The sequence below is a fragment of the Macaca nemestrina genome, chromosome 4, assembly GCF_043159975.1.
Source record: "Macaca nemestrina isolate mMacNem1 chromosome 4, mMacNem.hap1, whole genome shotgun sequence".
NCBI lineage: Eukaryota > Metazoa > Chordata > Mammalia > Primates > Cercopithecidae > Macaca > Macaca nemestrina.
In genome coordinates this window covers 53884451-54372037 of record NC_092128.1, presented here as the reverse complement: position 1 = coordinate 54372037, position 487587 = coordinate 53884451, and the positions used below count along the sequence as shown (strand labels likewise).

Genomic DNA, 487587 nt, shown 5'->3' with positions numbered 1-487587 from the left:
ATTGGGATTTGTTTGATAGAATTGGATTAGCTAACAGTGTCAGGCTTCCCCATGAGCAGACAGAAAACTAAGGCAGGGCCAAGGGGCCTAGCGTCCATGTAACAGTAACTGCCACGGTAACAGGGAACACTCTGAGCCAGGCCTTGCTCTAAGGCTGTGCTGCCTAGTACGGTAACCACTGGCCACATGTGGTTATTGGATACTTGAATGTGGCTAGTCCAAATTGAGTTATGTAGTAAATGTAAAAATACACACTGAAATTTGAAGACTTAGTATGAAAAAAGGATATAAAAATATCATTAATGATTTTTAGCTTTTATTTTAGGTTTGGAGGTACGTGTGCAGGTTTGTTATATAGGTAAACCCGTGTCATAGGGATTTGTTGTACAGATTATTTTGTCACCCAGGTATTAATCCCAGGACCCAATAGTTATTTTTTTCTGCTCCTTTCCCTTCTCCCACCCTTCACTCTCAAGTAGGCACCATTGTCTGTTGTTCCCTTCTTTGTGTCCATGAGTTCTCATCATTTAGCTCCCACTTATAAGTGAGAATATTCGGTATTTGGTTTTCTGTTCCTGCATTAGTTTCCTAAGGATTATGGCCTCCAGCTTCATCCATGTTCCCGCAAGAGACATGATCTTGTTATTTTTTGTGTGGCTGCATAGTATTCCATGGGATCTATGTATCACATTTTCTTTATCTGGTCTATCATTGATGGGCATTTAGGTTGATTCCAGGTATTGCTATTGTGAATAGTGCTGCAAATTCTCATTAATATTTTAGAAATATTGATTACATGTTAAATGGATACTATTTATATTGTGTTAGGTTATATTATTAAAATTAATTTTACTTTTCTTTTTACCTCTTATAATATAGTAGCCACTAGAACGTTTTAAACTTTAAGTTACATGTCTGACATTTATACTTCTCTTGGAAATGTCAGGGAGCAAAAACTTTCCCTCAACCCACTTAACTTTAATCATTGGGAGCCTGCAAAGTAAACTGAGAAGCTGGGTGTGACGGCTCATGCCTATAATCCCAGCACTTTGTGAGGCTGAGGCAGGAGGATTGCTTGAGCTCAGGAGTTCAAGACCAGTCTGTGCAACATGGTAAGATCCCATCTATACACACACACGCACACAATTAGCTGAAGAAAAAAAAAAAAAAACAATTGGCATGGTGGTGGTGGGAGGATTGCTTGAGCCCAGGAAGTTGAGGCTGCAGTGAGCAGTGATCATGCCACTGCACTCCAGCTTGGGTGACAGAGCAAGATCCTGTCTCAAAAATAAATAAATAAATAAATAAATAAATAAATAAATAAATAAACAAACAAGCAAACTGACAAAAGACAGATTACCAAGAGGAAAAAATACATATTTAATTACTTACTTATGCAAAGGAGTTCACAAAGAACTGTGACTCAAAGAGGCCAATAGAATTTTAGGGCTTATATATTACCATCTAATGGGATGGGGAGAGGCAGATGGACACTTTTGAGAGAACAAATGACTTCTTAGAAAGTGGGTGAGGGACAGCACTTAGGGAAAACAAATTACTCTTTGGAAAGATACATGGGCCCTTAGCAACATCGATGGAAGATATGATACTTTTGTGACAAATGTCTGCTTGGGTATGGTGCCAACCTTCTTCTTTGCCTAGCAAAGATTAGGGGAGGCGATTTACAACAGTTGAGTTCTTTGGGGAGGCTCTGTTTTCAGGCAGATAAGGGATTTTAGAAACTCAAATGCCTTCAGCTCAAAACAATTCTTAAGTCACAGTGGTTTATCCTAGACCCTTTTGGGTGGCCCTATTCCAGGCACAGCATCTGAACTCTTAGTGCAACCTGCAGGGTGATGTTATTCTTATTTATATTTTACAGACAGCACTCAGTCCTTAGAGGTTAAGAAACTTGCCCAAGGTCACACAGCTGATAAAAAGAGAAAACCAAGGGAATGCAAAAGTAGCAGCAGAGAAATCTGTAAGGTGGTGAGCAATGAGGGTGGCTTGGAATAGGGTGTAGCAGTGAGATAAAAAGAAAAAGATGAGGTTTGACATATATTTTTTAGGTGGAAGTACTTGTGGTGGTATGTGTGAGGAGCAGGGAGGGTGAGGGGGAAAGAATGATTCCAGGTGTCTCGATAAAAGCATGGGAGCCTTTGGTTCTGTGCTCAGACCTGAGCTGCCCAGTGAAGGAGGCACAGATGTAGTGTTCACAACCTAAATGTTCTGTTTACTGACTCCATTATCTGGAAGTTCTGTCACCTCTTGGTACTTAATTACCTCGGGAATAATAGAGCTTTTCCTAACAAGTGTTGTAATGAAAAAGAAATAGGCTAATGTACATAAAAATTCTACATACATGTTTGTTAATTGTTTTAAAAGACAGAGTGTTTTCAGAGGATCCAGAAACATTCCTGGCCTCACCTCTCTCTTTCATTTCTCAAGCTGCTGAATCAATGATTAGCTCTCAGGCCAGCTCCCCTGGAAAGCATCAAAGGGAGAGTGAACAGAATGGCTTATCTCTCCCAAGGAGGCTGCCTCATTAGGGTCACAGCCCCTCTGCCACCGGAAAGCCTGGATCTGGGCCAGGGCCACAAAGGCTAACAAACTCCCTTCATGTCGGCAGAGAGCAAAGAGTTGGGGTCCATCTGGGCCCCTCTCCCCAACCCTCTAGGGGCAGGATCCCACCCACAGAACCCCCAGATGCACAGCTGCATATCCTCAGGGGAAAGCTCCCCTCCCCTGCCACCTTACTGATAGTCTTCACTTCCCCAAGACAGAACTTTCCCAATCCTGTGCAATGCCTGAGTGGTACACTGTATTCTGTGAGAATGGCGCCCCCGCCCCCAGAGTTGTACAACAAGACCTCCATGAATCAAAGCCCATGGCTGGCTGCTTCCTCTAGCCCTGCATAGCCCAGGCACATCTGAAAGGAGTGAGAAGTGTTTTGAGGGCTCTCCCTGTCTCTTCCTGCACCTCTTTCTTGTGATCCCAGGTAGGCACCTGCTCTGAATCTTGCTCTTCCTCAGTTGCAGTCCCAGGCGGAAGGAGATCAGAGTCGAATGAGTCCTTCTGCCATCCTGCCCTGACCTCCACCTTGCCACTCTCATTACACTGGGCATTCCTGGTATGTGGTGCTCAATGTTTGTTGAATGAATGAATAAGTAAGACTCTGCTAAGATCTCCGCCAATAATAACCACAGAGATAGTTATGTTATTTTAATGGAAGTTTCTTTAAAACCAAGACGATTACAAGAGCCAAAGGATTGACAACTCTACCGATGGCATGCCTAGAAGAGACCCTAGAGAAAGGAACCTTTCCAGTCCTTTTCAGATGATACCAAGCAGGCAACCGCCTCCCCCAGATGCTTGCGCCAGCTGCGTGTGGAAGGTTCGGGTAGCCTGGACTGCAGCTCTTCTAGGCAGCTTTCCAGTTGTATTCCCTGGCATAATTGTTAGGTATCTGGAGCCTATAACTTCAACACCTAGGTCTTAAGAAACATGTGGCCAGGCACAGTGCCTCATGCCTGTAATCCCAACCCTTTGGGAAGCCAAGATAGGAGGATCACTTAAGGCCAAGAGTTTGAGACCAGCCTGGAGAACATAGTGAGACCCCATCTCTATAAAAAATTAGAGGCCAGGAGTGGTGGCTTACACCTGTAATCTCAGCACTTTGGGAGGCCGAGGCGGGCAGATCACCTGAGGTCAAGAGTTCGAGACCAGCCTGACCAACATGGAGAAACCCCATCTCTACTAAAAATATAAAAGTAGCCGGGTATGGTGGCGCATGCCTGTCATCCCAGCTACTCGGGACGCTGAGGCAGGAGAATCGCTTGAACCCAGGAGTGGAGTTTGCAGTGAGCCGAGACCATGCCACTGCACTCCAGCCTAAGTGACAGAGTGAGATTCCATCTAAAAAAAAAAAAAAAAAATTAGAAAATTACCTGGTGGCTTGCACCTGTAGTCCCAGCTATTTAAAAGGCTGAGGCAGCAGGATTGTTTGAGTTGAAGTAATGCAGCAAGCTATGACTGTCCCACTGCACTACAGCCTGGGCAACAGAGTGATACACTGTCTCTATAAAAGAAAGACAAAAAAGCAACATGGCCTGGGTTATCTGGGCAACACATTCCACACATCCTGGAGGACCCTTACCTCCTGATAATCAAAATGGGCAATTCCATGTTTCATATTTCCGAGTGCCTGTCAACAGCACACCGTTTCACAGCAGAGCAGGGACTAGAGTGAGGCATAGGAGGCATTTAACGTGGGTGCAAAATTTTTATTTATTTATTTTTTTTTTGAGATGGAGTCTCACTCTGTCGCCCAGGCTGGAGTGCAGTGGCGCCATCTCAGCTCACTGCAACCTCTGCCTCCCAGGTTCAAGCCAATTCTCCTGCCTCAGCCTCCCGAGTAGCTGGGATTACAGGTGCGTGCCACCACAGCCGGCTGATATTTGTATTTTTAGCAGAGACAGGTTTCACCGTGTTGGCCAGGCTGGTCCTGAACTGACCTCAGGTGATCCACCCACCTCGGCCTCCCAAAGTGCTGGGATTACAGGTGTGAGCCACCATGCTGGGCCCATGGGTGCAAAATTTAAGGGACTGCTAAAAAACTCAGTAAACAAGATACATACTTTAGTGCAGTTCTTTTAAAATTTTTGATATTTTGTTCATCATGGATAATTTTGTATTAATTTTATTTTTTAAATGATTGCCTTTTTTGTTTATCATGGTTACTGAGTTTTTGGCACCCATTGGACTTTGTATGCTGATCCGGTACCTCCTTCATCTCAATCTAGTCTCAGTTTCTAAAGAGCAGAGTGCACTCATCTCAGCTCCGATCTCTAACCAGTGCTGGCTTGTGAGAAATGGCTTGAAGAAGATTGATAGTTTGATGATTGGGCTGGAGCATAGAGTAGCTGGAGATTCCGTCTACCTCTTTCAGAAAGCCACGAAAACAGATAGGCAGGGGGCCAAGTCTATTGTTCCAAAGTTTCCACAGGCCTTGAACGGCCCTTGGGCTTTGCGGTCTGGTGATCAGAGCCGTAAAGGTTTCTAAACAATCAGAGGCCTTTGATATGGTTGCCAACACCCACATTTTCCATTCTGGGAACAATGCCATCAAGGGCCACAGCCTCAGTCCCCCACCTAAGTGAGGAAGTGTCAGCTGGTTGCTGGTGGGAGCAGGTCCTGTGAGGGCAAGGGTCAGAAGGACAGAGGAGTCCTCTTATTCTGGCTGCTCGCCTTTTCCCTCTGGTCGCCTCACCCTTTTGCGTGTTCAAAACCTGTGCTCATCTTATCTCGCCCATTCCTCTTGGCTAAAGCCAGCACACATCCTGTTCCTCTCAATGGGAGAGCTATCCTGGCAATTGCATTTAAAGGTTTTCTTGCATTGGTTCAGAATTTGCCCTGGCTCTGCCCTTATTTCCGGATCCCAGTGTAGTTTCTTTATTCAGGTGTGCAAAAGAGTGAGCTATTTTGTTATGGAGGCAGAGAGAAACAACCTCAGGTTCCCCTAACAATGCCTTTAGAACTCTCTTCTGAATAACTGGGGCATCAAACTCATCAACAAAATCCCTTTGGGAGATACACCATCTGGGGACCCCCTCGAAGGTAGGTATCTGGGCTAATTTGACTGCTATTTTGCAGGAATGCAGGTGGGCAAAAGATAGTTTCCACTAGGGCAGAATGTTTTTTCCACTTTCTGTTCTTTGTTATTTTGCTCGCTTCCGGTGCAAAACCACTGAATTTCAGAATTAGATGAAACTTATAGTAAAGGCCTGCCACAAGGTCTTTGTCAACCCCATATCCTGGTGACCAAACTAGATTTCATGATGTCAATCATTTCAAAAACACAGGCTCTTCCAACAGTGTCAGCAAGCAGAAATCCTGTTCACAAACACTGTTCTAAATCGGTCTCTCTTTTTTTTTGAGACAGAGTCTCACTCTGTCACCCAGGCTGGAGTACAGTGGCACAATCTTGGCTCACTGTAACCTCCACCTCCCAGGTTCTAGCGATTCTCCTGCCTCAGCCTCCCAAGTAGCTGGGATCACAGGTGCCTGCCACCACACCCGACTAATTTTAGCAGAGACGGTGTTTCACCATGTTGCCCAGGCTGGTCTCAAACTCCTGACCTCAGGTGATCTGCCCACCTCAGCCTCCCAACGTGTTGGGATTACAGGTATGAGCCACTGCACCTGGCCAAATCAGTCTCTTAATATTGAGTCTGAATCTCTTGAGATTTTAGACCCTTAATGCTGACCTGATGGAGATGTGCTGCTTTTTTTTTTCTGTGAAAGTATTCAATTCAACTCCCACAACTCCCTGGGAATGACTAGTGGGTTTCTTTTCCCCTCCCCTCGTGTGGCCTTGTGAAGAAGCCAGGAAATACTGCGAGCCGGCGGCAGGGCCTGGGGGAGCCCCTGTGGCCGACAGGAGGAGATCAGCCTTCATGGCACTCTCAGAAACGGAAGTGTGGGCGTGTGTTATGTTGCTGCAGCAACCAAAGGCAACCAAGCAGCAAACCTCAGATGACTGAGCCCAGCCCATTCAACGAGGGGGAGTTTCAGGTGGCGTGTGTTCCCCAGGGACTGGGCCTAGCTCAGTCGGGAAAAGTCAGCATCCAAAAGTCCTCAATGACGCAGAGGAAGCCAGGAGAAAACAGTCAATGGCTAGTCATCACTGATTCGTGGTCACAGGCGTTAGAACAGGAAAGATCTGCACAGATCAGCCTGTCTGACCCCTCGCTTTCCTGATAAAGGAACTAAAGTCCAGAAAGCACTTGCTCAGAGTCCTACTGCCAGTGGCTGTCAAAGCCAGAACCACCACCCTCATTGCCTTCTGTATACATAGCTTTAACAGTTTGCAAACACTCTTATATGCTTTAATTTCATCTGATCCTGGACTGAGAGCAAATATTTGTATTTCAACCAAAAGGCCAAATGCTCAGTTTCCTCAGCTGAGAGGATAATAAGAGTACTTTTCTAATGGAATTCTTTTTTCTAATTTTCTGTATTTTTAGTAGAGACAGGGTCTCACTATGTTCCCCAGGATGGTCTCGAATTCCTGGCCTCAAGAGATCCTCCAAACTACACCTCTCAAAGTGCTAGGAATACAGGCATGAGCCATTGCTCCCTGTCCTCTAACGGAATTTTTGTTAGGATTAAATGAGTTAATAGTTTGGAGATCCAAGAGAACATAATAGAGGAAACCTCTCTTCCCTTCCCAAGTTCTGAGTAATTAAGAGCTGGGCAAGGAGTAATAAAAACAAATGGGATTGGCCGGGAGCAGTGGCTCACTCCTGTAATCCCAGCACTTTGGGAGGCCAAGGCAGGCAGATCACTTGAGGTCAGGAATTCAAGACCAGCCTGGACAACATGGAGAAACCCTGTCTCTACTGAAAATACAAAAATTAGCTGGGTGTGGTGGTGCACACCTGTAATCCCAGCTACTTGGAAGGCTGAGGCAGTAGAATCGCTTAAACCCAGGAAGCAGAGCTTGCAGTGAACCGAGATCGCCCCACTGCACTCCAGTAACAGAGCAAGACTCCATCACAAAAAAAAAAAAAAAAAAAAACAAATGGGATCAAAATATCAACTTTATCACTGATACATTTTATATAGGAGTCCGTAGTTTACATTTGTGGGTGAGTGAATACCAGAATTAGGCAGGGTACCCACGCAGGCTCAGGCATGCCTCCCAGTTGGAAACTGTCCCTGTAAACAGTGGAGCCTGGGAGAGCAGAGCCCAAAGCATGCTCTGGAGGAGGATGGCTGCCAAGAGGACAGAGATGGGCTGAGCTATGCATCTCCAGTTCCTCCCCAGGCTCACCATTGAGAAGTTGCTCCTCTTCCTGTACCACCCTCTTTGCCACCACCACCGTCCTCCTGGGCAGGAGTGAGTCAAAGAGCAGGGAGACAGGTCAGAAATCTCATGCCAGAGAAGCTTCTTCCACATGGAAGGAAACATAAGGGATGAGGAAGAACCTTTTTCCCTTCTAATAAATACATGTAAAGCACTTAGTACCTGGCGCAATAGTAAATGCTCAATAGAAGTTAGTGATTACGGGCTGGGCACAATGGCTCACGCCTGTAATGCCAGCACTTTGGGAGGCCAATGTGGGAGGATCACCTGAGGTCAGAAGTTTGAGACCAGCCTGACCAACATAGCAAAATCCCATCTCTACTAAAAATACAAAAATTAGCTAGGCATGGTGGTGGGCACTGTAATCCCAGTTTCTCTGGAGGCTGAGGCAGGAGAATCACTTGAACCTGGGGGGTGGAGGTTGCAGTGAGCCGAGATTGTGCCACTGCACTCCAACCCGGGCAACAGAGACTCTGTCTCAAAAAAAAAGAAAAAAGAAGTTAGTGATTACTATTAATACTTGAGCTATAGCTTATTCACCATGCCAGAGACTTCTGTACCTCCATTGATGTGACTTCTCTAATCATGTCTGCTCTTATTAGATGTGTGACCTCGGGAATTTTACTGACCCTCTCTAAGCCTCAGTGTTCTCCTCTATACAATGGCTATCATGATGGTACTTATAATTGGGAAGACTACATGATTTAGTGTAAAGGGCTTAGCCTGGATGCCTTAGTGGAACCTAGTTAATATTTAATAAATGGTGACTATTGTTTGTTATAAAAGAACTTGGGAGTCCAGCAGAAAATAAATGCAAAATTTACAATCATGAAACATGATTTATTCGGAAGAGGCATGTTGGCTGGGCACGGAGGCTTACGCTTGTAATCCCAGCACTTCGGGAGACCAAGGTGAGTGGATTGCTTGAGGCCAGGAGTTTGAAGCCAGGCTGGCAAACATGATGAAACCCTGTCTCTACCAAAAATACAAAAATTAGCTGGGTATGGTGGTGTGTACCTGTAATTCCAGCTACTCTGGAGGGTGAGGCATGAGAATCGCTTAAACCTAGGAGGGGGAGCTTGCAGTGAGCCGAGATCATGCCACTGCACTCCAGCCTGGGCGACAGAGCAAGACCCTGTCTCAGGAAAAAAAAAAAAAAAAAAAAAAAGGCATGTAAAGGAAAGGTTGGTTATCAGAATTAGAGCAATTGCTTCCTTTGGAGACACAATCTAGATACTAGGTTTTATGCCCAATTTTGCCCCTGAGAATGAAGCACCAGGAGTATTGCAAAATCATCTGGGCCTTTTCCCATCACTTTCCATAAAATGAGGAGAAACTCACAGTCTAGTGTTCACCTTGGGAAGATGGTGGTATTTTGGTATTTTTGAGGCTGTGAGGTCTTTGGGAAAGAATATCTAAGTGCTCTTTCATGTGTTGAACAAAAATGGCGGCTTCAGCCAATCACAGAAGCTAAGAGCCACTGTCTAAGCTCCAGGAGGATGGATACTGGTTTTGTCTCACCCACTGCTTCGTCTTCAGCACCTGGCACAACATGTGGTACATAGTACACATTTATAAAATATTTGTTGAATACGTAAGTGAATGGAGCAGGTGCCTCAACTCACAGCAATGGTAAGATGCTGCCTAAGGAGCTGTAGTCTCACTTCTTTTGTAGATCTAGGTAGGGCAAATCTATGGAATACGAAACTAGAGGTATTTGTGTAATCGTTGACTGGCCTTCTTGGTGGAGGTTGGAGGTGGACCACAGGTTGCTGAATAGTAACCCACAGAAATGTCGATTGTTGCTTTTTTTTTTTTTTTCTTCAAAAGCCCCTCGATGCCTGTTATTTTGAATATGGGAGCTCGAGTTATTCATACTCTATTTCTCCTGCAAAGTGAGATAAGGAAAAATTAAAAATGTAATACCTTAACAATCAGGATAAGTTATAGAAATAGCCGACTTTGAGACAGGGATAGATGTAGACCCTGGCAGATTAATCAGATTTCATCCTAAAGTCTCAGACATGCAAGAACACTACATGCACACTTTATGTAATAGCAAAAGATTAGAAAAAATGCAAATGTCCACCTATAGAGGACATAGAGGACATCTACACAAAGTATATTGTACAGCTTAAAAAGGAATGAGTAGTTCCGTGTATTAATATGACCTATGGTGTATATTAAGTGAAAAAACCAAAGTGCAGAACGGTGTATAGAGTATGCTATCTAAGAAGGACAAATACAACTACATATATGTATATACCTTTTTAAAAAAACTGGAGGCCAGGCATGGTAGCTCATGCCTGTAATCCCAGCACTTTGGGAGCCTGAGGTGGGCGGATCACCTGACGTCAGGAGTTCAAGACCAGCCTGGCCAACATGGCAAGACCCCATCTCTACTAAAAATACAAAAATTAGCCAGGCTTGGTGTTGGGCACCTGTAATCCCAGCTACTTGGGAGGCTGAGGCACGAGAATCTCTCGAACCTGGGAGGTGGAGGTTGCAGTGAGCTGAGATCGTGGTGGGTGACAGAGTGAGACTCTGTCTCAAAAAATAAATATATATATATATTTAAAAAGTGGTTATAAGTCAAACCCCAGTAAAAATAGTTATCTAGGAGATGGGGGAAGAGAGTAGAAGGGAGAAAAATGGAAGCTAGACTTGTCTTCCCTGAATGTGCCTCATTTTGTAGGTTTAACATTGGAACCATGGATATGTTTGTTTGTTTGTTTTTTGAGAGTCTTGCTCTGTCACCCAGGCTGGAGTACATTGGCACAATCTCAGCTCACTTGCAACCTCTGCCTCCCCGGTTCAACCAATTCTCCTGCCTCAGCCTCCCGAGTAGCTGGGACTACAGGTGCGTGCCACCACGCCTGGCTAATTTTTTGTATTTTTAGTAGAGACGGGGTTTCACCATGTTAGGCAGGATGGTCTCAATTTCCTGACCTCATGATCCACCCGCCTCGGCCTCCCAAAGTGCTGGGATTACAGGCAAGAGCCACTGTGCCTGGCTGGATATGTTTTACATAATTATAAAACAAAATTTAATAAAGATGGACCAGGCACAGTGGCTCACGCCTATAATCTCAATACTTTGGGAGGCCGAGGCGGGTGGATTGCTTGAGCCCGGGAGCTCAAGACCAGCCTGGGCAAGATGGTGAAACTCCGTCTCTACAAAAGATAAAAAATTTAACTGGGTATAGTGGCAGGCGCCTGTACTCCCAGCTACTTGGGAAGCTGAAGTGAGGCCAGGAGGCAGAGGTTGCAGAGGTGGCTCCATTGCACTCCAGCCTGGGCAACAGAGTGAGACCCTGTCTCAAATAAAAATAAAAATAAAAATAAAAATAAATTGTAATAAAGATAGGGGCAAAAAATAAATTCCTAAAAACTGAATGCAATTGAAACAAATAAATGTAACTGTGTATTGAATTAGTGATTTAATTTTATAGAGAGGAATTATTTTAAGTAACTTTAAAATACAGTAAGCTGACTATATCTACTGTAATATAGCCTAAAGATGAATAGAAACAGTATATTAGTTTGCTGGGGCTGCCATAAGAAGCACCACACACTTGGTGGCTTAAACAACAGAAATTGGCTTCTGCACGGTTCCAGACGTTAGGTGTCCAAGGTCAAGCTGTGGGCAGTATTGATTTCTTCTGATACCCATCTCCTCAGTATGTAGATGACTACCTTCTCCCTGTGTCTTCATATGGTCTTCCCTCTGTGCATGTCTGTGTCCTCATCTCTTATAAAGACACTAGTCAGCTCACACCTGGAATCCCAGCACTTTGGGAGGGCGAGGTGGGTGGATCACAAGTTCAAGAGATTGAGATCATCCTGCCCAACATGGTGAAACCCTGTCTCTACTAAAAATACAAACATTAGCCAGGCATGGTGGTACGTATCTGTAGTCCCAGATACTCAGGAGGCTGAGGCAGGAGAATTGCTTGAACCCAGGAGGTGGAGGTTGAAATGAGCAACAGAGCAAGACTCCATCTCAAAAAAAAAAAAAAAAAAAAAAAAGACAGTAGTCATATTGAATTAGAGCCTACCATAGAGAACTCATTTAACCTTCATTACCTCTTTGAAGATCCTATCTCCAAATACAGTCCCATTCTGAGATACTTCAATGTATTAATTTGGCAGGGGGCAGCAAGGGCAGGGAGGAGACACAGTTCAGCCTGTCACAAACGTCAAAGAAATCTGAAACTGCATTCTATGTTGTAGTTGTAATATTGACATTAGTGTGTGTACAGTTTGAGTTTTAGCCCCAACTAAGGTCCCAGACACCATGAAGTGTCCCGGATTCCCTTCCCAAATTCCTGACCCATAAAATTATGAGCAAAATTTAAAAGTTGCTTAAGCTACTGAGTTTTTGGATAATTCGTTATGCAACAATGGTAAGCAGTGCAGCAACTCTTTTGCTCCCTCCCAAAAAAGGACCTTATTTGGGAACATGTTAAGGGAATCTGATACCACAGAAAAGTCAGAAGAAAATCAAAAAAATCTAAAATGTGGAAATCTCTACAGGACAAATGATCTGGCTTTTATAACAACAACAAGGTTGCAAGATGGAAAAAGAAAGGGAATTTTTAGATTAAAGAGATGAGAGCCATATCATACAAATGCAAATTCAGCGTGTGAGCTTTATTTGGATCCTGATTCAGAAAACAAAAACAAAAATACTCTTCATGAGACAGTTGGGAAAATTTGAATACTGACTGGATGTCTGTTCATATTTATGGTTTATTATTTTAGGTTTGAGAATGTTATTGTGGTTACGTTTTTTTGTTTTGTTTTGTTTTTTAAGAGTCCCTATCTCTTTAAGAGTGCTTAGTGTAGGCCAGACGCAGTGGCTCATGCCTGTAATCCCAACGCTTTGGGAGGCCGAGGCAGGCAGATGACGAGATCAGGAGTTCGAGACCATCCTGGCCAACACAGTGAAACCCCGTCTCTACTAAAAATACAAAAATTATCTGGGTGTGGTGGCACATGCCTGTAATCCCAGCTACTTGGGAGGCTGAGGCAGGTGAATGACTTGAACCAGGAAGTCGGAGGTTGCAATGAGCCAAGATCGCACCACAGCACTCCAGCTTGGGTGACAGAGCAAGACTCCGTCTCAAAAAAAAGAGTGCTTAATGTTAAATTCCCAGGCTACAGAAATGGATCAGTCATGGTGCTCCCTTCTTGAAGCCCATGGTCAGTGGTGAAGAAAGCATGTACACAGATGAATCATAAGGAGAAAAAGATGTTAAGTGCCACAAAAAGAAATAGGGAGTCTGCCTAGGACAAAGTTTCAATGAAGAGTTTATTTTTGCAAAATCCATTCCTACCCAACAATGACTTAGACACTCTCCTCAGTATCTACACCTGAGCCTCCCAGAGGCTAGCATGATATAGTTTGAACTTGTGTACAGAATATGACCTTAAGCTACTTGAAAAACTCTGTGTTGTGATGGCTGCTGCTTTCCCAGGCATTATAGAGTGGGGATGACTTTTTTTTTTTTTTTTGAGACGGAGTTTCACTTTTGTTGCCCAGGCTGGAGTGGTACAATGGCACGATCTCGGCTCACTGCAACCTCCACCTCCCAGGTTCAAACAATTCTCCTGCCTCAGCCTCCTGAGTAGCTGGGATTATAGGCATGCACCACCACGCCTGGCTAATTTTGTATTTTTAGTAGAGACGGGGTTTCTCCATGTTGAGGCTGGTCTCGAACTCCTGACCTCAGGTGATCTGCCCACCTTGGCCTCCCAAAGTGCTGGGATTACAGTCGTGAGCCACCGCCCCCAGCCGACTTTATATATCTACCTAATGGCTGGTTGTATTCATCAACTTGGACTTTCATAACAAAATACCGTAGACTGGGTGGCTTAAACAACAGACATTTATTTCTTACAGTTCTGGAGGCTGGGAAGTCCAAGATCAAAGAGCCCAGTGATTTGGTTCTGGGTATGGAGTCTCTTTCTGGCTTGCAGACACCACCTTCTTGCTGTATTCTCTCTTAGTGGAGCTCTCTCCACTAAGAGCACTGATCTCTCTTCCTCTTATAAGGGGACTAATTCCAATACCACGACTCCCTCACCATGACCTCATTAAAACCAAATTATCTCCCAAAGGCTCCATTTCCAAATACAGTCACATTGGGGTTAGGGATTCAACATATGGATTTTAGGGGGACGCGATTCAGTCCATAACAATTGTCTACTTTAGCATTACTGAAAGCAATGATCCAGAGACCCCCAACTGCATCAGAATCACTTGGTGTGCTTTTTTAATTTTTTTCTTTTTTTGAGACAGAGTCTTGCTCTTGTCACCCAGACTGGAGTGCAATGGCATAATCTCGGCTCACTGCAACCTCTGCCTCCCGGGTTCAAGCGATTCTTCTGCTTCAGCCTCCCAAGTAGCTGGGATTACAGGTGCCTGCCATCACACCTGGCTAATTTTTGTGTTTTTAGTAGAGACGAGGTTTCACCATGTTGGCCAGGCTGGTCTTGAACTCCTGACCTCGGGTGATCCACCCACCTTGGCCTCCCAAAGTGGTGGGATTACAGGCACGAGCCACCATGCCACCCCATCTGGTGTGTTGTTTAAAAAATGTCAATACTAGAAAATGTGTCCCAGATTCAGTAGGTTTGAGCTGAGCCCTGGCATCTGACAGCTGACTTTTTAAATAGTTCCCTGGTCATTCTCTCTCTCTCTCTTTTTTTTTTTTTGGCAGGATCTCACCCCATCACCCAGGTTGGAGTGCAGTGGAACAATCATGGCTCACTGCAGCCTTGACCTTTCGGGCTCAGGTGATCCTCCAACCTCGGCCACCCTAGTAGCTGGGACTACCACACCTGGCTAATTTTTGTATTTTTTGTAGAGACGAGGTCTCACTATGTTGCCCTGGTTGGTCTTGAATTCTGCCTGTGGCAGCCTCCCAAAGTGCTGGGATTACAGGTGTGAGCCACCGAGCCCAGGCACTTTTTTTTTTTTTTTTCCAGTTTCAACATAACACTCCTGCTCTGTTGTCCAGACTGGAGTGCAGTGGCTATTCAGTGCACTACAGCCTCTAACTCCTGGGCTGGAGCCATCCTCCCACCTACTCCCAAGTAGCTGGGACTACAGGCACATGCCACTGTGCCCAGTCCCTTTTTATTCTCTTGAGCATCTCAAGATGAGAGTCATTGAGGAATTGCTGGCCAGGACATTGCAGCAGGGAGGGGAGGGACTTCAAATAATCAAACATTTCACAAGATCCTCTAATTTCCACTTTCCAATTTTGATTTTGGGTTTATCTTGTATTTCTTTTGCTTTCGTGGTTTAAAGCCTCCTCACTCTGGGCCCCAGCATCCAGCTTCTCTTTTGGGCAGATACTCATCCCTCTATTTATCATAATCTCCCATATCTGAATGTACTCACCATTTTGTAGTCATCTGAGCTAATCCAACTTGATACGTGCATTATTTTCTTTGGCTGAAGTACTTCAGAAAGCATCATGAAGTTTTTGAAGTTTCTTCTTTTTTTTTTTTCTTTCCAGTATGAGAAAATTCTTCTTCAACAAAGGACTGAAATATTTCCTTTTCTGGTCAATATATTCAACCTCATTTAACACCTTTGCATCCACCCAATAAAAAGAAAATTTCTAGATGTTCAAAGAATTACACAAATGGTTTCTTAGAATATAAACTCCCTATAAAACTGTGACATTGCTTTAGTTCATGAAAATGTGTAACACTTTCATGGTATTAATTTCTAAAAAGTTTCTGGGCCTAAGAATAGATATCAAGGTGCTACAATCAAGTATTGATAAGCTGCAAGTTGGTTTTGAAATTTGTTGGAAATTTTCTTTTTGCCCCTTGTCTGTTCTCTGCCTGCCTATTCGCTGCTCTGTGTAGCTTCCTTGCTTCAACCCACCAGCCAGCAGTGGGTGAATGCCCTCTGACCCTGTATTCTAGGTGCCATGGGGAATAGCAGGAAAGAAAAATGTACAATCATATCTTCCAGATTAAAATGCAGATGCAGGCCGGGCACAGTGGCTATCACACCTGCAATCCCAGCATTTTGGGGGGCCGAGGCAGGTGGATCACTTGAGGTCAGGAGTTCAAGACCAGCTTGGCCAATATGGTGAAACCCCGTCTCTACAAAAAAATACAAAAATTAGCCAGGCATGGTGGCAAGTGCCTGTAATCCTAGCCACTTGGGAGGCTGAGGCAGGAGAATCACTTGAACCCAGGATGGGGAGGTTGCAATGAGCTGAGATCCCTCCACTGTACTCCAGCCTGGGCAACAGAGTGAGACTCTGTCTCAAAAAAAAAAAAAAAAATTGAAATGCAGATGAGGAGATAAGGCTCTCACAAGTGAGAGATTATAAAACAGTGTAAGGTGGTATGTACAGTGATTACCATGATCTAATTTTTTCCTCTATTAGAATCTATATTCATCTGCTTATTTATTGTTATTTTATTTATTTATTTTTTCTTTTGAGACGGAGTCTCACTCTGTCTCATCCAGGCTAGAGTGCAATGGTGCGATCTCGGCTCATTGCAACCTCTGCCTCCTGGGTTCAAGCGATTCTCATGCCTCAGCCCCCCAAGTAGCTGGGATTACAGGTACACACCACCAAAGCCGGCTAATTTTTGTATTTTTAGTAGAGATAGGGTTTCACCATGTTGGCCAGGCTGGTCTTGAACTCCTGACCTCAAGTGATCCACCCACCTTGGCATCCCAAAATGCTGGGATTACAGGCATAAGCCACCACATCCAGCCAATTTTTATTTTTATTTTTTCTAGAGACAAATTCTCACCTGTCACCCAGGCAGTGCAGTGGACGATCTTAGCTTACTGTATCCTGGAACTCCTGGGCTCAAGTAATCCTCCTGCCTCAGCCTCCCAGTGCACTAGGATTACAGGCATGTACCACTGCACCCAGCAGCCCTACTAGTTTAATTGACTAGATAAACCGAAGGATTTGTTTTCTTCATTCCTCTTTGACCAAGCATGCGGCTATCCCAGAAAGTAATATGGCATTTTCTCACGGGACTCTAATTGGAGTACTTTATTGAGAGAGGATATAACTTCCAAGCAGTGGCTTGGAACAAGCCACTCTCAGGGACATTCTCCACCTTTTTCCTCCCTTTTCTCTCTCACTTCAGTCATTGCTATTACATAAACTCAGTCATTCTTTCTCCTCAAGCTCAAGTTTGCTTATCGGCAGTACCTTTTTCCAATGGGCTGGCCTGTAGTGAGCTTTGTCAGACATGCAGGTCCTCATATACTCACCAAAGGATCCTTCAGTTCTTATGTTACCTTTTTTTTTTTTTTTTTTTTTTTTTGAGACAGGGTGTTACTCTGTTGCCCTGGCTGGAGTACAGTGGTGCCATCATGGTTCACTGCAGCCTTGATTTCCTGGGCTCAGGTGATTCTCCCAACGCATTCTCCTGAGTAGCTGGGATTACAGGTGCACACCACCATGCCCAGCTAATTTTTTTTTTCTTTTGGCATTTTTGTATTTTTGGTAGAAATGGGTTTTCACCACGTTTCCCTGTCACTCCAGGACTCAAGTGATCTCCCCACCTCAGCCTCCCAAAGTGCCAGGATTATAGGCATGAGCCACCGTGCCTAGCCATGTTACATTTCTTTTAAAGCAACATTTTATAATTCTCAAACTTTGAGAAAGCAAAACCATAACCCAGCATCCAGATAAAAGCAATTTGAAAGCTGGCTAATTAGTTTTTTGTTTTAAATAGCTAGCTTGTCTTGCCATTTCAAGGCACTTCGTTTAATTTTTGGCACTTTCTTGCTTATAATTTACCAAGTACACCATATTGTAGGATAGCAAGATTTAGACTCTTGGTCCTTGGTTCAGGCTCTGATGTTGTGATCCCCCTAAAGTGCATGTTTGATTTTACACATTCTACACCCTTCTCTTAATCAACCAAGATATGGATACAAACAAAATGTCTATTTCATACTTATCATATCTCCCTTTGGAAGAAAATTGCAAGGTATAAGAGAATTCCCTAAGAAACATACCTTAAAAGATACAACTGGACTCCAGAAAATTTGCCACCTGGGTTGCTAGACTGAACTGTTCAACAGGCTCTCCATGTGATTCCAAATGCCTTGGCCGCCACACTCCTCTTAGGACCTCCTTTGATTGTAAGTCAAATTTACATGCAACCAGTATTTCTTTGTTACTGCTTAGCTGCTTTTCTGCTTATTCCATTAAGATGAGCAATGTGACCAGCATCCTTGGGAAGTGAGTGCTTGGTTTGGTTATCTTGCTATCATGACAAAATCTAAACTTATTTCACCTTTATAAAAATCAGTCAGAACTATGTATTTTGGGGGAGGTCTTGCTATGTTGCTCAGGCTGGTCTTGAACTTCTGACCTCAAGTGATCCTCCCACCTTGGCATCCCAAAGTGTTGAGATTACAGGTGCACCCAGAGCCATGTATTGTATGATTCCACTTATATAAAATATCCAAAATAGGTAAATCCACAGAGACAGAAAGCAGATTAGTGGTTGGCTAGGGCCTGGGGAATTTGGGCGGAAATGGGAACGACAGCTTTTGGGGATGAGGTTTCTTTTGGGGGTGATTAAAATGTTCTGAAGTTGTTTGTGCTGATGGTTGCACAATTTTGTGAAACCAAATGGTAAAAACCATTGAATTGTGCCTTTTAAATGGATGAATTGTATGGAACATGAATTATATCTCAATAAAACTGTTATTTAAAAGAAAAAAGTCAGGAATTACTCAGGCGACATTGAGGAGGATGTGTACATGGCTTCTTTCCACGGAAGGAGACAAACCACTTTGTATTACTGAAGAGAAAGACTCTGGTCTCCCAGCCTTCTACTCTTACTATATACACAGTTTCTATTTTGGTCCTTTTTATAGCCTTCTTGTTATAGTTAGTGAGCAACAGTTAAGTCGAAAACCACAGTGAGGCCTTGGTTACAGCTTACCCTTGTTTTCAATCAACAAAAAATATGACTAATGTCACCATGGCTCAACTCAACCACACATGTGGATTCAGGAGGCTTTGGACGTGTGCTAGGGGCTGCTGGGGCTGGCCAGCTGGAAGGACAGCGGTTAGCGGAACTTAGACTCCAGGAAGAAGATGTTGGTGAAGCCTGGGAAAACGTCTTCCGCGAGCTGTGGGTGGAAAGTCGTGGTGGAAGTAACCCTGAAGGAAAAGAGAGTTCTCTGGCTTGGCCCAAAGATACAGGCTGGAAATTAGTAAGAAGAGCAGATTTTGAGGCCAGCATTCCTCTAACTAACTTCCAGCCTAGCGCCCCTCTTCCATCCTACCATTTCATACATGACCCCAAGGGAAGCCATATCAGGTCCCTAGAGTTGGGAGAAGAGAGACTCAGGGGGAACCTGTAATGAAGTGACTGTGGCAGAGGCAGGGTGAGGCTGAAGAGCACCAGAACACAAGACATTTCTCCCATGTCACTTAGTAACAAGGGCCCTGTGATGGTTAATTTTATCTGTCAACTTGAGGGAGGCTGAGGCACAAGAATTGCTTGAGCCTGGGAGGTGGAGATTGCAGTGAGCCAAGATTGTGCCACCGTACTCCAGCCTGGGCAACAAAGTGAGAGTCCATCTCAAAAAATAAAATAAAAATAAAAATAAAATAAAATAAAATATTGGCCGGGCATGGTGGCTCACGCCTGTAATCCCAGTACTTTGGGAGGCCGAGGTAGGGGCATCACTTGAGGTCAGGAATTTGAGATCAGCCTAGCCAACATGATGAAACCCCGTCTCTACTAAAAATACAAAAGTTAGCCGGGCATGGTGGCACATGCCTGTAGTCCCAGCTACTCGGGAGGCTGAGGCAGGAGAATCGCTTGAACCCAGGAGGTGGGGGTTGCAGTGAGCCGAGATCACGCCACTGTACTCCAGCCTGGGTGACAGAGTGAGACTTTGGCAAAAAAAAAAAATTTAAATAAAATCTTATTTGTTAACTTGGCTGGGCCACAATGCCCAGGTACTTGGTTAAACATTATTCTGGCCCCATCCAATTGATTGAAGGCCTGAATAGAACAAAAGGCTGACACGCACCCACTCCCCAACCCACACCCGAAGAGGGACTTCTGCAGCAGGCTGCCTTTGGACTTTGTCTGCAACATCAGTTCTTCAGGGTTCACTGGCAGACTGCCTTTGGACTTGAGCTGCAGTGCTTTCCTGAGGCCTCCCTGGTAAGATTTCAAACTTGCCAAGCCTTCACAATCCCATCAGCCAATTCCTTAAGATAAATATTTTTATATGTATATATACACACATCCTTTTGGTTCTGTTTCTCTGGGAGCCCTGCTAATATAAGCAGTATTTCTCTTTCTCCAGGATTAGCCGTTGGAACAGATTATAAGTGCAGCTCTGACCTCACCAAAAGGAGACAGTAATACAGGGACAGGCGCTTTCCGGGTAGGAGCTGAGGCTTTAATGCAGTGACTTAGTAAAGAGAGTCCTGTGAGAAACCCTCACAACGCCTTCAACTAGATAAGGGGTACTGGGAACTCACACTTCTAAGTATGCTCATGGCCGTTGTAGCTTTGGAGAAATATGGGTTTGCTACAATTCCAGAGCACATATGAAAAAAAGCTCATCATCACTGGTCATCAGAGAAATGCAAATCAAAACCACAATGAGGTACCATCTCACGCCAATTAGGATGGAGATCATTAAAAAGTCAGGAAACAACAGGTGCTGAAAAGGATGTGGAGAAATAGGAACGCTTTTACACTGTTGGTGGGAGTGTAAATTAGTTCAACCATTGTGAAAGACCATGTGGCGATTCCTCAAGGATCTAGATAACCAGAAATACCATTTGACCCAGCAATCCCACTACTGGGTATATACCCAAAGGATTATAAATCATTCTACTATAAAGACACATGCGGCTGGGCGTTGTGGCTCACACCTGTAATCCCAGCACTTTGGGAGGCTGAGGCAGGCGGATCACGAGGTCAAGAGTTTGAGACCAGCCTGACCAACATAGTGAAACCCGGTCTCTACTAAAAATATGAAAAATTAGCTGGGAGTGGTGGCGGGCGCCTGTAGTCCCAGCTACTGGGGAGGCTGAGGCAGGAGAATGGCATGAACCCAGGAGGTGGAGCTTGCAGTGAGCCTAGATCACGCCACTGCACTCCAGCCTGGGCAACAGAGCGAGACTCCATCTCAAAAAATAAATAAAAATAAATAAATAAATAAAATAATGAAAATTAAAAAATGCTTCTTCCAGCCAGGCCACGGTGGTTCTTGCCTGTAATTCCAACACTTTGGGAGGCCGAGGCAGGCGGATCACCTGAGGTCAGGAGTTCGAGACCAACCTGGCCAACATGCCAAAACCCCATCTCTACTAAAAATACAAAAATTAGCAGGGCATGGTGGCGGGCACCTATAATCCCAGCTACTCAAGAGACTGAGGCAGGAGAATCGCTTGAACCCAGAACACAGAGGTTGCTGTGAGCTGAGATCACACCACTACACTCCAGCCTGGGTGACAGAACAAGACTCTGTCTCACACACAAAGACTAAACCTCCTTCTTCCAGGGAGGTTTAGTCTCAGGCTGGTTCTCCAGGCCCAGAAGGGATCATCTCAAATTTCTGCTCTGTGTGGACAGAACTAATCAAATAGATTTTGGATAGGGACAGCAGACATTGCCACATTCAGCTTCTTGAAGCTCCTTCAGACAGTGGAAGCTGGCCCTTGAAGCTCCCCTAACAAATAACTTAGCAATTGTTGAGAGTCCTCATGGACATGGGATAATGCTTGCCAGTCAACAGGGGCTCACATTCTGAAATAAGTAACGCCAACATGGTCATGCTTACTGAAAACTGTAAACTACTTTGAAATATACAGAGACATGTATTCTGAAACAAGAGTCAGGCTGATAAAAGAGGAAAAGAAAAAGGGGTCTGCTTGGTTCTTAAGAGACAGGGATGGGAGTTCCCTGTAAGCAGAGTTACACAAGAAATGGTATGGAGGCAGAAAAGAGGAAGCAGGGAGCAAGGCCAGGCCAAAGTCAACTGAAACAGGAAAACTAGCCAGAAAGCACATTGCTTGCTCTTTGAAAACATTTCCTTCAAGTTCTACCTTGCCCCAAAGCCTAACCCAGGCCAGGGTGGTGAGCACTTTTACCTCTGAGCCTCTGACACATGGACTGCATGGACTGCTCCTTGGCATATGGCCTGATTTTCTGAAATCATAAGCATTTCTGTGCAACCATCCTGTCACTCCAGTTAAATTTCAAGGCAGATTTTTTTTTTTTTTGGAATAGTATATCCTTAGTGTAAGAAATAGGAACCTTTTTTTTTTTTTTTTTTTTTTGAGACGGAGTCTTGCTCTGTCACCCAGGCTGGAGTGCAGTGGCGCAATCTTGGCTCACTGCAACCTCTGCCTTCTGGGTTCAAGCCATTCTCCTGCCTCAGCCTCCCGAGTAGCTGGAATTACAGGTGCCCGCTACCACACCCAGCTAATTTTTTTTTGTATTTTTAGTAGAGACGGGGTTTTGTCATGTTGGCCAGTCTGGTCTCGAACTCCTGACCTCAGGTGATCCACCCACCTCGGCCTCCCAAAGTACTGGGATTACAGGTGTGAGCCACTGTGCCCAGCCTCAGACTGGGTTTTTTAAGCACAGAAGGAATTAATACTGGGAAGTTGGTGCTCATGAAATAGTTGGAAGTACTGAAGGAACAAGCATATAGACTGGAGCCTTCTGGAATGTCTACCTGAATGCCACAGAACAGACCCTCATTTCCCTCCCTCCAGGAGCCACAACTTTGGCCCAGATTAGTGGGCTGGAGGGTCAGGAGGCTGTCACTGGAGCTATTGAGCTCATGAACACACTGAAGTTGCTGCACTCCAGAAATGTGGAAGTTGGAATGAAGAGCCACCACTGCTGCCACCAACATGAAGCTTGACCAAGCAAGCCAAGAAAAGATGGCCAACAGCCTCTGCCTTCCTTCTGCCTTCTGCAACGCAATTGGTGAGCTGCACATCCACAACTTCAAGTGAGTCTGGGAAATGCAGTTAAGCTTTCTAGCCTCTCTAAGCTTTCAACTGTTACAGAAAGGAGGAGACTGGAATAAATGCTGAGTGCCAATTTCCAACACAAGTAGTAATTATAATGGGGTGAGTGTTATCTTGCATTGGTTCAGGGGTAATCTTGTGTTGGCTCTGTTCATCCCCACCAAGATCAAGGGCAGGGCTTATTCTCCCTTCCTTAAACCATCAGGTCACTAGGGGTGCAGGGCCTTACCTACCTTCTCAAGAGTTAATGAGCATTCCAGGATGTTGTAAGGAAGGACTGTTCATATGGAAGAGGGAGGACACAAACCCAACATTTTGCTCTGACTGTTAGCCAATAGACAATGTCCTGGCTGTTGCTTGCTGTCAGGCATAAGTCCTCACTAGACACCTACCAGAAGGCAACTAACACAATGGTCTGGCATAGGCAAAGGGGCTTACTCAAACGTAGGCTGGCACTCAGTTCCAGCCCTCTCCTCCTGTCCCCACCACCTCTCTGTCTTATCACTTCCCTTATATCTCCCCTCATCCCTCAGCCTACAGAATATTTTTCTAACCTAGGTAAGCAGCTTTGCTGTTATTCCTGATGTTTTCTCCTAAATCTTTTACCAATTTTTTCTCTCCAGTTCACTAAGGATCTAGACCAGTGGTTTTCAAACTGCAGCCTACATCTGAGTCACCTGGAGGGCTTGTTAAAACACAGAACGTGGAGCCCAACCCCCAGAGGTGCTGATTCAGTAGGTCTGGCGTAGGGCCCAAGAATTTGCCTTTCTAAAAAGTATCCAGGTGATGCTGATGTGGTCTGGAGACCATACTTTGAGAACCACTGGCCCAGGCTTTTGACACTGAAAAACAGTGCTTTCTGCTTGTAAGACCCATCTCTTAGATAGGAGCAAAGAAATGTTTGTCTCTTCAAATGGGGAGATGGAATAGAAGGAAAAAAATCTAGAAGAAAAAATCAAAATCAATGTTTTAAAAATAGTATTCTAGCATTCAGGAGTGATAATATAACCTCTTTCTTATGCCTTTAATATCTGGAAGAGAGAAGCTTGAGTATTTGAAAAATCTTGCTCCTGGATGGTGCAAAATAATGTCTCATTTTCCCCTTGAGTCTTTTGTCTTTGCCAAATCTATCTTAGAGAACAAAAAGGAGCAAGTCCTTCCTCCCTGCTTTTCCTCTGTCTCCTCTTCTCTTTCCTTATGATGCTTCGGTCTCTTCTCTTACCCCTTGGCTTACCCCTCTGTCTTGATTTTTCTCACTCTGTGTTCCTAGCTGTCAGTCACTTGGAGCTATCCAGTGTTCTCCCAAGTAGAGTGGCTTAAGCTACTACTTTCAGACTGTGCTGAATGATATATATACAATGCCTTGCTGACAATCCTGCAGGATGGTATTTTGCTTCTCATTTCACAGATGAGGAAACAGATGCTCAGAGAGATCACACTGCTAGGAATTGGTGAATCCAGAATTTGAGTCCAGTTTGTTTAGCTCCCAGTCCCAGGTCCTTCCCACATGTTCATGATCTTGTGTTCTTTCGCATCGCCAGCCCACAGGACAAAAACCTTGTCATGCTCAGGGTCAGGCTCTGGCCCCAGCTGTGGGCTGAGGGGAGTGGGTGGACGTGGGGCAGGGAGCTGAAAGAACACCTGAGAGACAGCATGTAAGTGAGACATGGCTTTATTCAGCAGCCCCTTTACAAGATCAGTGTTACATTTATACACTACATAGACAATAGTGGCTGAGAGCCAGGTGGTGAGCTTCTCTGTGTTATGTCTACATGGCTATGATTATATAAGACACAGGACTGTGCGCTTGCGCCCCAATCTCACTGAGTCATTTAGGCTGTTTACCTCGACCTATGCCTGCTGCTTTATGCCTGCTCGGCTGCAGCACAGCCACGTTCCTTACAGACCTTCAGATAGAGATTTGCAATGAGTGCACTGAAAGGGACTCCATTTCAGATGCCAATCTCTGGGCCAAATCTTTGTGGGATACTTCATTCACAGTAGGAACTGTAGGACCACTGCTTCCACTGGAGCATTTGTGTGTGTGTGTGTGTGTGTGTGTGTGTGTGTGTGTGTGTGTGTGTGTGTGTTTTCATGTCTGGGACATTCTTTTTGAAAATGAACATGGTGGGAAATTACGGTCTCACCCCTCAAAATCTGACCAAATTCTCAGCAAACCCCAGATTGTGTAGGTTGTAGGAAAGAAGCATGTTATTTTTGGCAGAAATACTCTTAGTCTGGCAGTAAATTTCTTAAAACATAAAAATGCTTTTTAACTTCCTGTTTTTGTCCTCCTTTTGTTGATTTTTGAGCATTTCTTCCCAAGCAAGGAATTGTGTAACAAGATTTGAAAATTACCAAACTTTATTCTGTTAGTTTTCTTTGTTTCCTTTTCTATGTTTCTGTATACCTTATCTGCTTTAAACTTTAAACTCAAGGATTAAAGTGACTCTAAAGCACTTCGGAATGATCCAGGAACCACGTGGGGCTGGATAACAGTTTCCTAGAGCAAAGTGACAAGCCCTGAAAAGCTTACTGTAGGCCACTGAGTTCATACATGACCTCCTGTCAGTGGGTAGATAAGCTGTGAACCTAGGAACATGGATGCCAGTGATAACTGATCCTCACTCTTCTTCCTAGACAAAGTTTCGGACCCTGTGTCTTTCTGGGCATCTTCAAAAACTTCCATTCCCCATTTGCCATTAAGTCAGACTCATGCAGTAGTTAGGAGCTGTAGACCCTAGAGGTAAACAGCTTCCTCCAGATCCTGGTTCTGCCTCTTCCTAGCTGTGTGATCTTGGGCAAATTACTTAACCTCTCTAGGGCTCAATTTCCTTACCTGTAAAATGGAAATAAAGCACATTCTTCCAGGCCGGGTATGGTGGCTCATGCCTGTAATCCCAGCACTTTGGGAGGCCAAGGAGGGCGGATCATGAGGTCAGGAGTTCGAGACCAGCCTGGCCAACATGGTGAAACCCCATCTCTGAAAAAACAAAAAAAAGCAAAAATTAGCTGGGTACAATGGTGCACACCTGTAGTCCCAGCTACTCAGGAGGCTGAGGCAGGAGAATTGCTTGAACCCGGGAGGCAGAGGTTGCAGTGAGCTGAGATCACCTTAAGTCAGGAGTTCAAGACCAGCCTGGCCAACATCTCTACTAAAAACACACAAAAAAATTAGCCAGGCATGGTGTTGTGCGCCTGTAATGCCAGCTAGTTAGGGGGCTGAGACAGGAGAATTGCTTGAATCCAGGAGGTGGAGGTTGCAGTGAGCCGAGGTTGCGCTGCTGCACTCCAGCCTGGGTGTCAGAGCGAGACTCCGTTTCAAAAAAAAAGAAAAAAAAAAAAAACAGCAAAAAAACTAAACTAAAGTTGCTATTCTTGTCATGAATTTGCTTTTGTCTTGTGGTGTCAATTAGATCACAATTATGTGACTATATCTGTGAACATCTTCCTGGCTTCTAGACTGGTAAATGAACTCAGAAAGTCCTGGTCCTTACCAAAGATGGGTGGTAGTAGCAATTCCTCCAACAATTTGCCCCTTATCAGCAACATGTGTCATCCTTTTACTTAGGCCTCCTTTGCTGCTCCATGTCACAGATTAAAACACAGAGGCAAAAGTCAAAGGTTAAAATACCTAGCTTGTCTTCAAAAGGCCTGCTGTGAAATGTGGGCTTCCATGGTTCCAATCTACTCAAGGTGACTTGGAAGCCATGAAACCTCAATCTTGGCTCTGCCATTAACTAGCTGTGTGACACAGGACAAGTCACTTCACTTCTCTGAGCTTTAGGTCTCAATAGTAAAATAAAAGGCTTGAGCCAGAACCCTGTGACGTGGGGCTCCCTAGATCTCGGGGTAACCTGTAGACATCTCAGTGAGCTGACAGAGGTCTGCACTGAGGTATAAACTTTGATATTGTCAGCCATTTCTACTGACAGTGAAGCCAGATGAAGTAGTAGAAGCATAAATAGGAGAGGCAGAGACGACCAGTTTTCTTTTTTTTTCTTTTTTCTTGAGACGGAGTCTCACTCTTGTCGCCCAGGCTGGAGTGTAATGGTGCAATCTCAGCTCACTGCAACCTCTGCCTTCTGGGTTCAAGCAATTCTTCTGCCTCACCCTCCCAAGTAACTGGGAGTACAGGCTCCTGCCACCATGCCCAGCTAATTATTTTTTATTTTTAGTAGAGATGGGGTTTCACCACTTTGGCCAGGCTGGTCTCGAACTTCCGATCTCCGGTGATCTGCCCACCTTGGCCAGCCCCTGAAAGTGCTGGGATTACAGGCATGAACCACCATGCCCCTGCCAGAGAAGACCAGTTTTCTAATGAATGGTGTCCAAAGGCTGGGCCCAGACCCAAGGCCTGTAGGGAGGCAACATAGCTGAAATCTGCACAGTCCCTTTGACAAACATACCATGTGTGGGACAGATGAAGGGGCAAAGGAACCTTGAGAACTCTTGGCCAGTGGTTAAGAGTATTTACCTGGCATCAGCAAGATCTAGTCTAGGTTCAGCTTAAAGCTGTGCTATTTACTCTTTGCGTGATCTTGAGCAAGTCAACCTCTCGCAGCCTCAGTTTCTACAAGTGTTGTGGTCATAATTAAATGAATTTAAGTAGTGATATACTTAAGACAGTTCCTGAGACAGACTGAGCTCTTAACTGCCATTAATTACTGCTATCAACGTGAATATTCGAGCAGCACCAGCTAATGGGAAGGAGGAGGATCCAGGATTGTGTGGGTGGGTGAGAGCAAGCGGGGAACTAACCTGGCTGGCTAGACTGGCTCTGGGAAAGGTAACCAGGTGGGCTGAGTAGATAAGGCAAGCTAGGATCTGGTTCAGTTGATTATCAGTATCTTCAGGGGGCAGAGTAAGCAGCTGGAATGACTGTGAGAGAGTCAGGATAGTAGACCAAAGTCAGGAAGGAGTCATGGCTCTTGAGCAATTGACTTAATCCAAGCAGAGCCCCAGCCAGTAGGGACTGAGGAAGGCTGGAGAGGAAAGTATATTGGCAAAGAGGAAGACAGGGTGATTGAATCTCAGCTGATAGGCTGGGTCCAGTCCTAATAAGGGAAACTGAGGCACAAGGGCATCCTGATGAACTAAGTCACTGCAAAGTGGACTGTCAAATAGAGGAAGGAAGGGGAGAAAAGGCTGTGATGAAGTAGACCTCGAACTCTCAGAGCTCTGTTGTAGCCCGGGAGATAATTACCAGCCTGCTAGGGCTGGCAGGGCCGGTGGGGCTGAGCCTTCCAAAGTTCTTTCTAGAGCAGTCATGGTCACCAGTGACTCTAGCCGGGTTATTCCTCTCTTGCACCCACCCATCCAATCAGAGTGCAAACTGCCCTGTGCCAGACCAAAGCTCCTAGCAATGTGATACTCTGGTGCCCAGGGAAGTGAGAATGGTCAGTGCAGGAGTAAGGAGTAAGCAGTATGGTGACCACTCCTTAACAGTGGCAAGAGCCTGTACTTGGAAGAAAAGGACTTTTCTTATCTGCCTAGGACAAACCTGTAATTTGTTATTAGAAGAGAGCTCCCAGGTTTGCCCCAGTTGTCTGCTCAGTTTTTTGGTTTTTGTTTTTTTTGGAGACGGAGTTTCGCTCCGGTTGCCCAGGCTGGAGTGCAATACGGCGAGATCTTGGCTCATCGCAAGCTCTGCCTCCCGGGTTCAAGCAATTCTTCTGCCTCAGCCTCCTGAGTAGCTGAGATTGCAGGTGCCCAGCTAATTTTTTGTATTTTTAGTAGAGATGGGGTTTCACCATGTTGGCCAGGATGGTCTCGATCTCCTGACCTCATGATCCACCCGCCTCGGCCTCCCAGAATGCTGTGATTACAGGTGTGAGCCACTGTGCCTGGCCTGACTGTCTACTCAGTTTTATAACAACTGCTGAAGCAAAATGAAATGGAAAGGTTGGAGTGTAAGAGTAAATAAAATGACTTGGCTTGCACATTTCGTGGAGTTTCCCCAAATAGTTTACCAAATATGAAATGTTTCGGGCTCAAATGGGATTTTTTTGTTTGTTTCTTTCTTTTAATTTAGAAGCAACCCTGAATATTTGACCCCTGGTATAAATTGTGTTACCAGAAGCCTGGAAGTTTGTATTTCAAATTTCCTGTCATTTTTTTCTTTTTTTATGCATTTGTTTGTAGTCATTCACTAATCGTTTAAGGAAAAAAAATCACTATCTGAGATGGATAGCAGTTTTTCTAAATTTCATAGGAATTTTTTTACCTGTTCATAAGATTTTGATTTACTTTAACATCTCTTTAGGGCATAGTTCATAATATCTACTGCTCCCTTATAAATCACTACATGATTTTGGCTTCAACTTTGTTTGAATTTATTGAGCTTTTCTGTTTATGTTGCCTGCGAGCCAACTGCCTACATAAAGCACTCCTCCACTTCAGTTTTGTGCTATAGGATTTCATCTACCCAAGTCTGAAACAAGTTCCCAGAGGAATTAACTCTATCTCCTTACTAACAAGATCTTTTTTTGTTTGTTTGTTTTTGAGATGGGAATCTCGCTATGTCACCAGGCTGGAGTGCAGTGGCGATCTCGGCTCAGTGCAACCTCCACCTCCTGGGTTCAAGTGATTCTCCTGTCTCAGCCTCCCGAGTAGCTGGGACTGCAGGCACGCGCCACCATTCCCGGCTAATTATTTTTTATTTTTTATTTTTATTTTTATTTTTTTTTTTAGACGGAGTCTCGCTCTGTCGCCCAGGCTGGAGTGCAGTGGCCGGATCTCAGCTCACTGCAAGCTCCGCCTCCTGGGTTTACGCCATTCTCCTGCCTCAGCCTCCCGAGTAGCTGGGACTACAGGCGCCCGCCACCTCGCCCGGCTAGTTTTTTGTATTTTTTAGTAGAGACGGGGTTTCACTGTGTCAGCCAGGATGGTCTCGATCTCCTGACCTTGTGATCCGCCCGCCTCAGCCTCCCAAAGTGCTGGGATTACAGGCTTGAGCCACCGCGCCCGGCTATTTTTTATTTGTAGTAGAGATGCGGTTTCACCATTTTGGCCAGGCTGGTCTCAAACTCCAGACTTCCAGTAATCTGCCCACCTCAGCCTCCCAAAGTGCTGGGATTACAAGCATGAGCCACCACGCACGGCAAGCAATGGCCATTTCTTTTCATTTTTTTCTAACAGAAAGTTTCAAAGAAATCTCTGGAGCCGGGAATGGTTTTGCGTGCCTGTAGTCCCAGCTACTCAAGAGGCTGAGGTGGGAGGATCACTTGAGCTCAGGAGTTTGAGGTTGCAGTGATTGTACCACTGTACTCCAGCCTGGTCACAGAGCAAGACCCTGTCTAAAAAAAAAAAAAAAAGTTTCTGGTTTGGAAAATGGAAATGGGGGAACCTGACTTTCATCTTTATAGATTAAAACCTTTCAGTGCAGGTTCTAGGCTTTGGGTTTTTGAGTTTTTGGGTTTTTTTTAGTTCATAGTCATCATCCAATAATTAAAAAAAGAAAAACCTGTCATGCTTCTTACAGTATAAACTATATTTACTATATATTGCAGTATAAACTATATCTGCTTTATTATATCTGTATTATTTTCTTTTTTTTCTTTTCTTTTCTTTTTTTTTTTTGAGACGGAGTCTCGCTCTGTCGCTCAGGCTGGAATGCAATGGCACGATCTCGGCTCACTGCAACCTCTGCCTCATGGGTTCAAATGATTCTCCTGCCTCAGTCTCCTGAGTAGCTGGATTACAAGCAAGCGCTACTACCCCCGGCTAATTTTTGTATTTTTAGTAGAGACAGGGTTTTACCATGTTGGTCAGGCTGGTCTTGAACTCCTGACCTTGTGATCCACCCGCCTTGGCCTCTCAAAGTGCTGGGATTACAGGCATGAACCACCGCACCTGGCCATCTGTATTATCTTCTAACTCTCTCCTGGCACAAAAATTTCAATTCAGGCACAAAATTTGAGAAGATGGTTTAGGGACAAGGGGATAAAGATTATTCCTTTGTGGATTTCATCAAAACATGTTTTAAAAGTATTGTGCTGTTGGGCTATTTGTTTTTGAGGTGGAGTCATTCTGTTGCCCAGGCTGGAGTGCAGTGGCATGACCTCAGTTCACTGCAACCTCCACCTCCCAGGTTCAAGCGATTCTCCTGCTTCAGCCTCCCAAGTAGCTAAGACTACAGGCACATACCACCACATCTGGCTAATTTTTGTATTTTTAGTAGAGACAGGGTTTCACTATGTTGGTCAGGCTAGTCTTGAACTCCTGACCTCAGGTGATCCGCCCTTCTTGGCCTCCCAAAGTGTTGGGATTACAGGCGTAAGCCACTGTGCCTGGCCAGGCTGTTATTTTTGGAAGCATGATAGTTATATAGACCTAAAGTTTTATGTAAATAAGTAGAATATGTATTTTAGCAGTTAATAGATTTAATTTCATTACCTATTAATGAAATACAGAATGTTCTCAATAGTTATTTTGGCTTCAAATTGGCTTTCTGCCTTCATGATTTCTATTATATTTAACTGACCTAAAACCACCTAGAAAAGACTACATTACAGCTCTAATTTATTGGTTTCAAATCCGAGGTTTTATAAAGGTCTATTTTATGGACAAATAATGTCCACCAAAATAAACTACTTAAAGTCTGGTAAACTTTTTTTTTTTGAGATAGAGTTTCATTTTGTCACACAGGCTGGAGTACAAGTGCCGCCATCACTGTTCACTGCAGCCTTGACCTCCTGAACTCAAGCGATCCTCCCACCTCAACGTTCCAGGTAGCTAGGACTGCGGGTATGCCACCATGCCTGGCTAATTTTTGTATTTTTTGTAGAGACCCAGGTCTCACTATGTTGCTCAGGCTGGTCTTGAACTTCTGGGCTCAAGTGATCCTCCTGCTTAGGCCTCCCAAAGTGCTGGGATTACAGGCCTGAGCCACTGTGCCTGACCTAAACATCTTGATCTCAGCATTTTTATTAGTCTGCCTTTAGACTTTGTCATTATAAAGAGATTCCCTTTTGATTTTTTTCAGAAACAGCTTAGTTAGGAAGTAAATATTGGTAGATTCATTCTTGGTTACCAAATTCTATTTGCAGATGATTGAAAAGTAAGAATTTTTATTTTTTTTTTGAGATGAAATCTCACTCTGTCGCCAGGCTGGAGTGCAGTGGTGCGATCTTGTCTCACTGCAACCTCTGCCTCCCAGGTTCAAGCCATTCTGCTGCTTCAGCCTGCTGAGTAGCTGGGATTATGGGTGTGTACCACCATGCCCGGCTAATTTTTCTATTTTTAGTAGAAATGGGGTTTTGCCATGTTGTCCAGGCTGGTCTTGAACTCCTGAGCTTGAAGCGATCCACCCACTCTGGCCTCCCAAAGTACTAGCACTACAGGCGCAAGCCACCATGCCTGGGCTAGAAATTTTTTTTTTTCTAATTGAAGAGTAGATGTAAATTGTTTGCCTAGACTGTTTAAAAACATGTTTAAAACAGTACTTCCAGACCAATGATGAGAATGTGTCCTGAAACAGGGATTATTACTGATTTAATTCTGTGCTCCTGAAGTTTATTTTAAAAATAGCATATTATCAAGGAGATAATCCTAGATTGTGTGGGTACAGTGTGTGCATTTCTATATGTATATAACAGTCATAAAGTAATATTCTGGGCACCACAAATCTAAAAATCTTCCAAGTCATGGAATCATAGTAGAGATGTCAAAGGGAGGGAAAGGGAGAGAAAAGGGTGAACTGAAAAAACCTGATAGTATTATTTCTTCCTGCTCAGGGTTGATAATACAGTAAAAAGAGATTTTTATTACATACAACTAGAAAGGACCAATTAGAGTGTGGAAAAAGTGTTCCTTTGCATAGTCAAATGATAGGCAGGCGAATATAATTTCACCAGAAATTACTATAGCAAGTTTCAATAAAGGACTGCAGAACAATAAGGCCTTGTTAATCCCATACTGGTCTATTCAAACAGTGTGTAATTCAAAGCAATTGCTGCTCCCTGGGCAGGAATTTACAATTGCTACATTTGAAGGGAGGATAATGTGTCATTCCAAGGGGAAATCAGGTTCTGGAAAGGGCCTCCTGGCTGCAGAACTCTATGTGTCCCCAAACAGCTCCACAGCAGGCCAAGTTAAACAGAATAACTGAGAACCACCCTGTGAAGTAAGTCTGCTTTGAATTGACCTGTATTTGCTTTGCTCTCTCCTGCCTTTTTGGTGAATGACAAAATGTCCCCAAAGCAAGGAGCAAGAGGGGAAGGCAGAGAAACTCAGACCTGAATAAGCTATTGCTTAGAAAGTGACTGCCCCCACCAGTGCACAGTGGCTCATGCCTGTAATCCCAGCACTTTGGGAGGCCAATGCAGGCAGATCACTTGAGCTCAGGAGGTAGAGACCAGCCTAGGCAACATGGTGAAACCCTATTACTACAAAAAATGCAAATATCAGCTGGGCATGCTGGCGCATGCCTGTAGTCCCAGCTACTTGAGGGGTGCTGAGACAGGAGAATTGTTTGAGTCCAGGAGGTTGAGCCTGCAGTAAGCCATGTTCACACCACTGCACTCCAGCCTGAGTGAAAAAGTGAGACCCTGTCTCCAAAAAAAAAAAAAAAAAAAAAAAAGGCAAGAAAAAGAAAAAAGAGACTCCTCCCACTCTACTCGGCAAGGGCATACAACTTCATTCAAGAGAACTGCAGCCTATGTGTACGGACTGTATGTATATTTAATTGATAATGGTGATGAATACAGAGCACCATCCCTGGGCATAGAAACACTGGACAAAAGTCAAACATGAGTCAACTGCAAGAGGAGGCTTGAATCATAATACATTTTGAACAATTATGGTCAATAATCCTTCAGAGAACAACCCTTCAGTTTTATGTTGTCATTTTTGTGCAATTAAATGTGAACAGCTTAAAATTCCATACTTTTTAAAAACTCGGCTTTGAATTCCAATGACTGACTAATCCATGCTCTCAGGGACACCAAGCTATGTCAGTCCTCCAACAACATATTGTGAGGCCATGCTGAGCTGCTAATTCCTGTGGACTAGCTAATTAGGTAAAAAATTAAATTAAAAAGGAAAAGACTGGGCATGGTGGCTCATGCCTGTAATCCTAGCAGTTTGGGAGGCTTAGGCAGGGGGATCGCTTGGGCCCAGGAGTTTGAGACCAGCCTGAGCAACAAAGTGAGCCCCTGTCTATACAAAACACAAAAAATTTTTAAAAAATTAGCATGGTGGCACACACCTGTGATCTGAGCTACATGGGAGGCTGAGGCAGGAGTATTGCCTGAGCCCAGGAATTGAGGCTGCAGTGAGCTGTGTTTGTGCCACTGCACTCCAGCCTGGACAACAGAACAAGACCCCATTGAAAGAAAAAGGAGAGGAGAGGAGGGGAAGGGAGGGGAGGGGAGGGGAGAGGGAAAACTCTAGAGGTAAACTCATTATGCAGAACCCACTGGTGTGCTATTTTTGACCTGAGAACTGCCTATTAGGTGCTCAGGAAATAAATAAGAATCTTAGATGCGACATCCCAGCAGATGAGGATTCAAAAGATCTGTCTGGAATTCTGGGCTGCCATAACACGTAGTAACATGCACATAGCATTAAAAGGCTGTGTGGCAGAGGCATTTATTGCTAATCAAACATCCATAGGCTTCCCCATCTATCCCAGTTCATCTGTAGTTTGTTCTGTCCAACTACTGAGACAGAGGTGATATGTGTACCTTCCAGGCTGAAGTATAGGACACATGTGAATTCTCTATGCATTCTCTCCCTCTGCAGCCAAGATGGTGATGGCCCAAGGCTCCAGTGATACAGCTGCAAATGCCAGAGCCTCTATCAACCAGGGTTCTTAAGCAGAATTCCCATCTCCACTTCCCACTCCACCACCAACCTGTATGTGTCATGTAATGAAAACATGAAATAAACTTTTACTGTATTAAGCCAAGACTCCAGAGCTAATTTGTTACTGCAGCACTGTCTATGCTAGTACAGCTGCTTTTCTAGATCTTTTTGTAGAAAGGGAAACTCCATCTGGAGAAAGGACGATGACCTAGTCACACAGCCCTTACGTGAGCCACAAGGTCACCTTTGCATCATGTGTCCCAAATGTGTTTCCACTCCCTCAGTTGTTGCTGTTCTTTCAGGGAGTGGTGATGTGGGGAAAAGCCCTGGCTGGTTGGGGGTTGGTATCTGACAGTCCTTTTCTGATGATTTCTCTTTATTCACCAACCTCCTCTTGGGATTTCAGGCTTGCTAAACATATGGTACAAATCAGTAAAATTATTCATTGTGGTTTTCATTTGAGTGAGCCAGTTTCCGCTCCTAAGAAGTGTCTTAACAAAACAGGAAGTTTTTCTTGGATCTAGAAATGGAAGTTTGCCTTCTGACATTAGCTGTTACCAACTTCTACAAATCTCTGTTTTCCTACTTCCCTGTCAGAGGGTGGGGCACATAGAGGAGAAAATCTGGATTCGTGTAGTAGAGTTAGGGCTGACTGAGTTGGGGAGTGGGTGGAGTGTAAAATGGCAGCTTGACCAGGCTGGGCCATAGTCACTCATGTGACCTCTTTATCTCTCACCTTTTCCCCAACTTTGACCTTGGGAAAGAGGTATCAAGGAGAGTGTGAAGGACCGAGGAATGCTATGGATACTTAGTGGCCACTCCTCGACAGTAACCCTTCACCTATGTATCCCAGCTGATTTTTTTCAAAACATGTTGCTACGCCTCACTCATTAAGTTCCATTCCATGGGGACAGGGAGCATGTGTGTCTTGTTCTCAATACCTGACACATAGTGGGCATCGAAGAGTACTTAAAGGAATACAGGCGGGAATAATTGATTTTCACAACTACCTTGGGGATCAGAAAAATCAAATGTAACTAATTTCCATTTTACAGATGGAGAAATGGAAACATTAAGATTTTAAGTTTGGGAGGCCGAGGCGGGCAGATCACAAAGTCAGGAGATCAAGACCATCCTGGCCAACATGGTGAAACCCTGTCTCTACTAAAAATAGAAAAAAATTAGCTGGGAGTGGCAGTGCGCATCTGTAGTCCCAGCTACTGAGGAGGCTGAGGCAGAATTGATTGAACCCGGGAGGTGGAGGTTGCAGTGAGCCGAGATCCAGCCACTGTACTCCAGCTTGGTGACAGAGCGAGACTCCGTCTCAAAAAAAAAAAAAAAAAAAAAAAAGATTTTGGGCGGGGTCAGGTGCAGTGGCTCATGCCTGTAATCCCAACAATTTGGGAGACTGAGGTGGGTGGATCACTTAAGGTCAGGAGTTCGAGACCAGCCTGGCCAACATGGTGAAACCTTGTCTCTACTAAAAATATAAAAAAATTAGCCGGGAGTGGTGGCAGGTGCCTGTAATCCCAGCAACTTGGGAGGCTGAGGCAGAATTGCTTGAACCCAGGAGGCAGAGGTTGCAGTGAACTGAGATCGCGCCACTGCACTCCAGCCTAGGTCAGAGCAAGACTGTCTTTAAGAAAAAAAAAAAAAGATTTTAGGTTATTGATTCAGGGTGACACAGGGTCAGTTGGTCAGTGAAGAGGTAAAAGTGAAATCCAATTCTCCCAATTTCTATTTTCTTTCAGTTGTATGACAGGTTAGGTGTAAAATCCTCTCCCCACCTGACATACACAATAGTACTGGCCATTTATCATCATCACCATCATGATGGTGGTGACTGACATTATATAATGTCAATCAGCACCATGAGATTGTGTGTTACACATGTCTACATTAGTTTTAGGAAAGTCTATCAGGAAAGACATCGAAATCCTACCATTATTATCACTGGGTATAGAGTCTCATGATGTTAATTCTTAAGTTCTTACCGATTTGTATTTTCTGTTTTTCCCCCAAGAATAAACATGTACTACCTGTGCTATCCAAAAATAATAGAGGGTGCAAAATAGCCTCTAGTTTTTTTTTTTTTCTTCTTTTTTTCTTTTTTTGAGACAGGGTCTTGCTCTGTCACCCAGGCTGGAGTGCAGGGGCACAATCTCGGCTCACTGCAACCTCTACCTCCCAGGTTCAAGCAATTCTTCTGAGTAGCTGGGATTACAGGTGCCCACCACCGTGTCCAGCTAATTTTTGTATTTTTAGTAAAGGCGGGCATAAGCCACCGTGCCTGGACAAGCCTCTAGTTTTCAACATGTTCTTTACATAGGGAATTAAACAGGCTTTTAGCCCAGCAATTTGAATATTAATCAGGTATGTTTGGAGGGGTAAGCCACAGGAAGGGAATCCTGGCAGAAATTGCTTATCTTCCAATCTGTACTTTTCTTCTTATATAATGGAATTTTTAGCTGGATACACAGTCACCCAGTTTCCCAGCCTCCCTTGCAGCCAGATATGGTCATAGATGGGAGTATAAGTGATGTATACAACATCCAGATTTTTTTTGGAGACAGGGTCTCACTTTGTCACCCAGGCTGGAGTACGGTGACAAGAACATGGCTCACTGCAGCCTCAGTCTCCTGGGCTCAAGCAATTCTACTGCCTTAGCCCCCCATGTAGCTGGGACTACAGGCACATACCACCATACCTGGGTTATTTTTGTAGAGACAAGGTTTTACCCTGTTGCCCAGGCTGGTCTCAAACTACTGAACTCAAGCGATCTGCCCACCTCAGCCTCCCAAAGTGCTGGGATTATAGGCATGAACAACCGTGCCTGGCCCAGATTGTTAACCTTAAAAAGGAGGAGAGTGTCTTCATCTTCTCCCTTTCTGCTGGAACACAGATGTGAGGGTGGGAGCTGAAGCAGCTATCTTAAGCAGTGAAATGGAAGCCATGTATCGAGGGTGGCAGCACCAAGAGAAGGAAACCAGGCCCCTGACATTACTGAACACTCAATTTTGGCATCAGTTTGTTACAGTTGTTTAACTCCTATCCTAAGTAATACCAGATCTAAACATTTAGCAGAACAGTGCTCTGACTTCCTAATGGAAAACAAATGTGTTCTTTGGAAAGAATGTACAACTGCATTAGCCAAGCTTTCTTTTGTTTATGGGCACAAGGACCCAATTCTACCTCAGTGATCAAGAATGAGTCCTTAATCCAGGGCATGTTATATAATATGGATGGTAAGGAAACTGCAGAAATTCACTTGGTATTTTCAGCAGATCATGAATGCTTGGGCACTTGGTTTCTGACTCTTTCTGCCCGATTCTAACCACCCCCTCCTCCTACAGACACAATTCAGAATTTGTGCATGTGGTGCAGAGTTTTGTGTAGGAGGGCTGCCTAAATGAGCCTTCTTGCCATCTGGCTTCTTGGGCACTGTGGAGAACTCAAGGCCACATCTGCCACTTAGTGCAAAATCAAATGTATTATTGAGAATTATAATGGTTCACGTATTAACACACAGAATAAGCTGACTGTGGATAAACCATAGGGCAGAAACTTCTTTTTTAAAAAGCAGCTTTAAACAACAAACATTTATTATCTCACAGTTTCTTTGGGTCAGGAATCTGGGGTACAGCTTAGCTAGGTGCTTGTAATTTAGGTTCTCTCACAAGGCTGTAGTCAAGGTACTGGGTTTCCACCTTTTCATCTGAAGGCTCTCCTGGGGGCGAATTGACCTCCATACCCATTCATGTGGCTATGGGAAGGTCTCAAGTCTTCTAGCAAGCAGTAACTTTTTTTTTCCTTTTCTTTTTTTTTTTTTTTTAAAAGACAGGGTCTTGCTCTGTCACCCACGCTGGAGTGCAGTGGCACAATCTTGGCTCACTGTAACCTCTGCCTCCTGGGATCAAGCAATCCTCCTGCCTCAGCCTCCCCAGTAGCTGGGACTACAGGTGCCCATCACTATGCCTGGCTTCTTTGTATTTTTTGTAGAGATGGGATTATAGGTGTGAGGCACTGTGCCTGACCAGCAGCAACTTTTTAATAGGAATTTCGAACTTTCTGGATTCTTAGGAACACAAAATGTACTTACCTTTTGAGTTGAGGTTGGTCACTGGCCAGAGGTTTCAGCCAGTGATTCTGGTCTGTGACCTTCTTGGGTCATGCTGAGCTCCCTTTATACTAACTATATAGACAGAATGTCACAATTTATACAGGAGTTGGCCTCCAGCCCTCTTAACCCAAGTACTTAGCAGCTCTCCTCTATTCATGGAAGTTTGCAACCCATCTAGACTACTTAAAGATTAAAATAATACCTGATTGAATCCTGCATTATATTTCAAAGTTTTGTCTGAGAATTCCCTCACAACTTCTGAAGTCATTCTCTGATACCATGGCCAAGGTACTTGATATTACTTCTTTTTCCCATTTTTCAAATGAGGAATCTGAAAAATCACACAGCAGCATCAGGATTTTTTTTTTTCTAAACTACTTGATATGTGAGTCTAAGGATTTAAACCTTCCTGTCTGAAGCCAAAGCCTATTTTGTTTCCAGGCCTCAGTAAACAGTTGGTCCAGAGGCTGGAAAAGTCATTTGACAGCATTCCAGCCCTGTCAGCATCTTCACTGAGTAGCTTTGTTATTTGCTATAAACAGTTGTAAATTTCCAGAACTGCAGGCACACCCATATTAAAGTGTTCATTACTAAAATGCCTCATAATGCCAAATGCAAATGAACAGTGATTTAGAGTCCCAGTGGAATTCTGTCCCTGGATCTCCTCCACTAGCACAGATAATTGCGAACTGACAAATTTTTCTTAAATGATATTTAGTCAGATCTCTCAAAGCTGACCCCTTCTATCATTTAATGGAACGTCTCAATTGTGGACGAAAGAATGGTTGATGCTGTGCTTTAAGCTACTTTTAAAATGTGAAACCTATTTTGCTAACGGAGAAACGACACTTTTTTTAAATAACAGGACTTCTCTAGGCCCCCAAGTTTTGCTGAAACTCAGGAAACACAAATGGACAACTCTCTAGTTATAGTTCTTCCTGTAAGTCTCAGAAACCATAGCTTCTGATTTAGTGCCCCACCGGAACTGCAGACCTTAAAACACAAAAATCCCACTGGGATGAAAGAGGCTCATTTGTTTTCAAGTTGTGGCCCTTCCACCCCCTGGGTGGCTCCTCCCCCATGTCTGTGTCTGTGGCTTTGATTTATAATCTTCCACCTCCACAAGCCTTGGCATTTACTAGGATCCTATAAAGAGGTTAAGGTGTAAACCAGGAAGAAGCTTTTTTTTTTTTTTTTTTTTTTTTGAGACAGAGTCTCGCTCTGTCGCCCAGGCTGGAGTGCAGTGGCGCAATCTCGGCTCACTGCAAGCTCCGCCTCCCGGGTTCACGCCATTCTCCTGCCTCAGCCTCCCGAGTAGCTGGGACTACAGGCGCCCACAACCGCGCCCGGCTAATTTTTTTTGTATTTTTAGTAGAGACGGGGTTTCACCGTGGTCTCGATCTCCTGACCTTGTGATCCGCCCGCCTCGGCGGTAGGTGGGTTTTCTTGAAAAGGAGGAAGCCTCAGAACTTATGGCTTAGTGCCTGAAGGGAGCTTCACGATATTCCTTGCAGGAATTTCTGGAGACACACAACTCAAAATTTTCCCTTTGGAGTTTCTGATGCAGTGTTGAAGCCACAGGTTCTAGAGACAGACTTGGGTTGGAAGTCTGGCTCTGCCACGTACCTGTATGAACTAGGAAAATTCTCCCCTCGGGAAAGTGGGAATACTCTGTTACTGAATGTGGTTGTGAAAGAATTAATGTATGTAAAATGCTTAGCATAGGGTATAAGCATTAATAGAGGCACAATACGTGGTTACCTGTACCATGTACCTTTCATGAGAAAATTGGTCTGGTTTAGCACTGAGGCAATGGAAGGGGAGACAACACTGTGACATGTCTAATATAAAGCACACAAGAAAAATAAGCAATGGTGACATTTATTATATACAGGCCCAACCAAAGATTCCGGGGACTTGGGATGAGAAGCACCCAATGCTTTCCTCAAGCAACTGGGTTCTTGGAGAGCCCAAGAAGTACTGGTATTAAGTACCAAAGTCTATGTCTGTCAGTGCAGGAAAAGAACTATAGATGGTCATGTAGACTATGTGGAGAGAAGGTATCTCTTGGAATGTGTCTGAGGAAGTAAATTTTAGCTGTACAGCCTATGCAATGCTGAAAATGGGTGAGAATGGATGAGAGCAGGATTCTATAACCTACTATTCTCATTGTCAGTAATGAGTCACAAAAGTCATATAGTGAATATATGAAACACATAGTATAATTATGCTGCTCATTTGCACACGGGTAACACAAATCTTGTCCACAGTCTGTTTCGAAGCTACAATCCAAAAAAATGGCCTTCAAGGCTTCTGCCTCAAACAACAGAAAGTCAAATCCAAATACAAATTTTTGTACTGAAGTATTATTTTCTATCATTCTTCATCTTGTTTTCTAACCATTTAGCTTGAACATAAATATAAATATTTGTTGTCAGTGTGCAATTATATGCACTGTGAAGGATGCAAAGGAATTTAACATGTTCCTAGACTTCATAATTGGCATCAATTGACTCAGCAAAAGGGAACTAAAGATGAGTAGCAAACCTAGGCCTTCATTCTTTACTTTTTGGTTCCTCTTTAACATTTTCCACTTTCCTACTAGCAGATTCTGACATCTGAGTCAAGATTACTTGTCTTTAATCATATTAGTACTGACTCCATCTATTTATATGTAAGAGCAGCTAGCACTAATCGAGCTTCTACTATGTGCCAGGCGTTCATGTCACAAGCATAGACCATTCAGTTCTCAGAACCCTATTTAGTATTTTTTATCGTTCTCATTTTACAGATGAGAAAATTGAAGCCTATAGATTAAAGAACTACTGTAAGGTCACAGCCTAATGTCTCATGGCTAGGAAATAACATGTAGATGCAAAGAGGGGAGGTGCACTGAGATTTACATTTCTTCTAGCTGCTTGGAGTATTATCAGCTATGCTATGTTATTTTAAGATAATGCACTAGAGGGCGCTAAATACACAAGCTTTAACTGTTTTGATAATACAGTTCCCACAGTGGTAAAAGATATATAATTGGTAATGGATGCAAGCCAAAAAGGCCCTCCCAAAGAATATGATGCAATTTATGATAACTGAGCTGTATTTCTGTCCCCTCAATTATAAAAACACCTCATTTTATATTGAGCAATATTTATATTTTGTCTGTAACTTCATATTGATTGCTATTCAAAGTACCTTTCAGTTAGAAGTTTAATTTTTCCTTGTTCTGCCTGCTGAATGACAAAGGGAAAGGGTAGCCTGGATGAAAATAAATTTTAAAAAATTGCACTGAGATACACTGTATCTTTTAACTTTTATTTAGCAAAGTTAAACATACATATATTTTGAAAGAGAAAAAGGAACTCACCCAACCCTCATATCCAAGAGCTTAAAATCAAAGGAACTCAAGACCCATCCTCAACTTCAAATGCCAGTCATTATTTTAGAGGTAACTCAGATTTCTAAGTAATGCTTCTGTTTCTCGATTTATCAAATACACATTATGTATTTTGTTTTCCTACATGAGAATTGAGTAGTTAATAGAATACCCATCTCTTATCAGTAACAAAGATTTACAAAATAACTTTTGTTTTTCATAATTACAAAAGCAATACATTATCACTGCAGAACATGTTTTTTTTTTTTTAAAAAAAAGACAAAAAGTAACAAAACTCTCCATTATCCCAATAGGCAGAGGAAGTTATTACCATTTTAATGCATATCCTTAACATATACATGTAAAAGGTACATATACACATAAAAATATGTTTAACAGAAATTACTTTGTACACAATATTTGATTGAACTATATATGATCTTTGTCTTCTTTCATTTTCATTTTATTGTAGTATAATTTACATAAAATGCATAAATCTTAAACCTATAAATTTTTACATTATATAGAAATGTATAGTTATATACTCCATGCTCCCTCCCAATCAATGCTGCCTCAAAACGAACTGCTCTTCTAATTTTAGAGCTTAACTCTTCTCATCTCTATCACCACAGATTAGTTGTATTTTTAAGCTTCATGTAAAATTTTCCATGTCAACTTTGAAAACATGACAGTTAAAGTTCTAAGGAATCTCCAGTTCTCCAACTGGTGTGGGAATAAGATAATTTGACTCCACTGTGAATTGTGGTTACTGATGGTATCACTGAGTCTGTTACGGGCCAACGAGAAACAGTCTGAAGGGCCAAGAATTTATGGCCCTGTAGGGATTGCAGAAAGAAACCAAACCCAAGTTCACAATTCAGCCTGGAAGGAGAAAGTTCTATTACTCAGTATCTCAAGACTAAGCGGATCATAAATGGTGTCACAAGTTTGCAGTTTTTTCCCTGTGGAAGATAATAATCTTTTGTATGCTTAATTCGTTATCATCGCCTTATAAATTATCACCAGCACAGATAACTACCACGGTCATCAGTGCAACTTAAAACAACAGAACTAGCATTTCTCACTTGCTGTTTTTTAAAGACACCTCCCATCATCTGCACCTGGTCCCCAAACCAGCTGTCCATGAGCAATGACGAATTAAAACGGGGGTGGGGGAGAAGGGGTGTAGGGCCCAAGAGTTGGGGAGCATTATGGCTTGCTGTCAAGTGGCAGCCTAAGATGTACTTGGGAAGATGTTTCATATCCATTTTCCCTGTGAAATTAAAATTGTGATGCTACCAAACCTTTGCTTGTCCACCATCCTTAAGAGAATACTCATTCAGTACAAAACCTTGCAAAAAGGAATGAGCCAATTTGAATAAAAGCGAAAACTTCTTAGGAATTAGCAGCCCGAAAGGCTGCTTGAGAGATGGCAAACATATTGAGGAGTTCTCAAACAGCTGCTCTCTGATTACAGGTGGGAAAAGGCCATTCCCATGCCTTCTCCCACGGGCACAGAGAATCAAAGGCACTTTCCATATTTAACACGACTAATATGTCATTGGGCAAAGAGATACTCAATACATCTCCATAGCTTTTCCTTACTTTTACTTAACCTTTATGTCGGATACTTAATGCCTAGTACTGTTCTAAGCGCTTTGCATGCATCATCTCATCAACCTAATAAAGCAGCTCGGATAGATTAACTTTTAAAATCTGGATACAGCTGGGTAAGGTGGCAGAAAAGTTGGAATTCAAATAAAAGCCAGTCCTACAGCAGGGCCATTATTGCCTCCCCTAGCTTGATCACGAAAAATGAGTGGTTCTTCCCTCTGGGCACATAGGACAATGGACATGCGGGTTGCTGTCAGGATTTACCGAAGATGGCCGCTGCGCTGGGCTTGGAGTGTGAGCTGACGGTGTCCCAGGCAAAAAAGTCGAGAGTGGCAGCCGACTGCTTTTTTGGAGGCCAAGAGAGGAGAAAAGGGTTAAACGGAAACGGGCAGTCAAGAGCAAGGGCAAGAATAGGTGAAAAGGAAAGCCCCGACTCCCCTAGCCGCAGAAAGCGCTGGGCGGAAGTGAGCTGGCCTAGAAAGCGCCCTGCGTGGAGGTAGGCCCGCGCGGCGGAAGTGCGTTTCTGAGGCTCCTCCTGTAGGCTGCGGAGGAGGGACTGAGCTTGCGCGCGGGCCAGCTGTCCTCTCTTCTGATCCCGAAGACAGGATCGGATTATGGTTTGTTGCCGGTTAGCGCGGCCCTGGGGGTTTCCGGTCCCTGGAGACGAGTCGCACCCCTGCAGTTTACTGGGCGCTCTTCTGTAACCCGCTTTCCGACCCCGCCCGGGGTATTAAGACCCGGGCAGATAAGGCCCCTCTGTCCCTCCTAGCGGCCGTCTCTCCTAGGCTGGAGGGCGGCGCCCCATATGACGCAGAAGGCGGCTAGGGATACGCCCTGTACCATGCCCGCCAGTCTGGATGCCCTAACGCCAGGCCCCGACTCGCTCTGGCCAGCGGGCATGCGGCGAGTTTGCCCCCGCAGCGCAGCCGCCCACAACTCGCTCTTCCAGAGGAGGAGCTTACGTTCGGACTTGCTTGGTAGTTTACTAGGGCAAAGTACCACCACACCCCGAGCAAGCAAACCTCAGGGAAGGGGCTCCTTCTGTGTAAAGTGATCGGCAGGCCTTGCAGTGGATCTTCGGTATCCATGGTTATATACCAATCATTATCTTGTCTACCTTATTTGGACTGTGCAGAACGAGATGCCAGTAATATATCACATCCACAGAAGGTAAAACTGAGATACATATAACCTCTTTCTCTTAATTAGTCAGATTGACTTCAAAGGGGGCTCTCAGGGTTTCTTACTAAAGAAACATGCCTCCCCGTGGGTTTTCATCCGAGTCACTTATAAGTGAGCTAGTTTCTCCAACACCAATTGAGCTGGAAACTAGAATAACTGAAACACAACATATTCCCGTCCTGAACAGGGTGCTGAAATAAGTTACCAGCCTCATTCATTACTTACCAGCCTTCTCTCAGAACTCTAACACCCCTTACAAGGGATTTCTAACTAGGAGTCCGTAGATAAAATTTAGAATGTGTGAGCATTATGTAATACACATGTAAAACATTGAGATGGGATCCACGGGCTTTTTGGGGCTGTCAAAAGGCCCACGGCACAAAAATAGTTAATCTGTATATTTGAGGGAAGAAAGCAGCATCTCTGGAAGTAACTCTTATTAAGCTCTAAGCTCATTCAGGCTTAATTTCTGGGAACTTTTAACAAATGAAGCTTATGGTCCTAGCCAGTAAGAACGACTGCTTACTCCAGAAATCATACTGAGATGTTGCCTTTCCCTATTTTCCACTCTCTACTGGCGCTCAGATGGTTGGTTCTTAGTTATACTTTGGTTTCATAAAATCATCATCAGAAAATGGAGACTTTTCATCAATCACGTCTTAATCTATACTTTGGGGGTGTTTAAAAGATATATTCCTTCTGCACAAAGAACCTGGTTTTTCCATTTCTCTAAAGACTCCTTTCCAGCTATGACTAGGGTTCACAGGATGCTAATGTAATAGCCCATCAACAGTCATTTGAGAGTACCATGTTTGTTTATACTGAACCCACCATGCAGATACTTAACTACTTAGAAATTTTGATAATTGCTAATCCTTTTCTCATTTTTAACTCATTGGCCAGGTGAATTCTCAGTCCCCCCCCCCCCCAAATTCTCCTACCTCCAACAATTAAACATCTTCATATATATATATATAGTTACCTTTAATCATGTAATTCAACAGGAATAGAGAGGACAGGGACTATGAAATCTCGGCTGTGGTGCAATTATGTCTGCAGCTCAAAATAGATGTTCTTTTCTCCCTCTCTTGCTAGGATTGCACTGTAAATTCAAAGCTCTTTAAAAATCATTGCTCAAATATGCCCCCCTTTATCACTGTTCATGTTAACATCTGCATTCCTAAAATGCTTTTAAAAATTAAAATACTAATCTGCTCCATACATAAATGAGGCTAACATTACACCATTTTAAAAAGGTGGGAACATTGTCTTCACTGCAATTTCAGCATCTCAAAACATCTTTTCATTACAGTTACCTTTTCAAAATGTAGGACTGATTTGATGTTGACTTGGTACATTGTCCAGAATCTACAGTAATTCTGATGCAGATTGACTCAATGTCCATATTTTAAGAAACACTGGTTTAATGATGATTCCACTGGTTGGAATCATCTCTTTGGCTGGTCCCAGGATACACTGAAGGCAATAGGTTGTGTAGAATCAGATGGAAGATACTTATGGAGGCATGAGAGTCACCAAGTGAACCTTTTATGCAAAAGTGCAAATTTGATTTGGAATTTTCAAAGTTCTATTTATTACAAAAAAAAAAAAAAAAAAAGGAATCCAGCCAAATGAAATGTGCTGGATGGAAAATTGTCTTTCCATAGAAAAACCTGTTTCACAAGTGCTTTGTTATTTGAATATTTAACGTATTCGGTAAACCAGTTTAAATGCTCCTCTCCACCTACTTATGATTAAAACTTTCAACTCTTTATTACCTTGGTTAATGTTGACTAAGGACCTCCATGTTGAGGGAAAAGTGCTGGGATTAAGCAAATTGAACCTCTGCAGGCCCAGACAGGACCCTAATCAAGATATAAGAGGCCAGGTGTGGTGGCTCACACCCATAATCCCAGTTTTGGGTAGCCAAGGTGGAAGAATCGCTGGAGCCCAGGGATGTTGAGGCTGCAATGAGCCTTTATCATGCCACTGTACTCCAGCCTGAGCAACAAAACGAGACCTTGTCTTAACAGAAAAAACAAAGACCCTGAACTGTAGTCACACTTTCCTAAATACCTAGTAAAATTAGCCGGTTAAATATAGTAAGATGTTCCCCAAAGATTTAAGGCAGATGCTGTTTTATATATATGGCTGTGTCCCTCTGTGACACGAAGTTACAGGGTTCTTTTTACCAGTAGTCCTGTACCCAGTGGGACCTTGCAAATCAGTGTCATATGGTAAAGAACAGAATCTGATCACATTTCCTACTTCCTAAGCAAGTATCAGAATATACTTGCTAAGCTTGTATACTGCCCTCAACTGCTATATTTGTTTTCTTCTTTTTTTTTTTTGTGATAGTGGCGTCAAATGCTAAGTTGTTCTGCATAAGAAGAATTACAAAGACTAGGCAGCTGACAGTGAGAAACAAAAGCTGAGGAGAAACAATACTGCCTACTTAAATTGTTAAGGTAGGTCTTTTTTTTTTTCTCTTAAATCACACAACCAAAAAGCTTAGGTGATAACTGCAAAGGATTTTGTTGGGGGGAAAAAAAGGGAGGAGTACTTTTGCAATTTAAACGTCCTCTGTAATTTCTTCTGTAAAATCATTCATAAAATAAACATTACTCATTAGTGCCTCATGAAGTTCTCCTTTTGGGGAATGTGATTAAACACGCTTTATTTTAAATTTTGGCATAGGAGTCAAAAGCTGCCCAAGGAGGGCAGCTACCTATGGGGTGTGCATACATTCATGACCAATATTTAAGTCCAATATAGCTTTGATAATTGTTCTATAAAATGTTTATGCCTCACTGAAGAGTCTGTCGTTTTAAAAGAAAATCTTTACATTTATTGTATCCAGTTGCCTTTATTAGTAATCCGCCGAGTAAAAAAAGTATTCATAGTAATTAGTGACTCCATTGCATTAGAACTGTAACTTGGTGCCATTTTTGAAGACTGTTTTCCCAACAAGGAGGCATTAACATTTATCCAATTACTTTACTCTCTTTGAATAGCAAGCCTGACGTAGGCCTCAGCTCACAGTTTACTTACCTGATTAGCTTCCATTTCTCTTTAAGGATATTAACTATGTGACACTTCTAGTTGGCACAACCAACTACCTAGCACCAGTACGTGAGATTATGTAAAAATCCTACCAGATTATGTACTAAAATAAAGTCAACATGTCTATTTTCTGGTTGCGTGTGATTTATCTTTTCTTTCTATGTCACTAAGATATGGGTAAGAGCCCTAAACTCCAAACATTTTTACATGTTAATATAAATTTAATGGTGGCATATTATTCCATCTACTGGCTGGGACATGGTATATATAATTATTTGCCTATTAATCGTTTCTGAATATTTGTATTCTGACTCTTAGCTAAGCTGGCTTCCCTCTTTTCTAAGTACTGACTGAACTGAACCTTTGATGACTAGCAAGGTCTCTGGCTTCCAAGTGCAATTTGAGCACTATTTATTTTTAGAAGTCTTAAGTCCAAACTATTTCCTTTAATTGCTCTTGTCCAGAATACACAACCTTTTTCTATATAGGGCCACATAAGAAATACTTTAGACTTTGCAAGCCAGTCTCCCTCACATATTCCTCTCCTTTTCCCCTTTTAAACTCTTTAAAGTCAAACAACAAAAAAACCTGAAAAACTAGAAGTTTTAAGTTTACTGCCACATGGGTACAATCATATACTTACGTTGGTAATTTTATAGTTTTAAATGTAACATCTCACGTTTCAAGTATCTCCTAAAACCTGCCATTGTAATTCTAGTTGCTAACACAATGGACACTATGACTTTATGAAAATATTCCTGTAGAATTAAAAATAACACTTGAAAAAAATTAAGGTTGTTTCTCAAATAGCTTACTTGGTTAAAGTCTACTTAAGGAGCAAGCTACAAGTCCAAATAATCTTTGCTGTTTGCCACCTACCTAACCAATTCCTCATTTTACTCATGTTTTGTGAGACAGAATCAACTTAGGATATTGTCTTCAGTTCTAGGGACCCAGAGGAAAAGAGCTGACCGAAGATGCAATAAACGGCCCCAATATACTGTGGCTATTTAAACAGAAATCAATCAGCAAACTAATGGGTGCATAGTAGGGAGAGGGGTTAGGCAACACTGGACACCTTAGAGCAGTGGTTCCCAACCTTTTTGGCACCAGGGACCCATTTTGTGGAAGACAATTTTTCAACGGACAGGGCAGGGGATGGTTTCGGTATGAGACTCTTCCACCTCAGATTATCAGGCGTTAGATTCTCACAAGGAGAGCACAACCTAGATCCCACACATGTGCAGTTCACAATTGGGTTCTCACACCTATGATAATCTAATGTGGCCACTGATCTGACAGGAGGCTGAGCTCAGGTATGATGTTCACTGGCCTACTGCTCACCGCCTGCTGGTGTGGCTGGTCAGGGGCTGGGATTGGGGACCTCTATCTTGGAGGGTTTTAGGCGAATCCTAAATAGTATGTCTCCACTAATTACTTGCTTAACGTAGCAAGACTGGTATTTGTGACAGCCCATAGACACATCTGCTTTCTTAAGATGTATAATGTTTCACAGGAATTTTAATGGGGTGTTCTTGTTCATGTATTTGGCACTTGTGTAAACTTTGGTCCTAGGAATAGAGAGATACGAGTCTCCAGGGACAGCAAAAACAATCGAATGGCAAACAAAGAAGGGAGGCCGTATTTTCTTTAACACCCTTAATTCCACCCTTATCTCTGCTCTTGGGTGCTTACATAGCACATTATTTGTAACTGTAGTCACTCTAAATTATCCCTTACTGCCTCTTTGATGAGGAAGAATGATTAACACAATGGAATGTTGGAAGGTTTAAAGTCTATACCTCATTTGTCCTGGTATCCTTGAATTTACTAGTCAGGAGTTAAAATATAGACATCTTTAAAAAAAATCTCTCCCCTTTTCACTTCACGTTATTTTATCCATATACTCATAAGTGCAACTGCATTTTCTTTTGCCTTAATAGTTACAGAATCCCACAGGGAATGGTCATGGGCTACTCTGGTTTTCAATCTGGGGAAACCCTATACTTTAACTTGAATAAAACAATAAAGTCCTCCAAACTAATATGTGATTTCTGCCCAGAGCTCCAAAAGTCAAAGTAAAGAAATTCAATGAAGTGAGGGTAACACAGGGAGTAAACATGACTTTCAAGGTAGCCAAATGCCCCATTATCTAAATAATGACGCCCGCCCATCAATGAACAAACAAGATTCCCACTGTCCCCATCTACTATCCAGTGAAACAGCCAATTTGACAACTTGTGCAGGGAAAGACTCTGTTTAGCTTATACCTTGAACCTAAGGGAAATTAAATTGCACATTTTCTGTTCCTGGCTAATCTTCTGAATAATGTACTGAACACGGTAGGAGTTAATAATAAAAAATACCTGTCTGCAGTCTCAGAAACAATCACACACAAAACATCTGTTTATTTCCAGAGTGATGAAAGACTAGAATTTTTGGTCTCATGTATTTACTATATTGTTTCATACATTTATCTATATGCTTTGGCTGTATAAACTTGTTGAAATAGTTTGTGGCTCTTTATATTTAGCTTTTATAAATAATTGAAAACCTAATGAATGCTTATTTAATAACCAATCTAAACCCGGGACCTCAAACATAGGGTGTCAAGTAATCTGGTTGTCTAATAAATAAGCATGTTGTCATCTTTCAGGCTGAGGGCACATCAACCAAGCTAAAAGACGTGTGTAAAAAAAAACCAAACCAAATCAAAACAAAACAAAAACATCTACCGAACCAGCATATAATATCCAAGGTTAACTATATAGAAAGTCTAATAACATTCAGAAGGTGTTTGATGAATACACCAAACACATGTGGAATTAAACGAAAATTACTTACTGGCATTAGGACTGAATTTTTAATGTCAAATTTAAAAAATAGCCCATTAAAGTCCCAGCTCATGACATCTAAGTATCTGAAGATACACAACTATTCTTTTTTCTTTTTTTGAGACAGAGTCTTACTGTGTCACCCAGGGTGGAGTGCAGTGGCATAATCTCGGCCCACTGCAACCTCTGCCCACCGTATTAAAGCAATTTTCGTGCCTCAGCCTCCTGAGTAGCTGCAATTACAGGTGTGTGCCACCACACCCGGCTAATTCTTATACTTTTAGTAGAGACAGGGTTTTACCATGTTGGCCACATTGGTCTCCTGACCTCAGGTGCTCCACCTGTCTCAGCATTCCAAAGTGCTGGGATTACAGGCCTGAGCCACCACACTAAGCAAGATCTGCTATTCTTTTAAGTTAGTAGTATTAAATTAAGTGATGCTTCTACTCTTGAGTTGTACTTCAGGATCTAAAGTTATTGGTTTGACCTTTAGGGAAAACAGTAACCATAATAAAAAGATCACAATGTCTAAACATCTTGCAGTAATTCATTGTAAAAGCAGTAGGATGAACTCTTACTATGCTTAAAATAACAGTTGATAGCCCCCTCCACCTTTTGAAAAGATGCTTATGGCTGGGCGTGGTGGCTCACGCCTGTAATCCCAGCACTTTGAGAAGCCGAGGTGGGCAGATCACCTGAGGTCAGGAGTTCAAGATCAGCTTAGCCAACATACTGAAACCCTATCTCTACTAAAAATACAAAGTTAGCCGGGTGTGGTGACACAAGCCTGTAATCCCAGCTACTTGGGAAGCTGAGGCAGGAGAAATGCTTGAAATCGGGAGGCAAAGACTGCAGTGAGCCAAGATCTTGCCAGTGCATTCCAGCCTGGGTGACAGAGCAAGACTTTGTCTCAAAAATAATAATAAAAAAAAGATGCTTATATTAGGTGGGGTGGGGGAAGGAGGGATGTATAGAAGTTGGTTAAGTGGTACAAAAGTAAAGTCAGAAGGAGTAAGTTCTACTATTTTACAGTATAGTAGGAAAATTATAGTTAATAATTCATATTGTATATTTCAAAATAGCCAGAAGATTTGTAATGTTCCCAACACAAAGATAAATGTTTGAGGTGACAGCTATTCCAACTACCCTGATTTGACCATTACACATGTTACACAATTATGAAAATATCACATGTGCCCCTAAAATATGCACAAATATTATCTATATCAATAAAAAGAAAGAAGTAAAGTGAGAAATAAAGCCTTCTCCCTCTCAACAAATCTTAAACACTCCTAAGAAGAGATAGTTTCCGGGCTAACAAGACTTTACCTGTTTGACAAAAAAAGTTTAGTTCATCAGAATATTCCAATTTTCTTTAAAAGAAATATCCTCTTTCAGTGGTAGGTAGCTAAGACAAACTCCTAGAGTTCTGTAATTTGGTCACTTTTTTGTCTTTTTTGTTTAGGATTTAATGTTTGAAAAACACTTCTGCTAGAAAGGTTCTACTTTTGACTTCTTAAAAGAAGACTGGCCTTAAAGTTTATGCCATAAACAGAAAAGCTAAAATAGGTATTAGACAGTATAACTGAGTTTACTCATAGCTAGGCTTCAAAGTGCCTGACTTCATCAAGGTGACTTGGAAATTTACTTTGTGTCTGCCCTTCATTTACAAAAATAAAGAAGCCAAGGAGCTGGTTTATTTCAATCTTTAGACAACTCCTCTAGGCCAATGATTTTACAATCTAACATTCATTTACTATTCTAAGAATTATGGATATTATATATTATAATTAATAAGGGTCAAATTTATTTGAATGTGAAATTTTAAATAGAGGTGACCCTTGAACAATATGGGTTTAAAATGTGCACGTCCACTTACACACAAATTTTCTTCTGCCTCTGCCACCCCTGAGGAAAGACCCCTCTCCTCTTCCTCAGCCTACTCAACGAGATTGAACACCTTTATGATCCACTCCTACTTAATGAACAGTAAATATATTTTTTCTTCCTCATAATTGCAACCTTTGCTTCCCAGGTTCAAGTAATTCTCCTGCCTCAGCCTCCCAAGTAGCTGAGATTACAGGCGCCAACCATTATGCCTGGCTAATTTTTATATATTTTTAGTAGAAACGGGGTTTCACCACGTTAGCTAGGCTGGTCTCAAACTCAACAGGACCACAACCTGTCACCCAGGCTAGAGTGCAGTGGTGCAATCATAGCTCACTGCAGCCTTAAACTCCTGGGTTCAAGCAATCCTCCTGCCTCAGCCTCCTGAGTAGCTAGGACTACAGGCATGCACAACCATGCCTGGTTTGTAGAGACAGGGTCTCACTTTGTTGCCCAGGGTGGTCTTGAACTCCTGAGCTCAAATGATCCTCCCGCCTTGGCCTCCCAAAGTACAGGGATTACTAGCCACGAGTCACCATACCCAGCCCATTTGATTTTATCTAGTTACTTTATTGTAATAAGACAGTATATAATACATTTAACATACAGAATATATGTTAATTGACTATGTTTATTGGTAAGGCTGACAGTCAACAGTAGGCTATTAGCAGTTAGGTCTGGTTTTTGGGGAGTGAAAAGTTATATGTGAATTTGACTGCATGGGAGGTGGGTCAGAGACCAACCCCTGAGTAGTTAAGAGTCAACTGTATATGCTTGCAGTTACCACAAAAGGAAACTGATCCATGATACTTTATTTTTAAAGCTGAGAATGAATCATGATACCAAAATTAGAGAAGTATTAGTGTTGAAGCTTTAAATAAGTTTTACTAAGAAAAATTAACACATGTTCCCAGAGCCAATCCTAAATATCACCCATTAGAAGGGCTAAAGATTGAGGGCGAGTTCAGTGGAATTTAAATTTTCATAGCAACCTGCAGCAAACATCAACTTAATTTGTCCTGAAGTCTATGTTAAATGCACGCCTGCATCCCAGAAAGGAGGCCTTCTCATTCCCAGGTAATCAGAGTCACTTCAAAGATAACTTTTGAATTACAGAAGAAATGGCTCATGGCAATAGTACCTCCAAACTTCTCAGGTTGGATGTCTAATATTACAGTAACACTCCCCTAAAAAGAAATGAAAATATAATGTCTTTGCACTATTGCTTTCCATAGTTTCCATTTTAGAGAAGCAATTCGTTCCATATACCAAAGTGTTATCAATGCAGCATTTGCAAATTAAATACCTGGGAATGAGGGGTTTGTCAAAAATGCAGATTTTTATAATAGTGCAGCATATGGTTCTTCAAAAATTGCTACACTGTAAGAAAATTACGGATGATGATATCTAACATCTTGTTTCCGGGACCTGTGGGTAAGAAGTCTAAGAGTATTTTAGTAAGTTTCAAAAATGATTATGGTGATCAAACTGGCTTGGGAACTACCAACTTGCAGCATTTTAATATGCCCATAGTAGGGAAACTCATACTTTATGTAGTACCTACAACTACCACTTTGGAAATCTGTTGGTATCTATGTAACAGATTAAATCAACTTATTTACTGTTGCAAAACTTAGAAGTGACTTTTAACTTAGTGCCAAATCTTTCCAAAGAATACAAACTTGCTTGCGTTGTGGAAGGGATTAGTTAGCAGATTGATGGACTCAACTTTTTAAAAACAGGTATTAACATCATCTATTGTTTATTGTAAATCATTCAGAATCTCTGTGCAGACTGACATGTATTTTTTACCAGTGCCATTTTGGGCTGCAAATCTGTTTAGTTCCTATGAATGTTGCTGCAGGTCGGTAAGTGTTGATGTCTCTGCATCCATATTTGCAGGACAGTATCTATTCTTTTGAAATGAGATGCCAGAGAATCTACCTGAACTTTCATCCTGTAAACAGGGCCACTGAACTGTTAAGGAAAGTGAACTGTGGGAAAGTTCTCTCCTCTAAAGTTCCCTTGAAGTTAAAGCACCTTTACAGTTGCAACGGACACATGAGTACCAGGGTATGTTTCATGTGGGATTGCTAGTCTTTCAAGATAATTGTGCCTGACGAAACCTAAGAGGAATAGATGCCCAACTGTTTTCCTGGTATTATTTTTTCTTTACTAAGGATGGCTACGTTCTTGGACATTAACTGTCATTAACTATAGAAATGCATCTCTAACCTTTCTTCTCTTTACAATCTAGGTTTAGGAGCTATTTTGCAGGTTTATACTTATACCAAAGAGAACAAACCCAATTAATTCAAAAGTTACTTAAGCACTTACTATGTCCTAGGTACTAATGCAGGCACTACCCGTTTAACAATAAACTGAATCCTTTTATCTGAGGGAGACAATGCAAGTTAGATATTCTGCTCTTCAGGGACTAATATTCTAGTACTGGGGTCCCCAACACCCTCCCCCACCCCACCACACAACAGGAGGTGAGCTGTGAACAAGCATTACCCACCCCCAAAGCTCTGTCTCCTGCCAGATCAGCTGTGGCATTAGACTCTCATAGGAATGTGAACCTTCACATGTGAGGGATCTATGAAGCTAACTCCTTATGAATCTAACTAATGCCCGATGACCTGAGATGGGCACTTTGTCTCAAAAATAAAAAATAAAAGATGCTTATATTAAGTGAGGTGGGGGAAGGAGGGAGGCATAGAAGTTGGTTAAGTGGTACAAAAGTAAAGTTAGCAGGAATAAATTCTACTATTTTACAGTAGTAGAATAAGGAGCGTGTACCCCTAAATATGCACATATATTATCTATATCAATGAAAAGAAAGAAGTAGAGTGTTACATTAAGTGGGGAGTTTAGAATCCCCTTATGAATCTAACTAATGCCCGATGACCTGAGATGGAACAGTTTTATCCCAAAATCAACACCACCCCCACACCCCATCCATGGAAAAAACTGTCTTCCACAAACTGGTCCCTGGTGCCAAAAAGGTTGGAGACTGCTGTTCTAGTGGGTAAAGAGTCTATAAATAATGGTAATAAACTGCAGTTAAGCACTATAATAGAGCTAGGGTACATGGAATTACAAAAAATAATAGACCTACTGGAAAAAGATCAGAGAAGGCTACACAAACACTTGCATTCACAAAATAGACGGGGGTATTTTATGAAGAGATAATAGTACAGGTTGCATATCACTTATCTGAAATGCTTGAGACCAAAAGTGCTCTGGATTTTGGAATATTTCCACATATATGAGATAGGTATTTTGGGAGTGAGATGGAAGTCTAAACTTATGTTTCATAAATGCTTCACCTTATGCACGCAGCCTGAAGTAAATTTATGCAATATTTTTAATATCTGTGCATGACACTAAGTTTTGACTGTGACCTATCACATAAGGTTGTGTGTGGAATTTTCCACCTGTGGCATCATGTTGGCAGTTTCGAATTTTGGAACATTGCAGATTTTGGATTTTCAGATTAGGGATGCTCAAACTGTAATAATATGGCTGGAAGCAAAAGCAGCAGCAACTGGGTATTTCTGATTGGAAAAAAAGGCAAGAGGCAGATTACGGGATCCATTAAAAGCTTTCAAGCAATATCAGATACACAAAATCACTCTGAAGGGTTAACAGATGGATTAGAAAAATTAAAAGCGAGGGTAAGCTAAGAGTTACTACATAGTTCTATACACAAACTCTTGTATTAGCAAATATTCAGAGTGAGTGACTGAGTACACTTTTCCAGGCCTGAATTAAAGTAGTGGCAGTGTGAGTAAAGACAAGGAGGGGAGACAGGCCAAGAACTATAGTTAGAACAGACATTAGGGACATAAGGAACATGGGTGTTAAAGAAATGAAGATGATTCCTAGGCTTCTGATAATCTGAGACCATACTGTTTTCAGTTTTTATCCCATTTTTAAGTTAGTATCTAAGCATTAGCCCATTCCCATTTTTTTGGTAACATATGCCTGCTGTAGAAAATCCATCTGTAAGCCTATAACCCAAAGAGAAACCATTCTATTTTATTTTCTTTACCTATTTCTATGGAAACATACACAATATACAGAAGTTCTATAAATTGTGACCTATATCTATATTTTCACCATTTTTTTGTAATACGTGATTCTTTGAAATAACTCTTTGGAAACAAATTTAATTGCTGTTTGTGGACATATCCTAATTTAAATTCGTCAGAAATTCACGAGCCTTTTATACATTTTTGTATCCTTCTTTTTTTTTGTTTTTGAGATGGAGTCTCGCTCTGTCGGCCAGGCTGGAGTGCAGTGGCACGATCTTGGCTCACTGCAAGCTCCGCCTCCCAGGTTCACACCATTCTCCTGCCTCAGCCTCCCAAGTAGCTGGGACTACAGGCGCCCGCCACCACACCCAGCTAATTTTTTGTATTTTTAGTAGAGACGGGGTTTCACCGTGTTAGCCAGGATGGTCTCGAACTCCTGACCTCATGATCCGCCCGCCTCGGCCTCCCAAAGTGCTGGGATTACAGGTGTGAGCCACCGCGCCCGGCCCATTTTTGTATCCTCCTAAGACTAACTTGTCACAATTTAAAAGAATGCTGATGACTATTATAATTTTTTTTTTTTTACAGCTGAGAAAAGTAGTTTCATTTAAAAAACTGATTAAAGGACTGTCTTTGAGTTATGCTTTCCATGTTGGTAAAATCAGACAGATGAGATACATGAATGATTCCAAAATAATATTCCAAAATGAATGTTGGATAACTTTTCATTATTGTATAGCAAAATGAGAATAAGAACAATGTGGCGAGGTTTTAAAAAGACAATTTTTAAATCATAAGATGATGTCCTTATTTGGTATTAAAAGATCCATTTTAGGCTGGGCACGGGGGCTGACACCTGTAATCCCAGCACTTTGGGAGGCAGCGGCAGGTGGATCACCTGAGGTCAGGAGTTAAAGAACAGCCTGGCCAATACGGTGAAACCCTGCTGTTGCTAAAAATAAAAAATTAGCCGGGCGTGGTGGCGGGCACCTATAATCCCAGCTACTTGGGAGGCTGAGGCAAGAATTGCTTGCACTCGGAGGCAGAGGTTGCAGTGACCCGAGATCGCACCACTGCACTCCAGTCTGGGTGACACAGTGAGATTCTGTCTCAAAAAAAAAAAAAAAAAAAATCTATTTTAAAACTCAGTATCTAATTGAATGCTGCTATTGAGCGAACTTAAAACTGGCAACTATACTGGTTTCCACTCAATTCATTCAACAAATCCTCCAAGTCCAGGAATTTGATTGGCTCTAAAGCCCTTGGCAACCCTTTTTAGTTTGCTTCTCATATATACTGGATCTCTATAAAAACTCTACCAAAAACCCCACAAGAGTTTCATAATTATTTTGCTCTGTTGACTCATATCTTAGAGCTACATGGACATACATTATTTGGTCTCTCCTAAAACTTTGAGAAAGTTATCCTATTTGAATTTCAGGTATACACAATGTGAGTCTTTCCTCTCAACCATTTATTCTATATTATAAAGGATTCTGTGAGACACAAGACCTAGATTATGAAGCAAAGGGTTTTTTGATTCAGAAGGAATAAATCTAACCTGCTTGGTATGAATCTATCTAATCACTGGCTGCTATTATATAAAGGAGTTACTTAGGCACCTTGACAAAGATTATTATGATTAATAATTACCCTGTTCTTATAAGAATATTTCTCCCAACCAGTTCAAACCTTCTGGTATACAAAGACTCCCTTGATACATACTAACAATCTGAATGAATCCCTCCACCAAAACTAATTCCCCTAATGAAAGAGGCTGGTTTGCACGCCGGGCATGGTGGCTCACGCCTGTAATCCCAGCACTTTGGGAGGCCAAGGCGGGTGGATCACAAGGTCAGGAGATCGAGACCATCCTGGCTAACATGGTGAAACCCCATCTCTACTAAAAAATATAAAAAATTAGCCGGGCGTGGTGGCGGGCGCCTGTAGTCCCAGCTTCTTGGGAGGCTGAGGCAGGAGAATGGTGTGAACCTGGGAACCAGAGCTTGCAGTGAGCCGAGATTGCGCCACAGCACTCTAGCCTGGGCGACAGAGCAAGACTCTGTCTCAAAAAAAACCCCAACAAAACAAAAAAGAAAGACGCTGGTTTCCAAAGGGCATGTATAACCAAACTACTTTCAAATTTCATACCTTTAACTCCAAATGACCTGTGATGTCAAAACTCCTACTCCCTCAATCTAAAGAGGGTCTATACCCTACATTTACCTTCATCTGAACATTATAGAGCCCCAAGTTTTAAAAAAGTTAGCTGGTCTGGTTGCAATTATTGAGTTATAAAGTACCAAATTTTGGCCAGGTGCTATGGTTCACGCCTGTAATCCCAGCACTTTGGGAGGCCGAGGCAGGCAGATCACCTGAGGTCAGGAGTTCCAGACCAGCCTGGCCAACATGGTGAAACCCTGTCTCTACTAAAAATAAAAAATTATCCAGGTGTGGTGGCAGGCACCTGTAGTTACAGCTACTCGGGAGGCTGAGGTTGCTGTGAGCCGAGATTGCACCACTGTACTCCAGCCTAGGAGACAGAGTGAGACTCTGTTCCCCTCCCGCGCCCCCCCCACCAAAATCTTATTCTTTTCACTATGAATTTTAAGGAACTAAATTAAAACTCCATATATGAATCCTTAATTCTCTTCTTCCCATCCTCATGTCTCACCCCACAACTTGATTTTGAAATCTGGCTCCTTCATTTTGCTTTATCAATTCATGTTTTAGAGTATTTTAATCTTCACACAAATTATACTTATTTCATCAAAATGTAAGGCAAGAAAAAACTTTATTTGCAAATATAAATGTTTTCGACAAACATCTGACTTGTTCCATTGTTTTAGAAACAAGTGTAAGACATAGCCCAAGTGACATTTTTTTTTTTTTTTTTTGGATCCACTATGACCAAGGCTGTTAGGAGAAAAAGGACTTCTACCTTAATTTTATGCATAGAAAACCAAATAGCCATTTCTTTCCCAGAAATGACCGATTTTACTGAGCACATATACAGGTAACTTAACCATGCATTTAAAGAGATTAATTTAAAAATACATGTTATGTTTTGATGTAGGCCTCTGATTAAACTACTCTGAATTTAGTCCTTACTTATCCTTGAAAATAATTTCATAGTTTCTAGTTATTTATTTATATATTTTTTGAGAAAGGGTCTTGCTTTGTTACCCAGGCTGGAGTGTAATAGCAGGAACATGACTCACTGCAGCCTTGACCTCTGGCGCTTAAGAAATCCTTCCACTTCAGCCTCTGGAGTGGCTGGGACTACAGGCTTACGCCACTGCACCTGGCTAGTTTCTGTATTTTTGTAAAGACAGGGTCTCACCATGTTGCACAGGCTGGTTTTGAACTCTTAAGCTAAGCGATCCACCCGTCTTGGCCCCCGCCAAAGTGCTGGGATTTACAGACATAAGCCATTACACATGGCCAACAGTTTCTATTTTACTGGCCATCCCCCACAAAAAAAAAAAAATTCAATTTGATTGGTTGTCAAAAAAGGTAGAGATACACAAAAATAGCTGTATCTCATGATCATTTTGATGGCATATAACTTCACCCTACAAACTTTTTCAATATGTTTTGTTTTGTTTTTAATTTCAGAGAAGGCTACTTGGACCTGAAGGTATGAATTAGGAAGTGGTCTACTACCAAAGTGCAATGAAGGCCACTTTTCTTCATAGCTTAATATGAAAAACGTTTTAAAATGTCTCAGTTTCCCTATGCTAACCTCTGGTCACAGAGGCTTGAGGGCTTCCTATAGTACCAAAGTTTGACTTGCCAGTTACAAATAAAACTAATTCTTGCCCCCAGGGGTAAAGATAACAAATTCAGAACACTTTGACATACATCTATTAATATTTGCAGAAGGAGTATATATTGTTATATTAACATACACAAATTGCATAGTTGATCCAGAGGGAAGTCTGGAGAGTATAGGGATGGAAAAAAGGAGGATGGAGAAGAATGGGAACTGAAACTTAGGTGACTACTCTACGTTAAGGATTACCCATAAGAGCAAGACACAGGATAAAATACTGAAAACAAAAAATAACTTAATGTAACCACTTGAGTGAACTGATTCATATGAATCCAATCTGATGAAAAAAAGATCAAAAAAATTTGATAATACCAAGGAAAATATAGTACCTATATCTGAGTTATCTCAATTTATCTCAACTTCCTCATTGACAGAAAGATTGTCTCTCCTATCACTAAAAACTAATTTTTTTCTTTCTTTTTTAAAAGGGCTCAGGGGCGGCGGTGACCGCCCCCACTCTGCCACGGAGTGGGAGAGGGCTGGACCCCAGAACCACTTTTGGCCACCCCCAATCCACACGGCCACCCCGACCCCTGGGACAGTGGCTGCAGGGTCATGCCCTCAAACAACCACGCCTCAGCCATACTTGCCACGCTTTACAACCCCATCCCAGACCAGGAACAAGCCACTAGTGGGGTTGGGGGAGGAGACTAGAACTAGAAAGGTGGGACACCGAGCGGAGGCGCCCCTGCAACCTCAGCCATCCCCAGCATGGCATCGTGTCCCTGAGCATCGCCAGCTTGGAAAGGCCTCGGATGGAGACTTGCGCTTTTGAACATGCTGCGGGCGCACAAGACACCTGCCACTTGCCCCGGAATCCCAGAGAGGGTGGGCATTCGCGGACCAGGGAAGGACACCCCCGGGGGTGTTGGGAGGGAGGAAGGAAGAGAGACGGATGGCAATGGAGACGCCAAGGGCAGACAATCCCTTGGGTCCAGGGTTGACTTTGAATAGATCACAGGGAGGCAGCTGCTCTGCCATGTACGAAACCACAACCTAAAAACTAATTTCTGTAAGAGACACCGTAAAGGTAAAAACAATGCAAGTGTTCAGCTGACAGTAAGTATAAATGGTACTCATTTTCATTCTTAGCTGGTTCTGACATTTAGTGATCCATAGAAAGTACATTCATGAAAATAACCAGTTTTAAGCACACAAACAATAAAAGTATATACACTTGATATAAAATGGCCATAAGTCAAGTATTTTCAAAATGTTTGATTTCAGAACCTTGATGGTTCATTAAGATAGCATAAAAACAACCTTCAGACGAAAGGAATAAGCTAACATACCCAGCATCATATCTGATGACACCTTACATGCTCAAACAGGAGTTAGACATTTTTATCTTTTTTCAAAATGCACTCTGATAGCCTCGTGTGGTGGCTCATGCCTGTAATCTCAGTACTTTGGGAGGCCAAGGCAGGAGAACTGCTTCAGGCCAGCCTGGGCAACACAGCAAGACCCCATCTCTACAAAAATTCTTTTAAAAATTAGCCAGGCTTGGTGGCACATACCTTTCCTAGCTCCTGGAGAGGATGAGGGTAGAAGATGGCTTGAACCCAGGAGTTCTATGTTACAATGAGCTATGACTGCCCTGCCACTGAAAACTCTAGCCTGGGCCACAGAGTGAGATACTGTTTCTAGAACAAATGCAAAAAAGCACTGTGAAATTTATGAAAATTTATGTTTTAATTTTGAGTGTTATATTTTAGTGACAGGCTTCTTTCGTAAAGTAGAACTACCATGTTAAGTACGAACAAAGCTGATAAAATGATGAGAGATGTCGATACACATTTTGCAACGTAAAAGCCACTAAATCAAATGTTTGCTTTTTGATTTCAAGGGTGATGGAGGTAAAGTGATCAGAATGTATAATATGGACATTTGCCCGGCAAAAAATGTTATTAAAGCAAAACATGAACTACCCATACATGGAAAAGAAAGAGCAGAAAAAGACAAGACAGCGTACTATATTTTTCCTCTTAAAATTCAATGTTATAATTAAATGATTGTTATCTGAGAATAAAATTAGCTTCAGCTTTCTAATGGATGTGTTCCCACATCTATAAATTAGTATGAAAAATTATTCTGAAATGCACACTGCAAAATGGTGACAATATGAAAGTTACCTGGGAATTAAATCAGAACTGTCTCCATATGACTATTTCCAAGTCACAATCACAACTTTCTTAATAGCAATGGTTATATACATGGCCAGAGAGTATTCACTTTAACAGTAATGTCTTGATCATATAAAAATAGCAAAGCATAAACATAGTACAACAATGTATTATTTCTGATTGCCAAATGTGCACAAAACTATAAAGATATTTTTTTCCAGCCTGGGTGACAGAGACTTTGTCTCAAAAAAAAAAAAAAAAAAATTTGCATGAGTATACGAATTTAAGACGTCCGAACATGAACAAAAATGCTAACCTAAAATTTGAAGTATTTTAATAAAAGTTTTTGGGGCCCAGAATAAGAAATAACAGAACAATAATATTAAGTATATAAGTATCAGTTATCAAGATGTATTTCCTAATGCAACAGCAAAATTTATGGTAAGTTCTGGCTTTTGCTATAGACATAGATTGCCAGTGTTACATGGATTCTCAGCATAAAACTAAAACTTCAAGAACTAAGTCCATGTTTATTAATAGCAGTAACAATCAATTATCCAATATCTAATGCTGTCAGGTAGCAAGCTACACATTTGTAGATAATTAAACAATTTACAGATAAGGAAATAGTTCAGTGAAGTAAGTCCATCAAGATCATGCAGCCTGTAGTAGGTGAGTGTACTGGGAAAGGAAGTCTGACACTTAAAACTCATGCTTGCTCCTAATTTAATTTCATTTCTTTTCTTTGGAGACAGGGTCTTGCCCTTTTGCCCAAGTTGAAGTGCAGTGGCATGATCACGACTCACTACAACCTCTGCCTCCCAGGTTCAAGAGATCCGCTCGCCTCAGCCTCCTAAAGTGCTGGGATTACAGGAGCATGCCACCACATCAAGCTAATTTTTGTATTTTTAGTAGAGGCAGGGTTTCACGATGTTGCCCAGGCTGATCTAGACTCAAGGGACCCACCCACCTCTGCCTCCCAAAGTGCTGGGATTACAGTTGTGAGCCACTGTGCCAGGCCAATCTCTTTCTATGTACAACCAGTAAGAAAAAAATGTGGTAAGAATCAAGTACTTTTTCTAACCTTGATTCCATCTAAGTTAGATTAGAAATGAGATCTTATAACCCAGTATACAACAGACTTTTACTGACTGTCCTATTTTCAACTTAGAGGTAGAACAGCAATATTTAGGTTCAGGCCTGGCTCTGTCCCCTATTACACTGCGACTCAGTCATTTCTCTCAGACTGTTTCCTTAAATATAAAAGAAACAAAATAGAGAAAGTCGTGGCTTAAGATTCACAGAAAAAAAGAGTCCAAATTAAAAATAAAATTATGTGGTCCAATCCACCCCCCAACGTACTAGATCACACAAGCCCAGTGAAATTAGTTTACTTAAAACATTATCTCTGTTCCTGTTTTATGCTTTTACACACAAAACCATGCTGACTGCAAATATGTTGTACTCTACTGCCCCACCCTTTCCCAATGAAACCCACAACTATCTGCCTCCTAATCCAAAAATTGTATTTCTTCTGTGAAACACACTACCCCATGAACTGGGATATCTGGCTGAATGCTTACAGTATTTGGTTATATTCTGATGTGGCTTGATCCCAAACTAGATTATAAATGAATACAGTAGGGACTAGTCCTTCTAGCTTGCAACATAATAGACACATGTTTTTGAAAAGTGTGGGAAAACCCTCTGAAGTCTTATGATGGTATAGAATCAACCAGACCATTTGCATCAAATTTTATATTCAACGGCCTTTCTATTGTAATAAACACATACTATGGCAACATTTTCAGGCATTTGGCATCAAAGCAGATTATCTATTTATTTGTGCAACAAAACTGCATGCCTATTACATGCCAGGAACTGTGCACTTTAGCCACAAAGATGAAAAACATTGTGTTTATCAAGATCTCATATGCTAATGGAAACGAGGAACAGGAACATGACAGCATGATAGGAACACATGTAACAAATAAAAGGGAATGTGTTATTTTCTGGACCAAAAAAAATTGGGCTTACAAGTCAATAATTGTTCCTGAAAGGTTTTATATCTAATTCTTAACACCACTATATAGTTAATATTTTACCAATTGTATGGAACATAAAACTGAGTCCCAGAAAGCAAACTACCTAAAAGTCTTTCTTGGAGTGGAAAACCAGGTATTCAAACTTGGATTATTCTGGTTTCAAGCAGTGTTCATGATGTTCCTAACACTTTGGGAGGTTAAAGCAGGGGTCAGATGAAGGACCTGGCACGTCACAATGTGTTTTGACTTTACCCTCAAATCTCTGGTGAATGAACAGTGTTTTAAAAACATTTTTCTGGAAACATATTTTTGGAAAAATGTTTGATTTTATGAATTACGCTGGAAAATGGTTTTAACCATTATCTAAAAAAAGTTTCCTTTGTTTTGAGATAGAATCTTGCTCTGTTGCCCCGGCTGGAATACAGTGGCATGATCTGGACTCACTGCAACTTCTGCCTCCCAGGTTCAAGCAATTCTCTCACCTCAGCCTCCCAAACAGCTGGGATTACAGGCACGTGCCATCATGCCTGGCTCATTTTTGTATTTTTAGTAGAGACGGGGTTTTGCGATGTTGGCCACACTGGTCTCTAACTCCTGATCTCAAGTGATCTGCCCGCCTCAGCCTCCCAAAGTGCTGGGATTACACTTTTAAATTTGTTTAGTTTGAGGCACTTCATAGGACAAGTAATGTATCTAGTAATTTCAGTTGAGTTCAGAGATTACAAATTCTAGAGTCATTGACAGGTAAGGGTATGGGAATTGATTATTGCAGTTAGTAAAATGGATAACTTAACATTGGTGGGGACACAACACTGGGAAATTCAACATTTAAGAAGCTGAAGAAACCAACTAGAAAAGGGTATTAGCATAAAAGCAAAGGAGTTTTAAGAGAATATATTCTTTTCTTTTGAGATGGAGTTTCGCCCTGTTGCCCAGACCAGAGTGCAGTGGCGCTTCTCGGCTCACTGCGACCTCTGTCTCCTGGGTTCAAGTGATTCTCCTGCCTCAGCCTCTTGAGTAGCTGGAATCACAGACGTGCGTCACGACGACCGGCTAATTTTTCTTTTTTTAGTAGAGACAGGGTTTCACCATGTTAGTCAGGCTGGTCTCGAACTCCTGACCTCGTGATCTGCCCACCTTGGTCTCCCAAAGTGCTGGGATTACAGGCGTGAGCTACCATGCCTGGCCAAGAGGATATATTCTTAGTAATCAAATGCTATGGGTTACATAAGACCACCCGAAGCTCATAAAAATACAGAACTTTCGGCTGGGCACGGTGGCTCGAGCTTGTAATCCCAGCACTTTGGGAGGCCAAGGCGGGCAGATCACCAGGTCAAGAGATCGAGACCATTCTGGCTAACATGGTGAAACCCTGTCTCTACTAAAAATACAAAAAATTAGCCAGGCGTGGTGGCAGGTGCCTGCAGTCCCAGCTACTCAGGAGGCTGAAAAAGAAGAATGGCGTGAACCCAGGAGGCGGAGCTTGCAGTGAGCCGAGATTGTGCCACTGCACTCCAGCCTAGGTGGGAAACAGAGTGAGACTCTGTCTCAAAACAAAAAAAACAAAAACAAAACCCAGAACTTTCACAAAATATTATAAATGCAAATAACTGCATGTTTCTTATTCCTCTGAAAAATAAAACTTACCTACATGGGCAGAGTTTGTGGAGAAAGGGAACTAGTTAACCCTTAGATACTTTTAGACGAACCCTTGAGTTTTGATGTCATTTGTAAAATCTTTTTCATTTAACTTTTTTTTTTTTTTTTTTTTTTTGAGACAGAGTCTCGCTCTGTCGCCCAGGCTGGAGTGCAGTGGCCGGATCTCAGCTCACTGCAAGCTCCACCTCCTGGGTTTACGCCATTCTCCTGCCTCAGCCTCCCGAGTAGCTCGGACTACAGAAGCCCGCCACTTCTCCCGGGTAGTTTTCTGTATTCTTTTTAGTAGAGACGGAATTTCACCATGTTAGCCAGGATGGTCTCAATCTCCTGATCTCGTGATCCGCCTGTCTTGGCCTCCCAAAGTTCTGGGATTACAGGCTTGAGCCACCGCGCCCGGCCTCATTTAACTTTTTTAGAAGAATGCAGCAATCAAAGCTATCTAATGTGTCCTCTTATCCTTTTTACTTCCATTTGCCCTTTCACTGGCCATACAGGGGAGCATGGAACAAAACAAAGAGAGTTCGCCACAGAATGTCTGTTGTATAGATGTGGTCAGATAAGTTGTGCTTGGGACACGGGAGAAATGCCTAGACTACCACAATATTGTTATCAAATGAACCAGAGAATAGTGTGTATTTTTGTTGCCTTTTCGAGTTTTTCATAGAATGAGGAAAACCAATTGAACATTTCCTATTTAAAGTAAGTGTTCTTCAGGAATGAGGTTATCACCTTAGCACAGCCTTCCTTCATGAAAAATTTAAATACTAGAGATAAGACTAAACTTGAGGAACAGGTTCTCTCTTAACCTAACAACATTAAAACTTGTCAGAAATCCAATAGGGGCCAGGCACTGGGCATAATGTATAGGCAATTATGTGTGATGGAGAGGTGTAAATAGGCTTTACAGTACATTCACTTTTTTTTTTTTTGAGACAGAGCCTCCCTCTGTTGCCCAGGCTGGAGTAGAGTGGTGTGATCTCAGCTCACTGCAACCTCCACCTCCCAGGTTCAAGCAATTCTCATGCCTCAGCCTCCTGAGAAGCTGGGATTACAGGCGCCACCATGCCCAGCCTGGACTCACTTCTCTATGTTAAAAAGGAGGTTTACAAATTCCTGAGAGTTTAGTTGCTAAATTCTGACCTGGCATATAATAATTCAAGTGTCTAATAAATCAGTAGCAATTTTCCCAAATCCAGAGTTTGATATGGAGCTAAACCATGTCATGAGCTCACCTATCATTCGAGTTACTTTGCCCCTTAGGAATGAAGTCACTGGAGTAGAAGCAACCTGGTTTGAGAGGGTTATGTGGTACATCGTTTTCACAAATTTCAGAAATAATTTATACTACTTTACTTTCTAAGGAAGGTGGAAACCTAAAGTGGGTGAATAACTGAAAACTTGGGATTTTATTTTCCTAGAGGTGGGGGTCTTGCTATGTTACCCAGGCTGATCTTGATCTCTTGGCCTCAAGTGGTGATCCTCCCACCTAAGCCTCCTGAGTAACTGGGACTACAGGTGTGTGCCAGACACCTGGTTAATTTTTTTAAAAAATTATTTTTAGAGACGGGGGTTTCATCATGTTGCCCAGCCTAGTCTCTAGCTGCTGGCCTCAAGCAATCCTCCTGCCTTGGCCTCCTAAAAGTGCTGGGATTACAGGCTACCAAGGGTGGCCTCGCAATTTTTTTTTTTTTTAAGACAGTGTCTCACTCTGTCCCCCAGGTTGGAATGCAGTGGTGTGATCTCAGCTCACTGCAACCTCCACCTCCTCAATTCAAGCGATTCTCATGCTTCAGCCTTCTGAGTAGCTGGATTATAGATGTGCACCACCACGCCCAGCTAATTATTTCATATTTTTAGTAGAGACAGGGTTTTGCCACGTTGGCCAGGCTGGTCTTGAACTCCTGGCCTCATGTGATGCATCAACCATGGCCTCCCAAAGTGCTGGGATTATAGGCATGAGCCACGATGCCCTGCCAGCAATTACTTTCAAATGCTATCATTTGTGGGCATTAGATAATAATCTAACAATAAAAGGTAATGCTTAGGATAGTTACAAATAAAATAATTTCAAAATTATTATTATAAAGCGAATCAGACTTACGTTAAGTATGTTGTGCACTGGCATATAATCTACCTTAAAAAACAAATGCACTCAGTTCCTTTTCCTTGGCCTAAAATGTAGACCTAAGATCTCAGCTTGCTTGCTAAATTTGTCTCCCATTAAGACCGAATCTACCCTGTTTTGACTTTTGTCTCTTAAGACTATCAAATGTCAATTATTTTTCTTGAAAGTCAATTCCTTCTTTTTCTTTATACTCACCCAGGCAACCGGTACGGATGTTTCTGTAGTATCTTATATACCTTCTTTATCACTCCTACTGATTCAGGCTCTTCTTGCTACATTGAGGGCTCTAAAAGCCAGTCTCTTCTTCTCCTGGGTTGAAGACAGGATGTTTTAAAATAAGTCTTTCTCTGTCCTGTGCCACACCTCAAAAGTTTAGTCATCAGCCAGGCACGGTGGCTCATGCCTGTAATCCCAGCACTCTGAGAGGCCAAGACAGGCAGATCACCTGAGCTCAGAAGTTCGAGACCAGACAGGCCAACATGGTGAAACCCTGTCTCTATTAAAAACACAAAAATTAGCCAGGCGTGGTGACAAGTGCCTGCAATTCCAGCTACTGGGGAGGCTGAGGCAGGAGAATCGCTTGAACCCAGAGGTGGAGGTTGCAGTGAGCCGAGATCGCACCACTGCACTCCAGCTTGGGCAACAGAGCAAGACTCTGTCTCAATTTAAAAAAAAAAAAAAAAAAAAAAAAAAGCCAAGTCACCCTTCAGACAGTGTAAGTAGGGCAAAGATTATGAACTTTGGTGAGGTCAGGGAGACAGATGTTAAAGTTAATGCTCTGCCACCGTGGGCAAGATTATGTATAAAGTATATACAACATCATCCAACAATTCGATGTATTATGAGAGCACTCTTTTGTGGGGAGGGAAGTCACACTAGCAGTTAAGGATTTCTCATCTGGCCTTAAATCAAGACTTTCCAGTAATTCCCCTGTTTTCTCATTAATGTCACCAAGGACCTGATGTGGCATTACCTTGCTAATTAAAAAAAAAAAAAAAAAAAAATCCCAAACTCTGTTATTCTTACATTGAACTATACATAAAGAAATGGAAGTAGCACTAAAACTGATCTAAGTTTAGGCTGGGCACAGTGGCTCACACCTGTAATCCCAGCACTCTGGAAGGCTGAGGCAGGTGATCCTGAGGTCAGGAGTTCAAGACACCAGCCTGGCGAACATGGTGAAACCCCATCTCCACTAAAAATACAAAAATTAGCTGGGCGTGGTGGTGCGCACCTGTAGTTCCAGCTACTCAGGGGCTGAGGCAGGAGAATGGCTTGAACCCAGGAGCTAGAGGCTGCAGTGAGCCAAGATTGCACCACTGCACTCCAGCCTGGGCGGCAAAGCAAGACTCTGTCTCAAAAACAAAAAAACAAAAACAAAACTCAGCTAAGTTTAAACTGGTAGAATAGAGTCTGGAAGAAAATAAATTAGTAAGTAAACATTTCCTTGCTAAACAACTGCAAGGGAAAAACCAGGATATAGTTTTACATTTGGGACAAATATTAATCAATATACTTTGAGAGGGGCACTTAAAAATACTCTTTTCAGGATAAGAAATATTAAGGCGATATATTCTCTAAGAGTAAGTTTCTATATAATCTAACTTAGTTTAGGCTTAAGTTGTACGAAATACCATTTGTATTAGGTTGATAACCAATTTAGTTTATTAGGAATGGTACTATATAAAAGATATATGCTGATGGAAAGCACATTTGATACCTCAAAAGACAATGCTGACAACGCCACTTTTGCAGTGTGCTTACAAAGGAACAAAAAACAAAACAAACCCCAAAGGCCATTTCTTTCTCAAATAAGAAATACAAATGCAGGATAAACTTCAGTGCTTGCGCAAAAGTAGGCATTAAAGAAAAATGCTATAAAATATATTTCTTAAAAATATGCAGCGCAGTTTTTTTTTTCTTCCCACCTTTTTGGGGCAGAACTATCTCTGGGCCATCAGCAGTCTTCTCTCTTGTCTGGAGCCTCCCTAACCTTCCATATCTTATCCAAATTGTTGATCAAAAGAGCTCTTTAAAAAGAGTTTAAAAGCCAGTATTTACAGTTTATAGACTCTACAGTTAATCTTATCAATCTCTAAAAAACCTTGTACACATGAATGCCTATCAAGTGTCAAGCACTAGGCTGGGTTATCAACGTAAAGAATGACACATTTACTTGGGAGTAGGGATTCTGTCGAGTTTAAAGAGGCAAAGAAAAGGCTCCAATTGTGTTATCCAGAAGTGAGAAAGATGCACTCCAGGTAGTAGGACAAAAGCACAAAGGTATGAGATGGCAAAGTACTTTTGAGATGGCGTGCATTTTAATTGTAGCACATCAGAAGATATGCTATGTGAACCTAGTAAGCTTATTGCAATTGCAATGTTCCAAAGTTAAGAGACAATGATTTCAACAAAAATAAGGAAAAGAAGGTTGGGTTGTAATTTACTCAAATAATCTTTGTGAGGGGATAGGGGAAGAAATTTCTGAGGAAACAAGTACCAAGCTTAGTATTTTCATTTAGCTCAGAAAGCCTGCAGTCCCCAGTAAACTTTTACATTGCCTACCTATAGCTCTGAAGCTGGCAGAGCTAAGATGGAGGTGAAAATTGGAGAGGTATTGGAACATAATAGGCCCAAATGAAATTGCCCAGGCATAATACACGAACGTATGAAGGCAGTCAAAGAAAAGTAATTCCAAGTATGAACAGTATTTAAAATGCCATGGGAAAGTCAAGAAAAATTGAGAGCTCAAGAAGTTCGTGGATTTGGCAATCAGGAACAAGGAAGGTACACTCTGATTAAAGGCACAAAACAAGGAAAGGGTGTTTCCATTCGCTTGGAAAATGGCCTCTTTTCCTTATTAAGGCACGGTGAAAGTAGAAACATTCTGAAAATTACCTTAAAATCTACTGACTTCATATTTAGTTCCTTTTTTAAGCAGGAATAAAAACTGCTATAAAGGAAGGGGAGACATCTTACACGTAACAAAGTAACCCTTGAAGACATTCAAGAGTTCTTAATGCTTTCTATTCAGAGTGGACCTAATTACATTCTTTGTACTAATTATTTATAGTTCATCCACATTCAGTTGCTTAATAACTGAAAAAGGAAATCCACAAAAACTAGTGAGGATGTAAAGATACACAAACAAATTAAAAACCCAATCATGTTTTCAAACTACCAAGAGCCTACAACTAAGCCTTAAGGATCTGAAATAGCACAACCTTGACCTCAGGTTCTTTTCAGGTCCAGCAATCATTTTCTCCTAGCACCAAGCATAAGTGCTCCATCAAGAAGTAGGCCAGATTTTAGCTGCAAATGTGTTTGTTGAGTAACTCCCCACCCTCTACACCACCCAAAAGGAGAAGCCCTGTAAAAATTTTTGCTAGTTTTGACTACTATAGTTTAGCGAAGTGGGAAAAACAAAAAACATATTCTACCTTACTGAATATGCCGAAATAGCCCTTACAAACTGCTGGATATTTTCTCCTATCGAGGTTTCAAAAGCTAAAAGTATAGTTTTTACTACTACAAAAGCGCTTCAAATGTCATAATGATGCAGGAATCTTAAGGAATAATATTCACCGGAAGTGCTTATAATTCCATCTTTTATTTTTAAAAACTACAAAAGGGCAACAGAAAGAAAACACGCTAAAAGTACTGAAAAGTCTTACAACTTCATACAGTTTAAAACACGGCTTTTATTCTGTATTACTAACGCCTAATGCCAAAAATAAAAAATAAAAAGTAAAAAGCAGGCCTGGGGCAGTGGCTCAGGCCTATAATCCCAGCACTTTCGGAAGCTAAGGCGGGAGGATCTCGACAGTTCGAGACCAGCCTGGCCAATATGGTGAAACCTCGTCTCTACTAAAAATAAAAAAATCAGCCGGGTGTGGTTGTGGGCGCCTGTAATCCCAGCTACTTGGGAGGCTGAGGCAGGAGAATCGCTTCAACCCGGGGAGGCAGAGGTTGCAGTGAGCCTAGATCGCGCCACTGCACTCCAGCCTGGGCACAACAGAGCGAGACTCCGTCTCAAAAATAAAAAATAAAAATAAATAAAAAAAGCAAATTCCACCGACAAAACTATATTCTTAAGGGATGTACAGATAGGAAACTGGAATAAAGAACAGGAAGTACAGAAGGAACAGTCTGAAAAGGACCCTTGAATTCAGATGGCTGCTTGTGCCGTTTAAAAGCAATTGAAGTGTTCCTGGGTGTTATTTACACCTTTACATTTGTTTCTAAACTTTGGAAATACTTTTCTATTTCAATCTGAGAAACTGTTTCCTCAGAAATTAATCGATCCTCCTTGACGTTGTACCCCCAAAAGCTAATTTACCCCTCACTAGGCCTCGCAGTGACCCTCAAGGACTCATAGATTCCGAGTCCCACGTCAGAGAACTACCACCTTACATAAGTATACTTTGCGGGGAGAAAGGCAGATAAGAAAACAGGGCGCCAAACCTTCTCCACCAACAGCCGTCACACCCCACGAGGAGTGTCCTGCGGGGGCTTTCCCCTGGGAGCCGCAGCTGTTCTGCCGTATGGGGGAGGGGAACGCTTTCCAACAGTCATCTCTTCCTCTTCGGGCCGCCAACGCCGACCGCACCACAGTCTCCTCCGCCCAAGCCCTGTCCCCTCCCCCGCCCCGGCCTGGGTCGGAGCCAAACCCCACAGGAATGCAGCCCGGTCACATGCGCTGCGGCGGTGGACGTGCCTCTCCCCCCGCGCCCCAAGGAGACCCAGCGCCATCTTGCCCTGACGCAGTTACAAAAGTCACGGGAGAAATCCTGTCTCCTCCTCCGCGCCAGCGCCCCAAAGTTTCGCAGAGGCCGAGCCGGGGCCCTCACCTCGCGCAGGGACAGGAGAAAATGGTCAGGGAAGAGCCTTGCGATTCCCTTCGCCACTGCTTGGGTTCCACATCGGCCGCGGCAACAACGATCGCCATCGTCACTTCTCCCTCTCTACCTTTGCAACAGCCTCCCCCTACAGCTTTGGCCCCACCCGCTGCTGCAGGATGAGGTCATCGCCAGCCAACCACGACGCGCCCGACAGGACATATCAGGCGCCGATTGGCTGCCGAGACCACCTCTGCCTCTCCCCACTCCGCTCCCCCCCGCGCTCCGGGTCGCTGCGGGGCAAGGAGAAGACGCAAACCATTTCGGGGAAAGACCCCGAAAACAAGAGCCGGAATCGCCGTGTCATTTTAGTGGGGAAACCCTTTTATTCTTTGGTCTCCCCTTTTTTCTTCGAGATCACTGTCTCTCTGTCCCTCCCTCGTTTAATCACCGCCACATAAAGGAATTCCCACTCCCCTCCCCGCACATTGTCCCACCGGTGGGGAAATCCTTCCCCGAGGCCAAGAGAAGTATAGGAGGCAGCGACGGCAACTGCACCGACGGCAACGGCAGCTTTTTACCCCGAAACACGGTGGCAGGGAGGCGGCGTTGACGGTGGCTGCATTTTTCCTGCTGCTTCTCCCCCCGACCTCTTCCGTTTCTTGCTCCTCCATCGAGACAGCGCGGGACTCGCCAGCTCCGCTTTTATCCGGTGCCCGGAGCCTGCGCACTGGAGCCTCCTCAGCCCCTAGTGGGCGTCGAGTGACACCCCAACCGGGTTCACCCAGCGCCGGAGGCCAGACTGGGCTGGGGGAGGAGGGGGAGAGGGACGGGGAGACGGGACTGGGGTTGTTTGGGAGGAGGAGAAAGTGTATCGCTTTCGAAGGGTGACGGGAGGGAGTTCGTTCCCAGGCCCTGCTGTCCTTGTCCGTGCACCCAATACTGGCATGCCAAGCTCACCTATATCCAGATTTGAGGGCCACTGGGGGAAAGGGGGAAAGAACCAGTCCCACCGAACATCGACACTTCCTCAAACCTTCGGTGGATTGTTGAATGCATCTGTTGTCAGAAATACAGAGACTCCGTCCCCCTCACCGCCTCCAATTTGCTATCTTCGAGCCTCCGCTGAGAGGCAACGGCGGGTTGCAGCCCACAAGCAAAATGGCGCCGGGCAGCTTCATCCCCTCCCCCTCTGCCCCTGCGGAGCGGGACGGGCGGGCCCCGTGCACTTGCCGCCGCCGCCGCCGCGGCCGCCGCCGCGGCCGCCGCCGCCGTCGCCGCCATTTTCCCAGAGCGAGAGGCAGTGACACTGAGCGGGCGCAGGGGGCCGAGTCGGAGACCGTGCCGGAGTTCGGGAGCGGCAACAGAGTGGGCATAGACACTCCGAGCAGCCTCGCCGTCGCCTCTGCGTTCCTGTTGACTGCCTGGGTGCCCCCTCCCCTACTCGGTTCCTGGTGAAGAGGCTGCGCGCTGCTGTCTGGGGAGGGGGTGTGTGGAGCCGGGTCCTGTGTCCGCAGTGGCTGCTGTCGGGGGGTCGCCTGTTTGCGGAGGTGCGGAGAGACTCCTTGGGGGTCTAGCACATAACGGAGTTCGGGTGTCTCGTGTGTGAACATCACAGGTCAGTGCCTGTCGTCTCCGTGGGAGTTCCTGGGGCTTGCAGGGTTGGGGGACTTGTGTTTGAAGGGGGAGGGAGGTCTCTCATCTTTATCCTTAAGCTGGGGGAGTAGACGTTGACTCTTAGGTGTCTTTGCCGGCGCAAGACGTTGCTTGCTTAAATCCAATGTATCCTTTCTTTTCCCTGACCCTAGAAATGGAGCATTATGGCGGGTTTTAGGGTTGGGGAAGGGGAATCTGGCAGTTAAACCCCCTTGAGAGTGGGAGTTAGGGAGGGGGCGCACTCCTCATTGGCAGCGGGTTAAGGCCGCTTGAGTGAAGAGGGAGGCTTGTGACTGTTAGTAGGGTTTGTGTCGAAGTGGTCCCAGGAGCTGCCAGCGCTCCCTTTTCTCAACCGTGTCTTGTTCAGGTGCTGAAAAGCCATATAGGCCCCATTTTCTTCTTCCATTTCTTGATGGACAGTCTCTGGTATAATGTGCACATGAATACGAAGGGGGTAAGAAGAACGCCCTGGGCATCTCTCTTTGTGGGAAAGCGAGACAGCTAGCTCCTCATCCTCTACTGGAGAGGGTGAACCCGCCCCTGAGGTGGTCACCCCAGTACCCAGCCTTCTGAGTCTCCTCCCCCACTCGTTTTGCATTACCGCCGTGCTTTACTGTGCCGGAGCCTTAGGATCTACAATATGGCTCATTTCAGAAAAGCTTATTTTGACCAAGGGATTGGCACAGACTCTGTGGCAGCAGACACAGATGAGAAACAAACGGTTCACTGTGCTAAACGAGGTGGGGGTGAGAAAAAACAATCCAGAGTGCTCTCTTCTACTGGCCTTAGTTCCGTATAGATCCGTCCTTGCTGGGCTCTGTCTTAAGAATGATACAATTTAAAGTCAAAGAGAAATCGCTAGAGTTAGTTCTAGAGTAAACCTCGTTTTGCCTATTTTGTTCCCTTTTTAGAGATGTGAATAAGGTAAGGTGTTTGGAGTTCTGGAGACCTTGGAGAGAATTAAGTGAGGTGCATTCAACTCTAGGCTGGAGACACGAATACCTATTTGGAAAATAGTCTGTTTTTTCCTTCAATTTCTGAGATGGGGAGTAAAAACTGAAATTTCCCTCTTTTGTCCTTTACAGATTCTAAAAATGGCGGCCCCAGGCTGATGTTGTGGTAATCTAATCAGCTCGGGTCCTCCACACCCCATGCAGTGCGTTTGTCTGCAGCATATTACAGGCTTATTATGTTTACATGAAAAGACAGGGCTTTTTTTTCCTTCCCCGAGCCAGTTACAAAAATGTGTTGATTTTTTACTGCAAATTACAATGCTGTGTTTTAGTTGATTAATTTGATTCGTTTTTCCTGAAAGGCAAATAAAATGTCTCCACTTTTGAAAAAAAAAAAAAACAGGCTTGCAAATTTCAGTGGTGATGATAGGTGCGCTTCAACATTAAAAAAAATTATTTTGGTACCAATAATAGTTTTTGTTTGGTTTAATCCAGCCATGTTTTATTCAGTATGCCAAAGTAGATTAAAATGTTTAATAAGTGTATAAGTACAATCTATTTTGTATGATTAAATGTTTCAATCTAGAGTAAGACATTTCCCAACCACTTCTTGACCCATTTTGTGGATTTTGGTTTTTGTATGCTGTTTCAGCTTAAATTTTAGGGAGCTGTACAAACAAGCCTAAACCTGTTACTTCATTGGGTGTAGAGATGCCATTATATTTTGCCATCCATTTTTCCCATGTATTTAAGCTTTCCTTAAGAATTTTCAAAGTTGATTGTGTATTTGGTAAAGTGAAGCTCCGTGCTGCCTTTTAACAATCGTCTTACAGCATACTATCATCATTATGTAAGTTTAAGGCTCCGATTCTTGATTTTTTTTCCTCTTCAAATATGCCCATTTACCTATTATAGGATTGTGGAATTTAGTCTGTTTTAATAGACCATAAATAAAAACATTACCATAATAGGGTCTTGAATCCATTTTATGCTCTTTTCAGAATCTTACAGACTGAGACTGAAAATTAAATGGTGTCAAGTGTTATTTAACTGTATTTTTTAAAGTGTGAAAGATTAGAATTCACTTTCGTAGTGGGAGTTCTATCTTTTTGGGTGGAACTAAGCAGTGAGATATGAGTGGGCCATTAATGACATTTAATGACCATTCTGATTGTGAAGCAACGGAAAGATGAGTGCCTTTCAATCTAGTAGTACTTAAAAAGGTTGGAGAGTATACACTGTTTCATGATTCTTTTATTCCATTGTAAATATTTTAGAGCAGCATTTACTTCATATGGTGACTGTATCAACTAGGTTGATGATAAGGTTCTAGCCTACGAAATAATTAGAGAAGTAACTGGCTTAGGGATTTTCTACATACCAGTGAGCTTCATCATGGAAGACTGAGCACACAACCTTACTTAGAATATTTGAAATATTTTATTATAAAGTGAAATGTTGGTGGGTAGTGGGCGAGTTTGTATAGGAATTTGAGGTCAGTACTCATTTGTATTTTGATATGAGCAAGTATATCAGTCCAGATTCTTCACTGCTGTGTGAAGATTGTGCATGATTAAGGTCTGTGGTTCAGAAGCTTGGTACTTTAAACTTACTATTCAGTATACAAAGTCAGTGTATTTTTATAAATTTGATTTGTGTGGCCGTAGGAGGGAACAGTGTGCCCAATGTTTTTCTTCGTAGAGACCTTGGTTAGGTCTAGACAGACAAAGCAGTTGAACTTATTTGGCTTCAAATGAAAAATACCAAGTTAGAAATTATAGGAAAAGCTGTCTTCAGTTTACTAGCTTTCTTCGTATTGGCTTGCTTTATTGCTTTAGGTTTTGTTTGTTTCTTTTTGGTGGTGGTGGTGGGTGTTTTTATTTTTATTTTTATTTTTGATGTTTTAGTTCCTGTAAAATGAGACTGGCTTTTTTTTTTTTTTTTTTTTAAATATTGTATTTTTATGGTTATTATTTTGAATGGTTACTTTATAAATAACAACGCTATAATTGTTTGTTTTTTGTTAATTTACTATGTATATTTTAAGTTAGGATTGTCTAGGCAAATTTATTAAAAGGTTAGGCATAATTTTTGTTCCCAGAGAGTTTTGAAAGAATTTGGTCCCTTGGGGGAAGCTAGTCAAATAGTCTTTGTTCTAGGATAGCTGAGTTTGAAGGATTAGTTGTTTATCTGTTTAAGTGGATTTGTAGAAAACTATAATGTAATTGGAGAGTAAGTTTTATTTTTAGAGCCTACATTTTGATCATATATCCTTTCGTTGTCAGTGTAAATAAAAGGATCTCTCTGATCCCAGTTTAAGTGTAGAGCCTTGACAGGTCTCCATTTCCCATCAACTCTGTAGGACTAATAACTGCCCTACAATTTTGGCTTGTCTGACTTCCTCACAGCTTCCAGCGAGAAATCTTTGCCATATATGCCCCCAGTAAACTTTAGGACTTCTTGAATCTATTGAGGAAGTAAAGAGAAAAGCTAATTAATAGGAGAAAAATTTCCCCTTAGTATATACCTTAGTGGTCTTAGGGAAATAATAATTTCTTAAATTGGCTTCTTAATTTCCAAGAATAATGTACTCATTTTCACTAATCAATCTCCTAAAGAAACCTGTGGTTTAATTTTTAAAGGTGTGTTTTATGTAAACCCTAACAACTCTGCATTTCTGGAAGCTACTACTAGGACTTAAATGTGTACAACCATACTGTGCTTAAAATGTATAAAACCAACAGAACTTTGAAGAGCTATCAAAACTGGTTGGGAAATACTAGTATGCAGTTTTCTCAACAGATGCTATTTTATGTTTACTATTTAAAAAATATTTTAATAATGTATAAAAACTTTTATCTCCAAAGGATTTATTTTTAGCAGATGGTAGGTGCTTAATTATTTCTTGGATGTGAATCTTTTGTTGAAGCAAACACATTTACATCTCAAATACGTAGGGTGATCAGGGACTGTTCCCAGTTATGTGTTAGAATAAATGTTAAATACTTGTATTCTGTGAGACTTTTTTCCCCCAATTTCATGATAATTTATGAGACTTTTTAATATTGAAAATATAATTATTTTTACTTTATGGTAAAATTGCTTTTTGTGTTGACTGGCAAATTAACAGCAATACTATTTGAAATATTACTCTATGAATGTTACTGGCTTTTAGGCTGGGTTTAAAATTGAAGTGGCTCGTATTTGCTACCTGTTTTGTAATGTGCAAAAGTTGGGGGGAGCCTTATTTTTTTCTTGACATTGACAGGATAATTTTTTGTATTACCTACAAATTTACTTAATATGGAGGAATAATATTTGTTGTTTTCTACACTAAATTAGAAGTGGATGGTATTTAACTAAAAATCTTGCAATTGCTATTAAACATTTTACTTTATATAAAAAAGGTGTATTTTACTTTATATAAAATAAATATGAGTATTTTACTTTGTATAATATAAAATGAGTATTTTACTTTATATAAAATACTCATTGTTTAATAGCAATTGCAAGATTTTTAATAGCAGTTGCAAGAGATAGGAATTAACCATATTATGATGCAAATTGCTTTTTGTTATTGTGAACTTCCATGCTAAGTGCTACATTAAAAATCAAATGAAGGTGACCCAGACTAAGTTAATTAGATCTTAATTCAAATCTTTAAGGATAAAAGAAGTTTTTATTAACCATTGGTAACTAGGATGCCTTTTACTTAAGTCAGAGTCAGGAAAAGCAGTTGGTCTTATATTTCACTAGATAACATGTTTTCACTTGATATGAAGTCAATTCTTTTTTTCCCTCATGAACAGCTCATAATTGGATTTTATTTTTGGACAGAAAAACTTTTTTTATTGTTAGGTGAATTTTACAGTTTTATTGGAAATCTTATTTGGTTATTTACCAAAACTATTTAAGCTTTTTGGGATGTTGGACATTTTCAATGCAACAGGTCAACAAGGAATTCTTTTTTGATGTGTTGCATTAAGATGCCATTAAAACAGACATTATAGCTTTTAATGAGTAAATAATTAACCTGTAATGTAAATTGATGTGTAAACTACTTGTTCATTTTTAATTAAAATATTTTGTATTTCAAAACTTTGAAACATGAAATCTGGGTTTAGAAAGGATCTGCATGCAGGTCAACGTGATAAGCAATGATCTATGTAGCTTTATTTTTACAACACTTGGACAGAGAGGTAATTTCTTAGCAACTCTTAGGTTGCTTAGAGTTAATCCAAAGGAAGAAACAGTCCTTCAGAAGACTAGGACGTATCAGATATTAATTATTAAAAATAGGCTGGGCACAGTGGCTCATACCTGTAATTTCACTACTTTGGGAGGCCGAGGCAGGCGGATCATTTGAGGTCAGGAGTTTGAGACCAGCCTGGCCAACATGGTGAAACCCCATCTCTACTAAAAATTACAAAAATTAGCCGGGCGTGGTGGCAGGTGCCTGTAATCTTACCTACTCAGGAGGGCAAGGCAGGAGAATTGCTTGAACTCAGGAGGCAGAGGTTGCAGTGAGCCAAGATTTTGCCACTGTGCTTCAGTCTGGGCGATAGGGTGAGACTCTCTTTCAAAAAAAAGTAAATTAAAAACAAAAAATTCTTGGTCCTGAATTTTAGTATTGAGAAAGATGATTTTGAGTAATCACACCGGTGTAATAGCCAACTTGGTTGCAGCATTTAAGGTCATGCCTGTCTAGCATACGATAATGGATTGAGTTAGTTTTGGTTTGCGGTACTTACAACTTTAAAGTTCACCTGGCCGGGCATGGTGGCTCACGCTTGTAATCCCAGCACTTTGGGAGGCTGAGGCAGGTGGATCACCTGAGCTCAGGAGTTCAAGACCAGCCTGGCCAACATAGGGAAACCCTATCTCTGCTACAAAAATTAGCTGGGCTTGGTGGCGGGTGCCTGTAATCCCAGTTACTTGGGAGGCTGAGGCAGGAGAATCGCTTGGACGTGGGAGGCGGAGGTTACAGTGAGCCGAGATTGTACCAGTGCACAGCCTGGGCGACAAGAGCGAAACTGCATCTCTAAAAAAATAAATAGAGTTCGTGTAATTATGTTGTCTCATGTTTTATCTGAGACCAAAAATGTTTGAATTTTTTCATTTATCTTGACTTTTGTTTTCATAGGGTATTTAAAATAATTTCCATTTAAAGTCTTAAAAATTTACACTTACAAATTATTTTAAACTTATTTTAGTTGAATAAGTTTAAACTTAAAGATTAAATATGTTTTCCTGTTCTCTTTACTGTTTGGCCTAAGATGAAGCCTAGTGTCAGTGGGTTTCAGTAAAAAGTGAGGAATATGGTGAAAAGAATTAACCATTACCACTTCGGATACTGTGAGGAAAACATAATTTGGGTCTTTCAGAGGTTCCACATGTAAGGAGAATGTGTATGAGAAAGATACACTTTTCTAATATTTTTGTTTTCTTATTTCACAGACTAATATATGTAATTGTTTCTATTTTTGAGTTTACAGAGAGATAATCTTGAGTTCCTCTTATCATCTTGCTTTATATAACATTTAAAGAAAGACAGCGTTCAGGAATTTGAAAACCCCATTTCCTCTTTAATGAAGTGACTGAGATGGGAAGATTCATGATGTGACTAATTGGAATGGTTAGGACTGTGGTCCAGTAGCCATAAATAGGGGTCTGAGGTTGGTCTGATACATAGTAACTCTTACCCAGAAAATAAGTCTCTACTTCTTCTCTTTCAATGAAGCTGCTTAATTGGTTGCCTTGACACAGTCTTATTACATCTTACATCATTAAGCCTTCACTGTAACAATATTTTTGAAGCACAGACAAAAGATGAATTTGAGTAGCTATTATTTTCCTGGCACCACAGATACAGAGAGAGATAAGACTGTCCCTGCTTTGAGAGAACCCGTAGTTTATTTCACCTTCTTAAAAGCCTGCTGTCTTAGAGTTTTTTGGATGCAAGGAACAGAAATCAGCTCTAGCTAGCTTAAATAAAGGATTTGTTATAAGGCTATAGGGAAATCTCACATAATTTATTTGAAGAAAGTACAGATGGGCCTCACAGGAATTGGCAAGGTGTCAAAGAGCCACTATTCACCATCTTGATCCCTTCTAATTATCTGAGACTAGTTAGAGAGATGGTGGTGGGGTGGGTGTTTATGGTGTGTAGAGTGGGGTTTCTCAGATGTAAAGCAAGAGAGAGACAGCTTTAATTCTCCTGAAAACAATCACCTTTTTTCCAGGGATGTTCAAAGGTATTTGGGAGGGCTTCCAAAACTAAATAATTGATACATCAAACTGATGATTCAGTTTTTAATTAAAACATTGCCACACACATATGATGAGGAATGCTTAAAAAACCAAGGTATTTTTGGTTTTTACTTAAAAATAATTTAAAATTTACAGAAAATTTACTTGAATAGTACAAATAACTCTCTTACACCCTGTACCAAGATCACCTGACTTGTGATATTTTGCTGTTTGCTTTATTATTCTGTTTATATATACACCTGTTATTTTTCTTGAACCATTTGAGAGTGGGTTTCATTGCCAGTAGTACTGGCCCCTTTACAGCCCTTATTACTGAAGTATGCATTTCCTAAGAACATGCATGTTTTCCTAAGTAACCAGAGTAGTTGTCAAATTCAAGAAATTTAACATTGATGTAATAATACTAAATAGTCTATATTCTAGTTTTATCAATTGTCCCTGTTATGTCCTTCATTAGCATTTTTTTCAGTACCATTAGCCAATCCAAGATCACAGATTGCATTTAGTTTTGTTGTCCCTTAAGTCTCTTTTGATCTGGAACAGTTTCTCCATCTTTGTCTTTTATGACATTGGAAGGCTTATTATTTATATATTGCCCCTCAGTTTGGCTTTGTCTTAAGGTTTCTTCATTCAGATTATGCATTTTTGGCTGGAACACTGGCTTAGTAATATGTGTTTTTCTATCGTCTGGAGGCATATGATGTTTGTTTGCCCTTTACTATTATGTTCATTTTGATAGCTTGGTTAAGGTGTTGAGTAGTTTATTGTATAGTTGCTGGTTTTTTTTTGACATTACTAATTAATTTGTGGGGAGATACTTTGAGATTGTATAAATATCCCCTTCCTCATTAAACTTTCCTCTTCAAGATTTAGCATCTATTGATGATTCTTGCCTGAATAAAGTTTTTACTCTGTTGGTTGTAAATACATGAAAGTTTTTCTTTTCTTTTGCTTAATTAAAAAAATTTTCTTCTTTTCTTTACTTGGATATATACATATACACCAGGGTTTTTAACTGATTTCTTTCTGGATAGTTGGGATTGTGGGAGTTTCGTTTTCTTGTTTTTTCTCTTCCAGTTTTTCTGTAAGGCATATGGGCTGCTTTTAAAATCACAAATAAAATAAATTTTAAGGAAGAAAAGTATAGATAAGTTAGACAGTATTATATGGATAATATTCCTGTACAGTTTTCCACCCAAATGGGATTTAAATAGTTTCCTGGATGCTGATCTAATTTGAAATCCAGAACACACACAAAAAAGATGTGCTTCTAGTTCCTTATTTAGTCTTTAAAACTATTGCTAAATGAGTCATGAGTTACAGTTGTATTGTTTAGGTTTATGATTTGCTAATGCCAGCAGCTTAATTTCGAAGGGCCAAAAACATCTTTCAATTTTGATACTCCCTTTCTCCATTAAAAAAATCCATTACCCCATCTCTACTAAAAATACAAAAAATGAGCTGGGCTTGGTGGCGGGTGCCTGTAATCCCAGCTACTTGGGAGTCTGGGGTAGGACAATTGTTTGAACCTGGGAGGAAGAGGTTGCAGTGAGCTGAGATTGCACCATTGCACTCCATCCTCAGTGAGAAGAGTGAGACTCCATCTCAAAAAGAAAAAGAAAAAAGATCGTTAAGCAATTTTTTTTTTTTTTTTTTTTTGAGACGGAGTCTCACTCTGTCGCCCAGGCTGGAGCGCAGTGGTGCGATCTCCGCCCACTGCAAGCTCCGCCTCCCGGGTTCACGCCATTCTCCTGCCTCAGCCTCTCTAGTAGCTGGGACCACAGGCGCCCACCACCAGGCCTGGCTGATTTTTTTGTATTTTTAGTAGAGACGGAATTTCACTGTGTAAGCCAGGATGGTCTGGATCTCCTGACCTCGTGATCTGCCCACCTTGGCCTCCCAAAGTGCTGGGATTACAGGGGTGAGCCACCGTGCCTGGCCCCGTTAAGCAATTTTTAAAAAGTAAAATAATATTTTTTGGAAAACATTAAGATAGGTTCTTTTTCACATACATTTCACATTAATGCTTTTTAAAAGGGGATTGGTGAGATGGTATATACACAGATGGTAATACAGCAGAGCATGAAACATCTGTAACTCTAGGGCAAAGCGGTATATGGTTTCTAGAACTTTGTAATTAAAGAAATATATACTAAGGTTAAGAAGAACAAGAAAAGGGAAAGAAACAGGAAAACACTTAGTCTTTTATTACATTATAATAATACTCATCAGTTTTATGTATTTTCTTTCAGTGATAGCAAAATGTTGGTAGTGAATTTGGATGATTTAATTTCTTTGGAAATTTTCAGACAGCAGGAGAAGAAAATTTTGAGACTTACAGAGTGCATATTCTCTAAAACTTAAAATTTTCATATTTCACAACGGTGGAAATTAATGAAATACAGTGGATACTTACCATTTGGTAGGTGCTTTAAAAAATAATTTGAATTGACTGTGTGCAAATATGTCTTAACAGATTAATGGAAGTTCAGTTTGTGGTACTACTAAGTCTTATTTCAGTGTTTAAACAAAAGGTATGGCGAAAGGTACAAAAACAAGCCCCATGGTGAACGAAAGGATTTTCTTTCAGGCCAGAACTCCCATCCTGAACTTGTAAAGGAGCACCTTAATTGACTGAAGTTAAGAATCTACATTTAGAATTGACTTAAGAGATCGCTTTGTTATTTTTTTCTCACTGTGACCCAAAGACCTCATGTATCAGTTATATTAAAATGAACATTCTTGGGGCCCCTTTCCAGACCAGTATAATCAAATATTTAGAGTGGGTCCTTGAATTTGGGTTTTAGTACTGGCTGCAGCTCATTTTTGTATTCCAGTTCTCCGCTTTTATTTTATAAGCAGACTGAGCTCCAGAGAGTTTAAATGATTTTCCCAAGGTCATAAAGTTAGATAGTGGTTAATCAAGGTTTAAAATTTAGGTCCTGATTCTTGGTGCTTTATACTTTTCCAAGAAATCATGCTGGACATTTCTCTTTAAAAGGCAGGCCACTATTTTCAGAGTATCTGAAGTAAGCAAATACTGGTCTTTGTACAGTGTCATGTGACAGACTCTCTGTCTGCTGCTTTTTGTATTCCAGTTCAAGATGATTCATTGGTTTCCAGAACCTATAGGCTATTTGGATAAGGAGCTTAATTGAAATCACAGCAGTACAAATTGGGATCAAGTTGTGGTTGAGCCTTGAATGCCAGAATAAAAGCATATATACTTAAGAGGAGTGCTACTGAAAAATTTGCACTGGGGAATGACATATGGAACATGGCTTATTTACCTCCAATTCTTAAGATGTAAAAGTAACATATGTTTGTTAAAAGAACTCAAAACAGTACTTCTTTAGAAGCTGTATTGTATAGAGTAGAGACTCCAGAACCATACCACTTTGGTTTGATTGCTCTCAAATCAGGTTGTACTACCTTGGGCAATGTTTTTTACCTCTTTGTGCTTTTGTTTCTTGGTCTGCAAAATGGAGATAATAATAGAACCTATTTTCTAGAGTTATTTTGGGAATTCAATAAGTTAATTGGGGTAAAATTCTTAGTAAGCTCTCTAGCCTTTTCTGTGATAGTTGTTTCTGGAAAAAAGTAAATCTCTGACTTCTGTGTATAAGGTCTATCATATGCTAAAGTGATCACTATTTATAGTTTTTTTTTTCTAAAATGTTTTATGTAGGTACTATAGATGTTTCCCTAATCTTCATTTAACCAGTGTGCAGGATTAATAATTCTTCTTTTAAAAATACTAATGTCCATGTAAGTTGAATGAATGTAAACTGCTTTCTGTTGCTTCCACCATTTGAGTTGAATGCTCATGGAAGTCATAGGTTTGTTCCCCAATTGGCTAATTCCATTGTACTTGTAATGTGTTTGTATTATTCTATTAAATGTTACGTAAACCAATGATAAATGAATGTGAAAAGAGAACTGTGTAAAAACAAACTAAGTTAAATGCTTTGGAAAACTTGATAAAGGCAAATTAATTGCTGAAGAACATTGTAGTCAGGTTAGGTGTGGGCACGATGACTAAAAGATCATAGGGAAAAAATAGAAATCTAGAAGGAAGTCTGCTTTCAGATTGCCCCAGAAAAATCTAGGTAACTTATTTTGAAATATGTTGAACAAAAAACTGTAGACAATGCATTATTGATCTGGTTTATGTAGGAACAAGAAACTAGAATTCTAGTCTGGGGAGCTATACTCAAAGAATACATTTTGGCTTGAAACTAAAAAATTGATAAGGACATTTTAAATTAAAAGTACAGTATTTAAGGTATATTTTTTGTAATTCTTCATATTAACCTTGATGAACTCACAAACATCTAGTCTCTTGTGTATATGTAAATTTAGATTTCTTTAATTCAAAAGGGGATGGATCCAGTTACATACTGTAACTCTTTTGATCATTTAGTGTCTTGGAAATCTAAAAATGGGACTTCAGGATCTGACTCTGGTTTATCCAGTGGGATTTATAGGACTCTGCTAGATGAAATAACAGATTTCAAGTGGTTCTGGAACATACCAAGATCCAAAGACCTTTGTTGTCTTGTGAGATTTAAATTCTTTTTTAGGGAACTTTTGCACTCTGATAATACTATAAACTAGATTAATTTAGTGGCAGATAGTTGAGTGCCTTCCTATGTAAAAGCATCATAGTAGCTATCAATTTTGTTTTGTTCATCTTGCACATACTGCTTCCTAATGGAAATAAGTGATGATTGTGTTGGTTAATATCGCTGGAGTCAGATTGTGTAGTTTTTTTCAAATGTAAGCCTGTAATTGGTGTACAGTAACCTAGTTGCTGCATATTAGTATTAATCGTTAGCTATACATTAATCTGTCAACCGTTTGATCTTTGAATTGTATGTTAAAACTGGCAAATCTCAGGCCGGGCGCGGTGGCTCAAGCCTGTAATCCCAGCACTTTGGGAGGCCGAGGCGGGCGGATCACAAGGTCAGGAGATCGAGACCCGTCTCTACTAAAAATACAAAAAATTAGCCGGGCGCGGTGGCGGGTGCCTGTAGTCCCAGCTACTCAGGAGGCTGAGGCAGGAGAATGGCGGGAACCCGGGAGGCGGAGCTTGCAGTGAGCCGAGATCGCGCCACTGCACTCCAGCCTGGGCAACAGCGTGAGACTCCGTCTCAAAAAAAAAAAAAAAAAAAAAAAAACTGGCAAATCTCATGGATGTGATATGGTTGTACCAAAAGACAAATGCTGTTTTATTGTGTAATTGCTTTGAGAATAATTGTGAGAAACTGGTATTTATCATTTAAATTGATCTAGAGTGATAGTGCAAGTTATAGGTCAAAGAAGATTATGTTGGCATAGCTTAAAATTTCACTTACAGAAGTTTAAAATTGATACCTCTTACCTCCTGAAGTAAATAGTTTATTAAGGATTTTGGGAAAAGCAATTCTAGTTCAATCCCCAGCTACACATAGCAATTTCCTCATGCTTAAATGGTTTTTATGAGTGGCTGATGAGCTCACTATATGTGGGTTATTTTTCATTTATATATAATCCCTTTGCAGAAAGGCTCCCCCCCGTTTTTTTTTTTTTTTTTTTTTGATACAGGGTCTCGCTCTGTCGACCAGACTGGAGTGCAGTGGCACGGTCATGGCTCACTACAGCCTTGATCTCCCAGGCTCAAGCGATCCTCCTACCTCAGCCTCCCAAGTAACTGGGACTACAGGCACCATGCCACTATGTCTGGCTAATTTAAAACAAAATTTTTTTTTGTAGAGATAGGGTCTCATTAAACAGCCCATGCTGGTCTTTCACTCCTGGGATCAAGCAGTCCTCTCACCTCAGCCTTAACAGTAAAGCTGGAAGGTGAAAGTGAGTGTAGTCTGTCTCATAGCAAATGTACTGGTCCCTTATAGGACTCATTGTATCCACCAACCTCATTCTTGACATTTTATTTTTGCCTGTATTCTGAATTTTTTCAGAGATTGTGTGCTTTTTTTGAAGTTCAAGACAGGCTACTCTAAAAGCTCATGTGTGTTTGCATAGTATTTTTCTTACTGGATATGTGGATCTGTTAATTCCATAATTCATTTTTTGTGTGTAAAGTGCATAGACATTTTCTTTCCTTAAGCTTCAACTCTCTAGTTGTATTATACTAGTCTTCCCATTTCCAGGTTTTTGTTTTTCTATTTACCGTATGAAGAGGAGGAAGCTGATCTTGGGATATTATAAGTCTTGGAATTAAAAGACAGGAAAATGCTGTAGACGTAAAACTATTTAAACTTGAAAGTATTTACATATATATATTTATAATTAATTTTGGTCCCTTACTGATTTTATGGGTTTATTAAGTACTTAGGAATTAATCCTACTCTTACTTTAGTCTTAGGATTTTTATAGTAAATATTTTAAATACATCTGAAATATTAAGATAACTATTCAAATACAGTGATAGAGTTGCTGTTCTTTCACCATTTGCTTAGTGGCCAACAGTATTCTGATTGGAATTGATTATTATCATTGGATTGAATAATATATTTTTTGTGTATTCTAAGAGACAACTAACATTAATAAATAAATACCTACACTGTATCTACATATCTTACTCTGCACAACAAGGCAGATATTTTGCTCATTTTTTCCTGAGTGGGCTAGAGGGACTGAGACTTTTTTTTTTTTTTTTGAGACAGAGTCTGGCTCTGTCACCCAGACTGGAGTGCAGTGGTATGATCTTGGCTCATTGCAAACTCCGCCTCTTGTGTTCAAGCCATCCTCTCACCTCAGGCTCCTGAGTAGGTAGGACCACAGGCATGGGCCACCACGCCCGACTGGTTTTTGAATTTCTTTAAAGACTGGGTTTTCCACATTCGTCATGCTGGTCTTGAACTCCTGGGCTCTAGTGAATCGCCTGCCTCGGCCTCCCAAAGTGCTAGAATTATAGGCATGAGCCATCAGCCCAGTCGAGACTGAGGCATTTCTGTTTTCTTTTTCCTCTTTCTTGCTTTTTTTTTTTGAGGGACGGTCTCACTTACCCAGGCTGGGGTCCTGGCATGATTTCAGCTCACTGCAACCTCCACCTCCAAGCAACAGGCCCAACAGGGCCAACACCTCCAACAGGCCCAAGCAATTCTCCCACCTCAGCTTCCTGAGCTTACCTCAGGTGCTCAGCTTCACCTGCAGCACCGCACCTGGCTAATTTTCATTTTTTGTTTTTTTGTAGAGACGGGGTTTCACCATGTTGTTCAGGGTGGTCTCTTTTTAACTCTTGAGCTCAAGCGATCCCCCCACCTCAGCCTCCCAAAGTGCTGGGATTACAAGTGTGAGCCACCGCGCACGGCCTGAGACTGAGACATTTCCTAGGGTCACATAGCTAAAGAGTGGCTGTTCAATAATTTGAATTAAAGTCATTTGAAAATTTTTGTTGATCCTTTTATAAAGGACTAATTCTTGACAAGGTAATGAGAATAAATAAATCATTAATCAAAGGCAGCTACTTAAGAAGACTACTCTAAGGCTGGGCACAGTGGCTCATGTCTATGAGCCCAGCACTTTGGGAGGCCGAGGTAGGTGGATCACTTGAGGTCAGGAGTTCAAGACTAGCCTGGCCAACATAGGGAAACCCCGTCTCTACTAAAATACAAAAATTTGCCAATTGTGGTGACGCACGCCTGTAATCTCAGCTACTTGGGAGGCTGAGGTGGGGGAATCGCTTGAAACTGGGAGGCAGAGGTTGTAGTGAGCTGAGATTGTGCCACTGCACTCCAGGATAAAAACAAAAAACAAACAAACAACTACTCAAAGGTACCCTTGATTATGTTGGATTGCCATAGGTCATTTCAGGTGTTGGAAGAGCAATATAATTTTGTTCACTGCCCATTCCCAAGCACCTAGAGCAGTATCTAGAACATAGTATATGTTCAATAAATATGTTGAATGAATGAATTTGATTTGGTTTTAAAATAATAGAATACTTGTACTCTGAGGGAGGTGGGAAATACTTAAACAATACTAAGAATTCCATTCTTTAGAGACAAATTACTTAGAAGTTGATAGTGACAAATCAAAAGGGTTGTTGATTGTTGGATTATTCAGATGATGAAGATGATGGTAGGGGCCATGGAGGCTGAGGAAGAATGAGTCTTAAACACTGAGGAGGCACAAGAGATTGCGTGGCTGGATATAATAGGAGACTGGAAGGAAAGAAGGATTAAGAAGAGAATGACGATAGTGATAAAAAATAGAATGAAAGAAGATGTGTGGAAAAGAAAGTTTCACTTTGAAGGCTTGATTTTTGAAGTGATGGCAGATTTTATAAATGTACATCCAATAGCTGGGTGGGAATAGTAAATCAAACAAATGAAAGATTGAATCCAGGATTGATGGGAGACTAATAATGGAGAGGACTGAGCCTGGGGGCAACTATGTTAGTAACATTCGTCAGTGGCGGGTTTTGTTTTTTCATGTTCATTTAAAGGAAGGAGGAGAGATTGAATATGTTAGAAAAAAGGAAATTGTGGTTTAATCAATAATAATTTAGGTGGGTATCTTAGCCACTGAGTTACAGGCTTTGAGGTAATGTAGAAATACCTCAGTTCTTGCTATGAAGTCAAATAGATGATCTAATTGTGGAAGTATACATTTAACAGCTGTTCTAAAATAATGTGTGTCAAAATATAAACCAATAGTTAATGTAAATAGTGCATTCTTTAGGAGGTTAAAAAGGGAAGACATTAGTGTAGAACAAGTTTTATAGCTGGAGCAGTCTTTTGAGATAAAGACTAGTCAAATTGTTATTTACGGCTGAGGAAACAGCCCTTAGGAGGTTGATCTACTAGATATTTTAAAGCTATCTAAAATTGGGAAGGCTTCAAGGAAGCATTGGTTCTTGAAGGTCTAATATGATTTTTATTGGATGGGAAAGAAAAGGAAAAGAAAATTAGTGAATTTGAAGAGGATTGAGCAAGGTTATGCCAACAATAGCAAAAAAGACTTGCATAATCAAAGGAGTTGTAGATTGGATTATTAGTATGGAACAAGGTAACCTGATAAAATGTCAAGATTAGGAATTTGACTGAAATTACTGTGACCTACACTTTTTTGAATAGGTCAAAGTCAGGAGGAAACTAGTGGCTTTTGAAGTATAATATTCTGTCCAGTGTTGTAACCAACAGTTCTAAAATAGAGCACTGGTGTGAATGCCCTTTTAGTTTTTTGGTAAGGCATTCAGGCCACATCTCAGACCTACTACATGAGAATCTCTAGGGTAAGGCCTAGGAACCTATCATTTTCTACTCCTATCCCCAGGTGTATGAAAAGTGACAGTTGTGGATCTATGTTTGGGAACCAGTGATTTAAAAGCCAAGTTAGTATATGGAAAGAAACCACTTAGAGAAGTATTCATTGCCCAGCTCTGAGATAATAAAATGTGGACAGTACCATCAGAAAGATTTGTTTAAATTCTGTTAATTAGATTTGATGCATGTTGTTTTTAGAGAGGGAAAGAAGAAAATTCTCAGGTTTTCTAGTATGAAAGAAATGGATTCAAAATAGTGATAGAAAGCATGCTTAGAAGGAGATAGAAGGAGAGTGAGGACACTGTTTTACTTGAGATTAAAGAATGACAGAATAGGCCGGGTGCAGTGGCTCACTCCTGTAATCCTAACAGCTTGGGAGGCCAAGGTGGGTGGGTCACTTGAGGTCAGGAGATCGGAAACAGCCTGGCCAACATGGTGAAACCCTGTCTCTACTAAAAATATAAAAAACTAGCCAGGCATGGTGGCAGGTGCCTGTGATGAAGGTACTTGGGAGGCTGAGGCAGGACAATCACTTGATCCCGGGAGGTGGAGGTTGCAGTGAGCAAAGATGGCGCCATTGCACTCCAGCCTTGGCAATGAGAGCGAAACTCCGTCTTGGGGGTTGGGGGTGGGTGGTGGGGGCGTGGAGAAAGAATGACAGAATAAAATAATTGCCAACATTGTTTTAATAAAAAACATGCTCTTGTTTTGGTTATTTAATGGCTGAAAAAGGTGGGGCATGGTGGCTTATGCCTGTAATCCCATCACTTTGGCAGGCCAAGGTGGGTGGATCACTTGAGGTCAGGAGTTCGAAACTAGCCTGGCCAATATGATGAAATGCTATCTCTACTAAAAATACAAAAATTAGCTGGGCATGGTGGTGGGCACCTGTAATCCCACCTAATTGGGAGGCTGAGGCAGGAGAATTGCTTGAACATGGGAGGCAGAGGTTGCAGTGAGCTGAGATTGTCTTACAGCACTCCAGCCTGGGTGACAGAGTGAAACTATCTCAAAAAAAAAAAAAAAAAAAAAAAAGGCCAGGCATGGTGGCTCATGCCTGTAATCCCTGCACTTTGGGAGGGTGAGGTGGGTGGATCACTGGAGGTTAGGAGCTTGAGACCAGCCTGGCCAACATGATAAAACCCTGTCTCTACTAAAAATACAAAAATTATCTGGGCGTGGTGGCGCGCCTGTAGTCCCAGCTTCTTAGGAGGCTGAGGCAGGATAATCTCTTGACCCCAGGAGACAGAGGTTACAGTGAGCCGTAATCACACCATTGCACTCCGTACTCCAGCCTGGGCTACGCAGCAAGACTCTGTCTCAAAAAAAAAAAGAAAAAGAATAAAAAGTAATAGTGATCAAGCCTAATGGTCTATATAGGTTAAGTAAATAAAAGATAAATGGGGCTGAGCGCGGTGGCTCAAGCCTGTAATCCCAGCACTTTGGGAGGTCGAGGCAGGTGGATCACCTGAGGTCAGGAGTTCGAGACCAGCCTGGCCAACATGGTGAAACCCCGTCTCTACTAAAAATACAAAAATTAGCTGGGTGTGGTGGCGCACGCCTGTAGTCCCAGCTACTTGGGAAGCTGAGGCAGGAAAATCGCTCGAACCTGGGAGGCAGAGGTTGCAGTGGCTAAAGATCGCACCACTGTACTCCAGCCTGGATGACAGAGCGAGACTCCATCTCAAAAAAAAAAAAGTGTTTGCAGGATTTTTTTAAAAAAGTTATTTTGTTTTACTTATTTATTTTTTTTAGAGACAGGATCTTGGTCTGTTCCCCAGGCTGGAGTATGGTGGTGCTATCATGGTTCACTGTAACCTCAGACTCCTGGGCTCAAGTGATGCTGTCACCTCAGCCTCCTGATTAGCTGGGATTACAGGCACATACCACTACACCTGGCTAATTTTTTAAAAAAATTTTTGTAGAGACAGAGTCTTGGTTTTTTGCCCAGGCTGGCCTCAAACTCCTGGCCTCAAGCAGTCCTCCTGCCTTGGCCTCCCAAAATGTGGGATAACAGGTGTGAGCCACTATGTCCAGCCTAGGATTTTGTTGTTATTTGATTTTTAATTACAGTAAGCTTTGACACTATTTTTTGAAAGAGTAAAAAATATTCTACTCAATATGTCCTTTGGACAAGTGGAATATACCGGTGAAACAAGTTTTTCATATCAAATTTTAAGTCAGTATTTTCGTTTAGCTACTGATTTTCAAACAATTCTTCAGGAATCTGTAGGTGAGAGGGTGTACAGGCATGGACATTCCCTGCTATTTTTTTAAACCACAGATACAGCAAATATGAAGTACAAATGCCTACTGTACCCATTGGCAGACATCTCTGTGGCATTCTTCCTTTATATTTGACTTTCTTGGTATAGCACTTCAAGTGGACACTAACAATGACTGGTTAAAGCATAGGAGATTAAAACTATTTTTTCATGTTACAATCAAAAAGGATGCCTAGATTTCTGTGTTAATATTTCATGTATAGGAAAATTGCTACCAATGCTCAAAAAGAGTTTGAAGGCCACAATTTTAATGTCATTTTAAAAAATTAAACTTTTAATTTTGTGGTAATTATAGATTTGCATATGGTTGTAAGAAATAATAGAGAAATTCTATGTATCTTTACCCAGTATCTTAGTCCATTTAGTGTTGATGTAACAATACCTGAGACTAGGTAATTAATAAAAGGTTTTTTGTATTTTTGCTTGTTTTTTGTTTTTTATTTTAAGATGGAGTCTCGCTCTGTCGCCCAGGCTGGAGTGCAGTGATGCGATTTCGGCTGATTGCAAGCTCCACCTCCTGGGTTCATGCCATCCTTTTGCCTCAGCCTCCCGAGTAGTTGGGACTACAGGCGCCTGTCACCACACCTGGCTAATTTTTTTGTATTTTTAGTAAAGACGGGATTTCACTGTGTTAGCCAGAATGGACTCGATCTCCTGATCTTGTGATTCACCTGCCTCAGCCTCCCAAAGTGCTGGGATTACAAGTGTGAGCTACTGCACCTGGCCTAAAGGATTTTTTAGTTAATTGCTCTGCAGGCTGGGAAGTTCAAGAAGCATGGTGGCATCACAACATGGAGCAAAATCAAAAGGGAGGTGGACACGTGTGAAAAAGCAGAACTCAAAGGGTGTTGTGGCTAAAATTTTAACAACCCACTCTCTCAGGAACTAATCTATTCCTCAGAGAACTAATCCATTCTTGCCAGAGATAACGCTCTCACTACCACAATACTAACACCAAGCCACCCACAGAGTCGGGGCCCTCATGATCCAGATACCTCCTGTTCAAGGCCCTACCTCTTAAAGGCTCCACGTCACAACCTTGCTTCACTGGAAATAAGGTTTCAACATGAGTTTTGGCAGGGACAAATCTTATTCAATCCATAGTACGCAGTTTCCTTCAGTGGTAACATCTTGTAAAATTGTAGTACAGTGTCCTGACTAGTGTGTGTGTGTGTTTATTTTAAGAGATAGGGTCTCCTTTGTTGCCCAGGTTGGAGAGTAGTATGAGCATAGCTTGCTGTAATTTCAAACTCCTAGGCTCAGACGATCCTTGTACCTCAATCTCCTGAATAGTTAGGACTACAGAGATGCACCACCATGCCCAGCTAGTTTTTTTATTTTTGTAGAGTTTGGGTCACACTATGTAGCCCAGGCTGTTCTGAAACTCCTGGCTTTACGTGATCCTTCTGCCTCAGCCTCCCAAAGTGCTGGAATTACAGATGTGAGCCAACACACCTGGCCAAGACCAGAATATTGACACTGATACAATCTTCTCATTTTATTCAGGCTTCCCAGTTTTATTTGTACTAATTTGTTTGTCTAGATTTAGTTCTGTACATTATGATCACATAAATGTACCTGTACCCACCACCACAGTTAAGGTATAGAACAATTTTATCACCACAAGGATCCTTTTTTTTTTTTTCTTGAGATGGAGTCTTGCTCTGTCTCCCAGGCTTGAGTGCAGTATCGCGATCTCGGCTTACTGCAGCTCCTCTCCCGGGTTCACGCCATTCTCCTGCCTCAGTCTCCCGAGTAGCTGGGACTATAGGCGCCCGCCACCACGCCTGGCTAATTTTTTGTATTTTTAGTAGAGACGGGGTTTCACGATGTTAGCCAGGATGGTCTCAATCTCCTGACCTCGTGATCCGCCCACCTCGGCCTCCCAGTGTTGGGATTACAGGCGTGAGCCACCGCGCCCGGCCCACCACAAGGATCCTTAGTATTGTTCTCCTATGTAACCGTACCTACCTCCCTCTACCCCTTTTCTTCTGAATAACCTATCCTCCATTTCTATAATTTATTTCTTTAAGAATGTTATATAAATGGAGTTAAATAGTGTGTAACTTTCTGAGATTGGCTATTTTTGTTTTTTTTCTTTTTTGGGATGGAGTTTTCGTTTTGTCACCCAGTCTGGAGTGCAGTGGTGCAATCTCAGTTCACTGCAACCTCTTCCTCCCAAGTTTAAGCAATTCTCGTGCCTCAGTCTCCTGATTAGCTGAGCTTACAGGTGCCCACCCCCACACCTGGCTAATTTTTTTTTTTTTTTTTTTTTTTGAGACAGAGTCTTGCTCTGTCGCCCAGGCTGGAGTATAGTGGCACAATCTCAGCTCATTGCAAGCTCCGCTTCCTGGGTTCACACCATTCTCCTGCCTCAGTCTCCCGAGTAGCTGGGACTACAGGCGCCTGCCACCACGCCTGGCTAATTTTTTTTTTTTTTTGTATTTTTAGTAGAGATGGGGTTTCACTGTGTTAGCCAGGATGGTCTCGATCTCTTGACCTCATGATCCACCTGCCTCAGCCTTCCACAGTGGTGGGATTACTGGCATGAGCCACCGCGCCCGACCTAATTTTTTTTTTTTATTGTTAGTAGAGACGGGTTTCATCATCTTGTCCAGGCTGGTCTTGAACTCCTGACCTCAAATTATCCACCTGCATCAGCCTCCCAAAGTGCCGAGATTACAAGTGTGAGCTACTGTGCCCCGCCAAGATTGGCTTTTTTTTTTTTTTTTTTTTTTTTTCTGCTCAGCATAATTACCTTGGATTCACCCAAGTTGTTGCATGTATTGTTTGTTCCTTTATATTGCTGAGTAGTGTTCCTTTTAATTTTATTTTCTTGCTTTATTATTATTATCTTTTTTGAGACAGAGTTTTGCTCTTGTTGCCCAGCTGTGCAGTTCCAGTGATTCTTCTGCCTCAGTCTCCTGAGTAGCTGGGACTACAGGCATGCACCACTACGCCCGGCTAGTTTTTGCATTTTTAGTAGAGATGGGGTTTCACCATGTTGGCCAGGCTGGTCTTGAACTCCTGACCTCAGATGATTCACCCACCTTGGCCTCCCAAAGTGCTGGGATTACAGGTGTGAGCCACCACCGCACCTGGTCATAAACACAAATTTTAAGACTTTGAGACTGTATTTTCCCATGTTTGTGGTGTTTTAATGCATTGTTGCAGATTAAATGTAAGTTTGTTAACTAGATCAGGTTTGAGGGAGGAGCAAGGTCAGTTTTGTTAGTGCAGTTTCATTTAATGATCAGAGGAAATGCAATCCAGATATTCTGGAGTAAGATACTTAAGTATTTAATTTCCCTTTTTGAGAGAGGCAGCTGTCAATTTTTTCTTCCTTAATTGTAAATTCTAGATTATTTATTTTACCTGTCATCTGGCAAGTTTTTATTTTTATTTTTATTTTTTTTTATTTTAAGGCAGAGTCTGTCACCCAGACTGGAGTGCAGTGGAGCAATCTTGGCTCACTGCAACGTCTGTCTCCTAGGTTCAAGCAATTCTGGTGCCTCAGCCTCTCAAGTAGCTGGGATTACAAGTGTGCCTCACCACACCCAGCTTATTTTTGTATTTTTAGTAGAGACAGGGTTACACCATGTTGGCCAGGCTGGTCTTGAATTCCTTACCTCAGGTGACCCGCCCGCCTAGGCCTCCCAAAGTGCTGGGATTACAAGTGTGAGCCACAGCTCTCGGCCATCTGGCAGTTTTTAATTTCAGGCAAACTGATGTGTAGGCTCTGGAATCAGACCACAAGGGTTCAGATCTTGATTTGGCTATTAGTTATGAACTTCGAACAAATTTAACTTCTCTACCTCATTGTAAAATGGGGATAATATACCTATATCGTAGGCTTATTGTGGAGATTAAGCATTGTAAGCACTCAGAATTTGCTATCATTATTATTATAACCAATAGTTGGGGAAGTTTGGGTATCAGATAAGTGCTTGTAGAGCACTATCTGGTAGTAACGTTAGCTCAGTTGTAGAAATACGTATTCATTTTGTTATCAGATTTGTATTTTACAGTTTTTTAGAATCTAAAATTCTGTTGTTTTGATTACTTGGAGTAATCTGTTAATGTGCTTGTAATTGTAAAATCATCAACCTAAATCAATTTCCATTTATAGTTGAAAGTCAGAACAGTGAAATGACTTGCCCAAGCATTCATAGGTAGTAACTTGGAATGGATCTTGATTGACTAGTGTTCTTTTCATTTTACCTTAGTCAGCTGCTGTAAATTAAATCTTAAATGAATAATAAGGGCTGTTTGGATTCCCATCTCAGTTACATGTCTCCTCAAAATTTCTTTCAAGTTTCTTTAATTATTTCCATTCGTAATTAAGCCAAAAATTTACCTCCTTAGTCTCTCAGTGATACACATCCAAAATATATACATTAATTTAATTTAAAATATTTATTGAGCACTGTGCCAGGTGCTTATAAAGGACAGAAATATAGTTAATGGCTCTTTCCTCAAAGAGATTGTTATATTGGGCACTTTTATTTGTAATTTTAGAAAAATGTTTTTCCTCATATTTTTATTCTTTCTGCCTTTTGGGTATCATATTAATCTTTAAAGTGTTATTTTTTTGTTTTGTTTTGTTTTGTTTTGTTTTTAAGACAGGGTCTCCCTCTGTCACCCAGGCTGGGGTGCAGTTGTGCAATCATGGCTTACTGCAGCCTTGACCTCCTGGGCTCAAACAATCCTGCCATCTCAGCCTCCCAAGTAACTGGGACTACAGGTGTGCATCACCACATCCAGCTAATTTTTGTATTTTTTGTAGGGACGAAGTCTCACTGTGTTGCCCAGGCTGCTCTTGAACTCCTGGGCTCAAGTAGTCTACCTGCCTTAGCTGCTGGAAGTGCTGGGATTACAGGTGTGAGCCACTGCACCCAGCCTGTTTTCTGTTTATTTTAACATGGTCTTAAAGGCAGCTTCAGACTTCCAGTTTTCCTGATAAACTGTTTTCTACTTTAATTGCTTTTTTTTGCCTTTTACTTCATTTTTCCTACTTTAGAGTTGTGTTTGTTTTTATTGTTTTTGTTTTGGTATTGTTGCCTTTGCTAAATCTGTTTTTAATATTGTATTAAAATTTAACATTTTTTGAAGTTATTTAAAAAATTTTTTAAATATTAAATTTAATATTGTATCCCAGTGTTTCTTTTTCCAATTTGATTTAGTATTTAGCTTTGATTGTTGCCTTTACTTGTGTTTACATTCATTTGTGTAAAAAGGGAAGAATAAATTTATCCTTTTAAGAATTGGCTGCTTTATGTGAGTCACTTTGGTTTTAGGTACCATGTTTGTTAGAAGTAACTGTAATTTTATGCCATTTTAAAATAGCTCAAAACTCCTATGTTCACTTGGTTTCTAGGTCTATTCTGGATAAGCAGGTTTTGTGAAGACATTTATTCTTTCTTGGACCTCAGATTTACCAGACATCTCATGGTATTTCCTTTTATATTATTTCTTTAATGGCTGCCATTTATTCTCAGTGTATTTTGTACATATTTTACTTGTCAGCTGGATGACCAGTTTTTTGATTCACATGTAAGATGTGAAACATTGTGTTGATTGTTCAGGTTGTATTAAAAACCTTTTCCCTTTATTTGTAACTTTTTATTTTTATTTTTGAGACAGAGTCTTGCTCTGTCGCCAGGCTGGAGTGCAGTGGCGCAATCTCAGCTCACTACAGCCTCTGACTCCCTGTTTTAAGCGATTATTCCTACCTCAGCTTCCCGAGTAGCTGGGATTACAGGCACATGCCACCAACCCCAGCTAATTTTTGTATTTTTAATAGAGACAAGGTTTCACCATGTTGGCCAGGATGGTCTCAATCTCCTAAACCCGTGATCCGCCCTCCTCGGCCTCCCAAAGTGCTGGGATTACAGGCGTGAGTGAGCCAGCACACCCGGCCTATTTTTGACTTTTTTAAGCTCGCTGTGTTAAAGGTCACATCTTTTCTGCCTACTACATTGGCTTTTCCTATTTGAAAAAGCTGTGACTTGACCCTAACGAATTCATCATGTTATTAAATATCAACAAGATTTTTAAGCAGTGTGAGTTTTCTCATTATAAGATTTTTTATATTAATGAAAATAGTGAAATATTTGCCTTAATGTCTTAATACATATGACCTCTTGTCTTCTGACCTCTTGTGAGTAAATTACTGAGATCTGCTTTTCCTATTGAATCAAATTCACAGTCTGCAGTTCTGTTTCAGATGTGATGTATCTTTGTCCTGAGGATGAGCTTCTGTGTTTTTAGGGAAATGCAGTTATGGGAATGTCATGTAGTTGTTTTTAATGACACTTGATTATACAGGGTGATAGTATTTTTAATAGAGACAGGGTTTCACAGGGTGAAATACAGGGTGATAGTTCGTTTAGTTAATTAAGCCAGAGCTGCAGTTTCATCTGAAGTGCTCTAATGCATTCATCAATTCTTTGTAGAATGCTGTTATGTTCCAGGCACTGTGCAGTTTGGAAGACAAGCAGCAATAGCACAAATAGAAGTCATTGTCTGAAGGAGGTTTGTGGCAAGCTCTTTACTGAAACAGCTCAAGTGTGGTGTTTATTGAGGATGGCATATTTATATAAAAAGGGACATACTGGTAAATAAATACCTAAGTAGATTATTTTAAATTAGAAGTATCACTCAGTTACTTAAAAGACTTTAATAATGACTTGATTTCCTTTCAGTGTCTGCCTCTGGTAAATAAGTATACCACTAAATATAGTATATACCTAAAATACAAGACTTTTTATGAGTCTAACATAAAAAACAGTGTTTCTTCAAGTAGCAATTCTTATAGCTGCCTATAATATTTAGTTAACATTTGAGAATATCCAGGTTAATTCCTGTTTCACAGATTATACAGATTTTGAGTTCATATATTATGGGGGAATATATTACCAAAGTGGGTAAATAACGTGTTAATAGTTGTTTGAATTCTCCAAGAAAACTAGCCTTGAACTTTTAAACTATGTGTAACTGGAGGAGAGCTACCAGATTACAAATTATTATAATATAAAAATATGTAATAGTAGACAATTGCACACTGCTTTTCAATATTTCAGGTATTACATTACAGAGACAAGGATAATGACTGTTGCTGTTTTCTAATTTATAGGATTATCTATATTGGTTTTGTTCCTGAGTTTCACCTGTATAATTTTTGAAAAGACTTTAAGTAGATATTTTATAAACATACCTATAGCCACTGTTATGTAGTGAATTTAAATTAGAAAAATTGATGTCGAAGCTAAGTATCTTTTAGTTGCTGTTGTAAATTTAAAAAAAAAACTTAGTTTTTTCTACTAATTGAATTAGGGGGTATTAACTCTTTAATAACTGAACAGTATTAATGGAAGAAAAAGAGAACTCCCTCAACAGTATACCTAGATTTACCTGTTATAGAAAATGACAACTACTGTACAGTAATTGAATTTATTACCAATAACATAGTTTCCCTTACATACAGATACAAACAGTAGAGTAGAATTGGTTCAAATCCTGGTTTCATCTCTTAAATGGAGCAACCTTGATTAAGTTTTTTTAAACCATGTGTAGCTGGGGGAGAGCTACCAGACTACTAATTATTATAATATGAAAATACACAATAATAGACAATTACACAGTGCTTTTCAATATTAGCCTGTTTTGGTTTTCTTTTCCTCAGTGGTAAAATGGAGGTACCTACCTTAGAATTAGGAGGATTAAATAGACCATCCATGTAAAAAGCTGATTATGGTGCTTAGTCCATAGTAAGTACTCAGTATTTGTTAGTATATTGTTAGATCACTCACTGAACAAAGAAGACTTATTTTTGCATACTGGCACTGTAAGAAATTACATTTTATCCTTTAAAATGAATACTTTTTGGTTCTTTACTAAATATGCCTTAGTAATCTTCTTGTGGCATCCTAAATTCATTCCCTCAGAAAGATTGTGATTTAGAAACTTTTCTTTTGATCATGATCACGTAACTCAATTCCAGAAAAGTTAATGAGAGAGACTCTAAGCAAATTTCAATTTATATTGAGATTTTAATAAAGAATGTTTTCTTCATGTTATTTTACTTACTGTTATAGAGTGACTCTTGCTTTTTTGTTTCCTTTTCTTTTAAACAGGGTTTGTGGATGCACTTAGATGTTTGCAATGAGCACTGTGGCTGGCATGCCCCAGTGTTTTGGATACCAATGCATAGGACTCCATAGTAATCGAATTTACCAGAGGCGAACGTCATGAGCATAGTGATCCCATTGGGGGTTGATACAGCAGAGACGTCATACTTGGAAATGGCTGCAGGTTCAGAGTAAGTATTTAAATTGGTTACATAAGCAAAAAAAAAAAAGGAAACCCTTCTGGAGCTAGAAAGTAGGAAGAGCTGTAAGTGGAAAATATTAAATTTCTTCTTTCCTAGCCATTTTTTAAAGTAAAAAAAAAAAAAAAAGGTTACCTTTCTCAAACACTGAGAACATGATTGCTAACCTTGTTTTCCTTTTAAATAGTATTACCACTGATATTCATTATTGAAGTATTGGCATGACTTTTTTTGACTCCAAATTTCTGAGAATTGATACATTTTTTACCAACTGTATTTTACTATAGTATTTGATATTGTTTCCAGTGTCACTAGAGCCACCTGCTGACAGGAGTCATTAGTTTGTTGGTGCTTGGGTTCCCCCCACCCCCAGCAACCAGGTGGAGTTTTGCTGTGTCACCCAGGCTGGAACGCAGTGGCTCTATCTCGGCTCACTGCAGCCTCCGCCACCAGGGTTCAAGCAATTCTCCTACCTCAGCCTCCTGAGTAGCTGTATTACAGGCGTGTGTCACCACGTGCAGCTAATTTTTGTATTTTTAGTAGAGATGGTGTTTCATCATGTTGGCTAGGCTGGTCTTGAACTCCTGACCTGGTGATCCACTCGCCTTGGCCTCCCAAAGTGTTGGGATTACAGGCATGAACCTCTGCGCTCAGCTGGTGCTCAGGTATTTTTAATTTGAATTTGTATAATTGAAGATTCTAGCATATTTTGTATATAATGAAATATTTACAAAAACTTTTTACTTGTTCTTTTTTCTCTCAGTGCTTAACATTTTTGCTTATGATTTCTTGACACTTAATCCACTATGAAGAAACTATTTTTTCTGCTGCTTTTAAAGTGAGTGTTGATTTGTTTGTACTAATTGGAGGTGCTTTCATTTAAGCATGGCTTTGTTTTTGTATTCAAAAGCCTGCTTTAAAGTACTGTCCTTGCATTGTTTACAACTGTTCTTTTTTTGTTGTTTGTTTGTTTTGTGACAGAGTCTCGCTCTGTCATCCAGGCTAGAGTGCAGTAGGGCAATCTTGGCTCACTGCAACCTCCAGGCTCAAGGGATTCTCATGTCTTAGCCTCCTAAGTAGCTGGGATTACAGGTGCATGCCACCACACACAGCTAATTTTTGTATTTTTAGTAGAAACAGTGTTTCACCACATTGACCAGGCTGGCCTGAAACTCCTGGGCTCAAACGATCTGCCCACCTTAGCCCCCCAAAGTGCTGGGATTACAGGCATGAACCACCGTGCCCAGCCATGTTTACAGCTGTTCTTAGGGTAATGCTGAATTTTTCATTTGTTTCATACTTAATCATAAACAATTTTTTCTTATATTTTTTTCGCTTGTAATACAGAGCTCCTTGTATTCATATAATGTTCTGTAACAGTGTTAAGCAGCTCCCCTACTTTGAGCAAGATGTTTTATATAAAATATCTTAATCATCCCAGCAAAAAGGCAGGTATTATTTTCATTTTATAAGAAATGCAGCTCAAGGAGATTAACATATTTGCCTGTGGCCACCTAATTAATAAAAAGTAGAGTTAGTTTGAACCCAGAGTTGCTTGGCTCCAGATTCATGCTGCCACATAGGTCAGAAGAGTAACATTTAGTTAATAGAGGAGTAAAATGAAGTGAAATGCCACATGTGATGAACTGAGGACAATTGTCATACCAAACTTCATTTGCTCTTTATTTTTAAATTTCTTATGTATTTTAATACAAATATTTAAAAATAATAGATTGTAAGAAAGAGAAAAGAAGTGGACAAATTTTGATCACAAATCTGAAGGAGTATATTGAGAAGTCATGGAGATTTTTTACACCTATTAATATAACAATTAGTATAACCTATTCATGTTATGCCTTCAATAACGTACACTGGCTATGGTTATATTATTGAGGTGTATGTTATTGGAGGTCTTAACACTCAAAGGGAAAATTAGAGGTTTTACCTAGGATCTAAGATGCTGGTGCGAGCCTCTCATCAAAACCCACTTACAGTTTGAGAGTTTATACAGAGAAGAAATTAGATTTTTAATTGGGAAGAAGAACATCCTTTAAGTCCAATTTCTGAGGAATTAGAGCTTATTTATTCAATCATTCTAAACTGTTCTTTTTCTCTAAATGCCTCTCTCAATTTAATGATTGGCATTTTTCCCTTTTTAGATTTTCAGTTCTAACTTACTTAAATTTCTGCACTAATAATATATGATGTGGCTTAGATGATAATTTATGATGATTTTTTAATGAATAAGGACATTTTGGTATAAAACAAATAAGATTTTAAATTTATAAAGTGGTTCCAGAAAAATGTGGCAATATCAAATAGATTATTGCAAACAGAGTAGTGGTTATTCTTCCTTTAATGTTTTTGACGTTAATTTAGAATTACAACACATTTGTAAATAGCCTGTTTTCATTTTTAAGAATGGAAATATTACATAAATAATTCAGCTCAGTGCAGTGGCTTATGCTTATAATTCCAGTACTTTGGGAGTCTGAGGCTTGAGCCCAGCAGTTTGAGACCAGCCTGGGTAATACGATGAGACCCAGTCTCTACAAAATAAAAAAATTTTAAAAATTAGCTTGGCATGGTGGTGCATGCCTGTAGTCCCAGCTACTTGGGAGGCTGAGGTGGGAGGATCACTTGAGCCCAGGAGTTCCAGGTTGCAGTGAGCCATAATCACACCACTGTGTTTCAGCCTAGTAACAGAGCAAGACCCTGTCTCAAAAAAGTAAAACAAAATAATTCTACTTGTGATGACCAAAAATGTTCTCTATATTTGTAAAGTTAGTGAAGTAATGAAAATTAAAGTGGTATAAATTTAGGACTACCAGAATTTAGGCTTTGGGTAACCCTAGTCTAAAATAAGATCCAGTACCATTTTGTAATATAGGCTGTTTGCTTCATTAAGTAAATAATCAATAGTCATAAATAGTACTCTGGTAAATTTCACAGGGATAGTAGGGACAATGCAGTTTGATGGGGAAAATGCTAGACCAATTTAAGGACTTTAAGGTATTTTTTCTTTGCTATTATAATACCATGTTGATTTAGAATTAAGAGTTCAGAGTTTATTTTACAAATACGGACACAGACCCCAGAGTAGTTATGTGGCATGTCCCAAGGGTATATAGTGACTTTAGTGGTAGAGGTAGGACTTGGATGTAGAGTTTGTGACACTTAGATCAGTCATCTCCTGGTCTGTAAAACTGGAGATTGGACTATCTGCTCTATAAAATACCTCCTAGGATAGTGCCTGATTATCAGTTTGGAGCAGCAGTGACCCTATTTCCAAGAATAATTCAGTCCCACTACACTCAGTCCCATACCAGGCAGATCGCAGTAGCTGATCTACCAGTAGTATTGTGACAGTGTTGTTGGGGGAGTCAATGAATTGCCCTCTGAAGATCCACTATCACCGATTCTAGGCCAGGAGAATGCTACTTTCAGTCTTCGATATCTCTGAGGGAAAGGAAACCACACCCTGATACTCCCTTGGAGCCAGATGCAAACCAGCTTTGCCACACTATTTGTTCTACCTGCTTTACTTACCAAGGCTTAGGAGCAGCATTTCACCTTCTCCGGGCTCCCAGTATCACCTGAAGGGGTCAAAGGTAGGGCCTGGGTGACTCATTTGGATTAAGTCTTGACCCTTTGTCAATTTTATCTGTGCCTCTAATTCCTGTAATTGGGCACGGTCTAAAATGTAGGTCCATTCAGATGTCCAAATCCTTATGGTGTTCTTCCTTTTATTAATTCTTCCACCTGCTATGTATAATTTAGTTATTACTGTGACCATGCTACCATCACATTAAGGCCCATGCCTAGTTTTCAGGTCTTCTTATATTGCCCGATCTCACAGCAGAATTTGATACTGTTGACTCTCTTTACCTTTGGCTTTAGTGAAAATATATATATATATGTTTAAGTTGTGGCAAAATAGATACAACGTTTATCATGTTAACCATTTTTAAGTGAACAATTCGGTGGCAGTAAGTACATTCACAGTGTTGTGCAGCCATCACTACTGTTTTCGAACTTTATCATCCCAAATAGAAACTCTGCATTCATTAAATAACTCCTCGTTTCCCGCTTCTCCTTGTACCTCGTAGCCTCTATTCTAGTTTCTATCTCTATTTGCCTATTCTAGATACCTCATATAAGTGGAATTATAAAATACTTATTCTCTTATGTCTGGCTTATTTTACTTAGCATAATGTTTTCAGGATTCAACCATGTTATAGCATATACCAAAATTCCATTCCTTTTTATGGCTGAATAGTAGTCCATTGTTTAGATGTACTGTATTTTGCTTATCCATTCATCTTTTGATGTACACTTTGGGTTGTTCCTACCTTTTGGCTATTGTCAGTAATACTGCTATGAACGTTGGTGTACAAGTATCTGACTCCCTGTTTTAAATTCTTCTGGTTTTATAGCTAGGAGTGGAATTGCTAGGTCATAACATAATTCCACATTTAACATTTTGAGGAATCGCCGAACTCTTTTTCCATCTGGTTTTCTTTTTATGGCATGATCTCCTTTTTAAATGTTTCTTCTTTTTCTGAAGTATTTGTGTTTTCTAGGGATCTGCACTACCTTACTTTGTAAACTGTCCTGGAGATTTCATCTACTTTTACAGCTTTCACTGTTTTTGTATGCTCATGACTTCCAAATCAGCCTTACCTAATTCTCTCATGAGCTCCACTCACATAGCCCTCTGCGTTACTAGACCACTTAGATGTTCTGTGAGTAGTTCAAACTTAATAAAATTAGTACTATACTAATATACTAATTCTCTCTTCTTTCCCTCTTGTCCTCTCTAGTAAATTTACACCAAAAAAGCCCTTTTATTCACACATTCTGTTTTTCACTCTAAGACAACAATACACATAAACCATAATTTTTCTAAAAACACCAAGTCATTTAATTTTCCCGTTTTTTTACATCACTGGTTCCTTGTTGCCTTTAAGTCTAAATTCAGACTCATTCTAATAGTATGCAAAGGCTTTCTTTTTTTCTTCCTTTCTTCAAACTCCTGTTTGAATGGTTTCATGGTATTCCAGTCTAGAGGTGTACCAAAATTAAGTTTTAATCAGTCTCTTATTGAATATGTAAGTTGTTTGAGCCAAATATTGCAGTGAAATCAGCATTCTGGCATAATTTTTGTGCATGTCTTTAGTGATTTACTTAGAATAAATGTGATCTAGAATTACTAGGTCAAATGGAATGCAAGATCTTTTTAAAGGCTACCGATATATGTTGCCAGATTGCATTCCTGAAAGTTTTTGTCTACTCAGAAGAAGTCAATACCCTGGCAGTTTGGGACATTTAATGTCAGAGAAAGTAGGTTTATAGAATTTAACTCTTGAGAGTATCACATTATGATAGCATGTAAATACATCAAAATTTACCTTGCCATCTAATTTTATGTAATATATTCTGAGAAGTTAAGACTATGTACAATACAGTTTAACAAAATTGCCATTAAAATAGTTAGTTGTATTTTAAAAGTTGATGTGTCAAATGTGATCCCAAGACCATCCCCAGGCTCAAAGATTTGCTGGAAGGACTCACAGGATCCAGAATGTAGTTGTACTCATGGCTAAGATTTATTACAGCGGAATAATCCAAAGCGAAATCAGTAAAGGGAAAAGGTACATGGAGTGAAACCTAGAGGAAAGCAGGTGCAAGATTCCATGAGGCTTCTCCCCATTGAGGCACATAGGATGCATTTAATTTCTTCAGCAGTGAATTGTGACAATACATGTGAAATGTTATCTACCAAGGAAGCTCATTGGAGACTCAGTACCCAAAGTTTTTATTGAGGGATGGCACGTAGGCATCTGCCTAGAATGTATCAAAATTCCAGACTCCCAGAAAGAAAATAGGTATACAACATAAACCATATTGTTTGTATAAACAGTGTAGGCAGAGTAAGCTACCCTTATCATTTGAGGAAAGTTTCTTATCAATATAGGGAACTGTTTACCAGCTAAATTCCCAAATGCCAGCCAAGGGCCACCCTTGTAAGGAGGTCTTTCTACCCTCTGGTAACTCTCCTCTGCACAGTTGATTTTTGCAGGATTAAGTTGAACTATATGAATGCCATTTTTATAGGTCAGAGTTGATCTGATATCAGTAATTCTGTATTGTTCAACTTAAGAGTAAGAGAAGAAGGAGTGAATTACAATTTGTTGAGTGCTGCTGTGCCAGGTAAATGTTTTACATTGTTACTGCATTATTTTTATACTGTGAGCTCAATGTTCTTCCCACTGATGTGAAAACAAAGGCTCAGAAGGGTTAACTAACTTCCCTGAAGTCATGGATTGTAAGGTATCAGAACTAGGGTGATATTCTTGGTCTATTTTAGATCCATGTCTTTCTTTTTCTCACAAACCAGTGCTGTTAGTTATCGGTTGAATTTATTACTACCTGTGCTTTTCAAATACTTCTGCAAAAAAAATATGTAAAACAGATGAAAGGAAAACAACTCTGGTTAAAATGGAAGTGAAGGTCTTAGAGCACTTTTAACCCTTCTCCTACCATAGACATTCCCAAGGAGCTTGCACAAGACAGTAACTGTGCTCTTAGGAAAAAGAAAAGGAAATGGAAATACCCTGTGTTTCAGCAGCTATGGTAGACAATTGTGTGAAATCCCTTTTTTGGGGGGGTGGGATAGGGGCTCAAATAAAGGACCTCAAGGTTGCACAGGCTGTAGTACAGTAGTGTGGTCATGGGTCACTGAAGCCTCCACCTCCCAGGCTCAAGCAGTCCTCCTACCATAGCACCCCGAGTAGCTGGGACTACAGGTGCACACCATCACACCTGACTAATTTTGTATTTTTTTGTAGAGACAGGGTTTCGCCATGTTGTCCAGGCTAGTCTTGAACTCATGGGCTCAAGCGATCTGTCTGCCTTGGCCTCCCAAAGTGCTGAGATTATAGGCATGAGCCCCTGTGCATGGCCCAAATCCTCATTTTTTAATACCAGGAAATCTCATGATAATTTTATTCAGCCCAGTGAAGGATTAAATGCTGAGTTTTTAAAAAATCCCTATTGTGACATTTAAAGTTTGATTATTTAAGGGGATAGAGTTTTAAAAACCTGGGTCAACGTGACATTTAATACTAGATTTTATAGCTAGCTCAGTTTCTCCATACATTTTCTCATTTTTAAATTTAATTTGGTTCCTGATTATTAAAAAGTATGTGTGTGTTGTTGAAAATCCTCTTTTACTTCCCTAATTATTTTGGAATTTAGAATTAAATTTAGAACAAGGGTCAGCAGAACTTCCCTGTAAAGGGCCAAAGAGTAAATCTTTAAGACTTGCAATGATATGGTTTCTGTTGTAACTACTCAACTCTGCTCTTGTGGCTGGAAAGCAGACTGTGTGTGTAAATGAATGGACATGACAGTGTTCCGATAACACTTTGTCTACAGAATCAGGAAGCAGGCTGGATTTGGCCCAGTGGTTCTAGTTTGCCTACCACTCGTTTAGAGCAAAGAAATCTTGATAATGTACCGATTCTAATGAAGAGTACTAGTTTTTCTCTGATTTTATTGGCTTAAGCAAGTACTATTTCAATGGTATGACTTTCTTTAAATGTAATTACGTAGAGGAAACAGCCAAGTACAAAAGGTCCAAGGCAGGAACTAATTTAGATTGTCCTAAAGAACAGGGAAAAAATATCAAACATGGGATAATAGACCAAGGAAAGAATATTAAGAAAAGATTAGAGGAGTAGGGCCTAGGGGCCATAAGAAGTTAAGATTTTAAGTGAAATAAGTGCTGGCCAGGCGTGGTGGCTCACACCTGTATTCCTTTGGGAGGCTGAGGCTGGCCGGTGGCTTGAGCCCAAGAATTCAAGACTGGCCTTGGCAACATGATGAAATCCCATCTGTACAAAAAAAAAAAAAAAAAATACCAAAGTTAGCCAAGTATGGTTGCTTGTGCCTGTCGTCCCAGCCACTTGGGCTGAGGTGGGATGATTGCTTGAGCCTGGGAGGTCTAGGCTGCAGTGAGCCCAGATCGCACCTCTGCATTCTAGCCTGGGTGACAAAGTGAGACCCTGTCTCAAAAAGGAAAAAAAAAAGTTCTAATTCAGTGCTCTAAATTAGTAAATATTTATTGAGGGCTTGTTATATGCCAGCTACTGTATGGGTCCTGGGGACACAACTTCAACCTAAAATTTTGTATTTGTATTCAAATTCTGTTTTTTCTCTTATAAAACAGAAAAATGGACAGGCGCAGTGGCTCACACCTGTAATCCCAGCACTTTGGGAGGCTGAGGTGGGTGGATCACCTGAGATCAGGAATTCGAGACCAGCATGCTGAACATGACGAAACCCCGTCTGTACTAAAAATACAAAAAATTAGCTGGGTGTGGTGGCAGGCGCCTGTAATCCCAGCTACTCGGAGGCAGATGCAGGAGAATTGCTTGAACCCAGGAGACGGAGGTTGCAGTGAGCTGAGATCATGCCACTGCACTCCAGCCTGGGCGACAAGCAAAACTCCATCTCAAAAAAAAAAAATAAAGAAAAAAGAAAAATGTCGCTTTAAAAAAATTAGAGTCCTGTTCCTCCACTTGCCCTCTGGATCTTATCCCTTCTCACCTTTTCAAAATCTTCATTCTTCCCTCTTGGCTGCAGTCATCCCATGTCTCTTGCATCTTCAGTTTCGCTATTAGATCATTCCTATCACATACAAATATAACAGAATTATTTCCCTTTTTTATTGTTTCATTCCTCTAATCCTCTGTATAGCAAAACTCCTTGAGAAAGCTGTTTGTACTCATTATCAGGTTGCACAGCACTACTATAACCTTCTGTGTTGTCAAACTAATTGGTAGTCTTGTATAATTTATATACATTTTTTCAGATTTGTTGTAAATAATCATCCCTTCCCTTTCTTCCTACTAGAAAGGTTTAATTTTGAATTTCTGGGTACCACACTTAACTGACCACTATTGCTCATTTTTTCCTGACTTATTCTGTTATGCCCAGGCACTTTAAATGTCTAAGATTCAACTGCAGTCCCCTCTTCTTTTAAAAAACTTGGTTTTTAGGTTATTACCTGGCTTTAAATATAATCTCTATGTGTGGTTACCCTCAATTTTTTATCTCCAGTCATAATCTTCCTAAGCTTCAGACTTGCATATGCAAATTGACAGCTTCACTTAGAATTCTTGATCTTCTTCTGCCCCCAAATCTACTTTTGGTTGTTGTTTTTTAGGCTCATCTACTTCTTTTTTCTTTTTCTTTTCTTTTCTTTTTTTTTTTTTTTTTTTTTTTTTGAGACAGTCTTGCTCTGTCACCCAGGCTAGAGTGCAGTGGCATGATCTTGGCTCACTGCAATCTCCACCTTCAGGATTCATGTGAACCTTTTGCCTCAGCCTCCCGAGTAGCTGAGATTACAGACGGCCACCAAGCCTGGCTAATTTTTTTATTTTTAGTCGAGATGGGTTTCACCATGTTGGCCAGGCTGGTCTCAAACTCCTGGCCTCAAGTGATCCACCTGCCTCGGCCTCCCAAAGTGCTGGATTTACAGGGATGAATCACAGCACCAGTCCTCATCTATTTCTTTCTTTCTTTCCTTTTTTTTTTTTTTTTTTTTTGAGATGGAGTTTCACTCTTGTCTGGGCTGAAGTGCAATGGTGCGATCTTGGCTCACTGCAACCTCCGCTTCCCAGGTTCAAGCGATTCTCCTGCCTCAGCTTCCCAAGTAGCTGAGATTACAGGCATGCGCCATCATGCCCGGCTAATTTTGTATGTTTAGTAGAGGCAGGGTTTCTCCATGTTGGTCAGGCTGGTCTCAAACTCCCGACCTCAGGTGATTTCGCCTGCCTTGGCCTCCCAAAGTGCTGGGATTACAGGTGTGAGCCACTGCCCTCACATCATCTGTTTCTTTAAATGGCTCCATCTCTATCCAGTTGCTTAAGTGAAAACCCTAAGCTGTCAGTCTTGATTGGTCCTTTCCCCTTAACCCCCGCGTCTAATTTGTTGGTCAGTACTGTGTCCTCCTTCAAAGTATATTTTTGTGGAGTCTTGCTGTGTCACCCGGCTGGAGTGCAGTGGCACGATATTGGTTCACTGCAACCTCTGCCTTCTGGGTTCAAGCAGTTCTCCTGCCTCAGCCTCCAGAGTAGATGGGACTACAGGTGCACACTACCATGCCCAGCTAATTTTTATATTTTTAACAGGATTTCATCGTGTTGGCCAGGCTAGTCTCGAACTCCTGACCTCAGGTGATCCGCCCTCCTCTGCCTCACAAAGTGCTGGGGTTACAGGCATGAACCGCCATGCCTGGCCAAAAGTATATTTTGAATCAGTACACTTATATCCATTTCTACTGTTGTCCTAATCCAGGCCTTTGTAATCTCTTGACTAACACTGGAGTGGAATACTCTCCATGTTTCTCTTTTGCCTTCTGTCATTTATTCTCTGTAGAAGCTGCTGCACTTCTTCTGAAGCATAAACCAGATCATATAATTCTCCCACTTAAAAAGCTTCCAATGACTTTCTGTGTTACTTAAAATATTAACTTTTTATGACCATAAGGCCCTCCTTTCTAATCTCTTCTCACTATTCTCTTCTTATCCCACTATTACTTCCATATTGATTTTTTGTTGTTGTTCTTTTGAATATTTTACATTTGTTTCTGCCTTACGGACTTTGTACTCTTGCTTTCCTCTGTCTGGATCATTCTTATGTTCTTGGCATAATTATTAGCTAAACTCAAATATCACATTCTAGTGAGGCCTCGCCTCTTCCATTATCTATAATAATATCTGAAATACTTCTGTTGTTTTATTTCGTTGCTGCCATGCTTTATATTTTTACTAAAACATAAGCTTTATGACTATAAACATCTTACCTGTTTTATCACTGTGTCTACAACGCCTAGCAAAGGGTTTGGCATATAGTAAGCATTGAGTTATGAACCATATTGCTTGAAGGTCATTTTTTATTTTTATTTATTTTTTATTTTTATTTCTGAGAAGGAGTCTCACTCTGTCACCCAGACTGGAGTGCAGTGGCACAATCTTGGCTCACTGCAACTTCTGCGTCCCAGGTTCAAGCGATTCTCCTGCCTCAGCCTCCCAAGTAACTGGGATTACAGATGTGCACCACCATGCCCAACTAATTTTTTTTTTTTTTTTTTTTGTATTTTTATTAGAGATGGGGTTTCACCATGTTGGCCAGACTGGTCTGGAACTCCCGACCTCAGGTGATCTGCCAAACTTGGCTTCCCAAAATGCTGAGATTTCAGGCATGAGCCACTGCACCCAGCCTATATTGCTTGAAGGTCAAATAGTTAACGCTGAAGTTTATTATGTTAAGAAGGATTATTGAATGCCCATATCCTTACTATATTTCCGTTGTTAAGAAGAAATAGAACTAAAGCTAGACATATTTTATAGCCTCTTCATTGTAGAAAGATGTCAGGTGCTATGTAATTGAATGAAAAGTCCCTCATATATAAATAGTCTTTAAAAATTGGCATGATTTCAGTATATTGAATGCTAAGTTTTTTAAAGTAGCAGTTCTGGTTAATACCTGTTTTGGGAAGCTGGAAATTTTTTAAAGGCATTAGGAAACTAGCAGAATTAAATAGTGATGAGAGGGAGATTGAAATTTACTATTAATACCTATGTTATCTAAGTGGTTATTTACTGACCATGATGTAATAAATTGAGACAGAACGTAGGAAGAGAAGGGATGTAAAATTCTTCAGTATAAAGAATTTTAACAAGTAATGGTATTTTTTAAGTGATAGTATTTTTACTATGAAATTTTTTGCATACTGTTTAATTGATGAAGGATTAAAGATCTAGTTTTCCAGATCCTATAGTTATAAGAATTTAAGAACTTAAAATATATAATAATTTTATTCTCTCAACTCTAAAGTCTATGTAAAGATTGCTTTTCAGAATTTATAGTAATGTGCTATAGATCAAAGATAAGCACTTGAAGCTGATTCTGGCTGGGCCCAGTGGCTCATGCCTGTAATCCCAACACTTTTGAGAGATCAAGGTGAGGGGATTGCTTGAGCCCAGGATTTCTGAAACTAGCCTGGGCAACATAGTGAGACCCCTGCTGTCTACAAAAAATTTTTAAAAAATTAGCCAGGCATAGTGGCTCATGACTGTAATCTACTCAGGAGGCTGCAGTGGGAGGATCACTCAAGCCCAGTAGTTTGATGCTATAGTGAGCTATGGTCACACCACTACACTGCAGCTTGGGTGACAGAGTAACACCTTGTCTCCTAAAAAAAAAACCAAAAACAAAAAAACAGGCCAGGCGTGGTGGCTCATGCCTGTAATCCCAGCACTTTGCGAGCCAAGGTGGGCACATCACCTGAGGTTGGGGGCTTGAGACCAACCTGGCCAACGTGGCAATACCTGGTCTAAAAATACAAAAACTTACTGGGCATGGTGGTGCATGCTTGTAATCCCAGCTATTAGGAGGCTGAGACACGAGAATCACTTGAACCCGGGAGGTGGAGCTTGCAGTGAGCCGAGATACATCACTGCACTCCAGCCTGGGTGACAGAGTAAGACTCTGTCTCAAAAAAAAAAAAAAAAAAAAGGGAAGGAAGGCTGCTAAATTTTTTTTTTTTTTAAAGAAAGGCAAGAGAATTAATGACTTTTGTTGGTAGTGTAATTGATAGATTCATCAAAGTCTTTTATTTTCACAGGTCATTGTATCTGATGAACCTAACAATGGTTAATGTACCCTGTGTTCTGTAACTCATAAAAAAATGAAGGCAAATCATTAAGGTAGTTGGCCCTGTACTTGAGAGTTGAAGGAACTCAAGGAAAAAAAAGGGAAAAAATTGGAGAATTATTTGTTGTAAAAGCAAGTTGCTCTATCTGTCTGTCTGTCCATGCGTGCGTCTGTCCGTCCGTCCGTCCATCCATCCATCCATCCATCCATCCATCCATCCATCCATCCATCCATCCATCCATCCATCCATCTATCTATCTATCTATCTATCTATCTATCTATCTATCTATCTATCTATATCTACCTTCCTTCCTTCCTTCCTACCTACCTACCTACCTACCTACCTTTATTTTAGATGGAGTTTTGCTTGTCACCCAGGCTGGAGTGCAGTGGCGCAATCTTGGCTCACTGCTGCCTCCGCCTCCCGGGTTCAAGCGATTCTCCTGCCTCAGCCTCCCGAGTAGCTGGGATTACAGGCATGCGCCATCATGCCCAGCTAATTTTGTATTTTTAGTAGAGTCAGGGATTCACCATGTTGGTCAGGCTTGTTCTTGAACTCCTGACCTCAGGTGATCCACCCGCCTCGGCCTCCCAAAGTGCTAGGATTACAGGCGTGAGCCACCACGCCCAGCCCGCAAGTTGCATATTTTAATATCTCTTTGTTAAATAAAAAAGTTACCAGTTTGGACCCTGGATGCCATACACTCAGGAGGATCACTTTGAAACTAGACACAATGCCAAGTGCTTTTCAGAAAAGTGAAGAATTAGATTGAGCAGAGGAAATGTACCTATTTGTGAGTGAGGATGATGGAAGGAGTCTTGGAGAGGTAGTACTTTTTACCTTCTCTGATCATTTTCAGGGCTTCTGCTGAGCCTACTGAATCTAGGAGAGTTATTTACAGATTACCCAGCCTCACATTTCAAGCTCTTAGTTTTATTTTGTCATAACACTACTCCACTTACATCATTAACTTGCTTGGGAGAGAGAAACCAGTAGTGACTCTGTGTAGTTTTTGTTTTTCTTTTTATGTGGTGTTTGTTTTTTTTTTTTTTTTGAGATGGGGTCTCACTATATTGCCCAGGCTGGACTCAAACTCCTGAGCTCAAGTGATCCTCCTGCCTCAGCCTCCCAAAGTGCTGGGATTACAGGTGTGAGCTACCATGCCTGGCCATTTTTCTGTTTTGTTTTTGTTTTGTTGTTGTTGTTTTAGAGATGCGGTCTTTTTATGTTTCCCAGGCTGATCTCAAACTGCTGGCCTGAAGCCATCCTCCTACCTTGGCATCCCAGAGTGCTGGGATTACAGGTGTGAGCTGTTGTGCCTGGCCTTCTGTGTAGTTTTTCAGGATAAGAGATCATATTCATTCCTTAGCTGGATACGCAGGGTTCTTCTTGAACTAGTCCTTGTCTATTCTCATCTCTGGCACATCCTCCACTCCTTTAACTGTTTTGAATTTTAGTAATTCTTCTTCAGTCTGTTCTTCCTAAACTTCAGTGAACGTAAAATCGAAGATGTTTATTGAAATGTAGATTTCTAAGTCCAATCTTTAAACATTCTGGTTCATTACATTTAAGTAGAGCTGTGAAAAGTAACAACTTGCACTACAGGTAATTGTGCTGCTGGTTGTCTGTAGATCATGCTTAGAGAAATGTGCTTAAATGTGTCATGTTGATAGCTTTGACTGCATGTGTGCTTTCTGTCTGGAGTACTTTCTCCATCTCTTTGCCTTCTCTATTTCATGGACTTGTTAAATTGCCATTCTTTAAAACTTGCTTAAATGTGACTACTATTACGAAGGCTCCTGTGCATACCTCTGATGGCACTACTGTAATTATTGTTACACTTGTTTGTTTGCCTGTAAGTCAGTTTCTTAAGAAGGACCACTTTATTTTTTTATTTCTAGCATTTGGTACAGTATCTCACTGCCTGGTACTTACTGTGTGCTCAAATGTTTGTTGATTGAAAGAAAACTACATTATTGTAAGTTCCTTGAAGGCAGAGACAGTATCTTATCTTTGTGTCTCTGATGGTCGCTAATGAACATTAAGCCCTCAATATTTGTTTAATCAGTGCTGTCAAAGTGGTTTAAATGAATGTAGTCTCTGGGGGTCTCTGTGAGCTTTTTGATGTTTTAAAAAATTTGCTATTTAATTTGGAGCTAGAAAAAAAATTTTAAGTATATTTGGGATCATTCCAGATCACTACCACTTTATACCAAATGCTGCCATGAGATTTCAGTGCAAGTACTTGGATTTGTGTCAGATGTTTATAAGATCACAGAGAGATACAGTTTATTGTGATGTTTTTCTAAATCCAAACCTCCAAAGGAAAATCTGACTCTATCTATTACAGGCATTTAGATATTACTTGCTTTTGAGAGACTGCTTACATGAATAAACACTATTCCTGAGGTCTGACCTTTACATACTACTTGAAGATTCCACCTGCCATATTTTCCTGTCTTTTTGCATATGCATGGGGTATTGTCTTCCTCCAGCATTACTGGGTTTTTCCTATATATTATTTGTAGTAAATTTCTTTTACTAGGGTAATAGGTTCTGTCTCCTCTAGCAAAATTAGTGATTTATTGAAAACAGGTGTCGTTGAGCTTGTACATAGAATCACTCTATTGGAAGTTTGAATTATTATGAACTGAAGTTATAAAACAATTTTTAAGGAGCTTCAGAGTATTTGTAGTTGTACTTGAGAACAAATTCTGAACAAATAAGTAGCGTAATGTATCTGTGTAAGGCATTATAGTTGAGAAAATGTATTTGCCCATCCTTCATATCATTCGAACTTCATTTTGCTGGGAAGAAGGTAAAGCAAATATCCTTATTCCCACTTGACAAATAAAAAACCTCAAGTTCAGAAGTGAATATGGCATTCTTTCTACTGGAGAAAATGTCTCATTAAGAAAGAGTTTGGGAAAAAAAAATAATAGATGCACGATAGAAGATTGTTAGCAGAGCACAAAAATGTGAAAAGTAGTAACAATACAGTAAAGAAGTGCTTCATGAATACTAAAATTAGGGAGTTGAAGCAGTCAAGAAAGGGCTCTTTTAAGAATACTTGAAATAAACCTTGAAAAATGTGTTGAAATTAAGGAGTAAGGGTTAAGAGATATTCTACAAATAGGGGTTTAGAAATGCCGAGGACATCTTTGTGAGTTGGAGGAAAAACGATAGACTACTGTTCTTGCTGGTACCCAGTGTATAGAGATATTAAATGTAAGATAAAAATGCTTGAGGAACTTTTTTATTTCCACTTTTTAGTATGGAAATGCAAATATATACATGATGGTATGTAAAACAGAATAGTAATCCCAGGTGGCCATTACTTAGCTTCAGCAGTATTCAAAGTTTTGCCAATCTTGTTTCATCTGTCTTTCAGTTGGTTTTTTTGTTCTTGTTTTGATACAGAGCCTCACTCTGTCAACCTAGGCTGACAGTGGTATGATCATAGCTCACTGCATCCTCAACTTCCCTGTCTCAAGTGATCCTTCTACTTCAGCCTCCTGAGTAGCTGAAGCTTAGAACTTTAGGTGTGAGCCACCATGCCCGGCTAATTTTTTCATTTTTTGGTAGAGGTGGGATCTTGCTGTGTTGCCCAGACTGGTCATGAACTTCTGGCCTCAAGTGATCCTCCCTTTTTGCCCCCAAAAGTGCTGTGATTGTAAGCATGAGCCACTGCGCCCAGCCTCTTAAGTATTTTAAAACAAATTCCAATTCCACCCAGGTATTATTTCACCCATGTATTATTCAGTTATCTATCACTAACAGTTAAGGACATTTTGTTCTGTTACAGTACTATTATATAACAAAATTAACATAAAACATCCAGTTCATCTTCAAATTTTCTCACTCGTCTCAAAAATCTTTTTGTAATGTGTTCAAATTGGGATCCAAACAAAATTCACACACTGCATTTGCTTGAAATGTCTCTTGAATCTCTCTTCATCTATAACAACATCCCTCTTTTAAAATTTGTTTTCCTTTATGCTGTAGACTTGGTGAAGAAACTGGAAAATTTGGCCTATAGAAGTTTTAACATTCTGGAGTTGGCTGATTGCCTCCTTCTGGTGTCATGTAATATTCTACTTCCCCCATATTTCTGATAAACTGGTTCTTGGATTTAGAGATATAATTAGCTTCAAGTTCTGTTCTTTTCCTTTTCTCTTTTTCTTTTTTTCTTTTCAGTATGATATTTTGTAGGTGGGACTGTGTACTTCCTATCACATAGCATTAGGAGAGGCAAATAAAGCTTGGTTGTCTAACTCCTAATGATAATAATAATGATCAACAGATTCAGGTATTGTCATCTTGTCTACCTATCAACCTTTTACCTAAGAGTTTCAGCATCCATGGTTATTTGTTGCCTAGATATATAACCTCTTAAGGGTTGCAGTGTAGTTATTTTTCTAATTTGTTTATTCCTTCTGCATTTTTTAGCTGCTGGGAAATTTCTAAAAGAAGCAGTCAGCACCTAAGTATTGGCTTATGTATTAACAAGAGAATATACTTACCATTTTAGTTACAGAGCTGAGTTGCATGTTAGAATCCCCTTTTATGCATTTCGGTTATTCTACTTGTTGGAAACAGAATTCAGAGTTTTTGAAAAGGTGACTTCATCTACAAATTATGGTGGTTTTGACCATACCTTGTTGCTTATATATTGGGAATAATTTCATTACCTGCTACTAGGTTGGTGCAAAAGTAATTGCAGTTTAATTTTGACCATTTTGAAAATTTTTGAACATTTTGAATTCTTGGAGTATGCAATGAATATCTTTTGGGAAATTTCCCATGGATAAAGAGAAAATCTTTTTTGGATTCAGTGATTTTAGAACATATACATACTTTCTGCTGACAGGTTAAAAAAAAAAAAGAACATACAAAGCAGTATATTAATGAATATAAACCACTATATAAGCTCTTCACTCTCTGACTGTGATATCAAAATTGTGTGTGTGAAATCTCATTTTTCTATAGGATGAACACTGCATCATGGATTATGTTTTGATACATTATTATATAAACACTTCTATAAATAATTATGAAGTATATATAACACTTAGAAATGTAACACTTCTGTCCTTACATTTGGGAAGAAGGAAAAAGAAATTCATGCTAGTTTTGCACTGCAAAAGTTATGGCCGCTACTCCAAAATATCCAAGTTTTGCCCACACCTTTTAGTAACACATTTTGCAGAGTTTGATCTAAATTTTTAAGAGTGAATCTTTGTGCTCTGGCCACAGTTCCTGCATGTTGCTTTAATAATAGTATTGTAAATCATTGCTAAAACTTCACTTCTTCCTTCCATGTAATTTTTAAAGAATTTAGAAAGTGTCACTGTTGTAATCAACGGCAGTTTGGTAGTATCTGTCAGTTTTATGGACATTTGCCCTTTTGTTCAGCAATTGTACCTCCAGGAATTCATGTTATAGAAATACTGTCATTTATGCAGAAAAGATAAATGGATGTACATTTGCAGTAATACTTTTAATAGTGAAAAATAGAAGTAATGTCATTATCTACCAGTAGGGGAAATTGTTAAATAAATTTATATTCCTATAATGAAATAAGCAGTTATTACCAAGAATTAAGTATATATGTTGATATTTAAAGATGGAAAAAGTAAATCACGAATACATAGAGTATATTTTCGGATTTTATAAAGCAAAAATTGTGTAGATATAATGATGCATAGAAAAGTTTAGAGAAAGATACATGGCAGTATTAACATGGGAATGTTTGGGAGTTGGGTGGAGACATGGGCTTTCACTTCCTTATTACTGCTATATTTAGATTTTCTACAATGAGCATTTATTAATTTTGAAATTAAGAAACATTTCTTTTAAAATAATGAATAAGTGAATTCTTAATGTAACAGCATAGACATTAGCTGAATATTGATTTTCTTTTCTTTTCTTTTTTTTTTTTTTTTGTGACAGAGTCTCAACTCTGTCCCCCAGGCTGGAGTGCAGTAGTGCGATCTCAGCTCACTGCAACTTCTGCCGCCTGGGTTCAAGCGATTCTCCCGCCTCAGCCTCCCGAGTAGCTGGGATTACAGGTGCCTGCCATTGCCCCTGGCTACTTACTGTATTTTTAGTAGAGATGGGGTTTCACCATCTTGGCCAGGCTGCTCTTGAACTCCTGACCTCATGATCCACCTGCCTCGGCCTCCCAAAGTGCTGAGATTACAGGTGAATATTGGTTTTCAAGGTACAGTCATGCACACATAGCAACGTTTTGGTCAACACCAGACCACATAATACAATGGTGGTCCTGTAAGATTATATTGGAGGTGCCCTCTACATGTGTACCATTTTCTATCTTTTATATTGTCTTTTTACTGTACATTTTTTTTTTCTTTTTTTTTTTTTTTTTTTTTTTTTTGAGACGGAGTCTCGGTCTGTCGCCCAGGCTGGAGTGCAGTGGCCGGATCTCAGCTCACTGCAAGCTCCGCCTCCCGGGTTCACGCCATTCTCCTGCCTCAGCCTCCCGAGTAGCTGGGACTACAGGCGCCCGCCACCTCACCCGGCTAGTTTTTTGTATTTTTTTTTAGTAGAGACGGGGTTTCACCGTGTTAGCCAGGATGGTCTCGATCTCCCGACCTCGTGATCCGCCCGTCTCGGCCTCCCAAAGTGCTGGGATTACAGGCTTGAGCCACCGCGCCCAGCCGTTTTTTTCTCTTTTTAGAGACAGAGTCTCATTCTGTTGCCCAGGCTAGAGTGCAGTGACATGATCATAGCTCACTGTAACCTCAAACTTCTAGGCCCAAACAGTTCTCCCACCTCAGCCTCCTAAGTAGCTAGGACTACAGACGTGTGCCAACATGCTTGGCTAGTTTTTTTTAAATTTTTAATTTCTGTAGAGAAAATGTTGCTATCTTGCCCAAGCTATTCTGGAACTCCAGGCTTTAAGTGACCCTCCTGTCTCAGACTCCCAAAGTGTTGAGATCATTGGCTGAGCCACCACACCCAGCCCTTATTTTCTGTTTAGATATGTTTAGATACAGAATACTTAGCATTGTGTTACAATTACTTACAATATTCAGTGCATAACATGCTGTATAGGTTTGTAGCCTAGGAGCAATAGCTATGCCATTTAGGTATGTAGTAGGCTATACCATCTAGGTTTGTGTAAGGTACACTCTTGTCATGTTCACACAACAGTGAAATCACCTAATGATGTATTTCTCAGAATATATTTCCAACGTTAAGCAAAGCATGACTGTATTCAGAACATATTGGAGACTCTTTGCAATCTCCTTTAGAACCATTTGATAACCTCAGTTTATGTCTCCTCTTTTTGCTAATTCTGGCCCACAGTGCTTACAACAGCAGCCACTGAGAGCTAAATTGAGACTTGGTGAAGGGATGACAGTATATTAAGAAGCAGTTGACTGTAAAAAATGTTTTTTATGCTGATAGTCTCATGACGAATCAGAATATAACCACTAAAAATTCTTAAACTAAATAATAGTGCAAATAGTACTAACTTCTAATGGAAAGTTTTGAATAGGAGGTAGGATAAAGATTGTCATGAAAAATTTTTCAAGTGATGTTACAGTTTTGTAAAACAAAGGCACAGAAACAAATCATGTTATTGAGTATTTGCAAGGGAGAGATTAATTTGTGTGAATTGACCTCAGATGTAGGTTCACAACCTCGTCGATCAATAGGAATTAACCAAATAGAGCTCAGGAGGATTGGTAAGAGTAAAGAAGTTGGGAAAGTGATGTATGTAAAATGCGAGGCCAGGGAGCTTGTAAGTCAACAACAGTGGGCAAATGTTGTATCAGTAGTTGGTCAGTCTCCATCATCTAAGACCGGAATTACTCATCTTACAGGTGGCTATTTATGTTTTTTTCAGGCATAAATCCTGGTTTATTGTGAAACTTCCTATTCGTTAAGTTTACTGACATTTTCAAGACACTATTATATTAATATCTGGTCACACTCAACACATGCATATATTTTTGAACACTGAAATGCATACTTCAGTTCCACTTGAGGTCCATATAGATTCTGTGTGGTTTAGTCTTGCTTAAATTATTTCTACCACTTCTTTGCACCCCTTTGCTTAGTTTTCTCAGTGCCATAGGGTTTATTAAATAATATTTGGCCTCTAGTAATTTTTTTTAATGAGAGGGAAACTATATTTGAACTTGGAGGGGGACATTTACTTAATTAAACAGAAGTTTGCTTATGACACATAATCTAGATGGGATATATCTTTAGTGCATCCACCTGCTATAAGTAGGTATTGTATATGTATAGCCAATATTTTACTGTAAGTACTTTATCATTTTAATTGATTAAGAGAAAAAAATGAATGGAATTCTCTTTGATGCAACTTTTTCCCCCCAGACCAGAATCCGTAGAAGCTAGCCCTGTGGTAGTTGAGAAATCCAACAGTTATCCCCACCAGTTATATACCAGCAGCTCACATCATTCACACAGTTACATTGGTTTGCCCTATGCGGTAAGTGTTAAACATTTCTTTGAAGAAACATTTTTAAATTTGGATATTGAAAGTAGATGCGTGTGATATTGTGCTTAAAACGGCGTGTTTAAAAAGCATGGTTGTTTCATACTATCAAAATAATTAGGTGTTTAATTTTTCATTAACCATTAAGGGATTGAAGTTCTATAAAAGTGAAGAGCTTCTCATTATTTTGCAGTTTATGCTGTTAATAGTTTGATATTTCTTTACTTCCTAAGAGAATGTAGATAAGGTTGTGTTATACTACCTACTATTGGTTTTGAATTATATAGTAATTAATTTTGTTTTAATTTTTTAATTTTTAGTTTTTGAATTATATCATAAATTTTATAGTTACCATTTATTGAGCACTTGTTATGTGTCAGACATATATTATTTAATCATTAAAAGCAACTTCATGAGATGTAGTTTTCATCTTTTATTTCATAGGTGAGAAAATGAAAGTCTATCTAATTTATTAAATACTGCATATCTAGTAAGAGGCAGCATTTAGATTCAAATGTAATTACATAGTAACACATTTGTGATACTATGGAGGTAGAATTATGAGATGTTTACTACTTGGACCAGAATAAAAATTACTAAATTAAAAAAACCTGTATTATATTCTTTATAGTGATAAATATGTCTTTTTTTTTATTCTTTAGGCTCCATATTTCTGAGATGTGTGTTTTTCTGTTTTCCTTTTTTTTTTTTTTTTTTTTTTTAACACTTCTATTCTCACATCTTAATACCTTCTTTCATCTTGGAGGTGGAGCTATGTATGTGACCATAGGACTGTGAAGATATCTTATGATTTGGTAGGGAAGGAATGAAATTTGGATGTGAATGTGACCACTCCCACTTTGTAGATAGATATATTCACTTACTACTGTGGTTTAATATCTGGCTTCACCAAGTCATTTTTTAAATGGTATTAAGGAAGGAATGAGCCAATCTCGTATCTCTTGAGTATTGAAATTAAGGGTTGAATTTTATTTAAGTTGCTTGGTTCATATCATTGTTGAAGTTAAATAATATTGTGCTATATTTGTGTTTAATTATTCAGGACCATAATTATGGTGCTCGTCCTCCTCCAACACCTCCGGCTTCCCCTCCTCCATCAGTCCTTATTAGCAAAAACGAAGTAGGCATATTTACCACTCCTAATTTTGATGAAACTTCCAGTGCTACTACAATCAGCACATCTGAGGATGGAAGTTATGGTACTGATGTAACCAGGTGCATATGTGGTTTTACACATGATGATGGATACATGATCTGTTGTGACAAATGCAGGTAAAATATTTTACACCATTATTTTATTTTTCTTGAATACTGATAACCTTTGGTAATGTTGGAAAAGATAACTGAAGTCACTTTCAAGGGAATTAATGAATACATATTTTAAGTGGGACTTCTACTATTGATGCAGTCCTAGAAAAAGCCTCCTATGTGAAAAAAGTTTACTAGAAATCCCTGTTGTTAACTGAGTAATAGTCAGTTCTGAACTTTATTCATGTAGGATCACATTTTTCTTTTCACTTAGTTCACTAGTAGTACAAGTACATAAATATAGCAGTAGACGAGATAGAAATGAGAGAATTTAGTCATTTGTATTTCCTTTGGAATAATTTGTGCTTAGTCAACTGTGATTTTCCAGTTTGGGGAAAGTAAACATTTTGATTGATGTTTGTTTGACCTGACTCTCTCACCTCCTTTTGACTTGAACCTTGCAGCACTCTGGAGTCTCCTTGAACCAGAACCAGTCTCCCCTCCCCCAACCCTGGTTCAGCCACCAAGAAAGGCCTCCTCCCCTAGAGAAGGTGTGATTGGGACAGAAAGTGGGGTTTTGTTTCATTTTTGTTTTCCTTTTTTTTTTTTTTTTTTTTTTTTTTGATGCGGGGGAAGGATTTGGGGAGGATGAAGAGGGAACAGTAGGATTTCAGCCTGAAAGTTACTGAGTTTATCCCCTGCATAGGGTGGGAAGCGGAGAGTACTTAAGCAGTGCATTGTAGAGGGCAAGAAAGTTTGGGAGCTTTACAGAATTTCCTGCGTCTGGTCATTATGGTGTTGCTTAATTATTTGATGTGATGTAGTATGGCATATACCCATATTTGAATGTAAGTATAAAAATGGACCCTAAAGCCAAGTATTACTTTGCATTATTTGCAATATTATCCCCATCTATTAGATTAGGTGATTAGGAGTTGAATATTATTGATACAAACATGCAGTTAGCATTATGTTTCAAAAAGTTTGTTTACTCTTGCCAAAAAATGAGAAATTCAAATATTAAGTGGAATGTAAAATTTGATATTTTTATGGAAAATTTTAATATTAACACTTTGAGTTTATCTTAATAATAAAAACATATTGTAATATCTTTCCAAATGTAAAAATAAATTTTCATTACCTGTAACACATTCTACCATGAATAATGACTTCAGTAAATTTATTTAGGAGGTAAATTAAAAAACTAAAAATAACTTCAGTGACACTTTGTTTTCCTCATAGTAGAAAATGTCAAATCATATTGTAGCCAATCATATAAAAAAGCTTTCTCTTGGCTCATCTTGTCTAATGTGATAAATTATATACCATTTGGTATATCATTTTTATTTTAATATATAACCTTAGCAGTGTTTTTCTTTTAACTGCGATGGTCTATATATAATATACAGTTATCTCTATTAGAGAATAGTAGAAATGTCCTTAAGAGTTTTTATATCCATCTACAAATTATTGAAGGACCAGTTCACAGTTTTTGGATTATTCAAGTTATTTACTTTTCAGATAGTACTTTTTGTTATGAATCTAATATTTGTTATTCTGTTTTTCTGTTGCTCAGCCTGTAGTCTCCTGGAAGGCTCTATTCTTACTTTACGTTGCCTCATTGTTTTTACATGTTCCTACTACTTATACTCATCTCTTTGAAGTCTGACATCCACAGCTCTGATTATTTATTCATATTCTAGCTTTGTTTATTCTGTTGTCTGCATGACATCATTATTTGCCCACAAATTTAGTTTAATTTGTTATTCTAACCCTTGTCATTTGCGCTACTTTTCTTTTTCACATCTTTTTTCCACTTTGATATCTATTTCACATTCTGTCAGTTCTTGCCCAAACATTCTCAGTTGAAAAGTAAAGAACAACACAATAGCAGTTAGTTTGGTACAGTAGTCCCTCCTTTCCCCTGGGATATATGTTCCAAGACCCGCAGTAGATGCCTGAAACTGCAGAGAGTACTGAACCCTACAGTACTGTTCTTTCCTGTACATAAATACCTATGATAAAGTCTAATTTATAAAGTTTAATTAATAAAGTAGATGCAGTAAGAGATTAACAACAGTTATAACAGCATACTGTAATAGAAGTAAATGCGGACTTTGTCTCTCTCCTTCTCTCTCTTTCCTTCTGCCCGCCTCTCTCCCTCTTCCTGAAAATATCTTAATATTTTCAGACTGTGGTTGAACACAGGTAAATGAAACCACGAAAAGCAAACCATGGGTAAGGGGAAGCTACAGTAGTTATATATTAGAAGTAGTTTATTGTTATGTAAAGAATAACTAAGACTATTTTTGGAGTCAGGCATATCAACTTTAGACAAATTAGTCTTGGCAATAAAATACAATAATAACAAATTAAGAAATTTGCCTCAAACTGGTCCGTGTATTCCATTAAAAGTAATTAGGTTTAATCTCTATCTTCATAGAATGTCTCTTATATTCTTTAACTTATTTTTCTCTGGCGTTAATTCTGGTTCTGCCCTCCTTTAACTCAAGTGTGGAATGTTGGAAACATCTCTTTAGTTGGTCTTTCTGCTTGCAGTTTCTTAACTTCTTTGAATACTACATGCCACCAAAGCACCTCTAATTGTTACCTGTTGACAGAGGAAATCTACACACGTCTGCACGTTCCAAGTCCTAAATAATCTGACTGTACTTCACTAATCCAATTTTAACCTCCTCCTTTTTCTCAAAATGAATATTTCTCTTCATATATGTTAAGCACCTTGTGGCCACCTTCTTTTCATATCTGATAAATGATATTTGATAAATGTTGCTACACTGATAGCTTACTATTTCCCAAATGAGGTTCGAGTCAAGTTCATTATTCTCCAAGGTGCTTTTCTCATTAATTACAAGTAGTGTGGCCATCTCTACGTTGTGATTTCTAATAATATTTGTAGAATAAATTATACACTTTGTATTTTAAAATTGTATTTGCTTTAAACATTTATGTATCCTATATTTGTCCTCTTGCTTTTACATCTCAAATTTTATCTGCTTGAAGACACATTTCTATGAGTTTCTCAGAGTCCCTTTTAGGAGTGCTAAGCTCAAAGTAGGTGCTTATTAAATGATAGTTAAATGGAATATCAAATCTTAATTTAAGGATGACTTAATATTACATATGTTCTGCTTTTTTTTTTTTAAGCGTTTGGCAACATATTGACTGCATGGGGATTGATAGGCAGCATATTCCTGATACATATCTATGTGAACGTTGTCAGCCTAGGTAAGTTGCACATATCTGGTAACATTGCCAGTAATTTTACTGAGGTAATACTAGTTAACAGAAACTCCTTTATGAATTCAAGTTAAAGAATTAATGAATCACAGCCGGGCATGGTGGCTCATGCCTGTAGTGCCAACTACTTGGGAGGCTGAGGCAGTAGGATTGCTTGAGCACAGGAGTTTGAGGCTGCAGTGAGCTTTGATTGTGCCACTGCACTCCAGCCTGGGTGACAGAGCAAAACCCAGTCTGTTTTTTCAAAAAAAAAGGACTAATAGATCACTGTATTTTATCGATTCTAACATACACTTTTCCATTTTTATGTGTATTCTTACTATTATTTTTGTATTCTGACAACTCTAAAATCAGGAAAATACCTTTCTATCAATAATGTGTCACAGTTCATAGGGTTTTTACTTTATTAATGATGCAAAAAATAATAGTGCATCTTCTACCTGATGGCATCTTTTTTAACTGGAATGCACTATGTTAAAGAGTTACTAGATGAATACTCTCTTAAAGAATTTGGTAGATCTGTCATTCTTCCTGTTTGTAATATGTTTTTTCCACATTTCTTTTTTGTTTTTTAAAATCTTTTTATTGTGGACATTTCAAACTTATGTAAAAATAAAATAATATATAATGAACCTACATTTCCACCACCCTACCTCAGTAATTATTGACATTCTTGTCCCATGTATACTGCCGTGTGTTTCTTCTCCCTTTACGTGTTGTTTTAAGGCAAATCCCAGATATCATATTATTTCATCCATGTATATTACAGTATATATGTATTTGTGTGTATATATATTTCAGAATATGTCTGTCAAAGAATTCTTTTTACAAAAATAATTACAAACCGGCTGGGCGAGGTGGCTGAGGCCTGTAATCCCAGCACTTTGGGAGGCCGAAGTATATGGATCACAAGAGCCCAGGAGTTCGACACCAGCTTGGCATCATGGTGAAACCCCATCTCTACTAAAAATACAAAAGATGGCCGGGCACGGTGGCTCAAGTCTGTAATCCCAGCACTTTGGGAGGCCGAGAGGGGCGGATCACGAGGTCAGGAGATCGAGACCATCCTGGCTAACATGGTGAAACCCCATCTCTACTAAAAAAAATACAAAAAAACTAGCCGGGCGAGGTGGCGGGCACCTGTAGTCCCAGCTACTCGGGAGGGTGAGGCAGGAGAATGGAGGCGGAGCTTGCAGTGAGCTGAGATCCGGCCACTGCACTCCAGAGCGAGACTCTGTCTCCAAAAAAAAAAAAAAATACAAAAGATGAGCCAGGCGTGGTGTCACTCACCTGTAGTCCTAGCCTCTTGGGAGGCTGCAGTGAGGCATGGTCATTCCACTGTGCCCCAGCTTGGGTGACAGAGTGAGAGCCTGTCTCAAAAAAACAATCACAAAGCCATTATTATACATTGAACAAAATCTCTGGCTCACCCAGCCATTGTTATGATATTGATTGGTTGATATTCATTTCTTAAGTCTCTAAACCTACTCCTCCCTCCCTACCACCCCTGGTCACCATTACAGTGTGCTTGTTTAGGGAACTCAGCTGTTTGTCCTGATGAGTTTTGCCGGTTGTTTTCTCATGATTTCACAAGTTTCCCTGATCTATTCTGTAAGAAGGTGTTTATAGGCTTGATCAGATTTAGGTTCAATTTCTTTTTTTTATATATATATATATAAAAGACTATTTTCATAGTTAGACAGTGTTGTCTTACCAGATGGAACCTGATTTCTGGTTGTCTTATGTTGGGAGCCAGTGATAGTCCTTAGGTCCACTAATTTATTAGGGGTTGCAAATTAGTGATATGTTAATTCTGTTGTTCATTACTTATCAGCTGGAATATTTTTATAGGAACAAACTTCTCTTTTTTTTTTTTTTTTTTTTTTTGTAAAACAGGATCTCACTTTGTCAAACAGGCTACATTCAGTGGTGTGACCACAGCTCACTGCAGCCTCAGCCTCCTGGGCTCAGGTGATTCTCCCATCCTTCCACCTCAGCCTGTCAAGTAACTGGGACTACAGGCATCGCCACCATGCCTGACTAGTTTTTTGTATTTGTTTTTAGACACACAGAGTTTCACCATGTTGTCCAGGCTGGTCTAGAACTCCTGGGCTCAAGCGATCTTCCCACCTTGGCCTCCCAAAGTGTTGGGATTACAGGCGACAGCCACCTTTTCCAGCCACGTCTCTATATTAACTATTCCGTTCTCTTAACGTATTGAGGAAAGGCAGGATAAATGCTTGTTGAGTCTTAGCCTTTATTTACTCGTTTTCAGAATAATGAAAAATTAAGTGTCATTATGAACTCATGGATTTAAACCATACTGGATGTCAGTCTATTGCAGTTATTACCCTTATTGATGCTTAAATTTCATTCCATTTCTGGTCACTAGGAACCTCTTCAAGCTGGTTATCAAATCCTTTAAACAATACCCTAGTGGTACTTGATGGCAAAGAAGTTATCTGGTGTTACAAGATGTCTCAGGCTTATCCTGCACTTCTGTGCCCCAAATTCAGAGTTAGCTTACAAGACCAGGATTGGAGAGCTAGTCATGCCCTTTCCTACTAGATTGGTCACTGTTCCTAGTCTTTTTAGTAGACAAAGCTAGGTAGTATGTTTCATCTGTTTCTTTAAGATAAAATACATGAGTTTATACTGATAATTGCAATTGAAATTTAGGAATACAAGTTTTATGTAGCTGTTTCATGTTTATCCTAGTTGTCAACAATACAGAGAATAATGTAATTAGAATATCTCACAATTGGTTAACTGTTTAATCCTACACAAGAATATAATAGTCTTGGAGTAACAACACCACTAACACTAGCTCCAACAATATGATTGTGTAAAACAGTTTAGTACTTCCCCCCCATAGGGCATAGTATACGAGGGTTTTATAGTCAATATTGTGTTTTAAGTCTCTTGAAATAATTTTGTGTTTATAACACTAACTGGATACACACTTATGTTGTTTATGTTATTAATTTTATTGATTTTTTAAAAATTAAATGTTCTGAGTTGTAGATTCACATGCAGTTGTGAAATAATGTAGAGTGAGCCTAGATAGCTTATACCTGTTTTGCTCCAGTGTTAACATCTTGCATAACTATTAATACAATATCACAACTAGGATATTGGCATCAATGCAGTCACTTTATAGAACATTTCTGTCACTGTCAGGAGTCATGCTGCCCTTTATAGTCATACCCAGCTTCTACACCTGAACTTTGCCAACTATTATTCTGTAATCGATTTCTATAATTTTGTCATTTCAAGAATGTTACATACATTTGACCCAGTATGTGACCTTTTGCGATTGACTTTTTTATCCAACATGATTCTCTAGAGAGCCCTCCAATTTGTTGGATGTATCATGATATTGTTTTTTATTGTGGATAGTATTTCATAGTATGTATGTACCATAGTTTCTTTAACCTGTTCACCCATTGAAGGCCATTTGGGTTGTTTCTATTTTTTTGGCTATTACAAATAAAGTTTCTGTGAACATTTGTTTACAGGTTTTTGTGTGAACCTGAGTCCCCCCCCAGGGCCCCCCCCCCCCCCCACTCTCCCGGGTTAAATGCCCAAGAGAGCAGCAGCTTGGTTATATGGTAGTTGCATGTTTAGGTATTTAAGGTATTGTCTGACTATTTTCCATAATGGCTATTCCATTTTACATTCCTACCAGAAATGTAGGAGTAATCAGTAATTTTTGTTTTTTAAGAATTGTTGGTTGGGTGCAGTGGCTCACACCTATAATTGTAGCACTTTTGGAGGCTGAGATGGGTGGGTCACTTGAGGTCAGGAGTTTGAGACCAGCCTAGACACTGTTGCTACAAAAAAAATACAAAATTTAACCAGGCATGGTGCAGGTGCTTGTAATCCCAGCTACTCAGGAGGCTGAGGCACGAGAATTGCTTAAACCTGGGAGGCAGAGGTTACAGTGAGCTGAGATCACATGGCTGCACTCTGCCTGTGTGACAGAGCAAGACTCTGTCTCAAAAACAAACAAACAAACAAAAATTACCCGGGTGTGATGGTATATGTCTGTGGTCCCAGCTCTTTGGGAGGCTGAGGTAGGAGGATTGCTTGAGCCCGGGAGGTTGAAGCTGCAGTGAGTTGATTGTGCCACTGCACTCCAGCCTGGGCAACAGAGGGAGACCCTGTCTCAAAAACAGAATTGTTTTTTACATTTTATTTACCTTTATAATTATATACTTTATAATTATGTAAGAAGTATTCTATCATTTTAAACTCAAATATGAAGCAAGTTAGACCGGAAGTCAAATATGTAAAGCAAAGTATTCTATCTTTCTAAAGTCAAATATGTAAAGCAAGGTAGACAAATACGTAAAGCAAGTTAAGTCTAACTCATCCCTGCTTGCTTATTATATGTAGATATGTATCTATATATTGGTATTTCCCTCCTTATTTAGATAAGCAGTAGCATATTATAGAGTCTTCACCACATTTCTTTTCTCTTAAAAATATATGCTGAAGATCACAGTAGCATGTAGACATGGACTGATATAGCTTCAATGTACTGCATTTTCTTTTTTGTACTCTTATTCAGCTAGTTGCCTTTGTGTGGACATTAGAGTTGTTTCGGGTCTTTTGTTGTAGATATAAGTGAGATTGTTCAGTATAGTGATAAACGTATGTATAAAATTTTGTTAGATTGTCAAATTTCCTTCCAGTAGGAGCTGTGCAGTTTTTATTTATTTATTTATTTATTTATTTGAGACAGAGTCTCGCTGTGTCACCAGGCTGGAGTGCAATGGTGCGATCTTGGCTCACTGCAACCTCCCCGTCCTGGGTTCAAGCCACTGTCGTGCCTCTACCTGCTGAGTAGCTGGAACTACAGGCATGCATCACCACACCCCACTAATTTGTGTGTGTGTGTGTGTGTGTATATATATATATATATATATATATTTTTTTTTTTTTTTTTTTTTTTTTTTTTAAGTAGAGTCAGGGTTTCACCATCTTAGCCAGGGTCAGGGTTTCACCATCTTAGCCAGGATGGTCTCGATCTCCTGACCTCTTGATCTGCCTGCCTCGGCCTCCCAAAGTGCTGAGATTACAGGCGTGAGCCACCACGCCCGGCCTGCAGTTTTGAATTCCAAACAGTAATGGGTAAGCATGTCCGCTTTCCCAAGCCTCACAACAGAGTATTTGACAGACTTGCATTTTTGCCAGTTTAATTTAGGTGAGAAATGGTAATTTCAGCATAGTTATGGTGTGCATTCCTCTTACTTTGAGTGAGATATCTCTGGTTTTGTTTCACTTTATGATAGTAGTCTTTTGCCAGATAATTTTTGATGGGGTTAAATATCTGATGATGAATTCAGTAAAAGTTGGTTAAAAACTTACCATTAGGAGGCCGGGTGTGGTGGCTCACGCCTGTAATCCCAGCACTTTGGGAGGCCCAGGGAGATGGATCACGAGGTCAGAAGATTGAGACCATCCTGGCTAACATGGTGAAACGCTGTCTCTACTAAAAATATAAAAACAAAAATTAGCCGGGTGTGGTGATGGGCGCCTATAGTCCCAGCTACTCGGGAGGCTTAGGCGGCCAAGTGGCGTAAACCTGGGAGTCGGAGCTTGGTGAGATCCCGCCACTGAACTCCAGCCTGGCAGCCTAGGCGACAGAGCAAGACTCTTTCTCAAAAAAAGATAAATAAATAAACAAAAAAAAACCCAAAAATACTTACCATTAGGAGGGCAGTTATTTGAGATGTTTATTATTCTATATCTGTGATGCTAGAATAGGTATATTTCCTGGTTGACATTAAGACAAGTCTGTAGAAATCCTAATAATCTAGAGCTCTTATTTTCCCACCTGAGGATTATCTGTTATCTGACCTCTAAACTATATATAATGAAAAAGTTGGGGGGGGGGAATGTAAAAGAATTACTATGGATGATGTAGTTCATGGGTAGAGGTAGGGAGAGGGTAATGAAGTATTTCACTTAATTGTTAAATGCTCATACCTGTAATCCCAGCACTTTGGGAGGCCAAGGTAGGCAGATCACCTGAGGCCAGGAGTTTGAGACCAGCCTGACCAACGTGGAGAAACCCTATCTCTACTATAAATACAAAATTAGCCAGGTGTGGTAGCGCATGCCTGGAATCCCAGCTACTTGGGAGGCTGAAGCAGGGAATCGCTTGAACCCAGGAGGCGGAGGTTGCAGTGAGCTGAGATTGTGCCATTGCACTCCAGCCTAGTCAACAAGAGCGAAACTCCATCTCAAAAAAAAAAAAAGTTCAGTATTTATTTCAAAAGTGAAAATAATAACAGGCAGTGTAATTCAGTGTCATACATTTACTTTAAGAAATTTAATTTGTGATTTTAATTACATTGTTAACATTATGGGTTTGGTTTTTTCCCAGACTTTTTGCTTTAAATGTTCGGTTTGAAAAAAATACTAGTTTCCTAAGTAAATTATTTTCTTGGCCATTCACTATGGCTCACACCTGTAATCCCAGCACTTTGGGAGGCAGGGGTGGGAGGATCACTTGATCCAAGAGTTCAACACCACCCTGGGCAACCCATCTCTACAAAAAATTAAAAAATTAGCCAAGCATGGTGGTGCAGGCCTGTAGTCTCAGCTACTCAGGAGGCTGAGGCGGGAGGATCCCTTGAACCTGGAAGGTTGAGTCTGCAGCAAACTGTGGTTGCATCACTGCACTCCAGCTTGGGTGACAGGGTGAGACCCAGTCGGAAAAAAAAAAGTCTTAACAGAGTGAAATGGAGTCACCTATCTGGCATCCACTGCTACTATTAGATTGTACGTAAACTGTATTGCAAGGGATATTGTATATATTTTATACTGTTGGTTTTTCACTAAGAACATTAAATAAATTACAAAGTTTATCACATTTAAGACAGATCTGCTTCATGTATTTGATAAATAATTATGCTAATTTTTAATGTAGGAATTTGGATAAAGAGAGGGCAGTGCTACTACAACGCCGGAAAAGGGAAAATATGTCAGGTAGGTAAAAAGGACCTACAATAAATTAAAATTCGTGTGACTGAGAGAATAAATGGTCTGCATATTGTTAGTTAAATGTAAATACCTTGTTGATTAATGTTGATTGTACAGATAGTGTGCAATCTCTGGTATAGATTTTAAGTATTTCTTTTCACATATTATAGAATAAATATGTACATACTTTAGGAAATAAAATGGAAACGAGAGGAAAATAAATAATTTAAATCAGCCATAATTTTCCTGCACATAGCTAACCTGTTGGTTTAAAAAAGTAAAATATGTTTGTTCTTCAGAAGGATATGATCCGTTAGTTTATCATGTAGAATAGTACATCTTTCATTTTTAGGAACAGAATTTCTAACTTCTGTGTAGCATATGCCACAATTTTTATTTTATCTTAATCATGTTGATACCAGTACACCTGGTTTTAAATAATCATAATTTATTCAACTATTCCTCTTTGATAGAGATTTGGATTGTTTTCATTATTTCTGCTTTGTTTTATTTTTGTTATTAAAAACACTATCCTCAGCAAGACCCTCTTGCATAAGTCTTTTTGTACTTTTGCTGTTTTATCTTTGGCTAGATCTTTAATATGAGATGGCTGGGTCATATATAATTTTGCTAGATATGGCTGAATTGACCTTTGTAGGGAATTTCAAATTTCCACTGGCAATGCATGAGAGTGCCTGTTTTCCACAGGCACACCACCAGAGTGTGTTATCAGGCTTTTGGATCCTTTGTAGTTTAATGTGTAAGAAATCATATTTGTGCTTTGCATGTAAATGTATAAGTGAGGTGAGTGAACAAGTTAAAAAACGTGCTTATTTAGAAAGATGGAGATGACAGTACTTTGTCATGTGGAATGCTGTTTTATTTCATTGTTTAAAATAGAAGTATTAAATGTGTGATAATTTTTATTTTGTCTTTGATTGAAGATGGTGATACCAGTGCAACTGAGAGTGGTGATGAGGTTCCTGTGGAATTATATACTGCATTTCAGCATACTCCAACATCAATTACTTTAACTGCTTCAAGAGTTTCCAAAGTTAATGATAAAAGAAGGAAAAAAAGTGGGGAGAAAGAACAACACATTTCAAAATGTAAAAAGGTACATTTTTGCTTGTTTTTAGGTGAGTGGATAGGATAGTGGATAGGGAACTGAATTTTATAGGAGAGGCAGGAGAGTGAAAATAATCGATGGTAGCTAAAAAGGTGGCAGGATCTAGCAAAAGTTTTTTATTTTTAAACAATTAAACTTGAACATTTTAACGTGTTTTAAAGATTGAAGCAGATTAGAGAAGAAACTTTGCAAACTACTTTGAAATCATTTGATGAGATTAGTCACTGAAATACAGAAGCGAAAATAAAGTAGAAAGCCTTCATAGTTTTCTGTACTACCAGGATTGTATTCCTTTCACTTGTCTGTCTGACATAGTCCACTTAGCTTTTCTTCCCCATGTTTTACATAATGGTTCTTTGCCTCCTTTTTTTTTTTTAAACCTTGCTCTCTTGTAACATATTGTCTACACACAAATTTATTTATTTGGATCTATATTGCTAGCTGTAGGTTTATATTTGTTAGTCACTCTAAATGGAGTTCAGGGGTTGAGGGGGATAGGAATTAAGTCTTAAATACATCCTTCAGATGAGGCAGATGAGTCGGCTCGCAGTACATATTTATTGAATAAATACAGCTCTGTCTACCACAGTGCATATTACTTAAGGCCCATTATGGGCTCAAATATTACTTGCTAGTTGCTTAGAGAATTAAAGTAATATTCTTTTACTCCCTTCCAAAACATGTCTTATCACTTCAACAAAATTATATTTCTAATACCTTCTCAATTTTTATCAGAAAGATTTTTCCACTGTTGTAATATTGAACACAGAGAATATTTGGAAATTTTCGTCTTGGCATTATATTATATACAGATTTTTATATTCTATATAGTCTATATACTTTTTTTTTAAGACAGGACCTTGCTATGTTGCCCAGGCTGGAGTGCAGTGGCTATTCATAGACTGTCATGGTACACTATGGCCTCAAACTCCTGGGCTCCAGTGATCCTCCTGCCTCAGTCTCCTGAGTAGCTGGGACTACATGTGCCCGCCACCACTCTCAACCATATTCTGTTTTTATTAGAAAAGTATTTTAGTAGATGCCTTTATTAAACATTCTCTTAGTGTCAGCTTTCTTGGTTACCAAATTTTTCGTTATGACACTTCAGTTAAGTTTCAATGAACCAATTGATTCTTAAGTATTAATTATGTCCAGTTTTTTAGAAAACTAAAATTCCTTGTTTGTTTTAGGCATTTCGTGAAGGATCTAGGAAGTCATCAAGAGTTAAGGTAAGTACATTAATTTTAAGGTGTTGTTATCAACTGTCATTTATTCAGGAGCTAAGTGCTTGCTTGTCTGTATCTTTACTTAATGCTCTCTTTATTTTGTGCCACATCATTGCCTATTATCTTTACCAGGAGTGGGACCTTAGTTCTAATTGGAGTAATATACTAGTCTTGTAGTTAACACTGTTAAAATATTAATCAAAAGGGGGAGGTATGTAAGCAATTTCTAATTTTATAATTTTGGGCAATTTGAATTTCCTTTATTACTACAATCCATGTCTCTGATACCACTTAGTATTACTATACTGTACTTAGGAATGCAGAATCATATTTGGAACTTGAAAATTTGCTCTTTTGCATGGTTGGGATTCTAGAGCGTTAGTCAAGTCAGTTGTCATACTATAAATTCACCATAGAACAACTGTATCAATATAAACGAGTCAGAATGATCGATGGTAGCTAAAAAGTACCTTGAATTAATTAATGTATGTCCTCAGTTTTTCAGATGCTAAAATTGCTGAGAGAACGCTCCCCACCTCTGTCTGACCCCAGAAGATAAGTTTGTTTGGGGTCACAGAGGTCAGCTGTATGCTGTTACTATAGCTTTCTGGCTTAGGTAGAAAAGGGTAACAGATTTCTAAAACTGTCACATTAAATAGGATGTGGGGAGCATGTTACAGTGTATCTTTTGTCCCTGTGACATAAGACATAATTATTTATTATTTCACATTTCTGGAAAAGAAACCATTAAACAGCAGTTTCTAGTTTATATTATGTTCTTTTATATAGATTGCCATTAATTGTGTGTGTGTGTGTGTGTGTGTGTGTAAGTCCATAAGTCCAGATACTAATGGTCAGTTTATAATTTTAGGGTTCAGCTCCAGAGATTGATCCTTCATCTGATGGTTCAAATTTTGGATGGGAGACAAAGATCAAAGCATGGATGGATCGATATGAAGAAGCAAATAACAACCAGTATAGTGAGGGTGTTCAGAGGGAGGCACAAAGAATAGCTCTGAGATTAGGCAATGGAAATGACAAAAAAGAGATGAATAAATCAGATTTGAATACTAACAGTTTGCTCTTCAAACCTCCTGTAGAGGTAAATACGTCATTTGTCCAAAAATTGTAAAATAGTTTTATATTGTGTATTTTTAGTTAAACTGAAAACAAGCAAGTTTATAATAATCTCAACATTTACTCTGATTTTAGAGCCATATACAAAAGAATAAGAAAATTCTTAAATCTGCAAAAGATTTGCCTCCGGATGCACTTATCATTGAATACAGAGGGAAGTTTATGTTGAGAGAACAGTTTGAAGCAAATGGGTATTTCTTTAAAAGGTATATTCATTTATTTTCCCATGTTCATTTCCTATAGGTAAATACTGAATTTTTGGCTGTTTTACCTAGATGTTGTGATTATGTGTATTTTTTTCCTACATGATCATTTCAGTATTTAAAGCTGTAGTGTGGCTGAACAGTGACTGATGATAATTTTTGAACTATGATAAACTAAAACAACATAAGAAAATGCAAAGATGTATTCCTCAGTCTCTTGTTCATGTCTGTCTTGCCGAAAATCCTAAAACAATCTACTTCAAAGATTAACCAACAGCAATATAGGTTGGATATAGAAGGATATCAGTCAGGAACTCTGATTTATTGAGGTTAAAAGGAACCCTTTCCATCTGGGACTCATGATAATTCCTCATAATGTAATAGCCAGAACCGAGAAAGACCATGGTAACCATAGGAGAAGCCCCTTCCTCTTTATTAGACAGTGTTAGATTGGGTCCTACATTATTGCCACCACTTTCAATACCTACTTTGTTGGTATTGGAATGGTATTGGAGGCCTCTTCTTTGGTTTGAAATTTGTATGCAGAATTAATATGATTCTCTAATAGGCGTTACTTCCCTGTAGTCTAGAAGTACGTTCATATCCGTAGGAGGAGAACATTCCTAGTCTGTGTCCTACAATTATCAAAAACATTTATTGTTTATAACTTGAGTATTTACTTAAGATATGAAAGATACACAGCAATTTCTCCCTGTTATGTAGCAGATTTGATCTGAAACAGGGTATAAGACAGATACTTTTAAATGCACCAGGAAATATGAACTCTAAAGACATCAAATTAATCCCGTGAATGCAGTAGTCACTCTCTTTTTATCTTTCTTTGTAAATTGGAATTTCTACCTTCGATTAATTGCCTTTGATTTAGGTGAGGTTATGGGGCAGGTAAAAATCTTAATAGCATAAACTAGCATAAGATAAGAGTGAATTCTGGAGTCAGACTGCCTATATTCAAATCTTGGCTTGACTGTGTTTTAGAAGTTTCCTAGACTCTGTGTTCTTAAATTTCTTCATCACTTTTCCTCTGAAGAGTAACAGGAGATTATTACACTAAAACATTGACCTTTATTTGTTTGTTTTTGAGACAGAGTCTCGCTCTATCACCCAGGTTGGAGTGCAGTGGCATAATCATGGCTTACTGCAGCCTTGATATCCTGGGCTCAGGTGATCCTCCCACCTCAGCCTCCCAGTTAACTGGGACTACAGGCACATACCACCATGCCTGGCCTTTTTTTTTTTTTTTTTTTTTTTTTGTAAATATGGAGTGTCACCATGTTGCCCAGGTTGGTCTTGATCTCTTGGGCTCAAGCAGTCCACCTGCCTTGGCCTCCCAAAGTGTTGGAATTATAGGTGTGAACCAGCGTGCTCAGCTGAAAATGTTAATCGCTTATAATGTCTCTTTCTTTGTAGACCATACCCTTTTGTGTTATTCTACTCTAAATTTCATGGACTAGAAATGTGTGTTGATGCAAGGACTTTTGGGAATGAGGCTCGATTCATCAGGCGGTCTTGTACACCCAATGCAGAGGTAAGCTTATAGAAATTTTTTGGAGAGATGTGGGGGCTTGGGGTATGTTGAAATCTGAGCAGTAAGCACAAAACTCAGATTGCCTGAGACACTTTCCAACTGTTGCATTTTATACTGCCCAGTCTGTAATTTTGTGAAAATTTCTGTGATACTGGCTATGAAGTCTTTTTTTTTTTTTTTTTTTTTTTGAGATGGAGTTTCACTCTTGTTGCCCAGGCTGGAATACAATGGCATGATCTCAGCTCACTGCAACCTCCGCCTCCTGGGCTCAAGTGATTCTCCTGCCTCAGCCTCCCAAATAGCTGGGATTACAGACGCACACCACCATGCCTGGCTGTTTTTTGCATTTTTAGTAGAGATGGGGTTTCACCATGTTGACCAGGCTGGTCTCGAACTCCTGACCTCAGGTGATTTGCCTGTCTCAGCCTCCCAAAATGCTGGGATTACAGGTGTAAGCCACCATGCCTGGCCGCTATGAAGTCTTAAAAATTACTTTGCAGGTTGAAGAAATGATGATCCTTATAAGAGGAAATATTGGAGTTTCTTATTTTTTTTTTTTTTAAGGCAGGGTCTCACTGTCTCCCAGGCTGGAGTGCAGTGTCATGAGCACAGCTCACTACAGCCTCCATGACCGCCTGTGTTCAAGTGATCCTCCCATCTCAGCTTTCTGAGTAGGTGGGACTACAAGCATGTGCCACCATGCCCAGCTAATGTTTTAAATTTTTGCAGAGATGGAGTCTGATTTTACTGCCCAGGCTGGTCTCCAACTCCTGGGCCAAGTGATCCTTCTGCCTCGGCCTCCCAAAGTGCTGGGATTACAGGCGTGAGCCTGCCCGGACTTTTAAAATCATTATTATTATTATTATTTTTGAGGCAGGGTCTTGCCCAGGCTGGAGTGCAGAGGTGCAGTCATGGCTCACTGGAGCCTCAACTTCCTGGGCCCTTAGGAGGTAAAGTTATCTTCTTACCTCAGAGTCCTGAGTAGCTGGGAACACAGGCGCATGCCACCATGCCCAACTAATGATTTTTTAGTTTTTTTGTAGAGTTGGGGTCTTCCTATGTTGTCCAGGCTGGTCTGGAGCTCCTGTGTTCAAGCAGTCCTCCTGCCTCGGCTTCCCTAAGTACTAGGATTACAGGCATGAGCCACCAGGTCCAGCCTAATACCAGACGACTTTCCTTCTATCTTGGAAGCTCTGTTTATGGGTCAATATGTGCTATGATTTAAGTTAGATGACAGAGCTAAAAAATCTAAAGTAGAGTTTTGTATGTTCTACTGTAAAATTTTTAATGTTATATTTTAGTGTGGAGTAGAAAGTCACATTTTTTACATGTCGAAATGAAGATTTTTAGTTTTATAATTACATAATGTTGCAGCCAAGAATGTGGGTTTGTTTTGTTTTGTTTTGTTTTTTCTCTCTTTTCTTTTTTTAAAAGACAGGATCTTGCCATGTTTCCCAGGTTGGCCTGGAACTCCTGGACTCAAGTGTTTGTTCTGCTTCAGCCTCCAGAGTAGCTGGGATTACAGGCATGCGCTGCTGCACCGTGCTAAGAGTACAGATTTTGGAACCAGACTTAAATCTATTTCTTCTCTGTGACTTACTAGCTTTGTAACCTCAGTTTTATCTGTAAAAAGGTGATATGAAGACTGAAGGAGTTGACACATGTAAAGTTTCTAGAATAGTGTCTTGTCATAGAAAAGTAGCATTTGCTCAACCATTACTGCATTCATCAAACCTAAGAAGGCCAGGCATAGTAATCCCAGTGAGCCAGGCTCACACCTGTAATCCCAGCACTTCGGGAGGCAGAGGCGGGTGGATCACGTGAGGTCAGGAGTTCAAGACCAGCCTGACCAACATGGTGAAACCCCATCTCTACTAAAAATACACGAATTAGCCAGTGTGGTGGCATGCACCTGTAGTCCAAGCTGCTCGGGAGGCTGAGACAGGAGAATCACTTGAACCCAAGAGGCGGGGTTGCAGTGAGCTGAGATCACATCACTGCACTCCAGCCTGGATGGCAGAGTGCTTTGTCTCAAAACAACAACAACAGCAGAACCCTAAGATGCCACCACTTATAAGACTCCTGATTTCAGATTTGCTAAAAAGTGAAAAATAAGAATTGATGAGGCCGGGTGTGGTGGCTCACGCCTGTAATCCCAGCACTTTGGGAGGCCGGCAGATCACGAGGTCAGGAGATCGAGACCATCCTGGCTAACATGGTGAAAACTCATCTCTACTAAAAATACAAAAAAAATTAGCCAGGCGTGGTGGTGGGTGCCTGTAGTCCCAGCTACTCGGGAGGCTGATGCAGGACAATGGCGTGAACCCGGGAGGTGGAGCTTGTAGTGAGCCGAGATCGCGCCACTGCACTCCAGCCTGGGCAAAAGTACAAGACTCATCTCAAAAAATAAAAATAAAAATAGGAATTGATGAAATATAGTATTGTTTTTTTTTTTTTTTTTGATGTCACATTGTGGGCTCTAGGGGTTGGGGTGGCAGTGGGTAGCAGTGTATGATTGAAAAACCTTCCCAGTTGATAACCACTGATAGATAGTTATAAGCCTTGTCATTAGACATATTTTCCAGGTTGTGTTTGTGAAATACTTTGAAAAGAATAATTTTCAAAATTGTAGGCTGATCCTTCTGAAGGCAGAAAGTAATTTATGGTAATGTACGATCATTTTAACTTACAGGTGAGGCATGAAATTCAAGATGGAACCATACATCTTTATATTTATTCTATACAAAGTATTCCAAAGGGAACTGAAATTACTATTGCCTTTGATTTTGACTATGGGAATTGGTAAGTTCAAGTCTATAAATGTCATCTGTTGTTTGAAAATAGTTCCATAATGTCCCTGTAATAATTGAGGTATTGTCATTACTTTTATAGCTTTTTATTTTTATTTATCATGAATCAGTTAAAAATACTTGAAAACCAGAAGTTTAATATCAGCCTCTATTAGATCATTGCTACTTTTCATTTCTACATTTTCCTTAATTATTATTGTAATATAAATGTTCACAGTAATTATAACAAGTGATCCTAATTCAGCCATACAACACTGACCTTGTTTATGTGGGAATGTTTTTCTTCTAGAGGATACAGTTTTATTCATACAGTTTATTTGGTTAATCAGTATGAATGAATAATTTCTCTTTTGCCCCTCAGAAGAAAATTTTCTTTGCAATATAAATTAAAGGGTTTGTTGGAGATCCTGCAAAGAAACTCTTAAGAACTATTTTTCTGAAACACTAGTAAAAATCTAATGATAAATCTCAGTACAGTTGGCCCTTGCATAATACGGGGTTGGAGCGCCAACTGCCTGCACAGTCCACAATCTGCTTATACGTTTTGACCCCCCAGAAACTTTGCTAATAGCCTGCGGTTGACTGGAAGTGTTACCAATGACAATTAACACATACTCTGTATGTCATATACTGTATTCTTATAATTAAGCTGGAGAAAAGAAAATGTTTTTAAGAAAATCATAAGGAAGATACAATAAATTTACTGTTCATTAAGTGTAAGTGGATTACCGTAAAGGTTTCATCCTCATCTTCATGTTGAGTAGGCTGAGGAGGAAGGGTGGGGGTTGCTCTTGCTGTGTCAGGGGTGACAGAGAGAGAAGGGGAGGCAGGAGAGGGAAGCACATATGGTATAACTTTATGAAAACCCATTAGTAATTTCTGCCTGGCATTTTTGCTTTCTCATTTCTCTAAAAATGTTTCTATATGGTGCCAGTCTTCCATCATTTGCTTTAGCTTCAGTGCCCGTATCAAAGAAGAGTCCATATCATAAAAAAAGTAAAAAACAGTCTTGAAAAAAATGGAGCCCTTCTACCAGATTGTTGAATGTAAATTTGTTTTTTGGCACTGCTTTTTCTACATCTTCTTTCTCATCATCTGGCACTGGTTTGGAAGCAATCATCTCCATCAGGCATCTTCTGTTAATTTCTCTGGTGTAGTGTCTGTTAGCTCTTGAATTTCTCTAAGATCCGTATGTGTATTCTTCCCTCATTCCCACCTTTTTTTTGTTATACCCATGATCTCTTTCATGATTTTTCTGATTGGCTCTGTTGTAAATCCTGTGAAGTCGTGCACAACATCTGGACACAGTTCGCTCCAGCAGGAATTTATTGTTTTGGGCATGATGGCTTTCACAGCTTTTTCTATAATGATGGCATCTTCAATGGTATAATCCTTCCAGACTTTCATGATCTTCTTTCAGGGTTCTGTTCCATAGTATTGACAGTCTTTTCCATAGAGTACTGCGTCTAATGAGCCTTAAAGGCCATTATCACTCCCTGATGTAGAGGCTGAATTAGAGACACTTTGATACCCTTAGCGTTGAACTCATAGTGTTCTGGGTGGCAGGGGCATTGCCCAATATCAAGACATTTAAAAGGCAGTCCCTTCCTGGCTACCTGTTGTCTGACTTGAGGGACAAAGCATCAATGGTACCAATCCAGAAAAAGGGATCTCATCCAGGTTTTCTTGTTGTACAACCAAAAGACTGGCAGCTGGCGTTTGTTTTCCCTTCAAGGCTTGGGTTTAGCAGCTTTATAGATAAGGGCAGTCCTGATCATAAACCCAAATGCATTTGCACAAAACAGTAGAGTTAATCTGTCCTTTCCTGCCTTAAATCCTGGTGCTTCCTTCTCTTCCTTACTAATAAATGTCTTTTTATGACTTTTTTCCCCCCAGAATAGGACATTTGTATCTGCATTAAAAGACCTTTCAGGCAGATATTCTTTCTCCTCAATGATTTTCTTAATGGTGTCTGGGAACTCATCTGCTGCCTCTTAGTCCACAGAAGTAGCTTTACCTATTAAGCTAAACCTCTTTTTAAAATCATCAAACCATACATTACTGGCATTAAATGCTCCAACTTTAGGTCTTTCATATTCCTTTTGTTTTATGTTGTCATTTAATGACTTCACTTTTTCTAGAAACATATTAGGGTCTATAGGTATGTCTTTCTTATATAGCACACATGCACCCACATAAAAACTTCATTTGCAATACAAGATAAAAAGGTATATTGCAAAAAGTGCATAGTTTTCACATTCTGTGGCCCAGCTGCAGTGATGGCTCCCGAATTTCCTTTTATTATTATTTTTTACAATGGTACTTATGCTGAATTCATTTATCTTGAGATGGTGGAGAACTACAGCTGCACACCTCAATCTACTGTACATTTTTAGCAATTCAACTTCTTCTTGCAATGTCATAACTTCTTTGCTTCTCAGGAGCACTTCCAGCATCACTAGTGGCACTTTGTATAGGCCACAGGTGTTGCTCAAAATATACTGTATTGGCCAAGTGCAGTGGCTCACACCTGTAATCCCAGCACTTTGGGAGGCCAAGGTGGACGGATCACTTGAGGCCAGGAGTTCAAGACCAGCCTGGCAAACATGGTGAAACCCCATCTCTACTAAAAATACAAAAAATTATCGGCATGGTGGTGGGCCCCTGTAATCCCACCTACTCAGGAGGCTGAGGCAAAAGAATTGCTTGAATCCGGGAAGTGGAGGTTGCAGTGAGCTGAGATCGGACCACTGCACTCCAGCCTGAGCGACAGAGCAAGACTCTGTCTCAAAAAAAAACAAAATTACTGTATTGCACTAAAGACTGAAGAATTCGTGAGAACCACAAGAGATCACTTTTTATTGCCATACACAATTTACTGAGGGATGAACTGCTCCTGGGCATGTGTCACATGGCATTTTACATAGATACCCCCAACACTTGAGGCACCACAATAGCAACAGGAGGTGGCTTCAAAATTATTATAGTAGTACAGAATGTACTAGAGTTACTTTTATATAGTTATGATTTAATAATACATCTTTACATGTCTCTGGAGTGTGAATGGCACCACGTAAGGTCTGTTATGTGTATGCATAGGTTTTGATTAATTTTAACTTTTTATAATTTGTGTATATTTTATGGTAATCAATGATAAAATAGACTACTATCTACATGCATATGCATTCTTAACATACCTTTTTCTTTTTTAATTTTTTATATTTCTAGGCTATATAGTTCATCTGTTTTTCAAATTGTTGCAATTGTTGTAAATTTCCAAACATTTTTCCAATATATGTATTGAAAAAAATCCATGTATAAGTATATGTGCACAGTTCAGACTTGTGTTGTTCAAGGGTCAGCAGTATGGAAACTTGTTTCAGTTTTTAAAAATGTAATAGAAAAATGTAAATAATAATACAAACACCCAGCCAGGTGCAGTGGCTCATGCTTGTAATCCCAGCACACTGGGAGGCTGAGGCGGGCGGATCACCTGAGGTCAGGGGTTCAAAACAAGCCTGGCCAACATGGTGAAGCCCCATCTCTACTAAGAATACAAAATTAGCCAGGCATGGTGGCACATGACTGTAATCCCAGCTATTTGGGAGGCTGAGGCAGGAGAATTGCTTGAACCTGGGAGGCAGAGGTTGCAGTGAGCTGAGATTGTGCCACTACACTCCAGCCTGGGCAACAAGAGCAAAACTGTATCTCAAAAATAAAATAAAATAAAATAATAATACAAACACCCATGTACTTCTCAAATTAAGAAATTAAAACATTATCCATTGAAGCCCCTTACTTTTAGCAGCCACATTGCATCTGTCTTCCCTCCTTCACTAACTGCTATCTTTGATTTTTTTTTTTTTTTTTTTTTTTGAGACGGAGTCTCGCTCTGTCTCCTAGAGTGCAGTGGCGTGGTTTCAGCTCACTACAAGCTCTGCCTCCCAGGTTCACGCCATTCTCCCGCCTCAGCCTCCCCAGTAGCTGGGACTATAGGCACCCGCCACCACGCCTAGTTTTCTTTTTGTATTTTTAGTAGAGACAGGGTTTCACCATGTTAGCCAGGATGGTCTCCATCCCTTGACCTCATGATCTGCCTGCCTCGGCCGCCAAAGTGCTGGGATTACAGGCATGAGCCACCACACCCAGCCCTTTAATTTGATTTCTTTAACATTTTACTATGTCTGTATTTGTTGGCAAATAGTGTCTAGAATTTTGTATATTTTTAAACTTTTATGTAAATTGTTAACTTGCTGTATTCTTTTGCATTATGTGAGATTAACCTGCATTGTGTATACCTATAGTTAATTTATTTTCACTGCCTATGGTATTTATCCATTTCACTATTGACCTTTATATTGACAAAATAATGCTCCTAGGGCTTTCTGAACATGTCTGCATGTGTGTACATGTAGGAAGGAACATAGTATGTACATATTCTCTCCATGGTAGGGACATAGGAGTGGAATTGCTCGGTTGTAGAATGTGCACAGCATGAGTTTTTGCCAGATGTGAGTGAATTTCTGTCTAAGAAACTTGTACCAGTTTCCTAAGTAATTTAGTGCCTTGCTGTACTTCTTTACTCTAAGACTTTAAAAATATATGCTAGCTGCTGTGACTCATGGCTGTAATCCCAGCACTGTGGGAGGCCATGGTGGGCGGATCACTTGAGGTCAGGAGTTTCGAGACCAGCCTGGCCAACATGGTGAAACTCCATCTCTACTAAAAATATAAAAATTAACCAGGTGTGGTGTCACACATCTGTAATCCCAGCTACTCAGGAGGCTGAGACAGGAGAATTGCTTGAACCTGGGAGGCAGAGGTTGCAGTGAGCCGATATTGCACCACTGCACTCTAGCCTGGGTGACAGTGAGACTCCACCTCAAAAATAAATACATAAATAAATAAAATATATATAAAATAAAATATATATGACATATGAAAATGTATTGAAATATATATAAAATATTATATATAATATAGTATATGCCACTCCACATGAGCTAGCGTATATATAATATATATTATCTATTAGCATATATATTTTATGGTATAATTATGTTACATAATATATATATTAGCATATATGTGCTATATATTAGCATATAATATGTATGCTAGCTCATGTGGAGTGGTATATCTTTATATTAATATTTTTATTTACCGTTTTTCTTGATTATTCATGAACCCAGAGGTCTTTTTCTTTTCTTTTTTTTTTTTGAGATGGAGTCTCTCGCTCTGTCACCCAGGCTGGAGTGCAGTGGCACGATCTCAGCTCACTGCGACCTCCACTTCCTGGGTTCAGTCATTTCTCCTGCCTGAGCCTCCCAAGTAGCTGGGACTACAGGCGCACACTGCCACGCCTGGCTAATTTTTTGTATTTTAGTAGAGACGGGGTTTCACCGTGTTGCCCAGGCTGGTCTCCAACTCCTGAGCTCAGGCAATCCACCCGCCTCAGCCTCCCAAAGTGCTGGGATTACAGGCATGAGCCACTGCGCCCGGCCTCTCAGAGGTATTTTTCTATATTGTCATTTGGATTTCTCTCTTGTGAATTGCCTGACCGTATCATCTGTCCATCTTTCTTTTGGGTAGTTGTTTTCTTGCCTTTTTTTTTTTTTTTCCATAAGTTCTTTATATATTCTGTAGTCTTTTGGGTTATAAGCAGTTCAATTCAGTTCTTCTTATTCTATATATTTTTATACTTTGTGTGATATTCTTTTTAAATGCAGTTTTTAAAATGTTCATTATGTTTTCTCTTGGTGAAATCCCTCTTCCTTTAGTATCCCTTTCTACTGATTATTGCAGTCAGATTTATCATATCATTTTAGCTCTTTCTCCCCTAGAAGGTAGGAGATTTAGCATAGTTTTTTGCTCAATGCTTTGTGGGATTGCATATCCCATAGAGGTTAAGAATGTAATCTGTCTGGTTTCAAATCCTGGGTTGGTCTCTTACTACGTAACCTTGGACCAATTTCTTCATCACTTTGTGCTGCATTACCTCAAGTATATGAGAAGAATAATAATACTCACCTTAGGTGCTTAATAAACAAAAGCTGTTGCCATCATTGTTTGTAGTTCTGTTGTCCTAAAATCAAACATCTAGAACGAGTTTGAAGCTAGTATCTGTTAATACCTGATTTGGGAGGCGGGAGGTAGGACCATAAATGTTTGAATTCTATCCCTGGTTCACAGAATTAGGAAGTTGGATTTGAATCTTTCTAGCAGTTTTAAAAGTAAATGAGTTAGGAATATTAGACACTTAATAAGTAAATTGTTCTTATTGTGAACAAACATTCAACTACTTAAAACATGCAGAGTGGGAGATTTGTATTATTGTTTAACTGAGGTTTGGGCATTTGGCCTATATCCTAGAGATGAACTAAAGATAAAGTGGTCAGAGTTGAGAAATATTGAAATGAAAAGTACATGCGCCTGAGAGTCATACAGACCTGGATCTAAATGCCGTCCCTTCCACATATTAACTGTGTAACGTTGGACAAGATGCTAATCCTCAGTGAGTTTTAATCTCACTTGTAAAATGGGAGTAATATCATTATTGTGAAGATGAGATAGGCTTCCATTTGAAAGAGGGAACACTTAGTATAGTGAAAAGGAAACATTAAATTTTATCAAGGTAGCTTTTTAAAGAAACCTGGTTGTTGTTATCATTCCTTAAAGGATAAGACAAACTAGTTCAGGTTTAGTATTTGTTATACCTAGTGTTTTTTATGTAGGTCACATTGCAAATCAGTATTTTATATAGCACTCTGGGACACTGAAGTAATTATGGTTTCTGCCTTAATGTTTTGTGTAATCCACAGTATCATTTTGCTTTAAAAGACTCAAAGTTCTGATGTATTTGTTTTCTTCTTCTTCTGTAACATATTACATGTTGAGCATCCCTCATGCAAAAATCTGAAATCCAAAATCCTAAACTTTTTTTGTTTTTTTTTTTTTTTTTGGACGGAGTCTCACTCTGTCACCCAGGCTGGAATGCAGTGGCACGATCTTGGCTTACTACAACTTCTGCCTCCTGAATTCAGGCGATTCTCCTGCCTTAGCCTGTCGCATAGCCAGAATTACAGGTGCCTGCCACCATGCGCAGCTAATTTTTGTATTTTTAGTAGAGACGGGGTTTCACCATGTTGGCCAGGCTGGTCTCAAGTGATCTGCCTGCCTCGGCCTCCCAAAGTTCTGGGATTACAGGCGAGAGCCACTGCGCCTGGCCATCCTAAACTTTTTGAGCACTGACATGATGCCACAAGTAGAAAATTCTATACCTGACCTCATATGACAGGTCACAGTCAAAGTGCAGTCAGAACTTTGTTTCAGGCACAGAATTATTAAATACAGTGTAATACAGTGTGTAAAATTACTTTTAGCCTATATGAAACACGAGTGAATTTTGTGTTTAGATCTGGGTCCCATTCCCCAAGATATCTCATTATATATATGTAAACATTCCAAAATCCACAACCTTTCTGGTCCTAAGCATTTCAGGTAAGGCATGCTCAACCTGTACCAGTTATACTTATGATTGAAGGCCTAGTATCTGGTCAGAAATCAACATCTAATTATTACGTTATTTTAATGAAAAAAAATTTTTGTGGTAGTTAACTAGGAATGTAAATTACTAAAAAGGATTGCTTATAATTAATAATTGCATACAATTTTGTGGAGTTGCAGCTTAAAATGGATTAGAAATTTCCCAGTTTTGTTTTATATTTTGAAATAAATATTTAATTGGTTATCTTTCCAGTAAGTACAAGGTGGACTGTGCATGCCTCAAAGAAAACCCAGAGTGCCCTGTTCTAAAACGTAGTTCTGAATCCATGGAAAATATCAGTAGTGGTTATGAGACCAGACGGAAAAAAGGAAAAAAAGACAAAGATATTTCAAAAGAAAAAGATACACAAAATCAGAATATTACTTTGGATTGTGAAGGAACAACCAACAAAATGAAGAGCCCAGAAACTAAACAAAGAAAGCTTTCTCCATTGAGACTATCAGTATCAAATAATCAGGTATTGAACTCTGCTCTCAATGAAATTGAATAAACAAAAGAAAATAATCTGTCATATTTTATCCTCTTCTTTGTTATATGTATAATTGTTTAAAGTATTTTTAAGTCCATTCTGTCATTTAATGAAGTATTCATAAGTGTAAAATACAGGTTCTGCTAGAATTTGTACAATATTTGTTGAATTATTAAGAAACAGCACAGCCAGCAAATCCTTGCAGAATTGCAGACAAGATTATCCTAAGACTAGATAACTTTAAAAAAATCTTCTAGCTGGCACTTTATGTTCATAATAAATGTTTTTATTTAAAGTCTTAAGCTGCAAAATTTTCTTTCCTTAAACATGTGGATGCAGGTAATCTTATCAATTCTATAAGCATGTCACAATAACAGCAAATAAAATTTTTGAGAGAAAATTCACTAAGAACATATAAGGTAATTTTGGGGGTAGAGTTTGGCCAAAGTCTATCTGCCCCACCAGTAAATATATTGTTATATGTCCTCTATAAACAAAAAACAGTTAGGAGGGATAATTAAAATGTGAAAATTAAGTAAGGTTTTGCTCATTTCCAGGGCCCTATCTTCTAGAAATGATTTACCTTAAACTTTCAACTGAACACACACTTATTGAGCACTGGGTATTTGCAGGTTTTTCTGAAATAATGTATAGATTTATGTTTTGGGAACTCTATAAATATAAGGCCGTGCTACCATATTTGACCTATATTGATAAAAACTTGATTGGCTAAAATTTAAAAAGCAAAAGTATTTGATTGCATGATTTTGAAAAGCATCTTGAATTAGGAAACCAGTTCTAAATTTCTTAAATGAATTTAAGTAGGCTGATGATATTTATATGTTGAATTTCTTGTGGTTGAAAGACATTAAAATATTTTAATGTCACTGGTTGTATAGATGGAATAATAGTTTGTATAAAGAAGTCATTTCCATTTTTCAGGAACCAGATTTTATTGATGATATAGAAGAAAAAACTCCTGTTAGTAATGAAGTAGAAATGGAATCAGAGGAGCAGATTGCAGAAAGGAAAAGGAAGATGGTAAGTTGGGAAGCTACTAGTTTGGGCTTAGTGACAGCTGCTCTGCATATGGTAATTGTTGCTGCCTTTACATGGGCTTTCACGCTATTCTTTGAAGTTAGCAAATGATGTGCCATTGAGCATTTTTATTTGGTTTGATCGTTACCATTTAAATAAATGTCACTAATCTTGTATTTTTGTTGGTTGTTCATTAGAGATTTAAGAATGTATGACATTTAAGAAATAACATTTTGGAAGTAATAACTATTAATATTTTAATAATTCCACAATGAACTATTAATAAATTTTAATGCCACAATTATTGTTCAGAATGTCTTTTCTTAGCTAAATGTATCCTTTCATGATTTGAAATATAATAAAAACAGAACTTTAAACCTTATAGCACCAAATAAATTGCTTATGCAAAAAAAACAAAACTGACCACTGGTAGCTATTTCTATATTCTCACACTGCTATCATACAGTAAGGTTCTCATTAAAATAAATTTAGGATGTATATTCCTTGTACTATTTACAAATACTTTATCAATGTAAAAATTAGGACAAGGTATTTTCTCACAAATTATGGTAATTTAGCATTTGATCTGTCAGTCAAGGTAATTTAGCATTGGATATATCAGCCAGTTAAGAAAATATCATGATATACTTTCCATGCCCTAAAATTTGAAAGTGACTTTACAAACTGACTGATGGCCTTATGATAGGTGCTCCCCATTCCCCTTTACTTCGTATGCTCCTTTGTGTCCTGTTTTCCGGGTTTTCATGTTGTATTCCATGGAATCTCATGTCACATATTTAAGGGTGAGATGTTTGAAAGTTTGGTCATTGTTGACTGGGAGCAGTGGCTCACATCACTCACTTTGGGAGGCCAAGGTGGGTAGATCACCTGAGGCCAGAAGTTCGAGACCAGCCTCGTCAACACGGCGAAACCCCATCTCTACTAAAAATACAAAAATTAGCCGGGCATGGTGGTATGCACTTATATTCCCAGCTATTCAAGAGGCTGAGGTGGGAGAATTGCTTGAACCCAGGAGGTGGAGGTTGCAGCGAGCTACCTGGGCGACAGAGCGAGACTCTGTCTCCAACAACAACAACAAAAGTCTGATCATTGTTGACCTACTTAATATGTGCCTGTTTTTATCACCTTGATAGTTTTCTAATATTGATGAATTATTGATACTCAGAATTCTGAAAACAATGAAGAACAGTTTCATAGCCTTAGGATTTCAGGAACACTGGTCTGTCGAGACAAGGTAGTATTAGAAGAAAAGAAAATAGAAAATATTGGAGGAGTTTATAAAGGAGAAATTATTGTACCTAAAGGGATTATCTTGAACCTTTTTTGAGATTCGATTATATATGTTATATGTGCCTTTTCAAGTTACCTATGGCTCTTTATTGAGTATTGATTTTTAGTACTGTTCTGTTTATTCTTCAACTGACACAGCATTGTGCTGGGAATTTTTAGGAAACCAATTTAGAGTATTACTTGTTTCTGTGTGTGGCAAGTGTCTGGTGGGAGGAACCTCTTTTATAACTGGCTTTAAGGGCTGTCGCGACCACTTTGGAGAAAAAATGAAATAAAAAAAAATCATAGGCCAGGCATGGTAGCTCACATCTGTAATCCCAGCACTTTGGGAGGCTGAGGTGGGAAGATCACTTCAGCCCAGGAGTTAAGAGACCCACCATGGGCAATATAGCGAGACCTCATCTGTACAAAAAATTTAAAAAATTAGACAGATTTGACAGCGCATGCCTGTAGTCCCAGCTATTCAGGATGCTGAGGCGGGAGGATCACTTGAGTCTAGGAGGTCAAGGCTGCACTGAGCTGTGATCCTACCACTGCACTCCAGCCTAGGTGATGACAGAGTGAGATCCCTGTCACAAAACAAACAAAAACAGAAAACCAGTGGGGGTTTGTTGTTTGCCCATAAATACAATACTTTTATTCAGATTGAATTCTGTTTATAAACATTTATATGGGGCTACTTTAAATATATATTTTTCTATAAATGCTGACAAAGTTAGTGGATCTTAGAACATCCTCATTTCTAGATGCCAGAAGAAAACTGGATATTTGCTGGGCGCGGTGGCTCACGCCTGTAATCCCAGCACTTTGGGAGGCCGAGACGGGTGGATCACCTGAGGTCAGGAGTTTAAGACCAGCCTGGCCAATATGATGAAACCCCGTGTCTACTAAAAATACAAAAAAGTTAGCCGGGCATGGTGGCATGCGACTGTAATCCCAGCCACTTGGGAGACTGAGGCAGGAGAATCACTTGAACCTGGGAGGCGGAGGTTGCAGTGAACTGAGATTATACCATTGCACTCCAGCCTGGGCAATAAGAGCGAAACTCCATCTCCACAAAAAAGAGAGAATTGTATACTCCATGTTAAACTTGGTGGAACTTAGAAAATATATATGTATATTGGCTTGCTTACTTGGAATCCATTTTTGGTCCTGGTTTTGCTTATTAGTATGCTATAGTAAAATGAAGAATACTTCAAAGTTTTTATGTGCATTTTAATATATTCTGCCATCTGCCATTAAGGTGGATATGAAACCGAGTATTTTTCATGGGAATAAAATGTGGAAAACTTGAAAGTATAAATGTCTTTAATTTGGTATTTCAAAAGGATACGAAATTAAAATCTAAAAATCCTTGGCTCCTGACCCATAGCTCTCCAAGTCATCGCAATTGTTACTTCTAATTGGTACATTTGCTTTGATGTTTGCATTAAAGAATTTTTTGATGTACTCAAGCAGAATGAAAAATCATGCATCCTAGGATTCCTAAGCAATTAGTAGAGTTCCCCACCCCCAAGTATTAATATTATATTTGGTCTTGAAAAGTTAAAAATGAATCACCTTTAATCTTCCTAGTCTTGATTTATATTGGTTAGATTAATATCAGTAGTCAGAAAGATAATGTCAAATCAAAAAGTGAGAAAGAGGGACAACTAAAACTAGGTAGAATAAAGATGGTGGCATACTATTCTTGAGAAACTTAGTCAAACTGATTTAAATCTCCACCTGTGACAAGATTGACTTCCAAACCATATTACTTTTCCAGGACCAGAAATTTTCCAGGGTTAATATTTTGAAATATTTGCATTGCACTTACCAGTTGAAGATCCCAAATCCAAAAATCTGAAATGCTCCAATGAGCATTTCCTTTGAGCACCATGTTGGCTATCAAAAAGTTCTGGATTTTGGAGTGTTTCAGATTTAAGATGCTCACCTAGACTCGGTATCATGTATATTTATCAGATTGCAGTAAGACAAGTCAGTAATAACATCTTCCCGGATAAACTCCATGTAATCACCAAATTTAAATGTATAGTAGTCCCTCCTTATCTGCAGGTTTGCTTTCCCAGGTTTCAGTTACCCACTGAGGTTCAAAATATTAAGGTATTTTGAGAGAGATATCACATTCACGTAACTTTCATTACAGTACATGGTTATAATTGTTCGATTTTGTTACAGTTACATATGTATAGGAAAAAACAGCGCTGTATGTATAGGGTTCAGTACTATCTGCAGTTTCAGGCATGCTTTGGTGGTCTTGAAATGTATCCCCTGTGAATAAGTGGGATCTATTGTACTACACCCTGTCCTCTTGTGGTACAGCTTGAAAAATACAAAATTGGCAATTTTAACCTGTGTACATAATTTCATATACCACCTATTAAAATCATGCTTAATTTCCAGAAATTGCACCAGGGTATTTATGTGTTTTGGTTGTTGGCCTCTTTTTTTTTTTTTTTTTTTTTTTTTTTTTTGAGACGGAGTCTCGCTGTGTCACCCAGGCTGGAGTGCAGTGGCGCGATCTCGGCTCACTGCAAGCTCCACCTCCCGGGTTCACGCCATTCTCCCGCCTCAGCCTCCGAGTAGCTGGGACTACAGGCGCCCGCCACCATGCCCAGCTAGTTTTTTGTATTTTTAGTAGAGACGGGGTTTCACCATGTTAGCCAGGATGGTCTCGATCTCCTGACCTCGTGATCCATCCGCCTTGGCCTCCCAAAGTGCTGGGATTACAGGCTTGAGCCACCGTGCCCGGCCAGCTTCATTTTTTTAAATGAGAATAGAAGGCAGTATCTCTGCTTTTAGAAGTATTTACAAAAATAATTACAACTCAGCAATAAGTGAAGGAGGTATAAATATGATAGATAACTTATAGCTGGGGAGAGATCAGATTGTTTCATGAACTCTAGGTAATATATTTATGTATGTATATTTAATATATTTCTGTATTTATATTTATTATGGACCTTTTGAGTAGGGTTTAACCAAATACAGGTTAGCTTATGACAAAGTTTTATGGAATGTATTTTTCCAGGGGAAATCCTGGAGAGAGCTATAAATATAATAAATTATATTTGGTTGGGATTATAGGCTATTTTTGGAGGAGAGGGCTACTAAAGAGATAAAGTTGGCTAGAGGTCACAGAAAATACTCAGGGATGAAGATTTCATGAAAGAATATTTATGTGGCCAAGATGGAAAGCCTTTTCATTTCCAGTTCCATTACCCTCTACCCCTTTTGGCCTTTTGGATTTTTCTTTTATGAACATTTTCTTTTTCCATCCATCATATTTTGTCTTTTTTTTCCCTAGGAAGTTGTTACCTGCTTTTACAAAAGCAAATTTGTGGCTAAGTTATATGGAACTGCATAGTTATTGTACATTAGGAAAATCTTACCATTAGCCAGTAGACTGAAATACAGTAGACTGTTTATACTCACTTGATTCCAAAAACCAGGGCACTACTGAGTGTCCTCCTAGTGTGTTTGTGGAGGTGGGGTTAGGTGGCTGTAATCTTGTCATATAAATAGTACATGTGGAAGGGGATTAGATACTGGGGGGTATACCTGTAGCTTAAAGTGATCATTTTAAAAGCAGCAAACTTCTGAAAGATTTAAATACTGAAAGAGACTTGTTGCTGGGCCTGGTGGCTCATGCCTATAACCCCAGCACTTTGGGAGGCCAAGTTGGTTGATCACTTGAGTTCACGAGTTCGAGACCAGACTGGGTGACATGGCAAAACTCCATCTCTACTAAAAATAGATTAGCCAGGCATGGTGGGACATGCCTATAATCCCAGCTACTTGGGAGGCTGAGGCACGAGAATCACTTGAACCCAGAGGAGGAGGTTGCAGTGAGCCAAGATGGTACCACTGCACTGCAGCCTGGGTGACAGTGAAAAGCTCAAAAAAAAAAAAAAAACACACTTCCTCCCCCATTTATAATGGCATGAAAACAGTCTCCTTTGTAGTTTTGAAATATTTCCAAAATAATTTTTCATAACCCTCATAATGTACTTTGGGAATATAATCTTGGTAATATTTGATGGCCTGTATTGTCAGGTTGCTTACAATTGAGTCCACAGAAGATGATTCAGTGTGGTCTTCATATTTAAAAGGACAGACATTTCATAAACAGTGAAAGGGTATGACAAGGAGGTCACGTAGGCAAGATTCCTGGACTTGTCAAGCAGCTAGGATAGTCTAGAATTTTTATACCACCACAACATAAACTTCATGAGGGAGAAAACCTATAGTTTTATTCATTGTTGTAGCCCTAGCTCCTAGGGGAATAAAAAATGATGGGCAAAAATGTAGACCCTCAATAAATGAGCTAACTGAATGTTCCTGACAACCATTTGAGGAAAGATAAACAGATATAGGCCCATGAATGTGAAATGAATGAAGCTTCCCTGTAGTTCAGGTAATGCATGATCTGGAGGCCTTTGCCCTGGATTGTGCAGGATTCTCCATAATTTTCTCAGCGTTCATCCTTCACATCAAGGAGTATTCCATGCAAGTATAACTTGAGATGCTTTGTGAAAAAGAGCCATGATCAGTTTACTGTGATGAGCACTATACGATATCCTTCCTTTTCAGATTTCCAGTGTACATATGTTTAAAAACTTGAGAAATTGTCAGATTTTCCTAAACTTGTATACCCTTGCAGTTTCTTGTGGATAACACCTTTGACTCCCACAGAGTGTTATTCAATGGAACAGACACTGTGGGAAAACACTACAGAATACATGCTGTTACTAAATGTCTCTAGGAAAACTTGACTGACTTCATTTAGAAAATCACTTTAGAAGATGCAGTGCTTTAATAATAAAATAGAGAAGATAAATTTGTTGCCAGAAAAGCCATCTGGTGACAGGATTTGAGATTTTATCCAACTCCCTGTTCTGTCCTCAGCATGATTAAGTTGATACTGATTTTTTTTGTAAGGTCCCGTTTTCTCTAAGAGTGGGAATTGTATTTCTAAAGAGGAGTAATTAATGACATTGTGGTGTTAGTGAAAGGGAACCTGTTTCTTTTTTTAATTTTTTTTTGAGATGGAGTCTCACTCTGTCACCAGGCCTGGAGTGCAGTGGTGTAATGTTGGCTCACTGCAACCTCTGCCTCCTGGGTTCAAGTGATTCTCCTGCCTCCACCTCCCAAGTAGCTGGGATTACAGTGCCCACCAGCACGCCTGGCTACCTTTTTGTATCTTTAGTAGAGATGGGGGTTTCACCATGTCGGCCAGGCTGGTCTCGAACTCCTGACCTTGTGATCCACCCACTTCTGCCTCCCAAAGTGCTGGGATTACAGGCTAGAGCCACTGCGCCCAGCCACCTATTTTTATTAGGTACACAGTTCAAACAAAATGAGGTTAATCAGCTTTAGCTGCCTTCTAATAAATTCAAGATTTCCAAAATTGTTGAAATGCTTCGTTACATGTCTTCAAGTAACAGTGATACGTGCTTGACATAATGTACACATAGTTCTTACTCATTTAACAAAAATGTGAGAGCTTGCCATTTGAAATATCAGATGAACAAAGAAGGCAAGGTCACTGCTCTGGAGAAGCTTTCATAGAGAATGGGGTAGAGGGAATAACAAACGAGTATCAAAATAATAAAGAGTGCCGTGAGTATAAATTCAATCACATGATAGAGGAAATGGAGACACCACACAAGTCATACGTGTTATTTTGGAATGATTTTTATTGGTAACAGATAATCTTACCCATCTTTTTAGATTTATAAGTTAATCTTTGTTATATAAAAGGGTAACACTTTTTTTGAGCAAGGAATCATTTAATTTCTCTATTTCAAAACCAAAGGATAGGGTGATTTTGTAGGTGGGCTCTGGCTTTCCTTTTCCTATTTTTTTTTTAGATAAAGACAGGGCCTCGCTCTGTTGTCCAAGCTAGAGTGCACTGGTGTGATCAATAGCTCACCGCAGCCTCCAACTCCTGGACTCAAGCAATCCTCCTCCCTCAGTGTCTGGAGTAGCCTGAACTACAGGCGCATGCCACCATGTTCCACTAATGTAAATTTTTTTTTTTTTTCCCCCTGAGACAGAGTCTCGCTTTGTCACCTGGCTGGAGTGCAGTGGCACAATCTCAGCTCACTGCAACCTCCACCTCCCAGGTTCAAGCGATTCTCCTGCCCCAACCTCCTGAGTAGCTGGGACTACAGGCGCCACGCCACTACACCTGGCTAATTTTTGTTTTTTTAGTAGACAGGGTTTCACTATATTAGCCAGCATGGTCTCAATCTCTTGACCTCATGATACATCCGCCTCGGCCTCCCAAAGTGCTGAGATTAGAGGCATTTAAGCCACCATGCCCAGCCTAAATTTTTTTGTGGAGATGGGGGTCTTGCTTTATGATGGGGATATTACTAAGCAGACTGCTTATAGGAAATTACAATCCTCTGTATTTACTCTTGTAAAACCATAAACTAAGATACATGTCATAAAAATAATGTATAGATTTCATGGGAAATCTATCAAGTTTAGATTATATAGCACAGGTGTTAGGGACTATGGAAAGTCTGCTGGGGTCAATTAGGACTCCTAATTTCTCCATCTCTAGATAGTTAGCTGTAACTACCTCAAAGAATAAAACTTGTTTTTCAGTTACAGCTATAAAATGGGTGGCAAATTCTGTCTTTAAATATGTACTATATACATGCCTGTGTCAAAGAATGTACTGTGGGTGACTAGAAAAGCTGAATGACATATGACCTTTAAGAAATTTAAAATAAATGTAGAAAATCAGGCATGTTTATATTTCAAAATATTTGTGTATTTTAAGATAAAGTTAGGTTTAAAGCTGTTAGGAAATGTTTAGTGCTTTCAGCTTTATTCTTACCCAGCTGTAGTAATGTAGGAAGGGTTTTGCTTTACGTAGTGGCAGTAATTGGAAAGAAGAGTAAATTAGGAGCCAGGAAACCTGCATAATAATTATGGCTCTGCTTTTGAATGAGTCACTTAATACACATGGGCTTTGGTTTCTTCAGCAGTATTGGACCACATTATTTTTTAAGATCCTGATCAACTCTAGATTATGAACCATCTCTAAATATAGGATTTTGCTCTATAAATTAGCTGTAGTGTTTACAGGGGAGTTTTTTTAATTGTATGTTTATATCATAGTTTTATCTGTGACCCTTATTCCTACTATCCAAAACAAAAAAATACTGGACTATGTCAGACTCTTTTGGCATAAATTCTTATTTACCTTAGAACACCCAGGATAATCATACTACAGAAAACATCTTCCTTGGGGGCCTGCCTCGTGGGTAGTTTTTTCTTTTACACATACAGTGATTTTTGCCAAGACAAAGTTTGTTTCTTCTGGAAAAATGTACTTTCCCCAAATTGTACTTTCCCCAAAAATGTACTTTCTCCAAATAAAAATTCTTTATTTTAATTTTTTTGAAAAGAAATAACCATAGTAATTAATCCCTCCCCTACAACCAGGTTCATCAGGTAAAGCGCAGTTTGGGAAAATGATCTTTTTAGTTACTCCAAATTTCTCCTTTTCTAAATTCAGGGTTTTAGAGAAGCCCTGATAAAAAGTTTTACAGAGAACCACACGACAAAAAGGGGTAAAGGTAATTTAAAAGCCCCAAAATAAGGAATTTTCTAAGAAAAGAACTCAGATGTAAAACTTTCAGTTACAGTGAACAAGTAGAACCATCTTTTGCATGTGCTATTTTAGTGTTTGCCCATCCCAGGCTAGGAGAAGTGAGATGCAGATATGTAATCCATGAACAAAGAACCTTACCTCTTTGGACCTGTTTCCTCAGAGTCATGTTTGCAATATGACAATTTGCTGTAACAAATTAGAAACTTAAAAGTATTATTACTTTTGTTGACATAATATTTTGTTCCCTTGCTGAGTGTAACAACAACAACAACAAAAATACAGGAATGGGTAAACAGTAGTTTCCAAAGTGTAGGTATCTTGAGGTTTGAATCTCTGCTGGTAATTAGTGGAACTAGAGCTCCAATATTGAGAAGACTATGGCATCCAGACCTTGAGTTTCTGATCTTTCTTCCTCACATCGATGGTAATAAAGGAGGAAAGACAAATGGATCTGAGCCTCAGGACCTGGTTCTTTTCATTTGAAGAACTGGACAGTTGATGGATGTGGTTCCTGGTTCTGGTTTAGAGCTGAAGCATCTGCCAGGCCCACTGGTGAAGGCTCTGGGTCTTGCTCTTAATGTTCTCTTTGGATAGAGAACTGATGCTCAAAGGAACACTTGGCTGTTTCTCAGTCCCTGTCTTGAATTGTCAGTGTAAGACAGGAAGAGCAGAAGGTAGAGGAATACCTTATAAGAATTACAATGAAGGGCGAGAGGCTAAAGTAGAAATAATAATTAACATACGGAATGCCTACAATTTTCCAACTACTGTTTGAAAACCTCACATTTTCTGTTGGAACCAAATAACAACTCAGAGAAGTGCAAGTTTTATTACCCACATCTTACTGTCTCAGAAAGGTTAACTTGCCTGGAGTCACAGAGATACTTACCAAATAACAGTTGTAATTTTTAAATGCAAGACTTTACCTCACAACATCCCGCTGCAGTATGTCAATAATATACTCACTCAAGTGCATATGAATTTTACCTTTTCAGCATATCATTACCTTAGGGATTTTGGATCTTTTCTTAAAAGGCTGGTTTCTGTATTATTAAGAGAAAAGATTTTCGGTTTGGTAAAACAAGGTAATTTTTGAGGCTTTTTTTGCTTTGTTTTACCCTTATCATTAACACTCAATCATCCAAGTGTTTCCTTCATGAAATACTTGTAATAACAGGACTTACCAAGATGATGGGAATTCTGAAAGGTCTTGAATGAACAGAAATGTTTTTTCTCCCCATATTCACCAATAATAGAAATAGTTTGCTAATAGTATCATAGCAATTATTTTTTAAATTTATCACAAACATTTGGACTTAATTTTACTTTTGAGCAATGATATTTATGATGTCACTTAAATTTTATATTTCATAGACAAGAGAAGAAAGAAAAATGGAAGCAATTTTGCAAGCTTTTGCCAGACTTGAAAAGAGAGAGAAAAGAAGAGAACAAGCTTTGGAAAGGATCAGCACAGCCAAAACTGAAGTTAAAACTGAATGTAAAGATACACAGATTGTCAGTGATGCTGAAGTTATTCAGGTATTACTTATTCAGGTCTAGTTTTATTTTCTTAAACACTTTCAAATAAAATTTCTATACTTGCATTAATTACTTATAAGGAATTTAAAATAATGTCTATTAGCTTTTTAATAGCCTCTTTCAGATTCTATGGGAGTTTCAGTTTGAGCTAAGACTATATATTATTTCTGTTCTTTATAACAGAATTCATAAATTCTGGAAAGTTGGCTTCTGAAGTAGATTAATGCTATTATATTTAAACTTTATATATATGTAGTATAAAAAGCTCCATTCGGTTGTATTTTGAATTAGGAACAAGCAAAAGAAGAAAATGCTAGCAAGCCAACCCCTGCCAAAGTAAATAGAACTAAACAGAGAAAAAGTTTTTCTCGGAGTAGGACTCACATTGGACAGCAGCGTCGGAGACACAGAACTGTCAGCATGTGTTCGGATATCCAGCCATCTTCTCCTGATATAGAAGTTACTTCACAACAAAATGATATTGAAAATACTGTACTTACAATAGAACCAGAAACTGAAACTGCACTAGCAGAAATAATTACTGAAACTGAAGTTCCAGCACTTAATAAATGTCCTACAAAGTACCCCAAAACAAAGAAGGTATGATTCTAATGAATGTAAGAACTGTTTTTCTAACAGTTTCTTATATTAGTTATATTGGTGTTTTAAAAACTGGATTTTTAAGATCTCATAATGAACAGAATAAGACGCAGTTTTTATACTTGCAGATTTTTAAAATAAGAATGAGAATCCCAGAACTGTAAAATTAATATAAATGTTTGCATTACTGTGAAGATAAAGTTACATTCAGTTTATCAGGACTTTTTAGTATTGCAATTCATGATTTCTTTAAATAAGTTTGTCTACTTTATGTACAAAATATATACTTCTCTGAAACTGGTTTTAGATGTGTTATCCTTTATTTATATTTTTATAAATTTCATTGTATAGGTAGATTATAAGAATTAAATGTGAAGAAATTGTTGATTTCCACAGAATGTACTATGAAAATTTATAAGAAAGAGTAGTTTTAGGTGTAATTATTAATAAAAATCTTTAAAACACTACTGTCAGACTTAAGCAATTACGGGAAACAACCTGAGCTTTTTCAGATCAGAAATAACAGAACATCCTAAATGAAGCTGCTCTTTATCTCCCACTCTGACTAGAGTACAGCAGATTGGGGCAGAGATATTAAAGTGTGACAATCCTTATACTGTTTAGGGGTAGATCACGAATGTATACTTCTCACACACTTTACTTTGAAATTTCATTTATTCTGTCTTTGTTCTTACCTAATTCAGTACAGTTTGTAGGCATGCTGCTAAACCATGACATGTACGTTTAGTAAAATTCTAGTATGAACCCAGGATTGTATTTTAATAGCACAAATTAAATAATTTACTTGCCAAAGTCACAGGTTTCATTAGAGACAATCTAAACACAGTTGTTTCTAATTCAAAGTCTGTGCTCTCCTTACTGCACCACCATAGCTTAAGCAACCCAATATTTGCCTGTAACAATGGACAAAAAATTCTAACTTTGTAAAGTGAAAAGAAAAAAACCTCAGGCTTAAAAGAAGTGAAACTACTTTCTCAATTACAAATATGACATAATCCCTACCCTTTATTAAACTTTTAACAAAGTTGTGGTACTATAAATTTATTTAAATCCTTGGTCTGAGATGTAGGCTTCTACATCCTATCTGATTCTCTTAAAAAGCCTCTTTTGCCTGCAGATTTTGTTATTTTAAACAACATACTGTTTGACAGAGTACCAAATTATCATGATTTCCCCTAAAGGCCTCATTCATTACAACACTAAGAGCTTTATGTATGTTATTGAACTTTTAATCTTCACAACAATCCTATTTATAGAACTAGGTTCTATCACAACCCTTCTTTTACAGATAGAGGTATAAAAAAGTTACTTAACTTGCTCATGGTCACAGTGTAAATGGCGAAGCCAGGATTCACCCTCCTGGCAGTCTGGCTTCAGACTCCATGACCAGACTCCAGACTGCATTCTAGTGCTGTCCTAGGAATGGAATTCTGTATACATAGAGGGACAGAAAAGATGCTAAAATGTTTATAGTGGTTACCTAAGGATGGGTAGATTTTTAAAATGTGTTTATGTGTGTGTGTGTGTGTATACATGTCCATATTTACATATACTAAGTTCTGTACATTTTCTTTTCTTTTTTTTTTTTTTTTTGAGATGGAGTCGCGCTCTGTTGCCCACGCTGGAGTGCAGTGGCGTGATCTCTGCTCACTGCAACCTCCGCCTCCCGGGTTCAAGTGCTTCTCCTGCCTCAGCCTCCAGAGTAGCTGGACTACAGGCGCACACCACCATACTCGGCTAATTTTTTTGTATTTTAGTAGAAACAGGGCTTCACCATGTTGGCCAGGATAGTCTCCATCTCCTGACCTTCTGATCCACCTGCCTTGGCCTCCCAAAGTGCTTGGATTACATGCGTGAGCCACCACACCCGGCCACATTTTCTATAAGTTAAATTTATACTTATAAATTAAAATATTTGCTAACTAGATAACAATATGAAGTAGTAATTTATACTTCAGCCAATAAAGACTGTATTATGTATGTTGTAGATCAGAGAATCAGCAGAATTAACAACTATGAAAATTTTCAAAGCACAAGAACCTTAAGAGATATTCCAAACCCCTTAAATCAGTGATTGTCAATGGTGACTTTTAAATAGATATGTATCGTGAGCCAGATGTGGTGGCTGATGGCCTGCAATCCCAACATTTGGGGAGGCTAAGGAGGGAGGATCACTTGAGTCCAGGAGTTCAAAACCAGCCTGGGCAACATAACAAGACCCTGTCTCTACAGAAAATTAAAAACAAAAAAATTAGCCGGGCATGGTGGGTGCACACCTGTAGTCCCAGCTATTTGGGAGGCTAAGGTGGTAGGATGACTTGAGCCCAGGAGGTTGAGGCTACAGTGAGCCATGATCAAGCCACTGTACTCCAGCCTGGGCAACTCACCCTTTCTCAGAAAAAGTACTGTGCACTGTCCTCATCTCCAGCTAGCGTAGGAAAATACTGCCTAAAATCAGATTTTTCTAACAGATGGAACATTTTATACCTATACTAGAAGCAGTAGCAAACCTAAATTTAGTGTGTTTAATAAAATGGTACTGACATGTCTCTAGTTGTAACTATATTAAAAAGCTTGGCTGGACACGGTGGCTCACACCTGTAAACTCAGCACTTTGCAAGGCTGAGGCAGGAGGATTGCTTGAGACCAGGGGTTGAGACCAGCCTAATATAGCGGACCTTGTCTCTACAAAATATTTTAAAAATTAGCCAGGCATGGTGGTGAGCACCTTGTCCCAGCTACTCGGGAGGCTGCAGTGGAGGGATCACCTGAGCCCAGGAGGCGGAGGCTTCAATAAGCCGAGACTGCACCACTGCACTCCAGCCTGATGACAAGAGATCTTGTCTCAAAAAAAAAAGTAATATAAATTTCATGTAATATAAATATTTAAAAAGCAACCATATGTTTGGTTCTACAACATAATTGGGTAAAAAGTTTCAGAATAACAGTAGATAACTAAGGAAATGTAAAAGGACATACTGATATTTTGATCATATATGAATGATTTAAATTACCCAATTGATCATTTTAGGTAATACACCAATTTCAAATCTGATACTAAAATATTCAATAGAATTTGGAATTACATATATAATGATCCAAATTTTTTCTTTTCTCTAGCACTTGGTCAATGAATGGTTAAGTGAGAAGAATGAGAAGACAGGAAAACCTTCAGATGGCCTTTCAGAAAGGCCTCTACGCATAACTACAGATCCTGAAGTGTTAGCTACACAACTCAATTCTTTACCAGGTCTCACTTACAGCCCCCATGTATACTCTACTCCTAAGCATTATATTAGATTTACTTCACCATTCCTTTCAGAAAAAAGGAGAAGAAAAGAACCTACTGAAAACATTTCTGGTTCATGCAAGAAGGTAAACTTTTCTTTGGAAGTAAAAATGTAGAATGAGCCAAATGCCAACTCATTCCTTACTACCATCCATGGTAGTGAAATGCTTTTGGAATCAGCTCTGTATTTACAGGCTAAACAGGTACAAACTGATTCCTATTCATTCATGTATTCTGTTTCATTCAGCGATGGTTGAAACAAGCTCTGGAAGAAGAAAATTCAGCAATTTTACATAGATTTAATTCACCCTGTCAAGAAAGATCCAGAAGTCCTGCAGTCAATGGTGAAAACAAAAGTCCACTACTATTAAATGACAGCTGTTCCCTTTCAGGTAGAATTTTTTTCAGAATTGTTTTAGTGTGAGAAATGTGGCAAGGCATATATATAGCTTTATAACAGGCATATTCTAGTTACTGGTATGCACTTTAGAAGAGCAGCACATTGTTGTATAGATTTTCTCTTTTCTGTCCTCTGTATTTTTTGGCTGAAGATACCAGTTCATAATATCATGTATGTTGGGGTTTATGAATTTTTAAAGACTTTTGGACTGGCTGCTTTTCAGACAGACAAGGACTCTTACAAATCAGTTAAAGTAACATCAGTACTTGTAAGATACTTTGAGACCCCTAGGCCTATAATCCCTCCAGGCAAGGTAATGCTTGTTAATTGGGGAGGGAGCAGGGGCACTGCTTCATGTTAGTACCATTTTTTTAAAAACCTTGAAATTTAGTTTTGGGGTAAAAGTCATAACTGCCATTGTTTATATTTTATCTTTCCCAGAATGTGATATAAACAGATTTTAACAAATAGCAACAGTGTAATTTCTTACAGATTATTATTTCACCAACAGATTTAACTACACCACTAAAAAAACGAAGATTTTATCAGTTGCTAGATTCGGTTTACTCAGAAACCTCCACACCTACTCCTTCCCCGTATGCTACACCAACTCACACCGATATTACTCCTATGGACCCATCTTTTGCCACGCCTCCACGGATAAAATCAGATGATGAAACTTGTAGAAATGGTTATAAACCCATATATTCACCAGTTACCCCAGTAACTCCTGGTACACCAGGAAATACCATGCACTTTGAGGTGAGAAATTTTAATGGAGAAAAAAAAAATTCAACACCTGGGGGGATGGGATTTCTTTTAAGAGCTCTTTCCCCTCCTTTAACAACTAGTGTGCTGAGAATACGGAAACAGGTTGTAAGAAACTAAAAATCAGAAACATTCATTTATATGAATTTAGATGTTTTTATTTTTACTAAAATGAGCATAACTTTCATCTTAATATACACAGTAGACTAAATGTATGTATCAAATTGATTTTAAAGCAGTCTTATTTGGGGAATGGAAATAGGAAGCAAGATCTAAAACCAAAGTCTGTGTATTTTTTCATTTTGTTTTCGTTTCTATAATTATTATGGATATACTTACATATTTTTAATTTTCAATTCTAATTCTTTATATACAGAATATTTCTTCCCCAGAAAGTTCTCCAGAAATAAAGAGACGCACTTATAGTCAAGAGGTAAGAAGTTAACTTAAAAAGGGTGAATTGGTAGTTTTTTTCCTATTACATTGTTTTGCTTAAATTACTAGTAAATTTTGAAATAAACAGTCCCAAGATGTGATCATTTGTATAATTTTTTTTTTTTAATTTGTAAACAGGGATATGACAGATCTTCAACCATGTTAACATTGGGGCCTTTTAGAAATTCTAATTTAACTGAACTGGGTCTGCAAGAAATAAAGACTATTGGTTATATGAGCCCTAGGAGTAGGACTGAAGTCAACAGGCAGTGCCCTGGAGAAAAGGAACCGATGTCAGACCTTCAGCTGGGACTCGATGCGGTTGAGCCAACTGCCCTACATAAAACCCTGGAAGCGCCTGCACATGACAGGGCTGAGCCCAACAGCCAACTGGACTCGACTCACTCTGGACGGGGCACAATATATTCTTCCTGGGTAAAGAGCCCTGACAGAACAGGAGTTAACTTCTCAGTGAACTCCAACTTGAGGGACCTGACACCCTCGCATCAGTTGGAGGTTGGAGGAGGCTTCCGAATAAGTGAGTCAAAGTGCCTGATGCAGGATGATACTAGAGGCATGTTTATGGAAACAACTGTGTTTTGTACTTCCGAAGATGGGCTTGTATCTGGTTTCGGACGGACTGTTAATGACAATTTGATCGACGGGAGTTGCACACCCCAGAATCCACCACAAAAGAAAAAGGTTACAAATTTAACAATTTATAGTCCTTTTAATAGTTTTTTTTCATACTACTACTGAGGGGAATTGGTAGTTAGATGTATTATGTAAGGCATTCTTAATTTAGTTATGAAAGTTACATTTTTATATTTTTAAACCTTTTGTAAATGCTGGCTTAATTAGAAAATGTTTACAGAAAAGTAAAAAATTCTAGTAATATGGGAAATCCTTGTAAGCACATGGTTTCAGAGAAATCTCAAGATGATTTATTTCACCAATTGAGTATTTTTTAAAACTAGGCACTCCCCAACCAAAAACACAGACTTGAATATTTGTGTTATTACCTTTATTGTACCTTGAGCAAACACCTGTGTATAGAGGAAATGCCTCTGTTCCTCATCTATAACATCTATAGTATTTAGGCCATGGATGTAAGTGTTTTTATTTTACTAATAGTTATGTATTAAATATTCAGTTCCCTGATTTCCCATTATTTGGTTGGCAGATGTACTGAGATAATTAGAATGCCTTATTTCAAAAGAAAGAAACTATAGCACTTACTTTGTTAGTAGGCTTATTGCTTTGCAAGTCCAAGAATTTTCGTGATGTGTGCTTTTAATTTTTATAACAGAGTCCAGTTGGCAACTTTGTGGGAAGCAATGTAGTATAGTGGAAAGAGCACGGGCTTTCAAGTAAGACCTAGGTTCGAATCCCGGCTCCAACACTCACCAGCTGTGTGACCTTGAGTGAGTGAGTTACTCAATTTCCTCATCTATAAAATGGGGATGATAATATACCTATTTCTTAGGGTTGTTGTGAGGATAAATGAGATAATGTATGTAAATCATCTAAGTACAATGCCTGGAATATAGTAGGCATTTGTTAATTGTTAATTATTTGTTCAGAATCAATTAAAATAATTTTCCTAATGTAAATATAGTAATTCTCTAGACAAAAAAAGAATGCATTGATTCTGACATAAAAAACAAGAATAAAAGATTTGCTTTTTCTTATCTTTCTTGCTTAAGGTTTCTCTATTAGAATACCGTAAGAGACAACGTGAAGCTAGGAAAAGTGGCTCTAAGACAGAGAACTTTCCACTCATTAGTGTATCACCCCATGCAAGTGGAAGCTTGAGCAACAATGGTGATGGCTGTGCCAGCAGTAATGAGAATGGGGAGCAGGTGGAACACACTGCTAGCCTACCTTTACCAACACCAGCTACGGTTTATAATGCCACTTCTGAAGAAACTAGCAATAACTGCCCTGTTAAGGATGCTACTGCCAGTGAGAAGAATGAACCAGAAGTTCAATGGTAAGCCCATTTGAAGTAATGCTACTCTGGAAAAAAACAAGCTTTTGTTCAAGTATTCTTCCTATTTGTTGTTCTCCCAAGGCTAAGCTGATTGTGCTTTGTGGTCACAATTTTAAAAGATTCTCTCTGCTAATAGGATTTTAAGCCAGCTCTGTATGGCCTGTGTTGTTAAATGTTGATTGTATTTATTCCTTGGTAATTTATTCATTCTTTACACACAAATATCCTCTCCAAAGAATTTTTATCAGAGTCAACAATTCTGCAGACTTCCTTTATAACCCCTACCAGTTACCTTGAAAGAACAACCAGGGTTAGTGCTTCTTCAGAAGGAATAGGAGCAGCTGCATATAGGATGGATCATGGCAAATGGCAGGCGGCCACACTCACTTTGCTCCTTGGTCCCCTTTCCACCTGAAAGCATGCAATCCTGATAGCAGTTTGTTAGGGGCATGTTTTGGTACCTTTGGTAACCAAAAAAAAAATGACATTCTGAATGTTAATACATTATCTTCAACTCCTTGCCTTCTTTTCACCAATAAATTGCTGGAGACAAAGGAATTGAGTCCTTCAAATAAGGATAATCATCTCAGTTCTGGGAGCACTCAGCAAAATAAGAGAACTTTTTTTTTTTTTTGAGATGGAGTCTTGCTCTGTCGCCCAGGCTGGAGTGCAGTGGCATGATCTCAGCTCACTGCAAGCTCCACCTCCCGCGTTCAAGCGATTCTCCTGCCTCAGCTTCCCAAGTAGCTGGGACTACAGGCGCCCGCCACCATGCCTGGCTAATTTTTTTTTTGTATTTTTAGTAGAGACGGGGTTTCACCATGCTGGCCAGGCTGGTCTCGAACTCCTGACCTCGTAATCTGCCCACCTTGGCCTCCCAAAGTGCTGGGATTACAGGCGTGAGCCACCGTGCCCTGCCAAGATTAACTATTTTCAAAGGTTAACACCAAAGTATTTTCCCAGTAGATCAAAAGCCTTGGTCTGACAGTACATGTTGACTATGAATCAACAAAGAATGTAGCTAGCAGTACTTTCTTTCAGTAGAGGATAATGTGATTTTTCTTTTAAAGGACTGCCTCAACTTCAGTGGAACAAGTCAGAGAAAGGAGTTATCAGAGAGCTTTACTTCTCAGCGATCACCGAAAAGATAAAGATAGTGGTAAGTGAGCTTGTTCCTTCACCAGAAAGTGGAGTCAGTTAATCAATCTGCATCCTCGTTCTTTGCAGCTCTAATGTTCTCTTTGGGTCTGCTCTGCTTCATCTCTAGGGGGAGAATCACCATGTGTCTCATGTTCACCGAGTCATGTTCAGTCTTCACCTTCATCTCATTCAAATCACATTCCCCAGTTGCAAGCTAAGGGCCCAGTCCCTTCTTTCAGTGAACTTATGGAAGGTCAGTAAGCAGATGACCGATAATGTTATTCTTTAACACATTTTAAAATCAGACAAAAGAGAGCCTTTATAAAAAGTTGGTTTGGATAGTAGAATGTACGCTGCTTTGTGGTGTTAAAACAGTGTTTATTATGTAATTTTACACTTACTATAGGTTTCTTCTGCTTTATAGACCCTGATCCTGAAAATCCAGAACCCACAACTACAAGTGAATGTCCATCCCCAGATACTTCTCAAAATACTTGTAAAAGTCCTTCAAAAATGACCAAGGTAATAATATTGACCTTTCAATGGGTTCCAAAGGACTTTAGGTTGAGTGCAGAAAAGCTGATGGTTATAATATGCAGTGTTTTTCTGCCATATCAAGTATCAATTTGTGACTTCTGGACACTTTTCCTGTCGGACATACTCAATTGTGTTTACTACTTTCTTTGTTCTCTCTCACTGAACATGTGATGGATAACTCTGACCAAACATTCAGTTTTTCTAAGCACACTTCAACAGCTTACATTTTCTTCAAATGTTCCACCTCTATTCCAGTGGTGCCTAGGAAATTCATAGCCTTGTAATGAAATTCTTAACCAGCCAATTATCTAAAAACAAAAGGATGTTTTATCATTTAAAAGGAATGACATCTTCATCCTGGATCATCAAGATGTAATAATGTAGCATGGCATGTATATCGTTGGAAACTAAAGACAAGGAATCTGAGATTTATCTTTCTTTGATGATAGACATTTAAACAGTCTTATATTGGTTTATTTATATCTGAACAGTGTATAAGGAAAATGAAAAGGTATTAAAAATCAAAATGGTTTGAGGGAGCAAGTTTATTTACCCAAATCAATTTATCCTTAGGTTGGGTATAGAAATTTCAATTATAAAACTGAAACTTGCTATTGAAGTTCTTTCAGAGTAAGGCTCAAAAACAGGTTTCATTGCTTAGGGGTAAAAAGGCAGAGTAAAGTTAAAGAAAATTATTTCCTCAACTTGTCTTCAATAAAAATTAACCCAGAGAATTCACTTTAAGCTCACTCTCAGAACTGTTTGGAACAACTGAAAAATACTGGCTTTTTAACATCCCAAGCCTCCATAACTGACATATCCAGGATGTTATTTCCTGCCCCTCATTAAAATTAATATTTAGGTAGTATTAAATACCGAGAATAAACCTCAAGGTACACAAAATGTTCCTTAAATGTATGTAATTTGTTTTTTCTTCATAGCCTGGTTCACCTGGATCTGTAATTCCTGCTCAAGCACATGGGAAAATATTCACAAAACCAGATCCCCAATGGGACTCCACAGTTACTGCATCCGAAGCTGAAAACGGTGTTCACCTAAAAACAGAGCTCCAACAAAAACAGCTGTCAAATAACAGCCAAGCACTTTCAAAGAATCATCCTCCTCAGACACACGTCCGTAATTCATCTGAGCAACTTTCACAAAAGCTGCCTTCTGCACCAACAAAGTTGCACTGTCCTCCATCACCTCACCTAGAAAATCCTCCAAAGTCATCCACGCCTCACACACCTGTACAGCATGGTTATCTTTCACCAAAGCCTCCTTCACAGCAGTTAGGATCTCCCTACAGGCCTCATCATTCACAGTCACCTCAAGTTGGAACACCTCAGCGAGAGCCTCAGAGAAACTTTTATCCAGCAGCACAGAACCTTCAAGCCAATACTCAGCAGGCAACTTCTGGAACATTATTTACACAGACACCCTCAGGACAATCTGCAGCAACATACAGTCAGTTTAACCAACAAAGTCTGAACAGCACGGCACCACCCCCTCCACCTCCTCCACCTCCTTCTTCTTCATCTTACTATCAAAACCAGCAACCCTCTGCAAACTTTCAGAATTATAATCAGCTCAAAGGTAGTCTTTCTCAACAAACTGTGTTTACATCAGGACCAAATCAAGCACTTCCTGGCACCACAAGCCAGCAAACAGTTCCAGGACATCATGTGACTCCAGGGCATTTTTTGCCCTCTCAGAACCCTACCATTCACCATCAAACTGCTGCTGCTGTAGTCCCCCCTCCTCCTCCACCACCGCCTGCTCCAGGACCGCACCTTGTACAACAGCCGAATTCCCATCAGCAACACTCTGTAGCACATGTAGTAGGGCCTGTTCATGCGGTCACCCCTGGGTCGCATATTCATTCTCAAACTGCTGGACACCACTTACCCCCACCCCCACCCCCTCCCGGTCCTGCCCCTCATCACCATCCGCCACCCCATCCTTCCACAGGACTCCAAGGTCTACAAGCACAACACCAGCATGTTGTAAATTCAGCACCCCCACCACCCCCTCCGCCGCCACCTTCCAGTGTTTTGGCTTCTGGGCATCATACCACATCAGCTCAAGCCTTACACCACCCACCTCATCAAGGACCTCCACTTTTTCCTTCGAGTGCTCATCCAGCTGTACCACCGTATCCCTCACAAGCTACACATCATACCACTTTGGGACCGGGACCCCAGCACCAGCCTTCTGGAACAGGGCCACATTGTCCATTACCTGTCACAGGTCCTCATCTCCAGCCCCAAGGACCAAACAGTATTCCAACACCTACTGCTTCAGGGTTCTGTCCTCATCCTGGCTCTGTGGCCCTGCCACATGGGGTTCAAGGACCTCAGCAGGCATCTCCAGTGCCTGGACAGATTCCAATTCACAGAGCACAGGTGCCACCAACATTTCAAAACAATTACCATGGGTCAGGGTGGCATTAAAATGGACTCCAAAAACATTTTTTTAAATGTTCTGTAAGATAAACTGTATATTTCATATGTACCTGTTAAGGTACTTTTTAAAGCTTGTACATGAATCTTTGTATAAAAAACACCAGTGCTCTTTCATTGTATTTTTCTCATTTTTGCTTTTTGAAATTCCTTTAAAAAATGTGCTGTTAAGCCAGTATTAGGTATCTTTATTTTGTAAGTGAACATTCCAGCTGTTTTTTCTGGCAGATCTGATGCTGATTTGATGCTGTATGATCTTTAAATTTTATTGTTGCAGTTAAATTCATTTAGTGAATGTTCTATTATTTTATACATACACATTAAGTACTCAGCTAAGTAATGGCACTATGAGGATTTTCTTTTCTCCCCTTTCCTGTCAGCAGCAGTTCTGTGAATGCATCTTAGGTATAAAAATGCAATACAGATTTTTATATTTTGGTGTGGACATGGCTCATTTTTGTTTTACCAGTTATTTGCAAGCAAAATGTAATTTAATGTATAGATGATTTCTAGTGTCTCCTGACAAACTGTAAATACTGCATTTCTTTTGCGTATATAATTGCTTACAGCTTTTCTCATTTGATATATAGCATTGTACATATGACAAGTCTTTTGCAAAACTGTGTGATCTCTGTGAAAGTAGTACAGTATATGACCTTTAATTTCTTTTTTATTTTAAATATACTGTCACATTGAAGCACTGGTTGGGCATTTTAATTCATGTTAATAAATCACAATTATGTCAGTTTTACCAAATTGTCCTGTACAACTTCTAAGATTGGGGTCTGTGTGTTTCTACAGAAGTTCTAGTTTTCAGATATAGTTTGTAAGGAGCCTTCAATTTTCTTCAGCAACTACTACCTCAGCAACAGGAGGCAGCAAGGGGTTGTTCCTGCGGTGGCTTCTGTTTGCATTTTTGCAGGAGCCACAGGAAACTATTGAAATGATCGTGCTGGGTCAATTAAGGATGTGGCATCATACAAAATGAATCCAGACCACTAATGCATTACAGTAGTTCTTGAATACAGTGTGCAACAACTGTTTGAAAATATGGTAGTTTGCCCAAAACAGGAAAACTTGTCTTGGGTGTACAAAACTAAAGAAAAAAGGCATTATTCCTAGATCTCTCAGTGAAATGAAAATGGCCTCTTAAGTGAACGTTTTTATTGCTAAAATATAAAATACTAGTTATAATCTTGGAAAAATTAAAATTTTCCAGCCTTTGTCTTCTACCTCTGAGGAGGATTCAGTAAGTACATCCAATAATAATGATACTGTTTATCAACACATTTTCCATCATCTAATTACCGGACATAATTTGGCACAGGATACAAATTCTGTGCATCAGAGAAAGTAAACACTAAAATGACTGAGTGACCTCCTTCAGTCATGTTTTCACACTTTGAATTTCTACTTCCTTTTGAAAATTAGCTAACAATGGTACATTAACGCAGCTCATTTAGGGCTCAATCCTAATCAGCTTGAAATTTTAGAAGAATATAGGCCAAGTTTGCCATCCTCGATTTGTCCAACAAAATTCTATGTATGGTATTTATAGTAAAGAAACATTTGAGAAGAAACAGTTTTACATCATCTATCCTGATAGTTTCAAACAGAATAAAGGTAACTAGTGTGTGAAATATAAATATTCTTCTTAAAAAGTCTGTCCTTCTAAGCAGTTTAAATTCTTCACTGGCTTGAAATGTGCCTACTACAGAAATATGCATACAGAAGCTTTTGTGTGAACTGCAGAATCTTATTTGATTCCTTGATGAAGTATATATTCTCAAATATGGTCTTCCACCAAAATTTCATTCAACTTATTTAAAAGGGGGAGAAAAAAGGAGAATTTAGGAAATAATCTGAACTACGGATAGAAACTAAAGTTCTCTACTCCAGTGTAAAGTTTCCTTACTTTATCCTGGTAACTAGTTATCTGTGGTCCAGGTATGGGAAGAAGCAAGTCAGTAAATCAGTTTTCACCTAAAAAGTTTATGACTTTTTGCAGATTTTATATCCACCTTTTCTCTGCCTTTGGGCAGTTCTGTCTGCCAATTTCCAGATAGCCAGCTCCTGTATCTGCTATAAACATATATATGATCCACTGCTTGTCATTTTCCATGAAGATTTCACATGGACTACAGAAAGGAAAAGACAGGACATTCAACTAAAGTTAGAGAGCTAGTTAGAATGTTTAGCATAACCAGTGGTTCTCATTTAGTTTTTGTGCATTCTTTATCAACAAGCCACTAAGAATCTGATAAAACCGTATTATGCCTAATACAAATGTATATTCCTTCTAGAACAACTGTTCTAGGCTGTTGTATCATAAGGGACACACCTGTAAAAATTTATAATCTGGTTTATTTTCCAACATGAGCAAAAACTGCATTAGACAAATTTCATTCAAGTATACTATCACCCTGATAAAAATCCTTTTACCCTTAGGGAAGAAATAAATTGTGCTCTATGGTTCTTGTAAGGATGTTTCTTACAGAAATCATGGATAGTATCACCAGTCTACAGCCACTATCTATCACAGAATTTACATGGAAACCTACAGCCTCATTAGAAAAACTTAGCATGCACATTTCATAAAGAAATGAATGAATGATCCATTCTGCCTCACTGTGGTATGAGATGTAATGGTAATTCCTAAGAGGGTTATGTGTCTTGTTTCCTAACAGCAAATGCTGTTTTAAGTTTGCAATGATCGAACAAATGCAGTCAGTATGTTTTTGATGAACCATGGATGAAAAGAGATCACTGAAATTCTAAAGAATCAATCTATACTATAGCTTTTCTCCTAAATCCCTTCTGCCCTTAAAAAATAATAAATGATTTCCTTATAATAAGCCTTAATGCATGTTTTACAACTACATCTGCTGCAACAGGAATGCTGGTATTTAGTTTTAGTGACACTACTCTGATAGCAAATGTTCACTGATTCTATCATTTATAGGGCAATGACCAAGGCAATGTCTGGAAAAAAAAAAACCGAAACACTTTAATTTTTAAGACAACTGCAAGCACCTCAAACAATGGATTATTGTTACAACACTTGTTAGCTTTTCACAATCTAGTTATTGCAAAGGCATATGGATAAATGTTAATGGACAAAGTCAAAAACGAGGCACCTTAATGAATGTAAAATTTAAAATAAAAAGACATTCAATCCACTGACGTCTAAAAGAGGCTAAATATACCTCTATATATTACATTCTAAAATTGTATTGCCTACTATGGTTTGTGTCCTGGAGTCTACAATTAATTTTAAGGAAATGCATAAACAAAACTGTGTGCAACCTGCAAAGGGAAAATCATTTTCTCAACTTCATTTTATGGAAAGACAATGAAAAAGCTAGTAAAATTTGTTGTAGCCACACGTAAAGCTACCTATGGAATGAATGTGATCACTGTTACCTTTGAGCTGTGAGGAGTATTCTGCCCACTGCACTGCAAATTGTATATACCACACCTTGTGTTCTAGACAAGCATGATCATGCTTTTCAAAAAATATACGTATTTTTTCATTCCACACAATGAACACGTTTCTCTTTTCCAATTTAATCTATGTAGAGCTTAACTTACAGCGCCCAGAGGAGGCAACATGACATGGTACTGAGCCATCACATTTTTAAAGGGAAATTGCTCTTCTTTAAAAGTACTTTTAAAAATATGCAAAAATACAAATGGGACTGCTAAATTATAATGCATATTTTAGAATGAGAAGCATATATTTTCTTCCTTTAAAGTGCCATATAGAGAATGACATCTTACAACCCAGAGCCACTTTGTTTAAAATCCAATGTGAAAAGACTGTTATGGAATGAAAAGTTTGCACAACTCCTTGGAGCAGTTAAAGTCTGCTACATGCAACATAGGCTACAAAGCACTCAAGACTTGGTAGCTTTTCTGAAATTTGAGTCCCCCTCCCATATTTAATGGAAAGTAACATTTACAGGGTGCATTTACATACACTATAATACAGGAATGATGTCCCTTTGCCAGAAGATAAAATTGTACATTTCCTTGCTATTTCTTGGTTCCAACTTGATAATTTCTTAAGATTGTAAATTATATAGTACTCAGCTAAAATATTTCTTCATAAATAGTTACAAAACCTGCCAAAACACAAAGGGAAAGTATTTTTCATTCAAAAAAAGGACATTTGAATGTCACACAACACAAGAAACAATGCTTAGAGACATGTTATTGTTTCCAGAAGAAAATGGTCAGTAAACTACTTAGCTGAAGACGAAAGACTACCCTTCCCCAGGATCACAGTGCACAAAAAGCAAAATGTCAAACAACAGTACCTCAAAGCAAAATAAAGGTCTGAGGATGAAGCCAGCTCACTTGTAATCCTGTTAAAGAATGAGAGTCACCGTTTAGGTCCAATGTACTGGGAACATTTGCTAGCTCAGAATGCAATATTGGTAGAATTTGCTAAGAATTCAACCAAGGATGCCGAAGGCATTCGCCAGCTGAGGCTCGTTTTTCTGGAACCATTTCTAACATCGGGATCAGGAAATCTGTAAACTGTGCAGCATCTTCATGGGGCCAGCCATACTTTTCCACAAGTACATCAAAGAGGCTCCAGGGCTTCAGCTTGGTGATGTGTCGCAGTTCTCCTATAGGGGGAAAAACAGGCCAATGTCAAGAAAGCTCCAAATCTGCATTCCCCATTGTTGGTCCAGTCAGGCTCTTTTCAATGAAGCGGACAACCACCTGCTCAACACTTACACGGCAACAACAAAGGACACCAGCTTTTCCCCGCTAGGCAGTAATCATTACATGCACATATGACCAAGGCATATTTCAAGTAAGCCTGGTGGATGTAAATAGAGGTTAATTAATAGTTCATTCACATTAGTTCTAAGTTTCTTTAAGTAAGTGGAGTGGGCTCACTTTGCCCAGAGTGTTTTCTTTTCCAAAGGCTGAAGCAAGCCACTCTCATTTCAACCTGGGATCTTTCGTAAAATTTGCAAACTTGAGGCCAACCCAAATCAAACACCATTCATGTCTACGCATTTGTTGTAAAATCTAAGATCCTAGGACATTAATTTGTAAATCTTGAAGTTATATTTCACAAACTGTACTAGCTGCAGTATGAAAAGTATGGGTTACAGGCAGCTTTGGTTGACATAACAGAATGACGAACAAGCTAGTAAATGGCCTACGAGCTGTAATGGTCATTTCATGAGAGAAAAAAAGGTTATTTTTAAGTCAAAACTGCAAAAAAGGGCTGGAGTCGGTGGCTCACACCTGTAATCCTAGCTGTCTGGGAGGCTGAGGCAGGAGGATCCCTTGAGCCCATGAGTTTCAGACCAGCCTGGGTAACACAGACCAGACCCTGTCTCCACTTAAAAAAAAAAAGAAAAAAAAGAAAAAAAGTAGCTGGGGGCGGTGGTACATCCCAGCTACTCAGGAGGCTGAGGCAGGAGCATTGCTGGAGTCCAGGAGGCCAAGGCTGCAGTGAGTCAAGGTCATGCCACTGCACTCCAGCCTGGAAGAGGGGCAAGCGAAACCCTGTCTCCCCATAACCCTGTTCAAAAAGGCAATAAACTGTCAAAAGCTCCAGATAATTTCACTGTAAATAACTCATTTTCTCTGCCTGTTTGAAGTTTTCACAAGACACCCCACCCCTGCCCATAGGCCTCCTTAGGAGCCCCTCAGTGTACCCTGAGCAGCTTCTGCAGAGGAAGCACTCCCCTGTGCCCACACCCCACAGCAGCCAGGTCTCGGCGGGGAGGGGGAGGCATTCAAGCACCTGCACGGCACACTTCATACAAGGGCTGACTTTCAATTGCTATAATTTAAACAAATTTTTTTCATGAGATGCATCAATAGATAATCAGTGCTCTGCTCACAAAGGTGTTCTCAGGAGGCTTGTTCTGTTTCACCCATTCAAGTCAATTTAGAAAAGCCCTCCCCTTTAAAAACATAATGAAAAGAAAAGAACATTACAGAAAATTGTAAGAACAAAAGGGGAAGTAGCCTACAACCCTACCCACAACGGCTCTTCTTTTGTGTCTGTTGTGAAGCGTGTTCTTACACACTAGTATGTCTACAGAGCCGCAATCATGCTCTGCACAGGGCTCTGCGTAAAGAATCTCTTAAGAGGACTGCTTGCTAAAGGGGCTGGGATGTAAAATAAGCTTCTGTTTCCAATATGAGGACTGGAGATAGAGTTAAGCATCACATCCAGACATCAGGTCTGTGTTGATGAAGAAATGAACCTGCAATATTAGAGGCGGGAAGGGATCTCCTGTTGAAGGAAACAGTCTCCATAAAAACAAAGTCTGAGCAGAGACTGCAGGTTTATCCCTCTAGGCCCAAAATTCCGGCTCTAGGAATCCAGCCCAAGGAGATAAACCCTGGTTGCACCACCCCAAATTCATGCCTAATATATGCTGGCACAAAATTACATGTACTTGCAAAATTACAAAGAGCCAATAATAGTAAAATGGTGGTTACAAGAAAACCAAGGTAGATTCACTTAATAGTATTTAGTATTACTTAACAACATGGGAGAAGATCATGGTACAACATTAGGCAGTAAAGGAACAGCCAAACTATGTCCTACAGATAATCACAAGATTATTAAAACACTCATTAAGATGGAAATCAAGTGAATAAAAACACCAGCTTTTGTTAGTAGGTAATTTCAATTTCCACATTTTCTGTAATATGACTATATTGATTTAGACTGTTGATCTCACCACAGCAACAGTGAAGCAAACTAAGAAAGCACGCACATGACTAAACCAAGTTCTCGGGGAAGGAGAGCGAACTTTTATGACATTAATCTATGCTATCTCAGAATAAATACTCTCCAGGTTTGCAAATAAAGGCAAATACAGAGAAGCACTGTCTGCTGAGAATAGTAAAGGAACCTATTTCTGAGAGGCCAGGTGTTAAACTAAGATCCATCAACAAGGCATCTTTTAAGTACAATCCTCCATGAAAAGAAAAGGTTTACCACTATAAATGCTTAACAGCTGCACAGTAACAGTGAGCAAAACAATATAACACTGAACGGCCATGAGAAACTATTCATCCATAACTAGGCATACTGTAAACTGGTAAAAATATTTGCAAGGAGCAGCATAAAATATCTACTTTTGACAAAGTAAAGACTGTATGTGCAAAGAAGCAGTCTATAAACAACAGTATATGCAGGACAGTCCTAAACACCTATGGTCCTGAGCACACAGCAGCACTGCAATATAACAAAACACTGAACCGCCTCTAAAAAAAAAAGTGTGAACTTTTTTTGTGGAAAAACTTTATACTGCAAAGGAAATCAATTCATCTGGATGCTACAATGATTATGTGTACAAACCCTTAAGCTCAATATAAGAAGTAACCTTGCCCTGGAAGTCCCTGATAAGGTTACTCAAACACAAAGCCCTAGCCCCCAGCTCTGTACCTGCTGCCAGCCGACACAACAAGAGTGGCCTCACTGGGTGAGTGGGGGCCTCGAGTCCATGAGCCAGCTCCAGCCCTGCAGACGATGCCCAAGAAATGGAGACACCTCCATCACTCAGAATGATAATTAAGAATAAGAGGGGAAAGCACATTTTAAAAGCACATTTTCACCATTTGCTTTTATTATAAAAGTAGCACCCTAACAAGTTAAAGAAATGTTATCGGCCAGGCGTGGTGGCTCATGACTGTAATGCCAGCACTTTAGGAGGCCAAGGCAGGAAGATCACCTGAGGTCAGGAGTTCGAGACCAACCTGGCCAACATGGTAAAACCCGATCTCTAATAAATACAAAAATTAGCCAGGCGTGGTGGTGCACGCCTGTAATCCCAGCTACTGGGGAAGCTAAGGCACAAGAATTGTTTGAACCCAGGAGGCAGAGGTTGCAATGAGCTGAGATCGCACCACTGCACTCCAGCCTAGGCAACAGAGTGAGACTCTGTCTCAAAAAAAAAAAAAAAGAAAAGAAAAGAAAAGAAAATATATGAAGATGTGTTTCACTGAAACAAGTTTTGCAAATAACAAGACAACTGTGACAATTTTAATTTTTTTTAAAGTTCCATTTCTAGCCTGTCCTCCTTAAAGAATGTGGAATATCACTTCACCCTTCCTGTGACTATCAGCTGTCAATCTCACTATCAACTCACACACACACATAGGCAAACATGAGCCTGGCGGCCAACTGTGCTGTTCCCCAGGAGCCCCTCAGGCCTCTGAATGTGCTCTGACAAACAGCCTGACAGAGCCAAGGAAAGCCAGCAGGAAGCAGGCTCTGAGGAAGGCTCCGCCTGCAAAGCAAAGGCTTTGTGACAGCAGCTGTACTGGCCAGTCCTGGACTTGCAGAGTCCGTCTAAGGAAACAGGGAAGTTCTATTATACTTCTCTTGAATCTTAAAGTGGTTTGTGAAAGAAAATATATTATTTTATCCATGAAATTGTCATATTCCAGAATTAAATAAAGCAGCCCACGAGGTTCCACACATGTGGGAAGACTCTAAAGGCAAATCCTAGACTATATGTACATGAACAGTGGTGAACAAAGCAAATCATGATACAAACCATGATACAAAACTGATGAGCATCAATTAGATGCACGTAGAAAGTAAACCTACCAAGAAATACCAATACAAAGTAAGAGACAATCAAGAGATTTGAATGAATTCTTATACAAGTAGACAACCACATGTGGGTAAATACTGGAGTTTACAATGTGTATAAGCCCTACTTCACATCCCATACAAAATCAACTCAAAACAGATCATATGCCTCAGAGCTAAAACTAAGCAGTTCCTAGAAAAGTAAATCTTCATGACCTTGAAGTAGGCAATGATTAGATGTGACATCATAAGCACAAATTGTAAAATGTATATAAATTGGCCTTCATCAAAATTTAAACAGTTATACTTAAACTTTCACACATGTATTCAAGAGAAATGGAAACATCTGCTACACAAACTTGTACATTAATCATCATAGTGGCATCATTCATAATAGCCAAAAAGTGGGGGAAACCAAACGCCCATCACCTGCTGGAGGGATAAACAAGAGGAGTGGCAGTGACAACGCCCAGCCCGTGAGGTTGTCAAATGCCCACGAAAGAGCGTTCGTTGCTCTTTACAGCATCAAAAGAATCTGTTGCTTTTTAGGTATTCAGGAGATAATTTTGAAACACTGTGACAAGTTCAACTCAGACACTAAATATTAAAAATACAGAATAAGGTATCTCTTTTTAAAACTCAGCTCCTGGGTTTTAGCCCTCAGTTCTCCCCTTTCTCTTGATGTTGTCCCTGACTCGGGGAAATGTGGATTTTATGCTGCTGCACAGAAGCTTCTTGCTTTTGAAATTTTCAATTGTATTTAAGGTCTGTAGTCTGACACACACACGCACACACGCAGGCGCACACACATGCACACATAATCACTCTCTTTTATCCCAACACACTTGATGCTCTCATCTAGAGACCAGTTTTTGTTTGTTTAAGTAAACTGTCTCCTTTGATGATCCCATTATCAACGCAGCAATTTTTACTAAAATGCACCTGCTGAATGGTCAGAAAAATTCCTGGTGACCAGCCCAGTGAGGTCTGCTCCTGGCTGCACTGTTTTTCCTATCATGATCTGAGGGCTGAAATGCTTCTGGGGACCACCCACTTCTTGAAGACAGGACAGGGAAAAAAAATTCACGGACATGCTGATTTCTATTGGCCTACCTCTCAACACACTAGTTTCTTAATGCTTTTTGGTGGCTCATGTCCAGCAAATTATCTTTAAGAGGGTGAGAGCTGTAATTACATTCCCTGACCAAAAATATAGCTCAATTTTTAACTTTCTGGCCAAAGAATGATTCAAACTAGTAATGATCATGGCTTCTTGAATTATACACAAGAAGAAGAGACAGATGAGCTGCATTTGATGCTCAACTTTAACACACAGACCCCGCTCTTCTCTGGCCGCGTGGCAGGGATAAAAATCTGCTTCTGACCTGGAGGAGACAGAGTGGGAAAACGTCTTGGGAAGGCACTCTCCATCGGTAACTGCTTTCAAAGGTGACAGGCATATCAACAGCTGTTTTAAATTTTGTTCTTTATCAGTTCTAGCACAAAGTATTTTAGGTATTTCAGGAAAAAAATTTCAATGGCTACTTTTAAGATTCCATTATTTTCAAAATGTACATTCACATACTACTTAGGGGAACATGCCAAAACACATCTTTCAGGCAGCAAGCCATTCCCCTCATCCTAAGAGACACGATGAAATCTATTTCCATGACGGGCCGTCATTCCTCATGTTATCCTGTGACTTCTGTAAAAACCCTAAATCCCTTCTGATCTCTACTGCCATTAGAAATTATAATCAGGAAAGAACTGAAGTCCCAATTCTCAGTCATTTCAGGGGATTTCTCACCTAGTCACAAACACTCTCTTACATCCAAAAAAAGGAAAAAAGAACTGTAGGTACCACAGTAACACCAAGTCAAAATATTTTTGATCTCTCATTAAGAAAGATGCCAAATGCATTTTAACTCTGCAGGTTACCTTCAAATAAGCTGCTCAAAAAGAACTCGATCACACAAGTCCTAAGTATATGTGGTGATGATGGCGGTAACCTAGAGCTACACATCCACAAGCTGTCTCAGGGAGCAAGGCTGCTGACAGAAAGCCCCACGGGGAAGCTGCTTGCCAGCCATTTATGGCCACATGCAGGCCACTCTCCCTGACACGAAAGGAACCATCACAGGAGTGACAGGCCAAGAGCAGATGCCTGCGCCAGCTCCATGCCTGCAGGCCGCTTATAGGCCCCTCCTTCCAAAAACTCAGTGACTTCACTTGCTCATCATTCAAGGCCTCTCTTTCTGTCCCTCTTTCCTTCCTTCCCACTGTGCACAGTATGGAGTCCTCGATCCCCCTAACAGACAGACAATTAACAATGACAACTAAATGCACGGCCAGGCGCAGTGGCTCACACCTGTAATCCCAGCAACTGGGAAGCTGAGGTGGGTGGATCACGTTAGGTCAGGAGTTTGAGACCATCCTGGCCAACATGGTGAAAACCTGTCTCTACTAAAAATGCAAAAATTAGCTGGGCGTGGTGGCAGGTGCCTGTAATCCTGGCTACTTCGGAAGTTGAGGCAGGAGAATTACTTGAAGCCGGGAGGCGGAGGTTGCACTGAGCCGAGACTATGCCAGTCCGGGCAACAGAGTGAGACTCCATCTCAAAAAAAAAAAGACAAATACAGAGGCAGGTCACTCTAAGTGGGTCTTCGTTGATGAGGAAAGGTTCCAATTAAAGGAATAATTCCTGAGTGACTTTGCTGTTGGTCCTCACTGTACCAGATGACCCCAGTGGAAAATGAGGCTCATCAAACCATGGCGCCCAAGCAGATGCTGTGCCCCATGTCTCTCAGGTCTCTCCTCCCCTCTAGAGCATCACAAGTCAATCATGTTCTCTCTTTCCGTAACAGGCCAGGCCCAACTCCAATCTGACCCACAGCTGGGGGCTCACAGCAAGTCACCTACCAGCCACGGCACCCCAGGGACCAGGCCATCTCCCCCACCAGCTCTGGAAACATTCTGAAATGTGGGAGGGGCCTGCCTTCAATAAAAACACAATTCCCCAAGCCATACTGAATCCCAAGCCACAATAATTCATAGCTTTTTCCTTGTTTTTTTTCTGAGACAGAGTCTTGCTCTGTCACCCAGGCTGGAGTGCAGTGGCGTGATCCCGGCTCATTGCAACCTCTGCCTCCCAGGTTCAAGCAATTCTCCTGCCTCAGCCTCCCCAGTAGCTGGGATTACAGGCACCCGCTACCACGCCCCGCTAATTATGTTTTAGTAGAGAAGGGGTTTTGCCATGTTGGCCGGGCTGGTCTCGAACTTGTGACCTCAAGCGATCCACCCACCTCAGCCTCAGCATGAGCCACCATGCCCAGCCCAATTATTTTCAAATAACATTTTCTCTAAGTTTCCCAGGGAAACTCAGCCTGTTTTCTCAGTAATACTGCTGTATAGTTCATAAGCTTCCAGTGTTTTCCTGTTTATAGCTTTGCTTTAGCAATAATAACAGCTCCAGTTGTGCCCAGTGCTGTAAAGGCACCCTCTTATACTTTCTTGTAACAGCCAACCCGAAAGAACCCCTATTGACCGATGAGGAAACTTAAGTTCACAGACCACCTGATGTGCCATTCTCACAGCAGGTTGAAGCCCCAGCTCCATTACTAAACACAGCTTAACAGCAAAGCCATTTTCCTGCCCTTGACTCCACTTGGGCCTGTGCTTGCGAGTCTCCATGTGGGGAGGGGAACCCTGTACCTGGCTAATGTGGCCTAGACTCAAGAGACCAGATTCTCAGAACCAAAAATAATTACTGATTGTCTGACAAATGGTTTTTCCTGACAATACCTGTGCTAAGTCTTAAAGGTAATGAGGAAAATAATTACATCTAATTGTATATTTCACAAATTGCCTTCACCAGGTGATCCTATAAAGTCTGAGAGGGGTAGTCAATTTGCCCAGAGTAAATGCAGCAGGAAACCACCATCTTTAGCACAGTCAGTTCTCAAGTCTTGTACACTTAACAGGAAAATGTAATTTAAAGTTAAATATAAGGACTGGTTAGCCAAACCTCACCAAAGTGAGTAATAAAGATTACTACTCCTTATCTCATAGGAAAATAAAAAATCAGTTTGAGGCCAGGCATGGTGGCTCACACCTCTCTAATCCCAGCACTTTGGGATGCCAAGATGGGTGAATGACCTGAGGTCAGGAGTTTGAAAACAGCCTGGTCAACATGGTGAAACCCTATCTCCAACAAAAATATAAAAACTTAGCTGGGGACATGGTGGTGGGCACCTGTAATCCTGGCTACTTGGGAAGCTGAGGCAGGAGAATCGCTTGAACCCAGGGTGGGTGGAGGTTGCAGTGAGCTGAGATCACACCACTGCGCTCCAGCCTGGACAACAAGAGTGAAACTCCATCTCAAAAAAAAAAAAAAAAAATCAATGTGGTTCTCCAAATTTAGCTAAGTGAGGGAGACAGAGCATCTGGGACTTTCAGAAATTTCTAAAAGTCCATGTCCTACTCACATCAACTTTAAAAGTTCTTTATTAAGGGCTGTCACATCCAAAAACAAAAATCTAACCTGAAAAATATGAAGTAAAAGGACCAACTACACTCATCACAAAAAAGTACAGCAGGCTGGGCGCAGTGGCTCATGCCTGTAATCCCAGCACTTTGGAAGGCTAAGGCAGGTGGATCACTTGAGGTCAGGAGTTTGAGACCAGCCTGGCTAATACGGTGAAACCCCGTCTCTACTAAAAATACAAAATAATTAGCCAGACATGGTGGCACGCCTGTAATCCCAGCTACCTGGGAGGCTGCAGCAGGTGAATTGCTTTGGGAACATAGGATGTGATTTTTAAGAATGTGAGGAATGCAACATTTCATAGGTCTACATCCACTACAGAAATAACCCAGGCAGACCAAAAGCCATGTCCCTGGACATTCATTAAGTCCAGTCTCTAGGCCACCTCTGTTCCACTACAGAGAGTCCATGACATGAGAAATGAAAAGATAAGTCTAGCCGGCTTTTAACAATCATCTAAATTCCTTTTTATAAATATATGAATACACAGATTGGTAACTTGGAGTAAGAAAAGAGAGAAGCAGAGGAGAAAACTGCTATTAGGAATGCTGTTCTCTTACAAAATTCTTACTCCAGGTATCAGATGGGTCAGGTTTATTTCTTGAGAGCTTTCTTCGGAAGAACTCCCCAGCTGTGAAACTCCAGATCTTTCTCCACTGCCCAATCACGAATGCACAATTTCTCCTTTTGGGAGAAGACTATGCTGAAAATTAGTGTTGCATAAATACCGTTACCTTTTCTGGTGAAAAACTCCTTGGAATATTTCCCCAACATAGCGTATTTTCGAGGGACTTTCCCCAGCAGTTCAATGATCAATGCTATGTGATCTGCATTGGGAAACATTGCCAGCAAAACAGAAACACACGACAGTTTAATCAGTACACTGCATGCAGACACTACTACCGCCCGCGCAGACAGAAACAGAGCGCAACTTGAATGACCAAAAGTACAGGCCTTCCTCACGTTGCTGGATTCAGGATCCAGAGCTGGAGGGCACAGGAGAGGGGCTGGTGAACAGGGTGACCGCAGCACAGGGCTAAATGTGGTCTTCCCTGACAACTTTTCTATCAGCACAGGAATTCTGCTGGGTTGCGTTTTGAATTTAGGAGAAATGCCTTTGTCACCATTAATGCTAAAATCAGCAGCTGCTCTTCAGTTTCTGTCTGCATCGTGGCGCTTTTCAAAAAGAAGAGGTACTACCTCTGCGATTGAAGAATTCCCGAGAATATTTTCCAGATAGAGCAAAGTGCCTTGGAATACTGCCTAGCAGCTCTATGATGTGGGCTATGTGGTCTATGGAGGAGAGAAAAAAGGATATGGGAATGGGAGGGGCAAAGGGAAGGATGGGATAAAAGAAGAGGGAAAAATTGAAATTAGTAAAAAATCAGAAATAGATTCAAATCAACAGTGTCTGCAGCACATCCATGCAGAGGCTTGTAGGAATGACAGGCCTCAGGCACAACCAGGAGCAGTAACAGTGACTGAGGCCAGCTCACCCCAGGCCACCCCAGCATCGCAAGCAAATAAGCATGGAGATGGTCAGGTTTACAGATGGAATTCAAGCCAGAATTCCTGGGTTTTCAACTCAGCTCCCAAACAGGACAGAGAAATGGGCAGCACATCAATGGTCGAAAGGACCACAGAGAGGTTTCAGGTCTGTATCATCCGTCCTCTCTCAGCCAGCTGGGTTCCTGCCCTGTGCAAGGCCAGGAAGAGCCGCTGGTGTAGGCCCCTGAGGGCTCACTGGAGTGCTGCCTGTACCAGGCAGGCTCTGCCCATTCACTGAGACTGAGGGGGCGTCAAACTCAAAGGAAAAGCATCTGAATTTGGTGTTTGAAAACCAAAAACATGGCTCTATTTCAGTACAAAAATACAGTACTCTACAGAAGTTCAGGGTTGGCAGGAGACCTAGAATGAGGTATTCAGCAGGCACTAATACTCACCTTCGTCTCTGGAATAGTCTTCCCCAGAATGTGGTTCAAACAAATAATCTCCCGTTGCCAGCTCAAATGCCTAGGATACAACAGACGACATGCTAAGCACTTCAGAGACTGGCCCCCAAGTCAACAGCTTTTTCTCCTTACAGAAGAGACCGCCACTTTATGAAGATCTGAATCAAACAAAATCGCCTCCCAAAAGTGCTCAATACTAATTTTTTTCTTTCTTCCACATTCAAAGAAGTTTCAGAAGTATTTTTACATTTCTTCTAAGGAAAGATATAAGAGCTATGTATTCTGTTCATTTTGCAGGAAGCAAAACCAAAACGTCAGTGATTCAGCCGCACCTGTGCGCAGGCCCGGCAAAGCACAGTACGCACTCTATAAACGGTAGAACGAGAGTTCAACCCAGGACTCAACCAAGCCCATCTGACTCCAGCACCTGCCTCAACCACTATAATAGCCTTGGCCTCTGTATAGCAGACACTGCTGCGTCCTTTAGGCAAAGACCTTCATGTTTTAGTAACCGAGGACTATTTTCAGCATCTCATCATCTATTTTCATCATCATCTCATTCACTTCTGATTCAACCAAAGGAAAACCTGGAAACAAAACAGACCCTCTTTGTCCCCAGGGCCAGAGGACGCAGATGGCCTTGCAGACCCTTTTGTAGATGTCACGGAGCACTGGCTTCCTGGGTGGCCACTGGCTGTCCCTCAGCATGCCAGTATGTAGGGAAGGCCATTTGTTCCCATTTCCCTTGCTCACAAAAAAACCCTCAAGAACATGAGTTTAAGCTGGTAACAATATATAAATATGGCAACTGCTACTGCTCTGCTGATCAAAGAGTATGTTTTAAAAGCGAAAAAAAGAATAAGCTAAATCCCATTTCTGGTTTTTCTCATAGCTGCTTCTATTCTGAATGGATCTTGCTATCCCAAAAGGTGTTCAGAAGCCCAATCACTGATGCCTGTGGATCTGTGACTGCCCTCCCCACTCCCGCCCCCAGGAGCCAATGCTGGGGCAACTGCACTGCATCAACCTACCTTCTTTTTCTTTCAATGACCACACAGTGTTGGGAAGGAACCCTTAAGGGAAGACTCACCTGCCTGGGTGAGGGGCCACCTCTCCTAGCACTGTCTTTAACAAACCAAGAGTGGGACAGTCAGCCCAGGACCACAACTTTTCACCTTTTTTTAAAAAAAAGACTGCATGTGAATCAGTTGAAGGAAGGAAGCATGGTGACAAGATGACTGCCAGCTGCCCAGGCGGTAAGCATTAGTTTATGAACTCAGGATCCTGCCCTGAACCTGGCATAGGTCTGAGCAGGACACAGACACGTCACATCTCAGCATGGTGAGCTGGTGGTCCCAGCACTGTGGATGCCCGAAGGCACCAGCAGAAAACGCAGGAAGGCCCTTACGTAGGGCCTCTCCTTTCCACTCAATAAACAAAAAAGACAGCTGGGCCAATCCCAGGTGAGGGCAGGAAAACCTCATTATTGGCCCCAAATCCAAGTGGAACAACTAGATTACACACTTAATGGCCAGGAGAGTCCTTCCAGCCTGGGAGACAATCAACTCAGTATCTTACAAGCTAAGAGAAAAATCTGAAAACTCTAATGGGACAACGAGGACTTGAAAAGCTTGGATCAAGTTCCAAGCTGCTTTTCAACCCCTGCCTTGAGCCCTATGCTAACTCTTTTAATTAATTTTCAAAATGACTTCGATCAGGTCACATCCATTTCTTTTCCTTTCATATTTTTTGAGATGGGACCTCACTATGTTATCCAGGCTGGACTCAACCTGTTGGGCTCCAATGATCCTCTCTCAGCCTCTAGAGAAGCTAGGACTACAGGCGCACTATACTGTGCCCAGCTTTGTACATATTTCTTACCGCCAAAATATGTCAGCTATGTATTCTTTGAAAAAATGATCATTTTGATTAGCACCCTTATATTTCCAAGAAAACATGTATAGAAGCCAATCAATGAAATAATTTTTCTTTTTTTTTTTTTTTTTTTGAGACAGAGTCTTGCTCTGTCGCCTAGGCTGGAGTGCAATTGCATAATCAATCTCAGCTCACTGCAAGCTCCGCCTCCCAGGTTCACACTGTTCTCCTGCCTCAGCCTCCCGAGTAGCTGGAACTACAGGTGCCCCCCACCACGTCTGGCTAATTTTTTGTATTTTTAGTAGAGATGGGGTTTCACCATGTTAGCCAGGATGGTCTCGATCTCCTGACCTTGTGATCTGCCTGCCTCAGCCTCCCAACATGCTGGGATTACAGGCGTGAGCCACCGTGTCTGGCGAAATAATTTTTTTTTTTTTAAAAGGAAGAAGGAAGATGCAGGCTGTAATGCTACCCGTTTTTGGTTCTTTGGAGAGTGACTAGATTCTCTTAACAATACAAAATGTACAGCAGGGCAAATGCACACTACAATGAAAAACCTCTGCCTTCAACTCAGGTACTCCCAGTATAACCTTCTATTGCCCAGGCTGGAGTGCAGCAGTGCAATCTTGGCTCACTACAACCTTCGCCTCCCGGGTTCAAGCGATTCTCCAGCCTCAGTCACCTGAGTAGCTGGGACTACAGGCACGTGCCACCACGCCCAGCTAATCTGTGTATTTTCAGTAGAGATGGGGTTTTGCCATGTTGGCCAGGCTGGTCGCAAACTCCTTGCCTCAAGTGATCCACCTGCCTTAGCCTCCCAAAGTGCTGGGATTACAGGTATGCACCACCCTGCTGGGCCCGAGTATAACTTTTATTATTATTTTTAATACCTGGGAACTTCGGATTCTTCTCCACTTGGCCCAATTCCCTCAAAGGGCTTTTCCCTGGACCTACTTGTTTCTGGATTCTTGGGAGACCAAGTGCCTCTCTCCTAAAACATTCTCCTATGCCGAAGTACCCTGATTCTGAACAAGTAAGATCAGCTATTTGTTCTGTGATGTGACCAGTGCCAAAGAAGTCTGGTGAAGTTTCTTGGAATGGCTTTTCTTGTTTCTATGGCACTGACCAGGACTCACCATGGAGTTCATAAAAGGTCCTATCCGGGACTCTAACACATAACTGCAGAGAAATCAATGCTTCAGCTACAAAGAAGTTTCAAATTATATGTAATTACACCTGGAAGGTGTAAAGCTCAAGAAAAAGCAAAACTCAAGAAAAGTAAAACAGATCTAAAACCAACATATCCTTGCTGTGATCCTTCATTCTGTTGTGCTTCTCCAGCTGCAGAGCCTAAAGCTATGCTCCCCGACAATAGCCAATGGAATCTTGCTACCACCCCTCAGCTCTCATTCCCAACAGAGTCTCTGTGAGATTTGATGCCATTTATAAAACTCAAAGACAGCTGAGCACAGTGGCACATGCCTGTAATCCCAGCATTTTGGGAGACCAGGGCGGGTGGATCACTTGAGCTCAGGAGATCGAGACCAGCGTAGACAACATGACAAAACTCCATCTCTACAGAAAATACAAAACTTAGCCAGGCGTGGTAGCAAGGCGTGGTAGCATGTGCCTGTAGTCCCAGCTACACCAGAGGCTGAGGTGGGAGGATCACTTGAGCTTGGGAAGTGGAGTCTACCGTGAACCATAGTCATGCCACTGCACTTCAGCTTGGGCAACAGAGCAAGACCTTGTCTCCAAACAAACAAACAAAACCTTCAAAGTCTATAGGCATTACCACCAAGAACCATCTGTGACCTTACGACAGCTTGGTATTATGAGGTCAAATTTAATATATTAAATGCAATATTTTTACACTACAACAGAACAGATGAGGTAAGAAACACTGCCTCATTGCTCCTAGGTTCTCTAGGAAGAACAAAAGAAACCTCTAAAGCAGGGACTTTTCGGGGGCGGGGAAGGCAGTGAATGAGGGCCTGCCCCTTTCCCAAAAAAAAAAAACCAAACCAAAACAAAAACTCCCTTATGACAACCAACTGAAAAAGAAAACCTCATCGCCATCCTGACAGCACTAAGGGAGCTTATGCTTAATTCTTGGGAAGGGGGCAGGTGAGGAGACAGAAAGGCTTTTCCTTAGGAACCTGTTATTGATAATTATGCCACTGTTCACAGCAACAGCATTTCAAGAAGTAAACAGGACAGGAAATTGTATGGAGGGACAAATGTTCATCAAATGGAAGGCAGGACAGATAACCTGGTATAAAATTGTGCTGACAGTTCCATTATCCCACTACATCTGTGATTGTGTCCTATTTTTCTGGTTATATCACCAAACTTAATACCCCAAATTAGAAGCACAGCATTTCAGAGTTGAAAGAGTTCTTAGTGCCTAATTCAGGGCAGCCCTGCTGCTGGTGGCCATTGTGACTTAACCTTCCCCACATCCTGAAATGGCGCCTGCTCCCCGACCCCCACTCACTGTCTCCGTGGCTCCCGTTCCACTGACTCCCACGTCTCAGTCTGCCTGCTGGGGTCACACAGAAAGGGCCAAATGCCTCTCCACACAGCACTCTCTAAGTTCAAAGTGACCATCACTGGCCACCGGTTCTTTTAACTGTTCTCTTCTATAACTAGCTAAGGCAGGGACTTGGGTTTTGATACGGAAGAAGTTTAACACCTTTAATAATTTAAACATAATTATCTGGTATTATCCATAAGAGCAACGAGGGAATAGAAAGGCCTGGTGTTTCAGGACCTATCTGGCCATGTGTTGACTCAGATCATGCTGAGTCAAAGCTGAAAGACACAAAGCACCCTCTTTTTCTCCTATCAGCTGGCACTAACTGCTCAAAACAATGCTTTTACCTGAGCATTAGAGGAGATAAAACACAGCAAATTCAAAAGAATTGTTAAATTAACCTCTGAATAACAGAAAATTAACATATTTATTCTGCATTCCTTTTTTTCAGTGAGAAGAAAAATGCTAAGCCTTCCACACAACCCTTTCTTTTAAATATTGGAAGAATGTGGATAAAAAACAGTATGGAATAGAAAAAACATGAAACCCAACAGCAAACAACCCACCTTTCCCAACACAGCATGCCTAAGTAAAGCCCACCGAGAAAAAGCTGCTGAATGGGCCAGGAAACAGGGTAGAGGAAGAGAACCAGGAACTGGCTTGCAGACGTGGAGCCCCTTGTGTTCACCAACTCACAGGTTCAGGGACAATGAACAAATGAACAAACGATGCCGGGCAGGGCCAGGGGAGTTTAGAGACGATGCAACTGTGCGGCACAAAACCAGCAGCAAAAACAGGCCTGACAGGTGAAAGAAGAGGCTTCTGCCGCCCTGTGGAGGCCGCCATCTCAACCACTCTGGGAACAGACTCTGTCAGCGGGAGTGGGTGCTGCTGCCACTGTCTCAGAAGGGGCTAGACATCCTAGAATAAGCCAGAATATCTGCTAGCTCTTGCTTTCTAAGGGAAGAGAGATTATGCATTGGCATCTGGGGAAATCCCTTCCAGTCTGGAAGAGGTGAGGAGCCCTGCATGTCTGGTTGACCAGGCAGAGGCTACATGGAGGGGCTCCCACCTGCCTGCCTCAGGCAGTCTTCCCCTGGGAGATGCCACCTCATCTTTCTCCACAGCATGAGTGAAGGGAAAAGTTCCCTATACCCTGCAAATTTTCAGGGACTACAAGTGAAGTCACTGTGTCACCACAACTGAGTCTGATTCATGGGGCTGCGGGCTGTGCAGGGCCTTAAGAAGAGACCATCTCTCTCTCACAAGCCCACAATCACACCAAACACCCAGGGCCCGCCTGAGGAGGATCCTTCCACTTCTTAAGATGCCTGGCGGCAGTAAACTTCCCCTCACCCAGCCCACGGCGGATGACCCTTACAGTCAGAAAAACTGAGGTCACACGCCTCAGAGAGACTCAGCCCCATCCAGAGTATGAGAGGAACGAGCCAATTCCCACGGCAGCAAAGGGCAGAGCCGTCCTTACCATACATGCTGTGCTCCAGATGTCCGCAGGGGTGCTGTACCCCGCTCCTATTAAAACCTCTATGGAGCGGTACTGACGCGTCTGGATGTCTTCCGTGAAGTGTTTATGCTGGAAGGGAACAGGCTGCATTACCACAGAGCAACACAGACATTCAAAAAGTGTCTTCGCACACAGAATCAAGACCAAAGTGTTTTAGAAAGAAAACTCTACTTACCACCCAACAAGCATTTCCCAGGTCAGCAATTTTTACTCTAATTTTATCTGCATTCCGTGGATCCAGGGGATTCACCAACAAGTCAGCCGCCCGGGTTTTTGCTGGCATGAGCAAACAGCAGGACAGTTAGTGATTAGGATAAGTGGTTTCCATGCGTGAGCACAGTGTTTGCCAGGGTCAGTCTCCTTTCCTAAAGAGTGGTGGAATGATCACTCAGGCCTGGGACACTGTAAATTCAACTTGACAGAACTAAAACTGCTTGTTCTTCACTTCTGGAAAATTCTCCACGAAACAGCAAACTGGGCTGCCCACAGGATGCCAAGGGCACTGCCTTGCCCTTTCTCTTCTTATCCCCAGTTCCTTCAGGTCCAGGTCAGCCCTAGAACAAGCCGGCCTTGCTCTCTCCCTGTCTGCTGCTTTGTGGCGGCTCTTCACGGTGTCAGTCCATCCCTTCACGGCCCGGATTGAGCTTGCTGATGCATTATTACAAGGAACATGAAGGTAGAAAGAACACTGCTGTGGGGGCCAATCACTACCAGTGACACACAGTTCCTTGGACGCCACAAGACATCAGGGTCCCTGGCACCCACACCTCACACCCACATTGTCCCCTACAGTTCCCACTGCCTGGGCTGAGCACACACAGATCTCAAGGGGTAGATGACTGCTGATTAACAAACACAGATTAAAGGCAGGGACTAAACTATTTTGGTTTTGTTGTAGACAAGGAAGGGCCCAGACAGAGGTCTCTTGAGATGGCCTGGGCCATAAAGGCAACCTCTGAGGTCACTCATGAACTTGTCACGTACGTGAGCAGTCATTCTTAATTCCAGGGTGACCCCAGGGAATCTCAAAGGCAGGTATAGGGCCAGCTTCCCAGGGATTCTGGGGCCAGATCTTCTCAGACAAGTCCAGATCATGCCTGTATCAAGCAGAGTTAATCAAGGGGCAAGTGACAAAGAAAAATAATTTCATGAGGCCCAGAAAAATAGTCCTTAAAGTCAGCATCTTCATCACCAAACCTCAGACTGACCTACAAGATCAGATTTCTGATAAAGATGAAATAAAACCAGGACTTTTATTTATTGTACAAGTAATTTTGAAATGGTATTTAAAAACCAAGCAGAAAAGTCTGTTCAATGTAGAACATTAAACACTGATACGATTTGGGTTTGTGTCCCTGACGGTATCTCATGTCGAATTATAATCCCTCGTGTTGGAAGATGGGCCTGGTGGGAGGTGACTGGATCATGGGGGCAGATTTCCACCTTGCTGTTCTTGTGATACTGAGTGAGTTCTCTTGAGATCTGGTTGTTTAAAAGTGTGTAGCACGTCTCCCTTCTCTCCTCCTCCTGCTCCAGCCATGTAAGATGCCTGCTTCCCCTTCTACCATATTTTACAGTTTCCTAAGGCCTCCCCAGCCATGCTACCTGTATAGCCTATGGAACCGTGAGTCAATTAAACCTGTTTTCTAAATAAACTACTGAGTTTCCAGTATTTTTATAGCAGTGTGAGAACGGACTAACACAAACACCTACCTAGGAGAGCCCCTTTGTTTCCTTGAAGCTGGGCAGTGCTGAAATGAACTAAACCTCTCTTGGGGTACGTATGAGCGATGGAACCAGGGTGCTTGAGGAGGCTCTGATTCTTCAGCAAGCCCCATAACAGGAAGGAGGGCCAGCCTTGCAACTTGCAGTAAAGCAGTGAACAGGCAAAGCCTCAGGACCTAGGGTGCCCACACAGCTCCCTAGCAGGGCTCCAGATAATTCTGACCAGTATCTTAACCCTCAAGACCTGTTCCTCCAGCATGTTAATCAACTGAGCCAGGTACAGATATTCCCTGCTCGCTACCTTCCATATGCTTGTTTCCTTGTTTATAAGGATTCTGATCCACTGCAGGGCCTCACCAAAGGCCAGGTATGAGCTCAGGAAAAGAAACACCAGAACTCAGCAAAAAATCAGAAAGAGCGCAGCACAAAGACCAACAAAAGAAGGCAAAATGTACATACACTGATTCACCTGGGGCTGAGAACAGAGGTCCAGGATAAATACAAAAATGCTGACCCAATGGGTAGATGAACAACACTAGACATGATTAGATGAATGCCTCATATGTCATTTAATCAAGGAGAATCAGCAAGAAGGAAAATGGAGTTTGAGGTTTGAAGAATTGGATTTAAATCTAAGTTTCAATATCTACAAGGTGTAAGACTGGCAAATGACTTACACTGTATGAGGCTCGGTATTCAGGAAAAGAAGAATCGGAAGGGACCACCCCTTCTGCACCAAAGAAACTAAAAACCCAAACACACAAGAATCAGGACAGCATCTGGGTGCCTGGCCAGATTCAGGGGCTTCCCTCTGCTGTGACCAGCTGAACCATCATCTGGGGCAGGAGGCTCCCAACTGGTCAGTGAGGGACCAGAGAGCCGCAGCACAGGGAAGGGGAGGCCCAAGAGCAACTTCTACCCCCACAAACAACTCAAATCACAGGTCTAATGCGAAGAGGGCAAGGCCCTATTAAACGTATTGTGGTCCCCCTGAGCCACAGGATGATGTGGTTTCTTTTTCTCCATGAGAACAGGTAGCTGAGTTGGCTGTTATCTGAGGGCACTCAAGTCAAAGGAAATGATCTGTAATCTGCCACCCACTCCGAGATGTTGTTTTTAAAAACATTTCTCAGGAGCTGCTTACTTCAATCACGCTAGAAGAAATACTTTCAAAGACCCAACACCTCACATTTAAATTCAGGGATTTTTTTTTTTTTTTTTTTTGAGACAGAGTCTCCCTCTGTCGCCCAGGCTGGAGTGCAGTGGCACGATCTTGGCTCACCGCAACCTCCGTCTCCCATGTTCAAACAATTCTCCTGCCTCAGCCTCCCGAGTAGCTGAGATTACTGGCACCTGCCACCACGCCCGGCTAATTTTTGTGTTTTTAGTAGAGACGAGATTTCACCATATTGGCCAGGCTAGACTTGAACTCCGGACATCAAGTGATCTGCCCACCTCGGCCTCCCGAAGTGCTGGGATTACAGGCATAAGCCGCCACACTTGGCCTAAATTCGGGTTTTTTTCTTTTTTTTTTTTGTACTTAATATCCTTCATTAAGGTTCACTGAACACAATCTCTTTGGTGACATGCTGTTATCCTCCTGGTTCGGGTTTGTAAACAGTTACTCAGCTTCTAAGATGTTCCAAATGATGCTAGGTAATGTATCTCAATAACTTAATTGCATAAAAACACAACAGGAGGTAAAAGAGATTTTGTTTTTCTTTCTTTTCTCACTATGATAGTTCCTGAACTAAGGTACCAGACTGCTACATTCCCAAAAAGCCCACTGAAACCCAAATGGAATGCTTTTGTTGCATCTCCTCTGACTGAGTCACCACGGTAGTGACCTGTCACACGGTTTCCTTCTTACAGATAATGGTGACACAAAGGACAAACTGGAGCTGTCTTCCTTCCAAAATGAAAACTTGCAACTGCACTCTGCTTCCACTAAGAGGGGAATGAGTGGAAAGCTTTCACTTCGGGAAGAACTGAGCCCCTGAGTCACCTTCTGACACACTAGTCTCCGGGTGACACTGTGGTCACTCATTCCACAAGACGCTATCATAGAAACTAGATGGTAGCCAACAACGCCTCAGCATGATGAGACAGCTGCTGTCACATGCACATAACACATGGTGCTAGGCACACACTGACTCTTTACATTGTAAGAGGTCCTTATGAGGATGGCGAGAATATCCCCTCTATATGGAGGAGGTTCAGTATGAGGCCCAAAGAAGTAGTGGAACTAAGAGATTGAACGTTGCCACCTCAACCATTCACACAACAAGTATTTACTGAGTCCCTTCTGTGTGCTAAGCATGGTCTTGGTACTGGAAACACAGTAAGAAAAAAACACAAGCCAAATTAGGAAACTCGTGTACTGGCTGAAAGTATGGGCAATAAGGCAAATAAATGAGGAATCCACACATTCCGTCAGGTTATGAATCCACACATTCAACAGGCTATGAAGAAAAACAAAGCAGAGAAAGGAGATGGATAATGCCAAGGCTGTTCAGGGGAGATCTTTTCTGAGAAGGTGACATTCAGGAGAGGTCTGAAGAAAGGCAGGCATGAAAGTAAGAGAAGTCTGAGGCAAAGGACACAGGAAGTACAAAAATCCTAAGGCAGAAACAGGCTTGCAACTTTGAGAAACTTTAGAAAGAAGCCAGTGTGAATGGTGTAGAATGAATTAGGGAAACCACTGGAGAGTTTGTCAGCTTCAGTGAGGGACACCTCAGGGCATCACTCTACATGGGAAACACAATGGAGATCATTTTGGTGAGGGGGAGTGGGTATAGGGGAAGAAGTTATGCTTTGAACAGTTCTCTCTGGACTGCCAGACAGAGACATACTGGTGAGCAGGAGCTGAAGTGACAGGAGCATGGAGGCTGTGTTACAGCAGCCTAGGCAAGGACTGACAGTGGTGTGGGTCCCCATCGAGTGACACAGAAAGGATTCCAGAAATATCCCACAGGTAAGACCAACATAATCACCCTGTTCTAGGGCCTTTGTCCTTCAGATGTGTTGAGCCAAGATATGCACTATGGCTCTGGCAGCTGAACATCTAAGAGGGATGGACCATCCTCTTCTCAACCTTCAGTGGCTGCCAAATTACTCTAGGAAAAAAGTGTATTGTTTAGCCTGACATTTAGGTTCCTTCAAGCTCCTCAAACCGTCCCCAATCTTTCTTCTACTATGCCCTAACGTGTACATTCTGCCCTAAAGACAGGATCTTCATTGTTTCTCTTGCCACATGCAGTACCATGTGGTCAAGTGCAAGACTCTAGGTTATACCCCTTTCCATGCAGAAAACAAAAAACACCTCCCATGGGGGAGGCTGTCCTTGCTTACCAAATGGCCAAGCTGTGGGCAAAAACTGAGTGCTTCCAAACAAAGGAGATCCTGTCGCTGGTACATCCCTAGAATTTGACAATATTAAAACGCTCTGCAAGACCTCCAGTTTCTAACTGATGCAACAGGTGTTGGGGATGGTATGTGTGTTGGACACAGTAAAATTGTGATTATAAATGGAAAAAAGTGGGAGAAAGGAAAGAGAAGAAGAATACAACAAGGTATCACTCATTTGTTTGTTCATTATTCAATAAATATTTACCTTAGCACTGAATCAGATGCCAAGGATGCAAAGATAAAAACGCACTGCACTCTCTAAGAGTTCACATTCTAATGAGAAGACAATGACAAGAGCACTGCCCATACAACTAAGATGAGCATGGCCAGCAGGAGCAGAGGGGACAGAGAACTAAGCCTGCTGGGGACACAGGAAGCCCTCACCCAGGAGGCAGGCTACCGTGTTGGATCATATCCTGGATCAGGAAAATTTAAGAAGAAAATTTTAGAATTATTGAGGAAATTTGAATATGGAATAAATAATAGATGATATTAGGCCAGGCACGTAGTGGCTCAGGCCTATAATCTTAGCATTTTGGGAAGCCAAGGTGGGCAGATCACTCAAGCCCATAAGTTTAAGACCAGCATGGGCAACATGGTAAAACCCTACTTTCTCTACCAAAAAGACAAAAATTGGCCAGGCATGGTGGTGCCGACTGTAGCCCCAGCTACCTGGGGGGCTGAGGTGGGAGGATCACTTGAGCCAGAAAGCAGAGGTTGCAGTGAGCCGAGATCACGCCACTGCACTCCAGCCTGGGCGATAGAGCAAGACCCTGTCTCTATATTATTATATTTAATAATATAAAATTAGTATTATTCTTACACGTTATAATAGTATTATTGTTACAATGGAGGACATCCTAATTCATCTCTCAGAAGATGAATGCTTAAGTATTTAGGAGTGAAGTATCCTAATATGTGTAGCATGCAGTGTCTGTGTAAAGAAAGTATATGCAATGTGGCAAAATGTTAATTGCTCAATCTATGTGGAGGATACAGAGTTGTTTATTGTACTATTCTTTCAAAATAAAAAAAAATACAAAGATGCTCTAATAATTCCTTCCTGCACCTTCCTGGATGGTGCTGGCTATGCAGGGATGTACACTCTCCACTGTGGAGACCACTGCTGTAGATGATGGGGACCTGTGGAAACTGTGAGCAGGGGAATACACTGATCGGGTAAGCATACTGCAAAGACACTCTAGCAGCACCATGGAAGGGCATGCTGAAAGGCAGGTGGGGAGAAAAGCTGGAGAGAACACAAAGCCAAGAGACCAGTAAGGAGCCTCCGTAACAGCAGAGGCAAGCAATGACAGTGCCCACTGTAGGGCCAAGGCAAGCAGGACCCCTACTTATGAGGTATGACTAGCAAAACAAGATGATTTACTGGATGTGAGAGAAAAAAGGGGGACATACTGATGATCAAGTTTCTCACTGACGCAACAAGAAATGGTGGTAACAAGCGCAGGAAATACAGCATGTGTAGCAGGTTGGCAGGGTGAGTTGTATTCTGGTTTTTAACATGTAAGGTTTGAAGTTTCCTGTGACAGAGATGGAGCTGTCATGTAAACAATAGGGTAAGTTTTATGACTTGCCTGGGCCTCGATGGTGACCACGTGGTAACAAGCAGCCATTGTGCTCTTTTACATGGATTGTGATGACCAAGGCAACTTACATTCAATGGGAAATTTTTCAATATATTATTGTATGTTATTTATCTACCTTTGCCATTGACCTGTTGTATTTAACTCAGTGCTACTAACAACCCTAGAGGTAGCCATTTCTTTCCTTTGATAGAGGAATAAGCCAAGGCTCAGACAGGATAAGAAACCAAAGTTCCACAGTTATTAAGTTCTGAGCTGGGGATTAATCTGATGATACGTGGGTGCCTCTCGGTGTCTGCGGGGAACTGGTTCCAGGACATCCTGAGGACACCGAAATCCACAGATGCTCAAGTCGCTGATATAAAATGGTGTAGTGCTTGCATGCAACCTACATACATCTTCCTATATACTTTAGTTGATCTCTAGTTATTTATAATACTTACTACAATGTAAATGGTATGTAAATAGTTGTTATACTGTATTGTTTAGGGAATAATGACAAGGGGGAAAAGTCTGTACATGTTCAATAAAGACACAGGTTTTTTTTTTTTCCCTCCAACTGTTTTCCATCTGAGGCTGGCTGAGCACATGGATGTGAAATCCACAGATGTAAAACCCATGGATACGGAGGGTTGGCTGTAACTGAAGCCACTGCAGCCTAAGCTAATACTTGCAAACTAAGTACAAATAAAAAAGGTACTTTGGTCTGGTCATGGTGGCTCACACCTGTAATCCCAGCACTTTGGGAGGCTGGGGAGGGCGGATCACCTGAGGTCAGGCATTGGAGACCAGCCTAGCCAACATGGTGAAGCTCCGTCTCTACTAAAAATATAAAAATTAGCCAGGCATGGTGACAGGCGCCTGTAATCCCAGCTATTCGGGAGACTGAGGCAGGAGAATTGCTTGAGTCCAGGAGGCAAAGGTTGCAGTGAGCTGAGATTGCACCACTGCACTCCAGCCTGGGCAACTAGACTGAGACTGTCTCAAAATAAATAAATAAATAAATAAATAAATAAATAAAATAGAAATAATTAAAAAGATACTTTGTAAATTACTTTCTATATGAAACTTCGGCCGGGCGCGGTGGCTCACGAGGTCAGGAGTTTGAGATCAGCCTGACCAACATGGTGAAAACCCGTCTCTACTGAAAATACAAAAATTAGCCGGGCGTGGTGGCACATGCTTGTAATCCCAGCTACTCAGGAGGCTGGGGCGGCAGAATCGCTTGAATCCGGGAGGCAGAGGTTGCAGTGAGCTGAGATCACGCCACTGCACTCAAACCTGGGCAACAGAGCAAGACTCAATCTCAAAAAAAAAAAAAAAAAAACCTCAAGAGAAAAATTGAACTGCAACAGCAACAATAAATCTGGATAAGGTACATCTCGCTACTGCCCTTTCCCAGACATGAACCTACATTCTATGTAAGCACCTTCAAACACTCCCTATAAAGGGGAACAGGAGCTGACCACGTCCAGCCAAGTAAAGAAAGCAAATCCTTAGGAGGATTCATCATAGCCAGCGTGTAACAAAGCCAGCTCACTTAGCGTGCAATTCCAGACTCTGGAACCAAAGGGGCTGTATAATGTCTTGGGTGGTTTGCACGGCTGGCTCATCAATTACTCACTGTGTGTTAAACAGTCTTGTCAGCAGAGGGAGCAGAGGAGGTTTCAGAGCTTTTCCACCATGAGTCAGAATGGAAACCAACTGTGTTACCCAGTTTCACTTACTAGAGTCACTCGGCATTGACTCCCAAAATAAAGGTTTGAATAAGTCAAGCCTTCTTAGGTAGACAAGAACACAAGAGCCAACCTATAATCTGTCATCACATCTAAATCCATGCCAATTCCTTGAAAATTACAATCCTGGGCCCGTTATCAATAGTAGGGTCCTATAATCAGGAACAAATATCAAAAGACAATATGACACTTCTTTCTCAATAGAGTCAAAGAGGAGGTATACTTTTCTTGAACAGAAACAAAACAAAACAAAAAAAACTATAATAATATCAGATAGAAGAAGATACAAATGATAAACTAAACTACACATTCTAGAAAGATGTAAGTTGCAAAAACTGGAAGGTTTTTGCAAATGATGCTGCTGACTATAAATATATTAAAAATGAGAACTGATCAGAAATAAGATTTGGTATGCAGAGAGCAAGAGATAGTCTAGTGGCATAGAACATGTATTTAAATCACATTACTTCTTCATGAGTATAAAAGTAATAAAAATGATTAGCACACACAAACAGGGCTTGGCCACTTCCAGCCAGTTCCTTCATAGCATTTGTTAACGGCACGTCCCTGGAGTCAGTAATGGCAGACAGTTGATGGGAAGAACACTTACCTTTTGGCAAATCCCCAGTACTGGAGGCTGAAACCGTCCTGCTTCTGTCATGGGATGGACTGCTCTCCTCTTGCTCAGTAAGTGGTGATCCCTCAGAAAGCACAGAGCCGCAGGCCACAGGTTCTAAGGATCCAGAGAACAACGAGGTGGAAAACTCTGGGAACTGTGACTCGGGAATTTTATGTCGTCCATTTGGCAATTCACCATTGAATTGTTCATAGGAGCTGCTATATGTGTAATCACTTTCTGCATTTGGCTCATCAAGATTATATTCCTCAGGATTTGGGCAGTCTTCTTCGTCATCCTCTTCATCGTCCAGTTGCTGCTCCAGTGAGAATGGGCCATTCTCAATATGGCCATTGGTTTTAGGTGATTCTATCCACGTAGGGTCTATGTTCGCAAGTTCCTGATCTACATCATCTTCATCTTTTTCAATGTTTTCTTTCTCAGCATCTTCTTTCTCTTCCTGGTCCTCAGCTTCACCTTAAGAAGTTGATGGGTCAAGAATAAGAACTTGTTACTGTCCTTAATACGGCCTCACTAAGTACTTATCTCCATCAATAAAATACGTTTTGAATGTGTTTAACTTATGTACCACCTAGTAAACACCTCTTTGCTTTTGGGGTAAAAGCTTCAGGTTTTCTAAATCTCATTTTTCATTCATTTAATAATTGGCCTGCTCTTATAAGAAAAAGTTACCCTTAAGGGAAAATAACTCTTTCTAAATAAAGTTGCACTTCCATTTCTACCTTCTACAATCTTCAGAAATAGACTTGTGGTGCATTACAGTTAGGTAAAAAGTTAATGACAAAATAAAGCACCATCATTAGCATGACAGAAACATGGTATTTCTCAGACGTTTTACATTTTTTAAAAACTATTTTGAAATGTTAACATATTTCTGGCATACAGTTCACAAATGATGAAGTACAAGGCTGTCTCCCATATTTCCCAGTAGGGAGTTGGAGAGAATCGGACTTGTCATCTGCAGCAGCAGCACAAATCAGCCCCCAAGCTGACTGGGTAGGACCCTACTAATGGAGCTCTGAGGACCCCATGCAGCCCAGGTTCGAGGCCCCACTGACCATTGTCCTTTGCAGTCTCTGTCTCGGCCGCCTCCTCTAATCCTGTTGTTTTTAGTTTCACCTCTGGGCAGTATTCGCCATCCTGGTCATTGGAAGGTGCAGCTGAGGTGATGTTTTCTTCTATTATTTTCCTTTCAGCTTCTCGCTCCAATTCTTCTATCTCCTGCAGGCGTTTCTCCAATAACTCAGCCTGCCTCTTCTGTTTCTTTTTCAGTTTTTTCTTTTTGTTTTTAGATATTTTTCCTATCTATAACATGTTAAGAAAAGACCACAGGTCAGTTTTCTTCTTTTTAAAGTACCACATGATAGTATAACTGCTAGCACCATGGCAAATACCAATAAATTCTGCTTTCTCATGCCATATTCTACTAAAATCCCAAACCCAGACAGATCTACTTTGTGGTAAGGCTTACAGTAAAATCAAAGGGAAAGCAGTGCTGACTGATCTCACGTGCTGGGTCTACCACCAGGTCCTACCCTCAAAGGGATAGAGCTTAAATCCAGTAAGTCTTCACCATTCAAACCCTAAGAGAACTGAAGTTTGAAATTATCTTGGCCTTAAAGGAGAAGCTCCTCTTGCAAGTTTTATTTGCTGCTGTCTATATACAAAGTAACAACATCCCACCTCCTCAATGCCAAAAATGAAACAGGTGCCTGAGCAGGTGTATGTCACTGTGTGTCTGGGGCTCACATATGAAGCTCTTAGCAGCCAAGACAACATGAATTCTAAGAGATAAGCCTATTCAGCAAAGGGAAAAAAGAAAAAGCCACAGCTTTTGTCTGCCTCCCATCATGGCCACCCGACTTGCCAAGCACTGGCAATGAAAGACTCCAACCTTTCAAACAATCAGTGAACTCAGGCAGCTCAAGCCAGGGAAAAACTATGGGAAACAATCCGGGCGTCTCAGCAGGCCAGGAAGCGTAATTATTACAGCTTCCTCTTGTTCCAGAACTTACATTCCAAATCAAGGGCTGTCTCAGTAAACATAGTGTTTTGCTGTTGTTTTGTTTTTGGTTTATTTTTTCTTTGAGACTGAGTCTCGTTCTGTTGCCCAGGCTGGAGTGCAGTGGTGTGATCTCAGCTCACTGCAACCTCCACTTCCCGAGTTCAAGTGATTCTCATGTCTCACCCCCTCAGGTAGCTAGGAGTACAGGTGCACGCCATCACACCCAGCTGATGATGATGATGATGATATTATTATTATTATTGACACGGAGTCTCGCTCTGTCGCCCAGACTGGAGTGCAGTGGCGTGATCTCGGCTCACTGCAACCTCCACCTCCTGGGCTCAAGCGATTCTTCTGCCTCAGCCTCCTGAGTAGCTAGGATTACTGGTGTCCACCAGCACACTCGGCTAGTCTTTGCATTTTTGGTAGAGATGGGGTTTCACCATGTAGGCCAGGCTGGTCTCGAATTCCTGACCTCAAGTGGTTCAATGGCCTCGGCCTCCCAAAGTGCTGGGATTACAGGCATGAGCCACCATACCCAGTATCTAACAAGGACATACGGTTTTGACGGGACCACAAAATAGATCAGTCTCTTTCTTATTTAATATCTGGATGGAAAAAAATTAGAACAACAGCTTCAGAAAAACAGGTAACTTAGCAGCCAATCAGAAATAATGTAAAGTGATTTTGAAATAAAAATACTTCAACTGCATCACCTCACATTTCACTGAACTTGGCCAACGACAGTCCAGAAAATGCATAAAGAAGACAATCTTTGAAAGGCTCTAACTATCCCAACTCTGCAAAGATACGAAAAATTAACAAGACAGGCTGGACGTGGTAGCTCACGCCTGTAATCCCAGAACTTTGGGAGGCCGAGGTGGGCAGATCACTTGAAGTCAGGAGTTCGAGAACAGTCTGGCCAACACGGTGAAACCCCATCTCTACTAAAAATACAAAAATTAGCTGGGTGTGGTGGCGGGTGACTGTAATCGCAGCTACTTGGGAGGCTGAGGCACAATAATTGTTTCAACCCGGGAGGGGGAGGTTGCAGTGAGCCAAGATGGCACCACTGCACTCCAGCCTGAGTGGCAGAGCAAAACTCAGTATCAAAAAAAAAAAAAAAAAAAAAAAAAAAATTAACAAGACAGTAAGTCTTACCTATTTGAGGATACACAACTTTTATAAATGTGTTCACCCTTTAAATACACAACTTTTTAATAATTTGAACAACTCAATAATAAATGGTCTCTTTTGACATGGTGCATATAAAGTAATATGTGTAAGTACTTACAGGTTTCTGCTGTGGAGCCGTACTCACTAAAACAAAATGAAACAAAATCGACATTTAGCAGAAAACAGACACATACCTTCACGTAGGTCATTCGAATTGCAAAGTGAAATAATTATTGTCTTTTAATGGCTATCCAACTTCAAAAACTATTAATCAGAGCTTCTTAATCACAGGAATCTAGAGAAAGTTTATGCACTGAAACAAATGAGTGACTCTTGAAGGCATAGCAGAAGTTGCTCACACTGAGCCATTTCTCTTATTTATCTAAAATGAAATACTAATACATCTCAAAAACAGTCAAGCCCAAAGCACCAACAGATAAGAAAATGGGAAAGAATTCATACATATCACAGTCATTAAACCAAATTTGTTTAAAATATAATGAAATGAACAATTTAGATTAGATGTACATCTATATTTGAAATCTATTTTGCAAGCTTTCTACAATTTAAATCAAATATTGCAGTTGGTATGCAGCAAACAGTCTGGGAATCACATGATTAAACCCCTACACCAGGGCCAAAAGTTTGACAGGCTGGGTCCATGATCTAAACAACACCCTGATGGCAGTAAAGGAGATGTGAAGAGAGCCCCAGGCAGTCCCAGGAGCCTCAGCCCTTTAGTATACATGCTTGCCTGACAACACACAAAGGCACAGACCACGGTGTTGAAGAGTGAGAAGCACAGTCCACACTTCACTGCACCACCACCCCGACCCCAGCCCAGAAGTAAAAATATCCCAATACTCAGGTCACTTGGTCTTCTTCCCCCACCATCAGGCCTTTTCTAACTAACTCCAAATCTGTTGATAAAACTCAGATTGACATAGCTATGCTAAATGGACAACAGGAATTACTGTAACAAAACTGAAGCTAGAAAAATATTCTGATGACTAAAGGTCAGCTACAGGAAAGCTGTTACTATGTTCTCCTCTGCAGAGAAGTGGGCAACAGAAAAAATTTTCAAATATAGATGAAGCAGCGACTACAAATTTAAATGGCCTTTTAAAGGGGGACAAAAGTAAATAATTTTAACATTAAAATATAATGTAGCTGGGGTATTTTCCATTTCAAGAAAAGGGTGCAGTTATTTCCAGCAATTAAACTTTTCCAAAAAGTTCCTTATATGTAACATTTGATTCAGATACCTTCAACAACTGCAACTTTGCAAGCTCACAACGCCCCCAAACTGAATGAAGCTAGCTCAGCTCCCTCACCTGCAGACCCTGAAGGAGGAGGAGCACCTGCTTTCTGCCACTCAGTGGCCTCAGCTGCCATTCTTCTCACATAGGCATCATCCACACACATCAAGATGTTTTCTGGCTTTATGTCAGTATGAATGATCTTGCACTTACTGTGTAGATAATCTAACCCTTGAAGGACCTGAATATAGTAAAATCAAGAGAGAAGATAAGCTATTAATACTTCATTATATAACTTTTATTTATTTGAAAAACATGTAATACGATGACAAGGTACAAAGTTTGATAAACACAAAAGGATATTTAGTAAAAATCTCCCTCCCATGACTACCTGCATAGGAATCCAGCTCTCCTTTCTATAAGCAACAAATATGTATAATTTCAGAGATTATTTATGCTCATGGAAGCAAATGCATCTACATACAGTTGAACCTTGAACAACATGGGTTCACTTATACCCATATTTTTTCTTCCACCTCTGCCACCTGAGACAGCAAGACCAACCCCTCAGCCTACTCAACGCGAAGATGATGAGGATGAAGACCTTTATGATGATCTACTGAATACGATCTATCTACTTAATGAATAGTAAGTATATTTTATCTTCCTTATGATTGTCTTAACATTTTCTTTTCTCTAGCTTACTTTATTGTAAGAATATGCTATATAACACGTTAATCAACTGGTCATGTCATCAGTAAGGATTTTGATCAACAGTATGCCAGTAGTCAAGTCAGAAGCCAGATCCGGATTTTCAACTCCATTGGAGGGGGTTGGTCAGTACCTCTAACCCTTGTGCTGTTCAAGTGTCAACTATACATACTTCAATAACAACTATATTCACGTATCATACAATTGACCCCTTTAGGTATAGAATTCAATGGGTTTTAGATGTGCGACTATCACTACTATTTATTTTTTTAATTTTTATTTATTTTTTAATTTTTAATTTTTTTTATTTTTTTGAGACAGAGTCTCGCTCTGTCACCCAGGCTGGAGTGCAGTGCGTGATCTCAGCTCACTGCAACCGCTGCCTCCCAGACTCAAGCAATTCTCCTGCCTCAGCCTCCCAAGGAGCTGGGATTACAGGCATGTACCACCACGCATGGCTAATTTTTTTGTATTTTTAGTAGAGACGGGGTTTCACCATATTGGCCAGGCTGGTCTCGAACTCCTGAGCTTTGTGATCCACCCGCCTTGACCTCCCAAAGTGCTGGGATTACAGGCGTGAGCCACCGCCCCTGGCAACTATCACCACTATTTAAATGACAACACTTTCATTGCTCCAAAAAGAAACAACATATTCATTAGCATTCACTCCCCATATCCCTCCTACCCCATCTAACCCTTAGCAACCACTCATCTACTTGCTGATTCTGAACATTTCCTATAAATGGAATCATATAAAGTATTTTTTGTAACTGGCATCATGTTTTCAAGTTTGACTCTTGTGCTGCATGTATTAGTACTTCACTTATTTTTATTGGCAAATAGTATTCCACTGTATGTAGATAAAATATTTTGCTTATTCCTTCACTTCATGAACATTTGGGTTATTTTCACTTTAGGGGCTATAAAAATAATACTGCCATACTGCTATTCACACTTGCGTATACATTTTTGTGTGAACATACTTTTTTTTTTGAGGGGAGGTATATACCTAGGAGTTACCATAATTAGCTCATATCGTGCCTCTATATTTAGCTTTTTGATAAACTGCCAAAGTGTTTTCCACAGCGGCTGCATCATTTTACATTCCTATCACCAGTGTATGAGGGTTCCAATTCTTCACCCTGAACAACACTATCTTTTTTACTTTATCCACCCAAGTGGATATGCAGTATCTCGTTACAGTTTTGATCTATATTTCCCTGATGGCTAATGACGTCCATACATTTTTAACACTGCAAGAGAAGGGGGGCTTGATTTAAATAGAAAATAGCCTTAGTATCTAGACAATGCTACAGCATCATACTAAAAGAAAGTGATGAACCAAGATATTCATATTTATCATATTAAAACAATCAATCAAAAACTTACAGTGTCAGTGACCTGAATACAAGGTCAATGTTTTTCTATAATTATTTCCACTGGAGAATAATTTTTTCAATTATTTCCATAAACAAAATTTATTTTTACAAAACAGATCACGTTCTCATATGAGCATTAGAAATTCCAAATGTTAAGCAAATATTACATCAATCACCATTCAAATAATGAATCGAATGGGCATTTTGTTCACAAGAGACAGGAAGTGTTATATGTTTCACATCATCCAACACTGAAATATTCCCAGTTTAATCGACAGTCTGTTATCAGGAAGGCATCTGATCAACAGCAGGCTATTAGTAGTTAGCCTACTGTTAGTAGAAGTTTAAAGTAGCATTATGTAAGTGAGAGGGAACAAAGATTTTACAAGGAAAATGAAAACAGGAGTATCTGTCTCTTAAAAAGGATCAAAATGCCTACAAACATTTAAAACAACTTTACCTTAGGGAGTATTTTTATATAAATTCACTGAATGTGCATCGGCTGAGCTCCTATCACATGCCATTATTCCAGGTGTTTGATATATAAAATCTCCCAGGCTTCATGTTGCTTACAGTCCTCATATCCTCACAGAGCTTACCAATTCAGGACAGGAAATGAGTATGAGGGGTGGGGGAATTGGCCAAAAAAAAAACCAAGATGAATCATGGGCATGGCAAATATTATTTAATAAGATATTGACAAGTTCCTGGTAAGTACCAGTAAAGTAGATAAAACTAGGATAAGATTTTAAGACTTTTGATTTTTTGCCTTATTTACTGTTTTGGACAATACTGCAATTAGGATATGTTTAAATTACATTTAAAATGTCAAGGCTGTGCTCGGCCTTGCCTTGTAATCCCAGCACTTCGGGAGGCCGAGGCAGGCAGATCACTTGAGGCCAGGAGTTCAAGACCAGCCTGACAAATATGGTGAAACCCTGTCTCTACTAAAAACACAAACAAACTGCACAGGCATAGTGGCACAGGCATGGTAGCACACGCCTGTAATCCCAGCTATGCAGGAGGCTGAGGCACAAGGCGGAGGTCACAGCGAGCTGACATCATGGCACTGCACTCCAACCTAGGCAACAGAAAAAACCTCTGTCTCAAAAGAAAAAATAAAATAAAATGTCAAAGGACCAACAGTAAGAAAGATAACATTATGTAAAATATTTCCATGGAGAACATGGTTACACTCTTGAAGGAAACACAATCCAATGGGCTCATGTTATTCAATGACATTCATGCATCTTCCTGGTGCAAACTGAATAATATGTGGAGTTTTACATCTGAACAGCCAAAGAGATTCTAAAAAGTACAAGAAATTAATGGAGAGGCACACTGATGTCGTCCAGCCCACAGAGGTCAAAGGAATACAATTTTTGAAAAATATTGGCTTTCCGACTAAAATTGTATTTCGGTATCAAATACTATCTCAAGGTAAAAATGTCAGTACTTTTCTTTCCTAAAATATCTTTGATCATTTTCTCACGCACAAGAATTTGTTTCTTTCACAGTTCAAAGGCTGATTCGCTGTGCAGGAGGCTACACAGTTAAGACTTAATGTGCCTCAGTGTGCAATGCATTCACATGAGGTCCCAATGACGATGCACCTTATGACAAGCAAGAAGTGATCTCAGTAAAAATTTAAAGTTCAAGATTTTTAAAAAATATTGGCTATTGCACTCAACTGGGCTAACTACCCTTAAACAGCAATAGGCAATACACACAAGGAAAATACTTTGCCACGGGGACAAATAAAGTTAGTTAAGATAAGATTAAAAGTTAAGATTAAATTAAAGATAAGATTAAAGTTAGTTAGATAAGATAATTCAAACCATTAAAGGAAATGGCAACAGGGCAGTGTTAAAAACATGACCTTGGACTCAGACTGCTCTTAAACTACTGCTCAACCATTTACTCATTGTGTTACCCCTGGGCAAGCTGTTTCAGCTGTTTGAGCTTTCATTCTTGTCTATAAGAGAGGGAAACATACTGTTACACACAAATATAGCAATAAGCATTAATCTATGGAGGCCGGGTGTGGAAGCTCACACCTGTAATCCCAGCACTTTATGAGGCAGGCAGATCACGAGGTCAGGAGATCAAGACCATCCTGGCTAACATGGTGAAACCCCGTCTCTACTGAAAATACAAAAAAATTAGCCGGGTGTGGTGGCGGGCACCTGTAGTCCCAGTGACTTGGGAGGCTGAGGCAGGAGAATGGCATGAACTCGGGAGGCGGAGCTTGCAGTGAGCTGAGATTGAGCCACTGCACCACTCCAGCCTGGGCAACAGAGCCAGATGGAAAACTCACAAAAACAAAGTCTAGCACACAAGAAACTTAAATGGTAAAACTTATCTAAGTTAGAAGACTTATACTGATACTGACTTACTGAATTATGATTTTCCATCACTTTTTAAAAAAATTAATTTATTTTTAGAGATGGGATCCCACTATGTTCCCCAGGCTGGAGAGCAGTGGCTATTCAGAGGTGTAAGCATAGCACACTGTAGCCTCAAGTGCCGAGACCAGCTCGATCGGGGAGAACGTAATCCATTGGCACTAGAGGAATTAAAGACACACACAGAAATATAGAGGTATGAAGCAGGAAATCAGGGGTCTCATAGCCTTCAGAGCTGAGAGCCCCGAACACAGATTTACCCACATATTTATTAACAGTAAACCAGTCATTAGCATTGTTTCTATAGGTATTAAATTAACTAAAAGTATCCCTTATGGGAAACAAAGGGATAGGCCAAATTAAATGAATAGGTTGGACTAGTTAACTGCAGCAGGAACACGCCCTTAAGACTTAGATCACTCATGCTATTGTTTGTGGCTTAAGAATGCCTTTAAGTGGTTTTCCACCCTGGGCGGGCCAGGTGTTCCTTGCCCTCATTCCGGTAAACCCACAACCTTCCAGCGTGGGCGTCATGGACATTACAAACATATTACAGTGCTGCAGAGATTTTGTTTACAGCCAGTTTTGGGGCCAGTTTATGGCCAGATTTTGGGGTACTTGCTCCCAACATGCAAGCTTCTGGCCTCAAGTGATCCTCCTGCTTCGGCCTCCCAAGTAGCTGGGATTAAAGTGTGAGCCACCACATCTAGCTTCCTAAGTCACTTATTAAAGTTCTCTGGGTTGGCCCGCATGGTGGCTTGCACCTGTAATCTCAGCACTTTGGGAAGTCAAGGCAGGTGGATCACCTGAGGTCTGGAGTTCAAGACCAGCCTGGCCAACACGATGAAACCCCGTCTCTACTATAAGCCAGGCGTGGTGGCGCATGCCTGTAACTGCAGTTACTCGGGAGGCTGAGGCAGGAGAATCATTTGAACCCAGAAGGTGGTGGTTGCAGTGAGCTGAGATCGCATCACCACACTCCAGTCTGGGCAACAGAGTGAGGTTCTGTCTCCAAAAAAAAAAAAAATTATCTGAGTCTCAGTTGTTTCAATTTCTAATATAAAAGGGCTGTACTTGATAACCTGTATGGTATATCCCAGCAACAAACAAAACTTTGATTCCATAATTTAATTTTGAACTACTTTTTTTTTTTTTTCTTTTTTTGAGATGGAGTCTCACTTTATCACCCAGGCTAAAGTACAGTGGCACGATCTCAGCTCACTGCAACCTCTACCTACTGGGTTCAAGCGATTCTCCTGCCTCAGCCTCCCTAGTAGCTGGGATTACAGGTGTGTGTCATCACTCCCAGCTACTTTTCGTATTTTAGTAGAGAGAGAGTTTCACCATGTTGGTCAGGCTGGTCTCAAACTCCTGACCTCAGGTGATCCACCCATTTCGGCCTCCCAAAGTGCTAGGATTACAGGCATGAGCCACCATGCCCGGCCTCAACTACTATTTTTAAATGGCTTTATTTTCCAAAATAGCATTTGTCTTTACCAGTGAAGCTTAAAGTAATAATGCACCCCAGAATCAACCAACATTGATGGGCACTCCTACAATTATTTATATAGGATAACTGTGACAATGGGAAAAACAAAAAACACAAAACAAAAAGGAATCGTGTTTCATCCCCAAGGATAGATCTCCCCTTGCAAAATCTGACAGAGTTAAAGTCTTTACTAGTTCTTCCCTCTATTGCTTTTACTTGTCAAATCACAGTATGTTCATCTTTCTTGCCTAAAAACCTTAATACGGCTGGGCACAGTGACTCATGTCTGTAATCCCAGCACTTTGGGAGGCCGAAATGGGCAGATCACAACGTCAGGAGATCCAGTCCATCCTGGCCAACATGATGAAACCCGGTCTGTACTAAAAATACAAAAATTAGCTGGGTGTGGTGGTACAGGCCTGTAATCCCAGCTCTTCAGGAATCTGAGGCACAAGAATTACTTGAACCCAGGAGGCAGAGGCTGCCGTGAACCGAGATCGCGCCACTGCACTCCAGCCTGGGCGATACAGTGAGACTCCATCTCAAAAACAAACAAGAAACCTTAATAGTTGGTGCCAGCAGGAGGCAGCAGCGATCCTTTGGCTGCCAGGGAAGCTGAGCTCAACCTAAGCCCAGATGCGCCAGGGACATGACTCTCAATCATCCCACTCAGGAAGCCAGTTCACACACATGAGGAACAAGTGCCAGGTTTCTCTGGGTAAAGTCAGACTTTGACTTCAGCAGCAGTGCAGAAAAGAAAGCCAAATCTAGGGCTGGGAGCTAGAAGCCCCAAGTCCTGTTCCAAATTAACTAGCTACAGGCTCAGAGAAGGTTCCTTCTTTTCCCTGAACCTCAAATTCATCTTCAAAATAAGAGGCTTGGTTAAAATGGTCTCAAAGCTTTCTCTCTGTACATCAACGTCTGTGTCAGATACCATCTATTACTGGTCTTCACAACACAAATCTGCTCCTCTCCACCACAACTTGATTGAAATAGGTCCTGTAATCTTGTAGATAAGTGGGGGAAGAGTCAAGCATAATGTGGAGACTCCTCTCAAGACTGTCTCCCTGGCCTTGCTTACAGCCCAGAGAGCAAAGCTTCCCCCAAAATTCTGAACTGTAAAAAGAAAGAGAATGAGAGCAACTTTCCGAATTATGCTCCGCTACTGGTGATAAGTTGGGGACTTTCTTCCTCCCACACCTGAACAAAGGACACCGGGCAGGGAGACTGTCTCCTCCTACTCTGTGGGTAATAGAACCTAATGAAGTGCCCAGAGAAACCCACGTGGGCAGCCAGATGGGCTGGCAGAGGAAGGAGGCAACCCCAAGCAGGAGTTTTTCATTGAGGATATTAATTACTTGTGGGTGTGGAGGACACCAGAGGGGCTCTCCGCAAGCCTAGAAGTTTCCTGCTGGAAACACTGAGGCTTCCACTAGATTTCCCTTCCAGAGTAAAACAGACAAGGCAGGTCCCACCAACTGCCTGTGAAAACCAAGATGTTAAACTCAACGGAGGAGCTTGGAAATACTTGTTACAATAAAAGAGGACAAGAGCCAGAGACATGCTCAAACCAAAAATCCAGGGGACAGCATCCTTACCCACATTGTCCTGAAATATTCTCTGCTCCTTTTTCTTTCTATCTCTAACTGGTGAGAATTAATGAGAAAATCCAGCAGCTGTACTTCTGAATGTCATCAGAAAGAAAGTTAAAGCTGCTGTGCCCAGCACTGGGACTGCACAAAGCAATGGGTCAGGAAAGCAGCTTAGTCCCTTGAAACGGAGCCACCTCACCACATTTCCTGAGTCGAGGGCTCAACATCCTGAGGAGAAATTCCAAGTCAATACAGCATCATGTGCACTACCACGCTGAACAAACCCAGTAATATAAAAATGTTTACCAAACTGACATGAAAGCTTCTGGTCTGAACTTGAACAATACTGGTTCAATCATAATAAAATTTACTGATAAACAGGGCCACTGAAAGAATTAAAATGGTAAATAAATACTAAGTGTAGACAAAATCAGCCAATGATACATGATACAGGTGGAAGGACCTGCGGGGCACCATCATGACTCTTGGCATACTCGAAGGTTGCACCCCAAAGGGAGAGGTCTGGAAAAACACTGGGTTTTAAATGTCTCATCTGGTTACATATTATAATAGCTACTTCATAAAATCTAATAGCTGTACTTTTTTTGTTTGTTTGGAGACAGAGTCTCTCTGTCGCCCAGGCTGAAGAACAGTAGTGACACAATCTCGGCTCACTGCAACCTCCACATCCTGGGTTCAAGCAATTCCTGCCTCAGCCTCTCGAGTAGCTGGGACTACAGGTGCGCGCCGCCACGCCCGGCTAAGTTTTAGTAGAGACAGGGTTTCCCTGTGTTGCCCTGGCTGGTCTCAAACTCTTGAGCTCAGGCAGTCCGCCCGCCTTGCCCTCCCAAAGTGCTGGGATTACAGGCATGAGCCACAGCGCCTGGCCTAATGGCTGTACTTTTAAACAATCTGATTACTAGCTCTACTATTAAGGCACAAGGAAACCATTTACCACAGAGACAAAAATGCACACTTTTCACTGACATATTACAATTTAAAATCATCTCAATCTTTCTATGTAGGACATTTTACACTACCCTGCAGTTAAGAGCATGGATTCTGAAACTACACCATCTGGATCCACCACAATAACTATGGGACTCTGAGGAAGATTCGTATCCCCCCTGTGCAACATCTTAGGTAGAGTGAAGATAGTAACACCACTGGCCTCATAAGGTCGTGGTGAGGACTAAATACCATGATACAAATAAAGAACTTAAAACAATCAGTGCCCGAAAGAACACAGTAAGTGCTAGTTACAGTCATGATAACAGAAAGAGTAATAATATAATTTTAAAATCCTGGGCTACAGCTATAATTGCTAGTTTTTTCACCAATGTAGCAAAATCACCAAAATGCGAGCCTTGCCCTTGGCAAGCTTCATTTAACTAATGGCAAGCAGCCATGTTCTTACAAGGTTTCTGTAAAGAGCAATGAACTAAACCATAATCTCTTTAAGTAAAATGCCAGCTACCTTTTCAATTACACAAGAAAGTCAAAGCCACTTTTAAAGAGTGCCAAAGAATTTTAAAGAAACCATCACCCGAGGTCTATCTTTTAATGTACTACAAATAATGACAACACAAACATTTTTTTCAGTGTTAGAAAAAAAAATAAGAGGTGGACATAAAATAGACCTCAATACAGTGACTTAAAAAAAATAGTAAGGTGCACAAACAGTCACAAGACTCCATGGGTAAGGCCAAAGAAGCAGCCACCAGAGAGGCCTGGGAGTGGGCTGCACATGGCACTGGGTCATCTCCAGAAGCCACCAGGATGGCCTCCTTCTGCCACAGCACAGTCACCATGGCTACATGGGGACAGCTAAGAACTGATCAGAGGATTGATAATAGCGTATAGAAAACCCAGAAAAAGCAATTGATCCAATTCCATCATTACTTCTGAAAAATAAACAAGTGGTAGTATTTATCTGTCAGCCCTTTAAATCACAGAAAGATCAGCCATTTTCTAAAGAATAAGGGAAACGTGCTTTTTCCTTCATTTAAGGAAAGACAATTAACCAAGATACTTCTTGGCCGCCTAATATATAAAGGAAGACACAAAGAGATGTGAAACTCACAATACATGATCCTGGAGTTTAGGAGACAAGATGGCTACTTTGTGTTACTACCATGGATGCTTTAGAAGTCCACACTTACTTTTTTTTTTTTTTTTTTGGAGACAGATTCTCACTGTGTTACTTAGGCTGGAGTGCAGTGGTGCAATCTTAGCTCACTGCAACCTCCACCTCCTGGGTTCAAGTGGTTCTCCTGCCTCAGCCTCCCAAGTAGCTGGGACTACAGTTATGTGCCACCAAACCCAGCTAATTTTTGTGTTTTTAGTAGAGATGGGGTTTCACCATATCGGTCAGGCTGGTCTAGAACTCCTGACCTCATGATCTGCCTGCCTTGGCCTCCCAAAGTGCTGGGATTACAGGCATGAGACACTGCACCTGGCCCATCCTTATTCTTGTTTGTCTGTCTGTTTTGAGACAGAATTTCGCTATTGTCGCCCAGGCTGGAGTGCAATGGCACGATCTCGGGTCACTGCAGCCTCCACCTCCAATGTTCAAGCGATTCTCTTGCCTCAGCCTCCCAAGTAGCTGGAACTACAGGTACATGCCACCACTCCCAGCTAATTTTTATATTTTTAGTAGACACAAGGTTTCACCATGTTGGCCAGGCAGTCTTGAACTCCTGACCACAGGTGATCCACCCCCTCGGCCTCCCACAGTGCAGGGATTACAGGCGTGAGCCACCACACCCGGCCCCCTTATTCTTAATCTCCACAATCAAACCACAAATTATGCATTACTATTTTGAGTTTACAAATGAGGAAACAGGCTCACGGAGGCTAAGTAACTTGATCAGGAGTACAAGATTGAAGTGCCAAAGCTACGATGCTAAGTCTGTCACCAAAGCACATACACCTTACACTTTCTCTTATCCCAGTGGTTCTCAATGAGAGGAAAACTGGCAAAGTTCAGAGACATTTTTGATTGCCACAACCAGGGATGGTGATAGCTGATACTGGCATCTGAAGGGTAGATGCTAGGGACGCTGCTAAACATCCTACAATGCACAGGAAAGTCTCCCACAATTAAAATTATCTTGTCTGAAGTGTCAGTAGAGCTAGGGTTGACATGTGGCCTACAAGTAGTTATGGGACCAAATGTGAGCTGAAGGTATTTCAAGGAGGGAAGGCATATCCCCCTCTTAACTGGGTACTGTGAGAAGCCTTTGTCACAATGGTGGGATTCTGGCTGAGTCTTAAAAATGTGGGTAGACAAGGATGGCATTTCTGGCAGCCTAGGACAAAAGAAACTATCAAAGACGTGGAGATAAAAAATGGCAAGGTGCCATTTAGGGGTCAAGATGATTACCATTAAGTACTTTCTGTAACTACCTACAAAATAAAATCAGTAAACATTTACGAATAAAAATTCTGCTAAATCTGCATATTATAAATGTTTGGGACATCTTTGAATACTCACAAAAAATGTAAGCTGGTAGATTCCAGAGGGAAATAGGGTACCTGAGGGACATCACTTTCTGTCTGCAAGGGGAAATACAGGCTGATACCAGATGACATTAGATCTTAAACAGGTTCCCAGAAAGAAAAGTGACTTAACTTCTACCGGACACAGGCCCAGTGCAATTCCAAACTTACTACAGGCTCATAATAAGTTTATTACATAAAACTCATTATATAACAGCCAAAATGGTAAATCCATGAGCTCTGAAGCCAGACTATCTGGGTTTGAATTCCTGCTCCACCACTCAGCACTTTTTAAGCGACTTCCTAACTAGGGGCAAGTTACTTAACCTCTCTGGACTTCTGTTTCCACTTGATGAAATCAGGAAAGTAATAACATCCATTTCACAAGGTTACTGTGAATCACAGGGTTACTGTGAGGAACTCAACTATGCAAAGTACTCAAATTATACTTGGCACATAGTGAGCACCGAATTAACTATTTGCTACTACTAGCAGTATTATCTCTCATTACAGCTTTACAATAAACTATTGAGGAAGGTACGATTTTTGTTTTTTTGTTTTTAAAGAGACAGTCTTGTTCTGTCACACAGGCTAGAGTGCAGTGGCACCATCACGGCTCACTGCAGCCTTGACCACTTGGGCTCAAGTGATCCTCCGACCTCAGCCTCCCAAGTAGCTGGGACCACAGGTGCATGCCACCATACCCGGCTAATTTTTAAATTTTGTTTTGTAGAGACAGGGTCTTGCAATGTTGCCCAGGTTGGTCTTGAACTCCTGGTCTCAAGCAATCCTCCCACTTCAACCTTCCAAAGTGCTAGGATTACAGGGATGAGCCACCACGCCTGGCTGGTATCATTATTTTTACCACTTTTATTGATGATGAAATTGTGGTTTGCAGAAGTTAGGTAACTTGGCCAAAGCCCTTTGGTGAAATTAGAGTCTATTTGATTCCAAACCCAAGCTCTTAATAACTCCATATATTGCTTCATGAAGGCCAAGAACATAAAGCTTTAGCAACCAGGCAATGGGAAGCCACTAAAGGATTCTAAATGGGAATATGAGTCATTAAAGCAAGGTTTTACTTGCAATAGAAAGGAGAATAAACCATAACAGGGACCAGGAATTGGACGGGCTGTATGCACAGAGAGCCAAGAGAAGCCTGTGAAAAGGTACTGGCTGGAGGTGGTAAGGCCCTGAACTAAGGAGGACAGCAAACGAAATACAAAGAACATCAAGAGAAAAACACATGGCAAAGGAGAGCTCAACAGGTGGGCTCCTGGGGAAGTACATCAAGTGATAGAGAAAGGGAATGACTGGAACCTGGTCAGCTATCCCTGACTCTTAAGAAGAAGGTCTATAGTGAAAGCATACTAAGAAAATACTAAGAAAATTGGTCTGCTCTGGCTTGTTCTGGGAAATGATGTAACTGTGTCAGTCTGCAATAAAAAATCTTCCTAGTACCACCCAGGAGAAAGAAACACTGAAAACACAGGCTGAATCAAAGGGGGTGAAGGGAAACCTCAGGTAAGTAGATTATTAACTGGGATATGTAATTTCTTGAACAACTTACTACACTGAAAGTTCTGCGTAAGCTTAGGGGAAAAAAAATCCAGATTCCATGATAATATTTTTCTTAAATAAAGATGGATTCACACACAAAAAACCAAAACCAAACCAAATCCCATTAATACTGCATATAAGAACAAAGTGCAGACCACATTACAGGATCAAATTTTCAGCATGAATTTTTCTGAACTAAAGAAATAATACAAGAGCTCTTTCTAAATTTCCACAAAAAACAGGGTACATGAATTTCAGTGAGGATAACACATGCATTGGCCAGGTGTGGTATAATCCTAGCAACTTTGGGAGGCTGAGGTGGGAAGACTGCTTGAGTCCAGGAGTGGCCTCAAGAGACCAGCCTGAGCAATACAATGAGATCCCATCTCTACAAAAAAAATTAAAATTAGCTGGCATGGTGGTGCATGCCTGCAGTCCCAGCTACTAGGGAGGCTGAGGTGGGAGGATCACTTGAGCCCAAGAGGCCGAGGCTGCAGTGAGCTGTGATTGACCACTGCACTCCAGCTGGGTAACAGAGCAAGACCCTGTCTCGAAAAACAAAAACAAAATGAAGAACACACGTTAACTTATTTAATCTTCGGTTCATTCAACAAAGATGCACTGAGGTTCCACTGAACCTCAGATTTTCGTCTTTCAACTACAGACTCTTTCAACTTGCTAAGGCTAGATTTTGTTTTTCTTCTCTGGAAGATAAAATAAACATCAATGGCTTATCTGTGAATTCACCATTTTTGTTTTTTTGAGATGGAGTGTTGCTCTGTTGCCCAGGCTGGAGTGCAGTAGCATGATCTCGGCTCACTGCAACCTCTACCTCCCAGGTTCAAGCAATTCTCCTGCCTCAGCCTGCCGAGTAGCTGGGATTACAGGTGCGTGCCACCATGCCTGGCTAATTTTTCTGTTTTCAGTAGAGACGGAGTTTCACCATACTGGCCAGGACGCCATGATCCGCCCGCCTCAGCCTCCCAAAGTGCTGGGATTACAGGTGTGAGCCACCGCGTCTGGACAAATTCACCTTCTTACACACTAAGCCTAAAGGGTGGTGGTGTGGTCAGTCACTTAAGGCAACAGCAGGCCCCTCTGAAAGCACGAGGTTCTGGGAAATGATGCAGCCTGTGGGAAATACATGCAGGCAGCTATTTCTGAAAGTATTCAGTATTTGCTAGAATATGTAATTCCTTTAATATTTTCAAGATTTATTAAAAATAATTAGGAGATTCTTCCCAACTTTTAACAATATAGTTTTGTTTTGTTTGTTTGTTTTTTTAAAGAGTTTAGAGTTGCTGCTAAATGTTACAAATAATACAGTAGTCTTATCTGGGGATCAAATAATTCCAGTTAACATACTAATTTCTACCCTCACCACATAACCTCTTCTACATTAAAGTTGTTCATTTGAGATATTAGCCTGTCGAAATAATGAATAAAAATGCTACTATTTGAAAGCTAAGGGCAAACAGATTCAGTACTAAACAAAAGTTAGCCACAAATCTAGGCCCACATGTAAACCTAGCATAATACTACATAGAAGCACCTCAATCCAACTGACATAGAAGACACTGTAGTGAACTTTTCTCTCTCCAGCCCTCTTCTCAAGTAACATCGGTAGTGTTACAGAATAAGCTGCCAATTTTCCGTACAAGGCTGGGCACAGTGGTTCATGCCTGTAATCCCAGCACTTAGGAAGGCAGAGGCAGGCAGACTGCCTGAGCTCAGGAGTTTGAGACCACCCTGGGCAACATGGTGAAACCCTGTCTCTACTAAAACTATAAAAATTAGCTGGGCGTGCAGGCACCTATAGCCCCAGCTACTCAGGAGGCTGCAGTGAGCTGAGATCGCACCGCTGCACTCCAGGCTGGGTGACAGAGCAAGACTCCATCTCCAAAAAAAAAAAAAAAAAAAAAGTCCGTACAAAAGGAAAAAGTGAAGAGATGAACATACAGGCAGCCTAAACAAAGTTATCTGTATACAAATTCAACAGAAATATCAAAGATGCTTTTACTACACAAATTTAAACTTCAAAATTTTTATGGGCGGCCGGGCGCGGTGGCTCACACCTGTAATCCCAGCACTTTGGGAGGCCGAGGCGGGTGGATCACAAGGTCAGGAGATCGAGACCATGGTGAAACCCCGTCTCTACTAAAAATAGAAAAAATTAGCCGGGCACAGTGGCGGGTGCCTGTAGTCCCAGCTGCTCGGGAGGCTGAGGCAGGAGAATGGCGTGAACCCGGGAGGCGGAGCTTGCAGTGAGCCGAGATTGCGCCACTGCACTCCAGCCTGGGCGACAGAGCAAGACTCCGTCTCCAAAAAAAAAAAAAAAAAAAAAATTTATGGGCAGTAAGTAGAATACATACTGATTCCATGCAGAAAACTGGAATGGGCAAACACTGCTAATTAGGAGGAATTCTTCCAACCATGCATACTTTCATTCTACAGATGTTTACTAGAGCATCATCTCTAAGCCTGACCCTACTTGAGGGTTTTCTTCTGGTAGGGCAACTGAACAAAACACACATCTAATACAGTTATTTCTACATGAGTTAAACATTTCCATTTTTTCCACAGCTTTACTGAGGTACAACTGACAATAAAAACTGAATATATTAGTAGTGTACATGTCTTGAAATATGTGTACACTGTGAAATTACCACAAACAGCTAATTAACCTAATCCAGTATGACAATAATATAGACTCTGTGTGTGTGTACATGATGAGAACATTCAAGATCTACTCTGTTAACAAATTCCAAGTATACAATACAGTAATGTTAACTATAGTCATCATGCTATTAGATCCCCAGAATTTAACCACTTTATAACTGAAAGTTTGTACACAACTCTTCAATTATCTATTACTCACTCTCCATCCAAGGATACTTAGTAAATAAACCCAGTAAGTTATTTCTTCTAAATTACTTCCTAATGAACTAAGTGGGATTTTTTTAGTAAAGATATTGAACAAAAACAACTTGATTGTACCATGTCACATACCTTAAAAAAAAAAATGACATGCAAAAACGTATTCCTGACAATTACATATTGCTCCCTTCACAACAAAAAATGTCATTAAATACTGACTTAATAACAGTTCGAAATGTTATGCAGATATATATGTAATACATATATTACATATATATTATGCACTGATACATATGTAATATATATACATATTCGTAAACAGCAATCATGTTGAAAGCCTAGCCAATAAGGTACTAGGGCCTAGGGGCTGCGTCAAAAGCCTCACCTGTCGAATGATACTCTTCACACAACGTACTGGGAGGCCTTGATAGTTGGATTTGATGATCCACTTGAGGAGATGGTGGCCAAGCACTTCGAAGACCATACAGACATCTGGGACACAGTTAAGGATTGTTTGTGGATGCACTGCCTGGAGTGAGGCAGTTACCGAAAGCAGCATCATTGTGTCACTTGCAAAGCACTTACTACTCTATAAAATACAACATCAACACTATCAATAATACCAAAAGTGAGCAAACGTTGTGTCTCACTTAAATAACAAGCACTGACATTACTAAGCACAGTGGTTTCCCAGTATCTCAGGGAACTGGTTCCGGGACTGCTCTCGAATACCAAAATCCACACATGCTCGTCTCTTCAGGAAACTGGTGTAGTATACATATAACCTATTCACATCCTTCCATATACTTTATTTTTATTTTTTTTGAGACGGACTCTCGCTCTGTCGCCCAGGAGCGCAGTGGCACGATCTCAGCTCACTGCAAGCTCTGCCTCCTGGGTTCACGCCATTCTCCTGCCTGAGTCTCCCAAGTATCTGAAACTACAGGTGCCCGCCACGACGCTCAGCTAATTTTTTGTAATTTTAGTAGAAACGGGGTTTCACTATGTTAGCCAGGATGGTCTCAATCTCCTGACTTCATGATCTGCCCGACTTGGGTTCCGAAAGTGCTGGGATTACAGGCGTGAGCCACCGCGCCCGGCCCATATACTTTAAATCATGTCTAGATTACTTATAATACCTAATACAATGTATATGCTCTGTAAATAGTTGTTATACTCTATTTCTTAATTTCTATTACTTTTTACTGGTGTTTCCCAAATGTTTTTCATCCAAGGTTTATTAAATCTATGAATGGGGAACCCGCAGATACAAAGGGCTAAGTGTACTTACTCTGTGTCATGTATTATTTCACATGTACTCCAAACAACCTTAGGCAATAATGTAATTAACCCCACTGTAGGCATGAGGACATGGCACTTTCTAGGTGTAGAATGCACTTAGAAAGTGCCAGGTGGCTGAGCCACACTACTGAAGCCTACACTGAGCTGCACTCTCACCCATCTCAGCACACTTCCTGGAAATAGGCCTAATGAAACAGGCAAAACTGAAACCTCCTAGGAACTGACATGAAACAAATACAGAGCTTCAGTATCTTAAGTGTCCTCACTGCCTGCCTAAATTTCTACTTGATAAGCTACTTAAAACAAATTATAAAATAAAAATTTAGTAAACACAGTTAAGACCTATTTAATCTTTTCCTTTAATAATACCTTACATTATACAACTAGATCAATTTTAATACTATAGGCAGGTGTTAAGAATGTATGATCACCATTTAAGACATGGTATTAAGACTTAATCTATAATAACAACATCTCAGGAATCTGGATTTTCTTTTCTTAAAAAGACAAGGTCTCATTATGCTGCACTGGCTGGACTAGAACTCCTGGGCTAAAGGTATTCTCTTGCCTTAGCTTCCCAAGTAGTCAGTACTACAGGTGAAAACCACCATGCCCAGCTTAATTTTTTTTTTGAGACACAGTCGCGTTCTGTCACCCAGGCTGGAGTGCCGTGGCGCAATCTCAGCTCACTGCAACTTCTACCTCCCGGGTTCAAGTGATTCTCCTACCTCGGCCTCCCGAATAGCTGGGATTACAGGCGTGTGCCACCATGCCCGGCTGATTTTTCTAGTTTTAGTAGAAACAGGGTTTCAACATGTTGGCCAGGCTGGTCTCAAACTCCTGACCTCAAGTGATCTGCCCACCTTGGCCTCCCAAAGTGCTGGGATTACAGGCATGAGCCACCACACTTGACCCCAGCTTAATTTTTTTAAAAAACAGGTATTTCAGCCTTCACAACTATGACATCTCCAATTTCATTATATATTCATATCATTTATACAGGAAGATTTCAAATGGCTCTGAAACCTTTTGAGAACATTTTGTTCATCCCTGGAGTCTTACAGTTGACTTCAGAATCAAAAAAGTAGTTGATTTGATCAACTATAATAACTGAATATGCTACATTAAAACAGTATTATTTTAAATATTTTTAGTGAAAAAGAGAAAAACCTTTCTATCCTGTTGAAGAATGTAAGCGCTACAGATTTATGCGCAGATAATCTAAAGCCAGAAGTTTCTTACTATTTCCCAGGATCATTACAAAAATGGCAGATTAGTTAAGGACTAAATTTAGCAGCAGGCATAGGGCGAGGCCCAGGATATCCAAAACATAATCTAAGTCTTCTCAAAGCACTGGCACATCTGGACTATGATGATTACTCAGCATTTTGCTTCAGAGTAAAAATAGCCACTAGAATGTATATTTCAAAAACCTCTATTTACCCACGAATTAAGTAGTTTCTCCAAAGAAATGTTCTGTTAGCTGTCCCACAAACGACCCTGCAGGTTGGACACGAAAGAAGTGACTGCTCTGCCGCTATCTACTTACCGATTTATCTATCTAAAGGGAAAAATATACTCAGGAGTTAGCAGAAATTAACTGGAGAAAAAGAATGAGGTAACATTAGCAGCCACTGGTACGTCCTAGTATACTAAAGATGAATTTCTAAAAGAAATATGAGGGATTTTCAAAAAGTTTATGGAAAATGTGTATTTTGAAAACACTATGCATAGATTTCAAAAAATTTTTTGCACCAAAATAAACTCATACTAGTTTGTTAACATATCTGAACAGGATCTAGTTTGAGGCACTCACAAGATAACATACCAGTTTGAAAAAAGCCTCTACCAGAGCAACATGAATTCTAAAATCGAAGCAATAACAAACATCAAAGTTATGATGAAGCTTGGGTGAAATCACTGATGCTTTATGGTAAGTTTAAGGGGACAATATCCCAAAGAAATCGGCAGTTTTCAAGTCAATAACCCGTTTTAAGAAGGGATGAGATAATGTTGAAGATGAAGCCTGCAGTGGCAGACCATTTGCATCAATTTGTGTGGAAAAAGTTTGCGGCTGGGCATGGTGACTCACACCTGTAATCCCAGCACTTTGGGAGGCTGAGGCGGGCAGATCACCTGAGGTCGGGAATTTGAGACCAGCCTGACCAACATGGAGAAATCCTGTCTCTAAAAAAAATAAAAATAAAAATATAAAATTAGCCAGGTGTAGTGGCACATGCCTGTAATCCCAGCTACTCGGGAGGCTGAGGCAGGAGAATCTCTTGAACCTAGGAGGTGGAGGTTGTGGTGAGCCAAGATGGCACCATTTCACTCCAGCCTGGGCAACAAGAGCAAAATTTCACCTCCCGAAAAAAAAAGTCTGCACCCTAATTGAAAAGGACAGATGACAGAGCAAACAACAGCCAACACCACAGACATCATGACTGGTTCAACTTACACAATTCTAATTGAAAATTGAAGTTGAGCAAACTTTCCACTCAATGGATGCCAAAACCACTGTTCCCAGATCAAGACAAGAGCAGAGCTTTCAATGGAAATTTTAAACAGGTAGGATCAAGATCCTGAAGCATTTCTTCAAAGTACTGTAACAGGACATAAAACACGGTTCTACAGTATGATCCTGAAGACAAAGCACAATCAAAGCAATGACTACCAGGAGGTGGCAGTGGTCCAGTCAAAGCACAAGTGGACTAGTGAAGAGGAAAGGACACTGCAATGGTTTTTTGGTATGCTAAGGCATGTTGCTTGTTGACTTTATGGAGAACCAAAGAACAATAACACCTGCTTATTAAGAGAGTTTTTTGAGAATGTCAGCGAATGCTTTAGCAGGAAAGTACCTGAGAAAACTTCTACTGGGAGTCCTTCTCCACCATGTAAATGTTCCTGTTCTTTCCTCTCATCAAATGAGAGCAATTTTGTTAGAGTTTCAGTGGAAACTCATTAGAAATCCACCTTATAATCCTTATTTGGCTACTCCTAATTTATGTTTCCTAATCTTAAAAAGGGCACCCATTTTTCCTCACTTAATAATGTAAAAAAGATTGCACTGACATGGTTAAATTCCTAAGACCCCTGGTTCTTTGAGGAGCAACTAAATGGCTGGTATCATCATATACAAAAGTGTCTTGAACTTGATGAAACTTATGTGAGAAATAAAGTTTATGTTCTTTATTTTTATCTTTTAATCTAGTTTTTCTATGAACATGGTGACATTCCCTCGTATAAAAACCTTCTCAAATACATGGAGTGAAGGAAATGCTTCCCTAGTTGATCATGACTTAGTAGATGCATAAACTGGATGTCATTCTGGAGTTTAAATCTGGGAAAAAGCCTTATCCTTAGGCTTCTGACATTTGTGAAAGTAAAATATCAAAATGGTGGATCTGTTCCAAACATGATATAAAGAGCAAAAAATCTGAGAGAAGCCAGAAGACCACAGCTATTGACACAACCTAGCACCCATCAGTCACATGCCTCTGAGTAAGTAGTCCAATTTTCTTGAACCTTGGAAAATGAAAGTACTGCCTACCCCAGGCACACAAAGGGCTATCTCAGAGGATCCAACACCCATATGCAGAAAAAGTATTCAGGAAACTGAAGGCATTATCTCTTCTCTTCATTTTTGCTTTCTTCTCTGAGCTACAGGTTTTGGGATACTTTGCTCTCTGTTACTTCCCCCTGGAGCTACCCTTTGCCAACTCCTCAGGTAGAGGAAGGATAACATGCCAACCCTTTCTACAATCCTAATTCACTTCCTCCTGAGTCCCCATCAAAACCAACAAGCACCCACATAACTTAGTAGCATGGTCAAAACTGATATTCTCAAAAAAGAAAGAAAAGTCAAGAGACACCTTCGCTTGTCTTCTTCCTAGACACACTTCCAAAGACAACTAGTATTAGTGACAGGTGAAGCCAGCTGGACTTCCTGGGTCGAGTGGAGACTTGGAGAACTTTTCTGTCTAGCTATTGGACTGTAAATGCACCAATCAGTGCTCTGTGTCTAGCTAAAGGATTGTAAATGCACCAGTCAGCACTCTGTAAAAATGCACGAATCAGTGCTCTGTGTCTAAAGGATTGTAAACACACCAATCAGCAATCTGTAAAAACACACCAATCAGCACTCCGTGTCTAGCTAAAGGATTGTAAACACACCAATCAGCACTCTGTACAATGGACCAATTGGCGCTCTGTAAAATGGCCCAACCAGCAGAACATCGGTGGGGACAAATGAGGGAATAAAAGCTGGCCACCCAAACCAGCAGCGACAACCCGCTCAAGTCCCCTTCCACGTTGTGGAAGCTTTGTTCTTTTGCTCTTCATAATAAAATCTTGTTGCTGCCCACTCTTTGGGTCTGCACCAACTTTAACAGCTGTAACACTCATGGCGAGGGTCTGCAGCTTCATTCCTGAAGTCAGCAAGACCACAAACCCACCAGGAGGAACAAACAACTCTGGATGCGCCACCTTTAAGAGTTGTAACACTCACTGCGAGGTCCGCAGCTTCATTCTTGAAGTCAGTGAGACCAAGAACCCACCAGAAGGGAAGGGACACATTAGGAATAAGGCCATCCTTTTTAAAACACATGAGAAACAACTAAACTTATAGCTGACCAAGAAACACTTTCCTCTATTTAGAGTCACTAACTTCTGTCAGGATAATTCAAATACTCTGTGTATCATATTCTAACAAGAAAGATAAAAATGTAAATTGAACAAATTAATCTTAAACTGAACAACTAAAGTAAGTGAATACAGACTTAGGAGTAAACAATATTGTTAAAAATGATTCAAATATGTCTTTAAAAATTCATTTTTGCAATACCAAGGAAATCTGAATGAAGAAGTCTCCAATACCAAGGATACCTGATGCGATATCAAGAAATTGTTAATGTCTTTGGTGAGTTTTATGGTTATGTTTAAAGGTTCATATTTTTTCAAAGATTCACAAAGACATTCGTAGAAGTAAAAGGACATGACTTCTAGGATTTGCTCTACAATAATTCAGCAAAAAAAGACAGATGGATCAATTATGGCCAGACCAGGACAATTATTAAACTTGAGGGACAAATTTACAACCATTTACTGCAGTATACTCTCTCTTTCATATAGGTTTGAAATTTCTCCCAATAAGTTTGTAAAGAAAAACAATAAAGGTATTTTCTATCAAGCACTGGCTTATCTCAGATATATCAAGGAGTATAGAAAATGCATCATTTGCCGGGCATGGTGGCTCAAGCCTGTAATCCCAGCACTTTGGGAGGCCAAGACGGGCGGATCACGAGGTCAGGAGATCGAGACCATCCTGGCTAACACGGTGAAACCCCGTCTCTACTAAAAAATACAAAAAACTAGCCGGGCGAGGTGGCGGCGCCTATAGTCCCAGCTACTTGGGAGGCTGAGGCAGGAGAATGGCGGGAACCCGGGAGGCGGAGCTTGCAGTGAGCTGAGATCTGGGAACTGCACTCCAGCCTGGGCGACAGAGCGAGACTCCGTCTCAAAAAAAAAAAAAAAAGAAAATGCATCATTTTACCTTTCCTAAACTTTTGCAATATAGATAACTGGGAATAAAATCAGGAAAACCAAAATGTTTCCATATTCTCCTGACAGAAAGATGAGCCTCTGGGGACAATTACTTGAAAGGCTCAGTTGTATAATTCTGGAAACAGAATGTGGCAACTACTCGTACTATTCAGAACTAAGAGCAGTCAAGTGCTATCCTGGGATGTGGACATTTACAGCGCACTTTTCCTTTTATCTTAACCAATGCTCCATTCTCACATGGTGCTTTGCAGCCACTGGGGCACACACAAATTGTCCTTGCGCACTGGTTTTCGAAAGTTTAAAACACAAAGAAGTGTTGCTGATGTATGCTTTTATTTACCACTACAAAAAAACTTTACCACAATTAACAGGAAAAGATCATTAATTCCACACCAAAATTAAGTCAAGTTGTTGTGTTAAAAGTAAGTTTCTAAGATGCTACTATACCAAATACCCCGAAAAGCCATGCAAACCATCCTAGGTGGACCACTTTATAATACTTGACAGCGTTCCTAGAGAGTTTATGTTGAAGGTGATACAGCAGAAAACAGAGATTATAGGAGCTTGAAATATTTTCATTATAAATAAATCAGGAAGTAAAGGATACGTATCCCATTCATGCCTGAAATCTTGAAGTCGTCAATGAGCTGGACCACCATGTCTTTGTTTGGGTCACTGGGATCACTTTCTCGAACCTATGCCAAGAAAAAGGAATGCAAGAACACAGAGTTTAAGACAAAGCACGTTTTCCCATTATAACAGCAATACTGTTTAAATACAAGTGTGTTTTAAAATAAAAAATCATCACAAAGTTATAAAGAATAAACTTGATTTATTTTCATTTTTATTTTTTATTTTGAGACAGAGTCTTGCTCTATAGCCCAGTCTGGAGTGCAGTGGTACGATCTCAGCTCACTGCAACCTCTGCCTCCCAAGTTCAAGTGATACCCATGCCTCAGCCACCCAAGTAGCTGAGATTACAGACGCCCACCACCATGCCTGGCTACTTTTTTGTATTTTTAGTAGAGACGGGGTTTCACCATGTTTGCCAGGCTCGTCTTGAACTCTTGACCTCAAGTGATCTGCTCACCTTGGCCTCCCAAAGTGCTGAGATTATAGGCATGAGCCACCATGCCCAGCCAAACTTGACTTTAATTTAGTATTACCCAGAAAAACCTTTCTGTAAAATTTTTAAGTCATTAAATTTTCTTATATCATTCACATTTTTAAAGTACTTACACATTTGAGCAATTTTATTTCATCCAAGGCTGTCTCCGTATAATGCTGGGCACTTTTTACAACTTTCATTGCAACAAATCTTTTCCCCCTTTAAAAAAAAAAAAAAAAAAAGTATTTATATTATCAGTGAAAGAAATCATTAGTATTCAGGTTGAGCATCCGTAATTGGAAAATGTAAAATCCAAAATGCCCCAAAACCTAAAATATTATGAGTGTGTCGACATGACGCCACAGTGTAAAATTCCAACTCTGACTGCAATCAAAACTCAGTAAAAGCTTTGTATGTTGCACAAGATTATTTAAAATGTTGTATAAAACTGCCTTCAGGCTATGTATATACGGTGTATATGAAATACAATGAATTTTGTGTTTAGATCTGGGTCACATCTCTAAGGTCATTGTGTATATACACAAATATTCCAAAATCCAAAACACTTCTGGTCTCAAAGCATTTCAGATAAGGGATATTCAACTTGTATGAGATCTATCCAATAAACAAAAACATAAGCTTTCCTTTAAAATAGTACTTTTCAAATGGTGGGGCCACATTAAATAGTTGTATGGGTCAAGACAGTCTCTTTTATGCTTTGTTGTTTTGTTTTTTCCCTAATTAAAACAAGACTAGAAAAATACCAGAATTATCACAAATATTACTCACCAACCTAATAGTGAAAACCACTCTCCTCTAACACTTTTGTTTCAGAACACACACACATACGCACAAAATACATGTGTGTATATGCGGAGTAGCAATGAAGCTTCTTACTATGTGTCATGGCTTTGAAAAGTTAGAAATGACTGATTTGAAAAGCCTATACACTGAAAAGCCTATACTATACATTATGTTTGTCTGATATGGATGAATTACTAGAAAAATAATATAATCCCAATGTAAAACAATTTCAGTGAATTAACTTTGAAATAAAGCTGGAAGCAAGTAATATTTTAAGATTTCAAATGAACTTCAAACTAAGGCAGTGGGGCAGAAAGGAATCTAGCCAGCTGAGGCAGGCCTGTGCTAAGCACTTCACATACCTCAACAAAGCAGTGGTGACCCTCAGCCATACCTTCTTAGAACACATATGTTGAACTACTCCAGGAAACAAATGCACAAATGACAAAGAACACTTACTGCATATCCCAGCACAGCCAGACAGTAGAGAAGTGCCCCCATCCAAGCTTTCTAATAACATGATACCGGCCATTGAAGAGGTCTCCAATTTTCACTGGATGATAGCCACCTTAAAAAGAAAGAAAAAAATTCAAAATACTGGAAAAGTAGTAAAAACATTTCATCTCTTTTGTCAATTCTTGGTATCATTAAAGAAAGCTCTACATAACACACGCAGACTAAAACACGTTTACTAATACATTTTTTTCAGGAATATCTTTCAACAAGAAAAAGTGTTGGCTTTTCTTGTTGGAAAAGGTGGCTCACACCTGTAATCTCAGCACTTTGGGAGGCTGAGGCAGGTGGATGACTTCAGGTCAGGAGTTCGAGACTAGCCTGGCCAACATGGTGAAACCTGGTCTCTAGTAAAAATACAAAAATCAGCGGGGCATGGTGGCGAGCACCTGTAGTCCCAGCTACTTAGGAGGCTGAGGGGAGAGAATCACTTGAACCTGGGAGGTGGAGGCTGCAATGAGCCTGAGCAAAAAGTGTCCAACTGCAATCCAGCCTGAGCAAAAAGTGTTCTATCGATTCCTATTAGACTTCTTGTTTTAATTTAAGGAGGCAATGAACCATCCAGCACACCGTAACAATAACTTGAGGTTCCCTATTTACTTATTTTACTTATTTATTTTTAAGACAGGGTCTCACTCTGCTGTCTAGACTGGAGTACAATGGCAAGATCTCAGCTCACTGCAACCTCTGATTCCCAGGCTCAAGAGGTCCTCCCACCTCAGCCTCCCAAGTAGCTGGAACTACAGGCACACACCACCATGCCCAGATAATTTTTGTACTTTTTGTAGAGACAGGGTTTCACGACATTACCCAGGCTGGTCTTGAACTCCTAGGCTCAAGCAATCCGTAAGTCTCCCCTCCCAAAATGCTGGGATCATAGGCATGAGCCACCACGCTTGGCCAAGGTTCTGTATTTCAACCTAGGTGTGTACGTTATGCACACACCAGCTCTTGGTATTTAAAGACTTTTTTCTCCTAAACAAGTTAAATTCAAATCTTTTTGGATATGTACAAGAAAACTGACAAAAATAAACAATCTTTACTCTGTATAATTCTGCATGCATCAATAGTTTATTCGTAACTAACTAGAAACTGTACAATGCATGTCTTAATTTACGTTCTAATAGGGCTTGTTCCTCTCATCACTATTCTGCCAACTTCTAACTCCTTCCTGGAAACATTCCTTACAAATGAAGAAATGAGGCGGGGCACAGTGGCTCATGCCTGTAATCCCAGCACTTTGGGAGGCCAAGGTGGGCAGATCACCTGAGGTCTGGAGTTCGAGAGACCAGCCTGGCCAAGATGGTGAAACCCCGTCTCTATTAAAAATACAAAAAATTAGTCAGATGTGGTGGCAAACGCCTGTAATCTCAGCTACTCGGAAGGCCGATGAAGAAGAATTGCTTGAACCCAGAAAGCAGAGGTTGCAGTGAGCTAAGATTGCACCATTGCACTCCAGCCTGGGCGACAGCGTGAGACTTCACCTCAACAAAAAAAAAAAAAAAAAAGAAGAAGAAGAAGAAGAAAGAAAGGAAAGGAAGAAATCAGTTATAGAGGGACAGAGGACACCCTATTAAGGTAGATTATTGAGGGGAAGTAGGGTGCCTCACTGATACCTGGCACGGGAAGTTCTTTGCTTTCCATTTTTAAGCAAAATAAGCAAGCTACAAACTAGCGCAGATAATATGGTATACTTTTTGTGAAATACAGAGGATAAGATTTTAGCAATGGACATTCCTAGGTATAAAATTACTCTTACTCTCTTTATCTATATTTTATTCTTTTTAGCTATGCTTTTTCAATTTCTTCAATTTTTCTAAAACAATATTTTACTACTTTTTTACATTGGAAACAGATTTTTAATTCTTTTAACGTTTGCTTTTTAATTGTAAAGACATCTATTTCTCTTTTAATCTGCAGAATTCTTACAAATTACTCAGTAAAGATGTGGATGGCTTGCGCCTCGTCTTAAGAGGTCTAAAGCAGGTGTAGGAAGTATCTAACCAGATCCTTCAATATATTCCCAGGGGGCTCTCAATAACACGTCAAGAATATATTTATGAATATTTAAATTGTGTTGGATTATTCCTATGTGAAGCAGGAATGTGACCAGCTACTGAGTTCCTGAGATTCTCACCCTTCTATTGCCTTTGCACTTGCTTTTCCTGGATTTGAATCTCAAGGTGTATGACAACATTTTGGCTAAATATATGAACTAAATGATAGTGAATTAGGAATAAAATGTATTATTAAATGTCTTACTACTTAGAAGATTAAACTAAAATTAATTAAAAAGATGAGCTCTGAGTTTATAATACAGTTATTTATTTATTTATATTTTTTGACAACTGAGTTTTGCTCCATCACCCAGGCTAGAGTTCATTGGCCATCTTGGTGCACTGCAACCTCTGTCTCCTGGGTTCAAGCCATTCTCCTGCCTCAGTCTCCCGTGTAGCTGGAATTACAGGCTTGCACCACCACACCCGGCTAATTTTTGTGTTTTCAGCAGAGTTAGGGTTTTGCCATGCTGACCAGGCTAATCTGTAACTCCTGACCTCAGGTGATCCACCCACCTTGGCCTCCCAAAGTGCTGGGATTACAGGCATAAGCCACCGCGCCCAGCCTACAATACAGTTTTGAAACCATTAAAATTAACATTCAAAGCAGGAAATGAAACTGTTTATCTGGTATGAATTAGGAACACTGTGCTAGGCACTTTATTTTCAAAACCATGTTCCATGAAACAAAAATAAACTATAATATACTGCAGGTGTTCGATAGGGGATCAGGGCAGTGGGAAGGAAGAAGGGAGAAGTTCTGTTAGAGAAACGCAGTGTTGAACAAAGAAAACCAGATTTCTTGACCATAGGCCTAATGTTTTAATACAGAGTGAGAACCTTTAAGAGAACAGAAAATGCTGCGTATTCCTGACATATGTGTTCATGGAATTATTTCTTCAGAGACCTAGTTGCATTTTATAACACAAGTATTTAGGAAAGACTGATCTATCATAATTCTTGAAACCACTCTACAAAGTAGATGGTATTATTTTTACACTGCTACAGAGAACACCAAGTATCACAGATTATGAAGTACTAGGTTCAGGGCTAGAAACTAGGTCTGACTCCAAAACCCATGTTTTGTCAACTAGTAAGAAATACACTCTAATTTTAATAACTAGAGGACTGCCTCCTGGTCTTAGTACACAGAAAACATGGGATGTCTTAATTAAAATCTATATACTACTTAAACATACATTATTGCTAATATTTGTCTCTAAATTTAAAAATAATTTATGCATAAAAAGAAATCTATATCACACTAGTATATGTTTCAGATTCAAATTCTCAATTAGCCAAAGTGTGTACATGTGAGCAAAAACAGAGGAGCACTATTTCCAATGTAATCACAGCATAAGCACAGCAGCTTCTTTTCTCAAGGGCTTTGAAAGCTAACAACAACAAAATTACTAGTGGAGTACAGTATCCCTGAAGCCCTCAGTCTAGCTAAAACTATTATCTCTATAAAAAGGCAAACTACACAAGAGATGCGGGCTAGCTCTGTCACCCAGGCTGGGCAGTAGAGCAGCACAAACAGGGCTCACTGCATCCTCGAACTCCTGGGTTCAAGCAACCTTCTCAACTCAGCCTCCAAGAAGTATATACCACCATGCCTGGCTAGTAATAACATTTTTTTTAAAAAAACAACTATAAAACACTTAACTTACTTCTAATTTTCAAAATGTGATATACACAATTTCAAGTCTATGTATATTCTCATATTGTAACTCCTGGTTTCCTACAAAATTAGTATCTTCTGACCATTCATTTTTCATTCCCTTCTCACATAATGGCACCTTGCTCACAGGGCATCTCCTCTAACATCCATGCTGCCAGAAGAGTGGTCCCTATTTCCATGCACCAGACCACACTAACCTAACTAACAACCAGGGAATCAGAGAAAATGAACACTCCAGTAACTCCACCAGAAATGACCCCAATTCCTTGGGCTTAGTTAACTGTGTGCACTATAATGGCTATTAGCAATGGACACCCCAAGGTGTACCACGTTGCCCAGCACACAAGAAAACAAGTACAGTTACTAGACAAAGACTCAAACTTTATTCAGTTCGCTGCTTCACCAGAGGACAGAAAAGGAGTATGGGACAATAACAGTGCTATGGACCCTGCTAACAGCATTAGGCAGGGTGCCAGAAAGTCTCAGGTACTTGAAGATCACCATGACTTAAGGGTTTGGTGGATACACCTGTGCACTTCACTATTTGTACTATTTAATATAAAAGCATGCATTTATCAAAGTTGTTTTTCTTTTTTTTTGTTTTGGCTTCTCAAAAAACAAATCTTAGCCGGGTGCAGTGGCTCACACCTGTAATCCTAGCACTTTGGAAGGCTAAGGCAGGAGGATTGTTTGAGCCCGAGAGTTCGATACCAGACTGGGCAATACAGTGAGACCCTGTTTCTAAAAGAAAAAAAAAATCTTATCAGATTACAAACACGAAGAGATCAAGAATGAACTGTTAAGTAACCATTAAATTCATTGCTCTGGTTTCTTCTACTTCCATGCCTCCAGCACAGCCAAGGTTTCTGTAACTAAAACTCTACCTAAGATAGTAAAAAGAATCCAAAGATGAAAATGTTAAAACTCTCCTTTTTAGCTATTTGGGTGACTTGCTAGCCAAAGATAAAGATTCCCTTTTCCTTGTCTAGCAAAAAATAGATTCTATTTATAGAGTTAACCAGAAGTTCAGAATTCCATGACAGACAATGTTCTGGAAGTATTTTCAACAAAGTCTCTTTATTTTCTTAATAAAGATAATATTAAGTGTCACCCAAGCTCTGCTGAGAGTGGTTTCTCAGCCTTCTGATTGGGCGGTGTCTCTATATAACCACTGAAAACTTTCAAAGTACTAGGGAAAGCTGAGAATCACCCCCAACACACACAATGATTGAAAAAAGGAGGAGCCAGGCACAGTGGCTCAAGCCTGTAATCGCAGCATTTTGGGAGGCCGAGATGGGTGGATCACGATGTCAGGAGATCGAGACCATCCTGGCTAACACCGTGAAACCCGTCTCTACTAAAAAATATTTAAAAAACTAGCCGGGCAAGGTAGTGGGCACCTGTAGTCCTAGCTACTCGGGAGGCTGAAGCAGGAGAATGGCGTGAACCTGGGAGGTGGAGCTTGCAGTGAGCCAACAGCGGGCCACTGCACTCCAGCCTGGGTGGCAGAGCGAGACTCTGTCTCAAAAAAAAAAAAAAAAAAAAAAAAAAAAGGAAGGGGTGGAAAAAAGAAATTTGTTCACAGTAACGTAACATAAAGACAACATTCTGTGTCACTGAAGATTTTAATACTTCCTTCTCCCAAAATTGATAAAATAAAAGCAAGCAGACATAAAATCAGTAAGGATATGGAAGATTTGAACACACTATCAACCAGCTTGACCTAATTACCACTTATAGATCACTACACTCAACAACAAATACTCTTTTCAAGGACACACAAAATATTTACCAAGATACATAATGTACTATACCATAAAACAAGTCTCAATAGAAGTAAGAGGATTCGGCCGGGCGTGGTGGCTCACGCCTGTAATCACAACACTATGAGAGGCCGAAGCTAGTGGATCACCCGAGGTCAGGAGTTCAAGATCAGCCTGGCTAATGTGACAAAATCCATCTTTTACTAAAAATACAAAAATGGGCTGGGCGTGGTGGTGCACGTCTGTAGTCCCAGCTATTTGGGATGCTGAGGCAGAACTTCTTAAACCCAGGAGGCAGAGGTTGCAGAGTTGAGATCACACCACTGCACTGCAGCCTGGGCCACAGAGTGAGACTCCATTTCCAAAAAAAAAAGAAATAAGAGGATTCAAATCACACCAAGTATGTCCTCAGACCATAACAGAATTAAATTACAAACCAAGAAGAGAAAATACTCAGAAATTTGGAAACTAAGTAACACAATTCAAAATAACCCATAGGCTAAAGAAGAAATCAAAAGGAAATTAGGAGGTATTTCTTACATTAAGTGAAAATGAAAACTTTATCAGAATCTATGAAACGCTGTTAAAGCAAAACTCAGAGGGAAATTTATAGCACTAAATGCCTGTATCAGAAAAGATCTCAAAAAAGTAATCTTAGTTTCCACCTTAGAAAACTAAAACTTAATAGCAAACTTAATCCAAAGTAAATGGAAGAATGAAAATATAATAATGATATGAACTATAATAAGTAAAATAAAAAAGCATAGGAACAGTCTAGAAAATCAGTGAAACCAAAATCTGGTTCTTTAAGAAAATGAAAGCAATTAACAAATTTCTGGCCAGGCAGACTGGGTAGGGAGAGAAAACACAAATTACCATCATGAGCAATGAGTGAGGTAACGTCACTATGTATTTTTGAGGCATTAAAAAGATACAAGGGAATATTATCATGTTATACCTGTACATGTGAAAACTCAGATAAAATGGACAAATAACTGAAAAGACACAAGGTCCAAACAAGAAAAAAAATATCTGAATAACCATGTATCTATTTTAAAAAATGAATTTATTGTTCAAAATCTTCCCATAAAAACTGCATTGGTATCTTCTTTCTTGATATTATGAAAGAAATACTACAAATTCCTCCTAAAAAGTAAAAAAAAAAAAAAAAAAAAAAAAAAAAGAGGAAATACTTCCAGTCTTGATCCTACGAAGCTAGCATTTTTTTATTCCAAAGCCTATTCCAAAGCCAGGCAAAGACATTATAAGAAAACTACAGACCAATTTTCCTCATAATGTAGATATAAACATTGCAGAAAAAGGTTCAACAAATCAAATCAAATAATATATCAAAAGGATAAAACATCATGATCAAATGGGATTTATTCCAGGAACACAAACTTGGGTCAGTATTCAAAATTCAACTGATGTAATTCATCATAATTAACATTCTAAAAAAGAAAATCCATATGATCAGCATATCAGACACAGAAAATCATCTGACAATATGAAATTTTCATTCTTGATCACAATTCTCAATTAAGTAGGAATAAAGGAACATCAATGAAAAACCTACAGATAACATCAGATTTAACTATTAAAGACCAAATGTTTTCCCCCTAATACCAGAAACAAGATAAGAATGTCTGCTCTCCCCATTTCTATTCTACTGTTCTGGAAGCTCTAACTAGTACAATCATGCAAAATAAATAAAAAGGCATCACTGCTGAAAAAAAAAGAAAATTTATCTTTAGTCACAGACAAGCCACAGAGATATATGTGGTTTTGCATATATATATGTGTGTGTGTGTGTGCGCGTGCATATATATATATGCACAGTGGCCTATGGTTTTACATACATACATATATGTACGTGTGTGTGTGTATACACACCACATTTGGCTACTTTCTGTATTTTTAGTAGAGACAGGGTTTCACCATGTTGGCCAGGCTATTCTCTAACTCTTGACCTCAGGTAATCCACCTGCCCTGGCCTCCCAAAGTGCTGGGATTACAGGCACAAGCCATCACGCCTGGCCTAGTCATGTATTTTCTTGAGTGAAGTAAGAATCTCTTCAATGATTTTGATCACTTTTCTAATGGACTGTCATTTTCTTATCACTGCAGATATTCCTTATACATGTTAATACCTTCTTGGTTATACATCCTGCAATTCCGCTAATAATAACCACTTCCAAAATGTACCTGGTAATTGTCAGAAAAGTGATTAAACCAGGAAACACACACATACACACACACACAAAAGAGCTGGTAAAGTGAAAATAAAAACATGATATGCAGAGATATCAACGAAACCTTTTGATGACTTGCTTTTTTTAAAAGCACTGAGAATAGACAGCATGACTTGCTATTATGTATATACTAACCACCACTTTTCTTCACTTAAAAAAAATTATTTAGAACATACGCAACCTATCTTTTTACTTCAACAAAAGGATATCTTTAGATTATTAAGATGTGTGACACAATGTAAGGACACAAAGGACTGCAAGAAAATCTTAAAACCTTAGTATATTTGAAATATCTCATCTACATTACAAGATAATAGGTAAATGTCATTTAAAAAACCAAGATTTTCAATATAAAAGAGTTAAAATGTAAAAGTTTTTAAAAACTGTACAAATGATGTGTCAATGGAGGTTCATCATTTCTAACAAATGTACTACTCTGGAGGAGGATGCTGATCCTGGGGGTGGCTATGCATGCATCGTGGCGGGAAGTTCATAGGTTATCACTGTGCTTTCAATTTTGCAGTGAATCTAAAACTGCTATTAAAAAAAAAAAAAAAAAAAACCGGCTGGCAGCGGTTGTTCATGCCTATAATCCCAGCACTTTGGGAGGCCGAGGTGGGCAGATCACAAGGTCAGGAGATCAAGGCCATCCTGGCTAACACGGTGAAACCCCGTCTCTACTAAAAATAAAAAAAATTAGCCAGGCCTGGTGGCACACACCTGTAGTCCAGCTACTCGGGAAGCTGAGGCAGGAGAATCGCTTGAACCTGGGAGGCAGAGCTTGCAGTGAGCCGAGATCACGCCACTGCATACTCTAGCCTGGGCTACAGAGCAAGACTCCGTCTCAAAAAAAAAAAAAAAAAAAAAAAAGTAGTCTTTAAAAAAAGATTTGTCTGCGGTCAGGTTAAAAGTGCCTAGAAAGAATGTTTCTGTAAAGACGAGACTACCTATTGCATGGGGACACACGAAAGTACAGAAGGTGGTGACAACATGAAGAATCCATCAGACAAATTCAAAAGGTGAAAGTCTAAAGAGACAACTAACTAGGGTTCTAATATGAATTAAGTGCATGATGTTGTGAACAAACGAAGCATAATTCTGGAATAAAATTAAAACTACTATTTCAGATAACAAGTATCTTCTCAGTATAAGATAGGAAAAATATTGCCCAAGTTGGAAATGGATTGTCTGTCAATGATTAGTAACAATCTCTTGTAATTGGCCTTCATCAATAAAATTTTACAATCCTTCTTTAGCTAATTTAGGTTATAAAAGAAATAAGAAAATAAATTATTGCTGTAAAATTTCACAACACATTCTTCCTAAGATTTGACAGTCACATCCCTGAGCCGTGAAGAAAATGCCTGCAGGTGGTATCAATACAAATGCTTCAATCTAAGAAAACACTACTTTCCTCATTAGTAATTTAAAGCACAATTTAAATTACATTCACTACAGCAGAAACACTAATAATAATAATACTAAATATAAAAAAAGCATCAGGACTAAGGACATTTTTAAAAGCACTTAGTAGCAACCAAAAATATAAACAATAATGAAGCCTCTGGCACAACCATTAAACTCCCTTAAAACTGGGAGAAATTCAAAAGCAGTCAATGAGAGAAGCTATTGTTATTTAAGAACTCTTGAATACAAGTCAATCTCTGTTATTACAGTCAAATATTTCCTGTAACAGTAATGAATGGGAGACTGCTCTAGAGGAAAAACCAGAGCAAAGGCTAATATTCCAAAAGACACAGGAGGATTCCTATTTATCTACAACCTAAAAAAGTAACAATAGGCTGGGCATGGTGGCTCAAGACGCTGATAATCACACCTGAGGCAAGCGGATCACTTGAAGTCAGGAGTTCAGGAGTAGCCTGGGCAAAAGAACGAGGTACCCCCATCATTCCAAAATTTAAAACATTTTGCTGGGCATGGTGGGGCATGCATATGATCCCAGCTACTCAGAAGGATCACTTGGGTCCAGGAGGTTGAAGCTGCAATGAGTAGTGATCACGCCACTGCACTCCAACCTGGGAGACAAAGGCCCGTCTCAAAACAAAACAAAACAAAAAAACCAAGTAATGACAAAAATTACTTAAGCGTAAGACAAATATAAATGGAAACACTATTTTCCTCATTAGTAATTTAAACCACAATTTACATTCACCACAGAACACTAATAATAATAATAATAATAATACTATCAAAAACTATTCTATGGTGAATGTAAATTGTGCTTTAAATTACTAATAAGGAAAATAGTGTTTTCTTTTTATAAAATACAAAAATATAAATGGATTCAGAAACCATTTTTGCAGTGAGACTACACAGATTAAAGGTGAGTTCATGGATTGAGCAACCCTGAATACCTAAAATTTTCATGTCAAGGCCAACACATAATTCTAAACCCTTGCCTACTACCAATTACTTAACAGAGATTTATGTTTGAATTTGGGGATGTCGATTTGAATATCGGCATTGGCATTTACTACTATAACATTAAGCCAGTTACTTAACCTGTGTCGGCACTTGCCCCGGCTACCTCACTCAAAACTGTACCTGGGTACATATTACGTGGCACGTTAGTGTTTACTGTTATCCTGCCAGTAATCCAACCCACTGTGACTAATGACAGATTAACAAATGAGCAGGTCACAGTTAAGAGTATTATCTATGGCTATTTAAAACTGTAAAACTAACTGGCCCAAAGCATAATCCAATTCATTACAGTACCCCAAATAGCAATCCAGGTATGATAATTTACAGATGGTAAATGTCAATTAAAAAATTAAAAGGCCGGGCATGGTGGCTAATGCCTGTAATCCGAGCACTTTGGGAGGCCAAGGCATGCGAATCCCTTGAGGTCAGGAGTTCGAGACCAGCCTGGCCATCATGGTGAAATCCCATCTCCACTAAAAATACAAAGGTTAGCCAAGCGTGGTGATGTGCGCCTGTAGTCCCAGCTACTCAGGAGGCTGAGGCAGGCGAATCACTTGAATTCAGGAGGCGGAGGTTGAAGTGAGCTGAGATTAGCACCACTGCACTCCAGCCTGGGCAACAGAGCAAGACTCTGTCTCAAATAAAATAAACAAAATAAAAGGTTAACTCACCTTTTTATTAATGACTTATTCAAACTTAAAATATTATTATAAGAGAATCAAGACTTTCAACATTCAAGTCTGATGTTACTTTTCCAAGATTACATATTAAAGACTTGCTAGGTGTTAAGGATACTACTTCCAAAGAATCCTTGTCTGTGTCTTCACAGAGTTTATAATCTTATGGGGAAGACAAATGAGAAGATGAATCACTAAAATACATTATGTTGTGTATTTGTATGTATGTAATATATAAAATATGTTGAGGGAGGTTTGTTCTTCTGTTCCCTGGCACAACATAAAGAAGCAGGGCATGCTTTTTACCAGTTCAAAATCTAGGCTACTGTTTTTGAAAGGAGAGGTCTGTAATGTCCATTAGGTCCATTTGGTTAACTACCCAAACTCTCAGGGGGTGAGGCAGAAGTCTCTCTCTGGTAAAGTAGCCACCATGTGATGGGCAGCCCTGAAACATCCACAGGGCAAGAACTGAGGCGTCTGGCAAACAGCAGTGAGGAACTGAGGACTGCTGACTGCCACCTGACAGAGCAAGGAAGCAGATCTTGCAGGCTATCAAACCTTCAGATGGCTGCAGCCCTAGCTGACAGCTTGACTGCAACTTCCATAAGAGCCCCTGTTCCAGAACCAATCAGACAATTCACTCTCCAGTTCCTGACCTTCAGAAACTTTTAAAATAAAAAATATTTGTTTTTTAAATTGTTAAGGTTTGGGGCAATTTCTTTTTTCTTTGAGACGGAGTCTTGCTCTGCCACCCAGGCTGAGTGCAGTGGTGCGATCTCGGCTCACTGCAAGCTCCGCCTCCCGGGTTCACGCCATTCTCCTGACCCAGCCTCCCAAGTAGCTGGGATTACAGACACATGCCACCACACCCAGCTAATTTTTTTGTATTTTTGGTAGAGACGGGGTTTCACCGTGTTAGCCAGGATGGTCTCGATTTCCTGACCTCATGATACACCTGCCTTGGCCTCTCAAAGTGCTGGCATTACAGGCGTGAGCCACCACACCTGGCCATTTGGGGTAATTTCTTACACAGCAGTAGATAATACAGCTGACATGCAAACAGCACCAAAATGTTATGTGAGATAATTCTGCACTTACTATAGTAAAGTTAAAGACACTGACTACTTCATTATCCTTCTACAGAGACTCATGAAAGAAATTTTGTTGGAGGACAATGCTCTGTGGGTCTCTCATATTTCTGCCTATTTTCTGGACAGAGGCATTGACTGATGCCCTTTGTTCCAGGATTATCTTTCAAAGGTTTCTATAGTGAATAACCTTAGAAAATAGAACTACTATATTCCTCTAGAGAAGAGGACAGGATGGTTTGCTCTCTAGGATAATAACTATCTCCTCCAGTAGCAAAGGTTAACCAGGTTTGGTTATAGACCCCTATAAAAATTTGGGGTTTCCTAAGCAAGGAATTCCTTACTCAAATCCCCTGTGTGCATAGCATCCAGCTGGACCTGCCTCCGTGTTACCCTGGTTGGAGGCAATGGTGTGATCTCGGCTCTCTGTAACCTCCACTTCCAACGTTCAAGTGTTTCTCATGCCTCGGTCTCCCCAGTAGCTGGGATTACAGGCGTGCACCATCATGCCCGGCTGATTTTTGTAAACTGAATATAAAATTCTTCGTTGGAAATTCTCTAAGAATGCTGATTATATTATTATTCTCATCGTCACATGGCACATGCTTTAAAACTGACCACACAATCCTCAGCAAATTCAACTGTATTTTACTAACAATACTCTCAGATCACTGCACAAGAAAACCAAAAATCATTACTAAGAAAATCACTCAAAGGCCAGGCACGGTGGCTCACTCCTATAATCCCAGCACTTCGGGAGGCTGAGGCAGGCAGATCCCAAGGTCAGCAGCTCGAGACCACTCTGACCAACATGATGAAACCCCATCTCGCCTAAAAATACAAAAATTAGCCAGGCGTGATGGTGTGTGCCTGTAAACCCAGCTACATGGGAGGCTGAAGCAGGAGAATTGCTTGAACGCAGGAGGCAGAGGTTGCAGTGAGCCAAGATCACGCCGCTGCACTCCAGCCTAGGCGACAGAGTGAGACTCCATCTCGAACAAAAAAGAAAATCACTCAAAACCATAAAATTACATGAAAATTAACCCACTTCTGAATGACATTTAGGTAAATAATAAAATTAAGGCAGAAATCAAGAAATTATTTGAAACTAATGAGAACAAAGATACAACATAACAACCTCTAGGACACAGTTAAGGCAGTGTTAAGAGGGAAGTTTACAGTACTACAGGCTCACATCAAAAAGTTAGATCTCATATTAACAACCTAACTTCACAACTAGAGAAACTTGACAAATAAGAGCAAACGAACACTAAAGCTAGAAGACAAGAAATAACCAAAATCAGAGCCAAACTGAAGGAAACTGAGATGTGAAAAACCATACAAAAGATCAGCAAATCCGAGGAATGGTTCTTTGAAAAAAATAAGATAGACAAGACAGCTGGCTAGACAAATGAAAAACAAAAAAGAAAGAGAGAAAATCTAAATAAACACAACTAAGAAATGACAAAATTGAGGCTGGGCACAGTGGCTCATACCTGTAACCCCAGCACTTTGGGAGGCCAAAGCAAGCAGATCACGAGATCAGGAGATACAGACCATCCTGGTCAACATGGTGAAACCCCGCCTCTACTAAAAATACAAAAAATTAGCTGGGTGTGGTGGCGCACACCTGTAATCCCAGCTACTGGTGAGGCTAAGGCAAGAGAATCACTTGAACCCAGGAGGCAGAGGTTGCAGTGAGCCGTGATTGCACCACTGCACTCCAGCCTGGGCGACAGAGTAAGATCCCATCTCTCAAAAAAAAAAAAAAGAATAAAATATCTTGGAGTACAGCTAACCAGGGAAGTGAAAGATCTCTACAATAAGAATTACAAAACATCTCAAAGAAATCAGAGATGATACAAACGGAAAAACAGTCCATGCTCATGGACAGGAAAAATCAATATTGTTAAAACAGCTATACTGCCTGAAACAATTTATAGATTCAATGCTATTCCTATCAAACTATAAATGGCATTCTTCACAGAATTAGAAAGAACTATCTTAAAATCCATAAGGAACCAAAAAAGCCCGAATAGCCAAGGGCAATCCTAAGCAAAAAGAACAAAGCAGGAAGAATCACCTTACCTGACATCCAAGTATACTAAAAGGTGACAGTAACCAAAACAGCATGGTACTGATGCAAAAACAAACACAAAGACCAATGGAACAGAGTAGAGAGCCTAAAAACAATGCCACACACCTACAACCATCTGATCTTTGACAAAGCTGACAGAAACAAGCAATGGGGAAAGCACATCCTATTCCGTAAGTGGTGCCGGAATTACTTGCTAGCCATATGCAGAAGACTGAAACCGGATCACTTCCTTACACCATATACAAAAACCAAGATGGATTAAGAGTTAAATGTACAACCTAAAACTATAAAAACCCTGGAAAGGCCAGGTGCAGTGGTTCACGCCTGTAATCCTAACACGTTGGGGGGTGGCGAGGCAGGCAGATCACTTGAGGCTGGGAATTCCAGACCAGTCTGGCCAACATGGTGAAACCCTGTCTCTACTAAAAAAAATAAAATAATTTGCTGGGTGTGGTGGCACATGCCTTTACAGATACTGGGGAGGCTGAGGCAGGAGAATCACTTGAACCTGGGAGATGAAGGTTGCAGTGAGCCAAGATCGTGCCACTGCACTCCAGCCTTGGTGACAGAGCAAGACTTTGTCTCCCCCCCCCAAAAAAAAAAAGCCTGGAAAATAACCTAGGAAATACCATTCTGGACATAGGACCTGGCAAAGATTTCATGACAAAAATGTCAAAAGCAATTGCAACAAAACCAAAAACTGACAAAGGGAACCTAAGAACTTCCTGAACAGCAAAATAAACTATCAACAGAGTAAACAACCTAAACGATGGCAGAAATATTTGCAAACAAAACATCTGACAAAAGTATAATACCCAGAATCTATACAGAACTTAAACATATATACAAGCAAAAAACAACCCCATTAAAGAGTGTGCAAAGGACATGAATAGACATTTTTTTCAAAAGAAGACATACATGCGGCCAACAAGCATATAAAAACCTGCTTGACATCTCTAATCATTAGACAAATGCAAATCGAAACCACAAAGAAACATCATCTCACACCAGTCAGAATGGCTATTAAAAAGTCACAAAATTAACAGATGTTGTCAAAGTTGTAGAGAAAAGGTAATGCTTATATTCTGCAGGTGGGAGTATAAATTAGTTCAGCCATTGTGGAAATCAGTGTGGCAATGCCTCAAGGAACTTTAAACAGAGTTACCATTCGACCCAGCAATTCCTTACTGTGTATACACCCAAAGGAATATAAATTATTCTACTGTAAAGACGCACGCACGCACGTGTATGTTCACTGCAACACTATTCCCAATGACAAAGGCATGGAAGCAATGCCCATCAACAGTAGACTGGATAAAGAAACCGTGGTACACATACACCATGGAATACTATGTAGCTATAAAAAAAGAACGACATCATGTCCACTGCAGGAACATGGATGGAGCTGGAGGCCATTCATTACCCTTGGCAAACTAACACAGGAGCAGAAACCAAATACCTCATGTTCTCATGTATACGTGGGAAGTAAACAATGAGAACACAGGGACACAAAGAGGGGAACAACAGACACTGGGGCATACTTGAGGATGGAGAGTGGAAGAACAGAGAGAATTAAAAAAACATCTATAGGGCACTATGCTTATTACCTGGGTGATGAAATGATCTATACACCAAATCCCCGTGACACACAGTTTACCTACATAACAAACATGCACATACATGTGCCCCTGAACCTAAGATAAAAGTTAAAAACACACACACACACACACAAACACCAAATGTAGGCTAAAATTCAACTGAGATGGCCAGGCTTGGGGGCTCCTGCCTGTAATCCCAGCACTTTCAACGGCCAAGGCGGGTGGATCACTTGACGTCAGGAGTTCAAGACCAGCCTGGCCAGCATGATGAAACCCCATCTCTACTACAAACACAAAAAAATTAGCCAAGCATGGTGGCAGGTACCTGTAATCCCAGCTACTCAGGAGGCTGAAGCAGGAGAATCGCTTGAACCCAGGAGGTGGAGGCTGCAGTGAGCGGAGATCACACCACTGCACTCCAGCCTGGGCAACAAGTGCAAGACTCTGTCTCAAAAAAAAAAAAAAAAATTCGACTGTACACTCTAATAGCAAAAAAGAGGAAAGCCCTAACGTAAAAAAGGATACCACAAGGACAACCACAGCAGTTTAAGGTGAAATAAATAACTATGTCTGAGGCTAAGAAAGAAAACAAGAATGGTACATTGAATCAGACTTTGAAGAGCCTTGAGATTTGTGCAAAACTTTTGACTTTGTTTTTTCCCTTTTTTTTAATTTTTTTATTTTTTTGAGATGGAGTCTTGTCCTACTGCCCAGGCTGGAGTGCAGCGGCACAATCTCAGTTCACTGCAACCTCCACCTCCTGGGTTCAAGTAATTCTCCTGTCTCAGCCTCCCAAGTAGCTGGAATTACAGACATGCACCAACATGCCCGGCTAATTTTTGTGTTATTTATTTATTTATTTATTTATTAAGTAGAGATGGGGTTTGGCCATGTTGGCCAGGCTGGTCTGAAACTCCTAGCCTCAAGCAATCTACCTGCCTTGGCCTCCCAAAGTGCTGGGATTACAGGCGTGAGCCACTAGGCCTGGCAAGTTTTGACTTTGTTACTTGTAAGGAAAAAATTAACAAAGTGTATACTACAAGATTTCCCCTTATCTCTTATGACCAGCAGGAGGGAAAGTACACTAATAATCTAAATGTATCCCAAGTAGTATCATATAAAACACTGCAAAGAGAATTGTATAGGGAAAAAAATCATGTTTCTATTACAAAATAAAATTAAAATGTGTAGTACTCAAGGCAAACTAGTAATAAAGACTGAGCTGTGATAATATTTATAAGATCCTGAGCCAAGCTATCATGGGATACATAAACATTTAAGAAGTTAAAGTTCACTAACAGCTCCATACATTTACAAAGCTGGAATCAAATTCTAGACAAAGAAAATTATATAAATACAAATAAGGATCTCCTGTTTTTATGATGAGTAATCTTTTTTTGTCATTTTAGTGCTATAAGTTTGTAGCTGCATGAAAAATTTTCTTCAATATACTGATACTGATTTTTCAGAAAAGACCCTCAAGAATAAGAGTCCACAACGCAAATGAAAGACATTACTGTACAAGACACTAACTAAAATCCTAATCTACATTCTAGAGTCTAGAACACTCCAGAACCACGTCTCAACACCAAGAGTACTTTAGAACACAATTTTAAATGCACTTGGGGATCAGCAGGAATCCTACAATTGCACAATGGTTTAACATCAGATCATAAATGGCTAGTGGGTATGTTTTCATTTGTTTCTTTTTGTTTTTTTGAGACGGAGTCTCACTCTGTTGCCCAGGCTGGAGTGCAGCGGCATGATCCCAGCTCACTGCAACTTCCACCTCCCAGGTTCAAGCCATTCTCCTGCCTCAGCCTCCCGAGTAGCTGGGATTACAGGCATGCGCCATCACGCCCGGCCAATTTTGCATGTTTAATAGAGGCGGGGTTTCTCCATGTTGGTCAGGCTGGTCTCGAACTCCCAACCTCAGGTGATATGCCCACCTTGGCCTCCCAAATTGCTAGGGTTACAGGTGTGAGCCACTGTGCCCTGCATGGCTGTTTTTAAGAGGCTATGTCTAGAGATTTACTTGACTCTGTAATTTGGGTAACAAGCTTTTTTGTCTCATATATATAAATACAACTAAGTGTTCAACTTCACTGAATGTATTTTAAGTATACTGATACCCTGTAAATCTCGGACTCCCTAACTAAAAAGAGTTAACGTACACTATTACCAACTTTTTTTTTTTTTTTTTTGGATATGGAGTCTCTGTCATGCAGGCTGTAGTGTAGTGGCACAATCCAGGCTCACTGCAACCTCCGCTTCCCAAGTTCAAGCAATTCTCCTGCCACTAGGCCCACCTAATCTTTATTTTTTTGTATTTTTAGTAGAGACGGGGTTTTACCATGTCGGTTAGGGTGGTCTCGAATTCCTGACCTCAAATCATCTGCCCCCCTCAGCCTCCCAAAGTGCTGGGATTATAGGAGTGAGCTACCACACCTGGTCTATTACTAACATTTTCCCTTTATTTCTTACATACATAATGCCAGACACAGCTATTTATCTCTTTAGGATATCTTGACAGAAGAATCCAAACCATTGCTTCAAAACATATGTTGTTATAAAATTTACCCTTAAATTTCTATGAAAACCAAATACACGATCTTTTAAGTCCATTTAACTGTCTAGTTAAGACGCTTACTAGTATTCTGTAAGCTAAGTGTTCCAGAGGAATGCTACAGGTTTGATTTTTCAAGTATACTTCGTATTTTTATGAAAGCAGTCTGTATGTCTATACAGGTCTCTTCCTTGATTTGGGTCGCTAGAAGCTTTTTTTTTTCTTTTCTTTTCTTGGAAGTTCCCTTCAGTGTTCAAAAGAATGATATTCCCTCAGTGCTTAAATGTATATAACAGTTTGTAGGAGATGTGTATAAATGAAGGTCAGTTTGGCTGGATGTAAAATACTTGACTCACATTTTCTTTCCTTGAGTATGTTAAATGTACTTCTCTAGTGTCTTCTGGCCTAACAGTTTGCTGCAAAATAAGTCATGTGGTCTTTCTGCCTAAGAATTTTACCACTTTCTGTAGGCTGCAACGTGTATTGGGACTTTATGATAGTTTTTATATATTATTTCTAATTCTTTCTTGTTCTTAACCTTCTCCTTGTCTCGTGGGCAAAGGAGGAGTAGACGTTATATGAGATCATTAAAAGGGCTTTTCTCCAGAACAAAGAACACGAGGTTTAGTACATGAACTTGGATGTTGTTTGTATCTACTCAAAAACTTTGGGCTCATTTCTGGGTACTTAATTATGTTTTGGAAAAATAAACGTATAATATATTGAGTTATGAACTGAAGAAACATTAACTTATCTTAGAATGAGAAAATCTTAACTGAGTCAAAGTAGAATTCAGAAATCAGAATCCACTTAAAACACGAGATTTATTTTAAAAAAAAAAATAGAAAAAGAGGCCGGGCGCGGTGGCTCAAGCCTGTAATCCCAGCACTCGGGAGGCCGAGGTGGGTGGATCACGAGGTCAGGAGATCGAGACCATCCTGGCTAACACGTGAAACCCCGTCTCTACTAAAAAAATACAAAAATTAGCCGGGAGCGGTGGCGGGCGCCTGTAGTCCCAGCTACTCGGGAGGCTGAGGCAGGAGAATGGCGTGAACCCAGGAGGTGGAGCTTGCAGTGAGCTGAGATCCGGCCACTGCACTCCAGCCTGGGGGACAGAGCGAGACTCCGTCTCAAAAAAAACAAAACAAAAAAAAAAAAAAAGAAAAAGAAATAAGATTTATTTTATAACTAAAAGAAAAAATTCTTAGTAACTAAAAAAATTTGACCATTAAAATAACTCAGAAAACAGCTCTCTGGCTGTTTAAAACTAAAAGCCCTAATTATCCACATTCCAACCTCAAAATATAACTAAAATTAAGTTTCTTCCAAAGGTTAGGACCTATTGTTATTTTCAGGCTTCTGCTGTTCACAGAGTGCAAGGGTATATTATAGCACATATCCATGCCTGACTCATATAACTGAAGACATGTTCCCAGGCATTATGTTACGTTCTCCTGTAAGAAAAAATAATAAAACATAATAAACTGTAAATAATCTAAATTCTAAACTACTCTAATGACATTCTTAATTATTCTAAAAAATGAGAAAGAGAAAAAAGGTCTTAGAGACAAACTGACTACAAAAAGAGTAAGTAAAAGGTCTCTATGTGGAAAACAAAACTGATTTTTGAGCCTCATTCGAAAGCCCCACCTAGTTTTATAATCCAAGAATAATTCATGCTTTCCAGTTTAATCACCATCAGAAAGTCTAACTCATGCACCAACTTGTACATACTCCTTTGTTAGGCACCCAACATAGCAATTTAGACATACTTAGTAGACTCTAGGCTTAGAAGGCTTATAATTCATACCAGATGAAAAGAGAATTAGATAAATACATGTCCTAGAAAAAGGGGTTTACTACACCTATATAACTATAACTACATATATTTGGAAGTCTGCATCTTTTTTTTTTTTTTTTTTTTTGAGACGGAGTCTCGCTCTGCCGCCCAGGCTGGAGTGCCGTGGCCGGATCTCAGCTCACTGCAAGCCCCGCCTCCCGGGTTTACTCCATTCTCCTGCCTCAGCCTCCCATGTAGCTGGGACTACAGGCGCCCGCCACCTCGCCCGGCTAGTTTTTTGTATTTTTTAGTAGAGACGGGGTTTCACCATGTTAGCCAGGATGGTCTCGATCTCCCGACCTCGTGATCCGCCCGTCTCGGCCTCCCAAAGTGCTGGGATTACAGGCTTGAGCCACCGCGCCCGGCGGAAGTCTGCATCTTTTTATTGATTTTATTTCCCTAGAATGTTCCCGGGCTCTGGGACGAATATGTCTTTATCAGTCAACTTTAGGTTTAATGTCTGCAAAATAAAGGTTTCGTCTTGATTTATATAAGGTATTTTCAAACTACACAAATCTCTGTTTCTATGAATATTGTATCATTTGACAGTAGGAAGAGTACCCTTGCTTATAGAGTTCTTTTTTCTTTTTTAATTTTATTTCAGATTCAGGGAGTACATGTGCAGGTTTGTTATTTGTATACATTACATAATGGTGGGGTTTGGGCTTCCAGTACACCCATCAACCAAACAGTGACCATTGTACCCAATAGGTACTTTATCAGGCCACACCACCCTCCCAACTTCGCCCCTTTTGGAGTCCTCAGCGTCTACTGTTTCCATCTTTAAGTCCATGTGTACCCACTGTTTAGTTCCCATTTATAAGAAAGAACATGCAGTAGCTAATTTTCAGTTTCTAAGTTTTTTCACTTAAAATAATGGCCTCCAGCTTCATCCTTGTTGCTGCAGAGGAAATCATTTCATTCTTTATGGCTGCTTTATTGATTTCTTGTTGCTGTATTCTGACGGACTGTGTTCTTCAACAAAGGCTGAAACAGTATCTCCCCAACTACCTGCTCTTCTACTATGCCTTCTACTCTGATGTTCTACTATCAAGAAATGGACTCTAAATAATGGATCTGAATGAGTGTCTGATGTGCTTCTAACCAAAAAGAATGTAGTGGATGAGACTGTGTGACTTCAGAGGCTAGGTCATAAAAGGAACACTGATTCCACTCTGGAAGGTATACATTACCTTTGGGAACTCTAAGTTGCCAGGTAGGAAGTATGACTGCTCCGAGGCCGCCACGCTGTAAGAAAGTCAAGTCATATGCAAAGGGCATGGATAGGCACTCCATAAGGCTGTCCTAGTTGTTTATCTTTCTAGCCCAGGGGCCAGATGTGAGGTTTCAGTTAATTCTAGTCCCCAGACATGAAGCCACCTCAAGCCCTGGAGATGTCTCAGTTGAGGCCCCAGATACCACGAGGCAGTGGGCAAGCCATCCCAGCTTTATCTTTTCTAAATTCTTGATACATAAAATCATGAACAAAATTAAAAAGTCGTTTAAGGCTAAGTTTGGGGATAATTTATTACACAACAATAATCACAACGGTCTTTATTCTGCTCACCACAACAGCTATGCAGAACCTCCTCCTCAGTTCTGCAGGTAAGCTGTGCCTTCAGTCTTTAAAAGACTGATCAATTAGCTCCAAAAATCACTCATTTAATTCCTTTTTTGCTGGCCTTTCAACTCTACTCAAACCTTATCTCTTATGCCTAGAAATATGCTCAGATAAAGAAATAAATGCTTTTTCTTGCACAAATGGGACCCCACTCCCTAGAAACTACAATCATTTCATTGCTAAATTTCACTGAATAATCTGCTATGCTTTGCTAATATATCCTCACCTCAACATCTGCCTGACTCATCACTGGCCCCACACATGGGCCTCTAGAGAATTCCCCACAGGTAGTTCACTGTTCCTGTCAGCTTTTATCTTCCTGAAACTGAAATTTAGATTAAACTAAATGCTATTATTAAATCCTTCCGTCTTGAAAACTCTTTTTTTTTTTTTTTTGGAGACGGAGTCTCACTCTGTCGCCCAGGCTGGAGTGCAGTGGCGCAATCTCCACTCACTGCAAACTCTGCCTCCCGGGTTCACGCCATTCTCCTGCCTCAGCCTCCGGAGTAGCTGGGACTACAGGCACCCACCACAACGCCCGGCTAATTTTTTGTATTTTTAGTAGAGACGGGGTTTCACTGTGTTAGCCAGGATGGTCTCGATCTCCTCACCTCGTGATCTGCCCGCCTCAGCCTCCCAAAGTGCTGGGATTACAGGTGTAAGCCACCGCGCCCAGTCGAAAACTCTTTTTTTATACCTCAGACCATATAGTCTTGGAAAGACCACCACCATCTCACTGTGTTACCAGCACGGTCAAAATTACTACTGTCCAAGGGAAGGATTTTGGTGTGGGTTGTCTGACGAGACACTCAGGTTTAAAGGCTCATGGTGAAAATGCATGGTGTAGTAAGCAGAGCTGAAGAGGCCATTGACAGGATCAGTCAAAGGTTTAAAAACATAGGTAAAACTCTTTCAGTATAATAGAATTACAGAAGCAAATAAGTCACAAGAAAAAGTAAACATAAAAGGGACAAAGGTGAGTAAATTATAACCAAGATATGATTGCTGGTGGGAATATACAGTGACATAGCCATATGGTGAAATAATCTGACAGTTCCTCAAGTGGTTAAACATGGAGTTACCATATGACCCAGCACTCCCACTCCTAGATACATACCAAAGAAATGAAAACAAATGTCCACTTTACCTCATATACAAATGTTTACAGCAGCATATTCACAATAGCCAAAAGTGAAAACAACCCAAATGTATATGAACTGCTGTGATACATCCAGAAAATGAAATATTATTAATCATGAAATGAATGAACGAATATATGGTATAACAAGAACGAATCTTGAAAACATTATAAGTAAAAGAAACCAAACACAAAAAGTGACATATTGTATTTGTTTATATGAAATGTCCAGAATAGAGACAAAAAGTAACTTAGTGATTGCTAAGGGTTGTGGGGGGTAAGGAGAATAGGGATTGACTGTTAATGGACAGTCATTTCTTTTGGAGAATGACGATGAAAATGTTCTGGAATTTTAAAATGGTGAATTGCAAAATTATGTGAATATACTGAAAACCACACAATTGTACCCTTTAAAGTAGAGAATGTTATGTTTGCAAATTATATCTCAATTTTTAAAAATGTATGAGGGAAAAAATAGCCTGTTTTCAATTACTGCTTCCTAGTCAACATAAACCAGACAAAAAATCCCCAACAAAATCTGGAACTTCGTTACTTCATTTCACTCTTTTCAATTCCAGGTTAAAACAGGATCCAAAACAAAGAGGAAAAAATTTTAACAATTCTACTGAATCCAGAACTAAGCACTCCATGCTAAGGAGTGAAATCTGAATAAAGAACTCTAAGAATACAGTCCATTTTTAAATTAGCACCAAATGGGAAATAAAAGAGAAAATATATTACTCATAACAGGTTCTGTTTGTAAATGTTTTTAGAATACTACCTTAGATCCCAACTAAGAATCAAACATGCCTGGGCCCTTAAAGAGAATTGGTGGATAGCCCCAACTAACAAAATGACTTGCAAGAGTGTTCCAGCTTTTAGCTGGGAGCATAAAAGGAAAAAACCCTTATGCTACAGTGAGCCTAAGGGGGTGGAGGGAGGAAGGGACAGAGAACGAGCAAAGAAGCCACCACATTAATTGTCGACATTTTCTAAACCCAGACTCCAGCTGCTGCCAAGGGGCTCAGTCCTTCCCGGAAAGCTACGGCCACACTGGGGAGAGGCCCTCACTTCATCCAGCAACTTGCACTGCGTCCAACAGCACCAGCCCCACATTCGCCCCCACCACAGCCCCCGAGTTCGCCTGCATCTACTCTACCCTGATTCTGCACGATGAATGAGGTGACCGTCACAGAGGATAAGATCAAGGCCCTAATTAAAGCAGGTGGTGTAAATGTTGAACCTTTTTGGCCTGGTTTGTTGGCAAACGCCCTGGCCAATGTTGATAATCGAGAGACTCATCCGTAATGTAGGGGTTGGTGGACGTGCTCCAGCAGCTGCTGCTGCATCAACAGGAGGTCCTGCCCTGTCCAGAGCAGCTGCTCCAGCTGAGGAGAAGAAAGTGTAAGCAAAGAAAAAAGAATCTCAGCTGGATGCAGTGGCTCACACCTGTATTCCCAGCACTTTAGGAGGCTAAGGTGGGCAGATCACTTGAAGCTAGGAGTTCTAGACAAGCCTGGCCAAAATGGTAAAGCACGGTCTCCACCAAAAATACAAAAATTACCTGGGTATGCTGGCGCATGCTATAATCCCAGATGCTCAGGTGGCTGAGGCACAAGAATTGCTTGAACCTGGGAGGTGGAGGTTGCAGTGACTGGGTGACAGAGCCAGACTCTGTCTCCAAAAAGAAAAGAGAAAACAAAGAAGAATCTGAGGAGTGTGATGATGGCACGGGCTTTGGTCTTTTTGTGACTAAAAGTTCTTCTATAACTCTTTTTACAAATTTTTAAAAATTAAACTGGACTCCAGGGACCAGTGGGTGAGGCCACTAGCTATAGCGGTGGTGGGCACACTGTGGTGTGATGGCCCGGGACTGCTGCAGGCATCTGAACTGGTCTCTCACTACTCCCATGCCACATAACTGTGCTCTGGCACTGAGTACAGTGGGGACGGCCCTGTGGCAAGTGCCACAGCATTCTCTTAGTGGGTAATGGCAGCACCAGCAGCAGCAGGCCAGGAGCAGGAAGGAGGATCACAACAGATCATACATGGGGACTCCGGTCCAGATCCTGTGCCCCCTCTGGGGACTTTCAGATCCAAAAGGGCAGATTATGCAGGGGCTGACAAGTGAGGACAAGAGCCACTGACATTTGGAATGACTGCAAGTATGACCGCCCATCTATATGCAAAAAGTATAAACTCTGGGTTACATAACTGAATGTGTACTGGAATGTGTCCTTCAGAATAACACCACGGCTGCCATCTCGGTCCACTCCAGGTCAAAATGAACACACATCTTGGTTGCTCTCCTACCTCCCTGACTGCTATGTCTGTTTCTTGTACTTGTTCCTTTTCCTCTTGCATTCCATTAAATTTCTCAAAGGCTTGTCACTGAACAGCCTCTCTGCATCTTTTTTTTTTTTTTTAAATCCACTTACGAACCATTATATGATCTGTTTTACCTAGCAAATCTATAATATTTGTGTAAAGTTTGGGAACAGTCCACCAACTGCCTTTCCTTCTGACATGAACCACAGAGTTTGGGGGTCTCAAAGACCTTCCTCAGGTTCAATGTGCCACATTGTTAGACTATCAGGTATGGCCCAAGGCACCCAGATCTCTATGCCCTTGGAAGGCTCCAAGGACAAAGGCCAGATCTCTCTTCAGGCAAGGTTAAACTCTTTACTAAACCACCTGCTTGCTGATTCTTCTGATTCTCCAATTCATATTTCTAACCACCTTCTTGATATTTCCATCAATAGTCAAACTCATCAACATTTTCCCCAAACCGAGACTTCACTGTTTCTACTAATAATGCCAACATTATTTCACCTTGTTTAAAAAGTTATTTTTAATTAGTAAGCCATAATTGTATGCATGGGATATGATGTGATGTTTTAATATATGTTACATTATTTTTTTCTATAAGGAATTGAAGCAGCTTGTAAAACCACAATATAAGATACAAAATTAGAAAGAAATTGGGGCACAGAAAAAATAGCCCAGAAAAAGTAAAACAGAATAATGCTACAGTGAAGTTAGGATACAGAATGCATGCTATAAATTACTGTTCACTTGTTAGAGGTGGGCTGCACATTTGGCTCAGAGCTTTTTCATAGCCAAACAATATCGAATGCAAAAAAGAAATGACAACCACCCTGGGACAGATAGGGAGACCTCATCCCTACAAACATTTTTAAAATGTGCCAGGCGTGTTGACTCATGTCCACAATCCTAGCACTTTGGGAGGCAGAAACGGGAGGATTTCTTGAGCTCAGAAGTTCAAGAACAGCGTGGGCAACATAACTAGATCCTGTCTCTATAAAAAGAAAACTTAAACATTAGCCAGGCATGGTGATGCAGACCTGTAGTCTCAGCTACTCAGGAGGATAGCTTGAGCTTGGGAGGTTGAAGTAGTAGTGAGCCGTGATCACACCACAGCCCTGCAGCCTAGACAACAGAATGTGAGACTCTATCTCAGCGGGGAAGGGGAAGAAAAGCAGTTTCACAATTCAGAGTACACTAAAATAAATGATGCCCAGAAGGTACTATTCTTCTTCTTATTCCAGGACTTAGAAGTGTGTGGGTTTTTTGGTTACTGCCCTCCATACTCAACAGACTATCGAATAATAAAGACAGTACCTCCATGACACTGTTTGCCTTTGTCTGCTCCTTGTATCTTCTCTCTCTTTAATGTCAATCATCTACGATTTCAAATTAAGCTTCCTTAAATATAGCACTTCCCTCTTTAAAACCTACACTGGTTCCTTTTATCCTTTTGTTAAAACACTTAAAAAAAAAAATAGAGATGAAGTCTTACTATGTTGCCCAGGCTGTCTCGAACTCCTGAGATCTAGTGATCCTTCTGCTTTGGCCTCCCAGAGTGCTAGGATTACAGGTGTGAGCCACCATGCCTAGCCCACTGATTCCTTTTAAAAGCACTACTTCTGCTTCTTTTTTTTTTTTTTAATTTCCATAAGTTTGGGGGGAACAGGCTGTGTTTGGTTACATGAGTAAGTTCTTTAGTGGTGATTTGCAAGATTCTGGTGCACCCATCACCCAAAAAGTATACACTGAACCCAGTTTGTACTTGTGTCCCTCATCCTTTTCCTACCCTTTCCCCCTGAATCCCCGAAGTCCACAGTGTCGTTCTTATGCCTTTGCATCCTCATAGCTTAGCTCCCACTTATGAGTGAGAGAACATGGGATGTTTGGTTTTCCATTCCTGAGTTACTTCAATTAGAATAATAGTCTCCAATCCTATCCAGGTTGCTGCAAAATTCATTCATTTTTATGGCTGAGAAGTATTCCACACACACCATAGTTTCTTTATCCACTCATTGACTGATGGACATTTGGGTTGGTTCCACATTTTTGCAACTGTGAATTGTACTGCTATAAACATGCGTGAGCAAGTATCTTTTTTGTATAACGACTTCTTTTCCTCTAGGTAGATACTCAGTAGTGGGATTGCTGGATCAAATGGTAGTTCTACTTTTACAGAATCTCCACACTGGTTTCCATAGTGGCTGTACTAGTGTACATTCCCACCAGCAGTGTAGAAGTGTTCCCTTTTCACTGCATCCATGCTAACTTCTATTATTTTTTGATTTTTTGATTATGGCCATTCTTGCACGAGTAAGGTGGTATCGCATTGTGGTTTTGATTTGCATTTCCCTGATCATTAGTGATGTTGAGTATTTTTTCATATGTTTATTGGCCATTTGTATATCTTCTTTGGAGAACTGTCTATTCATGTCCTTAGCCCACTTTTTCATGGGATTGTTTTTTGTTTTTGTTTTTGTTTTTTTCCTTGCTAATTTGAGTTCATTGTAGTTTCTGGATATTAGTCCTTTGTCAGACTGTGAAGACTTTCTTCTACTCTTTCGGTTGTCTGTTTACTCTGCTGACTCTTCCTTTTGCTGTGTAAACGCTCTTTAGTTTAATTAAGTCCTAGGTATTTAACTTTGTTTTTAATCACATTTGCATTTAGGTTCTTGATCATGAAATCCTTGCCTAAGCCAATGTCTAGATTTTTCCGATGTTACCTTCTATAATGTTTCTAGTTTCAGGTCTTAGATTTAAGTCCTTGATCCATCCTGAGTTGATTTTCGTTTCAGGCGAGAAACAAGGATCCAGTTTCATTCTCCTACATGTGGCTAGCCAATTATCCCAGCATCATTTGTTGAACAGGGTGTCTTTTCCCCACTTTATGTTTTTGTTTGCTTTGTCAAAGATCACTTGGCTGTAAGTATTTGGGTTTATTTCTGGGTTCTCTATTCTGTTCCAGTTGTCTATGTGCCTATTTTTATACCAGTACCATGCTGTTTTGGTGACTATGGTCTTACAGTATAGTTTGAAATCAGGTAATGTGATGCCTTCAGATTTTTTCTTTTTGCTTAGTCTTGCTTTGACTATGCAGACTCTTTTTTGGTTCCACATGAATTTTAGGACTGTTTTTTCTAGTTCTGCGAAGAATGACGGTAGTATTTTGATGACAATTGCACTGAATTTGTAGACTGCTTTCGGCAGCATGGTCATTTTTACAATATTGATTCTACCCTCCCATGAGCGTGGGATGTGTTTCCATTTGTTTGTGTCGTCTATGATTTCTTTCAGCAGTAAAAGCACATATTCTTCTATATTTACAAAGAAATATATGCTCAATGCAGAAAACAAAACCATGACAAAGAGGTAAAGAAGACAAAAACCAAAACTCTACAATCCAGATGTAACTAGCTACTACCAATGTTTTTTAAAATTCAGATTATATTTACATGCAATGAAAGTCAAAGGTTTTATGTGTATGATTCCCTGTTTTTTGACAAATATATATACTCTAATCAATATAGAACATTTTCCCAAAACCTCACTCTGGAAATTCCCTTCCAGTCACATTCTTTGTCAGGTAAATGTATTGCAAAGAGCTTCTCCCAGTCTGAAGCTGATCTTCTCATTTTTAAAAATGTCTTTTAATGAGGAAAAGTTTTTAATTTTGATTAAGTTCAATTAATTTTTTATTTTATAGTTAATATTTCTTATATGCTTGCTAATAAATCCTACCCTACCCCCAAGGTTGTGAAGATATTCTCTTACTTTTTGTTAGAAACTTTACAGTTTTAACTTTATATTTAAATATATGATCCATCTCAACCTGATAAAGGTATCTAAAAAAAACTACACATTCACTGTAATATTAGAAACAAGACAAGGGGGGTCTATTCTTACCACTTCTATTCAACCTCATGCATAAAAGAAGGAGGCAAAAAAGAATAATAATTTATAAAGAATCCTAAGGAAGAAGAAAACCCTCTATTTGCACTGAAATGATGAAATGATTGTGTGTAGAGAAAACCCAGAGAAATTTACACATGCACAAACACTAATAAATAAGCAAAAAGCAGTTACAGTCCATGTGGTTGGTGCATAAGAATCAGTTACACTTCTATAACTCATCAAAACACAATTATCATTTATTATAGCATTTTTAAAAGTCAGAAAAAGATTAAATATGAGCAAGACCTCCACACCAAAAACTACAAAACATTTCTGAGAACAATAAAGACCTAAATAAATAGACACAATACCATGTTAATGGATTGGAAGATTCAATATTATTAAGGCATATCTAAAATTTATAATGTATAAGCTGACTCTGAATTTATACACAGATGCAAATGATCTAGACAGGTCAAAACAATCCTGGAAGAGAAGCACAAAGCCGGAGGACTGACACTACCCATTCAAGGCGTGCTATACAAAGCTACAGTAACCAGACCCTTAGAGCAAGCATTGACCAACAGAGGGATGGAGCAGGTGAAGTCCACAAACAAACCCCCATACATTCTGTCTACTGATGGACAAAGGCAGGTAAATCAATAGGTCGGGGGAGAAGTCTTCCAAATAAACGGTGCTGCAGCAGCTAGATAAAAGTATATTTCAAAAAACCACCCCAGGTTTACCCTATACTGCTGACATTTTGGCACTCTCTTTTGCTAAACATGTTTTTAGTTTTTATTTTTATTTTTTTGAGACGGAGTCTCACTCTTTCACCCAGGCTGGAGAACAGTGGTGCAATCTCAACTCACTGCAACCTCCGCCCTCCCAGGATGAAGTTATTCTCCTGCCTCAGCCTCCCGAGTAGCTGGGACTACAGGTGCGTGCCACCATGCCTGGCTAATTTTTTGTATTTTTAGTAGAGACAGGGCTTCACTATGTTGGCCAGGATGGCCTCAATCTCCTGACCTCATGATCCGCCCACCTCCGCCTCCCAAAGTGCTGGGATTACAGGCGCTGAGTCACCGTGCCTGGCCTGGTAAAAATGTTTCTTAAAAAGAGGAGAGATCATAACACCAGGATTCTGTTTCTACTCTGCTTTCTTTTGGTTTTCTGTGGGGATTTTTGGTAATATTTTGAACTAATGCTTTAAGGTTACTTCACCACAAATTTCTCACGCTCATCTCTGTCCTCTACATGATGCTCCCAAACTGCTTTTAAACCTAATCTTCTACCATCAATTTTTAGTTTCCCCATTTGTTAGGAAAACACAAGCAGTTAGGGCTTCTCACACCTTGCTCTGCCTCCAGGATTTAGTCTGAGAAGTGCCTCATACTTTCAACATCATCCAAATATTCTTTACTGACAAAGTCCCTTTCAGTTTTTTATAACATCTTTTCTGATTCCTCTATTCAAATATAACCTTCTTCCTTTTAAGTCCTCACATATCTTCCCTTTTCTCACTTATTATTAATGAACCACACTTAGAAAGATGAAAAAAAGCTATCTGAGCAGTCTATTCATTCAGTCAGTATTCAGCAGGCCACAGATTGTTCTATTGGGGAGACAGGGAAGCTAGACAGGTCAAGGCTCTGCCCTTAAGTACCTGATATTCTAGTGGCAAAGTCTACAAGGCCATAATCTAGAAAGTAGGGCTGTTTCTCATTTACCTCTATGTGCCCTGTAGTAAAGTACAACGTTTTGCACATCTTCAAGCCTCAATGAATAAACCATGAATTCACCTGTCATGCTATTTAAAGCTTATATCATAAATATCCTTGTCAATTTAAAGCACCAACAGATCAGGAGTCAGAAACTCCTTGGTCTCCATAAAAGAAATGTAATGAGGCCTTATGTAATAGGTTCAAGAGCATCTATTGCTTTGCTCTTGTAGATAAGACAGGGTTTCTTTTTAAGGAAGCCAAAGTAAGCCAACTAATAAATGAAAAGCATAATGAATTAAGTATATGTGCAGCATTAATGATTTTAAGTGAAAGAACTGTGAATGAAGAAAGGTCATCTTTATATCAAAAGGAACAGATATAAAATACTTAAGTCACATGACACCATTTTAATAGAGAAAAACAGGCATTTCTAAGACAGAGATTTTCCTTCCATCTGGGCACTACTGACTTTAGGAGCTGAATAATTTTTGTTATGGGTAACTGTCCTGTGCATTCTGGGATGTTTAGCAACATCCCTGACTCTGCCCAATAGATGCCAGTAGCAGCCTCAGTTACGGCAACCAAATGTCTCCAAACATTCAAAAATGGACTCCCAGGGGTCCAAACTGCATCCAGTGAAGAACCTCTGATGTAAGACAGCCAACATTACTTGGCTGTACAAATATTTCTTTTGTTATTCTTTTTACTGTACAAATATCAATTCTAAAACAGCTTTAAGGTTCTCTGCTTTTTTCCCTTAAAAAACAAAACAGGCTAGGCACAGCAGCTCACACCTGTTATCCCTGCACTTTGGGAGGCTGAGGCAGGCAGATCACTTGAGGACAGGAGTTCAAGACCAGCATGGCCAACATGGTGAAACCTCATCTCTACTAAAAATACAAAAATTAGCTGGGCATGGTGGTGCATGCCTGTAATCCAAGCTACTCAGGAGGCTGAGACAGAAGAATTGTATGTACCCAGGAGGTAGAGGTTGCAGTGAGCAGAGATTGCAGCATTGCACTCCAACCTGGGTGACAAGAGTGAAACTACGTCTCCAAAAAAAAAAAAAAAAAGGGAGCTGTAAAAAAAATAAAATAAAAAAAGTCATAGACTCGGAGGATGGGGGGCAGGGAGGGAAGGAGAAAGGGAGGACGGATGCCAACGCCAACGAATAGCCACCAACAGTAGATTTTGTGAGTTATTAAAATTCAACCAGACTACAGTTTTCACAGATGGAAAATAGACACACCTGGGTAAAGGCAATTTGTATATAGGAAGGAACTCATCTGACATGTTTCTAGAGTGTATAATTATAATATTTTATGCTGTATTTTGAAGAAAATATTGCCCCTAAGTTTTTACAGGTATGAAATGTATGCCACTCAAATGGGTGTGAGAGATAAGTACTCTGGAGCACTATGGATGATTTTAAGAAAACGTGAGGCAGAAACAAAGGCCCTATATTCTGATTATCCAGTCACCATGCCAGCCTGCTCATGCTGACATGCCTTCCCAGATCCATATGAACATCAACACTCTGCCTATCCCTTACCTGCTGTCCAACACTAGAGAAAATGCCTTTATAAACGAACAATACGTACCGCATTGTGGATGGCTCAAATGCAGTGGAGTTAACAAACTACAGGGCCTTGACCAAAGGGAACCTTTCAGACTAGAGAGGAAGAGATACATGAACACAGAAATAAATGTACAAGTCCACACTATAAGTTGGGAATGGGGAGGACAATACTGCGGGTAATAAAGGAAAGGGTCTGATTAGAGGTTGAATAAAGGCATTTCTAAGGAAATAACATGTTTTCATACCAAGTCAGACCACAGCTATTGATGTCTCCAGAAATAATCCAAGAGATGAAAACTGTACAAAGGTGCCAACTTATCTAAGAATGATTTAAGACAGCAACAAAACTCATGTCTGAGGACAGCGAGTACAGGCAGCCTGATATTGCAAGGCGATGTTCCTACAGTCACCATTTAGTACGTCCTTGTAGCAGGTATATGCTAAGGGTTCTGGAAAAAGAACATAAGGTAGTTCAAAGCAATGATTCCACTTACATTGCAAGTATACTATGAAGGGTGCCTTCATGTGGTTCTATCCTTGGAGTTTTAGAAAAATGATACATGCAGACCTTACAATGGAGCAGACTTTAGTGTTCAATGTGCAAAAAATCACCTGGCGAATTTGTTAAATATTTGGAGTCCTAAGTCCCACTCCCAAGGATTCCAATTCAGGGGTTTACAGTGCAGCCTAGGAATGTTTACCAGGCACCCCCTACTGCCTCTGAAAACCCCACATGAAACACAAATCTTCCCACAAGAGGAGGTTTGGCTGTGACACAGGTTTTTTTGCTAAAACTCATGAAACAAGCATGTATTACACAAGGCCTCCTGACAGTGTTTGTTTACAGGCTGACCCTGTCCCTGATCCTGATAATCCCCAGGGCTTGAAAGCAGAATCTGAATAAATTGCACAGCCTGCTACTACAGCTTGTGCCCAGACAACAGAACAGAGGTGATATGTAAAAAAGATAGGCAGTGCTGACAGCTCTCTCTGCAGAGGTTAAGGAAACACACCCAACATGAGACATGGTCAGGGAGCTAAGGCAGCCAGCACTGATGGGTATAGCATGAAGTACAGATGGGAACACACCAAAAGAAGAACAATAGAACAGACAGAAGAAGAGTGAAACTCATATTTCTTAAGAGCCTCGTATCAGATACCGTGTTATGAACTTCATGTATTTCATTTAAATCCTCATAAAAATCTTAGGTATTAACATTAACATAATTATATCATAGATGAAAAACCAAAGGCTAAAGAGAAAGGAATCTGTCCAAGAAGACGGAGCTACAAAGCAACACAGCCAGGTTTTGAAGCAAGGCTCAGGAACCAGTCCATAATGCCGTAATCTTCTTGGAGATCTACGCGGGTAGGAACACAGCTCTGAGGAAATGAAGAGTCCCACTCCAGAGAGAATACCAAGGCAAGCTAAGTACACGAGAGCAATGAACAATGCTTTTGCAAAATCAGAACTTTAAATATGGATGCTTTTATTAAAACAGCTGAGGGTTCATACATTTTAAATATGGGAAACTTGTACAGATGAGGTAAAAAGTTAAGATGTAATCTAGCTGATCATAAACGATGAAAGCTTGCTGCAGCTCTTGCTGAGTAGTGGGATCACAGCTGACTTTTGCCCTCCAAACCCAGTGTCTACATTTCCTGTGATGAGCAAATTTTACTTTTAAAAAGAAATATATGTGATGTCTTTTGTTGGTGAATTTTTTTTTTAATTGTATTTTGAGAAGTAGCTGAGGGCAGAGACTCTCCAGGAATGAAGTCAATGAAAACAAGAGGAAGAGCTGAAACATCAAAAGACAAATGATATCTCAGATTACTTAACACACACCACCAGCCTGGGAAAGCTCTCTCTCCCCTTCCCCTCCTGGACCATTCAATCCCAAGTCATGAGGCAGGGCCAATCAACAAAGGATGTCAGAGCACAACTTAGGTGAGGAGGGAAGGGAGAGACATAGTGATGGCCACTGGTGACTCATACCATACAGGGAAATCAATCAACTAAGTCAACGCAATGAGGATGGGGAGAGCCCAGACTCTTCCTATCAGAGAAAGAAACCACAAAGACAGAAAGGGAGAAAACTGGGCTGAATATTCTGGTACTAGATGTATCAGATTAATAAACTCATGGATTTCAATACATATGTAAATATATAAATAAACATAAACATAAAGGAAGCAGGTGCATATGTGTGTGTTCCTAGCTCTGTACTGAGATCTGAAAGTGACAAGCCAAAAGTAATAAGCACACCTAATGCCCAGGTCTAGCTTTCTAAATATTACTGTTTAATTTCTTTTTTTTTTTTTTGAGACAGAGTCTTGCTCTGTTGCCCAGGCTGGAGTGCAGTGGGGCGGCCTCAGCTCACTGCAACCTCTGCCTCCCAGGTTCACGTCATTCTCCTGCCTCAGCCTCCCAAGTAGCTGGGACTACAGGGGCCCACCACAACGCCCGGCTAATTTTTTGTATTTTTAGTAGAGATGGGGTTTCACAGTGTTAGCCAGGATGGTCTTGATCTCCCGACCTCGTGATCCGCCCACCTTGGCCTCCCAAAGTGCTGGGATTACAGGCGTGAGCCACCGCGCCCGGCCTATTGTTTAATTTTTAAAAGAGCAGGATTCTCTGTGGAAAAAGTAGACTCCCGGGCTGGGATAGGAAAAATACAAGATGAACCTGGCATATCCTACTGTACTTGAAGGTAAATGATCAAAGGGCCAGGCACAGTGGCTCACACCAGTAATCCCAATACTTTGGGAGGCTGAGGCAGGAGAATCACTTGAGGTCAGGAGTTCAAGACCAGCCTGGTCAACATGGTGAAACTCCATCTCCACTAAAAATACAAAGGTTAACCAGGCGTGGTGGCATGAGCCTGTAGTCTCAGCTACTCAGGAGGCTGAGGCATGAGAATTGCTTGAACCCAGGAGGTGGAGGTTGCAGTGACACCGAGATCACACCGCTGCACTACAGCCTGGGCGACAGAGCAAGACTTCATCTCAAAACAAAACAAAAAAAGAAACGATCAAAGAATGATTGAGGCATTTCAAAAGGACACAGAACCAATCTGAAGGGGCTCCTAAGATCCAAATTTGGGATAATGTAAGCATCAAAACATATAAGGAGAGTAACTGATTATAACTCACTGAATAAAACAGAGATCCATGAATTAATCAGTCCATCTGAGACAGAAATCCAGCCCAGGGTGGGGGCAGGAACAGGGATAAATATTTGAATGGGTTATATATGTAGTCTCAAAGTAACTCTCAACAACATACTTATTACTAGGGGAAAAGAATAGCTGCCAGAGATATCTGGCAGACACAATCTTGATCAAGTGAAGGCAGCAACTCCAATGGAATAAATCAAACCTGTGTACCATCTGACAGGATTTAATGCAAAAAGACAGTATCACTATTGTGACATCCCAAATTGAGAAACATACAAAATAACTGGTCTACAATCTTAAAAAATGTCAAGGACATGAAAGCCAGGAAAACATTGAGGAACTGTTCCAAATTAAAAGAAATTACAGAAACAAGAAAACAAAATACGCGATTCTGCCACAGATTCATTACATGTAACGGACAACACTGGGCAACTGGCAGTACCTGATAAGCCCGAGGACTGAACAGTAGTGAAGTATCAGTGCTAAATGCCTGATCTTGATGGCTGTATTTTGATTTACAGAAGAATGTACTTGATTGTAGGTAAAAGGTACTAAAGTATTCAGGGATGATAAAACACCATATTAGTAATTTTACCTCAACCAGTCCTGGCAGAGGGTGAGGGGATTTATCTCTTTACCCGAGAACAAAAAAATGATAAGGCCACAGGTCTTATTCCAGACATTCCCAATCAATTCCTTGGACTCCCTGAATATGTATATGTCAGTAATCTTATACAAACTGTTGTGGAATATACCACAAAATTCATAGAAGGGCATCTGTCACATGTAATGCTAACTAAAGATACAAGTTACTTACCAAATTCCGGGGGCTGGCATGGGTATAAGGAGAGAACCTTACTATCTCTAATGACCTTACTGATGCTGACTTTAATACTCTATGAAATTTAGAGCTCAGTGAATGTTACCTAGAATCAGCCCTGGCTGTGGAATACTTTATTCTGAGCCCTTTATTTGGGGTTTGGATGTCTGCTGTGCTGGTTCCCAGAGATAGTAAGGGGATGAGAGTATTAGTTACATCTGCTGACCCACGTACTTAAGATCCAGATGAGTGAGACAGTTTTCATTACTGCTTGGTAGAGCCTATTTGCTGAGGGGAATAGCTCTTAAGGAATGGTTCTAGCCAGACCTTATCTCTACCAAAAAAAAACAAAAAACAAAAAAACTTTTAATTAACCAGGAGTGGTGACACATGCCTGCAGTTGCAGTTCCAACTTCTCAGGAGGCTGAGGTGGGAGGACTGCTCAAGCCCAGGACTCAGGAGGCCGAGATGGGAGGATTGCTCAGGCCCAGGAGGTTGAGGCTGCAGTGAGCTGTGATCATGCACTGCACTCCGGCCTGGGCAACAGAACAAGACTCTGTCTCAAAAAAAAGAAAAAACAAGAAAAGAAAAAAGAAGGCTTCCTGCAGACGAACCTAATGCTGGGCCTCAGCAGCAAAATCGAAGACAGTATAAGAAATACAGAATAAAGGGAGGATGGAAAACACCTTCTTGTTACCTTTCAAATTGGCTCTATCTTTTACTAGACTGCATAGACCTTTGGGGTCATAACCACTATTCAGACAAATGCTAAGTAAGATCCACTCTCTCTTTTCTAAGGAAAACACTGATTCTATGTGTAAGTATGTGCACCTATGAAAGAATCAGGTTAGAGTAGATTAGTTCCAATACTTTTGTAGCACAGTAACTTTCTCTTCCTCTTAGCAGGTAACTAAATGTACACTGTTCCTGAACCAACACACAAATGACCTACACCCACTAGATAAATGAATTATTAAGATATATAGACCCCAAAATTCATTAGTGCTTTATCTCCTGAACATATCTGCATTTTCTGCCATGTATTCTAATGCTATATAGAATCTGATTTACAGTTTTAAAAATCTGCAGCAAATAAATTCATCTCACCAACTGCTCAGGAGCTCCAAATTCCTGAAAACTAATGTCCAAATCAGTAAGTTAAATGACAAAGAAGCAGCTGAATAAATAGTCATTTCTCTTTCTCCTAGATTCTCAGAGTTGGGTCTACACAAAGCATGGTGTCTAGACCATATTGTTGTTAATATTCATCACACAACATGCTTGCCCTTCAGGAGTTTAACTCTTGGTCTTTACAAAGCATCAGTACAAGAACACTCCACTTGAATAGTTTCTATGTCTTCCGTGAAATCATAGCTGATAACATAACCCACTACATCATACAATGGCAGAACCCCACAGAATGTCTTTTTCGTTAAGTACAATGCCAGGAAAGAATCTTTCTCTGTAAACAAATGTGCATGCTTGCTTCCCACAGACAATGAATGCTATGTAATTCAATGCTACACAGAGAAAGGGAGAGTTTTCTTTTAGTCTTAGCAGTCAGAAAACAGAAAGTCAAATACAATACACAAGAGTTATAATCAGTTCCCCTCAAAAGCCTGGTGCACTTTTTCCTCTCTCTGTTCTTTTATTATTATTTTTTTTTTGTACTTTATTTTTTTGAGACAGGATCTGGTTCTGCCGCCCAGGCTGGACTGTAGCAGCACAACCTCAGCTCACTGAAACCTCTGCCTCCTAGGCTCAAGCGTTCCTCCCACCTCAGGCTCCCAAGTGCCTGGGACTACAGGCCTTTACCACCATGCCCAGTGCCTGGGACTACAGGCCTTTACCACCATGCCCAGCTAATTTTTTGCACTTTTTGTAGAGACAATGTCTCACCACGTTGCCCAGGCTGGTCTTCAACTCCTGAACTCAAGCGATCTGCCCCCACCGACTTGACCTCCCAAAGTGCTGGGATCACAGGCTTGAGGCATCGCCCTGGCCCAGTGCTCTTTTTAGATGGTTTATTATGTCCTCTAACTGTCCTGCTGTATACTATCTTTAATTCTAACAGATTTAAGTCCTTTTGAAAGTACCTAGAATATGTATGTGTAAATATATGTATTTTCTATCTCTTACAATTCTCTCTCATATCACTTAAATTTTCTGATATCAGTTTCTATACAATGGCCTAAGAATTTAAAATGATAATGACACAGGAGGCTAATTTAATGAAGACCAAGTAATTTGCATCACTACCTTGTTCCCTCGTCCATTCCCCCAACAAATTACCACATAGCCCAATGGGGAAGGCAAGCCCCACACCACCATGCTCGGCACGTCACCTTTGCAGTAGTCCGCAGGGTCCTCTTGTTCCTCATCATCTGATCCCAGGATCTCCTCCTCTGGCTCCGGGGGTGTGGGGTCTGGCAAAGGCGGCGGTGGTGGCGGTGGCGGTGGAGGAGGAGGAACTAAAGGAGCTTTCTGTTGAGGCTCCGGCCTGAAAGAGCAAAGAGAAAATTGCTATTTATTTACTTAGAAGTACATCTTGCAATATGGATGCATTTGAGCATTTCTTAATATGGGGGAAAAATAAAACTTGTCACATACTAAGAATAAGTGCCATTTAATGTCACTTCACCCATTTTAGTTGAATTCAAGTAGGTTTCAACATACAGGCCAGGCCAAAAAATAAAATCTGCCCTTATAAGCTAAGGAATTTTTTTTTTTTTTAAGTATCTTTTCATTTAGAGCTTCAAGAACTACGAATGTTGTGAAATTTCAGTGCTCCACTTAAGTCCTACCAATCTTGGGAAATTTAAGTGAAATGAAAGCATATTCCATGGTATACAGCCTTATTGATTAGAAAACATCACAAAGATTATAAAAAGACAGGTGCAAGCAGCACTCAACTTTTGAAAGCTTATTTCCTGTTATTTGAAAATCAGAATTCTTTTCCCATAGAAATAGGAGAAATGAGGTTAGGTTTCAGTAACTCATAAAAGCTGATTAATATACACTGTAGCTAAAATATACAAGATTGCCAGAAAGATTCTTGTACTTCTATAAGGCCTGTTAGAAGTTCTGAATGTATTCTGAAAGCGTGTGTGTGTGTGTGTGTGTGTGTGTGTCTGATTGATTGATTGATTGATTGACTGAGATTATTCCCTTTCAGGGCTCTATGAGGAGTATGGTTCATAATGGGATTCACTTACTATTTCTAACCATGCCCCAATGGGAGGAAATAGGACCCTACAGTCTCAACCTGGATGCCAGAAGCACTTCTCTCCCTTAAGCTATCCTACTAATAAAACGCCACTGAATGCGTGAGCTGAAGATGACGGCTGCTGTGGAAAGGTTGCTTCAAGGGTCAGTTGCCCAACATGTGAGTGCCATTCCTTGGGGCATTTCTGCCACTGCAGCCCTCAGGTCTACTGCATCTGGAAGAATGAGCTTGACAAAAATATTGTGGTCTGGTTCTGGTCAAGCAAAATTCTTTAGCACCAGTTCCTCATACCATGCAACTGCTGTCACCCAGCATGCGCCCTATTTTAAGGGTATAGCCGTTGTCAATGGAGAGTTCAAAGACCTAAGCCCTGGTTGTTGAGAGCAGGTGGAATCTCGGTGTTATTGCTAGATTTCCTTTTGGAACACTGTTGCTCTCTGCCCAGTGGAAGGCTGATTCTGGATCCTTTCTCTCCTCACTGTAGCACAGCCTGGGGCATACAGTCAAAGCTCACTCTTCAGCCCTGGAATGTTGAGAAGGTCAGGGTCACAGCAATACAAGTTCATCTGCAGCTGCCACTAACAGACAGGCCAAAGGAGCTGCCTCAACCACTGCCTCTTTTTTTTGAGACGGAGTCTTGCTCTGTCACCCCGGCTGGAGTACAGTGGCGCAATCTCGGCTCACTGCAAGCTCTGCCTCCTGGGTTCACGCCATTCTCCTGCCTCAGCGTCCCAACTAGCTGGGACTACAGACACCTGCCACCATGCCCAGCTAATTTTTTGTATTTTTAGTAGAGACAAGGTTTCACCATGTTAGCCAGGATGGTCTCGATCTCCCGATCTCATGATCTGCCGGCCTTGGCCTCCCAAAGTGCTGGGATTACAGGCGTGAGCCACCGCGCCTGGCCGCCAACGACTGCCTCTTCTAAACTGGGCCTCTAAATCCTTGCCCAATCTGAGAGCCCCCAACACAACCACTAATGTACACGGCTTGCCAACAAAAAAACCCACATGGCCACAACTGAAGGAAGGAGTAGGAATAGAAGACAGCAGAAATACCCGACATTATGAGGAAGGGGTGGGGATCACACACAATAAGTCAACTTAAAGGTGAATAATCAAAGGTATGACTATCTTTAGCAGGACAACTAAAGAATATTTATAAGCTGAAAATGTATTGACTGCTGCTTTCTGAAATTTATAAAGACTCAACAGTTACAGTTCCGTGAGTAACAGACATCAGGATTGTGGCGGTGATAACACTCCGAGTTAACCATTCTCTTCCAAGAGTCCTGAAAGAGAATAATACTCATTCATTCTCTCTCTCTCCCTCTCTCTCTCACACACACACCACTTCCAGAATACATTCAAAACTTCCAACAGGCCTCACAGAAGTACAAGAATCTTTCTGGAAGCCACGTAAATGCTCATTTCTTTTTAACATATGTGCCCTCGCTGAAAGTAGAATGGTCCCAGGCAAAAGAGATTTCTAAAGGAGGAGAGGCAGGCAAGGAACTTCAGTAGTTTGCCACTTCCCCAGCGGGAGGAAAAGGTTTGAGATGACGTCCAAAAGAAGCACAACCCACTCCTTCAGGGGTGTGGGCAGAATCAATTTGTCTGACACATTTCCTCAATCAGAAATACTTTGAAAGCTAGCTGTTTCTTCCTAACTCAGAAACTTTATATAAAAAATGAGTGCATTCTCTGAATTAACACACACACACACACACAGAGAGAGAGAGAGAGAGAGAGAGAGAGAGAGAGAGAGAGAGAGAGTTTGCTGTAGAAACTACTTGAAGACAAGACAAGAAATGATGGCTCTTGTTCTGCCACTGCAGGGCACTACTGTGCTTGGCACAATGGATTCTTGGACTGGATAATTCACTGCTGTGGGGCTGTTGTGCGCACTGTGGGATGCTTTTCACCATCGCTGGCCTCCAGCCACTATATGTCAGTAGAACACAGCCCTCCACCCCACCCCACCACCCAGCTGTGGCCATCAAAAATGTGTCTAGACAATGACACATGTGTGTGTGTGTTGGGGGAGGAGGGGAGACATGCCCATTGAGAACCACTGCACTAGTAGCATTTTCTATACATGGCTTTACCTCAATAGAGTAGACTGCAGTATGGAGAAGAGATTCTAATTTTCACGGACCATTTTCTCTCAATTGAGAGGTTCCAGCACCTTCATTATAATGTCTCTCTCACTTATTCTTTACCAACTTGCTGAGATGCCCACATGGCTCAGACCCTCAAAAGTCTCAGACCCTGCAGTCTAAGTGTGTAGGCACTTCTCATTCCTCCAGTGAGGGCCACACTGAATAGGCAGACACAAAGCTTCTCAAAAGCCAGCTCTACCGAATGAAAAGTGGCAACCTTAAGTATAGAGGAGGTTTAGTAATGCTGATTAATAGTTCAACTGGTTGTCATATCAAAACATCTAGAACTGTGCTGCCCAATACAGTAGCCACCAGCCACATTGGGATATCGCGCACATGAAGTAGTTAGTTCAAACTGAGATGTACTAGAAGTATAAAATACATATTAGATTCCCAAGACTCAGTAACCAAAAAAGTAAAAATATTTTATTAATAATTTTCTACTTGCTAAATATTAAAATGTTTTATACGTGAATATTTCTAGTGGATGGTACAACTCTAGGCCTTTCAGATCCAACCTGTACTGAGGGGCATTTCAGCCTCACATTGAGTGACGATTATCTGTTCTACGACTTCTAATGACCTACTTCGTACTAATTATCACCAATTCTCAAATCACTCAGTTCATCATAGAAAGCCTCGGTTCAATGGAACCGCCAATTCTTTTTCATCCCTCCATCCTTGTTACTGTCTACCACATAGGAAAACCCAGGTAAACTTCTCCTAGGGCAGAAACAGAGAAGTGAAAGCCAAGCCATATTGTCTTAGGGCTGGATTCTTTTATTTTCATTTTGAGACAGGGTCTTGCTCTGTTGCCCAGGGTGGAGTGCAGTAGTGCATTCACGGCTCACTGCAACCTTGAACTCCTGGGCTCAAACGATCCTCCCGCCTCAGCCTGGTGGGTAGCTTGGACTACAGGTGTGTGCCACTGTGCCTGGCCAAGGCTGGCTTCTTTAAAGTGGTTTCTGATGGCTTCTAGAGTACTGCAAAGCCTGGTTAAATTGCAACACTGTAAAAGACCAAGACACGACGGGTTATCTCACCAAATACATACTCATTAAATCTATCAACAGATTTAAAAAAAAGCAACTTTCATCAATCCTAATGAAAGCCATCAGGAAGCTATTTCACATAGAAATTATTAGAAGTATATAAGCAGCAATGGCAGAGGAAATGATCATAAATATTTTCAACAAGAATACCAAAATAACTAAATGATAAAAGAATAGTCTTTTCAACAGTGGTACTGCAACAAATAGACACTCATATGCAAAATAAATAAAATTAGACTTCTCTCACACACACAGACTTTATATGAAAGAGCTAAAACTATAAAACTCTCAGGAAAAAACATAGGAGTAAATCTTCACAACCTTAGGTTAGGCAATGCTTCTTAAATATGACACTAAAAGCATAAGCAATCCAAGAAAAATCAAATTAGACTTCAAAATTTTAAACTTTTGTACTTCAAAGGGCACCATCAAGAAAATTTAAAGGTCACAGAATGGAGGGAAGTACTTGCAAATCATAAGTGATAAGTGACTTGTGTCTAGAATATATAAAGAACTTTTCTGACTCAACAAGACACGCCAATTTAAAAATGGATAAAAAGGATTGGAAAGACATTTCTCCAAAGAGGATATACAAACAACCAATAAATACATGAAAAGATGCTCAACATCGTTATTAATCAGAGAAACGGAAATCAAAACCACAATCTGATACCACTTCATACCAACTAGAATGGTTATTAAAAAAGGTCAGATAATTAGTGTTTTAAGGAAGGATGAAGAAGTAGGGCTCTTCAAACACTGTTGGTGGGAAGAGTAATATGGCATAGCCATGTTGGAAAACAGTCTGCTGGTTCCTCAAAAGTTTAAATATGAAATTACCAAATAACCCAACACTTCCACTCCCAAGTATATACCCAAGAGAAATGAAAGCATATGTCCAGCAAAATCTCATCCAGAGTGTTCAAAGAAGTATTATTATTTTTAACAAGAAGCAGAAAGAACCCAAACGTCCCCCAACTAATAAATAAAATGGGGCATATCATTACAAGGGAATGTTATTCAGTAATAAAGAGAAAAGAAGTACTGATAATATGCTACAACATGGATGGATCCTCCAAAACTTTATGCTGGGTGAGAGATGTCAGTCAGAAAAGACCACAGGTTGTATGACTTTCCATTTTCCATCAAATGTCTAGAACAGATAAATGTAGGGTAAATTAGTGGATGCTTATGTCGAGGGTTGGGGGAAATGGAGAATATAGGAGGAAAATGGGGACTGACTGCTAGTAGATATGGGATATCCGTTAGGAGGGATGAAAATCTCCTAATGTGGTGATGGTTGTACAATTCTGTGAACACAATAAACAACACTGAAACATATATGTTAGATAAGCAAACTGTATGTTATGTGAATTATACTTCAAAAAGCTATTGTTAAAAAATAAAAGAAGCCAGGCGTGGTGGTGCACACCTGTAGTCCCAGCCAGTTGGGACACTGAGGCAGGAGGACTGCTTGAGCCCAGGAGTTTGGGGTCAGCCTGGGCAACACAGCAAGACCTCATGTCTACAAAAATAACAATATATTTTTAAACAATAAAAGAAAACCCCAATACAGCTATAGATATTTTAAATATCCAACATTATACCATTATAAAATGTATGACTTCAAGATAGTTAGAAATATCTATGTGGAGATTTAAGCAATCAATATGCATAGTCTCTTTTACCATAAGCTCAGCTACATTCAGAGTGAAAGTTAATCTGTAATTCTTTAAAAAGGAGACTGAGATTCTATCTAAGGTCCAAAGTTTAAACAAGGTACTAATTTAAGAACATGTTTTCATGTACTATAAGAAATATAAAGAAATATACCACTTTAGGCTGGGTGCAGTGGCCCCCACCTGTGATCCCAGCACTTTGGGGAGGCCACAGCAGGTGGGTTTATCAGTTGAGCCCAGGAGTCTGAGACCAGCCTGGGCAACCTGGCAATACCCTGTCTCCACAAAAACTACGAAAATGAGCTGGGCGTGGTGGCACACATCTGTAGTCCCGGCTACTAAGGAGGCTAATGTGAGAGGATTGCTTGAGCATGGGAGTCTGCAATGAGCTGAGATCACAGCACTGCACTCCAACCTGCATGAGAGAGTGAGACCCTGTCTCAGAAAAGAAACAACAAAATAGAAAAGGAAAAAGGAAAGGAAAGGGGAAAGGGAAGAGAAGGGAAAAGGAAAAAGGAAAGATGAAAGGGAAAGGGAAAAGGGTAAAGGGTAAAGGGAAAAGCAGGGAGGAGGAAGGGGAAGGGAGGGGGAAGGGGAAGGAAGGGGGAAGGGGGAAAGGGAAGGGATGGGGAAGGGGGAAGGGATGGGGAAAGGGGAAGGGGGAATGGAGGGGGAAAGGGGAAGGGGGAATGGAGGGAGAAGGGGGAAGGGGGAAGGGGGAAGGGGGAAGGGGGAGGGGAGGGGAGGGGAGGGGAGGGGAGGGAAGGGAAGGGAAGGGAAGGGAAGAAAGAAAGAAAAAAGAAAAAGAGAAAGGAAAAGAGCAAATCAAAGCAAAGCAAAAGAGAAAAAGGGGAGGGGAGAAAAAGAAAAATACAGCACTTCAGTGATGGGAATGAAATTAACTTAGAAAGCAAAATTCCACTAGCTACTTATATTTTTCACAAAGAACTATATTTATTTTTACACTACATAAAATACAAAAATTCTAATCATGACTCCAAATTTAAAATGTGGTTTAAAGAAACAAAAATATTTTTCTTTCAATATCATACTATAATACTAAAATTATCTTATCATGCTATGTACTTCATACTATATTCTGCATGTACACTTGCTCTGTCAGAAAAGGGAGGAAAAACTGAACAACCCAGGAAACTACAAGTCTCATCTGCTCTAAGTTGCCATGGCAACCAGATGAGAGTTCTGATTTCCTCTCAACTGCTACTGTGTATTTCTTTTCAGCAAAGAAAAAATAAACTCTACATTTAGTAGGAAAAATGTCCTCTCCTTCGCTATCAGCTTAGATAGCAACTGACACAACATAAGAAATACAGTTCAGTTAATCTTTAATCTTCAAACATAAAGAAAAGGAGCTCCAGATGAATTTCTTCAGGTAGTATTTTAGGGACATTCACATAAAGTCAAATTTCATTTTCTTTCCTCCCTATGTCGACTCTATATCTAAAATTTTTCTCTCTCCCTTTCTCCCTCCCTCCTTCTTCCTCTCTTGGTGATGACTGTCAGCTTGAGAAATACCCAACTTCTACTTAATAGCAGAATCACTCGATATAGGTTGAGTATTCCTCATTCAAAATGCTTAGGACTAGATATGTTTCGAACTTCAGATAATTTCATATATTCCTCTTTAATGAAAGGTCAAGTTCAAAAACTTTGTGTAAATCAAACCTAAATGTGCAATGACCCTCATCCATGTGAAATCTCCTGCTCCTCTTGAGTATGGGTAGATCTGTGAGTGTGAGATATTCCACCTGTTATCCAGTTACCTTACACTACATGCCAAAGGGAGATCACACTGGGTGGCCTGATCTAATCACACCAGTCCCTAAAAGCAGAGGGTTTTCTTTGGCTGGTCAAAGAAGGGGAAGCGGAGTGGCAGACTCCAGCTGACCTGCAAAAAAGCAGACATCATTTGTGAACTAGGGCCACACAGAGCAAGAAACTGCCAGTGGCCTCTAGGAGTGACGGTGCTTCCTGCCAACAGCTAGAATAGTAAGATAACAAAGACCTCAGTCCTACAAACTCAAGGAAATGAGTTCTGCCAACAACCAGGGAGCTGGAAAAGAACCCTGAAGCTCAGATGAGAACTGCAGATTTGGCCGATACCTTCGTTTCAGTTTAGTAAGAATCCAGTCACACTATGTTGCCCTGATTTCTGTGCTACAGAACTGTGAGTTAATAGGTGTTTTAAGCTGCTAAGTGTACAGTAATTTGTTACACAGCAAGTGAAAGTGAATACACTGCCAAGTTCCTCAAACTGTACTAGAGTAGACCATGGAGAATTATCAGACTCAAAAAGATCTGATTTTTTTTTTTTTTTTAAATAATTGAAATGGCCAGGGGACTTAAGCTGGGTAATCCAGAATGGGAGACAGTTCTCTTTGGGGAATAGTCAGGTAAAAGTATCTTATTCCCTGAATGAGTCCATTTTTGCATTGCTATAAGGAAATACCTGAAAGCGGGTAATTTATAAAGAATAGAGATTTAATTGGCTCACCGTTCTGCAGGCTATACAGAAGAATGATGCTGGTATCTACTAACCTTCTTGGAAGGCCTCAGGAAACTTACAGTCATAGTGGAAGGCAAAGGGGGTGCAGGTGCATCACATCGCCGGAGCAGAAACAACAGTGAGAGTGAGGGGGGAGGTGCTACACACTTTTAAAACAACCAGATCTCAGGAGAACTCACTGCCTATAATGAGAGCAGCATCAAAGGGGAAATCCATCCCCATGATCCAATCACCTCCCACCAGGCACCACCTCCAACATAGGGGATTACAATTCAACACTAGATTTGGGCGGGGACACATATCCAAACTATATCACTCCCCAAGACTTAATAGCAAACAATCATAATTCCAAGCCAAATACTGTTTTCTAGAACATCGAACACAGCCAACTAAAAGTTGGAGAGGATGTAAGTAAATTAGACCTGCTTCCCAGCTAATCTACATTTTAGAAAACAAAGGAGTTGGTGTTCTAAAGGTATTGCTGCCTGATCACCTCACTGAGTTCTGAGTTCGGGTTTTTATCATCTATTTCCTGGACTAACATTTCCTCACTAATTTCCCTGTTTCTTGCTTTTATCCTTCCCATTTCACACATCAATTCCATATATTCTTTGCAGAAAGCAAGCCTCTGGTCCTAAAACTGCATTTCAGCGCTACATAGTCTTATGTCACTAAAACTACTAATATTTTATAAAACATTTGTGGGATCTGGCAGAAAATATTACTACTGAAATGGAGAAAGACTGACAGAAAAGTTAAACCAATAAGTCCAAATGCATGTAAAATGACATCCACTGATTCTACAACTACCCAGAAGCATACAGATGCCCAGCACTGAGGGGTGTACAGTCTAGTGAGGAGGGGAGAAGTGCATGTAAACACACAAATGTAAACAACTGCTCCTGGTATCGCTATGGAAACAGAGATGGCAGTGGGCCAAGTTAGAGACATCTAGAGGTGATCTTATAGACTGGCCACAATGAGGCTGACTGCAGGAGGTCCAAGTCTCAGGGAACCACATCATCAAAAGTACAGAGGCCCAAACTAATCTGGTATGGCTGGAAATAGGAAAGAGATTAGGCATAGGAATAATCCACAATTCAAAAGAATAATCCACAATGCTAAGGAGGTTGGGCTCTATCTCTGAGTCAAGTAGTAGCCACTGAAATGCAACTACAGAAACAAGGATTACCTTTCTGCAAAAAACACATGAAATTAGAGTGTAGACTGGGTAGAAAGGATAAAAGCATGAAGAAAGAAAAGTCATGGGAAAATGCTGAAACTGTTAGTCCAAGACAGAGATGATAAAACTGGAACTCAGAACTCAGTACAATTGTTGCTCTGTATCCATGGGTTCCGCATCCATGGATTCAAACAACTGTGGATCCTAAATATGGGGTGATGGCTGCATGTGTACTGAACATGTACAGACCTTTTGTCATTATTCCATAAACAATTAGGTATTACAACTATTTGCATAGTATATACACTATTAGGTGATGGAATCTAGACATAACTGAAAGTATATAGGAGCATGTGCACAGGTGACATGCAAATACTAAACCATTTTATATCAGCATCCATGGATTCTGGTATCAGAATGGGATCCTGGAACCAATCCCCCACAAACACCTACGGACAACTCGAACTCATTTGCTAGAAGTGGATGCTTAACTCTTCATTTCTGGTCTGAAATACTGTACCATTCATTTGGATAGAGAATAGAGCAGGTGGATGAAGAAGTGAAGGGGTTTTACAGAAAAGTAACCAGTTCTAGTTCCTCTGAGTTTCACAGGCAAGTGGGATACCAAGCAGCACAGAATACAGCAGGGATTGCTTAATATATAAAATTTATAGATGAAAAGTAAAGGTTTGAGCTGCAAATTGAAGCAAAGGTGATTGAAACTGAAGCAAACTGAAGCATGACCATGCAGCTGGAAGCCAAAGCCTTTCCAAGCATGTAAGAGTGCTGGGGAGAAACTGGGGAATAAAACAGCCAAGGGCAGAGCCCAGTTCAAAGCCAAAGCACAAAGTTAAACAAGCCACCAACATTCTAATCTATAGTCAAGGGCCCCTACTATAATTGCCAATATAAGTTTATAAGTTTCAAAAACAGATTTTAGAGCACATACATATACAAAAGTAAGCCTACCTTTTACATTAGGATAAGATACACATATAAGAAGAACAAGCAAACTAAAGACCCATATGCTTTTCTATCTAAAAGCTATGTTTGTAGACAATCTGAAGCCAGCTAGGTGCAGAGTGAATAAACTGTCACAAAAAAGGAACTGTTTATAAAGACTATATTGGTGAAAGTTGCTATAACAACTAGTGATTATCTCATGTTATTCAGAAAATAATGTAAGATGTACCACTTTACACAAGCCTTCTGCAAACTTCCACAAGCTTTAGATCTAAAGGCATACACAATTACTAATATACAATGGATCAACAAAATTCAAAAGCAGTCAACTTTCTACCTTCTAAAGTAATTTAGAACACAGGAAATAAATGAAATCCTAAACCTGCATTACATAATATGGTAGCTAGAAGACAAATTAATTAAAATGGAATAAAATTAAAAATTCAGTCATCCTACTTCAAGCACTCAGTAATCACATATGGCTCGTTGCTACAGCACAGTATGGGCAGTGTAGATATAGAACATTTCTATCACCACAGAAAGTTATATTGGACAGCACTACTCTAGGCATTTTTTTTTTTAAGCACATGAGCCTCTTTCAGCATATCACTATTTTTAATAAGTAATAAGGTTAGCTGAAAGAGTTTGGAACATTTTTTACACAGATTATAAATACCTTACTGTAAGTTTTAAAATAAGCAGTAAAATGATAGGCAGTATATAACCATTTTAAATTTCACAGACGATTCCAATATCTGATACCCTGCAGCTCAGTAGTTCTCTTTAGTGGAATTTACCTTAGTGATACACACATTCTGTGGCAATGTCTGCAAACAGCAATACATTGGGATCTAAATGTCTATCAATAGGAAACTTGTTGGCCGGGCGCGGTGGCTCAAGCCTGTAATCCCAGCACTTTGGGAGGCCGAGGCGGGCGGATCACAAGGTCAGGAGATCGAGACCACAGTGAAACCCCGTCTCTACTAAAAATACAAAAAATTAGCCGGGCGCGGTGGCGGGCGCCTGTAGTCCCAGCTACTCAGGAGGCTGAGGCAGGAGAATGGCGGGAACCCGGGAGGCGGAGCTTGCAGTGAGCCGAGATCGCGCCACTGCACTCCAGCCTGGGCAACAGCGTGAGACTCCGTCTCAAAAAAAAAAAAAAAAAAAAAAAAATAGGAAACTTGTTAATAACATTATGATAAAATTATGGCACATCCATACAAAACTCTCAAAAAGGATCAGGCAAATGAAACAATTCTATTCACAATAGCATCAAAATAAATTTAACAAAAGAAGTTTAAAACATACTATGAAAACTACAGTCTCTTGTTGAAATTAAAGACCTAAATAAACAGAAGACATCCCATATTCATGGACTGGAGACTTAATACTGTTTGTCAATACGGGAAAATGCCCCCTACAGATTCAATGAAATCCCTATCAAAATCCCAGCTGGCTTCTTTGCTGAATTTGACAAGCCATTCCTAAAACTCATATGGAAATGCAAGGTCCCAGAATAGTCAAACAACCATGAAAAAGAAAAAAAACGGGAGGATTCACACTTTCCAATTTCAAAACTTACTACAAAGCTATAGTAATCAAGACAATGTCATACTGGCATAAGGACGAAGACCAATGGAATAGAAATGAGGGTCCAGAGATAAAACCTTGCATTTATAGTCAACTGATTTCCAACAAGGATGCCAAGACAATTCAATTGGGAAAGCATAGTCTGTTCAACAAATGCTGATGGAACAACTGAATATTCACATGCAAAAGAATAAAACTGAATTCTTACCTCCCACCGTACACAGAAACCAACTCATAATGGATCAAAGTACTAAATATAAGAGCTAAAATCATAAAACTGCTAGGAAAGAGACTCAACAATACTAGCCATCAGAAAAATGAAAAAATCAAAACCACAATGAGATACTACTTCACACCTACTAGGATGGCAATAATCAAAAAGACAGATAACAAGTGACGTCAGCGACGAACAAAACAGAGAACCCACAGGTACTGATGATGAAAATGGAAAATGGTACAGCCAGTTTGAAATAGTCTAGCAGTATCTCAGAAAGTAAAAAAAGGGTTATCATATGATGCAGCAATTCTACTCCTTGGTATATACTCTACAGAAATGAAAACATGTCCACACAAAAACGTGTACGTGAACACTCACAGCTGTACTTTCTTAACAGCCTAAAGGAGAAACCACCCAAACATCCACTAACTGATGAATGGATAAATCAAAATGTGGTATATCCAATACAATAGACTACTACTCAACAATAAAAAGAAATGAAGTACTGATAGATGCTATCAGTTTATAATACTTTAATGACTTGACAGCATTAAAGTATTATAAATCAAAGCCAGCCACCAAAGACCACATGTATGATTCAATTTGTATAAAATGATTACAATAGACAAATCTATAGAAACAGAAGGTAGATTAGTAACAGCGTAAGGCTGTGGGGGTAGAGAAAATAGGGGTGACTACTCAAGTGTATGAAGTTTTTTGGGAGGGTGATAAAATTGTTTCAAAATTAAGAGGGCTGGGTACAGCTGCACATGCTGATTGTCCCAGCTACTCTGCAGGTTGAGATGGGAGAATCGCATGAGCTCAGGAGTTCAAAGCTATAATATGCCACAATCACACCTGTAAATAGCCACTGTACTCCAGCCTGGGCAATAGAGCATGACCCCATCTCTACAAAAATAAAAAATTAAATTAGGTGGTTGATGGTTGCACAACTCTGAGTATACTGAAAAGCCACTGAATGGTATACTTTAAAAGGGTAATTACATGGTATGTAAATAATCTTTTAATAAAGTTGTTACACAAAAATTATTAAACAGTTCTACATGTATTAAGATGAAAGATATACACACTGATGAATAAAACAGTGCAGAGCACTATGTATGGTATGTATCATTTGTATGGCAGAGCACTATGTATGGTATGTATCACAGACATCCTAAGCACTGGATGGAGCAACAAGCCAATAACGGTTGTATCCAGGAAAAAGAAATCGGTGACTGGTGAGATGAAGGAAAGGAGGTAATTTTTTCAAGATTCTTATCATCCCCCAAAAATTCCTTTCAGGAGTTCAAGGCCAGCCTGGCCAATATTGTGAAAATTCATCTCTATCAAAAAAATACAAACATTAGCAGGGCATGGTGGCGCACGCCTGTGGTCCCAGCTACTCAGGAGGCTGAAGCAGGAGAATCACTTTAGCTCGGGAGGCAGAGGTTGGCAGTGAGCCGAAATCACACCACCATACTCCAGTCTGGGAAACACAGTGAAACCCTGTCTCAAAAAAAAAAAGAGAGAGAGAGAGACACAACAACAAAAAAATAAACTGTTACAGTAATGGAAAAGTTGCCACTAACCATTCTAGGGCTGGATAGTCAAGATACAAGTCGCAGTCCAAATGTACAGCTTTCTGGTAACAAGGCTCTAGGTTAGGCTGAATACCTGTTCCATCACTTACCAATCCATGAGAACTCAAGCCAGTGACCATTTCTCTAGGCTTTTAATGCACATTAGAGTGTTGTGAACATTAAAAAGATGACATAAATCCCCTGCCATGGTAACTGTGTACATGGTAGGCATTCAATAAAGGTTAATCCTCACCTCCCCACTCTTCTGGTATGTGGTGACAATAAAACTGTTTCCTCAGGGTTCCAGCTGTGACCAACAAATAGACCTTGATACATCACGTGCGATACTGCTACAGGCCTTTTGGCATTTCTGGAGTTCCTCCCATTCCTCTCTGTTCATCTCTGACTATCCTAACTCCAAAGGTCAACACCGATCCCACCACCTAACAGCCCTCTGCTTCTAAATCTAAGTATTTTATCATCATGATTAGTTAAGAGATTTCTTGAGAAAGTTTCAAACAGTTAATTATCACATACTTCTACAAGGCAATATGACAAAGGCAGTATCTGGTGAGAAAAAAAAGATTTAAAGTTGAACATAAAAAGTTGACTTACCTAATTAAGCGGAATAGAAATTCAAAACATACAGTGGTGCTGAGAACAGCACCCATGAAACCAAATACTACAAATTATTCTCTCTTGCATTCACAGAAGACACAGTGCTATCTCAGAACAACTGTATCTGACAACTGAAGACTGTCCTGAAATGTATCAAATCCATATACCTGACAGAGTAGGACTAAAGCATCCCACCAACACAGACTGATACTCTCAGAACTGATTTTCTCCTTCCCTTGTGTCATGAATCTTGGGATTCTAACCCACAGTTCCAAATTCTGCAAGATTACCCCAAGTATAGAGAACATTATTTATTGTTCAAGAAATATTTACAAAGCTCAAACTATTTTACTGCTAAAATGAGAAAAATATGAGTCTTTTCTCATGGTACCAGGAATCTAACAGATAGATCAGATAGACAAATTATAGCATAAAACAAGACAGAACATAGCTTGATAACATTATTTCTTTAATTAACTCAAGGCATATTCAACGTATCCAATTTCCAGTCTCCTATATAATTCCCAGGGGAGAAATGGCAAAAACAAAATATGTGGAAAGGTATACATGTTCTCTCCAGTTGGCTGAGTGCCTAAAAATTCCCAAAGAAAGGAGAGAAAACTGAAGAAGTCTATGACAAAGAAAAAGGTGTCAATAGATCTAGCTAGGAAAGGGTATTCCAGGCAGGAGGACCTGACGGCCTGAGCAACAGTAGGTATGGCAGCAAGAAAGGGCTCATCCCCTAAGGAGAATATTGGCAGAAGTGCTAGAGCAAGGTTGAGATCAGATTTTGACACCCTGGGGTGAAGAATTTGAAGTTTATTTGCTAGGAAATAAAATGCTACACAAAATTAAATCTATGTCTTTCATAAGCAATAACACAATAGTTCTCAAATAGGACAATACAGCACAATCAAGTGGAAGTTTTCCAAAATGCAAAAGTGAGAATCAAGAGATTCTTCTGACTCAGTAGGTCAGGAATGCAGCCTGGAAGCATGTCACCAGGTGACTGATACACACCCATGGTTAAGAATCAATGCTCCAAGGAATCATTACCATCTCTAACAGGTGTTGACTGGCAATGCACTAACGTGACTTTATGGTCTAAACACAAGTAAGGAAAGTAGGTACAAATACATGTACCTAAACAAAGGCAGACAGAAATAAGAATTTTTAATGGTCCAAAAGGTTTCACGAAAAGGACCTCCACTTATAATAAATGATGTTTCCTAAGAAGTTATTGCATGAATCACAGTTTTCAATCACCTACTACAAGTGAAGTAAAACTAATCTTTAGTGAATTCTATTAAAATATGAATAATCGTACCACAGTGTATTTAGAGTTCCAACTTAGAAAAGCATGCCTAAGGGAATTATAATTTAAGCATGACTGGGGACTGCGTGACACCTTAAATATGACTGATAAATCCTATTCATTTTTCTTTTCTCCTTCCTAGTTGAAAAGAAAAAGAAGAAAGCTCCAAAGAACAAAGAAAATAAAAAAATCAAGGAACAAGAAAGTCAACAAAATTTTTTTAAGAAAACAATGAAAATGGAGAAGAGGTGACAACTAGGAAGAACATAAGCAGCTATAAGCAAAAGTGGCTGCAGAAATAGATACTGACCAGAAAGCAGTCCACCCTGGGACCACAAGAGCTTCAGCACTACAACCAGGGGCTGGGGAGACATTCTGAGGGAAGAGATGATGCTGGAGACACATAGCTTGGTTGGATGGAGTGGTTGGCGCATACTCCCCACACTCCCACCTCCAGTGTAACCAGATCGCAATCCTTTCCAAGGCAGAAGACGGAACATTTTGGAGACACTGGGCACAAGGAGATACAGTACTGGGCTAAGAAACAGTCTTTATGATGAACAGTTAGAATCGGACCAGGATCTTAGTCTCCTTACTCCACTCTGCTCCCAGAACATATGCCCGGTTCCTGTCTCTATGCTCTGGACAGGAATACGGAAACTTCTTCACTGGAGAAACTAAATAGCCCCACTCAGGCCAAGCCCATGTATCATTATAACAGAATTACTTTTTTCACCCTTCCCTTTAAAACTAGTGATCTTCAAGATGATTTATGTTTTACTCACTAGGTTCTGCTCCTATATGCAAGAACTTTCAGGCTTTCAAGTGCTAGAAGCCAGTCCCTATTTACCAGGTATGACATTAGGTATGTGCCTGAGAACAGACTGAGCCTCAGTCCCTATGTACTTAGTAGAGCTCCTTACTTAGACATTAAATTACAGATGCTGAATGAAAAATCACAAGTGAAAAACTATATGCCTAATACTTGGTAAATTATTTAAGACTATAATCTAATACTCTGATTTCATAATCTGACAGTGATCATAAACTTTTAAAATGTCACCCAAATTTGCAGTATTTAAGAATAATATTTCCTAGGCATTTCTTTTCCCCAAATATGTAGGTGCCACGTGAAAGCACACAAAATTCTGTTTATTTAGTGGAGATAATGTTTCTATGTATTAGGAGTTCACGAGTAAAGAATCTTGCTAATGACTAAGCCACAAACTGGTGGCAAGAACAGGCAAAAATTCCTAACCAGTGTACACTTGACTTAGAGCCATATAAGCCAAATAGCCTATTCATCACTACTTAGGAGGGAGAAGTTTAAGAACTCAAATAATATCTGACTTAATCATAAAAAATGAAATATGGTTTAATCAAGTTATTAACGTTTTTAAAATAAGCAGACAAAAAACTAAACATAGGGGAATATAATGCAGTTTAAATGTGGCTATAAAATTAATGCTTTATATACAGAATAAGTAATTTTGTTTTTCCTAATTCTTAGATCCACTTATGATTTTAACAGTCTAGCTTGTGCCGGGTGCGGTGGCTCACACCTGTAATCCCAGTACTTTGGGAGGCTGAGGCGGGCAGATCACAAGGTTGAGAGATCGAGACCAGCCTAGCCAACATGGTAAAACTCCGTCTCTACTAAAAATACAAAAATTAGCCAGGCGTGGTGGCACACGCCTGTATTCCCAGTTACTCAGGAGGTGGAGGCAGGAGAATCGCTTGAACCCAGGAGGCAGAGGTTGTAGTGAGCTGAGATCACGCCACTGCACTCCAGCCTGGCGACAGAGCGAGACTCCTTCTCAAAAAAGAAAAAAAGAGAAAAAAAAGTTAATACAAGTGTTCAAAAACTCAAATAAATTTAAATTGTAAAAGAATTAACATTAAAAAAAGTCTAGCTTGTGATACTTAGCTAAAACCATCGTGTTAGTATATGAAACAAACCACCAAAAGAATCTAAAACTAGCATAACATTTACCATTCCAGTTGAATGTCATTATACAGTTTTCACTACAACTCACTTTAACCATTTTTTTTTCCATCAAGACATCCAGACCCCCAGCCCTGATGTGATGTGTCTCATTTGTTTCAGAAGGCACCTTGAATTGTTTAAAATGTTTTAAAGGGAAAGTACAATAGTCTAATCCTTTCAAAAAGTGGGGTCAGGGGTAGGAAGAGCTATACAATAATTTTTTGGTATTGGGGGTATATAAGAGCAGAAAATGAAAAAATAAATTATAAATCATTACTTCAAAAAATATGAGCGGTATTTATTTGGCAGAATCAGAAAATAAAGTTCATGTGAGCTAACTGGTCTAAGAAAAAGGTTTACTTAAACCCACACACCAATTTTCGACAAAAATCTCTAAAACATATTACAGATATTCCTCAACTCGTGATGAGGTTACATCCCAAAACACCATTCATATAAAGTTGAAAAATCCTAAGTCGAGTCATTATCTATTTCCTTTCATATTTATTCAAATACTTTTTTTAAGTTTTAAAACATAAAGCAGTTTTTGCCAAACTGCTTTACAAACTTCTGTGTAAGTACCACTCTCAACATCAGGAAGAATCTTTATTAGCAGTTAAACTGCTTCTGATGGGCTCTCGTACAGACTTTAATAGAGAGACATCATACCAACAAAAGAATTCTTCCTCACAATAACTTGTAACTTAATATTAACAAGTAACATTCCTTTTTATGAAAATATTAAAAGCACTACAATCAAAGGTTTAAAACTTCAAATCTGAAGTAAAATTTGACCAAACAATAACTGAAGACAACAGTAACGATTTAAGCATTTTAAGCAGAAAATACTTTTTTAACCATAAAATCATTGGTAAGTTTTAAACTTCTATTTTTGCCTACTTTAGTATCTACGCTGAGCAGTGCTAACTCTTCAAATACTATAATGCCACAGCATTCCTTAAAAGTTTTCCATCATTAGGTAACTTTTTTTTTTTTTTTTTTGGAGACGGAGTTTTGCTTTTGTTGCCCAGGCTGGAGGGCAGTGATGCGATCTCAGCTCACCGCAACCTCCCAGGTTCAAGCAATTCTCCTGCCTCAGCCTCCCTAGTAGCTGGGATTACAGGCATGTGTCACCACGCCTCGCTAATTTTGTATTTTTAGTAGAGACAGGGTTTCTCCATGTTGGTAAGGCTGGTCTCGAACTTGTGACCTCAGGTGATCCGCCCACCTGGGCCTCCCAAAGTGCTGGGATTACAGGCATGAGCCACTGCGCCCGGCCTAGTTACATTTTTGAGAAAGATCAATCTGGTATAAGTACAGAAATTCAATTCATAATAACATTAGTTTTAAAACACAACTCAGAAAGATTTACACTTATGGCAAATATAACCACGCCGGCCATTTATTATAAAGTTCTATGTTTGTTTCATCATGAACAAGAATGGTATGACCTCTGACCTCATGGAGTAGTCTGTGGAACGACACTGCAATTAGTACAGAGAAATTTATAGTTTTACTGATGGAAAAAAACAAAAACCAGCTAACTCTAGTACGTGATATGAATTAGGCATTATCTATTTGCTTTCATATTTACTCAAATACTTTTTTTAAGTGTTAATTTTTTTAAAGGCACAGATGACACAAAGGGAACTTTTACTACTGAGGCAATTACTCTTTGTGAAAAATAAGAGGTAAGCTGAAGTGGGCCTGCTGACGACTGAGTGCATAGAGTCCAGGGCCTCAGCCCAGGGCCCCCAGTCCAGAAAGGGCATGTTGGGACCACAGATCTCACAACCTCCATTTCACCAGACTGGGCTCAAGGGCAATAAATTCAAAAAAGATCTGTCATCTCTTCAGCTGAAAAAAGCTCAACTGCAACTATTCTTTGTCCCTGTCTTCCAGATCCTTTTCCTAATGTCAGCAAACCTGAAAAGACCTCCAAAGAGGTTCCTAATAGGCTGACCAGAAGTCATAGAATCTATTTCCACATTTTAATAACCCAGACAGAACATGAGCTGAAGGCTGTTCCTTGCACTTTGTCCCTGACATACCTCCCGGCCCAAGTGTCAAAAAATTGAATGTCTCCCATCTCAGTTCAACCTTGTGTCTTCTACCTTATAAAAAGCCATTTTTTCTTATTTTAGCCAGATTCTACTCTTCTTTCAACAATCAACTCAAACCTTATTGACTCCCTGTGAATTGTCTGCATCCCCCACAGATCTCAACTATAGCACTTCCTGGGGTTCCTCTTTTATTTTAATTAACCACATACATGTTTTCCTCTGCCACTAGAGATGAAGCACTTGCAGGGTTTAAAATTTCCACATACATCTTTCTCCTTGCACACACGTAGAAGTTTCTTGAAGCTAATTTTTGTCAAGCTATACTCAGAAAGCAATGAAATCAATACACCACTTTAAAAAAAAAAAAAAGAAAAGTATAAAATACCTGAGTGTGCTTCATGTGATAAAAGTATTATTTCTTGAAACATACTTCAGTTGTGCATGAACAGATCTGTATATGCCTTGAGTCACACAAAACAACATATAAATAATATTGCTCAAGGGTCTTAAGGAGCAGGCTATGCATATCTTCAAATATGCACATTTAGATATATATTCCCCACCTGAAATTTTTGATTAAATTCTGAAACAGAGCTCTAGTTTTAGTTTATTTCATATGGATAACCAATTGTTCCAGCAATTAATTATTTTAGATTGAGTTACACACATAGGCTGAATTTATAGATTTTTAAACGACATCTGTACCATATTAAGCAGCCCCATTCTATATTTTTAAATATTCATATTTTATGAGTATATATATTCATTCAACAGTGATTTTATGCTCTTTAATAATATTTTGCAATTTTTTCCATAAAGGGCATACAGTAAGACTTTTGTTAGAGTTACTGTTAGGAATTCAGAATCTGTAACCTTTACTCAAAAATAACTTTAAGTTGGGTGCAATGGCTCACACCTGTAATCCTAGGACTTTGGGAGGCCGAGGCGGGCAGATCACCTGAGGTCAGGAGATCAAGACTAGCCTGGCTAACATGGAGAAACTCCGTCTCTAATAAAAATACAAAATTACCCAGGCATGGTGGTGCACGCCAGTAATCCCAGCTACCTGGGAGGCTGAGGCAGGAGAATCACTTGAACCCGGGAGGCCAGAAGTGGCAATGAGCTGAGACCGCACAACTGCACTCCAGCCTGGGCAACAAGAGCAAAACTCTAATAATAATAATAATAATAATAATTTTAATTTTAATTATCTAGTAAATACATTTCTTATTTATCTTTTGGTTAATGTCAGCTCAAGTTTCAGTTTCCCCTCATCTTCCATTTTAGAACATTTAGAATTCTAAATCAAACTCCAAACTGTCAGTTAAAATAAATCATGAAATTCATTCCTATTTTATTTCATGAATTTAGTACATTCAGTTAGTATTCAAAGTGAACATAACATTCCCCTTGACCCAAAATGAGTGCATTTGTTTGCTAAAGTTAAAATTTTCATGATAAAAAGCCCCAATCTTAAAACATACATGAGCTCAAACATAAAAAAGAGGTTAAAATATTAAATCAAAGACTTCCCTTTCCTTGCTGAGCTTTCATTAATCATGTTAATAACAGTTACATTTACCTAGAAGACTGCCACCATCAAAAAACTGTAAGCCAGGCACAGTGGCACATGACTGCAGTGACAGCTACTTGGGAGGCTGAGGTGGGAGGATCACACGAGCCCAGGAACTTTAGATCACTTGAGTCCAGCCTAGGCTTTTTTTAGAGATGCTGGCCCATCTCTCTCTTTTAAAAAAACAAACCACGGTCAATAAAATCTGCCTTGCTTTTCTGCCTATAAAGGCTATAGCTTCTTAAGATCTATTTTATTTAAGGCTAGCAACTATCCTCTTTCAATATGTATTGGGAGAATCATTATGGCTACTAATGCTGGAGCAAGCTGCAGTGAGCTGCCAACCAGTAGAGCATCTGCCTTAGTAACTTCCTATTTATGACTCATACATGAAACCAGTGGTTGCTCCCTCCATGTCCTGAATGAAGTATGGCAGAGCTGCGAAATCATTAACCAGTCTCTCCAACAGAGGATAGCCCCATACTCCCAACAAAGCCACTTTTAAGTATGACACATTCATATATTTTTAGTTAGATCATCCAAAACCACCTAAATTTGGTGAAAATCTACCCAGTCATTTTTCACATGGCAATTACAGACACAGAGATACAATTTTAATTATTTATAAAGTTTAATAGGCTGTTTCTAAAAAACAAGCATTCTTAAGACTGTAGCAAAAATAGTAAATAAATTCAGTAAATTTTTTCCCCAAAATATCTTGTGCTTTTCCTTATAAAATGTCTTACAACTAAACTTATACTTAAAAAAAAAAAAGTAAAAGTGGGTTATTGGGGCTCTAGACTTATGCTGTCCTATAAGGTAGCCAGACACATGTGGCTATTTAAAGTAAAAATGAGCAAACAAAGATTCAGCACATCAGTCTTACTAGTCACATTTCAATTGCTAAACAGCCACATGCGGGGGTTACCAGACTGGACAGAAAAATCACAGAAAGTTCTACTGAACAATGCTACTTAGAGTTTAAAAGTTGTACACTGTGCTTGTAAAATTATCTTTAAAATATAGCTTGTTACTACCAAGTAATAACTTCTGTTAAGTCTAGGAACCTAAAGTTCCTAGTCCAAAATATATTAATAATCATGTCAAAATATTAAATCTATTTTTTCAATAAAATAAACATAAAATCATATCTGTCTATGAAACATTTAGGGATCACATACTTCCCAAAAAATAAAATAGAAGATACATTTTGCTTGATTTTTCTTTTTTTAAAAACACACTATACGTGTGCTCAAGAAAGAAAGAAAACATTGTTTTTTAAACTGAGTCTCACTCACTCTGTCACCCAGGTTGGAGTGCAGTGGCATGAACTCAGCTCACTGCAATCTCCACCTCCTGGGTTCAAGTGAATTCTTCTTCCTCAGCCTCTCGAGTAGCTGGGATTACAGGCACGCGCCACCACACCTGACTAATTTTGGTATTTTTAGTAGAGTTGGGGTTTCGCCATGTTGGCCAGGCTGGTCTTGGAACTCCTGAACTCAGGTGATCTGCCCACCTCAGCTTCCCAAAGTGCTGGACAGGTGTGAACCACCATGCCGGGCCAAAATTTATGTTGTTTTTTTTTTGTTTTTTTTTTGAGACAGAGTCTCGCTCTGTCACCCAGGCTGGAGCGCAGTGGCACAATCTCAGTTCGCTGCAAGCTCTGCCTCCCGGGTTCACGCCATTCTCCTGCCTCAGCCTCCCCAGTATCTGGGACTATGGGCGCCCACCACCATGCCCGGCTAATTTTTTTGTATTTTTAGTAGAGACGGGGTTTCACCATGTCAGCTAGGATGGTCTCCATCTCCTTGACCTCGTGATCCGCCTGCCTCGGCCTCCCAAAGTGCTGGGATTACAGGCATGAGCCACCGCGCCCAGCCCAAAACTCGTGTTTTAAAAATATATCCAAGCCACGCATACCAAAGACCTCCCCTTTAAAAGAAAGCCTTTTTTCAAGTTCAGGGTTAATAAAAAAGAATATACTCTCAGACATAAGTAAAATACAGTGCAGATTTCTGGCCAGGCACGGTAGCTAACACCTGTAATCCTGGGAGGCTGAGGTAGGTGGATCACTTGAGGCCAGGATTAAAGACCAGCCATGGCCAACATGGAGAAACCCCATCTCTACTAAAAAGAGAAAAATTAGCTGGGCTTGAACCTGGGAGGCAGAGGTTGCAGCGAGCCGAGATCACGCCACTGCACTCCAGCCTGGGTGACACAGCAAGACTCTGTCTCCAAAAATTCCAAGTAAAGAGAGAGAGAGAGCAGTGATTTCTTTCATCTGCTCAACACCAAATCATTTCTCATTGCTGGCACCCTCTAGAGCTTGTGTGTCACCAGATTACTAGAAACATTTTAGCAGAGAGAATGGGGACCATAAACCACTGCTTGGTCCTTCTCTCCCTAAAAGTTAATTCTCAAACCAAATAACAAAGCAAAGAACTCTTAACTAAGTAATAAAAAAGACAAAATTTTTTTTAAGTCCATAAGTTATTGGGGTACAGGTGGTATATGGTTACATAAGTAAGTTCATTAGTGGTGATTTGTGAGATCCTAATGCACCCATCACCCAAGCAGTTATGTTGTACCATATATGTTATCTTTTATCCCTTGTCCCCTTTCCACTCTTCCTCTAAGTCCCCAAAGTCCATTGCATCATTCTCATGTCTTTACAAAAAGACACAATTTAAAAACAAGCTAAGGATCAAAACAGATGTTCCTCCAAAAAAGACATACAAGTAGCCAAAAAGCAAATGACAAGATGCCTCAACATCATTAGCCATCAGAGAAATGCAAATCAAAACTACAATGAAATACCACTTCACATCCAGTAGGGTAACTACAAGTAAAAGGATGCTAACAAGTGTTGGTGAGGATCCTGAGAAATTAAAACACTCTTACATTGCAGGTAGGAATGTAAAACGACTCTGCTGTTTTGTAAAACATTCTGGTAGTTCTACAAAATTTCAAACATATGAGTTATCATATGACCTAGCAATCTCACTTCTAGATATTTATCCAGTAGATATAAAAACATATATTCACTCAAAAACATGTACATGAATGTTCACTCACAACATTCAGAACATCCAGAGAGTAAAAATAATTCAAATGTTTATCAGCCGATCAACAGATAAACCAAATGTAGTATATCCACAAAACAGAGTATCATTCAGAAAAAAAAAAAAGTAACTGACAAGGATAAGACTCCAAATAATGGAGTCAGTAATCCAATTTATTATTTCTAGTCTACCATTTAGAAAAGGAGGGTTTTAATAACAGAAATATAAATGGTGAAAACCAATATCCTAATTTCTTTTTTTTCTGAGATGGGGTCTCACTCTGTTGCCCAGGCTGGATTGCAGTGACGCAACCTTGGCTCACTGCCAACAACCTCCACCTCTTGGGCTCAAGTCATCCTTCTGCCTCAGCCTCCCAAAGTGCTGGGATTAGAGATGTGGGTCATGGCACCCAGCCCAATCTCCTAATTTCACATGAAAAAAGTGATACAAAGAATGAAAAATCTCAGTATACCTGGAAAATTAACAGGCTGTCACTAGAATAGTACAGTGGCTGAATTTAGATCCTTCAAATATTGTTTACAAAATTTCCATGTGAAGCTTTATGAAGAAAGCACATCAACTTAACTTTCTGAAATTACATTTCATAAAAGATGTTGTTTTAAAGAGAAACTGCTGAAATTCCAATTTCTGGATACTAACACAAACTTGAAAGATGAAATAAAAAGTTCTTTCGACATATCGTAATGGGCCTAATGTAAGGATGTAGAAAGATTATGCCAAAACACCTTTAAAAAAAAATTTGGAGCTGGGCGCAGTGCCTCACGCCTATAATCCCAGCACTTTGGGAGGCCGAGGCGGGCAGATCACAGGGTCAGGAAGACCGAGACCATCCTGGCTAACAAGGTGAAACCCTGTCTCTACTGAAAATACAAGAATTAGCTGGGCGTGGTGGCGGGTGCCTGTAGTCCCAGCTACTGGGGAGGCTGAGGCAGGAGAATGGTGTGAACCCAGGAGGCGGAGCTTGCAGTGAGACAAGATCAGGCCACTGCACTCCAGCCTGGGTGACAAAGCGAGACTCCGTTTCCCCAAAAAAAAAAATTTGGAGTCAAACTGATATGCACTGTCATATCATTTTCCATATGGAAACATTTCAGTTTCTGCTAATATTAACTATAACTGATAGTGACAAGAGGCAGCCAAACCCCTAGGCAGAAAGGGGTAGATACCCAGCAAAACCCCACCTTCAAGCCAAAAAAAAAGGACAGCCTGAAACCCACAGTCCAAAGTGAGAACTTCTGTTCCTGTTTGCTCTCCCCGATTGGTTCTTTCTGAATGCCTTTTTACCAGCAGAATATTGCTTTTTCCAAAACTGCCTAGGCCCACCCCCACCCCCATCCTGTGCCTATAAAGACCCCAGACTCAGTCGATAGAGGGAGAGACGGGCAGACCTGAGGGGAGAGACGACTTTACTTCAGGGAAGACAACGTGCCTTTCTCATTCCCTCTCCAGCTCCCCTCTTCACTGAACACCATTTTCATCACTCAGTAAAATTCTCAACACTCATCGCCCTTCAACTATCCGTACAACCTCATTCTTCTTGGACGCTGGATTAAGGGCTTGGGACCCACCAAGTGCGGGTACCCAAAAAAGCTGTCACACCGGCCCTTTGCCCTCACCAGCGGAGGGCGGCCGCCCCACACAACGAGGCAAGGGGCCACCTGAGCTGCTAACACACCACCGTCCACAGACAGCAGAACTAAGAGAGCTGTGTAACACCCTCTCTCGGGCCTCTGGGTCACGGGCACCCTCGGCCAGGCGGCGCCACAAGGGGCGAAATGAGCTGCTAACACACTGCTGTCTGCAGACAGCGGAAATAAAAGAACACCGTAACACCCACTCTGGAGCTTCAGAGTTCCAGGCACCCTCAGGAGGGCGCTTTGAGGGCTTGTTCCTGTGTCGGCGCCTGGAGCTGCCAGCCGGATCCCGCACACGCTCACTCACATGCTCCCTCCTGCAAGCCGTTGAGCATGGCAGGCTGGGTAGACAGGGCGCCCCTGTTACAAGTCCAGTGAAGAGGCCAAGAAAAGCCCTGCATCATAACTACTAGTCACAGAAGTAGTGGTCTCTGTGCTGCTTTTTCACCATGAAATTGAGGCTGGAATGAAAATGGTACAAACACCAACAGCTAGCTGTTTAAAAAAGGCTGGCCCAAGAGATCCAGCAATTTGAGTTCTGGAAACAGCAGTGAGTTCAGCTCAACAGACAAAGAACATAAAACCACCCAAAATTTTGAAGGGACACTTGTTGCTTTAAAACAACCATCCTTTGGCCGGGCGCGGTGGCTCACGCCTGTAATCCCAGCACTTTGGAAAGCTGAGGCCGGCGGATCACGAGGTCAGAAGATTGAGACCATCCTGGCTAACACGGTGAAACCCCATCTCTACTCAAAATACAAAAAACTAGCCGGGCGTGGTGGTGGGAGCCTGTAGTTCCAGCTACTTAGGAGGCTGAAGCAGCAGAATGGCATGAACCCAGGAGGTGGAGCTTGCAGTGAGCCAAGATCACACCACTGCACTCAAGCCTGGGTGACAAAGCGAGACTCCGTCTAAAAAAAAAAAAAAAAAAAAGGCCATTCTTTTTGTGCTAACATAAAAAATCCAGACATCTAAATAGGTCATCTTTATTATATCAAATATGTAGCTCTGATCTTAGCTATGGAGGAGGTATCTCTCCCTCTCCTTCCACAGTGCCCCCAACAGATGAAGGGGGAGCGCAGGAATAAAATTCTAGAGTCAGGTTACAGGACTATCATAGAGTAGGAATAAGTCTTGGTTAGACTATACTACTGTAGAGAACTGAGGTTAAGAGCTGAGAAATAGCAAACAATCATATACAGAGCAAAAAGATCTCAATATACTTTCAAGTAAGAACTTGCACTGCTGTATTCAGCCAGAGGCAGTGGGCGGAGGGGATGGGGGTGGGATAAACTTAACAGCGAAGCTGAGTCGCTGTCCCAGGGATCTAGTCCAAGAGTCAAGGCAAAAACTGCACGACAGTTTTTATTTTAAGTACTAAGTGGTTCTGATGGAAATGAGGAGGACTTAATCACACAGGAAGGTTTCAAGAAGACGTGGGATTGAACTGGATGTGACATATAGGTAGATTTTAGCCAGCAGTGGGGAAGACATTTTGTAAAAGGAGAATCAGTGTCTCTTCTATCCTTAAAATGCTAAGGCAGGAATTTTCAAGATCTGTCAGCTGAACACTGTGATGCTCAGCCTGAGCAAAGCAAGAATGCCTGAGGATAAGAGGGCCCAAAACCACAGAGTCCTTTAATACAACAGAAAGGTTCAAATGAGAATGATACCTAAGATGAATATGGAGGGTGTGGAAGACTTTGACAGAGCTGGAGAGTGGAGCATTTCAAGTAGAGGGAGCAGTAACGAGAACAAAGGGCCAACAAACAGCTGCACCCCACCAGATGGGCAGCAGCAGGGCATATGTTGAATACAACCAATGCAGCTGCAAAGGTAGTGAACACCAACACTGGAGACCATAACCACCAGGCTCTCACATCGGCAGAAAAGTAAGCAAGCAGTAGATGAGAAATAGGGAGATGGCAAAACCATCCATGTGCTTTACGAAAATTACTCCAGGACACTTAAGCATGATGAAGGAAGAAAGACAGGAAGCTAAAAAGATTTACCCAGAGACCAGATTTCTTTTCCTATAAAGGACATGTATACCAATGAGGTGCCCTTGCTTCACCTTTCACATTTGTCCCAGTTTTTAAAAATAGTCATATACACAGATAAAGGAATGCTGAAATGGACACTCACATGTTGACAAACGTCAACTATTAAAATAACTGGGAAATATGCATGAAAATCTTGTGATTCTTGTCTTAGGAATTTATATGATCTCTGTCATATCGTATGATTCTATCTTAGGAATTTATTTCTAGAAAATAAACCATTTTCCAGTTTAAAAAAAGTATACAACTATTATCAAAAATCATTGTTTATGGCAGCCAACATATTGTTGATACTATAAAAGAAATAATCTTGAATTTATTACAAACAAAATGTGTTTCTTATTTTAACTTTTAGGTTCAGGGGTACATGTGCATGTTTGTTATACAGGTAAGCTTGTGTCACAAAGGTTTGTTGTACAGATTATTTCATCACCCAGGTAGTAAGCATAGTTACTTCTTCTGCTCCTCTCCCTATTTTCACCCTCCCTCATCAAGTAGACCCCAGTGTCTGTTGTTTCCTTCTTTGTGTTGATTTGATGAGTTCTTATCACTTAGCTACCCCTTATAAATGAGAACATGTGGTATTTGGTTTTCTGCTCCTGCATTCTTTTGCTGAGGGTAATAGCCTCCAGGTCTATCCATGTTCCCACAAAATACATGATCTCTTCTTTTTTATGACTGTACACTGATGCCATTTTCTTTATCCAATTGGTCACTGATGGGCATTTAAATTGATTCCATGTCTTTGCTATTGTGAACAGTGCTGCAATGAACATTCACGTGCATGTGTCTTCATGGTAGAATTACTTATATTCCTCTAGGTATATATCCAGTAATAAGATTGCTGAGTTGAATGGTAGTTCTGTTCTTAGCTCTTTGAGAAATCACCATACTGCTTTCCACACTGGTTGAACAAATTCACGCTCCCACCAACAGTGTATAAGTGTTCCCTTTTCTCTGCAATCTCGCCAGCGTCTGTTATTTTTTGACTTTTTAACCATAGCCATTCTAACTGATGTGAGATAATACCTGACTGTGGTTTTGATTTACATTTCTCTAATGATCTGAGATACTGAACTTTTTTTCATATGCTTATTGGCCCCATGTATGTCTTCTTTTGAGAAGTGCCTATGCCCTTTGCCCACTTTTTAAGGTTACTGCTTTTCTCTTACAAATCTGTTCAAGTTCTTTATAGATGCTGGATACTAAACTTTTGTCAGATACCTCGTTTGCAAATACTTTCTCCGACTCTGTAGGTCATCAGTTTACTTTTTTGGTAACAGGGTCTCACTCTGTCACCCAGTCTGGAGTGCAGTGTTGTGATCGTAACTCACTGTAACCTTGAACTCCAGGGCTCTAGCAATCCTCCCACCTCATCCTTTTGAGTAGCTGGAACCATAGGCACTTGCCACCATACCTAGGAAATTTTACCTTTTGTAGAGATGGGGTCTTGCTATGTTGCCTAGGCTGGTTTCGAACTCCTGGGTTTAAGCAATCCTCTTGCCTATATAATCCCATTGCTTAAAGAGTTCAAGCCATGAGCCACCGCACCCAGACTAAAATTTATTTTTAAGATCAAGTTTGCAGGCTGAGTGCAGTGGCTCACAGCGCCATTGCACTCCAGCCTGGGCAACAAGAGTGAAACTGTCTCAAAAAAAAAAAAAAAAAAAGACCAAGTTTGCAAAGAGTTTTTCAGTACAAAAGTAAAACAAAAACGGCAATAAAAATTCGTACTTAGGAGACTGTCATTATTCAAACACTTGTAATCTAAGTCTCTAAAGTGAAAAGGCTGCAAAACGGGAAGAAAAAAAAAACAGTAACAGAAATATTCACATACGAAATAACCATTAATAAAATCAGACCCTTTTCAAATACCTCTCCCCATTAAAAAAACAACAATTAAAAAAAAAAAAAGAACTGGCCAGGTACAGTGGCTCACGCCTGTAATCCCAACGCTTCGGGAGGCTGAGACAGGCAGATCACGAGGTGGTCAAGACATCGAGATCATCCTGGCCAACATGGTGAAACCTCATCTCTACTAAAAATACAAAAATTACCCAGGTGTGGTGGCAGGTGCCTGTAATCCCAGCTATTCAGGAGGTTGAGGCAGGAGAATCACCTGATCACTGAACCTAGGAGGCGGAGGTTTCAGTGAGCTGAGATAACACCACTGCACTCCAGTCTGGGCAAAGGGAGAGAGGGAGGGAAAGAAACGAAATGAGAAACGAGATACGAGAAACGGAGGGAGGGAGGGAGTTTAATGAAAGCACAGGTCAATTAATACTCTGACAGAAACTGAGCAGCTGTCTATAGTCACGCAACCCTGAACACACCTAATTGCATCTGAAACTAAGCAGTTGACAAGAGAATGCAGATACAATTCAATAAACCTGAAAACCTTACAAAATATGCAAGACTTCATGGTAGTAATAAAAGCCTTGTGACCTTAGTAACAGCCAAGGGTACTGGCAAGTAAGAACCTAACAGACCAACTAACAACTGTAGAAGACAAGATCAACAAAGAAATGGACTGACAGGTTCTTTAATGGAAAACTTGCATATGAGAGAATAAAAAGAGATTGCTGGAAAAGAGGTGAAGATCTCAACTACTTTTACAAAATAAGGCCCTCTTTATAATTCCTGTAAAAATAAAATATGGGCTGGGTGCAGTGGCTCACACCTGTAATCCCCAGCACTTTGGTAGGCTAAAGCCAGTGGATCACTTTAGGTCAGGAGTTCAAACCAGCCTGTCCAACATAGTGAAACCCCGTCTCTACTAAAAATACAAAGGAAAAAAATTAGCCAAGCGTGGTGGTGCGCACCTGTAATCCCAACTACTTGGGAGACTGAAGCAGGAGAATTGCTTGAACTTGGGAGTCAGAGGTTGCAGTGAGCCAATGCACTCCAGCAACATGGGCAAAAAGGCAAGACTCCATCTCAAAAAAAAAAAAAGGAAAATAAAAATAAAATAAGAAGTAAAAAAAAAAATCACATTTTTTGGGCAACTATTACAAGAGAAACAGTATTTGGGTCAATTCTTTGTTCATTCTATAAATTAACAGATGCAAAAGTGATAAATTTTGTTAAATATTAAAATTAATTTCATTTAAATAATTAGTATCTGTTGTTATTAAAATAAGGTCCAATTAAACTTTTTATGACTTATACAAAATGTAGGCCCCTGTTTTAAACAGATTCACATTAAGAAAACTTTTGCTACACCAGATATAATAAGGTAAATGAGACTGATTATTTTTGTAATTTCAGTTATGTAAAAAGAAAAAGTAGATAAGAAAAAGACTGCAAATATTTATACTAGTAGTTGCCACTGGAAGATGAGATTGTGGGTGTTTGTTTTAAACAAAGGGACAGAATTAAATACTGTTTAAAACAATGCAAATATATTAATTAGTAAATACGATTTTTGAAATGTATACTAATATTTCATCAATGGATTGCTATTGACTTTCAATCTACCCACAGACGGTTAGAGAAAGAGAAACTTCTACTACCTCATTTAAGAAATATTTCCTGGATCCCTACAATGTGCTAAATACCATGAAGACAAAATTTAGTAACAGGCTATACTGATGCTTACTATGCGCCACTTTAACCCGTAAAATAATGCAGCAAACAAACTATTATCAATTTCCAGAGACTGAGAAAGATTAAGTAACTTACCCAATGGTATAAAACTAAATAGTAACTAAATCATCCTTCAAGCAGAGACTGTCTACAAAGCCCATGCTCTTAACCACTTAGCTATGTATTGCACTGGAGAGTCAGCCTTAAAATAACTTACACATTAGAAGAAGAAAATCAGCAAGCAGAAAAGCACCAAAGCAACGAAGATAGGTGTGCTGATACAAGATTCACCACATGCTGTATGAGGCAGGGAAAAAAAAAGGTTCAGGTTGGGTAAGAAAAGAGGGCATCACAGACATAGAGATGATGGAAACAGAGTTTCAAAGAACACACAAATTCCACAAGAAGAAAGAGTTGTTAGACCAAGCCTGTCCACCAGGCCGCATGCAGCCCAAGACAGCTTTGAATGAGGCCCAACACAAATTCACAAACTTTCCTAAAACATGGGTAATTTTTGCAATTTTTAAAGCTCATCAGCTATCGTTAGTGTTAGTGTATTTTATGTGCGGCCGAAGCCAATTCTTCTTCTTCCAATGTGGCCCAGGGAAGCCAAAAGATTAGACACCCATGTGGGAGACCATTTGAGGCAGAGAGGATAATGTAATTTTCTGGAAACTACAAATATTATTTTGCAATTGCTCCCACCAAAATTTTGCAAACTTGTAGGAATAGTCAAATGTTTGCTTATAATATTTAAAGTTTAATTCAAGCACGTACGTATTAAATTCATGTTATAGAATATTTGGAAAAACTGTTTTTCCCATTGTCACAAAGCAAGTTTACTTCAAATGCTTTATCACATGCACCTTTATCATCATTGTACTCATCAGTAAAGCCATTTCTTTAGTCTAAAGTCAGTTTTCTGTAATGCAGCATTTTCCCTTCTATGTTGTCTGAGATTGTGTGTGTGTGTGTGTGTGTGTGTGTGTGTGTGTGTGTGTGCGTGCATTTTAAATATGTGTGGTATTGCCAAAGGAAGTGTTCCCCAGGTCAAACATAACTACTCATTCTCGTTCATGTCAGCTTTTCCGTTTGGTTTTATACACATACAAATATATCCTCTATATATCATAATCACTTATTGTTTTGCTTTTTTATATGATCTATAAAAGGCATGAGAAACATTCAACATTTGAAACTGTGAGAAAAAAATAACAGGTGTTAAAATGCCTTTTAAAAAAACTATTTCTACTAGTGAACTCTACTAGTGAAATTACCTAAAACTAACAAAGATTGAAACCATTTCCATTTATGTCATCACAAAGAATTCTTGGTTATTCAAAATAAAGGCATTGAGATAGTTCCCTCTAATATGAGAGATGTTGCACAGCGCTATTGTCCAGGGGATAATTTCTTGCAGAGAAGGGAATTCATTTATATTCTAGCAGTACTTCTATACTAACATCTATAGGTACATTAGAGGAAGAGCAAAAAGAAAAGAAACTTGAAATAGATCTGACTTAGATGTGTGGTTCTCAAACTTAGGTATATGTCAGAGTCTCCTCAAGACCTTGTTACAGTACAGTTTCTGGGTTCCATCCCTGCGTTTCTGATTCCATAGGAATGGAGTAGGGTCTGAAAAGATGCATTCCTAACAAGTACTCGGGTGCTGCAGATGCCACATTCTGATCTAGATTATGCTAGACATTGTTCATCATATGAAGGGTTAATTTTATCTTTCAGGAGTTTAAGACAGGGAAATGACATTATAGGATTTGTGGTTTTTAAAATATCACTGACAACATTATGGACAGTAGTGTTTTCACATAACATATTTCATTTATTCTAATATGTATTTTTTCACATTCACAATTTCTGATAACAGAGTGCATCTTCCCATCAACAGTGTATCATAGTTTAACTAGCAGGGATTTTTCTTTCTTGGTGGTGCATAAAATAATGGCGCAAATTATCATTTACAGGCAGCAGATTCACTGACATACAGTATTATCGCTTCTGATATAATTGTACTGTGAAGGGGGAAAACAGGTTCTATTCCCATTTTACGGATGAGGAAATAGATTCCAGGACAATACAGGAGATAACACACCTAGTTAATGACAGGTCCAAGATGCGAAATTCAGCAATTTTTGACACATAAAACAAACACCATTCTCCTCAATGATACTACTTATAACAACGACCTGTAGTTCACTTGCCAGAGAAAAGACAAGAGCACACCAGTATACCCTAACCAACAAAAGAAGCAAAGACAAGAGTCCATGGGTACCGGGTGTGAAATGCCAAATTTAAGTAATCAAGAAAAAGTGTCTCAAGATTTTTATTAAAAAACTAAATAATTGAAAAGACACAATGAACCACCTCCACAAATACAGAGATAGAATCAAAAGACTAGTTTGGGAACACTGTTTCATACAGTGCTGAGAGATGCAGAATATGACATAACATCTCCAGAGCAATAGACATTAGCTTAAGGATTTAAATTATAGTTGGTGATACTAGGAAGTCAAGTTTGTGTAAAGATGGGCACTGGGCCTGGAGAGTGGCCAGAGGCCAGAAAGCCATACATAACCAGCTTCCTGACAGATGACTAGAAACCCAAGACACTGTAGCAGCAGCAAATGCAACACCTCTCAAAAGCCCACAAACTTAGCTTCTGACCAAACCCTGTCTGGAAAGGTGTGATGTTCTAAATACCATTTCTGTAGGCTGCCAGATGATTTTTTAATTTGAAAAATTAAAGGAAAAATGAGAATAGAAAATCTAACCATTATTATTTGTCATAACATCCTGCATATTTCTACTCCCCACTGCAAGTCTACTAATAAAAGATTCACTAAATTATGCAATCTTCTCAGTACATTCTGAAAAGCACATTACACCTTTACTTGGCTCAATGACATGTTCTAATTCCTAGGAGAAGAATGTGCAAATATTCTTGTCCATCAAACAAATCTTCCTCACTAGAACAACTCAAAGCTCGGAGGAGTGAACAGTCTAAACTGATCATTCTTCTGGCGCCCAGAGAGTTTTCACCTCTAAAAGGAACTCTAAATACTACTTAAATCTCAAATTCAACTTCTAACTAGAAAAATGAAAAAATAAACTTAGAAGAGGCCACAAAGCTTTTGTTGTGACCATGATACATACTTTAAAACTTGAATACCTTCCCAGATAAGCAGAGTTATCACAAAGACTGAATGGAGATAGGGTCTACAACCAGACATGAGACATCCGAGTGCTGTGGTAAAGCTGCAAGCCAAACATGAAGATGTAAGAAAGCACCATCCAGGGCAATTAACTCAAGATATTTCTATTTTTCCTGTTTGGTTACAGGTGCATTATAAACATTTAAGTCTTAAGACTGATTTAGGGGAAAACATTTAAATGTTTATAAACAGGCAATAAAAGCAGCAGTAGAGTCTGACAATTATAGCACTAAAAAAGCTACAGTATTATTAAGTTTGACACAACTCATGAGCAAAATAACCTAGAGTTAAAGGCAAGGCATATATCTAAATCAGCTCCCCTGTCAAAATAACTATTCCATACTCCCCCAACCAGACAAATGACAAAAAGCTTCTAAGTAAAGGCTGAATCATGCAGGGTAAACAACAGCAAAGCAGCATCACTTGGATAAACAAGTAGCTGCAAAATTAATCATTTTTCACTTCAAGGCAGATGGACCCTGAAAGGTGATACTTGCCTCAAAGTCCTAACTGATCAATAGTCAAGGTAACAAAACCATCATCATCATCATCATCATCATCATCATCATCAACCCTTGGGTGAGAAAAGTTGCTGAGAAAAGTTTGGACAGGAGTCAGCATAAAGCACTGCTTCCCACTCCAGGAGCCTCAGGAGGTACTGCCTGTCCTTACTCCCAGGCAGCCAAGGCAAAGGCCTACGGCCTAGGCTCAAGTTTGTTAACACGCCCACTGGTGGTGACTCTCCGAAGAAGTCTCAAGGTCACAAGCAGCAAAACTACAGGGGAAATTCACTGGAAGGACTCAGATTCAGTGGCAAGACACATCTAGCACCATGGTCCAGAGGCTTATCCAGTGGTGTGCCCACAGCTGCTGCCTCTCCCATTGCCTACTCTTTCATTACACAACCTACTTCAATCACTGTAACTAGAAATAAAATAGCCAGTCAGTTTGTATTATTGGAATCCAGAAGCCTGAATGACAAGCTTCACCATTACACAGTCATGATTTGATTTTTGTTAAAATTAAATAATTTCTGATAATTTGTTGTTCTGTGTTTTGACTTTAGTAACAAAATCATTACATTCAGTAGGAAATTAGAAATAAGCACAATGAAGAAAGTAACATCATTTATAACCCCACCACCTAGACTGAAATAACCACGACCATTCTGGAGCACACCCTTCTAAGCTTTCTTCCAAAATGACCATCTTGACAAGAGAACAAAGCACGAAGGCAGTAAGCAAACTTGAGGTCTACGTAGTCATTAAGCCGGGGCAGCCAGGTAAAGTTATCATCCAATACACTTCTAAGAATGAAGGGGCTTCATTCCACTTCTCCTAATAAGCAAGCCAAGAAAACACACAGAAATCACAGCCATCCCTGGCAAACCAGAGTGTACAACTGCCCTACATATCTGAACAGTCCAGCCTCCTGATTAGGAAATCCTACTTTAGAAATAGTCCCATTTATCAGAAGGTATAAATTATACATTCTTCCTATAAAGCACAATTTAATCAGTTGTTAAAAAGGGCAACAAAAAGATAAACCTTCCTATGTTATAAGCAACCTAAAATTTTTATGAAAAACTTCTCAAACAGAAGCTACAATTTAACATCAGAAAGCACAGACTATAGATAGCATTCCTTCCTTCCTATTAAGTCAGAAAAAAATTTCATTACAATTTATCTTTGCATAGGTCACTCAAATAGAACAAAGGACGTTTTTCCTAAATTATCAAGGTATCACTGAGGCAGTTACATCTAGTCCTTCTCAACCAAAATAATACATCTTTGTTTTCTCCTCCTGTAAGTGGGTCAGAGCCCTTACAAATACTGGAAGCAGGGAAACAGCCTGAACATCAAAATATATTGTTTCAAACGTACTCCTAGGAGCTGACAAGATGTTCTGCGATGAGAACAAAAAATGAAGCCATAATTAACAAAATCTGTTTAGATGGAGTCTGATTTAAAAATAATACTCCACAATATAAAGCAACAACAGAAACCCCACTAAAGTATTGAAAATCCAAGCCTAGATTCAAATATAGTGATACATGGTTGATAAGAATAAGAAAGCCAATTCTCTGAGCTTAACATTGATCCTTTTAAACTAGGATCTTCACAGCAGTGTCAGATTTGGCTTCCTGCCTTTCTCAGTAACTACTTACCTACAGGCTATTTTCTTACTTCTTTTCTCAAAATACTCTATTTTGAAGATGAATCCTGCAGAAATTCCCTATCTCCACTGATCAAATTCTATTTACAGCAGAATAACCTCTGGATCAAATACACTGGGCACAATATAAAAGGTATTAATCTGTTTAGGTTGCTATAACATAATACCATATGAGTGGTATACCACTCATATGGTATTAATACCACCAAGAGTGACTTATAAACAACAGAAATTTATTTCTCACAGTTCTGGTGGCTGGAAGTCCAAGATCAATGTGATTCTGGTGAGGGCTGGTTTCCTAGCTCACCAGTGGGGCCTTCTAGCTGTGTCCTCATGGTGGAAGGGGCAAGGGGCCTTTCTCAGTCCTCTTTATAAGGGTATTCATCCCACTCATGAGAGCTATGCATTGGTGATCTAATTGTCTCTCCCAAAAGCCCCACCTCCTAATACCATCACATTGGGGGTTAGGAATTCAATATATGAATTTTAGGGGAACATATTCAAACCATAGCATGGTCAAAAATAAAATTTATTTTTATCCTTTAATGGAGCAATGGTGAAATAATCGTTCTATGTGGAGGAAGTATGGAATGAACATACATTAAAACAATTCTTTAAACTGAGTCCTAAGAACGTAGAAAAGGTACAGAAATCACGTGATTTATTATGTTTTCTACATATAAACCCTTCCTGGACAGAAATAAGGGGGCAGTGGAGGAGGAGAAGAAAAAGGAAAAAAGTGCTTTTAATTTTAAAGCCTAACCATAAATTGCAGTTTCAGAAAGTACAAGGAGAAGTGACACCAAACTTTGAACCTCATTAGACTCTAAAAATGGGAAAATTTACACGTGATAAGAATTGCACTTTGAAATGGCAACTTTTACCATCAATTTTTTTCTGTTATGTTACATACTAAATATATTCAATTTATTACGGGCCTTCAATTTCCACAAATAAAATATTTGTCCAGTATATACTGAAAAAACTATCTACAAAATATTTACCAAAGTGCTTAAGGTGATTAATTAAAGTAATCTTTGTCGGTACCATGCCAGTTCACAGTCTGCAATGTTTTATTGTTATTATTCTGACTTCGTTTGCCTGCTTTTTAAAGAATGTTCCAGTATCATTTTTACGAAATTGAAAGGAAGAGACTGAAAGCAAAAAGATGTAAGAACTCTTAAGTGAAAGCACAGAAATGGTGTCAGAAAGTAAAATAAATTAGCTTTAAAAGGGGCTGCATGGTAAGAAAAGGATGTAAACTTTTAAAATTTTGTTTCTAAGGAACTCTAATTTTGATGCCAAAATTAGATGGTGACATATTGAGGTATATAACAGGACTATAAAGCTAAATTTAGATGTTCCTTCTTTAAAGCATCTGCCAGCTCCTAGACCACTTATTGAATAGGTATCTTGTGCTAAACAGTTATGTACATTATTTCAGTTAAAGCTCAAAATGTGTATGCATTATAGAGAAACTGGACTCCGGAGAAGGTTACCTATTTGCCCTAGGTAAACATTAGTGACCAAGTTGATATGAAAATCCTGCCTGACTCCAAAGCATGTGATCATTCCTCTAAATCAAGTTGTCCCTCATACCATCCACCCCTCTTCAGTATCTACTTTATATGCACTGTCCCCTTAAATCCTCACAACCCTGTGTGAGGTAAGCATTATCATCTTCATTATAAAAATTAGGAAAACTAGCACAATGAGGTTAGGCAACTTGCCAGAATTTAGCTTCTGGTCCCTGGCTCCAAAGTCCATATATTCTTTCCAATATATTTTGCTGCTTTCAGCTCTAACAATCTACAAATCTATCATCACATGACCATCTCTTCCTTTACAGTAAACCATGATTCTGTGCAGGAAGATCGAGTCAGACGTGATATTTCATTACCACTGCAACTCTCATCTTTCTCCCTTCACACACTCCACATCACCTCTCCCAGCAAAATCACCAGACATCTTCTCATGGATTGGTATTACTATCAGCTACTCCCCCTACCACCCCTATAGACGATCATAAACGCTGAAGAAAAGTAGGAGGAAATCTTCCCACCAAGAAAAGGTCATTGGGGCCACTTTTACAGTTTGTCATATTCTACCTGATAATCTTACTCCAACAAGCCCAAGGACCAGGTCAAATTCAATATATATTTAAAGTAAGAGTTTAAATATTCCCATTGTTATTTTGATCTTATGTCATTATCAGCTGCTTGACGGCAGGCAACATTTCTAAGTCTGTGACTTCACCTATAAAATGAATATGATAGCAAATGACCCTTCAACCTTAGAGCTCAAAGTTAATCTAACCTACATCCCCTCTTCCTTTGCTTGCTTGTGAGAAAGAAGCTGAAAATTTGGCAGGGTGCAGTGACTCACACCAGTAATCCCAGCACTTTGGGAGGCTGAGGCAGGTGGAATGCTTGAGGTCAAGAGTTCAAGGCCAGCCTGGCCAACATGGTGAAACCCATCTCTACTAAAAACACAAAAGTTACCCGGGGGTGATGGTGCATGCCTATATTCCCAGCTACTCAGGAGGCTGAGGCAGGAGAATCGCTTGAACTCGAGAGGCAGAGGTTGCAGTGAGCCAAGATCACCCCACTGCACTCCAGTCTGGCGAAAGGGCGAGGCTCCATCTCAAAAAAAAAAAGCAGCAGCTGGAAATGTACAGGCAAGAGCAGATAAAACTCGACAGTAAGTAAAGCAAGTGGTCATTATTAGGTTCTGCAATATACACAAGGACCTACTCAGAGGCAGGTGTGCACGCACACGTCTAATCTGAAACAAGCGACAAAAACAATCTAGAGTTTATTCTTGCCAACCTGAAATGAATCACCTGTTTTTACCTCATCTACATTCAAGAGAGGGCCCAGATTGATCCAAAAGAGCCACTGAACCATGCTCACCACTGAGTCTTGAGGCAAGCCAGCTCTCCAACCCTTAGAATGACCTCTGGCTTGACTGCAGCTATCAACTGAACATGAGGAATGGAAAGCTACAAAAGCCTAAAGCTTATCACAGAAGCAGCATTTCAAATATAAATCTACTTCCATATTTTATTAATTCTGGTAGAAGGTAAGGCTCAAAAAGCCTGGATATCTTAACATTCTAATCTTTTTTTATTATTATTCTTCCTTTTTAGAGACACGGTCTTGCTCTGTCACTCAGGCTGGGGTGCACTGGCACCATCCTAACTCACTGTAGACTCCAACTCCTGGGCTCAGGTGATCCTCTCACCTCAGCCTCCAGAGTAGCTGGGACTCCAGGCCCACTACCATGCCCACCTACTTTTCCTTTTTTTTTAATCTGGGTAGATACGGGGAATCCCTATGTTCCCCAGGCTGGTCTTAAACTCCTGGCTTCAAGCAATCCTTCCCTGTCAGCCTCCCAAAGTGCAGAGATTATTTCCATGTGAGCCAATGCACCCAGCCTACATTCTAATCTTAATTCTCTAAATCCAGATGATGACACTTCACAGTTGAGGAGCCTGGGATAGGATCAAAGGTGGCAAGATTAAAATTAAAATCCTAAAGTCATTTGTAATCCCAGCACTCTGGGAGGCCAATGCAGACAGATCACCTGAGGTCAGGAGTGCAAGACTAGCCTGGCCAACATGGTGAAACCCCGTCTCTACTAAAAATACACAAATTAGCTGGGCATGGTAGTGCATGCCTTGAACCCAGGAGGCAGAGGTTGTACTGAGCCAAGACTGCACCATTGCACTCCAGTCTGGGTGACAGAGAGAGACTCCATCTCAAAAAAAAAAAAAAAAAATCACATGCCAAGCAATCTTAACGAATGGTAAATTTGGGGCTGCGAAGACAGTTGAGAATTATAATAGACTGAATTTGCAGCAAGACAAAAAAAAGTTTAATTTCAGTCACAAAGATGTTATTATCTCAAAACCATAACACAATAAGTACCTGCAGCTCAGCAGATTATCTAAATTTACATGTGAGAAATGGTACGAACAAAACTTACCAGTCCAATCCAGAGACCTTTGCCAAGAATTCTGGCTGCTGCCATCAATAAAACAGAAGAGAAACAGCCAAGGTAACTAAGCGTAAGTCCCAACTCTGCCATTAATGAGATGAGTGTGCCTCCAAGGTTCAGAACTTGGGGGTACTTCAAACATTGAGTGGGAACTTCTAGAAGGAAAGAGCTGCCATAAAGAAGACCCGCGAGGGCTGAAGAGCTGGCAGGGGTAGTGGGCCCAAGTCCCAACCGCTGGTCAGGAGGCTTTTCCAGGCCAACCAAAACCACCACGGTAGTTGGAGACCCCACTGAGTCCATGAGAACACAGAGAAGTTGGGATAAAACAGCTATAAAAAGAAACATTTGCAAGGCTGTTCAGAAGGCAATAAAACAAGAAGATACTGTCCAATATTTCCTAATAAAAAATACAGGGCCGGGCGTGGTGGCTCATGCCTGTAATCCCAACACTTTGGGAGGCCGAGGCTGGTGGATCATCTGAGGTCAGGAATTCAAGACCAGCCTGGCCAACATGGTGAAACCCTGTGTCTACCAGAAACACAAAAATTGGCTGTGCATGGTACCAGGCGCGCGCCTGTAATCCCAGCTCCTCCGGAGGCTGAGGCAGAAGAACCGCTAAAAGCCAGGAGGCGGAGCTTGCAGTGAGCTAAGTTCGCGCCACCGCCACCGCACTCCAGCCTGGGCAACAGAACGAGACTCCGTCTGGGGGAAAAAAAAAAAAAATCCCAGAGTTCCACAGGGCGCCAGTCCCAGCCCTTCCGCCAAGGCCACCGTTGGAGAACAGCAGCCCTGGCTCTGCGCTACCCTGTGGCCATGGGCCTCAATAAGGGCCAAAAGATGACCAGGAACGTAAGCAAGCCCAGGCACAGCCTCCGCCACGGGCGTCTGACCAAACACACCAAGTTTGTGCGGGGCATGATCCGGGAGTTATGTGGCTTCGCCCCGTACAAGCAGCACGCCAAGGAGCTACTGAAGGTCTCCAAGGACAAATGGGCCCTCAAGTTCATCAAGAAAAGGGTGGGGGCGCACATCCGCACCAAGAGGAAGCGGGAGGAGCTGAGCAACGTCCTGGCTGCCATGAGGAAAGCCGCTGCCAAGAAAGACGGAGCCCCCTTCCCTGCCCTCTCCCTGAAATAAAGAACAGCTTGACAGGAAAAATAAAATAAAATTAAATTTAAAAAATATATATATACACATACACACACACACACCTTTTTTTCTTAGTATTTCCTAACCAATTGGGAAAGACATAAAAATCTGTATTCAACTAAAATTTGTATCTACTCTGTAGACCAAAGAATGTGCTAGGCACCAGGAACATGAACATGAGACGGTTAAAACTCCTTGTCTCTCGAGCTACTGGAGTAAAAACCACTGAGTCTCAGTACAGAGGTCTAGACGCTGCTCTAGGAGGCAGCAAGATCCTCTGCAGTGTGGTGGTAAGGGCAGCGTGCAGGGGACGTGGCATCTTCTCAGTGAGGTCCAGGCAGAGGGAAGTACACATTATGAAGATAAGAAAGGTAAAAGAGCCAGAAATGGCAGGATCAGTGAGGACTTTAGATAAAGAAGACCACCAGACTGTGAGCGACCTGTCTTAAGCTACATTAATGAGTCTCTTTTAGGAATATATTTCTGGGGATGATGCAAAGGGCGGAGGAACAGGAAGAGAGGCTACTGGCAGTCAGGAAAAAAACTGAACAACATTTGAGGAATGACGGAATGAAAGCAGTAAAGTGAGTTCTGACAGAAGCATTTGAAGAGAACTTCTGCAAAGAAACCGGTAGGATCTGGTGACCAACTAGATGTAGACTATGCTGGAAAATGAGGAGATAGAGTAACTCGGGCTTCTGCATTTAGAAAACACTTTTTCCCCCTCAAGAGACAAGGTCTCTCTGTTGCCCAGGCTAGAGTGCAGTGGTTATTCACAGGCACAATCTTAGTGCACTATGGCCTTGAACTCCTGGGCTCAAGTGATCCTCCCACCTCAGCTGCCAGAGTAGCCACAACTACAGGCACACATCATTGCACCCAGCTGGTGACACTTTTAAAAATTAAAAAGCAGAGTGACAAAATTTTAGAGACAGAAGGGTCATCCCCAGGTCACCGCGAGGCAGGATAAAGCCTGTGGGCCCCACTGTTGTAGACCCTGGCAATTAAGAAGTAGCATGAGTAGGAAGCCTGGCAGAGAGAAGATAATGGCTCCAGCAGCTGCTGCAAAAAGAAAAGCTGGAAGGTTACAAACATACATCGGCAAAAATTCTTACTATTTGTTAGGGTAAGATTAGGGAACTTAATTCTATTCTTACATAGACCTCATAAAATTTCTTGTTGCCTTCTACTTTCTTTCAAAGATATTTATGTTGTTTATTTAAACACATACACAGAAAGTTACACACAGGGTAATTTCTGTCACCGATCCTAGAGCCCTTAAGGACAGCCATAAACCAAAAGCAGTATTTATTCCCTCCCCCTCACCCTGCAACCACATTTTACAAGAAAGAAAACTGAATGAAGCACAGGCCATATGATCTTTCAGTACAATCAGGAAATTTTAGACAAGATAATGAGTTTGTTTTAGGGCCAGATATATTTGAGATGTCAACAGACATTTGGGTAGTGATGTAAAGTAGACAGCTGGACATATACATCTGTGGCTCAGAATACAGAGCTACAGATATAAATGTGGTAGTCACCAGCCCACAAATGGCCTTAACACCATGGAAACAGATGCGATCATCTTCAGAGAGAATGCAGATGAGAACAGCAACAGACCTACAACAGTGACACTGAGGAAGGGCCAACATTTAGAAAAAACCAACAAAGAAACTGAGAGGTACTGCTTTTGGTTCAACTTCTATCTACTTCTTCACTAATCAAAGACAGAAACCTTTTCTATTAAACCATATATATGTATTTTCAGTGCCAAATACCGAAGTATTGGAATACTGAAAACAATCAACTATAAATTTTAACAATTTCAGTAAGTTGCCAGCAGTTAGTGACAGCAATCTATCACTTTCCCTGAACTGTCAGAGAGAAAAGGATTCCACGTAAGTGACATATCCCAATAAAGGAAGCTTTTCCCTTTTTGTGAACAGTTCATAGCTCAAATTCTTCCAAGAACCAGGCAGGTGAGTGTGAAGCACTAAGATTCAGACAGTAAATGTTGGGTCCGAGTTCTACTGGAGTGGGCCTGTGCCTCCTAAGGGCATTCAAATTCAGTCTTCTGTAGAGAATACCTGAGGATCCTGGTACTTGCGGTACCATGTGAACTAGAAATCCAAACCATGCTTCCATGGGCTTTTTAACAACTGCACAAGGCTGCATAATGACAAACTTTCTTATATTTATCATCTCCAAGGTCTATTCTCCAGCTATTAACCATTTTTCTCTATATACTAAGTCCTCATAAACTCTATGTTGTAAAAGACACAATTTAAAAAATGATCGGTTCTGTGGCTTTGGGTAAGTTATCTCACAGCCTCAGTTTTTCGTCTGTAAAATAGAGATGATTAATAATATTGTTATGAGGACTAACTGAAAGCGTGCTTAAAGAAGGCTGAGCACCCAGTGAAGGTGAGGTCATTAATGAAGGATGAGGAAGAGGGGAAGAGAAAGTGAGTAAATGATGATGTCCTTTAAGTACATCACTGATGATCAAAGTGCCAATAATGCCTACACAACTACAAGTAACACCGGAGTGTCATACATACCAAAAAACACACACACACACACACACACACACATACACAGACGCACATAAGTTATACCTTTTCTTGGTTTCTAATTTAATTGTTCAAAGTTTTTAACTATTAACTGAACAAAATATGACAATTAAATGGTACCTAACAAAATGTGTCATTAAAAAGAAGAAGTTTAATTCTTGGTATTTTATTTGACTGTATTAACCACCTTTTTTAAAAAAAACTTTTTTATTTTTATAGAGATGGTATCTCACTATGTTGCTCAGGCTGGTTTTGAACTCCTGAGCTTAAGTGATCCTCTTGCCTTGTGACTCCCAAAGTACTGGGATTATAGGCATGAACCGTCATGCTTGGCCTTAAAATCTTTTTTTTTTTTTTTTTTTTGAGATGGAGTTTCACTCCTATTGCCCAGGCTAGAGTGCAATGGTGCGATCTCGGATCACTGCAACCTTCACCTCCCAGGTTCAAGCGAATCTCCTGCCTCAGCCTCCCAAGTAGCTGGGATTACAGGCATGCGCCACCACACCCAGGTAATTCTGTATTTTTAGTAGAGATGGGGTTTCTCCATGTTGGTCAGGATGGTCTCAAACTCCCGACCTCAGGTGATCTACCCGCCTCGGCCTCCCAAATTGCTGGGATTACAGGCGTGAGCCACCGTGCCTAGTTGGCCTTAACAATCTTTTAAATCATCTCCTGAAAAGGTTGCTACTACTTAAAGGAAGCAAATTTTATAGTCCTAAAAAGTAAGAGTCACATTTATATTTAAACCCCAGCACCCTTGCCTAAGAAATCACACAGTTCTCTTCAGATAGAAAAGAACTGGGCTAGGCGTGGTGGCACAAGTACTTAATTCCAATACTTTAGGAGGCTGAGGAAACAAGACTGTTAAAGTTCAGGAGTCTGAGAGCAGACTGAGAAACACAACGAGATCCCATCCTTATGAAAAATTAAAAAAAAAAAAAAAAAAAAGTCAGGCATGGTGGTGTGCACCTATAGTCTCAGCTACCTGGGAGGCTGACGTGGGAAAATCATTTGAGCTCCCGGGTTGAGGCTGCAGTGAGCTATGATCATACCACTATACTCCAGCCTGGTGACAGAGCAAGACCCCGCCTCTTAACAAAAAACAAACAAACAAACAAAAAAGATTTGAAACTGAATATTCAAAGGTTAAACCAAGCTGGTCTAGAAGAGGGTGGAAAATAACAAAACTGTCAATTCTGTCCACGTGTGCTAGTTACATTTGTTCTATTTGATGACCAAGGACATCACACCTCGTCTCTCAGCCTTCTTAAGGCATATAAATGGAAGTGACTGGAGAAAAGACATGAAGAGCACATCCTGGTCCACACATCTGCAGCTTGATGTGAGCCACCTTGCACATACAAACAATGGACATCTTTGTTGTTGTTCAGATATCATACTCTGAGGCTTAGGGGTTTGGAGCTGCAAAACATAGCTTTGAGAGCATCTCTAATATTAAATGGTATGTGACATTAAGTCATAAACTTATTTTTTTTAATCTACAAAGTGAGAATAAAGCCATCTACATTACTTATCAACAAGTATTTTTTAAAGAATTAAATAGTGAACAGGAAAATGCTCTGTAAAATGAAAGGCATTTAAGTTATTTCTTCCCTGGCTAGGACACAGCTAAAAGAACAGTACTAGTATAATTTAAAATAATCATTCTTGGTTTTCTTAAAGAACAGAAAAAAAAACTGGTCAAATTCCTTGGTACTAAGTTTCCAGACTCTAAATGCCTAAATTTCAAATGCTGGAAGTTATCAGTTTATAAGAATCCCATCTAGAATCTTAGTTGTATCAATTCACCATTTTGGGCATTAGTTTTTCTATCTAATGTATAAAACAAGGGTGTCAGATGACCCAGACTTCCACGTTCTTTTCTTGCTATCATGCTTTTTCATTCCATTAATCATCCTATATATGCGTGGTCAAAAATCAAGCAATAATAGTTAAATGCTTTTGAATAGCAAATAAAAAATATTTAAACGTTGCATCACTCATAAATGAACTTTTAACTTTCAAAACCTCAACTATACTAAAGTCATAAAAAAAAGTAATTCTCAAATATGGTGATTCCTCCTAATAATCTATTCTTATGCATATGACCTAGAATGAGGATGACATATGATATGTAAATCTTTTTCTCATATGAGATCTTGTTGCCCATGCCTCTCAAAGCATGACCATTTCATTGAGCTAAGTGTTATTCTAGTGTTAAAACGTAGTGGCTACTTTGGCCAGGCACAGTGGCTCACGCCTGTAATACCAGCACTATGGGAGTCCGAAGCAGGTGGATCACCTAAGGACAGGAGTCGAGATCAGCCTGGCCAACATGGTGAAACCCTGACTCTACTAAAAATACAAAAAAAAATTAGCCAGACATAGTGGCAGGCACCTGTAATCCCAGTTACTCAGGAGGCTGAGGCAGGAGAATCACTTGAACCCAGGAGGTGGAAGTTGCAGTGAGCCAAGATGGTGCCATTGCACTCGAGCCTGGGCAACAAGGGCAAAACTCTGTCTAAAAAAAAAAAGAAAAAAAAGAAAAAAAACCTATTTTGTACCACATACCCTTACATGCAAACAATGCAAGAAAAAGAAAAAAAAACAAAAACCTGATGTGTTGCATCACTGGAGCAAAGTCAGCTGTGTTGGATTTACAGAGGTATGTTATCAGTCACTATAATTTCACATTTGGAGATATACAGGTTTTCCCTTACATGCATGCAAAATATTATGCCATTGACTCCTAATAGGAATTTTTAAGTTCGAAAACACAAAATGTACTAAATCCCACCAAGGAACTAAATGGAGCCCTGTTCTTAGAAAAAGTTAATTTCAGTAGATCTACTTTAAAAACATTTAAATTGGAAGAATATTTTTTTGAAAATGCTTGATTTGCACTGATCTAAAAGCTCTTCTACAAATTCATCATGAATATCTCATTCAAAGAATCAGAAAACCTTTGGTGGTCCCCATAAAACCTGTAATTCCATTAAACAGGTAGATGAACCACTTTACTACTAAGATAATCAGCTCCATTTTTTTCACCAGTTGTTAAATCTTTTCTAGCACCTCTGGGGAGGCAAGGGATAATAACTTTGTTTTTCTTCAGGAGCTAGAGGTACTGCCAAGCAGAACCTAAGCTGCCTCTAGGAACATGGCTGATATTAGGGCAGTAACAGCAACAGAAGGTACTCAGGGGTACATGGCAGTGGAGGAATGACATGAGGATGAAATGGACACTGCAGAACTCATTACACCCAAACACATTTTCTTCACTTGTGTACTTTGAAATAAATACTTGCATCTGTGTTGAAATGCAGTAACTATAACAGGACAACGCCACAGCAATAAATGCATCAATACACATTTTCCTTCAATAAAAAGATCCCCCAAAAAACTGACAGTCCTAAACTGAGGGAAAAGTCACACCTAGAAGACCTGGTATTTCTTGTATCATAGGCAGCCACGGGTTCCTCTAGAGAAGTCTTTCATTTATTCAAACACAGACTGTCACATTATAACTGATGAATACCCAGTAAGAAAGGAGGCAAACTTTTTATCTTTTCCTTTTTTTAGAGACAGGGTCTCGCTATGTTGCCCATGCTGGTCTTGAACTCCTGGGGTCAAGCTACGCTCCTGCCTCGGCCTCCCAAAGTGCTGGGATTACTGGTGTGAGCCACTATACCCAGCCACAAGCATTTTTCATGAAAAAGACAGAGCTGAACAACAACAACAAAAATTCTTTCCTCTAAACTTAATCCCACAAGACTTCCTTTTCGGTAAATGAATATAACAACACCTACCATCACTTAATTGTAAACTTTCCACAGCTCTGCATTAAACAGAGGCTTCTCCTACAGGCTAAAGATTGTCCTGGTCCCAGGAAAAAGATGTCCTTTTTGCATCCTGAGCCCAAAGAGTATTTTAATAATCATTAGTAATCACCACATGGGAGTGTGTCTGGTGAAGGGAACAAGAATTGAAATTTGAATCCAAATTTGGGTTTTTTTTTTTTTTTTTTTCCCTGAGACGGAGTCTTGCTCAGTCGCCCAGGCTGGAGTACAGTGGCGCAATCTGGGCTCACTGCAAGCTCTGCCTCCCGGGTTCATGCCATTCTCTTGCCTCAGCCTCCCGAGTAGCTGGGACCACAGGCACCCACCACCACGCCCGGCTAATTTTTTTCCTATTTTTAGTAGAGACGGGGGTTTCACCATGCTAGCTAGGATGGTCTCGATCTCCTGACCTCGTGATCCACCCGCCTCGGCCTCCCAAAGTGCTGGGATTACAGGTGTGAGCCACCGCGCCCGGCCGGTTTTGTATTTTTTTTTAAGCTCTAGCTAGACTGAATGGCAAGAACAAACTGAGGTTAAATTCAGTGTCGTGGCTTGAGTGGGGAAGAGGGAGCTGAATACCATCATAAACTATAATTTATTGACCTTTATCTCTTTTATCAGACAACACAAAGTTGGAAATTCATCTATATGAATTTATCTCTCCCTTTAAAACTGAACATTTAGGCCGGGCGCGGTGGCTCAAGCCTGTAATCCCAGCACTTTGGGAGGCCGAGGCGGGTGGATCACAAGGTCAGGAGATCGAGACTATCCTGGCTAACATGGTGAAACCCCGTCTCTACTAAAAATACAAAAAACTAGCCGGGCGTGGTGGCGGGCGCCTGTAGTCTCAGCTACTTGGGAGGCTGAGGCGGGAGAATGGCGTGAACCCGGGAGGCGGAGCTTGCAGTGAGCCGAGATCACGCCACTGCACTCCAGCCTGGGAGACACAGCGAGACTCCGTCTCAAAAAAAAAAAAAAAAAAACTGAACATTTAAGAAACTACACTCCTTTTGCCTTAAGAAGACTGTTTTATGTTAGTAGAACATTAAAAAGAATATATAACATTTGGCAAGTAATATGACAGATAACTGAGTATTTTTCTCCTTAAAATGACAGAAAATTAAGCAGCTCCTTAAAAAAAAATGCTCAAAATAACTTTATACAAGGACAAATAACTGAGTGGTTTCCTTTAAATTACTAATTTGAGTTATAGTAAAGGAAATAAACTTTTACCTGTAAAATATAATACTGTCAGGATAGAAAGTGTAAAAGAATTTTTAAAAGAAAAAAAAAAACAAAAACGGAATAGGTTGGAGCTTAGGAAACAACGGGCAAAAGGAAACAATATTCATTTAGGAACTAAAGAACAATAAAGAAAACAATATTCATTTCTAAATTTAAAAAAAAAGGTTAAAGTAACAGTTCACTGGCATTCTCATCGAAAAGAAAAAGTTGAGTGGTTTTTGAATTTTATAATTAGGTAAAATTAAAAATTGAATCCTTCAATCATATTAGCCACATTTCAAATGCTCATAGCTTTTACTGATATTATACAATCTTCCATCAGTGGAAGACAGATTGCCCAGAAATTCCACTTAGGCAGCACTGGCCTAAAGTATTTTAAACAATTTATAGAAATGATACTTTATATATCCATTAAGAATTTCTGCAACAAAATGATTAGTGAAACATTCAAATTATCATCATTTTTTTTTTTTTCTGAGACAGAGTCTCCCTCTGTCACCCAGGCTGGAGTGCAGAGGTGTGATCTCAGCTCACTGCAACCTCCCGTCTCCCGGGTTCAAGCAATTCTCATGCCTCAGCCTCCGGAGTAGCTGGGACTACAAGCATGCGCCACCACGTCCAGCTAATTTCTGCATTTTTAGTAGAGACAAGGATTCCTCATGTTGGCCAGGCTGGTCTCAAACTCCTGACCTCAGGTGATCCGCCCGCCTCAGCCTCCCAAAGTGCTGGGATTACAGGCGTGAGCCACAGTGCCTGACCCAAGTTAGTATCTTTACATTAGGATTTCTTTAATCATAATTAACTGCATAAAACATAGAAACAAAAAATAGGTAAGATTTAACAGGTCACCTGCCTTTAGAAAGAAGCACCTCTAACTATGGTAATCCATTTCGATGTTTAATACCCCCAGTGTCAAGGAATTCATCCACCCTCAGTCACTCATTGTAAATGCTGCCATAATATTCCCACCCATTTCCAGAACAGATAAATAATATCTTGCTGCAAAGTCTACAGCATATCTTACAGCCTTCCATTCTAGGGGGAAAAATCTATTTCTTTAGACTTTCTTTAAATCACCTTACTTTATGCCCACAGGAAAATGTGCATGTATTATCTACAAACATCCTTGCTAAAACCTTTCAATGGCTCTTGGTAATCGTCGGCATAAAATTCAAAGACCTTTCTTTGCCACCTGGTCACTATATACCCCTCTCATCTATTTTCCCATCCTCCCCTCCATCTCTTTCCCCGCTTATGCAAGTATTTAGAGTTTCACGATGGTGCCACTATGTTTCATTTCACTCTGATTTCTCAGATGCTGTTTCCTGGAATACCATTTAGACTAGATCCAAGCCATCCTGAGACAATACATAGAGCAAATCCCTGTCCCCCACAAAAGTAATTCAAATTCCAGAAAGAAAAATGAAAAGGTCTTGACCAAAAAGGTGATTAAATTTTAGAACTGTCTTAGAAGGGGAACAAAATTAAGTAGTAATTTTATTGCAGTGCAACAAAATTAAGTCATTGAAAATATATTGAGCCACCAACCACAAGGCCATGGTTGAAAAAGTAAGGTTAGAGAATCTTAATTCCCGTACATCTTTATTTAAAAAAAAAAAAAAAAAAGAAAGAAAGCAAGCCAACCAGCCAGCCATCTGTGTTGAATGTTTTGTCATCTGTTTAGAGTCAGAGGCTTGAATCACATAGCTTCTTGAAATTCTTACAATATTTAGATTTGTTAGCATAAATAGAATATCCAAATTTTTTTCTGACTATGTCACTTAACTGCTAACATCTTATCAATGGCACATTAGGTACACTTTAGGTGTTTCATAAATGCTTGACTGAATATAAGAATCTACTGACGAATCTTTTACCTTCTTACAGCTGATTGTACTGATCTCACTTTCACTTACCCACACCCAATGAACACAGCAAGTACCACAATAATACTTAACACTTACTAGAGAAAGGACCTAAAGAGCAGAGACTGGTAAGTCAACACTGTCTAGAATATTATTCAATGTCATCTATACAACATTCACAAAGAGGCTATTTTGAGAATTTCAAATGAGGGTGTAAGTTATAAGGTTTTCTTATACACTGCCAACGACAAAGTAATTAAAGATGTACCTTTCCGAAAAGCAATTCAACACTCCTTTATCAAGAGCCTTACAAATTGGCTTCACAAGTGATTCCATTTCTAAGACTCCATCAATAAAATTATGTACATCCATCAATATCATGAACTCAGTTCTATGCAGCCTTTATAAATAATATTATAGATGTTATTTAATAACAAGAAAATTTGCATATGTTAAGTATAAAATGCCAGTTTTAAAATCATTTCTCAGTATGATACTAGATTGTACGGTTGGTGATGATGTTATCGTTAAAGTACATCTGCTTGGTTTTTTGTTGTTGTTGTTGTTATTGTTGTTGTTTTGAGAGAGACTCTCGCCCTGTCGCCCAGGTTGGAGTGCAGTGGCGTGATCTTGGCTTGCTGTAGCCTCTTCCTCCTGGGTTCAAACAATTCTCCTGCCTCAACCTCCTGAGGAGCTGGGATTACAGGTGTGCACCACCACACCCAGATCATTTTTGTATTTTTAGTAGGGATGGGGTTTCACCATGTTGGCCAGGCTGGTCATGAACTCCTAACCTCAGGTGATCCACCCGCCTCGGCCTCCCAAAGTGCTGGGATTACAGGCATGAGCCACTGCACCTGGCCCATCTGCTTGTTTTTTATAGATCTTAGACTAAAACAAAAAATTCGCCAGAAAAAAATTAATCATGGTGACTGGACTGTAATGATTAACAACTCAGTGTCTTATTATCATTTTATCTGAAATTTCTAAAATAAATAAGCATTTAAAATATGTAGAAAAAAAGTTATGCTAAAATGATAATTAAGTTAGAGGAAAAGATTTGGTTCTACTGGAGAAACCAGTATTGTTTCTCCTTACAGATAAAAAAAGAGGAATGTTAATTATTTTCTTAGTATGGCCATCAAGAAGCTTAAAGCCAATTTTGTTAGTCACCTTTACTAGTTGCACAGCAAATACCCATATCTGGGTGTGCATCTGGCTATCCTCCATCAAAACCTTCTACTGTGACCTGCATTTTCTCTGACCCCTTTTTTTCTACTGCATTATAGGTAGTTATCAAACTAGTCTCAATATCTTTCCTGGGGGAAGGGTAGGTGAAGCGAGGAAAAGACAGATGGAAAAGAAGGAAAAGGGAAAGGTGGGGAAAAATGAGGTGGCAGTTTTGAAAACAGAACATTTTCCTACCTCCATCATTTTCAGATTATTTATAAAGTTTAAGTTACAACATAGTGGGTACATACATATTTACAGAACAAATGAATGATACCCAAGTTGAGAAATGCACATCTAGGCCAGGCACAGTGACTCATGCCTATAATCCCAGCACTTTGGGAGGCAGAGGCGGGCAGATCACCTGAGGTCAGGAGTTCAAGACCAGCCTGGCCAACATGGTGAAACCCTGTCTCTACTAAAAATACAAAAATTAGCTGGACATGCTGGCGGGCGCCTATAATCCCAGCTACTCAGGAGGCTGAGGCAGGAGACTTGCTTGAACCTGGGAGGCAGAGGTTGCGGTGAGACTGCACCACTGCACCACTGCACTCCAGCCTGGGCGACAGCGTGAGTCCGCCTCAAATTTAAAGAGAGAGAGAGAGAGAGAGAGAGAGAGCGAGCGCAAGAGAAATGCACACCTGTCCGGGCTCTTCCTATTCCATATAGTTAATACCTTATTGACTTTTGTAATGTTTTTTTAGTATGGCTATTAGAGCAGTGGTCAGCAGTGTTTGGCATGCCTGAAATCTCAGAAAAATCCAGAGACACACCTGTGAGCATCAAGATAATTTTACTTTCACTATTTCAATCTACAGTTTATGCTTACTACTCACAGGATTTAAAAATCCCTTACAATAAGTCTGCACAAGTCTGTGGCTCACAAACTGAGAATCAATGTGCTACAGCACAGAAGAAAAATATTTACCATAGACTGAATCTGAAGAGTAGATATTCTTATTTTTAAGGCTGTTTTGAGTTTCTGTTTTGTTTCTAACTTGCACCATTATGTATATATGTACGTGCATATGTATATATTTTTAGAGACAGGGTCTCACTCTGTCACCCAGGCTGGAGTGCAATGGTACAATCACAGTTCACTGTAACCTCAAACTCCCAGGCTCAAGTGATCCTCTCACCGCAGCCTCCTGAATTGCTGGGACTACAGGTACACATCACCATGCCCAGCTTATTTTTAAATTTACTTGTAGAGATGGGGGTCTTGGTATGTTGCTTGGACTGGTTTTGAACTCCTGGCCTCAAGCAATCCTCCCACTCTGGCCTCCCTGGGATTACAGGAATGAGCCACTGTGCTCAGCCACACAAGCATTTAAAATGAAGAGATCTGACATAAAAATCCAAATGTTCAACTTGTACTAAAAAAATCACAAGAGTCAGCAAAACCTGCCCTGTATTTATACATGGCTGCAATCAGCAAGATCGGCACCCACCTCTAGATGGTGTCATCGTCTCCAGTTTCTGTGCTCCCCAACTGGCTGCAGCCATTCACTGGACATACTCTTGGTAAGCAACTGTGTTTGTAACCTCTTTACCACACCTCTGATCTTTTAAAATAAGTTTCCCAGAAATGCAATTATTAGTTATGTGCAATTCTTTCTAAGGAGTGCCAAAGGCTACTCACTGTAGTGTTGTCCATGAGAGTGCTTAGCACTGCATATCCAAGAAACAAGTTATTCCAGGGGCCAGTCACCCGTGAATGTGTCTTCCATGCAAGGTATGTACACTGATATTCTGTACAAATCCTACATTTCTGTGCTGCCTTTGTGGCTCCCTGATTTCCAAATCACTAAGTGGCTAGTGCATAGTAGCTGCTGAAAAAATGTTGGGTGGATGGATAACAAATATAATCTACTAAAATTAGTCTTAATTTCTTCCAGCCCCAGTACATAAAAGATTGTTACAAAAGGAATCTGCACTATCACTGTTGAAAGTAGAGTTTTTATTGTTGCTATTGTTATTATAATAGCTGCTCGCATTTGTTCAGAACCTCCCTGATAAATTCATCATAATCTACATTGCTGGAGGAGAAGAGGATCCCAAAGAGAAGGGGAAGTGCCACTGCTGCCATGCAAAATTATCTTAGTGGATACTTGAAACCTGGTATTGAATTACACTGAATCAAATACTGAGGAAGTTATTCCTTTTCCAGGGTTCTTTCAAACTATCTGGGTGTATAAGAGAACAAGTCTCACTTTGGTGCTAACACATTATTTATGTCCCTTTATGACACTTGCCAATTGAACTTCCCTTGTAAACACAGAGAGTATATGGCTCAGACTTGGAGCCTTTATCAGACAACAGAATCTAGATAGGACTTAATAGTAATTTCTTTTTAAGGCAAACGATACAGGTTCTCTATTTCTGGTAGCGATATAAAGATTCCTTTTTAAAGAAAATTAAGCTTCAAAAAGCATTAAAAGGTTTTACATTTATTTTAAGAAATTTAAAAATAAAAAAGCATGGCTGGGCACAGTGGCTCACACCTGTAATCCCAGCACTTTGGGAGGCCGAGGCAGGCAGATCACGAGGTCAAGAGATCGAGACCATCCTAACACAGTAAAACCCCATCTCTACTAAAAATACAAAAAATTAGCCAAGCATGCTGGCACACGCCTGTAGTCCCAGCTACTTGGGAAGGGGAGGCAGGAGAATCGCTTGAACCCAGGAGACAGAAGTTGCAGTGAGCCGAGATCGTGTCACTGCACTCCAGCCTGGGTGACAGAGCAAGACTCCGTCTCCAAAAAAAAAAAAAAAAAAAAAAAAAAAGCATGACATAAGGCCAGGTGCAAGGGCTCACAGCTGTAATCCCAGCACTTTGGCAGGGGAGGCTGGCGGATAACGAAGTCGGAGTTCTACACCAGCCTGACCAATATGATGAAACCCCATCTCTATTAAAAATACAAAAATTAGCTGGGCATGGTGGCATGCGCCTGTAATCTCAGCTGCTCGGGAGACTGAGACAGGAGAATCGCTCGAACTCAGGAGGCAGAGGTTGCAGTGAGCCGAGATCATGCCATTGCACTCCAGCTAGGGCAACAAAAGCGAAACTCTGTCTCACCAAAAAAAAAAAAAAAAAAAAAAGTACAGTGTGGAGTGCAAATGTGACCCAAAAAAAACCAAGGTGATACACAAAATACTAATATCTGGGCTGTAAATGACCATGTTTTATGTTTATCAGGCCAACACCATCCTGATACCAAAGCCTGGTAGAGACACAATTTTAAAAAGCAAATTTTAGGCCAATATCCATGATGAACACCTATGTGAAAACCCTCAATAAAATACTGGCACACCGAATCCAGCAGCACATTAAAAGCTTATCCACTGCAATCAAGTCCACTTCATCCCTGGGATGCAAGGCTGGTTCAACATATGCAAATCAACAAACGTAACCCATCACATAAAAACAGAACCAACAACAAAAACCACATGGTTATCTCAATAGATACAGAAAAGGCCTTCAACAAAATTCAACAGTCCTTCATGCGAAAAACGCTCAATAAACTAGGTATTGATGGAACGTATCTCAAAATAATGAGACCTATTTATGACAAACCAACAGCCAATATCATACTGAATGGGCAAAAACTGGAAGCGTTCCCTTTGAAAACCAGCACAAGACAAGGATGCCCTCTCTCCCCACTCTTATTCAACATAATGTGGGAAGTTCTGGCCAAGGCAATCGGGCAAGGGAAATAAATAAAGGGTATTCAATTAGGAAAAGAGGAAGTCAAATTGTCCCTGTTTGCAGTTGACATGATTGTATATTTAAAAAACCCCATTGTCTCACCCCAAAATCTCCTTAAGATGATAAGCAACTTCAGCAAAGTCTCAGGATACAAAATCAACGTGCAAAAACCACAAGCATTCCTATACACCAAAAACAGACAAACGGAGAGCCAAATCATGAGTGAACTCCCATTCACAGTTACTACAAAGAGAATAAAATACCTAGGAATCCAACTTACAAGGGATGTGAAGGACCTCTTCAAGGAGAACTACAAACCACTGCTCAATGAAATAAAAGAGGATACCAACAAATAGAAGAACATTCCATGCTCATACATAGGAAGAGTCAATATCGTGAAAATAGCCAAATGGCCCAAGGTGATTTATAGATTCAATGCCATCCCCATCAAGCTAACAATGACTTTCTTCACAGAATTGGAAAAAACCACTTTAAAGTTCATATGGAACCAAAAAAGAGCCCACGTAGCCACGACAATCCTAAGCAAAAAGAACAACGCTGGAGGCATCACGTTACCTGACTTCAAACTATACCACAAGGCTATGGTAACCAAAACAGCAAGGTACTGGTACCAAAACTGCTATCTAGACCAATGGAACAGATCAGAGGCCTCAAAAATAATACCACACATCTACAACCATCTGATCTTTGACAAACCTGACAAAAACAAGCAACGGAGAAAGGATTCCCTATTTAATAAATGGTGCTGGGAAAACTGGCTAGCCATATGTAGAAAGCTGAAACTGGATCCCTTCCTTAGACCATATACAAAAATTAACTCAAGATGGATTAAAGACTTAAATGTAGGACCTAACACCATAAAAACCCTAGAAGAAAACCTAGGCAATACCATTCAGGACACAGGCATGGGCAAAGACTTCATAACTAAAACACCAAAAGCAATGGCAACAAAATCCAAAATAGGCAAACGGGATCTAATTAAACTGAAGAGCTTCTGCAGAACAAAAGAAACTACCATCAGAGTGAAAAGGCAACCTATAGAATGGGAGAAAACTTTTGCAATCTACCCATCTGACAAAGGGCCAATATCCAGAATCTACAAAGAATTTAAACAAATTTACAAGAAAAAATCAAATAATCCCATCAAAAAGTAGGCAAAGGATATGAATGGACACTTCTCAAAAGAAGACATTTATGCAGCCAACATACATATGAAAAAAATGTTCATCATCATCGGTCATCAGAGAAATACAAATCAAAACCACAATGAGATACCATCTCACACCAGTTAGAATGGTGATCATTAAAAAGTCGGGAAATAACAGGTGCTGGAGAGGATGTGGAGAAACAGGAACGCTTTTACACTGTTGGTGGGAGTGTAAATTATTTCAACCATTGTGGAAGACAGTGTGGCGATTTCTCAAGGATCTAGAACTAGAAATACCATTTGACCCAGTGATCCCATTACTGGGTGTATACCCAAAGGATCATAAATCATGCTACACTAAAGACACAGGCACAGGTATGTTTATTGCAGCACTATTTATTTACAATAGCAAAGACTTGGAACCAACCCAAATGTCCATCAATGATGGACTAAATTAAGAAAATGTGGCACATATACACCATGGAATACTATGCAGCCATAAAAAAGGATGAGTTCATGTCCTTTGCAGGGATGTGGATGAAGCTAGAAACCATCATTCTCAGCAAACTATCACAAGGATAGAAAACCAAATACCACATGTTCTTACTCATAGGTGGGAGTTTAATAACGAGAACACAAAGACACAGGGCGGGGAACATCACATACTGGGGCCTGTTAGGGGATGGGAGGCTGGGGGAGGGATAGCATTAGGAGAAATACCTAATGTAAATGACGAGTTGATGGGTGCGGCAAACCAATATGGCACATGTATACCTATGTAACACACCTGCACGTTGTGCACATGTACCCTAGAAATTAAAAAAAAAAAAAAAAAAATACAGTGTGGAGTGCAAATGTGACCAAAAAACACCAAGGTGATACACAAAATACTAATATTGGGGATGTAAATGACTATGCTTTGATGTTGCCATTTTGGCACAGAGATGGTGTGTCCAAATTTAATTTCCATTGTATATTAAATGAAAAATAAATGTAACAATAAGCTGTGCACTTTTATGGTAATAGAAAAACCTAAGACCTGTAACCTTGACAGTTTGTAAGTTAACAAAATTAGCTTATGATTATGATTATTAATCTATGCCAATACCACAGAAATGACTCCCCATACCAATAAAGTCTTCCTATAAAGCTCATAATTTGTAAACTGCAAATGAACATTATTTGTTTTGTTGACATTTTGTGATGAAAGCACTTCCATATATAAGATCATAAGGTGGGGTTAACAGTGAGTAAGCCAGTAAGTAGACCAAATGTCACTGATACTCCCCACTGTCAAACAGCAGCTGTGACAAATGCTACAAAGGAGAAGTACATGGTCCTGTAATTTGATACAGGCAGAGCTTCCTTGAGATAGGAGGGATGGGAACAGCAAAACAGCCAGGACATGACCAAAGGAAGAGATATATGAGACAAGGCTGGAGAGGGAGACGAGGACAGAGAAAAGAGGTACTCACTGACCGAGGTAGTTTTTTTTCTGAACTCCCAAGCACAAGGGGAAGACAGTTGAAAGGTTTTAAACGTGGAATGACCTACCTGATCAGATTTGTGTTCTGAAAGGTTTGCTCTGGCTGTAATGTAAGCAGCCCTCCAAAGAAGCATCAGTAAACAGAAACAAAACTGATTACAAAATAATGTAGAAACTACTACATCTAGACCAAATAAATAATGGCCAACAGAAAACCAGATCAGAACACTGTCCAGTCTCTTACTGGAAACTAACACTACACTTTTATTTAGGTATATGATACATACATTTTAGAGACTAGGAACAGCTTAAAACTTATCAAAATGTCATCATTTCTTGGTCAGACCTAAGGTGGCCTACCTACCTCAAGGGCTTGAAGTAAAGAGGACTGGAGCTCGAGGAAGTGGCTCCAAGGGAGATGGCTAAGCATCAAAAACTACGGCTCTGATTTACATTCCCCAGCTCCCAAACCAAGCATCTTCTTTATGTATTTTACATGATAACTTCCTATTAAGGTTTGATGAAAGAAAGGTTTTGCTACTGAAACCAAGTCTGAAAACTAATGTTAATACCCACGGCCTCCAGAATCCAGTTACAAGACTATCATCAGTCCGTGGGAAAGCAGTGTCTCCAACACCACCACCCTAGGGTCGCTTACTGCTATATACTTCTAATTCTGTTCCCCCTCATGAGCGCTGATGTTCCGAAATAGTCCAGTTTCTGCGCCTAATCCTCCTCAAAATGGTGCAAACTCTGGCTAACACTGGTAGAGCCACCAGAATGCTAACAAGGAAAAAGGAAGGGAGAAAAGGAGAGAAAGGAAGCAAAGGAAAAAAATATATACAATACCAAATTGAAAAGAACCCGGAGCATACACAGTTGGTAGAAGTAGAGAGTGGTACCTTCACTTTGGAAAACTGACAATATCCACTAAAACTCAGCAACTGCACTTCTAGGAATATATTAAACAAATGCATGCAAGCTTCACTAACCAAAAGGCATGTATAGAAATGCTCACAGCAGGCTGGGCAAGGTGGCTCACATCTGTAATCCTAGCACTTTGGGAGGCTGAGGTGGGTGGATCACCTGAGGTCAGGAGTTCGAGACCAGCCTGGCTAACATGGCAAAACCCCGTCTCTACTAAAAATACAAAAATTAGCCAGGCGTGGTGGTGCAGGCCTGTAATCCCAGCTACTCTGGAGGCTGAGGCAGGAAAATTGCTTGAACCCGAGAGGCGGAGGTTGCAGTGAGCTGAGATCGCTCCGCTTCACTCCCACCTGGGCAAAAGAGCGAAACTCCATTTCAAAAAGAAAAAGAAATGCTCATAGCAGCACTATCCCTAATAACCACAAACTGTAAGCCTCCCAAATGCTCATTAACAGAATGAATGAACTGAGGTATATTCATGAATACTGCACAGACATGAGACTGAATCAATTACAACTACACACAACAACATGGATGAACCTCACATCGGTAACACCAGAAGAAAACAGACCAAAAGCATATCCAGAGGGTTTCCATTTATATAATGTTCAAAAACAGACACAACTGAATTGCCATATGCAAAAAACCGAATCTCAGTATTTACCTTAATACTAAAACCCCAAATGAATCACAGACTTAAATGTTAAGATCCTATAACTCCTAAAAGTCAATCTAGCAGAAAATATTAGTGAATCCAGGCTTGGCAAAGATTTCTTAGGCACAACACACACACACACACACACACACACACACACACACACAAAACCTGAAAAAAAAAAAGTTTCAATAAATTGTTTTTCATAAAGATCTACGATCTGTGTACTATCCCATATATGTATCTTCATTAAAAATACTAATAAAAATTAAAGAATTGAGCGATGAGAAGACAACACAATCAACCACTATGTCATCTCATTCAGGAACAAGTACATCTCTACAAGGAGAGAAAGAAAGCCAACAGTGGCAGAGCAGGGATTGGAAAAGGGAAAAATAGTTACCAACAAATGTTTGTCCTAGTCTTTGCATTGCAACGGGAGGAGGAGGGGGAAACAATGAAGAAAGACCCTTTGGTTCTCCTCCTATAACTGCTCTTAGTCCACCACACATCATAAAAGAAAATATATCAACTTAAGAGCAAATCAAAGATATCTTGGTCCAGGATCCTTTTTACTTCTTTCTCTCTTCCTCTGGTACCTTCCTCACTTTTGAATGTTCTCCCTTCCTTTCTCCTTATTTTTTTCAGGTATATCTTTTTGCTCTCTGCATCCACACATCACTATATATCATTTTCACCTTTGCATAAGAGGCACCAAAATAAGAAGAGAACAATTAAAATACATACACAAAAACAGCCTGGGTTCTTTACGGATTTGAAATGCCCTTATATTGGAGAAGAGACAACACACAATCTCTATCAATTCTCACCAATCCTTTTTATTCAGCATTGGTAGAGTATAGGCCACAGCATAAATATTACTCTAACACTCTCTCCCTCTCCGTTTCTCTCCTCTCCTGTACAAGACAGCTACAATTTGTGAATTCAGTATTTGCTAGCTAACTGGAATGTTAAGGATCTAGGCTAGGAGTTCTTATCTACTGAGCTACAAGTATAAAGACTTCCCTTTAAACACTAAAATACATCAAAAACCCACAAACATGCCAAAAAAAATTATCCTTTCAGTATCTGTTCCCTGAGAAAATGCAAACCTATATAACACTGTTATGAGTTATTAATTTTTAGTTCATTGTGAAGTTTATTAATTAAAACAACATCCACTCACACTTAACAACAACAGATGTGGGCAATGCTATATATGAACACAGTCTCAGCTTCTCAGATCTCCTCATCTCACAAACTCCTCAGCCCTACTTGGGTTTACCCTAGACAGATTGGAAATCAGCTCTGACCACTCTGGGCTCAAATTTCTTTACTGATTAAGAATCATACAATTTTTTTACATGAGTTCCCTGAAGAAATAGCAATATAGTTTGACAAAAATGATAGTACAGTAAAGTACCTTCTGTTCACCCAGGATTATTCTGGGATGATTTATTAAAGAGTTTTCCCAATAACCATTCCTTCTCCACACAACACACACACTCCTTCCCTCTCTCTCTTTCTCCTCCCTCTCTCCACCTATAAAGCACTCAGAACTGGTATCTAGACTGTTCAATAAATGATTAGAGTCAGCCCTCCACATCCACAGATTCAACCCACTACAGATCAAAAACATTTGGGATATAAAACAATAAAAAATAAAATACAACAATAATACAAATTGTTTAAACTATAATATAACAACTATTTACAGAGTGTTTTCATTGTATTAGGTATTGTAAGTAATCTAGAGATGTTTTTAAACATATGGGAGGAAGCACACAGGTTATGTGCAAATACTACACCATTTTACATGAAGGACTTGAGCATCTGTGGATTTTGGCATCTATGGGGGTCTTGGAACCAATCCCCCTTGGACACCAAGGGACAACTGTACTATACCTTTTTAGCTATTATGGTTATTACTACTACTACTCTCCCCCACACACATTACCCCATAAATCCCATAAGTGCTCTAGCTAAGAAAGGGAAAAATGAAGAAACAAGAACTTGAAAACCTAGTTTTTTTTTAAATCAGATATTCACATTTATTACTGTAAATAGGAATAAACAAGGGAGTAAAAATGTGTCTAGCACCGACTCTAGTATATTCAAGATGAATTCATTCATTCATTCAACAGGCACTCAAAAAAATGAATATACTTGTAGTAGGATTTACCCCTAAAATCTCCAGAGGGTACTGTCTTGCAGCAAACATCTTCCTCTTAACTATTACATACATCATTTTTTATTCATCATTAGGCATTTTTTAAAAAATTCATTCAATAGCATTCTCTGCTCTTAACTTTTAAAATGGGTATGCTGAATTTTTTTCTCTCTCTTCAAAACACAAAACACAACCAAAAAATAAACTAATTTTTTGTAACCCTGATAGTTTTGTTCTCAGGAGTCAGCCATTCAGAACAGAAGTACTCCATAACTCCCCTACAAAATGGCATTCTACAGACCTCCACTGTTCCATTCAAGGTAAAAACATAATTTTAGATTTCAAGGTGTTATTGAGATCTATTAGGATAACAATATTTTCCAATTTATCCCCCCAAACAACCTTCAAATTACATTATAATCTTACTTCAAATCGTATGTGTATTTTTCAATGAAGGACTCTTAAGATTCTACAAAAATAAATTAGGTTGTTTTGCTTTTCCCATTTTACAAAATTGAACAAAAACAATTCAACCAATACTAAGCTCTTGCAAGACTAGTAGTTCTTTTGGAAGGATACAAATGAGATGAAAAATTACTAGAAATAATCACATCAGCATTTTTGCATTTATATTTTGTATTTAGAGGTACTTTTGTCTACCCAGTTTTCTGAATTATCAAAAGATCATTCTATACTGCAGGAACAAAATCAGTGGTGGTGAACAATAACTTTTGGTTTGTTTACAATCAAGCAGTTTCTCCCCCACTAAAGAAAGAAGTCAGATTTCTTCATCTTTTCTACCAGTAGATAGATGGGAACACTGACTATATGCAAATTCCAAATATCTCTAAGATTTAGAGCACCATGCTTCAAACCATTAACTTTAATTTTTTTTTTTTAAGTGAAAGCAAAAATTCTTAAAATTCTTAGCTGGACTGGTGAACAAGCAATTGAAGAATGTAATGATAATGCTACATGATATTATAAGGTATTAATTCCTGGATGGGATATACTGTTACAAGCCATAAATTCTTGTTAAACTTCAGATTCTTATTTTTCCAGTTCCTCCAAACAAATTAAAAAGGCAAATGATTTCACTGTTCATTACTATATGACTTTTAATAAAAAGTAGGGCTGAGGGAGAGTATCTTCTTGTTTTAATATATCTACATTAATCAAACAGCTTCCATGTTTGCAAAGTGTTGTCTGATTTACAAGCTACATTTATCAATCATTAAGTCAGGATAGCACAATGGCCATGAAATAATAATACATAAACTATATCTCTGGTAAAACTGTGTATGAAGTTATAAGCAATAGTGGCTGATTTCTAAACTTTAACATTATGACCACGTGCGTCCTCCCTTTCCTTCAAATAACCACCAGAGTGTAGGTAAGTAAATAAAATAACCACCAGAGTGTAGGTAAGTAAATAAAAATCACCAAAATATCTTAGAGTACCTTTCCTCACAGAATGTATTTTAGCCAGAAAACCTCATCCACTCCTAATTTGTTTCTCAATAATATTCAGCCACTCTGTCCAACTCTCAATTTATCAGTAAAGAATTTGTGATACTCCAAAAAGGTAACGTAATTATTACTGTCATCTCATTAAGTGTGCTCTTCCTAGTACAAAACTAACATTACAGCTGACACCTAGCTTGTTCACTATGCACACCACCCTCTTCTCCCCTTCCCATCACCACCATTTTACTGGCAGAATGTTCACAAGGCTGAAGACTGTTTCTCATTTCAGCAAACAGAATGCTTAAGATCAGATGGCTAGCCACAAACCAGAAGTTAGAAGCCACACAAAAATAAACACTGGCAGTCCTAAAATCTTCTACTTTCAGTCTCTAACAAAAGCAGTAACATCGTTTTTATTTGTGATGCCCTAAGTTATAGCCAGAAGCTTTTCCCCCGATTATACTAATAAATCAATTTAAAATAATTTTACATCAGATTATGTCCTTCATATACTAGCATACTTTAAATAAATCCATTTTACCATGGTAGGTTCTTCAACTCATATTTTTTTGTATTTTTTCTGTATCATTCTTTAACTACCACATTATTTCTCCATTTTTTTCTAAATATTACATCTATGAACAAAAAAGATAACCCTGCAAACTAACCCTAGAAAAAGATAAATCAACATATACCTTAAGTATAAAAGATCAATATTAAGTATAACCTACTAGGTCACCAAGAGAAAGGTAAGCATCAACTGTATGCCCAAGAACCTCAATTTAAGACATTATGTAGTATACACAATTTTGGTAAACAGAACTGAACACAATATTTGCATATCAAAATAGGCAACTATAGCCTTATTTCTGATTTCAGATAAAAATATCTTAATGCTTTTTATAAGGCAAAACAGTCATTTTAATGAAATATCTCTTTACAGATATAATCACATGATTGACAGATAAAATAATTGCTTTAAAAATACTTCTGAGTCATTTTGTCCTTACCTGCAGGCATGAACCATTACTGCATGCAGTGACTGTTCCATTTCCTAGCACAGACTTGAAGAAGCATCATATCTCTCTTTCAGAATGTGACTAATCTGTGGGTTTGCAATTCCTAAGCTATTTACAAACGGCACTCCCTTACCATATAAGAATAAATATGTATTACAACCCCAAATCAAGTATTTTTAACCTACATTTTACAAATAACCTTCGTAATTCTGTAAAGCAGCAACCTCAAAATGTAGGAAGAAAACCTCACAGTATTTCCCCTTCAAAAAGCAAGATTTTCTTTTTTGCTTTTTAGCTAAATTATTTTTAAAGCCTTCAACAGCTGTCACACATGAACCAGCGGTCTGCTGTGTTATGGTGTGCATGCTGCAGCTGATTAGGCTTTACAATTTTTCTTTAAAAAATCAATCACCCTTTGCAAAAGCAGAACAGCTTGCCCAAATACACATCTTCAATACAGCACAATACCAGCATGCAGGACAATACGTTATATAGCAAACTTGACAAGAAAAAAAAAAAAAATATGTCCTGGTTTGTTTCTTAGCAATGCTACACCATTAATTGTTCATGCAAGAGATGTAGCTGTACCTTTCTGAAGAGGACGACTTCTCAGAGTTAACTGACATCAGCAGCTCAATCTTCTGCTTGATTTCTGGAAAAATCAGAAAATATTCACAACCAAGATTGCCTGCCCTTGCTTTCAAGCCTTATATCAAGAGATTTTTCTTCTCTAATCCCTTTTGTTCAGAATGAGGCCACAAGATTCGCAGTACTTCTGTTAGGACTGGGATTCAATGGTGCTATAAAGGGAAAAAGCTCCAGAGGCATCAGGCCTTGCTAAACTATGCACATGACTGTTTATGAAAGCAGGAAGTACCATTTCTTTAAAGCAGAGGGGTGTTTTCTTTTTTAAGGTAGAACTAGCATGGCTCTACAAGATGATTTTCAATTTAGCAAAATAAAATACAAACAAGACATTTTGAACATCTGAATTAAATATACTAGATCATTTGAGAAGCCTGGGTATTCACGTCACAGGCTGTAATAAACAGATATGCAACCCTTGGCTGTTTCTATTTCACTAGCCCTAAAAAATATGGCTCAGTGAATCATTTTTGTCACTTAAGAATGAAATATTAAACCAGAACCCCAATGTATAGATTTCAAAATGTTTAACCTTTAATTTCTTGATTGTGTTTAATTACAGACACATTTAACATCTAGTGTCCCTAACTCCTCTAGAAAGAGACTTTTTATTTTATACCTTAATTTTCCCCTCCTCCTTAGCAGTACAGTATAAGTGAACAGCAACACCCATTTACCGAGTAGGGATAATATACTTGTCCTTTTAGGAAAGGATTGACAATACACATCTAAAACAGGAATGTAAGCGCCAGTTCAACTTAATTAAAAGATAATTGCTGATACTGATTTGGAAGGGAGGTAATAGACTAAAAGGGAAGGAAGGGTGAAAATAAGAGAGGGAAAAGATAATGAGACAATCTAATACGTTTCCTTTAAAACATCAACGACTGACTCAAAGCACATAATTTTAAGTTAATAAAACTGATATGATCCTATTACCCAGACTATTTCATGTGTAAAGATGTTTTCCTACCCCTAACAAGTATTTCCAACTGGATTTTTAAAACTGAAGTGTGCTTTCATAATAAAAAGTTCACATATTAAAAATAAAGTAGTGCCAATAAAATGTTTTCAACAGTATCAGGATTTCAAAATAGACCTCAATAGTTTTTTTTTTATTTAAAGCAGTAAAGCAAATTTTAATTTTTTAAAATGTTGACTATATAAATCAAAGTTGAATATGAGAAGATGTAAAAGAAAAAAGAATAAAAATTAGTTTTATAAAATACAATGGACCTGTACAGAAATATCCTCTCAGTGTTGTTAAAATAAGGAATTTCCCCAAATTTTTAAGCTTATAACTTCAATAAGCATTGTAAAAGCGGCATGAATAGCTGATGAGAGAGCAGAATCTATCATAGGCTGTAGCCAAGCTGCCTAGCCACTGGGAGAGGAGAGCACAGCGCCTATAGGTGGGGTGGTGCTGAGACTCACCTTGAGGATCAGGCACGTGGCACCACCGTGAGCCCTCAGCAGGGCCCCTCCCCTTGTTTTGGAAGGAGGAGGGTGTTAGAAACTCACACTCTGCCTTGGATTTAGGAAGAGGCTCCTCTGCCTCTTTTTTTTTTTAAATGGAGTTTCGCTCTTTGCCCAGACTAGAGTGCAATGGCACAATCTCGGCTCACTGCAACCTCCACCTCTCGGGTTCCAGCGATTCTCCTGTCTCAGCCTCCAGAGTAGCTGGGATTACAGGCGCCCACCACCACACCCAGCTAATTTTTTGTCTTTTTAGTAGAGACAGGGTTTCACCATGTTGGTCAGGCTGGTCTTGAACTCCTGACCTCAGATGATCCACCCACTTCAGCCTCCCAAATTGCTGGGATTACAGGTGTGAACCACCGTACCAGGCCTCCTCTGCCATTTTTAATAGCTATATGACCTTGGGGAAATTACTTAAACTCTCTAAAGCCTCTATCTCCTCTCCTGTAAAATGAGGATAATAACATATATCTGAAAGGCTGTGGTGAGGATTTAATGAAATAACCCATGAAAGTAAAGTAGATTGTGCCTGGGATGTGGTGAGCCTTCCCTGCCTCATCTCTCAATGATTATTTACTGAATGAGTTAATGAAGGATACGAGGCCTGTCCAATGTTAAATGGTTTTTCCATAGTTTAAATCCACCTTCTCCTTCTTCTCATCAACCTCAACATCCCCCTTTTTATCACTGTAGTGTTACTGCAGGTGGGAACTTAACTTTAATCTGTATCTCAGCCTCCCTTTCTAGAGAATTGTGTTCCATGTATTAACTCGCTGCTTCAGAAAAGAGATTACACTTGAATCCATCTTCATCATGGCAAGTTTTTATTCCAAAACAACAAAAAGTTCACACTTCAGTATACCGATGTAAATCAATGCACTTAAGATGAAAAAGGCCAAGATTAAATTACACAGCTCTAATGAAGTTAATGCCTATCTTGTAAACACTGGAAAGAAAAGTTCAAGCTATAAACCATACTCTGGTGACACTGGAAGCTCCAACCAAAGAGGATTCTAATAATACATGAAAAGGTTTCTAACTTCATTTTCACCTTATCTCTAAACCTTCAGATTTGTTCATAGCTTCAGAAGGACTCAGAAATCAAGGAACGTTAACACTCTGATACTGTATCCTTTTAGGCCCACATATTCCATCTATGCTACCATCAACTCCTCCCTGTCCATATCATCCATAGGTCTGGTAATTCCCCAGGTTCGTGAAGAATTCCAGAAGCCATTTAACTGATTTCCATTCCACCACAACATCTGCCATAATCGGGGGTACCTGGATTTCCATACTGACATGACTTATTACAAAAGACCTGGCTATGGACTCCAGGCTCCTCAATCCACAGACTCTTGAACGTCCACCTCTTGAGCCATCCGTTCCCTTGACCATGCTCAGGACACCTTCTTACACACACTGCAAACACTTTCCCCCTCAATCAGTCAGTTGTTTTGGAATTTTTTTCAATTACTTCCAGGGTAGTATCTGGGACCCTATACACTTTATTTTTCTGTAATGAAATCAACCAATCTTTTACTTGTTAAATTCTGGTCTTCCTGATAAACTTAGAAACGTGTTCCTCACACGAAAGTTTTTAAAATTTTCATCCAATTTTCCTCTAATATGCTTTATAATAGTATTTGCATGTAAATCTTAGAAACTTCCAGAATTTATTTTGTTCTATGAATTGATATAGAAATCCAGTCGGCTTTTACAAGTCAGATTTTAAAATGACTCTCTTGTCATTTTAAAATGACGCATCCTCACAATTCTAAAATGACTCCCTTGCTTACCACTTCTTGCTTCTTCCAAAGCAGCACCCACTGTCTCCATGTATACATTTAGACCAATGAGTGCAAAAAAATCCATCAACCTGTTTATTTAATAGTTGTATTCCCTACGGATGTAATCTGAAAATGCTTGACAGTACACTCAACAGCTCCTTCTACATCTCAGCCTTTAATCAATCCTTTACCATCTGCCCTACTCCCACCTTAAGACCACACTTGCTTATTTCACACAGAAAATAGGCAAGCAGTTCCTGTGTAGTTTGAATAAACATTTTAAATTATAGTTGCTTTATTTTTAGTCATAATTTTGTTTTTTAACTGCTAAATAACATTATAGGAGGACATAAGTTTTTGTGGCTTTTTTTAATGCTCTTACATTTGCTTTCTCCTCCTAACTCTGGGTACTTTGCAAGACCGTTATATTCCATGCAAGCCCTTAAATGCTGGTGATACCTACAAGGACCCTCTTTTCACTCACTGACCCTTCTATCTACATACACCCTCACCATCAAGAACTACAGGGCATTGATGATAACTGTATCTTAGCTTCCAGCCCAATATTCTCTCCTACAACCCAGAACCACATATCCTCCAACCCCTACTTGACATTTTCACCTAGACAGTCGCTGCATGGCTTGAATGCAATGTCTAAAATTGAACCCATGAACTTATAAACCTAATGTCTTATTTTATACTCCTTATCTCAGTGAACAGCAATGCCATTGCCTTACCAAACCTCAAATGTTTCAGGGATCCCAGGCTAGTTTCCCCAATCTCATCTGAAGTATCCTTCCCGGCCAGGCACAGTGGCTCACACCTGTAATCCCAGCACTTTGGGAGGCCAAGGCAGGCGGATCACGAAGGTCAGGAGATCAAGACCATCCTGGCTAACACAGTGAAACTTCGTCTCTACTAAAAATAAAAAAAAATTAGCCGGGCACAGTGGCGGGTGCCTGTAGTCCCAGCTACTCAGGAGGCTGAGGCAGGAGAATGGCATGAACCTGGGAGATGGAGGCTGCAGTGAGCCAAGATCGTGCCACTGTACTCCAGCCTGGGTGACAGAGAGAGACTCCGTCTCAAAAAAAAAAAAAAAAAAAGAAAAGAAAAGAAAAAGAAATACCTTTCCCTCCATTCTCCCTTTTTTATATCATATGCTCTGGAAATACTGAGTTCTACTCTATGTGGCTCCCCAGGCATGCCATGCTTGTTCACGCCACTAAGTCGTATACGGTTTCCTTTCCCTAGAATGCCACTGTTGTCTCCCTTGCACACCCAACTCGCTTTTTTTTTTTTTTTTTTTTTTTTGGAGACAGAGTCTCATTCTGTCACCCAGAGTGGAGTGTAGTGCTGGAATCTCAGCTCACTGCAACCTCTGCCTCCCAAGTTCAAATGATTCTCCTGCCTCAGCCCCACAAGTAGCTGGGATTACAGGTGGGCACCACCACTCCCAGCTACCCAACTCACTTTTCTAATCCCAGTCCCAAATGTTCCCTCCACACAAACACCTTCCCAGAATTAAGTTCACCTCCTCTACGTCTCTATATTTGCATTACCAAATTACTAAAATACATAAATTACTTGTTTCAGTCCCCATGAGACCATTGCTTCCCTAAGGACAGGCACCTGACTGTTCAATTCAGACAGCCTGGCATGTCAGACACTGGTTGTTGACACCTTCATAATCTTCTCAGCCCGTTACAGTCAATCTAATGTTAGTTACAACTGAGCTACGTCAATTTATTCTTAAATATACATCTCCAGATACACTTAATCAAAGATCCAAGCAATTTTAGAACTAGACTGATCCTCAGAGATCATATAATAGCTGAACCACATGAATTTATAAAGGGGAAATTTAACGGGCAAGAAGGTAAACTACTGGAGGCAATCACATTCTTCATCCTCTCCAGAAGATTACTGTTGCTGAGACCTACAGTAAAATTTCCAAGAACCTCAACAACCCAAATAGTAAAACCCACCCAATAGTCCCATAGGCTGTTCTTTTGGATAAACACAGAAACTGACCTCAAGTGATCCACCTGCCTCGGCCTCCCAAAGTGCTGGGATTACAGGCATGAGCCACCGTGCCCAGCCAGTGATTCACTTTCTGTGTGGAGAGCAGCAGGACCTACACCAGACCCCTGGCATTTTGGTAACAGTAGGACATTTCAACCTTATTTTAAATCAGTTTTTAAAATGCTATTTTCTTATATCTTCAATCAATTCAAATCATCCTTATTAATCAGCTTTCCTGATTAAAACAACTAATCATTTGGGGCATGATACTCTTCTTATTCATCCCCTTATATACATCCCTCAAAGCCAACAATTCACTGTGATTTCCCTATTCATTCTCTTGATCAAACCTACAGATCTTCCTCATAACTCTTTTATTCTCGTTTTTACTCACACCTTAAAAGATACTCAAACTCCTTATGAAGATGAACAGTTTTTAACTCTTCAGTTAATGGCCTAGTAGCTCTAATGCTTCACCTGTCTACGCTGTAACACACTAGAAGTTTAAGGCTCCTGGAACACTAAGGGCTATCAGTCCAGCATTAAGCCAAGCCCCTGGAACCCTGATGAGGAGCAGCAGATTACCAGTAACTCTACTCAGAATGACGTCCCATAGGGGTGGTGCTTCAAAGATAGAGACATCCTAGGAGAAAAATGGAGCCATCCTGAATCTACCTAGAATCCTAGGAGTGAGGGGAGCATAAGAACACACGGAAGCTGTGGGCATGATATGCTCCTTTGTCATTCAGATCACTAAACCTGAGCATGAGGACTCTATGACTTACGTGAAGTGGAAATTTAAAAAGACATAATAACTGGGCAGATTATTCTACCTAAATTCTTAGAGCTACGTCCTTTTTCCATGGGAATAATTCTGGCAAATTTAATAAGCTTCCTTTCACTTGCCAAATTCTTTACATAATCATCCACAAACTTAATTTTGTTTGGGGTGTACATAAGGAAGATTTTTTTTTTTTTAAGGGACAGAGTCTTGCTCTGTCACCGAAGCCGAAGTGCAATGGTGCAACTATAGCTCACTGGGGTCTCAAACTCCTGGGCTCAAGCAATCCTCCCACCTCAGCCTCCTGAGTAGTTAAGGTTGCCTGAAATGACAGGTTAATACTGCAAGAATATACCTAGAAGTTAAGAGGAAAATGCCTCAGCAGGCCTCAAAACCACACGCTTCTTCAGAAGTCAGAGCAGCTCCCAAATCAATACTTCCAGGTGTTCAGTGGGATAGTTCTCCACTTTAATGCTCCACTATTCTGGGGTTTCAACACTTCTCCCATCCTAATTCTACTTCTCCTGCCACTGCCAATTAACTGCTTCTTCTATTTCACATGTTTACACATTCTACTGCCTCGGGATACATGCTTACAGAGCCCTTCTTGGTGTCTCCAACTTAGTATTTTTAAGAGACTTCTCACTGAAATGCAAAAGGCCCGCAGAGGCTTTTCTGGCTCAGGTGCCAATTTCTGATACTACTATCTGAAGCCACGTATTGAGGTCCTGACTCAAAACTGACTGACTCATAAGGGAATGTTCACAAAGGTGCAAGAATAAAGCAATTCCTCTGCGTAATCTAGGAGGGTGGATGATTAACTGACCAACATCTGCTAAGGCCAGTTTAGCCTTAAAAGGGAGTGCTATCCCAGTGTTCATTACTGAAGTCCTCTATTATAAGAATTCACAGAAAAGCAGAAATTCTGCAAACATAAAAATCATCATTGGTAAACTGAGCATTCAAAAAACTATCCCCAATTATCACTAACTTTTATCCCCACCCATCAAAATCCTTTGTCACGCTCATTAATAATCACACAGTCTAACAATCCAATAAAATACAAATCTCGGGCCAAGTGAAAACTTAAAATCTGCAAAAGATGAAAAAAGTGACAAAGTTGACAGAAAATACTAAAGAAATTCTAGAGTTCCAGGCAAAATCATTGATAAATGAGGATAGAGGAGAAGTTTATGAGGTTTGTAAATGAAGAGAAAAATCAACAAGGACAATAACATGCTAAGTGCCTCAAGAATAATTATTTGAGGCCGGGCGCGGTGGGGCTCATGCCTGTAATCCCCGCACTTTGGGAGGCTGAGGCAGGCAGATCACTGGAGATCAGGAGTTCGAAACCAGCCTGGCCAACAAAGTGAAACCCCGTCTCTATTAAAAATACAAAAAGTAGCCAGGTGTGGTAGAGCATGCCTATAATTCCAGCTACTAGGGAGGCTGAGGCAGGAAAATAGCTTGAGCCGGAGGCAGAGGTTGCAGTGAGCTGAGATCATGCCACTGCACTCCAGCCTGGGTGAGTGAGACTCTGTTTCAAAAAAAAAAAGATAATTATCTGATTATTAGAGACTGAAAGAGAATACATAACAAAGCCCTTAATTTGCAAAAATGAGGCCAGGGGCAGTGGCTCACAACTGTAATCCCAGCACTTTGGGATATCACCTGAGGTCAGCAGTTCGAGACCAGCCTGGCAAACACGGTGAAGCCCCATCTCTAATAAAAATACGAAAAAAAAAAAAAAAGCCAGGTGTTGTGACACATGGCTGTAGTCCGAGCTACTTGGGAAGCTGAGGCAAGAGAATCGTTTGGACTCAGGAGACGGAGGTTGCGGTGAGCTGAGACTATACCACTATACTCCAGCCTGGTTAACAGAGCAAGACTCCATGAAGAAGGAAAGAAAAAGAAGAAAGGAAAGAGGAAAGAGGAAAGGGGAAAGGGGAAAGGGAAAAGGGGGAAGGGGGAAGGCAGAAGGGGAAAGAAGTAAGGGGGAGTGCGGAAGGGGAAAGAGGAAAGGGGAAGGGGAAAGGGGAAGGAAGGAGAGAAAGAGAGAAAGAAAAAAAGAAAAAAAAATAGTAAAAATGCCCTTCATTATGGCTGCATTATAACCCAAAAGATGTCCAATCATGTTATTACACAACTTAGTATGGAAATGTACACCAAAAACAATCAACACTTGGTATAAACTTAGTTCATTCTAAAAATAAGTACATATTTTCTATTACAATTTAAGTTTTTTAAATAAAATAGGCTTACTTTCAGATTGTGATTTCATTTTTCAAGATGAAGTCCCAGTTCCACCCACTTCCTTAAACGCAGCCTTTGCCAGTACCAGCTTTCCCCTGCTGCAATTCCAAAGCAAGATGGTTTGTGCTCCTGAACACAGTGCCCATAGACTATGTCATGGTCACTCCAAACTTTACAGTGGGGGTGCCAGAGGGCGGGGGGGGAGGGGGAGGGGGAGGGGGAGGCGGTGGTGTTGGTGCAGGCGGAAGATAATGAAAGAGGAAAAGGAGGTAGTCTCAGGCTGGTTAGGTTTCTGATTTAGAACTTTCAAGGTAGCCGCTGGTACCACTTATGAGAAACTCTGTTTGAGAGGAACGTTTTTCTGTTACTTTTAAAATTATTATTCTGGGTACAATTTATAACCCAAGAGAAATAATAGTTCAAAAGGAAAGGGGTTTGCCACTGATTTCTAAGTTCTGGCAAGAAAAGTGAGTCATTCTCTCCAAAAATGGGATCCCTATTTCCCCTACCCCCAGGAGGGTGTGAAAGAAAGCCAACAAGCAAGAAGGCAGAGAGGAACCTCAGACCACCCAGTCTAAAGGCCTCATGGATACACTAAAACTTCACAGTTCACCAAAACTGTTTGTTACCAGTGTTTTGGTATAAAATTTCAGAACTAAATACAACAATGTATTAAATAAATTCCTAATTTTATTCCTCTCACCATCATTCCCCTGTTAGCAATGAAATGTGGTGAAACCAGTCTCTGAAAACTATCTAAAGGTTTCTCACTCACTACAGCAAAGTATCACTAATAGTTAATCCGGCCTCTTGACAGAACAAAGCCTCTTTTTCTCTGACTCTGTCAAGCAGACAGAAGAAGTAACACAAGTTCTTAGATAGCTATGAGCTGTTACACTCAAGCTGACACCCAATGCTGTGTTCAGTATGAGGCCAAGTTTTAAAGCTTTTCCTGCATTATTCTTAAAATATGAGCATCATTTATTTTACTGATACAACACATAAATTTTACAAATTACATCATAGAGTAATACTCAGAAAAAATAAGTATTTTTATAATCTTAAGAGATAGTTTTCTCATACCAGATATTAATTAAAAGACAACTGAAACTACTTGGTTCACTGATATTGGCACATACAAAGTCAAAAATTAAGCCAAGCACAGTGGCTCACGTCTGTACCCCAGCACTTTGGGAGGCTGAAGTGGGCAGACTGCTTGAGGTCAGGAATTCAAGACCAGCCTGGATAATATGATGAAACTCCATCTCTACTAAAAATACAAAAATTAGCCGGGTGTGGTGGCACATGCCTGTAATCCCCACTACTTGGGAGACTGAGGCACAAGAATCGCTTGAACCTGGCAGGTGGAGGTTGCAGTGAGAGCGAAGACTGAGATCATGCCACTGCATGCCAGCCAGGGTGACAGAGCAACACTCTGTCTTAAAAAAAAAAAAAAAAAAAAAAAAGTCAAAAATTAAGATGTTTTAATTTCATCTGCAATTTTTGCATACAAACAACAGTGAATTCACCAAGGCAATGAATGTCTGATTTCTAACTTCTTTGGTAAGCCAACACCTACCCAATCATCTCAAAAAGAAACTTTATTATGTTAAGAGGTGGTAAAATTATTCTAGGAGGCTATTTACATGTATAAGAAAACAAGACATTAAAAAAAAAAAAAGGCATAAGAATTAGTGCCCCTAACTCTCAACTCACATTAACTTTCAACCCATTTTTCCTCTTTTTTGTTGTTGTTTGGGTTTTGGTTATTTTCCCCCCCTTTTTCTGAGACAGGAGTCTGGCTAGGTCGCCCAGGCTGGAGTGCAGTAGCACGATCTCAGTTCACTGCAACCTCCGCCTCCCAGGTTCAGGTGGTTCTGCTGCCTCAGCCTCCCAAGTAGCTGAGATTACAGGCGCTGGCCACCACGCTCAGCTAATTTTTGTATTTTTAGTAGAGACAGGTTTCACCATGTCAGCGGGCTGGTCTCAAACTCCTGACCTCCAGTGATCCATCCACCTCAGCCTCCCAAAGTGCTGGGATTACAAGCATGAGCAACCGCGTCTGGCTCTATAACTTTCAACTGCAAAAACGGCAATTACATTTGCACCAACCTAATAATTTCCATTTAACATGCATAGAAATTGAAAGCTAAATTTGCTCAAGACTCCAGTGCTCCCCACCAGTTGCAGTGGCAAATGTCTGCAGTCCTAGCTACGTGGAGACTGAGGCAGGAGGATCACTTGAGCCTTGAAGTTTGAGGATATAGTGCACTATGATCACCCCTGTGGATAGCCACTGCACTCCACCTGGGCAATACACTGAGACCCTGTTGCTAAGGGAAACAAAAAACAAACAAAAAAAGATCCCAAAGCTCAACAGTTTCACTTACAAAAGCAGCAAAAATAAAATATTTACAAATTTAATCAAGGAAGTACAACGCTTGTACACTAAAAACTACAGAATACTGTTGAAAGAATTGTCATATTCACCAAAGTTGAAATAAAGGAAAAACTATTAAGGGCAGCCAGAGAGAAAGGTCGGGTTACCCACAAAGGGAAGCCCATCAGACTAACAGCAGATCTCTCGGCAGAAACTCTCCAAGCCAGAAGAGAGTGGGGGCCAATATTCAACATTCTTAAAGAAAAGAATTTTCAACCCAGAATTTCATATCCAGCCAAACTAAGTTTCAAAGTGAGGAGAAATAAAATCCTTTACAGACAAGCAAATGCTTAGAGATTTTGTCACCACCAGGCCTGTCCTACAAGAGATCCTGAAGGAAGCACTAAACACGGAAAGGAACAACAGGTACCAGCCATTGCAAAAACATGTCAAGATGTAAAGTCCATCGATGCTAGGAAGAAACTGCATCAACTAACGAGCAAAATAACAAGCTAATATCATAATGACAGGATCAAGTTCACACATAACAATATTAACCTTAAATGTAAATAGAGTAAATGGTCCAATTAAAAGACACAGACTGGCAAATTGGATCAAGAGTCAAGACCCATCAGTTTGCTGTATTCAAGAGACCCATCTCACATGCTGAGACACACATAGGCTCAAAATAAAGGGACGGAGGAAGATCTACCAAGCAAATGGAAAACAAAAAAAAGCAGGGGTTGCAATCCTAGTCTCTGATAAAACAGACTTTAAACTATAAAAGATCAAAAGAGACAAAGAAGGCCATTATGTAATGGTAAAGGGATCAATTCAACAGGAAGAGCTAACTATCCTAAATATATATGCACCCAATACAGGAGCACCCAGATTCATAAAGCAAGTCCTTAGAGACTTACAAAGAGACTCAGACTCCCATACAATAATAATGGGAGACTTTAACACCCCACTGTCAACATTAGACAGATCAACGAGACAGAAAGTTAACAAGGATATCCAGGAATTGAACTCAACTCTGCACCAAGCGGACCTAATAGACATCTACAGAACTCTCCACCCCAAATCAACAGAATACACATCCTTCTCAGTACCACATCGCACTTATTCCAAAATGGACCACATAGTTGGAAGTAGAGCACTCCTCATAAAATGTGAAAGAACAGAAATTATAACAAACTGTCTCTCAGAACACAGTGCAATCAAACTAGAATTCAGGACTAAGAAACTCAATCAAAACTGCTCAACTACATGGAAACTGAACGACCTGCTCCTGAATGACTACTAGGTACATAACGAAATGAAGGCAGAAATAAAGATGTTCTTTGAAACCAATGAGAACAAAGATACAACATACCAGAATCTCTGGGACACATTTAAAGCTGTGTGTAGAGGGAAATTTATAGCACTAAATGCCCACAAGAGAAAGCAGGAAAGATCTAAAATTGATACCCTAACATCACAATTAAAAGAACTAGAGAAGCAAGAGCAAACACATTCAAAAGCCAGCAGAAGGCAAGAAATAACTAAGATCAGAGCAGAACTGAAGGAGATAGAGACACAAAAAACCCTCCAAAAAAATCAATGAATCCAGGAGCTGGTTTTTTTTGAAAAGATCAACAAAATTGATAGACGGCTGGCAAGACTAATTAAGAAGAAAAGAGAGAAAAACCAAATAGACGCAATAAAAAATGATAAAGGGGATATCACTACCGAACCCACAGAAATACAAACTACCATCAGAGAATACTATAAACACCTCTACGCAAATAAACTAGAAAACCTAGAAGAAATGGATAATTTCCTGGACACTTACACTCTCCCAAGACTAAACCAGGAAGAAGTTGAATCCCTGAATAGACCAATAGCAGGCTCTGAAATTAAAGCAATAATTAATAGCCTACCAACCAAAAAAAGTCCAGGACCAGACGGATTCACAGCTGAATTCTACCAGAGGTACAACGAGGAGTTGGTACCATTCCTTCTGAAACTATTCCAATCAATAGAAAAAAGAGGGAATCCTCCCTAACTCATTTTACAAGGCCAACATCATCCTGATACCAAAGCCTGACAGAGATACAACAAAAAGAGAGAATTTTAGACCAACATCCCTGATGAATATCGATACAAAAATCCTCAATAAAATACTGGCAAACTGAATCCGGCAGCACATCAAAAAGTTTATCCACCATGATGAAGTGGCCTTCATCCCTGGGATGCAAGGCTGGTTCAACATACGCTAATCAATAAACGTAATCCAGCATATAAACAGAACCCAAGACAAAAACCACATGATTATCTCAATAGATGCAGAAAAGGCCTTTAACAAAATTCAACAGCCCTTCATGCTAAAAACTCTCAATAAATGCGGTATTGATGGAACGTATCTCAAAATCATAAGAGCTATTTATGACAAACCCACAGCCAATATCATACTGAATGGGCAAAAACTGGAAGCATTCCCTTTGAAAACCGGCACAAGACAAGGATGCCCTCTCACCACTCCTATTCAACATACTGTTGGAAGTTCTGGCTAGGGCAATCAGGTGAGAGAAAGAAATCAAGGGTATTCAGTTAGGAAAAGAAGAAGTCAAATTGTCCCTGTTTGCAGATGACATGATTGTATATTTAGAAAACCCCATCATCTCAGCCCAAAATCTCAAGCTGATAAGCAACTTCAGCAAAGTCTCAGGATACAACATCAATGTGCAAAAATCACAAGCATTCTTATACACCAGTAACAGACAAACAGAGAGCCAAATCATGAATGAAATTCCATTCACAATTGCTTCAAAGAGAATAAAATACCTAGGAATCCAACTTACAAGGGATGTAAAGGACCTCTTCAAGGAGAACTACAAACCACTGCTCAGTGAAATAACAGAGGACACAAACAAATGGAAGAACATACCATGCTCATGGATAGGAAGAATCAACATCATGAAAATGGCCATACTGCCCAAAGTAATTTATAGATTCAATGCTATCCCCATCAAGCTACCAATGACTTTCTCCACAGAATTGGAAAAAACTGCTTTAAAGTTCATATGGAACCAAAAAAGAGCCCGCATTGCCAAGACAATCCTAAGTCAAAAGAACAAAGCTGGAGGCATCATTCTACCTGACTTCAAACTATACTACAAGGCTACAGTAACCAAAACAGCATGGTACTGGTACCAAAACAGAGATACAGACCAATGGAACAGAACAGAGCCCTCAGAAATAATATCACACATCTATAGCCATCTGATCTTTGACAAACTTGACAAAAACAAGAAATGGGGAAATGATTCCCTATTTAATAAATGGTGCTGGGAAAATTGGCTAGCCATAAGTAGAAAGCTGAAACAGGATCCTTTCCTTACTCCTTATACAAAAATTAATTCAAGATGGATTACAGACTTAAATGTTAGACCTAAAACCATAAAAACCCTAGAAGAAAACCTAGGTAATACCATTCAGGACATAGGCATGGGCAAGGACTTCATGTCTAAAACACCAAAAGCAACGGCAACAAAAGCCAAAATTGACAAATGGGATCTAATTAAACTAAAAAGCTTCTGCACAGCAAAAGAAACTACCATCAGAGTGAACAGGCAACCTACAGAATGGGAGAAAATTTTTGCAATCCACTCATCTGACAAAGGGCTAATATCCAGAACCTATAAAGAACTCAATCAAATTTACAAGAAAAAAATCAAACTACCCCATCAAAAAGTGGGCAAAGGATATGAGCAGACACTTCTCAAAAGAAGACATTCATACAGCCAACAGACACATGAAAAAATGCTCATCATCACTCGCCATCAGAGAAATGCAAATCAAAACCATAATGAGATACCATCTCACACCAGTTAGAATGGCAATCATTAAAAAATCAGGAAATAACAGGTGCTGGAGAGGATGTGGAGAAATAGGAACACTTTTACACTGTTGGTGGGATTGTAAACTAGTTCAACCATTGTGGAAAACGGTGAGGCGATTCCTCAAGGATCTAGAACTGGAAATACCATTTGACCCAGCCATCCCATTACTGGGTATATACCCAAAGGATTATAAGTCATGCTGCTATAAAGACACATGCACATGTATGTTTATTGTGGCACTATTCACAATGGCAAAGACTTGGAATCAACCCAAATGTCCATCAGTGACAGACTGGATTAAGAAAATGTGGCACATATACACCATGGAATACTATGCAGCCATAAAAAAGGATGAGTTGGTGTCCTTGGTAGGGACATGGATGCAGCTGGAAACCATCATTCTCAGCGAACTATCACAAGAACAGAAAACCAAATACTGCATGTTCTCACTCATAGGTGGGAATTGAACAATGAGAACACTTGGACACGGGAAGGGGAACATCACACACCGGGTCCTATTGTGGGGAGGGGGTAGCATTAGGAGATATACCTAATGTAAATGACGAGTTAATGGGTGCAGCACACCAACATGGCACATGTATACATATGTAACAAACCTGCACGTTGTGCACATGTACCCTAGAACTTAAAGTATAATAAAAAAAAAGAAAAAAGAAAGAGTACTAATACATGCTACCGCATGGCTGAACGTTGAAAACATTATGCTAAGTCAAAGAAGCCAGGCACATAACAAATATTGTATGATTCCATGTGTGTAAATTGTCCAGAATAGAGAAATCCATCAACACAGACAGTAGGTTAGTGATTGTGGTTAGGGCAGGGTGGGAATGAGGAGTGTTTGCTAACACAAAGAGGTCCTCTTTGAGGTGATGAAAATGCTCTGGAATTATGTAATAGCGATAGTTTCAAAATACTGTGAATACGCTAAAAGCTATTAAATTGTACACTTTAAAATGATTAAAATCGAGGCAGGCAGGTCGTTTGAGCCCAGGAGTTCAAGACCAGCTTACGTAACATGGTGAGATACCGTTTCTACAAAAAATACAAAAAAACTAGCCAGGTGTGGTGGTGTACGCCTGTGGTCCCAGCTACTCAAGAGGCTGAAGTGGAGACTGAGCCCAGGAAGTCGAGGCTGTAGTGAGCCGTGATGGTGCCACTGCACTCCAGCCTGGGCAACAGACAGGGACTCTGTCTCAACACAAACAAAAAACAAAAAATGATTACAATGCTGACAAGTTATTAGGGCTATTTTTTTTTTCCAGGTAAAAAAAAAAAGGAAAGAAAAAGAAAAACTGCAGAGCTAGTATGTAACTAAGCCAGGATAAGAAACCAGGCTGTCTAACACCAAAGCCAAACTCCACAGCTGTGCTACAGAGCATGAAAGGAGGAAGTTATCAATCTGACTGAGGAAAGGGAGCAGTCATCAAGGGCATTTGGGCTTGGTTATAAAGGTCAGAATGACTTTGCCAAGTGAAGAAATGAAGATTGGGCCCACTCAGAAAAACATGGCACATGCAAAGCTACAGAGAACCTCTCATGTGCGCCATCTGAGTGGTTTTGGTGGCTGACAGGACTTAAGTAGGTACTAGTAAGAAAAGAAGCCAGAGATAATGGCAGAGCCTGTTCCAGAGCACCTTCTATGCCATACAAAGAAATCCTACTTTTAAGTAGGGCAGAAACATAACCAACTATACAGTCAAAATTAAAGATTCAATAGGTGATTGAAATTTAAAAGTAAAATTAAAAAATCTTATATCATGCTCAAGGAAAAATATTAAGCTTCATGGAGCTATTTATAAGGCTTGTCAATTCACCACAATTCATTTTGTGTCTGTACTCCCACACAGTACCCCTCAGGAGATTTGTCAATTATCACTTCTCTCATTTGTAAATCCTAAAATTCTCACCTCAAGCATCAGTTGTCCCTTATTTCTATAAAAATATCTTTCACAGCAGCAAGCAATAGTAAAATCTACTTTCAAGGCTTTGGTGCTTTATACAACATTATGAAGTACCAAACACTTTAGCCCAATGGGCTAGGTCTACTTTATTCCTGTCTTGCTGTTTGTGAGGTTTCCCACATATGCACCAACCAAAAATCTAAACTCATTCTCCAAGTTAATAAGAAAGAATCAACATACAGGGTCTTAAACACAGCAAGGACACACAAGAGTCTTAGCTTTGTTATAATCAAGTTCCCCTGAGTCAATATTCCAGGATCCAAGTTCTTCATTTTTATCAGCTTTGGCCATGTACTGAGTTGCTAGTTTCCAATCACACTGAAACAGTATTTTGGCCAGGCGCTGTGGCTCCAGCCTGTAATTCCAGCACTTTGGGAGCCGGAGGCAGGAGAACTACTTGAGCCCAAGAATTCCAGACCAGCCTGGGCAATATAGCAAAATCCTATCTCTACAAAAAAAAAAAAATCAAAAATTAGCTGGGCGTGGTGATGCACACCTGTAATCCCAGCTACTCGGGAGGCTGAGGTGGGAGGACTGCGTGAGCTGGAAGGCAGAGGTTACAGTGAGCCAACATCACACCACTGCACTCTAAACTGGGCAAAAGAGTGAGACCCCATCTCAAAAAAAAAAAAAAAGGTAGAAGAAAAAAGAAACGGCATTTAATGTCAAGTGCTTGACATTAAAATATCAGAAAAATAATTGTATTTCAAATAAATGATAATGTGGTTTAGATATCTGTCCCCTTCAAATCTTCTGCTGAAATGTAATCCCCAGTTTTGGAGGTGGGGCCTGGTGGGAGGTGTTTGGATCACAGGGACTGGGATGGATCCCTCATGAATGGCTTAGCATTGTTCCCTTGGTGACAAGTGAGCTCACATGAGATCTGATTGTTTACAAGTATCTGGCACCTCCTCCCGCTCTCTCTTGCTCCAGCTCTTGCCACACAACCCATCTGACCACCTGCTCTCCCTCTGCCTTCACCATGATTGTAAGGTTCCTGCGGCCTCACCAGAAGCAGATGCTGGACCCATGCTTGTAAAGCCTGCAGAACCATGAGCCAATTAAATCTCTTTTCTTTAAACATTACCCAGCCTCAGGTATTGCGTTATTGCAATGCAAGAACTGCCTGATACAAAATACAAACAGAAACAACTAGCATTTTACACCAGTTACAATGTATCAGACATGCATCTATTTGCTTTACATAAAATAATTCTGTTGATACTCCCATATCCCTGTAAAATAAATACTATCGCATTATCTCCATTTTATGGGAAAACTGAGGTACAAAATGGCTAAGCAATTTGTCAAAGATCACAGAGCCACTGTGGTAGAGGGAAAATCTGTACCGAGACATTCTATGTACGGGGTTTGGGTTCTCAGCCACTATGTTCTATGCATCTCCACTTTCAAATGTCCTCAAATTTTTCAATAACATTCCTTTACACTCATAATATCTATAAAAGCTATGATGCAATCCTACAAATCCAGTCATATTCAGACTTCGAGTTTATAATCTAGCTGCTCCATCCCTCTACAAATAATTTCTTTTGTCCTCTCTGTTAATCTTAAAACAATTATTTATTAGATTTACTGTGCTAAGTGTTTGGAGGGTAAAAGTCATTAACATATTAACAGTCCATAAAGAAGATCAAAATTTTTTGCTAGATTTGACTGCAGTTTATGAGGTTAACTACATTTAAGTTAAGCGCTGGGTAATTTGGGCATTCTAAGACAGTCTCAGAATGCATCCTCTGTATTTAATTTTACTCTTCATGCTAAAGGACAGCTGTACTGATTTACAGACCAAACAAATCACTCTCTGGAGGTGGTAACACCTAAAAAGTTCCACAAGCAATTCTGATGCACAGCCAGTATTGAGATCACTGGTTTTACACTGGCACTCCCTATCTAACTAAAATGACAATATTGCAAATGCATAATTCATTTTACAAACAAGTAGTCAATCATGCCAAACGCTATTCTACTTATTGACTTAAATATGAAGAATGCTGGCTATGTATGCTCCAGCAATTCCTCTCCCAAATCTACCCTAAAAAGACATTTACCTGTGTCCTAGGAGAATCAAACAAAGATGTTTGTCACATTGCTGTATGCAACAGCAAGTAATGAATAGCTGTGCAACTGTCAGATGAACTATGGTACATTCATAATATATAGCATTTGAAAAGGATGCAGAAGATACACTTGTACCGATAAAGATATCTAAAACATAACTCTTACAAAGTACCTTGCAGAATACCCAGAATATACTATCATTGTTATAGATATTTCATAGGTAGATATGTATGTGTATATACATGTAAAACAAAGTTGAAGGATATATTCTTAAATAACTAGAAAATGGCTGGGTGTAGTGGCTCACGCCTGTAATACCAGCACTTTGGGAGGCTGAGGAGGACAGATCACTTGAGGTCAGGAGTTCAAGACCAGCCTGGCCAACATGACGAAACCCCATCTCTACTAAAAATATAAAAATCTGCCAGGTGTGATGGCACACGCCTTCAATCCCAGCTACTTGGGAGGCTGAGGTAGGAGAATCACTTGAACTCAGGAGGTGGAGGTTGTGGTGAGCCAAGATCACACCACTGCACTCCAGCCTGGATGACAGCTCAAGACTCCATCTCAAAAAATAAAAATAAAAAATAACTATAAAATGATTTTCCTTATTCTGGGGATGTGGTATAGAAAGAGGAAACATGGGCAGGAAGATTTACCTTTATTTGCACTTTAATTTTTTACAGATACTATTTGTGTAACTAAAATGTATATTTTAAATAATCTTGTCTTACCAAAGGAAGCCCCATTTAAAACGCATGCCTTTTGTGGTTATATGGCTTTCAAATGGGCACTATGCAAAAAGACTGCCATCACACCATTATAAATAGCCTCCGAAATGCCAATTTTCACTTTTAAATAAAATTCACACTTTAATCAAGGTCAAAGCAATGCTCTGTTGGGATTCTGAGTGTTCATTAAAGGAAAAAAAAGAACAACTAAATTCTTCTCACATTATTCTATCATTTAAAAAGGAAGTCTTATGGAAGTTGTACAACTGGCATTCTAAAGAGACTAGCATGAAAAACTTAATTCAGTCTGTCCCTTCCATTTCCACCCATAGCAGGATCTTACGACATAACAAAATTGCTAAAATAAATCAGTGAACTTAATAAATAAATAAATAAACAAACAAGGCTGGGTGGGGTGGCTCCCGCCTGTAATCCCAGCACTTTGGGAGGTCGGGCAAGTAGATCACGAGATCAGGAGTTTGAGATCAGCCTGGCCAACACAGTGAACCCTGTCTCTACTAAAAATACAAAAAATTAGCCGGGCACGGTGGTGGGCACCTGTAATCCCAGCTACTCGGGAGGCTGAGCCAGGAGAATTGCTTGATCCCAGGAGGCAGAGGTTGCAGTGAGCTGAGATCGCGCCACTGCACTCCAGCCTGGGCAACAGTGCAAAGTGCAAGACTCTATCTCAAATAAACTTATTTTTGGGCAGCTTAATTAATATGTTTATATATGTTTATATATTATATATATTATTAATATGTTTATATATAATATATAATATATAAGCTGCCCAAAAATAAGTTTCTACTGCAAAATGGGTGGAGATATATATATATATAACATATTAATTAAGCTGCCCAAAAATAAGTTTCTACTGCAAAATGGGTGGAGTATGCTTACGGAAGATACTGCTGTTAGAAACAGAGAATCACATGATAAAAATTTAGGATAAAAACTCCAAGTCTGTAAGTAGAGCCATCCTCCCAGATGCTCCTCTCCTGGACCATGCAGAGGAGGAAGACATGTGCTAAAGAAGCTGGAGACAAATGTCTAGACACTGACTTAGGAAGCTGCGTACCACAAAAGGGCTACCACAATAAAGAGGTAAGTATAAAATCTCTCAAGAACAGAACTTTCAGAAATTCTAGTCTTCCTTTTTTTCAAAAATAATTTGCGGCCAGGTGTGGTGGCTCACGCCTGTAATCCCAGCACTTTGGGAGGCTGAGGTGGGCAGATCACAAGGTGAAGAGATCAAGAACATCCTGGCCAACATGGTGAAACCCCGTCTCTACTTAAAGTACAAAAAAAAAAAAAAAAAATTAGCCGGGCGTGGTGGCAGGCGCCTGTAGTCCCAGCTACTGGGGAGGCTGAGGCAGGAAGAAGGCATGAACCCAGGAGGCGGAGCTTGCAGTGAGCCAAGATAGCACCACTGCACTCCAGCCTGGGTGACAGAACAAGACTCTGTCTCAAAAAAATAAATAAAAATAAAAAATAACTTCCTTCCAGTCACATCATTACGTAATAACAAAATCACTCTCAATGTATACTTAAATATAAAGACATACCTCCAGGATATCACAGGTTCAATTCCAGACCCCTCAATAAAGAAAGTCACACAAACTTTTTGGTTTCCCAATGCATATAAAAGCCCTGTTTACATTATGCCATAGACTATTAAGTGTGCGACAGCACTCTGGGAAGCTAAGGCAGGAGGATCTCTTGAGCCCAGGAATTCAAGGTCATTCTGAGCAACACAGCAAGACCCGTATCTATCATTAAAGTGATCATAAAAATATAAATTATTCACACCAAGAACTAAAATATACAGATACATATAATTATTTTTTAAGAGACGAGGTCTCACTTTGTTGCCTACGCTGGTCTCAAACTCCTACGCTCAAGCAATCTGCCCACCTTGGCCTCCCAAAGTGCCGGGATTACAGGTGTGAGCCACATGTCCAGCAAATATAATTTTTTTTTTTTAAGAAAATCTATTGTTTATTGTCACCACCTTCATCAATTATCTCAGCTGTAGGATATTCTGGGTAGGAAACTTGCTGTAAGCTTGTACATCAGTACTGGCTGCTTCACCTTGCACTTTCATGTTATGAAGACAGGTTCCTTTCTTCAGCCTCGTGTGCCAACCTCTTTGGTTGAGCCAGCTTCAAACTTTTCTTCTGCATCTTCCTCACCTCTCTCAGCCTTCACAAAATTGAAGAGAGTCAAGGCCTTGCTCTGGATTAGATTTTGGCTTAAGGCTATGTTGGGGCTGGCTGATACTCTATTCAAAACGAACATTCAAACTTTCTCCGTATCAGCAATAAGGGTGTTTTGCTTTATTATCATTTGTGTCCACTGGAGTAACACTTTAAATTTCCTTCAAAATTTTTTCCTTTGCATTCATACTTGTCCAATTGTTTGTCATAAGAGGTCTAGCTTTCCTCCTTCTCAGTTTTTGACATGCCTTCTTCCTAAGGTTAATCATTTCTAACTTTTGATTTAAAGTGAACGACGTGTAACTCTTCCTTTCACTTAAACACTCACAGGACATTGTAGGATTATTAACTAGCTTAATTTCAATACTATTGTGTCTCAGGAAGTAGGAAGGCCAAAGAGGAGGGAGAGAGACAGAGAACAGGTCGGGGAGCAGTCAGAACACACACAGCGTGTATCAACTAAGCTCACTGTCTTATATGAGCACAGTTCTTGGAAGCCCAAAACAATTACCATATTAACGTCAAAGATCACTCATCACAGATCACTATCATCACAGATATATAATGAAAACTTCTGAAATACTGCAAGAATTACCAAACGCAGAGACACAGGCTCTTGGGGAAAAAAAAACATGGCACAAACAGACTTGTAAGATGTATAGTTGTCACAAAATTTCAATTTGTATTTAAAAAAAAAAAAAAAAAAAAACAGCCTGGACAACATGGTGAAGCCCGTTTCTACAAAACAAACAAACAAAATATATAAAAAATTAGCCAGGCATGGTGGCACACACCTGTGGTCCCAGCTACTACCCAGGAGGCTGAGTATGAGGATCACCTCAGCCCAGGAGGCGGAGCTTGCAGTGAGCGGAGATTGTACTACTGCACTCAGGTGTGGACAACAGAGCAATACTTTGTTTCAGAAAAACAAAAACAAAAACCACAATATTAGCAAAGCACAACAAAATGAAGTATAGGTTGGGCCACATCTGTAAGTCCACCATTTTGGGAGGCTGAGGTGGAAGGATTATTTGAGGCCAGGAGATCAAGACCAGCTTGGGTAACACAGGGAGACTCTGTCTCAACAAAAAATACTAAATTTAGCCAAACGTGGTGGCACACGTCTATACTACCAGCTATGAAGTTTAGGATGACTTTGCCAAATGAAGAAAGGAGGATTAGGCCCATTCTAAACAGAAAAATGGCACATCCAAAGCTACAGAGAACCTCTCACGTGCACCATCTGAGTGGTTTTGGTGGCTGGCGGGACTTAAGTCGGTACTGGTAAGAAATGAAACCAGAGATGATGGCAGGGGCCTGTTTCCAGAGCACCTTCTGGGCAATACAAAGATATGTCACTTTTAAGTAGGGCAGAAATAAAACGAGGTATGCCTGTACTTGCCAATGTATTTTCACTCATCTAAAGTGCCCAACTTTTTCCTTATTCTAAAGCCTAATTCTGTCTGACATTTGTACTGAGACTATTTTCTTTAAAGGCAGAGGGAAGGCCGGGTACAGTGGATCACACCTGTAATCCCAGCACTTTGTAAGGCCGAGGCAGGTGGATCACTTGAGTTCAGGAGTTCAAGACCAGCCTGGCCAATATGGTGAAACCCCATCTCTACTAAAAACACAAAAAATTAGCCGGGCAAGGTGGCGCACACCTGTAGTCCCAGCTACTCAGGAAGCTGAGGCACAAGAATTGCTTGAACCCAGGGGGCAGAGGTTGCATTGAGCCAAGATTGCACCACTGCACTCCAGCCTGGGAAACAGAGTGAGATTTTTTTTTTTTTGGGGGGGGGGCGGGAGGGGTCTCAAATAAAAAAATAAAGGCATAGGGAATAAAAAACATATAGAAAGTAAAGTGAGAGGAAAAATTAACAGCATGGAATAAGAAGAAAAAATACTTGTACTTGTGGTAGCATTCTATTTCTCAAGTTAGGGATTAACTATTTTATTATTCTTTATCCTTACAATTTCCTGTATTAAATACATTAAAAATTTCACAATTTTCAAATATTTTAAACATAAGAATGAAAGATATGTCAAATAAAATGGAATGCTTTATCCCAAAATGATGGCCCAGTTACCTCCTAGTTTTTCCGTTGCTCTTACATGTTCCCTTCCGTATTTCCTTCTCTGAAATACAGATGAGCCTCAGCTACCAACACTTCAAGGAATCAATGATTCTTGACAGTCATATGTTCACGAGCTGAAAGATTACCTATCTTAACTTTATTTAAGCCATCCTAGATTGAAATATTCATGTCTGATTAAAAAGTAAACTAGGCTGGGTGTGGCGGCTCACACCTGTAATCCAGCACTTTGGGAGGCCGAGGCGGGCCGATCACCTGAGGTCAGGAGTTCGAGAGCAGCCTGGCCAACATGGCAAAACCTCATCTCTACAAAATATACAAAAATTAGCTGGGTATGGCAGCATATGCCTGTAATCCCAGCTACTCAGGAGGCTGAGGCAAGAGAACCGCTTAAACCTGGGAGGCAGAAGTTGCAGTGGGCTGTGTCACTGCACTCCAGTCTGGGCGACAGAGTAAGACTATGTTTTAAAAAAAAAAAGAGCATAATATAAAGTTTTTTTGGCTAACTCCAGGCTCTTCCTTATTGGCACTACTCAGATATTCTCAGGGCCTCTGAAACGCACCTGAAGATCTGCTACTTCTGCACCAATGGTGCCAGATTGGGACAGTGCTGCTTGCTTGCTATTGTTTTTCTGTTTTATTCCTTACAGACAGACTATTGCCTTATGTTACCATCTGTGTACCCTTCTAATTGGCTGATTTGATCCCGTTGAGAAAACTATAAATGGTAGTTTCCCACACCGTTCATAAAGTTTTCCTTAAACCATCTATGGCACCGGAATGTTTATGAGTTCTACATCAGGTTCTTATAAAGACAATTCTACTCCTGCTCTCTCTCTTGAGGGTTCCATTGCCACAGTACATCTGCTTCTGTTTGAGCATCTCCTCAATTCTTTCCCAATTGATTAGCTCTACAACTGTAGCTTGCAAGTGGAACATAACAGTATGCCAGGCTTGGCCAGGTGCGGTGGCTCACGCCTGTAATCCCAACACTTTGGGAGGCCAAGGGGTGGGTGGCAGATCACCTGAGGTCAGGAGTTTGAGACCAGCTTGGCAAACATGGCGAAACTCCATCTCTACTAAAAATATAAAAATTGGCCAGGCGTGGTGGTGGATGCCTATAATCCCAGCTATTCAAGAGGCTGATGCAAGATAATTGCTTGAATCCGGGAGGTGGAGGTTGTAGTGAGCCAAGATCGCGCCACTGCATTCCAGCCTGGGCGAGTGAAATTCTGCCTCCAAAAAAAAAAAAAAAAAAAGTATGCCAATTATGCCAGGCTCCTTTATAGGATGGTGACAACAGTAACTGTTGCTTTGTATTATAGTGACAACCACCACCCTAGAATTTGGCAAGATATTACATGTCTTCATCCTCATAAAAGCACTGTTAGGTAGATACTAATATCATTTCCTTTTTTGGGGGAGTGGGAGACAGTCTTTGCAACCTCCCTCCTCCGCCCCCAGCCCTGCCCCAGGTTTCAAGTGATTTTCGTGCCTCAGTCTCCTGAGTAGCTGGGACTACAGGCACCCGCCACCACACTCAGCTGATTTTTGTATTTTGAGTAGAGACAGGTTTTCACCATGGTGGCCAGGCTGGTCTCGAACTCCTGACCTCAGATGATCTATCCACCGTGGCCTCCCAAAGGGTTGGGATTATAGGCGTGAGCCACTGTGCCTGGCCTCATTTCCATTTTAGAGGTAAGTAAAGGAGGTGAAATCCTACAAGGTAAGAAAGATGATACGTCTAATGTTACCGCGCTAAGTAAGTAACAGACCCGGAACTTGGTCCCAGGTCTTTCACTAAAAGTCAATGCTTTTAGTATTTACAATGCTATCCCCATTGAACTGACCTAATCTCTTAGAAATTCAAATTCCTGAGGCAAGGAAAGCATTATCCCAGTTTATCTTTTCCAGCCAGGCTAGAATCCACAAGGATGCTGGACTATCTGTAAACTGCCTGCACCGGGATCAGGGGGCACACCTAACTAATCCAATCCCTCAGAGTGATACAACATACAACATAGCCAAATCCCAAAGGGCTGCCAGTGGGCATCTCTAGTCTACACCTGTACCCATGTGCCCCTAGTTCCTGACAACCAGAAGAGTTAAGAGAATGCCTGGCATAATCAGGCCCAATCCCCGAAGTTCAATGAATGGAAATGGGGAAAAAAAGTTCCGCAGTTTGGACAAAAGTTATTTTATCCAGTTTCACAGCACCCCCTGTAAATTTCTCTTCCAGCTCTACTCAGTATTCAAAATTTTGTATTCAAATGTTAGGTACCTATTGTTTACCAGCACTGTATTTAGCAAGGTATGAATCCAATAAAATTTTGTCAAGTTCCCTAAACCATCTCATCAGAGGTTCTGGTGAAAAAAACTTCACAGTGAACTGTTTCTTCCTTTAAAGGCTACCATCCCTTGTGAGGTTTGAAACAAAGGGAAAGCTATGCCTGGATCTTTCTTTGTTGTTGTTGTTGTTGTTTTTGAAATGGAGACTCTCTATGCGTTCAGGCTGGAGTGCTATGGCACGATCTCAGCTCACTGAAACCTCTGCCTCCCACGTTCGAGCAATTCTCTTGCCTCAGTCTCTCAAGTAGCTGGGATTATAGATGCACACCACCACACCCGGCTAATTTTTGTATTTTTAGTAAGACAGGATTTCACCATGTTGGACAGACTGGTCATGAACTCCTGATCTCAAGTGAACTGCCCACCTCGGCCTCCCAAAGGGCTGGAATTATAGGTGTAAGCCACCGCACCCAACCCTTAGTCATTTTCTAATCCTGTTTTCCTATGGCTGACACCCAGAATCTTCTCTAATAATACATCTTTTGACAAATCAGTTTTCTTTAAAAAAATATAAAATAGGCCAGGCGTGGTGGCTCACGCTTCTAATCCTAGCACTTTGGGAGGCTGAGGCAGGTGGATCACCTGAGGTCAGGAGTTCGAGACCAGCTTGGCCAACATGGCGAAACCCTGTCTCTACTTAAAAAAAAAAAAAAAATTCAGCCGGGTATGATGGCACACACCTGCAGTCCCCGTTACTCGGGAGGCTAAGGTACAAGAATCGCTTGAACCCAGGAGGCACAGGTTGCGGTGAGCCAAATTGCGCCACTGTGCCCCAGCCTGGATGACAGAGCGAGACTCCATCTCAAAAAAAAATTGAATGAAAACATTTTATTAATATTTAATATCTCATCTATCTTTACATATTTATATGGTTTTAACATATTTTAATAAGTTTGTTGTATATGTTATAAATTCATCTAAATTTATACAGTATATAAATATTTTGATGTAAATTAATATTTCATACTAATTACATGAATAAGACTATCTTGGATGTATTGAATTAAATGTATTATTAAATTATATACACATCCAATGGAGTATTATTCAGTCACTAAAAGGAATGAAGTATGACACATGCTACAAGATGGATGGACCTTGAAAACATTATGCTAAGTAAAGTATTGTTTAACTCTGCTTATATGTGGTAGCGAGAATAAGCAAATTTCATTGATAAAAGGTAGAACAGGAGTTACCACGGGCTAGGAAGGGAAAATTAGGAGTTGCTGTTTAATGGGTACAGTTTCTGTTTGAAATGAAAAATTTCTAGAAACAGCGGTCATGGTCACAAAACAATATGAATGTACTTAATGCAACGGAACTGCACACTTTAAAAATGTGGTTAAGATGGGTTTATGTGGTGTACATTTTACCACAATTTGAAAGTACAGTAGTGGCTAACACAATATTTCTCTTGGATAACGCTAGACACACAGGGTTCAGGTTCCACAAGGAAAGATACTGAGGATTAAGAACGGCTACAAAAGTCACCTCAAATTCTCAGTATACAGGATACAAACACTGCTAGCAAATGAGCTCATGGTTTCCTGAAGTGCTGCTAAAGAATACCACACGGCCGGGCGCGGTGGCTCAAGCCTGTAATCCCAGCACTTTGGGAGGCCGAGACGGGCGGATCACGAGGTCAGGAGATCAAGACCATCCTGGCTAACACAGTGAAACCCCATCTCTACTAAAAAATACAAAAAAACTAGCCGGGCGACGTGGCGGGCGCCTGTAGTCCCAGCTACTCAGGAGGCTGAGGCAGGAGAATGGCGTAAACCCGGGAGGTGGAGCTTGCAGTGAGCTGAGATCCGGCCGCTGCACTCCAGCCTGGGCAACAGAGCGAGACTCTGTCTCAAAAAAAAAAAAAAAAAAATACTACACAATTTAACCCCACAAGGAGAAAAGTCTAATAAATGGCTTGCTATCATCAAGCTTAAAATATGGACCTTATTTTTTCCTACTAAAGAATGGCTCTGAAGAGTACAAGAATACTTTGTGCAATCTCACAGCTGTTTCCATAAACTATTCCACAAGTGCTTTTCAACAAGCATCTTCAAAATACTCTTGACAATCAGCTTTGTGCTAAGAGTACTTTTCTCTATAAAAGACACACAATTTTGCAGAAGTAATACCATATATGGAGAAGCAAAAAAGTGGATGTTCTTTTGATTTCTAGTATTCAGTCCTCTTAATTTACCAATTTTTCTCCTAACTTAGGAGATACATAGTTTTGACTCATATTTCTTAAGGCAATGAAATAGTTTTGAGCCTCTGAACACAAAAGGAAAAAAATGTAACAAATTATTTCCAGTTAGTGTATATGATTTTTAAAGTCTTTAGAAAAAAGATTCCAAATGCATCAAGCATATTTCCTAAAATTCAAATATATAATAAAGTACAACTTAGAGGAATTACAGTGAAATAGGAGAGAAAAGAAAATATGATGGAAGTCCACTGGCTTTACAAGAACTAAGGAAATTTGATTTCAGGAAGCCAAAGGAGAGTTGGCATCATAGCCATTCCTGTATTTAAATATTTGAGGAAGGCTTATGAGGCTATTAACTGACACAGAAGAAAAACCCTAATACAGAGCTTACTATGTGCCAGGTACTGTTGTGGGGGCTTACTACTGATTAGCTCATTTAATCCACACAAACCCTCCATGGAGTAGACATTGTCATTACCAACCCTCTTTTACAGAAGAGAAAACTAAAGTAGAGAGGTTAAACAGATTGGCCCAAGGTCATACAGCTAGCAAATGGCAAAGCTAGAAAACAAATCCAGGCACTCCAGCTCCAGAGGCCACTACTACATACTGCCTCTCATAATATTTACAGCAGGTTTAGAATAATGTGTGGTGGGGTTTTAAGTCTCACAAACTAGAGACTAAGAATACTTAGTGAACTCCCCTCACCCACCCACTGGGCAATACTCTAGGGAACTGTCAGTAACAGTAACTCACAGGTATAATAAAATTCTCAAACTGAAATAAATATGGGCCAATTTTATTAGGCTGGTGCAAAAGAAACTGCGTTTTTTGCCATTACTTTTGGAATATAAAGTAAAAACAAGCTGTTAGAAACAGCAAACCTATTGCCAAAGACCTTTAGTTTTACATGGTGTTCAATAAATACACTGAATGAAGTGACATAGACACAGATCTGTGGTGCATAAATCACAGTGATCACAAGTGCTGGAAACACAGGTAGAATACAGCTATCACATTTTCACTATAAACTGTACTTAATGTTACCTTATTGAACATTTGCATATTTTTCAAAACACACTGACTTTCCCTAATACGGTGGCCATCTGGCCCTCAGATGTGTCAACATCCTACAGCCCCACCGCCTTGGTTGTTCACTCCTATAAAAGATAAGGCACACCATTTACCATTTCAGACATACAGGAGGTCCATGCTACAATCTACCTGAAAGGCCTTCAGAGATTATCACAATCTGGCAAGTTCTCTTCCCCAAACCTACAAAGCTCTATCAAGCTTTAACAATTAACAAAATCTTTGTTACATCAATCACTTTTATTTTCATTTTTAACTAAGCTGTAATTTTTTATTTTTTTTTATTTTTTTTTCAGATGGAGTCTTACTCTGTTGCCCAGGCTGGAGTGCGGTGGCGCCATCTCAGCTCACTGCAAACTCCACCTCCTGGGTTCAAGCAATTCTCCTGCCTCAGCCTCCCAAGTAGCTGGGATTACAGGCATGCGCCACCATGACAAGCTAATTTTTGTATTTTTAGTAGAGACGGGGTTTCACCATGTTAGCCAAGCTGGTCTTGAACTCCTGACCTCGTGATCTGCCCACCTCAGCCTCCCAAAATGCTGGGATTACAGGTGTGAGCCACCATGCCTGGCTGGTAATTTTTATATATAGTAAAACTCATCTTTTTCGTGTTCGGTTGTGTAAGTTTTGACACAGTTGTGTAACTACTACCACAACCAAAATATAGAAGAGTTTCATCACCCAAAAAATTCCCCATTGCCACACTACAGCCAATTCCTCTCCCACCTCTACCTCCTGGCAACTACTGATGTGTTTCCCAGAGTCTGTATGCTTTTGAATCTAGCTTCTTTCACTTAACATAATGCCTTTATAGATGCATCCACTTGCTGCATGTATTAGTAGTTCTTCTTTTTTTTAACTGATGAGTAGTATTCCATTGTTATGGACATATATCAGAGTTTGTTTATTCATTCACCAATTAGGGAAATTTGGAAAGCCCACATTTTTGTTAACTGTTAAAAAAAAAAAAAAATGCTGCTACAAGCAGTTACATATAGCTTTTTTTTCTGAACCTAAGTTTCTGTTTCACTTAGGTAAATACCCAGGAGTAGGTCATATAGTGTCTGACCCTAAGAAACTGCTAAACTGTGAGATGACTGCTTGAGACCGGGAGTCTGAAGCCAGCCTGGGCAACAGAGCAAGACCCTATCTCTTGCAAAAAAAGAAAAGCAAACAAGGTATGAAATAAAAAGGCTCCATAGGATAGCATGGCTCAGATTATACTGCAACTCCCTGCCTAAAATCCCCATCCCTCCTCAGCTGATGCCTCGCATTGGCAGTAGGAGACAGCAGAGTCACAGGGCCCACTCCAACAGAGCCAACCTCCCCCTGTAAGGAGGACTTCACGCAGCCCTGCATCACAATGCCAGCAAGAGAATCTGTGACAGCAGTCTTTCCAGGGAGACAATGGAGGCCAACGCCTTATACTCTGTTCAGCTCAGTTAGCACACAGTGAATCCAGTTATCCACCATCACCCAAACCCTCTCCTACATCCCACTTTCACCACCATGCATGCCCTCTACCTTCCACCAGCCCCCAAAGACCCTCCCCCATCCATACCCACTGAAAAAAGATCTGCCATGTCTCCAGAAGCGCTGCTCCTTGCCCTAACAGGACTGGCTGTGGGCACTCTTCCTCCTGTTGGAACTGAGAATGACAGCCTCTGTTTCTCTAAAGTCCTGTGTTCTGCATGGCCTGGATGGAGGTGGGGCCACACAGTATCACCATCCCAATCTGGAGACTGGCAAGTTATCTTTCCTAAACCTGCAAAGCTCTATCAAGCTTTAAATGTTAAAATATTTGCTACGTCAACTACTTTTGTTTTCATTTTTCACTATGAGTGGAGTCAGGTGGGAGAGCCTGATACTTGCAAGTAAAGGATCTACCTTAAGGCTTGTTTCTGATATCCTTTATCTTCTCATTTTTTAAGGCCTACCAAAAATAATCTGAACCTGAAAAGACACTAAAGCTAACACATATATTTCTAGCTAAGGAAAATTAGCAAAAGAAACATTAAGAAATTAAATATATTCATCTTTTCATCTGTTATACCACAGACACAAGAGAGAGAATAATGGTCCCATCACCTCACAAGAAGCATAACTCATTACTGGGATGAGACCTGGTGCCGTGACTCACACCTGTAATCCCAGCACTTTGGGAGGCTACGGCAGGCGGATCATCTGAGGTCAGGAGTTCTAGACCAGCCTGGTCAACATGGTGAAATCCCATCTCTACCAAAAAATACAAAAATTAGCCAGGTATGGTGGGGGGTGCCTGTAATCCCAGCTATCTGGGAGGCTGAGGCAGGAGAATCGCTTGAACCCAGGTGGCATAAGTTGCAGTGAGCCAAGATCGTGCCACTGCACTCTAGCCTGGGTGACAGAAAGAGACTCCATCTCAAAAAAGAATACAAAACAAACAATACACAGATCTAAAATATTTCCAAAATAAAAATCATTCCTTTCAGCAACAAGCATATGAAGTACCCATCAAAAATTAAATATAATATTTAACAGAGAAATTATTTATGCTTCAACTTAATTCAAATGTACAAATTTTTAAAATATAATATTATCTATAATTGACCGGGCATGGTGGCATGCACCTGTAGGCCTGGCTACTTCAAGAGGCTGAGACAGGAGAATTGCTTGAACCCGGGAGGCATAGGCTACAGTGGGCCAAGATCACATCACTGCACTCCAGCCTGGGCAAGAGAGAGCGAGACTCCATCTCAAAAAAATATATATATATATGTACACATACACACACACACACACACATATATATACATATATATATATAGTAATAGAACACTACGTGCACATAGAAAACTTGAGTGACCTGTATAGTTATACATCTGACATCATGGCTGGGATGTACTAATATTTCCACACAAACACAAATGTGACTATAAAACAAAACTAATTTTCTGCCATGACTTATGGAACAAAAGAACAGCCACAAGAGGAATGTACTATAATATTTTCATTTGTACTATAACCATTTTCAAGGCCAAAATACAACTAATAGAAATTAATGCATATCTAAGCTTCATGTCAGTATAAAATTAAAAACGACCTGAGTACTATCTACAGAATGGGAGAAAATTTTTGCAATCTACACATCTGACAAAGGCTAATATCCAGAATCTACAAAGAACTTAAAGTTACAAGAAGAAATCAAACAATCCCATCAAAAAGTGGGCAAAGGATATGAACAGATACTTCTCAAAAGAAGACATTTATGCAGCCAACAGACACATGAAAAAATGCTCACCACCACTCGTCATCAGAGAAATGCAAATCAAAACCACAATGAGATACTATCTCACGCCAGTTAGAATGGCGATCATTAAAAAATCAAGAAACAACAGGTGCTGGAGAGGACGTGGAGAAATAGGAACGCTTTTACACTGTTGGTGGGAGTGTAAACCAGTTCAACCATTGTGGAAGACAGTGTGGTGATTCCACAAGGATCTAGAACTAGAAATACCATTTGACCCAGCGATCCCATTACTGGGTATATACCCAAAGGATTATAAATCATGCTACTAGGCCGGGCGCGGTGGCTCAAGCCTGTAATCCCAGCACTTTGGGAGGCCGAGATGGGCGGATCACGAGGTCAGGAGATCGAGACCATCCTGGCTAACATGGTGAAACCCTGTCTCTACTAAAAAAATACAAAAAAACTAGCCAGGCGAGGTGGCGGGTGCCTGTAGTCCCAGCTACTCGGGAGGCTGAGGCAGGAGAATGGCGTGAACCCGGGAGGCGGAGCTTGCAGTGAGCTGAGATCCGGACACTGCACTCTAGCCTGGGCGACAGGGCGAGACTCCGTCTCAAAAAAAATAAATAAATTAAAAAAGTAAATCATGCTACTATAAAGACACGTGCACATGTATGTTTACTGCAGCACTACTCACAATAGTAAAGACTTGGAACCAACCCAAATGTCCATCAACGATAGACTGGATTAAGAAAATGTGGCACATGGCTGGGTGTGGTGGCTCACGCCTGTAATCCCAGCACTTTGGGAGGCCGAGGCAGGCAGATCACGAGGTCAGGAGATCAAGACCATCCTGGCTAATACATGAAACCCTGTCTCTACTAAAAATACAAAAAATAATAATAATAATTAGCCAGGCGTGGTGGCAGGCGCCTGTAGTCCCAGCTACTCTGGAGGCTGAGGCAGGAGAATGGCATGAACCTGGGAGGCAGAGTTTGCAGTGAGCTGAGATTGTGCCACTGCCCTCCAGCCTGGGCGACAGAGTGAGACTCCGTCTCAAAAAAAAAAAAAAAAAAAAATGAACGAAAATGTGGCACATATACACCATGGAATACTATGCAGCCATAAAAAAGGATGAGTTCATGTCCCTTGTAGGGACATGGATGAAACTGGAAACCATCACTCTGAGCAAACTATCACAAGGTCAGAAAACCAAACACCGCATGTTCTCACTCATAGGTGGGAATTGAACAATGAGAACACTTGGACACAGGGCGGGGAACATCACACCCCGGGGCCTGTCATAGGGTGGGGGCCTGGGGGAGGGATAGCATTAGGAGAAATACCTAATGTAAATGACGAGTTAACAGGTGCAGCACACCAACATGGCACATGTATACATATGTCACAGACCTGCACATTGTGCACATGTACCCTAGAACTTAAATTTAAAAAAAAAAAAAATGACCTGAGTAAAAAGTAATTAACATTTAATTTTGGGTGGCATTAAATCCACAAGTGAGATTTATGGAAATAAAAGGGAAGAGCTCTTAATTTTCATATTCCTATATGAAAATTAATTCATATTACTAAAAGAAAATTAAGGAAGTTATGGCTGATGTCCATCATGGCAGCACTGGCAGCATTAAACACTGAAAAAAAACCCCAGAAAAATGGGATTTGAATCTTGATTCTTTAGTATCTCTGATCCCTTAAATCAAGTCTCATCTTTCTTTTTTTTTTTTTTTTTTGAGATGGAGTCTCGCTCTGTAGCCCAGGCTGGAGTGCAGTGGCCGGATCTCAGCTCACTGCAAGCTCTGCCTCCCGGGTTCACGCCATTCTCCTGCCTCAGCCTCCCGAGTAGCTGGGACTACAGACGCCCGCCACCTCGCCTGGCGAGTTTTTGTATTTTTTTTTAGAAGAGATGGGGTTTCACCGTGTTAGCCAGGATGGTCTTGATCTCCTGACCTCGTGATCCGCCCGTCTCGGCCTCCCAAAGTGCTGGGATTACAGGCTTGAGCCACCGCGCCTGGCCCCTAAGTCTCATCTTTCATAAACGTTTCCTCATCTATAAAATGATGTCAAAGTAATAACTCGATTTGTACAGTTTAATAGTTACATAATAAAAAACCAAAACACACTAATATCTGGCAGAGTTGACTAAGTCTGTGAAAAGTTAGCGAAAATGTTTGGAACAAATTTTCACCAAGCGATAAAGAGCAGTTACAACCTGTTCATTGTTTTGGATCTTTTGTTAACAGCTGAAAAAAAACAGAAATATTCCGAGAAAATCGGTAGAGCTGACTACAAAAGTTTTCATTACAACCTGAAAACATGAAATTTGCAATGGCATACTTTGCTGTACTCCAAACCCAAGAAAACATCCGTATCAAAATCACAAGTGAGGACAATGTTAACTTGTTGACTTGATCTCAATGGCACTGCTAATGGGGCACAAGACCAAGAGTCAACTGGACCCATTGTTCAAGCCTGCTGAAAGTTAACAAGGAGTTAACTGTGGCTTAGAAACTAGTTTCATCATCCTGTTTTGGCTCACAGTCCATGAGTCAAAAACAATAAACCAAAAGCTCTAACAACCCAGATTGCCTATCCAGGTTATTCACCAAACTCGGCACTTCATGACTTTTAGCTGGTTCCAAACATTGATTCTAACATCAAAGGAGAAACATTTATGACCAATGAACATATTCAAATCCTAAAGCAGACCTTGGGGTACAATGGCAGCATTGTTGGGATAAGTACAGTACACACCATTTGGAAGCCAGATTCATTTCAATTTGAAACGAGTAACTGTATTTATAAATAAGTCTCAGACCATAAACCACAGAAAGTGCACAGCAGTGCCACCTTAAATCCTTTTTGGAACAAGGAAGGATATGCATGTATGCATACTAAAGTAAACAGAGTTGACTTGCCCAAAGACTTGTCCTGATTTTGTCTTAACTCTTCATTTCCCGTTAGATAGTATCCCCAGTCTTAGTTAGATAACTCAAAAAAAAAAAAAAAAAAAAAAAAACTGATAAACTGAAAAACAAAATATTTGGTCCATCTTTCCATTTTAGTATCATGACTACAGGAATCTTGAGAGAGACAGACAATCTACTGTGAGCACCATAGGGCTGCCCTGGCCCCAGGTTACAATCACTGATTGATACATGCTGCCTACAGATGCCCTCAGATTAGGGACACCCTCTTCACTTAAGAAAGACTAAAAGCCTTCTTAGCCTAAACACAAGTCAAAAAGCATACAGCTTTAAAACCAAACTATTACACAGCTAAAGAAGATCCTGACCTAACAAAGATAAAAACTATCCTCTAGTCTAGACTCGAGAAACATCTAGAACCACAGCAATAAATAACTATTATTCAAAATACTTAGTTCATATTTTCATAGGTTTCCATTTTCTCTGGGATTTCTAAAATCTTGGAGGCAATAGAGGATGATTACTTAACAAAAATCCTGTTGCCAGCAAGGCGTGGTGGCTCATGCCTGTAATCCCAGCACTTTGGGAGGCTGAGGCAGGCAGAACACTTGCGGTCAAGAGTTCGAGGCCAGCCTGACCCACATAGTGAAACCTTGTCTCTATTAAAAATACAAAATTGGCCAGGTATTTTTACAGGTGGTGGGCACCTGTAATCCCAGCTACTGAGGCAGGAGAATCTCTTGAACCCGAGAGGTGGAGGTTGCAGTGAGCCGAGACTGTGCCACTGCATTCCAGCCTGGGCGACAGAGTGAGACTCTGTCACAAAAAAAAATTTCTGCTGCCTACTAGTTTATTGTAACAGTATACAAAAGACCAAGCAAATTTTAGAGAAATAACTTTATTTAAATGCATCTGACAGATAAATCTATGTTCGCTTCTTCATTCCTGTGGTACTTTAATTCTTCTGTGTAATTTTAGGGAGAATCAGTAATGAATTACCCAACAGGAAAAAAATGAAGCACAGTGTTGGAGAGGAAAACACTCTTTCTCTACCCTCTTAGATTCAGTGGCTGGGGTCCCAGTTAATAAAAGATTAGCAGGAGGGAAAAAAACAGTTTACCTATCCATGCAATGTGCGTACACAAAGGAGAACTCAGTATTAACTCAAAGGGGTGATTAAAATTTGGGCTTACACACCATCTTAACAAAGGGTGATAAAGTATGGGGAAAAGGCTAGACAGAGGAAAACAAGTTCTGGACTTTGAGAGAGGTATAAATCATGGGACGGTAACTAGAAATGTATAATAAATAGGGGTTCTTTAGTAAGGAACACTTTCAAAAATGTAAATGTATATCCTGTTTTTAGACAGAAAGGTGGAGAGCAGAAAACTAAATGCCTTCAGCTTAAAACAACACCTACACTAAAAGTGAGGTATTTTGGGGTGGCATGCTCTGGTCCCCTTCTACACGCTTAGAAAACCAACAAAAATGAGGTACCAAAAGAAGAGGATTTTTTTAAAGGCATCTGATGTAGTTTTTGAAGCTATGAGTAACAATGAGAATTTTTGCCGGACTTCTTTTCATTAGTTTGCATTTCAGTATTGTCATTTTCCATTTTGCCAGGAAGAGAAAAGACACAGCACAATCTTTTCAGCGCACTGGGCTTCTAAGAAACTTAATCAGACCCTGACAGATGAACTCTGAATACCATAGCTTCAGAATATTAACAAAAGTCATAATCACTATGAATTATTTTTGCAAAGCACATATCACTAGAACCAAGATGTTTAAGTAGAAATTGTGAAACCTTAGAGACCACATTACTGTCATCTTCTTGGTCAATACTTAAACCAGGCAAAAAAAAAAAAAAAAATTTCCTTTGAAATCTCATGAAGGAAAGCAATGAGGAGTCTTCTACCCTTGAAGCAGCAGGATGTACTCCGCCTGAACAAAGAAAAAACAGTCATGAAGAAAAAACATGCTGGCTAACTGCCGTTCTCTCGTTGGCAAGATGCCACCTTCAGTTGGAAAAGCATTTAACCAAAACACTCATTTACAAATGTCTTAATCTGCAATCCATTTTAAAGCTGTATACATCTCTAACTTAAGTAGAGAATAACTTTTAAAAAGAAAATGTCATAAATTTCTCAGAATCAAAAGTAAAACACTATTACAAGAACATTTTTGTAGAAGAAAACAATACAAAGGCGCAGACATGGCTAAATATGGGGGAAAATGTTTAAACACAAACTTACAACTTGATTATAGATATGGAGACTCACACTTATGGAAAGCTGTCAAGTTACCCACGGAACTCTAGTTCTAAGTAGAGAATACAATCCTTTTCCTCTTATTTTACAACTCTGGTGAAGAAAGAATAGCAGGTAGGTGCAGCTAAACATGTCCTGGAAACACAAAGGCAGCTCAAAAGGAAAATTTAATTTAAGGGTCAGATTTTTTATACAAGAGCTAATGAACTACCTTGAAGGGAGACTTAATTATGACTTTCCCCAATAGTGGGTGGGAGGGGAGTAATCAAAGTAATTAATTTTTAGTGCTATTTTGGTACTCCTACTACTGAAAAATTTAGAAGTACAAATGCCATTCCATCTGCTGTGGTGGATACAAAGAGGCTTTTCTTCAAGCAAGAAAGCTTTATTATTAAAAAAGAAGAAGAAAAATTCTATGACCTTTTTAAAAGGATAAACAAATGATCACCCAAAAAGAAGTATAGAGAACCAATGTGTAATAAGTAAGTGCTTTGCTCTAGAACTTAGTCTGTTAAGTTGGTGAACAGAATCACTGACCGGCAGGGGAGAAAAGCTGGCTTGCACCCTCACAGCCCTTGCTGGCAGTGCCATCCGTTTGTCATCTTACATGTGCTCTCTCTTATTGTTCCCAAATAGTATTAAACTCTCACCTTTAAAAACACTTCTGGAGAAAAATTAACAAAGATACACCTCTACAAAAACCCCACTACAATGCCCCACAGCTCTTAAAAAATATTAGTAAATATTATTTCCTACAGAATCCAGGTAATTTTATGTTAAAAGTATATGAGTGATAAGACTGTGGGTGGGGTTTTTTTCCCCCTTATTTCCACATTTTTGAATTTCCTAAGTTTAAGTGCATATTTTATAATCAGAAATAATATATGCTTTATCTTGTATAAACATCATCATAACAGTGAAGTAGGATATACAATGGTGATGAACAGTATGAGCTTTGGTACATTACTTGGACTCAAAAGATAGCTCCTGAAATTCAAATTACTTTCTGTCTCTAATTCTGGATTCCATCATGTATCTCATAAGACTGTGGTGAGGTTAACATAACATAACATATGCAAAAGTGTTTTTGCAAAGTGTTTGGCAAAGTGGGAGAACTTAGTAATATTAACTGATAGCTTTACTACTATAGTTATGGGCTTGTCACCCAAATATACCACCAAATTAGCAGTTTAGGGTTAGAGTTTTTGTTGGTCCACTGGAGTTTACATTGTTTTCACGGAAAATTCTGTACTAAGGGGAATTTCAAAAACATGCTGGAAACAAACCCTGACCTTCTTTCGCCAACAACCAACTGTGAAACAGACTGAGTTGGCACCTGAATATTTCTTCTGCTCTCCCTTCTCTTATGCTACGTCCCAAGCATTGACAAGATTATGTTCTCTGAGCACTCTAGAAAACCCATTACTGAGCAGGCTGGATGTGTTTACGTGCAAAAATGTTCAGGCAGTTGTTATTTATAAAAATTGGCAAGTCCTGTATATTGGAACTTATTTAGGGCAACCAACAGGGGGAGGGGATTTCCTTAAGGAATGATGGGCATGTACTCATTTTCATAAAATTGTATGGACTTTAATATAACCTTCATTCTGATGACTACTAAGAAACTATAATCCAAAATTCTTACGGTAGCACCACTTTTCCAACTGGCAGGACCACTTCTGCAGTTCCTAAAGCACCCGACACCTATACCTTTAATGTATCACAAGGTGGAAAGTGGTTTCTGCTTATCCAACTAAAGGTTCTTTTCCTACAGAGAGCTATGAGACTATTTTACCATTTTGTCTAATTCAGTCTACATAGTAGCTTATTAAGAGGATATTCTCAGCCACAGTATCACAGTTTCATAATTAACATAAGTACTCAGATTACTTAAAACTCCACGAAAACTAAACAGGATTTCTCTCTCTGTAATCTTTCATCCTGGTTGGAGCTGTCATCATTTCTGGCCCCTACTAGGTCTCCTACCCCTCACACTTTCCTAATCCTTAACCCGCATCACTGCAGAATCCTGCTTAGGGCCCTTCAATGCTGCTTCATTTCCTATGGCCCCCAGTCCTTTGCTTCAGTGCGCCTGTAATCACTCCCCTGTAAAAATATAATGGGAATTATGGACCATAGTGTCTCCAAAAAAGGTGCACACAAACTTTGCATACACTCATAAGAATACCATTTACTTAATGCTCTTAAAATTCCAAATATAAGTAACAAAACTCAATCTTTAATTTCAAAAAGGAATTAAAAACTTCACCATGCAAGTCTATAAATATTTGCTGAAGGTCACAAGAAAAAAAAAAAAAAAAAGCTCATTTTACCTAAAAGGAAAAAAAATACATTAAAAGCATAGACAATATGTCCATTTTTCTTTGAGGAGTCTATGAACTTCCAAATGATAAACTTTTCCAGTCACTAAACATTTCATTTTATGGGAGCCTTCATCATTGAAGTATCCTACGATAGTTATTCAGCTAAAGGTCTTGAGGTCTTGAAAATTCAATTCATCGGCCAGGCGCGGTGGCTCACGCCTGTAATCCCAGCACTTTGGGAGGCCAAGGCGGGCGGATCACAAGGTCAGGAGATCGAGACCATGGTGAAACCCCGTCTCTACTAAAAATACAAAAAATTAGCCGGGCACGGTGGCGGGCACCTGTAGTCCCAGCTACTCAGGAGGCTGAGGCAGGAGAATGGCGTGAACCCGGGAGGCGGAGCTTGCAGTGAGCCGTGATCGCGCCACTGCACTCCAGCCTGGGCGACAGGGCAAGACTCTGTCTCAAAAAAAAAAAAAAAAAGAAAGAAAAGAAAATTCATCAGCATTTTGTGTATATTTTAGCATATACATGTGTATCTACACATACACGAGTATCTGCATTAAAGCTCTATCCTCAATCAGCCATTCAGAAAGCCAGAACTGCAAAAACATGCCAGAAACCAGAACCCCATCTTTTAGAAAAACACCAATCTGTGGCAAACCACCAAAAATGCCTAGTGAACAACTATCATGAAAGAGTGGCCAAATAGTCACATTTTTTTCAGACTATGGAAACTATAGAGACTTTGATGTAAAATACCTCCAATTTTAAAGCACTGTCAACCACATGATCACATCTACAGAAGTGATCCAGCCCACATCCACCAGTTTGCCTCCTGTAACATTATAGATCTTGCTTATCCATTTTGCAGACAGGTACTGGTGCCAACCTTGGGCCACACACTCTGTTACACGAGGATAAACAATAAGTCTCAGTCTATGTCCCTAAGGGGCTCAAAAGCCAGTAGAGGAGAAAAAAATCACATAGACATAACGCTGTGAGCACTGTGGTCTGCACAATGACAGAGGTAGGCAAAGGAACTCCTCACGCTTGGGGGAGTAAGGAGTCAGGGAAATCCTCCCTCTGGGGGTGAGATCTGATATGAGTCCCAGTAGGTCTGAGCCAAATGGAAAGGAAGACACAGAGGGGCCAGGCTGTAGCAGAGAAAACATGGAACGCAAAGGTGTAAGGCTAGGGAGATGAGCCTGGGAGGTATACTGCTGAGTCCAAGACCCCATGAGGTACTGGGAAGCGAACAGCTGAACCAACTGAAGTTCAGGGAACAGGGAGAGACTGAAGACAAACACATGTAGCAGATAAAACCATGACAATGGATCATACATCAGTGCACAGAACGCAGCAAGTCTAGTAAATGCATTCAGAATTGTAATATTTTAGTAAAATGTTCTCTTTGCTAAAGAAATATTAAATGTAAAAATTATGAAAAAATAGGCTGGACGTGGTGGCTCACCTGAGCTCAGGAGTTCAAGACCAGCCTGGGCAACATGGCAAAACTCCATGTTTACCAAAAATACAAAAATTTAGCGGGGCATGGTGGCACACTCCTGTAGTCCCAGCTACTCGAGAGACGAAGGAGCGAGGATTGTTTGAACCCAAGAGGCAGAGGTTGTAGTGAGCTGAGATCGCGCCACTGCACTCCAGCCCGGGTGACATACTGAGAACTTGTCTCAAAATAAATAAATAATAAAAAATATGAAAGTCACATACAAAGAAGAAAATTTTGGATTACCCATAATCCTACACTACTGCTATATATTTCTTTTCCATCTAGAACTCTCCAATGACATTCTTTTCCCCAATCTTTATTCTACTTATTTTTCCTTTGATCCTAGTTCTTGGCACATCTATTATAAGCCTCCTCAAATCTTTTGTGGAATGAAAATGGAGCATTAAAAAACTAAGTTATGTCTCAGTTTTAAAAGCCAAATCCACCCTTCCACAAATACACAATATTAATGTCAATTGCTTCAGCCTTTTTACACCCTTTCCATCAGACAACCCACAACCTAGGAGGAGCTCAGTTGTGCACACAGTACAACCCTCCTTAGCTGCCTTACTTGACTAAAAACTGTAATAAAAAGTAAAGAGCTGTTTTGGGCATCAAAGGACATTGCCAAAAAAGTGAAAAGGAAACCTACAGAATGAAAAAAATATCTGCACATCATATATCTGATAAGGGTCAAGAGTATGTAAAGAACTCTTACAACTCACCAACAAAAAAATAAATAACCCAATTAAATAACAAGCAAATGATTTCTTTTTTTTTTGGAGATGGAGTTTCACTCTTGTCGCCCAGGCTGGACTACAGTGGCACGATCTGGACCCACGGCAACTTCCACCTCCTGGGTTTAAGCTATTCTTCTGCCTCAGCCTTCCGGGTAACTGGGACTAGTGGCACCTGCCACCACGCCCAACTAATTTTTTGTATTTTTAGCAAAGATAGGTTTCACCATGTTGGCTGGGCTGATCTTGAACTCCCGACCTCAGGTGATCTGCCCACCTAGGCCTCCCCAAGTGCTGGGATTACAGGCGTGAGTCACTGCACCTGGCCAACAAGCAAAGGATTTCAGCAGTCATTTCTCTAAAGATATAAAAATGGCCAAAAACACATGAAAAGATGCTTAACATCAGTCATTAGGAGAATGCAAATAAAAACCATGAAATACCACCTCACATCCATCAGGACTTCTATAAACAGAAATAGAAACAATAAGTGTAGGCAAGGATGCAGAAAACTGGAACCCTTGTACATTGCTGGTGATTATGTAAAATAGCTCAGATGGTCATCATGTACAATAGTTCCGACACTGTGAAAAAGTTTGGTGGTTCCTCAAAAACTAAAGCACAGAAATTAATCTATGACCCAGCAATTACATTCTAGATTTATACTCAAAGAAAACAAGAACTCAAATCTTTGTACAAGAATGTTGGTATAGTTCTATTCATAACTAAACGGAAGAAACAATCCAAATGCCATCAATGGGAGAGTAAACAAATTGTGGTACATATATACAATGTAATATTATTCAGTCATAAAAGCAAATGAAGTTTGACAAATGCTACAACATGGATGGACCTTGAAGACAAAAATAAATAAAAATTAAAAATAAAATGTAAATGAATAAATAATTTCAAGATGAAGTACTGATACATGCTACAAAGTAGATGAACCTTGGCTGGGCGCAGTGGCTCACGCCTGTATTCCCAGCACTTTGGGAGGCCAAGGTGGGGGGATCACAAAGTCAGGACTTCAAGACCAGCCTGGCCAATATAGTGAAACTACATCTCTACTAAAAATACAAAAAATACAAAAATTAGCCGGGCATGGTGGTGCATGCCTGTAGTCCCAGCTACTTAGGAGGCTGAGGCTGGAGAATCACTTGAACCCAGAAGGCGGAGCTTGTGATGAGCTGAGATCCCGCCACTGCACTCTAGCCTGGGCAACAGAGTGAGACTCTGTCTCAAAAAGCAACAACAACAACAACAACAACAAAGGGTGAGGGGGTAGATGAACCTTGAAAACATTATACTATATGAACAAAGTCAGACACAAATGGTCATTAAATATGTTAAATTTTCAGAACAGGTAAATTTGTTCTGTTATTCCCTACTTTCTTTGCGCCAGCATCTGGCAGACTGGTGGCAGCCAGATGCTGGCGCAAAAGAAGTAGGGAATAACTGCTCAGAAAATGCTAATGGCACAAAGGTAACTGCTAATGGATATGGAATTTCTTTCTGGAATGATGAACATGTTCTGGAATTAAGATAATGGTACTGGTCGCACACTATGTGATATACAAAACAAAACAAAACAAAAAATGGTGAGCAACCGTTCTTTTGGAGCTGCAATGCCATACGCTATGGAATGAACTCTCTCTCCCCAAAATGCACATGTTTAAACTCTAACTCCCAATGTGACTGAATCTGGAGAACGGAATTAAGGTCAGAAGTGTGGGCCCCTAATATGACAAAACTGTGGCTTGTAAGAAGAGGAAAAGAGAGCTATCCGCCACCAATGACAACAACATCCTTACCCCAGCCTCCACCTTGGCAGGCACCCTGATCTCAGACTTCCAGCCTCCAGAACTGTGAGAAAAGCATATTCTGTTGTTAAAGCACTTTGGGAGTGGTCTACAGTGTTCTGTTATAGCAGCCCAAGCTGACTAACACACCACAGAAAACAGCAAAACCAAAACCACTTGTCACATTCAATCTTTGGAATCACATGCAGATACGAGTTTTCTTTTTTAATTAAACACAATTTTTGCTACTCCTTTTCTGCTTGTTTGCCTTTCCCTAGAGGAGACAGCAACAGGAAAGCTGGAGCATCAATAGCCCTGCTGCATGTGTGCCTTGGTGCTCCCTGGAACTGAGAACACCCACACACTTGTGGTTGTCTCTCACGGACCCTGGGACCCTACCCTTCCAGACTGCCAGCTGCTCTATTTTGTCTCTTCTGCAGCCACAGACACACCTCACTGCCCACTGTTTTTACAGTCTGTTGTCAATTTTCCTTTTATATCCAGCCTGCTATTTCTATGCTGCCAACCAGGGTATGCAGGTACAGTTGCACTTGTGCCCTAACCACAATACAATGCAAGTACAACATCTGCCTGTTGATTCTTTCTAGCACTGCTTGTGCTCAAGTCGCTCTCCTTATTGACGAGTTTAATGAGCTCTGATTCTAGAAAAAGGGAGGCAGAAAAACCCAAACAACCTCTACCCCCCAAAAAAGAAAATGCTCTCAAGACAAAAGGAGATACATGGTGGAGATGAAAAAGAAACTGTTTCAAGTTACCACAAATACAGAATCAAAAGCCCAAAGACCAGGGGACACTGCTCAGCCAGCAAACCCAGAAAGAGTACTCTGACTAACGGATGCATATAAAAGGCCAGTTACTCGGCGTGAGTCAAGAAGCTCAAACAAGAAAAAAAGAGGAGAAGGGGAAGGCCAGGGAAAGGCAAACCCCGTGGAACCAAGTTTTCTTTGGGTCAAAACAAATTCCTCCCTGTGCCCACACCCGAGCACCTAGTTTCAGTGACAGGGCAGCAGAGACACCATATCACCTTTCTTCCTTGAAAGAAGAATCTTCAAATCTAAGATTTTTTAAGATTTGAAAAAAAATCTCAAGTGGTAGAGAAGCATACAATGTATTTTAGAATGCTTCAAAACACTGAAAACATTCTGATGTTCAAAGTACTACCATTTGTGCTACTCTGGACAAGTCAAAACCTTGCTACAGCTATTGTCAAAAGCGTGATCATAAAAAGTGCTTTGGCTGGGCGCGGTGGCTCACACCTGTAATCCCAGCACTTTGGGGAGACCAAGGTAGCAGGACTGCTTGAGCCCAGGGTTCAAAATTAGCCTAAACAACACAGCAAGACCTCATCTCTACAAAAAAAATGCTGAAAAATTGCCCTGGCATGGTAGCATGCGCCTGTGGTCCCAGCTATTTGGAAGGCTGGGGTGGGAGGATCACGTGAGCCCAGAAGGTTGAGGCTGAGGTGAGCTGAGATTGTGCCACTGCACTCCAGCCTGGGCAACAGAGCGAGACTCTGTCTCAAAAAAAAAAAAAAGAAAAAAAAATTTTTTTTTAAATTAGCCAAATGTGGTGGTGCATACCTGCAGTCCCAGTCAGTCACGAGGCTGAGATAGAAAACCATTTGAGCCCAGAAGTTTGAGGCTGCAATGAGCTATGATCATGCCACATGCACTCTAGCCTGAGCAACAAAATGAGACCTGTCCCCACTCTAAAAATTAAAAAAAAAAAAAATTGTTGCGCTGATCAGTAAGCAAACTGATTAACTCTACTCCCCACAAATCCGCAGCAAGCTTCCCCTTCTTCTAGGTACCTCAGAATAGACCACACAATTCTATTGTGTACACGGTCTTCGAGAGCAAGAGCTCTGAGATCAGAAAGGCTGAATCTCAGCCCTGCACCTCAGATGCAGTTTTTTTTGGTTTTTGTCTGTTTGTTTGTTTGTTTGTTTTGAGACAGGGTCTCGCTCTGTCGCCCGGGCTGGAGTGCAGTGGCGAGATCTCGGCTCACTGCAAGCTCCGCCTCCCGGGTTCATGCCATTCTCCTGCCTCAGCCTCCCGAGTAGCTGGGACTACAGGCATCTGCCACCACGCCCAGCTGATTTTTTGTATTTTTAGTAGAGACAGGGTTTCACTGTGTTAGCCAGGATGCTATCGATCTCCTGACCTTGTGATTCGCCCGCCTCGGCCTCCCAAAGTGCTGGGATTACAGGTGTGCGCCACCGTGCCCAGCCTCAGATGCAGTTTTAAAGGAGCTCCTGCTGGCTGCAGATAAAATCATATGTATCAACAAATATAATAAAACCCAAACATTCCTGAATCCATAAGTCACTTAATTGTATTCATTTTTTGGAAGGCAGTGTATCAACTATTTTCAATGTGCTAAGCAAAAGGAAAGAATCAAGCATGCATCCTGACTTTCCCTCACCAACTCAACCTGAAGTATACAAATAGTTGATATGGGAATATTTATCTTTTTTGTAGAAGTGAGGTCTCACTATGTTCCCCACTCTAGGCTCAAATTCTTGGCCTCAAGTGATCCTCCCACCTTGGCCTCCCCAAGTGCTGGGATGACAGGCATGAGACAGCACACCGGGCAAGAAAGTTTCTCTTTACAAAATACTCCAGAAGTGAATAAATAAGAAACAGTAATATTACACTATCACCTTTTGAAAAAACTAATGAATTAATGAATGTAGGCAATGGTCAGTGAATAACATCACAAAAGACAAGACAATCAGGCATACACGCATGTAAGGAAAAAGAAAGTTAGGACTTAGTTTTGTCAAAAGGTAATGACTTTTAAAAAACATTTTTCCCCCCAAAAAAATTACTGGGCGCAGTGGCTCAAGCCTGTAAACCTAGCACTTTGGGAGGCCAACATGGGCAGATTGCCTGAGCTCAGGAATTTGACGCCAGCCAGGGCAATGTGGTAAAACCCCCTCTGTACCAAAATACAAAAAAATTAGGTAGGTGTGGTGATGCGCACCTGTAATCCCAGCAGCTGAGGTGGGAGAATCGCTTGAACCGGGGGGGGCAGAGGTTGCAGTGAGCCAAGATCACACCAATGCACTCCCGCCTGGGCAACAGAGTGAGACTCCATTTCAAAAAAAAAAAAAATTGGGCCAGGCGTGGTGGCTCACACCTGCAATCCCAGCACTTTGGGAGGCCAAGGCGGGTTGACTGCCTGACCTCAGGAGTTCAAGACCAGCCTGGGTAACACGGTGAAACCCCGTCTCTACTAAAATACAAAAACATTAGCCAGGTATGGCGGTGTGCACCTGTAATCCCAGCTACTTGGGAAGCTGAGGCAGGAGAATCGCTTGAACCAGGGAGGCGGAGGTTGCCGTCAGCGAAGATCGCACCATGCACTCCAGCCTGGGCGAAAGAGTGAGACTCTGTCTCAAAAAAAATTGCAACAGACGTAATGAACTGTTGGAGGGGCAGGGAGGTATGGTGTCAGTGGGTGTGCATCTTGCACTCCTTTTCTTATTTAAAATAAGAAAAAGGAAAGAAATAAGAAAAAAAAACTTGTTTTCAAATAGAAAAACAAGTAAAAGAACTAGCAGTATACAAAAGAAAAAAAAAATAACTAATTAATATAAAAGGGCAAAGTCGCACCTCATTTATAACCAAAAAATGTAAATTAAAATGACATCTATTTGTTTTAACTGCATGGTCCGGGGCTCACAACAATTCAATAACATGTATTACGAACATATAAAATGGCAAAACCAGCTGGCCATGGTGGCTCACACACTTTGGGAGGCAAGGCTGGCCCGACATTTGAGGCCAGGAGCCCAAGACCAGCCCAAGACAGCGAAACCCCATCTCTACTAAAAATATGAAAAATTAACCGGGGGTGGTAGCACATGCCTGTAATCCAAGCTACTTGGGAGGTTGAGGCATGAAAATCACTTGAACCCAGGAGGCGGAGGTTACACTGAGCTGAGATCGCACCACTGCACTCCAGCCTGGATGACAGGAAGACCCTGTCTTGAAAAATAAACTGGCAAATCCTTCCCGGAGATTACTTGGGCAACATGTTTCAGAACACATTTTTTTATTTTTTCAAGACAGAGTCTTGCTCTGTTGCCCAGGCTGGAGTGCAGTGGCACAATCTCAGCTCACTGTAACCTCTGCCTCCCAGGTTCAAGCAATTCTGTCTCAGCCTCCTGAGTAGCTGGGACTACAGGTGTGCAACATCACACCCAGCCAATTTTTGTATTTTTGGTAGAGATGGGGTTTCACCATGTTGGGCCAGGCTGGTCTCAAACTCCTGACCTCATGCGATCCACCCACCTCGGCCTCCCAAAGTGCTGGGATTATAGGCGTTAGCCACCATGCCCAGCCCAAAACATTTTTTAAATGCCTGCTGACATAGTAATTGGAAATCTAGAAGTTTATGTTCTAAAAAATGAATGCTCACAGGTGTACATCACATACAACAACAAAAGAAAAACCTCTAAACATAAATGTCCAATAGTGAGAAACTGATTAAATAAATTGCTCAAATGTAGTGAAATTTCATTAATCATTCTTACAAAGAACATGTAGGCAAACAGGAAATATGCTTAGAATATATTCTTAAGCATTTAAAAGCTCACAATAAAATGGTATGGTGGGTATGTCAATTTTCTAACAAAGAAACAATTTATGAGCTGGGTGCAGTGGCTCCTGCCTGGAATCCCAGCACTCTGGGAGGCTGAGGTGGGAAGACCACTTGAGCCCAGGAGTTCGAGACCAGCCTGCGCACCACAGGGGATCCCACTTCTATTTTTAAAAAATAAAAAACTTACAAAGGAGCCTAGAAGGATTCACACCAAAATATTATCAAAGTCCTAGATACTGAAAGTCAAGTATTTTTTCTGTTTTATACTCTTCTGTAAATTTTTATTTAACTGCAAAAGACCTGAATTAATCTAACAACTGGAAAAATAAAACATCACACACATGCCACTAGCTAAACTGACTACAAGGATTTTAATAATACTAACTCTATTGAAAACTAGTTTCAGATCCTGGGCAATTCATTTAAGCTCTCTGGACCTGTTTCTTAACAGAAAAAAATCAGAAGCTGAACTAGGTAAGTGGTTTTCAAACTGTGAAATCATACATGTAAAGTGCTTTAGTACAAGAGCTGGCACAGAGTGAACACTAATGCACACTAACACTGTAGTACTAACACACTAATACTACTAACCAAGGACTCGCTACAGTGATAAACAGAACTTGCAGGCAAGCACGAGAATTCTGGGCCCATGACTCTCATTTCTCATTTCAACCTTTCAACCACTTGCCTTTTATGCTTCAAATACTGGACTCTGGATACAATTTCAAGTAAAGAAAAGGTTCCACTGTTTTAAAATGACTTGACTAGTTAATCCCTAAAGTCACTTAGAACATAATATCAAGCTAAATATTACACACCTGTATTCTCATTCCTTTGGCAAGTCCAGATATACCCTCAATGAACAAATATTCATGGTGAACAAACAATAAAAATCTGGATAAGTTGTATTTGACATGATTCTAATATAATGCATAATAAATTTTTGTTAATTCTGAGATTCTATGATAGTTTTCCTCCTAACCCTCTTTCAAAGTATAGGTACTGGTCACTAAAAACTTTCTGTAGTTACTCCCTGTTTGGTATTATGAAACTCCCAGCCTTTTTATAGAAAGCAAAAAGGTGTACACTAAACAAAAAGACATCTTTAGGTAATCTTTTTTTTTTTTTTTAAGACGGAGTTTCACTCTGTTGCCCAGGCTGGAGTGGAATGGCGCGATCTTGGCTCACTGCAACCTCCGCCTCCTGGGTTCAAGTGATTCTCCTGCCTCAGCCTCCCAAGTAGCTGGGATTACAGGCGCCCGCCATGACGCCCAGCTAATTTTTGTATTTTTAGTAGAGACTCAGCCTCCCAAAATGCTGGAATTACAGGTGAGAGCCACCATGCCTAGCCATCTTTAGGAAATCTTAAAATTGTGCCTTTTAACTTGAAGAAAATACCTCTCAAATTACTGTGCATTAAGGACTGGGAAATAGCATTAACTTCGGTAGTATATTCACTACTCAATCAAGACACTCTCAAGGCCACTTATAAAGCCTGGTATCTACTCACTTATACTACTTTCCCTCCAACCTAAGTAAGCACTTCAACAGCAAACTAGTACTAACAATTCTAAAAACCAAGAAGCCCACCAGATAAACTATGTTCCTGACTTCTAACTCTGACAATATTTTTTCCATGACTTTATTTTAATTTTACAAATTAGAGCAAAGATTAACAGTTTATCTGCTGTTTCCATGACCATCTGTCTAATCAGGAATTCCTACTGTTCTAATTAGAAAAGGTTAATAAGGTTAAAAATAAGAAACTAACGCAAGGACTCAAGAGATACAAGGATAGGACAAAGTTATTCTAACCTTTGGGTTAGCCTCTTCTCACTCCAGGATCAGTTATATCCATGTGGAGACAAGTGTGGCCTAGGGGAGACTCTAGTTCCAGCCCACTGGCCATACTTACTAGGTTCTATGACCTTAGGCAAGCTATTCTAACCCTCAAGACCTGTTTATCTAATTTGCAAAAAGGGGATAACAATATCTAGTGTACACGACAGTTATGAGGCTTAAATGAGAATGAATAGGAATGTCATAAACATTTGTTCCCTCTCCCACTCCTTTATGCCTGAAAATCAGGCTCTCATTTGATTCTTTTTTTCCCCGAGGGGAGGAAGAGTAGCCGAAACAACTCCCAGTGTTAATGTTCATCCCTTCCAGCAGTTTTCAAAGTGTAGTTCACAAACCTTCAGAAGTCCCCAAGATCAAACCCATTTCCATAATGATTCAAGACATTATTTGCCTCTTTCTGTGTCAACATTTGCACTGACAAAGTAAAAGGAATGGTGGATTAAGCTGCTGGCATCTTAGCACAAATCAATGTGGTGGCCCCAAGCTGTACTAGCAGTCCTTGCATTTAACTTTCAGTTAAAAAGTTGCCAGGTTCATATAAGGATATTCTTGATGAAACAATGAAAAAATTAATTTCATTAACTCTCAATGTTGAGTTGACAGTGTTTTCATACTCTATGTGCTAAAATGGGAAGCATTCCTGCTACCAACCAAAGTAAAATGCATGTCTCCAGGAAAAACACTTGTGCAATCATTTTATTTGCTTTTTCCAGAGAATGCTGTTTTTAGTTTATTAACAGACAACCCTTGGTTATTCAAATTTGGGAACCTGACAGACATTTTTCTCAAAAGTGTATGAAATGAGCTTGTTGCTTTAAAGAAAATATACAAGAACACAGTTTGGGTTTGAATATTTTCTTCATATATTTCAACAAAAATAACATATCACAACAGAGTGAAGGCCGAAGCATATATGAGAATCTGGCTTTAATTAAGCCAGACATTTAAAAAATTTGCAAAAATGTCCAACAATGTCATTCTTCTCATTAGTTTTAAAAAGTATCCCTTTCTGTTGTTGTTGAGACAGGATCACATTGTCATCCAGGCTGGAGTGCAGTCACTGCAGCCTCAACCTCCCAGGCTCAGGTGATCCTTCCACCTCAGCCTCACAAGTAGCTGGAACTACAGGTGTGCACCACCACTCCCGGCTAATTTTTGTATTTTTTCAGTAGAGACGGGGTTTCACCATGTTGCCCAGGCTGGTCTCAAACTCCTGAACTCAAGCAATCCACCCACCTCAGCCTCATAAAGTGCTGGGATTACAGGCATGAGCCACCATGCCAAGCCAAAAGCATACATTTTTATTTTAAAATATGCTCTAAGTTTTGGGGGGTTTTTTGTTTGTTTTATGTTTTGATATAGAGTCTCGCTCTGTCACCCAGGCTGGAGTGCAGTGGATGATCTCAACTCACTGCAACTGCTGCCTCCTGGATATAAGCGATTCTCCTACTTCAGTCTCCAAAGGAGCTGGGATTGCAGGCGCATGCCACTTGCCCAGCTAATTTTTGTATTTTTAATAGAGGCAGGGTTTCACCATGTTGGCCACGCTGGTCTCGAACTCCTGACCTAAGGTGATCCACCCACCTCAGCCTCCCAAAGTGCTGGGATGACAGGCGTGAGCCACCACACCCAGCCTAAAATTATGCTACTTGTTAACATACAATAAATTTATTATTTTAAGTGTACTGACAGCTACACGTTTTTAATTTCTGGCAAAGCAAGTACCAATTGATATAAACTGCATTACAAGGCTCTTTGGGCTCCTAAATAACTTTCTAGAGTCTGTCCTAAGAGCAAAATGTTTAAGAATCAGTGTTTATACCGTTACTGAATTCCTTAATACAGGCTATTTGGATAAACAGAAATGTCACTCAGTATTCATTTTATGTTCTGTCACATACTTAAGAGCAAATAACCTCATTACCCCTACTTTTTGTTTAATCTCCAACTGTCAATATTCCAGCTTAATTAACCTTTTTTGAAACACGCTTCTCATCATCCCTTTTGAGAATATGAGTAAGGTACCAATTCTCCAGAAAACTCTTGCACACTGCAGAATTCATGCGAGTTCTGAGTCCAAGGACTCTGTCCTTTGGTCTATTCCACTAGACACTGGTATGAAATCCTGGTACTAGACAGCAGTGAGGTATCAGTATTGTACATGTCCAGTTTTTAACCACTGTATTCCAAAAAATACATTGTCACAAATCAAATGACAAGCCAAACTATAAAATATAACTTACATGAATGAGTAAAATTCATGTTTTAAAACAAAACCCAAGCAATATTTTCAAGTAAAACAAGAGTCACATCTCAGCTAAAATAAAAACAAATCCAAAAGGGTGAAAATTAAACCTACTGCATCTTTTAAACTGCTTAATTCACTAGATATTTCAAAATTAATTTGGAAATCACAGCTAAGAAAAACATATGTTCACAGTATCATCCTGTACATATCTAATTTCTGTGAAAATGTAACACACTATTTTTAAATTCTACACATGCTAATCAAGGAATCACAATTTTTCATCACTGCAAACGTCCTTTTCAATATGGTCTGAGTTATAATCAAAGTGGAATAATCTACTACTATATGTTTGTTTCTAAGAATAGAAGGGTTTAAGTATACAGCCCTCCATTTATGGTTTTGTGAATTTTTAAATTTTTAAATTTGTGAATTTTAAAAATTACCATCCTCTTTGTTCCTTCTACATTCTTGAAAGATTAGTTAAGAAACATATTAGTGATTAACAATTTTTAGTTTTTATTTTCAACATCCACTCCTAAATTTAGTGCACTTGGTGGGAGGGATGGGGGAGAATATAAGTCCCTTTAAAAATTTTTTTTCTAGTTATTTTTCCGGTTAAAGGAAACTAAATATGGCCTGAGAAGGACTCCGTACTTCAATATTTAAGTCCTTCTGGAGGAATCATAAGCTAACAGGTAGACAAGATTGAAAAACCGAACTAGGGGTATGTGCCTGTAAACATAGCTGAGTCCTGGCAAATCCCAGCAGCCGCACTTTAACCATTCATACACTGCTGAGTGTTCAAACTGTGTTCGGCTAAGGCAAATGCTTACCTGTAACCAAGCTGGCTGTTTATGTACCTCACTTCCGAGTTCTGGACATCACTTCCCTTTTTTTTTTTTTGGTCTATAAATATTTTTCCACCACATGGCTGCACTGCAGTGTCTGAATCTCCCATGATTCTTGGGGCTGCCCGATTCGCGAGTTGTTCACCGCTCTATTAAACTCCTTTAAATTTAATTCAGCTGAAGTTTTTCTCTTAACATTCCAAATAATAAAATGGTCTTTCTACCAATATACTTCATTAAATCTTCACATAGTTACATTTTCTCTTCAGTTGCATTGTCTATAGGTTGATTTTGCTATATATTTAAGGCAAATAAAGCAACATCTATACTTGTAAAAAGTCAGTGACACATACACACATTCTGTTTCTCCCACAATCACGCAAACACCCACACATATCCCTAACAAGGTACAAGAACAAACCTTGGAAGATTCATATTTTGCTCAGCACCTCTCACCTTAATTCCTCTAACACAAAAATTTTACCAGCTTAATCATTTGGAAGAGGAGAAGAGGAACTACATCTTCAAAATGGACATAATTTATGTAAAACAACATATAGAGAAAACTTATCCATAAAATTTCTTCGTGTTTTTCAGTTTAAAAACACATCAATAATTACCTTGAGAATAAGTTAAAGTACACATTTCCAGAAACAGCAACCAGTAAGCTCATTTCCACAGTACTCAAAATCAAGAGGCAAACTAAATGCATCTTGTAAGATGACCCAAAAAATAAAATAAAATCAGTAATAATTTAGCCATTTAGTTTAAAAGTTATAGTTATAAAGCTAATTTTGCATTCAAGTGACAAAACCCTATCTACCATCAAAAACCAAAATGTGGCAAATACCTTCACATACAGCTTTTCCTTTTTTTAACCCATTTATGTCGAAGGTTGCAAAAAATTTTTTGTGAAAAGTCAGACCTTGGCAACCACCTGGAGCAGGATATAAATAACTCCCACAAGCTTAGTGTTCCAATAATGGAACACTAGGCATAAATGGGTTAATGAGACAAAGTCTTGCTCTGTTGCCCAGGCTGGAACAGCGGTGTGACCATAGCTCACTGTTGCCTTGAACTTTCAGGCCCATGCAATCCCTCTGCCTCAGCCTCCCAAGTAGGTGGGACTACAGGCAGGTACTGCCACACTTGGCTAGTTTTTAAAATTTTTTTGAAGAGACAAGGTCTTGCTATGTTGTACAGGCTCATCTCGAACTCCTGACCCCAAGTGATCTTCCCACCTCAACCTCCCAAAGCGCTGGGATTACAGATGTGAGTCACTACACTTGGCCCTTACACAGTTCTTAAAAGTGAATTCCAGATAAACAGATATACACATGCAGAGCAATAACAGTCTGCACACGAAGACCACTCAATGGGGAAATTACAGCCTCTTCAACAAATGGTACTAAGACAACTGGGTAACCACATGCAAAAAAATGAGGTTGGACTCCTCCCTCCTCATACCTTATACAAAAATAAACTTAAAATCGACAAATAGCCTTTCCGGCAGTGACGACCTACCCACACAAGAACGTGCCTCTAGCAAAGGATCTCCTTCATCCCTCCCCAGAAGAGGAGAAGAGGAAACACAAGAAGAAACGCCTGGTGCAGAGGCCCAATTCCTACTTCATGGATGTGAAATGCCCAGGATGCTATAAAGTCACCACAGTCTTTAGCCATGCACAAACGGTAGTTTTGTGTGTTGGCGGCTCCACTGTCCTCTGCCAGCCTACAGGAGGAAAAGCAAGGCTTACAGAAGGATGTTCCTTTAGGAGGAAGCAGCACTAAAAGCACTCTGAATCAAGATGTGTGGGAAACCATCTCAATAAACACATTTTTGATTAAAAAAAAAAAAATAGACAAATAACCTACATGTAAGAGCTAAAATCATAAAACTCTTAGAAGATAACATACAGGTAAATCTTCATGACCTTGGGTATGACAACAGATTCTTAGATGTAACACCAAAAAAGCATGTGCAACAAAAGAAAAAACTGTATACTGAACTTCACCAAAATTAAAAACTTTTCTGCATCAAATGACATTATCAGGAAAACGAAAAGACAACCTGCAGAATGGAAGAAAATGTTAACAAATCTGATAGGGGTCTAGTACCTGGAATATATAACACACAACAACAACAAAAATAAGCTAATTGATTTTAAAATGAGCGAAAGACTTTAATAGAATCTGTCAAATAAAATATACAAATGGTCAACAAGAATATGAAAAGATGCTCAACATCATTATTCATAAGGAGAATGCAAATAAAAATGAGGCACAACTTCACACCCACAAGGATGGCTAATGATAAAAAGTTAAAAACAACAATAACAAGTACTGGAAAAGATGTGGAGAAACTGAAATCCTTGTACACTGCTGGTGGGAATATAAAATGGTTATCTTTGCTGTGGAAAACTGGAGATATCTCAAAAAGTTAAACACAGAATTACCATACAACCCAGCAATTCCATTCATAGGAAGACACCCAAAAGAAGTGAAAACTAGTACTTCAAATTATATGTACAACCATGATCACAGCAGCATTATCCACAATAGCCAAAAAGTGAAAACAACCCAAATGTCTACCAATAGATGAATGGATAAACAAATCCTGGTGTATAGATACAATGAAATATTATGTAGCCATAAAAAGGAGTGGAATGTTGGGCCAGGCACAGTGGCTCAAGGCTGTAATCCCAGGACTCCGGGAGGCCAAGGCGGGCAGATCACTTGAGGTCAGGAGTTGGAGACCAGCCTGGCCAACATGTTGTGAAATCCCATCTCTACTAAAAACCCACAAACTAGCCGAGCATAGGAGCATGTGCCTGGGCTCCTAGCTACTCAGGAGGCTGAAGCGGGAGAATCGTTTGAACCCAGGAGGCAGAGGCGGAGGCTGCAGTGCGACAAGATCGTGACACGGCACTTCAGCCTGGGCAACAGAGGGAGTCTTGAATGTTGATCCATGCTGCAATATGGATGAACCTCAGAAACATCATGCAAAGTGAAAGAAGCCAGACACAAAAGGTCATGTTTTATATAACTGCATTTACATGAAATACCTAGAAGAAGTAAATCAACAGAGACAAAAATCCATATTGGCTCACAGGAGTTGGGGCAGGGGGAAATGGGGAGCAGCTGCTTAATGGGTAGAGTTTCCTACTAGGGTGACAAAACATCTTGGAACTAGACAGAAGTGGTGGCTGCACAGCATTGCAAATGTATTAAATGCCACTGAAATGTTCACTTGTAAAATGGTGAATTTCATGTTATGTAAATATAACCTCAATGACAAAAAGAAAAAGTTTGCACAGATGTCTTATTAGCTAGTCTATACATCTCCACTTCAGCCAAGGAACGCTCTCCACAGCTCCAAGGTCCCCACTAAAACTCTAAAGCCTCCCTGGCTCACAGCCTGGGTGCAGTTGGAGATAAAACACAGGATCAAAAATGTCCGGCCAGACACGGTGGCTCATGCTTGTAATCCCAGTACTCTGGGAGGCCGAGGTGAGTGGACCACTTGAGGCCAGGAGTTGGAGACGAGCCTGGCCAACATGGTGAAATCCTGTCTCTACTAAAAATACAAAAGTCAGCTGGGCATGGTGGCACGCTGCTGTAGTCCCAGCTACTTGGGTGGCTGAGGCACATGAACTTAGGAGGTGGAGGCTGCAATGAGCCAAGATGGCACCACCGCACTCCAGCCTGGGCAACAGAGTGAGACTCCATCCAAAAAAAAAGTCCTACAAAAAGAAACAGTAAGAACATACATTTACATAAATATTGAAATTTTATGCTAGAGAAAAAAATGCTACAGAAAAGTATACACTAAAACTTCCTTAACAAAATTCAAAAACAAATGAAGGTAAAGCCTTCTGCAAACCCAAGCAGTGGCAAATATTCACGTCTGCATTACCTTCACCAATGTTAGAAAATAGCAAGCAACATATGACTTCCTCCTAAATTTCAAACTTCCAGCTACAAAGGAGAACCACATAGAATCTTTCTAAAAACACCTACCCATATTCCGTGTTTGAGACACTGTAGGCAGTCTATTACTTTTGCAAGGGCTGACTCTTAATGCAAATAAAATTATAATACTTGCACTGTTAAGAATGTTGAAAACAAAAACGTCTTTCTTCTCAGCTACTTGCTACATACTTTACTCAGCACCAAAGTGTACCAGATGCTACATGCTAACACAGAACATAAAGGAATAGTGTTTCTTGCCTTTTAGAGTGAATATTTTAAGAAGAACATAGTGGAAATAATACATTAATTTCCAAAAAGATAAGGTACTACATATTCAACACTATAGGAATAATTTGAGGACATGACACTCACATCTTTCCTGTAGTGGACCCAAGCTGACTGGGTGAAAAACTTCAGCTAAAGAGGCATTCTTCCAGATATGAAAGACCAACTCAAGTATGCTCAAGAAAAATAGATTTTTGGAAGGATTCAAACTCTCTCTCCTTAAAAACACTTTGGTCAGACTATTCGTGTGGGCGGGGGGGCGGTGGAGTCTCGCACTGTCGGCAATGGCGCTATCTCGGCTCACTGCAACCTCCACCTCCAGGGTTCAAGCAATTCTCCTGCCTCAGCCTCCCAAGTAGCTGGGATTACAGGTCCCCACCACCATACCCAGCTAATTTTCTTTTTTTTCTTTTTTTTTGGTATTTTTAGTAGAGACGGGATTTCACTATGGTGGCCAGGCTGGTCTCGAACTCCAGACCTCATGATCTGTCCGCCTCGGCCTCCCAAAGTGCTGGGATTACAGGCATGAGCCACCGTGCCCAGCCAACTATTCTCTTTCTTTCCTTTCTTTCCTTTTCTTTTCCTTTTTTTTTTTTCTGAGATGGAGTCTCGCCCTGTTGCCCAGGCTGGAGCGCAGTGGTGCAATCTCAGCTCACTGCAACCTCCGCCTCCCAGGTTCAAGCAATTCTCTGCCTCCCTAAGTACTGGGATTACAGGCGTGAGCCACCACGCCCGGCCTGGCCAGACTATTCTTAACAGAAAATCTAGCTAATGAATGTGCAATACAAATAAGCAAAGTTGGTAGGCCCATAGAATGCTAAGGAATGTTACCGTTTTAGTGACTGTGTCCATGAGGCACTATGCCTGGCACTGTCAATATCTGCTACCATCCCAGCACTTTGGGAGGCCAAGGTGGGCAGATCACCTGAGGTCAGGAGTTTCAGACCAGGCTGGCCAATGTGGCGAAAACCCATCTTTACTAAAAATACAAAAATTAGCCGGATGTGGTGGTGCACACCTGTAATCCCAGCTTCTTGGGAAGCTGAGGCAGGAGAACTGCTTGAGCCCGGGAGGCGGAGGTTGCAGTGAGCCGAGATCACACCACTGCACTCCAGCCTGGGTAGCAGGGCAAGACTGTCTCAAAAAAATAAAATGAAAATTTAAAAAATCTGTTACCATTAATACTCAATAGTCCTATCTTTCCTATTGTAAAATCCACCATGTTAATTGCAGAAGGTACATTAGGAAGTCAACTGGAGCCATTCTTCATTAACAATCACTTAAGAGGCAGTTTCATTCAAGCAAGCTTTTATAAATCCCAACTGTATTCTCCCCCAAAAAGGCAGCAGTCAACACCCTTACACATACTAACCTAATAATCAAGTGATCTAAGCCGTCACACAAGTCAAAAAAAAAACAAAACAGAATCAAAGAAAGCATTTTACCTCACCACTAAAGAGCATCTTTGAAACTAGTGACTATGCTTTTGGAGAATGGGTGTTAAAATAGCTAGGCTTACAATTATATAAAACACATTTCTCCAGCTCTTTAACAAGGTGTCACAAGAGATTATCACATGCCTTTGTGAAATCAAGAACTAGTGTGTATGGCTAAGGAACTCTGTTGATCCCTCTGTAAATGCCATGCAGTCCACATGAAGCAACCAAGAGAGAAATGTCAAGACAAGTTCGTATGCCATCCTAAAGAGGAACTAAGACTAGAAACCAAGTCTTCTGACAAACTCTATTTTTTTAAAATGATGTCCATTATTTAATGGCATAATTTTCCCCTAGTTTCTCAAGGCAAAAAAATTTTTAAAAAGATCAACTGGATACAGTGGCTCACACCTGTAATCTGAGCACTTTAGGAGGCTGAAGCAGGAGGATCGCTTGAGCCCAGGAGTTCAAGACGAACCTGGGCAACATAGCGAGAACTCATCTCTACAAAAAGTTAAAAAGTTAGTCAGGCACAGTAGCACATACCTGCAGTCGCAGCTACCTGGGATACTGATGCAGGGGGATCACCTGAGCCTAAGAGGTCAAGGGTGCAGTGAGCCTAGATCGCACCACTGTACTCCAGCCTGAACAAGAGAAGACCCTGTCTCTTAAAATAACAAAAAAAGTCTTGGTGTATGTGCTCGGCTGAGAACCCAACAGGGCGAAGCTACCATCTGTGGGACTATGACTGAAGGCCTCTAAGTCAGAATCCCATCCAGGCGGAAAAACAGGGCAATGCCGCAGGGCCTTGGATAGCTCGGCTACTGGTCCCCTGCTGCCAGCGGGACACTCTGCCCTACCACGCATGGGGACACGGGTCTGGTGCGGAAAGCCCCTCTTCCTGGGAAACAAAGTGTGGCAGTAAAGGTGGCCACCCCCTCTCCTGTCACACAACACACGTTCATGGGGAAACCTGGCACTAAACCTTTCACAGATGACCTGCTTCTGGGTCAAGGTTTCATAGGTAGCAGGGCAGCTGCCTCGGTGCAATCTACTGAAAGTCAGCCCTTGACACAAGAGTTTGTTAACAAGCAAAAAACAAAAATAAAAATAAATAAAATAATTTTTAAAAAAAATTAAAGAAAGAAAAAATCATTTTTAAAAAGTCATCCTTGACTTTCCTCTTAATTCATACCCTATCATTAAATCCAATCAGTTCTACATTCAAAATAGGTCCTTAATCTGACTACCTCATCTCCTCATACTAAGACCACCTGGTCAAGCCACATTACAACCCACCAACTAGACTATTCCAACAGCATGCTCTCTAGTCTCCTAGCTTTCACTCTTGCCACTCTATAATCCATTCCCCATACGGTGGTCAGAGTGACTTTTTAAAATTTGAAACAAAGCTGCAGAAAGGCATAGTACAAAGAACTTTTTCATACTGCTTTGAAGTACATTATCTTCTCCATTACTTACAGTAATCCTGAGAAATAACTATAATAAGTTTACTTTCTCTTTTTTCATGGATAGACAAGGCTCAGAGAAGTGCACTGATTTGCCCAACATTAAACAGCGAGTAATTGGCAAGATCATGACTGGCCTTGTAAGTACTATCAATTATGCCATTCAAGTCCCTCTGCATGTATGCCACTTATTAGTCACCCTCATAAGTCCTAACATCCTTTCAATGCCCAGAATTACAGGAATGTTTCAAAAGAACAGCTAGAGGTACGGAAACACTATGATTTTCAACCCTATCTACAAATTTCTCTCCTGCTAAAAGCATAATTCATGCTCTGACTACAGGTCTACCACATGGCAAATGTTTTTGTAAAGAATTCAAGGTGGCCGGGCACAGTGGCTCATGCCTGTAATCCCAGCACTTTGGGAGGTGGAGACGGGTGGATCACCTGAGGTCAGGAGTTCAAGCCCAGCCTGACCAACATAGTGAAACCTGGTCTCTACTAAAAATACAAAAAATTACCCGGGTGTGGTGGTGGGCACCTGTAATCCCAGCTACTCAGGAGGCTGAGGCAGGAAAATTACTTGAACCCAGGAGGCAGAGGTTGCAAAGAGCTGAGATCATGCCACTGCACTCCAACCAACCTGGGCGACAAGAGCAAAACTCCATACCAAAAAAAAAGTTCAAGGTATAAGCAAAAGACCCCCAATAATGAGCAGTTTAGCAGCATATTCCATGAGGCAGCAAGCTACAGCATGCCAGCTGTATTTGTTAGGACACATGAGCTAAAAATGGCCTTTACATTTTTGTTTTAATGACTGGGGGAAAAAAATCAATGGAATATTTCATGACACCTGAAAATTCTTAGTTAATTCAAACTTCTGTGTCCATAACTGAAGTTTGATTAGAACACAACCATGCTCATTTGTTTATCTATGGTCCATGGCTGCTTCCACACTACAATGGCAGAGTTAAGCAGTTGCAATAGAGGTCACATGGCCTGAAAAGTCTAAATTATGTATCTGGTCCTTTACAGAAGAAGTTTGCTAACCACTGCCAATCTCTTGGTTTTGTACCCCTCGCCAGCATCCTGACGTTCTCCTCCCTGCCAAGTCCAGATGAAGCTTCCCCTAGCATCTGATACTTCTACCACTTCACACCGCATTTTGAGATGTATTAATTGCTACACATCTGACTCCACAGCCAGATAACAAAATAACAAGATGCTGAAGGGTGAGGCCCACATGCCCTGGTTTATTACTACATCCCCAGGGCCTAGCAATGCCCATTTATAGTAGGTGCCCAACACTGGCTGAATGAATGAAAGAACACAAGATACTTAACACAGATTAGCTGATCTAAACAACTCTAAAATTTATAGGATTTTTTTTTTTTTTTTTGAGACAGAGTCTCACTCTGTCACCCAGACTGGAGTGTAGTGGCTGATCCCGGCTCACTGCAAGCTCCGCCTCCCGGGTTCATGCCAATTTCCTGCCTCAGCCTCCCGAGTAGCTGGGACTACAGGCACCAACCATCATAGCCGGCTAATTTTTGTATTTTTAGTAAAGACAGGGTTTCAACACGTTTTCCAGGCTGGTCTCAAACTCCTGACCTCAAGTGATCGGCCCGCCTTGGCCTCCCAAACTGCTGGGATTACAGGCGTGAGCCACAGTGCCCAGCCTATAGAAGTTTCTTCTAGAAGATAGCAGAGATACAGATTATCAGACTTCCAGGGGAGACATACAAATGACTCTATCACTGGGTTCATTCCAATCAAAATCCCCAACTACATCCAAACTGGATCAGGGCTGGAGGATAGATTACAGAGTGGAAGGAGTGGTAAATCAATATGCAGCCCAATGTATTTTTTAAAGCACTTTTTAAAGGCCAGGGGTGGTGGCTCACACCTGTAATCCCAGCACTTTGGGAAGCCGAGGTGGGTGGATCACCTGAAGTCAAGAGTTTGAGACCAGCCTGGAGATCATGGTGAAACCCTGTCTCTACTAAAAATACAAAAAATCAGCCACATGTGGTGGCAGGCGCCTGTAATCCCAGCTACTCATGAGGCTGAGGCAGGAGAATCACTTGAACCCAGGAGGTGGAGGTTGCAGTGAGCTGAGATCACACCACTGTACTCCAGCCTCGGTGACAGAGCAAGGCTCTGTCTCAAAAAAAAAAAAAAATTTAATAGAAACTTTGCCAGGTGCAGTGACATGTACCTGTAATCTCAGACACTCAGGAGGCTGATGTGGGAGGATCACTGAGGCCTGGAGTTCAAGGCCAGCCTGCGCAACACAGCAAAACCCCATCTCCTAAAAAATAAAAATAGGCCGGGAGCGGTGGCTCACGCCTGTAATCCCAGCACTTTGGGAGACCGAGGTGGGTGGATCACGAGGTCAGGAGATCGAGACCATCCTGGCTAACCCAGTGAAACCCCGTCTCTACTGAAAATGCAAAAAATTAGCCGGGCGCAGTAGCGGGCGCCTGTAGTTCCAGCTACTCGGGAGGCTGAGGCAGGAGAATGGCGTGAACCCGGGAGGCAGAGCTTGCAGTGAGCCGAGATCATGCCACTGCACTCCAGCCTGGGCTACAGAGCAATACTCAGTCTCAAAAAAAAAATAAAAATAAAAAAATAAAACTAAGTATTTTTAATTAAGTACATAGAATAGGAACTGCGAGTTCCAGTCTCAGATATGAGAAAAGAGTTTACATATTACTGATCTATAGGACCAGTTTTAACCACCTCCCCCAAATTTTTTTCTCCCACATTGCCTGAATCTTTATATATTTCACCATGTCACACTGCCTATTAGTCATCTAATTTATTCCCTCACCTTAAAAGAAAGCTCTTTTCTGAAATACCAATAGATCTGAAAAATGAAAGAAGATAACAAACTCTCATGTACTAATGTGGATGGATAAGGTAGTTTTAAGGGGAAGAGAACAGTAGGTATTACAAGAAGATGAAGACATCAAGGACTGAGACAGAACTAGATAAGATTCTGAAACAGAATGAGCAGGGAAAACTAAGAATGCTGGGAAACAAATACAAAAATTAGCCCGGCATGGTGGTGGACACATGGAATCTCAGCTACTCAGGAGACTGAGGTGGGGAAAATCGCTTGAACCTGGGAGGTGGAGGCTGCAGTGAGCCGAGATTGCACCACTGCACTCCAGCTTGGGCGACAGAGCAAGACTCCGTCTTAAAAAAAAAAAAAGAATGCTAGGAAACAGAACAAAAGAGCAGCAGAAGATGGTAAAGGGTACAGAAAATGAAGTGACACCCAATTCAGCATTTTTCCCCATTTTCTCCTGTAGAAAAATAGAAGAAAGGGCTCATCTCTGTGGCTTAAGAACTCTATTAGAAAAGGGCCCGGCATGGTGGCTCACGCCTGTAATCCCAGGACTTTAGGAGGCCGAGGCGGGCAAATCATTTGAGGCTAGGAGTTCGAGACCAGCCCGGCCAACAATGTGAAACCCCGTCTCTACTAAACAAATACAAAAATTAGCCAGGCGTGGTGGCACACACCTGTAATCCCAGCTACTCGGGAGACTGAAGCAGGAGAATCACCTGAACACAGGAGGCAGAGGTTGCAGTGAACCAAGATCACGTCCCAGCACTCCAACCTGGGCAGCAGAGCAAGACTCCATCTCAAAAATATTAGAAATAAAAATAAAATAGCCTGGTGTGGTGGCTCATGCCTGTAATTCCAGCACTCTGGGAGGCCAAGGCAAGCGGAACACGAGGTCAGGAGATTGAGACCATCCTGGCTAATACAGTGAAACCCCGTCTTCTACTAAAAATACAAAAAAAATTAGCCAGGCGTGGTGACGGGCGCCTGTAGTCCTAGCTACTTGGGAGGCTGAGGAAGGAGAATGGTGTGAGTGAACCCAGGAGGCAGAGCTTGCAGTGAGCTGAGATAGCATCACTGCACTCCGGCCTGGGCAACAGAGCGAGACTCTGTCTCAAAAAAATAAATAAAATAAAATAAATATAAAAATAAAATAAAACCAGTAACAAAATGAGAATTGACTCCTGTCTCCATATTTCTATTCATTCCATAGCTAGAAATCTTTATAATGGTTGGAAGAAAAGGAGAGCAGGAGTGGCAAACATTAACAACAGGGGAAATAAACATTCGCCTTAATACTGACAGGACTCTTCCTAGAAAACCCAAGGAAATTAATTTGAAACTACTAGAATTAACGAATTCGATAATTTTTTAGATTAAAAGGGCATTCATACTTTACAGTAAGAAGGATTCTGAAACTGCATCCACGCCAGCGACACTAAGATTAAAAAGTGGTGGCAACAGCGCCACATGCAGTGGCTCCTGCCTGTAATCTAGGTGCTTTCTGAGGCCAAGGCAGGAAGACTGCTTGAGGCCAGAAGTTTGCAACCAACCTAGGCAATACAGTGAGACGCGTCTCTATTTAAAAAAAAAAAAAAAATTAGCCAGCATGGCTGTGCATGCCTATGGTTCCAGCTACTCAAGAGGCTGAGAAAAGGAGGGTCCCCTGAATCCAGGAATTTGACACTACAATGAGCTGTGATTCTGTCATTGCACTCCAACCCAAGTGACAAAGCAAGACCCTGTGTCTTAAAAGAAAAAAAAAAAGAAGGCCGGGCGTGATGGCTCACGCCTATAATCCCAGCACTTTGGGAGGCCAAGGTGGGTGGTTCACTTGAGGTCAGAAGTTCGACAACAGCCTGACCATCACGGTGAAACCCCATCTCTACCAAAAAAAAATTTTTTTTTAATTAGCTGGGTGTGGTGGTGCATCATGCCTGTAATCCCCGCTACTTGGGAGGCTGAGGCAGGAGAATCACTTGAACCCGGGAGGCAGAGGTTGCAGTGAGCCAAGATTGTGCCACTGCACTCCAGCCTGGGCAACAGAGCGAGACTCTATTTCAAAAAAAAAAAAAAAGAGGTGATGGCAAACAAAATACAAATTGAGTACTGATAAATAGACTAAAATAGTATTTCTCTAGTCAGATTTAAATGTTAAATCCTTAAAACAACCACAAACGGTAAAATAATTCAATAAATGTACTTAAAACAAATAGTTATTGCACAATTAATTTAGACCATATTTCAAGTATATTCAACAAAGAAGTTCAGATGTATCAAAGAGTTACAAATAAATAATCCATTACATAAACTATTGATCCTAAAACCATATCCTGGCTTTGGGGGACACAAGGAGAAAAAGTAATTTCTGAGTAAAGAGACAAGAGAGATGAAGAGTAAAGTTAAATGAGTTCTGACATAAAACACGTAAACCTTTGCCAAGTTCACTCCTTCAACAACTACTTTTTAAATGCATACAACATTTCATACACTGCGCTTAGGCCGATTTTTCAGCGTTTGAATAAATCAAGTATGAGCCCTCATCTCACAGAACTGAGGTCTAGCAGAAAACACAGTAAACAGCACAAAAAGCATACAGCAAGTTGCAATAAATAAGTACTAGAGGAAAAGACACATATCTCCAAGGGAACATGAACTTAGGAGGGACCACAGATGGAATGGTCATCAAAGTCTCCAATGCATGACATCAAAGCTGACGACAAAAGGAAGAACTTGCACCTTGGCCAGGTACAGTGGCTCAGGCCTGTAATCTCAGCATTTTGGGAGGCCGAGACAGGTGGATCACATGAGGCCAGGAGTTTGAGACCAGCCTGGCCAACAGGATGAAGCCCCATTTCTAAAAGAAAAAAAAAAGAAGAACACATGCCAACCAGATGAAGACTGGGGAAAGCCAGCAGCACAAAGGCCCAAAGCAGGTAAAAGAGGACCAACCTTAGTGACACCAACAAAACAAGGGCGACTGATACAAGGCAACATTCTAAAGCACCAAGAAAAACACAGCTTCCCACACAACAAATCATCAACAAAGGGAAAGGTACATTCCTCACCATCACCTGAAAAAACTAAACAAGGCCGGGCGCGGTGGCTCAAGCCTGTAATCCCAGCACTTTGGGAGGCCGAGACGGGCGGATCACGAGGTCAGGAGATCGAGACCATCCTGGCTAACATGGTGAAACCCCGTCTCTACTAAAAAATACAAAAAACTAGCCGGGCGAGGTGGCGGGCGCCTGTAGTCCCAGCTACTCGGGAGGCTGAGGCAGGAGAATGGCGTGAACCCGGGAGGCGGAGCTTGCAGTGAGCTGAGATCCGGCCACAGCACTCCAGCCTGGGTGACAGAGCCAGACTCCGTCTCAAAAAAAAAAAAAAAAAAAAAAAAAAACTAAACAAAATGTGAAGCCAAAAGTTGATGGAGATGAAGCAAAACAAGTACATACACACGATCAACAGAACTATAAACTTGGTTGCACTTTCTAAAAGACAATCTGAAAATAATGACAGAAACTAGCATTGCTCATAACTTTGAACTCAATTAGATTCAAAATACCTTCTATTTCCAAAAAAAAAATTACTCTTCCTAACCTTAAAACTAACTGCACAAAAGATATCCACAGTGGGGAGAAAACAGTGATATTTAAAAAATAAGTGCTCGCTTCGTAGGCCAGGCACAGTGTCTCATGCCTGTAATCCCAGCACTTTGTGAGGTCAAGGTAGTTGGATCACCTAAGGTCAGGAGTTCAAGACCAGACTGGCCAACATGGTGAAACTCCATCTCTACTAAAAATACAAAAATTAGCAAGGCATGGTGGTGGGTGCCTGTAAGTCCAGCTACTAGGGAGGCTGAGGCAAGAAAATAGCTTGAACCTGGGAGGTGGAGGCTGCAGTGAGCAGAGATGGTGCCACCACACTCCAGCCGGGGTGACAGAGTGAGACTCCGTCTCAAAAAAAACAAACAAAAAATAAGTGCTCACTTCAGCAGCACATATACAACCGGAACAATACAGAAAAGATTAGCATGGCCTCTGCCCAAGGATGACTAGCAAATTCATGAAGTGTTCTGTAATTTTTTATATAAAAAAATAAGGCCGGGCGTGGTAGCTCACACCTGTAATTCCAGCACTTTGGGAGGCCAAGGTGGGCAGGTCACGAGGTCAGGACTTGGAGACCAGCCTGGCCAACATGGCAAAACCCCATCTTTACTAAAAATACAAAAATTAGCTGGGTGTGGTGGCGCTCGCCTGTAATCCCAGCTACTTGGGAGGCTGAGGCAGAAGAATAGCTTGAACCCGGAAGGTGGAGGCTGCAGTAAGCCCAGATTGCGCCACTGCACTCCAGCCTGGGCGACAGAGTGAGACTCCGTCAAACAAACAAACAAACAAATAGAAACAAGCAAAAAGCCTAAAACTATGGATGTAAATTGTGATGTATGAAATTTTACATTAGAAATTATAAGAATATAGGTTGGATAATACCCAGAAATGTTTACTGTAACAAATATTAATAACATTTAGCAGTTTGTGTATACAGATAATATACAAAACAAAGACCTTCAAAAATTTCTAATCTGAAGTGACAAATTTAATTAACGTTTAGTAATCACCGGTTGCTCTGCTCAGGATCATGTTCAACTGTATACAGTATTTTTAATTCAAACAATACACTAGAGAAAAAAGAGTATTTTCACATTTGTCCCTCAGAAATGAAAACTGCTAATATTACAAGAAATAGCTCCATATTCCCTGAAAAAAACATCCTGAGAGCCAATCTCTTTCCTACTTTCCAGCAGTAGTTACTTTCTGCTTCCTGCTAGTTCATTTTGTACAGTTTTATGAGAGAAGGAGAGACAAAATAATATACATATACATTTATTAACAATATTTGGTAATGAGCTTTTGGAAAATGTTTATAAATAGTATCATGCTTTATGTACCATTTACCAAACATTCTAGCCTAATGCTGTAATAACTGATCCAAATATAAATACCAACTAATCTACATTTATACCATCATTACATATAAATATACACTGATTTCTTCTAGTCATTTATATCAGACAATGCTATGTTTCTGGGGGTTTTTTTGTTTTGTTTTGTTTGTTTTGAGACAGAGTTTCACTCCTGTTGCCCAGGCTGGAGAGAAGTGACGTGATCTCAGCTCACTGCAACCTGCGCGTTCCAGTTTCAAGTCATTCTCCTGCCTCAGCCTCCCAAGTAGCTGGGATTAAAGGCGCCCGCCTAATTTTTTTTTTGAGATGGAGTCTCACTCTGTCCCAGCAGCAAAATCTCGGCTCACCGCAACTTCTATCTACTGGGTTCAAGCAATTCTTCCATCTCAGCCTCCCAAGTAGCTGGGACTATAGGCACACGCCACCATGCCTGGCTAATGTTTGCATTTTTAGTAGAGATGGGGTTTCACCACACTGGCCAGGATGGTCTCGATCTCTTGACCTCATGATCCGCCCACCTTGGCCTCCCAAAGTGCTGGGATTACAGGCATGAGCCACCACACCCGACCAACGCCCAGCTAATTTTTGTATTTTTAGTAGAGTTGGGGTTTCACCATGTTGGCCAGGCTGGTCTCAAACTCCTGACCTCGTGATCCACCCGCCTTAGCCTCCCAAAGTGCTGGGATTACACGTATGAGCCACTGCGCCCAGCCCTGATGTTTCTGGTATTAAAATACATATAAAGTTTGTCTGGGCACGGTGGTTCATATCTGTAATCCCAGCACTTTGGGAAGCTGAGGTGGGAGGATCACTTGAGGTCAGGAGTTCGAGACCAGCCTGACCAACATGGTGAAACCCAGTCTCCACTAAAATACAAAAAAATTAGCCAGGTGTGGTGGCACATGCCTATAATCCCAGCTACTCAGGAGGCTGAGGCAGGAAAATCGCTTGAACTCAGGAGGCAGAGGTTTGCAGTGAGCCAAGATCATGCCTCTGCACTCCAGCCTTCCAGCTTGGAAGATAGACCCAAATAATAATAATAATAATAATTAATTAATTAACTTAAAGAACACTACTTATTGGTTGGACGCGGTAGCTTATGCCTGTAATCCCAGCACTTTGGGAGGCCAAGGCAGGTGGGTCACTTGAGGTCAGGAGTTCGAGATCAGTCCAGCCAACACGGTGAAACCCCGTCTCTACTAAAAATACAAAAAAATTAGCCAGGTGTGGTGGCATATGCCTGTAATCCCAGCTACTCGGGAGGCTGAGGAAGGAGAATCACTTGAACCCACGGGGCGGAAGCTGCAGTGAGCCGAGATGGTACCAATGCACTCCAGTCTGGGCAACAAGAGTAAGGCTCCGTTTCAAAAAATAAATAACACTACTTATTATCAAATAATTATTAAACTTCTAATAAAGGAAGACAAAAAATTCCCAATTCCATGACCGACTATTTATAGCCACAAGATAATAAAGCAAACAATTGCGTTATCACTCAGTTTTTAAAAGAACTATGAGCAAATATTCAATTATCAAAAATCAACTCATAGCTTTAAAATGAACCTTGGGCTGGTTGTTGTGGCTCACACCTGTAATCCCAGCACTTTGGGAGACGGAGGCAGGAGAATTGCGTGAGCCCAGGAGTTCCAGACCAGCCTGGGAAATACAGTGAGATCTCATTTCTACAAAACATTTTGAAAACTGGTCATGGTGTTATGTGTCTAGTTTCAACTACTGGAGAGGCTGAGGTGGAAGGCTCGACAGCCCAGGAGGCAGAGGTTGCAGTGAGATGGCGCCACTGCACTCCAGCCTGGGTGACAGAGCAAGACTATCTTTAAAAATAAAAATTAAAAAAAAGCAGCCGGGCACGGTGGCTCACATCTGTAATCCCAGCACTTTGGGAGACCGAGGCAGGCATATCAGCTGAGGTCGGGAGTTCAAGACCAGCCTGACCAACATGGAGAAACCCCGACTCTACTAAAAAGACAAAAAATAAGCCAGGTGTGGAGGGGGGCGCCTGTAATCCCAGGTACTCAGGAGGCTGAGGCAGGAGAATTGCTTAAACCTGGGAGGCAGAGGTTGCGGTGAGCCAAGATCGCACCACTGCATTCCAGCCTGGGCAACAAGAGCAAAACTCCATCTAAAAAAAAAAAAAAAATCAACTTTGCTTATCATATAAAAATAACATATATACCAAATTTTCAAATTAAATAACATTTACTAAAGCCAAAAAACACAAAAATGTTTATTTGTGAAAAAAATCAAATGCTATCTTGTTTACGATTTATGGTATCTTTCTTGAACTTTTCTTAAAAATAAATTTGGTACTGATTTATTGCCACCTACTGGTTAAATTCATATTTGAACAGTATTTCACATCAAATATTCACCACAGTTAATAGAAAACACAGAGAAAAAAGTAATGTTCTTTTCTTTACAACGTTTTAGTAAACTACTATGATAAATTCTGCTTTGGAAAAGTTTGTAAAGTTACCTCACAAAATGATGACTTGACTTTTAACAATATCTTCACTCAAATTTTTCTTTAGTGTGTTGGGACTGTTTTAAAATACCATTATAATTTGTTAGAAACATAAAACCTTTAATGAAAATACTTTCAAGATGTTATTTTTTAATTTATAACTCAAATATGTATATGTACCAGTTTACCAGAATACTGGAGTTATATAGAATTTAGGATATTACCATCTTTTTACAGCTGATTTGTTACGAATGAAAACCAAAAAAAGGTTCCCATTACATTTGTTGTTACACGCTTTAAGTAAATTTTACTCTATAGCAATCCCTCCTCTAAATTCTTTTTCATACTAACACGTTGGTTGAGGAAAGAGTCTGTTGTCTTACTGAACTACTTTTAAAACCACTTCCAGATTTTAAAAGCATAACGAATTTAACACACTCTGAGTTCCCAATTCTAATAAATCAACTGTAAAAAGGCATTCCCTAAAGTGACAGTGGAAATGTGAACATGGATTGAGTTTTTGTTTTTGTTTTTGTTTTTTTTTTTTGAGACAGGGTCTCTCTCTGTTGCCCAGGCTGGAGTGCAAATGGTGCCATCTTGGCTCACTGCAACCTCTGGCTCCTAGGTTCAAGCGATTCTTCTGCCTCAGTCTCCCAAGTAGCTGGGATTACAGGCACCTGCCACCACACCTAGCTAATATTTGTAATTTTAGTAGAGATGGAGTTTCACCATGTTGGCCAGGCTGGTCTCAAACTCCAGATCTCAAGTGAGCCGCCCACTTCGGCCTCCCAAAGTGCTGGGATTACAGGCATGAGCCATCATGCCCAACCTTGATATGAGTTTTAGATGACACCAGAAAAATTATGATAATTCTGTTGGGTGTGATAATGCATTATGATTATGTAATAAATGCATGATTGCTATGGGCTGAATTGTGTCCCCCCAAAATTCCTGTGTTGAAGCCCTTACCCCGTGTGATATCTGAAGGTGGGGCCTTTGGCAGGTAATTAGGGTTAGAGGAAGGCATCATAGTGGGGCTCATGAAGAGATTCTTATTGTTTTTTTTTTCGGTTTTTTTTTTTTGGTTTTGAGATAGAGTCTCACTCTGTTGCCCAGGCTGGAGTGTAATGGCACGATCTTGGCTCACTACAACCTCTGCCTCCCAGGTTCAAGCGATTCTCCTGCCTCAGCTTACTGAGTAGCTAGGATTACAGGCACCTGCCACCACACCCGGTTAATTTTTGTATTTTTAGTAGAGACAGGGTTTCACCATGTTGGCCAGGCTGGTCTCAAACTCCTGACATCAGGTGATCCACCTGCCTCAGCCTCCCAAAGTGCTAGGATTACAGGCATGAGCCACCGCACCTGACCTCAGGATGGGATTATATAAGGAGAGACACCAGACAGCTTGCTCCCTAACTCTCCTAAGCGCGATGGCACAGTGAGACAGCAGCCATCTGCAAGCCAAGAACAGGTCTCGCCTGGAACCTGACCATGATGGCAGCCTTATCTCAGACTTTCGGCCTCCAGCACTGTGAAAAAGAAATGTCTGTTGTTTTAAGCTACCCAGTCTATGGTATATTGTTACAGCAGCCCAAGTCGACTAAGACAGTGATGTATACAGAAATACGTAAGGGAGAAATAATATGCAAGAGATACGGCAGTAATATGCCAACTGCTTTTAAATACAGTTGCAAAAAAAGGAAAAAATGGAACAAAACCTTAATGATTGTTAAATTTAGGTGCCAGGTACTTAGTGGTTTAACATGCTATCAGTTCAGTTTGTAAGTTTGAAGTTTCTTATAATTAAAAAACTTTAAAAAAAGAATATAAAAAATACTTTTTCAATATAACTCCTCTAACCAAAACCCTGAAAATAAAATGTTTTAAGATAAAGTACTAATTTGAAGTTATTACAAGGCAAAAATAAAAGGTGAATAAAACTTTACCATCTTTAAATGAATTTAGTAAAAATTGTTACAAGTTTTTTTGTTTTGTTTTGTTTTTTGTTTTTGAAACAGAGTCTCCCAGGCTGCAGTGGCACGTCTCAGCTCACTGCAACCTCCACCTCCCCAGCTCAAGCGATTCTCCTGCCTCAGCTTTCCGAGCAGCTGGGATTACAGGTGCATGCCAGCAGCGCCACCACGGCTGACTGATTTTTTCGTAATTTTAGTAGAGTCGGGGTTTCACTATGTTGGCCATGCTAATTTCCAACTCCTCACCTCAGGTGATCCACCTGACTCAGCCTCCTAAAGTCCTGGGATTACAGGCATGAGCAACTATACTCCGCAGATTCTAAAGATAATATAAAAGTCCAACCTAAGGGTCTCAAGCTAAAAGCACTGACCTTAAAGGCTAGTATTCTGTTGTAATTAAGTGGCCTGTTCAAATCACTTTTATCAGGGGTTAAATTTTCTCAATTATGAAAGAGAAATAATTTTTGAATCCTGTTGTAAATAGGATGTTGTTCATTGCATATATCCAATAAATTACTTTTGTTTTTTTTTTTTTTTTTTTTTGAGACGGAGTCTGGCTCTGTCGCCCAGGCTGGAGTGCAGTGGCCGGATCTCAGCTCACTGCAAGCTCCGCCTCCCAGGTTCACGCCATTCGCCTGCCTCAGCCTCCCGAGTAGCTGGGACTACAGGCGCCCGCCACCTCGCCCAGCTAGTTTTTTGTATTTTTTTTAGTAGAGACGAGGTTTCACCGTGTTAGCCAGGATGGTCTCGATCTCCTGACCTCGTGATCCACCCGTCTCGGCCTCCCAAAGTGCTGGGATTACAGGCTTGAGCCACCGCGCCCAGCCGCCAATAAATTACTTTTGAAGTATTTTACTTTTATCCTATAGTTTGGAACTGTTTATTTTGACCCTTTTTGGCTATAATAGTTCTCAAATTAGAACCTTGGATTTTTCAAAAAGATAATATCACCTGAAAATAGTAAGCTTTGCTTCTTTCTAACCTGTTTGGGGTGTTTTTATCTGACTGCACTAACACTGCTAAATACCGTAATACTACACAACAAAAAGGGAGAGCAGTCAACTCAATATTGTCCCTGATTTTAAAAGGAATAGTAATAGTTATGACATTAACTATTAAAACTAATTTTTTCAATAATTTTTAAGAAAGTGTCTATTTGTATTTTATTTATTTATTTATTTATTTTTTTTTTTTTTTTTTTTTTTTTTTTTTTTTTTTTGAGACGGAGTCTCGCTCTGTCGCCCAGACTGGAGTGCAGTGGCGCGATCTCGGCTCACTGCAAGCTCCGCCTCCCGGGTTTACGCCATTCTCCTGCCTCAGCCTCCGGAGTAGCTGGGACTACAGGCGCCCGCCATCACGCCCGGCTAATTTCTTTTTGTATTTTTAGTAGAGACGGGGTTTCACCGTGTTAGCCAGGATGGTCTCGATCTCCTGACCTCGTGATCCGCCCGCCTCGGCCTCCCAAAGTGCTGGGATTACAGGCTTGAGCCACCGCGCCCGGCCTATTTGTATTTTATAAAGAGTTTTCAAAGGACAGATATTCAAGCATGCGCCTTTGATCCATTCTTGCATTAATTAAGTCACGGAAATCAGTTCTAAAACAAGGATGAATAATTTCGTATTTTATGTAATTGTGAGACATCACTGTAAACTATTCAAAGTTTTATGCCCAAAATACATGACCTCAGGAATTTTGAATAGAGGAACAAAAAGCCATTCCTCCTCTAGTTAAAGATTCCAAACTAGTTTTGGTGTTCTTAAATCTGTTTATTTCAATCACCTCATTCATTCCACAAGCACTTATTAATTACCTGTGATCCAGGTACTACGAACCAAACACAGAAGAATATAATAATGATTAAGAGACAACTTCTCATCTTCAAGGAGCTCACCTAATTGTCATAAATATTGTTAACAAAATAATGAAGCAAGAAACATCACCTGAGATACCCAGAAAAATTCAGAGGAAGGAACAGCAGTCCTAAACACTGAGTGACAGCAGTCAATGGCATCTCTCCAAGTACAGGCCATGAACTCCTGTGAACCCCTGAGAATACTACTAAAATATTGTTTGCTTTTTTCACTGACAGTGCAGTAGCAAAGGTATGCGCCTGGCCAGGATCCTGGTCCTGATTCATGCTAAGGCACTAGTATTACTAGTGCCTTGATTGATGCTAATACTAGTGCTTTGGCATGAATCAAGGACAGGCTCCTGGCCGGGCACAGTGGCTCACGCCTGTAATCCTAACACTTTGGAAGGCCAAGGCGGGCAGATCACTTGGCAGCAGTTTGAAACCAGCCTGGCCAACATGGTGAAACCCCATCTCTACTAAAAACACAAAAATTGTCCTGGCGTGGTGGCACACACCTGTAGTCCCAGCTACGCGGGGGGCTGAGGTGGGAGGATCACTTGAGTCCAGGAGGCAGAAACTGCAATGTGCCAAGATCATGCCACTGCAGAGTGCCAAGATCATGAAACTGCAATGTGCCAAAATCATGCCTGGGAGACAGAGTGAAACACTGTCACAGAAAGAAAAAAAAAAAAAAAAGGCCAAGATCCGTAACTATACTAGTAGTAATTATATTCTTCATCATCATTTTTTAAATGTCTGTAACAAAGAAGTAAAAAATTATTTTTATTAATCTCTAACCTTAAATATATATCTTTTCAAAATTCTGTGTGAGAAAATGGGAAGTATGCATAAAGAACTTATGCCATACACCAAAATACAATGACTATTTCAAGAAAAAGCAAGTGGGCAGTTGAGTTGTGAGCTAAAGCAGTCAATTTTTTCATGGAGCACCACGAAAGAACGAAAGATATCAATTATGGTTATGCAAAGTGAGATATACAATATTTTCTTTTCTTTCCTTTTTTTTTTTTTTTTGAGACAGGGTCTTGCTCTGTTACCCAGGCTGGAGTGCAGTGGTGGCGTCATCACAGCTCAATGCAGCTTCTATCTCCCAGGCTCAAGTGATCCTCCCACCTCAGCCTCCCAAGTAGTTGGGACCCCAGGTGTATGCCGCCACACTTTTTTTTTTTTTTTTTTTCCCCTGTAGAGATGGGATATCACTATATTGACCAGGCTGGTCTCAAGTGATCCTCCTGCCTCAGTCTCCCAAAAAGCACCTGGGCTATACACTGAAATCTGAATTTCCTGTAATGTCACAAAATCTTCTGAATTTTTTCAATCATTTAAAAATGTAAAAGCTACCTTACAAGCCATACAAACACACATGACAGGCTATATCTGGCCAGCAATCCGCAGTTTGCAGACCCCTGCTCTACACTCTAACTTAAAGATGTGACTGTACAATCCTTCCACTATTCCATATTTCCTAAGTACCACAATTAACTTTATTTGCAAGTCTTTCTGCTAACCCTCGTGTGATGGCCTCTGGGAAATGAACAATTAGGCATTCTTCTGATTTAAACCCATTAAGCTTCACCCACACTCACACTTTAAAAACAAAACAGGCCGGGCGCGGTGGCTCACGCCTGTAATCCCAGCACTTTGGGAGGCCGAGGCGGGTGGATCACAAGGTCAGGAGATCGAGACCACGGTGAAACCCCGTCTCTACTAAAAATACAAAAAATTAGCCGGGCGCGGTGGCGGGCGCCTGTAGTCCCAGCTACTCAGGAGGCTGAGGCAGGAGAATGGCGTAAACCCAGGAGGCGGAGCTTGCAGTGAGCTGAGATCGCGCCACTGCACTCCAGCCTGGGCGACAGAGCGAGACTCCGTCTCAAAAAAAAAAAAAACAGAAGGCCAGGAGCAGTCACTAACGCCTGTAATCCCAACACTTGAGGCCAAAGCAGGTGGAACACCTGAGGTCAGGAGTTCAAGACCAGCCTGGCCAACATGGTGAAACCCCGTCTCTATTAAAAATACAAAAACTAGCTGGGTGTGATGGCAGCTACCTGTAATCCCAGCCACTAAGGAGGCTGAGGCAGAAGCATCACTTGAACCCAGGAGGCAGATGTTGCCGTGAGCCGAGATCGCACCATTGCACTCCAGCCTAGGCAACAAGAGGGAAACTCCATCTCAAAAAAAAAAAAAAAAAAAAAGGCAAGAAAGAAAAGAAAACTCGCTTATCTAGTTTCTGATTTGAAACACTGTAGGTGTAAATCCCAGCACTTTGGGAGGCCGAGACGGGTGGATCACGAGGTCAGGAGATCGAGACCATCCTGGCAAACTCTGGGATACCCCGTCTCTACTAAAAGTACAAAATAAAATTAGCCGGGCGTGGTGGCAGGTGCCTGTAGTCCCAGCTACTTGGGAGGCTGAGGCAGGGAAATGGCGTGAAGCTGGGAAGCAGAGCTTGCAGTGAGCCAAGATCGTGCCACTGAACTCCAGCCTGGGTGACAGAGCGAGACTCTGTCTCAAAAAAATAAATAAAATAAAATAAAAATAAAACACTGAAGGAAAGGGGGATTTTAAGTAGTTGTGTAAATGACACAAAGAACAGTAACAACTGTTCTACTGATGTCAAATATCAAAAGAGTCCATTATGATGAATCTCAATTCTCAGTCTCAACTTCTCTCCCATAGATTCAAAAACTAAAATCTAAAGAGTAGCTTTTGAGTTTGATGAGATATCCTAAAGTAATTCTCACATTTTAAAGAAATGCCAAAAACTAAACAAATGAATAATATGACCAAGTATATCACAAGAAACAAAAAAAATAATTCATTATAAGGAAAACACATTATATGTGCGATATAACAATTATAAATTATTACAGGGAATAACATGAAAGACAACTGAAACAGCTTATCTTTCAAAGGATGAAAACTTCTCAAACTCATTCATCTATATATTCATTCATATTTATTTTACACATGTACATGTCAATGTGTTTGGACATTGGGCAAGAAATTGGTGTCTAAAACAGACATGGTCTGTGTGCTCTTGGGCCTATGTTCTACATCTGCTCTTTCCATTATCATAGCCATCAGCCCCATGTAGCTATTTAAATTTAAATTAGAGTTAAATAAAATTAAAACCAGTTCTTCGGTCACACTAGTCATACTTCACATGGCCAAGGGCCAGCTTTCAGCTATGATACTGGACCTCACAGACACAGAATGTTTCCATAATCACAGAAAGTTCTGTTCAGTAGCAAAGGTTTAAAACGTTATGTACTTCCCTCTCTCTGCTGACTAGACATTAAGATGAAACTTAACTTCTTTCTTTTAAAAAAGAGGGCAAAATTTTACTGCTGTCTTTTAAGGAAGTACCAGGTGACAGTATTTCTACAGATGTACTTTATATCAAAGCTGAAAAAACTTCTAAGGTTTTCTAATCCAGCAAAATAATCACCAAATGCTTTTACCAAGGTTTTAAAGTTTTTTAAAAAATTCTTGGAGGTAAGTATTTCATCATCAATAACTATTTCAATTTACTAATTGGCTTCAAACCATTCTCAACTGTATTCACAACTGCAGTATTTCCTTTCCTAGAAAGTGAAGGATTCTGCACTTAACTGATTATCACATAACTCTCTATGATGCAGAAAACAGCTCCTGCTTGTCACCTCTGCGTGGTGACTGGAACACAGAGGGTACTCAAACAACTGTTACATGAAGGTCAATAAACTGTAAGTCTCCAGCACTGTCAAAAGCAATACAAGGCCAGGCGTGGTGGCTCATGCCTATAATCCCAGCACTTTGGGAGGCCGAGGCGGGCGGATCACGAAGTCAGGAGTTCAAGACCAGCCTGGCCAATATGGTGAAACCCTATCTCTACTAAAAACACAAAAATTAACCAAGCATGGTGGTGCGCACCTGTAGTCCGAGCTACTCAGGAGGCTGAGGCAGAAGAATTGCTTGAACCCCAGGAGGCAGAGGAGGTTGCAGTGAGCCGAGATTGCACCACTGCACTCTAGCCTGGGTGACACAGAGCAAGACTCCATCTCAAAAAGAAAAACAAACAACAACAACAAAAAACCCACAAAAGCCACATTCCATTTCACAACCCTAGTTACTGATGGAGCTTCAAGTCTGTGCTGCTTATTTGTTTAAAAAAAAAAAAAAAAAAAAAAAAACTTCATTAACTGCATGATTTAAGCAGCACCGAACATCTGTTGGGTATCAGTGTTCTGGGTCCCTGAAAATCAAGGACTTACTAAAAAGTAAAAATTCTACATGAAGAAATAAAATACTGCACATTGCCTGGGAACCATAAAATTAACATAAATTAATTTATCTTTTACTTAGCTATGAGATAGACTGGCTTTCTTTTTTTTTTTTTTTTTTTTTTTTAAAGATAAGGTTTCACTCTGTCACCCAGGCTGAAGTGCAGTGGGCATGATCATGGCTTACTGAAACCTTGACCTCTGGGCTCAAGTGATCCTCCCACCTCTACTCAGCCTTCTAGGTAGCTGGGATTACAGACACGCGCCACCAGGCCCAGCTCATTTTTTAATTTTTGTAGAGACAGGGTCTTGCTATGTTGCCCAGACTGGTCTTAAACTCCTAACTCAAGCAATCCTCTGGCTTCAGTCTCCCAAAGTGCTGGGATTACAGGCCACCAGGCCTGGCTAACTTTTTTTTTTTTTTTTTTTTGGTAGAGACAGAGTCTCACTAGCCCAAGCTGGTCTCAAACTCCTGGACTCAAGTGATCCTCCCACCTCACCCTCTCAAAGTGCTGGGATCACAGGAGTGAGCCACCACAGTGACCACAAACTGGCTTATAAATATGTGTAACTACCATGAGATATTCAGCCGAAGAATGAGGGGGAGGGGGAGGGGGAGGAAAAATTATGGCTGGGCAGGACAGCCCACGCCTATAATCCCAGCACTTTGGGAGGCTGAGGCAGGAAGATCACTTGAGTCCAGGAGTTTGAGACTAGCCTGGGCAGCTTGACGAGACCCCCATCTCTGCAAAAAAAATTTAAAAATTAGCCATGCGTGGTGCCACATACTTGTGGTCCCAGCTACTTGGAAAGCTGAAGCAGGAGAACTGCTTGAACCCGGGAGGCGGAGGCTGCAGTGAGCAGAGATGGCACCACTGCACTCCAGCCTGGGTGACAGAGCAAGACTCCGTCTCAAAAAAAAGCCACTTGTGGTAGCTCGCACAATTAATTCTAAACTACATTAACAAAGACATCTCAAATGTCTCAACTACTCGTGAAAGACAGCTGTATCAAAATTGCACACTTTCCCTGAAAACAGAAATCAAAATGTTTTCAAATTAGTCCATACCAATGACATATACCATTAACATTAGTGAGAATATGGCTGTTTGGCAAACTTCTTTTTTTTGAGACGGAGTTTCGCTCTTGTTCCCCAGGCTGGAGTGCAATGGTGTAATCTCAGCTCACTGCAACCTCCGCCTCCTGGGTTCAAGTGAGTCTCATGCCTCAGCCTCCCAAGTAGCTGGGATTACAGGCATGGGCCACCATGCCCGGCCAATTCTGTATTTTTAGTAGAAAAGGGGTTTCTCCACGTTGGTCAGGCTGGTCTCGAACTCCCGACTTCAGGTGATCCACCCACCTTGGCCTCCCAAAGTGCTGGGATTACAGGTGTGAGCCACCATGTCCAGTCACATTTGAACTATTTTCTAACCAAACTGGTTCTGCCCAATCAGGCGATATGCTTTAAAACAGAAAAAATTTTATCTAAAGAAAATTATCATTCATGCCAGCACTGAAAACAGAAAATAAAAAATAAGAAGTAAATATATCAGAGCAGTGGCTAATGCCTGTAATCCCAGCACTTTGGGAGGCCGAGGCAGGTGGATCACCTGAGGTCAGGGGTTCGAGACCAGCCTGGCCAACATGGCGAAATCCCATCTCTACTAAAAATACAAAAATTAGCTGGACGTGGTGGCACTTTCCTGTAATCCTAGCTACTTGGAAGTCTGAGGCAGGAGAATCACTTGAACTCGGGAGGCAAAGGCTGCAGTGGGCCTAGATCACATCACTGTATTCCAGCCTAAGCAATAGAGTAAGATTTTTGTTTCAAAAAGAAAAAGAAAGAAGGAGAGAGAGAGAAAGAAAGAAATAGAGAGAGACAGAGAGAAAGAAAGCAAAAGAAAGAAAGAAAGAGAGAAAGAGAGAGAGGCCGGGCGCGGTGGCTCACGCCTGTAATCCCAGCACTTTGGGAGGCCGAGGCGGGTGGATCACGAGGTTAGGAGATGAAAACCATCCTGGTGAACACGGTGAAACCCCGTCTCTACCAAAAATACAAAAAAATTAGCCAGGTGTGGTGGTGGGCGCCTGTAGTCCCAGCTCCTCGGGAGGCTGAGGCAGGAGAATGGCGTGAACCCGGGAGGCAGCGGAGCTTGCAGTGAGCCGAGATCGCGCCACTGCACTCCAGCCCAGGTGACAGAGCAAGACTCCGTTTCAAAAAAAAAAAAAAAAAAAAAACGAAAGAAAAGAAAGAGATCAGAGCCTGTCAAGAACCTATAGCCGGGCACGGTGGCTCAAGCCTGTAATCCCAGCACTTTGGGAGGCCGAGACGGGCGGATCACGAGGTCAGGAGATCAAGACCATCCTGGCTAACACGGTGAAACCCCGTCTCTACTAAAAAATACAAAAAACTAGCTGGGCGTGGTGGCGGGCGCCTGTAGTCCCAGCTACTCGGGAGGCTGAGGCAGGAGAATGGCGTGAACCTGGGAGGTGGAGCTTGCAGTGAGCTGAGATCCGGCCACTGCACTCCAGGCTGGGCGACAGAGCAAGACTCTGTCTCAAAAAAAAAAAAAAAGAACCTATGAAAGAATTAGGGGGGCCAAGCACAGTGGCTCACGCCTGTAATCCCAGCACTTTGGGAGGCCAAGGTAGGCGGATCATCAGAGGTTGGGAGTTCGAGGCCAGCCTGACCAACAAGGAGAAGCCCCATCTCTACTAAAAATACAAAATTAACTGGGTATGCCTGTAATCCCAGCTACTCGGGAGGCTAAGGCAGGAGAATCACTGAAACACGGGAGGCAGAGGTTGCAATGAGCTGAGATCATGCCATTGCACTCCAGCCTGGGCAACAAGAGTGAAACTCCATCTCAGGAAAGAAAAAAAAAAGAATTAGGAAAAGAGAGTAATAACATACAGTAGCATTAAAGTACAACCACACCTTAATACCCTATGTAATCAGAGATCCTTCACAAATATCCATGTGAAAGTCCTAGGGTCAAGGACTGGCTAAGTCCAAAAACCAGAGATAACTGAACAGACACAACAGGAAGAAAAGAGTAAATAGCAAAGTTACTATTTATTGAATGGTGCCCTTTTTTTTTGAGCCGGAGTCTCGCTCTGTCGCCAGGGTGGTGTGCAATCTTGGCTCACTGCAACCTCCGCCTCCCAGGTTCAAGCGATTCTCCTGCCTCAGCCTCCTGCATAGCTGGGATTACAGGCACATGCCACCACGCCTGGCTAATTTTTGTATTTTTAGTAGAGATGGGGTTTCGCCATGTTGGCCAGGCTGGTCTCCATCTCCTGACCTCGTGATCCACCTACCTCGGCCTCCCAAAGCGCTGGGATTACGGGTGTGAGCCACCACGCCCGGCCAAACAGTGCCTGTCTTAATACAGCAGGCCATTTATGCAAAACATATCGCCTAAATTTTTACTTAATCCTCACAATAACCCTGTAGTTGCTATAATTTTTTTTTTTTTTTTTTTTTTTTGAGACGGAGTCTCTGTCACCCAGGCTGGAGTACAGTGGCTCAATCGCAGCTTACTGCAACCTCCGCCTCCCCCGGTTTCAAGCAATTCTCCTGCCTCAGCCTCCCGGGTAGCAAGAACTTACAGGCATACAGCAACACACCCAGCTAATTTTTGTATTAGTAGAGATGGGGTTTCTCCATATTGGCTAGGCTGGTCTCGAACTCCTGACCTCAAGTAATCTGCCCACCTTGGCCTCCCAAAGTGCTATAGTTGCTATAATTAATCCCATTTTACAAATGAGGACACTGAGGCACATAGACAGCTTAAACATGTTCAGATAACATGGCTATTAGCCATTATACATCAGGATCAGGATAAGAAGCCCCGTCTGCCAGCTAACCCTATACTACATTAAAGTTTACAGAGCCTATCTTATGTGCTTTATCTATTTGCTACCACCTTTTGATATGATTTGAATGTTTATCCCCTCTGAAACTCACATTTAAACTTAATCCCCAATGCGGCAGTATTATGAGGCAGGTCTTTAAAAGATGACTGGGTCATGACGGTTCTGCCCTCATGAATGGAACCTATTCATGGATTAATGGGTTAACAAATTTTAATGGGTTATCCTGGGAGTGCGACTGGTGGCTTTATAAGAGGAAGAGATCTGAGCAAACGCACTCAGTCCCCTAACCATGTGATACTCTAGGCAGCCGTGGGACTCTGCAGAGTCCCCAACAGCAAGAAGGTCCTCATTAGATGCACCCCCTTGACCTTGGCCTTCCCAGCATGCAGAACTGAAAGAAATAAATTCCTTTTCTTTATAAATTACCCAGTTTTGGCAGGGCCCAGTGGCTCACCCCTATAATCCCAGCACTCTGGAAGGCTGAGGCGGGCGAATCACCTGAGGTCAGGAGGTTGAGACCAGCCTAGGTGACAGAGTTAGACTCCGTCTCAAAAATAATAATAATAATAGTAATAATAAATTACCAGCCGGGCGCAGTAGCTCACGCCTGTAATAAGCCTTGGGTGACTGAGGCAGGAGGATCACCTGCGGTCAGGAGTTCAAGACCAGCCTGGCTGGCCGGGCGCGGTGGCTCAAGCCTGTAATCCCAGCACTTTGGGAGGCCGAGACGGGCGGATCACGAGGTCAGGAGATCGAGACCATCCTGGCTAACACGGTGAAACCCCATCTCTACTAAAAAAAAATACAAAAAAGTAGCCGGGTGAGGTGGCGGGCACCTGTAGTCCCAGCTACTCGGGAGGCTGAGGCAGGAGAATGGCATAAATCTGGGAGGCGGAGCTTGCAGTGAGCTGAGATCCGGCCACTGCACCCCAGCCTGGGCGGCAGAGCAAGACTCCGTCTCAAAAAAAAAAAAAAAAAAAAAAAAAAAAAAAAAAAAAAAAGACCAGCCTGGCCAAAATGGTAAAACCCCATCTCCACTAAAAATACAAAAAATTAGCTGAATGTGGTGGCCGGTGCCTATAATCTCAGCTACTCGGGAGGCTGAGGCAGCAGAATCACTTGAACCTGGCAGGGCGGAGATTACAGTGAGCCAAGATCGTGCCATTGTACTGCAGCCTGGGCTACAAGAACAAGACTCCATCTCCAAAAAAAAAAAGAAGAATAAATAAATAACCCAGTCTCAGGTATTCAGTTACTGCAACAGTAAACAGACTAAGACACCTTTATAATCCACTGTAAAGTAGGCTGTGCAGTTTGACGATCCTGTTTTTCTAGAGAAAATAAGAAATTCAGGGAAGATGAATCATTCCCTCCCTAAAGAGCACGCAGCAGAGCTGGGTCTGGAATCCCCGTCTTCTGACTCTTCACCACTGTTTTTCCTCCTCAATATGTTTAGCCAGTGTGGTAGTTTCAAAAATATGTTCACAAATTACTTAATTTGCATCTCTTCAAAGGGCAGAACCTGAACTCTCCCTTGAGTATGGGCTGTACCCAGTAACTCCCTTCTAACAAATGCAGCAGAACTTGACAGTGTGAGACTTCTAAGGGTGCATTATAAAAATGTAACCGCAGCTTCCTCCTTGCTCCCTCTTGATGAAGCCAGCTGACATGTTGTGAGAACATTCAAGAAGAGGTCCACAGGGCAACAAGCAAGGCCTCCTGCCAACAGCCTGGAAGCAGATCCTCCAGCCCCAGCCAAGCCTTCAAAATGACTGCAACCCTGAGCCAGAACCACCCCACTAAACTGCTTCCAAATTCTTAACCCATAGAAACTAAGATGATAAATGCTGCATTAAACCACTATGCTTCACAGTTACTTGTTATGTGGTAATAAATTGCTAATACAACTAGGGGCTGTGTGTGGTGGCTCACACCAGTAATCACAGCACTTTGGGAAGCCGAGGTGGGTAGATCACCTGAGGTCAGGAGTTGGAGACCAGCCTGGCCAACATGATGAAAAACAGCCTCTACCAAAAATACAAAAATTAGCTGGGCATGGTGGCGTGCGCCTGTAATCCCAGCTATTCAGGAGGCTGAGGCAGGAGAATCGCTTGAACCCAGGAGATGAAGGTTGCAGTGAGCCGAGATCCCACCAGTGCACTCCAGTCTAGGTGACAGAGCGAGACTCCATCTCAAAAAACAAACAAAAAAAATCAACTCTTGGCTAGTTATCGGAATTACATGATCCCTCCCTTAATTTCACATAGTAAATGCCTGTACCTCTATTGGTTAACATTCTATTCCACCTTGTGTCCTGCTAGTTGTTTACCTGCCTGCCTTTGAGACTAAGTCATAAATCCCTCATTATCTAAGGTTCAATTTTCTCATCAGTAAAATGAAAGGGTTAGATTAAGTAATTGCTAAGGAACTCCCAACTCCAAAGTTCCATAAGGATGACTCTTAGTTGAAAAAAGCAAGATAGCACAGCTGTAAGCTTGCACCTGTAGTTTTAAATCTCGGCTCTACAACCTATCAGCTCTAAACAATGGGCCTGCTTCTTAACATTTCTGTGCCTCAGTTCCTCATCTGTAAAATGAGAATAATAGTGTTATCTGTTAGAATTCTTCTAATAAATTTTTTTTTTTTTTTTTTTTGAAACAGGGTCTCACTGTGTCACCCAGGCTGGAATGCAGTGGTACAATCATGGCTCACTGCAGCCTTGACCTCCTGGGCTCAAGCAATCCTCCCACCATAGCCTCCCAAGTAGCTGGGATTACAGGAGTGTGCCATCAAGCCCAGCTTTTCTTTTTTTGGGGGGTGGGGGGGTGGAGACAGGGTTTTGTCATGTTGCTCAGGCTGGTCTCCTGAGCTCAAACGATCTGCCCTCCTTGGCCTCCCAAATTGATGGGATTACAGATTGCTTTCAAGCAAATTCATCAGGCCCATGTTCCTCCATGCCCCAAGGTGAGCAGTCTGGGCGGCCAAGGAACAGAAAAACACTTTCCTTCTCCAGAAAATCCCACTCCTGAGCTGACAGGAGGGGATCTTAGAAAGAATCAGTACAAAAGACAGGGCAAACTAGAGAAAGAAGCTGGCAGACTTTTTTAATTCTTCCCAATACAAACTGGAACTAGACATGCAGAGAGCATTCCTAAAGGCAACACCCAAATCCCACTTGAGGCCAAACTTCTCCCCAGGGAGACTGAGAGCCAATGTTCTTATCATAGCACTCCTTCCCATGGTGCACCCAGACACAGAAGCCTGAGCAGTTGTGGCTGTCACACCACAGATGCAGTCTTCAGGCCAGAACCTTCCAGGGCCTTTTTCTTTGCTCGCCCAACAGCTGCTGCATCTGCCTGGCCATCAAGGAACAGCCAGTATGCACGTGGCTGTGTGGAGCAAGAGGGGCCAAAATAAGCAGCAAAGTCAATTAGAGATGGGTTTGGGGCTAAGTTGACATGGTAACAGGACCAGTCACAGGTCTTCCCATGTATGGTGGGACCAGAGAGCCCTATGTCTTCCATTCATTCTTCTCTGGGCAGTTTCTGTCCAGGACAGCTATGGGGCAAATTCCACCTTACCCTTAAGATTCGCCACCTGGGTGTGGTTCTTGCCCAGCAGCTCATCCAGCTCATCCACCCTGTACTCTGAGATGCTTTTATCCTCCTGCACAGGCTGTGGGTCCTTTCCCCTAATGAATCACTCCAGGTAGTAGCCCACAGTCCTGGCCACAAAGGCCACAGGGAATGTGACTTACATAGCATAGGTAAGCACTACAATCTAAAGCACAAGCCGTACATCATCAGACAGCCTGGCACTATTTACTGGGAATCCACTCATGCACAGCAATGCAAGAGAGCAAACCTTGTTTCATGCAACAGTTGGGTACCACAAATAATCTGCAGCACAGCCCACACTCCTCTGTCCAGCCCCGATCTCTACCTGCTGGCTAGGAGCAGCCCACATGGCCTCCTGTTGTTTTTTCATAACAACTACAGTCAGATATATAACTCGCATGTACAAATCACCCAATTAAATTGTACAGTTTAATGACTTTAGTATATTCACAGAGCTGTACAACCATTACCAAAACCAATTTTACAGTATTTTTATCACCCCAAAAAGAAATACATACCCATCAACAGAGACTCCCCGTATTTCCCCCTCCCCACCAGCTCTAGGCAACCATAAATCTACTTTCTGTCTCTATGAATTTGCCTATTCCAGATACTTGATATAAATTAAATCGTATTAATATATGGTCTTTTAGGACTGACTTCTTTGATCTAGTATGTTTTCAAGATATATCCATGTTGTAGCATGTAACAGTACTTCAGTATTTTTATTCCACTGTAAGGATATGCTACATTTTGTTTATTCATCAACTGACATTTGAGTTGTTTCCATCTGGCTATGATCAACAATGTTAGGCCGGGTGCGGTGGCTCAAGCCTGTAATCCCAGCACTTTGGGAGGCCGAGACGGGCGGATCACGAGGTCAGGAGATCGAGACCATCCTGGCTAACACGGTGAAACCCCGTCTCTACTAAAAAATACAAAAATCTAGCCGGGCGAGGTGGCGAGCGCCTGTAGTCCCAGCTACTCAGGAGGCTGAGGCAGGAGAATGGCGTGAACCCGGGAGGCGGAGGTTGCAGTGAGCTGAGATCCGGCCACTGCAGTCCAGCCTGGGTAACAGAGCGAGACTCCGTCTCAAAAAAAAAAAAACAAAAAACAAAAAACAATGTTGCTCTTTCAGTTTTAAGTAATAGAAAATACAGCTGGACACAGTGGCTCACGCCTATAATCCTAGCACTTTGGAAGGCCACAGCAGGAGGACTGCTAGAGACTAGGAGTTCAAAACCAGCCTGCGCAACATGGCAAAACCTCATCTCTATGGGGAAAAAAAAAAATCTTTTTTTTCATTAGCAAGCAAGGCACAGTGGCTCACACCTGTAATCCCAACACTGGCAAACAGAGGCAGAAGGATCTTCTTTAAGCCCAGGAGTTTGAAACCAGCCTGGGCAACATTACAAGACCACATCTCAACTAAAAATAAAAATTTTTTTAAAAATTAGCCAGGCGGCCGGGCGTGGTGGCTCAAGCCTGTAATCCCAGCACTTTGGGAGGCTGAGACGGGTGGATCACGAGGTCAGGAGATCGAGACCATCCTGACTAACACAGTGAAACCCCATCTCTACTAAGAAATACAAAAAACTAGCCGGGCGAGGTGGCGGGCGCCTGTAGTCCCAGCTACTCGGGAGGCTGAGGCCGGAGAATGGCGTGAACCCGGGAGGCGGAGCTTGCAGTGAGCTGAGATCCGGCCACTGCACTCCAGCCTGGGCGACAGAGCGAGACTCCGTCTCAAAATAAATAAATAAATAAATAAATAAATAAATAAATAAATAAATAAATAAATAAAATAAAATAAAATAAAATAAAATAAAATAAAATAAAAATTAGCCAGGCATGGTGGAGCACACCTGTGGTCCCAGCTACTCAGGAGGCTGTGGTGGGAGGACTGCTTAAGCCTGGGAGGTCAAGGCTCAGTAAGCCATGATCATGTCACTGTGCTCTAACCTGGGTAAGAGTGAGAACCTGTCTCCAAGAAAAAAAAGTGAGGCCGGGCGCGGTGGCTCAAGCCTGTAATCCCAGCACTTTGGGAGGCCGAGGTGGGCGGATCACTAGGTCAGGAGATCGAGACCATCCTGGCTAACACAGTGAAACCCCGTCTCTACTAAAAAATACAAAAAACTAGCCGGGCGAGGTGGCGGGCGCCTGTAGTCCCAACTACTCGGGAGGCTGAGGCAGGAGAATGGCGTGAACCCGGGAGGCGGAGGCTGCAGTGAGCTGAGATCCGGCCACTGCACTCCAGCCTGGGTGACAGAGGAAGACTCCGTCTCAAAAAAAAAAAAAAAAAAAAAGAAAAGAAAAAAAAGTGATAGAAAATCCAACTCAACCCAGCTTAAACAAATAGCTAAAAGTCCACCAGCGAGCCTTTGCATAAGACACAGCCTGAGTTAGGGTTTAAATATCACCATCAGGGCCAAGCACGGTGGCTCACGCCTGCAGTCCTAGCACTTTGGGAGGCTGAGGCAGGCAGATCCCTTGAGGTCAGGAGCTTTGAGACCAGCTTGGCCAACATGGTGAAACCCCGTCTCTACAAAAAATACAAAAATTAGCCAGGCCTGGGGGCCCCTGCCAGTAGTCCAGCTACTCAGGAGGCTGAGGCAGGAGAATCACCTGAAACCAGGAGGCAGAAGTTTCAGTGAGCTGAGACCATGCCGCTGCACTCCAGCCTGGGTGACACAGTGAGACTTTGTCTAAAATAAATAAATAAAATAAAATAAATAAATATCACCATCAGGATTGAGTTTCTCTTTAACTCTTGGCAAGGCTTTGTTCTCTGTTCATTTTCAGGATCTGCATGGTGACAAAATGGCTTCAATACCTCTATTTCACATCCTCTCCATTGAAGCTTATAGGAGAAATTAAGAGCCTCTCCCAAATCCTCATGCAAAGGCCCTAAGATTACCTCCAGGTGGGCTTTCCAACTGAAAAGTGGAAGGCACTAAGTAAAACAGGCCATGCTCCATCCTGGAGCATGAAGGAAACAAGAGAGAAAAAACCCAAACAATGGACAACCAAACATGGACAAGATAATCCCTATACAAAAACTGAGGCCCATTTCAAGTAGGATAAATGGAATCTGGGCAGCTGAAAAAATTTTTAAGCCCAGTTTAGAGTGTTGTGACAACTGAACCTGATAAATGCATGTTAAAGTATGTAGCAGAATGCCCAATACACAACAAATACGTAATAAATGTCAGTCACTATATTAGCTATTTTTTGTGTTAGTTCAAATGAACCCATGAAATTTGATAGTTCAGGGCAAAAAAAGACAATTTCACACAGTTCAACATCATATACACTCAGCTTAAAATTAAGGCAAGTACAACCTGTATTTGCTTTTTCACAGTGAAATGTAAGTCTGCATCTCTATTAGATATATTAAACACCCAAAAGAAGAGTTATTTCCAAATTTTCAAAACCTTGGGTTAAAAATGCAAGTATATCTTCTTCAACAGAGATTTCTCTGGTCCTGTGGAAGATACATGATAGAGGCAAAATATGAGAAATGAAATACCCTGAGACAGATAGTACTCCCAAAGCATCTGCTACCCTAACAACAACACTATCGTAAAGGCCTTATGTGTATCTACCTTCTCCTTTATCAACTAAAGCACCCAACTAAGACTATTAAATCTTTTCATAGTAAACCACCACTTTGATTTTTTTAAAAAACACTAATTTTTTTTTTTTTTTTTTGGGACAGAGTCTTGCTCTGTCACCCAGGCTGAAGTACACTGGCACAATCTCGGCTCACTGCAACCTCCACCTCCCAGGTTCACGCCATTCTCCTGTCTCAGCCTCCCGAGTAGCTGGGACTACAGGCACCTGCCATCACGCCTGGCTTTTTGTATTTTGTTTAGTAGAGATGGGGTTTCACCACGTTAGCCAGGATGGTCTCGATCTCCTGACCTCGTGATCCACGAGCCTCGGCCTCCCAAAGTGCTGGGATTACAGGCATGAGCCACCGTGCCCGGCCAAATAACACTAATTTTTTTTTTTGAGACGGAGTCTCGCTCTGTCGCCCAGGCTGGGGTGCAGTGGCCAGATCTTAGCTCACTGCAAGCTCCGCCTCCCGGGTTTACGCCATCCTCCTGCCTCAGCCTCCTGAGTAGCTGGGACTACAGGTGCCCGCCACCTTGCCCGGCTAGTTTTTTGTATTTTTTAGTAGAGACGGAGTTTCACCGTGTTAGCCGGGATGGTCTCGATCTCCTGACCTCGCGATCCGCCCATCGCGGCCTCCCAAAGTGCTGGGATTACAGGCTTGAGCCACCGTGCCCGGCCAACACTAATTTTTTAAAAAACTGCTGGAGTCCTTCATTCCTTTCATCACATGTCTTAGTCTCCTCCCTGTCCCTTTATTCTAGTTTGAAATTACAAATCTAAATAGAGATGACCTGCTATGAACAGTAAGTATCTCTTCAGTATTTCTAGATCTGATGGTAAGTGCATGGCTCTAATTCACTTTCATGACCTATACTTAGACAGTGTATCTCTTATAAGTATCTTACAGGAGTTATTGCTGAGAAAAATAAAGATTTAAGCCTGGGCTCAAGTGACTTACACCCATAATCCCAACACTTTGGGAGGCCAAGGCAGAAGGATCTCTTGAGGCCAGAACTTCAAAACTAGCCTAATCAACATAGTGAGATCCCATCTCTACAAAAGTAAAAAACAAAATTAGTCAAGCATGGTGGCATGCATCTGTAGTCCCAGCTACTCGGGAGGCCGAGGCAGGAAGACTACTCGAGCCCAGAAGTTCAAGGCTGCAGTGAGCAATGACTACAGCATGGACTCCAGCCTGGGTGACAGAACAAAACCCTGTCTCAAAAAATAAAAAACATTTAAGCTAGCCAAAATAAATAAACTCACATGCATGTTGAGATGCTTATAAAAATTTTATCATGATTCCATAGCTTTCCTTTTTCCCCCATTGTAAAAATTTGTAAAACACAACTGCATCATAAAAATAACCATAGCTGCCACTTACTAAGCATTTTTGATGTGCTACATAAAGGATAAGTATTATCTCATTTAATCCTCAAACATCTCCTTTACTCCGAGAGGCAGGTTTTATTAGCTCTATCTTAGGATGAAGAATCTTAGCCTTAGAGCAATTAGATAACTTAGCTAATGCTAATGAGAAAAGAGAGGACATCAAAACTTGAACTCTGGTCAGCTGCCACCAACAGCCATACTGGCCCTAGCAAAAAGAAATTTAAAGATAAATCCAGGTGCAGTGGCTCATGCCTGTAATCCCAGCACTTTGGGGTAATCCCAGCTGAGGTGGGTGGACCATTTGAGGTCGGGAGTTCGGGACCAGCCTAGCCAACATGGTGAAACCCCACCTCTACTAAAAATACAAAAAATAGCCAGTGTGGTGGTGTGAGCCTGTTATCCCAGCTACTCGGGAGGCTGAGGTAAGAGATTTGCTTGAACCCGGGAGGCAGAGGTTACAGTGAGCCGAGATCACACCATTGCACTCCAGCCTGGGCAACAAGAGCAAGACTCGTCTCAAAACAAACAAAAAACAAAACAAAACAAAAGATTCAAAGATAAACGAGGCTTTGGGGAAATGGGAACTATCACATCTCTGGTAGATAAGATAGCCTTTGCCCATAAAGGGGAAGCACAACTGATCCTTCAACAACGCAGGGATTAGGGACGCCACCCCCATCCCTGCACAGTCAAATATCCACATATAGGATGGGCGCAGTGGCTCAAGAGATCGCTCAACAGACCATCCTGACCAACATGGTAAAACCCCGTCTCTACTAAAAATACAAAACTTAGCTGGGCGTGGTGGCGCATGCCTGGAGTCCCAGGTACTCGAGAGGTTGAGGCAGGAGAATCATGTGAACCCAGGAGGCGAAGGTCAAAGTGAGCCGAGATCACGCCACTGCACTCCAGCCTGGGCAACAGAGCGAGACTCCATCCCAAAAAAAAAAAAAATCCACATACAACTTCTGACTCCCCAAAAACCAGAAGCCTTACCAATAACATAAATAGTAGACTAACACATATTTTGTATGTTACATGCATTATAATACAGTATTCCTATAATAAAACAAGCTAAACAAAAGAAAACAATACTAAGAAAATCATAAGGGGCCAGGCGTGGTGGCTCACACTTGTAATCCCAGCACTTTGGAAGGCCAAAGCAAGTAGATCACTCGAGCTCAGGAGTTCAAGACCAGCCTGGACAACACGACAAAACCCCGTCTCTATTAAAAACACAAAAATTAGCTGGGCATGGTGGTTCATTGCCTGTAGTCCCAGCTACTTGGGGGTCTGGCGTGGGAGGATCCCCTGAGCCCGGGAGCCAAAGGCTGCAGTAAGACGAGATCATGCCACTGCACTCTAGCCTGGGCAACAGAGCAAGACTGTGTTTAAAAAAAAAAAAAGAAAAGAAAATCATAAAGAAGGAAAATATATTTACTATTTGTCTTAGTCTATTTTTGCTGCTAAAGAAGGAATATCTAAACCTGGGTAATCTATTAATATAAAGAAAAGAGATGTATGTGTCTCATGGTTCTACAGGCTGTACAACAAGCATGGCACCAGCATCTAATTCCAGTGAGGGTCACAGGCTGCTTCCACCCATGTTGGAAGAAAGGGGTGCTGAGATCACACAGAGAGAGAAAGCAAGAGTGGAGATGAAGGTGCCAGGCTCTTTTCAACAACCAGTTCTCTGTAAACTAAAAGTGAGAAGAAGCAAGAATGACACCTCAAGCCATTCAAGAGGGATCCACCCTCCACAATCCAAACACCAAGCCCCACCACCAACTCTGGGGCATCAACTTTCAACATGAGGCTTGGAGAGGTCAAACAAACCATATACAAACCATAGCTTTTTTTTTTTTTTTTTTTTGGAGACAGAGGCTCGCTCTGTTGCCCAGGCTGGAGTGCAATGGCACAATCTTGGCTCAATGCAACTTCCACCTCCCGGGTTCAAGCGATTCATCTGCCTCAGCCTCCAAGTAAGTGAGATTGCAAGCACATGCGACCATGTCCAGCAAATTATTTTTATTTTTAGTAGAGACGGGGTTTCACCATGTTAGCGAGGATGGCCTCAAAGTCCTCACTTCGTGACTCGCCCTCCTCAGCCTCCCAAAGTGACAGGATAACAGGCATGAGCGACCACACCAGGCCCATAGCACTATTTATTAAGTAGATCATCATAAAGGTTTCCATGCTTTGTCACCTTCACAGTAAAAAAGTTGACAAAAGCAGTCTTCAATAATCAGAACGCCTCTGCTTAATTGTCTAACGTCAATTTGTTTTCTGGCACTGCTGCAGCTATGTCATCTTCCTCATCGTCTCGCAGTGGTTTGGAAGCACTCGTTCCCATCAAGTCATCTGATAATTCTTGTGGTGTGATATCTACTGGCTCTTGAATTTCTCACAATCTATACCCGGAAACCGTTCATCCTTCCAACCCCCACCTTTTTTGCTGTATCTACAATGTGTTTCATGATTTCCTTGACTATAAATCCTGTGGTCAATTTCAGAATAAGTGTGATGTGGTGCTGAGAAGAATGTACATTCTGTTGATTTGGGGTGGAGAGTTCTGTAGATGTCTATTAGGCCCACTTGGTGCAGAGCTGGGTTCAAGTCCTGGATATCCTTGTTAACCTCCTGTCTTGTTAATCTGTCTAATATTGACAATGGGGTGTTAAAGTCTCCCATTACTATTGTGTGGGAGCATAAGCCTCTTTGTAGGTCTCTAAGGACTTGCTTTATGAATCTAGGTGTTCCTGTATAGGGTGCATATTGATTTAGGATAGTTAGCTCTTCTTGTTGAATTGATCCCTTTACCATTATGTAATGGCCTTGTCTCTTTTGTTCTTTTTGGTTTAAAGTCTGTTTCATCAGAGACTAGGATCACGACCCCTGCTTTTCTTTGCTTTCCATTTGCTTGGTAGATCTTCCTCCATCCCTTTATTTTGAGCCTATGTGTGTCTCTGAAGGTGAGATGGGTCTCCTGAATACAGCACACTGATGGGTCTTGACTCTATCTAATTTGCCAGCCTGCGTCTTTTAATTAGGGCATTTAGCCCGTTTACATTTAAGGTTAACACTGTTATGTGTGAATCTGATCCTGTCATTATGATGTTAGCTGGTTATTTTGCCCATTAATTTGATGCAGTTTCCTCATAGTATCGATGGTCTTTACAATCTTTTTTTTGCAGTGGCTAGTACCGGTTGTTCCTTTCCATATTTAGTGCTTCCTTCAGGAGTTCTTGTAAGGCAGGCCTGGTGATGACAAAATCTCTCAGCATTTGCTTGTCTGTAAAGGATTTTATTTCTCCTTCACTTATGAAGCTTAGTTTGGCTGGATATGAAATTCTGGATCGAAAATTCCTTTAAGAATGTCGAATATTGGCCCCCACTCTCTTCTGACTTGTAGCATTTCTGCTGAGAGATCTGCTGTTAGTCTGATGGGCTTCCCTTTGTGGGTAACCCGACAGTCCTTCAGGCTAAAAACTCTCAATAAACTCGGTATTGATGGAATGTATCTCAAAATAATAAGAGCTATTTATGACAAACCCACAGCCAATGTCACACTGAATGGGCAAAAACTGGAAGCACTCCCTTTGAAAACCAGCACAAGACAAGGATGCCCTCTCTCATCACTCCTATTCAACACAGTGTTGGAAGTTCTGGCCAGGGAAATCAGGCAAGAGAAAGAAATAAAGGGTATTCAATTAGGAAAAGACAAAGCCAAATTGTCCCTGTTTGCAGATGACATGATTATATATTTAGAAAACGCCATCATCTCAGCCCAAATTCTCCTTAGGATGATAAGCAACTTCAGCAAAGTCTCAGGATACAAAATCAATATACAAAAATCACAGGCATTCCTATACACCTTTTTACCAATAACAAACAAACAGAGAGCCAAATCATGAGTGAAATCCCATTCACAATTGCTACAAAGAGAATAAAATACCTAGCAATACAACTTACAAGGGATGTGAAGGACCTCTTCAAGGAGAACTACAAACCACTGCTCAATGAAATAAAAGAGGACACAAACAAATGGAAGAATATTCCATGCTCATGGATAGGAAGAATCAACATCATGAAAATGGCCATATGGCCCAAGGTAATTTATAGATTCAATGCCATCCCTATCAAGCTACCAATGACTTTCTTTACAGAATTGGAAATAACTACTTTAAAGTTCATATGGAACCAAAAAAGAGCCTGCATTGCCAAGACAATCCTAAGCAAAAAGAATAAAGGAGGCATCACGCTACCTGATTTCAGACTATACTACAATGCTACAGTAACCAAAACAGCATGGTACTGGTACCAAAACAGAGATATAGACCAATGGAACAGAACAGAGGCCTCAGAAATAACACCACACATCTACAACCATCTGATCTTTGACAAAAACAAGCAAAGGGGAAAGCATTCCCTATTTAATAAATGGTGCTGGGAAAACTGGCTAGCCATATGTAGAAAACTGAAACTGGATCTCTTCCTTATACCTGATACAAAAATTAATTCAAGATGGATTTTTTAAGACTTAAATGTTAGACCTAAAACCATAAAAACCCTAGAAGAAAACCTAGTCAATACCATTCAGGACACAGGCATGGGCAAGGACTTCATGTCTAAAACACCAAAAGTAATGGCAACAAAAGCCAAAATTGACAAATGGGATCTAATTAAACTAAAGAGCTTCTGCACAGCAAAAGAAACTACCATCAGAGTGAACAGGCAACCTACAGAATGGGAGAAAATTTTTACAATCTACCCATCTGACAAAGAGCTAATATCCAGAATCTACAAAGAACTCAAACAAATTTACAAGAAAAAAAATCAAACAACCCCATCAAAAACAGGACATTCATATAGCCAACAGACACATGAAAAACTGTTCATCATCACTGGCCATCAGAGAAATGCAAATCAAGAACACAACAAGATACCATCTCACACCAGTTAGAATGGCGATCATTAAAAAGGAAACAACAGGTGCTAGAGAGGATGTTGAGAAATAGGAGCACTTTTACACTGTTGGTGGGACTGTAAACTAGTTCAATCATTGTGGAAGACAATGTGGCGATTCCTCAAGGATCTAGAACTAGAAATACCATTTGACCCAGCCATCCCATTAATGGGTATTACCCAAAGGATTATAAATCATGCTGCTATAAAGACACATGCACATGTATGTTTACTGTGGCACTATTCATGATAGCAAAAACTTGGAACCAATTCAAATGTCCATCAATGATAGACTGGATTAAAAAAATGTGGCACATACACACCATGGAATACTATGCACGGAATACATAAAAAAGGATGAGTTCATGTCCTTTCTAGGGGCATGGATGAAGCTGGAAACCATCATTCTCAGCAAACTATCACAAGAACAGAAAACCAAACACCACATGTTCTCACTCATAGGTGGGAACTGAACAATGAGAACACTTGGACACAGGATGGGGAACATCACACACCAGGGCCTGTTGCGGGGTGGGGACAGCGGGGAGGGATAGCATTAGGAGATATACCTAATGTAAATGTTAAGTTAATGGGTGCAGCACATCAACATGGCATATGTATACATATGTAACAAACCTGCACATTGTGCACATGTACCCTAGAACTTAAAGTATAATAAAAATTAGTTTATTATTTATTAAATAAAAGCATAAAAAATAAAAAATAAAAATAAATAAATAATCAAATTAAATTTTAAAAAAAGAAACTACCATCAGAGTGAACACACAACCTAGCAAATGGGAGAAAATTGTTGCAATCTACTCATCTGACAAAGGGCTAATATCCAGAATCTACAAAGAACTCAAATTTACAAGAAAAAAATCAAACTACCCCATCAAAAAGTAGGCGAAGGATATGAACAGACACTTCTCAAAAGAAGACATTTATGCAACCAACAGGCATGTGAAAAAATGCTCATCATCACTGGTCATCAGAGAAATGCAAACCAAAACCACAATGAGATACCATTTCACACCAGTTAGAATGGTGATCATTAAAAAGTCAGGAAACAACAGGTGCTGGAGAGGATGTGGAGAAATAGGAATGCTTTTACACTGTTGGTGGGAGTGTAAATTAGTTCAACCATTGTGGAAGACAGTGTAGTGATTCCTCAAAGATTTAGAACTAGAAATACCATTTAACCCAGCAATCCCATTACTGAGTATATACTCAAAGGATTATAAATCATGCTACTATGCTTACTACACACGCACACGTATGTTTATTATTGTGGCACTATTCACAATTGCAAAGACTTGGAACCAACCCAAACGTCCATCAATGATAGACTGGATGAAGAAAATGTGGCACATATACACCATGGAATACTATGCAGTCATAAAAACGGATAAGTTCATGTGCTTTGCAGGGACATGGATGAATCTGGAAACCACCATTCTCAGCAAACTATCAAAAGGACAGAAAACCAAACACCACATGTTCTCACTCGTAGGTGGGAGGTGAACAATGAGAACGCATGGACACAGGGTGGGGAACATCACACACTGGGGTCTGTCGTGGGGTGGGGGACTGGGAGAGGGATAGCATTAGGAGAAATACCTAATGTAAATGACAAGTTGATGGGTGCAGTAAACCAACATAGCACATGTATACCTATGTAACAAACCTGCACGTTGTGCACATGTGCACGTTGTGCACGTGTACCCCATATGTAACAAAAACATGCACCCCATATGTAACAAACCTGCACGTTGTGCACATGTACCCCATATTTTTTATTATAATAAAAAATAATAAAATAATTTTTAATAAAAATCCTGTGAAGTCATGGACATCTGGACAGTCTTCTCCAGCAGGAATCTGTTTCAAGCCTGATGGTTTTCATGGCTTTTTCTGTAACAACAACAGTATCTTCATTAGTATAACCCAGACATTCAGGATGGTCTATCGCGTTCTCTTCTACTGCACTGAGAAGCCTTTCCATAGCATACCGTGTATAACAAGTGTTTTTTTTTTTTTTTGAGACGGAGTCTCGCACTGTCACCCTGGATGGAGTGCAGTGTCGTGATCCTGGCCCACTGCAATCTCCACCTCCCAGGTTCAAGCGCTTCACCTGCCTCAGCCTCCCAAGTAGCTGGGATTACACGTACCCGCAATCATGCCCAGCTAATTTTTTTTGCATTTTTAGTAGAGTCGAGGTTTCACTATGTTGGCCAGGCTGGTCTCAAACTCCTGATCTCGTGATCCGCCTGCCTCGGCCTCCCAAAGTGCTGGGGTTACAGGCATGAGCCACCGCGCCTGGCCGAGTCTTAAAAGTCCTTAAGGCTCCCTGATGTAGAAGCTAAATTAGAGACACTGTGTTTAGGGCCTAGTAAACTACTTCCACACCTTCTGTGCTGAACTCACAGCATGGGGTTCTGGCGTGGGGGAACTCACAGTGTGGGGTTCTGGATGGCCAGGGGCATTGTCCAAAATCAAAAGAACTTTAAAAGACAATCTCTCACTGGCTAGGTATTTCCTGACTCCAAGGACAAAGCATCAATGGAACCAATCCAAAAAAGGGTTCTGATTGTCCAGGACTCCTTGTACAACCAAAGGACTGGCAGCCAGTATTTCTCTTCTCCCTTTAAGGCTCAAGGTTAGCAGCTTTACAGACAAGGGCAGTCCTGATCATAAACATTTGCACAAAAGAGTAGAAGTAGCCCATCCCTTCCTGCCTTAAATCCTATGCTTACTTCTTTTCCTTACAAATTGGATTAATGTCCTCTATGGCAATTTTTTTCCAGAATGGGGCACTTGCATCTAATGGGGCACTTCCATCTGGCATTTAGGGCCAGGCACAGTGGCTCACGCCTGTAATCCCAGCAGTTTGGAAGGCTGAGTCGGGTGGATCACCTGAGGTCAGGAGCTGGAGAGGAGCCTGGCCAATATTGTGAAATCTGATCTCTACTAAAAATACAAAAAATTAGCCAGGTGTGGTGGCAGGTGCCTGTAATCCAAGCTACTCAGGAGGCTAAGGCAGGAGAATTGCTTGAACCCGGAAGGCGGAGATTGCAGTGAGCTGAGATCACCCCATTGCATTCCAGCCTGGGCAACAAGAGCAAAACTCTGCCTCAAAAAAAAAAAAATATATATATATATATATATATTTAGGCCAGGTGCAATGGCTCACATCCGTAATCCCAACACTTTGGAAGGCCAAGGCAGGAGAATCGAAGACCAGCCTGGGCAACACAGGGAGACTGAGTCTCCACAAAATAATTTAAAAATTAGCTGGGCGTGGTGGCGTGTGGCTACAGTCTCAGCTACTCAGGGGACTCAGATGGGAGGATCATGTAAGCTTAGTAGGCCAGGGCTGGAGTGAGTCATCATGCCACTGCACTCCAGCCTGGGAGAACAAAACTCTATCTTTAAAAAAAAAAAAAAAAAAAAAAAAACTATTCAGGCAGATAGCCTTTCTCCTCAATGATTTTCTTTTTTTGAGACGGAATCTGGCTTTGTTGACAGGCTGGAGTGCATGGCGCGATCTCGGCTCACTGCAAGGGTTCAAGTCATTTTCCTGCCTCAGCCTCCCGAGTAGCTGGGACTACAGGCGTGCGCCACCACACCCAGCTAATCTTTGTATTTTTAGTAGAGATGGGGTTTCAAGATGTTGACCAGGACAGTCTTGATCTCTTGACCCTGTGATCCGCCGACCTCGGCCTCCCAAAGTGCTGGGATTACAGGCGTGAGCCACTGCACCCAGCCTAATGATTTTCTTAACGGTGTCTGACGACTAATATGCTGCCTCTTAGTGGCTTCTCTTGTTATCTCCACATTTCTTAATTAAGGCAAACCTCTAAAATTATCAAACCATCTTTTGCTGGAATTAAATTCTCTAGATTTCGATCCTTCCCCTTTTGCTTTACAGTTGTCATACAGTGACTTTGCTTTTTCTCTAATTGTATTAGCATCTACAGGTATGCCTTTTTTTTCTTTCTTTTTTTTTTTTTTTTTTGAGATGGAGTCTCATTCTGTCACACAGGCTAGAAAGCAGTGGCACGATCTTGGCTCACTGCAACCTCTGCCTCCCGGGCTCAAGCTATTCTTCTACCTCAGCCTCCCAAGCAGATGGGACTACGGGCATGCACCACCACAACCAGCTGATTTTTGTAATTTTAGTAGAGACAGGGTTTCACCATATTGGGCCAGGCTGAGCTGGAACTCCTCGTGATCCACCTGCCTTGGCCTCCCAAAGTGCTGGGATTACAGGCGTGAGGCACCAGGTCCGGCCAGGTATGCCTTTCTTATTGCAATCCTGCACCCACATAAAAGCTGCATTTTCAATACAAGATAAAAGAATATTTCACAAGAAGTGTGAGATTGTCATGCCTGCTGGTACAGCTGCAACAACGGCTTCATAAATTTCCTTTCCTTTTTTTCACTATGTTCATTTATGCTGAATTCATTTATCTTTAAATGGCAGGCAACCACATAGAATGCACTCATTCCAAGGTGCATATCAAGCAATTTGACTTTTTCTTCTAACATCATGACATTTCTCTCCTTCCTGGGAGCACTTTCAGCATCACTAGTGTCACTCAATGAGTCCCATGGTGTTACTCAAAGTTTACAGACTTGCACTAAACATAGTGAAATATATGTAAGAAAAATATGAGATCACTTTGTTTTGTTTTTTGTTGTTGTTGTTTTTTACATTTTTTTAGGCTAGTCTCAAACTCCTGAGCTCAAATGCACCTCCCACCTCGGTGTCCCAAAGAGCTGGTATTACGGGTATGAGCCACCACATTTGGCGGAGATCACTTTTTACCAAGATACACAATTTACTGGAGACGGGCAGGCCCACATGGAGATAACTGGCATCAAAGGATGTTGTTTTGTTTTGTTTTTGAGACAGGTTCTGGCTCTGTCACCCAGGCTGGAGTGCAGTGGGGCATGATCTTGGCTCACTGCAACCTCGGCCTCCTGGGATCAAGCAATCCTCCCGCCACAGCCTCTTGAGTAGCTGGGACTACAGGCATGCACCACCACACTCGGCTAATTTTTGTATTTTTTATAGACGGGGTCTCACCATGTTGCCAGTCTGGTCTCGAACTCCTTGGCTCAAGCAATCCACCCACCTCAGCCTCCCAAAGTGCTGGAATTGCTGGCATGAGCAACCACGCCTGGTCAGTCACAGGGCATCACACAGGTACTTCGAACACTTGAGCTTACTGCAACAGCAGCAGGAGGTAGCTACAAAGTTATTACAGCAGTAGGGCATATACTACAGTTAATTCCATGAAGTTATGATTTAACACTGCACCTTTATGATTGCATTTCTCTTGACTGCAAATAGTGCCATATACAGTCTATACACACACACAGTTTGTATACATTTTGTTAGTAAATGATAAAACAGGCTAGCATCTACAAATATTTTAAGCATTCATGGCATACCTTTTTAATGTTTTTTAATATTTCTAGGGTACATAGTTCATCTTCAAGTTTTTTCAAACTGTAGAAAATCTCCAAAAAATTTACCAATGTATTTATTGAAAAAAATTTCCGTAGGACAAACACATGTTGTTGAAAGCCAAACTGCATATACTTTTCAGTGATGGGATTTAAAACTTAAAGAGAGTACAGTTACAAAGCTTAGAATCATCTAAAGTGTACATTTAACTGATCACAAACAAGAGGCAGTGGGCATCAGTGGAGCCAAGGGAAAGAAGAGATTATTTCTACTACTGGTCATGCCTACAGGGTGCTAGTTACTAAAAGGAATATTTAAAGACAGCCTTCTAGCTACTGAAAAATAAAAATAAAAAATAAAAAACTTAAGTTTTTAAAGCTAAAGTAAAAAACATGGCCTTATTGCTTTTTTAAAAAACTGTTTTCCTGTATTCTAAGATTTTCTATATAAAGCATCTTCCATCCCACTCTCAGAGATGCACATGATAAAACCGTGCACGTCCATGTGACCTGTTAAGGGTCTCCTTCAGAGATAAAACATTTTTACTTTCTACTTTTCCTCCCAGCAAAGGAAGAGTTAAAAGTAAAGTTCTTACAACAATCTCTCTTTGAGGACTAGAAACTTTATTTTCTTTATCAGTCCCAGAAGGGCTTGTCATCCTGCAGCTTAATGGTAGTATAAAAGACCACTGAATCAGCATCCAGGACTCTAATCCAGCACTCCAAGCTGGCTAAGGCACTAAAAAAATAAGTGACTTTCATCAAGAGCCACGCTCCTGCTGGGAACAGTGGCTCAAGCCTGTAATCCCAGCACTTAAGGAGGCCAGGGTGGGCGGATCACTTGAGGTCAGGAGTTCAAGACCAGCCTGCCAACATGATGAAACCCCATCTGTACTAAAAATACAAAAAATTATCCAGGCGTGGTGGCGCATGCCTGTAATTCCAGCTATTCAGGAGGCTGAAGCATGAGAATCGCTTGAACCCGGGAGGCAGAGGTTGGAGTGAGCTGAGATCGTGCCACTGCATTCCAAACTGGATGACAAAGCAAAACTCTATCTCAAAAAGAAAAAAAGAAAGAGCCAGGCTCCTTCAGTCCTTCATTTTTCCTTCAGTGAAAACATGGAATGGTTTAGGGGAATGGACTTCAAACTGTGTTCTTCAAAGCTGCCTTGGGGAGCACCCCAGTGGACAAGAGGAAGGTCAGGTGGCAAGGACCAAGCTCTCACCTGCCAATTCTCTCAGAGTAGAGCCACCTTTTCTGCTTTATATGTAATAGAGTTCTACAGAAGATGTACTTATTTATTTTTATTTTATTTTGAAACAGAGTCTCGCTCTGTTGCCCAGGCTGGAGGGAAATGGTGCAATCTCAGCTCACTGCCACCTCCGCCTGCTAGGTTGAAGCAATTCTCCTGCCTCAGCCTCCCGAGTAGCTAGGATTACAGGCACATGCAACTGGGCCCAGCTAATTTTATGTATTTTTACTAGAGACAGGGCTTCACCATGCTGGCCAGGCTGGTATCAAACTCCTGACCTCAAGTGATTTGCCCACCTTGGCCTCCCAAAGTGTTGGGAATACAGGCGTGAGCCACTGCGCCTGGCCTACACAAGATTTTATTTCACAAAGCATTCTGCTACTACAAAGTAAGGCTGAAAAACATTGATCCAGGTGCTCTGTAAAGTCCTGACCACTCCACACATTTTCAGACCCAGAGCTATACACAATGTATCTCATCTGTGAAAGACGTGATCAATTTTACATTAATTCTGCAATTAACATTCGGTAACATTTTAGGATAAAATACATCATGCCCAACCCCCCAAAAAAACTATCAATAGGATATTCTAGAAATAAAAATAATCAACAGGATAAGATTCCCCATAAAACTGACTGAAGGCCAGGCACAGTGGCTCATGCCTGTAATCCCAGTACTTTGGGAGGCTGAAGCAGGCAGATTGCCTGAGACCAGGAGTTCGAGACCAGCCTGACCAACATGGAGAAACCCCATTTCCACAAAAATACAAAATTAGCCAGGCGTGGTGGCACACACCTGTAATCCTAGCTACTAGGGAGGCTGAGGCAGGAGAATCACTTGAACCCAGGAGGCAGAGGTTGCAGTGAGCCAACATCGTGCCATTGCACTCCAGCCTGGACAACAAGAGTGAGACTCCGTCTCAAAAAAAAAAAAAAAACACCACCAAAAAAACTGACTAAAGTAGCCAGCTGGCATCGAACACTGTGGCAACCTTTGTACCCTGGATGTTAGCAGCAATGACAGCACCTGGTGACCAAATGAAGTACCCAGCCACAGAAGTAGGACTGCCAAGTGGCAGGAATTTCTTTTAAGTAGATTATCCATCTTATCTCCACTACATCTCAATTAAACTTCGGCTTCCTGGGGATGTTATTCCTAGCTCACAGTCTTTCCTGACCCTTTCTCCCACCCTATCTACTAAACCTGCCCAACACAAACAGTCCACCCAGAGGCACATCTAAATTTCAGGAGTTTGGGGGATACAGGTACCCACAATATATGTTCACAAAGCTGAATGACAGTTGTATGTTACAACATACCCAAGTTTAACGCATTCAATCATGTCATCTAGATGCTCCTTCTAAGACTGATTTGAAAATTATAATGCCTAAAAATATTTACATTAATAATTTTCCAGAGAGATGCCTGAAACAATGCACTCTGGAACTGACAAACCAATTTTTTAAATTAATTTTTATTTAAGACAGACTCTTGCTCTGCCCCCCAGGCTGGAGGGCAGTGGCGCCATCTCAGCTCACTGCAACCTTCGCCTCCCAGGTTCAAATGATTCTCATGCCTCAGCCTCCCAAGTAGCAAATAGGCGTGCACCATCAAGCCTGACTAATTTTTTGTATTTTAGTAGAGACAGGGTTTCACCATGTTGCCCAGGCTGGTCTCGAACTCCAGACCTCAGGCAATCCACCTGCTTCAGCCTCTGAAAGTGCTGGGATTACAGGCATGATCCACTGCACCCAGCCAGATTATTAATTTTAAACTTACTAGCAAAGCTGTTTAACTACAAAGATGTCTATGTGGAGTGTAATTCAAACATCAGTGACAAAACATCTACATATACATTTTGTAGGATTTATCTAGTGAGGCTAAGAATTCAACATAAAGTATTATATGGCTGGGCGCGGTGGCTCAAGCCTGTAATCCCAGCACTTTGGGAGGCCGAGACGGGCGGATCACGAGGTCAGGAGATCGAGACCATCCTGACTAACACGGTGAAACCCCGTCTCTACTAAAAAAATACAAAAAACTAGCCGTGCGAAGTGGCGGGCGCCTGTGGTCCCAGCTACTCGGGAGGCTGAGGCAGGAGAATGGTGTAAACCTGGGAGGCGGAGCTTGCAGTGAGCTGAGATCCGGCCATTGCACTCCAGCCTGGGTGACGGAGCGAGACTCCGTCGCAAAAAAAAAAAAAAAAAAAAAAAAAAAAAGTATTATATATGCCCAAAATGTAAGTCAAGGTCTTTTCTCAAAGAGTATCCCTAAAAAAAGTAGTTTCAGCCAGGCATGGTGGCTCACGTCTGTAATTCCAGCACTTTGGGAGCCCAAGGTGGGTGGATCACTTGAGGCCAGGAGTTCAAGACCAGCCTGGCCAACATGGAAAAACCCCATCCCTATGAAAAATACAAAAATTAACTGGGTGTGGTGGCATGTGCCTGTAATCTCAGCTAGTCGGGAACATGGTGGGGAAAAAAAAAAAAAATCAAGTTAGTCATTAAATTCTGAAAGTAACAAATGTAATTTGCATAAAATACATTTTTAAAACTGTCCCACTATTTTGCAAACAAGTAGTTTACAAAAATAAAATATATCCAGTGTCAGTATCATATGTGAATTCAAGAAATACTGTATCAGTTGGGCATGGTGGCTCATGACTGTAATCCCGGCACTCTGGGAGGTTAGGGTGGGAAGATCACTTGAGACCAGGTGTTTGAGACCAGCCTGGGCAACAGTGAGACCCCGTTTCTACAAAAAATAAAAATCTAGTCAGGTATGGTGGTGCATGCCTGTAGTCCCAGCTACTTGGGGGCCTGAGGTGGGAGGATCACTAGAGCCCAAGAAGTCAAGGCTGCAGAGTGAGACCCTGTCTTAAAAAAAGAAAAAGAAATGCTATAATGCTAACTGTTTAGACTGTAGGAAATATGACGTTCTCTCTCTCTACCATCTCCACAGCTTTTCTATAAATTTACTGTTCTAAAAAAAAATAAAAAAATAATTAAAAATATGTTCCCTGGGCCGGGCACAGTGGCTCACGTCTGTAATTCCAGCACTTTGGGAGGCCAAGGCGGGCAGATTATGAGGTCAGGAGATCGAGACCATCCTGGCTATCACGGTGAAACCCTGTCTCTACTAAAAATACAAAAAAATTGGCCAGGCATGGTGACAAGCGCCTGTAGTCCCAGCTACTTGGGAGGCTGAGGCAGGAGAATGGCGTGAACCCGGAAGGCAGAGGTTGCAGTGAGCCAAGATAGCACCACTGCACTCCAGCCTGGGCAACAGAGCGAGACTCTGTCTCAAAAAAAAAAAAAAAAAAAGTTCTCTGGAAAACCATTTAACTGATTCAAAAAACATTTAAAACGATAATAGTCATTGCTGTTGCAAATCTGAAATGTCTGAATAAAACAGCTTCATAAAACAAAAGTGGAAAGGTGGTATTTCTAAATTAACGTAAAATTTGTGAATTTAAAAATATTTGTACCTAACTTAAGAAATTAAATATCTTTTTCTTTTTTTTTTTCTTTTTTTTTTTTTTTTTTTTTTGAGACAGAGTCTCGCTCTGTCGCCCAGGCTGGAGTGCAGTGGCCGGATCCCAGCTCACTGCAAGCTCCGCCTCCCGGGTTCACGCCATTCTCCTGCCTCAGCCTCCCAAGTAGCTGGGACTACAGGCGCCCGCCACCTCGCCCAGCTAGTTTTTTGTACTTTTTAGTAGAGACGGGGTTTCACCGTGTTAGTCAGGATGGTCTCGATCTCCTGACCTCGTGATCCGCCCGTCTCGGCCTCCCAAAGTGCTGGGATTACAGGCTTGAGCCACCGCGCCCGGCCTAAGAAATTAAATATCATAAGAAGACATTTGACTATTTCATGTATATCCATAAAGTTTACATGCTCAAATTGTCATAAAATTTAATCTTCTCACTGGAGAATGAGGAAACTTAGAACTAGGGCTGCCTTATACTGAGCTATATAAAGCGTAATACAAACTATGAAAGGTTCCTTTGGAGACATACACAACAACAAAGCACCCCAACCCAAACAAAGGAAAGAAAAAACCCTCTGAGCACTAACTATTCACACGAGTTGCACTATAGCACCAGAAGATTACATCAAGTTGCTCTACCTTCCTTCACCTTTGGTAGGTAGTCATGCTCTTAGAATTAAAGAAGGCTATGAGTTTAAAAATCTGGCAACTCCAAGTAATAATTTTTTTAAATATTGCCTTATGTGAATATATGTAATAACTTTTTTCCTCTCTGCAAACAGAATACAAGACAATATTAAAAATCTGTGGGTCCGACTGGGCGCGGTGGCTCACGTCTATAATCCCAGCACTTTGGGAGGCCGAGGCTGGTGGATCACCTGAGGTCAGGAATTCAAGACTAGCCTGGCAAATGTGGTGAAACCCTCTCTACTGAAAACACAAAAATTAGCCAGGCATGGTGGCGTGTGCCTGTAATCCCAGCTACTCAGGCCGCTGAGGCAGGAGAACCACTTGAACCCAGGAGGCGGAGGTTGCAGTGAGCCAAGATAGTGCCATTGCTCTCTAGCCTCAGAGACAAGAGTGAAACTCCATCTCAAAAAAAAATGTGTTGGCCGGGCGCAGTGGCTCAAGCCTGTAATTCCAGCACTTTGGGAGGCCGAGACGGGTGGATCACGAGGTCAAGAGATCGAGACCATCCTGGCAAACACGGTGAAACCCCGTCTCTACTAAAAAATACCAAAACAACTAGCTGGGCGAGGTGGCGGGTGCCTGTAGTCCCAGCTACTCGGGAGGCTGAGGCAGGAGAATGGCCTAAACCTGGTAGACGGAGCTTGCAGTGAGCCGAGATCTGGCCACTGCACTCCAGCCTGGGCAACAGAGCAAGACTCCGTCTCAAAAAAAAAAAAAAAAAGAAAAAAAAAAAATGTGGGTCCTATTGCACCTATAATACAAACAGAGCAAGACAAAAATCTCTCTAATCCTTAGTTCCAACATAGAGAATACTACCCGCCTATACCAGATAATAAAATAATGATAAATTATTTATAAACTGTCAAGATCAGAAAAAGGATACTAATGCTAATGATATCTGAAGGCCATCAATGATAAACCAACAAACATAATAAATTTTTCTCAAATCTCATTCTCCTTAGACTTCTCTACCCCAACTGGTTTATCCTCTAACTTTCCTTCTTTTCCTTTGCCACCAAAAAAAAAAAAAAATTCTTTTCTTTTCTTTTTTCTATTCTTTTTCTTTTTTTTTTTTGGAGACAAAGTCTTACTCCGTCACCGAGTTGGAGTGCAGTGGCATGATCTCGGCGCACTTCAACCTCCACCTCTCAGATTCAAGTGATTCTCGTGCCTCAGCCTCCCGATGAGCTGGGATTACAGGCGTGCACCACCATGTCCAGTTAATTTTTGTATTTTTAATAGACATGGGTTTTCTCCATGTTGGCCAGGCTGGTCTCAAACTCCTGGCCTCAAGTGATCCACTCGCTTCGGCCTCCCAAAGTGCTGGGATTACAGGTGTGGGCCACCACACCTGGCTCACAAAAGACGTTTTCTAAATTTCAGACCAAGCCCTCTTCTCTCAACCATCCTCTTTCCTGCAGTAAGCTGACCTTACGGTCCTAATTGCTTTAAATGTCTCTTTGAAGTACCATACTTCCTTTGGGGTTCTAGTCACTTTAAACTTGGTATGCCTAAAACAAAGTCTCCCTCATCTCCAAACAATTTCTCCCAACTTTCTTTCTTTTTTGAAATGGAGTCTTGCTCTGTCACCCAGGCTGGAGTGCAGTGGCAAGATCTTGGCTCCCTGCAACGTCTACCTCCTGTGTTCAATTGATTCTCGTGTCTCAGCCTCCCAAGTAGCTGTGATTACAGCATGTGCTACCATGCCCAGTTAATTTTTGTATTTTTAGTAGAGACGGGGTTTCACCATGTTGGCCAGGCTGGTCTTGAACTCCTGACCTCAAGTGATCTGCACACCTCGGCCTCCCAAAGTGCAGGGATTACAGCCGTGAGCCACTGCGCCAAGTCAGTTTCTCCCAACTTTCTTATTCTTCATTAAGTATAACAGTCTAAGTTAAAAAAATCTTTAATTTTGTCATTTTGTATTGCTTTTCTCTTCATGTCCCATAATTAATTAGTCCTACTTCTGCTGATTCTTCTTTAAAACAGCTTTTCCAAAATTTAAAAGCCTTAAAAAGGTTCAATGTCTTTGACCTAATATTTCCATTTGCAGGATTCCACTTGGTCTAAGAAAATCTGAAATGCATACAAAGATATTCATTGAAGTAATACCATGCCAGAAAACTGGAAACGTCTGTCTAGCAATAGGGAAATATTTAAGCAAATTAAATAAATTAGACTATTAGTCATTAATAATTAGTTATGGGCCTGGCGCGGTGGCTCACAACTGTAATCCCAGCATTTTGGGAGGCTGAGGTGGGCGGATCACGAGGTCAGGAGATAGAGACCATCCTGGCTAACAAGGTGAAACCCTATCTCTACTAAAAATACAAAAAATTAGCCAGGCACGGTAGCGGGCACCTGTAGCCCCAGCTGCTCGGGAGGCTGAGGCAGAAGAATGGTGTGAACCCGGGAGGCAGAGCTTACAGTGAGATCGCGCCACTGCACTCCAGCCTGCGCAATAGAGACTCCGCCTCAAAATAATAATAATAATAATAATAGTTATGAAGTTTTTAAAGACATGAAAAATGTTTATAACAAAACATAAAATAAGGAAAGCAGGATACAAAATCATATATAAGAGATGACAATGTAAGTAACAAAAACACAGGAACAGAAAAAGACCAAAGGAAATACACCAAAATATTAGCAATGTCCTATCTGTGCATATCGTGCCGGCTGGTGAGAATATGAGTCATTTTTGTTGTCTTTTTATACTCCTATAGTTTCTAGATATGGCATATAATATTTTTAAAACCTGGAAAAATTTATTTTTAAAAAATGTGTTTCTAATTCAAGACTCTTCAAGGTCTCCCTAAATAAACTACAAATTCAATATTATCCCAACCCAATAGCAAAACAGTGCGAGATAGGGACTTGAAAATATCATTTTAATGAAAAAATATGCAAGAATGGTCCCCAAAAATATAAAATCAAGTGGGTATGGGCGTATGAGAGAGCCCTTGCATTTCCAAAAACTAAAGTGTAGTCAGGCCAAGCACACTGGCTCACACCTGTAATCCCAACACTTTGGGGAGCCAAGGTGGGAGGACAGCTTGAAGCCAGGAGTTCAAGACTAACCTGGGCAGCAAAGCAACACCCATCTCTGTTTTAAAAAGAAAAGAAAGTATATTCAAAATCACAGCAATTAAGGTAACCTGGAACTAGAGCAAGGACAGAGAAGTCAACACACTCAAGTACAGGTGGAAATACAATTGAGTTGGCACAACTAGATAAGCTATTTAGAAACAAGCAAGCAACAAAAGCCTAACAACCACAAAACAGCCAATCTTTACTGAATATTTACCACAGGTCCACAATCCTTGGGACCAGATGCTTCACTATTCAAGTTTTTTGGGTTTTCCAAAGGTAATATGGCACCCATACCATGTATTATGCAATATTCCAGAAAGGTATGGAGAAGCGCACCATAGGTATTTTAAAACATGCAACTTATAGCTGGGCACAGTAGGGCAAACACCTGTAGTCCCAGCGACTCAGAAGGCTGATGAAGCAGGAGGATCACTTGAGCCCAGAAATTTGAGTTTGAGTCCAGCCTGGGCAACATAATGAGAATTCATTTCTTTTTTTTTTTTTTTTTTTTTTTGAGACGGAGTCTCGCTCTGTCACTCAGGCTGGAGTGCAGTGGCGCGGTCTCAGCTCACTGCAAGCTCCGCCTCCCGGGTTCACATGATTCTCCTGCCTCAGCCTTCTGAGTAGCTGAGACTACAGGTACCCGCCACCACACCCAGCTAATTTTTTGTATTTTGTTTAGTAGAGACGGGGTTTCACAGTGTTAGCCAGGATGGTCTCGATCTCCTGACCTTGGGATCCACCCGCCTTGACCTCCCAAAGTGCTGGGATTACAGGAGTGAGCCACCGCGCCCAGCCAAGAATTCACTTCTTAAAACACACACACAAAAACACACATCCCTACAGCATTCCTCATCTGAGAGTAAAGAGTTGTAGTTCGTCTCCCCACACCCCATCCCATCCCTGTCCATTGAAAACCTGTGCTGTAATCCCACTACTTCCTGACAACTCAGGATTTTTGCTCCAAATACCCCTTTTCTCACCCATATTTTCAACCTCTTAACTTTCTACTAGCTCCTTGCCATCCTTTTTTTTCTTTTTGGGGGGGGACGGTGGGGACAGATTCTCACTCTGTTGTCCAGGTTTGAGAGCAGTGGCATGATATGGCTCACTGCAACCTCCACCTCTCAGGTTCAGGCGAATTATCCTTCCTCAGCCTCCAGAGTAGCTGGGATTACAGGGGTGCGTCACCCTTCCTGGCTTTTATATTTTTAGTAGAGACGGGGTTTCGCCATGTTGGCCAGGCTGGTCTCAAACTCCTGACCTCAGGAGATCCACCCGCCTCAGCCTCCCAAAGTGCTAGGATTACAGTAGTGAGCCACCATGCCCAGCATCCCCCCTTTTTTACAAAAAAAATAAAAAGCACCTTTTCTCCTTCATACACACACACACACACAAAAGCTTATTCAATAACTAATCTTAAGAAAAACAAACAAAAAAGGACCCTGCTCTGTCTTCCTATTCACTCATACAGCTGCAAGGTTGCTTTTATTTCAAAACACTGTGCTAAGATAGCTCCAGCTATAGTCTCTAATGATTTTCTAACTGCCAGAAGCAAAGGCCAAGATTAAGACTCATCTCACTTGAATTTCATCTGCAGACTAACACTGCTGACCATGCCCTTCTTGAAATGCTATATTCCCTTGGTTTCTGTGAGACAACTTTCTCCTGGGTCTCCCATCTCTCTGGCTCCTGCTTTACCAACCTTATCTGCAGCCTTCTCTTCACGTGTTGATGCACCTTCAATCAGCCAGGTCCCTACCATCAGCTATACTTGACAACTCCCAATATACATCCTCCTCAACAGAGCTCTTCCCAGTGTTCTAGCTACAAACACTGACCAAAGAGCTCTTAAAGGAATTCATATGGAGACCTCAAAAAGTCTGGCCAGGCTGGGCGCAGTGGCTCATGCCTACAATCCCAGCACTTTGGGGGGCTGAGGATGGTGGATCACCTGAAGCCAGGAGTTCGGGACCAGTCTAGCCAACATGGTGAAACCCCGTTTCAACTAAAAAAAAAACACACAAAAATTAGCCGGCCATGATGTTGGCACTATAATTCCAGCTACTCAGGAGGCTGAGGTGGGAGAATTGCTTGAACTTGGGAGGCGGAGGCTGCTCTGAGAGCCGAGATCACGCCACTACACTCCAGCCTGAGCAAAAGAGCAAGACCCCATATCAAAAAAAAAACAAAGAAAAAAAAGAAAAAGCTGGCCAAAGTCACCAATAATTTTTCTGAAACATGCTCTGCATTCCGTATTGTGAAGAATGGCAACACCACCCATAAATCTAGCTAATTCAGAAACATGGAATTCATCCTAGAACCCTCCCACTCTTCTCTCACATTAAACTGGACACTAAGTCTAGTGGATTCTAGCCCCTTAATACACATCAGTCTCCTGAAGTCTCATGCAATAGCCTCCCAATGGAGCGCCTGGCCTCTAAGCAATTCTCCACACAATAGCTAAAGGAATCTTTCTAAAACCCTGAGTGTGTGCCCCTTAGCAGCTTCCCAGTCCTTTGTCTGACTTCCTCAGAGCCCTACTAATTGCTTACCACACCCTGCACTCCAGCCTTACTAACCTGCTTGACATTCCAAGACTACACACCATTTTAAACTCCACATGTTGACACCAACTGCAGTGTTTCTTCTGCATGGAAGGTCCTTGCCCTGCCCCCTTATTTTACTTGGCAAATTATTACTGGTTCTTCCAGAACTGGTTTAGAATGCCCTCCTGATTTCCAGTTTACTTTTAGATTACAAAATGATACACATAATGATTAGAAAGATACACAACTTATACATACATCTGAAAAAGAAATCATCCAAAAATCTAGAACTTTTTATAAATCAATAAGAAAAACTCGCAACACAGTATTTTTTTAAAGGGTAGGGGGCAAAAGACTTAAAAAGACACTTCACAAAATAGGAAACTCAAATGACCGAGAAACATATAAAAAGATGTTGGCCAGGCCCGGTGGCTCATGCCTGTAATTCCAGCACTTTGGGAGGCTGAGGCGGGCAGATCATAAGGTCAAGAGATCAAGACCATCCTGGCCAACGTGGTGAAACCCCATCTCTACTAAAAATACAAAAATTAGCTGGGCGCAGTGGCACACACCTGTAGTACCAGCTACTCGGGAGGCTGAGGCAGGAGAATTGCTTGTATCCAGGAGACGGAGGTTGCAGTGAGTTGAGATCATGACACTGCATTCCAGCCTGGCGACAGAAAGACTCCGTCTCAAAAAAAAAAAACAGATGTTTAACATCGTAACTCGGCCGGGCGCGGTGGCTCAAGCCTGTAATCCCAGCACTTTGGGAGGCCGAGACGGGTGGATCACTAGGTCAGGAGATCGAGACCATCCTGGCTAACACGGTGAAACCCCGTCTCTACTAAAAAATACAAAAAACTAGCCGGGCGAGGTGGCGGGCGCCTGTAGTCCCAGCTACTCAGGAGGCTGAGAGAGGAGAATGGCCCGAACCCGGGAGGCGGAGCTTGCAGTGAGCTGAGATCCGGCCACTACACTCCAGCCTGGGCAACAGGGCGAGACTCCGTCTCAAAAAAAAAAAAAAAAAAAAAAAAACATCGTAACTCAGGAAAATGCAATTGAAAACCATAATGAAATATCAATACACACCCATAATAGGTAAAATTTATTAAAATGACACTGCCAAGTGTGGGCAAAAATGTGAAGCAACCATAAGTGTCTTTACACTTGTGGGACTGTAAAGTAGTTCAATCAAAACTACATTTTTGAGCCTGGGCAACATAGGGAGATCCCATCTCTACAAAAAATTTTAAAATCAGCCGGGCGTGGTGGTGCTAGCCTGTAGTCCCAGCTACTCATAGTCCCAGCTACTCAGGAGCCTGAGGCAGGAGGATTATTTGACGCCAGGAATTTGAGGTGGCAGTGAGCTATGACCGTGCCACTGCCAGCCAACAAAGCAAGACCCAGTCTCTAAAAAAAAAAAAAAATACAGTCAGCCCTCTGAAACTGTGGATTCTGTATCCATATATCCATAGGTTCAACCAATCATGGATCAAAAACAATCAAAAGCAAATAAATAATAACGATAAAATAAAATCTACAAATTTTAAAAAACACCGTATAACAACTATCGACATGGTATTTACATTGTATAATGTATTATTAGTAATCTAGAGATAATTTAAAATATACAGAAGGATGTGTGAAGGTTACAAGGGACTTGAGTATCCTCAGATTTTGTTATCTGAGGGTGTCCCGGAACCAATCCTCCAAGGATACTGAGGGATGACTGTATATTCTATAAGATTTCATTTATATGAAATTCAAGAACAGACAAAACTAAGCAATAGTGATAGATATCAGAAAAGTTGTTGCTTCTAGGTGGTATAGACTCGGGGGAAGCATGAGAAAACTTACGGAGCATTGAAAGTGTTTTATATACTGATCTACGTGGTGGTTACAGGGGTATAAATAAATGTAAAAAAAATCATCAAACTGTACAACTAAGATGAATGCACTGGGCCGGGTGCGGTGGCTCACGCCTGTAACACCAGCACTTTGGGAGGCCAAGGCAGGTGGATCATGAGATCAGCAGATCGAGACCAGCATGGCCAACATGGTGAAACCTTGTCTCTACTAAAATTACAAAAATTAGCTGGGAAGTGGTGGCACAAGCCTGTACTCCCAGCTACTCAGGAGGCTGAGGCAAGAGAATGGCTTGAACTGGGGAAGCGGAGGTTGCAGTGAGCCAAGATCGTGCCACTGCACTCCAGCCTAGTGACAGAGCAAGACTCTGTCTCAAAAAAACAAACAAACAAACAAACAAAAAATGAGTGCACTGCCAGGCATGGTGGTAGGCACCTGTAGTCCCAGCTACTTGGGAGGCTGAGGTGGCGAATCACCCAAACCCAAGAGGGTGAAGGCAGCCTAGGCAACAAAGTAAGACCCTATCTCTAACAAAGAAAATTAAAATTAAAAATGATGTTTTTTCCTTAAGATGGAGTTTCACTGCGTCGCCCAGGCTGGCATTCAGTGGCGCGATCTCAGCTCACAGCAACCTCCACCTCCTGTGTTCAAGCAACTCTCCCACCTCAGACTCTCGAATAGCTGGGACTACAGGCACATGCCACCACTCCCAGCTAATTCTTGTTATTTTTAGTAGAGATGGGGTTTCATCATGTTGACCAGGCTGGTCTCAAACTCCTGACCTCAAGTGATCCTCACTGATTCTTAAAAGATCAATGCACTTTACATACATGCATATACATGTATGTTAGGACTCAATTTTTTAAAAATGAACAAAACCATGTACAAATAAAAGAATAACACACTAAAACAATTAATACCCTATATTAACATGCTAAAAAAAATTTTTTTTCTTTTTTTTGAGACAGACTCTCATTCTGTTGCCCAGGCTGGAGTGCAGCAGTGCGATCTCGGCTCACTGCAAGCTCCACCCCCCAGGTTCAAGCAATTCTCCTGCCTCAGCCTCCTGCGTAGCTGGGATTATAGGCACATGTCACCACACATGACTAATTTTTGTATTTTTAGAAGAGATGGGGTTTCGTCATGTTGACCAGGATGGTCTCAATCTCCTGACCTCGTGATCCACAAGCCTCGGCCTCCCAAAGTGCTGGGATTACAGGCGTGAGCCACCGTGCCCGGCCACTAAAAAATTTTTAAATTAAAAATAATCAGTAGAGCCACAGCTGATGCTTACTTCTTAAATCTTCTGAATTATGCTGAATTTTGTACTGAATTTTGTACCATGACCATATTACTTTTATTACTTTAAAAAAAAAATAAAAAAATAAAGCTGGGCCGGGTACAGTAGCTCATGACTGTAATCCCAGCATTTTGGGAGGCTCAGGCAGGTAGATCACTTGAGGCTTAGGCCAGGAGTTGCTGACCAGGCTCTACTAAAAATACAAAGAAAATAAGCTGGGCATGGTGGCGCATGCCTGTAATCCCAGTTACTCGGGAGGATGAGGCAGGAGGAGCACCTGAATCCCGGAGGCGGGGGTTACAGTGAACCAAGATCATGCCACTGCATTCCTGCCTGGGTGACAGAGCCAGACCGTCTCAAGAAAAAAAAAAAAAAAAAAAGTTATTTCATTAAAATGACAATGTTAAAACGAAACCTGGCCAGGGCAGTGGCTCAAGCCTGTAATTCCAGTGTTTTGGGAGGCCGTGGCAGGTGGATCATGAGGTCAGGAGTTCAAGACCTGCCTGGCCAATACAGTGAAACCCTGTCTCTATTAAAAATACAAAAAATTAGCCAGAAATGGTGGCAGGCGCTTGTAATCCCAGCTACTCACGAGGCTGAGGCAGGAGAATCGCTTGAACCCAGGAGGCAGAGGTTGCAGTGAGCTGAGATCAGGCCACTGCACTCCAGCCTGGGCAACAGAGCAAGACTCCATCTCAAATTAAAAAAAAAAAAAAAAAGAAATCTAAGCACTACTGTACCTCATCACACTGGCCTGCAATGGTCTTTTCACAAAGCAATCTCTTCAATTATCTTACTCTTTTAGCATCCAACACACACCCTGGCACTAGCTATCTGCAGAACTAGGTATCTGCTTCGTGTCCATTTACTGTATTCTACTGTAGAGGTGGTCAGCAAAAATGTCTGTTGAATAAACAAATGTGTAAAAAAAAAAAAGAAATGAGGGCCGGGCGCCATGGCTCACGCCTGTAATCCCAGCACTTTGGGAGGCGGGCAGATTACGAGGCCAGGAGATTGAGACCATCCTGGCTAATACGGTGAAACCCTGTCTCTTGAAAATACAAAAAAATTACCCAGGCGCGGTGGCGGCTGCCTGTAGTCCCAGCTACTCAGGAGGCTGAGGTAGAAGAATGGCGTGAACCCAGGAGGCGGAGCTTGCAGCGAGCTAAGATCTCGCCACTACACTCCAGCCTGGATGACGCAGCGAGTCTCCGTCTCAAAAAAAAAAAAAAGAAAGAAAGAAAGAAATGAAAATTAGGCAATCCATGAGAAGCATTCCAAAGTCATGGGCTTATGAGCTTGAATTTATACTACAGAGAAGGGTTGAGGCTTACTGAATAAGGATATAAACTTGTATCACTACATTCCAAAATTGTCTCACTAGGCTAGGCGCGGTGGCTCACGCCCGTAATTCCAGCACTTTGGGAGGCTGAGGCGGGCGGATCATTTGAGGCCAGGAGTTCATAATCAGCCTGGTCAACCTGGTGAAACCCCATCTCTACTAAAAATACAAAAATTAGCCAGGTGTGGTGGCACATGCCTGTAGTCCCAGCTACTTGGGAGGCTGAGCCAGGAGAATCGCTTGAACCTGGGAGGTGGCGGTTGCAGTGAGACGTGATCACGCCACTGCACTCCAGCCTGGGTGACACAGCAAGATTCCATCTCAAAAAAAACTAGAAGCAAAGTATACCCAGATATCATTCAGCCTGTGAATAAACTGTTAATTCACACAATGGAATACTTGTTACCAATAAAAATGAAAGCACAGCCGGGAGCGGTGGCTCATGCTTGTAATCCCAGCACTATGGGAGGCCGCGGTCGGCGGATCACCTGAGGTCAGGAGTTCGAGACCAGCCTGGCCAACATGGAAAAACCCCATCTCTACTAAAAATACAAAATCAGCCAGGCATGGTGGCACATGCCTGTAATCCCAGCTACTCAGGAGGCTGAGGCAGGAGAATCACTTAAACCCGGCAGGCAGAAGTTTCAGTGAACCAAGATTGTGCCATTGCACTCCAGGCTGGGCAACAAGAGCAAAACTCCATCTCAAAAAAAAAAAAAAAAAAAGGAATGCACTACTGACACAGGCAACAACATGGATGAATCTCAAGGGCATTACGCTGAGTGAAAAAAGGCAAATCACAAAAGGTGACATACTGCATAATTCCATTTATATAACATTCTCAAAGTGGCAACTTTAAGTGATAGAGAACAGATCAGTATTTGTCAGGCTTAGATTTGAAGAGAGAGAATGTGACTGTTCTTTGTCGTAATGAAATAGTTTGGCATCCTGACTGTGGTGATTATTCTAATCTACACAAATGATACAATTTGTTAGAAGTACACACACAAAGAGTGCATGTAAACTGGTAAAATCCAAGTAAAATCATTCTTGAATTAATAACATTGTGTCAATGTCAATTTATTGGTTTCAACAATGTTCTATGGTTAAGATATCAACGTGGGGGAAGTTGAATAAAGAGTACACAAAGAACTCTGTACCACTTTTGCAAGGTCTTGTGAGTCTGAAATTACTTCAAAATTAAATGTTTTAATAAAAATTTTACAAGAAGAAAACAGAATTTTTTTTTTTTTTTTGAGACAGTCTTGCTCTGTCACCCAGGCTATAGTGCAGTGGCACGATCTCGGCTCACTGCAACCTCCATCTCCCAGGTTCAAGCGATTCTTCTGCCTCAGCCTCCCGAGTAGCTGGAACTGCAGAAGCACGCCACCACTCCCAGCTAATTTTTGTATTTTTAGTAGAGACAGGGTTTCACCATATTGGCCAGGCTAGTCTCGAACTCCTGACCTCATGATCTGCTCACCTTGGCCTCCCAAAGTGCTGGGATTACAGGCGTGAGCCACCACGCCCGGCCAGAAATAGAAAAATTCTAAGGAACAATAGATGAATGGATAAAATGTGGCATATCAACACTACTATTGAGCAATATAAAGGATCTAAGTACCAATACGTGCCGTAACATGGATGAACCTTGAAAACATTGTTCTAAGGAAACCAGACACAAAGCCACATACTGTATATTCCATCTACATGAAATGTTCAGAATCAGCAGATTCACAGAGACTTAGAACGTAAATTAGTTGTTGCCAACTCAGGGGGAAGGGGAATGGAGAATAACTGGGAAATAAATATGGAGTTTCTTTCTGGGGAAGTGAAAATGTTATAGAATTAGATAATGGCTGCGCAATTTAATCAGTAGACTAAAAATCTGTAAATGGCCTACTTTAAAAGGTAAATTTTATGGTATGTGAACTATATCACAATAAAAGAGTTATAAAAAAAATGAGAGAGATCTTTTAAAAATTGTACCTACATATAAACATACCCTAAGGCAAAAATTTATCCCAAGCTATGTGATGTAGCTAATTCCTAAGATTTGTGATTAAACAGCACTACAGTCTTTCTGTGCTGCGTGTTACTCACAAAGCAGCACAATTAATAATTAGCAAACCAAACTCACAGGACAATCTAACAGGATTATAATTTTGACCCACTAAAAAATCTTAATCTTATTCCTGACAACAACAATTTCCAGTGTACCATAAAAGTAGCCTCTAGGAACTGGCTCAATTCATAAAAGCTCACAGATTTGAACTGAACTAAAATTAAATTAAAAGCCAGCTTGCATATACAAAGGTAGATAATGACAAAAGTAAATCATATTACATCACGCCAGACCCACAGTCACATAATTCAAGTTTGCCAATCATCATATTAATAGTTTAAAATTTACCTATTACTCCTTTTCCTCCTCTGGAAAATTAATCAAAAAGCAAAAACAGGCCGGGCGCGGTGGCTCAAGCCTGTAATCCCAGCACTTTGGGAGGCCGAGACGGGCGGATCACGAGGTCAGGAGATCGAGACCATCCTGGCTGACACGGTGAAACCCCGTCTCTACTAAAAATACAAAAACTTAGCCGGGCGAGGTGGCAGGCGCCTGTAGTCCCAGCTACTCGGGAGGCTGAGGCAGGAGAATGGCGTGAACCCGGGAGGCGGAGCTTGCAGTGAGCTGAGATCCGGCCACTGCACTCCAGCCTGGGTGACAGAGCAAGACTCCGTCTCCAAAAAAAAAAAAAAAAAGCAAAAACAGTGCTTCAGGAAACCTGAATTCTGATCCAAACGAAGCTACTGTTGTGGGCTTAACGTGTCAGAGCTATCCGTAAAATGCAAGGTACCCTGAAAATACTAGTCTCCGGGAGATTATTTTACCACTTCTCAGGTGCCACTCCTTGCACACTCAACCACGTCACCTGGTTTCCCACGCACTACTGCAGGCCAGGTCTGTTTCCACTACTACCCCCTTCCCCACAATCTATTCTCCATATAGCAGCCTTTTGTTTTGTTTTGTTTTTGGAGATGGAGTCTCCCCCTCTGTTGCCCAAGCTGGAGTGCAGTGGTGCAATCTCGGCTCACTCCAAGCTCTGCCTTCCAGGTTCACGGCATTCTCTCACCTCAGCCTCCCGAGTAGCTGGGACTACAGGCACCTGCCACCACGCCGGGCTATTTTTGTTTTTGTATTTTTAGTAGAAATGGGGTGTTAGCCAGGATGGCCTCGATCTTCTGACCTCGTGATCTGCCTGCCTCGGCTTCCCAAAGTTATGGGATTACAGGCATGAGCCACAGCGCCCGGACAGCAGCCCTCTTTTTAAACAGTGAATCAGAACCTGTCCCTTCCACATGTAAGCCTCCAATGGCCTACGGGACCAGATACGCTCTGACTCCGGCCTCCCATCAACCTTTCCAGGCCACTCCTGCCACCCTGACTTTTGGGTTCCTCGAATACTTCCAGCCCACTCCTCCCCAGGGCCTCTGCCACACTGGATCTCCTCCTCATTCTTGATCCTGCTCAAATGTCACTTCTCAGAGAGTGGAGTGTGGACTCTGGTCCTGGGCTGCCTTGATTCAACAGATGGGCATGTTATTTACTCTTGCTGTGTCCCTGTTTCCTCATCTGTAAAATGTCAGTAATAAAGGTGCCTACCTCTTAGGGTTGTCACAAGGTACATGTAAAGCATTCGACAGAGTGACTGGCACAGTGTTCAAATGTCATCTATCATTATTACTTAAGATGCCCCCTCTTTTCTTCCCATCCCTTAGCCCTACCTGAAATTATCTTCTGTCACCCTCTTTGTGGTTTTCCCTAAACTTCCCAGGGTTAGCTTTGCAAGGAGCTTCGTCTTGTTCAAAACTCTATCACCTGCCTGGCGCGGTGGCTCACGCCTGTAATCCCACCACTTTGGGAGGCCAAGGCAGGTGGATCACGCGGTCAGGAGATCGAGACCATCCTGGCTAACACGGTAAAACCCCATCTCTACTAAAAATACAAACATTAGCCAGACGTGGTGGCGGGCGCCTGTAGTCCCAGCTACTCGGGAGGCTGAGGCAGGAGAATGGGCTTGAACCCAGAAGGCGGAGGTTGCAGTGAGCCAAGATGCCGCCACTACACTCCAGCCTGGGCGACAGAGCGAGACTCGGTCTCAAAAAAAAAAAAAAAAAACCTCTATCACCATCTCCAAAGAAAGACATGTAAATACCTATTTAATAGATGAATAAATATATAACATCAAACATTTCTTTTAAATAATGTCTTGATTCAGGCCAGGAGCGGTGGCTCACGCCTGTAATCCCAGCTCTGTGGGAGGGGATCACCTGAGGTCAAGAGTTGCAGACCAGCCTGGCCAACATGGTGAAACCCCGTCTCTACAAAAAATACAAAAAAAATTAGCTAGGCTGGGTGGCGGGTGCCTGTAATCCCAGCTACTCGGGAGGCTAAGGCAGGAGAATCCCTTGAACCCGGGAGGCGGAGGTTGCAGTGAGCCAAGATCCGGCCATTGCACTCCAGCCTGAGCGACAACAGCGAAACTCTGTCTCAAAAAAAAATTAAATAAAATAATGTATTGATTCAAAGAGTTAAGTGAAAAATGGCATTGCCTCAATCAGTTACATAATTGGGCTGGTCCCATTACCTTCAGACTAGAGTCAGTTCGTTTCATTATTAGCTGGTGTGTTATTTTCCCCCTCAAATTCTATCACACATACACAACACACCGTGGGAGAAACTCGCAGATTAATCTGTGAGAGTATAAACTGAGTACTGTGGCTATTCACTAAGTCTTCATAAACATACCACATAAATCCAAACTGCGGCCCACCAAAAAGGCCCTCGACCATTAGGAAAATCACACCCTAACATATGCAAATACAAGACACATAGTGACTTAATTAGAACTGTTTTTCTACCTGTACATATAGGTAACATGCACACATACGTGTCTGTTTGTATACACATGCACACATAGCCATCTCCGACACTGGGGTCACACTTTTTCCACTTCTTTTTATGTTTCTGAATATAACAGACTATGTGGAATTAAATCAATGCTTTGAATTCAGAGCTGTGATTAAAACCCAGTACTTATTCAGAATCCTAAACATTACAGTTCCCCTTACCACTGGGTAAACTTCCATGGTTCACCAAAGGAAATCTCAAATTTAAGGTTGTAATTCACTTGAAAGCTAGCACTAATTTTTTTAAACGCATCTAAAGCTACCAAAAATCCAGTCCATTTTAACATCTTATGAATTCAATATCAAATTTTTACCCACCAATTAGTTCTTCTAGTCTTTAAGAAGTGTTTCCCTTTACTCTAATTTTTTTTTTTTTTTTTTTAGAAAGTTATTTTTAAGTCACTATCCACATTTTGTGAAACTCTGAAGGACCAAGGCCAACGAGAAGGGGAAAAAAGGAAACAACCAAAAATGTTTCTGGATTTTATTAAAGATGATGCTGGACTCTCGTTCCCCATAGTACCAAAGATGTCACACGGAGTATTATTGCTCAAAAGAGCGAAGCAATTAATCTAGAGGAAGAGATAACGATGTTGAACGCTGGTAAATCAAAAGAACAAGGAGAGAGGAGTGGAAAAGGAGAAGACGCGGCGGCGCTGTGCGGTCTCGGAGCAGCTCTCCAGGAAAGGGTTCTCGGGCAGCGGCCCCCCGGCTCGGGTGAGCGGCCAGACTGGAGGTGGCCAGCGCGGGCGCGTTTTCCACTCCGCCCGGCTCCGGCGCACACGCCCACCGCCCCGCGCAGCCCGCGACCCCGGCGCCCGCAGCGCACCCAAGTCACGCTCGACCCGAGCGGAAAGTTTCGAATCCAAACCAGAGAGCCGAAACGCACAGGTCTCGGGGCTGAACTCGCGCCAGGAACACGCCCGAGGCGAACCACTTGACAACCAGCTCCGGTTCTCAGCAGAAAGGCCGACAGGCGGGGGCCGGGGAGGAAGGGGAGGCGAGACACACGCCCTCGCGCACACTCAGCCCCTCCGACTCCTCCGCCCGCGGCTCAGGTGGGAGCAGCGCAGCCGCCGCACTCCCGCACCGGGCGGGCCGGAGCCCCTCCCAGAAAGGGCCGCGACCCCCGGGCCAGCTCGCGCGCAGGGGACCGGTGCGCACGCCCCGCCCGGCGCCTCCCCGCCGGCCTCCCGCCCGCCCGCCGGCCGGTGGCGACCCGGGGCGGGAGGGCGCCGAGTCGACGCTCCGTGATGCTCGGGAACCGGCCGCGGCCCGCGCGCCCCTCCCCCGCCGCCGCCCCTCCCCCCGGGCCGCCCGCGGGGCGCAGGAGCCGAGCGCCGGCGTCCCGGGGGACCAGCCCACCCCCCGGCCGGAGGACCTGGACAACTTTCCCCTGCGCGGCCGCGGGCGCCCCCGACGGGGCAGGGGTGGGGAACGGGGACAGGCGCAGCGTGGACTCACTTTTTCGGATGTTTCTCTCTTTTCGGCCTCCGCTTTCGGGCCTGAATGGCCAGCACTGGGGGAAGAGAAGACACACATTAACGGTCGGGCCGCCCGCCAGGGCCGGCCGCGTGGCGGGGAGAGGGCGCGCCGCGGGCCACTCACCTTTCCGGGAGCTCATTCCGACGCGGCGGAAGCGGGGCGGGGGGCTTCGCGGCGGCTGCGGCGGCGGCGGCGACGCGGGCGCCGAGACGAGCCGGGCTGCAGCCTCCACTCGCTCCGCCGGCCGGGAGGAGGCGGGAACCGCGCCTGCGCCGCCACCGCCGCCGCTCCAGCAGGGACCCAGCAAGACACGCCCCTGGCCGGCCCCGCCCCCGCCCCGCCCCCACCCGCCGGCCCCGGGGGTCGGGACCCCGGAGTCGCGCGCCCCGCGCCCCCGCCCCACCCACCTGTGCAGAGGTGGCCGCCGCCCAAGGCCGCGCTGGCCCTCGGCCTCCCCCACCCCAGCCCGCGGCCCGGGCCTCCGCCTCCTGCGCTCCTGCGGCTGGCCCAGGCCGCCCGCCTCTCCTGGGCACTGGACCCGCGGGACCCTCCCTCCCCGCCGCGGCCTCTCCCCTCCGCACCCCGGCCGGTCGCGCAGCCCGGCGCTCCATGCGCCCTTCCTTGGCCGGCGCCTCCGCGGGTCTCGCACCACCTCTCTTCCCGCGGCCTCTTCTCTCCCTTTGCTCCTCTACATCCTTGCATCCCCATGAGCGCCGCTTCCTCCTCTCCGGCGGGCGTGGAAAGGGCACACGACCAAAAGCTGGGAAACCTGGGTCCGCGATTAGCGGTGTGACCTTGGAGAAGTCATTTTCTCTCCCACCTCTACGTGCCCTCCAGGATTGCATGAGTTTAATGAAGGAAAAGATACAGATAGCATTCAAAGTACGACAATGGTTTTGCACATGAATTGAAACCCGGTTCCCTAAACACCATGTGTATAACAATTCAAAACAACAATCACACCAAGTAGTTATTTTCTGCATCCTGCAATGAGCAAACTGAGTCCCAACGAGGTTAAACAGTTTAACCAGCCAGGATCGAAATTCAGGCATGGCTGGCTGTCGACAAACTCCACCTTATCAGGCTGCCTATAAAAGATGTGAACCAAGTTGATAGTGGCACAAAAAGATAACTATAATGTTCCCTTATTTATGTAAATAATTACAATAGTTTTTGAAAGATAAGCATCCTGACCATTAACTCCCTCCTTGGTCACACAACTGTATCTTCAACTGACAAGGTGGCTTACTCTAAGGATGGTAAAACAGACAGTACAGGAAAAGCTGCTTGGATTTTGAAGAGCCTTTAACTTTTTGTATTCAAAAATATCAAACCTTTATAGAAAAGTTACAAGAAAAATATAATTCACAGCCAAATTAACCCATATTCACCAATTTTTAACATTCTGCCACATTTGCTATGTGTCTGTGTGTATGGTTTATTTTGCTGAATCATTTGAGTTTTTGTAGACACTGTTACCCTTTATCCGTAAATATTTCGGTAAATATCTACTAGGAACAAAGATAATCTCCCATGTAATCAGAATTCCATGATCACTCCAAGAAACTTTCATGCTAATACAATGTAATCATCTGTAACATACAGGCCATATATATTCAATTTTGCAAAATATCTAAGTAATATCCCTTTTCTTTTTTTCCCAATTAGTCTACCATTAAGGATCATCTGTGGCGTTTAATTGTCATGTCTTTTTAAACACCTTTAGAATCATTCTTGGTTTTGGTTTTCTTTTTATTTATTGATTTATTTATTTAGAGATGGAGTCTCACTCCATCATCCAGGCTGGAGTGCAGTGGCGCAATCTCAGCTCACTGCAACCTCAGCCTCCCAGGTCTAAGCAATTCTCCTGCCTCAGCCTCCCGAGTAGCTGGGATTACAGGCATACAGCACCACATCTAGTTAATTTTTGTATTTTCTTTTTTTAGTAGAGACAGGGTTTCACCCTATTGGCCAGGCTGGTCTCGAACTCCTGACCTCAGGTCATTCACCCACCTCAGCCTCCCAAAGTGCTAGGATTATAGGCCTGAGCCTTGACACCCAGCCCTTTTTTTTGTGTTGTTTTGTTTTCTTGTTTATAACATTGACTTTTTTGAGGAATCCAATTCCACAATTTTGCAGAATGTTCCTTGTTTTGGATTTGTCTGTTTCCCTGTGATTAGATTCAAATTAAATAATTTTGTTGGGTATACTATAGGTGATGTTGTATTCATCTTAGTGCTTCAAAATATGATGTCAGTTTGTTCCATTACTGGTGATGTTACAGTTAATTATTTCTCCAAGATACAGGTAACTTTTCCCTCTGTATTTAAGAAGTCTGTGTAAAAAATGAGCAAAGGATTTGAATGGACATTTCTCCAAACACATACAAATGGGCCGGGCGTGGTGGCTCAAGCCTGTAATCCCAGCACTTTGGGAGGCCGAGACGGGCGGATCACGAGGTCAGGAGATCTAGACCATCCTGGCTAACACAGTGAAACCCCGCGTCTACTAAAAAATACAAAAAACTAGCCGGGCGAGGTGGCGGGCGCCTGTAGTCCCAGCTACACGGGAGGCTGAGGCAGGAGAATGGCGTAAACCCGGGAGGCGGAGCTTGCAGTGAGCCAAGATCCGGCCACTGCACTCCAGCCTGGGCGACAGAGCGAGACTCCGTCTCAAAAAAAAAAAAAAAAAAAAAGACATACAAATGACCAAACTAGCATGTGAAAAGAGAATCAACATCATTAGTTGTTAGGAAAATACAAAGCAAAACCATAATGAGTTACTACATCACACCTACTAGGATGACTATAAAATTAATTAATTAATAAATTTATTTATTTATTTATTTATTTATTTATTTTGAGACACAGTTTTGCTCTTGTTGCCCAGGCTAGAGTGCAATGGCACGATCTTGGCTCACCACAACCTCTGCCTCCCAGGTTCAAGCGATTCTCCTGCCTCAGCCTTCCCAGTAGCTGGGATTACAGGCATGTGCTACTGTGCCTGGCTAATTTTGTGTTTCTAGTAGAGATGGGGTTTCTCCATGTTGGTCAGGCTGGTATCGAACTCCCGACCTCAGGTGATCCACCTTCCTCAGCCTTCCAAAGTGCTGGGATTACAGGTGTGAGCCACTGGGCCCAGCTAAAAAATTTTTTAGTGGAAAATAAGGCCAGCTGTGATGTCTCACAAGTGTAATCTCAGCATTTTGGGAGGCTGAGGCTGGAGGATCATCTGAGTCCAGGAGTTGGCGGCTGCAGTGAACTATGATCACACCACTGCACTCCAGCCTGGGCAATAGAGTGAGACCCCATCTCAAAAAATAATGTTAATGGGAAAAAAAATGTTAGTGGGGATTTTGGAACCCTCATATGTTGGAAACATTGAAACCCTCCTGCATTTCTGGTGGGAATGTAAAATGGTGCAGTTATTATGGAAACAGTCTGTTGGCTTCTCAGAAAACTAATTATAGAATTAACAGCAATTCCACTCCTAGGTATATATGCACAAAGACTGAAAACAGATACTCAAACAAATCTTTGTACATGAGTGTTCATAGCAGCACTATCACAACAGCCAAAAGGTGGAAACAACCTAAATGGTCATCCATAAATGAATGGATAAACAAATTGTGGTATATACATGCACTGAAATATTTTTTGGCCTTAAAATTATTTAGTACTGACACATGCTACAATGTGGATGAACATCAAAAACATTATGCTAAATAAAAGCAGCCAGACACAAAATGTCACATATTGTATGATTCCATTTATATGAGATACCCAGAATAGGCAAATCTACAGAAAGCAGATTGGTGGTTGCCAGGAGTTGGGGGGTGGGAGAAGGAGGGAGCAACTGCTTAATGGGTACCAAGTTTTATTTTGGTGTGATGAAAATGTTTTGGTGCTAGATAGAGGTGGTGGTGGCACAACATTGCTAATGTACTAAAAGCCACTGAATTGTTCTCTCTAAAGTGGTTTCTTTCATCTAAGGTGAATTTCACTTCAAAACAAAACAACAAAGTTACTTGTGTGGGGTGATACTTTGAAACTGTGTGAATATCTCTTTCCTGACAATATCTCAATGGGTTGGCATCCATTGATGATTCTTGCCTAAATCAACTATTACCACACTGGTTGTAGAACAGTGATTTTATAATCCTATCATTCCATCTATGTTAAGTGACACATTCTTTTTTTTTTTTTTTTTTTTGAGATGGGGGTCTTGCTCTGTTGCCCAGGCTGGCGTGCAGTGGTGTGATCTCAGCTCACTGTAACCTCCACCTCCCAGGTTCGAGTGATTTTCCCACCTCAGCCTCCCAAGTAGCTGGGACTACAGGCGCACGCCATTTGTATTTTTAGTAGACACGGGTTTTCACCGTGTTGGCCAGGCTAGTCTCAAACTCTTGGCCTCAAGTGATCCACCCGCCTCTGCCTCCCTAAGTGCTGGGATTACAGGTGTGAACCACTACACCCACCCTTAAGTGACATTCTTTTTTTCTTTTTTTTTTTTGAAACAGGGTCTTGGTCCATCACCCAGGCTGGAGTGCAGTGGTGTCATCTCCGCTCACTGCAACCTCTCCCTCCCAGGTTCAAACAATTCTCCTGCCTCAGCCTCTCAAGTAGCTGGGACTACAGGGACACCAGCACACCTGGCCAATTTTTTTTTTTTTTTTTTTTTTTGGCAGCGGGGGGAAAGGAAGTCTTGCTCTGTCGCCCAGGCTGGAGTGCAGTGGCACGATCTTGGCTCAATGCAACCTCTGCCTTCCAGGTTCAAGTGATTCTCCTGCCTCAGCATCCCAAGTAACTGGGATTACAGGCACCCACCACCACTCCCGGCTAATTTTTTTTGTGTTTTTAGTAGAGACTGGGTTTCATCATGTTGGCCAGGCTGGTCTCAAACTCCTGACCTCAAGTGATGTGCCCGCCTCAGCCTCCCAAAGTGCTGGGATTGCAGGCTTGAGCCACCACGTCCGGCCTAATTTTTGTATTTTTAGTGGAGATGGGGTTTCACCATGTTGGCCAGGCTGGTCTCAAACTCCTGACCTCAGGTAATCCGCCCACCTTGGCCTCCCAAAGTGCTGGGATTACAGGCATGCAACACCGCGTAAGGAGGAGCTTTTATTTCTCCCTCTGGCTTTTTTTTTTTTTTTTTTTTTTTTTGCCCCCTCCTGCTTCTCTGCATTTTTTCTTTCTTTCTTTGTTTCTTTCTCTTTGTTTCTGGCTTGTTTTTTGTTTTTGGTATCAATATTGACAAAAATTACTGTCACTATTTTTTCTGTTGTTTTTAGAGGACAGGGTCTCACTCTATGGACATGAGCCACCATACTTGGCCTTTTTATTATTTTTTAAAAGGCTTTATTGAGATATAACTAACATATATACAATTCAGCCATTTTAAAATATAGAATTCAATGGTTTTTAGTATGTTCACAGCGTTGTGCAACCACTACCACAATCTAACTTTAAAACATTTCTGCGGCAGATGTGGTTGCTCTCATTTATAATTCCAGCACTTTGAGAGGCTAAAGTAGGAGGATCACTTGAGCCCAGGAGTTCAAGGTTAGGGAGGTTATAGTGAGCTATGATCACGCTGCTGCACTCCAACCTGAGCAACAGAGCAAGACACTGTCTCAAAAAAAAAAATTGTCCCCCCCACAAAAAGAACTCCATACGTATTAGCAGTCACTCCCCATTTCCTCCAACTTTCCCCTGCACTAAGCCTAGGCAGCCACTAATGTACTTCCTGTATCTATAGGCTTGCCTGTTCTGGACAGTTCATGTGAATGGAATCATACAATATGTGGCCTTTGGTGGCCAGCATCTTTCACTTAGCCTAACATTAAAACCCATTTCTACTATTTAATTTCTACATGACCTTGGGCAAGTTACTTAATTACAACATCTGGAAAGTGATAACAGCATGTACTAATATTAGTCTTCATAGGTTAGTTTGATAATCAAATAAGATAAATCTCCAGTAACAGTAATTCTTAACAACAGTTGGGAGATACATTGCCAATCTGTTGAATTTTTGCATTCAATTTTCAACAAATACTTATCAAATACCTATTATATAGCAAGCGTTATTGTAGACACTGATTCTATAGCAGTGAACAAAGCACACAAAAGTGTCCCTGCCCTCATGGATCTTACGTTCTACTGCCAGAAAACAGAAAATAAACAAAATAAATATGTGAAATATATATTATGTTTACTAGATGGTTATCATTTTTATTTAAAAAAAAAAAAAAAGCTGGGCACGGTGGTTCACGCCTGTAATCCCAGCACTTTGGGAGGTCATGAGATTGGGAGATCGAGACCATCCTGGCCAACAAGGTGAAACCCCGTCTCTACTAAAAATACAAAAATTAGCTGGGTGTGGCAGCACATGCCTGTAATCCCAGCTACTCAGGAGGCTGAGGGAGGAGAATCGCTTGAACCTAGGAGGCTGAGGTTGCTTTGAGCCGAGATCTTGCCACTGCCCTCCAGCCTGGGTGACAGAGCGAGACTCCATCTCAAAAAACAAAAACAAAAAAAAACCCAAAGTGACTGGATGGAGTGGTTCATACCTGTAACCCTAGCACTTTGAAAGTCCGAAGCAAGAGGATTGTTTGAGCCCAGGAGTTCAAGACTAGCCTGGGGAACATAGTGAGACCCCCACCTCTATAAACTAAAAAATAAATTTTAGAAAAGCCTGAAAGCAAAAAAAATCAACAACCTGTTGGGAATATGGTTCAGGAGGCCTCCCAAGAAGGTAACACTGAATTAAAGAACTTAAAGCTAGCGGGGCACAGTGGCTCACGCCTGTAATCCCAGCACTTTGGGAGGCCAAGGCGGGCGAATTACCTGAGGTCAGGAGTTCCAGACCAGCCTGGACAACATGGTGAAACCCCATCTCTACTAAAAATACAAAAATTAGCGGGGTGTGGTGGTGCACCCCTGTAATCCCAGCTACTCAGGAGGCTGAGGTGGGAGAATTGCTTGAACCTGGGAGGCAGAGGTTGCAGTGAGCCAAGATTGCGCCACTGCACACTCCAGCCTGGGCGACAGAGCAAGATTCTGTATCACACAAAAAAAAACAAAAGAACTTAAAGCTACCTTGCCAGTCCTTTTTACTTCTATAAATTAGAAGAAAACTATCTTTGCAAACCAGATATTTATGAATTGCTTTGAATTTATTGAATTAAAGTATACCAAATTAATCATCAATTAACTTTACACATACTATAGTGATGCTTTTTTAAAAACTATTTTTATTTATTTATTTTTTTGAGACAGAGTTTCACTCTTGTTGCTCAGGCTGGAGTGCAATAACATGATCTCGGCTCACTGCAACCTCCGCCTCCCAGATTCAAGCGATTCTCCTGCCTCAGCCATCCAAGTAGCTGGGATTACAGGCATGCACCACCACGCCTAGCTAATTTTGTATTTTTAGTAGAGACAGGGTTTATCCATGTTGGACAGGCTCGATCTCACAATCTCATGTGATCCACCTGCCTCAGCCTTTCAAAGTGTTGGGATTACAAGCATAAGCCACCGCGCCTGGCTAGTAGCTTTTAGAAAGAATGGTAAGTGGGGCACAGAGGCGCTCGCTGTCCTGTCAGCTTCAGTCCAGCAGTTTGACTCCAGTAGTTGAGTCCAGCCTGAACAATGAGACCATACATCTTAAAAAGATAAATTAAATGATAAATGATAGCCAGGTGTGGTGGCTCATACCTGTAATCCCAGCACTTTGGAAGGCCAAGGCGAGCAGACCACGATGTCAGGAGATGGAGACCATCCTGGCTAACATGGTGAAATCTCATCTCTACTAAAAATACAAAAAATTAGCCGGGCGTGGTGGCAGGTGCCTGTAGTCCCAGCTACTACAGAGGCTGAGGCAGGAGAATGGTGTGAACCTGGGAGGCAGAGCTTGCAGTGAGCTGAGATTGTGCCACTGCATTCCAGCCTGGGCAACAAAGTGACACTCTGTCTTGAAAGAAAGAAAGGGGAGAGAGAGAGAGAGAGAGAGAGAGAGAGAGAGAGAGAGAGAGAGAGAGAGAGAGAGAGAGAGACAGGAAGGAAGGAAGGAAGGGAGGAAGGAAGGAAGGAAGGAAGGAAGGAAGGAAGGAAGGAAGGAAGGAAGGAAGGAAGGAAAGGAAAGGAAGAGAATTATAAGCCTAGTCTCTGTTGACTTTGAAATTAAGTATTTCTTCAGAAATGTATCACAATTTGGAGTGACTTTTTTTAAAATTTTTTTTTAGTGGATGCTTGTTAAAATTATTATTATTTTTACTTATTTTGTTTCTTTGAGATGGAGTTTCCTTCTTGTTGCCCAGGCTGGAGTGCAATGGCACGATCTCAGCTTACTACAACTTTCACCTCCCAGGTACAAGCAATTCTCCTGCCTCAGCCTCCAGAGTAGCTGGGACTACAGGTGCGTGCCACCACACCCAGCTAATTTTTGTATTTTTAGTAGAGACGTGGTTTCACCATGTTGGCCAGGATGGTCTCGCTGTCTTGACATAGTGATCCACCTGCCTCGGCCTACCAAAGTGCTGGGATTATAGGCATGAGCCACCACACCCGGCCTAGAGTGACATTTTAAAGTAATTCTTTTTTTTTTTTTTGAAGACTGAGTCTCGTGCTATGGCCCAGGCTGGAGTACAGTGGCACCATCTGAGCTCACTGCAACCTCTGCCTCATGGGTTCAGGAGATTCTCTTGCCTCAGCCTTCCGAGTAGCTGGGATTACAGGTGCCTATCACCATGACCTGCTAAATTATTTTTGTATTTTTAGTAGAGATGGGGTTTCACCATGTTGGCCAGGCTGTTCTTGAACTCCTGACATCAAGTGACTCACTCGCCTCTACCTCCCAAAGTCCTGGGATTACAGGTGTGAGCCATTGCGCCCAACTGGTTTTAAAGGAATTTTTAAGAGAAATAATGTAATGAGGATGATTTAAACTTTTTTATTCCACCATATTTATTATTGCATAAATCAAATGAGTTATGCAAATATTATAATTAATAAGGGGAAGTATTAAATATTTATAAAACTGGATATATTTTGGTCTCCATAGCAGTCCAAAAGAAGTGAAAAAGGCAGTAATATGTATTTTTCCCCAAACTGTTACAATGAAACTCAAAATGTCCACATAATATTAATTTTTCCCAAATGTAATAGAAAATGAAAAGAATGTTGTAAAATCAATTGGATTATGATACTTGTAAGTGGACCCACTAAATCATGTTGCATCTTCAAAGGTATATTTAATATGTCATAGAATTGGAAAAAGACGAGAAGTCATACCATCTATCTTGGGCCTTTAATGGATGAAAACCCAGCCTCCTTTTTTTTTTTTGAGACGGAATTTCACTCTTGTAGCTCAAGCTCACTGGAAACTCCACCTCCCGGATTCGAGTGATTCTCCTGCCTCAGCCTCCTGAGTAGCTGGGATTATAGTCATATGCCACCATGCCCAACTAATTTTGTATTTTCAGTAGAAACAAAATTTCACCATGTTGGCCAGGCTGGTCCAAGCCTCCTTTTAAAAGCACCTCCAAGGCTTTTAAATTCTTTTTTTCTTTTCTTTTTTTTTTTTTTGAGACAGAGTCTCACTCTGTCACCCAGGCAGGAGTACAGTGGCGCCATCTCGGCTCACTGCAAGCTCCGCCTCCCGGGTTCACGCCATTCTCCTGCCTCAGCCTCCCGAGTAGCTGGGACTACAGGCGCCCGCCACCATGCCCAGCTAATTTTTTGTATTTTTTTTGGTAGAGATGGGGTTTCACCGTGATAGCCAGGATGGTCTCGATCTCCTGACCTTGTGATCCGCCTGCCTCAGCCTCCCAAAGTGCTGGGATTACAGGCGTGAGCCATTGCGCCCAGCCTTAAATTCTTTAAAGTTTGTTTATATCTAATCTGCCCATTCAATTATAAACCTGTCTTTTGTTGCTTCACTACAGTGTACTCAGTGGCAATAGCACCATCATAATAGAGAACCCCGAAGAGAGTGGCAGAGCCAGACTACCAGAGTTCAAGGGCTAGTTCTGCCATTATTTACCTGGGTCAGCTTGAGCAAGTTAGTCTCTCTGTGCCTTAATTGCCTGATCTGCAAAATGTAGATAGTAATATTACCTACCCTGTAAATCCGTTGTGAGGATTTAATGAGTTAGTTCCCATAAAATACTTGGAGAAGTACCTAAGCATATCTGTTTGAAGGATTAAATGACTTAGTTCACATGAAACACTTAGAGAAGTATCTAAGCATTCAATAAATATTAGCTGATCATATATATGTGCCATGTTAAGCAATGTATTATTTATCTATTGCTGTATAACAAATTTCTCCCAGATTCAGTAGCTTAAGAAAATAAACATTTCACAACTCACAGTTGTTGTGGTCCAGCAATTTGGGAGCAGTTTAGCTGGTGAGTCAAGATGTCACTTGGGGCTGCAGTCATCTGAAGGCTTGACGGAGGCTGAAAGACCTGTTCCCAAGATAATTCACTTGCATGGCTGTTGCAGAGGCGTCATTTCCTCACTGCATGGACCCCTTCATAGGACTGCTTGAGTGTCTGGCTTCCCCCAGAGTGAATGATCCAAGAGATAACAAGGGAGAAACTTCAATGCCTTTTATGACCTACCCTCAGAAGTCACAATCCATCATTTCTGCCACATTCTAATCACCAGAAATAAGTATAGCACATGCTTAAAGGAGAGGAATTAAGTCCACTTCTGGAAGGGAGGATTATCAAAGAATGCTGGACATATTTTAAAATCACCACAAGGGGTCATTCCTTCTTTCCTTTAAATGCCTCTGATTTCAAGTGAGAATCCTTGGAGGCTCTTATTCTGCTATTTATTTAAGCAGCAGATATCAAAGGGAATTTTCAGTTCAACATTCAGACAAAAGAAAAAGGAACAGGGACTGGATTGTCTAGAGAAAATCACCAATAGTGACAAGTTTGTTATAAATAAAACAGTATATGAGACTCTTACATAAGCCAGTTCAAAAATAATGCCTAAAGATTTATCTGGGGCTGTATTAAAATTTAGAATATCATCTAATATGCCAGCACATAATCAAATAGATTAGAAGATCGGGCCATAATCTGTTCTAAGTTTAACACCCTGGGCTCCATTTCTTCCAAGTCTTAGAACACGGATATAGCTATGATATAATACTCATTTCTCAAATGCTTGAGCTCTCTGAGTATAAGAATTTGCTTTTGGCCGGGCGCGGTGGCTCAAGCCTGTAATCCCAGCACTTTGGGAGGCCGAGACGGGCGGATCACAAGGTCAGGAGATCGAGACCATCCTGGCTAACATGGTGAAACCCCGTCTCTACTAAAAATACAAAAAACTAGCCGGGCGAGGTGGCGGGCGCCTGTAGTCCCAGCTACTCCGGAGGCTGAGGCAGGAGAATGGCATGAACCCGGGAGGCGGAGCTTGCAGTGAGCTGAGACCCGGCCACTGCACTCCAGCCTGGGCGACAGAGTGAGACTCCGTCTCAAAAAAAAAAAAAAAAAAAAAAAAAGAATTTGCTTTCTGGCCAGGTACAGTGGCTCATGCCTGTAATTCCAGCACTTTGGGAAGCCGAGGTGGGCAGATCACGAGGTCAGGAGATCGAGACCATCCTGGCGAACACGGTGAAACTCCGTCTCTACTAAGCAAAATACAAAGAATTAGCTGGGTGTGGTGGCAGGTGCCTGCAGTCCCAGCTACTCCGGAGGCTGAGGCAGGAGAATGGGCTTGAACCCAGGAGGCAGAGCTTGCAGTGAGCCGAGATCTTGCCACTGCTTTCTAGCCTAGGAGACAGAGTGAGACTCTGTCTCCAAAAAAAAAAAAAAGAATTTGCTTTTGCTTTCCATTTTATTGTAACTAATGAAATACATTCAATGTAAAAAAAAAAAAAATTGTTTTCTTTTGAGACCCACTGTTGCCCAGGCTGGAGTGTAGTGGTGCCATCTCAGCTCACTGCAACCTCCGCCTCCCCCAGCACTTTGGTGAGGCCCAGGCAGGCAGATCACTTGAGATCAGAAGTTTGAGACCAGCCTGGCCAACATGGCAAAACCGCATCTCTACTAAAAATACAAAAATTAGCCAGGCATGGTGGCAGGCACCTGTAATCCCAACTACTCAGGAAGCTTGAGACAGGAGAATCACTTGAACCGGGAGGTGGAGGTTGTGGTGAGCTGAGATAGCGCCACTGCACTCCAGCCTGGGCAACAGAGTGAGACTCCATCTCAAAAAATTAAAAAAAAAAAAAAAAAAAAAATAGGTTGGGCACGGTGGCTCACATCTGTAATCCCAGCACTTTGGGAGGCCGAGGCGGGCAGATCACCTGAGGCCAGAAGTTCGAGACCTGCCTGGCCAACACGGCGAAAACCCGTCTCTACTAAAAATACAAAAATTAGCTGGGCACAGTGGCGCATCTGTAATCCTAGCTACTCGGGATGCTGAGGCAGGAGAATTGCTTGAATTCGGGAGGTGGAGGTGAGATGGTGCCATTGCACTCCAACTTGGACAACAAGAGTGACACTCTAGGCCGGGCGCGGTGGCTCAAGCCTGTAATCCCAACACTTTGGGAGGCCGAGACGGGCAGATCACGAGGTCAGGAGATCGAGACCATCCTGGCTAACACGGTGAAACCCCGTCTCTATTAAGAAATACAAAAAACTAGCCGGGCGAGGTGGCAGGCGCCTGTAGTCCCAGCTACTCGGGAGGCTGAGGCCGGAGAATGGCGTAAACCCGGGAGGCGGAGCTTGCAGTGAGCTGAGATCCAGCCACTGCACTCCAGCCTGGGTGACAGAGCGAGACTCCGTCTCAAAAAAAAAAAAAAAAAAAAAAAAAAAAAAGAGTGACACTCTGTCTCAAAAAAAAAAAAGACAATTGCATATTACCAGTATCCCAAAAGTCCCCCTCCTCTCTCCTCAGTCACTGCCCCTACCAAGATAGCCTCTATTCTAACTCCTAACCCCACAGATTCAGCTGCCTGCTTTTAAATTTTATGGAAATGGAACCCTACACTAATTACTCTTGTATCTGGCTTGTTTTTTTTCAACGTTTTGTTTGTGAACCTCACCCATGTGTTGTCTGTACAATCTTCTCATTGTTTTATAGTATTTCATTGTATGAATATGCCATATTTTTAAAATATCTTCACATCATTTATTAAACTACTGTCTCAGCCCCAAACCCACCGTTCTATTATCAGCTTTGTGAGAGGGGAGTTGTAGCTACGTTTGTTTGTTTGTTGTTTTGTTTTGTTTTGTTTTATTTTTGAGACAGTTCTGCTCTCATCGCCCAGGCTGGAGTGCAGTGGCCACATCTTGGCTCACTGCAACTTCCACCTCCTGGTTTCAAGCTATTCTCCTGCCTCGGCCTCCCGAGTAGCTGAAATTACAGGCGTGCACCATCACGCCCAGCTAATTTTTGTATTTTTAGTAGAGACGGGATTTCTTTCTTTTTTCTTTTTCTTTTTTTTTTTTTGAGTCTTGTCCTGTCGCCCAGGCTGGAGTGCAGTGGCGCAATCTCAGGTCACTGCAAGCTCCGCCTCCCGGGTTCACCCCATCCTCCTGCCTCAGCCTCCCGAGTAGCTGGATCTACAGGCGCCTGTCACCACGTCTGGCTAATTTTTTTGTATTTTTAGTAGAGACGGGGTTCCACTGTGTTACCCAGGATGGTTTCAATCTCCTGACCTCGTGATCCACCCGCCTCGGCCTCCGCGCCACATTTGTAATGGAGGAAATGTGACCTTATTTCTCCTTTGCCAGTGTGCTGCGCCATTAATTCTGCCAGCTGGGGGGCACTAGAGGGAGACTGGAAGCCTGGAGAAGAGGGAAGGGAGCAGGTGCTGGCCTTTTGGTCACCGTCATTTCAGCACGGGCCCTTTATCACAGGGACAGCAATGGTTCCAGTCCCAGGTTTCATGGAGCTCCTCAAATCAGTCTTATTGTATTCCCCTAGAAATAACAGCGACTCCTGGGAGTACTCCCTCTTGACACATCTGGGTCCCAGCTCCCTCCTCTAAGCTTCTGAGGTCTGATGACCCCTACTGCTAACTGTATTTCCCAGCCCCAGAGATGGGTGCTGATTCCTGATTTATTACGGTGTTACTTCAGTATCCCCTTTACTTAGTTCTCTAATACCTGTTCAAACAAACAATTCCTTACATTAATTTTTTTATTATAAAATAATTGGTCCAGCTGGGCGTGGTGGCTCATGCCTGTAATCCCAGCATTTTGGGAAACCGAGGTGGGCAGATTGAGACCATCCTGGCTAACACGGTGAAACCCCATTTCTACTAAAAATACAAAAAATTAGCTGGGCATGGTGACACGCCCCTGTAGTCCCAGCTACTCAGGAGGCTGAGGAAGGAGAATCGCTTGAACCCGAGAGGCGGAGGTTGCAGTGAGCCGAGATCGTGCCATCGCACTCCAACCTGGGCGACAGAGCGAGACTCCATCTCAAAAAAATAAAATAAAATAAAATAAAATAAAATAAAATAAAATAAAATAAAATAAAATAATTGGTCCAACTTCAATAAAAAGTAAATAATTTCTGTGTCCCCGCCAGATTCTGATGGATAGGTGATTCCACTAGTCGTGGGTGATTGGGGTTGTCTCCACCTTAAGCTATTATGAAGAATGTTGCTGCAAACACCCTTATATGAGGCTTTTGGTGAATATGTGCATATATCTAGAAATTGAATTGCTGAGTCATAGGTTATATCTATGTTCATTTTTAGCATGTACAGCCAAAAGTTTTCCAAAATGGTTATATTAATGATTGCATTGATTTTAAAGCATTCCCAGTATTTCACATCTAATCCTCAAAACTTTTTAAATTTAGAAAAAAGTCAATACACTTCACACTTTTTTTTTTTTTTTTGAGACAGGCTGTCATTCTGTCACCAGGCTTGGGCTGCAATAGGGCAGTCTTGACTCTCCTGGACCTCCTGGGCTCAAGTGATGTTTCCACTTCAGTCCCCCAAGTAGCTGGGACTACAGGTGCTAGGTACCACGCTGGCTAGGTTTTTTGTTTTTTGAGATGGAGTCTCACTCTGTCACCCAGACTAGAGTGCAGTGGTGCCATCTCAGCTCACTGTAACCTCTGCCTCCCGGGTTCAAGAGATTCTCCTGCCTCAGCCTCCCTAGTAGCTGGGATTAGAGGTGTATGCCACCACGCCTAGCTAATTTTTTTGTATTTTTAGTAGAGGCAGGTTTCACTATGTTGGTCAGGCTGGTCTTGGAACTCCTGACCTCAGGTGATCCCCCCTCCTCGGCCTCCCAAAGTGCTGGGATTACAGGCACGAGCCACCACGACCAGCTAATTTTTTGTAGAGATGGGGTTTCACCATGTTGCCCAGGCTGGTCTGGACTTCCTGAGCTCAGGTGATCTGCCCACCTTGGCTTCTCAAAGCGCTAGGATTATAGGCGTGAGCCACTGGCCTTCTATTCCAGAATTTTTATATTGCAATGCTAGGAAAACTAAACTCTGGGCCAGGCACGGTGGCTCATGCCGAAAATTCCAGCACTTTGGGAGGCCAAGGCGGGTGGATCACGAGGTCAAGAAATGGAGACCAGCCTGACCAACATGGTGAAACCCGGTCTCCACTAAAAATACAAAAATTTGCTGGGCGTAGTGGCACACGCCTGTAGTCCCAGCTACTCGGGAGGCTCAGGCAGGAGAATCGCTTGAACCCGAGAGGTGGAGGTTGCAGTGAGCCAAGATCATGCCACTGCACTCTAGCCTGGTGACAGAGTGAGACTCTGTCTCAAAAAAAAAAAAAAAAAGAAAGAAAGAAAACCAAACTCTGTTGCTATTGGACAAAATAAAAAGAAAAAAGAAAGGGCCCAGGAATTTGAGACCAGCCTGGGCAACACGGCAAAACATCATCTACATAAAATACAGGCTGGGCGCACTGGCTTATGCCTATAATCCCAGCACTTTGGGAGGCCGAGGTGAGTGGATCACGAGGTCAGGAGATCGAGACCATCCTGGCTAACACAGTGAAACCTCGTCTCTACTAAAAATACAAAAAATTAGCCGGGCGTGGTGGCAGGTGACTGTAGTCCCAGCTACTCGTGAGGCTGAGGCAGGAGAATGGCGTGAACCCGGCGGAGGTTGCAGTGAGCCGAGATCGCACCACTGCACTCCAGCCTGGGCAACACAGCAAGACTCCATCTCAAAAAAAAAAAAAAATATATATATATATATATGGCGGGGCACAGTGACTCACACTTGTAATCCCAACACTTTGGGAAGGTGGGGTGGGTAGATCACGTGAGGTCAGGAGTTCGAGACCAGCCTGACCAACATCGTGAAACCCTGTCTCTACTAAAAACACAAAAATTAGCCAGGTGTGGTGGCACGCACCTGTAGTACCAGCTACTCGGGAGGCTGAGGCAGGAGAATCACTTGAACCTGGGAGGTGGAGGTTGTGGTGAGCCGAGATTGTGCCACTGCGGTCCAGCCTGGGCAACAAGAGCGAGACACCATCTCAAAATACAAAAATACTCAAAATACAAAAATAGGCCATACGTGGTGGTGCATGCCTCTAGTCCCAGCTACTTGGGAGGCTGAGGTGGGAAGATCACTTGAGCCTGGGAGGTCAAGGCTACACTGAGCCAAGATTGCGCCACTGTACTCCAGCTTGGGTGACACAGCAAGATCCTGTCTCAAAAAAAAAAAAAAGAAAGTTTAAACCTATTTTTTTGTACAGTTGAACCAATGTGAAATGATAATGTAAACTGAGGCCAATATTGCCTACAGACTGCTCAGTAACCCCATCACGTCTACCACTGGGCTGTTGTAGATGGGCAGCCCTCAGTTTCTACAGGTTGCTTCTATAGACCTGCGAGACACATTCCTCTCCTCGCAGTCTGCCTAAATGGATTGATCAGGAGCAGACGCGACACAACTGTGACAGGGGTCTACTTATAGACTGGGGCAGCCTTGTGTCTGGCTCATCAACCTCATAGTTCAAACCCTCACTGAAGAATCTTTAGAACTGGATCCCTTTAAGATTTATTCTTGGCCGGGCGCGGTGGCTCAAGCCTGTAATCCCAGCACTTTGGGAAGCCGAGGCGGGCGGATCACAAGGTCAGGAGATCGAGACCACAGTGAAACCCCGTCTCTACTAAAAATACAAAAAATTAGCCGGGCGCGGTGGCGGGCGCCTGTAGTCCCAGCTACTCAGGAGGCTGAGGCAGGAGAATGGCGGGAACCCGGGAGGCGGAGCTTGCAGTGAGCCGAGATCGCGCCACTGCACTCCAGCCTGGGCAACAGTGTGAGACTCCGTCTCAAAAAAAAAAAAAAAAAAAAAAAAAAAAAAAAAAAAAAAAAAAAGATTTATTCTTAGAGGGCCTCAGACTTCAAGGTGCCCCCCTAAACCTCTACTGTAAGAATGATCTATGTAAGCCCCAAGGCAAACAACTCACATCTGCAGGCCCCACACAAAACATTCACAAGCCAAACTCTCAAGCCCCAATGGGTTTCTAGCACTAGCTGGGAGCTCAGGGTTCCTGACCTGAGCTCATCATGGAGAAAAAGTAGCAGCTTGGTGGAAGGTATTGATATATAAGCCCGACCAGCATCTATAACTCTTAAATCCACTCAAGAACAATCAGGGCAGAGGAGAGGGAGGAGAGGGAGTAAGGCAATATATACATTTGTTTATAAAAAGTTGTGCTTTCTAAATAACACAGTTACCAACTGCATGAACTTATTTTTATGCCTAAAACACATGCAATCGCCCTGGCACAGTGGCTCACGCTTGTGATCCCAGCACTTTAGGAGGCCAAGGCGGGTGGATTACTTGAGGTCAGGAGTTCAAGACCAGCCTGGCCAAGATGGTGAAACCCCATCTCTACTAAAAATACCAAAAAAAATTATCCGGGTGTGGTGGCAGCGCATGCCTGTAATCCCAGCTACTCGGGAGGCTGAGGCAGAAGAATAGCGTGAACCCGGGAGGCAGAGCTTGCAGTGAGCTGAGATGGCACCACTATACTCCAGCCTGGGCGACAGAGTGAGACTCCGTCTCAAAACAAAACAAAAATGATAATAAAACACAGGCAACCAAAGTAAAAATTGACAACTAGGATCACATCAAGTTAAAACGCTTCTGCACAACAAAGGAAATACAGACAGCAAAGTTAAACAACCCACAGAATGGGAGAAAATATTTGCAAACTATCCATCTGACAAGGGATTAATAACAAAAGTATATGAGGAGTTCAAACAACTCAATAGGGAAAAATCTAATAAGCCGATTTAAAAATGGGCAAAAGATCTGAAAAGACGTTTCTCACAAGAAAACATAAAAATGGCCAACAGGTATTTGAAAAGATGCTTAACATAATTGATCATCAGAGAAATGCAAATCAAAACTACAGTGAGATATTATCTCACCTCAGTTAAAATGACTTTTGACCAAAAGGCAGGCAATACAAATGCTATCGAGGATGTGGAGAAAGGAGAACCATTGTACACTGCTGGTGGGAACGTAAATTAGTATAGCCACTATGAATACCAATATGCAGATTCTTCAAAAAACTAAAAATAGAACTACCATATGATCCAGCAATCCCACTGTTGGGTATATACCCAAAAGAAAGGAAGTCAGTATATTGAAGAGATAAAAAGTCCCATGTTTATTGCAGCTCTGTTCACAAGAGCCATGATTTGGAGGCAACCTAAGTGTCCAACAATATATGAATGGATAAAGAAAATGTGGTACAGCTGGGTGCAGTGGCTTATGCCTGTAATCCAGGCACTTTGGGGGGCCGAGGCAAGTGGATCACCTGACGTCAGGAGTTCAAGACCAGGCTGGCCAACATGGTGAAATCCTGTGTCTACTAAAAATACAAAATTTAGCCAGCTGTGGTGGTGGGTGCTTGTATTCCCAGCTACTCAGGAGGCTAAGGCAGGAGAATCACTTGAACCTGGGAGGCAGAGGTTGCAGAGAGCTGAGATCATACCACTGCACTCCAGCCTAGGTGACAGAGTGAGATTCTGTCTCAAAAAAGAAAATGTGCTACATATACACAGTGGAGTACTATTCAGCCATTTAAAAGAATGAGATTGGCCAGGCGCAGTGGCTCATGCCTGTAATCCCAGCACTTTGGGAGGCCAAGATGGGTGGATCACCCAAGGTCAGGAGTTCGAGACCACCCTGGCCAACATGGCGAAACCCCTGTCTCTACTAAAAATACAAAAATTAACCCAGCATGGTGGCAGGCGCCTATAATCCTAGCTACTCAGGGAGGCTGAGGCATGAGAATCACTTGAACCTGGGAGGCAGAGGTTGCAGTGAGACGAGATCGTGCCACACACTCTAGCCTGTGCGACACAGCAAGACTCTGTAAATAAATAAATAAGATCTTGTCATTTGCAACAACATGGATGGAACTGAAGGTCATCATGTTTTATTTATTTATTTATTTATTTATTTATTTATTTATTTATGAGAATGAGTCTCGCTCTGTTGCCAGTTTGGAGATCTCGGCTCACTGCAACCTCCGCATCCCAGGTTCAAGTGATTCTCCTGCCTCAGCCCCCCTGAGTAGCTGGGACTACAGGCGTGTGCCACCACACCAAGCTAATTTTTGTATTTTTAGTAGAGACGGTGTTTCACCATGTTGGCCAGGCTGGTCTTGAACTCCTAACCTCAGGTGATCCACCTGCCTCGGCCTACCAATGTGCTGGGATTACAGGTGTAAGCAACTACACCAGGCCAGGTCATCATGTTACGTGAAGTAAGCCAGGCAAGGCTGGGGGCGGTGGCTCGCACCAGTAATCCCAGCACTTTGGGAGGCCGTGGCGGGTGGATCACCTGAGGTCAGGAGTTCAAGACCAGTCTGGTCAACATGGGGAAACCCCGTCTCTCCTAAAAATACGAAAAAATTAGCCGGGCCTGGTGGCAGGTGCCTATAATCCCAGCTACTGGGGAGGGTGAGGCAGAAGAATTGCTTGAACCCAGTAAGTGGAGGTTGCAGTGAGATGAGGTCACTCCATTGCACTCCAGCCTGAGCAACAAGAGCAAAATTCCATTTCAGAAAAAAAAGAAATAAGCCAGGCACAGAAAGGCAAACTTTGCATGTTCTCACTCATTTGTGGAAGCTAAAAATTAAAACAATGAAACTCATGGAGATAGGTAATAGAAAGATGGCTACCAGAGGCTGCAAATGTTAGTGGGAAGCGGGGAGTAAGGATGGTTGATGGGCACAAAAATATAGTTAAAGATCTAATACTTGATAGCACCAGAGGGTGATTATAGTTAACAATAATTTGTTATACATTTTAGAATAACTGAGAGAGTACAGTTGGAATGTTCATAACACAAAGAAATGATGAATGTTTGACGTGATGGATACCACATTTATCTTGATGTGATTATTACATGTTGTATGTCTGTATCAAAATATCTCATATATACCATAAATATATACATCTACCATATACCCATAAAAATTAAAAATTAAAAAAATTATAAACTTATTTTTATATACTACAGTACTTGTATGTTAGGTGTGCCTTTCTTCTGATTTTAAAAGTAATACAAGTTATTGAGATTCCATTTACAGAGTAGTTAAAACAATACATAAAATAGAGACCTTTCCATTGACAAAATGTTGAGGAAGCAGATATATTTAGCTATGAAATACAAATAAATTTATTTATTTTATTTTATTTTATTTTATTTTTGAGACAGAATCTCACTCTATCACCCAGGTTGGAGTGCAGTGGCACAATTTCAGCTCACTGCAACCTCCACCTCCTGGGTTCAAGTGATTCTCCTGCCTCAGCCTCCCAAGCAGCTGGGATTACAGGCATGTACCACCACACCCAGCTAAAAATAAATTTATTTTTGAATCTCTGGTGTGTAAGGCATATTTTGTGACTCATCACAGTCAGTGATCAGTCATGGACTTATAGCAAATGAATGTCTCTTCCCATGTACTATTTATTACCAGAGAGGAAGTAAACATGTTGTGACGTCTTCATGCAAAGTGATATAGGTTCTTTCTATGCCTGACTTCTCAGATATTTCTTCAGTTCTCATTCTCTCCCTCTCCTTTCTCTTTCCTGTATAATGCTAAGTTTATAGTCCCCCAATACCAAAGGAATCTGGTTCTCACAAGTTGGGTATTGCCTCAGTTGCCTTTTGGTGTAAAAAAAAAATTAATAGCTTAAGACAACAATGGTTTCTCACAATTCTGTGTTCTGTTGGTTCTCTAGGTTTTTCTTCTGGTCTTATGAGCTCAGTCATCTTGTTGCATCCATCGGATGGGATGGCTGAAGTTGGTGAGTCCAAGAGAGCCTCATCCATATATCTGGGGCTTTGGCAGGACTGACTAGAAAGGTGGGGCCCTCTCTGGCCATGTGGTCTTTCATCATTAAATCGTCTGTTTGAGCTTCTTTAAATACCAAGTCACAAGAGAGTGGAGGTACAAGCTGTGCAGGGTCTAGAACTCACAAAATGTTACTTCCACAATATTATTCTTTTTTTTTTTAAGAAGTGTTGTGGGAAGTCAGGGACCCCAAATGGAGGCACCGGCTGGAGCCGTGGCAGAGGAACATAAATTGTGAAGATTTCATGGACATTTATCAGTTCCCAAATAATACTTTTATAATTTCTTATGCCTGTCTTTACTTTAATCTCTTAATCCTGTTATCTTTGTAAGCTGAGAATGTACATCACCTCAGGATCACTGTGATAATGGCGTTAACTGTACAAATTGATTGTAAAACATGTGTGTTTGAACAATATGAAATCAGTGCACTTTGAAAAAGAACAGAATAACAGAGATTTTCAGGGAACAAGAGAAGACAACCATAAGGTCTGAGTGCCTGCAGGGTCAGGCAAAAAGAGCCATATTATTCTTCTTGCAGAGAGCCTATAAATGGGTGTGCACGTAGGAGAGTTATCACTAAATTCTTTTCCTAGCAAGGAATATTAATACTAATACCCTGGGAAAGGAATGCATTCCTGGGGGGAGGTCTATAAACGCCACTCTGGGAATGTCTATCCTATGTGGTTGAGATAAGGACTGAGATACGCCCTGGTCTCCTGCAGTACCCTCAGGCTTACAAGCGTGGGGAAAAACCCCCCCCTTGTAAATTTGAGGCCAGAAGGGTTCTCTGCTCTGGAACCCTGTTTTCTGTTGTTTAAGATGTTTATCAAGACAATACGTGCACCACTGAACATAGACCCTTATCAGTAGTTCTGCTTTTGCCCTTTGTCTTGTGATCTTTGTTAGACCCTTATCAGTAGTTCTGCTTTTTGCTCTTTGAAGCATGTAATCCTTGTACCTACTCCCTGTTCTTACATGCCCTCCCCTTTTGAAACGCTTAATAAAACTTGCTGGTTTTGAGGTTCAGGAGGGTATCACGGTCCTACAGATATGTGTAAAATTCCTCTCTTTCTACTGTCTCTCAGCCAGCCAACACGTATGGAAAATAGAAAGAACCTACATTGAAATTTTGGGGGGGCGGGTTCCCTTGATAAAGAAGCGTCATGCTCTGTTGCCCAGGCTGGAGTGCAGTGGTGCAATCTTGGTGCACTGCAGCCTTGACCTCCTAGGCTCAAGTGATCCTCCCACCTCAGCCTCCCAAGTAGCTGGGACCACAGCCGAGTGCTGTCACACACCTGCTAATTTTTCTTTTTTTTTTTTTTTTGAAAAACAGGGTCTTGCCATGTTGCCCAGGCTGGTCTTGAACTCCTGGCCTCAAGTAATCCTCCCACATCAGCCTCTCAAAGTGCTGGGATTACAGGCATGAGCTACTGTGCCAGATTCCCTTCAAGAATCAACCACACAAAGATGTGAGTTCAGGGAGGTGTGATTCATTGGGATCATTTTACAACAATCCATCGCAAGTGTTTGTATATATATATACACACACACGTATATATATAAGTGTATACATATGCACATATATGTATATATAAGTGTATACATACACATATGCACATATATGTATATATGTCTGTATATATATACACACAGATACATATATATGTGTGTTGATATGTGTGTGTGTATATATATAGAGGAATATATATATTCCTGCTGGACCTCATCTGAGGCTTGCTTCCCAATGCATCTACGCCTATGCGAGGTCAGCCAGTCAACAGATTTTTTTTTAACAATCACAAGAAACTAAGTAATATAATAGGAATACCTATTACATTTCTTTATTTTAAAAATTTATTATGATGATCATTAGTTTGAGACAGAATCTCTCTCTGTCACCCAGTCTGGAGTGCAGTGGCATGATTTCAGCTCACTGTAGCCTCAAAGTGATCATTCCACCTTGGTGTCCTGAGTAGCTGGGACCACAAGTGTGTACCACCACACCCAGCTAATTTTTTTTTTGGTAGGGACAGGCTCTCCTTGTGTTGCCCAGGCTAGTCTCAAACTCCTGGGCTCAAGCAATCCTGCTTTGACCTCCCAAAGTGTTGAGATTACAGGAATGAGCCTCCTCACTCAGCCAAGAATGTTTTCAAATCCATTTTTTTGTATTGTCTCAAAATCAACCTGTGGAATAGGTAAGGGTGTCTGTTCCTATTTGTAGTAGGCAGGAGAGCTAGGACATATACAATCCTTTTGCTCAACATACACTTCACTTCTTTTTGCACATAGATCCCTCTGAAAAAAATTATTTCATGAATCATAAGTATAAAGGATGAGTTATTTAAATGAGTTGTGCCATCTAAAGAAGCTCAAATAAACTACCTAATGATGAAAGACAATTAAATCTATGGCCAAAAGAAAACAATTGAAGAGTGAGTTCTCGTGATAGCCATATTAGCAGGCAGATTCTCCAGCTGCAGTAGAAATTTCTGGAGAGAATCAAAGCTCTTATAACCAGTCCAAAGTTCCAAGGAGAAATTTGAGTTGCTAGTCATATGTTTATATAGATGCACATATAGCACCACTAAAAATGAGGTATTTAGGCTATCTGAAAACAAACTGAACATCATGACAGCAAACTTAGCTGCTAATAGTTCCTGGCAAACATTAAAATCAATTCAGAGGCCGGGCGCGGTGGCTCACGCCTGTAATTCCAGCACTTCGGGAGGCCGAGGAGCCCAGTGAGTCACTCATCTGCAGTGAGCCCAGATCATGCCACTGCACTCCAGCCTGGGCTACAGGGCGAGACTCCATCTCAAAAATAAAATAAAATAAAATAAAATAATAAAAATAAAAGCATTAAAAAAAATCAATTCAGAGACCAGGCACAGTGGCTCATACCTGTAATCCCACCACTTTGGGAGGCTGAGGCGGGTGGATCACTTGAGATCAGGAGTTCGAGAACAGCCTGGCCAACATGGTGGAACCCTGTCCCTACTAAAAATACAAAAAAAATTAGCCAGGCATGGCCGGGCGCGGTGGCTCAAGCCTGTAATCCCAGCACTTTGGGAGGCCGAGGCGGGCGGATCACAAGGTCAGGAGATCGAGACCACAGTGAAACCCCGTCTCTACTAAAAATACAAAAAATTAGCCGGGCGCGGTGGCGGGCGCCTGTAGTCCCAGCTACTCAGGAGGCTGAGGCAGGAGAATGGCGGGAACCCGGGAGGCGGAGCTTGCAGTGAGCCGAGATCGCGCCACTGCACTCCAGCCTGGGCAACAGCATGAGACTCCGTCTCAAAAAAAAAAAAAAAAAAAAAAAAAAAAAAAAAAAAAAAAAAAATTAGCCAGGCATGATGGCAGGCACCTGTAATCTCAGCTAC

At 40.9% G+C, this 487587-nt stretch overlaps 4 protein-coding genes, 4 long non-coding RNA genes and 1 other non-coding gene across 31 annotated transcripts; 6 read left to right on the top strand and 3 right to left on the bottom strand.

Moving 5' to 3' along the window:
- Positions 1-2679: 2679 nt before the first annotated feature.
- On the top strand, positions 2680-35351 carry LOC105475335 (uncharacterized). 2 transcript variants are annotated; one of them, XR_011622062.1, is made up of 3 exons: positions 2680-2998; positions 22642-22883; positions 34648-35351. It is a non-coding gene; the product is annotated as an uncharacterized lncRNA (long non-coding RNA). The 2 variants fall into 2 exon arrangements; XR_983273.3 differs by lacking the exon at positions 2680-2998 and adding an exon at positions 19960-20068.
- Positions 35352-42124: 6773 nt separating this feature from the next.
- Positions 42125-74573, bottom strand: LOC105475331 (uncharacterized). Its single transcript, XR_011622060.1, has 2 exons — positions 73464-74573; positions 42125-68922 (listed from the first exon to the last, which is right to left on the bottom strand). It is a non-coding gene; the product is annotated as an uncharacterized lncRNA (long non-coding RNA).
- A 167-nt stretch (positions 74574-74740) lies between these two features.
- LOC105475332 (lysine methyltransferase 2E (inactive)) lies at positions 74741-178030 on the top strand. Of its 6 annotated transcripts, XM_071094718.1 has the most exons (28): positions 74770-75069; positions 99265-99338; positions 100343-100503; positions 102023-102207; positions 123317-123431; positions 124501-124730; positions 127875-127955; positions 134908-134966; positions 135905-136077; positions 137280-137318; positions 138187-138417; positions 138528-138658; positions 140084-140201; positions 142894-143003; positions 150771-151035; positions 151990-152088; positions 162404-162568; positions 162860-163168; positions 166310-166564; positions 166726-166870; positions 167390-167640; positions 168023-168079; positions 168220-168783; positions 169788-170074; positions 171145-171233; positions 171342-171467; positions 171639-171736; positions 172693-178030. In XM_071094718.1, the coding sequence occupies exons 4-28, from the start codon at positions 102137-102139 to the stop codon at positions 174202-174204; spliced, it is 5580 nt and encodes a 1859-aa protein (XP_070950819.1). In that variant the 5' UTR covers positions 74770-75069; positions 99265-99338; positions 100343-100503; positions 102023-102136; the 3' UTR covers positions 174205-178030. The 6 variants fall into 6 exon arrangements, with proteins under 6 accessions (XP_011728797.1, XP_070950820.1, XP_070950819.1 ...); XM_011730495.3 differs by lacking the exon at positions 100343-100503 and having other exon boundaries at positions 74741-75069; XM_011730496.3 differs by lacking the exons at positions 99265-99338; positions 100343-100503.
- On the bottom strand, positions 177195-473450 carry LOC105475333 (SRSF protein kinase 2). 17 transcript variants are annotated; one of them, XM_071094723.1, is made up of 19 exons: positions 463446-463594; positions 462844-462898; positions 338523-338586; positions 272272-272426; positions 233531-233639; positions 232399-232486; positions 231767-231854; positions 224681-224787; positions 208857-209022; positions 207641-207666; positions 205400-205646; positions 204315-204797; positions 195407-195507; positions 195193-195300; positions 189287-189356; positions 188544-188636; positions 188078-188170; positions 178960-179044; positions 178707-178847 (listed from the first exon to the last, which is right to left on the bottom strand). In XM_071094723.1, the coding sequence occupies exons 1-18, from the start codon at positions 463473-463475 to the stop codon at positions 179007-179009; spliced, it is 2121 nt and encodes a 706-aa protein (XP_070950824.1). In that variant the 5' UTR covers positions 463476-463594; the 3' UTR covers positions 178707-178847; positions 178960-179006. The 17 variants fall into 17 exon arrangements, with proteins under 17 accessions (XP_070950829.1, XP_070950821.1, XP_070950830.1 ...); XM_071094728.1 differs by lacking the exons at positions 178960-179044; positions 463446-463594 and adding an exon at positions 473238-473449 and having other exon boundaries at positions 177195-178847; XM_071094720.1 differs by lacking the exon at positions 178960-179044 and having other exon boundaries at positions 177195-178847.
- LOC139362773 (uncharacterized) lies at positions 254747-267293 on the top strand. The gene is made up of 3 exons (XR_011622064.1): positions 254747-254865; positions 257411-257590; positions 267166-267293. It is a non-coding gene; the product is annotated as an uncharacterized lncRNA (long non-coding RNA).
- On the bottom strand, positions 268231-272265 carry LOC139362772 (uncharacterized). The gene is made up of 2 exons (XR_011622063.1): positions 271771-272265; positions 268231-271735 (listed from the first exon to the last, which is right to left on the bottom strand). It is a non-coding gene; the product is annotated as an uncharacterized lncRNA (long non-coding RNA).
- LOC105475334 (large ribosomal subunit protein eL36-like) lies at positions 313398-314566 on the top strand. Its single transcript, XM_071094063.1, has 2 exons — positions 313398-313489; positions 314209-314566. Exons 1-2 carry the CDS (start codon positions 313398-313400, stop codon positions 314564-314566), a joined length of 450 nt encoding a protein of 149 aa, XP_070950164.1.
- Positions 393859-394156, top strand: LOC112425529 (small ribosomal subunit protein eS27-like). The gene has a single exon (XM_024790882.2). It carries the CDS (start codon positions 393954-393956, stop codon positions 394110-394112), a length of 159 nt encoding a protein of 52 aa, XP_024646650.1. The 5' UTR covers positions 393859-393953; the 3' UTR covers positions 394113-394156.
- On the top strand, positions 406316-406419 carry LOC112425556 (U6 spliceosomal RNA). Its single transcript, XR_003016676.1, has one exon. It is a non-coding gene; the product is annotated as a U6 spliceosomal RNA (small nuclear RNA).
- Positions 473451-487587: the final 14137 nt, after the last annotated feature.

Bases quoted from the DNA above. Each gene is read 5' to 3' on its own strand.
- LOC105475334 (XM_071094063.1), top strand. From the start codon at position 313,398: ATGGTACGAACAAAACTTACCAGTCCAATCCAGAGACCTTTGCCAAGA. The intron at 313,490-314,208 runs GTAACTAAGCGT...CCACCGTTGGAG, and splicing joins ACAGAAGAGAAACAGCCAAG to AACAGCAGCCCTGGCTCTGC.
- LOC112425529 (XM_024790882.2), top strand. From the start codon at position 393,954: ATGGATGTGAAATGCCCAGGATGCTATAAAGTCACCACAGTCTTTAGC.
- LOC105475333 (XM_071094726.1), bottom strand. From the start codon at position 463,572: ATGGGGATGCAAGGATGTAGAGGAGCAAAGGGAGAGAAGAGGCCGCGG. The intron at 231,855-232,398 runs GTAAGTACTTTA...TTCTTGGCATAG, and splicing joins AAATAAAATTGCTCAAATGT to GTTCGAGAAAGTGATCCCAG. The intron at 207,667-208,856 runs GTGAGGGAGCTG...ATTTTGTTTTAG, and splicing joins TCCTCCTTCAGGGTCTGCAG to TGAGTACGGCTCCACAGCAG.
- LOC105475332 (XM_011730495.3), top strand. From the start codon at position 102,137: ATGAGCATAGTGATCCCATTGGGGGTTGATACAGCAGAGACGTCATAC. The intron at 127,956-134,907 runs GTAAGTTGCACA...TTTTTAATGTAG, and splicing joins TGTGAACGTTGTCAGCCTAG to GAATTTGGATAAAGAGAGGG. The intron at 138,659-140,083 runs GTATATTCATTT...CTTTCTTTGTAG, and splicing joins AATGGGTATTTCTTTAAAAG to ACCATACCCTTTTGTGTTAT.